This window comes from Rhinolophus hipposideros (genome assembly GCF_964194185.1).
Source record: "Rhinolophus hipposideros genome assembly, chromosome: 7".
Classification (NCBI taxonomy): domain Eukaryota; kingdom Metazoa; phylum Chordata; class Mammalia; order Chiroptera; family Rhinolophidae; genus Rhinolophus; species Rhinolophus hipposideros.
In genome coordinates, this window is record NC_138053.1 from 77776381 (window position 1) to 78353096 (window position 576716).

The following is a 576716-nucleotide window of genomic DNA, read 5'->3' on the forward strand; positions in this document are numbered from 1 at the left end:
TCTGCTGTATTCCAGCACCTAATACTGAGCCTGGTATTTGTTAATGGGTGAAAAAAAAAAAAGAACAAAATTAAAAGGAAACAAAAAAAGCAGATGGGTAAAGATAATAACTAAAAGATGACCCCAACAGTCAGAAAACCTAAAAAAAATTATATTTGTAACCCAAATATGGATAGGAAGATGAAGCAAGACGAAAGCAACTGATAAATCTTTCATGGTTTAAAAAATAGGAACAGTCATCTTTTCTGCAAACCAACTGAGGACCTACTTTAATAGTTCTTTGTCTCTGGTCTCACACCAAAAATAAAGTATTCATAATAGCTTGTATTTATTGAACCAAACACATAACATGTATTAGTTAGATCCGGTCTTTACAATGATACTTAAAGCAATTAATTATTATCCCCACTTTGCAGATGAGGAAAATAGGGGCCAAAAGTTAAACAGTTTCATCAATAGCTAAAAGTTGTAAATAACTCTAATGCCCATTGATGGATGGATGAGTGAATAAACAAAATGTGGCACATCCATACAATAGAATACTATTCAGCCATAAAATGAATAAAGTAATAATACACCCTACAACATGGACACACCTAAAAAAGTATGCTACTGAAGAAAGTCAGACACAAAATGTAATATATTATATGATTTCATTCATATGAAAAAACCAGAATGAGTAAATCCATAAAAAACCTGAAGCAGATTGGTGGTTTCCAAATCTGAGAAGAGAGGGATGGAGTGTGACTGTTTAATGGGTGTATATAGGGTCTCCTTTGGGGGTGATGAAATCTTTTGGAACTAGATAGAGGTGATGGTTGCACAACATTGTGAATGTACTAAATGCCACCACTTATATACTTTAAAATTGTTAATTTTATATTCACCTTAATAAATTAAATTGTCAGCAATTTGCACAATAGTAAAGTGAGTTCTTCAAGTCGAAATTAAAGGACACTAAACAGCAATAAGAAAGTAATGAAAGTATAAAACCACTGGTAAAAATAATATATAAAATACTGTAATGCTGTAATGGTAGCATGTAAATCACTTTTGATTTTAATATAAAAGTTTAAGACAAAAGTATTAAGAATAACTACAAATACAAATATTTGATAATAGAAACACAATATAAAGAGATGTAAATTGTCACATCAGTAGCATAAATTATTGGTGGGAAGAAGTCAAAGTGTAGAGTTTTCATATGCAATAGAAGTAAAGTTGTTAGCCTAAAATAGACTAATAACTGTAAGATGTTTTATGTAAGCCTCATAGTAGCCACAAAGAAAATCCTATAGAAGATAAACAAAGAGAAAAAAAACAAAGCACATTACGACAGAAAAATCAACAAAATACAAAAGGAAGACAATAAGAGAAGCAAAGAGGAACAAGAGAACCACAAACAGAAAGAAAATAGTTAACGAAATGTCAATAGTAAATCCTTTTCTATCAGTAATTAATTTAAATGTAACTGGATTAAAGTCCTCAATCAAGGGACATGGAATGACTGAATAGATTAAAAAAACAAGACCCAACTATATGATATCTGCAACAGATTCACTTTAGACTTAAGGATGAGCATAGGCTGAAAGTGAAGGGATGAAAAAGATATTCCATGCAAATGATGATAAAAAGAAAGAAAGCTGTACTTATATCATCAATATATACTTTAAGTTAAAAAACTGTCACTAGAAGTAAAAAAAAAAAGACATTTATAATGATAACAATATCAATTCACCAAAAAGATATAATAATTATACATATACATACACCCACAACAGAGCACCTAAATATATAAAACAAAATTGACAGATCTGAAAGGAGAAATGGACAATAACATAATAATAGTAAAAGACATCAATAACCCATTTGCAATAATGGCTAGTACATCCAAATGGAAGACCAATAAAGAAACAAAGGACTAGAAAAACCTATAGACAAACTAGACCTTACAAACATACATAAAACATTCCACCCAACAGCAATAGCGTAAACATTCTTCTCAAGCACACGAGGAACATTTTCCAGTAAAGAGCATATGTTAGGTTACAAAACTAGCCTCAACAATTTTAAGAAGATTAAAATCATACCAAGCATCTTTCTAGTACAATGGAATGAAACCAGAATCAAGAATAGAAGGAAAACTGGAAAATTCACATGTATGCAGAAATTTAAAAATATATTCCTGAACAACATTGGGTCAAAAAAGACATCAAAAGGGAAGTCAGAAAATTACTTAAGCCAAATGAAAATGAAAGCATAACATAAAAATTATGGAATACAGCAAAAGTAGTTCCAGGAGGAACGTTTATAGTGATAAACACCTACATTACAAAATGTTTTTAAAAGAATCTATAAAAAACTAAACCTTAAACCTCAAAGAACTAGAAAAGAAGAAAAAACTAAACCAAAAATTAGCAGAAGGAAGAAAATAATAGAGATTAGAGCAGAAATAAATGAAATAGAGAAGAAAAAAACAGATTTTTAAAAATCAACAAAATTAACATAGTATTAGAAGTCCTTGCCAGAGCAATCAGGCAAGAGAAAGAAATAAAAGGCATCCAAATTGGGAATGAAGAAGTTAAATTGTCACTCTTTACAGATGACATAATGCTATATATAGAAAACCCTAAAGACTCCACCAAAAAGCTGTTAAAAACAATCAACAAATACAATAAAGTTGCCGACTACAAAATCAACATACAAAAGTCCATTGCATTCCTATATACTAACAATGAAATTTCAGAAAAAGAAATACAAAAAACAATTCCTTTTGCAATTGCAGCAAAAAGAATAAAATACCTAGGAATAAACTTAACCAAGGATGTGAAAGACCTATATGCTGAAAACTATAAGACATTTTTAAAAGAAATTAAAGAAATGGAAACAAACAAAGAAATGGAAAGACATTCCATGTTCATGGGTTAGAAGAATCAACATAGTTAAAATGACCATATTACCCAAAGCAATATACAGATTTAATGCAATCCCCATCAAAATCCCAATGGCATTTTTTAAAGAAATAGAACAAAAAATCATCAGATTTGTTTGGAACCACAAAAGACTCCAAATAGCCAAAGCAATCTTAAGAAAAAAAGAACAATACTGGAGGTATCACACTCCCTGACTTTAGCTTGTACTACAGGGCAACAATAATCAAAACAGCATGGTATTGGTAGAAAAACAGACACATAGACCAATGGAATAGAATTGAGAACCCAGAAATAAAACCACACAAATATGGACAGATAATTTTTGACTAAGAAGCAAAAAACATACAATGGAGAAACGACAGCCTCTTCAATAAATGGTGCTGGCAGAATTGGATAGCCACGTGCAAAAGAATGAAACTTGACTGCTATCTGTCACTATGTACCAAACTTAATTCAAAATGGATCAAAGACTTAAGCATAAGACCTGAAACAATAAGCCGCATAGAAGAAAATATAGGTATTAACTTATGGACCTTGGGTTCAAAGAGCATTTTATGAATTTGACTCCAAAGGGAATGGAAGTAAAAGCTAAAATAAATAAATGGGACTATATGAAACTTAAAAGTTTCTGCACAGCAAAAGAAACCATCAACAAAATAAAGAGGCAACCAACTGAATGGGAGAAGATTTTTTGCAAACAGTGCTTCCGATAAGGGGCTAATATCCAAAATATACAAGGAACTCATGAAACTCAACAACAAAAAAACAAACAACCCAATTGAAAAATGGGCAGAGGACCTGAAGAGACATTTCTCCAAAGAGGACATACAAACGGCAAATAGACATATGAAAAAATGCTCAACATCACTAATCATCAGAGAAATGCAAATAAAAACCAATGAGATATCACCTCACCTCAGTCAGAATGGCTATCATCAACAAGACAAATAGTAACAAGTGTTGGAGAGGCTGTGGAAAAAAAGGAACCCTCATATACCGTTGGTGGGAATGCAGACTGGTGCAGCCGCTATGGAAGGCAGTGTGGAGGGTCCTCAAAAACTTATGAATAGAATTACCATATGACCCAGGAATCCCTCTCCTGGGTATCTACCCAAAAAATCTGAAAACATTTTACATAAAGACATGTGTGCTCCAATGTTCATTGCAGCTTTGTTTACGGTCGCCAAGACATGGAAACAACCAAAATGTCCTTCGATAGATGAATGGATAAAGAAGTTGTGGTATATATACACAATGGAATACTATTTGGCGGTAAGAAAAGATGATATAGGAACATTTGTGACAACATGGATGGATCTTGAGAATAATAATACTAAGCGAAATAAGTCAGACAGAAAAAGCAGAGAACCCTATGATTTCACTAATATGTGGTATATAAACCAAAAACAACAAAAGAACAAGACAAACAAATGAGAAACAAAAACTCGTAGACACAGACAATAGTTTAGTGGTTACCAGAGGGTAAGGGGGTTGGCGGGTAGGTGATGAGGGTAAGGGGGATCAAATATATGGTGATCGAAGGAGAACTGACTCTGGGTGGTGAACACACAATGGGATTTATAGATGATGTAATACAGAATTGTACACCTGAAATCTATGTAATTTTACTAACAGTTGTCACCCCAATAAATAAATTTTAAAAAATCAACAAAATTAAGCATGGTTTTTTCAAAGATAAATTAAGTTGACAAATTGTTAGCCAGACTAAGGAAATAATAAATAATATTAGAAATTCTGAAAAAGGAGCATTACATCTGATACCACAGAAATAAAAATGATCATACAAGACTACTGTGAATAATTATATGCCAAAACAATGAATAACCTAGAAGAAATGGATAGATTCCTAGAAACATACAACCTCCACAGACTGAATCATGAAAAAAGTAGAAAATCTGAACAAATCAATAATGAGAAAGGAAATTGCATCAGAAATAAAAGAAATCCTCTAACATAGAACAGTCCAAGCTAGACAGCTTCACTGGTGAATTCTACCAAATATTTTAAAAATGAACATTAATCCTTCTCAAACTTTTCCAAAAATTAAAAAGGAAGAAACCCTGCCAAAGTCATTTTATGATGCCAACATTATCCTGATACCAAAGCCAGACAAAGATACTACAAGAAAAGAAACTAAAGTCCAATATTCCTGATGAACAAAGGTGCAAAAATCCTCAACAAAATACTACAAAACCAAATTCAACAGCACGTTAAAATGATCATACACCATGACCAAGTGGGATTTATCTGTAGGATACAAGGATGGTTCAAAATATGCAAATCAATTTATGTAATACACTACAGTAACACAATGATGGATTAATCACATGATTATCTCAACAAATACAGAAAAGCCTTTGACAAAATCCAACACCTGTCATGATAAAAACTCTCAACAAATTAGGAATAGAAGAAAAGTACCCAACATAATAAAGTTCACATATAAATATCTCACAGGATCATCATATTCAAAAATGAAAAGCTGAAAGCTTTTTCTCTAAGATCAAGAACAATGCAAGAATGTCCACTCTCACTTCTATTCAACATAGTACTGAAAGTCCTAGTCATCTCAATTAGGCAATTAAAAGAAATAGAAGGCATCTAAATCAGAAAGAAAGAAGTAAAATTATCTGTCTGCAGATGACATTATTTTAAGTGTAGAAAATCTTAAAAATGCCACACAAAAAATTTGTTAGCACTGGTAAACAAATTCAGTAAAGTTATAGGATACAAAATTAACATATTAAAAATCAGTTTTATTTCTATATATTAACAATAAGCTATCCCAAAAGGAAATTAAGAAAACAATTCTATTTAAAATAGTATCAAAAAGAATAAAATACTTAGAAATAAACTTATAATAGTAGTGCCCTACATTTACACATGGTTTATAATTCACCAAATGCACTTGCACATATCAACTCATATCCCCACATTACCCTTGGAAGTAGCACAGAGGGATGTATTGGACAGAAGCAGAATACCTTCAGCATTGGAGTGATCATGGAAAGCTTTTAGAAGAAAGTGACATTGAATATGAAGATCAAGAATGAATCGAGTTTCAAGTAGGGGAGGGGTGGGGGAAATAACATTTCTAGAAAGGAAGGTGGGATACAAACTCACTGTATATCTTTATTGATCGACTACTCTAAAACCCAATATAATCAGCTGGAACAAATATGTTTTAACTTTATTCAGTGGGAAGTAGGCGCCATTAAAGAACTTAAATTCACGGGGTGATATAATGAGATTCACTATAGAAGCATTGAGTTTAAGGTAGACAAGGCTGGTTAAAATGAGGCAAGCCAGGGGACTATTGAGGGGAAGAGGCATGAACTGAAGCATTAACAGTGGAAAGGGGAAAAAAGGTTTTTGCAGGACTTTTTGAATGGTTGGATGCCCCACCTTAAACCTCCTGAGTTAGCTCTGCAAGTGACACCCAGACTGTCCATTTGAAACACTCCTCAGATGATCGTGGTGTGCAGCCAAGGTTAAGAACAACTGAGAGCACAGTGAGACAGGGAATTCGAGGCGTGGACATCAAGTGTGACAGGTGAAGAAAGAAGTGGATTTAATTGTAAAGCCACCAAAAGGTTTAGCAGGGTCAAGGAAGAGGTGAGGTTATTGTAGGCAGAGATGAAGGAGCCCATGGGATAGAAGAGATTAAATATTCATGGGGAAAAAGGGAACTTCGTGTTTCTAGACTTTCTGTTATTCATCAGGCATTTTACATATGCTATCTATCACCATTATTTTTTCCTTTACTGGTGATTTATTATTATTATTATTATTATTAATCATTGAGGCATTTAGTACTACATCCAATTTACAATGAGACAAGTGAAGCTTAGGGAAGGCAAATAGATAGTAAGGACCCAAACCCATGCCAAGGGCTGGGCTCTTTCCTTTGCATCAGGTCATGGAGCAAGGTCTTGAACGCAGAGGAAGGGATGGAGGCCAGGACTCAGTAGGAGGAGTAGCTTGGAAAAAAGGAGGAACTTAGCCATGGAGACAGTGACAAGACAAATGTGCAAGAAAGGAACATACATAAAAGGAACACATATAAAGGGAACACATATATATAAAGTGTGCAAAAAAAAAGAGGCAATGACGAAACAATTTTGGGGTAGAGGAAGGAGGCTGAGGTTTATAGCAGATTCCCTTCGTCATCTCAGAAAAGCTACAGTGAGGTAATCCACTGAGAGTGAATGCTGGTGGCTTAGGTCGTGCCTGTGTGCTGCACAACAGAGCAGAAACCTTACCTCTCTCTCCCAGTGATATGCACATTAGTCACTCAAAAACCAATCTCTCTGGATGGCCGGATGGCTCAGTTGGTTAGAGCACGGGCTCTCAACAACAAGGTTACTGGTTCAATTGCCACTTGGGATGGTGGGCTTCACCCCCTGCAACCAAAGATTGAAAATGGTGACTGGACTTGGAACTGAGCTGCGCCCTCCACAACTAGATTGAAGGACAATGACTTGGAGCTGATGGGCCCTGGAGAAACATACTGCTCCCCAGTATTCCCCAATAAAATTTTAAAAAACAAAAACAAACAAACAAAAACAATCTCTCATCTGTTGGAAGCCAGAAGCACAGATGAGTTGAGCTGCCTGCAGACTTCCACATAGTAACTGGGAACTACATGGAGAAAAGCAAAGTTCCTAACTTCCAAGAGCTCACGGCTAGAGTGATGTTTTTCACCAGTGATTAAAATTGTCTGATTAGAGCAACTCCAAAAAATGGAGAGATCCTTTGCTTTGTAAAGATCATATAGAAATATTTTGCCATTGAAGATCCCATGTCGCTCAGGTGTTTTGACCATAAAAAGGGGTTGCATATCTTCATGGCCACCCATGGGTAAATGTAAATATACATGAGAGAAGCATCTCCCATCAGCTAAGAGACCCAGATGGAGTCTACAGTTTAATTGTACAAGGCTATGTTATTGAACAGGAAGCATCAGGTGATTAAGCAAGCAGGTGTCTTTGGGCTTTTAGTCCAAAAGGACCAGCAAATCGTGCTGGGAATTTCAGTGGCTTTCAAAGTTTTGGCAAGTGGCTGCTGCTACTGAATGTGATTTGAGTTATTCCAGAGCAGCAATCAACCAAAGAGGGAAGGAAAGCCTACTGTTTCAATAACATATTTTTGTTGAAATTTGTCAACAGAAGTTTGTTGCCACCAATCCAATGCCAACAGGAGTCCCTAATCTGAGATGCAGTAAAAAAGAGAAACTTCATTAAAAACAGTTTGCAAACCAGAAAGATGCAGCCTCCAGAATAAAGGGCAAGTGCTCTCTCCCAAGACAAAGGGGACGCTCACTTTCATAGAGGAAGTTTCTGCCCCAGTCCCTGAACGGTCCATCTATGCAAATGAGGACTGCAAATTTACATAGTCTGATTGATCCAAGTAGCACTGTCCTGAGTGGTGGGAATCATGCATTCTGATTGGTCTTTATGAAGCTGCTCTAATTGGTTAGTGAAGATGCAAATGCGGTATAGCTGTGTAGCTCTGATTGGATGGGGAAGTTCTCAGTTTATTGGTTGAAAGACAAATCTAGGAACTCATTTATAAAAGCCTGCTCAGGTGGCAGCAACTCCATACATGAGGCTGGGGGCTCAGTCTGTAGCTTTTCCCTGAAGTGAAGAGTACATGAGAGGGCACTGTTAGCAATGGCTTCTAGACTGATTATGAATTTGAACACAATTAATCACAAGGAATATTTCTTGGCAGGTATATTCTTCTCGGGGTCAACAAATTCAATAGCCTTTGTTTAAAGTACCTTCTTGATGCCCCTCTGAGTTATGAAATACTCATGTGCAGTATTAATAACATCAGACAGACACTAGCAGCTTACTAATAACTATTTCATTCAATCAGCTACTACTGTTTGTGTATATATATGTATGTATGTATGTATGTACATATATATATATATATATATATATATATATATATATATGTATATATACACATATATGTACATATTCCCAAGAGAAAATGTGATGGTTGTGCATGGTTTTGTGATTACCAAAAAATAAAAATAAAAAAGTCAGAACCACATAAATCCCTATTAGAAGAGATAAATTCCATATCTGTGGAAAACAACAAATGTTTCTGTGTGGCAGAGAATAAACACAGTACCCTAGAAGTTTGGGTCTTGGGGTATCAAAAAAGAAAGCAAAATTTCCTTGGGTTACTGACTTTTATTTTCTTTTGCCCTTTTCACTCTGACCCCTCCTTAGGAAGTTGAGATTCAAATCCCTGGAGCCCCCTTCAAATGTTATCAAGCTCTGTTCAAAGTCATTCAGAAATAAGGAAAGAAACTTCACATGGAGACACTCTATATCTCGGCTGCCAGGAGAAATATAATCTTTGAGGTCAATGAATTTATTAAGACATTTTTATTACTGTTTTGTCTGTCTGTTTTTTGGTACGGTCTTAAAGAAAGATGTGTGGCCCTCATCGTGCAAAACCAATCTAGGCAGAATCAGTTATTTCTTCTCTACATCTTTTCTGCATTCGAGCTCCCCCAACTACCTCCCTCACCTTGTAAAATTTGCAGGCTCTGGACATTTTGCATTGCTGAAGAATATCACTGTTTTGCTTCCAGCAAGGAATATAAATGTTGCAACACTGACTCCTCCTCTAATGAAGAAAGAGTGAACAAGTGCACTAAGTTGAGCTTCTTCTCACACAAGCGCCGGGCTGGGGACGGTGGGGCCCAGGCTGCAATCTCCAGACAGTGTCTTTTGGGCTGGGCTTCCCCGCCCCTTTCCCTTTCTGTCTTACTCGCTCCTCTCCCTCTTTCTGGATTTTACCCGCTATTCATGAAACAGCTTTACCACAGTGGAACTCAGCGTCCTTTTGCAGGAAGTGCTCACGGACTGATATGGCAGACTTTGCTACCCAGCAAAAGTGAGTAGCCAGGGGACGCGTGCGACCGAGAGCGGCGCCGGCCTCGAGGCGCCGGAGCTTCGGGTTGGAGGCCCAGGGCGGGAGGGGAACGAGGGCGGCGCGGGCGCGGACTGCTCAGCACATCGCCAGAAAGCAGCCGAGCTGGCAGAAGGGCTGGGAAGGCAGCGGCTCCGACCGTCGTCCGCGCCGAGATCCCTTCTCCGAGGAGCTAGAAACGCACTCCGCGCCCAGATTTTACAACTGCACACATTTGCCTTCTTAAAAGGCATCTTCAGATGCACGCTTGAGAACGAGTTTTGGAATGACTGTGGGATTCCAATAATGTAAATTATTTACGTCAAATTGAAAAAAAAAAAAAAAAGAAGGGGGGGCGGGGAGGCGAAGAGGCTCAGACAGGTGATGAGATGACAGCGGACCTGAGGATTTTCCCGCAGCGGCCGTGGAAGCGTCCCGGTGTCCGGTGGGGAAAGTTAGCGTTACCTGTGCTGACCCGAGAGGCGCAGCTCCCCTCCAAGGCAGAGGCGCTGATATCAGGTAAGCAGCTCGGGGCTGTCACCCAGACCCCAGAGCAGGCGGAAGGCCGATTGACCGGGGCAGAGGAATTCCAACCGGAGAGGAAGCTGATAGGAGAACCCGCTGCAGGGGAGAGGACCTGAGAGGAGTGTGTGCAGCAGAAGGGAGAGGAGAGGAGAAGTCAAGCAAACTGCGGTAACGGGAGAGCCCGAGCGCCGTGCGAGGGGAAAGAAAGCAAGGGCTGCAGTTCTAACTCACTGAGGGGGAGAAGATCCTTTCAGTGACCTCTACCTCTATCGCGGGGACACGGCCCACGTTACCCTAATAACAGGCAATTTAGGATTCTCTATGATTTGGCTTGAAAGTGGTTGCGAAACATTGTTAGTAATCTGGAGGGATTAGTTTGTCTTCATTCATCAAGTTGGCTGGCAAAGATTTCCCACCTGAGTCTCCAGCTTCTTGGTCAGTGGAGTGCTGCTAATCCTAGCCCTGCCCCTGGTTGTGCAATCTTGGAAGACACTTATGTTCTCTGGGCCTCAGTTTTCTTTGCAATATTTAGGGGAATTTATATATATATATATATATATATATATATATATATATATATATATATATACATATATATACACATATACATATATATAATATATGTGTGTATATATTATATATAACACATATATTATATATAATATATATTATATGTTATTTATATTATATAATATATATTATATATATTATATGTGTTATATATAATACATATTATATATATATTATATATATATTCCATTAAACATGTGTGCATATAATATGTGTGTGTGTCTACATGGGGTAAAAACACTGAATAGTGCAAGGAAGAAGCAGATGAAAATTTGAATTTCAGTGGTTCTGAAAAACTGGGGGTGTTCTTATAGGATGTACATAAAAATTTGCAGACAATTCCTGATGGTTCCTAGACACCCCCCGTGAAGACTCCACCTGAACCCCAGGTGAACATTCTTTGTCTAAAGAAAGCCTTCCCTTTGAAGACCTGCATCAGGGACCATCCAGCCAACCTCCGCTGGCAGCTGGGCTGACTGTGGGAGTAATGTACAGCTTTCTCCAAGGTCTGGAGTCAGCCAGGCTGTTGAAGGGGAAAGCCCTCCTTTCCTGAGTGAGCTCCTAAGGCACTGTTTCCCAAGGGCTTCACCAATCTCTTCATCCTAGGGAACCTTCCTCATAAACTCTTTTAATGAATTTCCTAAAGTGATAGTCCTCATGCCTGGAGTTTTCATTCTTACAAACAGCACTAGAGAGCCACCTGCAGAGAAGATCTGTCTGTCTCAAAGAGAACTCATCAGGTCACCTAGCTGGATGTCAGACCGTGATGTGAAGGCTTTGTTTTGAAAGGAAGTGCCAATTGCTCCCCAGTGCACAGTAAGAATAATAATGGTTTTCTTTTGTACCTCTGCAATTTGCCTTGAAGTTACGAGGGACTCTGGTTTTGTGCAATGGGGTCTTCCACTAGCAACCCCAGCAAGATGTGGCAGAGGACACGTGGAGACTTGTGGCCCAATAGACTGGGCTGCAAATCTTGGCTCCCACACTTTGGCAGTCACTTCTCTGAGCTTCACTTTCTGTCTGTAAAATGCGGAACAGTACTGCCATTCTTGCACAGTTGTTAGGAGAACAAAAGTAATGTTTATACAGTGCCTGGTTCTACAGTCAATGAAAAACTGCTACTATTAATGTTAATGTGAGATTCTAAGTAAGTGTCAAATAATTTCACGCTTTTTAGAGCAGCTTACTGTCTCTCTTATGGGGCTTACACTAGCAGAAGAATGAGTAAAATCAATTCTGGCCTAAATATTCTTAAAGATGAGTAATGGGTTTAGAACACAGAGTTGGGTATATTGTTTCCCCTTTGTCAAGTAAAGCACTCTGTGTTGCCAGCAAGTGAAATGTGTCCACATTGGCATGGATTCTTAACTCTTTCTCTCAGTTCTCTTTTGGTCCATAATCTTGAATACAAAAGAGCTAGATTTCTGCCTATAGCTACAAACAGCTGGACATGGAAACTGGAGAGGTCTCAGGCCTGTATCCATCTCCAGATACACCAGAAACTCTCTCTGTAGAGAGAAATGTCTCCACTTGACATAGATTTAAACAGTTCAGTTCTCTCTCTCTCTCTTTCTCTCTCTCTCTCTCTCTCTCTCTCTCTTTCTCTCTCTCTCTCTCTCTCCCTCTCTCTCTCTCTCTCTCTCTCTCTCTCTCTCTCTTTCTCTCATCCTGGCCCCTCAGGTGCAAGAAGTTGGATGATGTAGAAATGTGGGAAAGAAATATCAAAACATTAAAAGGAAGCTGGCTACTCTCAAAGTAGCCATTCCAAAGATGGATCAGTATATTCTGGCAAGGCATTCTTGCATGCAGAGATAATACTGATACCTACTATTCACTGAGTCTTCAAGCTGTTTAAACGCTTTCCTACATAACCTCAGTGAATTTTTATAGCAACACAACAAGGTATACATTATCATTTATGGCTTTATAGATTAAAAAACTGAGACTTATAAAAATTTACCTAACTTTCCCAGTCTGCAGAGTTAGTAAAAGGCAAAAAGTGAGCTTCAAGCCCTGGTCTGTCTGACTTTGACATTCACTCTTTTTCTAATACCCAGTGCTGCCAAGATCCCTATATCAAAAGTTGCATCAAGCCAACTGGGCTCCAGTTCTTCTAAAGAGCAGGAATAACCAAATCTTCTGGATGATTTTAACTGGTGTGAACATATACTTTGCATGTGATACATATTAATAGGCAACACTAATAAAATCACCTGTGGAGAATAATTTTCCCAACCCTTTACAAGTCCTGCTGTTAGACTCAAGATATCAAATACCAAACCTCAGCAAGGGAGGCTGGCCCTGGGTCATTGACTTCCTGAGCGATTCTTTCAGGTTAAAAAGAGCTCTAGAATTGTACACCTGAAACCTATACAACTTTACTAACAATTGTCACCCTAATAAACTTTAATTAATTTTTTTTCAAAAGATCTCTAGAATTTCCTTTACCTACTACCTTTAGAATCAGGGGACCATCTACATTTACTTCCCTGGGTTAAGTAGTCATTCGTTCATTCATTCATTCATTCATTCATTCATTTATTCAATAAATACTTTTTGAGCTCTGAGTAAGTCAGGCAAGGTCCTAGCTATTGTGGAGCTTCTAAGCTAGAGAGTAGGGCAGATAAGAGGCAGGTGAACCAATACATAAATAATTTCAGATACCGATAAATGCTATGAAGAAAGTAGAGAGAGGCTGAGGAATAGTGTGTGCTACCAGGGCTTGGAGGCAACTTTAAATAAGGCAGCCAGAGAAGATTTACATAACAAGGTCACCCTTGAACTTAAACTTGCATAATAAGAGGGAGCCAGGCCTTGAAGGTCTGGGGAAAGGGCTGCATTAGCAGAAGAAACCTCAAGGGAAACATCTGGAAGTGGAATACATGAAGCAGTAGAGCCTCAAATACAATGACATGGCCTCATAGAAATCAAGATGGGTTTTTTATAGGGGAAATTATTGTTTGAATGCCTATTATATGATTCTAGGCTGTGCTGTGTGCTTTATACCGATCTTATTTAATCTTCTCAACAATCTGGTGAGTTAGCGATTTTTGTCTTGATTTAACAGTTGAAGAAACCAGGACTCATAGGGGATAAGCAGCTAGCCCTGGGTTACAAAGCTGGAATTTGAATCTCATAGCCTGTTTTGCTTCAAAGTCCAAAATTTTTTGCTAATAAAACGTGTGGCCTTTGAGATAATCTCTTCCAGGGCATAGTGAAAGAGCTACCAGAAGGAAAATATTAAAAGTATATCAGGTAGCTAAATGCTGACAATGATTTCTACCTGCTAGTCCAAATTCCAGTTAGCGTGTCTATACCTGTAGTATGCAATACAAGCTCTAGCCACATGTGGCTATTGGGTACTTGAAATGTGACTACCTGGTTTCCCCAAAAATAAGACCTCACCAGTAAATAAGCCCTAGCATGATTTTTCAGGATGACATCCCCTAAACATAAGCCCTAATGCGTCTTTTGGAATCAAAATTAATATAAGACCCAGTCTTATTTTGGGGGAAACACGGTAGTTCAAATAGAGATGTGCCGTAAGTATGAAATATACCATAGATTTCAAAGAACTAGTATCAAAAAAAATCATTAATTTTTAATATTGATTGTATGTTAAAATGATAATATTTTGGATATATTGGTTTAGATGAAATATATTACTAAAATTAATTTCACCTGTTTCCTTTTAATTTTTAATGTGGTTTACAGAAAAATTTAAATCACATTTGTGGCTCACATTATATTTCCATTTAACAGCACTGCTATAGACTAATGCATTGACAAAAAAATGATGAGAAATTTTTCTTCTTCTTAACAAACTTTTCCTCCAATCTTGACTCAGACTCCATCTCAAATCTGTCCCAAAATTCTGTTATTCAGCTAAGCAGTACACAAGAGAAAAAGAGGTCCTTCTGCACGCATCCTCACCCTCATTCTTCTGCTGAGCTGGTGATAATTTGCAGCCTATTTCATCGTGTCACTATTAGATTTGATGAAATAGACTCAGTGGTTACATTCGTCACCACCCATCCTCTCACTCAGGCAAATCTCAAGAAGCTGCAATAATCCTATGACCAAAGGGTCATTTTGAATCTGAATTTACAGTTTTACCTTAAAATCACTTCCCAGGACAATGTCTCTGTCATTCTCGGCACTTTGTAAAATCAGACAAGGACTCAGCTAGGGCTTCTTGTTTGTGTGCAGAGCTCTTTAAATAAGTCATCTCACCGTGGTGATAAATGTTTCTTCCTCTCTGTCCTTTTGCTTAAAACAGTTTGAACAAGATGCAGTCCCAGTTTCCAGAAGGGCTTCTCCAAGGACATCACAGAAGGCCATTTGGGTTTCTTTTGTCCACTAGCTCAAATGGCCCTTGAGTATGTCAAAAAAGGAAATATGTGATTTGTTCCTGCAGTTTCAGATCTTCCAAAGGGAAGAGCAGTCAGATTCTGGTATTGTTAGAGGAAGCCTCTGGCCTGGGATATTAGAAGCCTGGATTTTACTTTTGATTACTGGTTTGTGTATTACCTTCACCTTCCTCCCCCAACAATCCTGTGGTAAGTTCAGAGTTGATGAAATAATACCACCACAAATGCTAATGGAGAAATGTGCTATAAACATGTGGGCCGTGGTTACCACTTATAACCTGAGAACTGATGGCTTCTGCTGACCTTTGCCTGCAGAGAAGAGTTTCCTTCCTGTAGCTAGAGTGAAGCACTATACAAGATACTCTTTGAAATATACAAGTAGCATTTGTTCATTTCCACTTAAAATCTAAATCTGGAGGGAAATGACAGTAAGAAGCTGATAGGAATGAATCTTGGTGTACCTACAGCAACAGTAACACATATTTTTTAGCATCTTCTAAGCCAAGAAATCCGTGCCTGACTCCATGGGAAAGCCAGGTCCTGGCTCTGGAGGAATATATTATTTAGTTAGGAAGATGGGCATAAACATAAAACACCAGGAGCAATGTAACATAATGTATATTCTCTAAGTACATTACATGACTGATACAAGTGGAGTTTGGAGGTTCCGGAAGACAGTGTGCCTTAAGTCCTAAAGTACATTGAGAAAGACAAGGTAAGAGATGACCATTGATGGATGTAAGAGCTAAAGATAAATGGAGACAGGAAGAGAAGGCACTCTAAGTAAGGAGAAATGCACAAGTGGCATGGCATTGGAATTGTGCATGAAGTGTCCAGTGATGTGAAAAAAAGAATAGTTGGAATCACTAAGAAAGCTTTTAAAAACTAGTGATGCCTCCACCTCTTCTCCAGAATTTTCATGTAGTCAGTTTAGGAATGGGCACTGGGTATCAGCATATTTTTTTTTAATTCCCCAGAATATTCTAATGTGAAGCGAGAGTTGAAAAATCATTGAGCAAAAACACAAGGTCTTTGTATCGTAATCATGGAAAATTCAATTAAAAGGGTAATATTTTAAAGAGAATTCAATGGACAATCAAGATGTGTGGTCTTTGTGGAAATTTTATATACACCCATATTTCTATATAGTCTTTTTAATTCACAGATAACGTTATTTGTAGTGAATCCATCGACTTGCGTGTTGTAACTAAAAGGTGTAACTAGCTGCCCATGCCTGTGTTCTGTATGCTTTTGGGGTGTCTTCTAGTCAACTTGAGCTAAGTGTGAGGCAATTGGTATCTCACAGCTGCTTATGTCAACCAGGTTTTGTGTAATCATTGCAAAGGGCTTTATTAGCATGCCATTAGTCCCGACAGTAGCTATTTTATTATGATGTGTAATCTTCCCTCACCTCTACAACTTTACAAATTGGGAAATGGAGTTTAATTACTTGGCTTGGGCTTTGAGTTGCTGGCAACAGAGGTGGAATTAGAATTCTTAGCCACTGAATTCCCCGTATCTTATTTGGCTCCCAAAGAGAGTGCCCAGTCTCCTGTTACAGAATACTCTGTGCCTGGCAATGTTGTTTCTTCAATGAATGAATTAGTGTTATAGACCAGTAGATGAAAGACGACTAGTCTGGCCGAGCTGCCAACACTATGACTATGAATGTCAGCAGCCCGTTGGCCGCCACAGCAGCCCCAGGAGCCCCATCCCTACAGACTTGGAGCTTCCATTCAAGCTCCGTCATGCGTCATGCATACTTACACCTCATCCACTCCTACCTCTGGGAAGTGAAGGCTTCCTAGCCCCAGAGCTTTCAAGCTGTTCTGATTTCTCTTCTCTGTAGCTTGTATTCACTGAATATTGATTTTTTGTTACACACTAGAAAGAGAGAGAGAGAGAGAGAGAGAGAGAGAGAGAGAGAGAGAGAGAGAGAACAAAGCCCAACAATTTTTACAGTAGCATTTTAAAAGAATTCTTTTTGTCTTGGGAATTTCTGGGTTTATTACCAGTGGTGAGGTATGGAGATCATTATGAAGGGCAGTGGACAAAAGCTAGAGTCTTGGCACTACACCCTCTTTAGGACAAAAAGGTAGGTCAATTTTGTGCCATCCCAAAATGGTTATTTTCTTTTTCTCTGTTTCCCAATCCATGATTGAATTAAGAACGATTTCTAATATCTTTAGCTATAGCAAAAAGCAAGCCTGTAAAACAATGGTCCTCAATACTGATTGCACATGAGAATCATCTCAGAAGCTTTAAAAAATACAGCTGCCCAGGGCCCTAACCATAAACCCATTGAATCAAGATTTTGAGAATGGAGCCTCAGCGTCTTGATTTACAGTTCTCCAGGAGATTCTTATGTGCATCAGTAAGATCAGCTAAGATCCAAATCTTAATTACTTATTTCTATTTCTTCTTTAGCATTGTTTTACGTGGCATGGACCCCAGAGAATTATCCAAAATATATTTTTATTAACACTTTAACAAGTTTATCATTCTACTCTTTGGGGAGCATGATTTCTAGCATACTAAATTTCCTGCCTATGTAATAACTTCACACTCAGAGGGGCCCTTGTGATTAAAATTTCTGTATGCACAATGTGGAAATCAGGTTGCCAGAAGCTTAATAATTATGAGATTGAAAGATAAAGGTTAAGCTTTCCTACCACCCATACATTAAATTTTCCGATTGCTATGTTGATCTTTAGTTAACCAACACTTGCTTTCCTGTCTCAGACATTTTAAAGCCAATTAACTCCATTCTTGTACACACCCTTATTAAAAATATAATTACAGTAATATTCCCCAGTCACCGTGTAGACTTTACAAGGTGAATTAGCCAAGAACTAAGTAGGTTGTATAAAACCCTCTCAGTCCCAGGAAATCTTTTGGGTTGCAGAGTCTTCCAGCATCAGACTGGGCTAGAGGAGTCATAAATTTGGGGTTAGATAGGGCCATTATAAGTCACCTCAAATATAAAAGAATCTAGGATGTGGAAAATGATTCTAGAATCAATCTGAGAATAATTATCCAGAGTCCAGTTAATTATCCAGAGTCTAAAACTCCCACTTTTTCTCAGAAAGTTCTATTACTACCAAAAGGCAACCAAGTTTTTGTACTAAATCGGGAGGGAGGGATGATGTACCACTGTACTTTCGGGAGTCCTAAGATTGCAGGATTAAGAGAAGATAAGAAATTGTTAAGAATGCAGGGAGAAGATGGATAAAGGTCTGCTGTTAGCCAGGTGTCATGGGCATTGGCAAGTTTTATTTACTCAACTAATATTTATGGAGGGTCTACTACGTATCGGGGCTGTCACAGGAGCTGGAGATAGAGTGATGAAGTTCTTGCTCTCGTGGAGTCTGTATACCAGTGAGCGGAAGCATATCCTCATTGAGAAAGAAACAAATAAAATCAAATGTGTTAGTGCTATGAAGAAAAATACAGTGAGGTAAAAGGAATGAACTCTAACAAGAGCTGCTTCAAATAGGCTTACCAGAGTTGCTCTCTCTGAGGTGGGATTTGAGCTAGTACATCAGTGTTTAAGAGAAAGCCCTCAGAGATCAGGGAGAGAAGGCTAGGCAGAGAGAACACCAAGAGCTAAAGCCCTGACATTGGAAAAGTTTGACATGTTCAGGAAACAAAAAAGGAGACCAGTGTGGCTGGACCTTAGGGAGGAAGGAAGAGACAGTCAGGTAGGAAAACAGCCCTGAGGGCCTGAGGTCAGGCGATGGAGTTGGGATTTTACATCACTTTAAGGAAATCATTGGGAGGTTTTAAGCAAGGGAGTGACATGTTTTACATTGCATTTTAGAGATTGCTCAGGTTTCTGTGTGGAGAATGGATTGTAGCCTGGTATCAGAGGGAGAACTTGGGAGGCTGTTCAGGAGAACAGCAAGAGGTGAGGACGCATCAGGTGGGGTGATATTAATAGCAGTGAGGTAGAAGCATTAGGTAGCGGAGTGAATTTGGAGGTTAGGCCATCACAGCTTTCAGATGAATAGAGCCAGTAAAAGTGACAGCGGACCTAGTCCTGTCTGAGATCATTGCTCTTACCCAATCCCAACTTGGGCCACTGGTTTTGAACCAAAATTGGAATAACATCTAGTGTTATTAGAAACATGAGGAACTTTGACTTCAACTTATTTAAGCAGAAAAAACAAAAAAGTCCTGTCCAAGGTGAAATTTCTGTTTGCTGCTTTTAACCTCCACACCATAAAAATTTCATCCTGTCTCATAAGACCATTCTGACGGGTTTTATTGTTTTTGATTACTGTGTTTTTCGTTAAGTGCTGAAAATGTCATATTCACATTACTAGTTTATCTCTTTTCTGAGCATTTCACACTTTGGCTGTATTTACTGAGTCCTTCACTTCAGGCTGTCAGACGTTTACATGTGGCTTTTTGCAGTTGGCCAGTTTCTCCATATAAACGCTAACTTTTCATGAGCAAGCTTTTTATGAGCACTTACTATAATCGAGGCATTGTTTTAAGAATTTCACGTTTTAACTTATTTAATCCTCCCAGCCACTCTTTGAGTGAGAACAATTATTATTATTTTATAAATAAAAGAACTGAGGCAAAAAAAAAAAAAAAAAAAAAAAGGAGGGTTCAGTCATTTGCTCAAGATTACATAGCTGGTAAGGAACAAAGCCAGGTTTTGAACTGAGTCTGGCTGCAGAGCTCCAGGTTCTTAGTTATCAAAGCTGTGCCACTTCTCCTCTGTCTCCTTTTCACTCTTTCCAGTATAACTGAAGCTCTTATTTTCAGATGTAGACGTGTTTCTCCTGCAGAAAAACCTCGAGACACCATTAGGAGGCAATTCAACTTGGGCAGGGCTTCCAGAAGTGGGAGAGGAGGGGAAACATATAACAATATATAAAATACATATAATTTAGAGGCTGGATGATTCATTCCCTCACCAGGAAGGCCTCACATCTAAACCACCTGCCCCATCTGCCAAGGTAGGAGTTATAAACGCCCCACCTAGGGAGCTGGCTAGACAAAGTTGCCAACACTAGCAATGAAATTAATTGCCCCCTCTTCTCTTCACTCCCTTTTCTAACCACTACTCATAGTTCCTGTGTTATACCCTCCTACCAGTCCCTTCTCAAAGGACTGAAGAAATCAAAGCTATTCAATAAGCTGTGCAGCAAATTCTAGTTGCTCTCCAGGGTCATTTGAGGCTGGTTATTAGAAACCAACAAAAAGAGTCATTAATTCATTTGTTAATCACATTTTTTGCCTTAAAAATATTGAAGATTCTCTCCAGAGTTTTATTAGTAGTAGTGAAAAAAGCTTAAGGAACACAACAGTTCATGCTCTCTTCTCTATCTTTCACTGTATATCTGCTTCCAGAAAATTTTTCTGTCACGTTACTTGATTTTTCAATAATCGGCGTGAAAGTAACAGACCTTCTCCCCTCCCTAATGGTAGTAACGACCATGAATTTAACAGAACTAAGGTTTATATAAAGAAATTCATTAAGGTTTGTTTAACTCCATTAATGAATTCTTCAGCAACTACTGGAAAGGCAGCAATTGTGATGATTCATCTCCTATGCTGTAAGTTTTAACTTGTTATCTATTTTAATTAAATAGGAAGCAATGTTTTTTTTTCTCTGCAATTGTCATATGGTAATTTTTTTTGTGATTGGCAAGCCTTCATTGGAAATGTTGAATTTATCTAATCAAATCATCAATCTATTGAGTCAACTGTTTGATTTTCAATAAAAGTGTTATTTTTAAATGTTATATAGTATGTGTCAGATACTTCCTATGAGGATCTTAACTTTGAAATTCAAAACTACAAAGGAAACGTCTATAGTTATAGTTGCATTAGACTATCATCTTATTTAAGTTAGGAAGATTGCAGTGAAACATCCCTTAATTAAGGAAAGTTGGAGGGCCATTTCAAGTATTTGAATATCCCCAAATGGCTCAGAATCCTACAAATAGATTAATTAAAAAGAAAAAAGAAAAGAAATTCATCTTCAAACCAATAAGATGAAGTCCTCCTTTACTGGACAGTTCTGATTAAATATTCAGCAGAAAGTGAGGGTGACTATCTATCAAATGTGAATATGTCCTAAAACCAAGTCGTTCAAAGATCAAAGCAATGGAAGCTATGTGCCTCATTGGTGTTTTGACTAGAAGAGTTTAATTTTCTTCTTTTTTTTTTTGCAAACTTTTCTAATTTTACTTTTAAAAAGATATTGTTGAAAAGTATTCAGATCTGTGACTTTAAAATTTTTATTTATTTTCGTACGTGGTTTAAAATTCAAGGTACAAAAGAGTACTCAGTGAAAAATACCTTTCCTCTCCCATCCTCCAGCCACCCATTGCCCCCATAAGCAATCTCTCTTATTAGACTATTAAAAATATCCCGTGTCTTTACAAAAATACACTATATGTGAATATGGACTAGATGTCCTTTTTTCAGTTATTTCACATCTGTGATGCCAGGACTCTGTGAAGCCAGAACCTACATTCTATTGCTGATCTCCCAGTCCTACTAGCACTTGATTTTTATTGATCCTGGAGTTTCCTCTCTAAACTCAAGTGTATTGTTCAGTGTGGTTGTTAAAGGGTGGACAGCACAATTTTTAGAGAAGGGTCTATCTGCCAAGTGTAGAGGGGAAGATGAAATTACATGAGATGTGCATCTCTGGGTGACAGTGGGCATGTGCTTTTAATGGTGATTTTACAAATAATGCAAATAGAGTTGTTAAGTATTAGGGAGAGAGTCCTGGGACCTAAGCCTGCTTGGGCTCTGTGTTCTGTAGGGATTTCAAGGATTGCTGGGAAAATAAGACAAGGTAAGGTACGTAAAACAATTGGCACCAAGGAAGTACTCGATTCATCAAGTACTGGTACCACCAGTACTTCTGGAGTCACTAGTATCACCATCAAAAAATTCATGACTTAGTGGGGAGACCTACGAATGCAGTCATCAAGGCTGCAAAACTCCAAGGGCATGGAGTAAGTGTTGAGCCTGAGCTCACCATGAATAAATGAGTGTGTAAGACTCTCAGAATTCCTTTTATGAACCGCATAATTCAACCACTTCCTTCTCTTCTTGCATTTCACCAGGAGACCAACATGGTGCTTCTGGTTGGCAGCCCTTATTATAGCATTTACCTTCTCTGAATACAAAGGCAGCATTTTCCTTCTTCTTGCTGAATCGGCTTCAAGGCTGTGCCACTGACAAGGTGTGTGACCCATACAAAGTTTGCTAAACTTCTCTTGAGCCGCAGTCTCTGTATTTGTGAAAACAGAGATGATAGTAATGCCTGCATTCCAGAAGTATTTTGAGGACAGAGTATGACAATGGATGAGAGGCACCTCAGATATAGTTGGCCCTCAAAATGAGATTGATTGCATTTGGATGGTTTGAGCAGTGTGTCACACATGGAGAAAAGGCTCTGGAATAATAATAGTTTATTGATTTGGTGCTTTGTCCACCCGGCCACAAATGGTGGACTTTTACTCATTGCTCTTGCCAGATACTTAACTAGAGCACTAGGTTATGAGGCTTTGGAACCAAATCTGATAGGGATTCAGGAAAACTCCTCAAGAGAGCTGAAGCTAGTAGGTCAGCTGAGTATACCTTCTTCATTTGGCCTACATTTGATGCCGCAGGCAATCAGAGCCGGTTGGGCAGTGTGCAATTCTGAGAAATGAGGGGAGGCAGAAGCACCTGTTCTTCCTGTAGCAAAGCCAAAGCAAATGAAAAAAAAAAAAAAAACAAAAAAAACTCAGAAATATATCACCACCCTTGGCAGGCACAAGGGGTGGGGGTCGGGGGCTGGAAATGTGCAAAAAACAATCACATTGCTGGTGAGAGCCCTGCTCCCCACTTGTGCCTGACAGCTTGTCAGACTGGCCTCAGATTGGACAAAGGCCTGAATGGCCAGGGGCTGGGCTCTATAGGAACTGGGCCGCAGGCACCGAGAATTGAAAACCAGCCTCACAAAGCAGGCCTGTTTCCACTTGTGAGAGATGAAACGATATGGGATTTGTGATTCTCTAACCCACCTCCAAGGTCAAACAATTACAAAAGCAACATGCCTGGCTGCCATTGGCCACAGGAAGGGGGCCTGAGACTTGGATGGCTGCGTGACACTCACTAGCCCTAGGGACTGCACCAGAAGGCACTGTCAGGTTTAGATGTTTGTAATGTTTGGCTGTTTCGTGTTGGTTCTTTCCATTTATTTATAATTCCCTAAACATAATTGTGATTAGTGGTATAAAAAGAAAACTTTCATTTGTGAACAAACAGTGTAGTAAGAATCCAAAAGTAAAAATCTACAAGAGACTAAAATGATAGGAACAATAGTAACACGGGCTTCAATATCTTGTCTTGTTAAGGTGAGAATCAATACTGTATGGGGAATACTTTGAAATCTAAGGCAGTCAAAGTATAATCACTTTAAAAAGTTGTGGATTTCTTTTTTTTTTAAATTTATTGGGGTGACATTTGTTAGTAAAATTACATAGATTTCAGGTGTACAATTCTGTATTACATCATCTATAAATCCCATTGTGTGTTCACCACTCAGAATCAGTTCTCCTTCCATCCCCATATATTTGATCCCCCTTAACCTCATCTTCCACCACCACCCCCTTACCCTCTGGTAACCACTATTGTCTTTTAAAATAGAAATCACACATGACTTAGGGGAATCTTCAATTGGAGCACAAGGAATGCATATGAATTCTCACCAAAGTTATTAGGAGACTGAGTATGTAAGAGCTTAGAAAATACAGGTTCAAATGTGAAACAACTTCTCCCCACAGTGATATTTCATGGAAACCTACTTTACAAAGTGGCCATTGATTGGGACCTTGTCATTGATATTCCTTTGGAAGCAGACAATGAAATTCAGATAGGGCATGATTTTGTACAGTGTGACAGGTAGCTGTGATTATCCAAGCAGCTGGGGCATTATTCAGTGGCAAAGCATTAAGCTTCTCCAGGAATCTTGCTTCTGTATAGGGAAATGGATGCTATGAAGAATTTCTTTTTGTGGGTGAATTTGCCCAGCAAATGGTAAACATTCAGTAGGAGTGGGAGAATGGCACTGATTATTGTTGATGACAATTAAAAATGAAATATCTTAATAATTCTCATACTTAGATTTAGGTCCAGGCATTTGTCCCTGAGTGAAAATTTGTCCCAGAAAATGGGTTTCATTATGCAAAGCCAGAACACAAAAGCCCAAACAATGGAATAGTCTCCCTAAATTATTCTATTATAGAACTATTTAGGCAGTATAAGGGCTGTGGTTACCAGCATCATATCATAATGCATGTATACAAATGGATTTCATACCAGGGAACTTCACTGGGGGAAAAAAGAAGTCACTACTACTGAAGACTATGAATTTGATTTTTTTGTGAGTATAACACTGCTAATATATTTGGTGTACAGGAAAGTGCAGTATTTTTATCTAAAAATCAGAAACCCTAATCTCAGTTCCAGCTAACCTCATGACACCACTTGATATGTCTGAATTTCATTTCTCAACAATTCCACGATTCTTTGTAAATGGGGAACCAGAATTGAAAAGCATCAACAAAAGCTAAATACTTATAGTCAGAAGCCTATTTTCTCGTCATCTTCCTTATATTCAGGAAGCATGCTTAACTTGATTACCAAACCCCAAAAGATATGACAATAAGATGACTGGTAAATGTGCATTGTTTTCAGGTTCTCCATATGATTATCAGAAATCACTGCCCTTGACCAAATTCTGCACATACCAAGGGATGTTATCTAGAAGAATTCATTTCATCCTGCTTAATGTGGACCTCAAATATGATAACATATGCATGTTCCTAACATGTCCTAGACTGGAGTCAGCAAACTTTTTCTGTAAAGCACCAGGCAGTAAATATTTTAGGATTTGTGAGCCATATAGCCTTTGTCATAATTATGCAACTCCACCCTATCATACAAAAACAGCTGTAGCCAATACATAAATATATGAGTGTGGCATGTTCCAAAAATTCATTATTAAAAACAGTCAATGGGCCAAATTTGGCCCCTGGGTTATATTTTGCTGACCCCTGTTCTAAGATTTCCTATTAATAATTTAGTCAATATTACATAGTACATTATGAATCTGTTGTCATACCATACATGAATTTATCTAAATATTTGTTTGATCTATTAATATTTAGACGTTATTAATATTATACCATGAATCTGTTGTAATGCTATATATGAAATTTTTAAAGTCATTGTTTATTCTGTCAATATTTGTAGTCAATAACAAACACACCTTGAGGTAACAAGTATCTTGAGTTAACTATCTATTGAATAATGCAGCCAATCCTCTCCCCCTTCCTTAACTCTTTCTGGTCAGAGGGATTTTACGTAATTATAGTTTGGGGAATAAGCCTGTTTATTCCATCCCTATCTTTCTTGATTCTGTCCTGAGATAGCTTTTATCTTTACAGACTAAATAGTTCTGATCTTCATGATTTGTCCTTAAAATAACCCTCTCTCCCTCATCTCTTTGATCATTTAGTGCCTACACCACTAAGTATCTTTGGGCTTGGTGAGCCCTTGAAGTGTAGTGACTAGACTGGAACACATTGTCTCAGGTTGGCCCCATCATCTCTTCCTAATGATACTCAGTTGTACCTTTTTACTGCAGCAAGCAATAAACAAAGTAAAAGGTGTGAAAGTTGGGAAGAAACTGAGAAAGCCCAGAGGGTTATGGGAAGAGCAAAATGGACTACATGTAAAGAAAACATTGACTCTTGCAAAACATTTTGAACTGACTACTCATGCATTCCATAATTCCTTTAAGTCTTAGATGTGGCCACAGTTAAAATTTCTGGAGTGTTGGAAAGAGTAAGAACAAAAGCAGCATCCTGTTTTGCCTAAGAATTATCCTCTAGTAAGTAATTTAGAGTGAAGAGTTCATCTCTGATGGATACTAACCATGCAAAGATTTTACACAAATTACACTTCTGTGGGATGAGAAAATCTGGGACATAATTTAGCACAATGGGCTAAATAATTCTGGAATGAACTATGCTGCCCAGACAGGACTAACTGCTAATCTGGGAAGATTTACCTTTGCACTGAATTCTTTCCTCTGTCCTCTGGAGCCAGCGGGAAAAGTTTACCCGAATTTAAGGAGATCAGTTACAGAGACTATATTGTCATTGAAAATCCTGTGCAAACGTTCAATTAACATTTGTCATCATCATCATTGGGAGTGATCCTAAAAAATTCACTAAACAATCATTTACCAAACCCCTTAGGGAAATAATAGTGAGCAGAATGGTCTCTGCCCATAGAGAGCTTACAATATAATGAGGAAGCATATATCAATCAAATTCATGTACATTTGTAAGTATGGTTAAGACAACAAAGGAGAGGCATATTATTCTCTTAAGAGAGCAACCCTGAGAAAGTGGTGACTGACCTAAGATCAAAATGGGAAAGAAGTTTTCTCAGCAAAAGGAACAGCACACATAAAGGTGCCAAGGCAAGAGAGAGCATGTTAAATGCGGGGGAATAGAAGAACCAGGTTAAAGCAAAATAAGAGAAAAAAAACTGGAGAATGAGAGAGAGAGAGACTAGGCCATACAGGATCTCAAGGATCAATAGGAAGTCTTTGGGGTGTTTAAAGGAGAGGGATAGCATGACATGATTGGTATTTTTAAAAAGAACCACTCAGATTACTCTGTGGAGAATATTGTGGGAGGTGAAAGTAAATGCCTACACACTTATTCAGATGTGAAGGCAGTAGGTAAGAAAGATAAGCAAGGCCAGTAACTACCCTAGTATGACTTTTAAGTGATAGACTGAAAGGTGGCCCAAGACCATGTACCATAACACAGTTAAGAGGTTTTCCTTCGAAAACATGTGGAAATGAATGTTGTACCACACAGCTCGATTGACACCTAATAGTGAGTTTTAATACTTTGGAATCTCAGGCACATACTACTGAGAAGGAAGAAAGATTTAATTAACTTTTGTTTAGGAACTCAACAGACATGATTCTCCTTAGTGTCTACTTGGTATTTCCATCTCCATGAATTATTTCCAGTAATAAGCCAACTAATTGGTTTATCCTCCAAGTATGGTTAATTCTGAACAGTGAGTCTTAAGTACCCTATTGGTCTTTGAGGGTTTGGTTTTTTATTTGCCTACCTCTTGACACTCATTTTGCTCAAGGGAAGACTATTTTCTCGATCAATGGAGTCTAAACAGTTTGATTTTATTTGGCACATAAAAGAGATGGAAGAAAGTAATTTTGTTTAAGAATATAGAGTGGATTCCTGAAGTTGGTGAGAAGTTAGAAAAATGGATTTTTATATAGGCTTAAAATTTTTATAACTTTCCTGGCATTATAGAATGGAATAAAGAAAATGTTATCACCCATAATTCCACCATCCAGAAAAAAAAATCACTGTTTACATATGGTGAATTTTCCCCCTCATTCTTTAAAAATTTAGGAATATATTGTTTATACATTTTGTAAAATCCTTTTTTAAAATTTAGTGTTATATGATAGTCAATTATATATATGTATATGTCAATAAATAGTCCTGAAAACCTCTTTTTTAAGTCTATGTAACATTCCGTCATGAATGTACTGATTGTGCCAATTTGATAATTCTAACATAATATTTATTTTCATTTTTTTATTACCAGGTGTAATTAATGTTTTCACAGATTTACCAACCTCCATATTTCTTCTTTTTGAATTACCTTTTAATGTCAATTTATCAAGATTTATATTGACTCTCAATATTTCATTAAGTTTTCTTAATATTTCTTAATTTTTTAAATAATGGACTGAAAATGGATATTTTCAGGATATCAATCTATTTTCTATATTTGTTATTTTCTCAATTTGATGATTATCTTTTAATTCTGTTTAAAATATTTTTGACAAATTCATGTTTTTGTTGTTTAAGATCTACCAATTTTCCTTTTGTGATTACTTTTCAGCTATTTACTCAACAAATACTTTTTGAGTGTTATGTGTTAGGCCCTAAGCAAGATACAAGGGGTAAAACAGGAAATAAGACATAGATGGCTTTACTTTCTCAGAGTTATTGTCTAATGAAGAAAACAGTCAAACAAAACCCAGTCCATTGTAATATAACATATTATAAGCTATGCAAGAGAGAGTACAGGGTGGTGTGAGGCATCTAATACAAACATTGGGATAAAGGAAGGCATCTGGAAGAAAGCAACTTCCTAGCTGAAAATGAAGAGACAATGGTAATGTGAATTGGGACAGAGGAAACAGCATGTGCAAATGTTCATATTCAGTAATCAAAATGCTAAATGTCTTCTGTGCCTATTACATGAAGTGTATGTGTACTCGTATGTGGGATGAAGGGAGAAGTGGTCAAAAGTATGAACAGGGGACCATTGGGGAGTAGAGAGATAATGACAATGGGCAGGGACTGTGTTAACTAACTCATCCCTTTTCATTACATAAGCAATGCTTCAGTTACATATGAGGTCTGACAATTAAGTTTGAGAACTCATCCTAGAAAAAGTGCTATATATGTCACTGCTGAATGTCACTATGGTCACTTTCGGAAGTATTCCCCTTGGGAAGCTATGCACCGATGCCAGTGCCAGGTCCACCCTTCAAAGCAATTTTGGAACTCTTTTTCTGAGATGACCATGAGAGCTGTCGTTATATTACCCTTGATGTCCTGAATGTCATCAAAATGTCTTCCTTTCAATATTTCCTTTATCTTTAGGTAAAGAAAGAATTAATTGGGGGCCAGATCAGATGCATAGGGAGGGTGTCCCAATACAGTTGTTTGTTTACTGGCTAAAATCTCCCTCACAGACAGTGCTGTGAGAGCTGGTGCATTGTCATGATGCAAGAGCCATGAATTGTTGGCGAAAAGTCCAGGCCGTCTAACTTTTTCACACAGCTTTTCAGAACTTGCAAATAGTAAACTTCGTTAACTCGTTGTCTAATTGGTACAAATTCATAACGAATAATCCCTCTGATATCAAAAAAAAATTAGTGACATCGTTTTGACTCTTAATTTGGGCTGACGAAATTTTTTTGGTCGTGGAGAATTGACTGACTTCCATTGTGCACTCTGACGCTTTGTTTCAGGGTCATATTGGTACACGCATGTTTCATCACCAGTGATAACATGGCCCAAAACATTATTAGGACTCTCTAAAAGGTCTTGGCAAACTTCTACTCTCCTTTGCTTTTGTTCATCTGCGAGCTCCTTCCAGACCATTTTTGCACACACTATTCTCATGCCAAGATTTTCAGTTAAGATTTTCCTGTTTCTCTATTGACGTTTACTTGGTCTGCTATGCTTCTTACAGTCAGCTGACAATTTTGATGCAAATTCAATGAATTTTTGCAATGTTTTCATCAATTCTGCTTGTCTCTGGCCTTCCTGACCTCTCTTCATCAGTGATGTGTTCTCTTCCCTCAGAAAAATGTTTAACTCATTTGTACACTGCCATTTTCTTCATGGCATTATCCCCATAAACTTGGACTAATGTGTCCCTGATTTCACTTCCACTCTTGCCAATTTAATAAGAAACTTATTGTTTGTTTGTTGCTCTAATGCAAGCTCAGACAGTCTTATGACGGCACACAAAAACACGCAATAACAATAGTGAACGCCAGTCAGCAAGACACTGCCACATGTTGACACGAACACAGCTGTAGACACTAGTATACCAAGGTTATGAAACCTTACTGAGCTCTTTGTACAGTGCTGCCAAAGTGAGCACACGGTGGTAAGTTCACTAAATTACTTGTCAGACCTTAATGGTCATATTGACTTATTATGCCTGTCATACTATCTAGTGCAGAATAATTGATTTAATTTTATTTTATGTCAATTCTTGCACCAGCACAATGCCTATTTTGAGTTTTATAAAACATTTACACTAAACTAGTAGAGGATGTATCCTCTCATCACTTTTCATTTTAAAAATCAGTTTATCTACTCCTGCCAATGTGTTCTCCTAGATAAAATCTAAAATTATTTTGAAAAGAGAGAGAAGTATGTGCATATATTATACATATGTGTGTATATGTGCAAATATATGTGAATGTGTATATATTTATGTATATGTATAGTATATATATACTATATGTATAGTACATATACACATATATAGATATGACATATCTGTATATGTGTGGGGGCACACACACACACACACCAGGGGTGCCAAAAAATGTGTACACATTTTAAGAGATGTTAACACTTTGGTCAACGTTACTCAAGCAGTAGTTCGCTGTAATCAGAAGTGTCTGGATACTGATGGTAACCACTTTGAGCACCTCTTGTAATTGCAGAAGTCAAATGTGACTTGTATTCATCTTTTGCGTATTACAATTTTAATATTTTTTTCCTTTCTTAAAATGCATATACATTTTTCAGCCGTATGTGTGTGTGTGTGTGTGGGTATGTGTGTATACATACACACACAGTCATGTACAGCATAATGACACTTTGGTCTGCATATACAATGGACTGCATGTACAATGATGGTCCCATCAAATTGTAATGGAGCTGAAACATCCCTATCACCTAGTGACAATGTAGCCATCCTAAAATCATAGAGTAATGCATTGATCATATGTCAGTAGTGACACTGGTATAAATAAAGCTACTGCACCGCCAGTCATGTAAAATTATAGCACATATAATTATGTACAGTACACAATGCTTGATAATGATAATAAACAACTACGTTACTGGGTTATATAAAAATACTATATAAAATATAGTATATACCATACTATATTTTTATTATTTTAGTGTGTACTCTTTCTACTTATAAAAAAAAGTTTGTTGTAAAGCAGTGCGCTGTGTTACGCCGGCAGCAGCCTCATACATCTCCTGTTTACCATGTCACTTGATTGCATTATATTCTCTTGACTTAATCTTGTGTTGATTTGTTCATCGTGGCCCCTAAGTGTACAAAAGCCACTGCTAACATTGCCAGGTAGGGGCCACATTAAGTGATTGACTTGGAAATGAAATTAAAAGTGATGGACTATGAAGGTAGAAGATCAGTGATGTGTATTGCTTGCCTGTCAGGCATGCCCCATCCATCATAGCTACGATCTTGAAAAACAAGAACAAAGTTGTATAACAAACAAGCTGTTAAAAGATCTTCTTCATTGAAGCAACACGACTAACAAAAATTTGAGAAGGGCCTATATCAGACATGGAAAAAGTTCCAATTATCTGGACTGAAGACCACACACAGAGCACATCCCTCTCAGTGCCATGATGATCACGGCCAAAGCAAATAGCTTGTGTGCAATGTTGAAACAAAGGCTGGGCCCGAATATGATGTTGAATTTACTGCTAGCTCTGGGCGGTTTCAATGGTTCAAAAATCATTGTTCATTACATAATGTGAAAGTGAGTGGTGAGTCTGTGAGTGCTGATGTGAAGGCAGCTGAAGAATTTTTGGAAACTATATAATCTGACCATAGAGGAAAACTCTTGCCAGAGCAAATATTCAATATGGATGAAATCTTTCTATTCTGAAAACAGATGCCTGAAAGGACTCTCATCCATAAGGAGACCAAGTCAGCGCCAGGTTTTAAGGCTTTTAGCCTTAACAGTCTAATAGCATAACAGTCTTGCTTGGGGACAATATTATAGGCTACAAATTGAAACCCTTTGTGATCTGACACGGTGAGAAGGGCTTTCAAAAATATCAATAAGTACACACCACCAATGTACTAGGGGAGCAATAAGAAGTCATGAATGACCCAGCTCCTCTTCCAAGATGCCCACCTTAATTGCTATGCCAGCAAGGAGAAGTACTGTTTGGGAATAACATACCTTTCAAGAGTTCGTTTGTTGATAATAACGCTCCCAACACCACCTTTTTATTGATTATCTTCATCCCAATACCAAAGTGGTGTTTGTCCCCCCAAACACCACCTCTTGATTCAACCAATGGATGAAGGAGTTATAGCAGCTTTTAAGACCTACTACCTGAGAAGGACCTTTTCCAAGGTTATTGATACAACTGAGGAAGACACTGATGCTATTCTGGAAGGATTACAACATCTATAACTGCATCAAAAACCTTCCTTGGGCTTGGGGTGATGTCACTGAGTGTGTGAAAGATATCTGGAAGAAGACACTCAAAAGTTTCATTCATGACTTCAAAGGATTTTCCAAGGAGAGGGGGTTGTAAAAATCAACAAGGCTGCAGTTGAGATGGCAAACACTTTAACCTGGGTGTGGATGAGGGTGACATTGAGGAGCTTCTAGAAGTGGTTTCTGAGGAAATGACTAATGAGGTGTTAGAACTGGAACAGGAACACGTTGCTGAAGAAGAGACAAGAGAAGAGAAAACTGCGGAAAAATGAGAACCCCACGGAAACTCATCGTGAAGGGTTTAGAAGAAGCGTTAGCAAAGGACCTCAATAAGCTCCTTAAAAAGTTTGAAACCATGGGCCCCAACGATTTGGGCATAAAAAACCCAAAGATTTTTATAAATAGAGAGGAATATTCGTGGTACAATGTCTGCTTACAAACAAATCTGTGATGAAAAAACAAACTATATATTTCTGAAAAGAGTAATACCTCCTCAAGAAGAGTCTCAGGCAGGTCCTTCAGGAGAAATTCCAGAAGAAGGCAGTGTTGTCATAAGAGATGACAGTTCCATGCACGTTAAGGCCCCTGAAGACCTTCCGGTGGGACAAGACGTAGACGTGGAAGACAGCAATATTGGTAATCCTGGCCCTGTGCAGGCCTAATGTGTGTGTTTGTGTCTTAATTTTTAACAAAAATAAAGTTTACAAGTAGAAAATCATTTTTAAAATTTAATAGTAGAAAAAATATTAACCATAAAGATACGAAGAAAGAAAATATTTTGTACATCTGTACAATGTGTTTGTGTTTTAAGCTAAGTGTTATTACAAAAGAGTCAAAAAGTTTTTTAAAAAGTTTAGAAAGTAAAATGTTACAGCAAGCTAAGTTTAACTTATTATTGAACAAAAACTATTTTGTTTTGTCTTTTTATAAATTTAGTGTTGTCTAAGTGTGCAGTGTTCATAAAGTCTGCAGTGTTTATAAATCTGCAGTCGTGTGCAGTCATGTCCCAGGCCTTCACATTCACTCACCACTAACTCACCGACTCACCCAGAGCAACTTCCAGTCCTGCAACCTCCATTCATGGTTAAGTGCCCTGTACAGATGTACCATTTTTTTATCTTTTATACCGTATTACTATTGTACATTTTCTGTTTAAATACACAAATAATTATCATTGCATTACAATTGCCTACAGTATTCAATACAGCTATATGCCATGCAGGTTTATAGCCTACGAACAATAGGCTATACCATCTAGCCTAGGCTCTACCATCCAGGTTTGTGAAAGTGCTCTCTATGATGTTGGCACAATAATGAAATAATCAATGACTCATTTCTCAGAACATATCCCTGTCGTTAAGTGACTCATTTCATATAGACATGTGTGTACACACACACACACACACACACACACACATGCTCTCCCATTGATAATTTGATTAGGAATGGGTTAAAACTATAGATCAGTTATGGGGGGAAAATGGCATTTTTTTAAATATTGAATAAGTCCATCAAGAAGCACTGAACATCTTTCCACTTACTTTAATTTTCTTTTATATTTCTTGTCAAAATATTATACTTTTATTCATATAGGTCCCACACATTTTTTGTTAGGGCTCTTCTTATGTATTTTATAGTTTTAGTTTTTCATTATAAATGGACCTTTTTTCCATATCTTTTCTCTGATATTGCTACAAGACAGGAAAATTAATAATGTGTGTACATTTTCTTTCTATCTGACTATTTAACTCATTATAATTATGAGTTTTTAGTTGATTAGGAGTTTGTAAACATAATCATGATGTCTGTAAATTATAATTTTCCTTCTTTCAATAGTTGCATCTAATTTATATTTGATGTATTACAGCATTGATTATAACCTCTATTAAGTAATAATGAGCATCCTGTCTTAATATAAATTTTAAGAAGAAGGCCTCTTCATCTAACATTTTTCATAGTATATTCTGTAAGAGCAAATAAAATAAACTTGGGAAATGCTACAAATGAAATCCACTCTCCCAGAGATTTATAATTTATGTTAGTATATTAAGAGTCTGAGTTCCGTAGTAATGAAACTAGTGCAACTGAGTTTAACCCAGAATTTCTAAAATGCATTTGACCACAGAAGTATTTTTCTCTTATTTGGAAATTTACATCAGTGTGACAGTCAAAATTATATTAATTTGATCTTACTTTTTACAATATTTTGTGCACGCTTATCTCTATCTTTTGCCATATTGATTTTGCTATTATTATTTCTAATAATTTAGAAGATAGTGATCTTTTTTTATTTCTACAAGTATATTTTATACTTACCAAAGTCAAAGACATAACAATCTACTTTTCTAATCAAATTTAGAATGAAATGGCATGTTTGAATAATCCCCTTACAGATGAAAAGTTTAATCCAGTTTTCTTCCTTCCAACACTTTTCTCAGTATTTAGAAAAATAATTTAACTGTTTTATCCAGGTTACTATCAGTAAATATTTTATATTACATGACTTCTCTTCCATGAATTATTTTATCTACTTAGCAATGTAATCATATTTACAATACGTTCCTAGGCAGTCCTATGGTTATCTGGTTTCTGTGTCCATAGCTATTGTTGTTTCACACTATAAACATCTTATTTTTGATTTCTAATTTTAGTTAATCTCTGAGGCAGCTAAGGGATATCTTTAAGAATTATAAGTAGGTCAAATAGGTCATATGTATTTTTTTAAGTTTTTTATTAAAGTACAGCTAACTTATAATATTACATTAGTTTAAGGTGTACATCCTAGTTATTCAACAATACCCTCCCAGGTCTATACAGTGTTATTACCACATTATTGATTTTATTCTATGCCAAAAATGTGATCAACATGATAAGTCCAGCATTCACCTGACACTCTACCATGCCATCACAATATTATTGATATTTTCCCACATTTAAAAAATTTTTCAATTGGAGTTGACATCCAATATTATTTTATATTGGTTTCAAGTGTACAGAATAGTGTTAGACATTTGTATAATTTAGAAAGTGATCTCCCTGACTCGTACCACCTATATAGTACCATCTGGCACTATACATAATTTTTACCATATTATTGATTGTATTTCCTATACTTGACATCCCAATGACTATTTTGTAACTACCAATTTGTATTTCTTAATACCTTCAACTTTTTCATCCTGCCCCCTACCGTATTCCCACCCATCACCCTGATAGATCTAATACCTATTTGGTACCATACATAGTTATTACAATGTTATTGACTATATTCCTTATGCTGTACCCTACATCCCCATGACTACTATGTAACAATAAATTTGTGCTTCTTAATCCCTTCCCATTTTCACCCATACCTAATCCCCTCCCATCTTAAATAAGTCCCTCTAAGATTCCTTGTAACGCTAGTTTGGTGATGAACTCCTTTAGCTTTTTCTTGTCTTGGCAGCTCTTCATCTGTCCTTCAATTCTATATAAATGATAGCTTTGCTGGGTAGAGTAATCTTGATTGTAGGTCCTTGGTGTTCATCACTTGCAATATTTCCTGCCAATCCCTCTGGCCTGCAAAGTTTCTGTTGAGAAATCAGCTGCCAGTCTTATGGCGGCTCCCTTATAGGTAACTAACTGCTTTTTTCTTGCTACTTTTAAGATTCTCTCTTTGTCTTTAACCTTTGGCCTTTTAATTATGAAGTGTCTTGGTGTTGGCCTCTTTGGGTTCATCTTGTTTGAGACTCTCTGTGCTTCCTGGGCTTGTATATCTATTTCCTTCACCAGGTTAGGAAAGTTTTCTGTCATTATTTCTTCAAGTAGGTTTTCAATTCCTTGCTCTCTCTCTTCTCCTTTGGGTACCCCTATAATGTGAATGTTGGTACACTTGATGTTGTCCCAGAGGCTCCTTAAACTCTCCCCAGTTTTTTGCATTTTTTTTTCTTTTTGCTGTTCTGGTTGGTTGTTTTCTGCTACCTTATTTTCTACATCGCTGGTTCTATCCTCTGCTTCATCTAATATTGTTGATTACCTGTAATATATTCTTTATTTCCATTATTGTATTCTTTATTTCTGACTGGTTCTTTTTCATGTTTTCTATCTCCATTTTTATGTTTTCTATCTCTTTGTTAAAGTTCTCCCCAACTTTATAAGGAAGATCAGTGAGCTTCCTTATAACCAGTATTAGGAACTCTGCGTCTGAAAGATTGCTTATCTCCATTTTGTTTAGTTCTTTTCCTGGAGCTTTGTTCTGTTCTTTTATTTGAGACACATTTCTTTGTCTCCCCATTTTGGCTGCCTCCCTGTGTTTGTTTCTATGTATTAGGTAGGGTTGCTATATCTTCTGGTCTTAGTAGAGTGGACTTATATAGTAGGCATACTGTGGGGTTCAGTGGCACAGTCTTTCTGATCACCTGAGCCACGTGTAGTTGGTGTGTGCCCCCTCTTGTAGTTGAGTCTTGGTTGATAATTGCATATCAATTATTATTTGATAATTGGGCTGACCCCTGAGCTCACTGGTTGTAAGGACTGACTTTGACTACAGTGGAAGAGTTATTGTGCGGGGGCTGACCCTACAGAGCAGAATCTGCCTCCCCAGGACTGTAGTGTCCACTCAATCCACCCCTTGGTATTTGGAGGCAGCTGGGTGATGTTCCAGCTCGATTTGAAGTTGGCCACTGGGGGCGCTAGCCCCAGGACCACCCTGGAGGGGATCCGCTATAGGTCAAGTTCTGCCACAGCCTGTGCCCTACCCAGGCCACCCAACAGGAGCCACAAAGAAATCCACAGATGGTGACTGCCCATGCCATGTTTGGATGTGCCTTGAGAGGCCAAGCCGTGAACCAAGGCTGGCTACTGCTAGTGCTGGCTTAGGGCTACTCAACCAGAGGTACAGGACACACTCAAGGCAGATACTGCTTGTCTGGGTTCTGTGAACCTTGAGAAATCCTAGGAAAGTCTGCTGCTTGAGCTAACGCAGGCGGTTTGTACAAAAAATCTACTGGAAGCGGCTTGGGTATGCCCGAAAGTTGGGTGGGGTGGTGTCTTGAATTGTCAGGGCGTGGCGAACAAACAGCGGAGACCTATATGTGTGGCCACCTGCTTCCGCACACCGGGAACAGGCGCAGAGCTCAACTAAGGATAAGTGGCCTTCACCAACTCCTCTGTCTAGGAGAAAGCTGCCTCTGCAGCCCCCGTCCCAAGACAGACAATTCAGGTCCCCACCATGTGTCCCTGCCACCTTTCCAGTTGATGCCCGTACGCTGGAGCTCAGAGCGAGTGATTCCATTGGTGGGTAAGTCCGTGTGCAGTCGTCCCTTTAAGCGGAGCACCTGGGAATGCAGCCGCACTCCGTCTCACTCAGTAACAATCTCCGCAGGTTTTCACAACCGGAAATTATGGGGACTTCTCTCCCCAGCACTGGAAACCTGGCCCGGGGTGGGGCTGGCACCTCTCATTCTTCTGGGGGATAGGGGTCCCCCACACCCGAAATATCCCTTCTGACCTTTAATGGTCACACTCAAGTGACCTGTTCCGCGTTTCTGCCCCTCCTACCAGTCTTGAGGTGGCTTTTTCTGCACGTTTTCAGTTGTAGAGTTTCAGTTTGGCAAGATTTTAGGTGACTCTCAATGATGGTTGTTTTGTAGATTAGTTGTAATTTTGATGTAGTCGTGAGAGAAGGTAAGCATAGCATTTACCTACTACACCATTTTGGTATTTTCAGTCATATATATGTTTTAATGCCTTGGTTAGCTTGAACCAAGTTTCTTTTGGCTTTCAGTATAAAGAATGACTTGTCTGCATATAAAATTTTTGTCTCACCGTTTTTCTTGCCTTTCATATTTAGTCATGTGGTACAAAAATCTGAGATCATATTTTTGTTTCTTAGTAATCTTTTTTCTTCCTGGATTTTTATAGGTTTTACTCTGTAATTCAAATATTTTCTCCTAATGTATTTAGGGTTGAGCTCTTTTTACTGATTTTTCATAGTACTTGCTGAATCATTTCAGTTTCCTGAGTCAGATCTTATATTAGCACTGAGATGTTTTAAAAAACTTCTTTATAATTTTGAATTTTCTTTGGTTACATTTTCTTTATTCTCCTTTTAAAATATATTTTTAAAATGTGAATGCCTTTGTTGTAGAGATATGTTACATTCAATGAAATACAGAAACTAAATGTATAGTTTGATTAGTTATAGAACATTTCCATCATTCCAGAAAATTTCCTCATGCTCTTCCCAGGCATTCCCAATTCCAGAAGCAACCAGTGATCTGCTTTCTATAACCTTAGATTAGTTCTGCCTATCCTGAATGTCATATAAAGGGAGTCACACAATGTTATGTGTAAGACTTCTTTCTCATGTTTTTTGAGATTTGTCCATGTTGTTGCTTGTATCAGTAAATAATTTTACTTATTGCTGATTAGTATTCCATTATATGAATACACTACAATTTGTTAATTGATTTTCCTGTTTGTGGATACCTGGGCTGTTTCCAGTTGGTGGCTATTATAAGTAATGCTGCTATTAACATTCTTGTTAGTTTTGTTGTGAACATATTTTTCATTTCTTTTGGATAATTACCTAGGGTGGAATTTTGAGGTCAAAGGGTGGGATTACATTTAACTGTTAAGAAACTGCCAACAATTTTCCAAAGTGATTGTGCTATTTTCCACCCCTATCAGCAATTTATGAGTTTCGTTTGCTCTGTATACCCCCTAACGTTCAGTGTTGCCACTCTTTTATTTTAACTATACTAGTGAGCATGTAGTGCTGTCTCATTGTGATCGCTGGTCTCTTTTTCACGAATACACATTCACAGTAATTCTATTCCCCCTTTTATGTATCTACCACCTCTTGTTTAATCCTTTTAGGAAATACGTGTAGAGCTTCTATACTTGAGGGAGTGTTTCCTATAGAATCGGTTGTACCTCTTACTATCTTCAGTGGACACATTAATAGTATTATTAATACTTTCATTGCTGGCTTCTTTACGTTCCCTCCTGATCTCACCTAGCACCTTTTTCCTTCCATCCTTTTATCTCATAATGGTTACCAGTTTTTTTTCACAGTGTCTTGTTTCTAAATCAGTTGAAGGTGAGAAACAGTTTTCTAAAATTGTCTTTGAGATGATGTTTCAGTTCCCATTTTATGCACCTTTTCAACTGTCTATGCTATTTATTTTTCATGTTTACTCATCCAGGGATGAAAATCAATCTACTTAAACCCAATATTTGTGAACACATCGCATGGGCAGTGTGTTCCTGGTGCTGTTCAATATGTACTAGGTTATAAGTTTTCTGGTCCACATCTGGAGGGCAGAATGACGTGTCCTAGCTCAGTATCAGCTTCTGACAGGAATGTGACTGATGTACCTTTGTGCATTGAGATAGGATCTTTCCCTCACTGCCTGTTCTCCTACATTCAAAATAGAGAACATAAAAAAATCATCATTTTGGGGCTGCCTGTCTTCTAAGGCTCTTCCTTTCTCCCCCCGTAGGCTTTTCTTGTTGGATGTGTATTCCAGGATTCAGTGTGCCTCTACTCATTCTTGTAACATCCAACTTCATTGTTTTCTGGGGGTTGAGATTTTTATACAAATATAGAAGTATAAAGATGCCCTGCTGGTTTGAGGATGGTTTCGTTCAGCAGAGGGATAGCTGACAGTTTTCAGGAAAGGAATGAACTATCTCCCTACCTTCTTTAAAGCCAACAATTTGTTTTTGTTTCCAGCAGGAAATCATATGTTGGTTCATAATTATAATTCTGAATTTAGTGTTATGAGTCATAATAATCCTGACATTTCTTTCAAGTTTCTGGCCATGGATAACTGCAGGTTTTGGTTTGAGGTATTGTCTAGAGTTTTCCTTCTCTCCCTCCTTCACCCCATGACTTTATAAGTAGTCAAAAATAGGAACTTCTTTCCAAAAACCTAATAAATGTCTTCTTTAATTCTTCCAGTTTTAAGATTGTATTATTCTATACATTTCCCCCAGGAATCTTGGCTAAACTACTCATTTAATCAAATCCAAGTTTGTAGAGCAACTAACATGTTTCTCTATTTTACATACATAAATAAATTCAAATACATGATGATCTCTCTAGCAGCCTTTAGCATTTTTAAGTGCTGCCTCCCCAGGGAAATCCTTTTATACATGAACAAATGTCCTGGGGAGAAAGGGTGGCAGGAAGCTAGTTAATCGTATTTTTGTTACTTTCTTAAAAGGGTGATTAGGCGTATGTTTCAAAAGATATGGCATTATTATCTCTGCAAGTCAAGTAATCTTTGAGGTCCTATGATGTATCTGGCACTGTACTAGAAAGTAGACATACAGAGATCTGTAAGACATGGTTTCTCGCATTGGGTAATTCAAGACCTTCCTCCTACTTCTACCATTGTTATGTGTGGAACTGGTATGTCCAATCTTTGGAATTTGTGATGTCTCCCATATTGTTTAAAAATTTTTTGACTCTCATACAAATGCATTTTTTTTTCTCTCTTAAGATTGTCTTTTTTGTCTACCAGGAAAGCTTTGAGTCTGATATTATATTCCATTGTTCCTTGGGGGTAATAAGATTGGTGAAGTGAGAGTCTTTGAAGAATAACACTAAGCAATTAACCCAGAAAATAAGACTGAGCTTTCAGCACAGCGTTTGAGACATCCTGGAGGTATCCCCTGCTTTATACAATGAAAATCTCAATCCTGCTCCCTTAGGAAATGGGCCTACCTTAGTTGTAAGATTCAAAATATAGCTAAACATTCAATCATTGCATGTAAGTATACTTCATATACTCTTAGCCAAAGTTACTTTTCCAATTCAGAAGTAAGGTGACAAAGTTAAATTCAAATCTTTTAAGAGAAAAATTTCACATGGTTAGCCTTTAAAATACATATTCCTTAAAGTATCATGAAAACATTGCCGCTTAAAACAATGTTCGTAAGAAACACATATGTCCCTCCCCTTGATTTTTCTTGTCACCACCAATAAAAATAAAAGCTGTTGTTTTCCTCATAACCATCAAAAAAATTCCATTCTGACTTTCTCAATCTTGACCAACAACACCATGGATACCAAACAAAGAATAAAGTCCAAGGAGAGAAAGATCAACCACATGCCCAAGGTATTTACTATAGGAATTCTGATCTTTTGATAAAGACTCAAAATTTTCATGTTTGTCCACTGGATGAAAAGAGGAGCTTTGTTATTAGAAATTATATTCAAGAAATAAGTTGGTGCCACTAATACTTTGCTTGCTCCATATTATTGCTGTCTCTACACATATATTTGACAAGTTATTAGCAAAGCTGTGTTAGATTAAAACAGACCCTTTCAGACCTGTATTAACAGCTACTGGACCATCATTTGGCAGTTTTCTGTTCCTTCCTACTCCATGAGCAGTGGACAATACTTAGGACCACCCATAGGAAGAATGGGGTTGGATCCAAAGTTTTGGCAGAACAGGATGTTATCTGCCTCCTTGTGATAATTTCAGACACAACACATGATTCCTGGACATGGTAGGAGCTCACGAAATCTTGGTTCCTTATCTATTTTCTTCCATCCAGTGGGTCTTACTAGTTTCACACTCAGCAAAATATCCTGCTGAGCAAGCCAGCTCCTATGGACACTATCACCTCTGGCATAACCACACATTTGCTGGTACCTTAAGGACTGGATTTTTTAACCATATTTTGCCAGGAGTCCAACTTCTATAGCACACAGATGCACTCAGTTTCCCACACAGATGTCCTTTTCTTTAGGAAAAGGACAGCCCAGTGTTTCTGAAAGAATCATTCTCAAACAAAAGAGCATTTGAGATCACAAGGTGGCCAGGTAATTGGTGCAACTTCCAGAGCCAGATGAAAGATGTGCTTGGCTCAGATCCTCTTCTCTCTCTAGTGCCCTTTGGAAGCAGGATCTACCCAGACACAGGATCTGCCATGACAATGAGAAGCTATCATGGATTTATCACATGTTTAAGAACCAGGCCAAGAATGGGGTCATTATACAACACCCCCATTTGATTGTCAGGAGACAGATCCTCCATTAACAGATGAATTTCCACTGACATTTTCAGGGACACATAAAACATTTGAATGTTTTTTTAGGCTCTTAAAGTAGTGTAGGAAAGTCCTAAGGCTGTATTGCACTCATGCCTTTAGTGAGAGCGTCATTGTTCATATACGTTTTATCATTAATTTGCTTTCAAACAGAGCCCTCATTTATTTTTCTAAAGTACAAAAGAGCCACATTATGATCACTGTACTTAAGAGACTTACCTGAAATATATTAATGTCATCTTCTCAATCATTTACAAAGAGTTCTTTTGCACCCACCATGTGCTGGATACTTTGCTAAGCACCAATATGAAAAGGTGATCATTCTTTACCTTCAAGAAATACAGTCTAGTGGAGGAGAGAGCTGTAAAACAGTCATGGACATGCGCGGGGCACTTATTGAACAAGCAGGAATAGTAAGGAGGAGATTCTGTAGAAGAAATAGCACATGCAAACTTATAGTGATTCACATGTCCCTGATACTTTGGTCTATTGCAAGCAGTCTGATGGGCAGAGCACAGGAAGAAGAAGTAGGAAGTGACAGCAAGTGTGGGAAAAAAAGTAAGTTGGGATTAGATTATAAAGTGCTTTGGATATGATGATTTGACCAATGACTTGGGGAGTCACAGCTAGTAGAAGACTTGAAGTCAGGCCTGCTTCATAGGCGTGGTTTTCTTGCTAGATTACACTTGTCCCTCCAAATGCTAGGGACCACCAACAACACTGGCTTGGACTAAAAATTATGTGATAGAAATATATAAATTACCTGTTAGAAGCAATCAGTGAGTTCTCTTATTATCTCTGTATTACAGATGAGGAAACTGAAGCATGAAGAAATTAAGTAACTTGTCCAAAGTCACACAACCAGTCCGGTGATTCCGGGCAATCAGGCTTCAGCATCTCTAGTCTTAACACTTTACGTGCTCTTGATCTAGAGATCTTTAAGCATTTGTCTGTGTTCTACTGATGCTGGTGTCAGCAAGTAAGGGCTGCCTTCCAGAATAGATTTCATAACTGGCCAAATTGGGAACTGCAGGGATTAATGTCTATGATCACACAGGTCTTGGGGCCAAAGAGTGAAGGACATCCCCTACTCATGTCTTCAGATATCTTTTTCTCTACCCCTTCCTGATTACTTGAAACCAGATACCTGGAACTGGGCAGCCTCGCCCTGGTAAGGGCAGAGACGTGCCAGAAGGATCTTCAAAGGCTATTAACAGAGACTTCTGAGATATTACAAATGGTGCAATTGTTTTACTACCCAAGACATTGAAAGTTAAAAACTAAAAATCTAAGAGAAATATTATGTGCCTGATAAATATTGATTGTTTGGTTTTGTTCACATACTCATGGAGAGAATGAAAAAGACATTGGTGTGTAAGCTGAAGTCAAAGCAGGACAAAGAATTGTATAAGTTTTTCTCTTCATGCATTGATATTAATAGCATCCGAACAGTCCTTAGGGCTGTCTCCTTACTTTGCACTTACCAAAGGAGTAGGATGTTTCCCTTGGAAGCCCAAATGTTAAATATACTCCTACAATATGACCCAAATAGTGTTGTTTTACAAATCATCTACTGTGCTTTGAGTATCAATAGCTCTTCAATAACTTAATGAAGAATCAATATTTACTGACAGTTCGACATCAAAGATTTATTATGTGAGAGGAGTAGGAGTTACTCCTAAGGCTAGAACCAGCACAGTAGGAATTGTGACAGCAGGACATATCTACCAATATAAAGAAAAGCTTTCCATTAACTAATTCCATGATATACTGCAACTACTATACACAGAAGTAACTCCCCTTTCCCCACAAGTGTTTGAGCAGAGATTGAATAACTCTTGGAAGGGGGTGCTCAGATGGAATAAAGACATGATGTCTGAGGCTGGACTATAATGTCTTCTGAAGGTTCCTCCAGCTCTAAAGTATCATGAAATAAGGTACAAGCATTGGCTTGCACAAAGACCTTAGTATTTCTTTTTATTATTCATTCCATATGGAAAAGGGTATTCAGTCCACTTTTTAGAAGTACTTGTCATATTCATGTTCATTTTTATACCTCTAAAATTTTAATATATATTGGATATATAGATATATAGATTTATATCTGTGTGTGTGTGTATGTGTGTGTGTTTGAAACACCTTTAACAGCATTTCATAAATCTCCTGACCATCTTTACAAGGTAGAACATGGAGAGGTATTTATTTCTATGATTTTATTGCAGATGGAAAAACTGGGGCCTAGGCTCTTCCATCGTCCTATTTCTGATGCTATTGGTTGTAGCCTTTGCATAGAGTCCTTTATTTTATATGTGAACATTTTAGTTGGTTTTAATTATAAAGAAAATTCCTTCAAGAGAGGGGCTGTGGGGCATTTGGATAACTTTCTGTGCAGAGATTTTATCTCGTTTTGTTACCCTAGAATGCATTGTTTTTGATCCAAGATTCCCCCTCCTCACACATGGCTAATATTTAAGAAGCACATGTTACACAGAATTATCATACTAGAACTTTCCCTATCTCTTAGGTCAGAGCAAAAGTAGACAATGCACAAATTACATCTGATGAAGCAGCTATAAGTCCAAGTACCCCGAGAGAAGGGAAAATTTCAGGCAATGCAATTCTACAGTAGTAATATGATAGAAGTACAAATGCATGGGTAGCTTAACAGGACTTCCCTCCATAAATCAGCTCTCACCTGGGTCCAAAGATGAATTTCTCAAAGGGATTTGCAAAACTAGACCCAGATCTTGTTGTCTTCGGGAGGCTGTATAGCAGAGAACTGCTAGATTGAAAGAATTGGTTCATTTTCCGGCTGCAACGTGGAGTAGGAGTGATAATTGATTGGCTAGACAGTGCTGGAGAACCAAAAGAAAAGATCTGAAGTCCTCTACTTGGATATGAGCTCTATGGAGAAATCAACTTCTTTTTGTTTTGGCTTTTCTTGCACAAGAAATCTCACTCAAGGATTGACTGCATATTTTTCAGGGTCTTGGTTTTGTAAGAGACTGGGTCATGTTTTCTCAAGTCAGTGATTTCCCTAAGAACTGATGGTCTTCTTAGAACTGCTGAAGTTCCTGAGGCATCTTGTTAGAGACTAAATCAAGTGAATAAGCCCACTCCCTAGGGCCTGTCTGTGTTCCAAGCCAACCCAGGCTTTATCTCTTGCCATAAAAATTCATTTGCAGCACTCATCAGTCCTCCTGCAAACTATTAACTTAGGCAAACACACATTAGTGTCAGCTGCCCTTTTCTTTCACTGCTGAGACAACCTGCAAACCTTGGCGTATACCAATTCTGGTGAAAATTCTACCTTTTTTTCCTTGTCCAGCTAGTTATTCCTTCCTCCCTTTCACCTACTTCCTTGTTCCAAAGCAATGCTTGGTATGCTTGTGTCACTCTCGTTGTGGATTCTCAAGATGGCACCAGGAAAGTGAGTGACTGAACTTCTACCTCTATTTTATACAGCTTCCCTGAGTCACAAAAGAGGGATCCGAGTTTTAGCCACTCTTGTGAGACTGAAGGTTTGTTAGCAATATACTTCATTGTCAAAACAAAAGAAGTAGAAAAGCTTTCCAATAAGTGGATTTCTACACATTCCTACATACTGCCTTTCCTTAGTGGAGTACTTACAGGGATTTACTTTTCATTCCATTGTCACAGCAACTCTAGGAAGTATATATTATTAGCTTCATTTTTCAGAGATGGAGAGACTCAGTCAAAACAGTGAAATGACATACCATGGCCACGTGGTTGATAAGCAGCCAGGCCAGGGTGTGGACCCTGATCTAATGACAGATACCATGTCTAGTACTTTCTTCTACCCCATGGCTACCTTCCCAGTTCCATGGAGGGAATCAAAGCCTGGAAGAATAAATTACAACAACAACAGTACTAAAATTAATAATTGATTTTTAGCATTTGCTATGTGCTTGATAACATACCAATAACTATATGCATTATTCCTTCTACTCTTCATAATTTTTGAGGGCTGTCATTATCATCCCTATTTAAAGAAGAAACTGGGTTTCAGAGAGCATAAGTGATTTGCTCACAGGTTTGTAGAGAGACTGAATCCATCTCCAGACCTGGGTGTTGAGTCATGGAATTGTGCCATACCGCTAAGTAGGAGAAAAGCAGGGCCTTGTGAACAGAATCCTGAGCAAGAAAGATAAAATATCTGAGTTTCAATTCTCACCCTGCTTCTGTTCATCTGTGAGATCTTGGGAAAATCTTTTAACCGTCTGTTTGACTTATTATTATAAAACAGGGCTGGGACTATTCGGCATGATAATTCACAGAGGATGATGCAGGCAGGCCACACATGCCTAAGGGTCTCTCTAAGATGGGAGCAGCGTACAAAGGCAAGGTACCATTCTTAGTGTAGGAACTACAACTACCACCCTAATGTCATGACTCCTCAAAGCAGTGCCCAGAAACTCTGGCTTCTTCCCTTGGTGCCATACTCCCTCCAGAGCTGCCAGACCAACTTGGTTAGGAAGAGCTTTGTTCTTTGAGAATGTACCTCCTTTTCCTTACAATATAAAAGCTCATTAAGTGAAATTGAGAAGTCCTTTACAAGGATTATATGTCTGAGCACCCTCTAACTGGCTGCTGGGTAAAGCAATTGTCAGTCAATAAACCAGATTAGTCATTGCCCTGAGGTTGTTGATATTCTGAGAAACACTAACAGCCTTCTTTCATCCTAGAGTAAATAGGACTTTCGGAGGGAAGGTCCTGGGCAGCTTGTGGCCCTGACAGAATTGATTTGCTCTTGTGTCAAAGGTCGTTATTGTCATGAGAGCTGTCATTTACCAACTTCCTCCTATGGGACCGATGCATTAAATATATATATTGCATTAAATATATATATATATGTATATATGTATACATATATATATATATATATACACATATATATATATATTATTTCTAACCCTCACGGTAACCCTGTGAAGTAGTTTTAGTTCCACTGTACAAAGGAAGAAATTGAGGGTCTGGGAGAACTGTCCAGGATCTCAGAGCTAGTAAGTTTCACACTGGTCTTCCTGCCGTGTCATCCATTCTATGTCACCTAAACAACCAGCCAGTTTCAAAGTACCATTCCTTCTTTTCTTCCAGTCATCAGAACAACTCAAAGCATGTAGGACCTTGCTGGCAGGAAAGAAATCCTGCATTTTCTAAAGCTCACACCCACCCTTTGGGCAGGGTCAAGGCTATGACCAACTGATGACAATTTATCAAAGCCTTTGTTTCTCTTATATTCATTCAGTCCTGGGTTCTGTTTAATTGTGATAATAAATACAATAGTTTTGGAAATTTTGATGCCTTGGAATACACCTTTGGAATTTATGGGGGATAAGGAAGCTACAAAATGTAGTGAAAATTGAAATATACAAAATAATGTTCGGTCTCATCTACAGGTCTCCAATCACATTTTTGGAATAACAAGATAGATTATGTAGTCACTGCATTGCTCATGTAATCGCCAGATTTTATTTAGAGAACTATAAAGGACAACGTATAAAGGGGTAGAATATATTGTTATTTTTCAAATTTTGAAGGAAAATCTTTTAGAAAACTTTTGTTAGCTTCCCTAAACTTCACCCCCCTGAAAGTAAATTTTTAGCTATAAAAATGATACCTTGAGAACCTTTCTGTCGTAACCTTAATTACAGGAGATGAGTTGAAATTATTATTCCTAGCCTTATAGACCCCAAAGTAGATCACAACTCTTCCTTTCAGAAAATAGTTTTCCAACCAGATATGTTGTCTATCTCACAATCAAAACCTCTTTCACATTTGAAATATCTTAAACTGAAAATGTCCATAAATTACACAGCCAGGCTCAGGAGGAAAAAAAAGATAGGCATTTAATTCTGTCTCTGGGTTGATCTTACATTTCTCCTATAACATTTCTTTACACTTAAGAAAAGCCTGTTGATGTGCAAACTCTATGAGCCCCTGTAACTTTTTGGTCAGTTTGGGGGCTTAAAGCCATATGTCTATGTGTTTTCCCTATTTTTCCTGCTTCTGAGGAAAAGCAACTCTGCTTCAACTCTGGAGCTTCCTGCCAAGGGACCCTGCTTTCTTAGTGACCAGCTCTGAAGAACCAGAAATCTAGCCTGGCATAGGCAGAGAACACATAATCAGCTCGTTTCATCTTTGCTATTGTTATTGTGGTGGTGGTTGTTATTTAGGAGCAAAGACTTCAGCGGGGACAGATCAGCTGGCTGCAGGGAAGGTTTCAGGCTTCTTGTCATAGCAGATCAAGGGGATAACAGGTAACCTGTAGAGTGTCTGCAGTTCACCGAGGACACCACCCTCTGAGCTGCTAGAAACACAATCCAAGTGACCGATTTTAGAACCCAAACCAGGTAGATATTACATACTTTCTCGTGTTAAAGAAAGGTAAGGGATGAAAGAGAGAACAGAAACTGAAGGGTGGAATTTAGTTATAAAAGTAAAGCAGGAAACAACCAAACAAAAAAATACTCTTTCAGCCGCTCAAATATTTTCCTGTTTAGAAAACTGGTGTCTCTTACTTAACCACAAATAACAAAAAATAAAATAAGATTAAATGGCCCGTTTTTAGAGTGAGGAATTCAGGCTCTTCTCTTTGAGAAAACAGAGAGGCAAAGAAGAAGTTGAAAATGCTGATGACCATGTGATGAAAGAGAGATGTCTGTAAGCATCCCCACCAAAACACACGTTTTGTCCAATGCCAAGGAAACCCATTGAAAGTTATCAGCTTTGAAATTTCACTAGGGACTAGACAGATGTTCCAGAGTCCAGGACATGATACAATAAAGTGTTCTATTTGTTTACTTTGGCAGGTGTAGGATGAGGTTAGTAAGCAACACTCTGATAGGACTGGAGCCAGTACCATTTGGAAAAAAAAAGGGAATCTTTCTCTGGGACAAGGTTTTTCTCAACCTTCCTATTCTCAGAGGGGCCCTGAGATATCTACAGGAAGAGATAAAATTTGTCAGCATTGTTGGTAAATCCCTGAAGGTGAGCTGGGCTCCCTAAAATACTGCTCCGTCATTGGGGGATCCAAAGGGAGGCTGGAAGATGGTGTAAGAGGGATTAAAGGGCTGGCTAGAGAAATGGCTCTCTCATGCAACACCCCCAGACTTCTCCACCATCATCAGGGCAGGTATCAGAGGCTGGTTTTCCCTCTTATCCAGTTGGACATTGCTCCTTCAACTTGCCAATCTCAGTCCTCATGCCACTGAATGCCCAAGGAGGGCCCTGCATGGCCAAGGTGGCAAACCCACGTGATACGGGAACCCTGACCATGGCCTTCTGGGAGCTTTACTCCAGTCCACAAAACAACTCAGGATGCATACTCTGAGCAGCATTCAGTGGTGACAGAGGTTTCTCCAGCAGGGTAGGTCTCAGCCACAGGCAGTGCTCTCTTGGGGATGATGCCAGTTTAGTTGGCTGATTTATCATCAGTCTCCACTCCCACTTATGCCTTGTAGGTGCTCTTGAGCTCAAAGACTAACTGGGCATGATGAGGGACTGGCAGTTGTGGTCACAAGTGATAGACCATAGAAGTTGAGCTGATGAGTGGTGACATGTGAGCAAACTCAGCAAGAGTGACACTCAACATTCGGTTGAGCCTTAATCATTCACCTGAGCCCTAATGGAACAAACCGGTCACTCCCAGAACTAAGCAGTGGGGGAATCCTCCCAGGGAAGTCCTGCAGTTGGATAGACCTGGGGAAGCCGCCAGAAGGGGCGGGGTTGGCCCTCTGGCTGATTAATGTTCAAAGACAGAAAAAAGAAAAAGAAAAAAAACGACTGTAGATGGAAACACTTCCAATGAGCCTGCGAATCCTTCCAGGTCCTATAGCAAAGCACCCGCTTCCTTTCCTACTTGTCTTTATATTTCTACTCATGGCTGAAGTTCTTGGCAAATTGACATACCTTAGATTACAAAAAATGTTAGGGTCAGAAGAAAGTAGTTGCCAGGGACCTGCATGCCCCTCCACCGAGACCCATTCCCTTGGGGAGGTCTGGAATGGCCTTTTCTTAGTTTCTTTGCAGCCATATTGAGCATCCTGCCAGTGGCTTTGGCCCACTTCCCCAGGCTCCCAGGCAAGAGTTCTGAGCCTGTCTTCTCTATAGCAACCTTCATGTGGTAGCCTGGGAAACTGAGGAAGATTACTTCAGCAGAAACAATTCTCTGAGGAGGCATGTCTTATTAACATGCCGTTTTGTTCTGCTTTCGCTCACAGATGTTTCAGCCTACCCTCTGCCTATATAGTAGTCCCCTTTATCCTTAGCCACAGGGGATGTGTTCCAAGACCCCCACTGGCTGTCTGAAACAGCAGATAGCTCAGAACCCTACTGGTACTATGTTTTGTTTCGTTTTGTCTTGTTTTGTTTTTTATATACATACACACCTATGATGAAGTTTAACTTATAAATTAGGCACAAAAATAGATGAACAACAATAATGTTTATTATACAAATGCACTGTAATAAAAGTTACATGAATGTGGCCCCTCTCTCTCTGTCTCTGTCTCTCTCTCTCTCTCTCTCTTACTCTCAAAATATATTATTATACTATACTCACCCTTCTTCTTTGTGATGATGTGAGATGATAAAATGCCCACGTGATGAAATGAAGTGAGGTGAATGACGTGGGTATTGTGACACAGCGTTGTGCTTCTTTTGACCTCTCACCATACATCAAAAGGAGGGTCATTTGCTTCAGGTGATCCTGGATCATTGAGCCATGATGATGCCAATGGTTGGGGATTCTCAATAGCTGAACTGTTTATTTCTGAAATTTTCCATTTAGTAATTTGGAACCACAGTTGACCGCAGGTAACTGAAACCACAGAAAGCGAACCTGAGGATAAGGGGGGATTTACTGTATTCACTTTCCTTCTAACCCCCTTTCAGATAGTATTTCTCTCTCCTTTACCTTTAGGCAAAATGGGCCAAGGCCAAATGAGTTTCACATTTCAGAGTATGATTTTGAAAGAACCTCCAACTAGGGCCATCATCAACAACCTCCTCAAAGGAATGAGAAGACTTCTCCAAAATGCCATTGCAATAGCTGTTTTGATGGCCAGAATCATGGACAGTCAGAACACAATGGACACTGCACTCAGGAGCAGAACCCATTTGGCTTCTTTTCTTTCCTGTTTCTTTTCCTTAAGGATACAGGGAATTGCTACTTATGTCACACAATGCTCTCATGTCTCCTTTAGAAAACTTGAAGCCATTCTCCCCTACGTGTGACAGTTTACTGTTCTTTGGACATCCTCTTGTGCTGGGGGAGGAAGCAGAAGAGAAAGTTATGCCTTTCATGCTGCTGCCTCCACACCCAGACGTAATCCTCAACCCAACCAAAGGAGGAGGTGCTGTGACATCCAAGCACAGGCAGTTTGAAGGAAATTATTCTGCAGCTGCAACTCAAATGCCATATGGCCATTTATTTGCCACACATTACTGAGTACCTACTACATGCCAGGGTTTTAGAGCCACAAAGTGGATAATACTGCTACTGCAAAGCCTGGGGAGTTGAGAGTCTAGGGCAAGACGCTCATGGTCAGTGAGGGTTCTGTGCTCTGGACAGATGGCCCTGGTTCCCAGCTCGTCCCCACTGTGGAGGCATGCTCCCCTAACTGGCTTCTCCTGGTGGGAGGAGAGGTAAGTTATGAGGAGCAAGGGTTCAAGGAGGTGCTTCTCCTTGGGGGAGTTAGGCTTGAGAGAATTTCTTTGAGTCTTAATTGGCCTTAAACATCCACAAATGTGCTTGCTCTCCTAAGCTTCCTTTCCCTATGTGTGTCCAGTTTCTGAGCAGGCAGACAGCATATGAATGAGGACCTTTAGGAAAGTAGCACTATTTTTTCAGTCCCTTTGCTTTTCCTTGATTTAATTTCCTCTCTTCACTTTCTTACCTTTTATCCATCCACACTTTTGTCACTTCCCAGAAAACTTAGTGGCTCCTCCTTGCCTACAGAATTGAGCTCAAACATCTCAGCCTGGCCTTCCATTGCATGCAGGCTCAGCCCGGGACTGTTGAATATGGTGTCAGAATGAATTGGTCTCTTGGCCTTTTTCAGTGCCTATCATTCATAAGAGTTGATATACTGCTTTTTCTGGAAACTTGAGAATTCGTGATTTCCTTCAGAATCAACTTTTCCTTTTTGCTTAAAGCCTGTTAAAGACTAAAGGCTTCTCCCCTACACCCCACCTTCAACCAAACCTAATAGACATGCGTGAGCAAATATGTGAGCAAGCCTCCCCCAATCCCAAGCTCTGACCCTTGGAACCAGCTGAAACAGTGTGCCCTCATCTTTTGCAGCAAGAGATTGTCTTGCCTGCCCTAGCCCCATAACTGAACAATGATAGCAAGTCTTCATGCTTTAACATACAGATAAATTATTAACAGTGGGTTGTACTTTTCCCAGGTTGTAAAAAGATGACTGGTTAGAGTCCCAACATTCTCCTGGTCAGTGTAGAAATGTAGAGGAAGATGTAATCTCAGGCCATGTGCCTCTCAGATTCATAACAAAGATGTGGCAGGTGCCAACCAAGAGCATGAGTGGGGCGACAGATGGCAGGAAGACCACAGGTGAGGGACTTTGGTGACTTTCCCATTTCTTCATCAGCTTTGATTCTTTATTTTCACCTTTCTCTTCTGGGTCTGGGAATGGGTAAGGAGTGGGGAGAATGATTAAGCTATATCAATGGTTGCACAAAGGTCTTAGGGAGAGGTCTGTGTTTTAATAAGAGACAGGCAAGGAGATGGTGTGTTAACATAAAGACCAACAGGAAGGCCCATACTCGACCCTGGGTGTTCCAGGAAGAAAGCGTGGGCCTAGCATGGAGTGAAGATCAAAAGGCCAGCGTGATAAGACAGCAGCATGGTCCCATGAAAGACCAGTCACTGTGGGAACAGGGACGCTGGAGTCAAGGATGTATTGCGTTGGTGTGAAGCTGGGAACATCTCCACATCTCACTGGAAGGCAGAAAGGCAGAGGGAGGCCAGCCAGAGACCTGTGAAGAGCCACTGGAGCTCACGCTCCAGGGAAGGGTGGAGTCTGAGGGATGAAGACTGAGGTTTTTGTTTGTTTGTTTTAATTTTAACAGACTTCATTTTTCAGAGCATTCTTAGGTTTACAGAGAAATTGCACAGAGTTCCTATGTCTCCCCACTCCTCTCTACAGATTCCTCTATATAATATTAACGTCTCGCATGAGTGTGGTACATTTATTACAATGATGAACCAATATGGGTACATTAGTATTTACTTGAATCCATAGTTTACATAGAGTTCACTCTTTGTGTTGTAACATGTGAGTTTTGACAAATGCAAAATGTCATGTAGCCACCGTTACAATATCATGCAGAATAGTTTCACTGCCCTAAAACTGCCCTGTGTTTCATCTAGTCATCCCTCATGCATTTCCTCGAAACCCCTGCCAACTTCTGATCTTTTTACTGTCTCTATAGTTTTGCCTTTTCCACAATATCATATAATTGGAATTATACACTGTGTAGCCTTTTCAAATTGGCTTCTTTCACTTAGTAACATGCTGGTAAGTTTCCTCCATATTTTTTCATAGCTTGATAGTTCATTTCTTTTTAGCACTGAATCATACCCCCATTGTATGGACATACCACAGTTTGTTAATCCATTTGGGCAGATTTCTCAGTGAGATAAAATGCAGAAACAATAGAAAGGATAGATGAAGAGAAAGCAGCAAGGGCCACAGGAGGTGACAGAAGCAAGGAAGAGGAAGGTTTGGATAAGTGGAAAAACAAAGGTTGGTACAGAGGCCTGAATTGGCGTAAGGAGGGCTTTTGAGAGCAATGCCCAGTGGGAAAGGCCATCTCCTCACCTATTTCCCCCAGGTCTTCGCTGCTCTGATAGAAACTTCATTAGGGCAACAATATGTCAGTTTTACCCTGAGAGTCCAACACATTACAGATATCTAATAAATATTTGTTGAGCCAACTAAACGTCCAAACCTTTTCTAAAGAGCAAGTTCGCCCAGATGCCAGAAGATCTGAAGCACCTGAGGTGGCAGGCATCTCTGGCAGGTCCCAGCTGCTTGCTGGGCTGAGACCCTCCATGCCACAGGGAGGGTAAAAGCTTGCATGGTATGCTCACCTCCTCAACCAAGAAGGCATATGTCTTGCTGCTATCTGCGCCTGCCTTGTGACATATTATGTGGACAGAACCAGAGACAACTTTTAGGGAAGGAGGAAAACCAATGGGGAGTCCAATCAACAAATATACCCAGTAAAAAGGCATTTTCACCACAGGCTAGAAGCTGGTTATCCATGCACTCCTTCTTCAACCTAATGCCAAGGCATCAGAATTACCCTGCACAACTTCTGTAGAACAGGGAGAGCAAGCAGGGTGACCCGGGTGTTAAGAAGCAGCTATGAGAGGAAGATGAGCTGTGCCTACCACATGCTCAGTGGATTGTCGCTGTGCCACAACAGTGACAGTCTACATGTGGGAGCTGTTGGAGCCCAGCAAACAGTCTGGGTGGAAGGGGGATTGCTCTTCAGGCGAGCAGGTAAGTCAGCTCAAAAACTACAGCATCAAAGAAATTCACCAGTTAGCATTCACTGGCTGGATGGTAGTCCTCCAGGCAAAAGAGCTGATTGCTCAGATCTACCCCTTGAGCAATGTCACTGCTTAAAGTCAGGTTCTCTCCAAGGCATGACACTGACATTCCTTGGTACCCACATCACTTTCTCTCTGTGCAATGAGCCCAGTAAGTCGATGGGGGTATTTTGCTTGAGATCTGTTCCCATCCCACCCATGCTTGTGCTGACATAATTTACACAATCAGCATGAGGGTAGAGAGATCTTGAGAATTTCTTATCTCAGAGAAAGAATGTGGAGGCTGCTTGGCCCACGGCTGATTTGAAGAGTGAGGCCCCCCAGAAACATCCATTTTATTTATGTAACAGGGAGTCAAGGGCCACTGTGGACAGTTCATTAAACAGAGAGGGTGTGTGTGGGGGGCATTGGAGGGGGCAAGAAACAACTGCCTTTCCACCTTGAAACCCCCTGAAGGGCAATCCCTGAAGAAGGAGGACATATCTGTGGATAGAATGGCCCAGTGTTGATTCTGAGTATTCCAAGGTGCCAGCCTCAGAGTTACTTCAACCACAGGGGTGCAAGAGTAGCCCAAACACCTCCATGTCACCAGAAATACAAACAAGGGAGAGTTAGGCTGAAATCACAGCATAGAATCAGCCTTGGGGACAGCTGGCCTCTCCTAACACATCAGCCCATGGCCGCTTCTGCTGTGCCTGGCCAGTGTCTGAGGCATTTCTTACACCTATGGGCACCCAGAGAACTACCCCTAAGCTTTCTATACCCAAAAGTTTCCATGAAAGCATGTCTATGTCTCACCACAATCTGTTTTCTTCAGGCATCTGCTATCTGGGGCTCACTAGCACTGAATTTTCACCTGATCTTGTTTATTTGCATTTGCCTTCATGTGGGGACTTCATGCAGGGCAAAGGCCAACATGTGGTAATAGTAGAGAGAAAAAGAAGACAGTGCTAAGACAAATCCTTTCCTTCTTGCCTCTTCCTATTCACAGTTTTTCTCCCTAGCTTTCCAGAACACTCTCTAGACCTACCTCCTCTATTTGAGTCTACACCCTTTCTCCCCCAGACTGCACGGCTCAGTCACAGACATTGGAGCACCTTTAACCATCCACCTATAACAAAGGTAAAACCTCAGCAAGGGGTCAAGGTCCCCAGGAAACCAGGAGGTGGGAGAGCGAGGAGGCCACAGAGCTGAGAATGGTAGGCACAGGTTGGCACTAGCTCTTTCACAAGGAGTCTTGAGTTTCCAGGGACACTCATGACAGAGCCCAGAGCCACGTCCTCACTATTCATAATATTAAACTCCTTGGGTCATTTATTTATTCATGTGTTCTCTCAACAAATGTTGATTGAACACCAATTATAGGGTAGGCTGTAACAACACTTAAATAGGTGACATGTAGTCCTTGTCCCCAAGAAGCTTGTGGGTGACACGGACACATGGACCCATAACGGTGATAACAAACATGATGAAGTCTTTGGTTCTGAAAGACACTAGGGCAGTGGGTCTACATGAGAAGGCCTGGAATCCAAATGGGCTGGTCTGGGAAGAATTTGTAAGGACTTGATGCCAGAATGAGTCTTGAAGGTGAAGTTGGGAGGAAGATACTAGATCGCATGTTCCTAACAGAAGGAGCCACTATAGAGGTAAGGCACTGAGAAGAAGGGGCAGTGATTGGGAAACGAGGGTATAACATGGCCAGAACCCTGACTGCTCAGTCTGGGGAGAGGTGAGACCTGAGACAGGAAGGCAGAGCCAACTCAGGATGGACTTTGAGGCCAGTGAGAAGGCTGAGGCAATTTGTTCCAGAATTTGTCTTCTTAACTACAGAATTGAAAAAGAATTCTGTTTTGTCTAAATAGTTGAAGGCTTTTGCTTTGAAACAAAGCTTAATTTGGGCATCGTCCTGTAGTAAAAAGAAAGGAATAAATGAAATCTTTAGTGGTCCATGATCTTTCTCTAGTGAGGCTATAGTCTAGCCCATCTTATTCTGCCACCCTGTGCTAGAACAATTGTATCTCTGCTTATAATCAAAGAGGAGACATCCTTCCCACAAAGGCTATGAAGATGTGCCAGGCAGCTGGGTCCCCGAACCTGGTGATGGGCAAATACGTGTAGTATTACTGTAGTTAAGAAGACAGATTCTGGAACAAACTGCCTGCCATTTGTTAGCACTCGGCATCAGTCGCCGTCTTCTGTCTTCCTGAGGAATCCACAAAAGCAAGCTTTCCATGGCCAGTGGCTCTCCTACGTGGGCCTTGGAAATAAAGCTTACTAAAGCATGTCCTAGATGGGTTGTCCCTGGGTTCCCGGGGGAGCAGCTGACGTGAATAAAAATGTTTGCTCATCTCTGTTCACTTTGAATCAGCCCTTTAAAAAAATAAATAAGGTGTGTTGACCTTTGCTGTGGGTGGCTAAACAAAGAAGGTGGCCCCAAATGAATTCCAGGTCAAGAGGAATAAGAGAAACTATCAGAAGGCAAGCTGCTGAAATCAGCCAGAGCTGGATCAGGAAGGCCCTGTGGCCTCTTTGTTGAGCATTCTGTGCACTGCAAGGTTCTGCTTCTTTCCCCTGCATAGCTCTTAGGGGCTGCCTGGAGGTGACTACGGTGGCAGGGGATGAAGGAGACAGCATGTGCCTGGGAGAGGGGATAACTGACACAATAGGCCAAAGTCAAGCTGAGCTGCTAAGGAAAAAATGATTAGGGATATATAGTTTCCGTTGAGGAAGGTATCAGAAAGATGGTTGTCCACAGAGTGATTTAAAGGGGATGGACTTACTATAACAACCTTTAACCCTTATCTTGGGAAGATCAACTCTCTGATCTCCGAGGCCAAGGCAAGTTCACCTCATCTCTCTTGGCCTCTAATTCCCGTGTCTGCTTTCACCAGGTAAACAGGAGGGCTTCCTGTGTTCCTGTAGGAAAACCCTGCACTGGGAGGAAAGATAACTGCCCTGATTCTGCTGCCCCAAAATGATGGGAACTTTTGGGGCTCAAGTTCCTCAGCCATTATTTGAGGGGTTTAGAGTCTGGAAGTTATGCACTCTTGATGCTAAAAGGGATCTTAGGAATCCACTCCAAACCATTTGGTAGATAAGGAACCTGAGGCCGAGAAGTTAGGTGACCTGCTCCCAGCCATCGAGTTAATGAGGGGACTTATTGTATTAACAACAGTGATCCTTTTTCTGTTAATAGTGTCAGAGTACTTATGTTTACCACTCATAAGGTCCACTTTCTGAAGTAGATACTCTTAAACGCATTTTACAAAGCAGGGAACCGGCTTGCCCAAGATCCCCAGCTAAGACTTTTACTGCTAGTTGGTGTTCTTTCTGCTGCACACCGGCTGCCTCCGATGACCCTCAGAAAATTCCAGCCACATGCCACCATGGGTGCCCCATTTTAAGCTGGTATCAACCTCAACATGAGCAAGGGGTTGATTCTCAAGAGCAGACCGATCCATCCATCACAAGGGTGAACAAGCAAGCAAGAATACGTACTCTAAATAGCTGCAGACAAGTGGCATTCATCTTCATAGTGGTTTTTAATGGATAATGGAACTGGTTTTTAATGGATAAATGAGATTTTGAGTAAGCAAATTTTACATATCTGACATTAGAAATAAACTGTTTAATCAAAGGTAAAGCAAAACGAGTTAGTGAGCTACACTCTAGGGTAGATGAGACCCCAGCTGCCTCTCTGATCTACAGTGAGGTTTTCATACTGACCCTCCTGCCCTCTTCCTCATCCCATCACCCCTCTCTTAAAGGGCACTAGAACAACCAGAACACAGGTGTCCCAGGTAGCAACAACACCTCTCAGGTTCTTAGGAGAGGGAGAGCTGCTTCCTGGGTTAACTGAGGCCTCAATTGAGGCATCAAGGCCTCCTCTAGGTGAAAAAGAGACATCCTCTAAGATCTCTCCAGGGTGAGTCTAGAGTAAGTCCTAGTCAATATGTCAGGCTGCACTAGCCAGCATTATAGCAAATCTTGATGAACATCAATCAGGTCAATGTCATGCTGGGGAGAACCACAAGGTGAAGTTATTTGTACTCATTACACCAGCACCAACTTGTAGAAATATAATGCACTAATGTGGTTGGGAAAACGTTCACCCTGCTCTGAGTATTCTGAAAAGAAACAGATGCAGCAAAATAGAATCCCAAGTCCCCTCTTGCTCCAGCCAGTCAGTCTCTCATCATAAAGAATCAACAGGTTAGTCTTAGAGTGACTAGAAAACCTGGTCAAAGGGAGACACCTGTTCTTGTTCCTGGATTAGCCTCCACCTCTAGTTTTCAGCAGTGTGTTTGTAGACATAGAATTTCTGCCTTCCACCAGTGTGATTGCTTCTGCTACAAGTTCCAGAGTTAATTATTAGCAACCGAACAAATCACAGTGAGCCAGGACTAGACCTTTCTACCGAGCTTGTGTGTTTCCTAGAAGCACGTTTCCATGAGGACTTTGTCCCTGTTTCATTCCTCCTTGGGGGCCCCGGACAGAGAAACAGACAAACACTGGGCCTGTAATTTCAGTTAGAAGAGACCCAAGTCTCAACCCTCGGGCACTCACTGGGAAGGTTTTACTAGGAAAGTAAACTTTCCTATTTGACGTCTCAACCACACAGGTGTTTGGGGAGAATAAAAACACACTACCTTAGAAGGACATGGGTAGTCTGGCCTGACGTGGGGAGTATTTAAAGGGAACTTCATTCATGGTACAAAATACCTCTAAATGATGGTAAACTCTTAGGAGGTTGGATTTACCAGCTACATACACGCACCAAGAAATTAACACATCCTGGAATTTAGGTTGGAAGGGATGTGGAAATTCATTTTGTCCTTTCTTATTGTAGCAATGAGGCCTCTGAAATTGAAAGAAGATCCAAGCCTAAAGAGTGAGACTAATGACTCATAGGTCAGCTCATTTCCTGCCCAAAGGGATCTGAAAGCCTAAGGTGCTTGATAATGTCCTAAATAGTTATTTCTCTAAAGTCCTTCAAACAGTTCCCTGAAAATTTTTTATGCAGAACAAAACTTTTCTTGCTTGATATACTACAGAGGTGGACTTTGGCCTAAATCATGCCAGAATGTCATCCATTCTGAACTAGTAATAGTTCTTACATTTGCTCGCTGAGAATTTATAACATGTGTGGCTCTGTGCTAAACTGAACAGTAACAGTCAGATGACTTACCTCATAAATCCCTCAAGAATACTTGTGTTATTTGGAAGATTGAATAAATATGTGCAAAGTGCTTAGACTCCCGCCACCCAATCTCACCTACAGCCTCATTGAGTCCCTACTTTGGCTATGTAGTACTATGCCTTGTAGGAAAGGAGGTAAGGTGCAGGCAAGGTTGACCTGACAGGTAGACACAATACATGAGCAGTTCTTGAGTTTCTGCCTGCTCATTTGTCCAGATGAAATAGACACTGGGGAAACAGCAGAGGGCTCCTGCTGTTAAGCAAAGTGCTTTCCAGTCCTGGGAATTACAACATTTTTTTTTTCTATGTGAAATAAGGCAGCTCCGTCCTAACACTAAATGATCAATTGGGTATGACAGGATCAGCTTATTTTTCACAAGCCCAATAAATACAGCAGCGAGACCGCAGAGGACTCTGGATGGTCTCTTTGGAAACTGGATCGTGCCAAGAACAGGCATTTAAATTGGTTCCTTTCTCTTTGGATTATCTAGAAAACCAACATTATTAAAAACTGCTAAGAACTATTTTGCTTCATTAGTGTGCTCTAGGGCACAATTCAGAGCCTCAGTAATAGGCGCTAATCATCCAAGTTCTAGGACTCTTCCAACTGGTATATTTATTCATGCCTAGCCTCAAATTTTGAGTGGGGATGAAAGAAGAGCTAGAATCAAGTGTGAAATGGAAGTTTTCTGATTACCTTGTTCTTCGTTATTTCTTTCTCTTTCCTTTATTGTTCATGATACTGGCAGTAAAATCTAGCTGCATAGAAATCTATGCACTATATAGAACATTCCATAAATTTACGGAGGGAAATATATTTCTGACAACAATAACATTTAACTTGAAGAGGCACTGTTTGGCCAACTAACTGTGAGACTTAGACTCAGGCAGAATCGGTGCCCTAGTTTCTTTAGGTCAACCATTAGGAGTTGTGCTTTATTTGACCTAGCACATATACAGTTGGTTAAATTCAGCAAAATTTTCTTCACAAAGCCTTTGCTTATCTCAAAGATTCTACATACTGATGTGTAAAGAATGCTCACAAAACCCCTTGGAATGAGATCATGAACCAGTATGTTGGGTTCTTCCAGGTAGAAAGATATCATCAAAAAATTCAGTGGGTGATGGTAGACCATGGGTCAGAAGTAGTGTGACATCTTCAAAGTCCACTCTCAACCACGTGTGATATTATCAACTGTACCTCACAACAGTTGAACACCTTAAAACAGTTTTCAGACTCCATGAAACATCTCCACACAGCCAACTCCTACCTCCTATTTGCATGTGCAAAGACTACCATGTTTCCCCCCAAATAAGACCTAGCTGGACAATCAGCTCTAATGAGCCTTTTGGAGCAAAAATTAATATAAGACCCGGTCTTATTTTACTATAATAGTAAATACTATAATAGTCTTATAGTAAAATAAGACCCGGTCTTATCTAACATAAGACCGGGTCTTATATTAACTTTTGCTCCAAAAGACGCATTAGAGCTGATTGTCCAGCTAGGTCTTATTTTTGGGGAAACATGGTATGTAGTTGCCACAGACCTATTTCCCTATGAGCCATTCTGCTTAAGAAGGCTTTAGGATCTCTTCTCCTTAATCATAAAAAGAGGAATGTACTGGGTTGAATTATTTTATCCTCCACTTTATTCCTTACTTCACAGAGAATTGTCCTTAATCTGGAAATGAGTTCTGATGTTATGAGAATTGAATACTGCAAATTGGTATTATTAAATTCATTAAGAGAGGGAGAAGGACTCTTTTAGAAGAATAACACAGTCTGAGTGGCATCTCTCACTTAATAGGCAGCTGCCAAGAAATGCTTCTGAACTTAATGGTTACATGAAATAATTAAAAATTAATATAAGCGCACAGCACATCTCTCTCACAATCTTACCGAAATTAACGGTGCCAAATGATTTTTTTTCTCTCAATGTTACTTCACCAGCTGGACCGTATGGCTCACGCTTCTATTAGCCTAATTAATAGCTAGACTCCAACGCCTGGCTAATTAATATACAACAATGCCAGATTATTAAGCATGACTGATAAACTTTAGCCCCTAATGAGATCATTCTTGATTAAATACACAGAATGGCCGGTGGAATTCCAATGTAAATATTGTCAGCAGAGGTTAGCTGGTTGTTGGACATTCAATTATACATGCCAGTGAACTATTAGGCAAGTTTTCTCTCCTGTGGAGCCTTGAGAATTGGACATTTTAGGACTGAACTGAAGGTGCTGCTCATTACTTTTGCCCAAGGACATACGAATCAAGGTTATATTTTAAATGTCTACTATATGCCACTGCTCTCAAAAACACTTCCAATCTTCAATTGAGGATGTAGAAGATACATACTTTCATTAAAAAAATGAATAACTGTACAAAATGTTCTGCAGTAAATGTCAAAATAAGGAGCATAGAGGAGTCATAGAGAGCATAGAGAGCATAGAGAGCCATATGAAGTCACTGTGTGATCTACCCAGGCTTCCACAGGCTCTTACAGTGATTGATAGCTATTTGTCTGCTCTTTTGCGTGTCGTCCTACCACACTGGACTAGAAGCTTCATGAGAGCAAGATCCATATCTCTGCTATTACCACACTTGTCTTATTCACTTGACCTGTAACTAGCTATCAGTAAAATATTGTACACAGATGAAGCTGCATAAGTAAATATTAAAGGATGGGCAAAATTTTAACAGACATGGATGAACAGAGGAGCCTAGATAGGAAGCAAGGATTAGCATGGCTAATATATCTTTCCATTTTCTCAGCAAACATTTGCAGATCCCTCACCATGTGCTAGATACTGTGTAGGCACTAGCGGTACAAAGGTACAGAGACACCATTCCTGTGGTCAGAGGAGAGCTTTTGACACCAGCCTGAATAGTAGATGGTGTGAGGGAGCTGGTTGGGATTGATGAGCAGTGAGGAGGTGAGCTGTGAGGAATAGAATTTATTAGGTGTGAAGAGTCTTGAGACCTTTGTCCTGAGGACAAAGTGAAAACTAGCAAATGAATTAAAATTAGGGAAGGTAAAAAAGTCATTGCAATGGTCCCAGAAATTTCTATGACATCATTGTTAGAATATGGTTCATTAATGCTGAAAGCTTTAGCCAGGTTGTACACACTTTAAGAACTCCTAGCTCAAAACTTTAATAAAAGTGAGATATGAGTATATATTATATATATATATTATATATATACACACATGGTCAGAATTTCCAGGGCTGAATTATATTTGCACTTTTATTGTTTAATTTTATTTAATCAATATGTTATTATTAATAGTACTTTGTAATTTTTTTCATAAACATAACTTGTTTTTTTAAATATATTTCTACAAAGCTTTGGTGCACTGTTAAAAAATGTGGTTTTAATATAATCACAGACAAAAATTATTTTTATCAGACCACATTTCCATTTACAAAACAATTCAGTACGATAATGGGACTTGCACTAAATTCACCATAGAGCAAACTTTGCTACAGTTCATCTGCTCCATTACACTTATGTGAAGTCAGACAGCATAATAATTAACACTAATAACTAAATCACTCCTTCTCTATAACGTTTCCTATGGAACATACAGTGAACATTTTGCATTTTGCGCATGCAGCCAGATTATAACAATGTGTTTTCTGGTTGTAAGCGAGTTCCTTCACAGGCCACGTAACTACATTCAGGCCTTATGAATAATGTAAACCACAATTAATGGCATGGATGCCGAATCTTGATAGGTGTTTGTGATACGTAAGAGCCAAATATGTTTGGCTCCTAAGGGCAAGTGTGAAGACAAAGAAGATCAGAGTGTAGGAATGCTCCTTAATATCATCTTTCCTAAAGGCTTGGTTTACAACTGGGTGACAGAAATCTGAATTGAAAAAGGTTAAACTTGGAACAATATAAACTCAAATAACCCAATTAAAAAATAGGCAAAGAATCTGAATAGACATTTCTCAAAAAAAGATATCCAAATGGAGACTGAGTACATGAAAAGATGCTCAAAATCATTACTAACTAGAAAAATAAAAATCAAAACCACAATGATATACCACTTTACACCCAGTAGGATGGCTATAATTAAAATGACAGATAATAACAAGTGTGGGTGAGTATGTGAAGAATTTAGAACCCTCAGATTCTGCTGATGGACATATAAAATGGTGCGACCACTTCAGAAGACAGCTGGGCAGTGTCAAAAAGTTAAACATAAAAGTACCATACGACCCAGCAATTCCAATACTAAGTTTATATACTTCCCAAAATTGAAAACAGATACTCAAACAAATGCTAGTATATATGAATGTTCATAGCAGCACTATTCACACTGTCCAAAAGGAGGAAACAAATCAAGTGTCCATCAATGGGTGAATGGGTAAACAAAATATGATAACCATACAATGGAATGTCATTCAGCCATATGAAGAATGAAGTAGTGATACCTACTATGATGTAGATGAACCTCAAAAACATGCACAGGAAAAGTTTCCAATCACATAAGACCATGGATTGAATGATTCAATTTTTATAAAATATCCAGAATAGGGAAGTCCATAGAGACAAAAAGTAGTTTCGTGGTTGCCAGGGGTTAGGGGGAGGGAGGAATAAGAAGTGATTTGTTAATATTACAGGTTTACTTTTGGTGGTGATTAAAATGTTCTGAAATTGATTACGGTGATGAATGCTCAACTTTGAGAACATACAAAAAACCACTAAATTGTCCACATCCGCACCAACACTTGTTGTTTGTTGATTTATTGATGATAGCCATTTTGACTGGAGTGAGGTGGTATCTCATTGTGGTTTTTATTTGCATTTCTCTGATGGTTAGTGAGGTTGAGCATTTCTTCATGTCTGTTTGCCATCTATATGCCCTTTTTAGAAAAATGTCTCTTCATGTCCTCTGCCCATTTTTTATTTGGGTTGTTTGTTTTTTTGGAGTTGAGTGAGTTTTTTATAGATTTGTGATATTAACCCCTTATCAGATATATCATTGGCAAATATCTTTTCCCATTCAGTAGGATCCCTTTTTGTTTTATTGATGGTTTCCTTTGCTGTGAAAAAACTTTTTAGTTTGATGTAATTCCACATGTTTATTTTTTCTCTTCCCTCGCGCGAGGGGATATATCAGTGAAAATCTTACTCCGGGTAATGTCTGTGAAGTTTCTTCCTATATTTTCTTCTAGGTATTTTATTGTTTCAGATCTTACACTTAAGTCTTTAAGTCATTTTGAATCTATTTTTGTGTATGGTGTAAGGAGGTGGTCCAGCTTCATTTTTTTGCATGTGTCCGTCCAGGTTTCCCAGCACCATTTATTGAATAGACTCTCTTTACCCCACCATACATTCTTGCTTCCATTGTCGTAGATTAAATGGCCATATAGGCATGGATTTATTTCTGGACTCTCTATTCTGTTCCATTGATCTATGTGTCTGTTTTTATGCCAGTACCTTGCTGTTTTGATTGCTGTAGACTTGTAGTATAATTTGATGTCAGGTATTGTTATACCTCCCACTTTGTTCTTATTTCTCAAGATTGCTGAGGCTATTTGGGATCTTTTATGTGCACTGTTGGTGGGATTGCAGATTGGTGCAGCCACTATGGAAAACAGTATGAAGGTATCTCAAAAATCTGAAAATGGAACTACCTTATGATCCAGTAATTCCACTCCTAGGTATCTATCCAGAGAAATCCAAAACTCCAATTCAAAAATCTTTATGCACTCGTATGTTTATTGCAGCACTATACACAATAGCCAAGACATGGAAACAACCGAAATGCCCATGGGTAGATGACTGGATTAAGAAACTGTGGTACATTTATACAATGGAGTATTACGCAGCCATAAAGAAGAAAGAAATCTTACCATTTGCAACAACATGGATGGACCTAGAGAACATTATGTTAAGTGAAATAAGTCAGACAGAGAAAGACAAATACCATATGATCTCACTTATATGCAGAATCTAAAGAAACGAATAAGTGAATGAACTAATCAGAAACAGTTTTGGAGACAAAGAGGAAAAACTGAGGGTTGCTAGATGGGCGGGAGGGTGGGGATAAGGGGGAAGTTGAGGGGATTAGAAAACAGTCGATAACCACAAGATGGCCACGGGGTTTTGAAAATTAATTTGGGGAACGTAATCAATAATGTTGTAAAGATTTTGTAGGGTATCTGATGGATACGTGTCCCATTTGGGAGACCACCTCAGGGATGATGTAGATGCCTGATCACTGCACTGTACCCCTGAAGCTGAACAATAATGAATGCCAACTATAATTTAACATATATATATATATATATATATATATGTATATATATATATATATATATATATATGCATGTATATACTTACAAGAAGCAGAGCACAGCATTAGGAATAGAGACAGTGGAAATCTAATGCTCGGTGCGATGTCAGAGGGATAGTGGATGGGGGGAGGGGGGTCCACACAGTGTGAGGGATATAAATGATAAACGTCTAAGTAGTACTTTGTCTTGTGCACCTGAAACTAATAAAACCAAAACAAAATTAAAACAAACAAACAAAAAAACACTAAATTGTACACTTTAAGAGGGTGGATTTCATGGTATGTGAATTATTTCTTAATTTAAAAAATTAAAAAGGTAAAAGGTTAAATTGGGAATTATTGATGGGTTTTTGAAACAGACTGATATGTAGCAAAATTAGTCCTTGTTTTGGAGGAAAGCTATGAAAAAAATTTGTAATTGGGAGAAGTCAAGATTGGGAGAGAACTAGGTGATAATAAAAGACAGTACACATAGAGACTAGGTTTATGAAAACAGTCAAGCAGAGGTGCATGGGGGTCATGTATTTGTGTGTATTTGTAATATATACATACATATACAATATACTTTATATATTATAATACATAACAAATATATATCCCAATGGGAAAAATTCTTAAAGAATATGCTACCAAATGTTAACAATGATTGTCTCTGTTTAATGGGATTTCAAGGTGATATGAATCTTTTTTCTTCCTTTTGTTTCTCAGTATTTTCTTACTTCGTATGCAATGATCATGTAATATTTCAAAAAGAAAGTGAGTGTGGAAGGCTGCTCCTTGAGAAAATGTATTATCTTGTCAGACAAAGAAAGCAGTGACAATTTTTGAAGTCTTTCTAATAGCTAATGTCTTCTTTGAGGAGATTTGTCTTCATACTAGGAGAAAAGCACGTAGAATAGGATCGGCCTCACTTGTAGAAAAGATTGTCATGGCACAACATCTACAATGTTAATGCTTTGAAGACTTGCTCTCAGAAACTCTGAAGGCAAAGCATACAAAAGGCCTTTTGCCCTTGCTAAACAGACTCTCCTTCAGGTTGAAGCATCACATGTATACTCTACATAAGTCACTAGGTACTAGACCTATCACAGATCTATCTATCATCTATCTATCTATCTGTCTATCTATCTATCTATCACCTATCTGTCTTTAATCAGAATATGTCTACAAAATATTTGACATCAAAAAGTAATGAAAATTTATTTGCTAAGTCACAAAATAACTTTAAAATTCCTTCTAAAGTTATACCATGTGCCACGTCGTGCACCTGAGCTGAGCATACATCCTTGACTCGGTCAGAGGTTGTCCTGCCTCTCTGAGCTTGCAATCTAGTCAAACAGGATCCAGGAAGGATCTAATCCAGGGAGAACAAGTCCCACAGGCTCTGTGGTGCTCCAGGTGAGGCTCTTACCTATAATTTCCAGTCTGAAGTTGGAGGGCAAAGACAAGAATCCCATCCCAGAAGAGTTCCCAAGGTTCAAATTAAGGTGGCAGTTCCCAAAACAGGTCATGGAAACAAGGGCCTGATCAGAAAACAGGGGCCAAGACATGGCGCTCAAGCAGGGTGGCTTGGATGTGGAGCGGAGGAAAGGGGATTATTGGAAAATGAAGTGGAAGACAGGAGGTGATGGTGGTTGGGGCAAAATGGCAATGTCTCTGCATTTGTGCCTGGCATCCAGCTAGAGAATGTTTACAGCAGCATTATTAGGAGAAAAATGTGGAGAAACACTTAGTTACCCATCAATAGGAATGAACAACTTAATTGTGGGTTTTTTCAAATAATCACATTTTCACCACAGAAAACTAAAGGAACCAGAGTGGTATGTTGTCAACATAGAAAATGAAGAACAATTAAAAACTACCCTTAAAAGTAATGCATATTAATAATAATTTCTTTCTTTCACAATATGTTGAAGTAGTGTTTCAATTGGATGTGACATGTCTTTCTGAAGGGGTAAGAGGCAGGAAAGTTTCAGTAGCCAAAAGCAAAAGAGAAACTGGGAAGAATTTAACTTCTGAACTGGAAGGTCACTCTTGCCAGAGGCTTTTGAAGAAGCCAAGTTTCCGCATTTTGTTTCCCAATTTTTTTCCTTAAATAAAGGGCCACAGAATTCAGGCCAGTCTTGCCACTTAGCTTCTAAATGATCTGCCAAATCCCTTAGAACTGAGCTGAATAGCGTCCAGACATGCTTTGGTTTCCTCTTTTGCTGGAATGGCTCTCCCTGGGGAACAGGGTTGGGGCTGAGGAAGAGGAAAAGCAGGTGTAAATGGATCTCGTGCCTGCTCTCTCTGCCTGCCATCCCACTGTCACTGAAGGAGTTCTAGATTGTAAGAGGTTCTCATAAAAAGAACCCCACCTCTGAAAGGTAATGAATTTTATCAGCCAACCTCTATGAAGATGTCCCTAGGGATCAAGACCTTATAAATTAAACCACAGATGCGATGGAGGGAGTGGGAAAAGAGGGGTAGGAGGTTAGAATAAAGACAAAAGCGGAGAAAAGTGTGGGAGCAAAGGGTGGGAAGGCTCATTTTTCTAGAGACCCTCTTAAGAACAATCTCAACAATAAACAAAAACCATACAAACAAATGAGAAAAAGAAAGAAGAAAGGGAGGGAGGAAAGAAAGAAAAGAGGGAGGAAGAGAGAGAGAGAGAGAGAGAGAGAGAGAGAGAGAGAGAGAGAGAGAGAGAGAGAGAGAGAGAGAAGGAAGGAAGGAAGGAAGGAAGGAAGGAAGGAAGGAAGGAAGGAAGGAAGGAAGGAAGGAAGGAAGGAAGGAAGGAAGGAAAGAAAGAAGGAAGGAAGGAAAAGAAACTCTAAACCCCATACATAAGTTATCAGAAACTTTCTTCTTATCTACAAGGATAAAGCAAAAATGAATTTATTACATTTTCCACAGAACCATTTATTTAACCAGAACTCATTTCTGCTTAAATAAAAATATTAATGCTTTGCTCAGAACAAATCAAGTCCTATCAGCCACTCTAGAAAAGAAAGTACATCTGGCGGTAAAAGCAGACACCAAATCTGCACTGTTTCCCAGCAGTAGCAGGAGCCATCGGTGTGAGGAGCAGGCCCTTACATCGTCGCTGTAGGAACTGTGACAAGGTTGGTGTTGTCTCCACAGCGCAGGGTCCCTACAGGAAACAGGACAATCTGAGAAGGGCTTGACAATGACACTTCACAAAGGTGTGAGTATTCAAAACTTCAGGGGCTTCAGTCGGAGGGCCCAACTGCAGGACCAGCCTACTCCTGAAGGGGCAGGGTGGGCGTAATCATAGCTCACCTCCAGAAAGAGAGTTGGCTAGAAAGGGCCACTTGGAGGGAAGCAGTGACTTTCAGTCAGCCCAAGGAGACCTCATAGCAAGGCAGCAAGGGGCTAAATACCCCAACTGCATTCTTTCCCTCCCTCAACTTCAAGGCTCGTGGGCCAAACTCATCCTGGACATCAGAGGAAAGAGAAGCCATGGGGTGATCTATGTGGTTGAGAGCAGGAAGCAGGATGAGAGGAGGGCAGTGGGGAAAGGGAAGACCTTCACACCGCAGGTCTCCAAGCTCACAGACCTCTCACGATTGCAGTCACTGTAGCAGGGACTGAATATATATCCTGCTTCGATCATTTAAGACACCTCTGAGGTAAAGAGTCTTGAGTGTGGAGGGGCAGGCCCACACTTTCTGAAACTATGTGGCGAGTGCTGTTACCTCCTCATCGGGTTAGTTAATTTAGGAGTTCTTTCTTTAAAGCTACCTCCACCCCTCATGTTAACAATCTAATTGCTGTAGTTAAAAAAAAAATTTTGCTTTCAAAATGGACATAACTTATTGAATGTGTCATACAGCTGTGCTCTAGTTTAAGAAGATCTTGGTGCTTCAAAACACACACTTAGGTGAGATTATTTGCATCACACACACACAGACACACACACACACACACACAATTTTTTTTTACTTTCTTAAGAACTAAAGCTTCTTTAAAGAAGCTCCTAGAGTGAGAGGGTGGAACTCAGGGCTTATTTCGAAATCATGGTTGTACTCCCAGGCCCTCATCTTTCTGTATCCTACAACACAAGCTGAGATTCATGCAGCTTCACGGCTATACCTTAAATCTGTTGAAATACTTTCTGTTCCAGTTGACAAATATCGAATCTCGCCCGCCCCCAAGTTTTCTCCATTTCTGCTCTAAATGCCTTAGCCCCTTCTTCCAAGGTCCTCTTCCCCTATTATACTGGACCCCCTCCACCTATCTAGCACAGCCAAGTGCATCTCCTCTGAGTGGTCGATGGCCAGGATATACCGAAATAAAAGAATGGGAAGAACTGTGCTCTGTTGCTAACTGTCCATCTGCCTAAATCTATGCCTCACAGTAGCCCCCTTCACTTAACCCAGGTGATAAATTTCTAACGATGCTTGAAATATATTCTCACAGCACATCCACCCTAATCATGGCACCATCGTCCCTGAGCTGGACTTTGTCTTCCAATGGCTTCCTCCAGAAGTCTGGTCCCACTGCTTCTATCATTCTTTCTCCCCTCTCTCTCCACTCCATCTAACACACAAAATTATCTTTACTAAAAAAATAAAAATAAAAATAAATACTATATCATTGATTAAAACTTTTGTGGCTTCTCATTGTACTTTGGGTAAAATCCAAACTTCTAGACCCCGGTGATTCAGCCCCTCTCTGCCTCCCCAGTCTTATATAAGACTTTTCTTTAAAGATTTTTTTTTTTTTTAAATTGGGGAAGGGGTACAGGACTTTACTGGAGAACAGTGTGTACTTCCAGGACTTTTTTCCAAGTCAAGTTGTCCTTTCAGTCTTAGTTGTGGAGGGCGCAGCTCAGCTCCAGGTCCAGTTGCCATTGTTAGTTGCAGTGGGCATAGCCCACCATCCCTTGCGGGAGTTGAACCAGCAACCTTATGGTTGAGAGGACACGCTTCAACCAACTGAGCAATCTGGGAGCTCAGCGGCAGCTCAGCTCAAGGTGCTGTGTTCAATCTTAGTTGCAGGGGGCAGAGCCCACCATCCCATGCAGGACTCGAGGAGTTGAACCGGCAACCTTGTGATTGAGAGCCCACTGGTCCATATGGGAATCGAACCGGCAGCCTTCGGAGTTAGGAGCACGGTGCTCTAACCGCCTGAGCCACCGGGCCGGCCCATGACTTTTCTTCATGCTACTCTAGTTGTGCTGGTCTCTTGAGGACCTCCAGCAAACCAAGCCTTTCCCTGTTCAGAGCTTTTTGTGCTTTGCTGTGTCATCTGCCTAAAATGTTTTTTTCTCTGGATCTCAAGCAATTGGCTCCTCTGCATTCTTTTTGTGTCCACTTAAACGGTTCACACTCACAGAGCTCTTTCCTGACCATCCATCAGTAAAATGTCCTTGGCTTCACTGGGTGTCTCGATACCTTAGTTACTTTCTCTTTGGAATTTACCATTGTTTAGCAGCATTGTGTTTATCAGCAGGTTTGCTTGTTTCTTGTCTGTGTCCCCCACTAGAATATAAGCCTCACAGATCAGTAAACTGGTTGTTGTGTAAGTTTCCATTCCATGCTTTATGTATTAGAGTAATAATCATGTACTTAGAAAGTCCACTAAGAGAGGTGGCCAAGGAGACTTGGACAGTAGTTCATACCCAGTCTGAAGAATTATTTCAATGCAAAAATGTCCTAGCTCCTGCTTAAAATGCTCAAAATATATCTAGCCTTATCTCAATCCTTTGCGTCAATAAGCAGAGCTTCCAGCCAGATATTTGCAACACATGAATGGCCAGGATCTTCTGACAATATGTCTGCATTTACCTGGTTTGCATTTGAGCAGTGACCCAGTCCTTCTATTCAACACAATATCCCTTGCACAATGCTTCTTCATAGTAAGTGATCAGGAAATATTTGGTGCAGGCGTGAATGAATGAACGAACTTCTCAGGAATGCTACAGCCAGAGAAACCTGAGGTTTAGAAAGTTAGGAAACTCTAGCACTTGAAGAGCATTAGGAAATTAACATAAACCTTCTTTGATGTTATAATAAATATCTGTGGTTCAATTAACATGAAAGAGTTCAGTAATACATACGAGGTCAGACATTTAAGTTCGCAAACTCATTCTAGAAAAAGTGCTACATACCTCATTGCTAAATATCACTACAGTCACCTTCGAAGTACTCCCCTTGGGAAGCTATGCACCGACACCAGTGCCTAGTCCACCATTCAAAGCAATTTTGGAACTCTTTTCTGGAATGGCCATCAGAGCTGATATCGTATTACCCTTGATGTCCTGAATGTCATCAAGATGTCTTCCTTTCAATATTTCCTTTATCTTTGGGCAAAGAAAGATGTCATTGGGGGCCACATCAGGTAAACAGGGGAGCGTGTTCCAATACAGTTATTTGTTTACTGGCTAAAAACTCCCTCACAGACAGTGCTTTGTGAGCTGGTGCATTGTCGTGATGCAAGAGCCATGAATTGTTGGCAAAAAGTTCAGGTCGTCTAACTTTTTCATGCAGCCTTTTCAGCACTTCCAAATAGTCAACTTGGTTAACTGTCCAGTTGGTACAAATTCATAATGAATAATCCCTCTGATATCAAAAAAGCTTAGCAACATCGGTGCAACAAATTAGCGAACTTAATTGTCAGACCTCATATGTTTCATGTAGTCAAATACATCTTCGGGTAGCATTGACCATGTTTCTGACCCTTTGCCTCATGAATTTGACTCTGATAGTACCAGCCTTGAACAGAACTCAAAGGAGGCACAGCATTCACTTCTTCACGCCTGTTCATGTTTAGATAAGCCCTTCTTTTATGTGGCCTAAGTGTACCGTTCACTTCATCATTATCTCACATCCTGGCTCCTCCTCAGGAAGTGGTGTTCATCTGGATATGTTGAGTCCCAGGTTTCAGGCAAAACTAATCTCACATCATTCTGTCAGGCTTGGCAGAAGGCTCAGGGCTTTGCTGCCTGGGGGTGCAAATCAGACCAGAGGACGCCCAATTGCGGAGGAAAGGCTGATGCAACAAGACCCACTGGTAGAAAACCATTCTTAGATCACGATGGGCTGGATTTGGCCCAGGGGCACTAGTTTACCTCCCTTGTTGTAGATTCACACATCTCAGCCCAGGAGAGAATTGATTCTAAATCCTGGATAATGTCCATCCTCTCTGGCTCCACATCACCCCCCAAAACCTGAAATCTCATTCCCTTTTTCCGTGCACGGTGTGTCACATTAGACTGTGAAATTAGGTCACTTTTGCGTTTCATCTCTAAAGTGCTTTACTTAATAAAAGGTATTATTAAAGTCACAGGGCTCACTTAGAAAAGGGCTGACAGGGAGAATTCCTTCTATCATAGAACCAGCCACAAATGCCAATTATGTCATTGGTGAATGTTGGTGGCTTGGGTTGCATTTAATAACACGAGGCAAAAGAGAGTACAAATGTTGCATGTTAACATGGGTTTAGTGGGGAATACTGAAAATGCCCAAAACTTCTAGCTAAGATCACAGCGTACATGTTTACAAAGAAAGGAAATACTTGGGTTTGTATGTAAATAACTGCCTCAAGGAACTTGCCAGATTCCGTGGGTCAGTAGGAGTTCTGGTGGCCCGTTCCTTGGACGGGCCTGGTTTGTTTGCTCTCTTAACAGAAGAGCCAAACATTCCCTTGAAAATCAAGGGCTTTCTCTCCTATTGACGCTGTTTATTTGTATCAGTGGGGTGGATAGCCCTCTGGTAACACTCTATGGTTTTTTCTGAGTTGAGAATAAATAGGTGCAGTGGTTGTTCTGACTTGGATGAAGGCAATAGGTCTGAGCTAAGGGGGAAAAATGTATTTTCTTTTTTTCTTTTTCTTGCCTGGAATGCCCGCAGAAGAAAAGAGAACCCATGAAGGTTTTCTGGAAGCCAAGAGAAGGCTGAATGATGACAAAGCAGTTAGTTGCCACAGTAGTAACTTTTGGCTGGAACCACTACAGAAAGAAGGGCTATAGGTGGCTGGGTCACTACAACTATAGTCTTGACCCTTCCATAGGGAATGAGGCCCTAAGGACCAATAACTCACATTGCTCTTGCAATTCTGTCAATCATGATACCTCACTAGAATCACTTACAGTAGTACAGTGTTGCCTATTGTAATATTTCTGGTTACCAAGACCATTTGGTTGTCAGTGATTGAAGCCCATTTCAAACTGACCCAAGCAAAAATAAATACATAAAAAAATAAATACCATTAGCTCAAAAGTCTGATAAGACTATGGTTTGGTCTTCAGACATAATTGCATTCAGTATTCAAACAGCAAACATCGTCTGTCCTCCCATTTCTCTCTGTTTTCAACTCTGTTGGCTTTGTGCTCTGACAAGTTGTCTCCATGTGTAAAGAAATATGGGTTCCAGCCTTTCCAGGCTTATAAGATCTTTGCAAGTCACAGTCTCAAAAGGAAAGAGCTTCTCTTCCAGCGTCTATTTCTGTTTCTGAGAAAAGACCCCAACTGTTCCTGCTGAGTCAAATGCTTGTCTTTGGACGTAGCAGTGGTCCAAAGGGATGCCATGTTCTGACTGGCTAGCCTGGATCACAAGTTCACCTGTTTGGTCTTACTAGAATCGTGTGAAGTGAGCAGGAGGAAGTTCTCAAAATGAAAGAATGTGGGACAGACACAAAACTAAAAGCTTGTTCTGCACAAGTAAATTATTCATTTGTATTTAGCAAGAATGTGGTTTTCATAAACAATAAGCAAATAAGAAGCCCCTTGGTGAATCATCAGTTATGTCTGGACACGTCTTTATTCCTTCTTCATTCCCTGGTCCTCTTGCCTTCCTTTCACTAGGTTGTGAGCTGAAGTAATACACAGGAATTGAAAAAGACCCTCTCTTGTTCTCAGTATTCTCATGGTCTAGCTCAGAAGGCAACACATAAGTAGCGCACATCCAGTAATTGCAGCAGACTGTGATATTTGCTCAAGGTGTTGCTGACTACTTTTGCTATGGGTCCAAGACAACAGGGCTAAGAGAATTTCTCTTCCTCTGCTATTGTGGGGATTTAAACAGCACGAAGACTTTGATGCTGGTACTGATATCACTGCCTCAGAGCAGGCTGCCCTCACTCAGATGAAAAGACCATCATTTTCATCACAACCCACAGGTTCTCTGAATACCCAAAGTATGAAGCCAGCAAATATTTGGCTTACAGAGAGGCATCACACCACAACAAGAACATAGCAAAAAATATATTTAATTTTTAATGAATATATTAATGGAAAATTAATCGGTAGATTCTTCAGCTGAGAAGGAGGTATTAGAACATATGAAAAACTTATTTTTCAATGTACCCTTTAAAGACTGCCAAAACTCACCCAAAGCAATGTTCAAATATGAAAACAGATGACTTATCAAGAAGTGAAATTTATAGACTCTAGCAAAATAGAGAATAAAATCGTCAGAATTTCATTCCTTTGGTTCTTCTCTCACCTTCTTCAGGCTCCCTAGTGGTTTTAAAGAGATGAGACTGTGTACTCAGAGTAGAAGCATTAGGGTTTTGGAACCTAAACTCATGAGTAAAATGAAATGTATGCATGGTCCTGCCCAGTGTGGACATGCTGTGATCCTTTACCACTTTCCTGATCTATATATTCTGAGCTTACATTGGATCTGGTATAAGCAAACCCTAAGAGCTACAAAGCTCTGCTCTGTTAAGGCAACAGGGGCAAGTCCTCTCCCAGATGAGACATCTTGTCAACCAGGAAGTAATCAGACAGGATATGGTAGTGTCTGCACTTCAGCCCCCTGAAGTTTTCATGAGCGCCCCCTCCCAATCCCATGCCTTGCATAGGAAGTCAAGAAGATAATTGTGCTGATACAAATTTGGACTGACAGTAAATTGTGCCCCCAGATCTGATAAGAAGTTATTATTTCAGATCCAAGGTATTGCTCTCAGGGCAGCTACATAAAGTTCCATTTATAAAAGTTCCATTTTCTCCATTAATTACTGAAGAAATTAATGTTTTTGACATTTTAAAGGAAAGCTGGATTAAAGCCTTCTTACATATCCTTTCTTTTACACCAAAAAGCTTAATATATCAGTGTCCCTGGATAACAGTTGCATTTTTTCCTTTTTTTCATGTTGAATCTGTCTGTAAACACTGTGAATGTAGTGACTACATTTTATTTTAGGTTTTTGTTCCAGGTAGAGCACAAAGCAAGTTCACAACACGTATTTGTAGAATGAATGAGTGACTGTTATTTCTGGAACTTGGGCAGGGAGGAAAAGTCTTAAAAGAATCATAAGGAAGATTGGTATTTCTATGTGGTATAATAATAAATGAATCTGATATGGAAGGACTCAACAACTTCTACAATGAAATGAAGTTTCCTTTAAATTCAGAGATTTATGATTTCCAAAGTTTCACCCACAGGACTGTGGTTCAAAAGGAAAGCTTTAAAGGACAGTCTACAGGAAAGTGGCAGCTTGGTGTTGATGTCTCCGGGGACAGTCCCCTAAGGCAAGACATTTCTTGGAACACGAGATTGGCTCTGAATTAGGGGCTAGATTGGGTACAGATGTAATGAAACATTCTGGGAAAAAGAGAGCACTCACAAGACTCGAGGATGCTTTGGAGCGAAACAGCCTCATCTAAGCATATGTAGTTCTTCCAGGATGTCTCATCGTAGAGTCCACATGGCACTCTAAGAATGAAGTGTTCATATTCCTAACCAAATGGGAACAGTTATGAATAAACCGAAGGCTGGAAAACAGCCAGCCACCAAAGTTGTGTTTTTCCTTCAATTTCTGCTTCTATTCCAAAGTGCAGGCTACTTTATGGACCACTGATATTGCCTCACCCCCAACCTGAATCACTGTGTGAGTAGTCCATCTTGAACACATCAGAATAGTAGAAAATATTTATTCTCCTTCCAAATATTTTCAGTCCAATGCCATCTTTGTATGAACTTGCCCAACTGGAATATACTTTATTTCCATCCCTACCTATCCAAGTCAAACAAAGCAAATAAATGAATTCCAATTGCTGAAAGAAAAATTTTACCATTCTTCAAGTTTTCTAGTCAATTCAGTGCTCTCTGGAGTTTAAAGAGTGAGCCAGCCAGGCAAATGGAATAGAAATCCTCGCATCATAAATCTTCTAACCTAGTATTTGGATCTTTGTATCTCCAAAGGCAATACAGTAGTAAGAACATGAGCTTTGGAAGCAAATTTTAGTTCTACTTGGAATCTGTGTGACCTTAGGGAAGTTATTACAACCCCTTGAGACTACGCTGTAAAATGGAAGTGATGATAAGGTCTATTATAAACGGCTCATAAGATTATTTAGATTTAAATGACATAACACATGTAAAATGATAGGTGCTCACTAGAGAAAAGCCATTGACCATTTATTCATTCAACAAATGTTTATTGAGTGTCTCTTCTGCTAAGGACTATTCTTGGTGCTATGGAAATAGCAATGAACAAAACAGAAAATAACTCCTGCCCTCAATGGACTTTATATTCTCCATGTAGGAGACACACTAAACAAATAGTATATCAGATGGTAATAAGTGCTACGGAGATAAATAAAAAGAGGGAGGGGTGCTATTGAGTGTCCATGGGAAGAGAAGCAATTATAAACAGAATGGTCATGGAAAACCAGACATGCCACTAATATTTGTGGGGCATGGGGGAAAGTGCAAACAAAGGACTGCATGCTGTATGTCTAAATATTTGATAACTGTGTAATGAAATATGGACCAGTCTCCTATCTTGGCAATAAATTTTTATTACGTCTTAGAAGGCCATGCTCAAATTTGGCATTCTCAGACGTCTCAGAGTTCTGCACTAGAAAGTGAAGACCTCTGCCTCCTACTCGTTCTCTCTACCTCAAGCAAGATACTGTACCACGAAGGCTCTCAAATACACGCATGTAGACCCTTGAGCCCACAAGTCCAAGTTCCATTCACACACCCTACAAACAGCTGCTTCTTGGCCTCCCTCTCAGGTCTAAGAATGTGCCACTGACAGCACTGTCTTGGAAGTAGGCTCAGGGCCATTGGGGCAGGGAACTCTGGGTACTCAGAATGTTGTCTAGAAGTGGGGAGGGGAGTGGGCTCTAAAGGTACCTCATCGTAGCCCTGCATATTCCTTGCCCCATTGGAGAGGGATGAATGAAAGCAGGGCCCTTGCAAGTGGGAGATCCAGGACAGTTGCCCTTCTTTCCTGGGTCAAAGGGCAGAACTGGGGGAAAACTGACTGACATCGTAATTTTGAATGAAGACCCAAAGGAGTTGAGAGAAGATATTTGAGGGGTGTTGTAGACAGCAGGAATAGCAAGTGCAAAGCCTTGAAGTAGGAACATGCTTGATATGTTTCCGGGTTATCAGGAGACCAGAGTGGCTGGAGTGACAAAAGGGAGGGGGCTAGTGAATGGTAGGAGGTACTTTCAGTGATGCCTGAAAGCCAGATTCTAAAGAGTCCTGTAGATCATTATAATAACTTTGACTTTTACTTTAGGCAACATGGGAAACCATTGGCAGGTTTTGAATACAGAAGTGGAAACTTATGTTTTGAAAGAAAAGTAGAGTGAAAATTGAAGTTTCTAAATAAGAAGAGAGATGAACTTATATTGTTCTATCTAGGCAAGCAATGTGTAAAAATGTATACATGTGCATTTCTTTCAGTATACTATTCACAGCTGGAAAGAATGGTTTGCAAAATCATAAATTATCTTTTGTTTGAATTTCGTTTTACTATTAAGTTAGAAGCATCCTTGTAAGTCAATGTGCCTTTATTCAAATATTCAGCATCTAAAATCACTGTGTCACAGTGGAATGAGACCTTTGTCCTGGCTTCAAGTCCTGGGAGTGGCCCTCATTAGCAAATCTTTTAATCCTTTTAAGCCTCAGTTTCTACATCTTTAAAATGAGGATGGTTGTTGCCCATTTCATCAATTCTAAAACAGTATCCAAATTGCAAGTGTTATTAAACACTAATGGCCTCCATTTAAGCAGAAGTTTAGTTAAATAAATATTTGGTCTTGCCCATATTATAATTTATACTCTTGTTCATTGTTCTTACTACCTACGAATAGATAATGATTTTAGTTAAGTTGTGGTTTCTGTGAGCAGAGAGGTAAAACCACTTAACACAACTGGTTATATTCTGATATAAATGACATGTTCTTTCGTGTGTGTTCACACATTAGCTTCACTCTGTTTCTGGCCACACGCTTCACCTCAGCTTCATAAATGAGTGGAATTGATTACAACATAAATCAGACAAGAGAGTAGAAATCTATCATTGCTATTAAGAAAATAGTTCAAAAAACAAACACCTCTCCTGGTAGTAATATTTTCTTCGTGTTTGAAGGACATGACTTTGAATCCTTGATGATGGCAAAGAATAAATAGATAAATAAATAAGTAAAATATCAGGACAGAATAAGACTAATTAACTGTAAAATTTTAAATATGTTGTGAAGTATTTCGGCACTAAAATGGTGGAGACATTACTTTCATAGCCCCCAAGAGTTTCTAGCGCTTAAATTACTTGAGCTTGCAGGACTGGTTCTCAGAGTCTCTGCTTCCTCAAATGTAGACCAAGAAGCAGGACTTCTGTACTTCAAAGAGGCCTTTTAACTGAAGCAGTCTGTAATTCTATGAGTGTTCCACCTGGACACTGTTCCTTCCATTTGGCGTAGGAAATATATTCATATGTATTTTATTTAATCATAAACTTTAGAATCCAATTTTGGTGAATTGCAGTTATTTGAAGGTATCAATGAATCCTCTGGGATCTGTGAAAATGATTATCAAAACCAATTCAAGGAATCATATGTAACTCTGCGTGACTGATTTTAAAATCTGTCAGCATAGCACTCTCTCTGGAAGCAAGGAACTCATCATCGACAGGCTTTGCTGTAGTAGAGCAACTGTGTGACAGCTGGCTTTTGGATATTGCTTCAGACTTAACCAAGTGAACCTAACCATCATCCTTGGGACCAGAGGACAACATGGGAAAAAGGTAGCTGGCTTCCCATAGCTCTGCAGAAATAAGTGTGTGTGTGTGTGTGTGTGTGTGGGTGCATGTGTGTGTAATAAGGCAAAATGATTGGGAGGCAGCTGGCAGAGAAATAAGGAAGAAAAGGGAGGAGGAAAGACAAACCAGCAACTCACCCTAAGCAAAATCAAAGAATTTCTTAGAATGCAACACTTGCTGTCATGCAGGGCAGCCTGCGGGGTTTCTGCTCCTGCTCCCCACATAAGAACACAGGATGTGGCTAGGCCAAAAAGGAACACCCACGGAGCCATAGGTAGGGGAGTCACACCACAATAGTCTCGCTGGAGGATGGGTTGGAGACACAGGAGGCAGGAGCCACACTATCCTCAACCCGCCATCCACTTGTCTCTGCCAAACAATCTCACTTGCTAGCAGTCCGCTTCTCTGCAATCTGCAATCCACAGCCCGCTGCTTGCTAGCTCAGCCACCATCTTCTTGCTGGTCCCCATTTTCTGCTAGCGTAGCCACAGCAGTTATATTAGTAGCCAATGGCTCACTGGTTACAGCTGATAGCCATCCAATCACAGTTGATGGCCGTTTACTACCTGAGCTAGCAGCTTTCCACGTGAGGCTGAGAGCCTGGAAGTTTCCTGGCTCTGTCCCCATACTTGCTGTGTGTGTGTGTGTGTGTGTGTGTGTGTGTGTGTGTGTGTGTGTGAATAACTGGCTTGCAAATCACTTCCTCCATTTGCTTGTTATATAACAACAATCATTTCAATGTCACTGATGATAGTCCGGAAAGGAATTACTATTGATGGGCTGGCTAGTTTTGCACGTTCCTTTTGTGTAAAATAAGGCTTCAGGTATGGGGGGTCTGAATCGCTGACCCACAGACCTGGACAGGCAGATTTGAGACTGGTCATTTTTCATCTTCTGAGAGAGGAAGTTCCAGATGTGTTGGCCTCAGGAACAAAATGAAAGGGCAAGACAAGAGGACAAACTAAAGCTTTGGCCTGAATCCAAATTGCAGCTCTCTCAGTAAATGACCAAGAAGCAGACTGACTGCTAGATTTTATAATACATGAGTTAATGTGTGTAGCTTTTTGTTAGAGTGCTACTGATTATCTTTCTTATTAAAATATGATTATGATAAACACCCTTTATTAAATGCTTAGTCTATACCAGGTGTTTTATATGTATTTCCCTCCTCAAAATTACCCTGCACAATGGATATTATTATCCCCATATTGAAAGTAAGGAAACTGAGACGCAGATAGGCAAGGTCAATCAGCAAGTTAGGAGAGGAGCTGCAATTTAATTCCAGGTCTTGCTAATACCAAGTCCATAAGTGCTTTCCAATACCTTAGCTTGCCTCTGCTTAATTGTGTGATACTTAGTACAAATTGCCCTCGTCTATGGAACCTAACGTACTTCTCTCTCCACTCTGCTTGTCTCGTTGCTGTGAGATGGGAATGACATGAAATGATCATTTATATCATTGTCTTCAGTGTATAGTTGGTTCCTTGCTGTGGATTGGTTTGATGCCTTGTTGGAATATGTATCTTGCCTTCTGTGCAAACTAACAATATCCATTTTATATTTTCTCTAGGACACATATCTCCCAACACATTATGAATAATACAGATTAGCCCCCAAAGTTTCATTATGAAGCTGTGAAACAGACCTTACTCAGACAATACTTGCACTAGTATGCATGCGTGGTGTCCATTCGTCCCTAGAGCTGTGCAACCTTAACATTAAGCTAATCAATCTGTATGTTTGCTGTGTGCAATGTTGGCCATTTTCTTCTATGCTTTCCCACTCCTAGCACCCATGCTTCTAAACATAATGTGATGTGAGCTCCTACGCTGTTGCAGTAGTTTTGTTTTTAAAAAATTGTTTTGCTAATAATTTGAAGGAGAGGAGCAACATATACCGATAAGTCTCCCAACTGACATGGCAACATCTGAAACTTACATCTAACATATGAATGGCTTAGCTGCCAACTATTTCTGAAACTTCAACCCGTCATCCCAAAATATGAGCTTCCCCATTTAGTTCACAGCATTTTATCATGTGTTAATATGTTTAAGTGTCCTATTTGTTTCCTTGAGGAAATTGTACCATTTGTTTCCTTTATTTCAGAATAAATCTTGCCTGGAGGAAACAATAAAAATTGCCGTGAGCCAGTATATTCAGTTTATTAAACCTTGCATGTGAATGAGATACTGGGAATGTGGCTTATACTTAAGGAGAATGGACCACAGAGATGACGACACCTCTATGACCTCTCCAGAATGGTGGTACCACATAGGGCACTACTACCAAAAAAACTGAAAATACTATTTTCACCTTACTTTGTTATTTATGATTTTGGCATTCCAAAAAACATCTTTGCATTAGGATGGGCTAAATTATGGTGTGGTAACAATCAGATTCCATCGGTATGTTCTAGCTACCAGGTGCTTTATGACAAACCACCCCAACTTGGTGTAAAACAATAATCATTTTATTACACTCACAAATTCTGTGGGTCAGGAAATTAGACGCAACTCAATGGTGATGTCTTGTATCTGCTGTCCAATGGCGGGGGTCTCAGCTGGGAACACTCAAATGGCTTGCTGGCTGAAATCACCTGGAAGCTTCTTCACGCACATGTTTGATGCCCAGCTGGATGACTTAAACTAGCTGGGACTCTTGACAAGGGCACTGAATGTGCACTCTCTGTGTGGCTTGGGCTCTGTGGTGGCTGGATTCTGAGAAGGAGCAAGGAGAGAGTAATGTTGCAAGAAAATAGATGCTCCATGAGAAGCTTCCTGGCTTTCTCTGACCTTTATCAGAGGTCACACACCATTACTTCTGCCACCCAGATCCAAGGGGAGGGGAAATGGAGCCTACTTCTTGACAAAGATGCAGCCAATTCACACTGCAGAAGAGCACGTTGGATGGGAGATGCTACAGACCATCTTGATCTTCAGAAGAGACAGTCTTCTACACATTGGCTTCCAACAACAGGGCTACATTTCTTGCTCATACAAAGTCTTCTGTAGATCCAGGCAGTTCTCCAAAGCAGATGTCTTCCTGCTGGCTTGGCAATCCCAGATGCTGCTTCCATCTTGCAGCTTCTCCATATCAACTTGTGATCCACAACCACTGCTTCAGGGGAAGACCACACACCGACTCTTAGGTGCCACCACCCACAAGGGGCCTAGGTCACTTCTACTCACAGTGCATGGCTCATGTAGCCATGCCTAAATTCAGCGGAGCAAGCCAGTATGGTCTTCCTGTGTGCCCAGAAAGCCAAGAGCTGGAAATGTTGACAAACGGCCATAATGTTTACCGCAACCTCAGAGATACTGCCTGAGTGATGAACCCCTGTCATTGCTTTCAGTACTGATTTTTGTACATTGTCAAATCAGTTCATTCATTCCTTCATCCATCTAACACATACAGTTTAAATGCCTGCTATGTGCAATGCATCAGTAGCTAGTTCCTGGAGCTAACTGAACTGCCCCAAAAGACATATAATTTTACTCCAGGAAACCAATCAAAATTTCAGTTCTTTATCACTGACTCCTGGGAGTGAGGAGTGGGAAGGAGAATGTCTCTCTCAGATTCTACACTGTCTTATCCCTTCCAGAGCATATAAAATAAGACTTTTTTCTATCCTTATTTCCCACGGTCATTGATTTTTATCATTTTCATATACTAATGTCAGTCAAACCACTTTTCTTTCAATATTCATCTTCTATCTTCTCTGAAGTCCTTAATTTTAAGACAAACTATTGAGGATGTAGCTATATTTACAGAAAAAATATAGATGGTGACTATTAATCAGACACTGCCATGACAATGAGCTGTATGCTATATTAAATGGCTTTAATCCGGCTTAGAGTTATCATGCATCATTAGTCTGACCGCATGATTCCATTTGTTGCTGTTTTAAAGGAAATTTTGATGTCAAGACTGGCAACAGTTGGTAAGTCTGGCCAGAGGACTCCTATTTTCCAAAAGCAGAGCTCATAGATACATTTCAACAATGAAAGGAATGAAAACCAGCAGGAGCTCTGTTTGGAACCAGTTTGTTTTTTGGCCTTCAATTAGAAAATTGTGTCTCTAATGGAAAACCACAGAACAATCCTCACTCCCTGGTGAGAAAGAATGAAGAGCAAGAAATGAGCTGTATGATAGAGTGAAGCAAGGATATTGAATTTTTGGCTGGATAACAGTCTTCCTGGGTTACTTTGGGTAGTTAGAAAATCAGTCTTACCCTTACTTTTTCTATGTACCAAAATTATACTATGGAATTTTCCACTGAGGTTTCTAAATTATTGAACACTTAGGGAAAGTTCTTATTTAAAGGCAAATATAAGAAATATAAACAATTGGAATCACTGGAGGTACACACTACATTTTTAAAAATCTTTAAGATGTATAGATGGCAAAATTATAAGTCAGGATTGTTAAAGCTTTTCAGCAGACACCCCTAACTTTTGAAATGCACCCACGATGACAAGAACCCTTGTCAGAAATTGTATAAGAAACTTAGTTGTCTGCTACTCTATCCCAGTGTCATATGTGTGAGCTGGGTGAAAACTGGATAGTTATAGGATTATTATTAATATCATAGGTTTTAATTTACAGAAACTATATACTTCTAAAGGTCTTCCAAACTAGGTCAACCAGTTAGCCATCAGATATAGCATACCATATTTGGCTGAGTTAAAAGGAATAAACAGAGATATTATCAAAACCACAAGCAAAATAAATCTGACAGTAGGTATTCTGATAACTTTACCTTTCAATGAAATGTCAGGCCTTTTAAGGTTAGTCAGATATAAACTAAAGTGGATGATAATTATACTAAAAGGAAAGTTACTAAACAGCTCAACACTTTGAATTCCAAAAATTTCAGTTACATCATGGTAGGTAAAGAATACCAATTTCACTAATATGGTGCTTTGGAATCCAAGGTATGATATTATAGGCCAAAACTATCCTTTTCAAGGTTATCTTCTTACATTCTTTTAAAACTTTTGAAGGTTCACCAGTTCTCAAAAATTAAAGAAACTCCGTATGTCTGTAATATGCTTATGTATATGTCTTTAAAATTCTACATGTATGTATACTTTTAAAATCCCCCAAAATATATGCTACCTATAATTTCTTTCTTTTCCATGCTTAAATACAAATAACTGCAGTTTTAAATTTGAAACTGGAATTCTCTTGGCAATATCAAATTCCTATAAAATGTTAATTTTAAAATTTGTCTCTTTTAAACAAGGTTTGAACTAAGTGGCTTCTAAGATCTCTCCCTCCTCTGAGAGAAGGAAGGCTACTAGAATTCATTGGGCACGTACTAGGTGCCCTGTGCTCACCTACAGTATCTTATTTAATTCTCTCAATAATCCTATCTGGTAAATGCTGTTATTCTTCTCTTCCCAATGAAAAACTCCAACCCCCTAAAAACTAAAGCTTGTCCAAGTTCAAATGAGCAGTCATCAGTGAAGCTGGAATTCCATTCCAAATCTGTCCAACATCAAGGTCCACTCTCTCCCATCCTTGCCCCTCCTCAGCTCACATGGTAATTTTGCCGTAAGCAGTGGCTATCTGCCCCACATGGCATTAAGCCTTTTTTCTTCTCAAGAGAGGCTAGGAGCCAAACCTTCTACTCCCTTTATTGGCATCAAAAAAAGTGTCACTAATTCTCAAAAACCCATACCCTGGAAGTTCGACCCAAACTTCAATGGCTGGAATATTGTTAATATGTATGGGATAGTTGATTACATTTCAAGACGGATTACACAAAATGAAGTTGAGACTGAAACAATTTTCTAGATAATTAATATCAAAATAGCTTTCTATTAAGGAAAAGAATGTGAGTTGTAAAATTGTCCCACTTAAGTTATTATATAGTTAAAGAATTTAACCAAAATATCTTTCCAAGTTAATTCCTTTAAAAATGAGTGGAAAAATTAAACCTATGATTAATTCTCTCTTGCTTCCCTATCTTATTATACACATGTCTGTTACATATTGTTCTCATAAAGTTTTAAAAAGCAATTTTCTTCCAATTCTACCATAGTAAATTCATTGACGAGTCTCACTTGTGATAAATTCATTATACGGCTGGTTCCAGAAGAAGCACCATATATGTTTGACAAATCTTTGTTTTTCCTTTATGCCATGTTTCATTGTTCTTTTTGAGCATTAAAATATACTTGTCCAGGTATAAGGAAGTTCAATAGTGCTTTGAATTTCTCCTATATTCTGACTGTTCGAAATTGTGGCTGTTTTAAGTTTGCCTCTTCTGATTTGGAATTTATCCTTTATTTTTGGCCCTGATTTTTACAAAAGCATTTTTCTCAACTAACCCTGAGTACATCGTGCAATTACAGCTTTAAGCTATCACAAGTCCCATTACTATTCAGCCTCAGTTAAACTCTACCTCCAAGACATAAATTCTCTGTTGTCAACATCAACTTTGAGTGAAAAATGGTTAAACTGCCTCTGCATTTCCTTTCAACATAGGAGAGAAACCTGCTTTTTAAAATTGTGGCTTAGGAATTCCTGAAATGGGAATGATAGCAGACTCCTGTGAACTTGAGAAGGCGTTTTATGCTTCCAGAAATGAGAAGAGAAGCACTAATGTCACTCAGGAACAGTTGGAAGCAGTGCTGTAGAACAAACTGTATCTCAGAAAAAGTTGAGCAATACTTTAACTGACAGCAGAAAAGTGGGTCTCCTAGGAGCAGGACAAATCAAAGTCCCGAGCAATCATTTCCCTAGCTGCAGCTGCGCTCCCAGCAAGACTGCATTAACTCTTTTTGGTTTGTTTGTTTATTAATTTCAGGTGTACAAAACAACATAGTGGTTAGACATTTATATCCCTCATAAAGTAATAACCCCAGTAAGTCTATTATTACCCATCTGACACTGTGCGTAGTTATTAGAATATTATTGACTATATTACCTATGCTGTACTATATATATCCCCATGACCAGTTTTTAAAATTATATTTGATATTCAATATTACTGTTGTATTAGTTACAGGTGTACAGTGTAGTGGTTAGACATCTATATAATTTATGAAATAATCCCCCTGATAAATCTAGTACCCATCTGACACTATACATACTTTCTACAATATTACTGTATTTTACATCCCCATGACTTTTTTGTGACTACCAATTTATACATCTAATCCCTTCACCTTTCTCACTCATCCCTGAACCCCTCTCCCATCTAGTAACTATCAGTTTGTTCTCTGTATCTACGGGTCTGTTCCTGTTTTATTTGTTTGTTCTGCTATTTAGATTCCACATGTAAGTGAGATCATACAGTATTTGTCTTTCTCAGTCTGACTGATTTTACTTAGCATAATACCCTCTAGGTCCATACATGTTGTCACAAATGGTAAGATTTCTTTCTTTTTTATGGCAGAGTAATGTTCCATTGCATATATGAACTACAATTTTTTTACCCAAGCCATCCATTGGTGGGCATTTCAGTTGTTTCTATATCTTGGATATTATAAAGAGTGCTGCAGTGAATATAGGGGTGCATATATCTTTTTAAATTATGTAGTGTTTTGGATTTCTTTGGCTAAATACCCAGTAGTGGAATTGCCAGGTCATAAGGTAGTTCTAGTTTTAATTTTTTGAGGAACCTTTATACTGTTTTCCATAGTGACTGCACCAATTTGCAATTCCACCAACAGTGCACAAGGGTTCCCTTTTCTCCACATCCTCACCAACACTTGTTGTTTGTTGATTTATTGGTAATCGCCATTCTTTCAGGTGTGAGGTGATATTTCACTGCAGTTTTTATTTGCATTTCTCTGATGATTAGTGACGTTGATCATCTTTTCATGTCTATTTACCATCTGTATGTCCTCTTTAGAGAAATGCCTATGTCAGTCCTCTGCCATTTTTAATAGGATTATTTGGGGGGTTTTGGTATTGAGTTCTGTGCATTTTTTATAGATTTTTGGATATTAACCCCTTATCAGATATATCATTAACCCCTTATCAGATATATTATTGGTGAGTATCTCCTCCCATTCAGTAAGATTTCTTTTTGTTTTGTTGATGGTTTCCTTTGCTGTGCAAAAACTTTTTAGTTTGATATAGTCCCATTTGTTTAATTTTTCTTCTGTTTCCTTTGCCTGAGGAGATATGTCAATAAATATATTACTTAGGGTAATGTCTGAGACTTTACTGCCTAGTTTATTCCAGAAGTTTTATGGTTCGGGGTTTTATATTTCAGTCTTTTTGAGTTTATTTTTGTATGTGGAGTAAGAAGGTGGTTCAGCTTTTTTTTTTTTCGTTTTTCTTTTTTTGCATGTATCTTTTCCCAGCACCATTTATTGCATAGATTGCCTTTACCCCAGGTATATTCTTGATTCCTTTGTCATAGATTAAATGATTATATAGGCATGAATTTATTTCTTGGCTCTCTATTCTGTTCCATTGATTTATGTGTTTTTATGTCAATACCATGCTGTTTTGATTACTATAGTCTTGTATTATAGTTTGATATCAAGAAGCGTGATACCTCTAGCTCTATTCTTCTTCCTCATGTTTGCCATGGCTTTTCAGGGTCTTATATGATTTTATATAAATTTTAGGATTATTTGTTGTATGTAGTTCTGTGAAAAATGCCATTGGCATTTTGATAGGGATTGCATGGAATCTATAGATTGCTTTGGGTAGTATGGACATTTTAACTATATTAATTCTTCCTGTCCATGAGCATGGTATATGCTTCCATTTATTTATATTTTGCATTAGCTCTTTGCTGTACTTTGTAGCTAAGTTCACATAAGAAATTTGAAAGAGAAAACTATATGAGGAATGAGTGACCCATGGTGGAGCAAAAGGAACTGACTTTAATGGCTTGGCAGATGGAGCAGTGTTGCAAGGAGGAGCTGCAGCTCATTTTAGCACCCCACTATTCTCTCCAATAGCCATTCCCATCCTGAGTCCCTAGAATTTTAGGGATAGGAGTAGGGTGTGTGTGTGTGTGTGTGTGTGTGTGTGTGTGTGTGTGAGATGAGGTGGTTGGTTCCTAGACCAGTTGGATATCTCCTCTTCCCTCTTCCTTTCTTCTTTTCCAACTCTTTTCCAAAAGAGTGAAAATAAGTCTTGCTTCAAAAAGTTTTGGGGTGGAGGGAGGATGGAAAATAAGTGCATAACCTGGATTTGCTTTAAAAAAAATACTGCTCTGGTTAATTAAACAGTTGCGGTGGCAGAAGCACTACTCTCAGAGAAGAACTGGGGTTGCATTTCACCACTCTAAGTCTGTATATTCTGAGGCCTCATCCTTTCCTGCAGAAAGGAATTAAATTTCTACATTTGTAAACAATTGACAGCATGTGTGTTGCTCCACCCTGGCAGGTGTGCCTGACTTTGTAGTCTCAGGAAGAATTATAATGATGGCATACACATTGGGGAGACATTGAGGTGTGTCCCAGCCCTCAACTAGGAAATGAGGTTGCCACTCATATACTGAGTACAATAGTGTTTAATTATGGAAGGGTTCTATTCAAGTACATCTCTTCTTGGGAATGTAAAGGCTTTTAGGGAGAAACCTAATCTACATTGTAATAAGACAATGTGCACATTGCAAGGTGATACATGTTATGAAGAAAATAACTATATTCAAAAACATACTTATAAGCTGTATTGCAATTAAGTTGTTTCATATCTGTTTCCCATTACACTGTGGGCTCCTGGAGGGCTAGCATCACATTTATTTAATCTACATATACTCCCTATTACATCCCCCATCCTAGTGCCTAATGTTGTCCCTTCTAAATAGTTAGTACTAAATATGTTGTATCAAATGCCTACATCGACCGATAGTTTGGTGATAGAACCAGACTCTGCCAGTGACTGAACAGGTCTAGCTCTGGAAGGATTTCGTCATTCTAGATTTAAAAATCATGATGAAGGAAGTGTGGAGGTTGTCTGTCAATCAGATCACACCACCAATAGCATATGGAAATTTTATGCAATCTATTGTGAATAACCATGCTCAAAGCAATTAGCGGTAGCTAATTAATTTATGGGAAAAATCTCTCTTCACTCAACAGCATTGAAATACAGTCTGCATTGGCTATATTTTGAAAAATATTTCAGTCCTTATAAACCTCACTGAGCATACTGATTTGTGCAAGACTTTTCCCCTTCCTTTTGATTATTATTATCATGAGATGTTTAGTCAACATGAGTAGTACTTAGGACTAATTAGAGTTGGAAAAAGTACATGATAAAGTAAACAGCCAAGGGCAGCTACTATTTCCTTCTCTGTTTTAGTTGTTTTATTTCACTGATGAACGTTTTACTCACTTGTCCAAAGAGTCAACCAGATTTCAAAGTGATTTAGAACTCACCCGTAACCTTGGCTGTAAAACTGTCCTTTTTCGTATTTGGGTTCTCTTGCTTTCGTAATGAAGAGTTGACTGCATTAGGCATTGTATATGGCCAGATTTTCTTTCAAAATTGAAATGACTTTAGGAATGTAAAAGCTTTAAGGGGAGAAAGTTAACCTCCAATGTAATAAAACAATGTGCACACTGCAACAAGATATATATTAGGAAGAAAATAACTATACTCAAAAACGCTGTGAAGACTATGAAGCTGGATATTCACTAATGCTTTTCCTCTTCTGGTGATGAACCAGAAATGAATACATCTTAAATGAAATAAGATAAAATAAGTAAATCTTAAATTAATTAGAAACTAAATGAAGCTCATAATAAGAAACTAAATGAAACTCTGGCCCAGAAAAGACAAGAGCAGTTAGGAGCTAACCCAGTATTATAAGGCTTTCATTGCATGCAGGTTGTAGGGAAGTGAGCTGACTTTGAAACATAAAGGGCCATGTAAATAATGAGTATGTTCTAAGAGAGAAGTTTGTGCCAAAAAATGCCTACATTAAAAGAGAACAAATTTCAAACAAACAACCTAACTTTACATAACAAGGATTTATTAGGTTGGTGCAAAAGTAATTGAGGTTTAAAGGTTAAAAATAATTGCAAAAACTGCAATTACTTTTGCACCAATCTATTAGAAAAGGAGAACAAACTAAGCCCAAACTTAGCAAGTGTAAGAAAATAACAAAGATTACAGCAGAAATAAATAAAATAGAAAAAATCAGTGAAGTTAAGTGTTGGTTTTTGGAAAAGATAAACAAAATTGACAACCTTTACCTAGACTAATTAAGGAAAAAAGAGAGAACTCAAATAAAATCAGAAATGAAAGAGACATTACAACTGATACCACAGAAATACAAAGGATCATAAGAGACAACTATGAACAATTAAATACCAACAAACTGGATAACCTAGAAGAAATAAATAAATTCCTAAAGACATACAACCTACCAAAAATAAATCATGAAGAAACAGAAAGTATGAACATATCTATAATTAGTATGGCAATTGAATCAGTAATCAAAAGCCTCTCAATAAAGAAAAGCTCCATACCAGATAGCTTCATAGGTGAATTCTAACAAATATTTAAAGAAGAATTAATGCCGATTCTTTTTTAAACTTAAAGGGTCGGGAGCTCTTCCAAACTCATTTTATGAGGCCATTATCCTAATATCAAAGCCACCCAATGATACCATGAGAAAGAAAACTATAGACCAATATCCCTGATGAATATAGATGTAGAAATCCTCAATAAAATACTAACAAACCTTAAAAGTATCATACACCATAACCAAGTGGGATTTATCACTGTGATACAAGGATGGTTCAACATACAAAATCAATTAATGTGATATACCACATTAACAGAAAAGGATAAAAATCACATGGTTGTCTCAATAGAGGCAGAAAAAGCATTTGACAAAATTTAACATCCTTTTGTAATTGAAAAGTTTTAACAAACTAGAAATAGCAGGAAAGTAACTCAATGTAATACAGGCTATATATGAAAATCCCATGGCTAACAATATACTCAAAGGTGAAAAATTGAAAACTTTCTCTCTAAAATCATGAAAAAGACAAAGATGCCCACTCTCACCACTTCTATTCAACAGAGAACTAAACGTCCTAGCCAAAAAAATTAAGCAACAAAAAGTAACATAAGGCATACAAACTGAAAAAGAAGAAGTAAAATTATCCCTTTTTGCATGCAACATGATCTTACATATAGATAACCCTAAAGTCTTCGTATAAATGCTGTTAGAATAAGTGAATTCAGCACAGTTACAGGATATAAAATCAACCTACAAAAATCAGTTACATTTCTGTACACAAACAACAAATTATCTGAAAAGAAAAATTGGAAAACAATCCTATTTACAATAGTACCAAAAAGAATGCAATACTTAGGAATAAACTTAACCAAGGTGGTGAAAGACTTGTATACTAAAAACTAATTTATTGATGAAAGAAATTAAAAGATACACAAACAAATGAAAAGACATTTCATATTTATAGATTGAAAGATTTAGTATTGTTAAAATGTCCATACTACCCAAACCAATCTACAGATTCAATGCAATCTCTATCAAAATCTCAATGGCATTTTTTATAGAAATATAAAAAACAATTCTACAATTCATATGGAACCACAAAAGATCATAAACAGTCAAATCAATCTTGAGAAAGAAGAGCAAAGCCGGAGGCATCACACTTCCTAATTTCAAAACATGTCACAAAGCTACAGTAATCAAAGTAATATGGTACTGACATAAAGACAAACACATAGACCAATAGAGTTAAATAGAGAGTTCAGGTATAAATCAACACATATATGGTCAATTCATCTATGACAAAGGAGCCAAGAATACAAAAATGGGGAAAGGATAAACTCTTCAACAAATAATACTGGGAAGAAATGATTATCTATGTGCAAAAGAATTAATTTAGATCCTTATCTTGCAGCTTACATAAAAATGAATTAAAAAATGGATTGAAGACTTACATGTAAGATCCGAAACTGTAAAATAACTAAAAGGATATGTGGGGGAAATACTTCATGACATTGGTCTTGTCAATGATTTCATGTATATGACACCAAAAGCACAGGCAATAAAAGCAAAGTAAACAAATAGGACTACATCAAACTAAAAACTGCTGACCAGCAAAGGAAACAATTAATGGAATGAAAGAGCAGAGCAACGTATAGAATGGGAGAAAATATTTACAAACTGTATATCTGATAAGGGGCTAACATCCAAAATTTAGAAGGAACTCCTACAACACAATTGCAAAACAAATAAAAACAAACAAACAAAAAAACAATCTAATAACTCGATTGAAAAATGGGCTAAAGATTCAAATGGTCAATAGGTATATAAGAAAATACTTAATGTTGCTAGTCATCAGGGAAATGTAAATCAAAATCACATTGCAATATCACCTTATATTCATCAGCATGACTGTTATCAAAAAAGAAAGAAAGAAAGGAAGGAGGGAGGGAAGGAGGAAGAGGAAGAGAGAGAGAAAGAGAGAGAGAGACAGAGAGACAGAGAGAGACAGAGAGACAGAGAGAGAGAGAGACAGAGAAAGAGAGGAAGGAAGGAAGGAAGGAAGGAAGGAAGGAAGGAAGGAAGGAAGGAAGGAAGGAAGGAAGGAAGGAAGGAAAGAGAGAGAGAGAGAGAAAGAGAGAGAAAGAAAGACAAAAGGAAAGACAAATGTTGGGGATATAGAGAAGTTGGGACCATGCACGCTGTTGGTGGGATGCAAAATGGTACAGCTACTAGAGAACAATATGAAGATTTCTCAAATTTTTAAAAAATAGAACTTCATATGAGCCACTAATACACTTCTAGGTATATATCCAAACAAATGAAAATCAGGATCTCAAAGAGATATTAGCACTTCCATGTTCATTGCAGCATTATTCACAACTGCCAATGTGGAAACAACCTAAATGTCTATCAACATATCAATAGATAAAGAAAATGTGGCATATACATACAGTAAAATGCTATTCAGTATTTAAAACGGAAATCCTGCAATATACTACAACCTTGAGGACTTTATGCTAAGTGAAATAAGCCAGTGATAGAAAAATAAATACTTCGTGATTCTACTTATATTAGATATTTAAAATAGTCAAATGCATAGAATCGAAAAGTAGAATGGTACCAAAAGTAGTAGATACCAAGGCTTGGGAAGAGGAGGACTAGAGAGTTCCTAATCAATGGACATAAGTTAGTGACATTAATAAACTCTCGATATCTGTTGTACAACATTGTACCTATAGTCAATATTAATGTATTATACACTTAAACATTTTTAAGAGGGTAGATCTCATGTTAAGTGTTCTTACACAATAAAATAAAACTTAGAAAGAATAATGAGTACACTGTGGTGGGGACTGAACGGTTTACTCTCCCATCTCAACTTCAATTGCCTTAGTCATTGACCGATAGAAATGTAGGCTTATTTCTTATAGTTTTTACACAGTTTTGTAAAGAAACATCTGCTTAGAAAAGAGACAAGAATTTTGTTTTAAAATATAAAGCTTTTATTTATTGTTTTATTCATTCAGCAAACATTTGTTGAGGGACTGCCATTAGCCAGCACTCAGCAAAGTTTTGGAGATACTAATGTGAATTAAGATCCCTGTCTTCAATGGGCATTTCGGTTGTTTCCATATCTTGGTGAGGGGTGTAAATGTCTAACTATTATATTGTTTTGTACACTTGAAACTCAAAAAAAAAGACCCCTGTCTTCAAGATGCTCATAATCGACAAGGCAAATACATTTTTTTAAGTTGCAACTTTGGTGTGTACACAGTGGAGTAGATACATAGAGGAAGCAATAAAAATGCTCAAAGAGCATTCAAAACACCCTCTAATATATGTCATACCCCAAAAACTGACAGCGTCCAGATTCATCCAACCCTAAGGTTCTAATAGCTTTGTAGATCAGGGACTTCTTCCCTTACCCAGTAAGCAAGGCAGTCATTCTATGTACAGTTGATAGAAATTAAGCGTTGTCCACTTTTTCTTGCCAAGATTCAATCAAGCAAAGGGCAGGCCCTACAGAGCAAAATTTCTCTCCTTGTCTTTATGTTGTTTTTTTCATTAAATCATCCTCAGGCAACTGGATGCTCCAGCAATAATTGTCAGAAAAAAAAAAAAACAGGCAGGTGTTTCTGTGCCATCAGAGAGTCTGTGCTCTGTTACCAGCATAACATTCATGAAATCAATTTTCTGAATCTGCTAGGTCAGACTGATGTGAGAACTACCTTTCCACAACCTTGGTATTCACTCTGGGTAATTTGTCAGGGCTGATATTTTATCATGAATACAAAAAGCATAGATAAACACTGTTCTCCTAATATATTCACTACTTGCCTCATCGGTGCTACTAATATGCATATGGTAATTTGAGAGATATGGTATTCCATTACGCCCATATATATTTTTTTTTAATTCCTGGAATTCTGTCTTTTGTTAATGCTGCAAAAATCAAAGGCGAAATTACCTCAAAATTTGATTTTACATTCCTCCTATTCTCATTTTCCAGGGCCCACACAACACATTTAGTACATCCTTCTCTGCTCTGATCTGTGTTTTCAGACAACACGGCACCTTCTCATACTCCTACTATAGAATGTTCTAGAATAACTCAATGAAGACTCATTCATTTGTTGAGTTTCAAATATATATTAAATACTTACTATGTGCCTGGCACTATGCTAAATCTTAAACATAAGAAGAACAATGAGAAAGATGAAAGTATCTGATTCAGAGACTGTTTTTATTTTTATTTTTTTCAAGCTCTTCCAAAATCTGTGGTGTCATATAAAGACCAAAACTAACACGAAATGGATGCCTTAAATAGAAATGGATTAATAATGAGAGAATGCAAAAGCTCTCCAGAACACATGATTTCAATCAACAGCTGTGAATAAACGAGTAAACTGATAAGCTGAAAAAACAGCATGATTGGGCTCATTGAGTTTGGGAAGAAAGCCCTGTGTATAGACTTGGCATATTGAAAGCATATGTGTAGATCAGTTTTCTTAGAAATGTGACTACATAAGGGTGTTTTACTGAGAGTAGCACTTAATTTATGAGTATTTAAACTGTCAGAATGTTTTTGTCCTTTTAGTCCTTTAGTAATTCTTTCATTTTTTCACTTAACAAATATTTATGTATCGACCTGTTACTGTGGATCAGTCAATCGTTGTTAGGCACTGGGAATTAAGGGTCTTATGCTCTTCAAATTTTTCTTCGGATGAGAGGACAATGAAAACAAGTGAATAGACAAATACAGTAGTCCCTCCTTACCCACAGCAGATATATTCCAAACCCCCTCGTGGATGCCTGAAAACACAGATAGTACTGAACCCTATATACACTGTTTTTTCCTGTACATGCAATACCTATGATAAAGTTTAATCCATAAATTAGACATAGTAAGACATTAACAACAATAACGAATAATAAAATAGAACAATTATAGCACTATATTATATGTTATGTGAATGTGGTCTCTCTCTCTCAAAATATCTTATTGTACTGTACAATGTGTACAATGTGTCACTCTTCTTGTGAGGATATATTGACTGCAAGTGACTGAAACCATAGAAAGTGAAACCATGGGTAAGGGGGGAACTACTGTATACCAGATATTAGAACGTGTGATGTGTGCTGTAAAGGAAACAAATAGTGTGTACACAGGCACAGGTGTGTGTGTGTGTGTGTGTGTGTGTGTGTGTGTGTGTGTAAAAGAGTATTTACAAAAGGTGGTCAGGTAGAGGCAAATCATGGAAATAGGGGAGGAAAAGAATTTCAGGAAGAAAACAGAATATTTACTTACTGTCTCCAAAAGACAACTCTTCCTGGACAAAAGTAGTATATAATTATCTAAATCAGGGCTTGGCAAATTCCGCCTGCCATCTGTCTTTATAAATAAAATTTTAGTCCTCTTTTTGTAAATAAAGTGTTCTTGGAACAGAGCCATGCCTGTTCTTTTACATCTTGTTAATGGCTTTTCTCACACGACAGCGGCAAAGCTTTATAGTTGCAACAAAGACCCTGTGGCCCACAAAGCTGAAAATATTTACTATCCGTCTATTTACAGAGACAGTTTACCAACCCCTGATCTAAATCCCCAATTTGAATAATTATTACCTGTGAGGTCTTTTGCATTCTGTTGTCTTTATCCCTGTGAGGTCAAACCATCAGTGTACAGAAACTGCTAAAATGTATCGATTGTTTATGTTTATTGAGTGAAATTATGTCCCAGCACTCTTTTAAGCACTTTATGTGAATTGCATTATACTTAGTCTTCACAGTGGCCCTATTCGGTGGTTCTATTATCAGTTCAGCCTGTAGATGAGGGAACCGAGACACAGAGAAGTTAAAAAACTCACTTGATATCATATGGCAAAGTAAGAAGTGGCATCCAGAGTCAAAAACAGACAACCTGAGTCGTAAACATTATCCTAAATTGCCTTCGTAATTGAACATCCTGCAACTCCACCACCATAAGACGCCCCCCTGGTTAAAAGTGACTATCAATTCCTAATTTGCAAAAGTCAACAAACGTCTTGCACCAAAGAATTTAGAACTTGCTGTGGAGCGAAATTTTACAGGTGTTTCTTGCTTAGCATTCAGGATGTAAGGAAGGCTTCCAAGTCATTTTCTCTTAAATTTCATTGAGAAGCATTGGGTAAATAATACGTGCTTTCAGGAGTGCCCCTGCCTACACTGGAAATCCAGACTATTTCTTCAATTACCCAAATGTGCTCACTATTAGATGTACTAGATAATTCTGCAACCTTCTCCCTTGTTTTGGCTGTAAGACAAGCCACTAGAACCAATACCACCCTTCCTTTTCTGTCCGTTTCTTGAGAATCCAATGTAACTTCAGAATCCCCTTCCCAGATTGCCTGATGATTTCCACTAAAATTCTAGATATACTTGGAACACCCATGTGAAAAATCTACTTCAAAAAACCTAAATTCTGTGATGTTCAATTCAACCTAGGCTCCTAGCAGCCTTACTCCTGAAACTGTATGTGCCAATCTCTATGAAAGATATCTGGATTTCTAGATTTTTTTTTCCCGCCCATTTACTTCTGAAGAGATTTTCCACAGGTTGGTATAAGCTTCCAAAAATTGCTTGTGCTTAAACACTTACACACCCAATGAAAACAATGAACATTATAAGGTATTGCCATTTTTTCCAAGTCCAAGTATGAGTTATGAATAGTTACTGAGTAACCACAAAGTGTTGGACAGTACCTAATCACACAGGTGGACAGACCCCTCTCCTTATGGAATGACAGGCATATGAACCATTAAAGAGAAAATAAACACACAATGTAGTGAGTGTTATAATGAACAAAGTGTAAGATGATAGGACAGTCCAGAGCTATGGCACCTGACTAGGGGCTGGGGGTGGACGGCTCCCTAATGGATAGATTTAGAAGGTCAAGTTTATCAGTCTTGGAGTGTAAGGAAGGAGAGGATTGGAAACTAAGGAGTCAAGGATCATATCTGGTTTCATCACGAAAATTTTGTTGAATTATTAGCCTTTTCTCAGTATATGTTTCTACATACATCTGAAATGGATACTCATGCACTCCAATTAAGACACATTCTGTAATTTTTCATGGATGCTCTTGTGTTTCAAGATAGCAAGAGAATCAATGCAGCTTCACTTTGCTAGTAACCAGCTGTGAGATCCTGGACAAATAACTGAACTTTGCTCGGTCTTTTCATCTTCATAAGGATTTTGAACAAAATAATTTTTCTGGTTCCTTCCATTTCTGAAATTCTACCTTTTGAAATCCTGCCCTTTTCATAATGTTTTCCTAATCTCCATGGCTTCATGTGGCATTTCCCAATTTTCAGCCTGAGCATGGTGTATCTGTTAGAATCGTATTACGCTGTATGTCACCTCAAATCTGACTGACCAGGAAATGAAGCAAATTATGGGTTTTCTTTTTCTCAGGTATTAAGGAGTCCAAAGGTAGGGTATCTATGGTTGATGAAGTAGCCAGACAATGGCCTCAAAGACCCAGATTCCTTCAATCTTTCTTCTTAGCCACCCAAGTTCCCAAGACTCCCATGCTCCCTCTCCAGCTTCAAGTCTGTGCTCTAAGCAAGAAGAAAGGACAGCAAAAGGGGCAAAAGTCAAGGGCTCACTGAACCAGCTTTCTTTGACAAAGCTTTCCTAGAAGTTCTCAGCAGCATTTGCTTAAATCTCATTGGTCAAAACTGTGTCACATGACCACACTAGGCGTAGCGGTGGCTGGGAAATTCTCTTCTCTTTGGTTGGGTACATTGATGCACTGAACAGAATGAGGGCTGTGTTCATAAGAAAGGGAGAAAGGATATTGGATAAGCAAATTGCATCATTTGGGTATTCAGATGTAGTATTCAAAATATTTTAAAACAAGTCTGTCTTAGCCACTGACTAATCAGAGCAGATGCTGGCCATCAGGCTGTAGTAGTACATCCCAGCTAAATAGAAGCCCTCATGTTTTTCTGCTTGCCATTATAGTCATTGCATGTAGTTTTTATCCCTCCCCCACCCCACATAATAAAGCTTAAGTCCATCAAAGACAGGACTGTACTTTGCATATATTCTTTCCAGTCCCCAGAAAAGCGACATTTACTGGAATAAGTGTTCACTTTTGTTGAAAGGAGTTGAATTATTCATATTATAATCCAAGGATGAGACAACCAGGCAAAGAAGCGTTCAAGTTATTACCTATTGTGTTTCCTCAGAAATGAATGAGTCCTATGAATGATAACCGTCTAATCCTAAATGCCACAGTACAATTGATTATAAAATTGGCAGGTGGATATAGAATTTGAAGGTTGTTCAAATCTCGTACAACTATTCAAAAGGATTATTATAGACGTTGAAAAAAGTATTGCCTGAAGTGAAAAGCTTCAGGCATAATAGAGGTTCAGAAGAACTTTCTCTTCATTTATTACATTGAATAGAACTAATAAGAAGACACCCCCACCCTGTTAGTGTAAAGAATCAAAAATAGTTCCTTAAAGAGTTGCATCTGGTTCTTCCAGTCTATAATACACCTAATAGTGTATTATTTCTTTTCACTCAAATCCTGAGTAACTATAATGCTCACAGTTTGGGATGGAGCATTTTACTTAGTTTACTTTGCTTATAAGCTTGAGATTACCACAAAAGATTCATGTATCTATGCTTATAGTTTTTTGTTTTTTTAACTTTCATATTTAATATTCATGGTTTAATTTTCACCAATTTAAGTTTTTTGTAAGTGCTTTTATTTTTTCTGCTTTACTTAGTTTTAAATGTTTCAATTTCTACTGCATTTTATTCATTGGTTTTGATTCTCCAGTTTATTCTCCATTCCATATGTTTTTGGAAATGCAATACAAGTATATCCAAAATTATTTGGAAAATTAATGGGCTACCAAGATAAAATATATATGTAATATCCAGTTTCCAAATTGGTGTTGGCAAGACCTATCTTTGTATCATCATTTCCATTAAAAACCTCTAAAATCCAATTTTTTTCTATGGTATAACAAAGGATAAACTAGAATGGGTGTTTTGTTTCATTACTTTAACCTCTTTTAACATTTGAGGTATGTACATATATCTGTGGTCGTCTAGGGAAATCTCTTTTTATTTTTATGTTCCTACCTGACTAACTTTATTAATAAAGTATCATGGTTTATCTTTCTTAACCATACATCTTCAATTCTAAGATAAGCTTTCTTTAATAAGTTTTCTTATCTTTGAAATTGGGATACATCTTTGAATTGGGGACAGATTGTGATTTAATTGGAATTCTTTTTTCTTGTTTGTAAATAAAATAATGGTAGTAAACGAAACAATTGAAAGCTTCTCAGATGTGTTGAAATAAAGCAACCTTCAACAGTAACAGTGTACTTTTAAGAATTCCTGAATGACCCCAGTTCCTGCTCTAAATCATACAATTATTTTGGACTGGTGTCATGTTATATCCTAAACAGAATGAAGTTTAAGTCTTTGAAAACAGGAAATAAGAGTAAGTACCTAGATATTTTCCTTTTGATTCTCTACACAGGATGTTTTTCTCAACTACAACTTTTAATCTCACTGAATTATGCCTTGCAAATGACTAACAATACCAAAATATACATCAATTTTAAAGAGGTGTCCTATTTTCCATCAACTCCTAATCCTCTTCCACTCCTTCCCCACCAAAACAGCAAACAAATCATAAATAAGGAACTTCTTGGCTGCCCATCTACTCAATGAGATATCATGTGGATACCATGATAGCTTCTCTTTTTTTCAATTGTGATAAAATGAACATAATATAAAATTTACCATCTTAACCATTTTAAAATGTACAGTTCAGTAGTGTTATGTACATTCACACTGTTGTGCAATCAATCTCCACAACTCTTTTCATCTTGCAAAACACACTACCATGATATCTTTTAAAAGGCACTTCTCTGGTCTTCAGCTTTTAGATACACAGCCTTTATAATTTTTGTCAGAACAGTTTCAAATAGCTCTAAACCACAAGCCAAAGGTTTATGCCTAGCCCAGCCTACATTAGACCATTAAATTTTTAAACACTTTTTTTTAAACTTTACTCTCTCCGTAAATGTATGTGAACAAGTATAAATGGTGAGTTTGGTCTATAAAATGGGATTAAACATTTTAATATTTTAACACTTTAATATTTCAAAATGTTTCCTCCTGGTTGACTCCCACTAAAGAATGTGTTTTTCCATTAAAGGAGCTGACACATTACAGTAACTGTTTCCATTCTCTTTTCTTGTTGTGCCTTGTTGTTTAGTGGTTGTATGCTTCTTTGAAGTCAGAGGATAGTTTTTCATGGTATGCACTCAAATGCATAGATGAATCAGATAACTGTATCTTTGTTGAAGGAGAGTGTTTTGAAATACCAGGGGTACCAAAACAATGTTTGCAAGTGGACAGTTTGGTCAACGTTACTTAAGCAATAGTTCGCCGTAATCAGAAGTGTATGGACACTGATGGTAACCACTTTGAGCACCTCTTGTAATTGCAGAAGTCAAACATGACTTGCATTCAGCTTTTGCTATCAGTATATATGGAGTATTACAATTTTAATGCAGTTTTCATTTCTTAAAATGTATATACATTTTTTGGTACCTTCTGGATATGAACCAATAGAAAGACAGAATTGTGTCAGAAAATGGTTTTCTCACTGGATTTCTAGGAGTCCTAGACCTCTGTGCTGGTGCCTCCAGAGAGGACACAAGTTTCAAATGGGAGGCCAAGTGGATGGGGCTGATCACATGCTCTTGCTTGTCCCCTTTCTTAAGCAAATAAAAAGTGCAGTTCATTGGGAGTTTAGCGAGCCTGAGGTGATAATGTTGGAATTAAATAATAGTTTTGACTACGAAAAAAGCCTGTGGCACCTCCATTCCTAAAGAGACAGTCTACAATGGAATGGGGATAAGAGGAATGGGTCCCTAATTCTACCATGCACGTTACATGACTTTTCAAGTCCTCAGGGTCCCTATCTATTAAGTGAGTAGTTGAACTGGGTGATGGCCAAAATCCGTCATTACACACTAGCGTTCTATGATATAAAAAGAATAGGACATGTAGATTTCTGTCTTGAGTAGATAGTAATAGAAGTTGATTATCTAAGGTTCCCTCCAACTCAATAATTTAGAGTAATTCACCCATTTGTTTCCTATATTGAATTGCAAAAATATAACTAGATCCATATTAGATGATACCAAGGAATTCTTATTAATTCTTTTAGATATTAAATAACACTATGGTTATGTAAGAATAGGGTCACAATTGCTAGATATACACTCTGCAATAAGAAGAGGTAAAATAACATGATGTCTAGGATTTGTTTTTTTAAAAATAATGAAATAAAATAATATATCCAGATCTCACAAGATGCCTTTTGTGCCGGCAACCGTTTTGAAAATGGAATATATATGCAAGAAAAAGGAGTCAGGTGCCTGGAGTACACAGTTATTTTGATGGTCTTGAGTGTTCTGGACACAAAGCCAAGAGACTAGAAGCATTATAAGCCGCACAAAGCTTTTCCTGAAGATCTAGGATATGGAGGTTAAGTTTATTTACATTTTCCTTCTTCCATGTGAGATGGATAGATTGGTAAGCTGAAAACAACTTCCCCTGATGAATGTGGAAGCCCTGAGAGGTTTTAATGACTTTGTTGGGGATACATACTAATGACAACATCAAACTAGAATGAGAGTTGAAAGGTGAGTTTGTATAATTAGCTCTCTTCCATACCTCTTTCCACTCCTGCTAGGGAAGTACCAAAAGTACAAACATGCTTTTGGCTCCATGTATCCTGTGGAGTTTTCGCATCTGTCCAGTATCTGCGTCTCCTTAATTATTCTTAAGGCTCATTCTAGTGGTGAGAGCTCTCCCTTAAATGACACTTCACAAGACCTCATAGCAGTGAACTCAGAACACCATCCCTGGCTTCTTAGAGGACATTGACAACTGTCCCACTGGAAGGAGACATGCTACTGTGCTAGAATAGGACATGTGCTAATTTCACTGATTAAAAATGCTATCAAATTTTAAGTTTGCTCATAAAAAGAGTATGAATTGGTCACAGAACAGTGTTTATGAAAGCACACCCAGCCTGCTCAGACACAAACCACTGGTGTTAGTTTCTTGGGGCTGCCTTAACGAAGTGCCACAGCGGGTGGCTTAAAACAACAGAAATGTATTCTCACAGTTCTGGAGGCTACAAGTCTGGGATCAAGGTTTCAACAGTGCCATGTTCCCTCTCAGAGTCCGGATGGCATCGATCCTTGCCTCTTTCTAGCTTCGAATGTTGGCTGTCAGTCCTTGGCATTCCTTGGCTTGCAGCTGCAGCTGCCTATGTCATCACATGTCATTCTCTCTGTGTGTCTCTTCTCTACTTCTTATAAGGACACCTGTCACAGTGGGTTAGGTCCTACCTTACCAGTATGACGTCATCTTAACTAATTCCATCTTCAGTGATCCTATTTCCAAATAAGGTCACATGCTGAGTATATGGGGGACTTAAACATCTCTTTTTGGGGGGACATGATTCTACGCATAACACCAAAACAAATGACATTATGAGAAGGTTTCCATTTGTGTTCTCTGTTGTGGTTAGGTTACTGAATTTACACAATTTTAGAGCTGAAAAATCCACTTCTGTCTGGAAAGTGATTTTTGGCAAGAAGGATGGAGAGAACAGCCCAAGCTCCATGGCCTAAGCCAGCTCCTTCAGAAACACATATGCCATCTTGTGAGACATGCTCCACAGAATCCCAGTGATAAGATGCTGCCAACCTGAGATGGCAGTGTAGATTCAAGCTTGCCGTGCAAAGGGCTGCTCAGGATTCATGGCTCACACCCTGGAGCATGCCCTTGCTGTGTTGGCCCTTACCTCCTCCATTCTACCCCCTCTGCCTGGCTCATTTGTTCTGCTTTGCTGAAATCACAGCTGCTTTTGAATCTAGCCATTTTGATTCTGTTGCAGGTAAGCTGGAAACCAATTCAAGCCAAATCAAATAAATCCAACCACCATCATAAGAAAGTTATCCAACTGTTATTGTTATTAATTTTTCCAATGGGGGAAGGGACATAAGGGCCTGTATATCACAAGGTACATATTCATCTCCCTAAAGAGTCAGCTTCCCAAGGTGTAATCAGCTAACACCTTGGTGTTCGTCACAGCTGCACAGACTGGTCCCTGAGGATGTTCAGAGCCAGAAACAAACCCGACCAGGCACCTTGGTAAGTCTAGCAAGCTCTGGGCTCTCACCCACTGCATTCTGAAGCAAGCATCCAAACTGCCTGGCTTGTGGCTTGTCCGGAGTAAGTCACGGGGCTTGTTGGATTCTGGGCAGATTTCCTGGTGCCACAAACTCTCTTCTCTCTCTTTCTCTCTCTCTCTCTCTCTCTCTCTCTCTCTCTCTCTCTCTCTCTCTCTCTCTGTCGGTGAGGGTCAGGTCCTCTGGAAGGTGAGGGGACAGTGAAAGTGTGTTTGCAGAATCCAAGCCCTGTGCCCACTCTCACCCCACTGCTTTGGCACTTTACCTGCCTTCTGGGGTAGGTGGGGTTACAATACTGTCACTGGCAGAGGATGGGAGGTAAAGGGAAGAGAAAGAAAAGAAAGGGGAAATAAGTGTCAAAGGGTTAAAAAAACAACAGTGGGTAAAATGATCAAGACATACTTAGATGATGAAATAATGACTGAATGATAGAGGGAGTGGATTTATTCAAGATTTTGGACTCTTTCCAGATTTTAGGGCCCCCTCCTATCTTAAAACCAATTGAGCCCCAACTCCACATTTGCCATAGCTGATACCTGATCTTTGTGTATAAATCCTTCCTAACCTGATTGGACCAGAGACTCAGAATGTAGAGAAAGGTTTTGGCCAGAGGTACACAGCCTCACCATGGCTCATCTCCTGGCAGCTCATTTAGGCAGGCCGGTAGGATGAGTGGAAAACAAGACTCTCTCAATATTTAGAAACTGGATTGGTATTTCCATTCAAAGGATACAATTTTGCCGTCCAGTTATTTGCTTGTACAGTAAATGGAGCAAATCAAGAACACTAAGAAAAGAGCTTTTTTCTCTTAATGCCTAAATGCCAATCATAATTTTTCAGAGTTCTCTCCATTGGCACCCCAGTTCCAGTCTAACTGCTATTGTAGCGCAAATGTATTGAAAAAAAGAAAGAAAAGCTGCCTGTATTTCCACCACTACCATCCAGAAGGAAAAGACTGGGACACCATCTTTTTTTCCTTCACCAGTTTCTGTCTATAATGCTTTGTATTCATTAATGATTGGCTCTGATTCCCTTTGCAATCTGTAGCTACAGAGGAGCTGTTCTGGGTGAGCTCTGACTTGGAACATTGGGTCCTTGGCAATGAGGTTTTGGAAGGGATAAAAAGAGAATACAAGGAAGAAAACAAAGATGAAGGCAGATTTGAAGGTTTGACCTGAAAGTTGTACTTAAGAAATGGAGAATGTTCCAGTGTGTATATGTACCACATCTTCTTTATCCAATCATCTATTGAAAGACACTTTGGTTGTTTCCATGTATGGGCTACTGTGAATAAAGCTGCAATGGACATATAGCTACATATATCTTTACAGATAAGTATTTTCAGATTTTTAGGGTGGATACCCAGAAGAGGGATTTCGGGGTCAAATGGTGATTCTATTCTTAATTTTTTGAGGACCATCCATACTGTTTTCCATAGTGGCTGGCCAATTTACATTCCCACCAGCAGTGTTTGGGGGTTTCTTTTCTCCACAGCCTCTTCAACATTTGTTAGTACTTGTCTTGTTGATAATAGCCATTCTAATAGGTGTGCGGTATCATCTCATTATGGTACATATATACAATGGAATATACTCAGTCATAAGACAAGATGAAATACTGACATATGTGACATGGATGGATATTGAGATTATCATGCTAAGCAAAATAAGCCACACAGAAAAAGTTGAAAACCATATTGAAAGCGACAAACAAACAAAAACTCATAGACACAGACAACAGATTAGTGGTTACCAGAGAGTAAGGGGAAGGGGGGAGGAAGAAGAGGGTAAACGGATCAGATATATATGGTGATAGAAGGAAATTTCACTTTGGATGGTGAACACACAATGTAATATATAGATGATGTATTATAGAATTGTAGCCTTGAAACCTATATAATTTTATTAGCCAATGTTATCCCAATACATTTAATTAAAAAAGGAATAAATAGAAATTAGTTAGGTGGATGAAGGAGACGTTATAAATTAGGAATATATGGGAGTCTAAAATATTATGTGATCGGAATGGAAATAAAGTACTTCAAACCTACAACCTCCAGGGAATTGGTGGGCATTACAGACTGCTACTACAGGAAGTAAGACTCCAGGGGCAAAGGACACAAGATCTAGAAGGCAAAAATCTTAATAAAAGATTTCTCTGACAAGAAGGAAGAAAAAGAGAGAGAGAGAGAGAGAGAGAGAGAGAGAGAGAGAGAGACGGAAGGAAGGAAGGAAGGAAGGAAGGAAGGAAGGAAGGAAGGAAGGAAGGAAGGAAGGAAGGAAGGAAAGGAAGGAAGGAAGGAAGGAAGGAAGGAAGGAAGGAAGGAAGGAAGGAAGGAAGGAAGGAAGGAAGGAAGGAAGGAAAAGAAAGAAAGAAATTGATTCAGTTTTTTTCTGGACTCTGACTTCCCAGCAGTTGAATATTTGACAGGTTAAGAGTGAGCACAAGATTAATTATCAAGGCTCCTGTGGGATAGAGGTAGGGAAGGGGGGAATAAATGCTTTCATATTCATCGTTTATTCAAAAAGAGTGCTGCTCATAATGAGGGCTGCTGAACATGAAAGAGTATCTGGTATCATTTATTCAAGTAAGTCAGGGAAATAACATACTAACATTTTTTAAACAGCTTTATTGTGAGGTAATTTACATACCATAAAGTTCACTTGTTTTAAAGTATATTTATGGTGGTTTTAGTACATTTACAGAATTGTGCAACTATCATCATAGTCTAATTTTAAAACATTTCATCACCCCAAGAAGGAAATTAGTACACATTAACAGTTAGTCCCCATTTTCCTTTCTCCCCTACTCCCCACCCCTAGCAGCATTAATCTACTTTCTGTCTCTGTAGATTTGCCTTTTCTGAACAATTCATATAAATGGAATCATACTACAGTATATGTGGTCTTTTGTGACTGGCGTCTTTCAATGAGGATAATGTTTTTGAGGTTTGTCCATGTTGCAGCACGAATCAATACTTTATTCTTTTCTCTTGCTAAACAAGATTCCATACTAAGGATATACCACATTTTGTTTATTCAGTCATCAGTTGATGGACAACACACTAGCATTTTAACCAAAAGAGCAAATTGCCATAACCTCTGCAATCTGAGCTGAATACCTTTTTAGCTATAGGTATGAGTTGTTAATACAGTTTCTGAGGTAATATCTTAGATTTAAGGGAATTTAGGATTGGTACCAAAAGTGGTTTCTATTTAAGTATATGGAGAGTGGATGTTTGTGGAATGACCTAATGATAATAGCATAAGGTCATAATATTTGTGTTTGTGTTTTTCAATTATCTATATAGAGTAGATCTATATTTAAGAGTGTTCACTCCTCCTTTCTAATGAAATAACTTCACAACATATGAATTTGTTTTAATGTCATGCACGTGGAGTGTAACACCTCCTTTGTGTGCTCAGCCAACAAGTTTATCTGCTGGCTGCCCTGTCCTGTATGTTGTGTCACCTTTTGTCTTTCCTCGCTTCTGTCTAAGGTATGAATGAGGAAGCATGAGAAAGAGGAGGGCCAGGGAGAAGAGAGGGTTCCACTGGTCTTAGCTATCACCCTGGAACCCGTATCCAAGCCATGCTTACTCAAGGTGGCAAATCATTTGCTGACCACTCTTCTTACATGAGGAGTAGTGGCCAGACTGAGGGCTCTGAAATCCTGGCATGGCCGTTTCCTATCTTTGGGATGTTGAGCAAGTCCTTAAGCTGTCTCTCTTTTTCTCATCAGCAAAGTGAAGATGATAATAGTTCTTATTTCCTAGAGATGCTTTCAGGATTCCCATAATCACTAGCACATCACAAATGTGCAATCAATGTGAACTGTTAATATCATTAGCATGCATTAATTACTTTGCTATTTCCTGGAGACTTTGCATGGAATCCTTACAACAATCCATAGAAGAAGCTAAAGGCATTCCTACTTTTCAGCTGAAGAAAATGAGTCTCAAGGAACTTGTGTGTCTTCCCTAAGGTCACATGGCTAGAAAGTGGCACAAATCATATGTATATGACTTGGTCTGGTTCAAAATCCTTTAAACTTAAGTGATTAGACCATGCTACTTATATGCAATGAATCATGCTAGCCCGTATGTAGCCAAATTAACACACACAAATTTGTTTTAAGAAAAATGAATGATTGATGCAGTGGGGACACTTTGGAAAATAAAGTCACCAAAACCTATGAGCAGAAAACAGAAGTAAGGGACTGTGACGAAGCTGGTGGAACAATTATGGGCTTAAAGAATCTCAAAGTATAGCAAGTCATCTGGTTAGACACTATGATCTCCTGGTTCTGGGGAGCCAGACCCCTTGGTTAATGGAAACTAAAGAAATTCACCGTGCCACTCTCAGGCTAAAGAAGGTACACCGACTCATCTCTGTCAGCTAGGGAATTCGTCTGTTGCGCTCATGTTGATATTTCAGTTCTCAACTTAATGGTTTAAGATGTTGCTATTACCATCACCATCACCCACCAACAGCACTTTAAAAATAGCCTTGGGAACAAGAGTAAATACAAGCACACTGTATCATTTTCCAAGTTCAACTATCCTGAAAAAAGGCAACATCTGATAGTCAAACAAACAGTTGGATTGAAAAACAGAAGTGTCAGCATTGACACATGCTAGTTATTTGCTACTCCACAGGGTTATTAGCTGTGTTGCCTCAAGATGTGAAGAAGAAAACTGTTCAAGGGCCAGAGACAAATGGCATTTAGATGGTCCCCAACTGGCTGAAATAACAGGAAAATTAAAACAGATTTTCCGAGTATTTCCCTATACACAGTCTCCCGGATTATGCAATGTGAAACAGGAACAATTTTGGCTACTAATCCTAAATAATCCTAAACCTTGGATACTAAAACCAAGAAATATTTCTTCTCTTATATTTCTAGATAGAAAGGTGTTCTCGATTCAGATGCCTACAATCCAAACAATCTGCTATTTTAATTAAAAGAGTGTGTTCTTTCCCCACTTACAGTATTAGTGGTTTCACATGCTTAAAGAACTTTTTCATAAACTTCCTCATGGGGATTTAGACATCAGAATAAAGGTAATATTTTAAGAATGTTCTTAGCATTGCAATCACCTGGGGATTATGTTTTTAAACCATTTCTTGAGAATTTTGGACAATGTGTTTTCATCATTGGGAGGTTGTTTTTAATTGTCCTTTTAATTAGGATTGTAACCCAATTTGTAGATTGTAACGCAGCTTGTAGAAGCTACAAACTTCTCCAGGAAGGCAGGTTTACAACTTGTGGTCTCTGAGCCAAAATCAGCAGAAAGCTACTTTTCTCAGGTCCAGTCCTAGTGGCCACTTCATCCTCATGGGCGCCCTGGTCAAGATGCTCATTGGTCAATATATGCAGACACACATTCCACTGTGGTTATTCAGTGGACTAGAACAACCACTCTGCTTTTAAGTGGTCCCAGTTTGGTGCTGTCATGTTTGCAAATTTCAGCTCTAAACTCGACCCTTCCCTGCCAGTCAATCAAGGAGACCTGGACTTTGGTTCTCTTTAAATTATCAGAAGTACTCTTCATTTACTGTATCCTCATTCCCAAAAGGATCTGAAGTATTCTGATTTAGATATGGCGCTGCTCTACTGTGACTTTGGGCAGGTGAGGATAATGATAAAACTTCTAACCTTTCCCAGTGTTTCGCTGTTCCAAAGCACTTCCATATACCTTTCTTGTAAAAGTTATTACTCTCAGAGAATATCAACTGACCCATAAAGTTAGGAGGTGGAAAACACTTTGTAAAATAAGGGCACTGGACAAACGCAAGGGTAACCTCGTGAACCATGTACTGGCGGGACGAGAGTTTCAATGTGTTTGGTCCAGCTTTGTTTTCAATGCTGGCCTCCAGAGAAGTTCCGATCCTGGATATTCGTCAAGAATGGGAGGTCAGAAATGCCAAGACCAGGAGGTCAGGCTGGATATTCTGCCAAGGAGTCATACAAGGAACTTCTTAGAAAGAAATAAATTGAGAATTTGGCCTGAGTATCAGTAGCTGGAAAAGGGCCTTGCGTTTTCGCAGCCAATGATGGCAGGAATATCTAAACTCTGGAGTAGGTTATAGACTACAGCTTACACAGTCAGCCTCCAGTCTCCAAAAATCATAGCATTTCAGAGTTGCAAGTCCCCTTACTGGTCTTCCAGTCCTGATCCAAGTCTCTAACCCCTCCAGGGTTTCGGGACAAAATCACCATTAAAAAATTATTCTTCCTCTTGAGTCCAGGCCTTCTGACTTATAACATGATCCAGTCATTATAATTCTACTGAGTAACGGGCAAGTGTAATGTCCAGTGAGGCACTTGTCTGCTTTTTATTGAAGTCAAATTTGCCTCCATATAATTTCCTCCAGTTAGAGGATTTCTCTTCTTGTGCCTTTGGGTCACTTTCTCAGTGATCACAACAGCCTTGAATGATTTCCGAGACTAGACACAAAGCCCCTGAGAGATGGCACATCTTGCTTTCTACTCTCAACTTCTCCTTGTCTTCTGTATCTCCTAGATATCTTCTTTTTTGCACCCAATTCTCTTATAATGCTTCTGGAAATTATGCATAAACTCATACACAGAAGCCAGAGGGTTCTAGTGGAAATAGTAGAGAAATTTGGTTCAAGCCTGGACAAACTCCACTTTTAAAGCTTCAGAATAAATGTTATTTACCTAATGGGAGTGGGAGAGTATAATGATAGAATATAAGGGAATATTCATCATAGGTTGTAATGTACTATAAAGCCACTGCATGTTTTAATGTTAAGTTCTAAAAGCCCTCAAGCTCCTTGTTTTACACTAGAGGACATTAAAAAGAGAAGAAAAGTGTCATGTCCAAGGACCACAGGATCAGTTAGGGGCAAAGCTAGAAACAAAACCAGATTTTCCAACTCTCAATCCCTTGCCCACTCTACTGCCTTTCTGTTGAACAACAAAATAAATAAAATTATCCATGCACAGACCCTAAATAGTACCCAGCACATATTAGGTGTTCCATAATTAATGGTCGAAGAAATATATGAGTAAACAAAGGAATGGATGACTAGTACTTGTTTCCAATGATGACATTTTATAGTATCCCCCCAAATGTCATTATGTTTTTCATCATTTTGGTCTTTGTTAAGGAATTTAATTCTCAAAATGTACTTGTCAATATTAAATGAGACGATGCATTAAAGTGCTTAAAAACAGTGTCTGGTAGTCAGAAAGTGTTAACTAATTATTGCCTTTCTCTGTTTTCCAGCCGTTTTTCTAAATAAGAGTATCCTGATACTATAAGGACTCACTAACCTAAAAATCACTTTTCAATCTACTAATGAAAGGAATTCTGGAACTGCAAAATTGTTACGACTATTTGTCTGTTTCCTATCCTGTGCTTTTAACTAGGCCATCCACTCCAAACCCCTTGTTATTGGCACCCAAAAAGATGCAGAAGTCCTGGATTCTTTCACTTCCTCCTCTGAACTTTCCTTAGCTCTGGCCCTTGGAGCTCTGTCTCCCATTCCTAGTCAGGACTTGCCTGTTGGACTTGACAATTTATTTTGCTTTAGCCTATTTAACCCTTAGAGCTCTGGTTCGCACCCTGTCAATTTCAGTCTCAGTGAAGGTTTTATAATTTCCCATTGATTCCCTCCACTCCCTTGCCCCAATTTGGTGTGTTTGCCTGTGTTTTATAGGAGGTCAGACATCCGCCATATTGTAGCATTTGTTATAAATGCTGATTTTTGATACTTGCGGCTGAGAGATAGAATTAGGCTCTTTATATTTCTATGTTCCAAGAAAGAGAAAAAGAGTTGTTTTCTTCTTTATTTTTGTGTTAACTGAACTGACTCTTTCCACCCCATTCCATCTGTTGATTCTGGCCTTCCAGTTTGATGGCGCTCAGATTAGACTTGCCCATGAAGAGTGATTCCTGAGTGCTTTATCGGGCTATTTTCACTTTGAGGGCTTCATGCACATATCTTCAAATTGCTAGATATGATCTGTGTTAGTTGCCAGAATTCTTGAAGTTTCTCCTGAACCCCTGAGTATCTGACAATTTGTCAAGACTGAAGACTAAACTTGGGCCAATGTCCCAAGTAAACAAGGAAGAGATTTGGTAAATTCACTAATTAGAATTATACCTGAAGTTCCAGTGTGGACAATAAATAGTTATTATCTTTTTAATCTGTGTCTCCTGATGAATTACCATTTGATATCTTCTCATTGTCAATCGTATACCTACCCCCACTCTATTCCACCTACAGTGTAAGTTCCTCCAGAGCATAAACTTGAACTGTTAGTATTCCAAGCTCTATCTTCAGTACCTAAAATAGTACTTGTCAAATAGCAGGCAACCAGTCAGTGTTCGTTGAATAGTGAATAAACAATTCACTATTGAATGAATGAATGAATGAATGAATGAATGAATGAATGAATGAAAAGCATAATAGAGTTGAGGCTGGACCACAACCTTTGGCATAGATATCCCAGTTCGAGTTTTGGTTATGCCACTTGCCAGCTATGAGATTGTTCTGAATTTCAATTTCTTCATCAATAAAATGGGGATAATAATAGTGCTTACCTCATAGGTCTGGGGGGAGAATTAAATAAGATCATGTACGTAGAGTTCTTAGCACACACAGCTGGCATATTTTCAGAACTTGATAAATGTTCACTATTATGTCTATTCTTTTCAGTGAATATCCTCAAATGTTGAAGCTTATTAGAAATAATGGAACTAATTTAATATGACTAGTAGTGATGACTAAAGACAAATTAATTTAATTAATCTGTCAGCAAGATTTTACTTAAAGAGCCAAATTGACAACATATGTATTGGTCACACCATGTTTAAAACACTATACTAGGCTTTTAGGAGTGGGCAGGCTGCAAGGATTGATGTGACACATTCCCTTCCCTCTAGGAACATAAACTCTAGACTTACTATGCGAGTAGTACTTGCTCAGTATGCATAAATATGAGCATTGTTACCTCCCACATTATCTGATTTCCTCTCTGAGTTTTGCAGAAAGTTATTCTACAATACTCAGTCTTTCTTTGAACTCTTATGATGACAAGAAACCCACTGTCTCATGAAACAGCTCATTCTATTTAGGAACAGTAATCACCAGTAGAAAGAGCTTCCTTAAAATTAGACTAATATACCTCTCTATGATTTCTACACATTGATCCAACTTCTGCCTTCTGAACACACCCAGAATAAATCCATTTTTCCCCTATGAAACAACAGTCAACAGAGTGAAGCCAGCAGGCCAAATCCAGCCCACCATTTATTTTTGTAAATAAACCTGATTGAAACGCTTCCAGGCCTATTCATTTATATGTTATTTGTGGCTGCTTTTCTACAATAGCAGAGCAGTTGCAACAGAGAACGTTTGGCTCACAAAGTCAAAAATATTTGCTATTTGACCCTTAAAGAAAAGTGTTTTGGCCTCTGCTCTCTATGACAGACCTTGGAACATGTAAAGACAAATAACGTGTCTTCTCTTAAAGTGGGAAGTCCAACACTGAGCCTACAACTCTGAGCGGCAGCTAATGGGGGCAGAATGGAGTAGCACTACTACCTCTTGCTCTGGACACCACACTGCCCGGTGTGCATAGAAGCCAATACTGTGGCACTGTCTTTCGAGAAAAGAAAAGGCTTCATCTCCGTATCTCCAGCAAGGAGACAGGAAGCAAGGCTCAAATCTGCCTCTCTGATCAAGAGTTTGGGTCGAGTTTTACGGGGTCACAGGGAACAGGCTGATATGCGGAAGTGCTGGCAGGGCAAATTGCAATTGGAGTGTTTTTAGGATTTGACCATTTATGGTAAGATATGGTAAGAGGCTTCAGCACCAGATCTTCCTGGACAACAGACCCTTCACTTCTGAAAGGGTTCCAGCCTTCAGGGTCTGGTCATGTCCCGGTCCTTTGGCTCCGTGGCAGAGAGACAGTTTGATTCTGGGTGTAATTTACAACATTTTCTTCTCTGCACATGCTCTGGCTACATGACTTGTAATTTCGTTCTGTTGTTTCTGAAAAACAACATGGTATCTTGTAAAAAACCAGAGAGGGACCGTTTGAGTTGGTTCTGCAGTTACATGACCAGAGATCATCAGGTTGGTGTTTGACTGACTCAGAGTACTTGAGTGTATAAAGGACCAAATCTCTAAGTGTTTTCTGTCCCCAGGAAATTCTGTTAAGCTGTGCCTCCTCACTCTGCATTGGTGAGCCTGGTGTTGGAAACTATGTACAAAAGTTTATATCTTTCCAGCCTGTCCAGAGCAATCCAAAAACAACTCCGTAATATTAGGTTAGTGCAAAAATAATTGCGGTTGAAAAGGTTAAAAATAAAGGCAAGAACCGCACTTACTTTTGCACCAACCTAATATAATCAAGGGCTGTGCCAGTGAGGGTCAGACAGGAAGAAGATGACATACTCAGCTAGGATTTTTAAGAGATATAATAAAGACACCATTTACACACACCTGTGGGCAGGGTTGAGCGAACTAACAAGGGAATTTGCCACTACCCTCTCTGCATAAAGGACAATTAGGAAGAGAACAATTTTGCTGGGACACTGTGATATCTGGAGCCATGGGAGAGGGGCTGCCCAAATGGAGCTGCAGTAGTGGAGACACAACTGCTGCCAGAACCAAACCACGAGGAAGGCAGGGAGGGAGGATACCACTTACCCAGATGTGCTTCTCTCCCACCCTCTGCTTACCTTGGGTGGAACCCAACGCAAAGCTGGAGGGCAAGAGAGCCACAGAAGTCAGCCCCACAGGGCACAGAGCGGGACCAAGAGTAGGTGAAAGATCTGGGCCAGAGAATGACAAGGGCTAAATGGTGTGCCAAGCATTTTTTAAATGCCAAATGAATAAACAGATGGATGAATGAAGTGAGCCCAAGGCCTGTCGCTCAATAAATGTTTCTTGAACTACAGAAATGAGTGAAAGGACCATGATCTCCTTTATGAGTATATCCTCCTGCCCCAGAGTTCTCCCTGCTGCCACTCTGCATTCCAGACTTTCCACCCCCAATGCAGCCCTCATCCTGTGCTCCCTTCCCTCTGCACCCTTCCCCAGCCTCTGCTGACTCCTCAGGTATCCCCCCAAGAGTGTAAAACGAATCTGAATTTTATTAAGGAGATACAGAGCAGAGTAGGAGTTGTTCTGAACAGAGCTAGGACATTATCAAAGAGAGGGCTTTAAATCCTGAAACGATTCTCAGAATCTAAAATACATTCTATAATGTTCAGAGTTTTTAAAATGAAAAATTCAGCATCACTGCATTCTATGGAGAAAAACTGGTGGTTTCTGAGAAAGCTGCCCCAGACATTTATGTTACAAGCTCTGAATTACCCAGACACCTCGTTCCCTAGGGGCTAGCTCTTTTATCCTCAAGTGGCCCTCCTCAATCTCATAGGCTTTCATTGCAAAGACGTCTGGGCTCTCCATTCATTATGCCAGGAGAAGAACCTTTGAGAAAGTGGAGTGTGTGTGTAAGACATTCTCAATGGCATGGAGACGCTGGTAGCTCCCCTCAGCTTCCTGCCTGCCACTTCCTCCTCCATCAGTTGACTCAGCTGAATATAGAGAAAATTAGCCTCTATTCCTCAAGGGAAAAATCTGGATTCTGGATTTTTAAAGACATAGACATTATTTGAAAGCATCGTTTGTTCTGCTACTCTATTTAAATTACTTGTTTTTGCATGGAATGTGCAAAACAAACTTGGGCACTAAGTTAGCAATTGCTGTCCAGGTATCGAAACAAAGTTTTAAAAGTAACTGTGGACATACGAGCCCATTTTGTATTCAAGTCCTGAAGTCATCTTTGTTCTAATTCAGATCTATACTATTAGCAATTGTCACCTCATGCCTCACAGACCCAGGTCAGTCAATCCCCAGAGTTTAAAATGGCTTATACAAAACCTAGAGCCAGTTACATTGGAAAGGGCAAGGTGGGAACCAAGATTCCTGATGGGCTCAGCCAAATGGATATAAGCCCCAAACCAACAACCCAGCGAATAGCGCTGTCCTCACCCAAAGTTATTCACCTTTTGAAAAGCAGTCTTCTGCCAGGGCTCATATGAACCCATAGGATAGAATCAAACTTGTGCTTTGAGTTGGGGTGGCCAAATTCCCAATTCAGCCATGGCTATGTCAGGATTTGTCAAGAAATGTCATTCAAGTTCTCCAGGACAAAATTTCATAAAATTTAATCCCAATTTGAATGACTGGCAACATTGGAGTAAGATTGGCATATCAGATAAAGTACTATATCAATGTTAATTATCTGATTTTAATCATTACACTGTATTTATGCAAGAGAATTCTCTTGTTCTTAAGAAAACATGCTGAAATATTTAAGAGGCCTCATGATTTTTCCTGAATCATTCCCAAAGGAGTCAGGAAAAATTAATAATTTGTGTATACAGCAAAGAAATAGAATGATAAATCAAATGTGGTACAATACTAACAATTAGGGTATTTGGGTGAAGGGTATATGGGATTTCCTTTTTTATTCTTTTTACAACTTTTCAATAACTTCGAAATGTCTTCATAATGAAGTTGCCAGGAAACTAATTTCAATAAACTAGAGCTGTCTTGTGCCTGTCACTGAAATGCAGTGATTTCAGTCACGCTACTGCTACAAAGTGAGTCAGAAATGGCGTCTCCTGTTTTCTCATTGTTGAACTGAAATGAGTCATTTCCTCTTTCAGCTAAAGAACTCTTCTATTCATGGAGGAGAACGCTAAGGATGCTTTCCAAATGAACCCTGAAGGTACGGGGAACTTGACCATGGGCTTCTCTGTAAGACCACCCATCTGTCCTACTGCGCCTTTCATCCAGGCAAAGGTGGGGACTCAACTATCTTGACTCACAGAGAGAAGAATTCCAAACCAGTCAACATCCACATTATCGCATTCTGCTCTTCTCCAAGACCTTTCAATCTCCCAGCCTGTCCTGCTCAGAAAACCTTTCTCTGTTTTTCTCAAAGAAAATACCAAACTATTAATAGCTGATATCACCTTGTGGTGCAAGTATGGGATATTTTTATTTTCTGCTTATATTTTTCTGCACTTGAGAAATTTTTCAACAATGATTATGTTAATTTTAAAAGCAGAAAAAGAAATACTGTTTGCTTATAGTTTCCCAAGCAGCTCTACATAAATTCTTGCCGTCGCTTTCTGTGCCCCTGTCAACTCCCTAATATTGTTGCTGTTATGTGTCTCCTCCCTCCCAACCCATTGACAGACTTTATGGAAAGACTCATAGACGATGGGCTCAGGCTCTTCCCTACCTACTGTTGGCAAGGAAAATCACTTTATAGACCTAAGACCACTGAGCTTGATTCTTGCAAACTGTTGGTTTCCTCTCCCTACCTACAATATTCTATTACGACTTACCTCACACATTCCACCTTCATGCCAGCTCAAACACCAAGCCCCTCTTCTACCTTCCTGGAATGCCAGCCCCAGTGCACAGACAGGTCATGATGTATTATGACTCCGTTTTACAGATAGAGAAATCAAGTGTCAAAGCTTGCCTCTCTATCTACCACCATAAAATGGGATTTAGACCAGCTGAGACCAACCTGACATGTGTAACCCTGAGAATGCACGTCCTTTCCTTCAGAGGAAGTTGACGATTCAGGAAGATATGAAACTGACTAGGTCCTCAGTAGAAGGGAATTCTAGCCAAAATTAAGCTAGTAGTTCCTGAGGCCACCTCATAGTATTTACTATTCTTCCAATATTGAAAAAGTGATAGTCCTTTGAGGGCTATCTGACATTTCAGTGTCAAGGACCAAGCCTGAGCTTTCTCTTTGGGCCAGAGTTTCTCAACTTTAGCACTGTTGACATTCAGGGCCACTTAATTCTTTGTCATGGGAGCTGTTCTGTGCATTGTAGGATGCTTAGTAACATCCCTGGTCTCTACCCACTAAATGCCAGTAGGACACCACCCCATCCCACTTGTAACAACCAACAATGTCTTCAGACATTGCCTAAGGTTCCAGGGAGGACAAAATTTCCACCCTAGTACTGACAATAAAATAATGTTTCCAGACATTACCAAATTCCCTGGGGGGTAGAAATGGGGGGGGGGGCAAAATCACTTTCACGGAGAAACATAGTTCAACAAGAACTTTTATTTTTTATGCAAATGGACGGAAATTGAGAGTGTTCAGAGCAAACATTACAAGTACTTGCAGAAAGGATGCCATAGCTGTCAAAATAATTTGGCACGACAGGACCTTGTGGCATAATAGCCCTGCCCAGAAGTATTTGGTGACGTCGCAACTGATGAATCAACCCAGCCAGATGACTGGCTTCTCTGAGTTTCTTTCTCCTTTCTGGGTTTCGGCCCCTTGATGCCAACCAAATGCCTCATGAGATTTCCTTGAAGAAAAGGCAAACAAGAGAGAGCAGGGCAATGCTAAATCCTTGAGCAGACCTTCCCTTCACGAGTTCAAAGAGGTCCAGAAAAGAACTGTGTAATCTGAAGTGTGCTGCAAAGCACCAGAGGGATCTGGCTGTGATTTTTCATTTGTCTGTATTCTTATTTATAAACTACATTTTGGAACAAAAGATTTGGGACTTAGTCTCCAATTTGCTTCATAAAATTTGATGTTTTTAAAACCACAGGCAGCATGCATTCTAGGCAGTGGCTTCACTAGAAATCCATTTTTTCATTCCTCAAAGAATGAAAAGCAGGTAGGTGGTGATAGCAAATCTGCTTATTTAGCAGATTTAATAAGCAAGCGAAGGCTCTAAGAGTAAAATCTCTAGGGTTGGTATATGCTCTTCCTGCTCATCTCCATGTGTGCCTCTTATGCCTCCAGTTGATCCCTTTTCAAGAGCTCCACCCCCATTACCTCCTACCCTTTATGCAACCTAGTCTTTGGTTTGTAAGACTGCTTCTGATGCCAGTGGGTATCTGTGAAAACACAGGCAAGAACTTGAGAGCAGTTACATAGTCGTCCAAGGAAACAGGAACGCAGCTCAGTTTCAGGGTGAAAAGAATATCTAGAAAGCAATGTTCATTAAAGAATTCAGAAGAAAAAAAACTCCCTAAAATTAGGGGGAATTAGAATTAAGAGTAGAAATACAATTCCTGTCTGAGACTCTGCCAAAAAGTGCCACAGTCCATTCTGTGGCCTTCTGTCTGGTTTCTGGGTTCTTTGACTCAACTGTTAATCCTTTAATCCTGTCCCAATGGTAACAATTATTCCCTAACAACCTCTCCCTGGCACCTCTCCCCAGGGTGAAACAGAATAACACTCTGACTGGCACGCCATGTTCTTTTACAAGAGCTGGGCATTTTTTGGGTTCTTCCCATTCCAGCTCTCCCATTTCTAGCCCCCCCACCCCCACTTCCCAGGCTCCTATCTGCACATCTCTGACCTTAACTGTCCCCAGACTGCAAAAGCCTGGGAAGAACTTAGAAGCAGCCCCAGGCACTGGGGGAGATGTGCCATCCATAGAGTGTGCTTTGAAGTGAGTCTAAAACTCTATGCTCATAATCTTTTCATCCGCCATAATTGCCTGCCAGAGTCCTTCAAATTCCTATTATTTGAGCCTTTGCTTTGACTAAAGTATGGCATTGCTCACAACTTAGGAACTTACTTAAGAGAGAGAAGATGTTAATTTATGGATAGGAATTTGCTTATCAGATTATCTTGTTGATCCATCTCTAAGAAGAGGGCCTTAGAATTGGGACACAGGACAGGTTAATTCTGATTGCCGCGGAGAGACTGAAATGATTGTGGTATTGAGCTTCACAGATCTGGACAGCCCAATACATTAGCCACTAGCCACATGTGGCAATTTTAATATAAATTAATTGAAATTAAACAATGGTAAAAATTCAGTCTTTCAGTCACACTGGCCACATTTCAAGTGGTCAATAGCCCCTTGTGGCTGTGGCTACCATATTGGGCAGTGTACATACAGAACATTTCTATCATCATAGAAAGTTCTGTTGAGCAGCTGTCCTCTAGATTGAAGCTGGTACTGGCAATAGAGAGTTATGGAAAGTGTGGGGAGCCTAAAATCACCAGCTCTGTAGGGAAAGAGAGAAGAAAATTCCAAAAAGAAAGTGAAATAAGGCCAAAGGCAAACTTTGTATGCTTTGCCAAGGGCTCAGCGCTGAGCAAACATGCATTCACCCACCCCAAAGCTCTTTATGTTCACACTTGCAAATAAAGCAGTGACTGGGGTTGGTTGTGGGGTCCTATTTCCTCCACTGTGTGGCCCCTAGGACCTGTGAGCAGCTTAGGAAGCAAGAAACCCTCCTCTGAATCCTGCGCTGAGAGGGGCTCAGAGCCTCATTCACACACAGGAGTCACTGGGCTCCCAGCCAAAAGGAAATCATCATCCTGGTAGCACATGGCAGCCTATCAGTATCTAAGAGCCCACCTTTGGGAGTTTGGGAACTCCCAAGACATTCAAAAGACATTCGGTGGGGAAAAGAACACCTTCTCCATTTGGAATCAGAGAGCCTGAGGGACATAGAGACTCTGAGGAGCAATGGTCACCCCTTACTAACAACTCGTGTTCACACTTGCGTAGCACTTGCCGTAATGTGGAGCATTGTCACTGTGTTAATTCATCTCATCCTCACAATAACTGGCTGAGGAAAGCAGATGAGACCCTCTTGATGCTTTCTATCAGAAAAAAAAATTCAAGTTTAACAAGAGGAAGAGATGTGCCAAAGTCAATTTGACGGATAAATGGCAGAACCACCTCTCTCAGGGGTGGGTGTTACTTTGTCTCTGCTCAGATCCCTCAGCATATCAGCTCCAAAGGTGTGACCCCCCCTTCGGATCATGCTGCAACCTCTGTTTACATCCAACTCCAAGCCATGAGCCTCTAACAGTCTCATGGATTTTTAATTACCAAGTGACTCCTGAGAGCTGCTGAGCAAAAGGACAGAGTGGACCCAGGGCTAGAACGAGACGACTTTTCCCACAAAAGCTAGAATCTAAAAATGGCAAAGAGGAAATGGCGCTCATAGCAGCCTAGGCACCAGAGCTACTGAATCTGTTTTCCTGTGCACAAGACACCAGAAGACACTGCTTTTCTGGCTCCCAAAACTCTGAATCTACCGCAGGAGACCTCGAAACATGTCAATGGCTTTTGTTTGCTACAAAAGGATCACGTATCCAGAAAACTGGATCGAATTAGTCCATTTATAGGACTTCCAACAGTTTGTAGCCAAATATTTATGACTTATTCTCGAATTTGAAAGAATTTCTCACTGGGTGGGAGCCATTTACATACATGGCTAAGTAGCAGAGCAGATTCCATATTTCCTTGACATAGCATGCACATAAATACACAGATATGAAGAGTACTGGAATTTCACTAGTGAGCTCTATCTAGTACTAAATCAGCCATTGTCCAGAGAACAGAAAAGAAAAGTCAGAAGGATAATCAAATAGATAAAGTTATAGTGAGAAGAGTGACAAAAACAAAATGGTTACTTTAAATGTGCCCAATAAAGCAATAACCCTAGCAACACACTACTTCGTTCCTGGTACTTCTCGGCCAATGTCCACCATTCTCTACCTCTAAGCCACTAGAATCGGTAACATACCCATTTCATCAATTCGACCACTGAGCTGTCCATACTACACTTTGATGAAATCCCCCCAAGGTCTGATGCCTAGCTAAAAGTGGATTCACCAGTGGGCATATAACAGCACACCCAAGTCCTGAGAAAACTAGTTCCAGGTTTGATTTAGCCATTCACAATATCACAATACCACCACGACCCAGACTCTTGCCACTTGCAGGAGACTTCTCCTCCACACTCTTTTTTTTTTCACCAAGGAGAAAAATGTTTCCCAGCTGACCCCAGAAAACTTCTGCTATGTCTCAGTGGACAGAACTGGAGAGTGGGGACAGGGTTGGGCAGTTGTATGACCACTCCTAAACCAATCACAGACAAACAGGAAATGAGGTTACCATGGTTACCTTAGGCTGATACCTCCCCATCCCCTGGGACTAGACAGCTGATAGCTGACAAAACTGACCTCTATGAGCAAAAACAGAAGGGAAAGCGGTTGGTTGTTGGAGAAGCCACCAGCATCGCCTGCCATGCCCAGTTATACACAGGGCTGTGAATAGAGAGGGGGATGCTTTCCACTCCTCATTCCCAGGGTGGCCCCCTACCTCCTTGACCAGGTCAGATCTGCCTGCTATTGGCTCTCATGACACCTGCAGAGTTCCTTCTTAATGCTTGTATCATTTACATTTAAGATTTTTGCTGGCTTCTCTCTTCAACACCAGACTAAGTACTCAGAAAGATGTTTTAGCACAATACTATGTTCTCGGAGCTCTGTCCATGCATCATAGATACTCAGTGGACATTTGTTGAAAAATAGATGGATGGATGGATGGATGGATGGATGGATGGATGGATGGATGGATGTTCCAGCCACTAAACTAGGTCGACCCTGACTTTTTCTGAAAATGCATTAAAAAGGGGTGAATCTTGGTTTCCCGTTCTTCTCCCCATTGTCACGCAGGACCAGACCCTGCCTAACTAAGGATCCTAGACATTACATTTTTTATTGGACAAGTGGTTTTTCTGCTAAGAGAGGGCTTCTGAGGGAAGCTGAGTTAAAAAAAAAAAAAGAGTGACTGTAAGCCAGTAAGAGAGACAAGTAATTATCTTTCTGGATACGTAGCCCAGAAGTTTTGAATGAATAACCAAGTTTGAAAGAACATATTGTACATGAGTGAGAAAGGGTGATGATTAAATCTAGTAGAGACAAGACGTGTTGGTACAAGATGAAGCAAAATGAGGAGAGAGAGAGGGACTTTGGGACTGGTAGTTGTTTCAAGATGTGGCAGAGATGCTCAGACTCCTGGGCAACCAGCATTCAGGGGCTTAACCTTGAACCCAGGAGCTTCCCCTCTTTACCACCCTTTGAACTCTCAGGTCCTTTTGTTTGCATACCAAGGGTTAACAGAGTTGAGAGGTCAGAGTAAAACAGCTTCTCAGAGAGAACGCTATGAATTTCTTAAACTGTTTAATAAGATGACCCCATCCTTCTCTGAAGCTCTGAAAAAGGAGTTTTTCCATGAAATTGGCTGTCACTCACTTGCCAGAGACTTAACAGCAAATAATGGCTAGTCACCCCTGTGTATTTTAAATAATGCTAAGACTGACACAGAAAGGAATTCGGAGAAGTGGAGGGAATTCTTAAAAACAAGTGAGCAGGCTGTGGGATATCACGCACTGTTGAGAGGCAGAGTGTTTGCTCAGCCACAGACACTAATTAACACAGGGTGGTTGGCTGTCAGCAGCTGCTGAAAATTTTACTACAACACAAACAAGCAATTTTTGCATTCCACACTAGTGGGGAACTTTTCCATGTATTTACACCATGAAATGCTAGGCTTTCATTCACTGATTGTTTTCATGGTGATAAAATTTTTATGAGGATTCCCTTCCTCCCCCCCCCACCAATTACAAAAGTAATAAACTTATTAAGGTATTTCAGTAATATTTTATTTTATTTCATTACAAAGGTAATATATACTTTTTAATTTTAGAATCATCCTCCCAGAGGTAACCACTGCTAATATATTGGTGTATATATGTTTTTCAGTCTTTCTTCTGTGCACATATTGAGGTACATATATTAGAATCGAGGTCAAACACATCTATTTTCTGTATTTAGTTTTCTTTTTCCTTTTCACATGTTTCAAATTTTGTGTTATATTATTTTAAAGGTTAAGTAAGATTTCATTGTATATCCATACATGATCTAGTTTGATAATCCATTATGATTTGATTTTTTTAGATTTTTTTCAACATCCTCTTTTTATGAATAATACTGAGGGATTGTTTTTGCACAAAATTGTTTTTTGCACGTCTGTTCATTTGGAATAAATTTCTAGAAGTGTATTGTCCAATTCGAAGTGCATCTGCATTTTTCAGGCTTTTAATAAGTATTAGCTCTAGAAAGGTTGTAACAATTTATACTCAAAAGGCAAGGTACCAGTCTTACCTCAACCACTGAACAGCCAGAAGTGTTTGCTAACTCAATGAAATCATAGAGTTGGGAAAAGGGTTGGGAAAAGAATATAGTAAAATATGTTTTCTATGAAAATACTTTGAAAATTGAAAATCTTATTAAAATATACATTGCCATTATTATCAATATTTAAACCACCCAAGATAGACAAGGCATTACTTCTTTCAACCACATATTCCAATGGTTAACTGCTTTCTAGAGAATAAAATTTTTACAAACTTCCCTCTAAATGCAACTGACACCCAATAAATTTCATTTATTCAAAATCATTTATTGAGTACCTCCTATGCATTAAGCTTTGTGTTAAGTATGAGGAATATAGAAGAAAAAAATAATCAACATGTTTCTTGACATCAATAAGCTTCCAGCCTGGGAGGGTGGGGAAAGAAAGAAAAATGGATCACGATTCATTATCAGTTCTATAATAGGGTCAGGTCCTGGATCCTCTGTAGGTAGGGCACCCTCCACTTTGGGGGACCCAAGGAAGTCCCTGCCTGAAGGAAGAAAAGCTGAAACTGAGGATGAAGAAGCAACTGGGCTTTTGGTTGGGTGGCCATGTATCAATACTATTACTTCTGAAACAATATTGAGAAATCACATATTTCTAGCAGCAATAGGTATTATTCCTGCACGGAAAGGGAGCCATGATCCCCATGGGGATATACTTTGGGGAACACTAGGTGGTTATAATTTCTCTAAAAATTAGCCTGGCATTTTTAGTGAATGAGATATGGAAGCCAAATCTAAGAGTAGATCCTTGGAATTATAGAGGGGACTTTCGGGAGGTGTGGAAGGATGATAGAGGAGCAGATATGGCAACTGACAGGGAGAGGCACTTTGGAGGGGATGACAGAGATGCCTAGCAATTGTCTGCTGTGAAATATGTTACCTGTCTACCCATAAGATCCTTGCTCTTGCTAATACATGAAGTAACCTAGGGCTGCATGTAGCCTCCAGGTAGACAGAGAGTGAAAACTAGGGTGCCTATTAGAGGCTATCACACCTGGAATTCTGGAAGCAAATAAGTACTACTGTGTGCTCAGAAGACTTCTATTAAGCAGGAAATCTCCTGAACTGCACAGGATGTTCAATTAAAGTTCCTATCTGTTGCTCTTCCCATATTGGCCCCCTCAGCCCACGTGGGCTCTGTGTACTTGGCACATTCAGAGAGCTTTGTAGAAAAAGTGGGGGTTATAATGGGGTCTTTTACACCATCAAGGACATTCAGAAATACATTCCAGAAATCCAGGTATCAATAGCCCCTCTACTTAGGCACACCCATGAAAAGCATCCCAAGCAATTTGTATTTTGACTTGTTAATAAATTGGCAATTAGCAGAACTGTGGGTATTAGTAAAGTTCTCTTTCAAATAATACTGTTCTTGTGGTAATATCAAAATTAATTTCTGTCTCTAAAGCCGAATTGAGAAGGACATGTAATCCTATGAGTAGGAGGGAGCAAATAGTTGGGAACAATAATGCAGTCAGCTCCCACCCCCACCACCTCCACTGAAGTTCTTGGGTTGGAGAGAGTTAGCGGGGAGAAGCAGTCTACAATGGGGGAACGGAGGGATTTTAGCAAACATTTGTATAGTCCTCAATGTAAGATGGGCACTGTTTTAAGCTCATTACAAATACTAACTCATTTAACTCTCAGCATAGCCCTGTGAAGTTGGTCCTAGCATTATTCCCATTTTACAGATGAAAAAACTGAGGTACAAAGAAGTTATTTGCCTGTGGTTACACATCTAGTAAGTGGCAGAAACAAGATTCCAACCCAGATAATCTAGCACCAAAATCCCTATGCTTAAACACTATAAAGGGAAGAGAAATGGGAGGATTCTAGCACTACTGAGCTGTTGGTTGCTGATTTGCTGTTTTGGGGGCTAGCAAAAAAAGCAATAGCCTCTGGAAGGGGCAGATATTATTTCGGTAAGACATGACAAGTATGTTTTCCAGAACGTACACAAAACTGAACGTTGTAAGATCATTAGGTTATAGGCCACTGTTTCAGGCACAGTCCTACCTAATCTCTTTTCTCATGGAGCTTACAGTCCAGTGAAGGAGACATATCATCAACAGAGAGATTAGGAAAAAGTATCATAGGTCAGATGATAGGAAGTGCTGTGGAGAACAGTCAGGTGGGACACGGGGAATGTGGAATGTGGAGCACTGCTGGACATGGATTGAATTTGGTGACGGTGGTCAATGAAGGCATGCTGGGGAAGTGGCATTTGAGTGACGGACTGAGAGAGGTGAGAGACATAAATATATGATGAATGAACAAATGAATGCTCAAGCAGATTTAGCTATCCCAGTGATACCTACAGATAAATAAATAAAAGATTCCTTATTCTGTATAAGGAGTGGCCCAGAGCCCCATCTCCCCTGCTATAACTCAGGCTGATCTTCTGGTTGAACTCTGCTCTTATTTTTCCTCCCTCTCTTGGCTTGTAGCCACTGCCACTTCCATCAAAGGACCTCCTGTACAACAGGAGGCGCACAACCACAATCTTCTTTTTAAATGGCCGATGGATAGTTTTTCTGGTTGGGAACATGCAGGGGTCCTGTGACTGCAGTTGTTCCCATCGTTCTGGGGTGTGGGGTGAGAGGAAGGGGAGTGATCCATGCTGGTGTTACTGGCATGTCTGCGTGCCCACATAGGCTGAGCATATTTTGGTTGACAAGGAAGTGAGCCAGATAGGAAAGCAGACAGAGCTCGTAGAATTACTGAGCAGTGAGTGAGTACATGAGACAGTGTGAAACCCTTTGAGCTTCACTTTCCTCATCTTTGAAATGCAAGCAATGATGTAGTAGAAGTAGTAATAGCAACAAGAATAGCTTTCCTGCCTGCTGCACAGGATTATTGTAGGAATAAAATGTGGTAATGATGTGAAAGTGCTTTATAAACTGTGGATCACCATCTAAATAAAAGTTTTGGCATTTTATCTTTGATGTTGCTAATTTGAGGCAAGTCTTAGAGTCTAAAGACAGGATTCCCAAGTGTGCCTGCACTGTGTGATGGTAGGTAGATAGAAGTGAGCCTCAGTTCCCTCTTCTGTCAGATGGAGCCGCCCAGCAGAGGCATTATCTGATAGGTGACATCATGCCAGCCAGTGGTTCCCTGGCTTTCCACTGGAATCATCTCAAGGACTTTCTTTTTCAATGACAATTGTCAGTGGCCCCAACTCTGAACCAATTCATCAGAATCTCTAGGGACAGGCACAGGAGTCAGTATTTGTAAGATGTTCCCTATGTGATTCTACCGTGAAGCTAATTGGTTCTAAGTGGTCCTAATTGAAAACCTAAGTGGATGTCTGTGCAACAGCTTTGTAACTACAATTTATGGATTATTTAAATTGTTACTGATTGATGATTTCATAAGGGACTAGTTTCACTGAAAATTAAACCACTGTGTGTTTTCCACCGCTGTCTGAAGTGTGCCCTGGGAGGGAGAATTGAAACTCCCCCAGGTCCTACTCTTGCCTTCAAGCCAAACAAGCTGAGTGAAAACCAGCCTCCGTCAGGTCAGAGATGCTGCTGGGATGCTATGCAAGTAAGTGGAGATGGTGTGATCAGATTTGGAAGTGATACCTTTAGTCATGGGGAAGCACTCAGCATCCTATTTTATTAAAGTGACGCCAGTATAAAGGCACAAGAATCACAGGGTGACAATTTACCGACTAGACTGGCAGCCAGGAGATCATTCTATTGAAGTCCCCTTATGAGTCAGCTCCAATCTGGACAAATGCTACCTCTGCTAATCGTCTGCCTTTTACAGCATGCAGTCTTTTACAGCATGCAGCCATCATCTTGCATGGTACCATCCCTCCTTTTACAGCATGCAGCCATCATCATGCACGGTATCATCCCTCCTCTAGGATGCTTCCTCACAGAGCAGAGTCTTCCAAAAGTTCTTCCCTCAGGGGAATCTCTGGGGCTCATGGCAGAGGAGGTAGAAAAGGTATCTGGCATCTGAGGCAGGCGTTTGATATCAGCCTCTATACTATTTCTAATAGCTTTCATACAGCCACGATGTTCTGACTGTAATGTTGGCCTCTAAAGTGATGGTCATTTTATATAGAAGTGATTGCCCTGTGGAAAGTTCCAGATGTTTCCCACCAAAGGATCTACCAAAACAGGGAACAAGATGGAAACTTTATTATTGAGAAGCAATAAAATGTAAACTTGAAAATTGCAGTGATTAAAAAATAATAGTAATGATGATCACATGAGCAAGGGTCGTGCTATTAAAGTTCACAGACAAATGTGTAAGTATGTGCTCTGGCTATGAACAGAGAAACATCTCATTACTGGGGGCACATGTTTGCACACATCACATGAAGAGCTAGAACTTTTATCTCCGCACCCTCGGGTCAGGGTTTTCTTAGCACTACATCCCCAATTTTCAATGTCTGCATCAAAGATCGGCTGTCATACTCTCCTAAAACCTCTTCAATTCTCCTGCAAAAGAAATACTAAGCTGGCTCCAAGTCTAGGGTTGATAATGCCATCATAGGATGTATTCTCCTATATGCAGAGTTTCATCCCGTATCTTAGAGTCTTGTTCTGTTTTTCCATCTTTAGGGCTTCATGGATTCACTTATTCATTCTACAAGCAGTCATTGATGACTGACTTTGTGCAGAGCTTGTATAAAGGCCTTCCCCTTGAGCCTGGTATAAAATTGCTAATCCCTCCTGCTGTTCTTCCACCCTGAGCATATTATGTCCTCTGTTTTCCAAACTAAATGTTGGCATTCCATATTGGAAAGACAAGTTAGACTCCTGGAAACCACAGGGTCCATGTGGGGTTTTCTCCATTATTCTAGCCATAAGCCATCTAACCCAAGTGGAGCAGCAAGTAAGGAGACCTAGTGGGCAAAGGACCCCAACCCAGCAGACCCCCAAGGAAGCACCTCACACAGTTCCTAACATTTGAAACAATAAGTGGATGTATTTAAATTTTGTTACAAGAAAGGAGACTTTTTGCATTTTTAGGACAAGAGAAGCATTTGAAATTTAATTTGGATTAATAATCGGGAGATATGGCAGGCAGTGTCCTGACCATTTATGGTAGGGAACTGAAGTTGCAGAAGAACACAAAGTGTCTATGGGGATGCAGGACTTCCCTACCATCTGAGCCTTAGCAAAATCCAAAGTTTGCCAAAAACTGGCAAATGTCCATCAAGAGTAGAATGAATAAATAAATGATGGTCTTTCATTCAAAGTAATATGAATGAATGAAAGATGTAAGATGAATGAAAGGAAGTGAAAATGAATTTTGTAAAACTACATGTAACAAGGATGAATCATACCACAATGTGGCATGAAAGAAGCCAGAGACACACACTCGAAAAAAATACACATTGTATGATTCTATTTATATAAAGTCCCAATGTAGGCAAAACCAATCTGTTGTGTTAGAAGTCAGAAGAGTGGTTCCTACTGGGGAGGGGTGGGGTAGAGATTGTGAAGAGACACCAGTACTATTAGTGGTCTGTTTCTTGACCTCATTGTAACATGAGCATATCCACCTTGTGATAATTCGTTGAGCAGAATATTTATGATTTGTGCATGTCTTATGTGTGACAGTCTTTAAAGAAATCCAGATCTTGGATTGAATCAGGCTTATAAGAGACAGGTAGGTTCTCAGAATTCCTGCCTAGCATACCAGTGCCATTTCTAGAGTCAGTGATATGACTCAAAAGTTTGAGTAGAACATTGGGATAGTTAAGTAGAACAATGGCAAATGTGGCAGCACAAGGGACAGACTATACTTATTTTGGAGATCTCACCTGATACCAGAATGGCAGAGCTGAGATCACTGGCATTTAAGATTGGCTCAAGTGCTGGGTGCATCTTGAATATGCAGATGTGTAGAGAGTGGAATCTCAGATATCTTATTTTTACCTCTAAGGACGCCACACTGCCTTCTCCCCTATGGCACGCCCTTTCTCCCATGGACAGTGTGATCAGTACAGGCTATGGGACTCGGCCCTGATTTTCCATCCAGGGACAGTGCTTCTTGTTTCTCAGAACAGCAAGTTGCCAGAGCAAAAAAAATTGCCAGACTTCTTTCTCAACTGTTGACTTGTGTGAAGAGACTTGGCTTAATGGAAGAAGGCATTAAAAGAAAGCTTTTCGAAAGAGAGGGATGGAACAAACTCAGCATTGATGCAGAGCAAAATGAGGCAGAAGGGGTTTTGTGGGCTCATACCAGAGGAGGACGGCATGGCAGGAAAGACAATGGGAGGAGCATAAAGATGGGAGAGTCTTTGAAGATTCAGAAGCAAGGTCATGGACGAGGTAGGGGCTGCTCACTTGATACAGACCTCCTCTTTCATTCCATATCTTGCCTTTCCATCACCACAGTCACATCCAGAGAGCTAGTGCGGAGTGAAGCCAAGATAATTGTCCTTGGGTGGACAGAGTTATGGGCCTTTTTTCTAATTGGACTCAAAATATTTGGAGCCATTTGCTATAACCATCGCTAAAAACCATCATTAAAAATAGGCTATGGACCCTGTTTGTGTGTTCCAGCCCCAAGTGGGGTGAATAAACTTGATCGAGATCCTTCTTGAAATGGGGGAGTGGACTCAGAGAAACAAAAACCAATGTATCCTCTGCTTAGTCTTAGTGTTGTCAACCATTTACAGTGGTCAGTGACCGTGGGAGGTGTGCTTAATGCTGGGAAAAAGCACAGTGTGTAATCAGGGTTAACATTCAATACAGCTCCCTTAGGAGTGAACAACTGTGATTATCTTTCTCTCTGAAGGTTTACTTACCTGTGTTTGTCCTGCTGGGTAGTAAGATGTGGGATGAATTGGGAAATCATTATGGAAACACAGTAATGACAGCACTATGAGTATGTCTAATTCCCTGGCATCAGAAAGTTCACATGGTATCTTAGGAAATCCCAGGAGAAACGGTTTTGTTTTGATCAATAAAATACTTCCTGAAAACATTGTTATAGGAAAATTTTATGTAGGAGAGTGTCTTTGAGCCTGGACCAGCACACCATAAAGTATAAGTGATGATGACAATATCTGCTCTTGCCTGTCCCCACCCTGCTCCCCATCCAGGCATTCCCTTTGCAAAACACATGGAGCCCTGATTCAGCAGAGATGTCTGGAGAGCATCTGACCTCGCTCAAAAGGTGTGATTTATAGCTTGTTGATCGCAAGCATTTTGATGCCGTGCCCAAAAGAGCAGAGAAATCTCAATAAAAGGATATTATAGAAATTCTTCAGCCAGAGGGTGGAGTTTCCATCCCCAAACCAGGCTGAGATCACCAGATCTCCAGGGCAAAGAACTCTTCCAGGGCTATACGGACCTAATGAAGGTGGGTTAATGGGAGCAGAGTGTTCAAGGTGCTGAGGTAAAAGTAGGGTGTGTAGCTGAGGTGACCTCTCTGAGCTCTGACTCTCCTGACTCCATGCCTGCCCAAGACGGGGCATGCTGCTCACCTTGGGTCAGATCTCTGTTGTCTCCACTGTCTCCCCCCATAAAAGGAGGGATAATTGCACCATGGATCACAGACTGTCCACAAATTGGGATGATTCTTCGTATGTGCTCAGATTTGCCATATTTCTCTCTCCCGATGACCTGTGACTGACAATTTGCTAAACTGCTCTGCGCTTCAGTTTCCTTGTGTGTTAAAAGGGGATGATAAGAACCTGTGCTACTCGTGGGGCTGTTGTGGGGGCTAAATGAAATTTAAATAACAAACAAATGAAGAAACAAAGACTCATAGACAGACGATAGTTTAGTGGTTACCAGAGGGTAAGGGGGGTGGGAGATGAGGGTAAACGGGGTCAAATATATGGTGATGGAAGGAGAATTGCCTCTGGGTGGTGAACACATAATGTGATATATAGATGATGTATTACAGAATTGTACACCTGAAATCTATGTAACTTTACTTACATTGTCACCCCAATAAACTTTAATTTAAAAAAAAAGAAAAGAAATTTAAATGATTCGGATACTTAGCACTGTGGCCAGCCCGCAGTGCTCCATAGGTGGTAGGCATGATTTTAAACCCATTATGAGCCTTTAACAACTTGATTTAAATGAGATGATCCTGAGGGGTTACACGGAGCACGTGGTTTAGAATGTACAACCTGGGAGGACATTTGGAAGGAATCCTGGAAGTTACCTAAAGTTACCTAGAAGTTACCCAAAGAACAGCACCCTGGCTACCTCACAGGAGCCCAACTTGGTGGTACTTAGGTGCCTCATATCTCTACTGTCACTAAGACTTCTAGTTCTGAGTATGTCTCAGAGCGTTAGGAGCAGGTGACCAAAGCCTTCAAGAAGCCCACTAGATGTTGTCCAACTGGCAGATGGGGAACTCTGACCAAGAGGAATGGGCGAAAGCTGGCCTTTTCGGGGCTCATCAAATAACACTCAGTTATTTCAAATGTCCCAGGATGAGCAATCTTGACCCTGGATGTTCTTCCCTTGATTAAAAAGAAGAAAAACTAAAATTTAAAGGAAAATGTACTCCATGTGTTTCCAAGAATTTATACTTCGTTCATTAAATCTATTGTTTTCTGAGTCATTTGGAGTCTAGCAAGACAAATGAGTGAACGCTTTTCAAATATATTTAAAAATCCTTTTTTCTTAGAAGGACATTTAGAGGCTTTGAAAGTTGTTCCAAGGGTAAAAAAAAAATACAATATTAATAATAAGTTGCTCAAAACTCTCAGCGCCTGCAGGTTCAAAATTTACTTAACACTGAACCTAAGGGATTTGAATTATTACTGGGGCTTGTCATTTCTTGTTTGTGGGGCTTTTCCAAAGGGGAGAAATAAACCACATGGAGGTTCACTAGTTCACTATATAGTTCACGGCCATGCTTATAGCCCAAGAGATTTCTAGAAACTTCTCAGCCTGAACCTCCAGGGGAAGCCCCCCTATCTTAGGGGCTCCTGAGGCCAGGTTGGAGTCATCCTGAGTATACTGAGTTTTCAGCCTGGTTTACTTTTGGCTGGTGGATCAAAGCCCTCCCGGAATAGTTCTCTGGTAAGGCACACAATCTATGTCACATAAAATGGGTGATATATTGTTAGGTGACTGTGGCTGGAAAGAGAACAGTTTTTCTTTGGGTTGTGTGCAAAGGAGCCGCCTGCCACACAGCTCCCTTGAACGTTGTCATCTGATGACCTCTGGTGGTGGAATTTTTCCCAGCATGTGTGCATCTATGCTTCTGAGCCAAGCCATCCAAACATGTTACATTTTCCTACATTCCTTTCCTCCTGTTTTGTCATTCACATTAAGCAAGGAGCAAGAATCAGTTGCAAACACCCAGAATAAAGTGGTGCATGTGCCTGACTGGACTGTCATTTCAAAAAAGTTGTCTGGTGCCTTCTCTTCCAGTGAACCTCTGATCGCCTATAGAAAGAGAAAGAAGCCAACATGAAGGAAAATGTGGCATCCACATTTGTTGTCATTTTGCTACTTTTTCTCAACACCAGTCTTCTGAATGGTAAGTAAGAGACAGTCCTGCTCTCTTTAATTCAAATCCTGGGGTGTTTACTGAGAGGGTGGAGAGTATATCACGGTCCTCTTCCAACGCAGTTATGAGAAATGAAAATGCCCATGTCATTTGCTGCTATTCGGTTATTTGCAATATATTTGGCATTAAAACGAATGCAAAAATGAATGCAAATTAATTATGCAATTAATGCAAAAGCTTGTCACTGGGTCCTGACGTCCACCTCATTCTCGGAGTGCAATGAAACAGTTCTACAAACGACAAAAGCAGAGTTTCAGTCTAGGTTCTGAGTTACTGGCTAGTAACCTTGAGCCAATTACCTAATTTCTATGGATTTCCACATTTTCGTAGTAAGGACAGTGATGTTTCCTCCACCTCAAATGAAATAATGTATGTGAAAAATCTTTGAAAAACTGTTAAGAGATAAAAGGGATTGCTGTTACACGGTGGGGAACGGGTACAGCCAACTGTATTACCTGTGCTAATGGGAGAAGTGAAGCTCACAGCTACGTTAGACTGTGTGCTTATATGTACATTTCTGTGTGTCTACCCTTCCAATTTTTCTGGGTGTGTGTACTTTTGGATATACCTGTGTGTGTATCAACTTCTCCATATGTGCCGGATTGCAAACGTTTCTCTGTGTGTACCTGTGTGAGTTCCCATCTGTGTGTGTACCTCCCTGTATGTGCATATTTCTGAGCGGGTACCAGTGTGTACATCTCTAAGTATGCAGCTGTGTATATTTCTGTGTGGGTGTGTGTTTCTGATGTGGGCTGTATGTGGGTATATGTGTGTAGCTGTGTGTATGGCACCTGGGAAGCTCTCCCTATGTTTGTGTGCACTCTATAGGGATAGTGAGACAGCCCATTAATGTTAACTGTCTTCTCTAAAGTGGGGGAAAAGAACATATGACTAATTGTAATTTCACAAGTTTATTGTCCTCTATTGAGTTTCCTAAAAGTGCTACTAATAACCAGTGAAACGGGAAGGAGATAAGCTTTCAGAGAAAGAGAAAAAGGAAAGCAGAGCTCAGTAGAATCCTCTGGGGAACTTTAAGTACTCAAACAATCAACAACTGCCTTAACTAGTTTCCGAATATGCTCATTATTGAGCCATAGGGCTTGGGTTTTTTTTCAATAAACTTTTTTGCTACTTCACAGACTCCTCCCAACCATGACAAAAACAAAAACATAAACAAATCCCTTGCTTCCACCTGTGAAATTATCCTGAGGAAATTTTCCCTAGAGGACAAGCAGTGTTGTTACAAATATTGGCAGAGCGAGTTCCAGGCTGGCTGGCAGGGACTGCTTTTTGTGGGGCTGGGAACTGGATTGTAGCTCAACCCCAGCGCCAACTCTCAGCCTGGCGTCCTCGGCCCCCCGCCTGTGCGCGATCATACCAGTCCACTACATTCTTCTCTCCGACCAGTTTCGCCTAGTGCCCCCTCTTCCCATACATGCTCTCCTCCAGACTTGCTCTATCTGATCTGCTGCTTGGCTAGAAGTTCTGGCCCAGGACCCAGCACGACAGGCGGGAGGACAAGGGCGGGAGAAAAGAAAGAGAACCCCCAGAGTTGCTGAGACCAGCTCGTGACCGCGCGCTCTGCTCCTCACTCCCTGAATTAAGTGCTTGGGAACCCATCTCAGCCCAAAGGCCTGACTGGGGCTGTGTGCCTGGGCGTGGCTGCCGGGCCCGCAGCAACCCCGCTGACTCTCAGGGTCTCGTGTTCCTTCTTTGGACCTGACAGATAAGGAAGAGCAGAGGGGCCAGCTCACCAAGAGCTTTGGGGATTAGGCAACTAAAACATTCCATTCCCTTGACGTCATATCTCCCACATAACCTTTTCTAGGCCTCTACCTTCCAGCTGGAACTGGATGCGGCTCTTAGATAATAATAGCAACTGGTAACCAGGAGAGCAGCTACCCATTCCCCCACTTCTTACCATGCCTCCTACCGCCAAAAAGGGACATAGAATTACAAGGAAGTCCTTTGCCCCTCACCACATAAAGACCCAAGGAGAGAGGGAGACATGTGAGAGAAAAGGGGATTCAAAACCAAGATTCAGAAATGGAGGTGGGGACAAAGGGGAGTTATAGTGTGAAACTGGGTCATAGGTCAAAGTTGAATGGAATTAAGGAAACATGAAGAAGAAAAGAAAGGAAAGGAGAGGATGGGGGAGAGGGAACGGAAGCAGCTGGAGGAGGAGCATCAGTGGTACAATGAAAGACCAAAAGATCAGAGACTGAGTTAATGGTGTGGGAACGGCAGAAAGATATAGATTAGTGAGCGGAGTGCAGAAGTGCCAGAGTATTCTGTCAGCAAAGGGGAAGAATTCATTTCACCGTCACCCTTATGCTGTGGGTGGGTATCCGCTTTATAGACTTCGTGGGATTACAGAGGGGCCACACACTCTTGTCCATGTGTAGCCATCTTACTCTGATGTTCACTCTTTTTTGAAATTTTACAGTTAGTCACTTGATCCTAGGTTGCTGGTATCTCCGTCTCACAGTGCATATACACACAAGGCTCTCTCTCTCTCTCTCCCCCCCTTTCTTCTTCTCTCCATCCTGCCGACATCAGGGCAGCCCACAGAGGAGGGTTGCTAGATGCTAATACTTTAGCATTTCTGAGCACCCCACCTCTAGGCCGACTCCCCCCAAGACCTCATCACTGTCATGGTCCCATCAGTCTGCTTCTGTCACCAGCAGAATGATCTCATGGTTGAATGGACCTTAATATTGACTCCAGTGTCTTCTGGCTTTTTCTAGGACAGTCACCTCCTGGAAAACCTGAGATTTTTAAATGCCGCTCTCCCGAAAAGGAAACCTTCACCTGCTGGTGGAAGCCTGGGACAGATGGAGGACTTCCTACCAATTACACACTGACTTACCACAAGGAAGGGTAAAAACTTCACTTCTCTCCTGTCAAACCCCACATGAGTGTTCTCACTCTCCAGGCCAAAGCAACACTGGCTGTGAGTTAGAATGACCAGACTTCCCTGGATTGACACTAATAAGGCTCATACTTCTGGGGGAAGGGACTCAAACATCCATGTCCACATTCTCCGGTTAACATCCTCGAGGAACTCTCCCAGTGTGCATAAGCTCATTCATCACCACAGCAATACAATAAAGTGTTCCCCATTAGCCGCAGTTTCGCTTTCCATGATTTCACTTACCTGCAATCAGCCACAGTCCGAAAATATTAAAAGGAAAATTCCAGAAACAAATAATTCATAAGTTTTAAATGCCGTGCCATTCTGAGAAACATGATAACATTTCACACTAGCCTGCTTCATCCCACCCGGCACATGAGTCACCCCTTGGTTCTCTCTGTATGCGCCACCTGCCCATTAGTCACTTAGTAGCTGGCTATCAGACCCTCTGTCTCGGTACCAAAGTACTTGTGTTCAAGTTGCCCTTATTGTAGCCTGATACTCTGTCACAATACCTGCGTCATTCACCTCACTTCCTCTCATCACATAGGCATTGTATCATCTCACAGCATTACAAGAAGGGTGAGTGCGGTACAAAGAGATATTTGGAGAGAAAGAGCTCACATTCACATAACTTTTATGATTGTACACTGTTGTAACTATTCTATTTTATTATTATTATTGCTGTTAATCTCTTCCTGTGCCTAATTTATAAATTAAACTTTGTCATAGGTGTGTATGTATAGGAAAAGACAGAGTAGATGTAGGGTTCAGTGCTATCTGTGATTTCAGGCAACTGCTTTGGGTCTTAGAACATATCCCCCATGAATAAGGGGGGACCACTGCAGCAGTGTTTCCAATTGCTTGTTCCAAACTTGGGTTGCAGCCCAAGGACACATATGAGTGTTTACTAAGTGCTAGTTAATTTTACATGCTTATCTATAAACCTCGTGCTATTTATATTTTTTCAGTAATTGTTACTTTTGCACCATAAAAACATTGTTACGTAATCCTTGACAATTATGGTACAGTAACTTATCAAACTTGTTTCATGTGCAAGAAAATAAAGAGCCCTATAAGGAAAGGAAGGTGAGGATTTTTCCTTAGGAAATTGCTGATCCAAGATCTGTGATCTCCCAGAGGGCATATTTGGAGCTAAGGTTGCAATGCAAACTAAAAGAGGTCATCTCTGAGTGAGGATTTTGTTACACGTCAATGAGACCTTCCGGGAAATCCAGAGAAAGCTATATCCTTCCCCAATGAAGAGAATTTTTACTGGTAGCAATAGTTGGCCCACTTCCCAAAGCCTGTACTTTGTTGTACACAAAGCTGTCAGCCTTCTGGGACCCAGAGGGGTGTCAAGTAAACAGATTTCAGGAGCTCAAACTGACAACCCAAATGGAATACGCCTCCACACCGGTGCAGTGGGTCTTGTGTTGAAGCCCCCAAGTCTAATATGAGCAGACTAATGAGCCACTTGGGCCTGAAATATCACCTTTCACAGTCACATGGCTCTGTTGCTGACTTAGTGCAATCTGAAATATGCTGACATCAGTTTTTATTCTCTTTAACCTTTTTTTAAAATGAAATGTACTTCAACATATATGTGCAATAAAGGCTGCTTCATGCATGGGCCCTTGGTGCTTATGTGTGGGGAAAAGTCCCTGTTTCCTGACATGACCCAATGACAGTACCTTGGGTACAGTGCTGCCTTGGCTATTGAAAGTTCAAGTGTTTATTGACAGGGGGTATATATCACAAAGCCCACAAAAAAGCTATACAAAGGAAGGGTTGATGAGAAGCAGAGTCAGTAAAGCTCTGAAGTGACATTTCCATCCCTTTCCCCATCATTCTCTTCTGTTTCACTCCCAGCTAATACGGACAAGGACAGAAGCTTGGGAAGCTACTCTGTAGCTCTGATCCCCAGAATCCAATGGTATTGATCTACCTATTAAGAAAAAATTAGACTCTTTTTACTACTTTCTTACTCACTCCTAATATATTTATTACTCATTGCAGAGAAACGGACATCTATGAGTGTCCAGACTACAAAACCGGTGGCCCCAACTCCTGTTACTTTAATAAGAAGCACACCTCCATTTGGACAGTATACATCATTGTAATAAATGCCACGAACCAGATGGGAAGCAGTGCCTCAGATCCACGTTACGTGGACGTGACTTACATAGGTAAGGGGAAGAGCGATGGGTGAGGAATTTGTTACTGCATTATGGCTCTACCAATAGGCAAACTCAGTTTGAGTCTTCTTGGCTTATTGATGGATGACCAAAAAGAAGAAGGAGGAAAATTCACAATATCCTTGTCAACTGAGTATTTTAAACTAATATTTATTGAGTCATTTATGGCAGGAAGACTGGCATTTAGGGTCCTTGTGCTTCTATGCTTTCCCTTGACCATTCTTCCCATCCTCTTGCACCCAGCAGGCAGGTTCTGGTCATGCTTCCCTTACCAATCCATCCCTCCTCCTGCAACGAATGCCCCCTTCTCCCTTGACAGCTGAGATTTCTTTTCGCTCTCCCCCTGGAGGACAGAACTGCTCCATGGAGTAGCAGCTCTTAGAAGGAGTTCATCTGCTGCTACACCCACAGGACTAGCTCTAGCTGCATTGCCCCAAATTCTATTCTCAACGTTACATATTCTTAGCAACTGTAGCTATTCTTTTAAAAATAGAGAATTTGGAGAGTAAAGAGTGCTCCATGGACAGCAGGCTGCAGGCCAAGATCATAAGTACAATGTTGGGAGATCTCATTAGCAAAGTAAAACACAGTCAGCCTAAGAGTTGTGTCTGGCTTTGCATGATCAACATTGAGCTGCAGGACAAGTAAGCATCACTGCGGTGGCCTGTACGTTTCAGCAGGGATGACCAAGGGCATATTAGGACAAGAGATGCCTTGCCCAGGACTGGGCTCAGCCCTCATCTTTGATAATAATCTAGAAAGCAGCTAATTAGATTCAAGTTCACCCCAGTCTTCCCGATTTACCTAATACCACCCAACAAGGAAAATGAGGCTAAGACTCACAGAAACTCACTTGCATATCATCCCATTGTCATGTTATCAGTGGCTGACCCTTAAAAAGCTTCCAACACCACTAGTTCACATCTGAATATTTTCTCCCCCCAGCAAATCACTGCAATGAGTGTAGGGGTGAAAACTGAATTTGAACTTTAATTTAAGAAAATCAAAAAGGTAACCCCATGGACAAGTAGGAATAAAATAAATTCCAGTCATATAAATTTACTTGCGATCTGAAGTCTTTAAGATGCTAAATGTCAAATAATTTCTTCTTCGTGGGCTCTTTCTTGAAATGTCTTGCCCTCAAACATGAAAATATTTAGTATTAGAGAGCAAAACAGTGAAAGCAAGAAAAGTTCTAAAATGAGCAACTGCTAAAATGAATGTTATCCCCCCAAAAACGGGATCACTAAAGTAGAGTAGTAAAAGGTGAAATCAATGAGTGCATCAAACTCGCGTTGACTCTGGAAGACAAATTATTTGGTGAAAGAATGTGTTGTACTATATTTTTCAAACAAATAAAAGAAGTGCTCATATAACCCTGACACATACAGTGTTAGTGACAGACCATGGAAGTGCATTTAAATATCAGTGGTAACTGCAGTACATTTCCCATCGGCCTCACTCATCCAGTGATAACCTATAGTACGAAAACACAACATTGGCAATAATGTCTCAGAAACAGCCTTTGTTGTTGTCTTGACTAATATCTATGTTAAAGACACCTGAAAGCCATGATTCTCAACAGGGGCCATTTTGCCTCCCACAGGGTATTTGACAATGGCAAGAGACAGTTTTGATTATCGCAGCCCAGGGAGGGGTGATGGGGAGGTATTACTGGCATCTAACGGTAGAGGCCAGAGATGCTGCTAAGCGTCCCACAGTGCTCAGGACAGCCCCCCACAACAAAGAATTACCTGGTCCAAAACACAAACAATGCTGAGGTTGAGAAACTGCTTAAAGGATTCATCCTGAACATGTTCCATGCACTTTTGTACAATATTTTTGTGATCAGAGGCATTTCTCAGTATTGTGTTTAACTTCAAACTTACAGTAAAGAACCGATGTTTGTTTAATAAGTACATGTACAATAATCTTTCCTTGGTACTTCCTTAGTAACATATAAGCAGGAAGATTAGTGGCAAATTTTTCTCAAGTTCATTTTATAGGTAATTGTAAGTTGTGATGCCAAGTACACGATAGCGACGCTCTCCCTATGCCACCTGGTGTGGAGACTGATTTGAGGAGGTAATAGGTGAACAGAGAAAGTATTAGTGACAACCAAGACTGAGATGAGGCTTCGTCAAGCCAGCGCCCTGGGCATCTCACGCTGACGGAAGCTAAGAGTTAGTGCCTCCTTAAGTATTTTTATTGTGGTACAATACACACAACATAAAATCCACCATTGTAAAGTACGTAATTCAGTGGTACCAGTTCATTCACAACGTTATGCCATCACTACCCCCATCTAGTTACAGAACACTGTCATCACTCCAAATGGACACGCCATCCCCATTAGGTAGTCACTCCAGATTTTTTCCCTTACTGCAGCCCCAGAGCGTCCACTAAGCTGCTTTTTTCTTTATAAATTTGCCTATTCTGGACATTTCACATATATGGTATTATATAGTGTATGGCCTTTTGTGTCTGGCTTCTTTCCCTTAGCATAATGTTCTTAAGATTCATCCACGTCGTAGCATGTATCAGTATGTACTTACTTCCTCTTTGTGGCTGAATAATGTTCCCTTATATGGATATTGTTTATCCAGTCATCAATTGATGGATATTTGTGTTGTTTACACTTATTGCCTATTGTGAATGGTACTACTACAAACATTCATGTACGAGTTGTTTGAACACCTGCTGTCACTTCTTTTGGGTACGTTGGCTAAGGCATGAAATTGATGGGTGACATGGTACTTTTATGCTTAACTTTTTGAGTAACTTCCAGACTGTTTTCCATAGCATCTGTACCATTTTACATTCTCACCAGCAATGAATGAAGGTCTCCATTTCTCCAACATTCTCCCTTGTTATTTTTCAGTTTTTGAATTCCAACCGCCCTAATGGGTGTGAAATGGTATCTTATTATAAGTTTGATTTGCATTTCCTGAATGACTAATGACATTGAGGATCTTGCATGTGCTTTTTGGCCATTAGTGCCTCCTTAAATTTTGCACCCTACATATCTCCCTTGCTTCGACCTTATCCCAACCCTGCTGATCGATCAACACCTAATACCAAATACAAGGTGTCTCATAACCCTGGTGGAGTGAAATGGTAAGTCACATTGTTCTGTGCTCAACTACCTCTTTTACTAAATATGGATTCTCTTTCTATCTACAGTTGAACCAAACCCTCCCGTGAATCTGACTTTGGAATTAAAAAAGCCAGAAGACCAAAAACTGTATCTGTGGATAAAATGGTTTCCACCCACCCTGGTTGACTTAAGAACTGGTTGGCTCATACTCCAGTATGAAATTCGATTAAAGCCTGAGAAAGCAGCTGAGTGGGAGGTGAGTTAACCAGAAGCTTTTGGAAGAAACCATATCCTTTGGCAAAGAGGAAGCCCTGGAAACTGAGAACATGTCACTTTTCCTAATTATTAGGCCGTCATGTTACCCTTCTGACGCTGATGTGACCCCCCCAGATGTGGAAAGGCCTTCTCCCCTGCATTAGAATTGATGGGGAGATGCAGGCCTTCTCCCCTGCATCTTCGCATCTCTCCCTTCCTTCACTGAACAGCCTCTTCCATCAGGTTTCCGATGCTTTAGTATATCTTAGATCTAGACACCTATGAGACTACTTAAATAGCACTACGGGGGAGGAAAAATAATCTCAGTGTAACCCATCAACTGCCAGTAGCATTTTTACTCACTTTTAAATACTTCAATGTAAAGAAACAGTATGGTAAATTATAAGTATTATAATATTCCACTTTTAAATACTTTAGTATATGTCTCTTTTAAAAAGGAAACATTTCCCAACATAGCCTAAATAATAGGATCATACATAGAAAATTAATTAAAATATTTTAATATCATTTAAATAGACAGTCCATATTTTAATTCCCCAATTGCTTTAAAAAATATATGCCTTTAACAGCTACTTTTTCTAAAACAGAATCCACTCTAAGACCACACATTGTGACTAGTTGTTACAATATCCCTTTATTCTCATCGCGATCAGAAGACTGGGCCACTTTTTCCATAGAAGGTCCTACCTTTTGCATTTGTCTGGTTAGTTCTTTGTGAGGTCTTTTAGCTTATTTCTCTGCCTCCATATTTCCTGTAACCAGACTTTAGATCTAAAGACTTGATTAGATTGAGGTTGAACAATTTGGGGCAAGAATAGTTTAAAGGTGATATTATATGCTTCATATTGCGTCATATCAGGAGACATAAACCATCTGATTGACTTACCATAAATTATGCTAAAATTGACCCCTAGAGTAGGGAGCTCCCAATCTGGTCCCTTGATTGTAAAGTCACGTTTAATTTGTGCACTATTGTGTCAACATACATGAGTGCCAGTTCTCTTCCATCTATGCTTTATAGCAAACAATAATCCTTGAATCAATTATTTCATTAGGGTTTACAAAATAATAATTTCCCAATTTTATTAACTGGTTACCTTCCATAAAGTAGAATTTAGAAGGTAAGAATTAGAGAGCAGAATATTTGTCTTTCTGAAATAGAGTTCCAAATGGAGAGATAGGAAACTTGTTAATTTTTGTGTGAGCATTGTTTAAGAGAGAAAGGGATGGGCTGAGCGGGTGGAATGGTGAGAGCTGGTATCTACTAAGTCTGATTGTCTGGTCTCACTCCTCCAATAGTTTATTATCTAAGGGAAAAGTCTCTTTCTTCAGAACACAGATCAGAGTGACTTCTGTTTTCCTTGTTCCTCCTAGACTCATTTCGCTGGACAGCAAACTCAGTTTAAGATTCTCAGCTTATATCCAGGACATAAATACGTTGTCCAGGTTCGCTGCAAGCCAGACCATGGATTCTGGAGTAAGTGGGGCCCAGAGAGCTCCATCCAGATACCTAATGGTGAGTGTCTTGGCTACCTTTGGCTTATGTTCTTAAATACTTTTAAAACAGAATGAATTTAATAAATTTGCATGTTTGAACTACTAACAGAGAAACTATATTGAGCCTCAGTCAGAAGAATGAGTAGAGGTGGGTTTATCATCTCTCTATCCAGCACTAAGACATTTGGAAGTGCAGCAGTGCTCTCTGGGTCACTATTAGTGAGGACCAGTTTCTAAAATTAAGCTGCAGACCTGGGCTTGGTGTGTCTCAAAGGGTTTGATGGTCATTCTGCCCTCCCCATCTGCCCCATCCCTATCATTTAATCAAGGTCATCATCTAGTTCTCCCAGAATTGGTAAGGTGATATCCCATTTCAAAGGCATGAACTGAACTGATTTTAGGGCTCTGATATTGATTACATGTCAAAGCACAGTATGTAAGAGGCACTCAATCCTAACTGTCATTAAATGGTGGTTTCTAAGATATGGCAGCAACCGAAATGCTCATCAATAGATCATTGGATAAAGAAATGTGGTATATAGATAATGGAATATTACTCTGCCATGAAAAAGAATGAAATTTTACCATTTGCAACAACATGGATGAACCTAGAGGATATTAGGTAGGTGAAATAAGTCAGACTGAGAAAGACAAACACCATCCTATCTCACTTATATGTGAAATCTAAAGAACAGAATAAATGAATAAACAAAACAAAAATACACTCATAGATACAGAGAACAAACTGATGGTTGCTAGATAGGAGGGGGTTGGCATGGGTAAGAAAGGTGAAGCGATTCTGTAACTACTGATGTAAGTATAAATTTAAGTATAAATTGGTAGTTACAGAATCGTCACAGGGATGTGAAATGCAGTCTGGGGAATATAGTCAATATTGTAAAAATTATGTATAGTGCCAAATGGGTACTAGATTTATTGGGGGGATCATTTCATAAATTATATAAATGCCTAACCACTATGCTGTACACCTGAAACTAATAAAAAATAATATGGAATGTCACTATAACTTAAATGTATGTGTGTGTTTGTGTGTGTGTGTGTGTGTGTGTGTGTGTGTGTGTGTGTGTGTGTGTGTAGTCACAGGATATAAAGTACAGCATAGAGAATATAGTCAATGGTATTATAATAGCTATGCACAGTGTCAGGTGTGTAGTAGAGTTGTTGTGAAAAAATGATGGCTTGTATTCTACAAGAGAATGATTCATCTTGCATTTCTAAAGTACTTTTCCGGTTTACAAAGTCCTTACCTTGTGTGGTCCTCCCAACCCTCAGGTATTCAGAGACAATATAATTACCATTAGGAATTAAAAGTGAGGAAACAAGTTCAGTGAAGTTAGAAGTCTTGCCCAGAACCACATGGTGAAGCCTAGTGCTGTGACAACCTGCCTGGCCTGAATATCAAGGCTTGCACTGTCTTGGCATACTGGAAAGAGCATGGAATTGTGGGTTATAAGACTTACATGCATCTTATCAAGCCCTGGCCCTACCTAAGTAAAAGCACAGAATCTAGAGGCAAACATCTGGATTCAAATCCAAAACTGCAACTTTATAGTTACATGCCAACAGGTAAATCACCCTCTAAGTCTCATCTTCACATACAAGGCGATGTATGTAAAGACCTCAACACCACTGATGGCCTTTAGTAAGAACTTAATAAATGTTAGCTTATATTTTTATTACTGCAATGGACCATGTGACCTTGAATTTCCTCTAAGTATCAAATAAAATAACATGTAAAAGGATTTTGAAAAGTGTAAATATATACAACATATTAAAATTTAGGAATACTGGAAAAATTAAACCCATCGTTAATGCTAGTTTAGATTGCTGTTCAAATAAAAAGAAGTGTGGGTGGTGGGAATATTTATGTTCAAAGTTTTATTCATTAGTTTTTGTTAGTCCGTTTGTATTTAATGGTACTGTATGTGATCAAAGCTTTCTGGCTGTTTGCTTTTTAGATTTTACCATGAAAGATACTACTGTGTGGATCTTTGTAGCTGTTCTTTCTGCTGTCATCGGTTTGATTATGGTCTGGGTAGTGGCTTTGAAAGGCTACAGGTACTTCATCGTCTATCAACCTTCCTCCCAATCATGGTTGTCAGGGATGATGGTTAAAAAAAAAAAAGAAGAAAGAAACAATACAGAGATGATGGAAGATAAGCACCTCATTTAGCCATTAGAGCAGTGCATACACCCATTAAAAAATCTTCTATCAATGCTAGCAAAAGTTGCAAAATGCATTCATTTGAAGCTGGTGCTCTTTGCATCAATCTGCAGCTGACAGTTGGGAAATAGTAAAAATCTGTGAAGAGCAGCTAAAATCAAGAGAAGTAAATAGTTCAGAGAATTCACTAGTTTCAAAATTGCCTCCTCAGTTAGCCAGAGCTAATTTTGATGTTGACCTCTAAAATTATTAGTTGTCTTCACCACTGATTGTCAGTTTCTTGTAGCCCCAGAACTCCTATAGAGGCCAGGCAGCAGCTATTTAGAGATAACACTAATCTTTCGGAAATTACTAAATGAGAAGATGAGCCATTTATCCTATCTCACAAATTATTTTATAGCATGGTGACCTGCATCCTTCCACCAGTTCCTGGGCCCAAAATTAAAGGATTTGATACTCATCTGCTGGAGGTAAGGTGGAGAAGGTATTATGACTCACTGTGTTGTAATACTTACCTTCACATATGCACACACAGTCTCCATCAGTTCAGCCTGGCCGGCTCAGTCATCCTTACCTCCTTCTTAGCATGTGTGTTTACAGAAAGATGTGTGTTTATTATCAGACACTAAACGTCAGAGGGAAAAGAAAGAAAGCCAAGGACACATGAAAACACATAGCTGGATTTACCAAGTCTATCCATAAGCACATAAGTAGACATTTTGTACAAATAATCAATTTAGAAAGAGGGTAACTATTTTGTTTAATCCAAAAGAGGGACCTACTATGACTCCCTCTATCATACTTTGGTAAAAGCGTTTGCTTGAACGTTCTTCACATAAGGCCGTCGTAACAGAATATCCTGTTGTAAGTTTTGCTCTGTTTGAGCATTCTGTTGAGCCTGGATCAGGGTCATGGGGCTGGTGTTTGCCAGGGCCCATTTAGTCTGATTGAAGTGGAAATTAAATTTAAGTGTTTTGAATGAAAAGAGGGGTTAGGACATTTTAAATTTTTCTGCCGGTTGAAATATATAGTTTCAATTTGACCTTAATACTGATATATATAAAAGCAATTACCTTTGTATTATATCACTTTACCCAGCCACTGTAAGGCTAAGAGCACAGAACATGAGAAGTGGGTCCCAGAGAATTTGGCTTGACTGCATTCACTTTGCAAATATCAGAACAGGGACTAGCACCCCAGAATTTGAGCTCCTAGTACAGTGTTCTCACCCCACTATCCAGTCTGTAGCACTGACCTTTATAGAACCAGAGTGAACATCTCAGCTAACTAAATTAACTACTATCTATTTGACATTGTAGCCACAGAAACTTAATGATAAACTTTTTTGTGTGTCAAAAAAATGGTTTTTTCCTCAATTACATTAACTCTAACTCTCAAAAGAACCCTTATATGGTACTGTTCTTCTCATTTTACAAATGGAGAAACTGAGGATCATTGAGCAGCTTGTCCCAAGCCAATACCCTTTAAATAAGTGATAAAGCCAAGGTTTAGGCACCAGTACCTGACCTAAGTCAGAGGATCAGGAAAAAGAGTGGAAAGAAAGAGAAGGCAGGAGGAAGGATAGAGAAGAAGAATCGAGATGAGAAGGAGAAGGGAGAGGAATAGCAGGAGAAGGAGAGAATATGTGTTAGCAGGAAGAGAAGGCGAAAGGAAAAGGAGAAAGAAGAGGGTGAGGAAATGGAGTAGAAGAAAAGGTAAAAGCAGGATAAGAAGAGAAGGGAGGGAGAAGAAGGGAGAAGTAGGAAGAGGAGAAAGAAAAGACGAGAAGCAACTTACTATTTCCAGACTCTAGAAAGTAAGCGACCAGCGTCCAAATCTCAGAGCCAGTGAATCCCAAAGTGGTGAAAGTGCGTATAAGCACTGTGATTTTAGATATTTCACCAACTTTTCTTATTTAATGATTTTATGTTTATTATCTGTGCAGCTACTACTTGCCCATTAAAGTCGTCATATTATTGCTTGGAGAGAAACTAAGTTAACATCATGAATTGACTTAAGAAAACCATTAGATGAGTCATAGTCTAGGAAGTGATTAAAGATGGCTGGATATACAAGTGTCTAAAGTTGGGAAATTCTGCTAGGCTGTTACCACATCCCACCTGCTCAGGGTCATGAACACAGGCTAGGGTGTGATGCTGATTAGAAATGTTATGAAGCTAACAGCCGTCTCTCCATTTGATAGAAGGGCAAGTCTGAAGAACTACTGAGTGCCCTAGGATGCCAGGACTTCCCTCCTTCTTCTGACTGTGAGGATCTGCTAGTGGAGTTTTTAGAAGTCATTGACAGTGAGGACCGGCAACTGATGCCAGCCCATTCAAAAAAATACCCGAGTCAAGGGGGGAAGCGCACACACCTGGATCTCGACAGTGACTCTGGCCAGGGCAGCTGTGACAGCCCATCCCTTTTGTCTGAAAAGTGCGAGGAACCCTGGGCAAATCCCTTCCCGTTCCACACTTCTGAAGGCATTGAGAAGCCAGAGAGTCCTGAAACAAATGGTACCCATACCTGGGAGCCCCAGAGCACAGGCTTGGAAGGCAAAATGCCTTATTTCCATGCCAGTGGCTCCAAATCAACATGGCTTTTACCACAGCCCTCCAGTCAGCACAACCCCAAATCTTCTTACCACAACATTAGTGATGTGTGTAAGCTGGCCATGGGCACAGCAGATGCATTAGGCACTTTGGTGGACAACACAGACACACACGCTTTAAAATCCTCGAAAACCACTGAGACTGGAGGGGAGGAAAAGGCAGGCGAGCAGAGGGAGGTTGAAAGCTCTCATTCCCAGACTGACCCAGACACCGCATGGCTGCTGCCCCAGGAGGAAACCCCCTTTATTTCTGCCAAACTCTTGGATTATGTGGAGATTCACAAGATCAACAAAGATGGAGCTCTATCATTGCTCCCCAAACAGAAGGAGAACAGCAACCAGACAGAGAAGCCCAGCACTCTGGAAAGCAGTAAGGAGTACGCTAAAGTGTCCAGGGTGATGGATAACCACATCCTGGTGTTAGTGCAGGGTCCCTGCCCTCCAAACCTGGCTTTGTTTGAAGAACCAGCCACAGGGGCTCCATCATCCCTTCAACAGAATCAAGCTGAGAAAGACCTGGCCTCTTTCACTGCGACAACAAGCAACTGCAAACTCCAGATGGGTGGGTTGGACTACCTGGATCCCGCGTGTTTTAAGCACTCCTTTCAGGGATAGCTTGTTTCATGGAATGATAGGCTAAAAGGTGATTTTGGCTTTTTTGGGTAACACTAAGAGTACATGAAACGTACTCTACTAGAGAATGTGCAAAAACGCGGTTAGAATGACACTACTAAAACTCACACTTCACTCCTATTCATGCTCCATTTTCAACCCGTTGCCTCTTTCTCCAACAGCTGATGACAGAACAAATCATTTTGTTTCCTACCTGTGATTTGCAGATTCACTTTTGGTTGTTAGTTATATAGTTATGTGTTCCGTGAAATAAAAGCCCTGTGCTTAGTCTCCTGAGGGACAGAGCCAATAGGTATATCTTCTGAAAAAAGGCTTTCATGGTTTGGTATGTGACAGAAGGAAATGAAATAGTTAAAATAGTTCACCACAGGAAAGTGATGGATACGAGACAAATGCCATGAAAACCAATTGCTTAACCTTTGCACTTCCCTTCCATTTTATGAGGATTTACCAACTACATTTTTAAAAAGAATGCATTCCAGAACACTTGAGAAATTGTTTACATCAGTTCCTATCACCTCAGTGATATACTGCTGATATGCAAGTAAAAATGATGCCTCCATTTTTTTTCTTAAAATAGTTTGGATTTGTTAAACATGGATTTCCCCACCACCACCCACCCACCCACCCAAAAAAAAAAACAAAAAAAAAAACCCTATTTCATTCTAAAGCCTCTAGAGGATATGGTTTTGGAAAGTGGAATTTTCTTACACAAGAGGCAAATGAGTTTCGTGGGGTAAATCCTTCTAAAATGTTCTCCTGCTTCACTTCAAAATGATAGATAATTTATTTTCTACCCTGGACTTCCCTTAGTGAAAACAAAATCCCAGAAGACTAACCTTAATTTAAAAGATCATCACAGCAGCATGTTAATGGAGATACTGCCTTACTGTACATACAAATTCTACTTTAATACAAACCCATACATTTAACAATGTATTTTGAAGACTATTTTTCTATCACTTAGATAAAATAAAAGACTATTTTCTATGTTCCCAGTACAGCTGTTTACGTATTCAGTGGGTACAGTATTTTCTGCTATGAGGCTATAATGAGTATTTACAGTACATAGTAGCTGTATGCAATCCCTGTTTGTGGAGTCAAATGCCATACTAACCCAAACCCCACTGAGGAATATGAAGTGGAGGACAATATTCAATTTCCACCACAGTGTGGTATAGTTTATCTGATTCTTTTGCCTCTGGGATACGTTAAACAACCACCACCAACCTAGAGTTTTAGAGGTCTCTGCAGACCAGAAATTACTTCTCCTGCAATTTAGGGCTACTTTGGAGTCCCCATGAACATTCTACTCTGTGTGAATATTCATGAAGCCACTATGAAGAAGGAGAGGGGTGACGTCTAACATACTGTTTTAGCAAGAGGGTTTTTGTTTTGCCTTGTTTTTCTGAGCAATCTTGGGCAACAAAGAAATTTTAAGCAAAGCCAGGAGTTATGTCTCTCTGGAGTAGATCCACTTGCAAAATCTTGGCAGAGGCAGAGACAACACTCATGTCAAAGTGTCCAAATAAAATTTCTAAGAAACCTAGGATCTGTGGAGTGGTGGGAACAGCTACAAAGGGCAGGCGATAGTAGAACTGTGTTTCCCCGAAAATAAGACCTGGCCGGACAATCAGCTCTAATGCGTCTTTTGGAGCAAAAGTTAATATAAGACCCGGTCTTATAGTAAAATAAGTCTGGGTCTTATATTAATTTCTGCTCCAAAAGATGCATTAGAGCTGATTGTCCAGCTAGGTCTTATTTTTTGGGAAACACGGTAAGAATCTCCAAGTCAGTTCCAAGGGCAGGCTCCCAGGAGCCATCAAAAGCCTGCATCTCTACTTTAAAGACAGCATCCATGACTCCTGGAACTGCCATTATTTTTCATTTGACCTGATGGCAAATCCATCTTCCACATCCACGCACTAGCTGGACATAGAGAATTTGAGTTTACCTCTGTGAGTTAAATATTCCACCCCAATAAGCCCATGTTGACAGCAATTAGACTCAGAGGTAGCCTGAGGTTTGAAAGTGAACACATTGCCAGGACTTCCAGGATTGCAAAAGTAATAGATCTGAGGCTCTATTCTCCCAATATATAAACATCTTAAGAGTAAGGGAAATATTTGGGAAAGTTGTCCAAGTTCATTCAATTCCCTAGATTCCTGTTACTCAAAGTCTGGTCTGAGGACCAGTTATAATGGCGCCACCTGGGCCCTGCTTGGAAATGCAGAATCTCAGACCCCATGCACCAGACTTACAGAATCAGAATCTTTATTTTACTAAAAGCAGATGATACATGTGCACAATGAAGTTTGAGTGACCTCAATGGTCACTCTCACTGAAGGTTAGTTTTGTGCATGGAAACTCCTCTCTTGGAAAGAATGGGTCGAGTCTGTTTGACTTGCACTGAACAACATTGTATGTAAGAAGAAGGCATACTTTTTAAAATCTATTATTGGTGCAAGAGCCACATAATGGTAGATAATGACCTGCAAAAGTACACACAACTTCCAAGAGGGTTGGAGACATAGTGCAGCTTGAACAGCACTGAGCAAAGATTGTGCCCTTCAAAGCCAATACAGACTGATGTTTTTCCAAAAGAGTCCATTCTTCGCCAAGATGTCTATCACTCTGATAGTTTGAAAATTTAAGAATAATCTGTTTTTGACGTCTAATTTGGCATATATGAAAAAAAAGTTATGGCTAAAGACTCAACTTGAAGTAAATTCCTAAAAAACACCAATTAGCCACTCCTTAAGTAAAGCCAAGACTATAATTCTATGGTTAATAAAGACTCTATATTTGAATTAAGTTTTTTTCAGGGTCTAGAATATTTTGTATCAAGGAGACAGCCAGTCAAATGGAAGGATGCATTTTAGGGGTTCAAGAGCCCCAGGTTCTAGTCCTAACTATGTCGCCTTATATCAATCCCTCTTCTCTTGGCCTAAATTTCCTCTAAAGGAAAATTTGGGCCAAATAATCTCTAATGTCTTTTTAAAATCCAACTTTTTAATTCCATGACTCACTGAGTATTTTCCAGCCAAGATAATCTAACCAACGCCCTGTATCTTAATGAAGCTGATAAATAACTGCTCTTCATCATAAAAATACAAGTACTCTTCAGTAATGTGCTTACTGCATTTCACTTTGAAATCATCAGTTCCAGGTGGCCCTAACATATTGCACATGCATTTTATAAATTATGTAGATACAGAATCATAGTCCAAGATTATATGCAAATATGTATGTAGAGAGAAGAAGCATAAGGTTGTTGTTTTTTTAAGACATATTGAAAGTGGTTCTAATTTTTAGAAAGATGATCTTTTGCTGAATCAAGCCATGCTTACTCCTTCCTGAATCCGACAGCCCCAAATCTCTTTTCTTATATCTAGCTGCTGATTCTAGTTTTTTTTCTCTCCTGTATGATGAAACAACATTGCACAGTTGGTTTAAAGAACCTTATGCTCTGAATTACAAAAACTCATATTTTTGTAAACAAACACCTAAATATTCAAATTGCAAAGCAGATAGAAATGAGATAGCCAATAGTTGATTTATGGAAGCTTATGACCTAAACCGCAAAATGTTCTCTGCTCAGTTTTTACAAATGGGTAGCAGGCACCTCAATATGAACACAAGTCACTATAAGCGGTGTCACTGACCTTTGACACATTCTTCATTCTTCTAAGTGCCTAAGGCCCATCCTGATAGGATAGGCAGGTATGTACTAAAAACTTGCTTTCACCGGTTTGGTCCAAAGTGGGTCAATCCCTCAGCATGTGTACAAGATCAAGGAATTTGACTCCTTCTCCTGTAGTGACCCAACTGAATCAGAGAACCGTGTAAGTTCACGAGCAACCCGAGGCTGGGGGGCAATCTGGCTCTTTCTCAAAATCCACTGCTACCCATCGCATGCAGAAAGACTTGGCCCTGTGTTTGATAACTTTCCTGTGTCCTTAGAATAGACAAGAAAGAAACAGATTTGTACACATTTTACAAAGTGCCTTTCTTTACTTTCATATAAAAAAAAAATTTCCTTTTTACAAGACAAGTGTGTTGATTGGAAAGTAAATTTTACTTTTTTGCGTGTGAATGAATGGAGAAGCCAGGAGAGAATGATGAAATGGTCTAAGGTCCAACCAGCAACTGTGCAGCAGATTTTTAAATTCAGTGTTTCATTGAATTACCACAGAGCCGATGTGAATAGTGTAACTTACTTTGTCTGAAAAGAAATTGACTCTAGCTAGGATTTTGAGCTCAGCTTGCCACCCCATCTCTCAACGTAAAATCATACCGATGCACTTTTGAATGGCTTTGAATTGCATGGCTGGTCCTGAAAAAGACAATGCACACACAGAACTTTGTACTCATACGAAAAAATGTAAATGACTCTGGATTACATCCCCAGTGTCGCTAACATAGCTTTGCCATTGATAAAAGTCTTGTGTACTTCAGTGAACAAATGTCTTTTTCTGCCTTTTCAGCTCTAGCACAATAGTATCATTGCGAGGGCAGCGGGCTGAGCACTCAATTTCCAGGTCGAGGTTGTATTGCTGCTGCTAACCGGGCTATGTGACTACGCAAGTCCTTTAAACTTTAGTCACCAGTTTCCTCACCTGTGAAATAAGTGGGTTGGCCTGAACTCCTTCTAAGACCTCTTACATCTCTAACCACCTTTGATTTCTCATGAACTAAGCAAAATCCAGGGGTTCTGGTCAAAGGCCCGAGCGCACTCTGAAAAGCATTGCTGATGTGCCCTTAAGCTGAAGCAGTGCAGCGGGTGGTTGTAACAGTGCTGGAGAGAAAAACAGAGATCCGTTCCTGCAAGTCAGAGTGATTCAACATCCTTGCTCCTCCTTTTCTTCTTATTATAACAGCTGTCCATGCTTACAGGCTGTTAATTCTCTCACTCTAGGGCATGTATTTTTCCTAAGAGTTAATCGCGTGCTATGGCAATCATAGGACATGCAAGAAACTAAATTATTCTTAAACAATGATGATGGCCCTGCAAAAGATTCAATCAAATGTTAAAATGGCCACACAGATATCAAGGCCCAGTTTGAGGGTCACAAGTCACCTCATTCAGAGATTTCCATGTTTCGTGATTCCAGTTCAATTTATTCATTAATACATTCAAAGGCTATTAATAAATACAAGCAACGTTGATGACTCGGTCTTGCAGGTCTTAAACAGAAACTTAAAATTCCAAATAATTGCTTGAGAGCACATGATCTAACCAGAAGTTCTATTTATAATTATGGCCTGGATGTGTTCCATGATTAGCATATATACCATCTGCAAATCAAAGAAGAGCTCTCGCCCCAGACTTGTGCTTTTCAGGAAGGTGAGTTTTGATCTGAGACCCTCATGGTATCTATTTCAATGAAAGGAAAAAGATGGAAAATAGGACATTTCCAGAGGTTTGGGCATCTCAAGATTCCACAAAATGTGGGGAGTAGCCTGCTAAACCTATATTTTATTGGACAGTGGTGGGCATGTGGTACTGTGAGTTACGTACTTCTCTTACCTGTAAACTCAAAACACCACTGTTTTGTCCACATTGATTCCTTTGATTTATGCTTTGATTTCAAGTCAGGAAGAATTGGGACGTGTCAAGTAGAAAACCATATCCCATTTATGTTGTTGTGGTCAATGAATGGAGAGGATCTTAGGTAGTCTTAGTGTATTAGTCAATTTTTACCTCCTTCTGATTAAAAAGGAAAAAAAAACCAATTTACTCTCCAAACTTCGGTTACTGAAGTAGTAATGCCAAAAATCATCTTTAATAATTTGTGGTCAAATTATGCTTCACCTGGATAAAGTTCGAAATACAGTCTGAGTTTTTCCGTGCAAACGTCACAAGTCCTAGGGAAAAAAAACCTTTTTGTTATGGTATCTGAAATTGAAAAACTACATGGCAGAGATACCTCTGAGAAATAATTTGTTCTGTAAAATTTCTGATTAAATGATTTTGAGTTTTTCAAAGTAACTACCTCCCCTTTTTGCCCTAATGTCCTTTCTTCAAAGCTGCTTGTTGTTTAGAATGAAAGATGTCACATTTCATGCTTTCACAATTTTTTTCAGTGACATATTTGTTGTATTTGCCGTGTGATATTCCTGACTTTAAAGTAACTATTATATTTTATATTATATCACTTTATGTGGTTCAAAAACTATATATGACTCACCGAACTATATAATCCTCATATTGTGAAACTCATCACATTTCATTGTAAGACATGAAATAATTATTTAATGACTTACATCTATCCATATGTAGTTTCAATATGATTGTGTCTGTATCTGTAAAACAAAACTAAAGAAAATATGTAATCATATAAAGGAAACATGTGAATGTACTAATTCTTCTTAATCTTTGTCTAGAAGTATGTAATGTGCCGTTGTACAGCTGATCTGGTCTGTCATGTATGTAAAGTACAACCAACAAGTGTTTAAAAGTCAATCCTTCAGCTTTGCTTCATGTAACCTTTGATACTTTTTGAGTGTTATTTGCATTCTGAGGCTTGCTTTTGTGTTTGATCATTCATTTTTAAAAATGTAAGAGTTTCATGTGGAAACCAAAGCAATCTAGAACTAACCTGCTGGGTGATCTGTGTCTTTTGTAAAGCCATATTGAAGTCAAGACTATGTAATAGCATAAGGTTACGTATTTTCAAAGCTACCACTACCTCTGCTTTTTCTCTTCACTAGGAAAGGACAAGCAAATTCTTGAACAGTAAGCAGGAAATTCAAAGTGACTGTTACACTACGTTGTTGGATGTTTTTTGTTTTGTTTTGTTTTGTTTTTTACATGAGAGTACACCTTCTAATTCACCTCTTTGCAGGTTTATGCTAGGTTGTCTCAATGACCATTTTTACATTTAATAAAAATGATGAGGAATAAGGATCAGAAAGAGTACATAGTCAGCAATGAAAAACCATCAAAACCAGAGTGCAGATTTTTTCCTATCTGTAAAGCACCTCAAGGTGGATGCTGAAAGTCATGATGATATTATCTCTCATAATTTGTTTTCCCTAAACCTCCCTAGAAATAAATCTTTTCCTTGTTTGATTTTAGCCATTTAAAATATTATGGCATGTGAAAAATTAATCATGTGTCAGAAATGATCTTGTTTTGATTTTTAAAAGTCATTTCTACATGTACTTATTGTGATGCTGATTTTTTTTCTTTTTAGCCTTAAGACTATAGTCATCTGATTTTTCTTGCTTTTTTGATTCTGTAAATCTTTGATTATTGCACCTCATCCTTTCTGTTTTCCAGGGATTTATTCATTTGACTCCTTTCATTTTGAGGGGACAATATGGACAGTTAAGTCTTTGTCAGTAGTATGGAAGAGTATGCTAACTGCTATTCTCCTAATATTTTCATTTTTACTGCACACCCAAAACAATGCTTGCCAAACAAAATCTTAGACATCCTGGTATAACACGGTCATTATGTTTCGATTCATGTTGAAAATTCCCAGCTCAGTGCCTGGCTCAATAAATGTTTATTTTCCTTGCCTACCCTTCCTCTATTTTTTTTTTTTTTGACATGGAAATAAGTAGAATAACGTGTGTTGCTGAAGCAACTTTCTTGAAGAATTCTTGCTGCAAAAGGATCTATAATCTGGAAATTGTTTATGTAAGTTGGACCAAAATTAGTTTCCTCCTTTATCTTCACCCTTCCATATGATTGCAAACATAATTTCCCTTCTTTACTCATCCCTTTTACATGAAAAGCTGCTAAAACAAAAATGAGATGGAACCGTGAACAGGGGGATCAAATCAGAAAAGCTCATTTAAATATTGTGAAATAAAGGAAAGACCAAACCATTAAAAAATAATAAAGGGATTATTTTGAACAGTATAAATCATCCATGTTACGGACAACATCATTTTTGACAAAATCCATCAGATTATGTGTAAAATGATAACCTTTTACTTTTAATTGATCTAGAGCTAGAAATTTTCCCCTACTGTTCATGCTTGTATTACACAATTATGAAATGGTATGGGGTTTTGCTTTACAAAGTCTCTGCTTCCTAATTCTCTAATGCCATGTTTTACAGACAATGAGAAATTTCTTACAGGTCACTCTCTAAAACTTGGCTTCTGTCCAAGAAACACTGAGTGTCCCGGGCTGACATTAGTGCCATCTGCCTTTAACACTTGGGCACACTTTTACTTTTAAGCTCTAAAATTGGGAGTGTCAGTTACCAGACACTACATTCATATAATTTATGAGGAGCTAGAGAAGTACAAATATGCAGCTAGTTTTCCAAAATCATTGCATGTGCTTTTCTGAAAGAAAACAGAAATTATATACTGCCACATCGCGCCAGGATCGCATTTGAAACTTTAACCCCATCCACTTCTATGACTTACTAGCCAAGCTTTACACAATATAAATCTCCCCTATTTTTTTAGGGGTTGGGAGATAGAACTTCCATTTAGTAAAAACCTTGACATCGTGGGGCCGAGGAGGAGGAGGATGAGACTGGAGGAGAGTATAGGAAATGGGGCTATTGAAAAGTCTGGCACTAGGGACCTAACCCACCACAGAAGCAGATTCTTGCGCATTTACCTCTGGGAGTACTCTCCAAACGATGCAGATGAAACTGAGCCTCTGGTGGATATTGCAAAATATATGCTATGGGAATTCTCTCTACAACCTCCCCCACCAAACCCACCCCTCAACTCCAGCTGCCCATGTTAATGCCCTCTTAAGTATTTTTGTCTTGTTATGATCAGGGTCACATTAAAACGTGCGCTTGCAAACTGACTGGAAGCATAGATATTTTTATGAATGTGATAAAATATTTTTTTAAGACAGGGCTAGGGACATAAAGCAAGTAAAACACCACATAAGTGTCTGTTGGTGAACACTGGTATACGAAAAGGAAGCTCAGGAATTTCTATTACTGTATTGATAAATGTGTTTGAAAGAGTTTGTAAATGTCACAGGTACATTTTTAGGGGTGACACACGTTCGTTCCATACATTATTAAAAATGACAAGGTGAGCTTAAATGGCATTTGCTGATAGTTTTACTTCACATGATCAATACAGATGTTGTTACTGAACCATGTAACCTCACTATGCATTTTTCAATTCTTTTTCAAACAACTGCTTTTGCAATGGTAGCAATGCTTCGTTTAAATTGAATGAATAAATTACTTCCTGAGCAATGGTTCTTTGAATGTACATATGTGTGGGGACAGAGCCAGGAGTGCAGTTTCCAGGCTCTCGGCCTCACGTGGAAAGCTGCTGGCTCAGGTAGTAAATGGCCATCAACTGTGACTGGATGGCCATCAGCTGTGGCTAGTTGGCCGTCAGCTGTAACCAGTGAGCCATTGGCCACTAATATAACTGCTGTGGCTACGCTAGCGGGAAATGGGGGCTAACAAGAAGATGGTGGCTGGCAAGCGTGAATTGCAGTTAGCACGGCGGAGTGCGGGTTGCGGACTGCAGACAAGTGGACGGGCAGGTTGCAGACAGTGTGGCTCCTGCTTCCTGTGTCTCCAACCCAGCGGCCAGCAAGAATATAGTGGTGTGACTCCCCTACCTATGGCTCCGTGGGTGTTCCTTTTTGGCCTCACCATATCTTGCATTCTTCTGTGGGGAGAGGGACCAGAGACCCCGCATGACAATATGAAACATGTATTCCTTGAAAAAAATGTAACTTGGAGAAATTTTTTCTTTGCTTCAACAAACTTATTAGGGTGTATTGTTTAAAAGAAGGAAAGAGCAACATTCTAAGTTTCTCTGGAAATAAAATGCACTGACATATACTAAAATATTTGTTTTAGAGCACTCCTCTGAGGCATTTTTTTTCAGGCACACATTTTTTGTGCTTGTCTTTCAACACACTCTCCAATTTTATTTTCCTACTCATTCTAAATCAAAACTGACATCTTGCTTGCAGGCCAACTAAATTCTACATCTCTTCTTTCCCCTAGTCTTTATTTATTTGCCAGACCCAAGCCTTAAAAACGCAAACATGATTAGAAGCACACAGAACTTCCCTGGGCCTTCTGGGAACAACTAAGAACAATCAAAAAGAGACTTTCCAAATCTGATACACAATTAAGTTTCCCAAATGAAGCTTAAGCCATATAACTCACTACCAAGGATTCACACTTTATTTTGTTCACATCTTGCTACCTAGAATTACCTTCCGTCTTCACTTAAATCTAAAGCTGTGACTTAATCTTTCATTTACGATTTTTTATTTCTTGCATAAGATATTTCATACACACTTGAAAATTACAGAGAATACTATAACAAAGCTCCCTTTACCAACACCCAAATTTCACAAATATTAACATTATACTATACAGTTTACCATCTATTCCATACCTTTATTTTTAGATAAATGAAATATCATAGATGCAGTATTTTACATCCCTCAATAACCAAATTTTCTATCTTTCTCTCCAGTGGTAACCATAATCATGTAGCCATGATATATCTTTCCTGGCATTTAAAAAATACATTTACCTCATATATATGTATCCATAAACAACATATATAATTATTCTGGGTGTTTATGAATTTTACATAGATAACAGCATTTATTATTATGCACCTTGATTTCTTTTCATTCAGCATTGGAGTTTTGAGATTCAAAAACTCTAACGTATTGGTTTTATCTGCTATGTGCAGTTGTACCCATATATGCAAATTATTTGTTAACCCCTGCATAGATCAACTCTCCATTTCCACTATTATAAATGACTCTGCAATGAACATTCTTGTGCAAGTCTCACTTTTTGAGTATTGGCAAAGCTTTCTCGAGGATATACATTGAGAGACGGAATTGTCTGATCGTATAGAACACATATCTCAAAATTTCCTCACTACTGATAAATTGTTCCCCAAAGCAATTGTCCTCCTGTAGGAGTTTCCATTCCCTCCTTAATCGTTACCTGTCAGATATTTTAGTTTTTTGAGAATTTGCTGATCATAAAATGATATATTGTTGCTATTTGAATTTTCATTGTCCTAAGGAATCAATTCGGTATCTGAAGAACTCATCCTTTTCCTGCTTATCTTTTATGCCATCTTTGTCATCTTCCAAGTTTCTGCATATGCCTGAATCCAATGTCTGGGCTTCTATTCCAGTTCAGTGGTCTGTTTATCTATCACTGCCCTGATGGTACCCTAATTCTATGCAGTCCTGCTGTCTGGTAAATTAATTCTCGTACCTCAATACCTTCTTCAAAATTATTCTAGTCATTCTTGGCTAGGAAATTCATCATATGAATTTTGAGATAAGCCTACCAACTTTCCTAAAAATATGTACTGGGAATTAAATCACTGTTAATTGAATTTATGTGTACTTCTGGGAGAAGCTACATCTTTATAATATCATGTCTTTCTAATCGTGAACATGATATATCACTTTATTTACTTTAGTCTTTCATAAAGCTTTATGCCATTCATGTGTTTTATTAGATTCATTCCTAGGCACCATATAATTTGTGTTGCTATGGTACCTTTCTAAAAATTATCTTATTCTAAGTGATTGTTGCTTGTATGTAGATACTATTGATTTTTTAATATTGATCCTATATCCTGAAACCTCCATTATTCTTATAATTTGTAGATTTTCTTAGATTTTCCATTTTTACAATTATATGATTAAAATGTAGCAACTTTGGTTCTTGTTTTCTGGTCCCTATTCTTCTTACTTCTTTTTCTTGATCTATTTCTTGGGGTTGAATTTCCAGTACAATGATGAACAGAAGCAGAGTAGTAGTCATTACATTCTTTCTTGTTCCTGACTTTAAAGAGAATGCTTCTAAATGTTCACCATTAAATATAATGTTTCCTGGAGGTTTTTGCAGATACCCTTAGTAATGTTAAGGAAATTCCTTTCTATTCCTAGTTTGCTAGTAACTTTTTATCTTGAATTGGTATTAAATGTCCTCAAAATTTTTTTCTACATCTATTGATATGATGATGTGGCTTTTCTCTGTTATTCAGTTAATATGTAAATTATTACACAGAATTAATTTAGAGAAAATACTTTGTTACATTACCCTCAAATTCTAGGGATGAATTCTTTTTTATTACAATATATTTTTTGCAAACTTTACTGCATTCAATTTGCTAAAATTTTATTTAAGATTTTTGCATTTATGAGATTCATCTTTTTTGCTACTTGAGATATAATTTTCTGAGGTGATTTGTAAGGAAATTGAAATCTTTTTCTAGGGTTATGGAAATTCCTCTTTCTCTTCATAATTCTATCAATGTTTGTTTTATATATTTTGAGGCTCTGTTATTAGGTGTATATAAATTTAAGTGTTCAGTCTTCCTAATGAATTATCCCTTTCGTTTTAAATATGATCCCCTTTATCCTTAATGATACTTTTTGTCTCAAGATCTATTTTCTTATATTAACATTACTACACTAGCTTTCATTCTAATGGTAATTCTCTAATGAGTCTCTTTCCATTCCCTTACTTTCAACTGCTCTATGTCATTATGTTTTAAGTGTGTCTTCTACACACAGCATATACAATAGTCCTCCTTTACCCATGGTTCCACTTTCTACAGTTTTAGTTACATGCAGTAAACAGCAGTCTGAAAATATTAAACGTAAAATTCCAGAAATAAACAATTCACGTTTTAAATTGTACACCATTCTGAGTAGCATGATGAAATCTCACGCAATCCCTCTCCGTCCTGCCTAAGACATGAATTATCCCTTTGTCCACCGTACCCATGCAGTATACACTACCTATTTGTTAGTCATTTAGTAACAGTGTAGGTTATCAGATTGGTTATGAGAGAGGGAGAGAGACCACATTCACATAACTTCTATAATTGTTACAACTGTTCCATTTTATTATTAGTTATTGTCATTAATCTCTTACTGTGATAATTTATAAATTAAACTTTATCATAGGTGTGTATGTATTGGAAAAAATAAACATAGAATATACGTAAGTCTCAATACGATCTGTGGTTTCAGGTATCCACTGGGGATCTTGTAATAAACATATCACTCTTTCAATGAAGGGGGACTACTGTAGTTAGATTTTGTTTTCTCATTCTATTTACAAATTTTTCCTTTAGATGATAAATCAGTTACATTTCTCTCATCTGGTGTACCTTTCCTTCATTTTTTTTTTTTTTGGCAATCTAAATGTCTTTGCAATTTGCAATTTAAATCAGCCAATTTTATAGCAATAATTATTATAGGAACAAGATATAATTAAAGATCCTAGTCAGATAATTTGTTGTATATGAGGGCCCAAGTTTAGGGGCAATTCTTTCCCCATATGGGAACAATCCTGGAGTCAAATTTTAAGGAATCTCATCCTGCTGTAATTGGAAGAAACAATATGCTTTGGTTGTGAAATGCAAGTGCGTGAACAACTGGAGAAGTCCAACTGGTAACAGAGGAGTGTATGCACAAAAATATTTCTGCCATGTATTCTACCAAAAAGAGACTGACTTGGATATTCATGAGCCTCCTTTTAAATCTGCCCCAGTTAACTGTCAGTCATTCAACCATATCCATTATGAAACAACATTTGTTACGCATTGTGTGCCAGGCACCGTGCTAGGATACAGTCAGCATTAGGGTCATGCTTTCTCCCTCCTGAGGACGATAGTGCAGTGGGGAGGCTGGGTAACCCATGTGCCCCCAGGTCTCACCAGACTGATTTTTGAAAAATATTAAGTCTATTAACTCCAGATAAGCCTTATCCAAACAGTTTGTCCTAATAAATAAACGAAAGGACTTTGCACCATTTTTTAAGAAAATCAGGCCTGCATGTAACTGATTACAGGGTTACAGTACCTGAGCCACATCTCCATGCAGTTATTCTCTTCTAACACACCTGCCATCCCTGCAGCTCGGTCGGAACACCCTGCACATGCCACCCTTGATGGTGCTTTCCCTGTGGAAAACAATGCCTGTAACATGCAGTTTCATGTAAAGTAGGGTTCATCTGAAATCCTCGTAAACTTTCTCCATTTCCTCAATTCCATGACTTCTAAATGAGTTAGTAAAGGGAAAGGATCACTTTGGTAAAACTGTTATTTATTCTCAGTAACTCTTACAAGACCCTGCTCTGTTACTGGCAGCAGAGCTGGGAGCAAAAAAGCAAAGTTCAGTTATACCCAGGACTCAACTGATAAATCATTGACGAACCTGTGTTTTTAAAAAAAAGAAAAAGAAACCTCCTCTATAATCATGAACATGACAACAGAATTTCCACGGTTCCTCACTTGCCAATTATCTTTTTTAAAGATACATTGCAACCAAATTCACGGAAAGACGACAATTCTGTGGATTTCAGTATTTAGATAGTCCTGAAAAGCTATTCCTTGAGCTAGACTTTACCAGAAGAACTGATAAATAAGAGGGTTAGCTCAGTTGGTTGGAGCATAGTGCTAATAGCAGCAAGGTTGTGGGTTCAATCCCTGCATTGAAGGGATGTGAGTTGTGCCTTCCTTAAAAATAAATAAATAAATAAATAAATAAATAAATAAATAAATAAATAAATAAATAAATAAATAAAACATGTGGCATCAACAACAAAAAGTAAGTTTCAGAGAAAAGACAGGTCGATGAGTTCAGTCCAAGTCCCTGTGGTGAAATAACCTGGTGAAATATATTGTGTTCCTTCAAAATAATTCATTATCTGGGAAGTAGAAATAGCAAGAGATTGATGTACTGCGCCTCCTATTTATACCACACTATACACTGGGATAGCTCCTCATGTCAACTTTTCTGTAAAATGGAGAAAATTACACCTGATCTGCTTGATGAGGAGAGAAGAAGAAGATCCAGTGAGAAAGCCCCTTCTCACTGACAAATAACATCTGTTTAACAGGAATGTTATCTGTGAACTTAAGGTAGGATCTTAGGTTGATATTTCAGGTGGCTCCTAGACTGAGAATGACGATCTGGGGGGAATCTAAGTTTCCTCCCATCCCGGTGTAAAGATTCAGTAGAATATCATGGAATTCTAAAAGGGTCAAAAGACCCAATATCTTAGAAAACAGTTTTGTGCAATATTCATTGAATTATAACTTGATGCCATCATATTGGAGTGCATTTAAAATGTACATACATACATTTTAACTTAGAAATCCCTCTTCAAGGAATTTATCCAAAGAAAAACATAATTAGCACAGTGCACAAAAGTCTATGTCCTAGGCTGTTGGAGAAAATATAGCTGTCCATCAATAAGGACTTATTAAATGAAATATATGGGGACTTCCAGCTTTATCTTCAACATGCAAAGAGGTTAGAAGTTGTCACTCCCATTTTTACAAGAAGAAGCTGCACAAACTGAAATCAATGGGCTTTTCTTGAACCTATCAGAAAAATCTGGAGATGCAGGCAAATCCTGAGAGTCACAGCCGAGACCCGCTTAACCTGGAGCAGAAGCCACCAGAGCCCTAACTGGTAAGAACACTTAAACAGTAATTTTGATAAACTGCTGGACGACGAGCGTAGACTAGTGTGAGAATGAGAAACTCCCTGGTTGCCACAGCCTCTGGAGAACCCCAAACTTTGTGGGGCTTACCTAATAAAATATCACCAGGTTTTCATGGTGAGGAGCTCTGGCTGGGGAAGGGGACGACTAATTATTGGGAAATGTGCACAGAGCCTTCACTTTAACAAAGATCTAGGGCCAGCCCAGTGGTTCAGGCAGTTGGAGCTCCGTGCTCCTAACCCCGATGGCTGCTGGTTCGATTCCCACATGGGCCAGTGGGCTCTCAACACAAGGTTGCCAGTTCGACTCCTGCAAGGGATGGTGGGCTGCACCCCCTGCAACTAACAATGGCAACTGGACCTGGAGCTGAGCTGTGCCTTCCACAACTAAGACTCAAAGAACAACAATTTGACTTGGGAAAAGTCCTGGAAGTACACACTGTTCCCCAATAACGTCCTGTTAAAAAAAAAAAAAAAAAGGTCTATTAATTGGGGGAAATGACTTTGCCAGGGCCCTGTAAAGCTCTGTGAAAGACATTATCCCCAAAGTCCCCTCTAGTCTTCCTGTCTCATCTAAAGGAGGGAAAAACAAAAACAACATACTCAACAGGGATAAGGGATTCAAGGAAATAGACTGGAAAACCTGAAGCCAAAGAGGGAGTTGAGGGTAGGGTCTTTTTTTTTATTTTTTTAAGTTATATTACTGGAGAAACACTTGTGAAGGTCACAGCCCAGAGACACAGGCCAACTGAAAGACCTAGATCTCATCGCGGAGTTTACGGCTCCAGGATACTAAAATGGATTACGGCGGAAGAAGCTGCCAGACGCTGAGTCTATTTAAGAAGTTCTTAGGGAAGCCTTAAGACACCAGAGGACACAAAAGCGAGGGGGCTAAAGACATCTGAATCCTCTGGCACCTGCAGCTACAGCAAACATTAAACACATCCAACGTCCAGCTCGATTAATATAAAACCTCACACTAAAGGCGTATTTACCTCAACAGTACCAGTGTAGTGGATCCAGCTTTCATCAAAAAGTTGCAAAGATTCTAAAATGACAGCGAGAAAAACACAGTCTGAAGAAACAAAGCAAGCATCAGAACCAGACTCAGACATGACACAGATACTAGAACCCTCCTATTTCAAAGAACTATGATAATGTTAAGCACTCTAATGGAAAAAGTAGGCATTATGTGATACTAAATGGATAATGGATAATACTAAGAATGAGTCCAAAGGAAATGCTAGAAATCAAAAACACTGTGATAGAAATGAGGAATGCCTTTGATGAGCTCATCAGTAGACTGGACAGGCTGAGGAAAGAATAGGTGAGCTTGAAGATAGGTAATAGAAACTTCCAAAACTAAAATGCAATGAGAACAAAGAGAGGGTAAAACATAACAGAACCTTCAAGAACAGTGAAACAATTTCAAAAGGTGTGTAATATATGTGTGATTGAAATAAAAGAAGGAAAAACAGAAAAGAAAGATTTCAAGTTGTAATGGCCAAGAATTTTCCAAAATTAAATAAAGTATATAATGGAATATTATGAAAAAATTAGGAAAGATTACTCAAATCTATATTTTTTGCTTGAAAAGCTGGATTACTGACTAAGCAGTTTGTAAAGTGGCATGTATATACACACAGGTATACACATGTAAAAAGACTTCTGAAAGAGTCTTTACTAAAATATAATGGTCAGATTTATTGTGATTTTACTTTCTTGATTATGCTTTTTCAGGCTTCAGTTTGTTTTCATAAAAACTATGTATTGTTAGGGTAATCAGAACAAAAAGATTTTTCTTTTTCAAGAAAAAGACCCCACTTTTCATGTTGCAGTTATTCAGAATGCAGTGCTTTGCAGTCCCCACCCTAGGCAGCCACTGATGTCACTGAGTGCCTCACACTATCACAATCTTTGAACTTACAGCCCCAGAAAAATCTCAAGTCACAGAACCTGGTAGCCCGCAGTAACAAGGACAAATTTGATCATAGCCCCATAGCTGAAGAACACATGCCAAACTTCAGGAACTCAGTGTTTTCTCACCTCAGGCCACGACAGATTGGACGCCCCATAAGAGGCTGTGTCATCCCTGGTCTCACTGACATGGGTCATCCCCAGTCAGGTCACATAACTGTTCCCCACAGCAAAATGGGCTGGGAGCTGGGAGCCCACACAAAATGGGACAATTTGCATCGAACTTAGAACACTTTCTGGGCTTAGCTAGTACCCTTGTCTCCTGTGGGTATTTGGGGTAAAAGGTTGTTTCCCAGATGTTGGTGGAGGATGTGACAAAGTTAACTGTCCACCTTGTATGGTGCTGACCCATACGCCCTATACCCCCCAGCTCCAATTGCCTTTGTCACTGTCCCCCTTCAGCACAGCCATGCAAAGGCACATTGAGTCCTGCTGGCAGCAGTTGGAAACCTGGAAAAGATATATTCAGAGCAACCTGGACGGATCTTAGAAGCACAGCTCTGAGTAGGGAAAAATAGGATACGTATTTATAAATGAAAAATGCATTCACCCCTAACAATACACATTTTACATGAATATATACTAACAAAAAGATATATATTAAACAGACTACATAGCTGCTTATGGAGATTAGAGGAGGGGGAGGCGGGAATGACAACTGGGAATTTAAGAAATTAAAATGTAATAAAAATAAAGTGCCCTAACTCCTCAGCTCTCAACTTCTTGCCTCATTCAGACAACTAAGGGAATGCACAGCATCTAGAGCTTTCCCTAGCTATTTGGTGGCCCTCTCCTTCCCTTTGGAGTGCCCCCTTCTCCAATAATCCCTCTACCCTTTCTCTAAGACGCCCCAATACCAATACCAATTTCTTTATCCATTCACTTCATACATATTCCCCTTCTCTCTCTCTATTCACATGCCTCCTTCTCAATTCCTGACCCTTCCCCCACACCCGTCCCCACCCTCCTGCAGAGAAACCCACCCCAATTAGACCCTGATGGAACACAAAACTAACAAAACTCGTCCAGAAGACCTTCACTTTGCCGGCCGGCCTTTTTTTCTCTTTCCTTTCTCCCTCCTTCCCTTACCCTACTCCCTTTTTCTTTCTCTTTCCTTAAGGCACTGTTGCCAGCCCTGGAAGCTCTGCGTTTGTTAAAGTGGTGGCAGTAACCATTCCAGGATTCCCTCTAGAGCTCCTCCCCTTCCGTCCTAATTTCAAAGTCCAGCTGGTGGGTGAGCAGTTGGAGCCCTTCCTCTGAACTGCTTCCATAGAGATTTGCATCCTGACTAAGAGACATGACTCTAGCCTGGAGACATTTGCCTAGAACTTTGCGCCTGGAGACTTCCTCTCTCAGGATCCGAAAGAAGTGCCCTTCTCTGAGCGGTGAGTGGAAACTAGGGAGTCATGGGTCAGTGAGGGGAAAGGGCTATGTTCTGGAATTTTGGAATGTTAGACCTGGATGGGTCTAACAGAGACAGGTCATCTAACACAGCAGTTCTTATCCTGTCAGATCCAATGCCCCCCTGTCATGTCCAGTATTTTCCAATGCCCCTTTTTGTCCTGAAATAAAATTCATGGATAATAAAACCTGACTATATACATTTTCAAAATAAAAGCAGCGTGATATCTTAGCTGTAATACAAAGAAGAAATAAAAGAAAAGCAATTTAAAGTATTCAATGCAATGTAGAGATATTTATGGCTGACTACTTTAAAAGACATAAGGCATCCTCACACATTTCCACCATGCCCCCAGGAGATGGAATCATCCCCTCAGTTACCAATAAGGAGACTGACAGAGAAGTGCAGTCATTTACCCAAGAAACTAAAACTCAATCCTGAGCCCTCCTCTTCCACTCAGACTCCTTTCTCTCTCCGGCAGGAACAGAAAATGTAAGGAGCCTTGGGGTACCCAGCCAGTAATAGCTTCATGTATTATGTCATATGCGCTTGTCATTTTCACATGTATCTTGTTTCACTAGAACCCCACCTCCTTACCAATTTCCCTCGTGCAAACATGAGCATAGGCAGCTAGCTGCATGTTTATGTGCCATAGTGTCACCCTATGCCTCACAAGCTCTTACCGGGAACAGGGAACCTTTTCCCATTTCCCATTATGATAAATTTTATCTTCATTTTATCCTCATCTTTCCTTTTTTCTCTGTTCTTTCTTCTTCTTCTGTTTGCGTTTTACTCCCTTGACAATTGCAATTCTTTGAAACTTAACACATATCTGATGCTTTAAATGATTATCTCCTTTTATCTTCAACCAAACATTTTAGTGTGCACTATTATCCCAATTCACAGAAAAGGAGACAGAAGAATAAAGAATAAATAAGAAATTTTGTCAGAGACAGAAACATAGAAGTAACAACTTGGGATTCAAAGCCATGTCTGTCTGCCTCCCAAGTCAGATGATTCTACCAGACCATTTCTACCCACTCTTCTTCCAGTTCTGTTTGGAGTTTTCTCTTCCCTCAGTCATGGGTTTTTTTACCAGACATCATTTAACCCCAACATTTTCCGAGAAAGAGCTAGAATTAAACCCAGAGTTTTATGCTCAAGGAGGAGGATGCTATACTGAAAGTACCTGTTGTTGACAAATGAAAAAGCCCTCTCGGAAGCCCCCTCCCCCTTTTTCTTCCTAACCCATGATGGTTATGGAGCTGCGCTGATGGTAGTAGCGGATGTCTTAGGAATGGCAGGTGAGGCTTGGTGCCTAAAGATCTTGATCAATTCATTGGGGATTCCTTAACATAGTTCTGCCAAGTAAACTACAGAGAAGTAATCTCGCAAACCCATGCCACATAGACATGAATGTCATACTCTTTACCTAGTTTTTCAAAATCCTTTGGGGGTTTATTTCTACTTTTTTATGTACTGTATCTATATATATATATATATATATATGCCTGCTTATCTTTGATTATCCAAATACACACTCATTGAATACACCCTGCTGTGTGCAAAATATACATCTAATCAAAAGTGTTTGAGGAGCATGAATTCCAGTTAAAATGGCAGAATAGTTAAACACTGTGCTGGTCTCCTCCCATGACCACATCAAAACTGGAACTAAACTATAGAACAACCGTCACTGAAAATTGCCTGAAGTCCAGATGAACAGAAGTCCTATAACTAGGAATGATACTCCATGTTCATGGATGGGAAGAATCACTATAGTTACAATGGTTATATTACCCAAAGCAATATACAGATTTAACGCAATCCCCATCAAAATCCCAATGGCATTTTTTTAAGGAAGTAAAACAAAAAAATCATTAGACTTGTATGGAATTACAAGAGACCCCAAATAGCCAAAGCAATCCTAAGATAAAAAGAACAAGGCTAGAGGTATCACACTCCCTGACTTTAGTTTGTACTACAAGGCTACAATAATCAAAACAGCATGGTTTTGGCAGAAAAACAGACACAGAGAACAATAGAATAGAATTGAGAACCCAGAAATAAACCCACATAAATATGGACAGATAATTTTAGACAAAGGAGCCAAAACATACAATGGAGAAAAGACAGCCTCTTCAATAAATGTTGCTGGGAAAACTGGAAAGACACGTGCAAAAGAATGAAAGTAGACTGCTCTCTGTCACCATATACCAAAATTAACTTAATATGGAACAAAGACCTAAACATAAGACCTAAAACAATAAATTGCAAAGAAGAAAGAATAGGTGCTAAACTTATGGACCTTGGGTTCAGAGAGGATTTTACGAAATTCACCTCAGAGGCAAGGGAAGTAAAAGCAAAAATAAATAAGTGGGACTACATCAAACTAAAAAGCTTCTGCACAGCAAAAGAAGTCATAAAACAAAAAGGCAACCAACCAAATGGGAGAAGATATTTGCAAACAATGCCTCTGATAAGGGGCTAATATCCAAAATATATAAAGAACTTTCACAACTCAACAACAACAAAAAAACAATCCAAATAAAAAATGTACAGAGGACCTAAACAGACACTTCTCCCAAGAAGACATACAAATGGCCAACAGATATATGAAAAAATATTCAACATCACTAAGTATTAGGGAAATGCAATTCCAAACTACAATGAGATACCACCACATACCTGTTAGAATGGCTACCATCAAGACAAATAATAACAAGTGTTGCAGAGGTTGTGAAGAAAAAGGAACCCTCAAACACTGCTGCTGGAAATGTAAATTGGTTCCTCAAAAAAATTAAGAATAGAATTATCATACAACCCAGCAATCCCTCATCTGAATACCTGCCAAAAATTTGAAAACATTTATCCATAAAGATATTTGTACTCCTATATTCATTGCCACATTATTAATGGTGGCCAATACATGGAAATAAGGTGTCCTTCAATAGATTATTGGATAAAGAAGATGTGGTACATACATACAATGGAATATTATTCAGCTATAAGAAAAGTTATAATACTGCCATTTGCAACAACAAGGATGGATTTTGAGATTATCATGCTAAGTGAAATAAGTCAGACAGAAATAAGTCAGACAGAAAAATTTCACTTATACTCATAGGTACCATATAAAACTGAAAGTAACAAAAGAACAAAACAAACAAACAAAAAATCATAGGCACAGACAACAGTTTAGTGTTTGCCAGCAAGTTAGAGGAGGTGGGGGTGGTAGAAGAGGGTAAAGGGGGTCAAGTATATGGAATGGAAGAAGAACTGAGTCTGGGTGGTGAACACACAAGGTAATATATAGATGATGAATTATAGAATCGTACACTTGAAACCTATATAATTTTACTGACCAATGTCACCCCAATAAATTTAATAAAGATTTTAAAAATAATGATGGAAACTTTCCTAAATTAGCAGAGGAAATAGACATAAAGGCCAGGAAACTCAGAGAGTCCCAAACAAGATTAACCCAAACAGGCCCACACTAAGACACATCTAACTTAAAATGCCAAGAGTTAAAGACAAAGAAAGAATCTTAAAAGCAGCAAGAGAAAAGCAGTTAGTTACCTACAAGGGAGCTCACATAAGACTATCAGCTGATTTCTCAACAGAAGCCCAGAAGGGATTGGCAGGAAATATTAAAAGTGATGAAAAGTTAGGACCTACAACCAAGATTACTCTACCCGGCAAAGCTATCTCTTAGAATCAAAGGACAGATAAAGAACTTCCTAGACAAGAAGAAGCTAAAGGAGTTCATCATCACCAAACCAGTATTACAAGGAATGTTATAGGGACTTCTTTAAGACAAAAAAAAAAACAAAGATAAAGAAAGATTTAAAAAATAAATAATAAAATGGCAATGACTACATATTTATCAACAATTACTTTAAAGGTAAAGGGATTAAATGCTCCAATCAAAATACATAGAATGATCTTTAGTGACTTATAGACAGTGGTAAATATAGAAACATAAATTCAGGGCACATTGTATTTTTCTCAAACAGGAAGAATCAAAACAATGTTTTTTAGCGTGTTCTTTGTTCCCCTGGAAGCTCACAGTCCCAAATTCATGAACTGATTTTGTCGCCTTTCTCTGCCTTGGTCCCCTGTGAGTTTCGATGTCTTAGTGACTTTGTCCATAGACTCTTATTCCATATTTTGAAGCAGATGCTCCATGTAGGTCACTAAAACATTGTCTGCATATCCACAATAACTGAGAACTGTAGGTTTTAAGATACATAGGTACAAAGGAAAAGCAGAGAGGTGGAAAGTGAGAGAATGAGTTTTGCACATAACTTCAAACAAATCCTTGTGAACATGTCCTGTGAGTGTCCAAATAAAGGGCATTCTAGAAAAAGAAAAAATCGTAGTGTGGTTGAATGGATAAGAAAACAGGTCCCTTACACATACTGCCTACAAGACACTCACTTCAGATTAAAAAAAAATACACTAACTGAAATTAAAAATATGAAATTAAAAATACACAGACTGAAATTAAAAATGCACAGACTGAAAATAAAAGATATTTCATGAAAATGGAAATGGAAAAAAAATGCTTGGGTAGCCATATTTAACAAACAAAGGCTATAACAAGAAACAACGAAGGACCCAGTAATCCCACTTCTGGGTATTTCTTTGAAGAAATTTAAAGCACTAATTAAAAAAAATACAGGCATCCATATGTTCATTGTAGCATTATTTACAATAGCCAAGATATGGGAGCAATCTGTGTCCATCAATGGATGAATGAATAAAGAAGTGGTACATATATACAATCGAATATTACTCAACTATAAAAAAGAATGAAATCTTGCCATCAGCAATAACATGGATGGACCTAGAGGGTATTATGCTAAGTGAAATAAGTCAGACAGAGAGGGACAAATATCACATGATTTCACTTATATGAGGAATTTAAAAAACAAAATAAATGAACAAACAAAACACAATCTCATAAATACAGAGAACATTTTGATGGTTGTGAGATGGGAGAGGGGTTGCAGGGATGAATGAAAAAGATGAAGGGATTAAGAAGTATAAATTGGTTGTTACACAGTAGTCATGGGGATGTAAAGTACAGCACAGGAAATATAGTCAATAATATTGTAATAACGATGTATGGTGTCAAATGGATACTAGACTTATCAGGGTGATCACTTCATAAGTTGTATAAATGTCTAAACACTCTGTTGTACACCTGAAACTAGTATAATATTGTATATCAATTGTAATTAATAAAAAATTATTTTTTAAAAAATGTATTTGAGCACCTACTGTGCACCTGTACTGTAAGCAGAGCTACAGTAAGCAAAGTAAAACTACTGCCTTATGTATCCCACTGAGAGAGACTGAGCATAAACAGGTAAACAAATAAGTAAAAAAAAAAAATCCAGTAGAGATACATGTGAAGGGTGAAGGGGTAGAAAGATAAAATGGAGGGAGGAGGAGGCAGGGGTATGTTAGATAGGGAGATCACCAGATGTTAAGTATTGTCGGATACACAAGAATAAATGCATCACAACCCTCGTATAACACCAGCCTATACACTGGATGATATATGAGTACATAAAATATTCAACCTTGCCTATATTTGATATGCACAATCATTTAGGGCTAACTATGTATGCAAAGTTATAGAAGCAATTTATTTTCAGTATAAAAGAGCGAAGAAAATATCTCAGTGGTGCCTTCTTTCTTACTAATCAGCTAACGATTGATAAATGTATAACATTTCCAGAAAGGAGGGGTATGTGCTCGAATGTACCATTGCCCTATCATCTGCCTTCTCGCCCACAAGGAGGGGTGCACAGGGCTGTGGGTGATGGCAAATAATGCCCATGTCCCTGAGAAGCTTCCCATGAGTTCTGCAATCCTTTTTCTGAGAAAAACATTAAAATTAGCCCTGAAGGGAAGTCTCCCGCCCACACTGCTCCAGGAAGTCTTCGCAGGAGCCTCAGAACTGATTTAACCCTTGCCAAGGGCCAGGAGGGGTGACCTCGGAGAGGGCCTGTCCCCAAAAGTGCCAAAAGGAAGGACGACCTGCCAGCCTCAGAATCAGGCAGAGTTCTCGCTTGTGAACAACAGCAACTGGGCCTGGTTTACTTAAAGTAAAAGATTGTTTATTAGAAGTCTATGGAGGGAGGGTGGAAAGAATCAACAGAAGAGTGAGGAGGTGGGCAGGATTGGGCATGAAGAGACACAAGGGAAGGCCGGACAGCAAATGCTTCCCAAGCTTGTCATGGCTCTATTGATAAAGGCTGCCAGCTATTCTCTCCATCCGGGTTGTATTCTCGGGCCCTCAGGAGACTTCAGGCCCTAAGGAGAGGACATCTCATTCATCCATCATAGGTTTCCTGTCCGTACCCTGGCAGCCCTGGTGGGGTTATCCTGTCTCTTAGAGCACATGGTTTGGCAGAAGTGGTTCCCCACAGAGACTAGAGTTCTATTAATTGTGATGGGGGATTGGATGATACTGAACAGCAACTATAAAAGTCCTCTAACCATGCAGACTGCGGAACAGTTTATGAAGAAAAAAAGGTGCCCGCCATGTCTGGGAGCTGGCAGCTCCAGCCCAGCGGGGTGCAGATGAGAAAAAATTTCTCCCCAACCAACCACTGCCCCTCGCTTATCCAGACCTCACCTTCGTCTCAACAGGCCTCCATGAGGTGGCATGTCAAGCCCCTAACCCTATGGGAGGCCCTCAAAACTGCAAACACCTCACATTTAATCTATCTCAGCCTCAGCTCTAAGGTGAAAGATAAAATCTTCCTAAAGCCTTGACTATGCTAAGTATCAAATGAGACAACCAAAGTGACAAATTTTTTTAAAGTTGCCTAATATGCTAGGCAGAAGTAAAGCATTTCAGTAAATCGCCTTAATATTCCATTAACTGCATCCATTGTGTATTTTCCAATATTTTATAACTTTGTTTTTTTATGAGTAAGGAAGACCTTGATAAATGCCTTCTCCGTGTTGAAAGCTGTTTGTGGATATTAGAAAAATCTTTATCATTACAAAGAGAATTTCCCCTAGAATTTTCAAACCCCACAAAAATCGGTTTCTCTCACTAATCTTGCCTAACAGGTTTTCACTTTTTGATTGATTTTGGGGGAAAGAATAAAACGTTAAGGTTACTTGCTGTGGAACTCTGTGAGAATTATGCAGTTGGAAAACTAAATTTACTTACCCACTTGGCATTTATTATGTAAGAGTGGTGGGATTCTCCAAATTAAATGTCGCTTTTAAGTTGAGTTGTCCCGGTGACCTGAAGTAGACATTGGTGAATTGGATGAAAATCATTAGTTGTCATCTGTGTTTAGCGGCCCAAAAAGGCAACATCAGACGATTAAAATGATAAAAAAAGAAACAAAAAATGCCCATACAGAAATAGGCCTGGGATTCAGTTTTATCAACTCAGATCTGTTATCCCTTCCCTCACTCCTCTTGGGTCTGTCTCCCCCCATACACACACAGCCCCCCTGCATGCGTACACAAACAGGCATGTGTGTACATGCACATACACAATTTCCAAGAACCCAAGAGAAGTTTTATTAACACTGAACTCTTATGTCATTCTCAAAACACAAGCTATTTTGAATAAAGAATGCATGCAATTCATGGATAAGAAAAATTAATATAGTTAAAATGTCCATACTGCCTAAAGCAATATATAGATTCAACATAATCCGTATCAAATTACCAATGACATTTTTCACAGAACTAGAACATATAATCCTAAAATTTATGTGGAACCATAAAAATCCCAAATAGCCACAGCAATCTTGAGAAATAAGAACAAAGTGGGAGGTATCATGCTACCTGACATCAAATCATAATACAAGCCTGTAGTAATCAAAACAGCATGGTATTAGCATAAAAGCAGATACATACATAGATCAATGGAACAGAATAGAGAGCCCAGAACTAAATCCATACCTATATGGTCATTTCATCTATGACAATGGAAGCAAGAATTTACATTGGGGTAAAGACAGTCTATTTAATAAATGATGATGGGAAAACTGGACAGACACATGGGAAAAACTGAAGCTGGACCATCTCCTTACACCATAGACAAGAATAAACTCAAAATGGATTAAAGACTTAAATGTAAGATCCAAAACCATAAAACTCTTAGAAGAAAATATAGGTAGTAAATTTGCAGATATTACCCTTAATAGTTTTTTTGCTGATATGTCCCCTTGGGCAAGAGAAATTAAAGAAAAAATAAACATATGGGATTACATCAAACTAAAAAGTTTTTTCACAGCCAAGGAAACCATCAATAAAACAAAAAGGTATCCTACTGAATGGGAGAAGCTATTTGTCAATGATATATCAGATAAGGGGTTAATATCCAAAATTTATTTAAAAAACTCATACAACTCAACACCAAAAAAACAAACAACCCAATTAAAAAATGGGCAGAGGACGTGAACAGACATTTCTCTAAAGAGGATATACAGATGGCCAACAGACATATGAAAAAGTGTTCAACATCACTAACCATTAGAGAAATGCAAATAAAAAACACAATGAGATACCACCTCACTCTGGCCAGAATGCCTATCATCAATAAATCAATAAACAACAAGTGCTGGCTCGGATGTGGAGAAAAGGGAATCCTCGTGCACTGTTGGTGGGATTGCAGATTGGTGCAGCCACTATGGAAAACAGCATGGGGGTATCTCAAAAAATTGAAAATGGAACTACCTCATGACCCTGCAATTCTACTCCTGGGTATCTATGCAGAGAAATCCAAAACACTAATTCGAAAAAAATAGATGTACCCCTATGTTTATTGCAGCACTATGCACAATAGCCAAGACATGGAAACAACTGAAATGCCCATCGGTAGATGACTGGGTTAAGAAACTGCGATACATTTATACAATGGAGTATTACTCGGCTATAAAGAAAAATGAAATCTTACCATTTGCAACGATATGGATGGACCTAGAGAACATTTTGCTAAGTGAAATAAGTCACTTGGAGAAAGACAAATACCATATGATCTCATTTATACCATGTTTCCCCCAAAATAAGACATAAACAGACCATCAGCTCTAATGCATCTTTTGGAGCAAAGGTTAATGAATTAATGAGACCCAGTCTTATTTTAATATAAGATTGGGTATTATATAACACAATATTATATTACATATGTCACTTTTAAGTTGAGTTGTCCAGGTGACTTGAAGTACACATTGGTGAATTGGATGAAAATCATTAGTTGTCATCTGTGTTTAGCAGCCCAAAAAGGCAACATCAGACGATTAAAATGGTAAAAAAAAAAAAAAAAAGAAACAAAAAATGCCCATACAGAAATAGGCCTGGGATTCAGTTTTATCAACTCAGATCTCAGTTATCCCTTTAATATATTATATTATATTGTGTTATGTAATACCCAATCTTATATTAATTTTTGCTCCAAAAGATGCATTAGAGCTGATGGTCCGGCTAGGTCTTATTTTCAGGAAACACGGTGTGTGGAATCTAAACAACAGAATAAATGAACAAACTAAACAGAAGTAGTCTCAGAGACATAGAGAAAAAACTGATGTCTGCTAAATGAGTAGGGTTGAGAGAGAAGGTGAAGGGATTAAAAAGTACAAATCAGTAGCCACAATAATGCCACGGGGATATGAAAGACATTTTGGGGAATATAATCAATAATGTTGCAAAGATTTTGTAGGGTGTCAGGTGGGCACATGTTTTATTAGGGAGACCAATTCATGGACAGTGTAGATGCCTGACCACTGTGCTGTACACCTGAAGCTGAAGCTGAATATATTGAATGTCAACTATAATTAAATATATATGTATATTTATATTTATATATATTCACATATATATAATTTTAAAAAAAGAATGCAGACATTTATCTATATATTTAGATTTTAATTTTTTCCTAGCAGATAATGAAAGCCAAAGTACTTTCATTTCTTTTTTAGCCATCAATTATTATTATTACTATTATTTTTAAGTTTGGGTTGTGTAGTGAGATGGGAGGTATGAAAGGCAATAGACTTTTCAGATATTATCTAGACTTATTTTACTTATTGTCTAATTATTTTTCCTACTTGCCTGCTATCTGTCTTCCTTTTTTTCTTCCTGCTTTCCTTCCTCCTTCCCTTCCTTCTGTCCTTCCTTCCTTCCTGAGAACAGGATGTTATGTATTTTATTTGGAGCCCTCATTCCACCATCATATTCCTATCAGTTGAATCAATGAATGAGTCTGCCTTGACTATTACAAATCCAGGCTTTCCTCTATCAAATCTTTCTTTCCAATTCTCTTCCCCCTCCAGTCTACTCTCATAATTCTCATAATCTTGAAGTCAAGAGAGCTGACAGCCTTCTCAATGGGCAACTCCAATTTTGCAGATAGGAAAATGAGACTGAAAGAGTGAAGGGAATTTGAATTCTTAGAAACACATTCAGAATTTTTTTTTTCCATCTCAGAAGTGTAACTAATGTAGAGGGACACAGTGAAAAGCTTTTCAAAATGTGAAATTCTCAGAAAACTTAAGTTATCACGTTTTGGTCATTTTGCGCATGGAGAGCAAAAAGCCACTTGCTTTTAAAGGAAGAGCAAATTAATGACATTTGTGATTCTTTAGAGCAGACAAGTGAACGACACCTCTTTGAAAGAAAACATATTTAGAGCTGTTACTTTTCAGCTTCCTTTAAAAACACAATTGTTCATTATGTTTCTCAGGACTGTGACTTCATAACCACATAAAATACCAACATTTCATCAGGGAATTCAAACCTTTGTGCTGAATAAGAGACATCATTTCCTCAGCTCTCTCCACCTGCAAAATTATCTCGGACTTCAAAATTAGCAGCGTTCTTTTCCAAGAGTACTTAAAAAGTCTCTAGACATCTCTTCTAGCTCTGATCTCTGGCTCTATTATTCCATTGCAATACCATAGAGACATCAAAATCTGTGCTGGAAGGGGAAGGTGAAGGTGGCCAATAAATGAGTGAAAAAGTACCAGGCTGGGAATCAGAAACTTGGAGTTTTATTATTGTTCTGCATGCAGCTAACTAACTTGGTGACTTTGAATAAATTAACTTAACCACTTTAGGCTGGTTTCCTCATCTATAAAGTGAGCATTTTGACATACAGAAATCTAAGGTCCCTTCTAGCTCCAAATAATGATTCCTCTGGGTCAGCTGATCTTTGCTTTGTCGTGGTCTTGTGATGTCATGCTCTTTGTATTGTTGTGTTTTGGAGGAAGGTTTGTCTTTCAGATCTATTTGCATGCAGTATTTATTTGTTAATATAATACATTGCCTAGTACTTATCTCTCCTCATTCCTTACAAGGATAGTCAACGGCCATTCATTTCTTGTTAACAGTCAACCCAGTACCAGGAACTGGGATAAGTACTGGGATTCAGGCATTGGGCAACCCAAGGTTTAGACGCACCTCTATTTACAAAGAGGATCTATTCCATCAACACATGGCACTGGAAGAAGTTTGGTCAACTAAAAGAGACATGTAGTTGGGGGTAAGGGAGGAGCTCCCCAAACTTGTGATGGACTGTGGTAGGGAAACCATAACTTCCCCCAACACCCTCCATGCCTTTCCTGACTAGATTCGAGGAACAAAACCCTTTTGTTCCTCCAGAAAACTCAGTTTTTAAATCCAAACTAAAGGATAACTGAAATGATTTTTTTTTTAACTAAAAATGAAAATGCCTGAGGACCTTGATTTGGGTAACCAGGAGTGATTTTTACAAATGGGCCTGTGTGATGTTTAGTTGAGGATCCTAACTCACTTCGCTTTTAGCAGCTGCTTTCTGGACATCTGTAACCAAGCTTGGTCTTCATACAAAACCCAGAATGCCTCCATGTGACTTCACACCCGAAAGATACCAGGTAAGAGTCAGAGCTTTAGAAAAACCCCAAAGAGGTGGTTCTTCCTTAAAGGGCTAAATGAATTGTTTCCTCAAAAAGACCCACAAATGGCCCTGCCTGCCACTGAGCCATCCCATCCCAGAGAGTCTATCCTTTTATGTCACTGGGAGCATCTGAACCCTCTAACTCCATTCGGTGCTGTTGTACAAATTGGTGTGCATGTGTGTGAGAGAAAGACAGAGACAGAGGCAGAGACAGAGAGACAAAGAATGCAGGAAAGACACAATATATGTATCCCAGGAATAGAGATATAGATATACAGGTACATAAATACATATATCCCAAAATGTGACAGGGCACATTAACTTTAAAAAATGTTGTTCTGGGTTTGGGCAGTTAGCTCAGTTGGTTAGAGTGCAGTACTCTTAACAACAAGGTTGCTGGTCCGATCCCCACATGGGCCAGTGAGCTGCTCCCTCCACAACTAGATTGAAACGACTACTTGACTTAGAGCTGATGGGTCCTGAAAAAACACACTAAAAATAAAATTTTTTAAAGTTAAAAAAAGAAAATTAAAAAAAGATGTTCTGATTTTGACTGTCTCAATGGCAATGCGTGATCTGGTGTTCCTGAGTTCTCCACTAAAAAACATGAAGTCATCATTTTGCTCTCAAGCTAATAAATATTTTTTTCTCTCTCTTTCCAAGCTTTTTATTTTACATGTAATATTCAGAGGTTAGAAATTGTAGAATTAATAGGTGGTCAGGAGGGACCCACAAAGAGAAGTACAGGAGAGAAGTTTGATAATGAAAGACACGAACACCACCCACATTTTATTTTTTATTCTAAAAAAAAAAAAAAAAACAAAACTGCAACAAAAAATAAAAACTGACATTTACTTCAGATATTTACTTCCAAAGTTGTTTTGTTTTGTTTTTCACAGCAAAAATCAACTCAAAGCCAAGGCTTTCCATTGAGAGGTAGAAATTTTCAGTCCTCTCCTTCACGTTTGATCTAGAAAGGGATCAGAGGGCCGCATTAATAATTTCCTCAATGTGAGACGAAGGACCTTTATATCCTGCAAGGAAGAAACTGAGCAAACACATGCACGTGTGAGCATAGCACAGGGGCCTCACCTTCAGCCCGTAGAGACACGAGGCACTGCTCTGGTGACTGGCTGTCATCAGAAATGTGGAGATAAGGAAAGGGAAGATTTTCAATACTGAAATGTTGTCGTCCACAGTCCCTCTCCTATGACCGTGTCCTGGAGATCCACAAGCAACATCTGTCCCCCGTGCTGACGTCGTATTTTTCAGAGCCTTTATTGCTCCACCAGGGTCACATGGAGTGGCTATTTGATCATGAGGGAAACAGATACCTGGATTTCTTTTCTGGGATCGTTACTGTCAGTGTCGGTCACTGCCACCCGTGAGTATCCTTAAAATTCTGGGCTTTTCACTCCAGAATATATGAAAAACAGGCTAATGATCATGTTAGTGATTCAGAACCCTGGTTAAAAATTCTCTCTCCTTCGGCATATCCTAGTTTACGGTTGACATGCTCCTTGCTACTTCATGGGTAACGATGACAACAAAAAATTCTTAACACTGCATTTTTTTTCATTTTCTTAACAACACATGATTTAGTCATTCTCATTGCACCTGAAATATGACATGTACCATCTGAATGGAGTATTGCATTTCTGGGTGTTTCTCCTCACTAGTAACAGCTTTCCACAGAGAGGAAATGCACTGAGGAAAAGGCAGAAAGAAGAGGAAGATGGGAGATTCTCGGAGAATTCAGGGACGGGTGTGGGGGGTGGAGATGACAAGATATGAGAAATCACTTCTAGCCAAAGGATCTTCATCACCTACTCTGACTGATGGATGAGGAAGGAAAGAACGATAAGAGGAAGATGTAACCATGGCTGAAAATTTACGTTAGGATGGATCTATTCATCCTGAGATCCTCTGCTACTTTGGTCATCAACCCCTCCACGCCAGTGCCCTCAACAGGTCCTTCTGCGGTCCTGGTTTCAGTGCAGCCATCTCATTTTAATGTCTGTTTTCTCTTGCCTTTAATAATCTAGCCAATAAAATGGACATTAAGTGGAATGAAAATTAAGCAGCAAGTCTAAGTAAATTGAATAGGTTTGGGACCTTCTGTCAAAGTAGGGGCAAAGGGTCTTCTCTACAAGCAACTGTGAGGTAGTGAGGGGTGAATTTTAACTCCAGGGTCCAGCCCTCACCTTCTCCTCCCATAACTTTCCCCTTCCCATTTCTGTCTTCAGGAAGCACTAGCCCCATGCATGTTCCCCCTGAGGAACATGCAGAATAAATTTCAAGTGAAATTTAAAAAAATAGGAAATAGGAAAAAAAAATAGAAATAGAAATAGGAAAATAGGAAAATAGGAAAAATAGAAAATAGGAAAGACACATATGAAAGAAGTAAAAAAAAGAAAGAGAGAGAGAAATTTTTTAACATTCTCATTGAAGCCTCCCAATAAAGTTGGACATTGCCCTTGTTAATCGACCGCTCTTACTGGCTTCCTGACCTTTGTGCACCTGATCTCCCTCTGACCCTGCAGCTAGTCCCTCTGATCCCTTAGCTCTGGGTCTCCCAGGCTCTTTCCTTAGCCCCCCGCTCTTCTTTCTATATTCCCTTTGTGGCTTATTATTTCCCTTCATAGAATAGGTCCCATCCCATCTCCCCACATCTGGTTATTAGTTGCTATATTTTCAGCAGCCTTACCCAACTCTATTTCTTCAGGCTTGGCCCCAAACCAAGATATGATAATAACTCTAGTAAACCTAGAGTGGGCATTAAGATGTCCCATATTTCGCACAGTTTCCAGAACACTCCCCTCCTCATCCCATAACATCCCACCATCAGCTGACAGTCGACATTATCAAGACCAAATCCACCATGCGCTCCACAATACTGTTTCTAGCCAACTGTTCATTTACTCAAGAAGCACAGGTGAGCTACCTACTCTGCAGAAATTCTCTGCTACGTAGGAGCTGGGTAGCTAAACAACTAACTGTGTTTCTCAACTTATCCGGGACTTTTCCCAATATCACAGGCAAAAGAGTTGACATCATCTTTGACTCTTCCTTGCCTTTCACTTCCTATAGTCAACCAAAATCTGGTTTTCCCTCCCTTGAAATGCCTCTCCTACTAATCCCTCTCACTAATTCCCACTAACACAGCCTCCTAGGGGGTCTCCTCCTTCCATGCCTAGAAGGCCACCCTGCCCTCGTTGCTGGCCTCACCATTCATTACCAGTCTTCCTCTGCATTCCACCCTCATGTGGCTCTCTGATTTATTTTACTAAATAATGCTTTTGTCAAGTATCTCTTCTGTTTAAGAGTTTATTGATATTTCACAATTTTCTAAAGTGTGTTCTATGGAACACTGATCAAAGGAAAGATTCATTAGTAAAGAGTCCTGTGAAAACATAAGTGTGGGAAACACTTTAAACTGTATCTCCCTCCTCGGGAGAAACTGTGCACGTAAGACTATGAAAGGTACTACAAAGTACTGCCGTAAGAAAACCTATGTGATCTAGCATTTCTCAAAATTGTTTAACCACTGAACTGATCTTTTTGAAGTGACACGTATTAATAACAAACGGACTGCTGTGTACCAAATGTTAGTCATTGCTGTCCTTTAGATCAAGATCAAACATCTTGAGCTGTCTTTTCAAGGCATTCCTAGTCAGTTCCCACATATCTCTTTACCCTGAGTTCCCACTGTCCCCCAACCTGAACCTTCTTTCTCAGAATGTGGTTTCACAATGAAGTTATAAAATGTTCCAACACTGACCACTAAGACCCAAAAAAGGGGATCTCCTTCAAAGGAAAAAGTATTGATCTTGTCTTGTGCACATGTGCTTGATGGATCTACAACACCCAGGCTTACAATGAGTCATGTTATTTTCCAAACTGTTGAAAGTGTGGTTAATAAGAAAACCTGGTTAGAAGAGATCCTAAGTCCAAATTCCCTTCTAAACTAGGAATTTCTTTTCTAAAATCCCTAAGAGATAAACATTTAGTCTCCTTTTAAACACTTCTCTTGGTGAGGTAATTATTATCTTTGAAGCAACACATTCCATTGCCAGACACCTCTGGTGGTCAGAGTTCTTTCTCCTGTGTGGATGAAATCAGCCTCTTGAAACTCTTTGAGGAATAGTCATATATTTGGGTTCAATGAACAGCATGTGTGTTGGGAAAGACATGCCCACCAGCAGTGTGGGTAACTCTGCTCTTCTGTTTACCCAGGAAGGTAAACGCAGTGGCACAAAAGCAGCTTGGCCGCCTGTGGCACACAAGTGCCTTCTTCGTCCACCCTCCAATCCATGAATACGCAGAGAAGCTTTCAGCACTTCTTCCTGAGCCTCTAAAGGTATAAAAGCTCCAGGATGAAAGGGACAGGCGTCACATCGTGATCCCAGGGGAGCTGCCCTGGGAAGTAGGAATGTGGGCAGGGAATTTGGTCTGTGCATTGAACAACTGAAATAGTGAGCTAATACTCATATTTGAAAGCAATCAAGAAGAAAGGAATTTACGAATTGCTGGTAAAACCAGCCAATACGCACTTCACCAGCTCTGCCTGTCCTTGGTCGTTCTCCTCACCACCAAATCTTTGCAGAAATCACTTGGCAGGAGCCCCCACTCTCCTGACTCTCTCCTTTGTGTTCCTCAAGAGGTTTTTCCTCTTTGCTTCACAGCCCCTCTGCAAAGCCATTTGCATTTCTTCTGTGCCAAAGAGTGGAGCCACTTTAAAATAAAAATTAATATATCACCCAGTTCATTTAGTCTAAAGGCATTTAGATATTCTTGCTAAATGAGATTTTTTTCTGCCTCTGAAATGATGGAATTTTTTAACCGAATTGAGATGTTAAAATATTGGTCAAGATTTGCATTTAGGGATTCAATGAGTTAACATATATGTGATACCTAGAACAGTCCCTTGTGCTTGCTATTACCATTATTTTACTACATTATCTAGATATTCTATTTACTATGTTATCTAGAAGAGATGCAAACAGTTGGAACAGCTACAATCTCAGTTCAGCCCAGTCATATTCATGGAAGGGCAGAAGCAAGGAAGTTAGCAAGGGCATTGTACCTGCCTGCCAGTCCCGAGTCTGGAGAACCCAGTACCCTTCCTATCGCCCCTTCCTTTTGGCCAAGATGAGCAACATTCTTGGTTTGTTTTCTTGTTTTATCAGCATTTTCACACACTGAACAGACAGGCTGGGATATCCTCTGGGGCTGCAGGACCAGGGAGCTGGCCTGTTTCAAGCCTTCAGATGGGGAGGATTATGTTCAGGAACTAAGACACTTTGTTCTCAGATCTATGTGGCCACTAACCACTGTGTACACCTCAGCAAGTCTCCCCATCTTAGCATTTAGCAGAGCATCAAGGAAAGCCAATGAAAGTCCAGAATGTTTCACAACTGGGACAATCCCTTAGCCACTTTTGTATGTCTAGTACTCAGCAGCTACCCAATAAAGAGCGATAGGATTAAAATGGGGATTAAATGATGGGACTGCTGGACTGACGCAACTCTCCTTAATAGTCAGAGGCTGGCTTTATATATATACGCACGTATATATGTATATATACGTATATATATATATATATATATATATATATACGTATATGTATATATATACGTATATATATATATTTACAAGAAGCGGAGTACAGCATAGGTATAGAGACAGTGGAAATGTAATGGCTGGGTGTGATGTCAGAAGGATAATGGATGGGGGGAGGGGGTTTGTCACTGTGTGAGGGATATAAATGATAAATGTCTAACTATTATATTGTTTTGTGCACCTGAAACCAATAAAAAAAATGGGAAAAGAAAAAAAATAATAATAATCAGAGGTTGGGACATACAGAACTTAACAATTTTGAATTAATTGGCTAATAAGGAAATAAATTAAAACATGAGGCCATGTGTCTTCCTTTTCTCTCAGGTCATTTTCTTCGTGAACAGTGGCTCAGAAGCCAATGACTTGGCCATGCTGATGGCCAGAGCACACTCAAATAACACAGACATCATTTCTTTCAGGTAATCACACCTTGGAATATTCAATTTTAATAACAATTTTAATAACCCCAATACTAAATGCCTATCTTTAAAATATACCAGGGAGAGGCATTTCCCAGGGTCGTGTTTCTAATTTTTGGTTTTAAGACAGGATCAGTCAAATGAATTATATGATGAAATAACCCGATCCAAACTGACCTGCTCCAAGGTCGTGGTCCCTGACTAGGGTAACAAACTTCTTGGAGTCCTAGTTATGTCATAGATCTCCTATGCAATCAAAGGTCATGTGACAGCTTTTTAACTTTTCAGGATTGGTACTGACTACAACATATGGTAAATGACTGGTCTTCACTCATAGAAGTGCATGATTACCATACGACACTGGGCCCAGTATAGTATCTTCTTGTGATAAGAAGCCACATATTGATTTCATAGTGCCGGCTGCACCCATTTTTCATCTTTTATTCTTTTTAAGTTCAGAGGATGCCTATCTAACCCTGTATATTTCTGTTCCTTTTGGGTGACTTTTGAGAACTGATAATTGAATATATCAATTATAAACCAATGATGGCTAAATTATAAGCATTAAAATAATAGAAAACTATGAATTTTGCTTATAGTTGCCTCTCTTGGGTAATTTTATATAGCATATTGAAACACTCTTCTAATAAGGTTTATGCAAAAGACAGTAGTAAGTTATAGTAAAAGTTGATAGAATGAAGAAATCATCCCATGTGTTCACCTGTCTGGCCATGATTTCTGTCTGGATTCTAAAGAAGATAAGATTTCCACAAGATTTGATTACCGCAACACATCCAATACTACACGTTACGTATAAAAATCACATGAAGTGACTACAGGGATGAGCAAACGTTTGCTATCAATAAAATATGGCAATAAAGAATTGTGATTCTTCTACCTAACGTGTTTCCCCGAAAATAAGACCTTACTGGAAAATAAGCCCTAGCATGATTTTTCAGGATGACATCCCCTGAACATAAACCCTAGTGTATCTTTTGGAGCAAAAAGTAATATAAGACCCGGGCTTATTTTCGGGGAAACACGGTAAATAAACATTCCAGATGATGTGTGTCCAGATAAGTATCAATCTATTCAAAGCAGTCATTGTGCTACTGGGGTTCAACACGTGCTTGTGTCTTCTCTCTTACAAGATACATGACAATTCTGCTGCATAGTCTTAATACATAGTCCTAAATCTGCAGTTTGGGCTGTTTTCTTCTCTGAAATTGCCCAAACTCATTTTAAGCCAAGACTGGTGTTTAGAATGACTTATACTAAATATGACTGTTTCAGATTCAAAATGAAACAAAACCTGTCTCTTATCAGCCAAATACGGTAGCCATAAGGCATTTAAAGAGGGGTGTACCCAGAGGTATTAAGCTACAGCTGCATCACGGGAATATTTGACTTCTCAAGGTAACTACTTTGAAGACAAATACTCATCAAATATATCATTTCTGCCATGTGGCTGAAAAATGAGTCTCACTACTTCAGAGTAACAGAGTAGGGTAGGTGCTAAGGTCAGAGTTCTTGGCTAAATGGCCCCCAAAATTCCTTTCACGACTTCAAATCTATGACACCAGTAGGAAAGATAAATAAATATATTCACCTGACATAGGCTTAGAAGATTTCTTAGAAATCACTGGAGTTGCATGTTAATGGTGCTCATTTTATCTCCAGGGCCTTCATGAATGTTCTCTTTTGTCCGACCCCGTGTTCCACAGGCCATTGATCAAAGAACAATGAACTTAACTCTGTCTTCCCACTGTTTTTGTCTGCAGAGGTGCCTACCATGGCTGCAGTCCTTACACACTTGGCTTGTCAAACATAGTGTCCTTCAAGACGAAACTGCCCAGTGGGATAGGCTGCCAATCAGTGAGTTTTGAGATTTAAAGGCTGCTGCGTATATGGAATAATTGATCAAATGTTCCAGGCATTAGGATTAGAAAGTAATATAAAGCCTGTCATTAATCAGAGGGTCAATTTGACTTAATTGTATTAAAGACCATTTGGGAGGAATGTTTCTTACAAGAGCCTTCAGAATCTGAGTAAAAATTAATAATAGAGGTTTTTGTTTATTACTTTTAAATAAAATCAAGCAGACTGCAAATAAATGCATGGAAATTAGTTCTCAGAGCCTTGAATTCATAAAACTTCTAGAGTTATCCTTGTACTCAGCTTCTCTTCTCAGGTGCTGTACCCACCTTTTCGGCATCAGAATCAGACACCTAATTAGTCTTATTCTTTCAAACCCTTAAGCAAGTTGTTTCTAGGCAGACACTGAAATCAATTTCCTTTGTAGAATGCCCACATAACTGTTTCTAAGAAAAAAAAATTATCTCTTCAAAGCAGAATAACAGGTTTTTATCTTAAGTGGGGAAGGAGCAAGGGAAAAAAATCGATATCAAATTAACAAATCCTCTTGCCTTGATTGGTATCATATGATCCCCAGTTTGGCTGTCTTGTGTTCACGTTGTGCCCAACTTCTTCTTTTGCCATTTGCAGACAATGTGCCCAGATGTTTTCCGTGGCCCTTGGGGAGGAAGTCACTGCCGAGATTCTCCAGTGCAAACAATTAGGAAATGCAGCTGTGCACCAGGTCCCATGGGGCAGGGAGGGTGGTCCATGATGGAAGGTCAGGAGGGATAAGGAACTTGGAGAAAGGCTGAACCATTCCTGAGTGAACAGATTTTAAGAAGTGGGAAAGGAAAAAGCCAAAGGAAACAAAACTAGAAAGCAACCCCTCGTTGAATCCCTTCTCATGCCTACTACTGTGCTATTTGGCTCTTAGGAAAAGCACCTCATGCTGTCAGAGCTAAGCTAAAAACAGACTGTCACCTGGTGATTACAGAAGCTCTATAGCTCTATTAGCAATAACTCTGCAATCGATCTGAAAAGAAAACAAGGTTGGTGGAATTATTTACCAATTACCAATGGAAGGAGGGGAGAGGGACAAGAATACTTCCAGAAATCTCAAAACTCCAGTTAAGAAGCTTCCCTAGGGGAGCAGAATGCCAGCCAGAATGAGATGTTTTGAAAGATGCTGTCAAAACACAAGGCCATTTCTGAAGGCTGCTGACATCTTGCAAAAGTTTGGAAGGCATTCTCACAAGGAAAGCTTCCATTTACCCATGACATTTTTATTTGCATTCTTTATCTATTCTTAACATGAGGGAGAGAAGGCATGGAAACAGCATCTGTTTTTTGGCTCAGCCCCGCCTCATGTTTGTTACCACAGTTCAGAACCTTTTGAATAGCTGCTCCTAAGTAGTGCTGAAGGAAAAGAACTAGATGCTCTAGCCAATAGATCTTGAATGGAATAGTAGTGTCACTAGGTGAAGAGAAAGAATACAAATAGAAGTCTTAAAAATCACTTTGCAAGGAAGAAAATTCAGTCATCTTCCAATCCAGGTGTGTAATAGCACATGGAGTTAGGAGGATGAAAGAATGAGCCTTGGAGGAAGATGTCATGGTCACAGAACTTAAAACCATAAGGATTTCTTTCTTCTTTATGGCCGCTGGATGGATCTAGAGAACATTATGTTAAGTGAAATAAGTCAGAAAGAGAAAGACAAGTACCATATGATCTCACTTATATGCGGAATCTAAAGAAAAGAATATGTGAATGAACTAATCAGAGACAGTTTTGAGGACACAAAGAAAAAACCGAGAGTTGTTAGGTGGGCGGGGGGCGGGGGGGGGGGGGTTGGGGATAAGGGGATAGGTGAAGGGATTAGGAAGCAGCTGGTAACCACAAGATGGCCTCAGGGTTTTTTGAAAATTAATTTGGGGAACTTATTCAATAATGTAAAGATTTTGTTGGGTATCCGATGGACATGCGTCCTATTTGGGAGACCACCTCAGGGATACTGTGGATGCCTGATCATGGCATTGTACACCAGAAGCTAAACATTAATGAATGCCAACTATAATTATATATATATAATGTGATGGCTCGGTGTGAGGTCAGAGGGATAATGGATGGGGGGAGGGGGGTTCACAGTGTGAGGGATAAAAATGATGAACGTCTAAGTATGACCTTGTCTTGTACACTTGAAACTAATAAATTAAAAAAAAATAAGGAAGTTTAACACTGTCCTTCAAACTCTCCCTTTTAAAGAGGAGGAAACTGAAGTCCACACCTAAAAGGCAGGAGAGGGAGGACTTGATCCCAAGCCAGTGTTCCTAACCTAGGATCACACCTTGTTCACACTGATATGGCAGCAGGATGAACCCCGGCTTAAAAATAACTTCTGTTCTGTTGGCCAGGACTGAGTCAACACATGAAATCAGGACACCTGGATTCTACTCCCAGCCCTGCTATTGTTCAGCTATGAGCAAAACATCCATCTTTCACCTCCACTTTCTCATCTGTCCAATGGAGGTAGCAATACCTGCCTCCCTGACCCCTTATCCCAGGGCTCACGAGATCAAGGCAAGAGAACTTTTTGTAGAGGAGGATGGATAACAGCAACGCCAAATGCAGCCGTATCTGTGTATCTTACGTGTGTGCTTATCAAGAACTAAAATGAGTTGGGCGTACCTCACAGACCTTGATCGGACTGCAAACCAGCAGTACAGAGCCTAGTAGGCAGAAGCACTCAAGAGATGGTCATTTCCTTCCCTCCCTACTTTGTGTCCCTTTCTCTCTCCATCCTCTCTGCCTCCTCCCACTTTGAGGCCTTCTCCTCAGTCTTAGGCCAACTAGAAAATACCAGAACGCCACAGTTATCTCTCTAGTGGCATCTGGAGGCTAAATGATAGTGACAGACATTCATTTCTGCTTCTCTGAACTGCTGTCTTTGGTATATCTGAAGTCAGCTGTTTTCTTAACTCATATCTTTAAGAGATAAGACCGATATCTTACCTTTAAACAGAATTGGAATACAAAAAGTGACTTCATCCTCTTCTAACACTATTAGGGTCTGAGAAAAGGTGTATTCTTATATGTTTACAAAGTATACAAGTATAGAAGGTTCCATTTCTCAGTTCCTCTTAGGGTTCATTCGAGTGCCAACCTTGGTAGTTTTTTCACCTCAGAATTATGTCATCACTCCCCACAGAGGCATAAGCAGTGGTCCATTTTGTGAGCCTAATATAGATGTTTATATGGTAGATTTCATTACCTCCCTTCTTTCCAAGTGTTCATTCGAGGCCCTGGATTTCAGATGAAATTCACCTCTCAACCCCCATTGCCTCCACAATGTCCCAGATGTGGTACCGACCATGTCATTCTGACCATGTCATTCTTCCTTACCTTTTGCAAGACAAATTTCCTTTTCCTGAAATATTTTTTTCCTTTCTTGACTCCTCACTCTGCTTAACTCTTTCTATACCAGCTAAAATAGAACTCTCCATCTCCACTCTGTTGCTTGGGTAGCACCCGGCAGAGCATACACTCTCTACCGTCTTGGTGTTGTCATGGTGACACCAAGTCTCTCTCCAGAGGCAGCCTGACCTGGAGTTACAGCAATGAGCCAATGAAGTAAATGCGACATGAAGTAAAAAGCTGATAACTGTGGATGACCCCTCTCATCGCTGAACTTGTGGGCAGTGAAAGAGAAAAAAAACATGAAAGGTCAAGAGCTGGTTCAAGCAAAACCTTCTCTTGGTTTGGTTTTGTCCAAATTTAAGCCATTGGGGTTGATTTTGCTCCACTCTTTGATTTTTCTAGTTACAAATGGGCTTGCTAACTTTCCAAATTATACCTTTTGAACGTGCCAAATCCATTCTTTAGGGTCATCCTAGGCCGTTTTCTCTTCCTTTCTTAATAAAAATAGGAAATTTCAATCTCTAGAGGCATAGATTTATTTGTCTACTTTATCCTGCCCAGCAACTAATGTAACTGATACTAACAATGTGCTTTGTGGGCTTAATAGACTTTTCATTACTTCCTTCTTCACACCCCAACCCCCAGCTCTAGCTAACCAAAGATATCAGGTATCTCTGTCAAACAAGCTTTCCCAAATATCACTCATAGCCTAAAAATATGTTTGGGGCCAGGTAGTATTTTTCCCATTTTTTAATAAAAAGCTGAAGAATAAAATAAAGTCATGCTTCAGTCTTGATGGTGATTCCTTATCTCTAGTCTTCAGGAGATAGAGCTACAGCCATGCAGCCATGCAAGCATTAAGATGGTAGGTGGTGACTTGCCTCCCAGACTGCTTTCACTGTCCCCGGGACTGGGGGCTTCCACCACATCCACATCTCCCTCTTGACCCCTTCTGCTGTCTATGGATATAAGCTGAAGTTCAAAGACTCTGTGGTGCTGTTTAGAACCAAATTACAGGTGTGGATAAAAATTCTGAGGGTTCAGTCCTATATGGATGCAGTCAACCTGGGACCTTTGCTATTCCAGACGAGAAAGTTTCCTCTCCTTTGCTACAGTAGATGAAGTTCATCTGGCTCTAGTACATTCCTCTGTAGACTGAATTTTAATCATTCTACAAACAGGTTTGCTAACTCTAAAGACTGAGACACTTTGTAACTTTAAAATTTTATACCAGCTTAAGTAGCAATACAAGATAAATAGAGTTATTTTCAAATAGATTAAATCCATACCCCAATTACATTTGAATTAAATTTATCCAATTGAGAGGATGCATATCTTTAGGTGAAACAGACTCAATGATACTTTGGGGGTCTTTCTTCCCCAGATGAAACAACTGAAGTGGTTTGTTTCTGTCGTTGTGGCTGTCCTAGTCTGGCTGCTCGAATCACAATACAAGTCGTTCTGACAGAAAGTCCCTCTTTCAGAAATCTATATCCTCATATCTTGGTTTACAGTATTTTGAAAAACTCTAGTCAATTTACTCATCCTATTTCCTTTTGTCTATCTTTTTCCCCCATTCTTCTGGATACCATTCTCACATCCTCAAATGTGTTTGTTTATTTATTTGTTTGTTTGTTATTTGCAGACTGCTGCCAAGCTAAAGACCAGTATATTGAACAGTTCAAAGATACTCTGAACACTTCGGTGGCCAAATCAATCGCTGGGTTTTTTGCAGAGCCAATTCAAGTGGGTATATTAGCCTGAGACGTTAATTGAGCTGAGTTTTAAATGATCAGATTTTAATTCATACATACTAGAGAATTTTAAAATGATTTAAGTAACCATTGCTGCATCCCTCTCCAAATTCATTCTCTTGGTCCCCTTGGGGGGAAAAAAAAGAGCCCTTGATTTTCAATTGACCTTTAAAAAAAAAGATACCCATCTCCTACATTCCCAGACTGAACAGATAAATACGTGCCCATGAAACTTCTGAACTCCTAAAATTCTAAACAAAGGGAATCCCCAATGATTTTCAGTTGCATAACACCCCCACTGTCAGGGGGAACCTTTGTACAATCTTGCTAAGTTCCCTTAATCTACTTTTTTTTCTAATCTCAGGGAAAAAAATATAATAACACATGTGCACCCTTTTCTCAGAAGACATGGCATAAGAGTGATGACCTCTCTTGTCACCCCTAGTTGACACCGTTCTAGAGACTTTTAAAAACTGCTAGTATTATTAATGGTAATGATGATAACCTGTCTTCCTTGTTTGAATACTTGCAAAAGCGTGTGCTATTATTATCGGTGTTCTTGGTGTGTTCCTTTGCAGGGGGTGAATGGATTTGTGCAGTACCCGAAGGGGTTTTTGAAGGAAGCCTTCGAGCTGGTGAGAGAGCGGGGAGGCGTGTGCATCGCGGATGAAGTGAGTGGAATGGGTGTGACGTGCTGCAGCAGTAACAGGAAAGGCACAGGCAGAAGCCTCTTTAAACGATTCTCCGTATTCCAGGCAGAAAACAGCTAGTGTGGAAATTCCAAGATGTGGGTGGGTATAAGTTAATGAAGCTTTTGCTGGTTGGCTGGTTAGATTGTTAGTAGGTTAGTTGGTCTGTTTAACAAGTACATGCAGCAGAACTTCAACATGCAAACTGAAGTCTATCAAATAAGGTGCTCACGGGCATAGGTGATGCCCCCATGGCTCAGCATAATTCTCAAGCTCCTACGTGGGGGTACGTCAGGGACAGCTTAAAAACCACATCGGAAATTTAAGCTCATGACCAAGTGTTCATCAAGTAATTTTTGCCAAAATAGTATTATCCAGCCTGGCAGCATTCATCTTGCCTTAATAACAAAATTTGTTTGGAGATAATATTTAAAAAGAAAAAAAATTAGCCTCTAAGTTAGAAGAGCACTGCCATTGCAGATATTCCAAAAAAATAGTTCCGAAATATTCTAAAATAGCTTGAATTCAGTCAGCATTGTTGGAAGAAGCCTACAATACCACCACCACAGGGGTGACTTTAAAAGGAATACAATTCCCTGGTTCTGTGAGCTGTAGCTTGTGTGTTTTTAGAAAGCAATCCATGGATTGATCACACCTCAGAATAGCATGTACCAACGAAAGCTTTTTGTCTGCTGAGAATAGGAATGGGGATCAAAGGCCAGAGAATGATGGTCAGGCCCCCAGCATGCTCCCAACTCATTCATCACGGCCCATTCATCACGATTCTAACCATGGTTAGACCCACAAAGAACAGGGGGAGCATTTCTATGTGTCACACCAGTTTCAGTCCTGCCATCTTTGCCTGAACAGTTTTCCTCAACTAAACATTCCCATGGCAGACATGGGCCCTCCCCAGGCCCCGCCCCACCTGCAGTTTCTTCATGTACAGCCACGTCTCTGTTATCCCAGGGGGACTGGACAGCCCCCAGTGCACTGCATGGGGAAGCGCGGGCCAGCTCCCCCTCCAAGCCCATCCTCCCTTCCCCAACCTGCTGGTACAAAGTTAGGGAACATGAACTAATCAAAAAGTCCTAGCTGAAGAAAGTTAGTCTGTTATTTCAAAAGAAGAAAAGTATATTCACTCAGTTTACAATGAACTACATCAGTGAGAAAAATAAACTTTAACCTTCGGAATCAGCACAGAGTGAAGGTGCCGCAGTTGCACTAATTAAAGGAAAGGTAGACAGAATTCAAAGAAAATACAGATTTCAGAATTTTCTAAGGTATATTTCTAAGGTTTTGTCACTTTCAAGAATGTAATTGGAAACTAACACCAACTGACCTTCAGGAAGGTGGTCCTAACGACTAGATAAAGCTAAGAATAGTTGGAACTTTCTGAGCACTTACTATGTGGCAGGCACTGTTCGTATTGCTCTGCATGTAATTAACTGTTAATTCTCACTACCATTCTAGAAGGTAAGTACCATTGATATTATTCCCATTTTATAGATAAGTGAATTGAAATCCAAGATGGTTAAATCACCTGCAGTTAGTAGGGACAGAGCCAGAACTCAAACCCGGGCCCAAGGCCACACTAGCCACTGGTCAAGCTGCCTCTCAATGACAGAACAGTTGTGTAGAAAGGCAAAGGGTGGCATAAAAAGAGGGAGCAGGGGATGGAAAACCTGAGTGCGGGACCAGCACTGCCGCCACGTTATCTTACACAACTCATCAGAATCAGCTAGCCTTGCTTTGCTCTTCTTTAAAATGAGGACTTTGGAACCAAAGATAGAAAGTTGGCTGCCTCTGGGGCCAAGTGGGAAGCCAGTCTTTGCTGGTCTGGTCTGGCATGGACTAGGGTTAGACTTGAAATTGACCGCTTTTAGGCAGGGCATGCACACCCATGGTCCTCAGCCCTGGTCACCGTCGTAGACCCGGCCCACCTCTACTAGGATATGCTCCTTACCCTTGAAGACATCTGAGCTTATGAACCTTAGAATGAGTCCTCTCTGTTCTACTGAAAGAATCTATAAAACTGATACTTCCTAGGTGACTAAACATGGTTTATTGTCCTATATAATTTTATGCATTATCCAAGCATTCTGATTTTTTACCATTTATTTATGATACTTAGATAGATGGGGTAAAAAATGAAGGCAGAAAGACAAAATGAATGGATTTTTCCATGAGCTCTTCCTACATTATCTCATTTAAGCAAATTCATCAGCTTGCTCAGTGGCCCATAACTAGGTAACAGGAGACCCAGGATTCCAGGCCAGGTCTGTGTGACTCCCATGTCTCAGCTCTTCACCTACATCGTTTGCCATCATCTAATTCTAACCCCTGAAATCCGCCTTTGCAGCAGCACTCTGGAGAGAGCAGGGGGCGTGAAAGGGAAGCTTGAGAAAGAAGCTTATTCTTTCAAGTACAATTCAGAATCAGCTCCAAATGCCCACACCTCTGCGCCCCACCTGCCACGTGTCTGTGTAGAGAGATAGATAGACAGACCAAGGGGATGAGAGCCAGGCAAAAATCACGGAACCTTCACCAGACAGGCTCTGGCAGAAATTTGAATGGAAATGTTTCTGTGGCTTTATTCAGTTAGGCACTTCTGCCTCTTCTTTGTTCACTCTACAAACACTGAGCGTCTATTGTCATCAAGCACTCTGCTTGCCTTTGCGGATCAAGAGAGAAATAAAATACTGTCCCTGTCATCAGACATGTGCATGGGTGATAATAGTCCAAGGTGAGAGATTCTGAGGGCAGCATGCCCAGCTGCCCTGAGCAGAGGCCCTACGGGGGCTCAGGAAAATCTTCTTAGACGAAATGATGAAAACACTGTGTTTCGAAGGACAAGAGGAGTTAGTGAGATGAAGCAGCAGGAAGGAGAGGGAACAGCAAGCACGGTACAACTGATGTCAACTCAGTTCAGGCCTGGGTTAAGGGGCCTTTGCAGGGAGAAAGAGGAGGTCCCCGGGAAGAGTATGACCAGCCTATCTGCGCCGGGCAACAGCGGCCACAGCCCCGATCCACTGACTGGAACTCCTGCCTCAGCCAGCCGGCCAGGCACTGCCTCTCCACCCTTCTCCCCTGCTGCCTTGCACACAGGAGATGCTTATTAAGAATTGTAATAATAAGGATCCTTTCTATGGCCCTCACAGATATATTGCTGTTAGTATTTCTATTTGACAGAGTTAACATAGGTTCAGAGGACCTACGAAGCAGATCCAGAATCACACAAAGCTGGTACATGGCTTTGGGTACCTAAAAGCCCAGGCACAGAAAAAGTGCTTCGTCCATAATCGTACAAAAATGGCAAGAACCGTGGCTGTGACGATGACATTGAGAAGGAGAAGGGGAAGATGAAAGTAAAGAGATCAGAGAGTCAGAAAAACCAGCATTTCTTAAAGATTTCCAATCATTTTGGATTTGCTTCCATCAGGTGCAGACAGGATTTGGAAGGTTGGGCTCTCACTTCTGGGGCTTCCAAACCCACGGCGTTCTGCCAGACATTGTCACCATGGCTAAAGGGATTGCGAATGGCTTTCCCATGGCAGCAGTTGCGACAACTCCAGGTAGGAACTACTGGGCAATTCGTGTTTTCTTCTGGGTCTCCTGCATCAGCGATGGTAAAAAAAAAAAACAAAAAATGAAAATCCACGTGTATTGGAATTTGTGTGGGTTGGGGATAGTGATGGGGGCTCCCCATGCATTTCGCAAGCAGTGAAAAAGAGAAACAGTCTGTCTTCCAGACAGAAATGTGTATGTAGTTCCCATCACTGTCTCCGACCCATCATGAGCAGAAGAAAGCAAGCAAGCCCTTTTGTTCTTGCTGGAGGGAAGACTACTTCTCCTGCCCCCACAATGAAAAGCAAGGTTCAACCATACTGATGAGGTAAAAAAAATGTGCCACAAAAACAAGACCAACACACGTTGCCAACACATAACCAACCTGAAGCCAACTCTGAAATTTCCATGGGATTCATATTCTGGAAAGAATCTTACTTGGTCTTGCCACACCAAGAAGCTATAGACTCAAGGTCCAGAGGGATAAGTTTTCTCTGTTGGTGTCTTATCCACAAAACAGCCAAATACAGTACACTCTCACTTAGTCAGAATTCTATGAAGTGAACATTAGAATTAAGCGAATTTTTCATTTTAATGAGGTTTTACAGAAAATAATTTTTATGAACCATTTAGTGTTGAAAATCTTAAAACTGTTTCATTTGTGTTTCCCACACTTTGGAGGTGCTAACAGATATTTGAGTACCTTGTGATATCTCAGTGTTTTACTGAATAACTAAAGGTACAAAAATATGGATGTATTATGGAAAGTAAAGTATGATTAACTGAATATATACTCACCCTGAGACAATCCAGAAATTATGTTACTAAATCTTTGATGTGATTTTTTTAAATGTATTTCCTTCTTAGTCCCAAGAGTAGAAGACAGAAAGATAGAATTTTAGCTAATGAAGGTCTCTATGTAAATTCCCATAAATCAAGTTTTAAGGGACTTTTCAGTTCACATAACACATAAGATTTTCTTATTAAACTTCTCGTTGAGTAAATAAGCAATGTTCCCTTATCCACTGTATTAGTCAGTTAGGGCGACCATAACAAGATACCACAGGCTGGGTTGCATACACAACAGACATTTACTTTCTCACAGTTCTAAAGGCTGGAAGTCCAAGATCAAGGTGCCAGAAGAATTAGTTTCTGGTGAGATCTCTTTTACAGATGGCCACCTTCGTGCTGTGTCCTTGCATGTTCTCTTCTGCAGACAGAGAAAGAGCTCTGGCCTCTTCTGAGGACACCAGTCCTGCTGGATTAGGACCATCCTTATGACCTCGTTTAACCTTAACGCCTTCCTAAAGGCCCTGTTTCCAAATACATTCACACTGTGGGTTAGGACCACCACATAGGAATTGGGGGAAGGGCAAAATTCCATCCAGAAATTCCATTATCTGGTGAGTGAAGAATGAATTGGCTGTGATGTCACCTACAACACGAAGGTAAATGGAATCCAAATGTGATGGGAGATAATAGATGATGTGTCTGTCACTCATTATCCACCTTTATTTTCTCCCCCTAGACATTGCCAAGTCTTTGGCTAAATGCTTGTTACACTTCAGTACCTTCGGAGGGAACCCCATGGCTTGTGCCATTGGATCAGCCGTGCTCGAGGTACATCCCAGCAACCAAACGAACCTCGCTCGTTTCGCAAAGTGACTACTTCAAAGCCACACACACACACACACAGTATCAGAACTCTATCATTACATTATCAAAGAGGAGAGTAAATTCTAGTTCATGAATTTAAGTTAGATGTCCAGTTATTATTCTGACACCTGTCCTTTTTTAAGATCTGGTTTTGTTGCTTGAATTACTGAATAAGAAATATATAGTAAACCTCACATGCATGGGAAATGTAAGAATTCCTCTAACCAGCTAGTAGCACTGAAATTTCTTTGTTATTTAAGTGGCATTTTATGGATAGTTATCAACTGCTGTCCTTGATTTCAGTTTAATTTTGGCCCAGTCTTATATTTTCTTCCTTTTTTTTTTACACTGTCATAAATTAAAAGACTAAAGAGAAACTGAGTGCTACGTCATTACAGCTAGGTAATTCAGCTATTGTTCAGTTTCACTCCATTGATTTTGCCTGAGGTTTTATTTGTAGAAAATAATTTTTTAAATGTCCTTGCTAATATGCATAATAGCATTTGCTTAAATAAGTATAATGTTTTTCTGGAAGGCTATTCAAGAAACGAATCACAGCAGTTATTTGTGGGGAGGGAGACATGGAGGGTGGCAGGCAGGGGTCAGTAAGGGTCATTCTACTCCATACACTATTATACTTTCTGATTTTTGAACCAGGCACATGATTCATCTATTCAAAAACTTAAATTTAAAAGTATTTCTAAATAAAAAATAAGTAAGTAAAAGCTGCCCTTGCTAATTAAAAAGTACCTTCAAATATAATTAAATTATTAAATGAGAAAGTGTTGGTAGACATGTGTCATTTAGTTCATTTTGTAGCTATTGCCAACTTTTTTTTTAAGTGCTATGTCACCTCAACCAATTTAGAAGGAGGTAGAGAGGATTTAGGTGAACAGGAAAGATCTTAAAAACACAAAGGTTTTGCCTAGAGACGTGCAATTATTATCAGCCAAATAGAAATGTAGTACATTACATGTATCTTATCGAGAATCCCAGGTCTCTGCTGTGAGTGCCAGGGGAAAACCCTTTTTTGTCTTCAGGTGCCCTGATTCTGGGCCCACACAGGGCTCCACTCAGCTCAAGAGGCCAGGACCCTGGAGTGAGGCGTGTGGGCAATGACAGCCTGTCTGTCTGGGAGCCCACAAAGGCCAACATGCCCCCAGTCGGACAAGCATCTGTGACATTTCTTTCCTCAGAGCATTTGTCTTATTCTGTAAGAACTGTAGCCTAGTTCTTAGCAAAGCCAGGCAATACTAAACCTCAGGATTATGGAATCTGTGTTGCAGCCTGCATTCAGACATGTCTTCTATTCTTTCCTAAATTCTTACCCACCCCTGAAGATGAGGATGGTATGGGGAAAGTATCCCCTCCTACCAAAGCCTTTTTTTCTCCTTTGCAGCTAAACTTTTTGTAGGACATGATATAGCCACACTTGACTTCAGGTTCCATTTGTCTGGTCAAGTTTCTGTAAAGAAGTTCATATATATTTGCTTCTCTGTTTCTTAACGAATTTTAGAACTTTATTTTTTTGGGGGGGTCTTTCTCTCAACAGGTGATTAAAGAAGAAAATCTACAGGAAAACAGTCAAGAAGTTGGCACCTATATGTTGCTGGAGTTTGCTAAACTGCGGGATGAATTTGAAATTGTCGGGGACGTCCGCGGCAAAGGCCTCATGATAGGAATAGAAATGGTGAAGGATAAGGTAGGTTTTGAGCTACTGCTCGGTCTGTGGGTTCGTGAAACAGCAGGAGTTAAAGTCGGAAGAATCTGCACCAGCTCATTTCATTCATTCTCCGGGAGACATAGCACACAGGACAGCCACAGTGTTGAGTATAAACAAAATGCTAGCAGGTCATCAAAAGTTCTAGACGGGTGAGGTAGGTCATTTGGAAAAGGGAACTGGTATTATTATTCTTGCCATACTAGGCAAAGAACAGTGATGCCTGAATACTTAGAATTACAGATACGGAGAAGGGAGGAAATTATTTAGGGAGAGAGATGGTGGCCTAGAGAGCTATTAGAAATAAAAGAGAAGAGCCAGAAAAAAGGCTGGGGTGATGGTTTGGGGTGAGGATGTTAATGATCCACAGGGTTTTATGGGAGTTTTTTGTTTGTTTGTTCGTTTGTTTGTTTGTGAATGGATTTCAATCTCCCAAGTAAACAGGAAGGAATGTGACTTTCTGATGATGGCTTCCCTGTGACCTCAAACTCAACATGACAATTAAACTTAGCATTTCCCCCCACACCAGTGTTTCCTCCCCAGTTCATTGTTTCTGTTTCTTACCCTTCACTGTTCTGCCAATTACCCACCCTTAATACCACAAAATAAGCTGACTCCTTCTCTTCCCCTTATTTCTAATGTCTGCTGCTGTTGTTTCTTTGCCATTTCTCTAAAATCCTTCCCATTGTTTCTACTGTGACCCTTACATTTGTGTCAGTAGGAAATTGTCTCTCCCCTCCATAAAAGCAAAGCCTAGACCCTCTTAGGAGAGCAACAGTAGCTGTGCTACAGAACAGAGACCAGTGGCAATGAAAGCGCTGGGTGCTCAAGATAGGATCATAGCAGTGGTTCTCAGCCCAGTCACCTGAGCAGCATTTTACAAATACAGATGCCTAAGCCCTGCTGCAAATATTCTAAACCGATAAGCCTGGCATGGGCACAAACACCTGTAGTCTAAGAAAACTTCTGGCTAATGTAGACACACAGTCAGATTTGAAACCACTAAGTGAGAGGGAGAAGCTCGTACTCACAGACTCAGAATACAGGAGCCACACAGAAAGGCCACAAGCCCCCAGCCCCGTGTCACCACAGGGGTTCTGGTATGTCCGGATCCACAGGAAGAGGCGAACTTCAGATTCCTAGTGACCTGAGACAGTCTCTTGGCTCCCAAAGCACTTTCTTTTCCTAACCCTGGAGGACTGAGTCTTGGGGGAGAAAGCAAATTCTTCACACAGAGAAAATAAGGACAAGTGGACCCACCCCAGCTGCCCAGGCCACACTGGGGCTCAGGGAAAGCTTGGCTGTTGTACCCTTGTACAGCTTCTGAGCCATTTCCTGGACTTTGAAAGAGCTCCCCACATGAGCAAAACAAAGTAAAGAGTTGAGGAGAATGCATAAATGAAGCAGACTCCAAATTCAACCATTAAAGAACAAAGCCTCCAGGGTAGCCTAGCAAAGCCAAGATTCACTGGCTGCCTGCATTCAACTTCATTTTGTCTTTGGGAATTTGGGGTGAATTGGGATTAAAACAAATATTGAATATTATCAATAATAAATATTATTAATATTTAATAGCCCCCCAAAACTATCCAGTTCAGCGATTAATAGCTTTATTCAATTTTAGAGGGAGAGGGGTTAAGAGGGAGAGAAGAGCATTGTTTGAGTTGCTTTTATTTTTTCTCTTGGAAGTGTCTTTAGCTATTCAAACACCGAATAAGAGTATTTTTTAAATGTATTTACAGATGAGCCGCCAGCCTCTTCCCCGTGAAGAAGTAAATCAAATCCACCAGGACTGCAAACACATGGGGCTTATAATTGGCAGAGGTGGCATTTTTTCCCAGGTAAGAGAAAGGTTGGTCCTTACCTACCACTTTATGTAGGCATCTCCCTGATGTCCCAATGCTGGTCGCTTTTCTTAGAGACCCAAGCCCCACTTCCTCTAGGCATAGCTCTCAGGTGTTTTCAAAAGAAAGTATCGATGAAGCCTTTGGGCCACTAGGGGGCGCAGTGTTCAAATGGTTTGGTTATTGCAGTTCTGTGGGGACTAGGTAGAGAGGCTAACGAGGCATAAGGCATACACGAGATGTACAAACCAGAGGATTTACAGTATAGGTCATAATAGAGTCATAACAGTCATGCGGTAAATCATTTGTCTCATGTGTGAGTTAATTCTAACCCCTGTAAGAGCAATCCTAGTGTTCTTACCTGAGCCCTGGGCTCTGACTTTGTGACCCCTGAACCTGCTAAAACTGAGCGACCCCTGTAGCCAGGAGCAACCTAACGGGGTTGATAGGCTCAGATGACCCTGCAGGAGCGGTGAGGAGCTACCCTGGCCTGGTCCCTAATGCAGAACTCAAAATCAGCCACTCCCAGTGCCCTTCACCTGAGGTTGGGAGACGCAGGAGACAAAGCTCTCCGGGCTCCCTTGCTGGGACAGCCAAGAACAATTCCCCTGACAGCCAAGTCAGGGCTATGGTGTGGCCCTGCCCGGTGAGCATGGGCTGCTACTAATGCTGGTAAAGCCATCAACCCCTAGATCCCTCACCAGGACTGGCTCCGGGGCAGAGATTTAAGATTTAGGGTCAGTTCTGCCTCTCCCCTAATTTGATCTTGTGGTTTGTCATCTTTCATTCCCATTTTAAATGTCAGTCATTCTTCCCTGCTCCATTCCTGTATCTCATTCTAGTCTGGTGAACACTCTTGCCTCATACTTCTCAGAGAACATAGAAGCTATTAGGCAAGATCTCTATATAAATTCATCTGTCTGCACATCCATTTCTTGCCTCCTTTCCTGAAGTTTCAGAAAATGAGGTGTCACTCCTGCTCAGATCTAGATTTTCTACCCGCTCTAGACCCTCAACACTCCTCCCAGCTCTGCTCAAGGAAACATCTGTGTTCTCTGGTATCTGCAACTTTTCCTCAACTTTTCCTCAGCCTGGAAACAAATAGGCTTAAAGCTCTCCCAGCCCAGATCAAACTGAACCACACAAAACTGAAACAAGCACTTTTGCTGGGACATGCTTGGTGAGATTTTTCCTCATCCTGGTCGCAAATATCTTTCTGTACAAATCAAACAAAGTCATGATTAAAAATCCTAAGATGGGCAACTTCTAAAGATATAAAACAATTAATAGTTTACTTGCTTAGTTATTCCTTAGTAATGTGGCAAACACTTAAGTGCTAATTAGCATTTGCTATACTGGATACTCTGTTGCCATGATGAATAAGACCTGGTCTCTCCCTTCATGGAGCTGGTAGGAGAGAAAAACATACAAATAGCAAATTACCACATAGTAAGCTCATCCACAGCTATAAAATGGCGTATTATAGAGGGAATGAGAAGGGACTCCTAGGCCAGGCTTTCTGGCTAAGCTGAGATTTAAGCAATGAGATAATCACTCAAAAAGCATGCACAGAAATATGGCGGAATGCAAGGAGCTACATGCTCACTAGTGTGGCTAGAGCATATAGCTTGACGCTGTGAGAGGTAATAATAAGAAGCCACACTACTTGTCAGGCTCCGTTCTAAACTCTATGTATGTAACGACTCATTTAATGTTCTCAACAAGCCTATAAAGTAAGTAATATTGGTATCCTTATTTTACAGATGAAGAAAAAGACACAGAGAGGTTAAGTAAATTGCCCAAGTCACACAGCTAGTAAGTGGCAGAACCAGGATCCAAAGTCAGGCAGTCTGATTTCTGAATAGGTCCTCTGAGGAGGATAAGCCAGAGGAGTCAGGACTGGAGGCTGGGAGTCCAGGTGGGGCTGAGATGCTGTTTGAACTTGAGCAGTAGTGGTAGTGACAGAGGAGATGCTCTGAAAACGATTCTGGAAGAGAAATAAGTGCACAGGCCTTGGATATGAAGAATGCAGGGGAGTCAAGGACGAACCCCTCACGTCTACCTTGGTTGACGGAGGGTGAGAATGAGTTCGGCTTTGAACATGCTCCATTTCAGGGGTTAACGGACGTCCATTTCTACAGACAAGTCTGTGGCTCAGAGGAAAGGATTGAGGGGAAGATCACAATTCGGGAGTCATCAGCATATAAGTGGTGACTGAAGACATCTCTGGGGGGGTCTAGATGAAAAATGCAGTGAGATGAGTCTAGAAACCTGTGCACCAACATTTAAAGGGCAGGGGGAGGAAAATGTGCCTTAGTTGGTGACAAAACAAAGGGCAAAGAGGTGTGACAAGAGTTAGGAGAGTGTGGAGTCATGGATACAAGGCTGTAGGGAGGGTCAGGAAGAGGGACAGACCAAAGTGCTGAATGCAGCAGAGAAGTCCAGGAAGGACAAAGGGAGAAACATGCCATTGGATTCTGCACTAGGCAGGTCACTGGCAACTCTAGCTAGAGTGGTATCAGAAGGTGGGTCAGGGCAGAAACCAGGCCTCAGGGGGTCAAGACGTGAAGAGGGATGGCAGAGTGAAAAATGATGGCCAATAAGCATCAACCAGTCTTTTTTAAGAGTTTGGACAAAAGGATAGCCTTTGTATGGTAGCTAGAAGGGACCAGGGGGAGTCCACAGATTTTTCTTTGGTGTGGTTTGGATTTGGGTGGCTGTGAGAGCTGAAGCCTGCTTGCTTATAGACCGCGGGAGGGGCAGTCAAAGAGAATTTGAAGATGCCAGGGAACGCGGGGATATTTCCTGGAGTCAAGGTGATGGAAATGTCAAGGTCAAGAGCACAGATGACATTATTGGAGTTGAATAGTAGAGATACCTCATTCTCTGAACCTTCACGCCAGGATACAATAACCGATGTGGGAACAAACAAGCTTATAAAAAGATATTGTCTAACAGCTTCTGAGAAGCACGAAGCAAGACTGTTCATGAAATAGAGTCAGATGTGTAGGAGTCAAGCAAAGACATCGAGAATAACAAAGGTTTAGAATGGGAAAGGAAGCTGACAGAGAACAAGAAAAATGTAGGGGACCAGCAGAAGTTAGAGAACCTGCATATCGAGTGGTGTCAGTCTGCCCAACAGCTTGATTTTCTTTAACATTTCTCAACTACCTATGTTGGCGCAAAGCAGTTCACTTATAGCTTCGATCAGGGCCAGGACGTTGCGCTTGGGTACAGAAGCAGAACAGTGGAGATGCAAGCAAAGTAAGGGGGTAGACGAGAGAGTGGTTCAGTCACCCACGTACTCCAAGCTGGGTAGAAGAAATCTGATTGGGGTGATAGATCTGAAGATAATGGAGGGATGAGGAGACTGAAGTTTTCATGGAAAAGGCAGATGTAACACGAATCAGAAATTGAATTATTCCTAATGAAGAGGGGACTCATGGCGCTGGCCTTGGGTTTGACTGGATGAAGAGGAGCAAAGATGAAGGTTCTGGGAGTTGTGGCCATCAAGAAACTGAGAAGCTACTTTGTTGAATTGTACACACAGACACTGAGGTCACCCTCAGTAACGGCAGGAATGGAGTGTAGGTGGGTACCTAAGACCTCAGTGAAGACAGTAGAAGGACCATGCAGGTGACAAAAAGAAAAAGGAGCAGAGCCTGATGGTACCAGACTTTTTAAGAGACTGGGGGGTAAATGGCCTGGGTACAGCACTAGGGAGGAAGGAGCTCAACCCATGAGGGAAATGCAAGAAATGCCAAAAGGGAGAGTTTGGGGGTTCTTAGTTGAGTCCATCTCCTTGAAGTGACATTTGAGTCTCTGAGGATCATTGCTCTGTTTTTCTTTGTCTCCTCAGACATTCCGCATTGCGCCCCCGATGTGCATCACTAAATCAGAAGTTGATTTTGCAACAGAAGTACTTCGTTCTGCGTTAATCCAACACACGGAGAGAAGAGCCAAATAAAATTTAAAAACTAAAAAGCCACAAGCCTCAAGGACTTCCCACTTATGTTCAGGAGTTAGTTTGAGGCATTTCAGAAGCACTGGTATAGGTTGTAAAAGGTAACTGCCGACGAGCCATATCTGTTAACAGCCTCTATGCTGTTGAGAAATCCATCCTTCAGGAAGGGATCTCTATCATTAGTGCAGAGAATAAATCCTAATTAGTCTAGGTTAGTTATGGTCATGTGATTTCCCTGTGTGGCGATTGGCTTCTGCATGATATGGGACGTATTGTAGGACAATGAATCCTGAAGTAAAATCTTTTGCGGAGGTGCCTTCAAGGAAAGGTCTCTTCATCCTTCGCTCTTCATCTCCACAAGAGATGTTTTCTCCTTGTACTGAAGCATCATTTGTCATGATGGGACTGCTCCAACCACGTCATCCTATCTTGGGGCTGCTTGGTATACAAGATGATAAATTCACTGCACTGCACAAGCCTTTTCAAGTTTTCTGTCATTGCAGTCATAAGCATCCTGAGAAATGATGCAGAAAATACCCCCAAATCCTTTAACTCCCTTAAAAATGCTATCAGAGACTTCTCCATTTCCACTGTTATCATCCCATTGTGGACTAAACCCTCATTACTCCTATTGCAATTGTCTCCGATACGAGAATTTCCCAAACTTTGGTCATTAGAATGCACATTCATCATGTTTATTTTTTCCCCATACATGTATAACATCTGTCTTAGAATTGACTTAATATTTTTCCTTAATTTGATTTTGTTCACTTAGATGTATTTGATCAAAACCTGCCCATACTTATAATAAATGAGGAATCAGTACTACTTGTCAGGCCTAGAAAGTAATCATAGAAATAGAGTGAATACAAAGCAATGTAACTCAGTTCTAGAGAGATCCAGTTGCTTGCAGCTGTTCTCAGCCTGAGGCTAATTCTTTGTTCAAAAGGAAGATGAGAGAGAATTTGGGTGGGGCGGGGGGTATGGGTATTGCTACAAGATACAGGCAAAGTGCACTCTCTCCTTAACACAAACAAAAGAGGGTCCACAGCACTGAAAGGAAAATAATTTTCTCAGCATGCAATGCGATGTTTATTTAAGCTGTGACCCAATTTGAAGCCATATCGTGAAGGTCTACTCCCTGAGGTGTCTCACTAACACATGCTATGCGAACCTGCCAGCTCTGTCTCCCTCAGGCCTTGACTTGAACATGCCATGCCTTTGCACAAAACTTTCCAGTTGCGCCCCATTGTCCCATGGATAAGATCGAATCCCATTAACAAGGCACTCAACGCCCTCCAGTGTCCAATCTCCAAATACAGCAAACAACTAGACTTAATGGAGGGATCACTTCATAAAGTATATAAAGGCCTAACCACTGAGCTGGATACCTAATTCACCTGGATACCTGTGTACCCCTAATACAAAATAACACTGAATGTCAACTACAGTTTAAGTATACATATTCACAGGATGTAAAGTACAGCATAGAGAATACGGTCAATGGTATTGCAATAGTTATGTACCGTGTCAGAAGGGTAGTCGACCTGCTGGGCTTATCACTTTGTGAGGGATGGAAAGGTCTAATCATTAGGTTGTTTTGTACACCCGAAAGTAATAATAAACAAACAAATAAATAAATAATAAAATAAAGCAAAAACAAAGCAAGTATTGCAAACCTGTTAGAATGCGCTGGTTGGACTCGGTGGAAAAGTCATTGGATTAAGAGCTCAATGACCTGAATTCTAGTCAGTTCTTCCACATATTTGCTATAGATGACCTTGGGCAAGCCTTAACCTCGTTTGAATCTCATTTTGTTCCCAGGTATATCAATGCTTGCCCTTCCTACCTGCTGATTTGTCTTGGGACTTGAGTAAGGTAATGGATATAAAAGGATTTTGCTAACTAATGAACTATGCAAACTGAATGTCTCCCCTTCAAGCTACATTTCTCTTCTTTCCTGCGTTACAAAATCTCCCAAGAGCAGTTCTGGGGACACCATGTATATTTTCTTGCCCCCCTGTCCATGCTTCAACCACTAGAATCTCATTCCTGCCTCTCATTTCTTGGAAACTGCCTTCTCAAAAGGCCACCAGAGACTTCCTATGGCCAAAACTTAGTGTTTCCTTGGAATGTTCTTTCGAAACAACTGCTCCTTCTTGAATACGGTTTCCATGGCTTCTGCAATGTGATCCTTCTCTCAGGTGGCTCCTTCTCTCTCTTTCTGTCCTGGTAACTCCTCCGCTACAAGGTTCTGTCCCGGGCCCTCTCTTCTTCCCTGTGATGCTCTCTTCTCTATCATCCACCTCAGAAACTTCACCTATCATGCCCATGCTGACTGACTGCCAAATATTCATCTTCAGTCTCAACCATTTTTCTGAGCCCAACCCCAAGACTCTAGCTGTCTGAACACGTTCATTTGGCTGTCACAAGGACACTTCAAATTAAATATTTCTAACGCAAAACATACTAAATATCTCTCCTCCAATGAATGCCTTCTTGATTAATGGCACCCATTTTGTTTCAGGCTCAAACTTTAGGTCATTAATTTTCTCCAAGTTAGCTTCTTATCCTTCATATGACTCAGTCTCATGAATACTTTCTACAACCTAATTTTTCTGCCTTAACTGGGCCATCAGCATCTGCCTCTAAACTGGTATCCTGGACTCCTTCCCAATCCATCCTCTACACTGATACCAAAGTCACTTACTAAAAAGATAAATACGATCACATCTCTTATCTCTTGAAGCCTTTGAGGGCTCTCTGTTGCCTATGGAACAAAGCCCAAACTCCAACTATTATGGCATTCAAGACCCTTCACAATTTGTCCCCAAACCACTTTTTCCAGCTTTACTCCTGACGTTTTTTTCCACGTCATGCATGCTGGTTCTTTGCTCCTATAGTTCACTCTACCTGGACTGTTCTTCCCCTTTCTTTTTGTCAGTGGAAATTATGGGGTCAGAGAGATTGGACACAAAAGCCAACCCTTACTTCTTAGTTATTCTTCAAGGCCTTCCCACTTTCAATATTTCTTTTCTTTTACTTAAAAGGAAAGGACATTAAAAATAAATTTATGTCAACCATTTCAAAATTGGAAGAGAAAACAATAAAACCCAAATTTAAAACAAAGTAGTTTTCATGCCTAAGCCACGGCCCCTGCCAGTGCTAGGCCATGCTGTCCTAACAGAAGGGAGCTGAAGTATTTCATTGTTCGGATAAATTCATAGGACTTATTCCTTGTGGCTTCCGGAGTCCTACAGGATTTTGTGTATACCTAACAGTATTACCCTGTTAATGTCCCACCCACAGGGAACACTGAAGAGTAAAAGCCAGCAATGGAATTCCGAAAGGTAGCCAGGCCCTGGGTCTCATTCCTTGACTATGAAGGTTGCATGGATCTATCTGAGGGCCTGTTGGTCAGGTTAAACTGCAAATCCCCACTTGACAAGCAGTTGGGGCTTTAAGATGCATAACCCATCAGGAGGGAGCAGGAAGGGCAAAAATGGTGGCCCAAGAGCGTGTATTGATTTCTTTCACTAGTTTATCAACCTGTTGGTTTCCTACTTCTTTCCATTTGGAACTGTGGGCAGGAGTTTAGCACCATTGTTTCTCTCCCTTCCATTTTCTGCTCTCCCCACAGGAGGTGGGCTGTCAGCCAGCTTACATAAGGCAAGGAGCCCACATTCTTGCCAAGCTCTTTTTTACTTCCTTTCTTGTGAAAACTGTCTAAAGTAAAGATAAGGAACACTCAGCTCAAGGAAACTTTTTTCCACACATATTGACAGTTAATCACGTGATGAGAAGATAACATTAAAATGTTGGCAACTATTCAAAAACCCTTGGAATGTCAATCCACTCAGGAAGAAGTAACTTCTTTAAAAAGAGTCCCTTCAAGCTTTGGTTATACCATGAATAATAATTATTATAAACAGATAGAAAACAACACTTGTAAATTAGTACTACAGTAATAAACTATGTTCTTCCTTATGTTATAAAGCTCCACCTTTTACATCAGTGTAGATTTTAACTCACCAGTAATTCAAGCTAACCGCAGAAAGTATGGGGGCACCTCATTCTTCTTCCATTTTTAGATCCCATTTAAATCTCACCTTTCCTGCAAATAACAACAAAAGAGTACCAGAAAGCATCACAACCTTTGCCATTTCATTATCAGAGTGTTCATGCCAGAGCACCGTACTCATTATTCAGAAGTGGGTTTACAAGCTGCTGGCTGAAGCCTCACTTCCAACTGAGGCACAGTCAGAATGGCACAGCTTTGCCCCGTTAAAAACTGGAGGAGGAGCATCGTACAACACAAAGTATCTCAACAAGAGCAGGAGGTCCACTAACTTAGTAGGAGAGAAGACACAGAAACAAAAGCTTAATTCTACCAATCCTTTTAGATAGAGTAGGCGACCCTGGGTCTGACTGGTAGAACGGAAGGCGTCAAGCTAGTCACCCGTGCCGAGAACGGCTGTGAGAAGAGATGTCAGGAACAGTTTGATCAAGAAATGGTTAGGGAGGTCATCGCAGAGAGCAACTAATGAAGACATGAACTTTTAATTAGATGGGACAACACAATGCAATGGAGGAAGACTGCACAACTCTCCAGTCGATTTGTTTTAGGTAAATTAGCCTCTCTGACCTGAAGCTTTCTTGGGTCCAAAAAGAGGATAACATAACCCTATGGAAACCTTGTGAGGATTTAAATAAGAAAATACGTGGGCAGCTGCTCAATCAATATGAACTCTTTCCTTAGCATCGCTTTCTTTTTACACAGAACTTTCTCAGGTGGCGCTTGGCTCTCACCATCTTGGGCTAATGTTTATTCTTGTGTATACATCTTATCTCCCTAACCAGACTCTAAACTACTGGCAGGGTGACCTTGTCTTCTCCATTTTCATATACTTAAGGCCTAACGCAGGGCTCCTCACAGAAAGGCCAATACTAACTCCCAATGGTGCTGTGTGCATTTTATCATAGACGCTACAATGCCACCAACAGTTTAAAGCGGCAATTAGCCCACCTGAAATAAACAATCAGCCACCTCATATGGCTTTTATATGTGTGTGTGTGAGTATTCAGAAACATATATATATATATACATATATATATATATATACGCACAATGTATACATAATGTATATTTAGAAACATGTATAATATATAATTAAAAACATAAAATATATTAAAATACGTTTTAGAAGTCTCATGCATTGGCTTTTGTTTAGTTTGCTCCCTGAGGCTGGCACACCCCAGAGATTTTTACCTTGACCTCTTTTTTTCCTCTCTGTATACTACATCTGGGTCATTTTCATCCATTATCCATGTTGGCTTTACTATCCGGATGCTGAGAATTCCCAAACATATCTCCAAGGCAACCTGCCCCTGGCTTGCGGACTCACATTGCCAGCAACTCCTTGGCCATCCTCCCCTGGGCACCTACTACAGCCTCTTCCTCCTCCCTGGGGCGCCTCTGCTCTCCTGGCGAGGTGTTATTTGAGCCAACTGACTTCTTTGTTGTCTACGTCTGGTGTCGGTAATTCCCCCACCCACCCACACTAGTCTTCAAACTTCTGATTCTTGCTTGCCTCCCTGCCATTCCTGCTGATCACAGCTTTCTCGCCTCCTCTAACTGCCCCAGCTCTGGCTGTCATGGCTGAGTGGGACAGTATCATTGCCGGCTCCTGGCACTCCCTGGCCTCCATTATCCTGCTTATTGCTCTGTTTCCTCCCTAGTCACATTGCCCAGACTGACAGTCAATACCTCATCCTCATCCACGTGAAAGTTAAGCAGTGGCTGTCGCTGTTACCTAACTCTTTCTCTGGCCTAGCTACAAGCCCCAACTTGCAGGCATCACTGATTGCTACTGGAAGCAATTTTTTAAAAAGCAAGAGGTAGGAGGGAAGAGTGGAAATTAAGCTAGAAATAAAATATTTTTAGGATCTCTTTTCTTCCTCTGTCCATATTGGGAGTGAGGAAAATGAATATAGTAAGTGAACTCTAGCAGAGATGTCATTAAAAACCAGTATTCCAGCTGAGCTGGGCTTCAGCTACTTCCATTCAGCAGCACCACCCACCAGGGCCTGGTGCAGAGGCCTGATCCACGCTCCTCAGGTGGCCCTACCAACCTAAGCCGCAGGGTCCTCTTAATTCTTTGTAACATTCCTGGAATTAACTCCTAGATCCTTGGAGCAGTCTCCAGTAAACCCCTGCTTCTATTCACTCATTCATTCATTCATTCATTTTAGCAATATCCCACCCTCCATCCTCTTTTTGGCACAGAGCTCCTTCCCTTCCCAGGAGCATTGCCTCCCTTGACCATCCCCTCATCTGACACTTCAAGGAGAACCTTTACACCCAGAATGAGATCTTCCCTTATGCCTCTAACCCTTCCAGAGGGATGGTGGGCAGAGGCAAACAGTTTTGGTACAAGGAAGCAAGATGTACTTTCATTCAATGCTTCTAGTGCAGCAAAGACAGGTGTTGTGCAGGGTCTCAGCTCCCACTCCCCGCCCAAGAACGCAGGACATGGTGAGGCCAAAAGGAACACCCACGGAGCCATAGATAGGGGAGTCAAACCAACATATTCTCGCTGGCGGTTGGGCTGGAGACACAGGAAGCAGTCCGCCGTCCTAACAGCAGTCCGCGCTTGCCAGCCACCATCTTCTTGCTAGCCCCCATTTCTTTTTTGCTAGCGTAGCCATGGCAGTTATATTAGTGGCCAATGGCTTACGGGTTACAGCTGACGGCCAACTAGCCACAGCTGCTGGCCACCTGATCACAGTTGATGGCCATTTACTACCCGAGCCAGCACCTTTCTATGTGAGGCCGAGAGCCTGGAAACTGTTTTTTGGGGCTTTGTCCCCACAACAGGGAAGAAAACAGTTTAGTTTTTGTCGTAAAGTTTTGAAAATTATGATTTTGCTACTCTTAAAAATATCTATCAGATATGCATGCTGTAATGTGCACAATTTTAAAAGACTATATTTGAAAAAGAAGAACCAAGTTAGAGGACTCACACTTCCTGATTTCAAAACATACTCCAGGAGGAGACAACCAAGATGGCGCAGAAGGTAAACACTGTGCTTACCTTCTCTCACAACTACATCAAAATTACAACTGAACTACAAAACCACCTGTGGGGACAAAGCCCCAAAAAACAGTTTCCAGGCTCTCGGCCTCACATAGAAAGGTGCTGGCTCGGGTAGTAAATGGCCATCAACTGTGATCAGATGCCAGCAGCTGTGGCTAGTTGGCCGTCAGCTGTAACCCGTAAGCCATTGGCCACTAATATAACGGCTGTGGCTACGCTAGCAGAAAGAAATGGGGGCTAGCAAGAAGATGGTGGCTGGCAAGCGCGGACTGCTGTTAGGCAGATTATGTAGATCCTGCTTCCTGTGTCTCCAGCCCAGCCGCCAGCGAGAATATATTGGTTTGACTCCCCTACTTACGGCTCCATGGGTGTTCCTTTTTGGCCTTACCGTGTCCTGCGTTCTTGGGCGGGGAGTGGGAGCTGAGACCCTGCACGACAAATGGCGCAGTGAGCAGGGTCCCCTGCGTGACACCATCATTATTGAGAATCGCCTAAAATCAAGCTGAACTGGACCTTCAGCTGAGGATGCACAAAAGAAGCCTGATAGGAGGGGCAGAGATGTGGAACTGGCTGGTCCCACCCCCATGTGTGACCACGAAAAGAGCAAGAGGTCCCAGCCTCACCCCAGCCCAGGGTTCCATTGCCGGGGAGAGAAGACCCCAGAAATTTCTGGTTTTGGCTGAGACAGAGGGCAACTGCACTCCCAAGTGCTCCTCTTAAAGGGACTGTGCGCACGGGCAGTCCATGGGCAGCGGCGGGAAAGGGGGCAGAGACACATGTGGGGAAGTGAGTTGTCTAACTTCTGATGGGGTGCAGAGGCGGCTTTCTCCTGGACAGAAGAGCTGGCAGAGGCCATTGTTTCTTTGCAGAACCCACCCCCTTCCTGGTGGGCATGTAGATAGAGGCAGCTGCCATTTCTTGTCTCCGTCATTCGTTCTCCACAACCTGGCAACTCAAGAACTGGCCTGGCCCAACTATCAGGTGCACTCAAGCTGCTTCCAGTGGCTTTTCTGTGCAGACTGCCTGCCTTGGCTCAAGCTGTAGTCGTCTGCAGACCCACACAGGCAGCATCAGGCTTGAGCAGCCTGCGCCTCTGGCCGGGCAGCCCGAAGCCGGCACTAGCGGCGGCCAGGCTTGGTTCGCGGGTTGGCCTCTCAAGGGGCTTCCAAGCACAGCACGGGAGGCAGCCATCTGCGGATTTGTTTGTGGCTCCTGCCAGGTGGCCCCGGGTGGGGCACGGGCTGTGGCTGAACTTGACTTACAGAGGATCCCATCTAAAGTGGTCCTGGGGCTGGTGCCTCCAGTGGGCAGCTTCAAAATGAGCTGGAGCATCACCCAGCCACTTTCAAGTACAACACACACAAGGGGCAGATTGGGCAGGCGCCAGAGTCCTGCTGAGGCAGATCCTGCGCCATAGGATCAGCCCCCGCACAACAACTCTTCCACTGCAGTCAAGGCCGGTGCTCACAACCAGTGAGCCCAAGGGTCAGACCCTCCCATTAATGTGCAGTTATCAACCAAGGCTCAGCTACAAGAGGAGGGCACACACAACCCACACGAGGGACACACCTGGAGCACGTGGCTCAGGTGACCAGAAAGACTGTGCCACTCGACTTCACAGCACACCTAGTACATAAGGTCACTCTACTAAGACCAGAAGACATAGCAGCCCTACCTAATACATAGGAACAAACACAGGGAGACAGCCAAAATGAGGAGACAAAGAAACTTGTCCCAAATAAAAGAACAGAACTAAGCTCCAGAAAAAGACCTAAGAGAACTGGAGATAAGCCATCTATCAGATGCAGAGTTCCAAACACTGGTTATAGGATTGCTCAATGATCTCAGGGAGAACTTCAACAGAGAGACAGAAAGCATAAAAATGGAGATGGAAAAGGACCAGTCAGAAACAAAGGATACAATAATGGAAAGGAAGAATATATTACAGGCAATCAACAGTAGATTAGATAAAACAGAGGATCCAAAACAGCGATGTAAAGATAAGGTAGCAGAAAACATCGAACCAGAACAACAAAAAGAAAGTCAAAAAATGGAGGAGTTTAAGGGGCCTCCGGGACAATATCAAGCGTACCAAGATTCAAATTATAGGGGTGTCACAAGAAGAGAGAGTAAGGAATTGAAAACCTATTTGAAGAAAAATGACAGAAAACTTCCCTAACCTGGTGAAGAAAGTAGACATATAAGCCCAGGAAGTGCAGAGTCCCAAACAAGATGAACCCAAAGAGGCAACACCAAGACACAGCATAACTAAAATGCCAAAGGTTAAAGACAGAGAGAGAATCTTAAAAGTAGCAAAATAAAAGCAGTTAGTTACCTCCAAGGGAGCCCCCATAAGACTGGCAGCTGATTTCTCAACAGAAACTTTGTAGGCCAGAAGGGAGTGGCAGGAAATATTCCAAGTGATGAAAAGCAAAGGCATATAACCAAGATTACTCTACCCAGCAAAGCTAGCATTCAGATTAAGGAGCTTCCCAGACAAGAAAAAGTTGAAGGAGTTCATCATCAACAAACCAGTATTACAAGGACTCTTAGAGGGACTTCTTTAAGATGGGAGGGGGTTAAGGACTGGTGAAAGCGGAAGGAATTATTAAAAAGTACAAATTGGTTGTTATACAGTAGTCATGGGGATGTAGGGTATAGCATAAGAAATATAGTCAATAATATTGTAATAGCTTGGTATGGTGCCAGACAGGTACTAGATCTATCAGGGTGATAGACGGAAATGGGGTTGGGGCAGGGTGAAAAAGGTGACGGTATTAACAATTACAAATTGGTAGTTAATATAATATGGGTATATAAACAACAATGTTGTAAAGATCGAAATGGGGTTGGGGCAGGGTGAAAAAGGTGACGGTATTAACAATTACAAATTGGTAGTTAATATAGTATGGGTATATAAACAACAATGTTGTAAAGATCCCGTAAGGTGCCTGATGGGCACTGGGGGATTACTTAATAGACTGTGTAGAAGCTTTACCAACGCGTTATACACCTGAAGCTGAAGCAGAATAACACTGAATGTCAACTGTAAGTAAATATATAGGTATATTTTGTCACGAGATGTGGAGGACAACACAGGGAAGACAGTCAATGGTATTGTAACGGCTATGTAAGATGTCAGAGGAGTACTAGCTTGGGGCTTGGGGTATCACATTATGAGGGGTTTAAATATCTAACTATTATGTTGCTTCGTATACCTGAAACTAATAAAAATAAATGTAAAAAAAGAATAGCCTATATAATCCACCCTAAAAATTGACTCATCACTGAACATACACTTGATGACCACACTCACATATAAGAACTCTCCATATTTCTTTTGATTTAATATTCATCTTTGCTACAGAATAAGTGGCATAAATATCAGCCATATTCAAAAATCTTTCATCAAAAAAAATTTTTCTCCCTTGATACAAAAAACAAAATAAAAAATTTCTGAAAACCGTGAAGGAAAAAAACCCAAAGCAGAATACCCCCTGTTTAACAGTATAAATTCTAAACCATCTGCTACCTCGATCTGTCATGCATTACAGCTGTCACCACGCCTAAGGAAGAAGTGCCATATATATTAATTTGCTTCCACCTCCATAATTCAAATCAGTGAAAAACTAAAAGATGTATCTTGTTGAAAATTACCAGTAAAATCTCAAATTAAATCAACATAATTATACCTTGGAAATACTATTCTTATAATACAACCATATACAAGTATGTTCAATTGGTTTGTGCCTGTCATTGTCCTTGAGGGAATAAAATACAGTAATCAACAATAGGTTCGAAATAATTTTACAATTACAACTGGAATCATGGTATCATGTAGAAAAAAATCTATGATGATTTTAAAATGATCTGGAATCTTTGATAGATGATGAAGCATAACAAAATACAAGATACAAAAAGCAGTGAATCATATAAAAATACTTAAAGTGAAATTCACAAAATAAAACAGAAAGGGGCATTTCTATGTGTTAAAATAATTTAATTTCTCCCCATACACTTTTGTCCACGAGACAACAGAAATCAAGAATGCATACTTTACAATATTTACCTGTTTTGAGATATTCAAGTCAATTCAGATGGCAAAAGTAGAATTCAGTCACTAACGAAATGTTTAAAAATATATATTAAATGAAAAAAATGTTTTTACAAGATAAAAAATAATCTTCCACAATGCAATAAATTGCACATCACTGAAATTTTAACTCTTTAGATGATTTCAGTTCAGTTTTTGGTTTCAAAATCTAGAGACAATCAAAAAGAAGCAGCATTGGCAGAATGTCTATCTGTTTTTACGTTTCTCTTTCTTGCCCCGACTGCTTGTTACACTGTTTAAAGAAGACGATGAAGGTGCTCTTGCATGACCTGTGGTCTTCAGATGGTCAAAAAGTTTATTCCGGGATGGAAATTCACTATGGCAGGTTGTGCAGCTGATAATAACATCATTCTGAGAAGAGGGGAAAAAATCATAAATAAAAGCCAAGTGTTAATATCTGAGATCAGTTTTTTATGTTTTCATGTCAAGATCAAATGTCAAACAATTGCCAAAGAAAGATCTTCTAACAAAATGGACAGCTACTGAGAGGGACTCAAAAGAGGTAGGTGTTCTTGGAACCTAAGTCCCAATAACCAACACCATCGACTTTAAGAGACCTGAGACATTCAACAGCATGTACCACATGGGCTACACCAAGGCTTTAGATTTCAAAGTAACAGAAAACAGAAGAGTAACTGTTCTGGGAAGGGCTGCTATTTCCCATCTGCTACTTTGTAAAGAAAAGAAAAATGATGTGACAACATGGATAGACCTAGAAGGTATTATGCTAAGTGTAGTAAGTCAGACTGAGAAGGACAAATACCATAAGATCTCACTTATATGTGAAATCTAAAGACAAAATAAATGAACAAACAAAACAAAAACAGACTCATAGATACAGAGAACAAACTAATGATTGCCAGAGGAGAGGGGAGCTGGGTGAAAAAGGTGACGAAATTAAGAAGTACAAATGGGTAGTTACAAAATAGTCATGGGGATGTACAGCATAGAGAGTATAGTCAGTAATGTTGCAACAACTATGTAAAGTGCCAACTGGGGGATCACTGCATAAATTATATAAATGTTTAACTACTATGCTGTATATCTAAAACTAATATAGAATAATATTGAATGTCAACTGTAACTGAAAAAAATAATTAGGAAAAAAATGCCAGTAGCACATATATAAATTCCATGTTTGTCATGGGAAACTGCTGATGGAGCCACAACTATGCAGCTGGTGTAGAAGAGCTCACCAAACACACATTTACATCTTTAGAATGAGAATTAAGAATTTAGATTATATTGTTTAAACAATAAGATCCACTGAAGACATGTCAGCATGATTTTAACCTACCACTGTCTGTGGTTCAGCAGGTACTTTGACAGACTTTTTCGTATCTTTGGCTTTCTTTCCTTTGGGTTTAGGAACACTGGAAAATAAGTGCAAGAATTCAGCATAATCTAATAATAATGTACTCCTTTTAATTGTCATTTTGCTCCCAAGAAGACTCAAAAGAATGACATGCAATTTAACGGCTAATTAATTTTAATGGCCAAATTAATTAATTTTAACAGTTCAAGTGAACAGCTTTAAAGAGATCACATTAGGTATCAAATTTGACACAAAAATTAAGGGATTTACTTAAAACAGTTGAAACATAAGCTAAAACAAGGCCCCTAAAATTCTGAGCTTTTATACGGTGTGTTTTAGTTAAAAAAGCAAAAACTTAATACTCCATTTGTTGACACAAACCATCTTTGCACCCAAGCAGCAGTACTCAGAAATACTCTGACATTAAGTGTGGCTCCCCCAAAACACACCTTTTGAACCTGATCCAGTCTATGACAAACATTTCAACAGTTCCGCAACGAAAGAAAAATAAACACACTGTAATACACTTCCATAAAATTAAATTTGTTTAACATGATGAATTTTCTTTTATTGAAAGATTATGTCCTTTCTGCTGTCTGGTGTGTACCCACCCCACCCATGTACCCTTTAACCCAGAAAGTGCCAGCCAGTATAGTCCTGAACATTAACTCCGGAACATTTCTCTATTCATTTTTCTACATGCATTGTAATTTTCCTTATTCATTGCATACATTTATGCCAACCAAATTCTTAGGGTAAAATCTGAGTGCAATTATACTTACAGAACAGAATGGGTTATAATGAGTAAATTATGATAATGCTGCCATACTATTCTTCAAGAGTCTGCATTAAGTTAAATAGCCTATACAGGCGTACCTCATTATACTGTAGTTTACAGATGTTGTGTTTTTTACAAATTGAAGTCAAGACCCTCCACCAATAAAAAGGTTACGACCGGCTTTATTGCAGTGGTCTGGAACCGAACCCACAGTATCTGTGAGATGTGCCTGTACCTTTAAAAGATGCTGATTAGGAGGGTTAACATAACATTATGCAGTCTTCAGACAGCTTTAAAAGCATCAAGAAAAGGATACAATGGCATAAGGCTACAGATTAACATTTACTAATTTACGTAATATCATCACAGATATGTCACAAATATATGCAAGGAAATTTAGGGTAATATTCCTGAAGAACAATTTATCATATTATGAAAGACAGCAACTACATCTCTGAAGCTAATATCTAAGAGTTTTATTTTGTAAAAGTACTCTAGATACATACACACGTTTTCTTTTTTTTAAAGATTTTATTGGGGAAGGGGAACAGGACTTTATTGGGGAACAGTGTGTACTTCCAGGACTTTTTTCCAAGTCCAGTTGTTGTCCTTTCAGTCTTAGTTGTGGAGGGCACAGCTCAGCTCCAGGTCCAGTTGCCATTGCTAGTTGCAGGGGGCGGAGCCCATCATCCCTTGTGGGAGTCGAACTGGCAACCTTGTGGTTAAGAGGATGTGCTCCAACCAACCGAGCCATCCGGGAGCTCAGCAGCAGCTCAGCTCAAGGTGCCGTGTTCAATTTTAGTTGCAGGGGGTGGAGCCCACCATCCCTTGCGAGCCACCATCCCTTGCGGGCCACCATCCCTTGCGGGCCACCATCCCTTGCAGGACTCGAGGAGTTGAATTGGCAACCTTGTGGCTGAGAGCCCACTGGCCCATGTGGGAATCGAACCGGCAGCCTTAGGAGTTGGGAGCATGGAGCTCCAACCGCCTGAGCCACCGGGCCGGCCCACGTTTTCTAATGAAGAACTTCCCACTAGGTGGCCAGCATCAGTGCACGGTAGGGAAGCAGCAGAGGGACCCCACAGAAAGCTATTGGAGTCAGGCCACCTGGTGCATGTACGTGTGTGTGCATGTGTGTTTGCACCTCTATCCCAGCACTGCCACTCAACAGTGAAGAAATCATTTGAATTTGAAGTCTTACTTTTAGCAATGAGAACCCTTTTTCTCCCCAAATGAACTCCCATGTCGAAATAATATGGAAAACAAATGGAAAAATGTTAGCTCTAGATGAAGGAGACAGTCAGGGTTCTGGAGCCCCATCCTTTGGTCCACCCCTCACGCCCACAAAGCAGCTCCCAAGGGACCTGTACAGGTCACTTAGGCCCCACGGAGCTAGCTGACCTGGGTGCCTTCAAGGAGTCAGGCAGACAGAGATTAAGTGCCAGCTTTTCCACTTACCAGCTTTTGTTCTCAGGCAAGTCACTTAACCTGAGACTCAGTTTCCTCATTTGTAAAACTAGAACAAACATCTAGCATGAGAGTGGTGTGTAACTTCCCCCTCCAGCTTTCAGCTCTCCCAAGCTCCTGCATTACCAGTTGGTACACCCACAGCCCTATGCTAGGCCCCAGGATGTGTTTCCCTCATTTATGCCACCTAAAGCCCAGGCCCCTAAGTACACTCCCCGTCCCTTCACTACTGCCCCAGTGTTAAGCATTTCCCACTTGACTGTCATTTGAACTGTTTTACTTGGTCCTATGACAACAACATGACGCTACTTACTCTTCGGATCTTTCCTCTTATTCTGCTATAGAGGAAGGGAGGAGGGGGACAAAAATGTCATACAAGGAGAGGAAGAAGAATACTATCTCCCGTGATTGAGACCTTCCCCTCACCAACCATAATGGGCTGGGGCGGGACCAGGATTCCAGGGTTCCTTTGAGCCAGAAAGCCCCAAGCTCTGGGTATTATCCGCATGTGGTCAGTGAGGCTGAGCACAGAATGACTGTCACGAGCATGGAGATTCAGTTAGTCACGCTCCCAGCGAGTGGGACATAGCCTCATCAGTTCTCACGAGTGTCAAGGATTTACTGATCCAGGACAAAGCAAGAACCTTGGCAGGATAAGGGAAACAAAAACTGGATCAAAGTAGCTTCTTTCTGATTTTGGCCATGTTGTTGAAATGTCATACGCACATCGCTCTAGCATTCTCTTTCCAACACGCTTCATCTGTATACACATGTACCTATGTCTGGGTTTACAAATAAGTCACAGACACATCTAATTTACCCCATCAATCATGGAAAAGGAGAGTCTATTTGCCATATGAAAACTATCCTTACAACCAATATTAAGTAAGTAGAAACGTGCACCTCTGACTTACCTTTTAGCTTCACTTTTTGAGTCATCACACAGTTCGACAGTCCCTGTGACACTGACATCTTCTTGGGGACTAGCTTCCAATTCTTTGGCACTGACATGATTTAAGCTGGTATCTTCTGGTTGAACCTTTCCTTCTTCTCCAGTTCCATTTTCATTGAAATTATCATCATAATTCTAGGTTATAAACACGTATGTATTACAAAAGAAATACTATAATAATACTGGCTTCTTAAGTTGCCAAATAAACAATGATAACATCCTGTGCACTCTGGTTGGAGTATATCTTCAGGGAATTAATAAAAAGGGCAGATAATAATTTAAGAACATGAATGCTCATTACAGAAATACTAAATTTGTGAAACATTGGAAACAGTCCAGATAGTCAATAAGTTGAATTGGCTTTGTCTGACTCTTTCCTCATGATTAGATTCAGGCGAAACATTTCTAGCAAGAATAGTATAAGGATAATGCTGCGTTCTTCTCTGTATGTTACATCAGAAGGCAAAATGTCACTTTGTCCCATTTTTCAGCCATTAAAGTCTGGTCATTTGGCTAAGGTGGTATTGCCAAACATTTGTAAAGGAACTTTTTCCTTTCTTAGTAACTTGTGCAGTGCTATTTTGAGATTGTGTGACCACCCTGTTTCCTAACACCTATTCACCCAATGGATCTGGTACTCACTAGAGATTCTTGTGAACCATTTGTTATATTGGTGGATGCATAACAGTGACATTTCTGCTTCTGTTAGTCCTGCCATTTGCATTTGTACTAACTCGTATTCTTCTGTAACGAAGTCTTCCTGTTTGTCTCCTTTCTCCAACTCTCTTTTGAGGCTCAGTGTATCAGTGTGTCAATACAGTTACATGGTTTTTTTTCTTTAACAGAAGCAATGTGTAAAAATAACATCGTCAGTCTTTTTGATGACTCCCATTTTCCCAAATTTGTCAGGGCTTTAAGCTGAGTGCTGGGAAGTTCTGATACATCATCCCCACTGATATTTGAATACTTTCTTAGTTTGTAGTACAGATGACCCTTGTACTTTCCCTGGCCCAGCCCTGTAACCAGCCATTTCTCCAAGGACCAAACCCTGACTCCTTCAACCGGGGAAGGCCACTTAGAAACCAAGATGTGTGAACTAGGTATGCTCATTGCTACCGGGTGTCACTGCTTCTAGGAGGTCACAGTGTACACAGCTAATACACTTATTTTAAATCATGAGCTCACACTGGTTATCTCCAATTCCAATCCAGCATAACAGTGTCCTTTTCCTCTTTCCCTCAATCTGTATCTGTGTTTCCCTTCTTCCACAAGAGAAGCTGGTTCCCAACATTAATATATTTATAATCATCCCTCAGTATCCACGAAGGAATGGTGCCAGGACTCCCCCAAAGATACCAAAACTCCACAGATGCTCAAGTTCCTTATATAAAATAGCAGAGTATTTGCATGTAACCCACGTACATCTTCCCATAGACTTTACATCATCTTTAGATCACTTACAATAGCGAATACAATGTAAGTGCCATGTAAATAGTTGTTATACTATATTGTTTAAGGATCAACATTCTGCATTTCTTTTTTTTAGTATTTTTGATTCTGCAATTGGTTGAATCTGCAGACACAGAACCTGTAGACACAGAGGGCTGACTGTACTCATTTGCTGTATCCTACAATACGCATAAAATGGTTTCTGGAATACCACACCAGTACTCACAAAAAATCTTCTAAGTAAAGTCCAAGATTTGTTTTTTTGCAGTTAATTTTGTCTTTAAAACCTCCCATGGATGGTGTTCATTCAGAGTACTGTGTTTAAGCTTTTTGGATTAATTCTTGTCAGCCAGGGTCATTTGTTTACATTCAATGTCAGTTTTGGGGGTTTTCTTTTACAATCCTTGTTGACTTATGCAATCTGTTTTTGTCCATACTGAAAACTCTCCCAATCTGAAGTTCCACAAATTCTCAGTATTTGCTGCTTCCTGCTCTTTAATCTACCCGCACTTGTCTCCATACTACCTTCCCCTTCAAAAAACCTTAGGAAGTATCAGGAAAAGTGCTACATAAAACTAGGTCTAAATGGGGGCTTTCTCTCTGATATCACCAGAAATCGAAAACGAGAGGTATTATCAAGGAATATGGCTTTAGAGGGGAAAATGGGGTGGTAAACTGAAGCATCTTCATTGGGAAGAATACAAATACACGTTTATTATTTCAATCTTTAGATCTATCCTTCATGACTTGAGATGAAGTGAGCGTATGTTAGGTATCAATAAATTCCTCTTCATTTTATTTTGTCTTTATTCTAATGGTTCTGGCACACACAAAGAAGAAAGAGTTTTAAACTAAAAATTGCAGAGCCTTTAGATGAAAGTTTTGTTAAAAACTTTGTAAAAGTGATATGAGTCACTTTAATAAAAGGAACATAAACTTGCTACATGGTTTAATAACTGAAGCAAAACGTTCCATGTCACAATTTTAACAGTGATTAACTCGTATCATTGTGTCATGTATCATTTTTGGAATACGAAACAGATAAGGATTACAAATATACAACCATAAGCCAAAATTTAAAGTTTAATGAAAAATTATTTTCATAATTACCTAGGTTTTCTTGAAAACATTTTCAGTTATTAAAAAGAACTGTACTTAACATTTAATACTTAATACAAGCTAATATAATTAGATTATATTAAAATGACACAGAAATCAATTCCATTCCCTTCAGGACAATCAAATATCCTTAGTAAATAGGACAAGTTCATTTTGTTTATATAAGTTCCAATACACCCCCGAGACTGTGTTACACATATGTATCGACACAATATCCTTCTACGTAAAAATACCGTGGTCCCTCCGGACCTGCAGGTTTTGCATCCTTACATTAACCAACTGAAAACAGTATTTTCGATCCGCAGTTGGGAACCCACAGATGCAGAAAGACCACTGTATGCACTGTTCTACATCACGTAAGATAAGGGACTTGAGCATCTGTGAATTTTGGTTTCTGCAGAGGCCCTGGAACCGATTCTCTGCAGATACTAAGGGATGACTATAATTCTTGAGATAGAGATTAAATTTGGAGCCTGGGGTGTGAAATACTTAAACTTCTTAAATTTCTGAGTATTATAAAAGAACATTTTTTCAATATGCACAATCATTGCAAGTTTCTAACCGAATGTTTCTTTTGCAAAATTTCAATTATGTTATTGGCAGAATAAACTTGGATAGACAATGACCAGTCCCTAGATTTTCATGTTTCCGATTTTAATTGTTGTCTTGATTTAAAAACACTGCCACTATATGTATTCAGATACATATTTTTTTAATATGGTCATTTAGCTAATTAATATTAGTGGAACTCTCCACAGGCAAAATTCTTAAATACACTAACAACGGTAATTAAATAAATTAGCTACATACATGTAGGGGATGAGATGAAACAAGAAAATATTTTCAGTTCCTTTTAATCTGTTATACAATCAACATGAAATTATAAAGCAAAAGTCCCTCTCCTTAATACAAGTTATACTGAATAAACAAGAGCACTATAATTCCATATTTGATTTTTAATGTTAACAAAACTTTTTAACATACCTGTGTGGGTTTCTGTTTCTTTTTCTTCTGTTTTTTAGAAAGCCTAAGAACACAGATAAATCAAAATGTCAAATATTTGACTTTGTGAAGACTTACTAAGTGACAAAAGAAAATGTTGAAATACTAGTGATATAGAGAAAAGTAAAATTTAAAATTACTTAATATCATAAAACATTAAAAGAAAATATTCACGTTATCATTTTAGAAAATTATAACAGTGGCTCAATTGATAGTAATCAGCATTATCAACTACTTAGGTTCAAAATTGCTTTTAAAACAGTCATAATAGTCTGCAAAAATTATACTGAACATTATGTCTTTACCCATATCAATACTATAAAGTTCCTTTAACTAGAAGAAGTGCAGAAAATATTAGCCAATGGAATAACTTCTCTGCGACAAAAAGCACTTCAATGCAATCTCTAAATGGGGTTAGCACGTCTAGTGACATTTTCAGAAGTACTTTTGTTTCGGTGCATCGTCCACGTCTTCCTCAGAATTGGCATTTAATAGATTTTCACCAGTCTGAGGTCCTGAAAAATGTTCTTCCTCCTCCTCCAACTGTTGTTTTAACAGGGCAACCATTTCCCGATGCTTCTTGGATTTTTCATGATTCCTCATACTGAAAGAACAATCTGATGTAAGTAACTGCAACAGGATTACGTCGTATGTGCCCAAATGTGTTGCTGGATAAGTGCAACCAACTGAAACTTCACTTTTTTCTGATTAACTAAGCAAAGTGTTAGTGATACTATAAAAAGAAACAGAACTCTGTCAGGATTTCGTAGGCATTAAATACACCAGAAGCCCATGACTCCGTTCTTTTTTCCTATAACCCAGCACTCTCCCCTTCCTCTGTCCTTTTGTCTACATACTTTCTCCTTGTTTATTTATTTATTTTTTTGGGTCAAATTCTCTATTAATTTGTATTTTCCAATTTTTTAAGTTCAAGCCTTCTCCACTGTTTCTTCTTACTCATTAATTATTTGCTATGTGCTCAGATATTCCAGGTCATGCTATGGGCTTTGAGGGATCACTAGGAACTTAAAAAACAACAATTATAACTTGAAAAGGAAGACACCATGGATTTGAGAAGTGGTGATGTGAGGCTTTGAAGTATAAGAACAGTTTACCTTCTTTTGATTGTTTTCAGCAGCTGTCTTTCACTTTCTCAAGAGGGGTCTCCCTTCTCACCCCACCATCCTAAATGTGAATTCAGACACCTCTCCACCCCTCGGAGCAAAGCCTAGTTCAGGGCCCCACAGACAACTAAGCAATACCTCAAAAAAGAGTTGACGACACTTAAGCTACACGAGTTAGATTAACTAGAAAATAGGAAACTTGTGCATTATTAACTTTATCTCATCTGGTCCGATTTTGGTTTTCTAATCTGGGATGTTACTCTTTCCCACTAAAATTCTCCTTCAGATCAAGGTTCCTTGGAGAAACTAGAACATCTCGTGCCAGAAACTAAGTGCTCAAAAATATGATTGGGACACATGAAAAGGACATAGAAGCCAGGTGAAAGGAACTCTCACTAACTACATCTAGAAAAATTTGAGCATGAAAAGGGCAGTAATGAATTATAAGGCAATGAAAAGAATTCATAAATTCAGACAGAGAAATGGGGGAAAGGGAGGGCTCTTGTTTACAGCAGAAGGCCAAATGATGACTAATGTAGAAGCATTGGCACCAAAGAAACTTAATTTTGGGACCATCACAGTGCAGACTGGTACAAGCTGAAATCATCAACAGAGGCTAAATTTGGGAAGGAAATTTTGATGAGGAACAAGATATTTGCACAGTTTTAAAGTGTTTCCCCACAGGTTAAACACGCTCTAAGAAAATAAACACATGTTGCCAGAGAAAAAAACACTACCTTTATAGTGAGAAAACCGGACATCTTGAGTGGGTGATCAAAATGATCAGCACCAATGAGGGGCAGACAGACATTATGTGCCTCGATATGAAACCCTGAGAGCAACCCGTGTTTATGGAGCATTCCAGCTGGACATGCGTAAGTTGAATCTAACCATGAGGAAACAAATCCAAAAGGAGAGAAATATTTTTAAAATATTTAAGAAATACTTCAAAGGGCCAGTATTCTGGACTATCAGACACAAACAAGAGAAGTGATTCAGGTGAAAATAAACTAAATAAATGGAATACATGATCCTAGACCAGATCCTTTGTCAAAGCGGGAAAGATGCCATACAGGACATTAATAAAGAATCACCTGACAAACGCAGAATGTGTGCAGTGAGGGAGACAGAAGTACCATATCAGTGTCGTAAATTTCCTGCCCCTGACAGCTGTACTGTGATTATGTAAGACAATGTTCTTATTCGTAAGAAATATATACTCAAGTACTTAGAGGTAAAGGAGTATTATGTATGTTACTTAGTCTCAAATTACTCAGGAAAAAGCTGTATGTGTGTAGTGAGAGAGAACAAGCACAGGCAAATGAGGCAAAGTGTGAACAACATGTGACTCAGGTGCTCTGTACTCTATTCTTGCAATTTGTTAAGTTTGACATTATTTCCCAATAAAAAATAATTTTTAAAAATCTCCTTCATTGTTGCTTTGGTTTTCTTGTTTTTTCTACTTCTCTGCCTCTCCCCACTTTCTTTGGGGATTATCCAGTTGGGACTCACACACCCTCATTTTCATCATTTGGTCTCCTTTCCTCTTTACTGCACATCTTTTGCTTTTCTCCCTTACTGATAACCACATTTTCTCATTTCCTTTACCCCCTTTATAATAGCATCCTTTTTAACACTTCTCTCTTTGCCATTGTTCTCACAAGATAAAGTCCTTCCACTTCAACAAATACACTATCCTGTGTTGGCAGCCATGACCTGTACGGGAGCTTGAGGCTGGAAGTGAGTCTGCCACCAACAACAGAGAGACCATTACCTTGGGTCTAGGCTCCTTGCCTGTGTGACTATGCCTTCTTTGCCAAAACAAGTAACATCTCTTTCTGGAGACAGCGTACATGTTTGAAACGCAGCTATGCCACAGGAATACTGGCACAACTGAGAGTTAGCACAATAGTTTAACTGCTGGTCCACATCCTTCTTCTTCCCCAGGTCAGAAACCCCCCAGGGGTGACATGTGAGGCCTAGCGATCAACTGCTACAAGCGCTTTCTTTCTAGGACTTCCAAAGCGTTACATTTTGCCTCAAAAGAAAGGGTGAACACAAAGATATTAAACTTACGCCTTTTCTGTCTTGAACGACTTGTCACATGCCGGGCAATACAGGCCATCATAAAGCTCTGCATCCTCGGCTTCCTCACTATCTTTACCTACAAGAAGGAAACCTACAATAAGAAGCCTGTTTGATTAGAACACAAACCCAAAACATGTTAACAAACTACATCTCTTTAGTAAGGATCTAAAGTTGCACACAAATTAGAAATAAAATATTTCTTTACCAAAAAAAAAAACAAAAACAAATAATGTTATCAGGATTTGAGTTGACCTTTTAAAAGAAGCACTAAATTATAAGGGATAAATAAATCAAATATATCACTTTACTTTTCAAGTTCTTTTCATAAAGCTACTTAGAACAAAAAATTCTCAAAATCTTGGGTGTCAGCTAAGTTCAGAAAATCAAACGTCACTTTGATGATAGTTCTAGCACAAAGCAGTTTTTTCAACAAAGTTTTTTTAATTTACCTCTTGAGCAAGATTTAGTAAAAACATATTTATAACTGTAATCTATTCTTAAATGCTCAAATTTAACCTGACATTCCATAATTATTAGACAGCTCAGAACATATTACATGTAAAGTTTAGCATTATCTTTACAAACTTTTTAGGTTGAAGCTTTATTACAATGGAAGAATTACTATCAATACAGTCTAAAAATCTAAACTTTAAAAAGCTCAATTGAAAGTCTTTGCACAATACCATATTCTATCTTTACAAAAAATACAAAAGTAAACTGCCACCATTGATTTATTATGGGACCAATAAAGATCCCAAAGTATCTCTTCTATATTCTACAGTATGGTTCTTTACAACAAGTGATGTTAATATGATTCTGAAGGACATTCTCATTGAAATCATAAATGATCAAAATAATCCAATGCTTAGTATGTGGTATTATTTTCCAATTATGTGTATACTTTCAGTATATCGTATACATGAAATAAACTTTGAAAAGTCAAATAGTTAATATGAAATAAATTTTGATTAATCAAATAGTTAATAAAAAATGCTGGATTTGAAGTCAAAATCTGTATCTAAAAATGGTCCTATGTTCTCAAGCATATGCCACAGCTTCTCAGAGTCTTAGTTTCTTCATCAGAAAAGTGCAGCTAATTCTATGAATAAAACGTATATTTAAGGGCTATTGTCAGACAATATTGTCAGACAAATGAGATCTTATATGTGAAGGCCCTTTATAAATTGTAGAACACTAAATAATTACACCACATCACATTTATAGACTTCTTTGCAATTTTCAAAGCACTTTCACACATACTACTTCTAATTCATTAATAAAACATTTCATTTCCTAATTATTTTGAATAAATAGAAGCCTATCATTTTATCATTTAGGCTATTAGTCTGAAAAAGTCCATCTGTAAATAATTCCACACACCAAGAGCCCTCCCACAAAGTCAGAGATGAGACAAAGAATTTGTATACACCACAGAGGCCCCTGTGCAGTATCAGCTTTTCTGGAAAGAGCTGCTATTAAAACTTGACCTACTGCTTACTTGCATTTTTTTTCAATAACTCGTCAGTCACACCTGTCAATATGCCCACCTGTCAATATACAGAGGGTGCAAAAAAATGTATACACATTTTAAGAAAGGAAAAAACTGTATTAAAATTATGGCAATGGTAATCACTTTGAGTACCTCTTGTATTTGAAGTCAAACGTGACTTGTATTCATCTTTTGCTTTTAGTATATATTATTACAGTTGTAATACAGTTTTCCTTTCTTAAAATGTGTACACATTTTTTTGGCACCCTCTGTATTTATACAGCCAGAAGCACAAGCTGTTTAAAACACAGTCAGGAAAGAGTTTGTTAATCAAATTACCAGAATTAGATAACTTCAATAGACTACCTTTCCTTAGCCCATACAATATTGTCTTTCATTTTCATTATTTACCACATTTAAAAGTTGGGAGACGTCACATAAAAATCACTTAAAAAACAAACAAACATGAAAACTCTAGAACTCGGGTGTTCTCCAGATTTTGACGCACTCTCCCATTCCATGTGATCTTACCCCCAGTCCCCTTACTGGCACCTGGACGCATCCTGAGTATACAAGGCCTATGCACGAAAACATTTTCTAAAGATTCTTAACAGTTGAAAGAAGTTACCATCCTGTCCGTCTTTGAGCTCATGTTCCTCCATTTCATCTTCATCTGACCCGTCTCCAAATTCCTTTTCATACTGTGCCTCCATCTCCCTGAGCTCCTTCTCCAAATTGGCCAGCGTCATCCAGCTCTGCTCTTTGTACTGCTCCGCTAATCTATAAACAAACACAGTCTCTGCATTGGTTTTACTTACTCTTTAGGCTTAAAACCTACCCCCTAGGAAGAAAAGCTTCTGCCTCCCAAGTTATCAGTGTTTACAAATGGGCAAAGTCACTTCAATCTGTTATGTGGCTGATTTTAATTGTTCTACTAGATAACAGGTTTTCAAACATGTAACTCTTGGTGACTTACTAGAAGTCTTCAGGTGTTTCTGAGTCTTAAGTGTCAAGTAAAATACTAATTTTCAAAAGATGAGGGGCACAGCACGTAGAATTTTTAAGAAGTAATTTTTTAAAGAATGCTGTAACGCTCTGGACACAACGTTTTCACAGTAACTAAAAACAACAAAACTCTAAAGGCACTAAAATGAACTAAGTATCTGACAGTATACTGACAAAGAGGCAGTATTGCATCATGGTTAAAAGAAGGCCGCTGGACTGCCTTCTTAGCTCCAATTCCCACCTCTCTGACTTACTAGCCATGTGATTGTGGGCCTGCCTGCCTCGTTTTCTCAAAAGAACGAGGATAAAAACCAGAACTCACTTCACAGAAAATTGTGAGAAAAGCATTAGAGCAGAGCCTTGTACAGACTAAAAACTCAGTTAACGTTCGTTGGTATCAAGTTTTACAAGAGTCGGTAAACGATCTCAAATATAAAGGGCCTTGAAAGGAAAACATCCAACTCAAAAAACAGTTTTTCCACAGTAGATGAAAACCCACTGTCCAATGTCAGGATTGAAAAAAAGCATGAAGCCAGGCCGATGACTTAACCCAGCACGAAAGCACATGGTGGGGATCTGCTGGTGCTTCCCTGGACCCCACACCTGCATGCAGAAAAGGGTCCGGCCTGCAGTACATACTGTGCCTGCTTCAGCTTCTGCTGCCGCCTCCTCTCTTCGGCTTTCCTTGCCTTTTCTGCGTTCTGTTCTTCCACCAGTTTCCGATGAGCCTGCACTCTTTTATCTCTCTTACGAATGAAAGCCACCAGCTGACGAACAAGCTCATTCTTCTCTTTCCTTGCTTTGTCTCGAATCTTTTTGTTTTCTTTTTCCATAGCTCGTTTCTCCCAGCGGTTAGAAGCTTGTCGAATATCATATTCCTCTTTCCAAGCAAAGTTCTTTTGAGTACAAAAACTCTGCCAATAAGCGTAGAAAGGGTGGACTACCTAGAGACGAGACAAAGGAAATAGGTAAAATGCTAGTTTTTCATTTAGATTTTTTTTTTTAGTAAGGTGACAAACATTAATGATGCAAACATTTTTCTTCATATATATAACATTACAATGAACCAAAGGAGAAGAAGATAGTCCTTCTAAGCCTTTAACAGAATAAATCACTCTTCGGTATGAATTTAATGAAGACATTAATGGGATGGGACCATGGTCAATAAGGAGGGAAAAGTAAAAAAGGAGAGGCTACCAGGAAGTACAGGGCTGAGAACTAGAGTTCATTTTTTTTAAAATAACGAAATAGGGAAAAGACACACTGACAAATGCTAATCAGAAAACGGCAACACATTTCTCTCTTACCGTATCATAGTCACTTTGGGAGTCTCCGAAAGTTGGAAAACCCTCAGCATCCTCTTCTAGTACAGATTCTAGCTCTTCCTTCGCAATCATTTCAAAAACATTACGATACACCGTATAAAAGCCCTAAAAAACAGTTCACAGAACACAAATTCTTAATACTTTTGTAGTCTCACCATAGAATAAGATTTTAAAATATAACATAAAAAACTTTAATGTTAAAGAACTACAGTCCCAAGCTCTTGTTATCACAAGTACATTTAAGTTTCAAATGGGGGTATTTATATGCCAACAGTTTAACACCAAGGCAGTGTTTTCTCAGTTTTCAGTTTTCAAAATGAACACTGTTTCAATTTCTATTATAAATTATCTTTGTATTTGAGAGTCTTAAGTGACTGATAAGAAATTATGAGTTCATTTCTTACCTTTTCATCATCTCCATAACCAGAGTAACAGGTAACAGTGAAATAGTGAAGCAAATCTAAGCTGTCATCTTGATATTCACCATCAAGCCCGCCTTTGAGCAGAGCCTCTCTATGATTATCATACCTACACAAACAAAAGTTGGCATCAATGAAGGCTGAATACATAAGAATTCAAAAGGACTCCTTACTCTGAAACAGCCAAAATATTGTTATTGTACATTTTAATGTTCCAACCCACAACCAAAAAATTTTAAGGAAAAAAACATGAAAAAACTTAATTTTTCACAAAATTGCTGATTAAAACTATGTCTGCAACTTCTAGTACATTTCAGGAACTATACAGTACTAGCACATATGAACAGAGGAATTTAATAAGCCAAGGAATTTCCATGACTCTCCCAGGAAGGTGGCCGCATTTTCACAGGAAAGAAACACTACTAAATAGGACAGCAGTGGTCCACAGACTAATTATACATTAGGGGTTAGGTATCCACCAGCATGTACCAGAATAAGACTCTTGCTATGTTTATGTAAACAATCTAGGAGCTTCTTCCACACGCAATTACCCCTCATAATAACTCTGTAAAGTTAGTTATTATCTCCATTTGTTGTATCAGGAAATTGAAGCTCAGTGGTTTTAAAACCTATTCCTTTGGAGCAAAAAGTTCACGAAAAATCTAAAAACTCACAACTTCCAACATAGGAATTTTTGATTGGAAAAGGTTCATCACTCGTAAAAGTTATTTGTCATAGATGTAGAAGCTTAACTCAATTTCTTCAATATAAAGTAGTTCTTGGGAAAATACTAGAATTCTTGTATTAAAATACTATTATCTGTTTAAGGACAAACAACATTCTTCCTTGTCTGATATTAGTAAACTTGTCATACACCAAAGAGACCCCATTTAATAAATATCAAAATTAAAACTAATATTGCCAGTTTGTTTCACTATCTATAAAATCAAGTGTTGGAGAAATCATCTCTAAGGTTTCTTCCTACTCAAATACTGTTTTTTAAATAATGAGTAGGTGTCTAAAGCCTCAGAACATACCAAAAATCCCTTAATGTATTAGTTAAAAAAAAAACACGCAAAACCCTCTAATGACAATTCTTCCCAACAAAACACACTGGGACAGGAAGGCTAGCGTGACGCTCACCATGCTCTTTCCTGAGGGTCACTCAACACGTCATATGCTGCTTGGATTAATTTAAATTGTTCAGCTGCTTCTGCGGCATTATCCAGATTTTTATCTGTTAAAATATAAAGGCACAGAAATTTAGTCATCAAAATCTAAAAAGGATCTCTCCCATCACAAATGCCATAAACAGAGGAGTGTTCAAAACAAAGAAAAACAACTAGAGAAAAGCAAAGAGTTACTGGATGACAGCTGATGATCAGAATTTATTATATCTACTTGAATAGATTTCATGCTTTTCCCTAAGTCTTGATACATCATTGAGCACTCAACCTAGATATCCACAAATGGAAAACCCTGAGTAGCATATAATTTATCTTTAGAAGGAATAACATATAGAGAGAAACCAGTTATAGAAACAGTGTTACTATTTAGTGTCAGATTGTTTATTGTTCACATTGTCAAGTTTTTCTTTCTTATCAACATATACCAAAATAAATCACATAAAGTTTAAAAAAGATATACTAATTATTCTTCCCTTAGCTGCACTCCCTTAACCTTGGAATTCAGAAGCATCTTTGCCTCAGGGTGGAGGCCAGCTTCCAAGATGGCCCCCAGGGATCACCGCTGCCTGGCGTTCGCACTCTTGTGCAGTCCCCTCCCAAATCACCAGGGTTGGTCTGTATGGCCCACAGCAGGCAGCAGAAGTGATGATATGTGACAGCACGGTATGTCACTTCTGAGATCAGTTTACAAAAGACTGCAGTTTCTATCTTGGGCCCTGGCGCTCTCTCGGATCACTCTGGGAGTAGCCAGCGGCCACAGTGTGAAGACACTCAGGTGGCCTATGGAGAAGCCCACTTGGTGAAGACTGGAAGCCTCTTGCCCACAGCCTGCAAGGGTCTGAGGCCCGCCAATAGGGTGTGAGGGAGCTTGAAAGTAGGTTTTCCCAGACAGTGAAGATACAACCAAAAAAAAAAAAAAAAAAAAAAGCAGAGTTTGATTGAAAGCAAAATGGCAGAAAAAGCCAGCAAATAAATCTTCCCACATAAAACAAAAAAGGTGACTGTTCTGGGGTGGTAGGTGGGTGGTTCTTCTTCACCTTTTAATCAGTACTGTACTTTTTGTCCTGTTTCTTCCCACTCCTTTCTTTCCTCCCCCAAAGAAGTTGAAGAAAGCTAAAGCTTCTAAACACATAAAACCCATAAATGTACCACCTGAAAATAAGATCTAATCTCTTACTAAAGCTTCTTTCTTAAGGAATTTTTCAATCTGTCATACGGCTTTTTATTTCACTTAAATATGCCTGAACTGGTTGACTATAAGGTTGAACCGAGATCTAAAACCATGAGAGCAAGAAGTTAAAAAGCAGTAATTTAAAAAACAGAAAGCCCACATTTATTATTTGCCAAATACAAAAGCCAAAGGTATTGCACATCCAGTCATCAAAGTTTAAAAGGCATTCTCACATTATTCTTTGTACTTTTCTCGTCATCCATTCATGTCCTCTTCCACTTCCATTCCCTCTCAAACCTTTCTACAGTGCCTTCTGGAAAATTCCATGAATTGTGCCTTTTAAGCCCAGCCTTGACTGAAGCCAGGCTCCCCGAGAACATCTTCCCTGCAGGACTTCCCTCTCAAGGCTCCTTCACCCACAGCCTCAATGGTAAGGTCTGGTCCTGGAGCTGGCTCTGGTCACTGATCCTTTATTCACCCCCAAAGACAAACTAGCATTCCTCTGAGATGCAGACCGTTTGGCTATACCACCTTTCCCCTCCTCACTGTGTACTCACCTCCCAATCACTTCCACTTACTCACTGAGAATTTTGGCACTTGCCTCAGGGTTTCCATCCCTGGGTCCTATCTCATCCTGGGTGACTTCACTGTACCCTGACCTCCTGGTCTCCCTACCTCTAGTCTTGCCTGCTCCGATCCATTCTCCCCACCATAGCGAAAGAGAGACTTAAAAAAACTCAAAGCTATCGTCTCCCCTGCTTCCAAGTCTTCAATGGCTTCCCAATGCCCTTAGTTAAAATGCAATCTACCGAATCCAGTTTACCACAACCTTCAAGACCTGGTTCCTACTTACTTACCTGGCCATGTGCCCCTTTCCCCTTCCTGGACTCTGCCAGGCTTTCTCTTGCCTCACTCCACCTGTATTATGTGATTCTGCGTTAGGTCTTGACCTAAGATGTCACTTCTTCAGGCATGCACATCTACCCCCCTCACACGTAAACTCAGGTCAGGTGGGTCCATGTACTCATAAGCACCTTCTATTTGCCCTCACACTGTCCTTATCTCAACAGATTAAAATCGTGTTTTCCTCTCAAGTGTCACCCAGAAGACTGCGGGCCAGCAGGGCAGGGTCCACTCCTGTCTCCTTCATACGGTCAACTGCTCAGGGAATAGTCATCAGATGAATTACTGAAAGCCCGCCTTTCACAAGGCGTGATCTCACTAGGTATCTTCTAGGATATCACTAGGATCTTCACTTTTTTTACAATGAAAAATGGGCAGCCTCTCTACTTGAGGTACTATTATTCTTGAAAGCAAAGCCCATGTGTTAACCTCAGAAACATCTAACACGGTACCTTGCACTTATAAGACATTAAACACTTGTTGAATGGCACGCTAACAAGTTAATGAGCCAGCAAAGCACACCAAAATCATGCATCTCCTGGGAGGGTATTTATCCCTTAAATAGATAAGCATCTTCAAACCAAAAGATATTTAGGATGCTATGAATGATGATGACATTCAGAGAAGATAGTCACATTTAGTTAATAACAGGTTCAGTTTCAAAGTAGTCAACTGGTATTTTAGTAACATTTGCGTCTTTCTTCCTTGCATTTCCTTGATTATTGATTTGCAAATCATCACCAAAGCTGGGAATTTTTCCTTTACAACATCTCTGATTCTGCCTTATTCCTCCCACTGACCTGAAGCCTGGCCTAGGCTCTTACCTTCCCAGGACCGACTGTGCCTGACTTCTGTCTCCATCCCTCTTTAGTCTTCTGTTGCCTTCACAGTTCCAAGACCTCTTAATAAAGCCAGCCTCAACAATCCATTATTGGAAAAACAAATTTCACAGTCCTTAGCCTGAAATTCAAGGCCCTTTACAACGTAACTTCAAAACTACTACTCAAAAATGTTTTAATATTGTCATATGCATTCGGTCACAAGCATTGACCCTCTTCCTTACACTTTCCCACCAGAGTCAACAAATTCCTAAGTTCCTTCTAATTCCGAACACGATTTCTAATGGGAACCTCTATTACTCTAAGAATATGCTACTATACTATTTTGGATTTATTAGTTTTTTTGGATGTAGCTACTGACTTCCTGCTGTGATGAACATTTAGTTCATTTACCTCTTCCCTTCCAATACATGTCAGATCTTTTCAGTTCTGCTGGTAATCGTTGTAACTTTAAGTAACAAACCCATACCTTTATCTCTTGTTTCATCAACTTCAGACATTACCTTGACTTTGGGTCCTGCGCTTTTCCAACAGCTGTCTCACCCCATATTTTCAGACTTTCAATAAACACTGCCTTCAGTCATACTGTCCCCTGGACGGTCTTTTGCCCATCACATGCTCTTGCCCACACTGTGAAGTTCACTTTTCCCAATTCCATTCGTCTAGGACCCAGCTAACATCCAGGCTCCTCTACCAAGGAGAAGCCTCAACGCCTCAGTGCATAATGAAAACTCCCTCTTCTGAATTCTTGGGGCATTATTCGTTCCATTCATCCAATTACCAATTATACCCATTGTGCTATTTTATTTGCACTTGTATTTAATTTTGCGTGTGAGTAAGGCATGTTTTCCCAGCAAGGCTGCGGTTCTGTCTCAGCATTTCAGAATCCACGGTGCAGTGACTCGCAGCTACTGGAGACTATAAACGTGCTTATTGATTAGCGCTAATATGCAAGCCTCTTGTAAACCTCAGAAAGCCGAGATTCACTACTGTCTTAGTTTCCCAGTCTGGAAGATCGGAGTACTTCACCAAAGTCACACAAGCCTGGACTACAACCAAATAAAACATTCCAACGAAGCACACTAATAAGGAAACATACAAGGGAAGACACCCCATGAAAACTCTTATTGAAATCTGCTGAATAGCCTATGCACAGGGTCTGCTCAAACAGCTTACTAAAAGGAAAAAAAAAAAAAAAACACAGCTATCTAACACTGATACGAGCTCCTCTGTCTTAATTAATTTCCATAATGCAGAAGCCATAAACTACACGTAAGTAGCAGGAAGAGCCAGGGGGAGCTGAGCAGCAGCGACTCAAGCAAGGAACAGGCAGAGGCAGGACGGGGGTAAGAATTCCCGACTCCTCCCTCTGGAGCAAGTGAACTTGCTAGAATGCAGTCCTTCCCCATCCAGCGGCACCGCAGGCACCGCGAGGGGAGGGGGGCGGCGTCCGCAGAGGGACGGGGCTCCCGGAGTTGGAGGAAAGCCTGGTGGAGGAGCAGGGCCGCGTCGCCGGGGGCGGAGGACGCGCCCCGGGGCGGCCGCGCAGGGGCCACCGGGCCGCCGGCCGGGGTCTCGGGGCGTCTGCAGGACGGGGGTTACAGAGCGGGTGTGTCGAGGCACAGCAGGTCCCCGGAGTTCTCCGGGGAAAGGGGTAGAGGGGGCGCGAGGCCGGGGTCTGCGAAGGACCGCGGCGGTCGCGGAATAGTTACCCGGGTGCCATTTCAGGGCCAGCTTCCGATAGGCCCTCTTGAGTTCATCCTCGCTGGCGTCGCGCCGCACCCCCAGCGCCTCGTAGTGACACTTCATCGCCCGGCCGGGCGGGGGGCTGGGGCCGGGGCCCGGGGCGTGGCCGGGACCCGGGCCCGGGTCGAAGTGGTGCTGGTGGCGCTGATGGTCCTGTCCTGCGGCGGGAGCCGGGCGCCCGCACCGGGCCAGCCAGCGAGCGCGGCGGCGGCGACGGCAGCGGCGCCGGGCGGCGGAGGCGCGCGGTGGGGACGGGCGGCGCGGGCTGCGGCGCGCGGATGCGCGGAGGGGGCGGCGCCGGCGGACGCGGCTCCGCATGGGACGGGGGCGGGCTTTAGGCCGGAAAAGGCCGCGTGGGAAGGAGGCGGGGCCGCGGCGGCAGGGAGGCGGGGCCGGGACGGGAGGGAGGCGGGGCCGGGACGGCAGGGAGGCGGGGCCGGGACGGCAGGGGGCGGGGCCGGGAGGGGCGGGGCCACGTCGGGTGTCATTGTGAGGGGCTCCGTCGGCCGGCAGTGGTAGCGGCTCCTGAGGACTGAGCTAGGTGGAACAAGATTCTGGAAAACATCTTGTGGTCCTCATAATCTCTCAGTTGAGCCCCGTTGTCACAGGGGAGGCCACTCATGTTCGAAGTAGTCACGTTTGCTCAAGCCTCCACAACTAGTCAACGGCAGGATTCGGTTAGCACGATCACAAAACGTCAGTTTTTAAACTCTTCAATTCCCTTCAGCAGCCACTTAATGAGATCTCTGATATTACTCACTTTGATCAATATGCATGAGAAATAACAAACAGTTTAAGTAAGATGACTTAAAGAATTAAAGAGGGAAGCATCAACATTTTAAAACAACATTAAGTTTTTTACTATGGATATAATTGTGTGGACTCATGCACTCATCTCTCTCATCCTAACTCTGTGGACGCTAATCCTCCATTTCCAAGGCTGGTTTATGCGAAGAGTACAGGTATGGCAATCGTATTTAATTAGTGGGGTTTGGTCGATGCAACATACACTGTATGACAGGGTGGCAGACGTCTACAACTGTTCCGCACAATCCGATAGTGTCAGTAGTACCCCGTCATTAAAATGCACCCACACCAACGTATTTCCCTGTAATGAGGACTGTTCACACACACCAGTTATGAGCTGTACGTTATGTCAACCACGCAAGGTTAGAAAGGTTGGCTCTGGCTAACAAGTATCTAGTGCTCAGGGTTAGAGGACCCAGTGGAGGAGTCCCTTTCTCCCTAATATCCTGCCCCCTGCACAATCAAAACAAACCAACTCTAAATGGCAAGTTTCTCCACTCTCCTGGCCAACCAACTCACTACTCAGAATTCATACACTTACCTGTTTCCCAAAGGAAGTTACTATATGGACTTAGTTGGAAAATTGGTAATGGATAGGGATCGAGAAATATGAATGCAGGGTAAAAATGGGAATATTCCCCATCTGAGAATAGATTTGTGGGGATGGGACAAAAAGTGACCAAAAAAAAGGACTTTTGTCTTCCTTCCACCATAACTGGTTTTGCTTGCAACTTCTAAGAACCATTTGTCCCTTTTTCTTCCTGAGGGAAGATATTTTTGCTGTTAATATTGCACAGAAAATTTTACTATTACACTGGATGTAAATCTCAGTCTAAAGGAACATCTTTATTAAACAGATTGGCTTCTAAATGAACGTGGGCTTGGGAGATGAGGAATTCTCATTCAAATGAGGTATTCATGACTGAAGGGCAAGTAATTTGGGACAGGAAAATATATGAAGAAACTGATAATCCAACACATAAATCAAAAAGTATTATGTAAAAAGTACTGTTTTCACGCAAACTCACAACTTGCTGACCCAGGCTGTGTTTATAACCTATAATTAACTTCTTGAGATGTGGGTGTTTAAAAACAAATCCTGAATACAGCTGTCTTATTTTCATCCAAGGCTATAGCCAATTGCCTAAAATAAATAACAGCTTTTATTTTTGCACTAAATCAGATTTGGCCTTCATTAGCCACATATAAGTATTTCAAGTGAACCTCTGACCTGAATTACCTGCATAATTTAGAATATTTCAAGTAGCCTCATGTAGACTATTTAAAGTATCTAATTATACTCAGGAAGGCTTTTCTTAGCAGAAAATTAAAAAAAAAAAAGAAAGAAAGAAAGAAAGAAAGAAAATATAATGAAAAATTGATCCTGCGTGAAGATTTAAAATAAAGAAAATTAAAATGCAAGTGAACTAGAAAGATGTCTAGAATAACCTTACTCTATAAAAGAGTTCTTACAAATTAGTAAAAAAAAAAAAACTACCACCCCAAAACAAGATTAGTCACAAAAGAAAAACTAATACCTAACCAAAAAATGTATTAATTTTTTTACCTATCAAATTGACAAAGATTGTTTCATCACTGGCAATGGTAAAAGAGAATAAACACTCTGAACTCTGGTGAGGTACAATATTTAGAAGAGCAATCAAAATGTCTTCATGTTCACAACCTCTGACCTGAGTTCCACTTACATGAAACTACAAGTGTTGTACAAAATAATTTATGTACAGATACGTTTGCTGCAAGCACCTATAGGAAAAAAAACCTGAAATATTGAATTTCCAACAAGGGACTGATTATGTAGCTATAATATAGAATACTGTGCAATTACTAACCATATTGTAGGGACACGGGAAAATGATTCATGTGAAATAAGTGGATGATAGAACACCACAGGCATGACCTAATTTTATTATATATAGATATATCTATAGTATATGTATCTGTCCATCTCCTCAGCCACCACTTAACCTGTCCATGACCACTGGTAACCAGAACCCGGTCTTTCCTTGTTATTAATCCAACTCCAAAATGGTAAACCCAGTGCTCTCTTTGCTTCAAATTTTCTCATAAGGAGAGAAATTCAAAATGTTCTGGTACCTTCTAACAACTGTCCCATTTTTCTTCCTTTTATTATCAATTTAATAAGTAATTAATACCCACTGTTTATAAAATAAATGTATAATTTACAAAAGGCTTTCAACACATGTATTAACTCATTTGATTTTCAAAACCTAAGAATTTTTATTGTACTTTTATGAGGTGAGAAAACAAGAACAGAAGCTGACTTTTCCAAGGTCTCATTAATTGGTGACTCAGGAACTCGAACCTCAGTAAAACACTCCTTTCTACTGGTCTATCCCCACTTTACCCAAAACTATACCTTCAAAGTACCTAATGCTTTGTTTTACAAGTAATAGTGACCCAACAAATCTCTTTGAATTTCAGCCTTGCTAAACCAAAAGTTTTAATCCACGAGAGCAGGCTTAAACCTTAAGTGTTCTAAATTTTTAGTAATGCCAAATAAGCTTTGAAAAGAAAAACAGAAATTAACTAATGACTTCTGGTGTTATTTTATTTAGAAAAATACATATAGCACTGAAACCACAAGATTGTAATTTTTCTTTCGTTTAAATGCTACACTACTTAGATGTAAGGTAATCCTGGATAATAAGAGTATTTACACAATGAATACAAAATAAATATAACTGAAAAACAAATTAGTTATCCATTGATTCATTTTGCATTCCCCCTGTTCACCTTCTGTTTCATTTTTCTTTGCCTTTTGTAAACCCTTTTCTTTCTTGCTTTCAAATCGACTTTTGGCTCTGGTTTGACCCACTGTATTTCTATCGGTTTTTCCTCAGCTGGTATGACAAAAACATCTGCAGTGGGATCATGTGGAAGAATAGTCTTTGGTTCTTTCTTTCTCAGTTTCTGCACCTCTTTAACTTGCTGTTTCTCTTTGTACTTTGCAGCTGTGATGGATCTTATGATACGCCGATGCTAGAAACAAAAAAGTATTAGATGCATTTGAAATACAAATAAATGTTTTATATGCGGCAAGGACATTAACTTATCAACCCTATTTCCTTTCACCCCATGTCATTAAAAGAAAAATAGTAATTTGCAAGACTCTGTGCATCAAAAATCAAAATCAGTTTCACAGTTAACAGAATAGTGATTATTTGACAGAATTATTTTGGCCAAAGAGTTCTGGGACATCGAGGACCACTCAACAGCAAAAACAGCTTACCATGTTTGGTGACTGGTAGTGAGGATTTTCATACAAAGTTGGTCCTCCAAAACTTCCTTGGAAAATTTTTATGAGATTTAAGACAAAACGAGGTCCTATTTCTACAAGAGCAGCATCTTCTTCTATGATCTTTAATAAAAAGGAAACAGCTATTTTGGTTTGGATTTACTATTCCTATAAGGTACACTGGCTATAACCTCATTACAAATGTGCCCGAATAAACTGAAAGTGAGGGTGGAGATGAAACTTGGCAAGTGCCAAATCAGTCTTTTCAGAAATGTGTTACAATTCAAGTAGTTGACATGGGAAAATAAACGTCGTTTCAGTGTGTTCTTTTAAAATTGAATAATTTGAACTTGGTTCGTATCTTGCCTCTCATAATGCATGGATTCTTGAAAAACTGATTAAAATGAATTTTTAAAACTGCAACTACTCTAACAAAATGTGTTGAAACACGCTACAGGAACCCTTTAAAAAGTTAAATCAACCCCTAAGTTGTTTTTATAAATCCAATTCAAATTAAATTAAAAGGTATATAAAAGTATAGTACATGGTCAAATTTATTTCTGAATGGCTACTGATGGAGGCAACTTCTGAATTACAAATATTAACATTGTTTATTGGTTCAGGTATGTCTGCCCTCAGTTTGCAAGGTATCCAATATAACAACACATGAAGAAAAGAGCCCAGTTAACTTCATAGGCAGTCTAAATTTTTATTTTGCTGTTCTCTTCCCCCTCTCCACCTTTCTGCAGACTTATCCTGCCAAACTCCTGCTTCTAGACTGGCAGAATCACTTCTTCTCCTGAGTCACTGTATGACTCATCTAATAGTTCTTAATAAATGCCTTCTACAGAGGTTATGTTTTTGTAAGTCTTTATCACGCCCACCTACCCTCCCCAGGTAAGATTCTAACCTCTTGAAAGAAACTTACATCCTTCATAGCACCTAGAACAAATCTAGAACTCAATTACCTCATGTATATTCAAACTATTTCCTTTTTACAAAATTAAATATATAGTAAATATACAGTAGTGATGTTTGTCTTATTTATTTCGAAGTATAATTAAAAATTAATTAAAACTAACCTGAAAGTTCCGAAACCATATCCTATTATCCAAAATGGTGAAAGTAAACACGTGGTCCACAAATGGCTGGCTTTTGGGATGATACCGTGGTGTACTAAAGATCTAGTAAGAAGAAAAAAAAAAAAGAAAGAAAAGTCTATTAGCTCCTTAAACGATGTATCATGTATATATTAGTTTTAGGTAGCTGAGTTTAAAAAGTCCAAAGGAAGAGACACTCATTTGTAATGTATTACTAAAAATGCTTTCTAGAAAAGATATTTACCTGAATTAAGAGTTCTTTTAACAAAGCATAATGTGGTAATTCATCAAATGCCTACAAAGATAAGTGAACATATTATTTGACAACAGCACAGTGCTTTGTTTAAAACTGATTTTTATGTTAACTAAACTATACAACTATACCCACTAAAAACAACCATGCAGAGTAAAAAATAAGACTTCACACACTAAATGAAAAACTTACAGGGTCAAAAGACAAAAGGGGCCGAGAACCTTTCAAACAGTTTCCAGTCATCTTCAGTTCAGCTAAGGTATGAACTAGAAAAATTGAAACAAAAAAGTCATAACTTTGGCACAATTATCCCAAGAATTTTCAATTTTCTCATAAAAAAATGTTAAATTGAGTCAACTTACTATTTTGAACTAGGAATTTAGCAGATGGTCCATGAGGTGAATTTGAAAGCCTAAAAAATATGAAGGAAGCTTTTTCTACTAATTAGAATTCAGAATGTGTTAAATGCTTATTATCAATTCATAGTTAAAAGACACAATGCTCAAAATACTCATATATTAAATTTTCTTTAAGGTTTTAACTTTTGTGAAATCAAGTGAGTTTACTTCATCCCCTGGCCCTGTCTTTTCACCAAAAAAAAAAAAGAGACTGAAAGGAGTCTATAATACTTGAAGTACAAAGAATAAATCCATTTAAAAGAACAAGTTCCACCCAAATCTTACTTAATACATTCTCTTACCACATATAGAGATCTTGTTTCTTCTTAGCTTCAAAATAGATACATTTATTGCAGTTTTTCATTTCACAAACCTAAATAGAGCAAAGTATAGAAAAATGAAGTAGATAATAAAATGAGAACTAAAGTAATTTAATGCAATTAAGACCTACATTCTTCCAAAAATATTTAAGCAAACTAATGGTCTACAAAGGTATAAATCCAGGTAAATTTATTCACAGAAAGAAATCTTTTAAGTTCCTCATACGTATTCTACCCAAGGTAAACTTGATACTCTGCTCACTTTTTGGTGGAAACATCTACTCTTTCTCACCCAGTATCTAAACGTAACTGGCCTCATTTCTGGTTACTGGGAACCTCCTCTTCTGACCAGTCCTCTGTATAAACTACAAAGACTAAAAACAGATACCCTAGGGATAAAGCAAAACATAATTAGCCTCACTAATCTTAGGAAAATACAGTCCTTATAGAACCAAACACATCCTTTATAATGGTTATTCTGATTTTTAACTAGTTTTTTATTTTAAGATCAACAAATTTAACTTTTTTCTTCCTCAATTATACTATCATTTCTGTGATTTGTTTCCATAAAATCATTAAGGGATTGGTGAAAAGTAGAACTATGCAAAACCTATTTCAAGTTAAATTAAACTTCAACATCTTGAAAGTTTACAAAATCACACTTGAGAAATATACAAAAGCAATACAGGAGTGAAGTACCACACTACTGTAGTATTCACAAACTATCTGATATGGTATTCATAAACTAGAAACTCTTTAAACCTAACAAAAATTCTTAGGCCAAGTTCATGGACTGTGTAGATGCCTGACCACTGTGCTATACACCTGAAGCTGAATAAGACTGAATGTCAACTATAATTTAATATATATATATATATATATATATATATATATATATATATATATATATATATATAGAGTCACAGGATGTGGAGTACAGCATAGGGAATAGTTATATACGATGTCAGAAGGATAATAGCTTGGGGGAGGCGGGGTGAAATGTCTATTACATTGTTTTGTACATCTGAAGAATAAAAAAAATTCTTATGTCAAATGCTTTTGTTTCTTACTGGTCTTGGAATAAACACAGCAACATTCCATCGGCAGTTTTCTAGTCCAGCCTCAGTTGCTGGAAACCCATACCATTTTACTTCTCCTGTCTTCACTTGACTTGTTTATGGCCTCTCTCTGCCATTAGAATGTAAGCTCCACAATGACAGGAGTGTTATTTTGTAAAACATGTTTCCATGGCACACAGAGCAATACCACGATACAGCAGAGGTTCAAAATTTATGCTAAATGAATAAAAGTCTTTCTGGCCAAAGAAAACTATATTTAAAAAATTCTAAGTCTTTAAACATCTGCTGTAAAATGTGAGGTGAGTATCCTCAACAACACTTTGAAAATTTAACCTATTACTAGTTGGTAACACCATAAGAGCAAATACCACATGCATCACTTTTAATACTGACAAAACGCTTTTTACAATGTGGGGTTTTAAAAATATTTAATGCGTTTTTAATTATATTTCATACATGTTGATTGGTAGTTTTTGTATGAATACCTACTAAGCAATTTGCACTATCTTAGACATGAGAGAGAAAAAAAAAGAAAGAATCCTTGTTCTCAGAAAATATTCATTTATTATTTTTTTTGTTTGGACAAAAAAAATATAAGAATCATCAAGAAACAATATATACTGAATATAAGATAAAATATAAGACATAGACAGTGAGTACTATAAAATTTAGAAGATAGATTATTGAAGATTTAATGAAATCTAAGTATATTTTACAAAACAATTTAAAAGTCACTGAATAATTGACTTTTTAAAATTAGTATTAGTGTTCCAAAACATTTTGTTCCTAAATACAGTGTTCCTAGAACATTTTACTTTAATTAGTTTCTAAAATTACCTCGTTAATCACAAATAACTTATCCTTACGATCCATTTTAGTGTCTACAAAAAGAAAAAAAGAAAAAGCAAGTAAACAAAATATTTCAAAACTTCTTTAATCAAATCACACATTCTTTCTAGAAAGTACTTTTAAAAGTTTTTATAATCTTCAGTTTAAATGAAATTTTATTAATATTCAAAACGATCATATCTGAAAACACATGACCTCTTTAAAACTTTTAAATATAAAAATGAGATTAAAAATACTCCTCAAGAATTATAAAAGATGTAAGCAGTGGTTCTCAGACTTTCTGTATTCTATGAATCTCTCTCAAAAAGGAAAAATTCTCACAACTGAAGACTGTTCTAGGACTCCCATTTAAGGAACACTCACTTTAAGAAACTAAAATGTGAAGTGATGAAAACATCTTTCCATTTGAATCACAGTTGCCAAAAAAAACTAATTAAAAAAAAATGGTTTGGGATTACCATAGGAAAAAGGAAACCAATACAAATTAAAATTTCTCTTATTAGTTTCAAAGATCTGAAGATATAACAGCACATCCCAGTTTGAGAAACATTGATCTGACCAACTAAGTTATTACCCAGAATTAAAACCAAAGGCATCTCCCAACACAGAAACAAAGACAGCTTCATGATGACACTGCCCCAGTTCTAAACTTAAAACTAGATGTTCTTCATTTGCTTGTAAGATACCCTGTTGCTAAAAAGATTAGCTTGGCATTTAGAAGCAGATTGAGCTCCAACTTAAAGGTGTCTGAAATCCTACTCCAGATCCATTATTTTTTAAATAAGAAGCTTTTTTTTTGTTTGTTTTCTTTTTTGTTTTTTAATGCAGAAAGCAATACATGGCAGTCCTGAATCATTTCAAAGGACAAACCATGACCTCTGAGAGCATTACAGTGAAGGCATTTCTGGACCTGCAAGAAATGTTTCAATAATTAGGATGTATCTGTTTAAGAAAGTGAAGAGAATGTTTAATAAATTCTGCAAAAACTTTCTGACAAAATGTGAACTGGAAACATCTTGGAACTGAAAAGATATACTTATGAGGAGTAGTGGTTCTTTATCTCCCAAGATTGAAAAACTGAAGTGTGATGTGAAATGTGAATACATAAATAGGCAAGTTTATAAACATAAATTTTAAAGTATATGACATAAAGGCACCTGCTTTAGAATGAGGCATCAACATTCTTAAGTCTTGCATTAAATGTCTTGTTCTGAAATTTATTCCTCTGGAAGAAAAGATGAGAATCCGTTCCTTATTTTTCCACTTGCCCTAAAGAAAAAGAAATTGTTAAGATTTTGAGTCTCACACTGAACCTACCTTGATTGGCTGTTTGTTTAAAGATAAAGCTTCCAAGTAGCAAGCCAAACAATCCCGACCTAACCCTTTAATTCAGTCACTCAACAGCATTCACTAATCTCAGTTGCCATCCAGAAATGCTCTCCTTTGCTCCCTTACCTTTTTTTGTTTCTTTTTTCTTCAATCTCTCCAATTCCTCATCCTAACTCTAAAGATTCTTAGCCTCTTTTACTTCTGTTCTGTCCAGGACACAGTTCTCATAATCACTCTCACAGTTTCAATTGCCAACTCTATACAAAAAGTTAAAGAACTGTCTCCCAACCCTACTAATCTCAAATTCAATCCTAGAATACTTAAACCTTAAATCTGGTATATCTCCTTATTATTTATTTTTCTGATGATGTCACCACCATTTCAGTCCCCCAGGCTTTGAATCTTCCACCTGCCCATATTCTCTCATATCATAAGCACTACTACTAAATGCTGTCAATTTCTCTTTGCAACAACTTTTAATCCTTTCCCATTCCCTCTGGCCTCCTTCAGATCGTTAGGATCTTATATCAACTACAAATCTTTTAGATGGCTAGCTAGGCTTCCAGGGAGGAGTTCCTGCAATAGATATGGCAGACTAGCACCAGCTTCATCTTAAAGCACTGCTCCAATCACATTCTTACCTCCCAGCATTTTCTAAACAAAATCCAAAATGACATAGTTTTTAACATTCGATTCTAAAATACATTTGTATTTTCAACTCAGATTGTCCCAAATCAACCCTACACTTTAGCCAATCAGGCTTTATTTCTTTAAGTTTTCAGCATTTCCCACAGTTCAACACCTTTGATTGTTATTTTTCTCTCCTTGTGTTGTTCCTTCTCATTTCTGAGTATCAAAATTCTGTCCTTTGAGATCCAGCTCAAAGGCTAACTCCTTCATGATCCCATACCAGATTATCCTAGGGTACAAGCAATTACATTCCGCACATTAATAGGATTTTTCTTATTATGACTCAGATCAACGATGCCTAAGGGATGAGACCACTAATTTACTGAAAATCTACTGGAAGTCCCAATTATTCGTCACCAAAAGTAAATCACATATCCTTCCTCCTAATAATATGCAGATGAGCAAAGAGCTGTTAATGGCAAGGCTAGAAATTAAACTCATCTTTCATGCCTCAGAGTTAACTCCTTTCCTAGTGCTTGCCACCACACCAGTCATTTATTCATCATTTACTATGTGCTAGAGTACTATGCCAAGCTGGTGGGGGTTGGGGGCGCACAGAAATTAACAAATCAAAGACAATCCCTGACTCCACAGTATTCAACCTAGTTCAGGGGGCTCTCAGTTGAATGAGTTAGTCCAACATCTCGTGTTCACCTTCTTTTGAGTAAAAACCATCGACTTATGTGAATGCTTTGTTTCCTTCTAAACTCCAACATTTCAGGAAGAAGAGATCACATTCCAGTTTTGCAATCCCAAAGCAGGGGAAACCTAATTTCGTACAGTGCCTATCATGTTAAAAGTTTGTTGAGTTTTGGGGACACAAAGAAAAAACCGAGAGTTGTTAGATGGGCGGGGGCAAGGGGGGGGTGGGGATAAGGGGAAAGGTGAAGGGATTTGGAAGCAGCTGGTAACCACAAGATGGCCTCAGGGTTTTTTGAAAATTAACTTGGGGAACGTATTCAATAGTGTTGTAAAGATTTTGTTGGGTATCCGATGGACATGCGTCCTATTTGGGAGACCACCTCAGGGATACTGTGGATGCCTGATCATGGCATTGTACACCAGAAGCTAAACATTAATGAATGCCAACTATAATTTTATATATATAATGTGATGGTTCAGTGTGAGGTCGGAGGGATAGTGGATGGGGGGAGGGGGGTTCACAGTGTGAGGGATATAAATGATGAACGTCTAAGTATTACCTTGTCTTGTACACCTGAAACTAATAAATTTTTAACAATTTTTTTAAAAAAGTTTGTTGAATACAAGTAGAGCTTGTAGTATCTACTCTAGCTTTCGTTACCCCTCGACAGCTAAAGATCTAGTAAGTCAAAGGCAGAGTCCCAAGGACAGCAGCTTTCAAAGGACCACATTACAAGCTTCAGGACCCCTGACTGACAGCCGTTGACTATGGCAGAACAGGAGAATACGAATCGCTGTAAGGATACACTAAACACCTAGAAATTACTTTCAGGGAAAGTTCTGCCCCCCAAAGGACAAAAAGTGGAACAACTAGAAGACAGAACATTGGAACTGAGTACTCCGTTCGTCGATGACCAGTGAGCCAGGTAAAAGCTCTGAAGCCCGCCCGGGTGCTTAGTCGGACGCCCCCAAGAGGGCGACCACGTGCACGAGAATTAGATGTAAACGCGGTGGCTGGTCCCGCCAGGAGAGCTGAGACCCAGCTCCCGTAACACCTCGGCAACTCCCAAATCCTCAGACCTGTATTTAGGTAGGTAAACTCAGGCCAAGTGCGTGGAGCAGCGGCCGCAGGTGTAACCCGGGGGTGGTAGCTCCCCTTACCTGGCAAACGGGGCCTGGGATACGGTTTCTCTCTTCATTCTCCGCCTCCTCTGCCATATCACGCTGCTTAGGTGGCGGCCTGGCATCTCTTTCGCTTTTCTTTGGTCTCTTCGCTTGAACTGCCAAGCCTCCACGCCGCTTCCTCTTGGTCGCCGCCATCTTGCCTCGCCGCCTTCGCTCTGGGCCTCCCTTCCGGCTCGGCCGCTCGCTCCCCTTTCCGGCCTCTGTGGTGCCGCACGCTCGGCTCTCTAGGCCTCCTGTAGCTCTATGGTGACGGTGGCCGACGTGGCCGGCCGGTCTGCAAAGAGTGGCGGGACTTGCTCCGCTTTCTCCGCACTTGTTCCCGAGCTGCACTTCGCTTCCTCGGGGACCTGGCTGCGAAGGGTTCACAGGAGTCCAGACCTCACCGCAAAGGTAGGCTTTCTGCGCCTTGCGACCCTGGGACCCGTGAACAGATGCTGCCCCCGCGGCGGGCTGGTAAACCCGGCTGCCTGAGACTCAAGGTGCATCTTTTGAGGAATCGGGGCCCGCCTCCCCGTGGCGTGTTGTTAGAGAAGAAAGGTTGGGGGCGCCAAAACTGGGGAAACCGGCCACAAGCAGAACTACCGTGTCTGTCTGTTTTCATTCCTCGCAACTTTTCGTGCGTTACTGCCCCCGTACAAAACAGGAAACCATAGCTGAGAGAGAGAAACAACTTCCCCCAGAAGGACGGAGACAGTGAAGCAGCGGTCCCCGGTCGGCCAAGTTCAGCGCCCGGGCCTCGGCGCGGGCTGAGGTCGCGGGCTTCTTCGCCAGCCGTGACGGGGAGTTTTATTGTGGAGTCTCCCAGGTGTGTCGGATCCGCGGGAGCGGGTGTTGGCAGCAGGAGCATCCCTCGGGGCCAGATGTGCAGGCGACGATGCCCCTCCTACACCAGCAGGTCCGGGACGAGAATGATTACAGCCTGACGGCCAGCCTGGACAACGTTAGGAATCTCTCCACTCTCTTAAAGGCTATTCATTTCCGAGAGCAGGCCACGTGTTTTGCTACCAAAAATGGAATCAAGGTGACAGTGGAGAATGCAAAGTGTGTGCAAGCAAATGCTTTTATTCAGGTATGGGAGAAGGTATCTCTAAGTCTGTGACCTACGCTATTCCTTACCCAGCTTAGTGAATTCCCAAGGTCTTAATAGACATTTAAGTTAGAGAACAATATCGTTATTTGAATTTTTTTTTTCATTCCTGGTAGGTAACAAATTCTTTCCCCGTCTTTTTTTTTTTACAGAGATAATGGTTAAAAAATAATGGCTAAAATTTAAACTATCGGCCAGGGATTCTTCTGAGTGTTTTTTTTTTTTATATGTTTAACTCATTTAACCCTCACAATATGAGGTAGGCTCTGTTATTATTCCCATTTTACGTATGTGGAAACTGAAGCACAATTTAAGCGATTTGCCGAAAGTCCAACAGCTTGCAGGTGGATGAGATAGGAATGAGAACCCAGGACATTTTTCTAGAGTATATACTCCTTGTCACTACCTCCCTCTTACTATTTCTTTTTCCTTTTATCGGTTATAATATAATCTGTTTATTCTTACAAAGTATTTGTATGATTCAGATTTCAGATTTGATTCAACGTTTTTTTCTGAACACCTAAGAGCTCAGTATGACCTTGGATAAATAAGACGTTCCTGTCCTCAAAAGAAATTGAAAACTAGTATCACTCATGCATTATTCAATTGTTTGGCTATTTTCCAAAGACAGGCGAGAGTCACATGGGGGATAGTTCAGATCCAATAAGTTATGTGAAGGACCCTTCATAAAGTTTTGCATGGGACCTAAATCACTGTTACACCTTTAATTATTGAGTAGTGTTGATAGCTGAAAAAGCTTAAGATGTTTTTATTGGTAATCAGAAATGATTTTAATGAGATTAACACAATATTGTTTTTTAAAAACATGTAAAGTGAAATCTAGAACCTTATGTGTGAGTTTTCATTCTTTAATATGTTTTTTTTGTTCACTTTTTTTATAGGCTGGAATATTTCAAGAGTTTAAAGTTCAGGAAGAGCCTGTTACTTTTCGAATTAATTTAACTGTCCTTTTAGACTGCTTATCTATTTTTGGATCAAGTCCTATGCCAGGTGAACCGTTTTAATAACATTATAACAACATAAAAGCATAGAGAATGGTCAAAAATACAGGAAAAGTTATTAGAATATAATATAAACGTTTCTTTAGAAAATAAACTGCCAATTCACTTTTCATTGGTCACAATCATGGATTGTGACTTTAATATAAAATATTAATAGAAAGTGTTCTTATGGGTCCTTTCATATTTGCAAAAGTACTTACATTCATCTTTTTAAATTTACAAAGCTTTTAGATTTTAAATTTCAACTGACCCAAAGAAGACTTTGTTTTAAATATCTTTAACAAGATATTTAACAACAAATATGTTTAACAACATACTTGTTGTTAAATATCTTTAACAACATATTTCTTTTAACAAGAAATATGTAGTAATTGCTTCTTTTCTCTAACTTGTCCAGAATTACAGTTTAGTGGCAGAGAAAAATAGAAACCAATTCTCCTGATTCCCAGTTTCCCGCATTCAGAATTTGGTTACTGTTTTTTTCCGTTCAGCCCTGTTTATAAATTATGTCTATTTTCCTAGATGCTTTTCTTTACAATATTTGTATATTTTATTTGTTCAGGGAGTTTTTAGGAATAGTGAATTCAGTTGCTATGGATTAATGGCATATAATGTCATTTAATGGCATTATCCATATAATGGATATAAAACTACAAGAAATTCCCAGAAGAATGATTTTATTTCATAGCAGTGGACTCTGAGATTGGCTAAGGAAAATTCAGTTATTGTTCCCTAGGAAATGTATTTTAATTTTGTACTGACAATTCCATTATTAATTATACCTCTTCTAATGCACCTGGTTTTTCATAAAAGCACCTGCCTTCCCCCATCCCTCACTATGGCTGTCCATCCTACAGTAAGGGAGAAGAGCCAGAATGTCCTGTCATACGTATTCCTCTCCCTCTCAAGTGGTTTGCAGTATTAAAACCCTAACCACCATTAACCACCCTCAAATTGCTCCCAATTTGATCTTAAAACTTGGGGAAATGTAAAGGATGTCTCCCAATAGGAAAGGCAGAAAGGATCCTTATAGTGAATACACTGACATTATAGTACAGACAGTACCAAAGCAATCCACTGTTGCACAAATTGAACCTTCAAGAAATGGCATAGCCTATTCTGCAACAACCCTTGATTACAGTATTGGACCGAATAGATGCTCCAACCTGAAATGTGTGGGCGCGCATGCACACACACACAATCAGTAAGGCATTTCTGAGGTGTTTTGGCAAGCTGGGAAATTTCAGAACATTACATTTTGTTCTGCTTCCCAATTTTCTGGCAGTTATTTTTGGAATTGTCTACACACAACTGTCATCAGAGAGGATGTGATCCTTTCTTAGAGAGACATACATATATGCTAGAAATTGGGCAGAATAAAGTACCTTAGAGGAGTTTTATGTATCATTTGAGAAAAGCTGAACCTAGAGCTATAAAGCTAAGCCCAAAGTGTGATTTGTTTCCATTGCAGGGATTTTAACTGCACTTCGAATGTGTTATCAAGGTTATGGTTACCCTCTGGAGCTGTTTCTTGAAGAAGGAGGAGTGGTGACAGTCTGTAAAATCAATACGCAGGAGCCTGAGGAAACTCTGGATTTTGATTTCTGCAGCACCAATGTTATTAATAAAATCATTCTGCAGTCTGAGGGGCTCCGTGAAGCATTTTCTGAATTGGATATGACAAGTGAGGTCCTACAGATCACCATGTCTCCTGACAAGCCTTACTTCAGGTACTTGAAAGCAGTATAATGATAGCTAATGTGGTTGATACTATCTGCCTACTTACGCATTTGCTTAGGATGCAGAACTTTTATTATCCAGGTTCCTAGAATTTTCAGAACTTTGGAGAGTGTTTACTCTTACCTCCCACTTTTATTGATCAGGACACTCAGGACCCAGGAAGATTAACTCACTATTTAAAGCTTCCTAGTCAGGTAGTGTTGATTTTTCTTTCCTTTCAAACGGAAGTAGATGTTTTCTATACATGGTTTATTCACTGAGTATCTATCGATCACCTACTGTTGCATATTTACCTTAGTAAGCATTACAGGAAGGAACAGCTTAAAAATCAAGGTAAAGAGGAAATATGTGAAACAGCACAGAAGGAACAAAACTGCATGACATTAAGTACCAGGATAATATCCAGAGATACTTAGGGAACCAACACATAAATACTTAGGGAGGACTGGTCAAGGTAAGCTTCCTAATGGAGGGTAATTTTCAGCAAGAATACAATGTCAGAAACTATCAAGCTGCTCCTGAAATTTTGACCCCAAAAATTATGAAATGGCAAGTCTCTTTTTGGGATTAGAATCAATTTAGGGAGAGAATTTAAATATTCTCCTGAAATATTTCAGACTATTAATGAGTAAAGGACTTTTTAATATCTACTTTAGAAGAACTGAAGGCTCTTTTCATGGCAGTAGGCAGATAAAAATTGGACTCAAGTTCTGTTAAAATGTTAACCAAAATGGAAATCAGTGGAACCCTATTTAAGCAGTGATATGAATTAAAATTCCAGGCGCTTCAGCAGTATTTCGGAGGACCCCCACCTAATGAGATCTCTCAGCATGGGTAACGAGATGGTTCTTGGCTATTGTTCATCTCCTGTACGGGAAATGATCTGGTGGTGGGAACTGGGAGTTGAAATTTTTTTATGTTAAATTGGAGGTGCCTATGACACCAGAAAGTAGTTCGATATATAGATCTAGAGCTCAGGAGATCACTCTAGAATGGACTAGTCTCATCCATGGCTGGGCACGGACTAGATGGCTCAGAGAAAGAGGCTGTGTTACAAGAGAGGAAAAAGATAGGTCCTAGGGAAAACCAGCACCGAGGTCTCCTATCACTGCTCATATTGCACTTACCAGTGTGCTAATCCCACAGCAAATGGTGTGTTCTTGGAGATTATAAATTCTCCGCACAAACTGCTGATGTTACCAAGCAAGGGAAACTTCATAGAACAGCCTGAAGAGCTGCCTAAGATACAGGAAAGCCATAATTGCTTGGTATGGCAGAAAAGGTAGGGAGCAGGACCCCAGCCTTGCCGCTGATGTAGTTAAGACTCTTCCATCACTCCTCAACTCGCTCTCCTCTGTTATATATTTCTAATTTAAGGATGAGGAAAGGTCAGTATCAGAGTAAGATTAACGTAATGAAATTGATTTCTTTTAGGGCTGATATTTCTCAAAGCCGTTTATTGGTTGCTAGTTTCCCTGTATCCCCACAGCATCCTGTGGGAGTCTTTATTATGGTGACTGTTATAGTGTATTGTCCACATTTGTTTACATATCTGTTTCACTCTCTAGAATGAGTTTCTTAAGGAAGTGTTTATTTGGTTCCTAATGTGGCTTATTGTTGGACCAATGAATAAATGACTTGCTCATTTTCTACTATAGGTTATCTACTTTTGGGAATGCAGGAAGCTCCCACCTTGACTATCCCAAAGATTCTGATTTGATGGAATCATTTAATTGTACTCAGACCCAGGTCAACAGGTCAGTTCATAATAGAGAAGTTGCCATTGGTGATGGTGAGGTTAAGTATCAAATTTCTATTAAATAATTTTTTTAAAACTTTCACTCTGTTGATGTAGCATTTAAAAAAATATGAACAGTAGGGCTCTGGGTTTACTTGGGGATTTTGAATTTTAATAGTAGATGATTTCTTTTTAATGAAGAGAAAATACATATTAGCAAATTTGGACAAGTATTGGAATTTATTTTTATATTTGCTACTTAGTAGTTCTTGGCTAATTTTTGTCCTTTACTGAGTTATCAGCACTGCTTTAAGTGTGTCCAAATAACAGCTTTTGGTTTACTCTTCTGCAGATACAAGATTTCTTTACTGAAACCCTCTACAAAGGCATTAGTCCTGTCCTGTAAGGTATCTATTCGGACAGATAACCGAGGATTCCTCTCATTACAGTATATGATTAGAAACGAAGATGGACAGATATGTTTTGTGGAATATTACTGCTGCCCTGACGAAGTTCCTGAATCTGAATCTTAAGTATGACAGTACATTGTGACATTTATGTATACATTCATGATAGGTCATGTTCTCATTCTGGGTATAGTACTCTTCATGATTTCTTACTGGATTTTCTCAAGGGAAGAAACATGGAGGAGATAGGGGCAAGATCCCTTTATCCTAATAGTTGCTGTATATTTTGTCAGTAAGTGTTTTCATGGAGTCGTAGATTATCCAGTACTGGACTGTCCTGTGGTTCTGTCTGTTGAACTCATCAGAATCATTACAAACCAAGATAGATAAATTAATTCTGTTTAAGTAGGACATTTCAAGAGTCTAAAAATTCAAAGTTTGATGAAGCCATATCTGAAATGTTCTTTTATTTATTTACTATTAGAAAAAGCAAAGGCATACAGGCATTGCTTATTAGTTGGAATCTAGAGAATATATCTTGAAGCAATGATTCTCAAAGTGCTGTGCCCGGACAGATAGCATCAGCATCACCTGGAAACTTGTCAGAAACTCTGGCAGTGGGCCAGCCATCTGGAATTTAGAAAGCTCTCCTGCCTCCCACCCCCCAGGAAATTCTGATGTATGCTAAAGTTTGAGAATCACTGTTTTAAAGGATACTTTAAAAACAAAAAATAGCATTGAATTGATTAATTGCATTGAACTGATTGCATTTATCTGTGGTTTCTTCACAAATCTGCTGAAGTTTAGGCATCGCCAAACAAGTCTGAATAATTATATGACTTATTTTTTTAAGTATACATTTTGAAGAAATCTCTGAACAAGATAAACAGTCTTTAGAGTTACAGATGTTCTTCAAAACAGTTCCTCAAAACTGTTCAGTGCAGTGAGTACTTGTTAGATACCTTCTACTTCCCTACAAGAGTTTCTCAACCAAACCAAAGTTATTAAGTGATTTTTCATTTCTTGGCTAATTTTCAATGAAATAATTTTGTGACATGTCAGTATTTAATAAAACGTAATACTAAAACTATCTGACTTGTTTTCTTTTCTTTTTTTTTTTTTTTTTTTTTTTTTTTTTTGTTGAGAGCCCACTGGCCCATGTGGGAATCGAACCGGCAGCCTTCGGAGTTAGGAGCATGGAGCTCTAACCGCCTGCACCACCGGGCCGGCCCCCTGACTTGTTTTCTAGTAGAAAAGATACATAACTAAAATGAAGTTTCTGTACCAAGTAACAACAGCTCAGTGTCTCTAGGTGGGCGGCACCACTGGCCTTTTGGGTGGGAAAAAACTGCCATCCCAGTCCAGGATTCATTTAGCCTCCCTGTCCCTTACCCACTAATACCAGTCATTGTGACCACCCACTTCCCCAAATAAATAGTGCCCCCTACTATTGATGGTTGGGAACCATTGATTGATATTCACCAAAATCTGAGGGTGTATTTGGAATGTGCTACCATAAAACAGGCTACATAGTATTAGAGGAAATTGGTTTGGAGAGTAAAGCAGTTCAGAGAAAGGCTCCCCCAGAACAGCTGTGAACACACTTCTCCCAAACACATGAGCAATTCTGTTATCTAGCCCAGGGTGAGTACCCTATAACTAATAAGTATCCCAAGCAATCTCGGATGCCCAGCTGATACAAAAGAAGTTGGAGTTTTTTGTATAGTATATGTTCAAGGAGGAAATGAATGAATCTATTAAATGTTGTCCAAATATTTTTTTGTTTAAACACCAAGAACAGACCAAATCTAAAACGTAAGTATGAAAATATTTAATCAGTCAACATTTCAAGGACTACAATTTTCCTTTAAAATTAAAACAGTACAGTTAGTTTTGGTATTTGTTTACTGGTATGTCCAGTACCTAGAACAGTGCCTAGCATATAATAGCCATTCAATAAATATTTATTAGATGAAAACCTCCATTTTCAGATTATCTTTTAGCATTCTATAATCACTATTTAATTCCAGTTATATAGCTCTGAATTTATTTTGTTCTAATGATTTTTTTAAAAGTCAACCTTTGAAAAATTTAAAGTATACTAGGTGTGATCAAACAATATGGTGAATGTCTAAATAAAAGAAAATTATAGTAAAAGACACATTGCCATTAATCCCCCTCAAAATACACCCTCTTGCTTCAAACACACTTATCCCATCATTCTTGCCACTTTCTGAAGCAGTTCTGGAAGTCCTCTTTCGGGAGTGTCTTTAGTTGTGCTGTCGTAGCTGCCCCAGTGTCCTGAATCGTTTTGACTTTGGGGAAGAGCCAGAAGTCGCACGATGCCAGATCCCGTAAATAAAGTAGATGAGGACACACCATAATGTTTTTATGTGACAGAAATTGCCATATACCAGAAGTGATGTGTGACAAGGAGTGTTGTCAGGAGAAGGCTTTATAGCACACTTTAAAACATGCCTTGTCTCAAATGAGAATGAGAACACAACGACCCAAAATCTATGGGATGCTGCGAAAGCAGTCCTAAGAGGGAAGTTCATAGCACTGCAGGCCTACCTAAAGAAACAAGAAACATCACTAATTGACAGTTTATCTTCACGCTTAAGGGATCTGGAAAAAGAACAGCAAAATAAACCCAAAGGGAGCACAAGGAAGGAGATAATAAGGATCAGAGCAGAAATAAATGAAATAGAAAACAGAAAAACAATACAAAAGATCAATGAATCCAAGAGCTGATTCTTTGAGAAGATAAACAAAATTGACAAACCTTTAGCCAGACTCATTAAAAAAAGGAGAGAGAGGACCCAAATTAATAAAATCAGAAATGAAGAAGAAACAGAAAGCCTGAACAGTCTGATTACCACCAGGGAAATTGAATCAGTAATCAATAATCTCCCAACAAACAAAAGCCCTGGACCAGATGGCTTTACAGGTGAATTTTTCAAAACATTCAAAAAAGAATTATCACCTATTCTCCTCAAGCTCTTCCAAAAAATCCAGAAGGAAGGAAGACTCCCAAACACTTTTTACGAAGCCACTATCACCCTGATCCCAAAAGCAGACAAAGACACCACAAAAAAAGAAAACTACAGGCCGATATCTCTAATGAACATAGATGCAAAAATTCTCAACAAAATATTAGCGAACAGAATTCAGCAATACATCAAAAAGATCATACACCATGATCAAGTGGGATTCATCCCTGGTATGCAGGGGTGGTTCAACATCCGCAAATCAATTAATGTGATACACCACATTAACAAAATGAAAAATAAAAATCACATGATCATATCAATAGATGCAGAAAAAGCATTTGATAAAATACAGCAACCTTTTATGATAAAAACCCTTAAGAAAGTGGGAATAGAGGGATCATATCTTAACATAATAAAGGCCATATATGACAAACCCACAGCTAACATCATACTCAATGGGGAAAAGCTAAAACCATTCCCCCTAAGATCAGGAACAAGACAAGGTTGCCCACTTTCTCCACTTCTATTCAACATAGTGCTGGAAGTTCTAGCCACAGCAATCAGACAAGAGAAAGAAATAAAAGGCATCCAAATTGGTAAGGAGGAAGTAAAATTATCACTATATGCAGATGATATGATACTATATATAGAGAACCCTAAAGACTCCACCAAGAAACTATTAGAACTGATAGATGAATTCAGTACAGTAGCAGGATATAAAATTAATATTCGGAAATCAGTTGCATTTGTATATACCAATGATAAAATAGCAGAAGGAGAAATTAAAAAAACAATTCCATTTACAATTGCTCCAAAGACTATAAAATATCTGGGAATAAATCTAACCAAAGATGTAAAAGATCTGTACTCAGAAAATTATACAACACTGAAGAAAGAAATGAAAGAAGACATAAATAGATGGAAACCCATTCCATGTTCATGGATAGGAAGAATTAATATAGTTAAAATGTCCATACTGCCTAAGGCAATATACATATTCAACGCAATTCCTATCAAACTACCAACGACGTTTTTCACAGAAATAGAACATATAATCCTAAAATTTATATGGGACCATAAAAGACCCCGGATAGCCTCAGCAATCTTGAAAAATAAGAACAAAGTGGGAGGTATAACGATACCTGATTTCAAATTATACTACAAGGCTACAGTAATCAAAACAGCATGGTACTGGCATAAAAATAGACACATAGATGAATGGAACAGAATAGAGAGTCCAGACGTAAATCCATGCCTATATGCCCATCTAATCTATGACAATGGAAGCAAGAATGTACGATGGGGTAAAGACAGTCTGTTCAATAAGTGGTGTTGGGAAACCTGGACAGACACATGCAAGAAAATGAAGCTGGACCACCTCCTTACACCATATACAAAAACAAATTCAAAATGGCTTAAAGACTTAAATGTAAGATCTGAAACCATAAAATATATAGAAGAAAATATAGGAAGAAACTTCATGGACATTACCCGGAGTAAGATTTTCACTGACATATCCCCTCGCGCGAGGGAAGTAAGAGAAAAAATAAACATGTGGGATTACATCAAACTAAAAAGTTTTTTCACAGCAAAGGAAACCATCAATAAAACAAAAAGGGATCCTACTGTATGGGAAAAGATATTTGCCAATGATATATCTGATAAGGGATTAATATCACAAATCTATAAAAAACTTACTCAACTCCAAAAAAACAAACAACCCAATTAAAAAATGGGCAGAGGACTTGAGGAGACATTTTTCTAAAAAGGACATACAGAAGGCAAGAAGACATGAAGAAATGCTCAACCTCACTAACCATCAGAGAAATGCAAATAAAAACCACAATGAGATACCACCTCACTCCAGTCAAAATGGCTATCATCAATAAATCAACAAACAACAAATGCTGGCGTGGATGTGGAGAAAAGGGAACGCTGGTGCACTGTTGGTGGGATTGCAGATTAGTGCAGCCACTATGGAAAACAGTATGGAGGTATCTCAGGAATCTGAAAATGGAACTACCCTATGATCCAGTAATTCCACTCCTAGGCATCTACCCGGAGAAATCCAAAACTCCAATTCAAAAATGTGTATGCACTCCTATGTTTATTGCAGCACTTTACACAATAGCCAAGATATGGAAACAACCGAAATGCCCATCGGTAGATGACTGGATTAAGAAGCTGTGGTACATTTATACAATGGAGTATTACGCAGCCATAAAGAAGAAAGAAATCTTATCATTTGCAGCAACATGGATGGATCTAGAGAACATTATGTTAAGTGAAATAAGTCAGAAAGAGAAAGACAAGTACCATATGATCTCACTTATATATGGAATCTAAAGAAAAGACTATGTGAATAAACTAATCAGAAACAGTTTTGGGGACACAAAGGAAAAACCGAGAGTTGTTAGATGGGTGTGGGGGGGGGGGTTGGGGATAAGGGGAAAGGTGAAGGGATTTGGAAGCAGCTGGTAACCACAAGATGGCCTCAGGGTTTTTTTTGAAAATTAATTTGGGGAAGGTATTCAATAATGTTGTAAAGATTTTGTTGGGTATCCGATGGACATGCGTCCTATTTAGGAGACCACCTCAGGGATACTGTGGATACCTGATCATGGCATTGTACACCAGAAGCTAAACATTAATGAATGCCAACTATAATTTTATATATATAATGTGATGGTTCAGTGTGAGGTCGGAGGGATAGTGGATGGGGGGAGGGGGGTTCACAGTGTGAGGGATATAAATGATGAACGTCTAAGTATTACCTTGTCTTGTACACCTGAAACTAATAAATTAAAAAAAAAAAAAAAGCAAAACTCACACATTTTAGAAATGTAAAAAAAAAAAAAAAAAAAGAAAAACATGCCTTGTCTCAACCATAGCTCACACCCACCCGACTAACTGCACCAAATAAGTTGAAACTTGTCACACACTGCTACTAAGGTTCGATGTGCCGTTTCCCGTATTGATCCCCACTTTTCCAGGATGGCACTTGGCAGCAGCATTCATTGAATTTTGTAATCATAATGGAAAGGCTGCATGTCACACATCACTTCTGGTACGGTAATTTCTGTCAAATAAAAACATTACGGTGTGTCCTCATCCACCTTATTCACTGGATTGAGCACCATGCAATTTCTGGCTCTTCCCCAAAGTCAGAATGATTCAGGACATTGAGGCGGTCACGACAGCATAACTAAAGATGCTCACGAAAGAGGACTTCCAGAACTGCTTCAGAAAGTGGTAGGAACAATGTCATAAATGTGTTCGAAGCGAGGGAGCATTTTGAGGAGGATTAATGGCAATGTGGTTTTTACTGTAATATTTTTTAATTTAAAATTATTTTTTTATCACACCTCATATTGATTTAATAAAAACTGACATTTTTGCACATTTAAGACTATCATTTTAGTTACATATATCATAAGCTATTTAGAAATCAGAAGGTAATGAATTTAATTCTTCCTAAAGCATCCTAGCATCAATGTACTGATTTAATAAAGAATTTCCTATTTATGTGTATTTTAGTTGACTTAGGAATTTACTCATTTAACTTTGTCCTAGTTCCTATAAAAGACCACTAAGGAGTGGGCTTCCTCAGACAGCAGCAAGGCGTGGTGACTACAAATTCATGTGTCGCACATAGAATAATATACTATTAAGACCTTTAGTTTTGCCCTTTTGAAGTTTACATCCTTTTCTTGTCAGTAAAATTGCGCTTAACATGAATGGGTAGGTAATCTTGCCACTTTTAATTTGTTTATTGCCTATTTAATGATGTGCTTCCACCTAGAGCTGAGAAAATGATTCAAAATGATAAAAGTAAAATGATTTGTTAAATTCAACTTTGTTAATAAAAATGTCTTGTAATACAATAATTTTATAAGAAGCCACAGAAGTTCTGTGGTGTTATCAAGTAGGCCTAGTAAGAATCAGTTCTAGTTGCTGGCAGGGCCGCGTGGAACATTGCCAATAGTTGAGGGTGGTGAATTTTTCAGTACAATGTCAACTCCCTTCTTTCCTTCCCTGTTTTCACACTGCCTGTTCCTTGTCCCCACTGAGATCAATCTTCTGGGTCCTGAGAAACGGGGGAAATTGTGTAGTGTATTTTTCTTTTCCCAATTACATATTGGAAATAGTGGTTTCATACGTGTCAGGATACACGCACCCAGCGGCGGTTAGCAGCTCTGACCGGTTTCCCACTCCAAGAGCGAACAGCCTGTGCTCTAGTCAGAAAAGCCACAGGGGACTGCTACAAGTGCTTTTGACGTCAGTGTTCTAGTCACTGCCAGAGGTTTTCGTAATTAGCAGAGTAATGTTTGAAGTCGATTTTCTTGCTGAACTCAATAGTTTATTGATCAGTATGGTAGGTAGTAATTAGTAGTGTCTCTCATTGGTAAAACTAGAGATATTCAGGATATGTGAACTGATTGGATTATTTCAGAGTAGTTCCCCATTCTTGCATGAAAATGATAAAGACTCTAGCTGAGACCTGTAACCTACACCCGAGGCCTGGTACCTGAGGCTTGACCCCTGAATGATCTTGCTTCCTGCCATTTTATGCCAGGATTTCTGGTTGCTTCTTGTTAACTAGCTAGGACAGTCCTATTTCTGGAATATTATCAAGTTCGCCTGAAATGGACTTTTCATAGAAAGAGGTGAGTTAACTACTGAAACACAGAAATAGGGCTTCACTGAGCTTACACAATAAGTTGTATAAATTTTTTTGCATGCTTGCTGACATATGTTTATTAAAATCAGTGTGTGGAACAGTTTGATCTGAGCTTGATTTTTTTTTTCCCCCTAACTTGGCAGAGATTGAAAATGGCTAACCCTCATCCACCTCAAAAGTTTCAGTGCCTATTAGCTAATTTGAAAGAATGTAACAGTAACTGCAAAAGAATGAATGAATAATAAAAGAATGAGAGTTGTGTATGACCATATTGGCTCAAGTCTGTTAGAAACATAAGATGTTTGGTTAGATTGGATTATCCAGATTCCTGGTTGGTTCCCCATGAATTTAGAAAGTAACTTGGCTCTCATCTATAGTTTTCTAGGTGAAAAATGCAACTTTATATTTGGTTGTATTATGCTGAGCATTGTAATGTGGCATCTTAAAACTTGGAGATTTCACAAAATAGTGAAATTTTAAAACTTTTGGGACCAACATAGGTGCCAACTTATCTTGTAAGATATGAGAATATTAAAACTATACCATTCATTATCACCACCATTTCACAAAACATTTGAACATCAAAATCTCAGAAAATGGAGTTAGTAACTACACTGACAGTAAACTAGAAATACTCAAAACAAATTTCAAATTAAAATTTACACCATAAAATTGTATTTTACAATGTTATACTTTATGCTATTTTATTGATATCAGCTTGTCAGTTTGGAGATCTTAAAACTTTGGGGGTCTCAAAAATAGTAAAATTTAAAAAATTTTAATGCCACCCAAAATGGAGCCTGAATGGCCACTTCTTTCTAGCACCTTGTTTTTATTACAGTCATTGGTGAAAATCCATTTTCAACTGGATATGTGAAAATGGAAGCAGCTCTATTAAGTCTACTGTAGTCAATTCAGAATGTTCTGGGTCAGAACAGCAGTCCCATCTCCAGACAGGGCTAAAATTAGCAGTGATACACCAGGTGCAACAGTTAATAAGCACTGCAGAGAAGGTCAATGGAATATAACTGCCTTTAGCCAGGGCTGCAACCTGAGACCGTCTTGAGTGCCAAGCCTAAAGCATTCTGGGAATTAGCTAAAGGAGAGCATCAGCTGCCAGGAGAAAGCCATTGAATTAACTGGTATATTGTACCTCTCCCACAGCAGAACACTACTTGGGTACTGGTTGGTTAATTAGGTTTTACAGACTGAACAAATGACTGAAATGAAATAATTTCTTGAATGAAATACCAAAACGTGGCTCTGTGAGCACTGAGTGAGCGAGATATTCATAGACACTCTGATTCCCCCAAAGACACACGGTCTTTGAACTCCATTAAAGCAGCTCAGGTAACTGAGAAACAAAAAGGAAAAAACAAAAGCTTTTTATAGTGTAAACTCAGACTAATAAAATTTCTCCTTTTTTCCCTGAATACTTGAAGAAGAAAGTAAGAAAAAATTCAGGGTTGCCAATTTTTTTTAACAGCCTCGGTGAGTGAGCATTCCTTTCCTAAAAAAAAACATTTAATCCAGTTTGGTAGGAGCAGCATAGTGGGATGGAAAGAGGAATCATCCGCAATTCAGAAAGTGCTTTATAATGACCAGGCTGACCTTGAACAAATCCATCTTGTCCCTAGTGTCTTCATTTTTAAGAAAAACGCTGTCTGACTCTAACATTGTATGACTTTAATGAATCAGACCAGGGCAAATGTTTCAGAATATTAAACATTTCTTCACAAAGCTGAATTCAAACAGGTTTTGACTAAAAATAATTCCAAAATTATAGTATATTCAAATGTTCACCAGTAAACTACTTAGGTGTTGCAGAATTTCTTTAAAAATCAGAACTGAAAGGAATGAGAGTTAGAAGAAGGAAAATGGAAGGTAATGGAGTCCCAGTGACATAAAAAACTAACCCAAACAAAGCATGTGTCAAAAAAGATTCCTTCCCCCAAGTTACAGATTGGGATCCTGGTTTCTAATGGCTCTTGGGTATTTTACCTGCAATGTTGCTGCCAAGTGGACTTTTTTTCTAGAGTCCTTAGTTTAGATCTGTCATTTCTGTTGGTGTTGATAAATATATTTTGTGATCCAGAAGTTTTGTTATCAACAAGGTTGGCTTTATTGTTGGCTATTTTGTATAGAGATTTTCTCTTTATTGCTAACAGAAGACCTAGAGGAAAGGAGAAAACTTAGTGCACTTTGCTTGGTTCTTGCCTTCAATTTCTCCTTACAGCACGAAATCACTGCATTACTGAGCTAGAAGGCTGAACTCAGTCTGAGGAGACTATTTCCCCATGTGATCATAGCCCTAAAATACCCACTCTTCTAATAAGCCTCCAAAATGGTACTGGAGTCTTTGGCTATCTCCCTAAAGAGCAGGGAGCTCTTTCCTTGATTCAGATAGCAAGCCAAGGATATCTAAGATAACTTTGAATTGGATTGCTTTTATTCACAGCTGGAAACAAAAACTTACCTACTTTAGGGCCTTTTATATAGTTTCTGATTTTCAGGTGATTTCTTATGAGCACAGAGATGCAAGAGCCCAGAGGCCCTATTTAACCCAGAGGCTAAAAAGTGGGTCTGCCTTCCTCATTCCCAGCCATAAACACTTCCATACTCTGATTCCCTAAGTCTGGAGGAGTGGAGGGAGAAGTAATGCGGTCCAAAAGACTGCGATCCAGAAATACGGTTTCTATTAAGTGTTCTCCATTCATCTCCTATTTAAACCTCAAGTCTGCAAAAAGTGTGGTTTTCATAACCCCTATTTGGCTGGAAAAAAAATATCTATTCCACAAAAATATGAGATACAAAATTTTATGAGCAACATGAGGGTTTTTAATATGCAAAGCCCACTAAAGACTGATTCATTCTCTATTACTAAAATACAGAACGCTACCTGAAAATTTAACTGCCTTCTCAGTAAACCAGGAGATAATGTGATTCCCACTTTAGAGAATGGGCACAAATGAAGTCAATTGCTCAGAGGTCTCATAAAAGTCAGAGGTGGGCAAAGATCTGAGTGTGATCTCTGCTTGGAACAGCAACTAGAGATCAGCCTGCGGCTTCTTCCTCTCCCACCACAAGGTGGCAGGATGCCCCTTGCCTGAAATCAGGTTACGGAAAGGACGCTGAGTCCTGTAATGTATGTATTTTCTTTGGATTTAAGTGATTGTGTCAGACTGTCTCGTCTATGATATTGTCTATGCTTCTAGAGGCTGATAACCTCTAGCTCAGTTTTGAGATGTTAACCAGCAAAAAGTTTTCCACATCAGTCTAGTGGTGGCTTTTCACAAAGTGGTGTAACTAGAAGGTAGTAAGGTCAAAGTCCAGGTTTCAGTAAAAATAAAAACAGCTGTTTAGTTCTTATTTATTACCTGATTACTATGGGGCCAGGCCCCCTGGTAACTATATATATTATCTCATTCTCACAGCAGTACTGAGAGATAGGTACCCACTTTAAGGATGAGGAAACCATGATTACACGTAACTAGAAAGTGGAGGTACTGGGGTTTGAACCCAGGTTTGTCTATCTCCAGAACTAGAGCTCTTAACCACCATGAATCAAAGAAAAATTAGTTCATAGGGATGTGTTGAAGTCATGTTTCTATGATCAGATAAAATAGTTCACTGGTGAGATAGTCGTTGTTCATAAAGACTTTATTATATCCTAAAGTGGGACCCAAATTCTTTTCCAAACTACAAAAGCATTCTTGTACCCTCAGTTCAAGCATGTTCTACACCCTTTCATTTTGAAAAAAATCAAACTTTAGATATTCATAGTTTCTCTACTTTGGTTCTAAAGACAGTGTAAGGTTTTATTTACGAAAATTTAAATCACTTGACCATTTCAAAAAGAACTCAAGTGTATGTAAATACAATGGCTTTAAAAAATTAATTTGTTCCTAACATGCCAAAAGGGAAGTTTAGTATACGAAAACTGAGAAGTACTTCAGGAAATGAACCTGTGTCATTTGGTTTAACCGACTTTGATTTTTCCCTAAACTGATTTCTGCCACAGAACCTTTCTCCCTCCCCCATTCCTTGGAATCAGCATTCCTTGCAACACTCTTTAGGAAATGCTGTCCTGTCCGACAGCCTTAAAGAACTTACCATTCCTTCGATACACTGTCCGCCGTCATGCCTCTATGATGCTGCCTACGGAGTCCCATCTTCCTGGAGTGGCTTTTCTTCTCCATCTGGATGAACTGCTACTCACCCTTCAAGAGACAGCTCAAATGTAACCCTCTCTGTCAAGTCTTTTCCAGCTTTCGTAGATTTTCTCTCCTTTCTGCTCTCATTGCACTGAGACCTCTACCGGCAAACTTACATGTCACCTTTTCATGATTTCATGTTTGTCTCTCTCACTAGATTATTTCCTTAAGAGTAATGACCATATTTTGTGTCTCTATTACCACCTGTAGCCCTAACTGCACCTGGGACTTAGTAGGTGCTCACCAGATGTTTGTTGAAGGAATGAATGACGATGAGGAAACTGAGGCTCAGAACATTGAAGCAACTTGAGGTCACATAGCTATTTCATAGCAGAGTTGCACACACAAGGCGCCTTGACTCAGTCTTTTCACTATGCCTGAATAGCAAATTCATGGCACAACTTCAGCTTTTCCCCAGCCATACTCCATGGCAGACAATACTCATAAATCAAACTCCACCAAACCCAGCCTTTTGCTCTGGAACTTCAAGCATCACTCTAGGACAGCACCAACAGCATGGGCCCATGAGGACATACACGTGCTCTCCTTGCCCTATTCCACTATATTCTATCAATCCAATTTTGTGGGCATGGCAGAGTGGTTGTTGATTGTAGAGTTCCCTCACTGCTCTGCTAAAGATAAGGCACCCTAAACTGGCTCTTGGTGGCTTAGCGGCCTGCAGGGAGACCCTAAGGTGGGGGAGCGAAAAGCTGCCACCCCTTAGCACATGGATCCTAGAGCAGATTGTGCTTCCCACCCATTCATACACCAAGGTTTCCTCAAATATTTTCTCCTTTAATTTTGTAGAGGCAGTGTCAGAATATTCACTAATGATAGGAACAGAACATAAACACGAGCCTGGAAACAATCCAACTTACAGAGCATAAATATTTCCTCACGAAAGTCTTGCCCAAGACTGATTTGGCTGCCACAAAACTTACGAAGCATATCACCTATTCTGCTTGCTGCAGTTGTCTCTCGAGGTCGTCACCCCAAATCCTCCTCTCCCACCATACTTTTCTTTGGCTTTCCCTCCCCTGTCCCTTGGCCCAGAAGAGGTTGTTCTATTTTGTTCACATGACCAAGAGGACAGTAGATCACTAATAGATTAATGAGCATTGAGGCGCTTCCTGTAAAGAGGAAAAGATGGTTTTTCTTCTTCCTGTTCACTTCTACACCTCAAGACTCATCAAAAGTTATACCAAAGTAACTTTTTCGCATGCAGGTGTCCTAGAGATGTCTCACATGGACAAAGATGAGTTGATGCTCCATGCTTTTCTGCTTCCAATAAGTCTGGATGACTAGTTGTAAAAATACCTAATCTTTATTGAGCACTTACTATATACCAGGTACTGTGCTAACTGCGTTTTGTGAATAATCTCATTTACTCTTCATTGTGTTTCCATACTATAGATACTATTCTAATCCTCGTTAGAAAAAACAGGCTTAGGATAACTTACCTAATATAATGGCATGTAGAAAGTGGCAAAGTCTGGAGTCCAACACAGGTCTATCTGACTCTGAAGTCCAGGACTTTGACTATATTCTTTTAACAATGAGAACTGTCCAGTAATAGAAGGGGCCACTTTGATACATAATGAGTGAGTTTCTGATTTGGGGAGGTGTTTAATCAGGAACTGGACACACAGTAATCTCAAAAATCTGCTCTACCAATACTGCTCACTCTAATGGCAGTGATGATTTTCTGTTTGCCAGTATAATGGCTTCTTATTAGCCATCATTCTCTTCACATCATCATCTCTAATTAGCACATACTGTGTCAGGCATCTGTCTGAGCAGTTTTACTTACATTAACTCAATTACAACAACCTATGAAATAGGTATTATCCCCATTTTATACATGAGGAAACTGAGACATAAAGTGACTTGTCCAAGGTCACACTAATAAATAACAGAGCTGGGATTATAACCCAATCATCTGGCTCTCAACCATTTTCTTAACACTACATAGTACTACTGTCTCTTAATATTTGATACATATGCCATATTCTTTAAAAAATTATCTTTTTATCAGTCATAATATATTTATTGTGAAAAAGGACATGTAACACAGAAATATGTTAATGGAAATTGGAAGTCCCCCATACCCCAATGTCCCAGACATTTACTGTTATCTTCACTAACCACATATTTTTGTATATTTGTAGATTATAAAATATATAATGCTCACTAATATGAACTTTTTTCATGTTTGTAACAATAGATCTGCAATATTTGCTTTGACTCTTCAAAACTCTACTTCATGCTTTTGAATGACCATATTATACAGTCATGAACATGGATCTTATTATATGGAACATAAACACATTCCAGTGCTTCTACTAGTGAACATTTGAGTTTTTCCCTACTGCTTTGCTATGATACAAAAATCTACAGGGAAGGTATATATATACATTCACATACACACACGCACACACACACACACACACCAGGGGTGCCAACAAAATGTGTACAAGTGGACACTTTGGACGCTTTGGTCAACGTTGCTCAAGCGGTAGTTTGCCGTAATCAGAAGTGTCTGGTCACTGATGGTGGTCACTTTGATCACCTTGTAATTGCAGAAGTCAAATGTGACTTGTATTCATCTTTCATTATTGGTATACATTGAGTATTACAATTTTAATAGTTTTTTCCTTTCTTCAAAAGCGTATGTTTATTTTTTTGAAATATACATATATATATGTATATATATATATATACATATATATATAAATTTCAGAGTCAAAGAATAAATATTTAAACATTCTACTAACTTTTGCCAAAACGTCTACCAAAAAGGTAATATCAACAAGCAGCCCCATCAACAGGGTCCTGAGAGGGCTAATCTCCCATACCTTTGCTAGAACTGGGTTTCTATTACCTGTGTTTTTCATTACCACAAATATGATAGGTTAAAAGTGTATTTCATGCTTTCAATTTTTAAATTCTGATTGAGATTGGATATCCTGTTCTGCGTTTATTGATCATTTGCATTTCCTTTTCTTTGAACTGGCCCTTCATGTCTTTTGTGACAATAATATTGACCACTCCTCTGAAACTTTCTTCTCCAATGAGTTTTTTTTTTTTCTGTTCTTTGCTGACTTTCCCAATTCCCTAAAGATTCTTTCTGAGTCATTTTCCCAGTTCCTCCTTCTGCATGACCTCTAGATGATACAATAACAGTAATGACAATAATTACATTTCACACAAGCTTACTGTGTGCAGCACATTAAATAAATAAAGCTCTTAAAATAGTGGTCTCATGCACATTTTTTTTAGATGAAGAAAGGAAGACATAGTCTCACTGGAAGTGGGGAAAAGTTCAAATTTGAGTCCTGTCTGTTTTGATTCCAAATCACCACTTACATTCTCTCCAAAATCCACTGTTCTTTCCTAAGCCTTGTCATTTCACATACACATATTTTACGGGTTTCTTACCCATTTCCTTAACCTCAGAATCTATCTTCTTGAGCTCCTGGTCTATTAGACATTACCAAGTGGATGTAATGTGGTACCTCAAACTTAACACATCCCAAATGAAAATCATTACCTTCCTCGGAGCCCCCTCAGACACCCTCCAAGATGACCACCTCTTACCAATACTGTTTCACTTAACAACACTGCCATTCACCCAGTGGCCCAAGCTAGAAACTCCAAAACCACCTTTGACTTCTGTCTCCGTTACACCTCATCTAATTGGTTCCAAGGTCTTGTCACTAGACTCCAAATTGTTTCTCAATCCATCCTCTCCACATCCCTTCTACTGTGCCTTTAGATAATAGGGCTCTCCACATTTCTTCTTTGTTGTATCTGCCTCCTAACTCTTCTCCCTCCTAACATCTCCCTAAGCCCCATCTACCCTTCCCGGTGCTGTCAGAGTGGATGTTCTAAAGCCAATAATTGATCATATCACATCCTGTACAACTCTGACAGTTGCCCTCTGTCTCCTGAATAAATTCTGAAATCCTTAGCATGGCACATAAAACATTCCATAATCTGGCCCCAATGTCTTTCCGAATTTCTCTCCAGCATATTCCTACTCATGTACCTGAACTACAACCACTTAAGGCTGCTTGCTTTTCCTTAGAAACACCACGTATCTCCATGCCACTATGCTTTTGTTCATGCTACTTGCAATGCCCTCCTTTGGCTTCTTCTCTACCTGTTGATAGTCTACTTTTCTTTAAAAATCCTGCGCCCTGCCCCCCAGCCTTACAGACAGTTTCCACCCACATTTCCAGCTTCACAATTGACTACTTGTGCACTTCGCTTATGTTTCTATTAAAGCTTTACTACAGACTGACTGGTAAGCTGGTCATGTGTGTCTGTTTTCCTGAAAGGACTGTATCTTAAACATATTAGGAACTGTAGTGCTTGGAAGGAGCTTGATATGTAAATGATTAAAACTTTTGTGATTTAGGTAATAGTTAGATTAAACAACCTCAAAGTTTACTTCCAAATCTGAGATTTTGTCTTTTCTATACACTTAAATCTCATTTGAGGCCCTTGCAGCTATCATTTATCCTTGGAATTAACTCCTATTTCAAGAGGCCTGTTCTGCTTTCACTTCTTTGCAGAGGCTTCAAAAGCCAAGAATTGGGGCTCCTGGCAATGAAAGTCCAGTGAGTGTTGTCACTGGGCTCCTGGAGGAGGTGGGATAAAATGCACAAGAGCACATGGGAAAGCCAGCAGAGTTCCAGGGCATCTGGGATGGATTATTCCAATGAGATGCTGAAGCAAAGAGAACAATGCTTGTACTGATTTTTTTAATCACATCTGGGCTTTGGCAGCCTCTCCCATGGCTTTGCTCAGCAGTTCTTGAGGAATGAGATACGGGCTTGTTTCAGGGAAAGAAAAGCCTTTATTGACTCAACTTCTGCTACAGCAGACTTCTTCAAAAGACTCTTCTTCCCCTTCTATGGACTTTCATGGTAGGTCTTGGTCTCATTATCATTTAAAGAATTAGTCTCCAAGCACCAGAAGCAAAGTCATTACCACCTGCGGTCCCCATTGGGTTATACCAATGCTTCCTAATTTCTCCTCCTTCTATGATTCTTTTAAATCATGGACAAGGAACACGGAACAGTAAAAGGCTGGAAGAAAAAGCAACCCCCAGCTACTGAGGGAACAGACATTCTAGCTATTCTGAAACTTCTCTTTTTAAATATAAGGGCAGTAGAACTTTCGTTCCAGTTTTGAGGAAACATCATACATTTCTCCCTAGAATTACATGTTTTGTTCTTTCAGCTTCCTTATTATTACCTGCAAAGCACAAAATATACTTTGAATCTGTTCAAACTCTCAATCTAATTCTCAAACATACAATATAGGTAATACTGCCTAACACTTATTTCAGATATTCTGACCTGTGGGCCTGGAAGCAAAAGGCAGTGGACTGCAGATGAGGGAGAGGGGGGTGCTTTGCTAACATTTACTGAGCACATACTCTTCCAGGCACTGCCCTATGCAAGTTATAAGCATTACTTTATTTAAAACACACAACTCTATGAGGCATACTATTATTTGCATTTTAGTGATGGAGAAACCAAAGCTTAAGGAGGTTAAGTGATATACCTAAGGCCACATTCATCGTAAGTCACAGAGGCAGGTTAAGATGCCACAGCTAGAAAAAGGAACCCTCATACACTGTTGGTGGGAATGCAGACTGGTGCAGCCGTTATGGAAGGCAGTGTGGAGGTTCCTCAAAAAATTAAGAATAGAATTACCATATGACTCAGCAATCCCTCTCCTGGGTATCTACCCAAAAAATCTGAAAACATTTATACATAAAGACACGTGTGCTCCAATGTTGATTGCAGCTTTATTTACGGTGGCCAAGACATGGAAACAACCAAAACGTCCTTCAATAGATGAATGGATAAAGAAGTTGTGGTATATATACACAATGGAATACTATTCGGCGGTAAGAAAAGATGAAACAGGACGATTTGTGACAACGTGGATGGATCTTGAGAGTATAATGCTAAGTGAAATAAGTCAGACAGAAAAAGCAGAGACCCCTATGATTTCACTGATATGTGGTATATGAACCAAAAACAACAAAAGACTAAGACAAATGAGAAACAAAAACTCATAGACACAGACAATAGTTTAGTGGTTACCAGAGGGTAAGAGGGGTGGGGGGAGGGAGATGAGGGTAAGGGGGGTCAAATATATGGTGACGGAAGGAGAACTGACTCTGGGTGGTGAACACACAATGGGATTTATAGATGATGTAATACAGAGTTGTACACCTGAAATCTATGTAACTTTACTAACAATTGTCACCCCAATAAACTTAAAAAAAAAAAGATGCCACAGCTGCCTCCAGTAATGTATACTCTTTACCGTTATTTTTAATATAAATAATGGTTGAATTGATACACAGAGGCTTCTTACTTAAGCATTCTCTATTATCTCCAGCATCTCACAAAGATAATAACGTTTATTATTAGGCTGACATTTATTCAGTATTTAAGACTTGTCAGGCCCTGGTCTAAGTGCTGTATTATATGTGATGTCACTGATTCTCAGAAATCTTCCACTTTTTGAGGAAGGCACTGTTATTTTACTAATGAATACAACAGAGGCTGACAGAGGTTAAGTAACTTCACCTTGGTCGGACAAGCGTTTGAGCCTGATTATAAATCCAGACAGTGTAAGCCTGAGGAGTATAAGCTTCACTGCCCACAACATGTTCTGGAGTCAGAGAAACCTAGGTTCAAACCTCAGCTCTGCCTCTTCTTGGGTAAATCACCTTGAACATACCAGACCTTAGCTTCCCCATATGTAAAATGAAGCTCTGGAGACTTATATGCTGTATCCCCATGAGTATTCTCTCATTCATCAAAGTTAGAATCCTTATCACCTAGTGAAAGAAAGTGTGTTTTTTAAATAGGATAGATCTGGGCTCTAATCGTACTACACTTACCAGCTAGGTGATTTTAAACAAGATACTCAAACTTTCTGAGTCTCATTTTCATCATCTGAACATGGGAGATAAAAAAATACCCATGACATAGAGTTATTTATGGATCAGAAATAGTATCTGTAAACATATTCATACAATGCCAGAGAACTGGAAGGAGTTTTATATTACAGTTATTATTAATATTTTATGGTTATTAATTAAGAAAATATACTTTTGTATACACTAGTAGGCGGGGGGCAAAGTTCCCCACATGCTCTCCTACAATGAATATTACTGAGACAGGCCAGAGAACCTCCTATTCTGGAAGATGATAAAACAGGAGACAGACTCCTGTCGGGCCTACTTTAGGGGTGCCTGTGACTGAGGTGGGTGGAGATAGGATGGGCTGCATGTATCCCTATGCTCATCTTGTGCCTGACCTGTCCAGCCTTTTGAGAAAGGTCCCAATCGTGAGTCATCTCTAGTGAACAGCAGCCAAAGTCCTAATTCTCAGCCCGTAATGATGCCCCTCTTTGTTAGAGCCACTGGGGGGAAAGCACGGCCTTCAGAGTCACATTTGCTTGGGTTCAAACCTCCAAGCTCCTTCACAGAACATCAGGGTCCCTTCTGTCAAATGAGAGCTACCACATTGGGTATTTGTGAGGATCAGATACTTTATGAATAGGATCTAGCTCAGTTTTAGGGATTTAGTACACACTCAAATTTTAATTCTTTTCTTTTTTAATAGAGAATAGTTCAAAAAGCCAACGTCATTTTGAGATGAACAAACAGCAATGATATGCCAAGGATATAGAAGAGGGCAAGTGTGCAGAAAACGCTCTCTGGCTTAAATTCTAAACATTTCAAAGCAGAATCTGAAGAGGCTCTTTTATTACTAACTTAGGAGACAACTATCTATACCCTCCCCCCAAAAAAATCGCCTTATGTTTAATGACTTAGATTTTATATATTCAGCAAGAAAAATAAGTTTAATGCATTCATATTGTATCTATCACAGGCTGTCAGCTGAGACACTGACTTGTAGGATTTGTTTATAACGCTCAGCATTGAAAGAGATATTATAAATACTGAATATTGTTATATCAGACCCCTGTAACATGGGGTTCTGAGAGACTACTAGAAATTGACTAGTTACCTCCAGTACAGGATTTGGCCAAAGCCAGAGTACAGGTTGGCATTTTGCCTCACTTGCAAGAATAACGGAAGTGAATCACCCTAACTGAATGAATCTGGGAGAGGCCCCGCGACCCACATATCCACACAGGTGACCTAGCTGATGGCCAGGGTCAGAACTCACCTCTGCAACAGAGTAAGGACGTTTTTTGTGTCTCTGCTTTTACTGTGCTCACTTCCGTAGAAAAGGATCTGAATCATCAGACACTGTAGACGAGTTGAGAAATGTTAATAGGTTAAAGAGAGAGCCAGCACCTTCATTATAAACCAAACTCAGGAGCCCACCAGTGGATCCGAGATGTCCCAAGTTCAAGCGCACGCACAACATGTCCTCCTGGTTCCCTAACAAGGAAGAAAAACAGTCTGAATTGAAGGCTGTGTATTCCTCACACTGTACGTATATCATTCCACTCCACTGCACCTACCAGTGCCACTTTTGGGGGGACGGGGGTGACTGAAGTATTCAGTATCTTGTTTGTGGTCATGGTTTCATAGCAACAACTTTTGCTGAGGTCTCTTACCTTCTTTTCAGCTCCAGGAGCAGTTTTTAATCCCCAGAATGGCATCCATTAGCATGGTCTAGTTCAGAAACATCACCAGCTTCCCACTGCTAGTGAAGACCCAGCCTGAGGATAACGTTCAGACTTCAAAACAGCCCTGCTGTCAGGCCTTTCCATTTCTTCCCTTTCTGGACTGGGACACTGGGGTAGAGCCATGTCTAAAGGCCTAAGGATAACAGCTGGTAACAAAGACGCAATCCCTGCCTACCCTTACAGCATCCTAAGTTTCCAAATGGAATCCCTGTTCCCAATGGAGAATGTAGCCAGACCATCAAACACTCATTGCGAGGTAAGATCCAGATGGGGCTCTCCTTTCACGGATTTTGTATAGAACAAGGCAATCCCTTACAATGTATATGGTGGGGTCTTTTCTCATTTCAGAAAAGATACCTTCAATGATGTCTTTGATTACTGTTTCTATTCCAAGTATTATAGGTTATCTTCAGAAATAACATACAATTCATTGGCTAAATCTCTCCTTTGTTCTCCACATCAAATGCTTTCTCATTATACCCCCTCCTTTTCCTCTGCATTCTAGAACTTTCCAAGTTTGTCATATAAATCACAGATTTTTTTAAAGTGGCAGGATATTACACCTCTAGAAGTATTAAAAATATAGGTTCTTGGACCCAACTCTTAGAACTTCTGATTTGATGGTCTGGGGTGGGGCTCAGGATTTGGTGTTGTTTGTTTGTTTGTTTGTTTGTTTGTTTGTTTTACAACTGACTGGTGTAATTCTAGATTTGCTCAAGCTCACTACAACACGTTAAGATCCTGTTTTCAAGGTGGAATTTAATTTTATTAGATTTGTTGTTTCCCTTCTTATTTCACTCAGCATTTTAACGTCATCCCATCTTTTGGCCTCATAGTGTCACCCTTTCATTTTAAAGTTTTATTTCCCGATAAGTTTCTGATCCCATTACATTGATGCCATCCATATGTCCATGCTTCCCTTGAGGAAGCCATTGTGATCCTATAACTTATATTCATAAGGTTGCATTTAACTCTAAATATTCAAAATGAAGGCCCCCTTTTCCTGTTATTCCCTATTTTCATACTTATTTTCTGATTACATTTAGTTAACCTAAAAAAAAGATAAAATCTCTCCAGATCTGATGTTTGCCAATGCATACGTGTCAATCACTTTTGACTCTATGCTCTGTTCACCTGAATACTGGTTCTTTCCTAACTTCTCCTCTGATGTGGGTTTTATTTAGAGACATCGCTACTGAGCTTACCAAGTCTTTAGCCTTGGCCCCTCAGTATACTTACTGACTGGTTGAACTGTTTGGTCACACCTCTTGCCATATCCCACTACTAAGGAATGAACTTCCAGGGTTGTCTGAGCTCCTTGGAGGGGAAATCAGTGCTTAAGTAAGGATGGCTATACAAGGTGTTTCTGGTTCCACCCAACCTTGGATGCTTTCAACGAGATTCTGCCACTGCCATACCTACATTCCAAGGTGACGGTGTTGCTCTTTTGAGATTGGTCCAGGGGTAGACACAACAAAAAGTTTCTGTATCATGTTCTCTCCCTCAGCACAGCTAAAAAAGTGAAGACTTTTCAAGAGAGAACACTTTTAAAAAAAAGAAAAAGAGTGAGAGAGAAGGAAGGAGAGATGGAAGGGAAGGGAAAGGAAGGAAGGTGCGTGTACACACACACACACACACACACACACACACAACCCCACTCCTCATATTGTGCTTATAAGCCTGTGAGAAAATACAACAAAACCAGACAGTATTCACCTTCCTTAACAGCCGAACTGCCTTTCTGAGGTCTCCTTTGGCAAAATATATCCTGCCCATGTTATAATAAGTTTCAGCCACTTTTTCACTACAGTTACCAGAGCTGATGTCCCGAGGCTTCAATGAAGACTTTATGAGTCTGTAAGCCTCCTAGGAAATAAAATAAACAATTTTGTAATTAAGCTGGCAATTCTGAAGGAACATGCAGGTTCTATTCCGTGAACTCTAAGTAGGAGGCACCCTACCCCACACTAACATAACCCACCAAAGGAAGGCAGTTGTGCCTAAGTAATTTGTTTCTATGAAGAATTAAAGTTTCAAGCTCATAATTAATAGTAATAGCTAATTCATATATATAAATTATCATATATAATATATATAATATATTATATATAATTATATATATTATATTATTATAATGTATATATATATTATTTAATCTTTGTGGCTACCCTATAAGAACTATTATTCTAATATCGTTATCGATGAAGAAATGGAGACTAACAAAAGCTCAGGATCTATCCCAAGATCACACAGCCTATAGTTGGCACTGTCAGGATTTAAACAAAACAAGTCTAAATTCCGTAGCCCTGGCTCTTTTTTTCTTATACTACCTTTTATTTTGAAAATTTTTAAACCTTCAGAAAAACTGAAAGAATAGTAGAATGAATATCCATAATATTTTCACTAGATTCACCAATGGCTATCATTTGCCACATTTGCTTTATTGCATCCTCTCATTAAAAATTATATATATATATATAATATGAGCTATATTATACATAATATTTGATATATACATAATAAATACATACAAAAGGATGTAAAATACAGCACAGGGAATATAGGCAATGGTACTGTAACAGCTGTATACCATGTCAGAGGTGTAGTAGACTTGGGGGGGTTATCACATTGTGAAGTGTGTAAATGTCTAATCATTATGTTGTTTTGTACACCTGAAACTAATAACAAAACAAATAAACAAACAAAAAATAAAATAGATACATACATATTTTTGTTCAAAATAAGTTAATCAGTTATGATACTTTATCCCTACTTAAGCATGTACGTTCTTAGAACAAGATCTTCTCCTACATATCTACAAAAATATTATCACTCTCAACAAATTTTATATTGATATAATACTATTAACTAATATATGCTCCATATTCAAATTTCCCAATTGTGCCAATAATGTTCTTCATAATTTTTAAAAATCTATTTTGGCAAGGATGCCCACTCTCGCCACTTTTATTCAACCTAGCGCTGGAAGTCCTAGCCAGAGCAATTAGGCCAGGAAAAGAAAGAAAGCATCCAAATTGGATAGGAAGAAGTAAAATTATATCTGTTTCAAATATTAAGAATCACATATTGCATTTAGTTTTCATGATTCTTAGTCTTCTTTAATAATTCTCCTGCCCGTTAAATCTTTCGTGACACTGACAATTTTTCAAAGTCCAGGCCAGTTGTATTTCAGCCCAGCTGTCACTCTTAACTACTTACTATACAGCAAATTATTTAGAAAAAAATTAAGTATACATTGGAAATTATTCATAGAACACTTCTTGTACTCATTTAACTTCCCAATGTGTTTTATTTAGGAGAGAAGTGGCGTAGTTATTGCTCAAATCCTCAAGAATTGCTCACCACCTTCTGCCTGTATTATCTATGTTGATATTTATAAATGTCTGGAACTGACTGTAACATGTAATCACATCCTTCACATGTGGCATGTCAGAACTAACAATACATAAAAAGGATGTTAATTGCTGTTTTCCACGAAACATGGCCATTAACTCAGGAATCTCGAGGCTCTACATTATCTTTGCACCTTTTAGAGTAGGAAAATGTGTATGTAATCTGTTTATTTTCTTCAGTGTACAAGTCTTTTGCCTCCTTGACTAAGTTTATTCCTAAGTATTTTATTCTTTTTGATGTTATTGTAAATGGGAGTGTTTTCTTAATTTCCTTTTCAGATTGTCCATTGTTAGTGTATAGAAATTCAACTGATTTTTTATGTTGATTTTTATCCTGCAATTTGGCTGAATTCATTTATTAGTTCAAACAATTTTTATGGGTTTTCTACATATAAGATCTTTAGGGTTTTCTATATATAAGATTTTTAGGGTTTTCTCTATATATGAGATCATGTAACCTGCAGACATAATTTTACTTCTTCCTTTCCAATTTGGATGCTGTTTATTTCTATTTCTTGCCTGATTGCTCTGGCTAGTACTTCCAGCACTGTTGAATAAAAGTGGCAAGAGGGGGCATCCTTGTCTTATTCTTGATGTTAGAGGAAAGCTTTCAGTTTTTCACCAATCAGTATGACAGTGGCAGTGGGCTTTTAATATATGGCCTTTATTATTCCTAGTTTGTTGAATGTTTTTATCATGAAAAGGTGTTGGTTTTTGTCAAATGCTTTTGCTGCATGTCTGCAACGATCACGTGATTTCTATCCTTCATTCTGTTAATAGATCACATTGATTGTTTTCATATGTGGAAAACCAAAAATCCCACATGGTCGTCATAGTGTGTGATCTTTGTGATGTGCTGTTAAATTAAATTCAGTTTGCTAGTATTTTGTTGAGAATTTTGCATGTATATTCACCAGGGATATTCTGCAGTTTTCTTTTCTTATAGTCTTTTTCTAGCTTTGGTGTCAAGGTAACATTGGCTTCATAAAATGTTTGGAAGTGCTCCTACCACTTCAACTCTTTGGAAAAGTTTGAAGAGAACTGGAATTGAGTCTTCTTTAAATGTTTGGTAGAATTCACCAGCCATTTAAAGCCATTTGTTCCTGGGCTTTCCCTGGTTGGGAGGTTTTTGATTACTGATTCGATCTCCTTACTAGTTATAGGTCTGTTCAGACTTTCTATTTCTTCATGGTTCAGTCTTGGTAGGTTGTATGTTTCTAAGACTTCATCATTTCTTCTAAGTTATTCAAATTTGTTGGAGGGTCATCATTCATAGTAGTCTCTTTTAATCCTTTTAATTTCTGTGGCATCTATTGTAATGTTTCCTCTTTCACTTCTGATTTTATTTGAGTCTTTTTTTTTTGCTTATCTAATCTATCTACTCCTAGGGAACGGGTTCCAGTAGTTCAGGCTGCTCTCCATTGGTTCTCACAGAGTGTGCTTCTGTGAGTGGAGCAGGCTGGCACTTCAGTTGAATCCAGGTATCATTTTCTTTGGCTTCCCTCTTTTTCTGATCCCTTTCTTTCATGCATTTCAGGAACTGATCTTGGCTCATAAAGTGCTTAATATGCTCAACATATACACGAATTCTCCTGGCAAAAATCTTGCCCTTTTTGTTTGCAATGCCAACAGCATGCTGGGTAACACTGTAGATAGACGCTTTTAGTTTTGCCACAGTCACATTTGTGGGGCATTCCTTTTTGAACAAAGCCCATTCCTTTACTGTATACAACTACCATCTTTCCTGTAGATTCCCATACATGAGGTCTGACAACTAAGTTTGCAAACTTGTTGCAACGATGTTGCTAATGTTTTTTGATATCACAGGGCTTATTCATTATGAATTTGTACCAGCTGGACAAACAGTTAACCAAGTTTACTATTTGGAAGTGCTGAAAAGGCTCCATGAAAAAGTTAGACAACCTGAACTTTTCACCAACAATTCATGGCTCTCGCATCACAACAATGGACCAGCTCACACGGCACTGCCTATGAGAGAGCTTTTAGCCAGTAAACAAATAACTGTATTGGAACACCCTCCTTAGTCTTACTCCCCTGATCTGCCCCACAATGACTTCTTTCTTTACCTGAAGATAAAGGAAATATTGAAAGGAAGACATTTTGATGACATTCAGGACATCAAGGGTAATATGACGACAGCTCTGATTGCCATTCCAGAAAAAGAGTTCCAAAATTGTTTTGAAGGGTGGACTAGGTGCCGGCGTCAGTGCATAGCTTCCCAAGGGGAGTACTTCAAAGGTGACCGTAGTGATATTCAGCAATGAGCTTTGTAGCACTTTTTCTAGGATGAGTTCACGAACTTAATCATCAGAACTTCGTATGTGTCCATGTTTTCTAAAAGGCCTAGAGAACATATAGCAGGTACCTCTCCTCTTTCGTTTGTGTTCGTCCTTTTAAGGAATTACTGGAAGATGGCGGTTCTGGCCAATGGATCCTGTTCATTTTTTTTTTTAATGGGTGGCAGATTAAACCTCTATATTAAAAAAAAAATACATTCCCTGGGAACACAACTCCCTTCTGAGTTTCTGTTCAGGTCCTCTAGAATACGCCTAGAGGCTCATATCAGGCTTGAGGGTAGGAGAAAATGCTCCTTTTAGAAATGAATTTACCCACAGGAAATGTGTTACAAAATTCAGCAAATTAATTCAAAAGTTATTGAGTACTTTCTATGTATCAGTTACTGTTTCAGGCACTGTGGAAACAAAACAGAAAAACCCTTGCCCTCCTGGAGCTTGTTTTCTAGTAGTAAAAGTGACCTGCCCATAGCCCTGTTTATGGCTTAGATTCAGAGCCCCCTGGCACGCAGGTCCAATCACATCTCTGACCAGGAGCACGGTGTACTTGGTTAGAAGCACAAGGCCATCAGGCATTGCTACCAGTGTTTCACCAAAAAGTCATGACGTTCGTTGTACCAGAATACGACGAGAATAAGCTATGATGTTCTAACAAAGTACTTGCACATCTTTGAAAATAAAATTAAAATATTAGATCAATCTGTGGCACTGAGATCTCATGTTCATCTTCTGAACCAACAGAAAATATCACAGCCACAGTAAAAAAAAAAAAAGGTTGGAAACCACGGTAAGGTTTTTGCCTTTAAAAGTGGTAGTTAAAATAGAACTAAAGAAAATGCCACCATTTATAAAAATCTTCAACTATAAAATAAAAGAAGCTTGTTCTTCATTCTTGGAGAAATTCTTACTTATCATGTGCCTATAGCCATACTCTTAAACTGTTGGTTGCATGACCAAGACAATGCCAGATCCATACAAGTTTCTCACTTGCCTGGGACAGCATAAAGTTGGCTTGGTGAGCTCTCATGACAGACAAAGGTCTTCACTGCATTCATGCTGTGTACTTAATATACAAAATTCAGGTCAAAAGATTCTAAGGAATAGAGTAGATTCATGAGACTTCTAACTAAAAAGGTCAGCAGTCAAAAGCATTTTCTACACCTTTATTTTTTAATGTGGAAACAAAGTTTTGGCTAATAAAGAGCTTAACACCAGAAACCGAGAAGAAAAATAATATAGCAAGAGAAAAGAACTAGCAGTTAGATCCAATGCTGGAAGCCAACTTTGACTTAAAATATTAAATTTACAGGGCCATAGATTATGAGAGTCCTGGATTCAAATAATCTCATGTATCAATATACAAGAAAAATACTTTTTTTTTTCAAATACCAATTTACCCCAGCCCTATTTTTATTCCTGACTTTACCTGGGACTTCTCTGAGCTCCAGTTTCTGAATTGTGAGATAAAAAAGGCTGTCGCAATCAATAAACAAACTAGCAATTGCGTTTATAAGTTGATCATATTTACCTTTTTTTTCCCATTATGGATAAGCCACTTGTAAAAATCTTCAATGGCCATCAGTGTTTCACAATCCTCTGGGCCCAATGCAGTTTGATATGCGCTGATACTTTTTATAAAATATATCTCAGCAACATCTGCAAAACAAAGGGAAATGATTATTTAAGGCAAGCTGCTCGCCTTTACAAGTGTCTAATTTCAGCCCTGGCTCAATTAATTAAACATTTTCATGCTTCAAGTCCATGCCTAGGACTTCCGGGATTACGTTGAAGGAGAGTGGAGAGAGTGAACATCCTTGTCTTATTCCTGATCCTAAGAGGAAAGCTTTAGTCTTTCACCAATAAGCACTCTGTTAGCTGTAGGTTTTTCTGTACATGCCTTTTATCAGAAGTTCCCCTTTCATCCTAAATGGAGGTTGAATCTTGTCACATGCTTTCCTGCTTCCTCATCAGTTGATAAGAGTATGTGCTTTTCCCCTTTGGATTGTTAATATGGTAGAGTACATTGATTCAGGTTTGAACACTGAACTAGCGTGATATTCTCAAGATAAAAAGAAAAAAAACCTCACTTGATCATAGTGTGCAAGGTGTGATCAAACAATTCAGTGAATATTTAAATAAACAAAAATGATTACAGTAAAAGACACATTGCCATCAATCCCCCTCAAAGTACTTGCTCTTGCTTCGAACACATTTATCCCATCCTTCTTGCCACTTTCTTGAAGCAGTTCTGGAGGTGTGAGTGTCTTTAGTTGCGCTGTTATGGCTGTCTTGATGCCCTGAATCATTTTGAGTTTGGGGAAGAGCCAGAAGTTGCACAGTGCCAGATCTGGTGAATAAGGTGGATGAGGACATTGTAATGTTTGTGGTTTTTTTGACAGAAATTGCCGTACCAGAAGCGATGTGACATGGAGTGTTTTTATGATGGAGGCTGATTTACAACACACTTTAAAATACACCTCTCAACCATAGCTCACACCCGACTGACTGCACCAAACAAGTTGAAACCTGTCACACACTGTTACTAAGGTTCGATGCGCTGTTTCCCATATTGAAGATCCCTGCCTTTCTGTTGGATGGCACTAGGCAGCAGCATTCACCGTATTTTGTGATTACAACAGAAAGGCTCTGTGTTACCCATGGCTTCTAGAATGGCAATTTCTGTCAAATTAAAACATTACAGCGTGTCATCATCCACCTTATTTACCGGATCTGGCACCGTGCGACTTTTGGCTCTTCCCCAAGATCAAAATGACCGTGAAAGGTAAACATTTTGAATCCATTCAGAACATCGAGGCAGCCGTGACAGCGCAACTAAAGACACTAATAAAAGAGGACTTCCAGAACTGCTTTAGAAAGTGGCAAGAACGATGGGATAAGTGTGTTCGAAGCGAGGGGGAGTATTTTGAGGGGGATGAATGGCAATGTGTCTTTTACTGTAGTAACTTTTTTATTTAAACATTCACTGCATTTTTTTTATCACATCTCGTATTACTTTTTTATTACTATATATTTTGTTAAGGATTTTTTACGTCAATGTACATGAAAGGTATTGGTCTGTAGTAGTTTTTTATTTGTTTTGCTTTTTTCTTGTAATGTTTTTGCCTGGTTTGGGTATCAGGGTAATGCTGGCCTCATAAAATGAACTGGAATGTGTTCCCTCTTCTTTAATTTTCTGGAAAAGATTACGTAGGATGGGTGTTATTCTTTCTTAAATATTAGGTAGAATTACTCAGTGAAATCATGTAGGCTTGGAGATTTCTTTCTCAAAAGGTTAACGACAAATTCTTTTTTCTTTTTCTTTTTTAAATAATTAAGGGCCTATTCAGGTTATCTGTCATCTTGGTTGTTTACTTTTAATTTATTTATGGTATCTTGTGACAGGCACAAGTTTTAAATCTTTTTATGATTAGATCTATCATTCTTTTGTGGTATACCTTTGTGTGCTCAGAAAGTTCGTCTTTCCACCAGTTTTTAATTTTAAAAATTCAAGTACCGTAGTTTTCAGTTTTGATGTTCAAAATGTTAATCCATCTAGAATTTAGTGACTGACGTGAAATGAATATGCAGATATTCTTTAAAGTTAAAAATTAGTATGCAAGAAAAGAATAAGGTTGCCGTAGAATCTCCCAACTCCATAAGCATAAATTTTTTCTAACTTATAAAAAGTTTACATGTTCACTAATAGTTTAAAATTGTTACAACCATGAAGACTATTTTTAAAAGCTCAAATATATATAGATATAATACAAATACTGCAAAAATACACAAGGAAATTTTAAAAAGGGGCACGATGGTTAGATAGAAAACAGAATCAGGAAGTCTTCAGTGGACATTTATGCTAAGGAAAACAACAATCAAAACATTAGAATAACTTCTGAAAACTGGAAAAAGAATGTTTATTTAATGACATGGGGAAATACCAAAGCAGGAAAAATGTGGGATGCAAAACTTTCCTTATAATTCTTTCTCACTCTCTCTCTCTCTCTCTCATATTTGACTGGAAAATAATGTACACCAAAGTGGATTATTTTTTTTTACCTTTATTTATTTTTTTAAGGAGGGCGCTGCTCACAGTCTCCCATACAAGGACTGAACTGGCAACCTTGGTGTTCTTAGCACCATGCTCTAACCAACAGAGCTAATCGGCCACCCTGGATTACTTTTATAAGCAGGGAAAATCAACATTTTAAAAATGTTTAAATTACATTCTTCACAAATCCCAAATTCCTCCTGATGGGCCATGGAATTCATTGGTGTCCATTAATCTGATCAAGCCCGCTGAGCATGGGACACATCCTCTCTCCGCAGTTCCTTTGTGTCTCTCCCAAAGCTACACACTTTCAAAAGGATGCCTTGCCTGACAAAGGACGACTGTTGAATGAATTCGTCACTTGGCTTTCCTCTAGAACCACCAGTACCTCACTTCTGAATATACACCAAGACAATTCTAGCAGCTACACAAACGTTCTCTCTTGTAAGCTAGAGGAACAGAGTCAAGGGGAGGTTGAGAGTGGAGGAGGAAGAGTGGAGAAGCCAATGATTTTCTCTTTTGTCACTGGATTTCCTTATCAGAGGTCGCATTCATAGCGTATATCATCTCTACTCTTTATGCAGGTAAATGTTGCTGAGATTCTAACAGAATAAAGGAAATAGAAATCATGATCTTATTAGTTGTGATATTCCATCTAATTTGGGAAGGTATATATTGTGCCTAAACTATGTATAAATGATTCTATACAAAATGGTCTTATCTTTCCATCACAGGCATGAATAGTTAATTATAATCTGTCCATATTGACAGACATAATTGTGCTTCCCTCCCATGACTGGGAAATTATGATAACTACAAGGCCATAATACCTACCAATGTTTCGGGCCTCTCCAGATATGGTATAAGCCTTGGCTAATAACGCGCTCGCCTCTGCAGTTTGGGGGCTGACTTCAGTGAACAAAGAAATACAGATAGAATGGGCCTGGAACAGAGAAAATTGTGACAAAGTAAGTACCCAAATGATGGTGATTCGCTGTAGCTTTTCTAGTAGTTCTCACAGAATTGCTAGCTGATTGAGAGCTGATATATATCTAATTATGAAGTTACATGAGAAATAAGTTTGAGTCCGAGTCCTGTGAGTCTTGAAGAAGTAATTTCATACTTACACGTAGAAGGAATAGTTTCCATTGATTACGGTTTGGGAAAGATTCAATGAGATGGTGCATGCAAACCACGGGGCATAGTACCCATTACATGGTAAGTTCTCAATAAATGTTAGCTATTACTATTTTTATAAGGTTTCATAGCAAAAATAATCATAACTTTAGCTCAGCCTCTTAAAGGTTCAGTATCGAATGAAGTTTGATAGAATAACGCATGGATCCTAGAACCATACTGCCTGGGTTCCCATATCAGCTTGGCCACTGATGGTGACACAAGGCAAGTCACTAACTTCTTCAAATATAAGACAAGGATGACAAAAATAGTATTTGTTACAAGCAGTTGTTGTAAAGATTAAATGAATTAATATATGTAAAGTATTTAGAAAACCACCTGGAATGTAATAAGCACTAGGGAAGTGCAGATATTATTATTATTATTGTTATTGTTATTAGTTATGCTAAAATGGTGGAGTCACTTTGGAAGGGTAAAGAAGAGAGAAAACTTCTAGTCCACATCACCCAACAGCAAGACAAGAACAAGCTGTGCGTCATGTTTCACAGACCAAACACCAGGAGGTGTTTTAAGGAGCTCCAGAGATGATCAGACATTTTGGAGCTAAGACACAATGCAGAGTTGTTAAAGAGTACAGGCTCTGGAGTCAAATTTTCTGAATTTAAATCAATGCTCCACCACTTGTTCACTACCCAACTTCAATTGTATTAGCTATAACTCTCTGTGCTTCTGTTTCCACATCCTTAAAACGAGGTAAAATAATAATGGTACATATTTCACAGGGTTATTGACATGGATTAAATGAGTACACCCTCAAGTGCACATATTAAAAGCATTCCGTAAATGTGAACTATTATTTTTTGTTGTTATTGAGAAACTAATTATTTATTGTTTTATCCATTCTGACTTAACCAGTGCTTTAAAAAAGTCTAGAACACAAAATTGGACGGGCTTTCTCTGTAAGCAGTGGACTCCCTGCCTTCAGAGCAGCTTTCACTAACATTTCTCCACTGTGTGATATTAATAACTTTTGATTTGTCTGCAGAGCCTTTTCTTCAGTATCAGACTGTTTTCATATATACTGTTGGATTGCATTGCACCTTTTCTACGATACAGGAACTCCTATTATTTTGATCCGTTTTTGGCTATAGGAAATAGCTGAAACCACAAGCAGGGATCTCACTTGAGGGGAGAGAAGGTGAATTTAACTAGCAATTTCAAGGGACGATTTCAGTACATGATGAGTAAAAGTACCCTAAACTGTTTTTATTATGACAGACACAACATTCCTTCTTGTGTTTTGTTTTCCCTTGGGCAGGTGTCAAATTAGTTACCTCTGAGCAAAACACTTTTTTATTAGTTTAGCCTTAGTCTTGGAAATAAAACTAGCTAGACTAGCTTAGAGGACACATGACAGTAACAAAATACCATGATTTTCCATTTAAAAAGCCCTTCAGATTTGCTAAAGATTTAAGTTCAGTTGTCCGTACGGCTTTGATCCCTGGAGTAGACTCACTGGGCTACCTTTTCCTAGCACTAACAGAGATGAGGGCAAGCCTGGGTGGGGAACCGCTGGCTCAGATCAGGTCACGCAGCAGATACACTCACCCTGAGTCAGTCTTCTCCACCCAGGTCATTTAAGGTTGAGAATGGGCTGTGGTGTGGATCTGGAGGGAAGTTGGGGTTAAAATGGAAATCTGTCCCATCCCTTGTTCTTCTGAGAAGCTCAAGCTTCCCTGGCCCTGGGAACTGGGCCTGTGGCCAAACAGCCACCTGACTGGGGCTCCAGCCAACCTACCAACCTGCTGCAAGTACTGGATGGCCTGATCGTGGTTCCTCCTCAGCTGCTCGATCTGAGCCATTTCCTCGTACAGAGTGACCAGATCTGACGTCCTATCACCTTTGGTAGCAATAACGTTGCCAACTGCTTTTTCAAAGTATGCCAGAGCTAGGTTCAACCTGTGGATGGCCAAAGAGGCTCTACAAGAAAAGGGATGAAGATGGAAAGTCACAGAGACACCACTTGTTTTACAGACACAAAAGGAACTGATTCTAAGAACCAAACAATTTGGCCTTCATAGGCCAATCATCTCAGCGATTGGCTCAAAATCCAGCCTTGCTGTAAGCAAACTCCAATTAACCTGCATTTTACCCACTGCATTCCAACAACTACCATTCATCAAACCCATTAATATGTCGTGCTACAGTCTAATTTTATTTTTAAAAAAGCAAATAAAAAAAATGGCTTCCAGTAATTTACAAGATGGGATAATGTACCCATAAACATAAACTTTCTAAAATCAAAATAAGATTTTATTACCTCTGGCTCCCTCTCTTTCAGGCCTAGGAAAGTGTTTACTTTATTTGATTTAGTTTATTCCTCCTTAAAAATGAGAGAAGATGGAGAAAACAATGTCAATATCCCTCGCAAAAAGGGGAGGTTAAATAAATTATGACATGATACAGTAAAATACTTCAGACATTAACAATCATTTTCTTTTTAGACTAGAGAAATTCAAAATGTGCTACATTTAAAACTACTTAAAATATGATTGACATACATAAACATAACTGCTATGAACATTCTATATACATACACACAATGTTCATATATATGTTCATTCATATATATTCATATATGTATATAAACATAAATATAAATATATATAAAATGTTCATAGCTGTTATGTATGGGTGGTATTACAATTGACTTTTATTTTCTCCTTCATATCTGATTTTCAAGTTTTCCAAAACAAAATGTGGACTATAATTTTTTTTAAGGAGAATAAAATAGTATCTCATTATGGTTTGTTTTTCTAGAGACAGCAGGCACAATGAAAACATGGGTAGGTCAAACTGGTTCTCATAATTAGCTTTATGATCAAACTCCAGGAGCTTTTATTTCCTTCCAAATAAAACAGGGTTAAGAATACCTAAATTACAAGGTTGTGACTGAAAATTATATGTAAAATCACCTAACATATAGTACACAATCAGTATTACTTTTCCCGCTCCCCTTTCCCCCATCTTTGTATACCCAAATTGAATTAAAAATATGTGTGTATAAAATTATTTTATATAAGGCATAGTGACAATTTATTTTAAGTGGAAGGTTTATCCTTCCTCTGAAGATTAGGATTAACAATCAAAAGAGTATTGGCATGTTATCTAATAAATCTTCACAAAAATATTTTTTGATCAATCAGACCACTAGTTCCCTTGACCGTAAGAGCAGCTGTTACAGAATGATAATGCCTCTCATTAAGAGCTTAAAGGCAGCTATTAGCCAAGTTTTCCCCACCTTTAAAATGGGACAAGGAATTTGCCCTTACAAGATATTTGGGCAATATTGAACATAAGTCAATGTGGTATAGAAGGTGAGCTATGGATTCAGATAACCCAATGCTGGCTCTTCTATCTATTAATTCTGTCACCTTGAGTTAATCTTTCTGTGCTTTAATTTTCTTATCTGTAAAATGAAAATCATAAAAATACTTACCTCATAGGCTTGTGGTGAGGATTGAAATGAAATTATGCAAAGCACTTAGAACAATGTCTAGGGTGTAGTTTTACTTAGTAAGCTTTCCAACACTTAGAATAAAGCATGCACAAAATAGGTACTCAATAAATACTGTGGAATGAATGAAATATACACTAGAATTTATTCTGAAAAAGGAACAAGGCTACGTTTCACATAAGGCACAAAAACCTTAGCCACTGCCCCATGTGACAGCAGGAGAAGGAGACATTCACTAGACTCTGATTTACAGATACTTTGATTTAGCTCTGGACATTCAACCATCTCCCCGTTATTTCCCATTTGACTTCTAGATTCATGGCTGTTTAGAGGAGGCATGCATGACTCACGTATTTCATTTCCTTACCATTCAGTCATCTACCCTACATGCCAAGTACTTACAGTTTTGGAAACAGACTGCTTTCAAGGATGTGAAGATATTTGAAAAATCTAGGGAACAGTAAACCTTTCATTATATATTTTTTTCTGATAATCTGATGGGCCCACTCTCATATCTAAATATTCTGATCCTCAGAGGATCCCTAACTCAACTGCAAAACAGTTAAGTCTTGTTCTATCTTGAACAAATTCCATGAACTTTGGTTTCTACATGGAACAGAGCTTTTCTTAAAAATGCACATGCTATGCATAGCTTCCATGGGCCTCCAATAAATTGTCTTCATTAAGTGTTCCCTTTTCATTTTTTAAGGTATTATACTTAACGACAAAAGGAGGTTGCAATTCAGGAAAAAACGTGTAATTTTAGAATAAGTGTGAGAGGCAGTATAAAAAGGACTAAAGAGTCCATAATTCAAATCATGGATCCAAAACTTAAAGCTTGTCACCTTGAACAGTTGGTTTAACCTCAAGTTCCGTGTTCTTGCCCTCTAATGAGAAAATAATTGTACCGAGTATTTCAGTAGTGGCTGTGAAGATTTAATGAGACAGTGCACATACAGCATGGTGAATGCGTTTGGTAAATGCAAGTCTCTTTTATCATCATTTGACTCTTATTTATTTATTTATTTACTCATTTTACTTTTGCTCTGAACAGTTTTTCTCCCCTTAATAAAGAGAGTACAGAAGAATCATGAGATTCCAGGCATCAAACATAAAAGCTTAAGCTTCTCTAAGCCCAGATCTTACCTGCCCAAAGCAACTGCTAGGTCTTTCTCTGAGACTTGTAACCCATGCGGACAAATGCCTCCCTTATATAATTCTTTCAGCTCCTTCATGTTTCTCTCTGCCTTCTGCAGGTTGAAATAAGCTTCTCTGCCAGTGAAACAGTCAAGGAAAATACCAAGCACAGAACCTCCCCCACTGCCCAGGGATAGCAGTTGATACCGTGTTGCCCTGAAAATAAGATCTAGCCAGACCATCAGCTCTAATGCGTCTCTTGGAGCTAAAATTAATATAAGACCCAGTCTTATTTTAATATATTTTATTAAATATTACATTAAAGAATATTATATTTAATATAAGACTGGGTATAATATAATATAAATATAATATAATACCAGGTCTTACATAATATAAGACTGGGTATAATATAATATAATATGATAATGGGTCTTATATAAGACCAGGTCTTATATTAATTTTTGCTCCAAAGGCACATTAGAGCTGATGGTCTGGCTAAGCCATATTTTCAGGGAAAAACAGTCAGCAAATAAAAGGGCTCTTTGGGAAAATAAAGCAGTATTTGAAAATGAGCACTTCACTATGCTCTTGATTTCCCACATGTATATGTTGTCAAGAAGGGAGAATTCTTTAGAAAAGGAACAGGGCCTTGGATTTCTTGTGGTGGTTGCCTGAATCCAAGGCTGATGTGGGTGGTGAGCACTTGGAAGCGTGAACGGAAATTGTACATTACACTAGATTTTCTTTAGAGGTGTCTTCTGCCTGACAGCAGTTATGCATTTTTCCCAAGTTGGTTCCTATGAATGGTAAAACAGAGGAACTAATTCTGCTGAAAGGGACTTTCAGGGTAGTTTAGAAAGTCCAAGCAAAGCAGGGTTTTGGCCAAAGGCAAATAGGAAAGAAAATCCCCTTATTCCCAAACGGATATTTGGTTCCCACATTTTCAATAGCCCCCTGCAAAGGGCATAACAGAGGAAGTCCACAGATCCGATCTGCAAGTTGAGCATCAGACCAAAAAAGTAGACAGGGGGTGTGTAGAGAGGAGAAATTAGGGGCTCAAAGAGGGCTCATGGTTATTCAGGAACATGAAATGCCCTTAATAGTCTTCAAGTGGAGATGGTACCCAAAGGCTGTCCAAATCACAAGTTTTTTGAGGAGAGGTATGTAGGACAGTTCCCCTCTGGAGATATGGAGAACTGCTTCTTTTGTCTGTTTCGCTTGGTCTCCAGCTTCACAGGCAGTATTCTCAATAGCATGTCAGAAACACTAAAATGTCATAATCCCCTTGGGGGGTGATTTTAAAAATCTCAATGAACCGACACACGTCAGACCTATTAAATCACAACCTCTGGGGTGGGACCCAAACAGCACTAATTCTTCAGGGGATTACAATGTGCAGACTAGTTTGATAAACAGTGCTTTACAATTACTACCCTTTCTCCCACTTCCTACCCTACCATGACCACTCTCACCCATGTCTCATTACTAATACTCATTTTCCTGGGTACTCACTGAAGAGCAAGACAGACTCTGCAAACTTTCAACTGGCTGGGGGATGTGGCGCCCGGGAGCTCCCTCCCATGGCTCATAGGAATAGACACAGGAGGAAGAGTTATACCTTTCTAGATGGAGATAAGACGTGTATGGAGGTACTGGATGTTGGAACAGAGCTACATCTCCTGCCGTCCTATGTGAGACGACCCATCTGGCCCTGTTGTGTGGCCCCTGGCTCTCATCACCAGACCCCGCTGGAAAGGGAAGGATATTGGTTCTGCAGGAGCCAGGCCACTCCCAGAGTATAATAGAGCATGACCAGAGCACCCAGGATTTCCTTTTTCTCCTTGTCTGAGGTCATCTTTCCCTTCCAGGTCAGCAGCGTGTTCTTGGCCGATTCAGCATGTTTCTTGGCCTGAGCTGGGAGGCCTGGGGAGGTTTGAGGGTGGGCAGCAAGAAGAAAACCATTAAAAAAGTATGTTTCAGTCAAAGACATTCGTGAGAGGGGTTGGGTGGGCAGTGTGGTTGTCATATGGTCTATAGTATTAGTTCCCCAAACTGGCGGGGCATCAGAATGGTCTGGAATGCTTGTAAAGAATATAGATTCCTGGGCCCCACCCCTAACTTGCTGAGTTGAAATTTCTAGAGAAAGAGGGTCCAGGAATCCATATTTTTAATTAACTCCACAAGTGCTTCTTAAGCAATCATCGCAGTATAAGTCTGAGGACTTCCGTTTGGAAATCACTGATAGAGTCAGGAGTAGAAGCTAAGTATCCCATTTCCAATTCTGCCGCTAATGCCATTTGACATTTTCAACCCACAAAGCTTCTCCATCCTCCAACTGTAAAATGACAACAATAACTACAGAAGCTGCCCCTTTATAAAACACATGGAGACAGTCCAGGAACAAACTAGGTTATGCCACAGAATGCTGTTTTGAGCTGAGAAAGGCCTTCTATAAATACAAGGGCTTAGGGATACAATTACTTCCATCTGGGGATATTCAATCCAAATATGAAGATGGTAATACTAATTGGCCACACACACACACACACACACGCACAGAATCTAATTTCTAAATACAGTGAGGCCCCTAAAAGAAAAGGAATGCCAAACCCCAGCTATAGAACTTGTGGCCTGTTATCCCTTGTTTTCTAACTCTAAAGACTGGTGTTCTGGCCACGTACTTGAACTGCTATTTGTCCAGTTAACAAAGGTTGAGTTGGGAACATTCAGTTTACAGAACTATTCCCTCATCTTCCAACCTAGCTCACTCATGTTTAGTGATCTCTTGTGGGAAAGGGGAAGCCTGGGAAAAAAGAGAAAGGCCAGCAGAGAACACATTATCCTCAGAGTTCTCCACTCTGCTGAAGATAGCCATGGCAGGTATTCCCTTTCAGCTCTCCTCTGTGCAGCACCTTGGGGCTGGTAAACATAAACCCTTGTCAAGTAGGCCCACTGTGCCCCTCAGACCTCTGGCTTGCAGTCCCCTGTCCCTTTGGCCCCTGGAGCCTGCGTTCACAGTACAGGGCTAGTCAACGACAGGAGGGAAGATGTGAAAGGACTTGCATTTGGTGCCTGCAGCCCTCAGATGGTCTGGATATGCAGGACCTCCTTGCTGAGTTGCAACAATGAGAACAAAGCTTCTATGGAAGAGCCCTTAAAGTGATCCAGAAACCAACAAGTCTTTGTAGAACACTCAGAAGATGACTGTTCTATTGGTCTCAATTGAAGAGAAAAATGGACTTGGGCCAAAGAGAGGGCTGTGTCCTAAGTAACCAGATGACAGTGGTCCTCCAATTGCGCTGTGCATCACAAGCACCCTGTTCAAATGCAGATTCCTGGGCCTCACTTCCAGTATTATGGTTCACAAGTTCTGAGAATCAAGGGTTCACATTTGTAACCACCATCCTCAGTGATGCGGATGCAGGCCATCTGGGGACCACAGTGGGAGAAACACTGAGTTAGTAAAATCTTTATACACAAAGTGGGACTCACTTCATTTTTGAAGAGCAGGTAGGGTTTTGACTGATGGAGAAGAAGGAGATGGCTTTCCACTAGGAGTACACAGCCTGAGGCCATAAAGACAAAATAAGCAACTGTGTGTGTGTCCGTGTCTGGGATGGGGTTGGGGGTTTGGGGGTGTCAGGGAAGACAGTAAGGTGGCCAATCTGACTGAGGGGGAGGTTTAAACTTAAAGACATATAAGGTATGACTGGGAGAGGGAAAGTGGAGGCTTGTAGGCCAAGATGAGGAGGTTAGATTTGACCTCTTAGGTAACAGGGAGTCTTGATTAAGTCTTGAGGAAGGTAGCGACAACAGAAAACTGCCATGGACATCAGACCGAGACAATAAAGTAGGAAACTGAGTCTTTTTATCAAATAGGTTGTTTTCCACAATCAGGTGGGCCCTTTGCAGTGTGTCAATAAGGGAACACAGGAACCAAATTTAGATGCCTCCCTGGGTCTGGGGGAAGGAGAAACGTGAAACTGGACGAGTTACTGAAAACCACCCCAATAGGTACAACACAGCTTCTGGGCTCGTGAATGGAAAACAACTGAGAAGGCTGGTCTGAGGCTTTGCACGCCTGCCCCTCCCCGCCCCACAAGTGCCCGGTGCTGGTTGTGAGATCCTTAGGAGAAAGACTTTTTGCTCTGAGCTCAGCAGTTAATTAATTACATAGTTCCTTATCTCCACTTGACCATGCCCCACGTTGTGATGAAAAAGTGGAGCTGGTGACCAATGGGATTTAAGCAAACTGAACTAGGATCTTGATTTAAAACAGCTCATTCAACTTTAAAGTCTGTCCTAAAGGGGAAAAAAAAAATCACTCTTTTCACCTTCCCAGAATCCACCCTGGTCTCCAAAGCGAGGTGTAAGGTGCCATAAGGGTGTAGAAAGAAAAAAATAAAAAGTTATCTGCTACTTTATTTTACTTACTTTGTTTTCTATTTTTATGAATATTCATATTTCATATTAGTACTGTTATACATAATTTATAATAAATAGACATATACGAAGAGTGTTTACTCAAATTTTTTTAGTGATAAGGGAGCTAATTCTCAAGAGTTTGGAGACCAGTGCTATAGATCTTTTTTTCTAAACTTTTTTTCTAAACTTTTCCGGTATGAAAGAGCACTTTTTATGCTGACAAAAAAAGTCTCTTTGTGACAGTATTTTATAGCATTTCCTACATGAGAAAATTCACGACAAAAGTACTATGAATCAGTATCCGTAATACTTTGAAATGAATTTGTTTCTTAATTTCAAGAACACCCTCTTTCATGTAAAAATAACACTCTGCATCTATGTATATGTACGAGGCTTATTTTATCTCTCTATGGAGAATGCTCTAGTCTTCTAACTCCAAGCCCCACATCCCCAATTCCAGTATCTGCTCTGAGACCAAGTCATTTTCCTTTACTTGCTCTCCCAAGCTAAGGACACCACCCTTCTCCCTGTACCAACAGTGTAGCAATTTTCAAGGTAAAAATCAGGGTGGCAGCAAGACCCACCTCTGGAGCCTGAGATTCAGAAATTACAAGGACATGTTGATGAGTGAGAACAAGGTCCAGAGACTGTCCACCAAACATATCATTTTGCTTTAGTTTTGCATGTGGTTCCACCACTGATGTCTGTTACTCTGACTCAGGCCAGACAGAATCTGCTCAAAGCTACCCAGTCTTTGCAGGCTGCTGTTGTCGCCTCTGACCATCATCTACATTTAAGAAGTTAGTGTGGCACAGTGATTAAGAGAGCAGGGCCTAGAGCCAGAATTCCCAGGTACACATCCTGGCTTAGCCACTTACCCCTGTCCTGTATCCTTGAGCAAGTTACCTAATCGATCTGTGCCTCAGTTTCTTCACCTACAAAATGGTAATGAAAATACCTTCTACCTTGTAGGGTTGTTGCAAGGATTAACTCATGAAAAAGGATTAAATAATGCCTGGCACATGGGAATGAAATGACTTTGAATAAATATTAGCTGCTATTATTATTATTATTATTATTATTACCACCTCCAGGGTCCATTCCTCCTAAGCGATTTATTATATTTGTCATTTTGGACAGTTTTCATCAAGTTGTATACAGAATCCCTATGAGAGGCTACATTCTCAAATGCAAACTCACTTCAGATAGGTATCAAGCTTCCTTCAGGTTAGATCACCTGGTTTTTACCATTCCCTGTTGTTTCTGTGCCGGTTTTGTTTTGTTTTGTTTTACCATCTAGACAGAGAAGACAAGGTTCCTGACTTATGCTTCTTTCTGTATTTTGCAACACTTGTAATAGAGCCCTGAATACCTGGAAGGTTCCCAGCAATAACAGGCTGACTAAGTTATTCCTTTACTAATAATAAGCAAAATATCAGGAAACTGCTTGTCCATGTTACTGTATGCTCCTTCCTGAACACTTGAAAACAGTTCACCATTAGGTGACAAACCACCTTGTTGTTCTCTGCCTGCCCTTTTCTCAGCCAGCAAAGCACCAGATCATTAGGATTAGCACCAGGTCAGCTTTTTATATCACCAACAGCCTTTTATATTCTGCTGTGCAAAGGCCTCAAATTCTCTCCGATTACTGACTCCTGAACCCCATTCCAGCAAATGCTCCAGTTTTTAGAAAATTTCAAACTCTCTGGCTCCTTCCTCATTGCCAAAAATCTTCCTGGGTCTCCTTGTTTTATAAAATTATCTTCATGTGACCTTCCTGCCATCTCTAGCTCTCCTCCCATTTCCCTTTCAATACGTGGTACTTTCAATATGGTGGTATGTAGCTTATGACGTCCAGCCTACTTCCCCACATCCCTGGTATCCGGCTTCTGCTCCAACCATTCGGCAGAAACAATTCTTCTGAGGGCCCTGAAGACCTCCTACTATAGAAATCCAGTCAGTTTCTTGGTCCCCATCTCGCAGCAACATCTGACACACTCAGCTGCTTGGTTTCTCCTCTTGGCTCCCAAGGCACTGTGCCAACTTAGTCTTCCTTTTATAACTTTTCCCCCCTTTCTTCCACCCCCCCCACACACACACTCTCTCGCTTCTCAATCTAGTTGTGTAGGACACAGCTAGCTCCCTGGCCCATCGTGGTATCATGGGCCTTGCGCTTCCCCTGGCAGAGGGGGTCATCATCGGTTGGCCGCTCACAGCAGCTCACGGCAGCTCTTGCCAACCTCTGGCTGCTCACGGCAGCCGAGCTCCAGGGAGAGGTGTTGTTCACGATCTTAGCTATAGCGGACACAGATCACTGGCCCATGTGGGAATCGAACGAGCAACTTTGGTGTCAGGAGCACGGCTCTCCAACCCCTGTCCTCCTTTATAAACCTCTTCCAACTGATTCTTTGCCAACTCTTTACGGGGTCCTTTGTTCCCTTCCACTAATGTGTCCATTTTCCAGGGCCTGTCTTTCAATTTCTTTCTTTTCTTCTCTTTCCCTTTCAGAAATTTTACAACTCCTACAACTTCAATCTTGGCCTCCATGCTTAGAATTTTCCATTTCCCCTCCCTAGTTCTGGTTTCCAATATTCCTCCATGTTTATGATTTTCCTTGTCTTCTCCCAACTTCTCACCCCAAAGTTCTAGCACCAAGTAAAAATCTCCTAGTGGATTTCTCCATTGCAATTCAAAATCAATATATCAAGAACTGGACCCACCATTGCTCTTCTTAGTCTACTTCCCTTTCTGACCTACTTATCTCTGAAAATAGTCCTTTAGGGGCCTGGCACTTCCTGCTCATCTTTGGGCCTCATTTTTCCTCAACTCCAAATCAAACATCATGTCCCACCAATTCTTCCTTCACAGTCTTTTTTCCTAATGATCATTTTTGAATAGGGAACACATTTCCATGGTTCAAAAGTTAGAATAATATAAAAAGGTAAATGTTAAGAGGTCTCAGTTCCAGTCCTGTTCCTTTTCACCACACGCACCTTCTAGATAACATTTTTCTTTCTTTCTTGTGCGTCCTTCAGTGTTTCTTCATGTGAATATACGCGTAAGCGTATACTCTCATTTCTCTCCCCCTCTTTCTTACATGAAAAGAGGCCTATTGTAAATACCATCCAGCACTGTGCGTTCTCTTTCGCTTAAAGGTGTATCCAGCAGGTCTTTCCGTAGCAGTATATGGAGCTTCCCTGTACTCTTTGAAAGCTGCATATATTCCAATTGTGTGATTAGTCCTCTAGTGATGGGTACACTTGGTTGTTTCCAATCTTTTACTATCAAAAACAATGCTGCAAAGAATAATCTTATCCATATGTTATTTTATAAGTGTGTCTTTAGGAAAGAGCCCCAGAAGTTGGATATCCGTGATAAATGTATCCGCCCATAATAGACTCTTAAATTCTTACCTGCTCACTCATTCCCCTGTCACGAGCCTAGTTTTATACCTAGATGACTGAGATAGCTTCCCTTCTAGCTATCATTGCTAGATTGACCTTTCCAAAAGCACACTTTGATTTATTCATCCCCCTGCTGGAAAATCTCCAACAGTCCTCCGTGTCTACCAAATAAATTCCAAATTCCTTAGACTGTATTTAAAACCCACATGATCTGCCAGATGTAGCCTCCTTTCCAGGTTCATCTTACCAGTCCTAACCTCAGCTAGACAGGGTGCTGACTGCTTTCTATACATATGTTGCACTTTCCTACCTCCATGCCTTTGCCTAGGCCTTGTTCTTCATCAGAAATACCCACCCCTTCTTCTATCTACCCCTGAATCTATCACTTCACACCTCAGCCAGAAATGATTTCACTCCACTTCCCCAAAGCCCTGAATTTTAATCAATTACATGGCATTTATCTGCCTCTGGTGCCTTCTATTGTAGTTGTCTGTGTGTAGTTCACCTTCCACATGAGGTGGTCAGTTCTCTGAAGGCAAAGGCTGAGCCTTCTGTACCTTGTACTGAATTTCCCAAAGCGCTCTTCATGGAATGGCGCACATACAAGTCTCATTAAATACTCACTGGAAGACTGTTTATTGAGAGTCATCAGCCTTTTGGCTTGACTCCCCTCCCCCAGTGCTGGAAAAGTCTCAAGGGGAAATGAAGCCAGCAGGTCTGATGGCTGTAAAACACGCGCATGTGCAGTAAGGTATGAACACGAACACACACACACATACACACACTCACACACATACACATCCCACCCACACAGAAGGCTGGCTCATGAATTCTGCCCATTTTAAAGCAGTTGCAGGACCAACGACAACAAAACTAAGTGGAGCTCAGCAAGCACTTCATCTCTCTTGAAGGTTTGTGATTTTTCAAAGCTTTAGTTGTTTCAGTCTATGGACCACAGACTCTTAAAAAAGTTAAAGTGAAGAGACTGAGTAAGGCCTATAACTGAAAGAAGAGGTACTGGGCTATTCTCAAGCAAAGGTCATGATCATAACCTATTCTAGAAAAGCTCTAGGCTAGGCTTCAGAAAGTTGGGTTCAATGCTGGGCACTGTTATATTATGTGGCACTTCATCTAATCAGGAAGTTGTTTTGTCCAACTAGAAAAAAATATACAAAAAAACCTTCCTTTACAAGAAAGCTTTTTCTCCCTCCCACCTACTACCCAAATATGGTTCTCCATTTATGTGGCAGAACGGTAAATTAGGGAAAAAAGGATGAGGTTCCCACCATCATTTGTGATATGACCTGTTTACCTATCTTGACTCAGCTTAGAATCTAACCAGAAAAGTAAAACTCAAAGTCAGTTTGTGGCTATGCATGGAAGGTGTTGATTTTGAAGATGAGGGCCAACCTCCTTCCACAAACCGATGGGCAGGAATCGCTCCAGACAGAGGGAGGCAGCATCTGGCCTGCACTGTGTTCAGACAAATGTTCCCCTCAGAAGCTTCTGGTACCTTCCTCTCAGGTTCAAATTGCCATCACCTAAGTCTGAATTTCAGCAAAAGTCTCATCGATAGTCTCCCTGAATCTGGGCTCTCCAGGGGCCCAAGAAACATACTCGCTCGTGTCAAACCAAGTGCCAGTGAGTCACCAATTGCCAAATCCATGGTTCTCTCTTTGGCCTTCACCTCATTTGACCTCTCTCTGCCATCTGAGACTTTTGAAACCATGTTGCACTTCTTTCTGAAACCCTTTCTCCATGGAAACCCTTGCTTCTATGACATAGCCCCTCCTGATTTTTCTATTTCCTTTGCTGCCTCTCCTTCGGCTACCCATTTCTAGTGCTGTTATTCTCCAATCTTCTGTCTGCTGTCCTCTTTTCCTCTTTCTACTGACTTTTTCTAATCAGGTTCATCCATTCCTATGGCCTCAACTTCCTATGTGTTAATCCCCCCAACAATGACATCTTTCTTGAGCTCTAGAGCCACTTTTCAATTGTCTACTGAACAGCTCACTGTGGAGGTTCCATGGGTACCTCGCAATGGCTGTGATGCAGCCTGTCTGAAACCAAATTCAGTAGCTTCTTCCCCCTTCACCCATCAACCTGCTCTTCCTCTTAGGTTCTCCATTGCAACTAATTGTCCAGGTCTTTCCCTATTCAACTTCAGCTGTTCCATGAATGTCACCAATTCCATATATTATTTCTTCTGCATTCCAAATGCCATGGCCTATCTGTTCACTGATTATCACCTGGGTGGGATAATGGCCTAACTGATCTTCACCTCTACTTTTTCTACTTGTCCAACCCATTCTCTAAGTTTTGGTGGTTTTTTTTCATTCTAAAACATCAGCTTGATTATGTCACCACCTCACCTAAAATCTTTTAATACCTCCCCAAACTCCTTGATACCTGGGCCTATGTTAACTTTCCACTTCCATTACCAGCCATGACCTGTCTGTCCTAAGGAAGGTGTTCTCTGTTCTACCCTAACCTCTTGGGTCCAGAGAACGTAGACCATGTTCTATGTAAGGAGTTTCATATAGAATGCCCTCCTTTCATCTCCCACTCCTCTGCTAACACATATGGAAAGCCATCTTTCCACTCAAAATCACTCCCCTCAAAATCAAGGAAAACTTGTACTCATCCTTCAAAGATAAGACAAGCAGCACCTTGTCTCTGCAGCCTTTCCTCACTTCCTCCCCCCATGGCAGAACCACTAATCTGCCTCACTTGTGTCCTCCAGAACTTTGTCCCTGCTCTATTATGGTGCTATCACAAGACCCCTGTATGGTGCCAGGGGGCAGGGACCACTCGTTCGTGTATGTAACCCCAGTGCCTAGCAGTGCCACCAGACTTATAAGAGGGACTCAAGCTAAAGTTGACTCTTATCATGAAGACAGCAAGTTTATGAGATCAGCCTGGCTGAAGTAGAGAGATTCCAAATAAGGGACAATGTAGCTCCACTAGGGGAAGATTTTGTTTTGCCAAGGGCCTTCCTGGTGTCCCTTAAATCTCAGACAAGTAGGCACCTGCTCTGCCAACAGGTGAGAACTCCCTCCTCTCCTTAGCCATGTCAATTTTCCTCGGAACACAAAGATGTGTTCCTGAGGCCTGAAAGGGCCTCGCTGTGACACACAGCATCACTGTCCCCAATGTCAACCACTCATGGTCATGTCACATCAACAGCCAAGGACTGTAAAGTTACATTAACAACATGAGCTCAAAAAGGCCCAAGGAGCCCTAAGGAGGAACACATGTTCTGAGGTTAATACCTGAAAAGTGAATTCAATTTAACTTTTTCAAAAGTTCTGATTTCTACTATCTATGGCCCAGGTATATTGGTTCCCTTTCCTTGCAGCCCTTAAATCTCTGAAGCCCTTAAATCACTTAACTTGTACTCTAAGTTAGGCCCCACCTAAGGACTCAGGTGTAACGGGTACTTGAAAAAGCCCTAGGCCACTGGCTCAGTTTTATCAAGCAGTAACATTTGCTGATCCATAATGTGTACCAGGGATGTGCTAGGTCAAATGAGAGCTAGTCCCTGTCCTCAGGGAGCTTCTATTCCAGAGGCAGAGGCGTTTAGACAAAGCACAAGAGTACAGTACAATGAGTTCCCTGGTCGAAGTGTAAGCAGTCCATGCAGGGGGACAGGACTGGCCCAGGGCAGAGCCTTGAGCTGCCCATGCCCTGGGTTCCAGAAATGTGCTCTTGCCTCAGTCAGTCTATCAACCAGTATTTATTGAGCCTCTACTGCAAAGTTCCTGCCCTCGTGGAACTTATGCTTGGGTTTCAGTTTTAGCAAATGGATTTCTAACTTGCTCTTCTGTACCAGAAGCACCATTTCTCTAGGCTGAGGGCTCTGTCTTTCTCTCAGCCAGACCTTCCAGAAACTTGAGTTCTGTCCTTGAAATTCAAGTCCTATTATTGGGTCTGCCTCCCTGGTGGTGAGTGCACGTATCTGCCTGTCCTCCCCCAGTTGACCTGTGGCTGGAAACTGATATTATCCTGTGCCCACTGTGCCTCAGTGTTTTCACCGATAAACTACAGGCAATATCAGTATCTCTCTCCAAAAAATATTATAAGAACTAAATGAAACTAGCTTGTCATATGCTAAGTACTCAATAAATTAACTATCATCATCATCAGTATCACCTTTATTTCTAAGAAACCTGCCACACTGCCTGCCTCATCCTTGGACAGCCCTCCTCTTGACAAGGTGAGAGTTGGAGACAGGAAGTGCCCCATCCCAGTCATCCCCATCCCACTATGGGGTGTGTGAGCTCAGTTCGGCCCTCACAGGCTGGCCCCCCCAGACCCAGCTGGGGAGACCAAGTACCTCTGAGTGTCAGGTAGCCATAAGCCAGACTGGCCAAAGCCTGTGCACACTTCCAGTGTTCTTCCCCAAAAGTAATCCGAGAAAGGATGACACAGCGAATCAGCTCCTTGTTTGCTTGGGTATTCTGCAGAGAATAAACAAGTCATTATGCTTTCTGGAAAGGAGGAAAAGCTCCAGCCCATGCTCTGATCACTGGAATGGAGGACTGACTTCATCTGTCATCTTTTTCTCTTCTCTTTCCTTCCCATCCCAGGTCAATCCATCAAGTCCTATTGGTTCCACCTTATTCCTAAGTCCTAAACCTAAGCTCTTCTCTTCATTCCTGCCATGAGTACGTAATTCAAATCACCCTTATCTTTTACCCAGTTGACCACAACAGCCCGTCCTAACTGCTTCCACTCTCGCTTCCCATAGTCTACTTTCTACATCATAGCCAGAGTGACTTCTTAATTTAACCTTTTATTATGAAAAACTTTAGCAATATACAAGACTAGCACGGAGAATGACTCACTTGACTTCATTAGGTATCTGCTCATGGTCAAACTTGTTTCATATCTATGTTTGTCATCTATCCAACCTCTGCCTCAATTATTTTGAAGCAAATCAAAGATACACAATCATTTCATATTCCACAAGTATCTACAAAAACTAGTTAGAATTATAACCACAAATCATGATCTCACTGAAATATTAGTGATTCCTTAATATTAAATATCTAGCCTCATAAATCTAATAATTACCTTATAAATGTAACATTTTACCATTTGTCTATACATTGAGATCAATCTCCTGAGTCTTTGATCTATAGGTTCCACCTCCCTTTCTAATTCTTTTTCTTGCAAATTATTTGTTAAAGAAATTGGGTCATTTGGTTTATAGTGCTTCCCAAGTATGTAAATTTTGTTGACTGCATCCTTGTGGTGTCACTCAATATGTCCCACCAGTCTCTGCTCTACCTTTATATTGATAGTTAGATTTAGAAATTTGGTTAGCTTTCACTTATTTTTTTAAGCAAAACTACTACGCAGGTTCTCACATGTTCTTCTATCAGAAGACATCTAATATCTAGTTGTCTCTTTTTCTGATTATTGGCACAAGTACATAAATTAATTCATAAAGGATCGTAAAAATGCAGATATCCTAATTCCATCATTCTTTCTTCATATATTAGCTGGAATAATTCTATAAAGAGAAATCTCCCCTCATCTCCTCTTTGGTAACCCAATAGTACAATTCATATCAGGAGAGGATACATGATTTATTCTTTCTCTTTATCAGCTTTCAAAACAATGAGTTTGTTCACGACGACCTTCCAATGCTGACCAAATAGTTTATTATTGTTGTTATTATTATAACTTATGGATTTTTAAACAGATTTGATGCTCCTGAACATGGCAAACTAATTTCTAACTCAGGGCTTTCCACCTCCTCCCCCCCCCCCAGCTTGGGACACTTTTATGTGTCATCCACTCTCTCATTTCATTTCTATTTTGTTTTTCTATTTTGTTCACCTCACAGTGGCCACCTCATCTAAAACAGACTCTCACCCCATCAATTACTATCCCATTACCTATTTTATTTTTTTTCTTCATGGCACTTACCTCTCTCTGATACTGTATTAACTATTATTTTTTGCTTGTTGTGTATTATCTGTCTCCCCAAATAAAAGATAAGTCCTTGAGGACAGAATTTTATTCCTCCTGTTCACTACTGTATGCCCAGTGTACAGAGGAGATACTCATTCAACATTATTTGCTGAATAAATCACCTCTCTATTTTAGCAAAGATAGGGACAGGGTGGGGAAAGAGCCCCCCACCCTCCATAGAACTGATAGGCAGAGCTAAGAAATCGCAGAATTCCATTAAGTCACAGGTTTCAGTGACTTTACAAACATAGTCATTTACTAACTGCACTAATTGTCAAAAGTTGGACATTTATTTCCTAGTGAGATGAAAACATCACTTCAAAGAATCAAAGGCTGGAGTTACAGCCCTGGCTCCAATGTTTACTATTTGCGTTGCTTTGAGCAAGATCACCCTGAGTCCCAGCTTCTTCTATTTGGAGACCTATACCATCTCTTATGAGAAAAATGAGTCAGCATCAAAGTGATCCAAACTTGTTACGTGTTATCGACATATAATCCATTTACAGGTTAATATATAGGAACAGTACTCCAAGGACTGCTCCTTCCTGATCCCTGTTTCCTCCCTAACCTGATGCTTTGCCTGCTCCCAGCTCAAATACACAGATGCAAACAATATTAGAGGGCATTTCCTCTGATACTTGAAAAATATCCATTCAGTCAGGATTTTTGAGAGTTCTCCATGGGCTGACTACCGTACATGCTATTTTGAGGCAAAAGCATAACAGCACGAAAAATCACTGGAATGGGAGTCCAAAGCTTTGAGTTCTGTCCTGTTTCTGGATATTCTGTATGCATCCATCCCCCACTTCCTGCCCGGGGGAAACTGAGACACCCAATGTGGCCTCTCGAGGTCCACCCAGCACAGCTGCCACTGCGGGCCACCCTCCAGCCCCTCAGGGCTGTGAGTACTGGGCTGGGCTAGATTTAACTCCTACATTTAAATCTGTCACTATCCAAATTAGCCAAGGAGGGGTCAAACCTTAAAAGCCTCCATAGCTAGTGGTACTTGTCTTTCTACAAGTGACCATTCTAGTCCGGATTTATGAAAGTCTAAGGGGTCCAGACCAGGATGAATGCCCTTTGCAAGTTCTCTGAGCAATGTAGAGGTAAATGGACAGACGCAGGGAGGTATCAGCTTCTATCATGTGCCCCTGAAGTGCCTCTCAGCGTTTCCTAAGCCATCTGCACACCATTTTTGCACAGGTGTACTTTAAGATCATTTTTCTGCTCGGCTAGGAATGGTCAGAAAGTCCTCTGTTGATAAACCAGGCTGTGGGAGCAGGCCAGCACCGCATTCTAATAATGAGGGTCACTGTCATGCTGTCTCGGCTCCTGGATTTTGAACACTCCTGCTAAACACTTGCTCTGAGGTCCTACCTCCCAAGTCCTTGCCTCACTCAGTCCAGACTCACGGACCTCTGCTGTTCCCTCCCACTTCTGGAATTTTGGTTTGTGTATGATTCCACTGTACCCACAGGTATCTTATGGGATCTTGGCCAGGCCTGAGCCTAGACTGCCTGGCTATCCTTGTTCTCAGCCCCGAGCCTCACTACCCTGGCCTTCTTCTGACCCAAGAGATATCATCCTGAAGTCTTTCAGGATAAATCAAAACAAGCTTTTTAGTTAAAGAAAATCAAACAGCAATACAAAGAGCTAAACAGTACCTTTTCGAGTCAGGAGCACAAATCCTCTCAGGAAGCATGCACAGTGACCCATGGTGGAACCCAAAGGTAGGCTGGTACCCAACTTATAGAGAAATTGCAGCACCTTCCTCTATTTCATATGCTTCGCTCTGCAGTTTTGGCAGAACTTCTCTAAACATGGACATATTTTTTAAATGAAAACTAAAACCTAGTGAGTTTTTTGTTTTACCATTTTTTCCTTAATCAGCTGAGCTGTTTTCTTCTGCGACTGCACTAATTTCTCTCTGGGAAGAGACATGCAGTCTATGGTCTTCTCCTCGGCTTCAGTGTCTTCTTCACTCTCTTCAGACCCACTAGTGGGATACAACTCCTCTGTGTGCTGGCGTGCTGGGATCTTGGCTTGCTGTGACCTGTGGGACCAGAGAGGGACATGGAGTCCGATTTGACCTTTGAGTATCTCAAACAAGGTAAAATTGAAAGACATAGCCAGCCCTCCCAATTGGGGACTAGGGATAAGATTTCCAAAATAAACTTGAAGGAATAAAGCTAGGTGGTAAATTCATGTCACACACAAAGCCCAGCATTAGGATAGCAAGGTGGTAATTCAAATTAAACAGATTTGGTGAATCACCCACCTGTCAGAGTCACAGCTCTGCTGCCTACTAACCATATGACTCTAAACAAGTTATTACTTAATTTGCTTTCTATAAATGAGGTCAATATGAATACCTACCTGATGAGGTTATGGGATTAAATCAGATAATACTCATAAATCACTTAGCAGAGTACCTGCTATTTAGTAAGTGCTCTTGAAACATTAGTTATTATTATTTTATTAGCTCCATGACTTGAGGGTATTGAATTGGAAGATCTCACAGTCCTTCATGTTCTAAAGTTCTGATCCAAACCAGGAAAGAAAATTGACATAATGAACTAAAGTAAAGGGAACTAATGTTTTGAGGCTAGACTTCACATGTCCTCCTTCATATTTCTTAAAAGCTTCACTATGTAGTTGCCAACTAACTAAAGAGGATACTGTGCCACCAAGGAGAGAGGAGGAAACCCACATTGAGTCAAGTGCAGATTCAGAAGAGAAATGGCCTACTCAACTGTGCTAGAAATAAATGCATTGAGAAAGAGCTGAGTGGGTTGGAAATCTTCCCGTCTCCCTCTGCACTTCTCTCTCTCTCTCTCTCTCTCTCTCTCTCTCTCTCTCTCTCTCTCTGTCACACACACACACACACAGAGATCTCTGACTTCAATCCTGAACATAATTATGAATGGGTAATTGAAATGGTAAAGATAAAGATCAAAAGAGTTAATTTATAAAATAAGAGGTATCCATAGCCTAACATTACCAGAAAAATCAATAAAATGATCCAGAAGAAACAGAATTCTGAGATGTTAAAAGCAACAACAGAAATTTTAATGAATTATAATTAAGCTCCCCACTTATATCCACAATAGCTTTTAAAAATTCAACCACTGCAGTTTTAATAATAAAATGTATTTTCATTTTTCCACTGATTAGGTAAGTAATGATTGTTCACTGTAAAAAGAGAGAGAGAGAGAGAGAGAGAGAGAGAGAGAGAGAGAGAGAGAGAGAGAGAAAATTCAGAAAGAAAAATCAGTGTCAAGTGTAATCTTTTACACCAGGTTTGAAAAATGACACGGTACTATCCATCCAGTCCTGTTCTAAACAGCACATCTAGGGCAGTCTGGCAAAGCAGGTTTGCCTTAAGTGGCAGGTCCCAGTGTTTCAGGCCAGTGATGTCAAGGATCTGTGGTACTTACAAGTGGAAGCAGAAGTCCCACTCAGTATCATTGCTGAGAGTTGGGATTCGGATGGGGCTAGCTCGCATCTTCTTCCTACCAAGAATCACATGTGAGGTCAGCACTAGAAGAAAAGGCTTAGAAGTCTGTCCTATGTTCCCTCTGTTGGATGCTATTAACATTAAACTGAAACTGCCCAAATATATAACCCATACTAAATCCACAAACAGACTATGCACATTCATATATGGAGACTCCTGGAACTGGAAAGCAGAAATGACAGACATTTGTCAAATTCAATCTCTGATTTAAATTTCTTTCCCTTGATTCCTATTCCACATTACTTCCAAAATCCCCTTTTCCCCCCTTAAAAGCCAGCACATTTACAGCTCCTGAATCATCAAAACCATATATGGGCATCTACTCAAGTCAGATAGTTTTTGCAAATATGAGAGCAAGATGTGCCCAAGCAGAGCCACCAGCTCTTGGTGCTAAATGAAGTAGGCCAGTGTGTTAGTTACTTCTGCTGGTCGGTATGGCCATCCAAGTATTTAATAGGAGGTCCTAGTTAAGGAGCTAGAACACAAGTGTCTGTTTGGGTTGCCACCGTTAGCTGATGGGGGAAACAGTTGAAATTCATGACCCAAAACAATTGATTTACAATTACTTTTGAAATTCAACTCTCATGGCTCTCGCAATCCCTTAAATCAAATTCATATCGAATGCAGTTATTCACTGAACATTAACACCCGCCAAATAGCTCCTCATTTCACGGGGCATTAACGTCCCTCATTCCCAACCGGAGCCTTGAGTAGTAGCTCTGACTCAGGCTCCAGAACATCCACAATCCAAACACCAGAAGGGAAGAGTCACTGATTTCTCTTGCTCATCTCTACTTTCCAACCTATGGCCAGAGCGAGGGGTTTGGATTTCTCAAACTCCCCAATCTTGTTCCTACGAGGTTCCACACGGTCCTGAATTTTAACACTACACTAGGGCCCCTGTCTCCAGGGCACATCGCTTCCTAGGTTGCCGCAGTCGTTTCGCGGTCACTTCGAAAACCCGCACGCCACGGCCGCAGCATCCTCCGCGCTTCCCCCAGCTTCTCTTCCGTGGGCAGCGCCGCGCGGGCTCCCGCCGAGGAGCAGGCGGGGCGGCGGCTCGGCCGGCGCGTCCGCGTACCTGGCGGAGAGCAGAGGAGGCCACGCCCCGGAACTCGCCTGCGCGTCTCGCTCAGCCCCGCAGCGCGGCTTCCGCCGGCGGCCTCGGCGTCCAGGCCCGGAAGGCCCTCGTTCGGGGCGCCGCTCGGGTGTCTCGCGGAGGGAGCGAGACGCTCTGCGAGGTCGGCCCGGAGCGCTGGCCGCCCGGGGTTCCGGCTTGGGAGACAATGGGGTTGCTAGGAAACGGAACGCTGAGGCTCGAACGGGAGTGTGCGCGCCTGTAGCCATGGCGACGCGGAGCCTGGACGACCCCGTGGAAGCCCCGGGGCCGCTCTGGGCCACCGCGGCTCCCACCGCCCGCTGGGCTTTGCGGTCCCGCGGGCGTGACACGGGCGACCTCAGCCTCAGCCGCACACTTCCTTCTGCGGCGGTTGAATTGTCCACTTTTTCTGAAAGGAGCTTGGTCCCTCGGAGATGAAGGCGCAGGAAGAGGAGATAAATCCCATCCAAGGACCGAAAGGAGCGCGGGGCTCCACGACCTACCTATTGCGATGCACCAGACCGTGTTGGGCGACCCCCTGCGCCGCCCGCGCGCCCCTCCGCCACGCTGCACCCCTTAAGTTCCCCGGGGGTCTGGCTCTCCACCCGCGAGCAAAAGCTCCGACGTAACCTGACGGGGATGGCACCGTCTGTGTTGCCTTTTGCAGTAAGATTTGAGCTATGCGTCGTTAGGACAGCGGAGTGCAAGAAGTGGGCAGCATAAGAAATGGACCACTGGTTCTGCTAATGGTTAGGAGTTCCAAAAATGTGTTCGAGTCACATTTGGCAAAGACCACTGTTATGCCGGGGACCCTGTTCACTGCGCCATTTGTCATGCAGGGTCTCAGCTCCCACTCCCCGCCCAAGAACGCAGGACACGGTAAGGCCAAAAAGGAACACCCACGGAGCCATAGATAGGGGAGTCAAACCAATATATTCTCGCTGGCGTCTGGGCTGGAGACACAGGAAGCAGGATCTACATAATCTGCCTAACAGCAGTCCGCGCTCACCAGCCACCATCTTCTTGCTAGCCCCCATTCCATCTTTGCTAGCGTAGCCACAGCCGTTATATTAGTGGCCAATGGCTTACGGGTTACAGCTGACGGCCAACTAGCCACAGCTGCTGGCATCTGATCACAGTTGATGGCCATTTACTACCCGAGCCAGCACCTTTCTATGTGAGGCCGAGAGCCTGGAAACTGTTTTTTGGGGCTTTGTCCCCACAACCACATAGCCAGAAGTTATGCAGCCATGTTTCTTATACCACCCCTCTTCAGTGGCCCTAAATGTACATAGTGGCAACAATAACTCAGGTCTGACAGGTGCAAGGGCAATTGAGGACGATACCCAAACGAACAGCACCGGCTCCAGCAGCCTAGTGTTTAAGGGTGTTCTCGGGAACACTACAATGAATTAAGGGCCTATGACAAGTCAAGTTGGAGCTGGTATATCCCTTTCATTTTTAAAATAGAGCAGGCTCAGTTGAGAGAGAAGGAAAATATTTACTAGGAGCTTGAAAAGTGGTGTTTGCATTTGGTGTTTGTTCTTTCCAGCTCTAAGGTTGAAGTTCAATTGCTATTGATCCAAGACTGCCAAGATATCTAGCCTTTTTGGAGTTAGGCTGGAGGAGCTATTTCAGTGAGTTGCTTAAATGTATCTTAATAAAACCTAGGCCTATCAGCTTGTTTAAATCTGTACCTTCAAGCTCCTGAGCCAAAATTTTAGAACGATCCCATGCTCTTTATTCTCTGTGTCCAAAGAGAATTCTCAGCATGGAACAATAAGAGTAATGAACTTCAAGATGCCCGGGCTTTGGTTTTGACTGTGTGTGTGACCTGGGGCAAATCCCAGCCCATGGATTCCAGTTTTCTTGCCTGTAAAGTGAGAATATTTGCTCCACTTCCTTTCTAAAACTTTTCCCAAGTCCAAGATTTTGTAAGAGTAAACTGGTTTTTGTGACTCTGTGAACAGTAACCTGATTTAAAAAAAAAAAAAAAAGGCATCCTGTTTTCTAATACCTGTTTCCTTAAAGGGGAATTGGGTCCTGCGTAGACAGTAGTTTGTCTTGTTAGAGCATTCCCGCCTCTTCACGAGAAGGTCAATTTCACTGATTGGAAATAAGAGACAGTAAAACCCTCCTGTAGCCATTCATATAAGTCCCTATTTAGGGAACAAGTGATTATGCTACCTTTGCATGGTCAGGATACCACCAGCCGTTGAACAGATGTCACTGGGCAGGCAGTGCCTCTAATACTTAAAATGCTAGAAGTGATGTTTTTGGTAAACAGGCGGGGTTAACCCCTTGTTAGTTAATCTTCTTCTAATTGAAAAGTTTTAATGTTCTGTCATTCTGGGAAATAACCATGAGGCTGTTTCTAAGTGTATTAAATGTAACTTCTCTTTCCTAAACACTTGCATGTGCCTGTAATTGTGAAGGGAAGTGCGGTACCAGGGCAGACACTGAATTCCCATTCCTAAAGCTGATGTGCTGGTTCCACCTCCATTTAATTAGCTCTGATCAGAAGCACGTTGCCCTCATCTGTAAAATCAGAAATCAAGTCAAAAGAATTTTAAAGACTCTTAGAGTGTCAAACCTCTGTGATATTCTTTCCTTGCCATCTTAATTAACCCTGTCCCCAGTGTAAACCTTAGGTATAGTAAACGTACTTTAGGTTTGTTCACTAACTCTGGAATGAGATGCTAGTAATCTGGATGGACAGTGTTTTTACAGCGTGTTCATTCACAGCTCCTCCCTTGATCCTGAGGTAGAGAGGCAAGCATTGCTACTGCATAAATCACAGAGGAAACCTGTGGAGGGTACTTCTAGACTCTTCCAACCCCAAATCAAATGTGATTATTCCAGATTATTCCAATCCCAGGAACTGTGACATTTAAGAAGAAAATCTAAATAAACTTTCTCTGAGACTGTGTAATTTCTTAGAACACATTTTCTGACCTCTCAAGACTGGGTTAGTGTTGGGTTGCAACCTCTTTGAGTGCTTCCTGAGTGTAATCTGAAACTGACCCCCATACCGAGAGGGCAGGAAGAGAACCAAAGAAAAAGACAAATGACTCCAGATTAGTAGGTGGCCTGTTTAATAAGCAAGGGAATTTATGAGGCGTGTCTTGAGCAACCACACAACGAGTAGATTTCTGCACCCACCCACCAAATCTTAAAAGTTTATATAGAACCTTTACCTGGGTTCACATACACAGGAGGCCTTAACAGGGTTTAGTCACGGACCCAGTTCAGGTAGTTTTATTACATTTGTATCTCAAGGCTGGATCCTTGGAGCAGCTTCTGGGAGCAGGGAAGGCAAGCAGAGTGCACATTCCAAAGCACAGATGGGCTGAGGAGCCTCTGATTGCCCAGGTCCCGCTCCAGGGTCACACTGGTGGGCACATCTAGATGACCTCACCCAACAGATGCCTTAGTTTTGAGCTCCCACAGTGTGCTCTCTACAATCTCAGGACACTCAGAACTGTATTGACACTCTGCTTACTTGTGAGTTTCTCACACTCCATGCATCTGTCCATCCACCCAGAAATACCTATTGAATACCTACTATGGACTAGATACTGTCCTAAGCATTAGGGAAGCAATAGTGAACAGACAAAGATTTTGCTCCCCTACAGCTTTTATTCTCCTGGGTGAAAAACATAGGGCTGTTACAAAGCAACATGACATCTCTGCAAGTTAGAAAAAGACATATGGCTTAGAGAACAGGCAGCAACTTCTGTGAATTAGGAAAAACCTCTTCCTCCCACCAGACTCAGGCCCCTGCTTTAGGAACAGAATAGACTGGCTTTCAGGACTCTCTTCCTCCCTCAGCTGGCTGAACCACCTTACATATAAGTGACAAATTATATGGAGAAAAATAAAGCTAGGTAAGGGATATAGAAAGTTATGGGAGTGGGGGGGAAGGGGTGTGCTAGCATATATAGTGTAGTAAAAGAGGGCTTCTCTGACAAAGTGGTATTGAGCAGAGACCTCAAAGAAATAAGGGAGCAAATCATGCAGAAGGCTAGAAGAGCATTGTTAACGGCAAGTGCAAAGGCCCTGAGGCAGGCGCAAGCTTCACCGGTTCAAGGAACAAGGAAAGGGCAGTTGAGAATAAGGAGACAGAATGGGCCAGCAAAGAACAGGGCATATAAGGCCTTTATAGGCAATCCACCCATCTAAATTTCCACCCACCCAATGAATACTGACTACCTCTTAGGTGACGGGCCCTGTTTGAAAAGCTGTGAGCTTCTTATGAGCAGGAGCTGTTTGGTTCACCATTCAGCCTTTAGCATTCAGCACAGGGCCTGCCTTATTATCAGTGTTCAATAACACTAAATCAACTGTAGGTCATCTTCAGGAAATGTTCATTAGTAGAGATTCTGGCCTCTCAGTGTATATATTAGATTCCTATTGCAGCTTTAACAAGTCACAAAAACTTACTGGCTTAAAACAACACAAATTTATTATCTCCTTGTTCTGGAGGTCAGAAGTCTGTAACGGCTGTCTCTGGGCTTGAGACAAGGTGTCGGCAAGACTGGTTTTCTGGAGGATCTTAGGGAGAATTTTTTTCTTGCCTTTTCCAGCTTCTACAGACTCCCTGCATTCCTCGGTTTATGGCCTCTTCCTCTATCCTTAGAGTCAGAACTGTAGCATTTTTAAAACTGACTCTTTCCACTTTAAAAATCTCCTGATTACATCAGGCCCACGTGCATAACCCAGGATAATCTTATTTTAAGGTCAGCTGATTAAGAACCTTGATTGAATCTGCAAACTTAATTCTCCATTGCCATATAACATAAAACATTCACAGATTCTGGGAATTAGGACATGGACTTCTTGCTGGCGGGCGGGGTGGGGGGGGGTGTAGGTTATCCTGCCTACCAGAGGGTTTAAGCTGACTTAATTGCATAGGTTTAAAAATATCTGGAGGTGACACCTAGGGAACCTTACTACCTATCTCTTCTCCTGTTAAAATCTTACGTTATTTGGCTGTGTTTTCCTTTCTCTTCCCTACACATCCTCCATTTATATAATCAAGTACATTCAGCCACAGTTCTTGCATATACTGTTTCTTCCCATTTTAGGACCTGATTTATAATGAACATGCAGAAATGTCTTTTCTTCTGTTTCACTCACCTCCATCTCTTGGGGATTTACTCCTCAGAGGAGACTTTCCATCTGCCGGAACCCACATTGATTGCTCCTTCAACCAGCTCGTCAATGGTCCACTTATGGTGGCCATCAGAGTTAAGCTGTCATCTTTTGTCACAAATATGCCACATACTCCCATAATGCTCGACAGTTCTCTGCCCTGAGCTGGGGAACCGAAATTGCTCCTTTGCAAATGCCTGGCTCTGTTGCTTTTTCCCCTCACTCTTTGTCCTGCAGTTTGCCTGTTAACTTTGCTCAAAAAGCATCATCCCCATCTTTGTTGGACAGTTTCTGCTGCTGTCAGCTCCCAACATTCCACACTTGTGCCACATTGCAATATGTTGTGCTTCAACATGTTCTGGGAGCATTTTCCCCACACAGCATATCATGTGTTTATCTTAAGATGGGTGGGTTTAATTATTAAAAGCTTTGGAGTCTGTGTTAGGTTTATGTAAGGAAAACAAATCGATGACTCTTAACCAATGTGAAGAAAAAGTCCATTCTTTCTCACTCACTGTGATGACATATCTACTATTCTACTTTTTATTTCCCTGCATTTTCGAATCACATGATGGAAGCTAGTGTGAAAATGGGCAATTTGAAAATTATCCAAACAATCCTCATGTACGCATAAAGACATTTATAGACAGGATAGTCATTGCATCATTGTTAGGGTTGAAAAATACTGGAAAACAGATGAAATGCCCACTGATGAGGAACTAGTTAAATAAAATATAGCACAATCATACCACGAAATATGCAGCACTTAAACAGAGTGAGATGTGTGTGTGGACAGAGGACAACCTCTAAGATATTTTAAATGGAAAAGTATGGTCCAGAAGACAATATAAAGTGTGCTTCCATATTTAAAGTGGAAAGTAAAGTACATGTCTACATGTACATATAGGCAGAGGCTATCTCAGGTCACCCAAGACACTGAATAGCTGTTGACTACGGGGAGGAAACTAAGGGTTGGGAGTAATACCAAAATCAACAACAGAGATGCAAAATGAAACAAAAGTTTATTTTTTGTAATACTTGCCGTAAATTACAAAAGCAAAATGCTAAACTACAGCATATAACTTTTCAATATTTAACCAGAGTACTTGTAATAAATATGCATCCTGAAACAAGATAAAAGGCTACAATTTGTCAAGCATCCTACAAAATTTCTCAAGTTTTATACTCTGCAGCATTTCTGTGCGGGGACAGAAGGGGGGTGTTATGTGTTTTCTTAAGTGCTGTGACAAAAAGTCCTTTCACATTTCTTTGGAGCATTTTCGAAATCGCTTAACTATAAACAACTTAAGAAAAGTAACACCAAGCTTGAAAGCCGTTTTTGCTTTGCTGTCACTGGTCCTCATCCAATACAGATTAACACATCATCCAATACAGCAAAGCACCCTCTGAGCCCAGGCAGCCCTGTGGTACGTGGGCCCTGTCAGAGCAGGCCTACACTTTCAATTACATACTTTGGAGATTTCTGTATTCTGTTTACATCCCTCAAAAAGATCAATGTGGTAAGGGAAGCTGCAAGCACGTTAGAAACATTTTTAACTTTAAAGTGAACAGAAATATTTTCCCCCAAGACCTTTGCTATGCACCATAATGTTGACAAGATCAGGTTTTTCAGGTTCAACATGGAGAAACTGATTGGTACTAACAGTTCTTCCAGAGATAGTTTATGGGTACTGGTAGAGAGCTGGGGTACTCAAAATTATTCAATGGGTAATAAAGCATTTACTATATTTAGAAATGTGCCATAGTTCTGAGGGCACAGTGGCAGAAAGTCTAGGGGTATTGATGGCAGCTCATACTGAGTATGGAATACATAACTACCTTTTGCTATAGCTGAAAACTTTGAGGAAAAAGTTATATTTTTAAAAAGTCTTTTAAGCAGGGTTACCTAAAAAATATTTTGTTAATATAGTCTAATGTGAATTTCACCTATTTAGGGGTTTAGATATGAAAACATCTTTAAGAGCCAATAAAAATATTGTAGACAAAAAAACACCTTTAACAAAATTGAGGTTAAAAACTATGAGGCATTTCTTTTGGCTGTAAACATGCAGTTTACTGTCCCTTGTTGAAACACAAATGTTTGGATTTCCTGAGCTTCAGGGGTAAGAGCAGGAGGCAAGTTTGCATAGAAAATTTGCAGTATGTCAACGAGTTACTTAAAAAACTTTTAAGGACAATTCGCTTTTGTTTTTAAGCTTCATATTTTAGTTAATAGTGCTCATCAAACTAAGATTGACAAGCAGAGCAATTAGATATATAAGGCAGATGGGGAAAAAAGATGGAATTAGAGTTTTCAAATCCACAGGATATCATGATAAAGGGTCTTAAGAACGCACCGCATAACTAGTGACACACTAATTTGGTTAGAAGTCAAATCATGTCTTGGGATTGGAAACCAAAAGGCAAAAAGAGCCCTCCTGTACTAATGGCACAGCCAGAGGGTAGGAACTGAAGCAGCATTTACTACACGGACGTGTCAACAAATCACTCAGTGAAGACGAAGCCACACAGCTGGTCAGGTACCGAGAGGGTGCCCGTCCACCAGCACCAGCGCCAGACTCCTGGGCACGGCTGATCCCAGCTCTGAAATTGAAGGAATGACAGCGCCTTTCACTTCTGCTGGTTTAAAGTCTCTAAGCAGTTCCGAGGAGGACAGTTTCTCCTGGGACCAGTCTTCAGAAAGAAGCCTTTGGAAAGGGAAGAAGCTATATGCTAGGTCACGGTGCACACCACGAATGAGAACAATGGCAGTGGTCGCCAACAACTCCGGATCTAACACAAAGATGGAGAGCAAGGGGCAGTGTCCTGCCAAGGAATCCACTCTACTTCTTCTGGGACTGGTTTTTACACATGGTAAGAATTTGCTTCAGTACTTTCTGGACATCTTCATCCATCTGGCCCTAGGAAATCCAAAGAAAGACACTCATTAGAACCGAAGTTCAGTCCTGGCACTGTCTCCCAAGGGAATGAGATGGCTGGCTGGGACGCAGCCCTCAGCTTTCTGCCCTGATTTTCCAAAGGAATGTTAACCCTGTCAACTCACACATTTCAAAGACAGGACCCTGCTCTTTTCCCTCTGTAGGCTAATGAGCTTGGGTCTACCCAAGCCCCCACCAAAAGGGTTTGCAAATGTGAGCCCAGCCAGCCAAACTGCCAACTGTCACAGAGATGACATAGTGCTGACGGCTCTGAGAATATTCGCATGCCTGGAAAATAAAGCCTGGGCTCCTGCTCCTGATGTGGGGGTAACAGCCATGTCCTCCTTCATTTCTCAGCAAGTGACGAGGCTGATCTCAGCAAACAGCACAGGGTTTCCTGGCAAAAAGCATTTTAAAGCTTTCCAGTGGAAGGAATTCTCCTCAAATTCTCCTTTGTTCTACTACTTTAATGATGGGAGTTTGGGCAACCTCTGCCGCAGCGTTTCTTTAGGATACCCAGGTACTTCTCAAGGTGTTACCATACCTGCACAGCGTACAGAAGATGCATCCTGTAAACAGACACGACCTCCTGGTGGTGTTTCTTGCATTCCTAGAATGAGATCATTTGACTTTGTTACAGAACTTTAAAACAACAAAACACTATGAGAAAGCTGCGGTCAAATGACACCCAAGCGATTCCCTCTACCAAATGCTAGCACATAAAACTTTTAAAATTGTGGGCTCATTGGCTGTGTATTTCTGAAAACTTGCCAAAATTCTTAGGGGAAAAAATTACCTATGTCATATTTTAGTACGTCAGCTCTCGAAAATTCACATACGAAGTAGGTATTATAATCCCAAATTTGTTGCAAAAATTATATGTATACATACTTATGCAAATACACAGATACACTCACACAATGTAAATAGTACAAGGAAATATATCAAATGAAAAAGTGATTGTCTCTGACTGGTTGAATTATGTACGATTCTTATTTCTAGGGACTTTTTCAGAGTTTTCTGTACTTTCCAACTTTTCTACAATGACCAAATATGTATTAATTGAATTTTTTAAAAATCTATTCTTTGAAAGGGAGAGATGGATTACCCACTATATAGCCAGTGTTGCACACACCCAGGGACTTCCTTTATGTAGCTGTGAGTGCACCAAGAAGGTGAACAGAGTGTGGCACCAATCTCAGGGCAGTAGCCCCTCAGTACAACTGTTAATGCTTTTAGTGCCTTGTTGAGCTATTCTTCCAGTTCCTCTCAGTGACTGTTTCAAGCATCTTCACTCAGCTCTTAAATTTTCTAAGAGGCCTTTCCCCCTATTTCAAGATGAAAACTGAGACTGTCACTGTGGATGACTTCAAAAATCTACCAAAACATCCATTAATACCCATTCTCCCCTCCTTCCTATTCAAGGACAGCCTTTGACACCTCAAGCCTTGGAAGTTCACGCCATTAGAAGCTTTGCTTGGAACCTCTCTCAGTGTTCTTTCCTCCCACGATTTGGTGACCGCACTCAATCATTTATGACTTTAATCTTCTGGTCACTGCCTTCCTTTCCATCCCTGTTTCTGTTATCATTGGGTTGACTGCAATTTCCACAGGTGAGCCATCAAATACCTGGGCCTCTCAGTTCCTCAACTGCAGCTTCAAGGACTCGCTCCTCATTCTCCCAGCCACTCACTCCCGTGGCCATGGCCCTGCCTCTGTCATTACGTCTGAAATCTCAACTGAAAGCATCCCACCTTCCGCCCACCATATCATATCCCATCTTTCCAGCAAGCCTGCTTTAGGCTGCCCCTGCCACCGCTGTGATTCTTCAACCCCATCACATCCCTTGCTACTTACTCATTTCTCTAACAGGCAGCCTTCTGCAGTCCAGATTCTGCTCCACTATTCCAGTGGAACGGTTCTCACTAGGCTACCGAGGGCCATCTAACTGTCACATTGCAGTCCTCGCTGCCGCCTACTCGTCCCTTCAAGACTCAGCACAAGCATCACCTCCTTCAGGAAGCCTTTCAAGACTCACCCAAGACTGGGGAAGCACATTTCCTCTGTCTGCCCACAAGCAGAGTGGGCATCTCTCTATCAATGGATGGTTACCACATCGTGAGTACGGTAGGCCATTACATTACATATAAATTCCATGAGGGTAGGGACTATGTCTTATTCATTTTTATATCATCGTCACCTTGTACAATACTGATACATAAGAGATCATTAAACACATGTGGACTAATTATACGAATGACTGTATAAACCATTAGCACATTAGCTACAAGTCTGTGGTAACCACTTTACCGGAAAAATGACCTGTAGAACACATGAAAGAGTTCTTCTCCCCGATTAGTCCTCAACTGCTAGAGCTGGGAACACACAAAAAGCTGGTTTGGTACTTTGTGGCCTGCCAGAGTTGGGACTGCAGAAACCTGAATCCACCAGTATTAAGTCTGGATTGAAGAAATGAAAAAATCCAGGTCCCATTTGTAAGTGAAAGCTAGAGGTAGTCCAGGACATACTAACCCTTGCCTTCCCGTGGAAAATGTAACATACCCTTGTCAACTAAAAACTTAACAGAGGCTGTGGTAGGCCACATAATGGCCCTCCAAAGATGTCCACTACATCCTAATCACCAGAACCTGTGAAGGTTATATGGCAAAGGGACCTTGCAGGTGTGATCAAGTTAAGGATTTTGAGGAGAGAGGTTATCCTGATTATCTGGGTGTGCCTTAAATGTAATCCTAAGCATCGTTAAAAGAGAGAGAGGCAAAGTCAAAGTGGGAGGAGATGGGAGGACAGAACTGGAGGTTGAAGTGATATGCTTTGAAGGTGGAGATAGGGGCCATAAGCCAAGGAATCCAGGTGGCCTCTAAAAGCTAGAAAAGTCAAGGAAATGGATTCTCCCTAGAACCTCTAGAGGGAACCAGTCCTACTGACACTTTGACTTTAGCAAAACTGATTCTGGACTTATATATCTCCAGAACTTTAAGGTGATCAATTCACATCGTTTTAAACCAAGTTTGTGTTGATCTGTTACAATAGTCAAAGGAAACTAGTACAGATATGAGAGGACTTTCCTGGATGCAATAAAGAGAGGGAACAAGAAGCAGCTTGTAGATATGTAGATACGCAACTATCAGAGATCCTGGCCCCTAATAAGAAAAAATTCTTGTCACTATCAGAGACGGTGACAACCGTTGCAGAAAAATGGTGAAGGGATGAAAAGATAGTAGATAAGTGAACAGAAAGCCTACTCTGCTGTCTTGCCAATTCCTCCTCAGAGTTACATCTAACCCAACTCATGGTAGATAATGACTGGAAATTCAACCAGTGCCTTCTTTTGCCCTCACCAACAAAGTCTTCAGTCCATTGCTCACAGTCTTTTCGGCTGGGCATGTGTTTATTCACTCCTACCTGCCCTACCAGCAGAGTAGCCATGTCATCTGCCTCTCCCTTACCCCAAACCAGGCTGCAGAAACAAGCCCACTCACCGCCAGCTGGTTCTGCAGCTGTTTGACCTGCTGCTGTAATACTTCCAGCTGCTGACTCTGCCTCTTGGAGGAGCTCGCTGAGTAGGAGAGTTGCGAGAGGCTGTTCAAGGCCTCCTTCAACTTGGTGACTTCCTTTGACATCTCATTGATCTAGAGAGAAAGGAAAATTACATAAGTAGGCAAGAACGCGCTTGCAGAAGCAACATTCCAGGTATTTCTAAGCCTTGAATGTATTGGCCTGTGGGACTCGGAGACTTTGGAACAATTCCTTTTTTATAGTTTAAGAACACCCATAAAATGAAACATAAAAACAAATAAGCTAGCAAAGCCTCTGTGGGGACAGAGCCAGGAGTGCAGTTTCCAGGCTCTCGCCCTCACGTGGAAAGGTGCTCACACTCGGGTAGCAAATGGCCATCAACTGTAATTGGATGGCCATCAGCTATGGCTAATTGGTCGTCAGCTTTAACCAGTGAGCCATTGGCCATTAACGTAACTGCTGTGGTTACACTAGCAGCAAATGGGGGCTAGCAAGAAGATGGTGGCTGAGCTAGCAAGAGCGGACTGCAGTTAGGATGGCAGATTGCAGCTAGCAAATGAGATTGGTTGGCAGAGAGAAGCAGACGGCAGGTTGCAGATAGTGTGGCTCCTGCTTCCTGTGTCTCCAACCCAGCCGCCGGTGAGACTACAGTGGTGTGACTCCGCTATCTATGGCTCCATGGGTGTTGCTATTTGGCCTCACCATATGCTGCGTTCTTATGTGGGGGGCGGGAGCTGAGACACCGGACGACAGCCCACGTGACAGCCGCCTAAATCCATTATATTCAAATAAGGGCCCCGGATTAAGTATTGTGTTTTGATGCAGGAAGGTAACAAAAGCCATGACACTGATTTCCCTTGTGAACCTTAAAAAGGGGTACTGTTGAAAAAAAAATGAAACAGAAACGAGATTCTAGGTATTCTTTCTTTGGAGACAACTATGTCTTGTTCCGTATTGCTGACCTGGGCGATCCCGAACAAGTTCTTGGAACCCTGATTTTCTGGACATCTTGCTTTAAAGTAAACACTACTCCTCCCTCTATCTCCCAACCTCTGTCCCTTTGGCTTTAGAAGCTCTTTTGAAACATCCATTATAATAAAGCGATAAAGGATAAATAGTATTCTAGTCAATGCCATTCAGAATATGTGACCAGGGGACTGGGATGCAGATTCGGGCATGGAACCATCCTCCAGCCCTGCCTGAGCCCTCCTCCTTCCTCCCTGCCACACCCAGCCCGCCTCTCATCACAGCATCCCACACCTCTGAAAATGAGGGCCAAGGAGGGTACTTTTTATACTGACTCAAGGGAAAGCTCATGGGGTTTAGGGAAGCAAGATTAAGTGTGGGAGTATTTGGGTTTACATGTGACGGAGGAATCTGTCTGGATTCCAAGGGAGCTGAAGTTCAAGATCGGTCACAGACACTTTTCAGTTTGTGGGTTCATTTCTGATCCCTGACACTTGGCAGAGCTTCTGTAAAATAACTTTTTAAAGGGAAAAAATATGCACAACATATGCTTTAGGGAAGTGGTAGAAGATCAGTGTTATTTTTTTTTTCTGAAATAAATATCCAACCTCCTATTGTAATGTGGCTTTGGAGATAGATGGAGTCTTGTGCGGAGCTTCTGAGCATTCACAACAGGTTAGTGCAAACAAATGCTAAAAATATTAACTGTGCTAAAGGATGAAGGCCCTAGGGTTTACTAGCTAGAAACCCAACAGCCATAGAATCTCACCAACCTTCTTGTCTTTATCTTCCTCCAGTTTTGAAGAGCTCTCTGAATATCTCTTCATTTCTGCAAGCTCTTCCTGAGCATGCTGGAATTTTTGCAAAAGTTCATTTACTTCTTGCTCTTTGGATTTCAAGAGAGTCTGAACAGTTTCCTTTTCCCTTTTCATTTGTGAGACTTCACTTCTAATCTGGGCAACCTCTGAATGGGCCTTCTCTTTCTCTTTTACGGAATCCTTCAGTTTGGATGCCAACACACTCACTTCACTTTCTAAAGACGACTGGAGCTTTTCATAGGCCGACCTGGGCACCATCGCCTCGGACATCGCAGCCTTCTCCTCTACCAGTTGTTTCTCTAGTTTGGCCACCTCCACTTCCTTGCTGGCAAGGTTCTCTTTAAGACTGCCGACTTTTTCCTCCAACTCTTTTGCGGTCGTCCTCAGCGTGGTTATCACCTGCAAATGTTCTGTGATGGAGACAGAATTCTCTTTCTGGGCGTCCACCAGTTGTTTGAGCTGTGTCAACTCGTTCAACACTTTTGAATACTGAGACTTCATTTCGGACAGGGCCTCTTCTGCCTTAGCCCTGGATACGTTGGTCACCTGCATCAGTTTCTCATGCTCTGCTTTAGGGATATACTCAGCTGTTACGTCTTCGAGAGATTTCCTCTTCCTATAATCTTCCAGCTCGGCCTGGGCTTCTTTGTACAGCTGGGACAGCTCACTCACCTGTTTGTTGAGTTCATCTATCATCCTGTTCATGGCCTCTTTCATGTCCCCAGCCTCATCACCGGCCTCTTGTGTCATCTGACTTTTCAGTGTATCTTTTAATCTCATGACTTCTTCTTGGGCCTCTTGGTATTTCCCAAACAAAAACGCTTTCTCCTTATTCATGTTCTCAATAACAGAGCAGTAGGAACTTTTCATTTCCTCATACTCTTCCACAGGTGGCTTGATGACCACACCTTTCTCCCTCTCTACAAGTTTTTCCTCTAACTCTCTCACTTTGTCTTTATTTCTTTCACTTTCTTCTAACGCGTTCTGCAGCTCCTGCTTTAGCATACCTAGTTCCTCCTCAGTGATCCTTAGCTCGCGATGTGAGTAACTATCCACACTCTCAGTCGAGACGAGGCCCAGTTTCATCTGCTTCTGCACACTCAGGACTTCTTTTATCGCCTCCTCGCACTTGCTCTGAGTTTCCTTAAGTTTCTGGCTGAGGTCGGAGCCATTCTCGGAAATCTCGGCATTGTTTAGGCACACCGATTCTGTCCTTCTGGACTGGAGCTCAGCCTGTAGCTGTTTCCTCTCTGCTTCAGAGATCTCCAATCTGTTTTGCACGTCTTGCAAAATCTCCTGTAGTTGCTGAATTCTGACATCGCTGTCGATAGTAGATTTACTCAAGGGTTGTGTTAAGACAGATGGAGAGGACTTGGAGTCGGGGGAAGAGGTTTCACTAGTTTTGCCCAGGGACGGGGCCAAGTCAGTGTGGGTGGAGTGGTAAGAGTCAAAGCTCAGGTCAGCTTCAGCCTCCCTGGGTGTTTTGGCCTGGGAAACAAGGCAAGAATGAAATAGCACAAAAGGTGTGGTTAGGTGAGCAAGCAACTGGCATGAGAACAAACCTGAAACTTACGTTATGTATGGGAGAGCAGAGTGATCATTTTCTTGCTTCATGAAAAAATATGATCTGGGACATGAGAGTCAGATTAATGACACTAAGCCTATTCTGTCTCTATTTGGACAGATTTTTTTTTGTGTGCCACTGTAAAAACACTAGATATGTTTTGGCTATAAAGCCTCTGACACAAATTTTTCCTTTATTGCTCATCTTATTCTAGTTGCCAAGATGGACAACGGGCTTAGTACAGCTATTTCTTATCAATTTCTTAAATTTGCCAAATGATCAACTTTACTAAATGAATACCTAATCATATATACACACATATATATAATTTCTCATATTATAGACATCATACTATATATAGTTATATATAATTTATGAATTTAGCAACTTACAAAATTAGGGCTAGTAAATCACTCTCTCAAAAACAAATAATTTGAAACTATAAAATGCTTAAGTCTATACTTAAACAAGAAGAAGAAACTCAAGTCGATGCTTAAAAAAACATATCATCTGACTAACCCTGAAAAACCCAGTAGCTTGGCTCTACACAATAGTCTGTGGTAGCAATCCATTTACCGACCTGTAATTTATCTTGTAATTCCTTATTGTGCAAGGTAAGAGAAGCAACTTTTGCCTGTAATAGGACAAGAATATCTTGTTGGTCAGCTTCAGAACTTATATCCAGTGAGCTATCAGCACCTTGGAAAAGAGAGAGGCAATTTAAAATAATACGTAAAAGTTAAACCATTATTTCTCTGACCTCTAACAAACTCCCTTTCTGCCCAATCTAGTTCTTCACCCTAGTCCTGACTAGGAAAGACCCACCAGCTAAATAACTGAACAGCAATTCTCAGCTACTCAGGTTACCTTACTGGGGTATTCCGGGCACAAATCTAAAAGCCTGAATGCATGGAAGCTCATCTGAGAAATGATGGATTTGGTCAGACACTGTCCATTCACTTGATTAAGCATCATACTTTGGTTGTTGTTTTTGTTTGTTTGTTTTATTGTTCCCACGACTAATTAAGTTTCATTTCTGTGAATCCTTTTAGAAATATGTCCATTGGTTCATTCACTTCTTATCACCACCATCACTACACTAGTTCAAACTTAATCACCATACTTTGAAACTCTGCAAATGGCTTCCTAACAAATCTCTATCTCTCTCCTCTCCCTAGTAAAAATGTAGTCAGCATACCATTGTCAGACTAATCTTCCTAAACCATGCTTTGATACGGTCACTCATTTGGTTCAAGTGTTTTAATTGCTCTCCCTCCAAAAATAATCTCCAAATTCCTTTATCTGGATTAAGTAGATTGGGGCCTCTATGATCTGGCCCCAATCTACCGTTTTAGGCTCATGACTCATGATTTCTTCCTCTAGTAACCCATGTTCCTCAGGTTCAAGATTTCCATCAGACCCTCTATATTCTCCACACGAGGCTGCTGCTTTAATTCTTTACCATATGGCTGCCCTTGCAGCGTCTCTTTGGTTAGGTATCTCTTGGACATCTTTCAAGACCCACGTCAAACTAGGCTTCCTCCTTAATGCATTCGCTGATCAACCCAGCACGAAATGGTCTTCTCTGAATCCCATAGTAAACACTGTTGGTAAACCACAACTTTTTGACACCCTACTGATTATCATGCTCAAAGAGTATCTAAAGCAAAGCTGCTCAAAGTGTTCACTGATTGAGTCAAGAAACTTGCTCCAGAATAGTATTCAATGTACTGCTTCCTTCATCCAGAAAGTCTTCCTATGGAAAAAAAAATGTCAGCTGGACAAATTGGCACGCTCACTGATATAGCTGGATGACCTTCTGGTGCAAGCTCTTTATTTATCTGGACTGACGACATTTTACAGACTATATTCTGAATAGCACTGATCTAAATTTTTTACTGTTATTTTTTAATTTTCTCACAGCCATTTAATACAAAGATGAAAGCTTTAATATTAATTTGGAAGGATGCAAAATGACAGATCTTCATGGAAATGCTTACTTCTGGTGTCTCGTGAGTAAGCCACACCTTTATGACATGACATGAAGTCATGTGAGCGTGGAATGAACCAGAAGACTGGGAGCATGACTGTAATTATAAGCAACAGAAATTCTAAGATAAAATGGATGGATTTTAAAGTATCCAATGTAACAACTGTTCAGTTATACTAACATTAATCTCTGCCAGGAATTAGAAAGTTTAATATTTCTAAATTATGTAAGTTAAAGTCTCCAAACACATGAAATGCTAAGACTACGAAACTGAACACTGGAGCAAAAAAAGACCTTTGAAATAATCTACTGTACATTTTAAATTGCTTCTGAAGTACTATACTACATTCTTAGAGAGTCAACCTGCAGGATTGGACTCTTAATACAATAAATTAAACCCTATCTTGGTGGAGACAATCCGATTATGTGGGATTTCATTAGTACCCCAGTTTTGCATGCCTCTATTTAAGATCCAAAGTAGAAAAGTTAGATTGTGGCAGCCATAGAAGTGCTCGGTTGGCTCTGCTTTCAGGAAACAACCTGCTGCTCACCTTCAAGGAGCTGCCAACTGACGGCTTGCAGTCCATGGACCTCTACTCAAAATCTTTTTAAATGCGTAAAATAGAATATACAGGCTACAGTAATTCAAGAACTTATTTTGTAACAGAACAAATAACAAGATCTGGCAGCAGGTCTAATAACTGCCAGAATTTCTAGTAGAAATATTATAAATGATATTTCAAGAAACCTGCAATAACTGTAACGTGGTATGACATTATCTGTGAATTCTCTTGCTGTCCAAGTCCCTAGGCTGCTTCTACCATTGTGAGTTATTGCCTATATTCGTTCATAACTGAAGGAAGTGTTAACATGTAGATAGTGACAAATGAAAACAGAGATATATGTTTTTCACATCCAGGCTCTGAGACTCCTTTAAATCCGGGCACAGGCCCTTGAAGTACAGACAGTGTCCGCCTGTGTGGGACTGGCAGCTTTGGGGTGGCATGCCGGGGTTCTCCAGTCTCCCTACATAGTAGCCCCGGTTGGCCTTTGCTCTCTCTAAGCGGACATGGAATAGAGATGGCTCAAAGGAGGAAAAACGAATGCCCTTTCATCTCACCTGCAGTACTGTCACTCAGTCTGTCTTTGTTTTCCCGTATGGAACTGACCTCAGCCTGCTGGAACACAAAAATGACTTAAAAGAATATTCCCGAATGTTTAACATTCCATAAAAGAATCAAGCAAATGTTCCTCCTTGGTGTTACCAGAAAAACATAAAATCTCCAGGAAAGAATGTATTTTAAAATATAAGTGAATAAAAGTGGTAACTATCTACTAAGGTATACTTTCCAAAACATTACAAGTAATAGAGGGTATATTCTCAAGATATTTTTCAGAAATTTCATTTAGTAAGTGTAGTACAAATATCTTTTAAGATGATAATGTTATGTTATAGCTAATTTAGTGGGCTGTGACCTAAAACTTGAGATGGCAAATACTACTTTCAAAATGAAGTCAAATAGAAGTTTTACCTACCTGGGTAATACATTGATTAAAACATATGAGAAGTACTTTTTAGCATTATCATTTAACAAATTAACTGCTATTATTATTGTTGTTGTTGTTGTTAATTTCTAAGAGAAATGGTAGTAAAGAAGACCTTTCAGTGAAGGAAAAGGTAATTTTATATAGGAATAAAAATTCTTACGGTCTTGGATTAGCAATCTCCTAAATATTTCTTCTAATCTTTGTCCGTGAATATCAGTTAATATATTGCAAAAATTCTTGTAACTTAAAAGCCAGAGTCTCATTTCAAAACAAAATACAGTGGCTGGCCAGAAATTACTATATTTTATCTAGATGAGCTGCAGACAACAATAAGTGAGATAATTTTCAGCAAAGGAACTTTTGTAAAGGCCCAAATGCTGAAACTGAAATGGCTCATTTTTGGTAAATGCTTATCTTTACAAAAAGCTCTTTTCACTTTAAAAAATATATGCTTATTTTTATTTTTCACCTATATTAAAGTACAATAAACAGCACCCATACAAAGTTTACAATTTGAGGGTTTTTTTGAGATATATGCCCATAGAATGACCACTATAATCAAGATACATAATATTTCCATTACCACTAAAAGTTTGCTCATGCCTCACACAGTCAATCCCTGTCCACCCTATTCCCAGGCAACCACTACTCTCCTTTTTGAATTTTCTAGAATTCCTATAAAATGGAATGCCATAGTATATGAATTTCTCTGTGTCTGTCTTCTTTCACTCAGCATGATGATTTTCAGACTTATCTGTAATGCTGCTTGGATATCATTTCATTCTTTTTTATGGCTTATTAATATTCCACTATATGGAAAAATCTCATTATCTGTATCCCTTCACTTCTTGAAGGACATTAGGATTGTTTTCTAGTTTGGGGATATTTGAATAAAGCTGCTATAAACATTTGTGTATAAGATTTTTTGAGACATATATTTTAACTTCTCGAGTAAACATCTATGAGGAGATGGTTAGAACATGTGTTAGGTATATTTTGAATTTTTAAAGAAACTGTCAAATAGGTTTTTAAAGTAGTTGTGCCATTGTACACCACTAGAGCATGATAGTTCTAGTTCTTTCACAGTCATCAACAATTGCTATTTTTCATCTTTTTAAACCTAATCCATTCTAAATAGTGTCACTTGATCTTTTCATGGTTTTTAAGGAAATGAAAATCTTTACATACTCTATTTCTGAAAATCAGCTTGCAATATTATTCTTTTGAATGCATTGCCTCCTTTAAGCCATACTCATATTAGATTATGGTACTAATTGTAAGAGCATAACTTCTTTTCCTTGCCTTGCCTTGTATAGGTATTCGTCTTAAGAATTTATTAATAAAATCTAGCTAAAGTGAGGAAAATGGTAAGTTGATAGAATCTTTTCCAAGTTAAAAGAAAATTTATCTTTAGTAATTCCTTGGATGGGGGAATAAATATACAGGCATACCATTAAAACTTCATTTTAATGACTCTGGGTGGTGAACACACAAGGTGATATATAGATGATGTATTACAGAAGTGCATACCTGCCACCGATGTAACTTTACTAACAATTGTCACCCCAATAAACTTTAATGTAAAAAAAAAATTTCATTTTAACAATTATAAATTTTACTTTCCTCCCAAGTGCAAATTTTCTAGGGATTGTTAGGTAAACAGATACTGCATTGAAATAACCGTCCATTCCTTAAAATACTTTCCAACAAAAGATATACAGAATCAGATGGAACAGACCTAATGGATTTTTAAAAATTTCTAAAATCAATACATATTACTGTTATAGTCAGGAAAAAGCTTAATTAAAAAGATGCAATTACTTCTCAGAAAGATATCAGAGAACAACAAAAATTTCCAATTTTGACTGGCATTGTATCAACTCAAGTTGGTAAGAAGACTGGTTATTAGGTTAAGTTCTTATCTTTGTCCATTTTTATTAAATGAAGAAATTACTACTTAATGAATGTAATTTATTCATCCGACTCTTTTGGTATGGGGTCCATGCCAGGAAAAATAACCAAGGGATGCTTCTTAATGACAGGTTGTAAACCTCACCGAGAAGTATATTCTGTTCTGCACTGTGTTATATAACTTAAACCAGATCTATTATGTGTCATACAATTCAATAGCAAAATTAAACACAGAAAAGAAATACCTTGAAGGGAGGTTCAGCGAAAAACACTGATTCCTTTCCTGAAAGCGGTGTTGAGGTTATTGATCTTGGGGAAGACACATCACTCAACTAAATAAGAAAAACAAACAAACAAACAAAGTGAAAATCACGGATAAAGAATGCTTCTTCAAAGTCTTTTCTTCTCCAGTGTCAAAGAATTTAACCAATGCAAATAAATCTAACAGTAATTATCCTTCGTTTTAATTATTTCAGAGGTAATATATTTTCAACGTAACTCAGCTACCTCAAATACTTTTTGAACGTTTGCAGAATATAACTAAGTAACTTTGCTCTTGTATGTACTTGAATCAATTTTAAAAATCTATAAAATTTCTGTTGCAGGTTGAGATTATTAACAAATATGCTAGCACAGTTAAAATTACTTATTAAATGTGATATTTCTCTCAACTATTGGCATATGGACTATTCTTTTTATGGCCTATGATTCTTTTAATAACAAACCTCAGCCTATTTTTATTTGCCGTTTTATAGATATCTGCACTGCCTCCTCTATACAGTAGTCACTATAATCTGAAATGTAAGCTGCTTTTAATATTATCAACCTTAAATATAATTAGAAAGGCCAATATATTTTAACAGTGTTTTAAGAAACCCACTACAATTCATTTTCGACTAACTGCCTCACCAGCTACCCATTCTTCCGTCCTTTACTAGAGCTGTAAATATGAGGTTCTAACGGGACTAAACTTATTATCTTAAGGAAAAAGTTTCTGTCATAAAGATTGAGAATTTCCTTGAGGCTTTCAAAAAAATACTGTTAATTCTTCAGTTTTGAAATCAATAAGAATCAACCTATTTTTTTACAAATAATCAAAAGCCTTTGTACCACAATTGTAATTTAAAACCACTGAAGAAAATTTGAAATGTGCATTTAAGGGTCAATTCTAAAACATTTCTTTTTGGCTTAAACACAAAATGACAAGACTATGACTTTGTTGTTGTACGTTTGTTCATTGTTGGTTTACTTTTGTTTTTACCTGGGTAGGACTGATAGGAGGTGGTGGAGCTTTGCGTTTTTTTGGAGTTCCACTTCTTTCTGAGCTTATTTTAGAGACTTGATCATGCTGAAAGTTATCACAGTCCAAAGAATGGAGGTGGGTTAGTTAGGTTAGTAAAGTCTAAGCAAATAGCTTCATCAAACAATGAGAAAAACCTCAATAGCTCATGCATGTCTTATTTTATCAAGATCTGAAATTTGCTACCAACATTAAAATAAGTAATACGCATGCTCCAAGTCTTCTTCCAGCAGCCCATGCTTTAATAGCAAGAAAATAAAAAAACACAAGACAAAATCAGATTAAGTTGGTGTGCAAAACTGGGAAAGTAGAGAATGAGAGGTTCTCTGCCACAATTTAAAACCCAGGATACATTCCAAGTCTAGCTTTCATCTTAAAGCAAAGCCATGGTATTTTCTCCACTTTTGTATTACTTCCATTTATTTTCCTTTTTTTTTTTCATTCATTTTCTTAAAGAATATAAATACAGGGGAAAGGAAGACTCTTATCTCTGAAGGTTATGGATAAACAAGTGACAGTTAGTACATAATAAATTCAGTACTCAGTGTGTTTATATTTTTTTCCAAAAACTCTGATGTATAAATGAGTAAATATAATAGCCAAACATATATCTTGTTAATAAAGTAAGAAAGAGTGACTATGCTTTTTAAAAAAACTCCAAAATAACAGGGCAAACTTCTCAATTTCTGTGTAATGCTAAAGACATTTTAGAAAAGCCCCACTTAAAAGGAAATGCTAAATTTCTTATTTTCATTAAATATCTAACAATGCCATGGATATAGTCTACAATTCTTGTGATATTACAAGTATTTAAAATATTGTTATTTCAGAGTTTAAACCACATCAAACATTTTCACAACAATGGGAAATATTAGTAACTTTTCAGAAAAAGATGACTATATAAGTAGGAAGTATAAGTTCAAGCTCTGAAAATAGGGTAAACCATTTCAAAAACATTTACCACCTTATAACAATGAATCATTTATTTTAAAGATATTTCACTCCTCAAATGTTTTCACTAGTCTTTATCAGTTTTCTAGTGGACCACAGAGTGGCTTAATCAAAACATTTTCAAATTCCCCAAAGCGAAGATTAACAAACAAACAAACAAACAAACAAACAACCCTACCCCAAAGATAAATACCTGCTTTGGTTTTGTTGGTGTCTTTAAATCTATAGAGGAAAAAGTGGAAAACAACAACAAAAAAAGAACTATGAGAATCATAATAACTCATATCTGCTTTGGGTGGGGGGGATACACACACAACATACACAATATTTAATACTTCATTTTTCTTCAAGAATATGTTTAAAAGAATAATAAAATATATCATGTTGCACAAATTCCTTTACCCTTTGGGGAAAATGCAGTGGATAAACTTAAAACAACACAGGCTATTTTCTTTCACATACCAACATCCTGAGAGATTTTCGATAATAGAAGGCTTTGAATTCCTGCATTTTCTGAGAGTTTGGAATAATGTAAGGCATTGTGTCCAAGAGAATCTACAAGGGTTAGGTCTGCACCCTTTTTAATTAAGGCTTCCACAATGTTCGAGCTCCCAGTCTCACAAGCCACCATGAGAGCAGTTCTAAAGAAAAAGAGAGACACCAAATTAGTACCAACAAAATGTGACAACTCTTTCCTGGAAAATCATTTCAGTCGTCTTAAAAACAGGGAAAAGAAGAGTGAGTGCTGTAGTAATCTAGGGAATTCACAATGGAATGTTATCAAGATGAAATTAGGTAGTTGTTTTTTAAAACCTCAGAATAATTCAAAACATTAAGCCATGTTAGGTCAAATAACATAGACATAATCTTCTAAACATGATGGAATTTACTATGATTGGCACAAATCTTGTCCTCCTTCCACCTCAAGCATTTTAAACTATTTATATACATTATTAAGACTGTTTTCAAAAAGAAACCAATATGTTTACATTTATTGAGTTTTGCATGAAAAGTCATAGGAAATGGCCTATTCACTTTCGTATTTAATAATCTCATCACAGACTCAGTGATGTTCCCAGAGGTCTGGGGAAAAATATTTTAAGTCAAAACAGATTCTTGATTATCAAAAAAGGCAGGAAAAAAGAATTAAAACCACTTTATAACAAATGATCCAAAATACAGCTGTGATATTTTGAAAGACTCTCAGAATATGGGTATCTCTGAAATCACATGATTTGTAATTCTGTGGTACCTTCCATTTTTGTCCCTGGAATTTACATCTGCTCCATGGTCGAGAAGAAAGCGACAGACCTCACTGTGGCCACTTTGGACTGCAAGAAGCAGTGGTATGTTCCCATCCTAGGAGACAAATTCAGATGATTTTAAGTCAGACACCAAATGCCAGAATTACAAAGGTCTTGTTCTTTCTACATTGATTCCTGAATTATCCTTCTGGTTGTATATGTAACTCCCCCGCCGCCACCCCAACGATAGTCTGTGCCCCAGCTGAGTATCTTAGCCCCACTCTTCTTATGGCATTTTACTGACTGTTAGCTTTCCGTCAGGAGCCTGAGCCGCTTGGGCTGCGTGTTCCCTCGGCCATCACTCAGTCTGATGAAGATATGAGGGAGTGGAACACAAAGTATGTAAAGGCTCAAGGCATATATCCCATGTTTACTGAGGGATAGTTGTGGAGAAATGAAGGACCTGTTTCACATGGCATCAGTAGGTCCCACTGCCCTCTAAGCAGCTTCTTCTGAGTGAACTATATGTACCCTGTCACTATCATCTTCTTGGAAAGCACACCCTTTCATTATGTTCCTAGATATCAAATCACCACATTAATTAAAAGTCTGCCTATTACTGACTCATGACTAGATAAAGAGATGGACGGAAGGAAGGATTGGTTGAATATGTTACAACAATTGACAATTCCTTTGGAAAAAAAGGAAATTAGATCCTCAACTCATATCCATAGATGGATGAAGAATACAATAGAAAACAAATAAAAAAAAAATGCTAGAATACATAGGTAACTATTTCCATAATCCTGGGGTGAAAAAGGCCTGATTCAAATGACACAATCAGAAAGACAAGCTTTTATTCTGTTCTTTCCTTGAACACACCGTACAAACGGGGTTGACAGTAATATTTAAAATAGATGTTTTCAAATAGGCAAAGGAAAAAGATAAATTAGAATTTATCCAATAATTTTAACGTGGGGATTTTTAAAAATACAGTTGGTGCTAAAGATAAAGTCTCTTCTTAAAATAGAATTTCAGAGACATTTCTAAAATTATATCTATGAAGTTATAATATTTTCTGGTTATAAAGTACTGAAATTCGGGGAGTATGAATTTATTTACAGATTCTGTAAGCTTACTTCACAATTTCCCCATCAGGAATAAGTATGCTTATCAATTCCCATGCAACAGTGGGAAATTTAACCCTGTAACCAGGAGCAATAGGCATGTAAATCCATTCTCCAAATAGTCCAGGAGGTTAAAATAGGCTAGAGGTGGTCTTCAAAGTTGAGAAACCCTAACCAGGAATGTCCAAGATGACACATGGGGAGCTGAAAGAAAACAATAGAACTTCTATTTAAACTTTTTTACTTTCAAAAATCAAAAAAAATGTAAGTGTCACTAATATTTAGATTGAGGTTAGATTACATCAAGCTAATACTTTACATCTGTTTTGCAGAAAAGGATCTACACTGACAATCTATAGAATCTGCCAAACACTTAGGTCTCCACGGTCTTAGTGACTTGCAAAAGTAGCCCACAGTGCTCTAGAAAACAGTGTCCACCTCCACTTGGAGTGGCCACCTGATACTCACCAAATCCTTGAGGTTGATGGGGCTTTTGTGTTCACAAAGAGCCTGCACAGCTTGAAGACAGCCCTGTGCCGCTAAGAAAAGGGAAAAACAAACACCCCAGCTGATCACAAAAGCACTCTCACAAGGAGGACATCAAACCCTCTTAGCAAGGAGAAGTTTAGGTTCTACCCAGTTTGCATTGAAGAGAAATGGTGTCAGGAAGGTGAAGGAAGAGGTTCTCAATTATTGTTTAATTTCAGTGTCAGCCAGACCTAAAGCTGGCAACTGCCAGCTGCTGTTGGGCAATCATTTGACTTAGCTTTTTCCACAACTAGCAGTAAAAGAAATGTGTAACTCTAACCATCCCAGAGTTCAGTGTCAATGTTTTGTCACTTGAAGCAGTGTGACAGATAGTAAAACAAGAGGTTGATAAACTGATTGATGTTTTTAATGAGCACCAAGTCAGAAAAAGCTGTGTCACACATTACCTGATATCTACAAATGCTTATGAATAGCTTAGATTAAACAAGAATGTTACCTTGATTAAAACATAATAACCATGACCATTTTTACTGGTTGTTTGTTGGGCAATTGATGAATTCTAGGTTCATTCTTTGGTATTTGCAAAATGAAAAAATGGGAATGTCTAGGAATGATGACAGAAAACAGCACTAGGAAAATATGGTAGGTTTAGTGGTTTGAATCAGGAAAATGAGAAGTTAGTGTGTCTTATAGCAGAAGAAGACAAATAAAAGAATGACAGTTACCTGCATAATGTAAAGCTGTTTTCCCAGAGCTGTCAATACTTTCGGCTGGGCATTTAGACTGTAAGACAAAAATAAACACATCCATATAATAAAGTTCCATTCTATGCAGTTTATCTTTTTCCTGTACAGTATGATGGGACTTATGAGGAAAAGTATAAACATGAATGAGCCCCACTTGCCACGCTCCAGGGTCCTGTAGTTTCTTACGAGGAGGGAGACTCATCTCCAAGTAACCACGACACAGGCAAACTGTCACCCTGTTGACACGCCATCCTCTTAGCTCCTAGGGCCCTGCCTGGCCCATCTATCCTCGTCTTCCTCCCACAGCTCTGGTCACTTCTCCTCCTTTTGCCAAACATAGAACCTTAAACTTTGGGGTTCCTCAGTGCCTCTCTCTAAGCTCTCTTCCTTGGTATTCTCATCCACATCCATAGCTTAAAATACCATCTAGAACAGGGGTGTCCAAACTTTTTTCAACGTTTTTTACCAAGGGCCATAGGCGGTAAAATACACAAACAGCTGGGCCACTCACTCGAGGTGAAGTACGTATTGCCTCACCTGGTTTATTTAAGTAAACTAAATATATTTTTGGAATTTGCTGCGGGCCAATTAACAATGGATTGCGGACTGCAGTTGGCCCACAGGCCACAGTTTTGACACCCCTGATCTAGAAACTAATGACTCCCAAACGTATATCTTAGTAATAACAACAATATTGTCTATTAGCTATCACAGCCAGGCACTGTTCAAAGAGTTATTTTAAGGCTTCTAACAACCCTGGTTAGATACTATCATTAAGTCTCATTTTCAGATGAGGAAACTGAGGTATAAAGCTGTTAATAATCTGTTCAGGTCGCAGTAAGCGGCAGAACCAAGATTTGAACCCAGAGAGGCTGAGCTGGAGCCTGTGTTCTTGTCTGTACACAACAGAGGTCATTGCTAAGCACCAGGCTTGATAACCCACTTCCTATTTCCCATTTCCGTTCTGATGTCTCACAAACGCCTCAAGAAGTCTTCTGGTTCCCTTCCCCTCCCCCCAGCCTGATCCTCCCAGACACTTCCTCGTCTCCATTAACAGTGCCACGTCAATCCAGTCAATTAGCCAGAAACTACTGAGTCACCTCTGATTTCTCCTCCTCCTTCCACATCTAATTTTCCAGCACGTTCTGTCAAGTCTGTCTCCAAAACATACCCTGGGTCGACTGTTTTCTGTTTCTCCATCACGAGCTAGTCTAAGCCGGCACCTTCTCAGCTGGACAGCCTCTTGGTAGAACTCAACAGTCCAGCTTGCCCGGCCTTTAATCAATTCTGTATACAACTAGGGTGATCTTTTAAAAACTGTGAATGACACTCTTTGCTTAAAAGCTCTTCACAGTCCCACGCTGTCCATCATGACATATAAGGTCATGATATACCTTTCTCCTCACCGGCTTTGCCCCAGGCCCACTCACTGGCTTTCTTTCCTCTCTTACTCGTGCCTTTCCTGACTTAGGCCTTCGTACTTGCGGTTGTGTCTGCTTGGAATGCTTTCCCCTTGGCTCTTTGCACTGTTGAGTTCTCAGTTTCAATATCACCTCCTCCACGAGGCCTTTCCTGAACACCACCCCTCACTCCTCTCTCACAGTACCTTGATAGTTTCCTCTTAATGTTGTGCAATTTGTAACGTGTATTTGTGTACTGTTTACCAGACTGCAAGCTCCACCAAGATAGGGGCTGCTCTGCTCATGAGTATAATATACTCGATGCCTGATACAGTGCATCGTGCCCAGGGAACACTTGCTAGACGAGTGGGGGAAATAGTGGGCTGTACCAGGAGGGAGAGAGTTCATCTGAATTTGAAGGATTTCACAAGCCTCTATTTGTGTTTCTTAACTTTAGGAGGTAAGACTTCAAAACGGCAGCCACTGGAGAGGGCGAGTATCTCCAGCAGACAGACAGTAAGAGCAAACATCTAGAGAGCCCAGAAAGAGGACTAAATATAGAGGGTGCAGGGGTGAGGGGTGGCAAGAGATAACAGAGGACACATCACAAAGGGCTTGGATTGCCAAGACGAGAGGTAAAGAACTGGCGAGACAGGCACAGGACCCAAGGAAAGCAACCCATTGGGAGGATAGCAAATCCTCAGGTTTTCACACCTACCTGGAGAGAAGAACAGCATTCAGATAATTTGTCAGTTCAGGGAGGCAAGAACAGGCAATGTTTAAGCGAAATGTCTGTCTGCCCTTCAGTGGTGAGAAAAATGGAGCTCAAGTTACAACTTACCATGCTTTGGCCTAATTTTAGAACAGCACAAGGAACTGTTTAAAGACTTCAAAGATTCCAGAGAAAAACCAAACCATTTGCATAACCAGATATAAAATTACATTAGAGGCTAGAATATCTCGTCCTTGCTCATGAGGATTTCCAGCTTGTCAAGTTCATTCTTCCTTAAAATCAGAGCCAGATGCGAAGTCTCGATAACCAAGCCAGGATGAGAATGGAGATTTAAAAAACTTAGAAATTTAAGAAATTGAAGTAAGACCACGAGTGTGGAGGCAGGGCACCTACTTGGGCAAATCAATGATTTTCATTTAACCAGAGTGTCCAGCCCCAGGGAAGGCAGATAAGAAAAGTTCCATTTTAATTGTTTCCAGGGAGAAGTCTCATAAGAAAAATAATAATAATCACAGATGTTGATCTATTTTTCTTGAATTTCGCTTCAAAGACCTGTTAAAGTTAAGCATTCCTGGCACTGGTGGTAGCTTGCACGGTGTAATGCAAGACAAGAAGCTGTGTGATCAACAGAGCAGGACAAGCTAAAGAATGTGACCACATTTCTGCATTAGAATTGCAAAGCCAAATTAAAGCAAGATGCAGGGTCCCGAACAGTGCTCTGACGGCTGAGACGACAGCGACACAGAACAGACAGTACTCCAAACACAGATTTATTGCTGTGCCTGAAAACAGCCAGCCTGCATTTGGACTGACAACAGCTGGCTGTTTAAGTAAGGACTGGTCTTGGGATTTCATTAACTATTCATCTTTAAAGATTTACGGACATCGTCACCCCAAGCGATCATTATAAACTTCCTGGCAAGGTTATCAAACCAGGGAGTTCGCTTAAAATTATAGTGAAGAATAAAACCAAGAACTTAAAAACTGAGACCTAAAAACTCATCGAGTTACATACAAGGAAACAATGGTTGCAATTTTGCTTGGCAGGAAGAGCTGTCTTTATTCTACTAATGATTGGAAGAGATAATACTAGGATAGTGGAGATCCTATGTATATTGTAAGGATCTCTGACAGCACGGGAAAAAAAAATTTTTTTAACGAATTAATGGGAACAAGTCCTTCAGAAAAGAAAAGAGAGGAGTTGTACAAAGGGGAGAAAAGGACTGGATTCCAGGAAGACACTCCGAATGGTGATTAGGACCCTCTTCCCTACCAGTGCAATTGCTATGGAAATCATCTCTTCGGATGCCATTTGAAAAAGGAAGCTTCTTAGGAAACCCACCTTCTGGGTCAGTGTTTAAAGGAAAGCACGAGAGTGAGAGCGAGAGTGAGAGCGAGAGCGAGAACGAGACAGAGAGAGAGAATATTTGTTCTTTCACAGGTAAGGTTACTTTAAATTTTAAAAACAGTACTCGTATGCTTCTAACTTGAAGCTGTTGGCCTCTTTTACCTGGAGGAGTTTCCTGACGCATTCGTGGTGGTTGTTCTTGGCTGCGAGGTGCAGAGCACTGTGTCCTGATGGATTTAAAAAGAAAAGGGAAACAAAAGCCACACGTTTTAAATCTCTTTCTTATCTCTGTAATGAAGACAACTATGAGGAAATAAATTGTTCTCCAACAAAGATGGGATTGTTATTCTTGAGAGGAAGGCCTCAATTTCTTATCTCTAAAGTTAAGTGTGACAAAAGTGGGGAGAACACAGAGCAAGCTGCCCACTGGATAATATTCAGGGTCTGCTCCAACTGCCATTCTTTTGGGGTGCAATTAAGCTTGGATTAGAAGCTTATGGTGGACTTATAACATGCAGAGGGCAAGTTCTGCTTTCAGCTGTCAATCTATACACCAAATGTCCTACGTCCACAGTCACACCAGGCTGGGACTACCACAGGCCTAGGGACCCAATACAGGCAGCCTGCGAGCCAGCAGAGAACATACCAAACACCCACATACTTCCGGCCCATACTTCCTACCTTTGACCTCTCATTTCTCTCTCCTCCAAATGTACTCTAGTCCCTGAATGGAAATTACCAGCGTTCTCAGATATTCAAAGTTCTTATGTAAAAGAAGGGAAAGAGTGATAAAAAAAAACCCCACACACTGTTAGTTAAAGTAGCATTTCTTTACATTCCTTCATAGAACACGACCCCAACATGTGGCTGTCTGATGTTTCTCCGGACAGATAACTTTAGGAAATCCTAATACTATATCCAAGTGCCCCCATTGCTCCCACTTATAGGATGTCTATGGAAGAGGGGCTCAGCGGCCCTGGGGCTACCAGCACAGTGGGCTCCCAAGCCTAGGGCCTTGACAAATTGTTCTCTGCTAAGCCTGGATTCTCTTCCTCTAGGACAACCCAGCTTGCTCTCTCACCTCTCTCCAATGCCACTGAACCCCTGCCTTCTGAACAAGGCCTTTCCTGACCTCCCCACTGAAGATTCCAATTTCTCCCCCACCCTTTTTATCCCTACTCCCTCCTCATTTCTCTGTGTTTCACAGTACCGAAGGCTTTCAAACACTTCCTTCCCACCTGCCCCCTTGTTCTCGTTCCACAGATGTACATATTTATGTAGTTAATTGTCCTTTCTCTACTTGAATGTAAGCTCAGTGAGGACAGGAATTTTTGTGTCTAATTCCCTGCTATATCCCCAGTGCCTGTGATAATGCAGGCACACAGTAGGCTCTCAATACATACTTGTTACTTTAAACGAGAGGGTATGTTCATTACAAATATCTGGGGAGAGGAAATCAAAAGTTACCACCGCCAGCCAACCCAATACATCTAGTAAACTCTTAAATCCTACATTTTCCAAACTCATATTCGACTAAGATACCCTCAGTGTTAACAGCTGTAAACAATCCATGCTTTGGAACAGGTTCAATGCAGGGTTTCTTACCTCAAAGCTACTGACATTTTAAGCTAGAGGGGGTTGTCCTGTGCACTGTAGGATGTTAAGCAACATCTCTGTCTCTACCAGTTGGGACAATCAGAAATGTCTCCAGACACTGCCAAATATCCCCTGGGAGTAGGGGGCAGAATCACCCCCAGTCCAGAACCACTGACTTAGAGAAATTTCTTTTATACAGTGGTCCAGTCTCCAAATACCATTTCTCCTTGCTGAATTAGTCTTTACTCTGTAACACTGATTGGAAATCCACTAATCATTAGAGAATTGCTATGGCTAGGAAGTACCGTATTTAAAAATTAGAAGGTTTAGGACCACAGAGAGCTGCACAAAAGCATGCGGTCAATAGATCAGATCCTTCTTTACTGAGACCAGCTGTACTGAGAGCTTTTCAGGGTATGCCGAGGGGGTATATATGGGGTGAAGCACTGAGAGGCAGGGATCCCTCCATCCCCTCCCAAACAGATGAGGATAAGAAAGATGAGGAAACGAGGGAAATGAGACCCTTGGAAGCAGGAAGGCAACCATCTTCCCTACCCCTTCCTTCTTTCACTGCATGAGCCCCCCTCCTTCCAAGACGTATAATGAATGACGGTGTGTGTTCAGTACATTATGTAGTAAATAGGCTTTGCTGGGCGAGCAGGGCTCCCAACCATCATTTGTACCAATGTCTCTAAGGACAAGCCTATTCTGGGCTTTAAACAAATGCCTTACAGATGAACTTCTGGAACCCATCCTGATTGTAAGCAGAAGACTGTTTATGTCATGTATGCATGCATTAACTTTCCTCTATGCGGTAGACAAAAGCTTGTCTACATAAACATTACCCGTTGTAAAAACGCATGGCTCCCCAAAGACAGGATGGTAGGGAGATTTAAACAATTCATCGTAAAATAAACAACAGGCTTCCATTTCACTCTCAGTGTTCTAGTCACACCTGGAAGTAAGTGTGATGTTTCTAGAGAAAACAAAATTCTCTTATTCCTTGGCCTTGGGATATGTTTTTCTAAACAGGAGCACTAAAGTATTTTTCACTTAAAGTAGTCCCAAAATTCCCTGAACAACATTACACCAAAGTGAGAGGCCTCTCACTGCTAACATTAAAACAAAATTCTCTTTTCAAATGCAAAATTTTCTAAAGAGAATATATTATATTAGTGACAGAATCTCACTGTAACGAGACAGTGCATATGTCGGGGCCCCATTCAGCTGTGGATCTGTCTGGAATATCAGGAAGCAATTTCCCCACAGACAAATAACAGGGCAATCCTAATTCAAGTGCATTAAAGCAGAACTTGACCTGGAAGTAAAAAGACCAATGTTATTTATAAAAGGCAAGAGTTGTGGTTTATTACAAGTGGTTTAAGAATCTTATGATTGAAGGACAGTCTGAGAAGAATGGCTCAGCCATTCTAGCCATGAAACACCTTCCCCCAAACACCCTCAGACAATATCCATTTATTCAATTCTTTAAAATCACAAGAGAAAACAGAGAATAATTGACTAATACAATAGAGGAATTATTGATGGGACTAAGAACATATTCTTCAAGTGCCTGTGAAAAATTTTAAAACCAATAAAATCACAGGATACAAAGATATGGCTAACACATACCAAAAAGCCAAAGTTTGAGAAATGATCATTTCAGATCATTATATAAAAACATTTAGAAAAATAAAAATAATTAAGTGATACTCAACTAGATGAGGTATAAAATATTTTAACAATAGGAATTTCAGAATGCCTAATATATTTAAACAATAAAAGTGTACATTTATTTGGTTCTTATTTACAATTTTAAAATATTTAAACATTATTTCTAGAAATCCTCATTTTTACATCAAAGTTTTATTACTGAACCACAGATGTTATCTCTCTTGTAATTTCCCGAGATAAGATCTGAGTATAAAATATTGATTTATAATAACCATTCTCACTATTAAATAGTTATGAAATTATCCCCAGTATACATTTGCATAGTGTTTTATATAGAATCAAAAGATTTATTTTTTTTTGCCTGTGTGTGTATCATCTGAAATATTTTCATGACCAGGTTATGCTAATAATTGCATACGGTTGGCCCTTCTGACCTCCCATACATGAGTTAATAGCAAGTAAAGCACTGTAAATCTGCAATCATTTTTGGTTTTTCTTTATTCCAAATTAAAACAGGAAATACACTTTGGCTATAATTTGCAGTTACATTTTAAATGACCCATCCTCCAAGGTGCCTGAGTTTTAAAATGAATATTACCTTTCGTATCTTTACACGTTATCCAATTTAAGAGGGGTGAGAGCCACAATGGAATGGAGGGCCACCCAGAAATCAAAACAAAAGCTAAACCAGCCCTAGAGACGTTAAGGAAGAATAAGGGTTCTCAAGTTTTCTCCCTTCTAAGGACTCTCTGCCATATATTTCCATACCTCACCTCTCACTATCCTAATTCTTTCTTCTTCTTTGAGAAAAGAAATACATATACATACATACACACGGAGTTTGATAAAGCAAATGTGGTGATGTTAACATTTAGGGAACCTGGGTAAAGGATGTATGGAAATTAATTCTTTGTATTTCCTTTGTAACTTTTTGTAAGTCTGACATTCTTTCAAAATAAAAGTTAAAAAAATAAAATAAGCATTTTATTATGAAAGACAAGCATGCAAAGGGATCGGAGAAAATTTAAGACATAGGAGTGTGAAATTGCACATCATCCTTCAATCTGTTTCTACCACCTTCTATAGTTTAACTGGACAAATTGCTGCCCAGAATTTCTCAGCTTCCCATAAAGCAGGCTGTGCCCACAGAATGAGCTTCTGCCTGATGAGACCTGAGTGCAGGTGCTTGGGGGACTGTTTTGCCGGTCCCCTTACTGCTACTGTGCTTCAGACTCCTGGGGAGTCATCCTGGGCCATCATGACCACAGTGACATCCTGGATGGTGGAGTAACGGGGTTGCGGGGTGGGAGGGTGAGGGTGGAGTAGAGCTGCCCTATCAAGAGAGAGAAAATTCTAACTTGTTTACACCACCTTATCACATTGTGTTAAATGTATATGGCTCACTAATAAAGGGAGTCTGAAAGCTAATGCTTCTGAGAAGCACTGATAACAAATAGAAGATGCTTTGGTCTACTTTAATCTTCTGTTAATGCTTCTGTTTAATCTTATCTCACACACTAGGGTGCTAAATGCAGGCATTTCCCACCTCCCTTCCAGAAAAAAAAAGCCAGGAGTCAATTTTACTATTTGTCTGGCAGAAGTGTTTTCTAAAGAAACAGACAGAACCGCCAATTCTTACCTCAGTGAAGAACAGGAGCCAAGAAAGCAATGAAAGGTGCTGGACAAATAACAGAGGTCCAGTTCAGAGGTGGCGCAGTGAGCTCAGGAACCGATTTTCCCAGCTGACACTATGCGCCTCTGATGCTGTTTGGCAAACAGGCAATTAAGGAATAGGGGAAAACCCCCTGAACCAAAAACATAAGTCCTGAACTTCTGCAAGTATTTGGGCTTCCTTTTTCTGTTTTGTACAATGAGAGCAGTTAGCTTGGTGGTTATCAAATACTTTTTCTTGATGAAGATGTGAAACCTTTTCAAAAGCCTCATGTGTAAAAGAGAGTAAAGGTGACCTAGGGGAAGCAGTAATAACTGTCATGATATAGGAGCCTAATACTGTGAGTTCTCACTGTGCTGGACACTGCTGAGGTGCCCACATGGGCCATCTCACCGAAGCCACCAAGGCCATATCTAAAAGGATGTGACTATTGGTACTGTATTGTAACTATTTTCTGATGGTGCTTCTTTGCTCTTAAGATTGTTTGTAAAGCATCCACAAAAATTCTCTGGTCAGACTGCCAAGCATTTCATGTGGAAGGGTAGTTGTTAAAAAACAGATGCCAAAGGACCTTTGTTTCTCAGCTTAAATCCAGTCACCAGTTTAGAAAGGAGGGGAATGTACCAATTTGACCATCCTGTAGACTTTGTTCATAAAAAGAATAAAAAGGGTCAGTGTAATCTATTTTGAAAGTAGGCTTTTTCAGCAACTCTACAGGGCAGCATGGTTTATGGTAAAATTTTTGTACTGGTTCTCAGTGGGTGCTGGGATTGAAGATGACTGTATCTCAGTAATAATGTGGCAATACTTAAAGGAGGTTTACCGAAAAGACAAATCCTGTAAGAGGCGAGCCATTTAATCCATCCTTTCACCACCATAAAAAATGTTTTGGACTAATGATGACCACTGAGGCACAGTGACTAATGTCCTTGTCCTTCCCTTGAACTCCGATGTGCTTTCTTGACTGAGAGAGATGGAGGTAGTGATTAGCCAACAGGAAGGACATGGGTGGGCATCACATTTATCTTGTTTGTTGTGACAGAAAAAAGTTTGAGACGTGTTGTTCTAGATAACACAACAGACATTTCCATTGGCATTTTTTGCACACAGCTTTTTCCTTCTTTTGTTCCTGTGTTCTCTTTGCATGCTTTCAAGAAATCATGAGAAGGTAGTGCCTCATTCAGACCAAAGTAAAACAATAAGCCCAGGACCAAGTACTGACCTCACTGCTAGGCGAGAGGGAAGTGACTGGTAACTCTGAGACATTGTCTATTCATGGAATGTCTGGACAATGTCCTGGGGCCACAAAGTGCTGTGGATTCCACCAATTTCAATGAGAGTTGAAAAAAAATGGACTCTGGCAGCGTCCACTGACCAGCCCAGAGAAGTAGCCAGGATGGGTCTGCAATATCCCCTCCAGGGTTGCTTCTTGGAGGGCAATATCACCTCAGTTGGCAGGAAATGTGCACTGCACTGGGGTGCCTCACTTCCCAACACTTCACCAGGCTCTTAAAAACTGAGTTAGGACTCGGGTGGTAAATACCTACCTACATGGTGTGCTGTGGCCACAAAAAAACTATGCTTCTTAAGAGCTGCTAGTGCAGGAAATAATGCTGGTGAAATGAAATATTTTTTTTAAAAGGGCAGGGTGCAGAGTTTATTATATAATGTGATTTCAACTATGTAAAAATGTGCCAGGAAAAATCTGGAAGGAAATACAGCAAAATAGTAAAATTTGTTTCTTCTTGGTAAGAGTTCAAGCACTGGTTATCTTCTTTAGAGTTTTCTGTATTCCCCAAATGAGTCCATATTAGAGAAACATATTTTCCTTATAATAAAAAGATAGGGAAGAGGAGATGCTCGGTTATGATGGAAACAACTAGACTCCTGTCTAAAATCTATTTCTTAACATCAGACGCTGTCACTGCGTCTGATGTTAAGAAATAGATTTTAGACAGGATTCTAGTTGTATTACAGCTCCAATTTATTCACTTTAAGCTAATTCTTTTAGATTATGATTTGCTTAGCGGAAACCCTGTTTACTTAGAGGACATATATCCTATCAAGGGTCCTTTAGCCAAACACACTGTTCTATGGGGACTTTAAAAGTGGTAACAACAAACTTTAAAAACAAAATAACTGGGCTTGAGATAAAAGATGACTTTAATTAGCACCACATCAATTAGTATTTCCATCAAGGTAGTCAAGGAAGCCATTCATTCGCCTACTGATATTGCCAATTCTCGAAATATTTTTGGAGCTCTTCGCGGCACTGCTCAGAAAAACCATCTGTTACTTCAATCACTGCCTATTTTTTGACCAAAAATAGTTTTACCAGTGAAACCTCATTTACCTGACTTGACTTCAAGGGGCTCTTGGCCTGTCCTAAAAAAACAAATTTATTCAAAAAGAATCAAGATTTCCAACCACTGAAAATATTTAAATTAAAAAAAAAGTGCCACAGACATTTTGAAAACAATTCTGAAACACAAGTTTTCTAACCATATTTTGTGTAATAATTCTCACAATATCTGACTGACCTCTGCGATCCTCCCCACCAAATAACTATTCTGAGGGGGGTCAATGCTTGGGGGAAGGAGGAAAAGGGATCCATTATGGATTAATGAAAAGCCTAGATAAAGACTATAGAATTAGTCTGATTTCATATTCTAGTAAAAACTAACAAAAGCCCACTAGAAGGCAAAGATTTCCAAGAACAAGAACGAAATGAGAAGCCATCTGTAGCTGCTTTGATCCTCTGGAGGCCAGCAGGGGCAGAATTCCAGGCTGGACACCCGAAGGGCTCTTTCCAGTAGAACAATGTTCATAAAACATAAGGCTCTGCTACCTTTTCTCTCCACTTGCTTTGTTCTTTCCACTTTCTTTCCACTTGCTTTGTTCATCGTTTGTCAACATTAATTTCACATTAGAATCACTTAGGGAGGTTTAAAAATAATACTAGTTGGCTGGCAACCTCTGGGCAATGGAATCTGAATCGCAGAGGGTAGACCCTGGGTATATATGGGGTGTGTGTGTACTGTTCATTCCTGCTTTTCCCTCCTGTCCTTCTCCTTTCCTTCCTTCCAAGTTCCCAGATGATTCAGATGCACTGAACACAGCTCGGCTGAGAATCACGGGCAGCTGACCCAGATGAGGACCACAGCTTCTGTCCATGGGGCTTATCTCAGATAGCTGACAAAATGAGCTCCTAAACAATTCACTCCATTGATCACCTCATACCACGATTCATAAAGACAAAAGGTAGGGAATACTGCTTGATCCACACATACAATCTTCAAAAATAACACTTTTTCTAAAAATGGAGGATAAGAAACATACAGTCTCTAGTTGACTAAACACATATAAAATGAAAACACTTGTAAAGGCACAAATGATAAAACCATGTCACAGCCTAGTCTTTGGAGGTGATTCTACGTGCTTCTTTTCCAGAATAATCACCTCTGTGATACCTACTCTTATGCTGGTCTGTTAATTTAAGAGAGAAAGACCACATACCGGCAGTATCTTGGGCTGTCACATCCACGCCATGTGTAACCATCACCCTGAGGCATTCCACGTGTCCTTTTGTAGCAGCAAGATGAAAACTAGAAAAGAGGTAAACACAATTTCCTTAAGATTTTCACTCTTTAAAGTTCATCTCCGACGTTTTTTTGCCTCCTCAGGTACACTTACTTTCTCCCTCTTGAGCTCCATAAGTACCCAATGTGTAGGTATGATTATCAACCTCATTATGACGATGATGAAACTGAGGCTGAAAGTGGTCTGACAATTTGCTCATTGACCTTTTTTATTAAGTAATGGAGCAGGGCTAGGTCTTAGGTCTTCCAACTCAAAGACCAGGCTTGGAAAAAAGTAAGATTCAACTACATGTTTGTCTCTTCAGAAAAACAATAATCAGACTATGGACTAGATTCAATTCCTAAACAATAAGTACTTTATCAACATTTTTCTGTTGCCTAGTGCTTTCACTAAAACCATTATTTTCAAGTAATACACTCTATAAAGAAAAATTTGTCTAGGTCAAATAATGGTCAAGCTTCCTGGACAACATCAATGTCAAATCCATTATTGTTTTGTAACTAAATAACAATCATTGTACACAAGTTTTGTAATGTGTACCAAACCTCTTACTTCCCGCTATTATACATTATCTCTTTTCATTCACATAACAGTCTTTTGAAGCAAGTCCTATTACTGCCTCCATAGATGGCAGATATCTACACGCAGGCATAAACAACATTAAAGAAAGCCCACAATTAGGCTCAGTTGTGACAGAACTCAATGACACTTGGGAGTATGAATGATGTTCAGTATGTTTAGACTTGCCATTACATTAATAGAAGGGATAACGTCCAAATGCCATACCAATCATCCCTGCAGGTCCCCAAAGTGAAGGACACTCCTACAAGCAGAAGGAAAGCACAATTCCACTGTACATTCCAGCCCAGAGGCTGAGGTCAAAACCCTTGGGAAGGTCTCCACCATGGGGGCCTTCCCTCTTCTTGGTCTCCTTCCAACAGAGAAAGGTCAATGAACCTTCCAGTTCTCCTCCTGCCTTCGTTCCGTTTTATGGAGTTGCCTTCTCAGGACACTTGCCATCCAGCACCTTAGTGTCTGTACCTCTGAATTAAGGCCCAGGCAAATTTTTTCACAGGACAGAACTGTCACTGGGGCCTAGGGTCACACCCAACTAGCAAATCCAAGAGGTAAACCAATTCAAACCCAAGTCAGCTTGATCCCAAACCTCTGCTCTGGAGAACCAGGCTGAATGAAGGTGGACAGATCAGCATTTGGAGATACTTCAGTTCTGGTTGCAACTCAACCCGAAGTTAGATACTGTGTATCCCCGAAAACAAGACCTAGCCAGCTCTAATGTGTCTTTTGGAGCAAAAATTAATATAAGACCTGGTATTATATTACATCTATTAAATTATATTATATTAATATTAAAGACTCGGTCTTATAGGAAAATAAGACTAGGTCTTATATTATTTTTTGCTCCAAAAGACGCATTAGAGCTGATTGTCCAGGTAGGTCTTACTTTCGGGGAAACTGTATACTTTTGGGAAGTCAGTTTAATCTAAGCCTAAATTTCCTGCATTGTAAAGTATTGGGATTGAATCAGATGATATCTGATGCTTCCTGCAGCTCTAACAGTCTATTATTTAAGCCTACCAACTATTTCTGCATTTGTGCAGCCGTTTATGTGTAATGTTTCTTTACAGTTAAAATCTACTTTGTAGATGATTTCACATTGCAGTGAAACTTTGATCATATGGAATGACTTGGGAATATGGTGACTTGTTCAAATGGAATTCCTGATTAAATACAGCTTAACCAAAAGAACTTATTAAAGAGAAGTACAATTATACCTCTGTTTTTCATCATTGTTGGGGTAACGCAATTTTACAATAAGTGAAGTTCACCTTTAAGCAGCAAATTGTTTAACTCATTTTGGTGGAAGGTTTCTAAAATTTCCCCAGTCTTAGTAACAGGATATGTTACATAATTTAATTGCTTTGGAGGACATGAAGTCACCACTAGAAGACTCAATTACTGAACTCTGAGCTCAAGACTATTAATCTAAATGCCCAATTATTTAATCTTAATATTTATTAATATTTATCTTCTTTTCTTAATGTCTCGGTGTTTACTTCCAAGCTGTTCACTCTGCTATCTCCTAAGACCAGGGGAGAAACCAAAATTATCTCAACACAAGGGCAGCCATATCCTGTGCTATAAGTAAGAGTACCAGGATTAGTGATTAGCATGTGCACACACACACACACACACACAAATATATATGTGTAGATATACACTTCTGATTAAAGTATAACATATGCAAAGAAAACTACACATATCATAATTGAATAGCCCGCTAAATTTTCACAAATGGAACCTGCTTGTTTTCCCATCATACTAATACAGAAGATACAGAATGTGGCCAGAGACGCAAACGCCCTCCTCGTTATCTCCAGTGAGCACCCAGGACCTCTCGATGTGCCCCTGCTAGTTACTAACCCCCTTTGCCATTTAATATTTATATTTTTCCTACGCTGAGATGTCTTAGGTTACCTCTGGACTGTACACTATATTTACAGAAGGTTGAAACTGCAGACACATATGACAATGAAGCATTATTGGATGCCATTTCTGTATGTTGATAAATGTAGTCTGATGAATGCAACAGGGTATTCTACGTGTGATTTGGGAACTGTAGAATTTTAGGATCGTTATTTGGAAGGTCAATGATGGTTACAAGGCCAGAGAAGTGAAGTGTTAGGAAGTTGGAATCAATATCTAATCCTACGATAGAAACTTTTCTAGGAAAACTCATAGACACAGACAATAATTTAGTGGTTACCAGAGGGTAAGGGGCTGGGGGGTGGGTGATGAGGGTAAGGGAGGTCAAATATATGGTGATGGAGGGAGAACTGACTCTGGGTGGTGAACACACAATGGGATTTATAGATGATGTAATACAGAATTGTACACCTGAAATCTATGTAAATTTACTAACAATTGTCACCCCAATAAATTTAATTAAAAAAAAGGAAACTTTTCTAGGTATTGATTTTTAAAATGAAATTCCTGTTATCAACCTGTCTTTGATGGCTGTAACATATTTTGAGCGAAATTACTTAAGATTTCACTACTCTAATAAATTGTGTGTATGTCTGAAAGAGAGATTTTTGTTTTGCCTCTCTCCTTAGAATTTAGATCAGGAAGTGACTTTTTCCTTTATTCTGGGAGCTCTCCAACTATTCTCCTGAAGAATCTTGTATCCTGCTGAAAAAAAAAAAACAGAATTTTCCAAATTCATAATTTTCTCCTCATATATTCTACCTAAAACTTCAAGAGTCACTGCTCTTAGTCACTGTTCATAGATAAAATGAATAAAGAACCAACAAAAATAATGAGAAACACTGATTCATAAGGACAATTGCGCTTGCAATTTTACACTGCTTACTCTAATATACTTTTAGCTAGTATTAGTGCAACTAATCATTCTTAGTTGATGTGGTTCAATTAAATATATCATCATTTCAAAGTGTTTCTCAAAGACAATGCTAATTTCCAGAAGTTCGTTGTCCTCTTATGTCACATAAAAGCTGCTGCTCTATTTTCTAAAACACACAAGCATGGGGATAAGCAGGAAAGAGAAGAGTTAGTTATTTTAGCCAGAAGTTGCTGATTCATTTTTCCGGGTAGACAAGGAACTCCACTATGTAGCATTATTCCTTTTCCCAGAGTATACAGTTCTGGGAAATGGGAAGAAAGCCAAGAAATAAGATATTTAAGTTTGTTCTTGGAGAATGGTCACCAAAGCTGTCCATTCTCTGTTTACACTGCCAGATCTGCCCTCCATCTTTATCCCCTGGGTCTGTGGCCCAGGAAACGAACTCTAATGGACTGCACCCAATGGGCAGGCTTGTCTTTTGACCTCTGGTTGGGTTCAACCAATGGGAAACTTAGAAGAGACAGGAAAACAGTTCAGGCCATTATCCCCTCCACTCCCTCCCTGCCAGGCCACATGCTGGCAGTGGCTCCCCTCCTCTATGAAGCCCACATGCTCTGTGAGCCAGCTCTCCCAAAGCTACAGCTACAGCTCTCTCTGGGTTTTGGTAACTGCTCTCTCTTAGCACCTTCAGGTGGGAATAGATTCTCACTATTACTAACCCGGGGCTGCTTTCCCAACCTTGTTGGTTTAATCCAACCACAAGTTTGTAAATAGTTCCTTTCTTAAATGCTCATCAATTATCCTATTTCAGAGTGCTACCTATTTCCTGCTGGGATCCTGAATAACACCAGTGTTGGGTATTTTGTGTGTGACCATCTACAGGATAAACTACTAGGTTCCTGTGGATATCATTTGATTAAATATATACAAGGAAATTAAGGCTTTAAAAAATGTCTCAATTCCACATATAATCAAGTTGATTATTTAAGATAGTTGGGCATTTTGGCTAAAATGTTTTTATGGAAGAATGTGCCATATCACCTTATATGGAATACGATTAATGACTTCAAAAAGTTTTCTGATGAAGTCTTAGGCCAAAGTTGGAACTATTTTAAAAGGTTCAAGAATATACCTCCCCAAGGATAAGAAAAGCAACTGACTTAAATGAGATCCAGTGCTCAGTCTAGAATGTCCCACTGTACAATACTAATATTCAGATTTTAAAATGTGGATTTGGTCTTGAAAGAATAACCAACACTCCATCCACAACACATGCACACACACAGTTGTATATGTTACAACTGTGTTCTTAAGTTGGAAAAGTCTTTAAGTTCTACTTCTATGGGCATAGTTCATGGAATAACAAGTGTTCTTCAGTGATGAATTAGAAAGTTTAGTAAAATCTTCCATCTCATATAATATATTGTATATTCTCTGTGTGTGTATTACATACTATTGTATATACTATATACTACCCTATACCATATAGACTATAGATTCTACTCTTTACTATATTCTGTACAAAAATCTGCAGCCTAGGTTCAGAAAGAGAAAATATAAAACAACTACCAAAAGAATAGTTATTTTGGTATTTGCTGATCACTCTAACTCCTTAAAATATCCTATCTTTTATCTAATAATATATCATTATCATTGAATTTTAATCAGAAAATCATTTTACTACCTAACTTGGAACATAGTGTCTATAACCTGAAAGACTTTGCTAAATAAATTGCCACATAAAAGAAAACCAAAATGGTTAGTGTCCTGATTTAGCTTTGTGTTGTTTTCATGAAAGACGTGCAAATGGAGAAGAAAAAAGGCACAAATCAGACAATCAAATGACTGGCAGCGACTTCCGAACCACCCATATCCTTTATATTGAGGTAGCCCTTACATGTTCAATCCAGCTCCCACTTGAAGAGCAACCGACTGCCAACATAAAGAGCTGTGGCAGTTTGTTAACCCTCTTCAGAAAGAAAGGTGCTGCAAGACACAGCCCTGTCTTTTCTCGTAGACTGTCCTCCCTCTAAGAGCCTAGAAGAAACTCTTAATCAGGAGTGAAGTCAATGCCATTGGACAAAAGGGCAAGGTGGGAAAATTAAAGTCTTGTTTATTTTTGTCCATATTAAATTTGGATATCCACTCATTTTAAGGTTTTAACTTAAATCGTTCTCTATACTTCAATATATTCAGAAAATCTCATCTTTATTGCTGATATCCCAGATTTTGAAAACTTAAACAAAACTTCCAACATTACAGCTTTATTAAAGCTAAGAGGTGGGACAGACATGTTGTCAGATGAGAAAATATAACAAGAAGTTGCTATCAGGGGGGGACTACATGTAAACTTTAAGGGCTCAGACTAACTGGGTTTGAATCTGCAATTCGCGCTTTATTATGTGCAATCTTGGGCAAGAGCTCTCTGTATCTCAGTTTCCACATCTGTAAAACAGGCTGTGAGGAATAGATGAGTTATATGTCAAAGCTCTAAGCAAAATGTCAAGCATGTAGTAAACTCGCAAAATGCCACCAATTGTAGCCTCACCAACACAAGGCAAGGCACGGAGTCTGGGACATGATGGACTTGTCTCAATGATCAGAACACTAGCAGAGGTTGGATCAGAACTACCACTGCTTAAGAAAGGAAGAAGGAAGGAAGGAAAGAAAGAGGGAGGGAGCGAAGGAGGAAGGAAGAAAGGAAGGAAGAAGCAGGGAGGGAGGAAGGGAAAGAGAAAGGGAGGGGGGAGGAAGGAAGGAAGGGAGGGACGAAGGGAGTGAGGAAGGAGGGGAGTGAGGAAGTGGAAAGAGAAAGAGAGGATAAAATCTATGTGCATTTCCACTAACTGGAAACTTAGGAACAAAGTGGTACACAGTAGCAGAAGACAAAAAAACCATCTAAGACTTGTCTACAGTTCACACTTGAGCTGCTAACATTCTGGCTCCTTTCTCAGAAGTAATAATCTCAGAACAGGGTTTGGCAATGGCAAGTCATTAGCATTTAGCTTCTGAAGGTGAACAAGCAGAGCCAACTTTTAATAAGATACTCAAGTAGAATACTCAAGTAGATACTCAAGTAGAAAGTTAGGTTTTGCTGGGCGGAAAAACATGATTTAGTCAGTGACAGAACCCGGATTTGTATATGACCATGAGCAGGTTTCCTTTCTTATGCAGTGACGGATAAATGTAGCCATCCTCAGTGGTGGCAGTCCAAGTGACCGATGGGCTGGGGGCCATCCCATGTCTGGATGGCAGACGGACATCTATGGGGTTACCTCAGGCTTAGGGGACAGGTGGTGCCCCAGGTCAGCACACAACAAATGAAGAGCATGGCTGGTGTCCTCTAATGGCCTGTGTCCTGGATAAGTGGTGAAAGAACACACCTCTATATAAATAGAGTTTGCAGACCGGGGTGAGATGGGGGAGACAAAGCAGTAGGTTGATGAACATCCCTCCCACCCCCACTCTAAAACAGAGCATATTCTTGACGATGTTAATTCTAGAGAATTGGAACTAACCCAAGCATGGGATAGTTTTGATATTTCTACAGTTGCACAGTTTTATAAGTATTGCTATAGCTAAATATATTCATTCACTCATAGATTTACTGTGATACTGGAGTATTTATGTGTCAGACACTGTTCTAAGCACCGAGAAACATGTGATGAATACAACAAAGTCCCTGGCCTCCTGGATCTCAGCTTTTAGTAGGAAGACTAGAGATACAACAGTGATTCTCAACTGGGGGTGATTTTGCTGTCCACCCCCCAGATACTGGAAATGTCTGGAGATTTTTTTTTTATTATTCAAGGGACAGGGTAAGAGGATTCTACAGACGTCTAATGTATAGAGGCAAGAAATGCTGCCAAATATCCTATAGTGCACAAGACAGTCCCACACAACAAAAAATTATCTATCTAGTCCAGAATGTCAATAGTGCCCAGGTAGAGACAAGTAGATACTCAGTCTGATTAGCCAATAAAAACAAATGTATAATGCTGAGATAGAATTCTATTAAAACAAATCAAACAAAGACTGAAAAAAAATAACATGAGCACATTTTAATATTTTTATTGATATAATTCACAGACCATAAAATTCACCATTTTAACACGTATGATTTAGTTATTTTTAGTATATTTACAAAGTTGTGCAACCAACATCACTATCCAGTTCCAGAACATTTTCCTCACCATTAAAAAAAAAAAAAAAAGTACCCATTAGCAGTCACTTTCTATTTCCGTGTCACTCAGCCCATGACAATCACTAATCTACGTTCTGTTTCTATGTATTTGCTTATTCTGGACATTTCATAAAGATGGCATCATGTGGTCATTTGTACGTAGCATCTTCCACTTGGCATGTTTTCAAGGTTCATCCAAGTTGTAGAGTGTAGCAGGACTTCATTCTTTCCTTAAAAATATTCCATTGAATGAATATACCACATTTTGTTTACCCAGACATTTGGTTATTATGAATAATGCTGCTAAAACATTCGTGTACAAGTGTTTGTGTGTTTTCAATTGGGTATATACCTATTGGGTATATACCTAGGAGTGAAATTGCTGAGTTATACTCATATAGTAACCATGTTTACCTCTTTGAGAAACTGCTCAACTGTTTTCTAAATCTGCTGCACCATTTTATACCCCAGCAAGAATGTAGGAGGGCTCCAATTTCTCCATATCCTAGCCAAGACTTGTGATTGTCTGGCAAATTGTAATGTAAGAGATGAGAATTTTCATTACAACCTAAATTTTCCAGAAAAGAAATGTTTAAGTCTTTCTTAATGAGGTTGTTTCAGTTAATTCTCAGTTAAAATTTCCCCTTAGAAAAACATAAAGGAGTGAATGCAAAACCAATTTGGAACATCTCTGTCTCTATGTGGGCTTTTACTCCTAATTTAAAAGTGTGGCATTCCCTTTGAAACACAAGAAATGTCATTCATGAGTCTATATAGCAAGATATCTTACGAAAGATTTTGTTGACTTGTTGATCTCTACATTTACACAGGTCAAGAATTCAGTGGAGGAGGGAGGGGTATAAAAACCTTCTGTCTACTCCTCTAACTCGAGGCCCAGAAACAGAGACACTTGTCACTGCCCGGGGTGGCTTTCCAGATTCTAGAGTAGTTGAACTGACAGTTCAATAGCCTAAGTCTTGCCTATTCAGAGTGGTCCTTGGCCCCGGAGCTTGTTAGAAATGCAGGCTCTCAGTCCTTACCCCACATTTACTGAATCAAAAGGTGCATTTTACAAGTTTCCCAGCTGATTCACATGGACACGAAAGTTTGAGAAGCACAGCTCTAATTGAAGTGGAGGACAGGTTAAGAACCTTACACCATCATTCTTACCAAGGCACCCATTGTTTCAAAGTTCTTTTGCATTTCTCGGCCTTTTGGCTAAGATCAAGTGTAGTATCTGTTCTTATCAGTTTAATATCTGATACGTCCTCTATCCAAGGACAATATATTAAATGGATTTTTGGAATTAGGAGATGGAATAGGAGCTTGCTCCGTCCACTCCATGCATCGACCTGGTATTGCAGTACTTCCAGGAACGGTGCACCAAAAAAAACAAAACAAAACAAAAATAAAACGTTCTTTTGCAAACATAATCCCCTTAGCTTTAAAAACAATCTCATGGATGTATTCCACAAAAAAAGAAATCTATGCTGTTTTAAGTTTTATTACGCTTTGCTTATGAAGCTTGGCTAGGCCCTTCAATAGAGGTGTAACTAAAAGGCACAAATAGAGCAGCCTGAAGATATGCATAATACTGCTTTGATCGCTTTGCTGCTTATTGATATTTGGAATTTCTCTGCTCTTGTCACTTGGAAACTTCCCAAGGTTTCTATGCTTAAGAGTTTCGTAGCTCCCAATGTCCCAAGCCTCTCCCTCTTCCTCACTCCCTCTCACCCCAATAGTCAACTTACTAATGTCCAGGAGTCTGAAATAACAGCTGGGTGGCAGTCTGAAGGGCAGTGGAAGAACCAGCGGATGGAGAACAAGTGGCCTAGGAGGCTGGGTTTGCTGCCTTGTTGCTCTCTCAACGTGGCTAAGGTACTTTAGTTCCCTCACTTCCAAACCATGTTTAAGACAATTAAATAACACTATCATCATCAATAATAATAGCAGCTTATCTATTGAACACTATGCACTACCGTGTTTCCCTGAAAATAAAACCTAGCTGGACAATCAGCTCTAATGCATCTTTTGGAGCAAAACTTAATATAAGATACAGTCTTATTTTACTATAATATAAGACTGGGTCTTACATAATATAATATAATAAATAGAATAGAATAGAATATATAATATAACATAATATAATACCAGGTCTTATATACATTTTTGCTCCAAAAGACACATTAGAGCTGATTGTCCAGCTAGGTCTTATTTTTGGGGAAACACGGTAGTTATGTTTTAAGTCATTATAACCGCAACAAACCTATGAGAGGGATAACAGTCATCATTCCCATTTTACAGAGGAAGAAACTGAGGCACAGAGAAGTTTAGAAACTTGTCCAAAATCCCAGAACTAACAAGTAGTGGAGCCTGGATGCTACCCTAGGCATTCTGCCTGCAGAGTGGGCCCTTCACCACCGTGCTGAGAAATTGCACTGCTTGTTAAATTACTCTGTGAACTGTGAAACACTATATAACTTACTGGCTGTGTTGCTCTTTAAAAAACAAAGTTTAAACTGAAAAAAATGAAAGTATTTGGCAAAAAAGCAAATCCTGGCTTCTCACTGGGGCAGATGAGGGTTGCCAGTGCTTTCAAAAGGAGAGGAATGTAATCCAAGTGCTGAAGCAAACAGAGCCTGCAACAGAGGTTTCATTTCCTACAAAACCACTCGGCAAATTGTGCAAACCTTCCCGAAATAAATACTTCAGGACAAGGCTGGGATATTTCTCAAGGCTCTTCACCCGAAGGGGATTTGAACTGTTACTATTCAAAAGTCCATGCGTGACAGCCTGGAAAGTTCCTTCTATCTTTCAGAGTCATAACAAACAATTCTTGTGTCTGATTGCCAGCTGAAACATATAGTTGGAGGAAATACAAGCTCACAAGGCTACTTTTAGAAGACTTTGATTTTTAAGGCATATTCATTCACAGAAAATGTCCCTGAAGCCAAACTCTTTCTTGTCCCCTTCATTACTAGCCAGTTCCTGACACCACAAGAGCTGGCCGAGTTTAAGTCAAGAATGCAACAGGCTGGCTACCACAATTGCACTTCCAGTTCCTTCCATTGCCTCTGCAAGCAATTATCACTCCCCAAATCAAGCAAACCACCACACCCACGCCACGAAATAACCATATACCAAACTGCCAGGACTAGCCATGTCCAGATTCCCAGAGTAACAGAAGGTTCCAGAAAGATAAACTAGTCTAATATCTTCATTTCACGGATGAAGACAAAGCTCAGACAGGTCAGGAAATGTATAAAAGATCAGAACTTGAATTCACTGCTCTGACTCTCTAAGAGCAGTTTGTCCTGAATGTACCCACATCACCCTTCTTTGTTTTTAAAAGCCTTTTATTTTTTCCCTGAGAGGAGTCACTAGGGTCAGTAAGACTCAGAAATACTTCCTGACAATAACCAGCTTTCCATAATCCCTTGAGAGCTTCAGTATTTCCCAAACACCTAAAATCGCCTATACTTTAATTGCATTCCTTTTGTGAGACATCTTTCTCGAGGGAGAAAAAGATATTTAATCATACTAAAACAAAGCAGGGAAATTAAGTATTCACAATTAGGATTTAATTCAAAGTACTCCCCGAGGCCCACAGGCTCTCCACAAGGAGGGCCTGGCTCCCATCTGACCTCACCTTCTAGCTCTCTCCATTCACTGAGGGCATCTAGCACCCTCCCACCTCTGGGCTTTTGCCTTGCTGTTCCCTCCACCAGGACAGAAGTTCCAGAAAAGTGCATGGCTCAGCGCCTTATTCCACCCAGGATCTGCTCCAATGCAGGAGTCTGCTCAGAGAGGCCTTCCTTTCTCCCAGTGGCCCCTGGCCTCTGTTTTCTTCAACACACCTGACATTACATGAAAGGGGCACACTTTTATGTGTCTGTCTGCCCCTCTAGACTGGACATTCCAAGAGGTCAGAGACTTTGTCTTGTCTACTACAATTTTCTGACGACATAGAAGGGATAAGATCTGGGGACAGGAGGGAGGAGACACAGATGGAAGATAGCATACTCGGAGCTAAGAAACCCCACAGCATGTAAGCTGAGCTCGCTCTTTGCTCTTTGGGATTGTCTGGTTTCATGAATGGGCTCTGGAAACAGCAGTTGGGCATTAGGAGATCTCCATTAGGGCAAATCTTTAGTTTTGAATTTGCTTTCTTCGTCTGAAGTTTCAATGTTGAGTTTCCTTAAACCGAGTGTCCCATAAACTGGCATGACCATGTTTTCTTCCTCAGGTTGTAATGTAAGTTTTTAAGAGAGAAGCTGTGTCCTTTTTGTTATTAGAGGCTGGATTTTGCTTCCCAAAATTGTATCAGACACTGAGCGGCTTTCAAAGTTTGGTGCCCAGACCAGCAGCCACAGCGTTAGCGGGAAACTTGTTAGAAATGCACATTCTTAGGCTCCTGCCCAGACTCGGCAGAGCCCAGCAATCTGTTTTAACAAGCCCCCCGGGGTGATATTGATGCATGTTCAATTTTTAGGACACTGGCATAGTAGGAAGTATGAACTAAAAGTCAGAATTCTTTGGTTTCAGTTTCTGCTCTACCATCCCTAAGCATGTGACAAAAAAGTAGTCTCAGTTACTAGTCTAGTCTCAGACTAGTCTCAAATATACTAGTCTCAGTTTATTCATCTGTCCATAGGATCACTGCAGGCTTTGTCAGCTCTAAAAGCTGACCAATTATTTTATGGCAATTATTTGCTGCAACATCTAAAATCTAACGAGGTCACTGAGCACAAATGAGGCTTAGCTCACACCAAATATTTCAGTGGGACAATCCTTAATCCTGAAAGATTTGGATTCCCCTTTCAGATTAAAATCTGAGGGTAAGGAAGGCAGTACTTACTTACTGTCTAATACCTTCTAGTATAAAAGCCTCGAAAAACTAAATTCTACTCTGCTATCAGCCCAGAGAGAAAGCCTACCAGGCAGAGAAGTGCTGAAGCTATCTGGTTTTCTGCTATTTCAAAAGCAGCTGCAACAGGGACTCCCATCACTGCTTCTGCGAGGAACTGATGTGACAGAAAGTCTGAGAAATGGGAACTGTGGTTGCCTTTTCCTGCTAAATGTTTCAGATACATAAAATCAAAGGTGGATTGTCTGCGGGGCGTCCTGCGGGGTCTCTGGTCCTGCTCCCCACATAAGAACGCAGGATATGGTGAGGCCAAAAGCCACAGACAGGGGAGTCATACCACTATAGTCTCGCTGGCGGCATCCACCTTTCGCAATCCGCTCTGCACCGCTTGCCAGCTCAGCCACCATCTTCTTGCCAGCCCTCATTTTTCTGCTAACGTAGCCACGGCAGTTATATTAGTGACCAATGGCTCACTGGTCACAGCTGACGGCCAACTAGCCACAGCTGATGGCCATCCAATCACAGTTGATGGCCATTTACTACCTGAGCCAGCCCCTTTCTATGTGAGGCCGAGAGCCTGGAAACTGCTTTCTGGGGTTCTGTCCCCACACTATCCTGCCAACTACGCCATGTGTCATGCAGGATGGCCTGAGGGGTCTCTGCTCCTGCTCCCCACATAAGAACACAGGATATGGTTAGGCCAAAAAGGAACACCCACGGGGCCATAGGTAGGGGAGTCATACTACTATATTCTCACTGGCGGCTGGGTTGGAGACACAGGAAGCAGGAGCCACGCTATCCGCAACCCGCCATCCTAACTGCAATCCACGCTTGCAGCCCAGCCACCATCTTCTTGCTAGCCCCCATTTTCTGCTAGCGTAGCCACGGCAGTTATATTAGTGCCCAATGGCTCACTGGTTACAGCTGACGGCCAACTAGCCACAGCTGATGGCCATCCAATCACAGTTGATGGCCATTTACTACCTGAGCCAGCACCTTTCTATGTGAGGCCGAGAGCCTGCAAACTGCTTTCTGGGGTTCTGTCCCCACATGGATGGCATAAAAAAAAAGCTATAAAGACTAGGATTATAGTCCTTTATATGCTTATGATGTGCTCATAGAATAAGTGGGTCTACTTCTGGGGACACAGATCTCCTGGGGACACGAGGGAGGGAACACAGATGGAAGATTACATACTCAGAGCTCAGAAACCCCATGGTATTTAAGCAGAGCATTAGCTCTTCAGGATTGTCTGGTTCCATCAGTCAGGTTTGGAAACAGCGCTTGGGCCTATTAGGGCAAATGATTTGTCTGCATAGTCATGCTAGAGCCCCCGGCTGTAGCACTTAGAGGTGAGAACAGGTGATTTGTACCAATTTCCGAACCTTTCTGATGCACACTTTCCCCTCCATAAAGGACTCCAGGGTGGTTGTAATCATCAGATGAGAAATGCCTAAGGGAAATTGACAAGTCTTTTAAAATGGGTGAAAGAATGAACTATGGCATTTATTGAATGAAAGGCCCTAGCTTAGTGTTGGGGCACTTGGTATTAACACGATTCGTAACAATTCCTTTCTTATGAATGGGGTACGATTGAGCTCTAACCCTGATTGTCTATTAACAGGGATGAGATAAGGACGAAGGAAACTAAGAGCCATCAAATCCCAGATGGTTGAAGAAGCAAGGGTGAGCATGAGCTCAATCACTTTGGAAATTCGAAAAGTCTTCATTAAAGTGACAGCAAACTGGGCTTTGAATGATATGCAAGACTTGGTGGGCTGGGGAGTGGTGGTGGTATTTTGGAAATGGTGAATTTCAGGGACTCTGCTGAGGAAGCAGGAATGTTTCTAGAGGACAGCCATGTGCTAAATGATCTCATGTCCCTCAACCCTTGAACTGTCTGGCTGTCAGCGTGAGAACCTCCTGCTCCAGGTGCCCTCTCTTATGGAGTTGGACTGCGGGGAGGTCATTTGTCTGTGTGTGCTTAGATTCACGACCATCCGCCCCTGCTCTGCTCTCCATCACAGCAAACGGCTCCATTTCCCAGGCTCTCCTGACCTCTGCATGGGGGAGTAGGTCCAGCCAGTGGAGGGCACAGCCAGGGGACCAGAGGGAGGGGCAAAGCCAGATTGCTTCAACCCTCAACAACAATGATCCATTGGAGTGTCTAAAATCCTTCATTCTCAATATATTTAACCCAGCCTTGAAAACAGTTTTAAAGTGAAATATCTTGTGATTCCCACCAACATTTTATCACTGTAGTCCTTAATTTCCAAATCGATTCTCATCAACTTGCACCACTTCTATGGTGATAAGTTGCAGGGACAGAGTCCTAGAGAGCAGTTTCTAGGTTCTCGACCTCATATAGAAAGGTGCTGGCTCAGGGAGTAGGTGGCCGTCAGCTGTAACCAGTTAGCCATTAGCCACTAATATAACTGCCGTGGCTACGCTAGCAAGTGCAGATTGCGGCTCGTGTCGATCCTACTTCCTGTGTCTCGACCAGCAGCCCTCGAGAATGTGGTGGTATGACTCCCCTCTCTATAGCTCGGTTGGTGTTCCTTTTTAGCCTCACCATATCCTGCAATCTTGTGCGGGGAGAGGGAGCTGAGACCTTGCATTACGCAAGCAAGTCTTCCCTCTAAAGGACAGTTTTTCAACAACATTGTTCAGGTTTAACATAAAACACTATTTCCCTTTAAAAACTTTGTGAATTTTATTACTTTACATAATTTGGTGTAAGCCCAAAATTCAGTTTATCTTTCATTTTAATTGTACTTTGTGCACAAGCTTATATACACATACAAGTACATGTGTGCACAAGCTTATATACACATACAAGTACATGTGTGTGTGTGTGTGTGTGTGTGCGCGCTAGAAAAAAAATTCATCTGGGCTCCCTGAACTTGGCCTCAGCCCACCTATAAGCTATCATAGGGTAGAACATGTTGGGAAACTTTGCACTAGGAAACCTGGGGCCTCACTGTGGAGTATCTAGAGCAGGGGTGTCCAAACGTTTTTCAACGTTTTTTACCAAGGGCCATAGGCGGTAAAATACACAAACAGCCAGGCCACTCACTCGAGGTGAAGTATGTATTGCCTCACCTGGTTTATTTAAGTAAACTAAATATATTTTTGGAATTTGCTGCAGGCCAATTAACAATGGATTGCGGGCCGCAGTTGGCCCATGGGCCGCAGTTTGGACACCCCTGGTCTAGAGCATTGGTTCTCAGTTTGGGCTAATCATTCAAACCACCTGAGTGCTTTAAAAAAACCCTATGCCTAGACTGCGCCCCACACTAATTACGTAGGAATTGCTGAGTGACAGCCAGCATTTTTAAAAGTTGTCCAGGTGATTCTCATGGGAGTCAAGTTGAGAACCACTGATCTAGTGTCTAGTGTGGCCCTGAACTTCAACTGCTATGACATGCACTTAAAGGAGGGAAGGAAACACAGAATGGTGTCGCTGTTTTTCTTTTGAATTTGGGGTGGCCTCTATTCATACTTTTACCAACACCTACACGGCCTCCTCTTCCCCTGTACCCACCCAAATCTTCCCCATCCATTCTTCAAGGCCCACCTAACCTCACACCTCAAGCAGGAAGCATTTTATAGTTTAGCACTTAATTATTCTCCAGTACTTTCATGGTCTTGTCTTCTCAGCTGGACACTGTGCACAGTGTAGACAAGGCCCACCTTTTCTCCTTTTGCTGTATGTGCCTACAATAGAGTTTGGAACATTTTAGATGCAGGGAGGACTTCCCAACTGGTAGATAAATGAAACAAACATTTGGGCACATTGGCCAGATAGGAACAGACGTTATATCACCTTCAAAAATCTATGTGATCAAAAAGCAGAGTGGCTATGCTATAACAGCAATTACATCCTTCAGTTTATGCCTCTGTCAAATATCAACAGGTTTCAGGAAAGATGGGGTGATTTTGCCTGGAAGGGGATTTTGCAGGGAAGGAGTTTGCAATTACACACAAAGTATGTAGTAGTTTTAGGTAAATTAATTTGGCTGCCAAATTGACTTGATTTCCAAGACTGAGCTGCTGGTATAAAATATCTAACACATCCCTATTTTGAGAAAACAGGAAGAGACAAAATGCAACAAGCCATCAGCCACAGAAGCCTCTTATCATACTGCAGAATTCCAGGACTACCTCCCGTATTTTATATTTAAGCTCCATGGAGTCACCTAAAAATACTTGCACAAGTTCTTGCTTTCAACGCCAAAAAGATCAGGTTTCTGGAGTGTGGGCTATGTATGCGGAATATGTCTAGCTATCCATACATCCATGCCTGGGTGGTATTTATTCAAATACTACCGTCCCAGCAGTGATTTTATTTAGTCTGGTTGTTCCTAAGACAAACACACATAACTTTAATTAAATGCACACCAAATGTAGGGGAAACCATCTTGAAACAATTAAACTGTTCTATGGTAAGAGGTTTAGGGTACCCTCCCACTTCCTCACCTCCACCATGGAAAGAGAACAGATGGGCAGAGGGAAGCCAAGCCTGACTCTATAAACACAGCCTGCAGCTATAACTCTCTGTCTTGCTCTATTTTGTTCTCTTCTGACCCAAGACACCAGCCTTCTTTTACTCTTTCCTAAATGAATTCCAGTCATTTAATTGCTTTCACTTTTTTGTAACCCCTCTTTGATCAGTTTTAGAGGGAGAAAATTTTCAGACAAGGTTTCTTATCTTTCCATAAAGGAAATATTCCAGGAAGAAACTGAAAAGTCTGGAGAATGACCAAACCACCCATCTGGTTATTGACCTTGGGTTGTGAGGCTTCTGAAGAATGTGCGTCGAGGTGGCTGCTATTGCCGCCTCATTCTTGGAACTTTCTGTGTCATCCGGTGTCTAGGTAGTAAAGGCTCAGTATTATTACTCTTTTTAAATTGCACTGAAAGCTGGGAAAGGAAAGTGTCAGGTTGTGACATTCACCAGAATAGCTCTTTTCCCCTTGAACCTCTAGTTAATTTATCCCTAATTAATTTACTCATGAGATATTACCGGCAAAAGGAGAGTGCTTTCTCCATGAACCATCCTGAAAAGCCACTCCCACAAATATTGACTGAGTGCCTCTTCTGTGCTCAGAAGAGTGGTAAAAGCCAACAAAAAAACAAAATTATGTGCTCCTTGTCCTCAGGGAGCTTACTATGTTGTAAGGGACTCAAGTCTTTCAGAGAACAAAGATTTTGCTTAAGTACAGTTGAGCCTTTTCTGTTGTTGCTACTGTTCTTTCAGTATAAGAAAATACATCAAATTCTAAATTAAGATGGTAGTTGTTCCAAGGGAAAGAAAACCACAAAAGGGCTAAGAACATCAGAGAGGAAGGCATTCTGGATTGGACATAAAACCTGTGCAAACATCTGGATGTTCTTACATGCGGGGAAGGCAGGGAGCAGAGAGCCTCACCTCCAATAGAAGGTGAATGTGAGAGAACGTTCAACTAAGTAAGGGCAGGGTCAGTGGGAGGCCCTTGAAAGCCCAAATCAGGACTCTAGGCTCCAGGCAATAAGGAAACACCGTGTACTACTGAGCAAAATAACAGAATGGGTCATTACAAAAGCTCGTAGAAAATAGGACTCTAGCTTAATTTTAATATGGAGGGTAAATTAAAGGGTAAACTCGAACTAGCAGGCAGAGAATGAAGCCAAGTACTACTGTCAAGGGCCTATCCTTTTAGTGAGTGGTCTGGCCTTACCATTTGGAGACAAATGCAAAACACTGCATACGTGTGCACAATCAAATGCTGGTCCTGCAAGCCCCATGGGGCTGGTGAGGCAAGAGCTCCAGCAGAGGGGACACGCTGGGTCAGTCTATCATGGATTCAGAACCACTCCTAGAAAGCCACCAGTTTACGTGCTATCAAACCAAATGCATGTGGAAAGAACAGGAACTAGAACAGAAAGGTCTCCACAGCTTAAGAAAAATCTTCAAGTGTGAGGCAGACACATACAAGCTCAGGCAAGAATGCACAGATCAGACTAACTCAAATATAGAAGTGCAGACTTGCAAAGGTGAGAAGGCTGAAGCGAAAGGGAACAACACTGCTTGGGGCTCATTGTTATAACAGAACCCTTGGCCTTGCATTATTACATGACAGTAAAAGGACAAGAAAGATGCTTTCCAACCTCACAGCCCCCTTCCTCCTTCTGCATACCAAGACCACTAGATTTGAATGAAAATATGAAACCAGACAGATTTAAGTCCATGGTGCCTTTGAAAATTAAATTCTTGTAATTATCAGTTAATAACTTTAATCATCAAAAGGAATATTCCAATCAGAAAAATGAAATGTTAACAGGTAATTACTTATCGAAAATCTTGCACTAAAAAAATAATTATCTCCTTTCCTCCTTTTTTTACATAGTTCTTCTTTTACATGTCATCAAAGGAAAAAATGGTGGACTTGTACAGGCAAAGGTAGACATTTTAGAACTGGTTCTAGAGTTAATACAGGAAAAGGTGTACCACGTGGACCTCAGTTTTATCATCTGCAAAATGGAAGTGTATAACTACTTTTTGTATAACTACTGCGTGCATTTCTAGTGTTAGAAGAGAATAAGATGAAGAACTGATTCATGCTACAAAGATGAACCTTGAAACCGTTATGCTAAGTGAAAGAAGCCAGAGACAAAGGGCCTCCTATTGTATGATTCCATTTATATTAAATATCAAGAATAGGCAAATTCATAGAGACAGAATGCAGATTAGTGGTTGCCAGGGGAGGAGGAGGGAAGGTTGGGGAGTATCACTGTTTAACGGATGCAGGGTTTCATTTTGGGATGATGAAAAATTTCTGGAACTAGAAAATGATGACGGTTGTACAACACTGTGAATATACTTAATGCCACTGAAATGTATATTCTACGGTGAAAATGGTAACTTTTATGTTGTATATATTTTATCACTCTGAAAAAACGGGGAGAGACTAGAAAATAACATTCTGGCTGTGTACTCTACACATAATAAATATTAACAGAAGGTATATTTATAAAGCTGTGGCTAAGCTGCTAATCTAAATTTTCTATTTTCATTGTAGTGGGTTCTTGGACAAGACCATCATGAACCATGGTCTCACCTTTCTTTGGCATGGCTATAAAAGATTGTTTTGTGCAGACACCTACAAAGCTGAACTGGGAAGAGTAAGAGCCAAGAAAGCCGCGGAGTGGTACAAGAAGTCCCAAAGCACCATGTGCACCACCAAAAATCTCAAGACAGGAGTGTGGCCTCTGCCACTGTCACTCTGATAGCACTGACTCCACACATGGCATCATGGGGAAAGGTTAATTCACTCATTCAACAAATACTTTCTGAGTATCTGCTACAAGTGGAGTGGTGGGCTAGATGTTGTAACTACAGCCGTGTAAACTTAACAGTCCCTTCTATCCAGGACATTTCGATGTAGTGTACAAGAGGGATGAGAACTAAAACTTACAGAAGATTGAGAAGGCAACTGACTCACCGTAATATCAGCCAACAACCAAAGCCCACCTACCATTGGGGGTCCTGGCTACCAAGTCAGAGTTCACGGGGTGTTGGCCGCGTGTGACAGACCTGAGAGACAGATCTCTGCAAAGGTCAGGCCAAACGAGGCGGACGGGGAGAGCTCGACCTACGGGCTTTGGCGGAGTACAAGCCCAGCTCCTAGAAGACCAGACTCTGATCTGAGAGAATGCTTCCCTCTGCCCTTTGTGAACCAGCTAGCCCGGCCCCTCGACAGAGCTCAGCCCCTTAAGCTATTGTGTGGCTCTCCACGGGGTTGTGGCTCTCCACACCAACACCACGGGGTTGGTGTCTATGTTATAATCCAATGGGTGTCAGGAAGAGTGCTTAAGTGGCAAAATTTGCTAAAACATGATGCTCAATCTTCTGAAAATTCGCCTTTTAGTCTCCCTACCTCTCCTTCCATCTAGAGTCAGTCTAGTTTCTAGATGATGGTTCTCTGTTGAACCTACATGGGACACTAAAAGGTCTTGATTCCTGAGCCTCTCCACAGATCAAATGATACTGGACATCTGGGGTGGGCATGGCATCAGTATGTTTTTTAAAGCACCCCAGGTGATTCTAATGCAGGCAGGATGGAGAACTACTCATCTGGGGTAAGAAGGGAAGGGAACTGGCTTTATCAAGTACCAACTATGGGCAGGATACCGTGCTAGCTCCTTACATATAGTATCTCTAGCTAGGTACCCCTCGCACATCCTCTTGGACTTGTCCTGGCCATAAGCATATGGCCCCTCAAAGCAGCACTCAACCTCGACAGGACAAGACATCAGGAACAGATACTGCCGTTACCTTACCCCTTGAGTGGGATAACTCTGAAGCATACTTTAAACCTGGGGTGATTAAAATAGTTTTATGAGGGGCCAGATAGTTAACATGTGAGGCTTTATGGGCCATACAGTCTTTGTCTTGACTACGCCAATCTGCCTTGAGTGGAGAAGCACCGATGGGCAATGCTAAATGAATGGATTTGGCTGCATTCCAACAAAACTTTATTAACAAAGACCGACAGCAGGACACAGTTGGTCAACCCCTGCTCTAAGTCTAAATCCCAGAGATTCTTAGTGGAAATGAGTCCCAGCTGACCATAGCAGTAACATGTCAATAATACACTATGCAGGCTTCATTTGCTTACCATGCACTTCCTAAGAGCACTGGCTAGAGTGACTACTCACTCTCAAATCCTTGTCTCATAGGCTGTTTCTGGGGGAACTCAACCAACGTCAGTATATTGTTTTACACTCATAACTACCCCAGAAGTTGAATACTACCATCTCCATTTTACAGTAAGAAACTGAGATTCAAGGACTACGAAACTCAGAAGTGAGAGTCCAAATTAGAACCCTATTTGGCTCCAAAGTCCATGATCTCTTTACAACACGACCAGAGTAAGGATGGATACAACAAATAAACACACACGTGCATACACATAAACAATCAAATATATAGTTTTAATTATGCAAGCAAAAGTGCCACATATGGCAAGTCATAAGGCAAAATTTAATTATTTGCCTTGTAATTATTGATCGCCCATGTAATTATTGATCTATGTAAAGGAAGGAGTTTTAAAAGAAACAATAATATAAATAGTAAGGTTTAAGGGTGATGAAAAGAATTTCTTTCTTTTATGCTGCTGTTTCTAATCTAGGATAGAATTCATTTCCCACCTTCTCTGGTGAAATCTTTGGTTATACCTGGGAACAAATACAGCCATTCAAGGTAAAGCCCAATGTGTAATTTGGAACTTGAGGAGAAAGAAAGGAGATTAAGACATTCTCCTACATATTTTAACATGGGGGTAGAGGGCTAGAAATTTCTCAAAGTCCCCTTAAAGGCACGTATGAAGGTCCCCTATGGATCCTAAGGATTCCAGAGAACATTTTGAGAACCCAGAGCTGGCACAGTTAGAAAGCAATCTTTGTAGCTTACGCAGTCTTGCCCTCGCTGTCCTGTTTGGTGGCACTGGCCCCCTTCTTGCCCAGCAGTGAGGCCACCTTCTCCGCGTCTCCATTCTCCACAGCCTGCAGAAGACGGTCATCATTCTTGTTCCACTCATTGGTCTGTGGAGCAAAGGGGAGACGCAGAGTCAGTGGACAAAAACAGTGGCCACATGGCTGTACTGACCGGCATGACCTCAGTCCTCCCAGCTCCCCACCCTTCCCTCAAATCAAAATCTTCCCCAAAATGGGCACTTTAAAAATACCTTCCCCTTCACCATGGTGGCACTCAAGAAGGCCGGTTTCCCAAAAGGAAACATCAACAATTCAATGAAATAGTGGCCGGTCACCAAACTCGGAAATTGTTATTTCTTTTATCTGAAGTTGGGAAGATGAAGCAACTTACCTTAAAGACCTCGAGCCCAGTTTACACATTAGCTTATTTCTAGCTAAACTAGACAGCTGGCCTCTCAGAAAAGTGGCCTTTGACCTGGTCCACAGCTCACTGGGCCCACGGTGTTACAAAACTAAACAGGCCAACAGCTCAAGGTTACCTGAGAGTTTATATACACACCATTCTCTGTCTGCTTTTATTGCCACTCTTTCTGGCCTGCTTCCTGGGCCCTGATTTTTAAGTTGTATACTGATTTTAAGTAGTTGTCCAGGCTACGGACACAATAGAGGAGCACCAGAAACCAAACTCCTTCCTGAGCAAGCTAATATACACCAAACAGCTTTGAACCAAGCCTCCACCAATGCCAAACACCAGCCCCAACAGAGCAATTATGCAAACCACAGTAACAGTAAAGCTTTCATGTGCACAAAAATTAGTTTTTACTCTTACAAAGGCAAGAGTCGATCTCTCTATATAAGAGTGAATTGGCCTTGAGCACAAGACTAAGAAGTTTCAAGTGTGAAATGGCAACAGTGATCCATAGTAGGTTTTAGAGCAGAGGAGAGAATAAAATCAGTGATCGAAGAAGAGTTATTGGAGGTGCATATGGCGGATAGAATTAATGGAGGGGGCAAAGATCCTGGGGCACATCGAAGCCCCTAGTTCCCTTCCAGGCCCCTCCAGCTATGGATACCACCACCTGGGAGAGACTTCTCCTTCCTCCCCAAACTTTCTACAGAGAGTTCTCCAGGGCTCTCTCTGCTTCCTGTGGCCTCTAAATAATAAGAATCTCCATGTATTTCACCTTCAAGGCTTTTCCACTTCAGGGAAGCAGACAGAGGAGATACTAGAGATTTAAAAAGCTAATAAGAGGGAATTTTACAAGCCTACAGTCTTCCATGGCCCCAGAAGTGGGCTCCCAACCTCTCTGCACTGAAAGAACTGGGGAACCCAACAGGACTCTGCCCTCTCATAGAGTAAGAGTGGGTCTACCAGATATCCAACCCTCCAACCCCAGCCCACAGTCAGGGCCTTAGAGAAAACCACAGGCCATGGAGGAGGAAAATAGGTGTACCCAGGTTTCAAGTTAGGAATTTGCTTCTCTGAGAGACTCAGGACTGAACCATTCCCATTTCTCAGGTATTTTCTCTTCTACCATGGCCATCAATGAGTACAAGAACATAGGAAAAATGGGGTAGGTTTGAGTGAAAATGAGAAGTTTGTCCTGTAGGCTGCATGAACTTTAAGACCAAAACTCTAGATGGACACTTATGTTATGTACCTTAAGTCACCCAAAAACAAACCTCTCTGTGCCTCAGTTTCCCAAAGCATTGGACTGGATAACCACCGTGATTCCCCTAAAGCTGAGAAAACTTAATCTATAAAATTCTCCAAACCAAACTCTGCCTGGGATTATTCTAGAACAGTACTGCCTCCAATAATGCAACTGTTTTGTATTTGTATTGTCCAAAACTGGAACCACTAGGCAGTGATTCTCAACCAGGGGTGATTCTGCCTCTCAGGGCACATTTGGCGATCTCCACAGACATTTTTGATTGCCATGTCTAGGGAATGCTCCTGGCATCTCAAAGCTTGACACCAGGGTGCTGCTAAACATCTTACAGTGCACAGGACAGCCCTCCCCTCAACCAACAATTCTCTGGCCCAAAATATCAAGATTGCATTGGCCACATGCAGCTACTAAGCACTAGAAATGTGGCTGAGGAAATGAATTTTTAACTTTAATTTTAGATTTCAGTGCAGCTCTACATGACGGCTCCCTAAATGTTTGTGACAAAGGAAGAATGTGTCTGGACCCCAGTCATCCACACTCTTCTACAACAATCATTTTACTCAGAAAGAAGACATCAGGTCTTTCTTCAGTTGTAAATCAGGCTTCCTCTTGAAGGGGAACTCAATAAATAGGCCACCCCAGGCACAAGCATTTGTTAGAACAGGAAGCTTTACTTATTAACAACAAAATGTAGCCAACACCAAGAAACACACTGCAGCTTACTTCCCCAGATTGCACTTATACAAGCCAAAACCAAAGAAAGTTTATTGAAGTACATGTAGGACTCGTGATTCCTATGTCCATTATCCCAATCCTACATTATTAGTGCTGCCTTTTAAATCCTTCCCTAACTTAAAATGACCAAATTAAAACTGGATTGGGAAGATCAAAAGGATATTAAATCTCAGAGGACATGACTGAAAGTACTTAAGCAAAGAAAGACCACATGAAAGGATTTTCCTTTTCAGTGCCGCTAAGGCACTCAACTCTCTGGTAGAGAAAAGTCTGATTGCAGGGGTTCCCTAAGATTAGTTACATGTGGATATTTAGGGAATTCAATTTCTATAGGACATAACAAGAAAGATCCCCCTTCGCCTACTCTTTGGAGAACAAGGTCAATGTCATATCCCTTGAGGTCTATAATTCTCTTTTATTTAGACTCTCTCCTCAATGCAGGCCAAAAGTTCCTTTTCTCTTAGAGCAGATCAGGCGAACAGAACATGGCTACCCACACACAAAGGTCTAATAAATAATTGGCATCACCATTCAACCTGGATGTGCTAGAGATGGAGGACAAGCTAGCAGCAAGAAGGAAAAGGACGGGTGCTATACACATTGGCCGTAGAGCCTGAGTCAAGAGAAGAACAGTGCAGAACAAATTGGGCAGACAGGGCAAACCTGAAGAAGAACTTGGGGGAAAGAGCAGACCATCAGTTGGAAAAGGAAAAGAGAGATAAGTTCTACTCTTAAAATTCTCACAATAAAATTCTCACAAGAAAGCTAAAAGTAGAGGGAAGAAGGGTTCCAATTAGACCTCTAACTCAGCAATCCAGATTCTGAACAGTGAGTCATTCAAGGTGAAATGACATTGCCCAGACGACGGGCCAGCATAGCAGGGAGCTGTTGCTCATGTAATGGAATTCTCTAGTCCTGGGCCAGGCTGATAGTTATATTTGTAATCAGTTCTGCTAAACACAACTGATCAACAAATGTTTCTTCAACAACCATGGCTTTCAAGCTGCCATCACTTTCTTCTCCTAAACCTGTCCATGGAGATATTCCTTATATTTTCTCCTATAAAACCATTCCATCCAGTGCTACATCCTATACCAAAAATACCCAGGCCAATCACCCTGACACAAAACAGATGTATAATAAACACTTTTGGTGTCATTGCTCTTGAGAATTCAGAAGCAAATTCCTCTCCCCCAGCTCTATCGTCTGCTGAGTGGTACTAAATTTTGAAAGCAAGCATCAAAAGAAATCTTAAAAAGCTGTCTTGGCCAGTCTACTATCCAAAGGTAGCATTGGTCAGATAAATTGGTTGTGATATTATAATATAATAAGAAATACATGTTTGTTCTTTGTCCCCAGTTCCTAACACAGAGCTCCTAAAACCCATGGAATTTCCTGAGTGATAGGGGTAAGAGGAGCATCTTTGTTTTATTTGTAATAAATAAGCCTCTTTCAGCCTTACCTGAGTTTACGTTAATGAGGTGACTGGTGGATGAAAGCCTCTAGATAGCTTCAAGATGGGAGCTCCTTGTCAGAGGAACCAACTATGTTATTACGACTCTCAGGTCCCCACCCCCATCTTCAGGGAGGGGAGAGGGACTGGAGATTGAGTCAATCACCACTGGCCAAAGATTTAATCAATAGTGTATCCATAATGAAACCTCCATAAAAACCACTAAACCATGCCTAAACCTTGGGGTTCAGAGAGTTGCTAGGTCGGCGAACACATTGAGGTGCTGGGAAGGTGACGCAGGAGAGGGCATGGAAACACAAACACACACACACACACACACACACACACACACAAACCATACCTTGCCCTATACATTTCTTCCAGTTGGCTGTTTCCCAGTTGTACCCTTTATAATAAACTGGTAATAATAAGTAAAGTGACTTCCTGAGTTCTTTATGCTGTTCTAGCAAATTCTTCAACCTGAGGAGGGGGTTGTGAGAACCACCGACTTTATAGCTGATTGGTCAGAAGTAGGGTTGACTCGGGACTTGCAATTGGTGCCTGAAGTGGGAGCAGTCTTGTAGGACTGAGCCTTTAACCTGTGGGGTCTGATGGTAACTCCAGGTCATCAGTGTCAGAAGTGAATTGAATCACTGGATACCCTACCTGGTGTCAGGAGAGTAGGAGAATTGATTGTTGATATGAAGAAAAACCCCACCCATTTGGTGTCAGAAGTGTTTGTGTAAGAAGCAGATCAGATGATAGGTGAAGTTTGAAACTTTGTCCTGATATCGCAAAGTAATTCACTCGAACACTTCTGGAGACCACCGTCACATCAACAAGACACCTCCCTCCCACTTCCTACGGAAATCCTTTCCTCTAACTGGCATTCCCTCCACAGGGCAGGCTTAGCTCTCCCTCAACACCAGACTTTCTGGTCTCCTCAGAACAACTGTTTTCAACCTATTAGTGGGTTAATCCAACATTTTAAAAAAATGAAATAGAAAAACAAAAACCACACCAGATACATTATTTTTGATAAGGTTAAATGTTTTTGTATGTGTGTCCTGGGTGGTGATATTATATATATATATATATATATTTTTTTAAAGGGTATATCTATCTCTATATATATGGTGCCAAAAACATGTATACACATTTTAAGAAAGGAAAAAAACTATTAAATTGTAATATTCAATATATACTGATTACAAAAGATGAACACAAGTCACGTTTGACTTCTGCAATCACAAGAGGTGCTCAGAGTGGTTCCCATCAGCGTCCAGACACTTCTGATTACGGCGAACTACTGCTTGAGCAACGTTGACCAAAGTGTCCACTTGTGTACATTTTTTGGCACCTCTGGTATGTTTCTAATGGGGAATCACAATAAAAAAAAACACTTTGATTGCCTCTGCTTTAGAATGCTCTGCCATCCCATCCACCTACAAAAGGCTTCCTTCTAAAGCCTAGCTCAAACTCTGCAGGCTCAAGCCATTCTGGTGACCTCCCTCTACTTCTTTCCTCCACGGAGTCCCGAAGGAAATGCCTACCCATCTGACTGAAGCCCACGGTCGAGACTTGATGAAATACTGCGTCCAGGCTTTTGTTCCTGAGCTCCCTGCGTGCTTATTTGGTTTCCTTGTCTTCAGCTCCCTGAGGCACAAACAACAGCCTTCATGCTTTACTCCCATGGTGCCTAGCAAACGCTCATTTCTGTTGCTGATTTTAACAGGAGTTTTTTCCTCTTGATTAACCTAAATCTCTCCCGACTTAGCAAATAGTTGCTTTTTTCATTTATAAAACCCTCTCATTCTTTTGCAAACAACTATTGAATCATCTTTCCAAGTTTTTTATAGGCTAAATAAATCCCATTCCCTTAACTTGTCTACTCCCCAGCACTTTTCTAAGGCCAATTTTCCAAGATTATGATCAGGGTACACTTTCCCCAAATCTCTTCACCACTAAGGGGTCTTATCCGTTCATCCGGGTGAATCCAGTGTTTCCCAGTCACCAGGCTCACCTGGGTACTTGTTATATATGCAGGCTCCCAGGCCTCATCCAGGAGATTCTGATCCCAGGGATGTGGGCTGGGGCCCTGGACTGGTTTAGTTGAACAAGGGCTTGCGCTCTCTCTGATTCTTACTGCAAGTTTGAGGACAGCTGGAACCTATGCAAAGACTAACCACAGAATTTTCTTCAAAGGATTTTCTTCCTCCACGAGGCATTATTAAGGAAGTGGGTGGAAGATGAGAAAAATTTTTCACTTTTTCCTTGCAGAACTAGGTATTTTGTCTCCCACAAAAGCTTAATAAATACTAGACTTTCCCGAGCAGTTGCATGTGCAACCCTGTGTATAAGAATGTTAACAAAAGCATTGCTCAGAATAGGCAGAATTTTACAAATCATCAAATATCCAATAACAGAAGATAAATAAATCACCATATAATCAAGCAATGGATGCCACACAGCAAGGAAAATGAACACGTTACAACGACATTCAACATGGATGGATATTAACAACAGTATTACTGAAAGAAGTAAAACACAAAAGAACACAACAGTATGACTGCATGTATATAAAGATGAAAACAGGAAAAATGGATCCATATTGTTTAGGGATACATGGATAGATGGTAAAACTATGAAGTAGAGGTTATCAAAAGACAGGATACTGGTTAGGGTAAGGATGTGGCATTTGGTCAGGAAGGGACATCTGGGAGCATTCTAGAGTCCTGTGCTCTATTTCATGACCTGGTTAGTGCCTCCACAGATGTTCACTTGTTAGATGCTACATTCTTTTTGGGGCACTTTTCTCTATTTGTGATTTACGCATACACACACAACACAGTGACACACATACACACACACACACACACACACACACATACACACAGAGTTCAGAAAGAGTTTCGTGGTTCACTTTGGTCAAATCAGTACCACGCCAAGTATCTTGCCAAGGTTTGCATTTTCACTTGCTATTTCTTCATCTCTGAAATGGGAAGCAGGTCCTGGTTCTTAAGGGGGACTCCAAAACCCCTTTGAGAATCTACCAGAAAGTTAGCATCTTTCCTCAGAATAATGCACACACACACAAAAGCTTGCATACAATTTCAGAGGGTGGTCTGGCTTAGACCCCTACCCATAGCCCACTCATTCAAGCCCAATTTAAGAACTCTTGGTCTAGAAAAAGAGACAGGTTTCAGAGTTTAGTGCTCTTGAGCTGAAATTCTATCTCCGTCACCTCCCACGTAGGTGCTCTCAAGCAGGTCATCAGCATCTCTAGTCTCCACTTTCCTCATCTGTCAAATGGGGGGAATCCCGGTTACCTGTAAATTACCCTGAAAATTAAACGTCCTGTACACGAATGCTCAGCACTCAAAAAACGATGATTATCATTATTTAATTAGATGATCTGTACTCTTCCTTCCTGATTCATGGTCTATGACTCTTTTAATATTTACAGTTTAGGATTGACGGTCTATTACCCCTTCAGAGGTAGATAATGCCTTACGGCAAATTTAAATTTGCAAATATTCTACTCTGCTCCTTAAAAATCATATTTTAAAGGACTCCAGAGAAAACATTCACAGACACGAAATTAACTATTTTATTGAATATGGCTCACTTTTCCAGCAGACTGTTTAAACAGACACTATTTCAACAGAGCACATGAGGCCACATTTTCAAGTTCAGGAAGCCATATGTTATGCTCCGGAGACATGTGTAATGTGTCAGCTATGAAGGACAGCATGTGGGAAAGGCAGACTTTACCTCCCATGTGGGCTCCAAACATTCCTGGTAATATATCACAAATGAGATTTTCAATGGCTGGTCTGTAAGTTTCCTATTCATCAAATCATTTCCAAATGACACCCACTTGCTTAAGAGTTTTCCTTTGAATCTTGGCCTTTTGAAAGCATTGCCTTGGTCTTTTGAAAGCATTACCCTCCTTGGAGGGTAGCAGACGCCATGTCAAGCATGTGATGAACGCTGGGGCTTTGGCAACTGGCAACGTCTGCCCTTGGCCAGACATGGCATCACCTTCTTTTATTTTGGTTTAATCCCTGGGAACTGAAAAACCAGTGGAAACTCAGTGGTCACAGACATCTGGCTAGTGGACAGGTTTGAGTTTTGGAATATATCCACCCAACCAAAATAATCCAGTGGCACAGAGCAATCTGGGAAGAGAGTTTCTTTGACTTTCCTTACAAGATACACTAAGACTCTAAGCATCACAAATTAGCATGGCTCCGGTTGTATTCATCTGTTTGAGCAGCCTTCTGGAGGAGTCTATTTGAGAGATTATCTTTGGAAAGGCTGCATTTCTCCCTGTAGTTTACAGAGAGCAGACTGTTTTGCCAATATAATCAGTAAGGCTAAGACGAACGTTAGACAAAGTAGACAGTGTTTTCACTGAGAAACTTTCAGGTTCATACCATCCAGAAAAAAAAAAGAGCACGCATCTCATATTTTAAGACAGAGGACAAGAAACAGGCAAGCTTCAGGCCTAGAGGACAATTTCACCCGCTAACTGTACCAGCCAGTACTTATTAGATATGCATTCACTATGTGCAAAGCAATACAGAAAATTCCATAGATGTTAAATTCATTTCTTCATTCATTCATTCAACAAATATTTACCAGTACTTTTTATATAGCTTGCATAGTCTTTACTGGTTTTTCTAGATAGTTGTGGAAATAAAATACAGCAATATGAAAAATATGCCAACAACCCGAAACAGGATATTAAGAGGGGCAAAGTAAGCAAACTGGTGAATCAGCACAATAGAAGAGAGAGACAACTCTTGGCTAGGCAGGCAGGGAAGGTTTTTTGGTTTGGATAATGAACTAGACCTTGCAATGAGTAAAATTTAGGTTAATGGAGAAAAAACAAGACATAATGAGTGAAAATGCAAGATGCGTTCAGTAAATAGACAGTTGATAAAACTGTGGCCTTCCGTCACTGTTGTCCTTCACATCCATGGAACACCCAGAAAATTACCTATATATATATATATATTATGACATAAACATTTGACCATTCTCCTGGTTTTAACAAGCCCAGCAGTTTCAGATAGAGCTTTGTGTATAATGTTAATTATTTCAGACCAATACAAAAGTTCATCTAAAATGAGTTGGCCCTCTCCCTACACTTTTGTTTTAGATTATTCACACAGTAGGTTACAGTATTTCTGCTTTCCAGCCTGAAATCCATCACCAGCCCCTTAGTAGACTGCATCAGTAATTCCTGAGGTCTTTTCTACAGAAATGCTGAATGCTGGTTCATGGACATCATACGTAATTATAAACACCTTCATCCAGAAACAGGCTGATTCTTCACCCTACCCACTTCACCAAGCTACCTACTCATTGCTCCCCTTGGCCCTGGCCCTCTCTGGCCACCAGGATCAGGTTAGTTCCCCTCGTTAGGCTCTCCCATGCTTCTCTTCCACAGCACTTGGCACAATTATAAATAAATAGTATTTCTAAAGTATCTTTAAAGATCTGTCGACCTCCCATTGAATTTGGAGTTTCGGGGCATGGCCAATAGCCAGCACCACTAATCTCCTGGCCCCTTGCCCACTGCCTGCCAGATGGTAGGGGCTCAATTCAGAGCTGCTCATTGAACAGCTTTGTTTCTCTCCCTTCTACCTTGGGAGCCACTATTGATTAACCCCTTCTCTACCAATGCCTTTGTCTTCATCTACAAATGCACTTAAAGTCTCCACAATCCTATCCGACTCCTTTCTTTGATGATGTTGACCAATGTTTAAACATTACTCATTATCTTAAAACCATGTCACATGAGGTAAAAGTCAGTCTCATGGGTGCAGAGATAAGTTTGGGAATAGACTTATCCCTCCAGGGAGAAAAACGGTTCCAGGCAATTCAGTTGGGTTCAAGCACTCAATTGTTTAGTATCTATATATATCAGGTACTGTGCAAAATCCTAGGGATAAAAAGATGGATATGAAATAATCTTGGCCCTTAAGGAGTTCACAGACTTCTGAGAACAGAAAAGAACACCCAGTAACTACATATATTACTGTTTGTCAGTGCTAGTCCAGTGCTGTGAACAATGTCCTGTCAAAGCCAAGTGGATACTGTTACAACTAAAAATCATTAAAAATGTGCAGTGCTAGGAACCATACTACATTACAATTTAATCTTAACAATAACCCTCTCAGTTGGGTGCTACTATTAGCCTATTTTACAGATGAGGAAACTGAGGCACAGAAAGGTTAAGAAACATTTAAAGTTATTCAATATATAGTGTAGTTGGTTCTCTCGAGAGGAGAAAGCTAAAGCAGTTCAGTTTAAAAGAAAATGAAGGAACTTTTCAGGATAAGCAAGATTTAATTGGTTATAGATGGAGGCAAGCAAAGGAGTCAATGGAGAGAGACAGAATGAAAAACATAAGGGGTGAGGGGTTGAATTGAGGATTCAACCCAGGAAGAAGGCTGATCTTGGTAAATTAGTCATGTTCTGCCTCTGAGAGAGGAAAAAGGAAGAGGAGGGTGAGCAGAGATACAGTGGTAGTAAGAATGTCACTGTGTTTTATGGCTTCTGCTTTCTTTGGGCAGCAGGAGGCAAAGTATGCAGGGTCAGTAGTGGGCTAAGAAGCTTGAAAAATATTCTGAATAGCTACTGTTTCTAATAGTTCCTGGGGGAAATGAGAAAGGAAACCCACTAGAAATGAGTAAAGGGGTTTTCAAATAGCCCTGAAGGTCCAGCTGAGAGTAGGAATTATAACTCCATAAAAAAATCTATTCAGCAGTGTCATGTGATTTTTCACTAGAAGCACTGGGTAGGACTGGAGCAGGAGGTGGTCAGCTTGATGACTGGAGATTGGAAAGTCAGATAAAGCAGAGATTCCAGGGTTAAGAGGATGGGAAGTTCCATGGGCAGATACTTGAAATGATTACGGGATCAGGGAGGGATGAGGCTGAGGTCCACTGCTCAGTCCTATAGCTCAGAGGCAGGTTGTTGGAAGGTCATTCATATGGATGTCAGAGTTTCCAGGGTGATGCCAGAAGGCAAAAATGGGAGCTGAACGTCAAAATCCTGGAGAGATTTCAGGAAGCAAGTTAGAGGTCCCTAAAAGGTGGTAAAGCGAGACGAGGACGGCCCAGCACAATCAAAGAGCAGTGACTGTCAGTTGAGAAAGGAATGATGAGGTCGTAGAGCAAATGGGTCAAGACTGATGAAGAAGGGGTTTATTGACCTACTGTGTGCTAGTCCCTTACAGGCACCATGAAGAATTAATTTCATTTAAGTCACTGTAACCACCTATACTGGGTTGAGTAATGTCCCCACAAAATTCATGTCCTCCCTGAACTTAATCCTCCTGAACTCACTCATGTTCTCCTGAATGTGACCTTATTTTGACATAGGCTATTTATACATGGAATCAATCGAAGATGAGGTCATACTGGATTAGGGCAGGCCCTAAGTCCAAAGACTGGGGTCCATGTAAGAGGAGAGAGACGCAGACGTGGAGGAGAGACAGGAAGAAGGCCATGTGATGATGGAGGCAGAGACTAGCTGCCATTAACCAAGGAATGCCAAGGATTGCTGGCAACCGCTAGAAGCTAGAAGAGACAAGCAAGGATTCTTCCCTAGAGCCTTTGGAGGGAATATGGCCCCATCAACACCTTGATTTTCGACTGTTAGCCTCAAGATCTGTAAGAGAATACCTTTGTCACAGTTATTTAAGGTACTCAGTTTGTGGTAATTTGTTACAGCAGCGTTAGGAAATTAATACACCATCCTATTTGGTAGGTATTATTATCCTCATTTAACTGATGGGGAAACTGAGGCTCAGAAAATCTTTCCCAAGGTTACAAGGCCAGAAAGAGGAAGAGTCAGGATTCAAAGCCCACACCTGTGGTGCCCTGGTCACCCATGCATGCCCAGCACACTGAGGAAGGCCAGGCAGAACACAGAGCACGGTATGATGGGCCGTGGGGGACAGAGGGAGGAGAGACCTCAGTGTGGCGGAACTGAGACTGGAAACTCTGAGCTCCAAGGCTCTTTCCAATGCAGGAACTACACTTAAAGCAAACTCAACATTATATATGAAATTTGTAGTTATACAAAACATTTAAAGCATGGTTATTTACTTTATAAGCATGTTTACAATAAGGCCTGTTTGAATAGTAAGCTCTTAAAGAGTTAAGTTCTTATAAATATTGATATGCATACGAGGATAAATGGAATTTGATTTACTCACAGAAATATTCATTACTTAAAAGGAGATACATGGTAACAATGAGTATCTCAAGGTCTGAGCGAGGCTTTCCTTGCACATAGACAGGACACTTGAAGACATTTCTGGCTATAATCCAAGCACACACCAAAGGTATTTTTGGCATGTATTTTAGCATCATAATAAGCAGCCATGACCCTGACCTTTGCTCTTCACCCAAAGGGCACAACATAGATGTCACATGAAGTATCCAGACGAAATGATTTCATCCCCAAGTCCTAAGTCAAATGCTTAAGTGCATTTTAAGTGTCTAAATGATCAGAGTAAAGGATGAGGGTGGTCTCTTGTCCTGATCATACCTAAGATTGTGCCCTTTATAGATGTTAAACGATTTATGGGACAAAACGATAGCTAAAGAAATTTACAAGGAATGGAAACAGTCCTTGAAGTTACAAGTTCTATGTGAGATCTGATTGCTCTGCATTTTATGCTGTCCCACCCTTCCCTGCACTCCAACCCAAACCCAAACCCCCAGGCTCACATACACACACATCCTTTTGGAGCCAGTTAGTTCAATAGGGGAAAGCTGGGGTCTTCAGTGGGGGAGATGTCAGCCACAGCCCAGGATATCTCAATTGCTTATGACTCGTTTTCTTGTTTTGAGACTAAGAAAACATTTGAGGATCCAAAGTTTAGGGTCAGAGGCTAAGGCAGACCCCCCATACTTGGTGTCCCCTAACCCTAGTCAAGTACAAGTCATTAGTGACTATTGTGGGTTGACTAGTGTCCCCCAATCACTCATGTCCACCTGTCACCTCTGAATGTGACCCTAACTGAAAATAGGATCTTGAGATGAAATTATCCTGGATTTAGGATAAACCTTTAATCCAATGACTGGTACCCTTGTAAGAAGTGAGGACAGACACATGGGGAAGAAGGCATTGTGAAGACAGACACAGAGATTAGAGAGATGCGTCTAGAAGCCAAGGAATACCAAGGTCTGCTGATAACCCCCAGAGGTTAGGAGAGCTACATGGGACAGTTTCTCCTTCACAGCATCCAGAATGAACCAATCCTGCCTATGCTTTGATTTTGGACTTCTGCCTCCTGAACTATGAGAAAATCACCTTCTCTTGCTTTAAGCCACCCAGTGTGTGGTAACTTGTTACCAATACGGTGACACATAGAGAGAGGGTTGCTCAACCAGTACAACATGGCCCCTCAGTACTTCATCCTCACTGACTGCTGGTTGACAGCAGCCTCTGCAGGAACCACAGACAACACTGATTTGCTTCCTGTTTGCTCACAGATAGTCACCAAGTGGCATGTTGGGTACTGACGATGAAATAGTGAATCTGTGGTAAGCTGGCTGTGCACAATAGCGTTTATCTCAAAGCTGGTGGGACTGCCGTGTTTTTTAAAATTTACTTCGCTACATTCTTCAAATTTTTAAAGGAAAACAGTTATTAACAAAAAAATAAAGTGACTGTGTAACGCCATGTTTCTCAAAAAGCTTGGCTATGTGACGGCACATTCGAATCACCTTAAGTCTCTCAGAAAAAATACAAATGCTAACTTTTCAAACTTTTCTATGTGATTCTACTGTCAGCCAAAATGACCAATTAGCCTGGTATTAACCACATTTGTATCTGTTAAAACGCTGAACTAGACCAGTGGTTGAATCTCGGCACTCATCCCTTCCAGAACATAAAGACTTACTAAGTGCCAGCAGGCAATCAAGATGCCTCACAGAGAGAAAGGGGCCTGACCCAAGTTCACTGTACCCTCTTTCAGATAAGCCTCTGCCTTGCTTAGCGGTGCGGTCACCCAAGCCGGACACCCGGCTGTTCTCCTGTCCCCCCAGCTCCGCTGCCAATTACTCACCAAGGACTGCTGACACTGTTGATGTGGCCTCTCCAGTTTCCCTTGCCTTGACCCGGTTTCCATTCCTACAGCTAACGCCTTTATTTAATCCAGTTCGGTTCAACAAACACCTTTTTGGTTCCACTTTTGCCAGGCATCACGCTAGACACTTTAGATGAGGCACAACTCTCTGCCAAGCTCCTGGTGCACAATGCCAGGAATGGAAACTTAGAGAACCAGTGAAGAGGTTCTGACACCAGTCATTGTTTATCTAGGACATTTCAATAGCCTCTTAACTAGACTTTCTACTTCCAGTTTCCCCCCTCCCTTCTCCCATGCCAATTTCCCTGGTGCTAAATAGTCTTGCCTACTGTTCTGGCTCTCTTTTCTATACAAAATCATCCATGGCTGCCCAGGGCCAACAAGAGGCCACCTACTCTTTAGCACGCCTCCCATCCCCCCATCCCCCCATCCTCACCCCACAACACACAACTGAAGGCTTTTCTTACCCAGTTTCAAACCTTTAATTCCACTCTGCCCAGCTCTCCCTCTGGCCCACGCGACACCCCACGTTAGAGCGTGGAGCTCTAGCCAAGTTCTTGATTCAAGAATCCAAGTTATTCTTTCCTTTTCTACACTGCAACTACTCAAATAATTTTTCCTCTCCCATTTTTATCTTGCCATCTCTCTGCCAACAGTGTAAAGTTGCTCTCTGCCTTTCATTTTAACAGTTTTATACCGGCATTCGAAGCTTTATACTTTTCCTGTTTCATGTCATCTTACACAGTGGCAATATAGTGTAGAGCTAAGAGCTCAGATTCTGGGTGCCTGGGTCCAAATCCTGGCTCTACCAAATCCTAGCTGCATGGCCCTGGAGAAGTCACTTAAATTCATATGTTTCCTCATTTGTAAAATAGAAGATAATAACACATTTAAAAATATTTGACTTCCCAACCAGGTTGTACTTGATGGCAGAAACCTTCGTATATTTCCATAGTGCCCTTCCTGGTAAATATCTAGATTTTTTTTTTTTTTAATGAATCAATACATTAAAATAAACTTTCTCCAGATGAGGGAAACATTCCAGTACTCAAACTCATCATTACCATTTCAAATTTCTATCTGTGCTACAACTGGGTTTGAAAACCTCAAAAAACAGAAAGTCACTTACGTTAATTAAAATAGTATACACATAAAAGCACAATGCCTCATGTTATCAGAAGTTAATTTTAAATAGTCTGGATATTTTAACATATTTGAGATAAGAGACGCCACTGATTTATTTATATCAAAAACTCTTGTAGTTCTCAAGAAAAGGCTTATCTGTTATAGCCTTTCTACACACCAATAATAGCAAACCCCAAATAAACTCCAATATCTACTCATAGGGGGGAAAAGTCTGGTTCCAAGAAATTATTTCTGCCTGATGTCTAACGCGAGAGGGCAGTATTTTTTAAGAGCACAATACGAAGGCCATGACCTTTATCATCAGTCTCATCTTTCTGGGGTGTCAAGTGACTGAAATACTAGAATAGGAATTTTATAATATCTGATAGAACCCATCCTTTATTCAATCTTCCCCCAGGCCCCAGAAAATGTAGGTCCCCCAAGGAAAGCCCACGAAGGTTTACCCTAACTGTCCATTTCTTCAGAATAACAGAGACGCCAAAACCAAAGACTCTAGCAAATCTGTAGAAATTTGGGAAACTCATCGAGGTTCCCATATGTGAAGCCTCATTTATTATCCTTTTAAAGTCACAAGAGATTCCCCAAAAATGTCTTAGAATTGTATGATTCAGCTAGATGCCCAATGCCAAGTAAACACATTAAAAAAAAAAAAATCACCAAAAGGAGGAAATTCTAGTCAAGCAATTTTGCAACTCTAATGTGTGATTTGGGCTGCAGATTTTTACCTTAATTGATATAAATGTCAGGAATCTGCACACTGAACACACAAACTGAAAATGAATAAATTTATTTATGGTTGAACCAATGAAATAATAATAGAAAACACAGATGCTTTTGAAATTCTGAAACTCCATTTTCTAGGGCAAGTTCCACACAACTTCTTATCGCTTAGAGACAATTTCTACTGGTAAGTCACTTGGTGTATATCTAATGGTGCACCACAGATGATGAGTTCTGGGGCAAGGGCTATGGCTTTTACACCTGTATCCCAGGCACACAGCACAAGAGCTGACATGTGGCCAGTGAGGAGTAAATGTCTGTCAAGTGAATGAATATTTGCCTGAGTAAAAGGCCCCAGCAAAGCACTGGGCTTTTTTAAACATAATGTTGCACTAAAACTACTGAGGAAGTAGTCAGCCATCATGATTCCCCCAAGATGGTTTCCTGTTCTCCACTGCAACTATTCGAATGTTATGACCTTGATATTTGCATCTTAACCTACTGGGCATCAACTGGCTCCCTTTGGTCTATTCTAACAAATCCAAACTATTTACACTATCAGATCTGCAATTGCATGCCTGCTTCCTGAAATGCAGCATAATATCACACTTCAAAGCATGGACCTGAAAGTCAGGCCGCCTGGCTTCACAGCTCAGCTCCGTCACTGTGACATTGGGCAAGTTACTTGACTTCTGTGTGCCTCAACTGTAAGGTAAGAGATAATAAGAGTAACTTCTATCATAGAGTTGTGGTGAGAGCTAAATGGATCAAATATTTACAAAACATTTAGCTCAGTGTCTGTCTGGCACATAGTAAGCATTCAGTAAGTGTTAGCTAATAGGATTATCATTCACACTCCCATGGAAAAGCCCATTCTGTTATTTTGAATAGTGGTTCTTTCCTCTAGGATTGGCTGATATTCACAATCACAATATACTCCCAAGGCCAAACCCAGGTTTACTGACTGGCTATAGCAAAAATGAAAGACGCTGTGTACTGTACACAAATCCCGAAGCTCCAGCTGCAACTATTCTATAAGTCAGGGCTGTCCAAACTTTTTTCAATGGTTTTCACCAAGGGCCATGTGCGGTAAAATACACAAACAGCCGGGCCACTCACTCGAGGTGAAGTACCTATTGCCTCACCTGGTTTATTTAAGTAAACTAAATATATTTTTGGAATTTGCTGTGGGCCAATAAAAAATGGATCTCGGGCTGCAGTTGGCCCGCGGGCCGCAGTTTGGACACCCCTGCTCTAAGTGAAGCTACTAAGGTGATTTAAACCTGGGGAAAATTCATCAATGTTTTAAATATCTTGAACGATTTACCAGTGTCCCTTAAAATGAACTGCAGAATGTAAAATTAAGGGAAAACTTGTATCTGCACAGGAAACTATGGAAAGATGATATCCACAAGCCAGAAACTTCAGGGAATTTCTTGTAGTTTTAGGTCAGATCAGAGAAGTTTGAACAAAGGCCAATTGGACCAATGACGATGACAAGCTGCCTTCTTGCCTGCCAGGAAAATGCCTGGAAGAGATCCCAACAAAACTCCATTCATGGTGCCTAATTCAGAGGGATGAAAGGTGATGGTAAGGGTGGGTCACGATGAAGCACACCACATGGGACAGGACACCGTGAAACCACAAGAGAACAACAGTGTAGGCGTGTGTGGCTAGCGCCTAAGGAAGGCAACTGTGCCCATCCAAGAAGGGGACACTGCCCCAGTTGAGTTCCAGGCTGCCACTGACACTGAACTCTTTGGCACAGACAAGAGCTTCCTGCTGCAATAACCTCAGATTCATACTCTCCTCAGGCTGCTGGACTTCTGAAATGGCAGAGTGCAGAATGACAACTATAGATTTCCCTTCTGCTCTGTACTGATTTTGTTTTGTTTTGTTTTCTTTTTCACTGAAACATTAGAATCGGAATTTTACAATATCTGATAGAACCCATTCTTTCTTCAATTCTGGATGAGCATAGCCCTTCCTGTATAAATATTAGCTGACAGAAACAGGTCCTAAGAAAAGCTCTAGCAGTCTAAAAGAAGGGAATTTTTTTGAGGACATTTTTTCCTGTGAAACAGAATTACTCTTTAAGAAAACCGGAGAGGTTTTCAAATGTGTGCTTTCAACCAGATTCAAGAGAAAAGGCTTTACAGAACGATCTGGAATCAAAGAAGATAGTATGGAGACACCAAATTGGAATCAGTGAAGAACAGACTGAGGAATCTGGGAAATCTGGAGTTAAAGACAAGATTAACTCAAAGGAAAAGAAAATATACGATAAAAAGGAGAGGACAAAAATATATGAAAAAAGGATCCAGGCAATAAAATTTATGATGTAGAAATCTAAACAAAATTAAGAAAAAGAATTAATAAAAGAAAACTACCTTGAGCTAAAGGAAATGCTTGTCTATAAAATGAAATGACTGTCCAAGTAGTAGCTAGAATTAATGAGGGGGAATTATGGGGTAGAGACCAGTCTCTTAACACGTATTTTGCTGAGATGTTTTCAGTTTGAAGAATAAAGAAAAAATTCTGTTGGTATCCAGGTAGAAAACAGGGTATTTTCTAAGATTTTCCCAAACCAGGCTGGCTCGGATTTCTCCAAAAGACTGAACACCAGAAGACAGTGACCGTCCCCAGCAGTTTTGAGAAAAACAAAGTATCATGCAGCAATTCTATCTAACAAACAGTCCTTCAGGTGTGTGGGAAACAGAAGCACATTCTCAGATACACCGAGACCGAGTTTCTAAGTGTTCCTTTAGAAACTTTCAAAAGCGTTGGCCGACGGACCAAGAAATGAATCAAAATAAGAACCCCCAAATCTAGAAATTTTGGTTAATATCAATGTTGTGTAGCAAAAGAAAAATTGTTGTTAATACGGCTATAACACAATGAAGATGGAAAATGAATTTGGAACTCAAAAACAGCAATGCAATGTTAACTGGTGTCACTCTTCACTAAACATTCAGACTTGAAGTTTCAAATTTTAAGATGCCATATTTCCCTCCAATATATTTTCCTTATATAAAGACCATTGTGTGGGAGGGTGGACAGACATTAATTCAGATAATTCCATGGTTCCCTGTAGTATTTTTTAAAACCAAACCATTCTCAAATCCTGCCTCCAAAATGTTATGCTAGCACTACTTTCTTTGACTTGTCAACAATCCTTCATGCCCAGCTTAAATGCCACCACCTCTATTCCCAGCACATCCTGCAATATATGAGAATTATTTGTGAGCATATCTTACCTCTGACTTGTTCTATTAGTATCCTGACACACCAATCACAGCACTCATCACATAACATAAGATTTTAGACAATAATGTGAAATGTGGTAGACATCAAAAAGATCATTCTTATAAAGTTTTCCATGTAACACTAAGGAACTCCAGTGCCTTTTTAATTGTTGTCTCAATTTATTCAAATCCACATTGTACACACACTTTTATGAAATGCTCTAATTTAACATGAATTTCAATCTGCCTATTCAAAAGACTTTCCAAACTGTGGAATTTCAGGCCAGTGTGGCATCAAAAATACTATGTATCAAAAATACTATACTAATTTCTCACACATTACTATGCATACTCTAGCTCTGGCCTACCCCGCTTCAGAAAAGGTTAAAAACCATCTCCCTTAGAGAGCTGTTGTGAGCGTTAAAGAAGATAATTCATGAAAACCACGGAGTGATATGCCTTGCACATCACCACGTGCTGAATAAATGTTTGCTATCATTACAACCACCTGTCTCATGTACCTGTATCATCACAACCAGCTGTATGATGCATTGTGCCAGGCCTTGGGGGTGCCACAAGAAATTAGACCCCAAATCAAGTTCCTCACCCACAGAGGTTATATAGGCTGATACTGGTTCATGTAGAGGAAAAGATGCAAGACTCCATTCTGATTTGTTAAGCTCTAGGAACTTAAATAAACCTTGTAGAATTAATTTTCCTGAAACACTTCAGTGATTTCAATAAATTACAAACTAGTTAGGATATAAGAAAAATAGTATTTGGAGGCTCTTTCTGTAAGTTACCATGTTCATATTTCTAGTCTGCAAAATGAAGGCTACAACATAATTTTTTACTTACTTGGAAGATTTATATTGCAATAAAGGCATTTTTAAAATTACCACATGCATTTATAAATGCAAAATAATATTTAGGACATTCAATTGTTGAAATATAAGCCAGATTGTGGAATGAAGTAATAGTTATTAGGCCAAGTCAGAGAAACAAAAACTGACTAAAAGACTTAATGTTCAAAGATGATGAGAAATGTAAAAAATGTTCAGTAATTAAGAAAACAGGACACCTAAAAGATAAAAGAGCTGATACAAGTATATATTCTAGATTTTCATTAAATAGTATAATTTCTTCTAAGAATTTTTTTACATAAACAAGATTCATTACAGAAAAGTTCAAAAACGACAGAGAATTCCAAATAAAATGAATAGAATTACTTTCAATCCTATCATTCAAGAATAATAACTGTTAATTTTTTGTACTAATCCATTTTTTTCTATGGTATATAGCAAATATTTTGCTCTATATGCTGCATGTTTCACCAGGTAACACATGTTGAATATTTTCCCATATCAACAAAAGGCTACATCAAAAGTTTTCACAGCTAAAATGGTAATGAGCATCTAGGTTGCTTCCAAGTTTTCAGGATTACAAACACCTTTGCCTTGAATATCTCTGAATATTCAGTTCTACAGAATATAGTATCATTTCAAGAATAAATGAGATAAGGCAGAAATGCTGCTGGCATCTCCCCAAACTGCCAGTTAATGGCCTAATTCCTAAGTTTACAATTTTTTTAACCCTTCAAACCACAAATGACGTAATTCAACGTTAAGTGCTTTCCTTCATCCCAATGCCTTTGGTAAGATAAAATCTTGGTAGAACTAGAGAAAAAAAACCTAACTGCTGAGTCTAGAGAACCACTAAGTGACACAACTTCTAAACAAAATTGGAGTCGAATACTTCCTCTAGAAGTTATGAAAAGGGAGCAGAGCCAGCCCTGTTAATACGAGCTTCCTCGTCTCTGTTAGGACACTGGAGAGGGAGGAGAGTAAGTGCCCTTGAGGGGAAGATAGTGCTCATTCTTCCAGGCACCCCAGCCTCCCAGCTCACTCCTCTTCTATCAATTGGTGCGGGTACCAACAGAGTCACGCAGAAATCAGGGGTGCCTGCAAGAAGGAAAGACCAACATCCTTTTCACTGGTTCCCCATTTACTTAGGCAGTAGACTGGCTGATTTCCAGTGTCCTTCTGATCAGGCGAGAGGAGAACTGGAGAGAAAGGAGGGCAGGAGTACAAATAGGAGACAGGTAGCACCAGGCACTCAGCTGATACAGTCAGTTTGGAGGGGCAAGGCTGACTGAGTTACCTGGGACTCAAACGGACATCCCATTAGGAACCCTGACTTAAGCCATCTTGATGGTACCCGAAGAGATGATTGCCCTGGGGTCAGAGGACCCCAGGAGTAAGAGGGTAGTGAAAGGGGCTAGCAAAGGTCCAGGTGAAGACACTGCCTCTGAGTCAGGGAGCTGAGACCTGGGACACACGCAGGTCAGCTCTTAGCCAAAGAAACAGCCAGGACCAGCAAGAAAAGGACAACACTAGCACCCAACCAAATATAGAGATGTTCACCTTCCCTGCACCCTCAGTGCATCTTCTCTGCCAGCAACCTCTGGCGGGGGGGTGGGGGTGAGGGGCTAGACCCTAAATCAGAAAGGGGCAGAGGATAGAAAGGGCAGACTACCCAATCTCTCCCCTCACTTCAAGTGCTTTGAGATAGGGTCAAGCAGTACTGGGAAAAAGGGGAGATTTAAATCAAATTTGAGATGGACTTTTTGAACTGGATTCATCTCTGAAGGTTTGTAGAAGATGTACGTTGTGAAGGGATGGAAAAGGAAGATTTAGTTTCGCATGGTTGAAGGCAGTGACTGAAGAGAAATAGAGACCCTTTCAAATTTACACCTCATGCACTTGAGACAGTTCAACAGAACAATTATATCTCCAACACAGTTAAAAGTGCATGTTCGATAGGGGCATTATAGCACTGGCCTAGAACTGGGCTCAGACACTGGCTTGGCCCATTCTTTCATTCATTCATTCATTCAGCAGACATTTATTGAGCACCTTCTGTGCACAGGACAGAGCTATGAACAAGACAAACAACAGCCCTGTGATGTCAGAAGTTAAATTCCAGGTGCCTGTGTGATGCTAGGGAACTCCCTTAACTTTCTGGGGCCTTGAATTCCTCAGCAAATTTCATTCTGATATTCATCCCTAATTGATTTCTAAGAATCCTGGAAATTTAGTATAAAAAAAAAAAATCTTTTTTTTTTTTTTAATTTTAGCAACACACAATTCAGATAATTAAACTGAGATGAATGAACAGCTTGTGTTTTAGAAACGTCAGCATAAGCCACATGAAGGCTTCTAAACATAGAGAAGTTACTCCAGGCTCTCAGAATAGAGAGAGGGCAAGAGGCTGAGAGAGGCAGCCAGTAATAGCTTGTGCTGCGTGTCAGGTACAGCCTCATTATCATTGCTTCTAGACATAAGGGGAAAATATCCTCTGAGTACCAAAAAAAAATCTTTATTAATGACTTTAAATATGTAACAGGCTTAAGATTTTGTAAAAACTAGCACTTTCTAGAGGTAGAGGGACTCAGAACTGTCTTGGTAAGACTGGTGATGGTAATTCATCACACCCAGTACTACTGCTGTGTCAAGCAGGGGACCCTGCTCGCTGCGCCATTTGTCGTGCGAGGCGGCCTGGGGGTCTCTGCTCCCGCTCCCCACATAAGAATGCAGGATATGGCTAGGCCAAAAAGGAACACCCACGGAGCCATAGACAAGGGAGTCATACCACTATAGTCTCACTGGAGGCAGGAGCCACACGACCTGCAACCTGCTGTCTGCTTCTCTGCCTGCCAACCGACCAACTGACCAACCAACTCAGCCGCGGCAGTTATATCAGTAGCTAACTGGCTAACTGGTTACAGCTGACGGCCAACTAGTCACAGCTGGTAGCCATCTACTACCCAAGCCAGCACCTTTCCACATGAGGCCGAGAGCCTGGAAACTGCTCTCTGGGACTCTGTCCCCACAGCTGTATCTACCTATACTATCAAACCCATGCGTCAAATTTCCTGGTTATTTGTAGAGAGTAAGACCCCTTCTGGGCACTGGGCCATGGGCTGCAGCTCAAGATCCCTGCAGAGTAGAAAGAGAACCCACCACATGCCCCAAAGGTCACCTTGCCTGGCAGCAGGGCAGCCCCAGTGAGCTGACCCCTCAGGTCACAGGCCTTTTGGGAAATTCCTGAGCTGGACCTGGACCTCTGCTTTTCCTTTCTGAGTCATCTCCAGGGGCCACTTCCACTTCCAGGGCTGTGCTTCTCTCCTTGCCACAGCTTTAGAAGACAGAAAACAGACAGTGGGAGAGTGACGCACTCGCTTCACTATCCCCCCACCTTTGGTCCTTTAGTATAACATGCCACCCTGGCCATGTCTGGACTTCTGGAAGGTCAGGCCATTCGTCATTCAGGTTAATCCTCAACTTGCCTGCTCTGAATTTGTATAAACTCCACCCAGCTGGTGCAATCCCAATCCTTTCAACTGTCTTCTATCAACACAGGAGCTGAGATGACAACATTTACAAAGAAAGCTTACCAGAATAGCAAGAGCTTCACTAGTTATTTCCATGAGTAATTTTTCACCAACTATTATTAAAAAGGCACTTGCTATTTCTTTCTTTCTTTCTTTTCTTTCTTTCTTTTTTTTTTTTTTTTTTTTTGGTCCTGCAAACGGGAAGCACTTAGGTAGTTGAATGCCAAGAAACTAGAAAATGGAAAAGCACTAAGAAAGACAACTCTGTCAACCGTACCAAGTATCCAGGTCAGAAAAGGCAAAACCTCCCACAGGAACAGCACCAAGGCTATTTTCTCTTGCTAATTCTAAAATAAATAAGTAAATGTGTAAATATGCAAATAAATAACTTAGAAAAGAGTCTGAGGTACATAATTGCAAAATAATTTACCATTCACTTACAATATAAACTCCTAATATATTACTTTGTCAAATAAAGAAAATGTCTTTGTTTTAGCTGAAGATAAATAATGTAGTTTAAATACATGTATGGGAGTATATTTTCTCAGTTCACATTACACATTTTTTTTATGTTTACCTTAAGGTTTTAAAAACAAAATATAACCACACGACTTAAAATTATAAAATGAGAGGCAAGAAAAATATCACACTCATAATTTGATACTGTGCTAAATACATTTAGCTTTATTTCCTTTCAGTCAGTTTTCCCAAATATTTCTTTTCTAGCATAACTGACTTGTCCTTTCTTTTACATTAATATAGCAAAAGCAAACTTATGGGCAATAACTTATTTTATGAATACACATAATTCCATAAATTATTTTTCAAAATTTAATTAACATTCCTTTATTGTTTGGCACTCAGGCTGTTTTCTGGAAACTGATATAAAGAACACAGCCAGAAACATACCTGTGCATACAGTTTTCAAAAACATCTTAGATAAAATTGCTTTCTATAAAGGACACCAGCAAAGTATGATGGCACCTGATATCGTCACTGTAGAAAATGTTTACAATGATTTAACAGTGGGCAAAAACTGGCAATTTTTTAATTATGGGACTACTTAAACATTTCCAAGAGTAGAGAGAGTAACTTATCCTCTTCAATGACTGTCAACCAGTGCCTGCCTCATTTCAGTTCTACTCCTATTTTAAATATTTCCCTCACCAGGTCATCTAAAATAAATACCAGACCACATAGCATAGCTTCAATAAATTTTTCAGTGAATGTCTCCAATGATAAGAGCATTTTTAAAAAATGTCCACAATACCACATCACATCTAAAAAAATTATACTAGGGCCGTACTACAGCAAATATCTAGTCAGTATCCAAAGTTTCCCAGTGGTCTCAAATTTTTCTTAGTTTGTTGGAATCAGGATACAATTAAGTTCCTTACATCGTCAATTGCAGTTCCATCTCTTCAGTTTCTTAACCTATAGATTTCCCCTCCCTTCTCACCCCTCTTTTTAATTTACTCGTTGAAGAAATGAGGTCAATTTTCCTACAGAGCTTGTACTGACTGCATCTCATCATGACATTCAACATGTTCCTCTATCTCCTTATTTCCTATAAATTCATAGTAGTACTATAAAGGCTTGATCAGATTCAAGCTCAATTTTTTTGGCAACAACAAATACTTCATAGGAGGTGCCATATGCTTCCAATCAAAAGGCAAAAAATACCTGGTTGCCTCTCTCTTTTATTAAGTTAGTAGGGTCTTTGGGTTTAATATTTTTAACATTTTATTATTAAAAAATTCAATTGTTTTATTAAAAAGTCAAACAAAAGAATATAATGACTCCTCATGTATCCCCTTACTTTCCAACCTAGACTACATTGAATCAAATCCCAGACATCATATAATTTCATCTCTCAATATTTCAGTGTATGTCTAAAAGACAGGGATTTAAAAAACAAAACCATTATAACACCTGAAATTTTAGAATAATTCCTTAATATCTTCAACTATCCAATCAGTATTTGCATTTCTTTGATTGTATTATAAGATATTTTTGGCATTTGATTTTAATTTTCAGCACTTGATTATTGGTAAGAACATCCTGCCATTTTCACTCACTGGTTGTGAATTACGTTCTGGCACCCTTACTTCTTTTGTTTTTGAGTTGGTGGACTGACAATACTAAAGACTGATGGCCACTTTTGCTACAAATATCTTTTCAGTCTGTTATTTGCCCATTAATGGGAGGTGGGCAATCTGCCCTCACATCCATCTATCACCGAGTGAAATGAAGTTTTCCAATTTAAGTGTACTTCGTTATTCCTTCTATTGCTTCTAAGCTCAGAATGCCTTCCTTCAAAGACATAATGAATATTCAATTGTATGTTTTTCTAGTTTCTCTAAATAATCTACATTGTTAATTACATTCAAGTCTTAAATACTTAGAAAACTACCTGGGTTGTATAAACCCCAGAACTTATTTCCATCATACCTAAATTGCAGACAATGAAGTAAAAAAAAAGGGGGAATGTTCCATAATAGTGGTATATTTCTACACGATTTAAATCCCTTTTGCTGACTACCCATAAATATATTTCCTCTTGTTCCCAAAGAAAAATTCCAATCCCTCTAGAGAAAGGGGAGCCCTGTCACCTGGTTTGAAAGCACTCTACATAATTAGGGTGTTAATTAGTTCTATGCAAGAATGAAAAGTAGGGATTAATTTAAATCACAATGAAGTTGTGTGTGTGTGTGTGTGTGTGTGTGTGTGTGTGTGTGTGTATGGGGGTGTGTTAATGGTTTCTTCTTTAACAGTTACCAACACATTTTAAATAGACCCAAACCCTTTTTAAAGGAGGGCATTGATGCTGTACAAGTTTGGTTACCTAGGAGACCCCACCTCTCTCCATTCTACAGGAGCTTGTGGCCTCAGCTTCAATTTAATAGATGGCCAGTTTTCTCAGCTTCAGTTGAATGGACAGTAGGAGTAACAGAAGAAAAGTAAAGCTCAAAAATTACCTCAATTATAGTCTTAGGGGTTTTTTAAGCAGAAATTCCCACGGTAGCAAAGCAGGATTATAATGCAAAACTCCAAGGAAAACTAAGCTACAGGTCTCATCAGTGTTCTATATTCTGCCTAAGAAACCAAGGCAAAAAAGCACACACCAAGTGATGCATGAAACAAGCAGAAATTCTGAAGCACTGTGTAAATGGCAGTTCACAGTCCATATCACACTTAATGCTTGTTTCATTAACAAAAATTTATGGGTAATGACTTTATTACAGTTGAATGTGTGGTCAACTCACTCATGTATTAAAAGGTCGGTTGAAAGGATCAACTGAGGTTCTATATGTAAAAACCCATCACTATTAATAACACCATTTGAAAATTAGCTTTTATTAAACCACCTTCTGAAATCCCACTTTTCTTACAAAGTGAGCCCAGACTACTACTTTTGCCTTACCACCATGTGATGGTTAATTTTATGTGTCAGCTTGGCTAGGCTATGGTGCCCAGATATTTCATCAAACACCAGTCTAGATGTTGCTGTGAAGGTATTTTTGAGATATGATCAACATCTAAATCAGCAGATTATAAGTAAAGCAGACCACCCTCCATAATATGGGTGAACCTTATCCACCAATTGAAGACCATAAAAGAAAAGAAAAGAAAAGACCAAGATTCCCCACAAAAAAAGGAATTCTGCCTCCAGAAGGACTTCAGACGTGGAACTACAATATCAACTCTTTCCTGGTGTCCAGCCTGTAGACCTGCTCTGCAGACTTCAGACTTGCCCACCCCACAGTGTATGAGCCAATTCCTTAGCATACCTAGGTAGGTAGGTAGGTAGCTAGAAACACAGACAGATAAGACAATCTACATAGAGAGCTAGACATAGATAGATACATCCTATCAGTTCTGCTTCTTTGGCATACACTAATACATATATCACCATCACTCTATAGCTGATCTACAAAACTGAAATTAAGTTTGTATTTATCTGGTTGTTTTCACATTACATAAACATGGATTTACAAGTTTTCCCTGAAATTGGAAGGCATGGTAGCTTGCTAGGGCTGCCAGAACAAAATACCATAGACTGGGTGGCCTAAACAACAGAAACTTATTTTCTCACTCTTCTGGAGGCTGACCAGTCAGAGATCATGGTGCCAGCAGGGTTGGTTTCTGGCGAGGCCTTTCACCTTGGCTTGCAGATGGCTGCCATCTTGCCATGTCCTCACAGGGTCTCCTCCTGTGTGCATGAGCACCCCCAGTGTCTCTGTGTCCAAATTTCTGACACCAATGACGGGGGTAGGGACGACCTCCTAATAGCCTCATTTTAACTTATTCACCCCTTCAAACGCCTCATCTCCAAATACAGTCACATTCTGAGGGTCTAGGAGTTAGTGCTTCAACATGTGAATGGGGGGATTCACAATAACAGAAGGTCTATTTGGAAAAATCTGATTTAACATATATGCTACGTGGCATACATGAAACTTACCTTTGGGAGAAAGCACCTAAGGGATAGCTTTCCTCTAGAGCAGTGTCCAATCAAGAAAACACGCAAATATACTTAGATAATGGTAGGCAGAGAAAATGAGAGATGATTTTAAATAAGAGCCCCAAATCCAAGACATAAAGTCAGACTCTCTGAATTTTAGAGTGTCTTAGGGTGCACTGACTTGTCACATGGACAATTATTTTGTGTCTTGCTCAGATGTATAAAAGCAAGAGGGACTTACTGATTTCAGCGTGGCGAATCACTCCCCCACCACAGGCTAGACGGTAATCATAAAATCACTTACCTCTTAAGCCTGGGGCTGGGGATGGTGTGAAATCCTTGTAAATATATATTAAAGACATAGTTTTGACCACAAGCTGTTCAGATCAGTGCCTGATCTGACAGGAAATATCTACAGGCATCAGTGAGAGACTGGAGGCCTTAGAGAAGACAGAGGAAGAAGAAACAGTAGAAAGATAAAGAAAACAGGAAAGAGGTAAGAGAGGGGGTGGAAGGAGGAAAGAGGAAAAAGACAAGAAATAGGAAAGGAAAAGCGTGGGAAGGTGGGTCTTTGTCCCTTCTCTCTCAGGGCACTGCACCATGTCAGAGTTCCAGCTCTGGCTAATAAAAAATGCCAGAACTTTACATGTGAATAATGTGTACATTTCTAAAGATTTCTCACCTCTGTTACCCCTAGTGTACCCCAAACACCCCAGTGAGACCTCATGGAAGGACTATTATTTTATTTGACAGATTTTTTAAAATTCCGAGACAGAGCCATTAAAGTGACACAGAGTCTGGAAGCAATTGAACATTTTACAGACTAACTACTCTACGGAAATGATAAACTACAATTTGTTTTCCACCCCACTATCCCTCCCTTAAACTTTCTGGTTCATACATCATCAAGCTACATGAACTGTATGTATTTTTTTTTCAATTCTGTTTTCGTGCTTTCTCTGCAAAATTTCTTTTTGGCTTAATAGTTCTAAAAGTTTAGTTTGTTCAGTTTTAATGATATCGCACTTGCAAACAAGCTCTCAGAGAAAAGTGATACAAAAATTATTACTTCCTGGGAAAAATAAAAGTGATTATACTAGAAGGAAGAACTCTTATCCCACAGTAGAAGTCAATTCTTCGTTCCAGAAGTGACCTTCCAAACACTACAACTTTTCTAGAACAATCTAAGTGAGTTAAAAATAAATCTCTGGGAAAAATGTAACTGATGAATTTTTATTAATGGAGGCAAAGTGGGGTACAAGTAACACAGCTTTTGTCATGAAATAAAATAAGGTTATGGCATTAGGACAAAGCAAGAGTCAGTCTTGGCTTCCTGTGTGTGTCTTACACCTTTGAGTTTAGTTACCAACACGCCGTTGACAACCAGACATTTCAGTGGCTTTTAGATGAAAACACAGGCTCAAGTTCAAAGCTGGAAAGTGATACATGTCCTGGGACAGAGTTCAAAGTCCTGTACTCCAGGCCCTTATGTTAAGGTCTTGGCTTTTGGTAAGTGCTGGTAAGTTCTGGCATGCTACTTCAGTAACCCAAGGAACACAGTACTAGAACATTCTGGGAGCTCCTCTGTCTATAAACTTATAAACTGCTCATACTGTGGCAGACTATATTTTCCAAAAATGGCACAGCAAGATTTCTGGTCCCATATGCTCTTCCAGAACCTTGCCACCTGCACTGAGAGACAGCATCTATTTCTCCTCACCTTAAATCTGGGGACTCTGTGATACTTTCAATTGATGGAATGTGGCAGATGTGACACCACGTAACTTCCAGGGCCAGGTCATAAAGGGCTATGCATTTTCCATGTGGCTCTCTCTCTCTGGATGCTTCTCTGGAACCCAGCCACCACAGGTGAGAAAGCCCAGGCCACATGAAGGGGACATAAGCATTCTGGCCAAAAGCCTCAGCTAAGGTCTTAGGTGAGAGCAAGCATCAACCACCAGACAGTGTGAGTGAATGAGCCGCGAGGTGATTCCAAGCCTCCGTCTTCGAGTCTCCCCAGCTGAGGTCCCACATCATAGATCAGAGATAAACTGTCCCCCGGGCTCAGTCCAGAGAACTCATGAGCATAATCAATGTAGGTTTTATACCACCAAATTTAGTAGTTGTTTGTTAAACAGCCCTAGTAACTCAAACATACATTACAGCCCAAGTTAATACCCAGAGGCAGAATTAACTGAATACAGCCCGTTACGATGGTTTGACTTAACAATTTTTCAACTTTACAACCATGTGACAGCAACAGGCATTCAGTAGAAACTGTACATGGGATTTTAGATTTTGATCTTCTCCCACGCTAGCAATTTGTGGTATGATACTCCCTCGTGATGCCGGGCCGTGGCAGCGAGCCGCAGCTCTCAGTCAGAAGAGTAAACAACCGATACTATACAGTGTATTCATCGTGTTAGATGATTTTGCCCAACTGGAGACTAACGTAAGTGATCTGAGCGCATGTTAGGTAGGCTAGGCGATGTGACGGGGTTCGGTCAGTTAAGTGTACTAAATGCGTTCTCAACTTACAATGGGTTTAGCAGGATGTAACGCCATGGTAAGTCAAGGAGCATCTATAATTTTGCTTTTGTACATTTCTGGCCTTGGGTCTGTCTTGAAGGTGGAGAACAGTAGGCAGAAAGAGGAAACACAAACATTTAAGTACCACATTCCCTGTGCCAGGCACCATGTGAGGTATGAGAAAACTTCAAAATTTCAATTCCTCCAGAGTCCCTATAAGGTTGAAGTGTCATCTCTATTTTAAAGATGAGTTAGTTGAGGCACAAAAAGGTCTAGTGATTTATTCAAGTATATATAGGAAGTGGTAGAGTTCAAATTTGATCTCCTATCTGCCTGACTCTAAAACTCACAACTTTTTAATTCTCCCAACAGAGCCCAATCTGGAGGCTTTGGCCCTGGGTTGGGAAGGTGAGATAGAGAAGGGGGCCTAAATTTGGTGGAGAATGAGAAAATTCCATGAATCTATGTGCACTAGTCATGGTGTATAATTATCCCCCCTCACGACACACACACAGTTTTCATGTACAGAAATTCCATAATAATCACAATTCTAATTCATTTCACACATTATTAATCTTGGTTTTCATTAGGATCACGGCTTTGATTATATACCTTCTCAATCAATAGATGATGATAGAGTAGGTACCAGAAGTTAAAGGACCATGAATTTTCTATGTGTATATTAGAACAGGGTTTTCATGACTAAAATCGCTGGGAACCACCGGCTACACACCTCGTTGTAATGTGATTAACATTGATGCCTGGTAAGTTGCACAATTGTGTTACCACAGGAAAACACAAGAATTGCAAATGACCAACATTCCATCTGTGTTTATTTAATAAAGGTGGTTACCAAGGGATCATTCTTAAATAGTGGGCTTTGAAAGGCAGGTCCCTCAGCCACAATTCATTCATTTACTAATTGTTCTCCCCACTAAGCACAGGCCTGCATTCCTTCGTCTTTAATGGCAGTCTATGTGCCTTTCCACTTTCCACACACGGCAGTGAGCGACAGTGATGGTGGGTAGAGAAGAATTAGCCTTTCACTGTCCTTTCACTGCCTCGCCTCCATCCTTCAGGGTAGCAGGCATTACGTTTCCCTTAGGGTTGGAAGGAGGAGGTTGTGATAGATTTGGGAACAACTTCATTACTCATCTGGAATGTAGAGCAAGTTCACTGCCCTGCCTGAGAAATGGGAGCCGGCTCCATTTAGATCCGTCCTAAAGAGGTAACAATGCTGGCACTTTAAGTTCATTTGAAAAGCCTTCTTTCAACAAAAGATTGACAACTTCACCGGAATCCTTTGCTCTCACATTCACATAAGATGCTGAGTAAAATTCACAGAGCCACCTTAGCCTTGACAAATAGGCACACATGGGGTGGCTGGGATGCCATCTCTCTCCCAGGGCTATTCTCCAGCTGAAGTAATCAGAGTCCACAGCCTTCAGAAGGCCTGGCCTGCGAGGCAAGTCCTACCATGTGACCACCCCACACTACTCTCCTGCCTCCCGGAAGTTCTGAAATCCACAAGGAGTTTTTTTCTTCCCCAAATGAGGGAGGTCTGGAGGGGAATTACAATATCTAATGAAGCTGGTTTGTGTCAAAGATCCTAAGAAATTCCAGTTCATAAAACTACATTTTATTGAGATGGCACTTATGTGTGTTTTAAGTCTATATGCCTCTATTCCCATGATTTCTACTTGGGAGCTGTTCAGTTCTGGTTATATGGGGAAAGAAGAAAACAAGAAATGTACTTTTAAAAATCTTGAGTCACTATCATCAAATGTAGGCATATGAACAATTTAAAGATACTCTTTTTGGTAATTGTAAAATAAACAGTCTTAAAAGGAACCACTAACTAACCACTGTCTAATTCATAACTAAAAAAATGTATGTCTTCCATCTTATTAAATGCATAAGTAGAATCCATTACACACACACACACACACACACACACGCACACACGCACACACACACTAAATGTACAACTTTAAGATTCACATATTGGCCATCAAATGTTGAAAAACATTTCTAACAATCATGAAGAAGAAGCACAATTTCATCCATTACAAAAAGCATACGGTTCGTTACAGGAAGAGGGTGAAGCTTTAGCCTGAAAGGTCCCCCATGCTCCCCGTGAACCTCACCGTGAATCTCCCAACCATGGATGAAGGCAGAGCAGAACAATCTCACGGATAGATATCTAGTCTAACCTGGCTTTTTCCCTTTGCTTTTTGTAAAGAGAAAACCAGAGGTCCCAAACGAAGTCATTATGCTAAAGCCTATGATACCAAATCTAGATTTTATATCTGACCTAATTGCTGGTTTAACCTCTTCCAGAAAAATAACCTGAATCAACCAGTCTGAAATGTTCTGGTGAACACCAATGAGGTCATCTGAGAGGTGGGCTCTGGATCCTTACTGCCCCAATAAAAAGAAGAGACGATCTGCATGATAAATAAAAAACCCTTGGCATGACTTTCCTCCCAAAAGATGTCCTGGTCAAAAAATGATCCTTTCTTTTCTTAATAGCTCCCTTGCCTTGCTGTTCTTCCTATAAAAATCTTTTATTTTATACAACCCCTTGGAGTGAGGACCCTCCTAGTGTCTAGATGGGAGACTGTCCAATTCATAAATTGCTTAATAAAGCCAATTAGAACTTCAAATTTACTTGGTTGAGGGTGTCCAGTTAGCTCAGTTGGTTAGAACGAGGTGCTAATAACACCAAGGTTGCCGGTTCGATCCCCATATGGGCCACTGCGAGCTGTGCCCTCCTTAAAAACAAAATTTTTTTTTTACTTTGCTGAGTTTTATTCTTTAACACTTTTAAAGAAAAAGGACCTAGAAAGCAGGAGGAGGAAATGGAAGAGTAAGAGAGATGGGAGAGGAGATATTTCGGAAATAATCCAAAATTGATAATTAGCTAGCCACATGACAAAAGCTGCTGACCATCATGACTTACCCTAGTGTCTGAATGGAGGCAGAATTGCTCCATTTTCTGAATGGAGGCAGAATTGCGGACTCAGGAGGTGACAGGGGAGTGGCCCCAAGCCAGGGAGCCTCAGCCTCATCTGATATTATATTCAAATTCCCACTTATCTCAAAAGATGGGGGCATGTGAATCCATCCATACTTATCCTTAAAATCTAGGCCTTTCCTGTAATAGAGAATTTGTGCGTATTTGCTTCATCTTTTGCCACAAACAATTCCAGATGTGTGTTATCAGACATTTTCCAAGGTCAGAATTCTTTACAGCTTTCAAATTCCTAGAGGACAGGAAATATGGTTGTTTTTCTTGAACTGTACTGCAACTACCCAAATACTGCATGCAAATACATAAATTTCTGCCAGGAAATCCTTTTGTTTTTATTTCTCATTTCCTTTAAAGTATCTGGCCTTGTAAGAATTCTGGGAAGACTGATGATAACATCCTTAATTTATAACAGAGGTAACTGTGATTCATTCATCCATTTATTCATTCATTCAACAAAAATTTATCGAGCACCTCTTACGTGCCACACTGGGGAGTCAGCAGTGAACTAGCCAAAGCCTATCTTCTCACAGGGCTGCTCTTGGGGGAGGGGGAGGAAGGGGGGAAAACTGGTCATAAATAAATAAATATGTCCAACATAAAAACGTATTATGTCAAGGAAGATAAGCATTTAAAAAGTTGAAGCGAGGATAGAAATAGGAAGTGACAGGCATGTGCAATATTATATTGGGTATTGGGCATCAGGGAAATCCTTTCTAGGTGACATGTGAGCAGAGAACCTGAAGGAGGGGAGCCCTGCAGATGCCTGGGGGACAGCTTTCTGGGCTGGGAATAGCAAGTGAAAGGTGGGCTGGGTGGGCTTAAGGAACCACTACTGAGCCTGCAGCACAGGGCAAACAAGTCAACTATAAAGTCAGTGAGAGTCTTGGAGACCTGGTAAGGGCTTTGCTTTTGCTGAGTGGGATGGAAGCTGCTAGAGGCATCTGAGCACAAGAGTGATAAAAAGGAGCACTCTAGGTGCTGGGAAGAAGAGCAGAAGCAGGAAGAACAATTCTGGCAAGACATGGTTGGTGCCTAGACCAAGTGGTAGCAGTCAGGACAAGGAGAGAAAGTTCAGGGACCTATTTTGAAGATAAAATTATTATGCTTTGGTGATGTGACTGACAGATTACTTAGGGCACTTGAATTAAACAGGACTGGAGTCAAACCCCAGCTCTGCCACCTTCTAGCTGTGTGACCATGGGTAAAAAGTTTTAGCTTCTCTGTATCTCAGTTTCTTCTGTAAAATGGGGATATCACCTTCACGGCAGAAGTAGGAATACTTATATATATAAGTACCTATTATAATACCTGGGCGCTATTTTTTTTAATTTTATCTTTGGTTAACCTAAGTATCCCTGACCCCCAACAAAACAACATTCCTATAGAGAGGTGTCAGGAGAATTTTCATGGTGCTAAGCAACCCTTCTTGGGTCCATCCTTTCTCTGATGGCTGGAGTTGACTTTCCTTACACATGTATCCTTTCAGCACAGCTGTTGTTTTCAAGGTTGGGTTATAGCAGTTCTAACCTTAATAGAATCAGCAAATGCTATCCATGCCCCTTATCAGAGAGAAACAGTAAAAGATAGAAACAGTAAATGAAAAACAGAATCCTGGGGCTAAGAATTTCTAAGAATGCCAGGAAGGTATGTGAACATAGTATTTTTAGTCGCATGTTAAAAACTCCTGCTCTTGTACTCAACAAAAGGGGGTTAATTATTATTATACATTATGAGATTTTAGAGCTGAGTGTTTCTGCCTTCTTTCCTATCCAGTAATTACAGTTAGGCTAATATTTATTACCTATGGCAACATATAATCACAATCATCATATGACCTCGAGTACAGCAAGGAGTTAAACCACTCAGCCCTGAAAACCAAACAGAAAATCACTCTCCGTCTTCTTATCTGGAATGCCCAGTAGAAGACACATATACTTAATTGTGGTTCCCTCCACTTCCCCAACCCAATTAACCGAATGCCACATTTATGTGGTTATTTCTCTGAGAATTTGGAATTACTTTGCAAATCTCATTTGTGTTTAATGTGACTTTTAAAAACCATTCTAACAATAGGTTGAAGAACATAAGCCATCACGTAGAGGTCTAACATGACTTACTAATGGATGCCGTCCAATGATAGAAAATTCTGGTAATGGAGCCTTTACAGTTGAGACTTAGAAATCTACTTAAAGAATTTAAACAGTTTTAATAGAACTATAACTCACTGCTCAAAAAAGAAAATAAAATTCAAGTAAAGCAATCTAGATCAGAATGGTAGGATGATCTCAGGAAATTCCACCCAGGGAAGATAAAAACATCTAAAATTTCCCATTAAACAGATCCACAATGAAAAAAAGGAGTCAACCCCACAGGTCTTCCTTTTCTAAAGTTTTTTGTTTAACCCCACTATTAGAAAGTACTTCTTTGCTGTGCCTTTGCATGTTCCTGCTATTTTCAAAATGCAATGCATTCAAGTAAGCCTCAAACTCATTAATAGAAACAGTAGCAGCAGCAGTAATCAGAGTTCATCAGCACCAAATCCCACACTTCATCTCCTTTAACTCTCATGATGACCCAGGAGGCAGGCACAGAGGTGTGAAGTCACAAGGCCAAGTTTACTACAGAACTTGGAGTGAAACCCATGAGTCCCAACTGCTGCATTTCACTGCCCCTTCTCTGAGGCATGGGCCATGAACCATGGCCAAACCCTATTTTGCCATCTCTTACTCAACTTTTCTTCCCCCACACTTTATTAATCATCTGTCCCATCTCCTAGAATCTTTTATCTCTTTCTTTCTCATCTGGGCATCCAAAGAGTTTTCCAGCCTACTACCAACATGCCTCTTGAATCTACCCCCTCCTTTCCGTCCATGTTTGAGGTCCTTTTCGTTGGGCCCTTGATCCCTTATTCATCCCTAAGTAATCACCCGCTAACCCATTCTACCTACTGCCGGACCTAATAACATCCAGCTCACTGCACAGAGCCCTTCCATCTCCAATTTCCTAAAGTTAAGCACCCTAGCAAGTACTTACGCAAAAGCCCTTAATGATTCCGCAGCGCTTAAGAAATTAAATTAAGCACAATCATTTCACCCCGGAAGTCATCAACCTAGATGCCCTCAAATCAGTTTTCTTTTCTATTTTCCCAAAAGGCTACCTCACTACAGGCAGAGTAGATATGCATTCCACCTCCACACAGAGTTGACTTTATCAAGAATGACCTCAATCTCATCTCTCTCGGATTTCTGCCCATCTTGCAAGAAGATCCTTCCTTTAGTAAGGCTCTCCTTCCCTTCTCTATACCCCTCCTTTGGGTGTGAAAAGGTTTTCTTCTTTGAACCTCCTGATAGCTGTCATTGTTTACCAGTTTCACTCCATGTTCTCATTCCCCTCATCCTGACCTACCACCACCATCTCCCCTATCTCACAGGCTGTCGGAAAACAAGGCCTGGGTCCTGCTCACCCCAGTATCTTCTGGGGCGCTCACTGACGATGCTCAGAAAAATGCTATTCAATTTATCTTAAAGTCCACCTTGCAGAGATTTTAAAGTTCCTCTGAAACTTTAGAGCATGTATTTTTGTATCACACATGCAGCACTTAGATTCTGTCCTGCATATTAATTCTCCCATATATAAATGTCCTACACACCCAATGAAAGTACAGGTTCTGTAAAGGCAAGGACCATGTCTCCCACTTTAGGTATGGATCCAAGATTTTGTGTCTCGTAGGTACTAACAATGTATTCTTACATGCCAGGGGTGCCAAAAGAATATATACACATGACTTATATTCATATTTTGTTATTGGTATATGTTGAGTATTACGATTTAAATAGTTTTTTCCTTTCTTAAAATGTGTATGTATGCACCCTTTGTATTTTACGTGATTTCCCTTTTAAAGCTGCATTTCTCCAACACCGTTATGTTTCTTAAGAGGCACACCCAAGGGTTGTGTAGTACAAAATATTACTACGTGGCACGCCTCTCCCCCACATACAACCTTTACTTTCTTAGATATTTATAGTGTACATTAACACGTTAAATACACTGTGCAATGCTCTGATAAAGAAACCTATTTATTTTGGTAGGCAGGACATTTTCCAAACTTATTTGACACAAGAAAATTCATCTTGCTTATAATACCTTTTAACATCCATCAGTGTTATTTGGGGAAACTGTCCTAAAAGTACCTGAAACATCCTCTATATAAAACTAAGTGCTCTGTAAATAATATGTGTAAAACCTTTTATAATTTACAAAGGTCTTTCAACACATTACAACTGAACTCTTTCAATAGATAGACTTGTAAGTAGGAAATTATAAAGCAAGGGAAATCTTACTTTCTTGCTTTCCTCCAATCTCCTCTATGTCTCACTCAGCATTCCTTCCTTCATTCATGCACCAATTGACAACTTTCTTTTCAGTCACCTTGAGACACTAAGGAGGACACAGTCTGACTCAATGTACTCTTCCCATCAACGTACTTGTTCCAGCTTCTCAGAACTGAGAGCGTCCTTAGATATAAACTCCAAGTTGTTTCCTTTACTCTTGGGGGAAGGAAGGCAGGTTTTAGGTTCAGAAAATCTACCTTGAAGGCGTAGAGAAATCAGGGGACTTGATTAGTAAAATGATTTTAGCTTAAAGGTGACTCATCCCCAATTTAGAGCAATGTCCATAAGAATTAGTTTCAACCGTATATAAAAGGAAATGCAAAATAACAGTGGTTTACACAAGATGGAAATCTCTCTATATAAACAGAATCTGAGAGGAGTTGGTCCAGAGCTGACAAGACAGTTCCAAGGACATTTCATATAAGGGGTCCCTCTCTGTTCCACCAACCTAATAATACAAGGCTTCCATCTTTAAGATCACCTCAAGGCCCTAAAGGCAGCTGGAATAATAACCATCAAATCCTCATCCTAGGCACTAAATAAATAAATAAATAATGATGGAATAGGCAAAAAAAAGTGTAGCTTTCAGCAGAGTAATATGGTCCCTTTATGGAGCCTTTCCCTAGTCCCCCATCACTTCTCACTGGCCAAGACCTGGTCACACAAGCAAAGCCAGCTCACAGAAAGCTGGGAAATGTGTTCTTTGAGCTGAGTACATTGCCTCCCAAATTTTAAGTAAGAAACTCTGTTCCTAAGAAAGAACAAATCAGAATGCTGGTGAGAAGTCACTTGGTCCAGTGTGTCTCCAGCTCATTCATGGATAAGAATCACTGCATGGAATGGGTGGTAGAGGGGTGGCAGGGGAGAGCCTTCCTGAAATACAGATTCTCAAGCTCCACCCAGACCTACTGAACCAGAACCTCCAGGGAGAGGACCTGGGGATCCCTGTTTGTAACAAGCACCCTAGGTGATTCTTACCAACAAGCAAGTTTGGGAAACATTGAAATCTAATGTTCCACCCAACTTGGCAGTTTCAGCAAATCCACGAGCCTTTGTGCATTGGAGGCAGTCAGTCTACCCTTAAGCAGCAAGAGACAAGGAAGTTCTTTCTCGTACTGAGGCAACTTCTGTCAGAGAGTCTACCCTACAGGACGAGACCAACGGGGGCTTCGCGATAAAGGAATTACAAAAGGAATTATGAATCAAGCAAACAACCAAGTGCTTGCACCAGACAGCCCCCTCACATGAATAAATAGGATCATATAATATCAGCCCTTTTCCTCATAGAAAGCTTTAGAATGATTGTTCTCTAATTGTTTCCATCTTATTTTACCAAGTAAATTTACATTTAGATGTCAATTATTTTGTATTCCTATTTCCCTGTCCATTGTAACATTTCTTTCCTCCAAACAAATGTATCAAGGACCATGTCAAATTACTTGTATTCTACCATCCTAGCAGTTCTAGAACAAAGGGCGCCCTTAGGACAAACTTGTGGTGAATGAATGAACTCTCAGACTGAAGCCTGATGCTGAGTTCATTGGCTATCTTGCTCAGGCTAATAATGAGAAAATCTTGTGAGGTGGAGCAGTAGGGGTAGGAGGGGGCTTAATTATACCAGAAACTGCCTGTATCTGGCATGACCTTTCCACAGAGGAAAATGATTCTGACTTGTATTTAGTCTGATGTTTCTTTATAAGTAAAGAATTAAACTCCCAGAATGTAATGAATAAAAGAATGAAATAAACATATAAAAGAGAGATTCTTTTTCATGTAGTGGTGTTGTGGTTTGAATTAAGTTCTCTAAAAAAAAGACATACTGAAGTCCTAATTTCCAGTACCTCAGAATGTGATCTTACTTGGAAATAGGGTCTTTACAAGGTACTTAAGTTAAAATGCACTCAGTAAGGTGGGCCCTAATCCAGTATGACTGGTGTCCTTATTAAAAGAGGAAATTTGGGTAGGGACAGGCACACACAGGGAAGACAGCATGCGAAGTCTAAGGACTGGAGTGATCCATCTATACACCAAAGACGTTAAAGATTGCCAGCAGACTACCAGAAGCTAGGAAGAAGCAAGAAAGGCAGGTTTCAGGGGGAACATGACCCTGCCAACACCTTGATTTCAGACTTCTAGCCTCCGAAACTGTAAGACAGTACATCTCTGTTGTTCTAAGCCACCCAGTTTATGATACAGGAGGTTCTAGAATAACATTTAGTGCAACATCATTGCATTATGACATTGATGAGATGTTGTTAGAACTTATCTCTATTTGTATCAATTAACCTATGGTAAAAAATTGGTCTCATTATACATTGTTTCACTTAAAAGTAGCAGAAACTCTCAATGATAAGTGACGACTTGCTGTACAGTGTTACGGCAGCTGACTAGTAAGGATATGTCTCCTCACCAAGATCAAATTCAATGTCTATGGTCTCAGACTCAAGCTATTTGCCTGCACAACTCAGTCTGAATGCAGAATGGAAGAAATGCAAATGACCACTTGAAAATAATTTAAATTGCAGGTAAATGCAGACTTTAAATTTCATTTGCTTTCTCCAGGAGGGTTTGAAAACCTGGTTTTTCCACTTGTTATCAATGAGGGTTGGGGAGTGGGTAAGATGAGGGGAAATTCATTCTGATGCTGTTCAGATCACTATTCTCTACAACACTGCTTCCTGCTACATGACACTTGTTATCCTGGATCAATGGTTCTAAACACTTTCTGCTCAGGACAATCTCTCAAGGAGACTGAAAAATACCCAGCCCAGGCTCCCAAAACTTTGATTAAGTTGGTTTGGGGACAGGTGGAGCAATGAGCAGTAATAGGTTTGTTTTTGTCTTTGTTTAAATTCCCCGGGTACTTTTAATGTGCAAAGAGAGTTAAGAGCAACTGCCTAAGATGATAGGGATAAAAACTTAAAAAAAAATCAGTAGAGAAGGGGGAAAACCCTACAAAACACACAACTAGGAAAACCCAACCTGTGTGAAACTGACCCTAAGTAACCACTGACTTTGAAAGTTGACTTTAAAAATCAAATTTCTATATGAATTGCTCCATCATTGTTTAACTGGCAAAGTTTTAACTATATAGCTCCAGGCAGACTCTCAGGCATCTAATTTTATCTGTGGCATAATATAGTCTTTTATATTTATTCCCATCCTCCATAGTTTTAATAGAAAGTCAAATTTTCTCAAATTTTCTTTTTTTTAAAAGCTACTGATGTTTTCACCATTGTAACTTGACAAGATATTCAAGTATCTAAATCCAAAGATACCTATGAAGTATGTTCTAAATAAATTTAAGACAAAGATTTTTGTTTTTGTTTTGGTGAAAAGGGCAAGGTAATTACTTGACAACTGTTTTACAGTTGACATTTTTATACAGTCAAAGCTCTGCAAACTTCTTAAAAACAATTAAATTTATTTCTACTTGGCTGTTTTATACTTTAAATATGTTTCTAAAGAATATATTAAATTATATCTTCAAGTACATCAAGATAAAACTCAGAAGCAGCTTAGTACGCCATTTCAGAAACAAAACAAATCATAAATACAGTAGCCATATGAGATATAAAGAGCCCTTTTCTTCCTCTTTTTCTTTCTTTTCCTCTCTTCATTCCTGCTCCTATCTCAATTTCTCTTTCTTCTTTTACCATGTTTTCAAAGCTTTTCTTTTGCCCTTAGAGAGAAGGTCAGACTTAGAGATTTCCTGTCTACAGCTCTGCTTTGTGCTTAAGGAACCATGAAAACAGACCTGCATATTTCAAGGGAAGGTCATTGTAATCATTATATACAATAGGATCACATCCTTTCCTCACTGTTTGTTCTTACTCTAATTAGTAAAGATTACAAGAAATATCATGGACAAGAGGAAGAAGGGGATAGATACATTCTGACTAGGTACTGAGGGAGAGTTGAACCCACTCCTATTAAAATATGTATTCTTTTTTCCAGATGCCCATGGGACTTTGCACAACTCCAGTAAAAATAAATGTACTGCTTTCAGACTCTCTAACAGAAGCAATTACCAGTGGATGCAGAGATGGATGGGAGCACAGGGGGTTGGAAAGAGACCTGAATAGGAAATACAGGCCTTTAAACCTTAATGAGAGTTTCGAGAGCATCTTATTTTACCCACGTGGAAACCCAGGGAGGTGCACTGACTTGCAGGACTCTCAAACGCGGAACTGGCAGAGCTAAGATCAGTAAATGTAGCCTGCTGTTCCGTCCACAAAACTGTCTGCCAAGTCTTGACGCCACCCAGAAGAAAACAGTAAAATGTTGAGCCAGCCTCTGCCTCTCTGGCCTCATGTTTTACATACTTATCATCTCTTAATATGCTATAATGGATGGTGGGGTAGGTGCTGGAGGTCTTGATAGAGTTACTGCCTCCTGTTAAGAGGATGAAAAGCTTTTCTGGAGTGGAAAGAGGATATTTCTCAGGAAATGCAATCACACTACAAACTCCAAGAACCACGTGTGCAGAGGGGGCACCAGCATGACTTCTGTGCCCATACGATGGCACGGATAACCTGGCCTTTCAAGCTGAGAAAAACACTCCTGCTGTAATAGGAGCCCGGAACAAAAAGTGCACCACACAGATTAGGAATAAAAAGCTGGCAGGACCGTGTGACATAGCCTAACTGTACAATAGGCCCAACACCAATGCAATTCTCTTCTGAAATGAAAAATTTCTTCCCCAAGTCCAGAACTCTACAGCTCAAGTATCATCTTTAAGATGTCAACACAAGGGTCTAACTATCAGCCCCAGATCTATTACTCAGCCTGAGACATTTTGAGTAAGGGCCCACCAAATACAACAAAAACCATATAAAGGCAGAAAATAATCCTTTAAGTGAAATTATATTTACGTTTATCTTATAAGAAATCTTCATTGTACTGTTTAATGAGTAACTTTTAACATGGGAAGAGATACACATTCCATGGGTCATATAAAGCCAAGGCTGAAGTGGGTGATTTAACATTTCAAGGAAAAGTATGAATTATGTGAAGGTCAAGTCCCTTTTGAAAAAATATATTAGGAGGCATTACAAAAATAAGGAAGTGGTTATAAATCTGAGCCCCAGAAATGGTAACTCCCTTGTATGGACAGAAAAACACTGGGGCAGAACAATTCCATTCCTATGCTCCGAGGACACTTAACAGAAAAAACACACAACATTAAAAAATGCACTTTACTGAGAGGCTCCATATTGAAATTCGTGTTAAACCAGCAGCGACAGCTCAAATTCCTCCTAAGTTCAGAGGGCAAATCACTTATTCAAGGACAACAGGATATCCCTTATTCCACTCTAGAGCTTGTCTATGTACATCAAAAGCAAAGGGAAAGTGGCTATAAATGGATCCCACAAAGGTGAATGTAGGTGGGCTGGTAGCTCTCAAGCATGAACACTGAGATCTGTTGTGCCAACGGAAAGAAATGACTCAGGTGACTTTTCAGTCTTACAGGTGTTTCATTTTCTCAATTTTTTTGTTTTCATGTTAGGGTCTAATAACATTATCCAAGAGCAATATAATGCAAGCCACGTTTTATATTTTCTAATAGCTGCATTTAAAAAAAAGTACAAAGAAATAGATGAAATTAATTATGTTTTATAAAACCCAATACAACCAAAGTATTATCATTTCAGCATGTAATTAACATGACAACTGCGAACAGGATGTTTTACATTCTTGTGTCATACTAAGTCTTCAAAATCCTGTACACTTACATCACATGTCAATTCTGATGCTAGATTTTTAACAGAAATACTTGACGTGTATTTAGAGGTCATGAAATTTACACTTGAAAAAATAAACTCACATACTCAAGTTGTTGCAAACTTAAAGTTTTCCATTATTTGACTGGGGTATCCATTTTTAAATTTAAATTTATTAACATAAATAAAATGTTTAATTCAGCTCCTTAGTCACTCTAGCCATGTTTCAAGTGCTCATCAGACACGTCTGCAGGAGTAGATAGTACAAGTCTAACATACCCTTGTTCCATCTTCACAGGAGGCATTTGTTTCTAATTTCCCCTGGAATGTAAATCAGGCAATAAACACACCTTGCAGTCAGTCCATAGGGAGCTAAAAATAATTTCTTCATTATCCAAAACATTTATAAAATTCAGCTTATGGAATACAAAAATGAAAGAACATTGTTTTCTAAAAAAACCAGATTGGATAGATGAGGTCTGTAACTGGGGACAGATTTAGAAAGCATTTGGAAAAGGGAAGTGAGTATCTTAAGCATTTTTTATTTCATTTAATCCTCACAATATCCTAGGAGGGAGGAACTTTTCTAAAATTCCTATTTTACAAAATAGGAAATAGAGGCTCAGAGAGGTTAGAGATAGCAAGTGGAGCACACAGAATTGGAGCTTAACTAATGAACGAACTTAAATCTTAAGCGATACTTTCTGGATTCTGTGCACAAAACACCACTCAGCCAGTAAAGTATTTATGGATACAGATTCCCTTGTAGAATTTAGGGAAGGCAGATAAGACAAAGTACACTGATGAATGTGTTCATCGGTACAGCTCTCCAGTGTTACTGAAAGTGCAAGTAAATCTTTCATTCAAATGGTGACACAACATTCTCATAAGACAAAGACTCTCTGGGGATAGGATGCTTGCTTGTCATCAGCAGTTGGAAAAGCTTACCAGGTGACTGTCATGGGCCGGCCGGGTGGCGCAGGCGGTTAGAGCTCCGTGCTCCTAACTCCGAAGGCTGCCAGTTCGATTCCCACATGGGCCAGTGGGCTCTCAACCAAAAAAAAAAAAAAAAAAAAAAAAAAAAATACCTGCCTAAACCAGGTGACTGTCATGTATAGTGAGGGTTGACAAGTACCAAGAAGATTAGACCTCAAATTTTATTTTGCACCAGAATCACAGGGGGTGAGGAAGGGTGAGGGGCAAGGGGACGGGGAGGGGGAGGGGGAGGCCTTTGCTGGGCCTTAGTCCCAGAATTGCTGGTTAGGTGAATCTGAGGGCATCCAAAAATTCGTATTTCTAAATTCCCATGAACGCTGATGCTGATGGTCCAGGCATTACACTTGGAGAATGACTGAACTAGAAGAAAGAGAAATGTACTTGAATGAGGTAAAGAAAAGAATCACCACAAGTTTCCTAAGAACCTTGTACATTAGGTTCTTAGGGTGATTTACTAGGCTTGTGACTGTATTCAGCGGAGGGCCTAAAAAGTAACAGCTGGATTTTGAGACATGCGGAACACAGCGGGTTGTAGCCTTCTCCTGCTTTCAGGTCACCCCAAAGCTACTGAAGCTTAAACCTCAGTGTCCCTTCACTTGCATGTCCTTCCAACACTAGCAGTGTGCTCACATATTATGTGTTTTCTTTCCTTCTTCCTTCCTTTTCTTTTTTTTGGTAAAATTTGAAAAGTAAAATCTTCTGGTATTTTTAAAAGAAGGATTCCCGTATGTATAAACCTCAGGCTCCACAAAACTTGGATCTGCCTATGGAGACCTCTTACCCCTATTTACGTCTTCCAGATTTTTTTTTTTTTCCTAGGAAGGCAAAAACATTAAAAATTTCACACATCACAAATATGTTTAAAACTTGCTTTTAAATTTTAATAATAATATATGAAACACCTTCCTTAAGTAGATGTCTGAAACATTTTTAATGGCTTTGTAGTATGTGCCCAAAAATACACTCAGCCAATTTTTTTTACTATAATATTTAAGCAGTTTCTACTTTATGTATTTAAAAGTATCACCATGGTGAATATCCTTAAGGTTTAAACATTTTTGCTCATCCTTATTTTCTCAGTATTCCTCTAAGTAGAAGGGTTGATATGTACTTGTATGTTTATTTTTCATTTGTTGTAATTATAATATAATGCAGTATAATATTGTAACTTAAATCTCCACATAATTTATTATAGGCACTTTCCCAGTTACTGCATAATTTTTTAAGCTTAATATTTTTAATGACTCTGGAACATTCCTCTCTATAGATGTAACATCTATTATTTGCCCAGTCCTCCAAAATATGGGTTACTCTCTATGTTTCATTAATGTAAATAATACTATAAAAGAAGTCCATTTTTTAGATTATTTCTTTCACATAGCTTCCCTTAAACAAGCCAAAAATGATAACAGTGGCTAACTCAACAGTATTGTATATATAACACAGGTTTGTGGTAAAGGAATGAAATGTGTCAAGAGGGCTCACGATGGATTTGAAAGTATCAGAACATCGAAGATAAGGAACATTCACTACAGTACACCTAACTAAGGCCATCAACGAAGACCTGCCTATTTTGAAGGCTTCCTTGATCATTCTGGAGAAGTCTTCCCCAGCTGGAAGCAAGTTGTCCAGAATCTTTGACAACCGTTAGCTAAATGACTCACAAATGTATAAAAATTGAATTACAATGAAATTAGAGCATCCTTTAAATGAGGTTGAAACAGCTGCTCCATCATAACCAGGAACTAAGCACTGTTTTGTTTCTAGTAAGAGCGGCCCTGTTCTTAACCAATAACACTTAGGCTCCTTTGTGACCAAAGAGAGAACCAGATGTCAGTCAGTAAATTGGGTCTAAATTTAGATCATTTTTGCCCATGGAACACAGGCTAGTTAATTAGCGCACACCAGGTCTAAGTTCATGACTGGTCTCATTACTGTGGTTCTGCAACCACTTGAGCTGCTTGTACATAAAACTTCACAGTTTGGGTACCAAAACAAGTACATGGATGGGTTACACATCACAAGCCAGGCCTTCCAACAATGTTTGTTAATGGCACATAACACAATCCAAAGTAGCCAGCCAAGAGAACATTCAGACCATCCTAAAGCAAACCCACCCAGAAAACCCCTCTGTCCTTTTGCTTCTGTACATATGGGGACAGTAGTGAAAGATGAGCAAAGAGGGGCAGAGGAATGAGGAGGTGACAATGAACTGTCAGTATTTTCAACACAGTGCCTGGTGCCCAGTGCTGGATGCTGCAGACAGAGCAGGGGCACTGACCTCATCCCGCCCACCATGACCCAGACTGCCATCTGCTACGTAAATCCATGTGCTCGGTGTGGGGGAAGGGTGAAAGTGGCTTTCCAAATACGCTGGGAAAGACAGGCATCTGTAGTAGCAGACTCCCAGGACTGCAGGACTTACTTGCTGAGTGAACACTCACCAGAGCTTAATGAGACAACCCACTTTCCAGCTATTCAGAGGGCACAGCCGGTGTCCTAGGCCCAGAACCACCACTCAGAGGACAACTGCCCCAAACCTTCAAAAGCACCGCCAACCTAGTCTAAGTCATACCCTTTGTTATTTCAAAAACAGAAAACAATACAAACATTCCAGAAGTCTCATTTTAGGTCCTCCTCTCCACCTCCCCATCCCTTCCCCAAACAGGTCTAACTGCTTTGCTTTCCATGTTCTCCGCCCTGCTCTTATCTCAGGCACCAAAGGCTTTCCCATCGATCCTCCTGAGTGTGGCTAGCAGGCTCTGCTGAAGCATGTTTTGGTCAAAGTTTACCCATGATTATCATCTGTCAGTTGCCACTGGAAATTGGAAAGGAGAATTTGAAATCCAACTCCAGGCATTTACGTGCTTGGCTGGAATCCTATTTTGTAGCTACAACAGTCAACACCTGTGCGCATCAGCAATCACAGACATTGTGGTGAAGGTGTGGCTTCTGGAGCCAGAGCCCCCAGCACAAGTCCTGATTCCTACTTCACCTTTGTGATTTAGGCAAGTGTTATGGGTTGAATTGTGCCCTCTCATGATTCATATGTTAAAGTCCTAACATCCAGTACCAGGGAATGAAACCTTATTTAGAAATAGGGTGGCTATAGATGTAATTAGTTAGGATGAAGTTATTCTGGAGAAAGGTGGGTCCCTAATCCAATATGACTGGTGTCCTTATAAAAGGGAAATTTGAACAGAGACACCCACACAGGAAGAATGCCATGTGAAGATGAAAGCAGAGATCTGCTGTTTCCCCAAAAATAAGACCTAGCCGGACCATCAGCTCTAATGCGTCTTTTGGAGCAAAAATTAATATAAGACCTGGTATTATATTACATTATATTATGTTATATTATATCATATTATTTTATTGTATTATATGATCCAGTCTTATAGTAAAATAAAACTGGGTCTTATATTAATTTTTGCTCCAAAAGACGCATTAGAGCTGATTGTCCAGGAGGTCTTATTTTCGGGGAAACACGTATAAACTAAGGAATGCCAAAGACTGCCGGCTAACCACCAGAGCAAGGAGAGGGGGCATGGAACAGATTCTGCCTCACAGCCTTCAGACTCACTGACACCTTGATCTGGGACTTCCATCCTCCAGAACTATGAAACAATAAATTTCTGCTGCTTAAGCCACTCTGTCTAGACAGCTTTGTTACAGTAGTACTGTACTAGCAATCTAATACAGTAGGTTACACTGTGGCAGCCTTCTCATCTGTAAAATAGGGATGAGAATGGGACTCCTCTAATAGAGAGGAATAAATAAATTACAATTTGTTAACTTGTTTAGACTAATGCCTGGCACAGAAGTGCATTTGAATGTTAAATAAATATTCTCCGTACTTTCTTTTCTAATCAAATAGACTCTTTTTTTTTTCTCGTTTCCTAATGTCTCTTCCCACCAAGTTGCTTAGTGAAAGGCAAGTGCAATCATAAGCCCACATCCGATTTTCCAGGAGATGAAGGGCACTTACACTAGGCTGGCATGCCCACAACAGGGTGTGGCCTTTGTGTATCAACAGGAATCTAGATTTCCTCCCTGATCCTCATCCCACACCCACTCAAAGCATCACATCCTTTCTCTCCACCACCCTGGCCTCGGCCCTAGTCCTGGCCCTTTTCTCTGCTTAGTCTCTTAAAACCCCCAAATCATCCTACTCCCCAAAACACAATCATCTCTAAACGTCATTCTTCAGTTTCACCTGCCACGCCCACCCCCAGCTTTCAATGCTGAGAAGTCCATCCCTCCCACTTACCTTACTTTTCTGTTACTCTTCCATGCGTGTCTCCCACGGAGGAGACTCCGCCTCTCCTCACCCCCACTTCTCCTCTTGCCATTCCCTTGCCAGTACTGGTTTCCTCTGTTAATCCTAACTTACCCAATCAAGAAAGCCCAACTCCAAACTCAACTTTTCTCTCAATTCCTCTCTAAACCCCCATGGTATTTACGGCCTGGACTCCTGATTTGTTTTGAATGACATAAGCCTTGTACTACTTTAACTGTGTCATGCATGTCAATCATAGTGTCTCAACTAGACAGCAAACTTTTTGAGGCCATTCATTCATCACACACTACTGAAGACCTACTAATGTGAGGCATCGTGCAAGGCATCGAGGTAGCAGCTGTCATTAGCTACCATTTATTGAGAATGGACTGCATGCCAGATTTTATCCTCCTCCTCGTGACGATGCTGTGAGAGAGGTGGTTGGCACCACCCTGGTTTATAGATTGAGATAACCAAAGATGAGAGAAGGGATATAACGTGCCCAATATCACATAGATAATAAGGGGTAAAACTGGAACAAGATAGAAAACAGGGCTGAGAAATAGCATAATGTGTCAGCTACAACCAGACCCCACAGAATGAGGATTAAGGCATTGTCCATTAGGAAGGATGCCCATCGTTATACGACATGATATATACAATATGTGACAATGCCATATGTATAATAACTATACCTTAACTTCAGCTATATATAATATATATTTATTACATATATATATATATATGTATATATCTGAAGGCAAATCTGATCAATACGCCCATTCATGACTTAAATGAGCATGCCTACCAAGTTTGTGGATGACTGTATGTGATTTTAAGAGTCAGAGTTTAAAATGATGAAAAAAACAGAGCAATCAATGTGTTGCACTGAATTAAATTTAACAAACAAAATAAAATTTAACTAAGATAAATATAGTGTCCTGCATTTGGGTTCACATATCCAACAGCACAAGCACACAAAGAGACAGGGCTTTGCAAGCGACAGTGGTCGAAAACAATGAATAACAAACCCAATACGAATTAAGACGGAATGTGGCTACAGAAAAAACATAGTATGATCTTAGATTATAGTAACAAAGCGACATATCTGGGAAGTGGAAATGCCACTATTTTAAGGTTTTGTTTTTGCAAAAAAAGTCTATAATGTTTTGCTGAGAATTCTAAGCCTCACAATTTGAGTCAAACTGGCATATATCTGCAAATGAAATTAATTGATAGAATTAAGAATCTTCATGCTTCACAACTTCATAAATTGCGTGTTGACTGAATAAATGCACCCAGTGTAACCTAAAACTAAGTTTATAACATATAACTGTAGGTTGACATCATTTCTAAACCTTCCTATGAAAGTGTGGGATCAGGTCATGACAGTTCCTAGCTGTGTAAGCAATCCCAAAATAATGACTGTAACTGGTATACTTAACACAGGCCCTATTAATCCCACATCTTATCAAACCAGGTTACTCAACATATTATTGGACTAAAAGGAAAAGCCTGACTGATAAGCTAATGTCACCAGCTGGTAACAACACTCAGGAGCAGTTTCCATTTCTAACATGGAAAAGGCATTTTACTTCACCTGAAACAGCATGCCACCAATAGGACAATGGGGAATTGGGCAAATAGCAATCAATATTCACTTTTGGGATAAAAGTAATCAAACCTAAGAATATTTGGTACTCTTTATCATCCAACTGTCGAATGAAGCTCACTATGGAAAACGACTGGGGCCAAGTATATTTGTTTCCTAGGGCTGTCACAATAAAACACCACAAACGAGGTGGCTTAAACAACAAAAATTTATCTCACAGTTTTGGAGACTATAAGTCCAAGATCAAGGTGTCAGCAGGGTTGGTTCCTTCTAAAGGCTGTGAGGTAGAATCTGTTCCATGCCCTTCTCCTAGCTTCTGGTGGTTTGCCGTCAATCTTTGGCATTCATTGGCTTTTAAAGGAATCATCCAGATCTCTGCTTTCATTGTCACATGGCATTCTCCCTGTGTCTCTTAATGTAGTTTTCCCTCGTGCATGTCTGTCTCTGTGTCCAAATTTCCACTGGTCATATTGGATTAGAGCCTACCCTCATGACCTCATTTTAACTTGATTACCTCTGCAAAGACCCTACTTCCAAATAAGGTCACATTCTGAGGTATTAGGGGTTAGGACTTCAAAATATCTTTCAGAGATAGGGTGGCAATTCAACACATAACACTGAGTTCATCTTCTTCAGTATCCATTCCTCCTTCCCCTTGAGGTTTAGCTGGCTTTGTGGCTGCCAAATAGCAAAAATGTCTTCCTGCCTCCTTTGCAGCTAGGTAGGGGCATGTGACTAAATTCCAGTCAGTTCCATGTTGATTGTAAGGATTTGTGTCCCTTCAGAGTCACATTCTTTAAAAAGGAAGATTGTGTTTCATTCTCCGTCTTTCTGGTTCCTTAAGACCTGAATGCAAAATATGCAACAAGAACAACACCCTAGACCAGCACTGCCCAAAAGAATTATAATTCAAGACTTAAGTCATTTTGAAGTTTCTAGTAGACACATTAAAAAAATAACAAGGGACAGGGGAAATTAATTTTAACATATTTACTTAATCCAATATGTCCATAATATTCACATTTCAATGTGTAATTATAAAAAATTAAGATATTTTACATTCTTTTTTTTTTTGGTGTAAAGGCTTTGAAATCTAATATGTATTTTACACTTACAAAACATCTCCATTTGAACTAGCCATATTTCAAATGCTCAAGAGCCACACATTGCAATTGGCTACCACAATGCCCAGTGCAGGTCTGGAGGGCAGCAGAAGGATCAAAAGGGACCTGGGTCCCTGGATAAATCTATGGAGCAGTGCTGTCCTGCTGGCCTTAGAGTGCTTCAACTTTTACTTGAAAAGAAAACAACTTCTATCCCATTTGATTTCAGAGTACTTTGTTATAATAGCTTATCCTATATCTTAATAAATATGCCCATTGGGACCTCACAGAAGGAGCTTGCAGCTTCTCAGTTATGAAACAACCCTTCGAAGAATGGATTGCTTCATAAGTTCATACTGTCTCCCATGAAAAAAAAAAACGCTCCAAAAATGTAGCCCAAGTTTGAAAAATTACTACAGAAACATTCTTAGCATTGGGAAATACATCTCAGAATAAACCCATCCAAGGAGAAGATGTGGTTCCTCAGCCTTTTTCTTGTTTTATTTCCACATTATAAATCTCTACATTCCCCAGCCAGCTAGCCCACTCGACAACGCAGGAGGAAGGAGGGCGGTGAAGACCATCAGATCATTTGGCCTCCTGAGAAAATAAAAAATGAAATCCTTTCATGGAGTGCTTCCCAAAAAGTGAAAATCGTTTTCATTAATATGATAAAAAGAATAATTGGATAATTAAGTTGATCAGAACACACTGACTTTCCTTGTTTAAAAGGAAGGAAGAAAAAGTCAAAGCTAGTCGCTATTGTGATCTTTATGGACATACTGGGCCTTTGGCTAATGCTGACACCTATTGTCATATCAGTGAAAACGACTACCTCTATACAGTAAAGATCTTTGGGTGGAAACCCAACTGAAAATCTCCAGGGAGTAAATTCAGAAGCAATTTCGATTTCATTCCCAAAGAGAAGTTACTTACAAGAATTTTTCAAACAAAAAACACCAAGGTCAGCAATAGTTTGAAGTGATTAGGTAATTAATTTAGAATAAAGAGCTAAGAGGTAATAACCAAGGTGATTCACTGATGTGTAGACCATCAGATTTCCCCAAATGTAGAGGCCAGGTTCTGAGTTTCAAACTGGTCTCCAGCTGCAGGAAGGGCATCAGATTTAACCAAGAATTGTTGGAATTATGGTCTGGGATAACTAAAATGCACCTCTGATCCCGTTAGCCAGCAATTGAGCTCCATTCAGAAACAGACATTTTACTGGCTCCAGTGGAAAACCACAAGTAGTATCTATTCTCTCTTACTTTTAAAGTCAAGTCTGAAGTGCATTGGCCTCTCAGGAATCAAACAACCCAAGATTTTCACAGATCCTCCCTTGCCACAGGGAAGGACACCGATATTGGTGGGCTTTGCCATTATGGATAGCACTCATCATGATGTAAAATCATTGTACAGGTCTTTATACTTAGGACAATAGGGAAGAATTTCTTTCATGCAATTTGAAGCTGTGGGATTTAGGAACGTGAATGACCTGTGTCAGCAAGTGTGTGCAGTGGTAGACAGTGCAAGCTCTGTCAAGACCAATGGGGTTCAGATCTCTCCGTTTATCAAATATGTGACTTTGGCCAACTTACTTAACTTCCCTGGACCTTAATTTCTTCCTCTGGACAGTGCTATGACAACAATGGTCTTTACAGGATAGAGTTTTGTAAGTGATAAAGGACATGCAAAAGAACATGACACAGAACATGCAAAGGGCTTGGTGCAGTGCCTGGCACATAGTAAGCATTCAATAAATGAGAACTCTTCTCCTTATTTCTGGTGTAGCAGATCAGCGAGCAATACATGTTTACTCTTGTTATTAATATATATTAGGCAGTGACACTCACGAAACAATTGTGATACACTGGCCTCACAATCTTAGATACTGAAAATAGTCCAAAGGATGCAGGAGCTGTGGAGCTGAAGTCTATCTGAGTGTATGCTGGGGGTTCGGTGGGGGTAGGGGGAGCAGGGCTTTGGACAAAGTGCTCTAGGATAGAAAGGCATGGAAGTCTATTTTAGATTGAACTGGGTCCCTCCACTCCCCTCCTCCAAATTGGTACGTTGAAGTCTTAAGTATGTCAGAGTGTGACCTTACCTGGAGATGGGGTCTTTACAATGGTAATCGGGTTCAGATGAGGTCATTAGAGTGGGCCCTAATCCAATCTGATTGGTGTCCTTCTGAAAAGGGGAGATTTAAAGACAGATACGTGCAGAGAACCCCATGTGAACATGAACGTAGAGGCCGGGCTGATGCAGCTATAAGCCAATGACTGCCAGCAAACCACTGGAAGCTCGGAGAGGCATGGAACGGATTCGCCTCCACAGTGCTCACAAAGAACCAACCCTGCCAACACCTGATTTCAAACTTCAGCCTCCAGCACAGTAAGATAATACATCTGTGTTTAACTAACACAATTTGTGTTTACGGCTGCCCTAGGAAACTTGATATAAGGTGAAATCAAGCAGCAAACAGATTCCCCATTTAAGAAGGTCTGCCAAGACCTGGAAAATATGCAGCATGACACAAACCTGACCAAATTTCTCTCCAGAAGTTTATGAGTCTCATACCTCCACCCAAAAGGGTCACCCCTGATGTATTTTTAAATAATGTCTATGAAAAAGAAAAGAGGCTTATCTTTATAGTAGATGTGGCCAAGGCTCCTCCATCAATACAGAGACTTGGATTTTAAATACTCCCAACTTTTTGTGTGCGTGGTGGTGGAGGGAAGCTTGGGCATCTGTAAAAACTAATTATAATTGACTAAAAACTCCTTGAAAAAAATACCTTGGGAGAGATGTGATTTTTGACCTTCAGGAGAGCTATTCTCTCAACAGGCAAGAAATTCAAACTCCTTCTTGAGCAGGATGTGTCTGGTTCCTCAAGATTCACGGGGTGTGTGCATTTCTTTGGCTGAAAGCTGCAATCGTTAGTAGCTGCTATGTAAAGAATACCATCAATTTAATCTGTCATGGAGCCAGCCATTTTGAACTCGCTGCTTTGATTCTTTTTTTTTTTTTTTTTTTAATGGAATGTCCGGTGCTTCCCTATTACAATGGAAAACATAATTGGGAACAAATCTTTCATAAAATTAAGCACACACCCACAAAGTAAACTCTGAAGGTCTCGATCAAGTTTGAGAGGCATTTCTTCAGATTTGTTAACAAAGATCTTTCAACCTCATTTCCCATCCCTCAACCTCCACCCAGTTCACTCACAGCACTAGAAATTGGCATTTACAAAGAAATTCCAGAAGCCTGAGCATTTTATTAGCAAAGGGAAACCCCAACCTCCTTGGCCTCATTTCTCATGATGACAGCTCATTTTTCCATGTGGAACCACATGCTAGTTGCTGCAGATATTTAAAGAGGTAAAGAAGTCACTTTCAAACTACACTCATAAAAGATATAAATAATGGTGATTTAGAACTCTGCACTCATATTAAAAGCGTAAAAGTCAAGTATATCCATTTTGAAAATGAGAATGAAATATTTATAGTGTTCTTATCAAAAGACTCAAGAGCCATGCCATGGGTACTCGGGTGGGCTCTTGAAGTATTACAATTTTGCATTGAAGGGAAACTTTTTGAGAGAGTCTACCCATTGTTCTACATGGCTGGCTTCCCTGAATTACCCTCCCCTCCTCTCCCACCATCCTACCAAATCCTACCCATCTTCTACCTGGAAGGAGCCCCCCTCCAAGATGCTCTCCCAAATCTTCCCATTTTCAGGGAAGATTTATAAACCCTCTCTGAAAAAGTGACAGCATTTACCATCCAGGCCCCACAATTTAACAATTGGTTTATGTCACTTTGAAGTTCCCTCTAATATCTCTAGTCTATATGACTTTTATTTTGCCTTCGTTATTTCTTATGTGCAATTTTTCTCCTGCCACCTCAGTTTATGAGTTTCGTAATGACAAGAACCATACTTTATATTTCTCCTGTATTCTCTCTAGCATATAACCAGCTTTAAGGATGCCCAAAATAAAGTTATAAAGGGGAACTGAAACATGTCATCCACTGTGAAGGACCGGTGTGAGCTCCATAAATTTCTTTGGCCTCTGTGGGTAATCTGCAAGCTCCCAAATACGTTCAGGGATTAAAGCAACTCGACAAGGACGTAATCTCACCACAGCCCACAGAATCACTTTCGTTCCCCTACTACACTCACAGAAACCTGCCCTTGGTGTGGTAGCCATCTAACTGTTCCAGAAAAGACACTTGGATTAAATCTCTTCTACCCGCATGGTAGTCCTGGAGTAGCAGAGTGACCTCAAGCCCATCCACAGGGGTGTTCCTTTGGGCCATTTTTGTCCTTTTTTCACTCCTGGGTTTTGCTCTGAATGGGCCACAAGCTGATCAGGCAGCAGACCTCCCAGACACAGGCTGGCTGAAACGTGATCACACCAGTGGGTCACCTGCCTTCTCTTTATGAAAGCACGAACACGATCTGCTGTCCTCTTCTTCCTACCCCCCAGAAATACAAAGAACCCTTTCTTCTCGCTTCTCCTTTCAGCCTCACACAAAGACAAGCAAGAAAATTTGATGGCTGATGGTTTAGGTTCCTTCTTTGAGAAAGACCACTCACTTCGGGTAAAGAAGATTATAGTTTGGCTCATTTAACTGAATATGAACAGTTTAAAATATGTTTTTCTTCTAACAAGTGATTATATGTGTGTGTGCACGATATATATATATATATATAAAATTTCAAATCAAAAGGTACACATTGAAAAGCCTCCCCCCTACATACTTCCAGTTCTCAATCTCCCTCCTCAGAGACAGCAACTGTTACCAGATTATTCTGCCCTCCAGACCATATATACTTTCCAATCCCACTTTTTATCATGGCTTCTGATTAAGAGAAAAGAAGAAATATTTACCAAGCATCCCCTGTGTGCCAGGTCCTAAGATGTGTGTTCTATGTTAGCGCATTTAACCTTCACAACAACTTTGCAAGGCCAGTATTTTGTCCACTTTTTAGGGGAGAAAGCAGGAAAGGTAAGAGACTTGCCCAAGGTCACACACCAAGGTCCAAAGTCGCCTTTCCAAGCTACTTCCTGGATTGCCCTGTTTTATGAAATCAAATCTTCAGCCAAATTTCCTCTCAGGAAACCTGAGCTCCAGAATTGGGCTACTTTGGAACAAAAACTTGTTGTACAACTTAGAGCTCTAAGAAGCCAGACAAGTTACTGTGCTTCCCTAGGTCTCAGTTTCTTCATCTGTAAAATGAGCCTAATAAGAATACTTACCACATATCCGATGGACATGCGTCCTATTTGGGAGACCACCTCAGGGATACTGTGGATACCTGATCATGGCATTGTACATCAGAAGCTAAACATTAATGAATGCCAACTATAATTTTATATATATAATGTGATGGTTCAGTGTGAGGTCGGAGGGATAGTGGATGGGGGGAGGGGGGTTCACAGTATGAGGGATATAAATGATGAACGTCTAAGTATTACCTTGTTTTGTACACCTGAAACTAATAAATAAATTAATTAATAAAAAAAAAAAAAAAAAAGAATACTTACCACAAAAGGCTAAACAATTTCACATAAAGAACTTGGCATAGGACCTATCGTACTCGTATATAGTAAATACTCCGTAATGGTTAATTATTATAATATTATGAAATGGGTGATGAACATACTGGGATTTGAAATGATTTTCTTTTTTGTTTTTATTCCCTCCACTTAGCTATACAGTGGTGTGGCTCTGGGAAGCAATTTGAGATGAATTTGGGGATCCATTTGATATTTTCTGGCCCCGTTATACCAATTTCCTTTGTTCTTCTCTCTCAAGTTTGCTCCTCAAGCATTTCTTCTCTTAGCATGAACTGCCAAACTCAGAGCCTTTCTGCTGCCAAATCCCAGAGGCTTTTAATAGTGTTATTATTCTGACTCTTTTTATCATGGTAATATTTCAGTTTTTATTTAAAAATTAGATTCCAGCAACACCCTCCCTATTGCCACCAGTTTTGAATTTTCCAACCAAAAGTTTATGGACCTATCATTTACTCTGCCCCTGTTCATATATCATGGAACTCCAGACTGATTAAATTTTGCTAAAATAATCTCAACTTGTATAAATGGAAGCTACCCAAATTTCCTTGGAATGGAAAAGACATTTGTTAGCCTAGTCACAAAATTTACAAACCCATATCCTCTCAACTAGGGAACATTTTCCATTTAACTACCCCTTCTTTACAGAAAGCCAAATGAGATCTGTAGGCCACAGTATCATGTGGACAGCAGATGAGAAAGTTAAAGGGGGTTTCTCAGGGGAGTGGCAGGGGCAAGGAGCTAAGGAAGTCAGATGACCAAGGCTCTCATTGGCCAAAGGCTAGTTGGATAACTGGCTAAGTCACTTCATGTTCTCTGAGTTTCCATTAACTTACCTGAAGAATGAGGTGAGACCAGGTTTTTCCTAAAATCCCTCTCTAGCTCTAACTTCCTTTAAGTAAGACAAGATTCTGTTGTCATCTCATAAGCATCTTCTCTGGTCTGGGTCTTATCAGAGCAGTAACGTATGTCATGACGCAGCCTCAGGAGATAAGCTTCAGCCAAAAAGAGGGGTGTGTGTGTGTGTGTGATATTAGCCTCCATTTATTGCAAAAATGTGGTTGTGCCAAGCTGTCATATAATTCATGGCAAAGCAATAAAATCCAGGTTCACCTTTAATTACCTAATGTTAAATGATAGCCAAAACAAGCCCATTATGAGGGTGACATATCTGGAATCCCATTGAAAATCTTTCCATGAATTTCTACCATTCAACAATTCTGCTGGAAGCATCTGGAATGCACCTCATATAAGACTAGAATCTCAACAGGGTTTATGAGGTGACCTTTTATTAAAATATCACTGTGTATAATCCTGCTCCTATGTTATTATTCTCCGTGTTCTCCTCTGGGAGACTTTGTTTCATAATGCTGACAGCATAGCTGGTTCCTCCAATCCAAAGTCTTTTACGATAAATAACAAGTAAGTAAGAACCCCACGAATTCAGGAGAAATAAAGGTACAGGCAGCAAATAGATATTACTGTTTTACCACAAAAGCCTTAACAGAGAGTTTAAAAGAGCTCCCCAAAGCTAAAGATGAACTATGCTAATACGTAGTTTCTTAACCAGTATCGTGAGACTAGCTTCCTCTAAAAATGACACTCTGAATCAGATTTGGGGGACTTCAGAAATGCTGCGGTTTTTACTAATTCCTTCCTTTAAGATGTTTACTTTATTCCTTTCTCTACAAGGCACAGACCCCAGGAATTTAAAAATGTCATTTTAAAAACTGTACACACGAACAGCAAGGAACCCAGAGCACACCATTCACGAAAGCTACCCTGAGCTGCGGCCCTGAACGCTCTGGTTTCTGTAGTTGATTAACCCAGTGCCTTATCAAGGTAGGAGGGTAGGACCGGTTGCTGCTGCTCCCCGGGCACAGCTGGAGCAGCCAGAAGGTGAGTCACTGCATACTTACATCGCTCTTCCTGAACTTCGCTTTCAAGCTCTTCATGTTTAGTCCATTCAGCCTTCCAAAGCTCTAGAGGAGATTTTTCAGTGCCTAAGCAGAGAAAGAAAGAAATTAAGTATCCAGGTTTCCAAATAAACACTACAGACATTTTCTCCTGACTGGATTACAACTTTGGGCCCTGGACGGGAGATGGGGGTTGAATTAAGAAGGTGGTCAGAGCTGAGAGCTGTGACACGGTAAAGAATATATATTATTTCCACTCATATACTCCCTGGAACCTTCTGACATTCTCAAGTTAACCAGATCTTTAAATTTGACCTCAAATTCCCAGTAACGGCTTAACTGTCATTGTACAAAATACAGTATGTGTATGCTGAACGAATTCCTCTACACACTCTTCATGTGACAATGATACCATCCACCTACTTTTGAAGAGTCACCATAGTGAAAAATGATAAGGACAACAGTTCATATTCCAGATGCTATACATTACCTATTTACTTTTCTCAGTGTGGTTTTGGGTTTTTTTCTCCTCTAAATGCAAAGGGCAGTTAGTGAAAATGCCAGGAACAACAAAACCTCCCTCAGCAAATACCTCTTTCCTCAGGAGGCCACTTTAAACAATAAAAGACTCCCCAGGTCCTCCTGGGACCCAGCTATTCTGAGTTTGAGCTGGAAAAGTCTTAAGAAAGCACCTTATTTAGGAGGGGTCTATGGTCCCCTGGAAAGTGAATGCAATTTTCTTAAGTATAGATATACTTTTTTCCAGGAAGAAAGTTCCTAGTTTTCATTGAATTCTGCAAAGAGGTTGTCACCCTTCAAAAGTTAAGACTATCTATTGAGTCTAAGCTCCTGGTTTTCCAGAGGTAGAAAGAGAGGCTCAGAGAAGTTAAGGAACTTGCCTACAGCAGCAAAGCCTGTTTATATGCTAGGAATCAGGACCTGACCCCAAAGTCTGATCGTTGAATGCTTTTTCCAGTGCCCGCTAGCTTTGAAACTAAACCTAGCAGAATCCTGTGGTAAAATACAGTATGGACTTAACCTTTTTCATCCTTAAACCTGGGAAATGTACAGAGTGTGGAGCCTTTGCATGTAGGTCAAAAAGGCAAGGAATTCTATGTGGAAGTTCCCACCATATGTGATCATACGCCCTCTATAAATATAGCATCAACCAACAGAAAGTGGGAGCAGGAGAACTTCAACAGTCCTGTCCATTCGAGAACTAAGAAAAAGTGCTCAAACGTCTACCACAGCTGACCATTATTTTTCAAAAGCTTTTCAAGGTTGTCTCCTGTTCCTCCACCATCCTTATCATTCTGGACTAAACTGATCTGAGGAGACGGAGGGTAGGGTGGGGGTGGGGGAGGACTGCAACTAAATGGCTGTATTCATCCCTCATCAAGTCCTCCTTGCTGCCTCCAGAAATCCAGTGACTTCCTGACTTATAATGTGTTTACTCCCATCATTGCTGCTGCCAACAAGCAGGGGGCCCTTGGATGAATGGTATGAAAAACCAATCATCATAAAGAACTTGGATGACATTTCTCTGGAGGCCACACCTTTACTGCAAATTCCCCGTGGTCCCTCAATCTTCTCAGCTCTGTAGGTGAGAGTGATACAATGCATGTTGCCTTGGAAACCGTACACACTGTAATTAAATCTTATTAATTGCCAAGTAATTAACCACAGAAAAGGCATTACCTGAACAGCAATGTGCAAACTCCAGGATAGTGCTTCTCAAAGGTGGCCCCTAGTTAATCTTAATCAGGAGGACCTGGGGACAATTTGCTAATGCAAAATCCTGGACCACATTCTATGGAAACTGAATCTCAGGGAGCAGGGCGCCCAGGAATCTCCTTGGTTGAATTTTTGCACACTGACGTTTAAGAACCTAGAATTGACATAGATTGAACAGGGAATATACCTGTTGGAGCTGCATTCGTTTATGAAATGGCCCCTTTTCATGTGAAAACAAACCACCTTTTGATGAATACAAGCAGAAATAATGACAATCAGATATTCCCAAGCCAACATTGGATCAAGGTTTTCGACCAACTATAGCTACAAAATGGAAATCATCCTTGGAGTTCAATTCCTTCCTTCTACCCTCTGGCCGAAGTGCTAATAACCAAGGAAAGAGGCCAAATCCATACAGCAAAAAAGGGAGAAAAGAGAAGCCAAGGCTTGGATAATCGACAAACTATGTAGCCCACCAAGGTGCAACCACGCAAAGCATTCCTTCAGTTATGGAATGTCTTAGGCCAACGTGGGGAAGATTTCTGTTTCAGGTCATGCTGGGTTTTCACAGGTGGTGTGCTAGTTTTTTTGTGTGTTTGCCTTTGGCTTTTTTGTTTTTGTTTTTTTTTTTAGCATGCCAGTGAGAAGTATGCAAACTCTTATTTGAAGAAGATTAAGTAAATAAAGCAACTACTTTAAAAAATTCCCAGGGGAAAGGATTAGCTGTGAAATGAATGTCTTCCTGGAGTCATGGCTCTGGGTGTGTGATAGCTAGGTGGTCTGTGGGTAGAACTCCAGGATGAGAGAGATGGCATCAAGGGTAAAGAAGTCCTGAAAAATCTACAAAACAGTAACTTCAGAAACAAGAACTGTAGCTGGGAATAATTAAAGTTGGTAACAGATCACTGCTTTCCTGGTATTTGTACAAAGATATAACACCTGGAAGCCATCACTAGGGGGAAGTAACCTGTCCCCGAAATAATGCTGGCCTCTCTCTGTCTCAGCAACTCTTCCCTGAGGGGACCCACCAGTAAGTCAAGGACTTCCTTGCCATACTTGACTCAGCCGGAATTGCCCAGCTCCAATTCCCAAATCTAAACTTCCAAAGCCCAGACTGGGCTGCGGGCTATCTTGAGTAAAGTGACATCCATTTATTTAGCGAGGCTATAGTAACAGCAGGCCTTAGAAAAGTCACTTAATCAAGATGCTTCATTCAAAAGAGCTGCAGTAAAGTTGAATTAACTGCAGAGTAGTCTAATTTGGATAGTACAAAAAGAGGACAAAATGTTACACATATATGGGAAAAGCTGCTTTAGCTATGTTCTCCCATTTCAAGCAGAATAAAGCACATCTACCACTGAGCAGGAATATTAGGCAGTTTACTCCCTGCTCATGCCAAAATAAGTCACTGAAACATGGCTTCCATCATTGGTCGTCAGTCATGATGACATCGGTCAATTCATGAGGATTGAATAGTGCTGAGATGTACAGCCTTGTTGCCCTCTCATCCAACAAATAAGGTTTATGTATTAATCCATCTTCCCACTAAAAATAATGTAACTCTCAATCAAAGCTTAATATGAGCTACCCTTATCTGACACAATTCTAGTCTGAATCAAAAAACCTTGATATTAGCCTATAGAGCTTTATTATGAACTAATAAATTGGTTCTTTGAGTACTAAAAATAACGTAATAGATATGGGGTTTCTTTTTAGGGTGATGATTTTGTTCTAAATTTATTGTCACAATGGCTGCACAACCTGTGAGCCTACCAAAAGCATTCAATTGTACACTTCAAGTAGGTAAACTGAATAGGATGTCAATTATATCTCAACAAAGCTGTTTCATTTAAAAATAGCTTAATAATCTCCATTACCTTCTCTAATCCAGTTAGGAAAATTCCAGGTGAGAAACCTCTGGACTGAATGAAAAAGAACTTCAAAGGAACAAAGGTTAGATTTCTTTATTTAGCCATTTCTACACCACAACCCACAACTGACTGAAGTGGTTAGAAAAACAGTTCCTCTCTTGTATCTTCAAACTACTCCTATTCTCACCCACACTATTCCCCCACATATGACCCAAGGACTGTTTCGTAAGGCAGTGCTACCAATTATGTCAGCACATTAGAGTTCTCTTGGAGCCCCAGCCAAGTATTCTGATTCTGTAATCAGAGGTGAGGCTCAGAAATCTATAGTAATTTTTTTAACTCCTCGAGTGATTTGGATGATCAACTAGGTTAGGGAGCCCCTGTTCTAGCCTCAGTGATACCACACCTATAATTGACAGTTTCATTAGAAATAATCTAGAGATATTATACAAGTACATGTGATCGATCAATACCCGTGTTTGCATTTTTCACAATATTAGGGGGGTGGGCGGTGGGAATGGGAGGGGAGCCCTCTACACTCTAAATTCTGGGAGAGCAACTAGTTGGTTACCCATGGCCACTAAGGAACTATATTAATTGGCAAAGGTAATGGTAGCTGTAAACACATGCACATTTCCCTGAATCACAAGAATACAATAGTATCTAAGACACCGTACCACAGGTTCAAGGGCACTGGTTTAGAATAATTCCCTCTGAATCACAGCAGCATTAGAGGTTCAGAGTCAACAGCAATGTCCTCTCACTAACTAGCACTTCCATCATGGGGACACTTCTACGGAACCCTCAGCAACACCAGGGCACTGAGGCACCCCAGACAGGCTTCAGGAATTTTTCTTCCAAGTTAAAAAGAACATCAGACTTAAAAATCCAAAGAACTAAAGAAGGCATTGAACCAACGTCAGGAAGTGAGATTAAAGTACTTCTCTGCTTGCCAGCCTCTACCTCTTCTCCCTTAAGTACTTGATTGTTTCCTCAGATAATAATCTCTCTGCAACAGAGATGGAATTTTAACCCAAAGCTGTATAAACACTAAATTCTCTCAAATCTGGCAAAACAAATACATTCTGCAAAAGGTCTCTCCAGACGAAGCTTCCCAATAAAGGTGTTCCTGACAACATGGCATCTCATGCCATCCGAACTCCCGTGGGCAGAAGTGGCTTCCAGTCTCTGCCTTTCAGATAGAGCTGTGCCTACAACTAATGTCACAGCTGGAAAAAAGAATATAAAATGGGAAACAGAGGCTAGTGTTCTTCCTCACCCAATTTATCCACAGCAGTTATGTTCTTGTCTTAGTACCAAAATTTTAAACACAGACAGACATTTAGGTTATGAGAACTCTGGGCAGGTACGATGGAGGTTATGAGTCGAGACCAAGGGTCTGACTAGAGTATGATACAAAACCATCTAATTAGGTGTCAAATACTGCAGGAATTCAAACAATGGACATCTTCGAGAGTGGGGAAATATCAGAGAAGTCTTCATAATAGGGGAAGGTGTCCAACTAGCCTTAAAAGAAACACAGGATTTGAGGAGGCTGAACAGGCAAGGGCTTCTTGTCAGTCTACTCTCACAGGACGCTGCCTGCCATGCTTCGATTCTCCATGTGAGGGTCAGACGCCTGTCCAATCTATGTAGAGGTCGCAGAAGCCTTTCTCCTGAGGTTGAGTAGAGGTGGTGGGAATCATTGCACAGTTCTCTCTAAAAAAAGATCCTACCCCAATCTGCACACACTCTGACCCTTTTAGACCCTGGATGTGAGGCAGGGGCCTGCTACTAGTTTTCATGAAATTGAAAAATATGCATCTCAGACTGCTTGCTTGCTTTGGAATGGTGGATTTTCAGGGTAGGAGTTTCATTTTGCTTATACTAGGGCACTGGCCATTGGCATACAATAGATGCATATTTCATGAATGAATATGTAAGACAAAACTATGGGTTAGGACCCTGGATAGACTTTAGACTTCACCTTTCACCTTAGCAAGGCTCTCTTTGGTCCCAAGTGCACTGAGTGAGATGCACTGGGGTTCGAGTAAACACAACATAATGATTAGGTTGGTTTCACCATGTAAGTATGAAAACACTACGTAGTTAAACATAAATAAATAAAATTCCAACTCAGTTGGCCTATGAAGTCTTACCAGGGTGCTCCTCCTTTTCCCTCCTGCCTGCCCTCTCCCCTCTCTCTCATTGTTATGCTTCTCACACAGCACCTCCTCAACCACATGCTGAGTAGAGCCAAGGGAGCTGACCATTTTGAATAATGGAATGTGAGCATCAACAGAGAGCAAGGGTCACCAAATAGAAACCCTGGGGGTCAAAAAGTACAAACTTCCAGTTATAAAATAGTAAGTCATAGGGATGTAATGTACAGCATAGTGACTATAGTTAATAATACTGTATGGAATATTTGAAAGTTGCTAAGAGACTAGATCATAAAATTGCTCATCACAAAACAAAAAAAAATTCCATAATTCTGTAAGGTGACAAATGTTAACTAGACTTGTGATCATTTTGCAATACATACAAATATTGCATCACTATGCTGTACACCTAAAACTAATATAACATTATCCCTCAATTTTTAAAAAGTATTTAGTAATTGAAACTGACTGTAGAATTTTTTTACACTGAAGAAGAATCAGAGAAGTCATCGATTTTATCCAGAGGCCAGGGATTCACTAACTTTACTGAATAAATTTTAAACAGAGTTGGGACCCAAAACAAAGCTGCTTTATGATTACATCTTAAGAGACTTATTTATTCAGCAAACTGGATACATATGAATGAATGAATGAACACACAAACAAGCCAACTTTACTGAGCATTAATTATGGGTTGGGTGCTTTTGTATGAATTAACTACGGTACAGGTGTGTTAAAAGATTGCCCAGATGATAAAGAAGGGAAAAGTTAAGGGGGAGGGGGGGAGATATAAGCAGTAGTTTCATTTTGGCAGTGAATCGTTTCTAAATACTCTAAAATCTCATTTTTTCAAAGAAACAAAATGACCACATTCTCTTTAAGCCATAAATGTCATTCGGATATTGTATCATAATAATCACACAGTAAAACTCTCTTGAGAACATCAATTTCCCTCCCTATATTCGCAACTTGCCTGTATCCAGGGGATGACATTTCTCTTGAGAAACAAATACATCATTCTTCTTTAAAAAGAAGACCTGCCATCTTGGTCAGTGAAGCAGTCAGGGCCAGCAGCACCAATACAACATTGGCTGGGGCTCTGGCAACATTACTATCTGGTCTGTGAAATCTGCTACTCACATGCTCCAGTAAGCCTCACCCCAGCAGAGCCCCAAGGTTACCTCCTGCCCTAAATCCATCCAATTGAATAGGCATGGATTTAATCAAAACAACCTACCTCTGGAACGTACAAATCATTCTAGGCCTGAGCCACTCCATGATTATCCCGCATGTTGAGGTTATTTTGATGCTCTCTGAAACGTTCTTCTTTGGAAACGCTTCTGTTTCCAAATCTTTTGCTGTTGATGTCTATAGCACCATCTAACAACTGTGTTCATCTCTCCAGAAAAAAAGCTGCCCCGCACAGACCTACTTGCCAACCCCGAACAGCAAGGGGTGGTTAAGTGCTATACAACTTTGCTTCCTTCCAAGTCCACTCCTCACCTTGAAACCCCAGAGAACCAATTCCAGTGTAAAAGTCTACATCCAATCCTCGAACATGACTGGGGCAACTACAAAATGTGGAAAGCAAAAAATCTCTGTGGAAAGCAAATTGGCAGCTTCTGATGAAGTTAAATATAAATTCACCATATAACCCAGCAATTCCACACCCACGTATCTTGCCAAGAGAAATGAAAACACGTGTCTACACAAAGACTTGTATATGAATGTTTACAGCAGCAGTATTCACAACCGCAAAAAAGTGGAAACTACTGAAATATCCATCAACAAGGTAAACAAAATGTGGTATTTCCATACAATGGATTACTAGTTAGCACTAAAAAAGTACGAAATACCACTACATACTTCAGCATGGCATAAAGCTCAAAACCACTGTGCTAAGGTCACACACATATTGTAAGACCACATATTGTAAGATTCCATTTGTACAACATATCTAGAACGGGCAAATTTAGAGACACAGGAAGCAGGTTAGTGGTTGTCTGGGGCTGGGATTGGTAACAGAGTGACTGCAAATGAGATGGGCACAAGGGATCTTTTTGGGGTGAGGGAAATGTTTCAAAACTACATTGTAGGGATGATTGCAAAGCTCTATAAATTTTCTAAAAATTATTGAACTGTATACTATAATTGGTGAATTATATGGAAGGTAAATCATACCTCAAGGGAGCTAGTTTTAAAAAGATCAAAAAAAATAAAGAGAAAAGGAGGTCGAATATGCAAAGTTGTTAGGTAGTGAAAAATATCTTTAGAGTGAGTGAGAGGATAGGTTCCATTTGTGGTTATGTTTAATTCTTGTTTTTACTCTAGAAAGATTGAATTGCCAAATGTTGGCTTACTGCATATTTCATCAGCTCTCTGAGTTGGTTTCAAAATGCAGATGACTTGGACTCTCCACCTTTTGGAATGCCGGAAATGTCATTTGCAGTGATCACAATGGCTCTGTTTGGCCAGCTGAATCTCTACCCAGTCATCCAGTGTCTCAACTACTTTTCAGAATAAGGATAAACAAGTTAATAGATTCTGTGAACTCTGGTGTCCTAGGGACAGGAGGAAGGCAGGGGATGGAGGACACAAAAATTATTTCTGCTGCCCAGGTATCATGTTTGGACATCACTCAAACACCGTATGTTCAAAATAACATGTTTCTCACCTCCAGTCTAACTGAGAGTGGACTTGCTCACCTGAAGGCCTCATTTCCTTTAGCTTAAGGACATCACTCTGCATGCTGTAGTGGTGTTTCGTTTGATCCTCAGCGCCAAGCCTTTTTCTGATAACTACACTTCCCTCCTTTTCGAATAGTGTCTCTACTACCCTCACCAGCACACCAACCAGGTTAGAGTCTGACTGTAGCTGTTCCCTGAGAGATGGCAATGTGTCCTCAGCACAGCTATTCAGAAACTCTCCATGGGGTTTTTGGAGTTGGGGGAGGGAAGAGGAAAAAGAAATGGAAGGGAAAGGGAGGGAAGAAAAGGGAGAAGATAGGAGAATAGAAAGGCAAGGGACAAATGGGTAGGGGAGGAGGTTAGGGGGAAGAAAAAAGGAAGGAAAGAGCTTCCTCTCTGGTAGAGAAACTGGGAAACAGTGGGCCTGGCAGCTGCCCAAGCCATGTGGAGAGCAGGTTTAAGAGAGAGAAGCAGGGAGGCCCCTGACTCCAGGGATCCCAGGCCCTGCTCTAGCCACACCATCTTAGCACAGGATTTAGGGTCACATAGCCAAGAAAGACACTCCCCTTCTGGCCTAGGCTAGTTCAAATTGGGTTTCTGTCACTTGCAACCTGAGTACTGACAAATCCTTTGGACCCTTCTTAACCTACTCAGCCTTGCTCTGGCTGTCACCTCAAACGCCACACGACAAGAGGGGCCCAGAACTGCAATAGCACAGTTGCAGCCTGCATTTGTCTGCTCAGTGCATGTCTCAAGTCAGTAGCTAAACTCACTTCTTGAACCTACAAAAGTGAAGTACACACTCTGGAGTCTAACTGGGCTGAATACAGCAGGATGACCGACAGGTTAGGGAGTGCGTATTTACCATTCATCTGTTTGGCTCTTAGCTGCTCCCTGATCTGCTCTGCCACAGCCACAGGCCTTCACCCACTCCCATCTCCAAAGCACTCCCCCCATTCATTATTCACCTCTATCATTCCAGTCACCCCAGAAGACCTGGCTATTTCCATTCTGCAAGTACCGTGCTGCTCTTTGCCTCTCCTACAAGAACCAGCCAACAGTGAAAACAATCACAATTAACTGGAAATGAATAGTGTTGGATTATTTTAAAACCCTCACAAAACAAAAAGCCACTGTAACAGCTGGGTCCAGGCGGGATCCAGGCTGCCCTCGGGGTGGCCCTTACCTCCTCTGCTCCCCAGGGTACTGGGCTCCACAGAGCTGAGGGGGACAAGGGAGGGAGACAAGGATGCTGCTAGCAGAGCTGAGGCTAAGGATGAATAAGGGAAACGCTCAGGTAGGTGGGAACAAGAAGAAAAGGGCAGAGAGTGGGGAAGCTGCCTTGGGGTGGGGGTGCAGAGTGGTGGGGCTCAGCTGGATGAGGAGGCCACAAGGCCCAAGGATAATCCTCTGGGAAGTTAATCCTCCAATAGTGCTGAAGATACAATATGCAAACACGCTGTCACTCACCCTAATTTATTCTAAACAAGACACCTGGAAGAGAAGCCTAATAGTGGCTCAGACAACAAGGCATCACTCCCCAGGGGCTATGCCAGCCTAGATTTGCCACACTGTTGCCCTGGCAGTGGAAATGGAAAAGGCTTTCAGATCTTTTTCCATTAGAAGCCCCATGCTGCTCCATGAGGGGGGACCTAGAGACGCCTGCCTAGTGAAGACAAATCCCTGTTAACTGAAATGGATGCCCTGTACCTTCTATCTTTCCATTGCAACCACTTTCTTTGTTTAGGGATAAGAAGCAAACAGCATTAACATGAAGGATGGGGGATGCTTCCATTAACAATAACAAAGATTTAATGTGCTTCCCCCTTGCCCCACACACCCACACACCCACATACCTTGTCTGTGATGCTTGGTGGGTTTACACAGTAAAAATGGCATGGCGATTCAAGAACTTGCAATTTAAGAAGAAAAATAAGAAACCTATACTGTTTTATTTACTCATGTGCACTGAATACCAGCTATGGGTCAAGTACAAAAGGGATGCAGAAATGTGGACCATATACAACCGCTGTCTACAAAAACCAGTTTGACTGTTAAGAAGAAAATTCCATGTAGATTACTTGTACAAAAGCAGAGAGATACAGATTTATACACCAAAAACACAAATGTCCATTATACCACGCGGAATCAGTTTGTGATGAAGCTATTATATTTCTCCAAAGAAATGCTTAAAGCTAAGGGCAAAATCCCAGATAAATGGGTAGAGACACAGGAAAGCTTAACCAAACATGCGTTTATCTCAGGCATTCTAGGTATGAGGTGGTGCTGGAGTTCCAAGACCTGCACGACGACATATTCCTTAGATTGGTGCTGTCCAATACTATAGCCATTAGCCACATGTGAAATGTGGTTGGTGCCGACTGACAAGCAGTATAAGTGGAAAATGCACAGGGACTTCAAAGATTCACTTTGAAATAAGAATGTCAACCATAGCATTCGTAAGTTTCATATTGAATGTATCTTGATAATATTTTGGATCTACTAGGTAAAATAAAATACATCATTGCAAGAAAATACATATTTATCATTACAACCAATTCCATTTGTTTCTTTTTCTTTTTTGTGGCTACTAGAAAATTTAAAACGACCTATGCAGCCTGTATTTCTGGCTTGCTTATATTTCTGTTAGACAGTGATGACTTAGATTTTCCTTCAAAGGCGTTTAGCAATAGCTGTATCTTATTACTAACAAGAGAGGCATAAAACTAAGCACAAAATGTGTCTGTTACCATCCATGTTCATGTTCACTTACTACCATAAAATCATAAAACTCAGATCTAGTTTAAGATTTGAGTTAACTGCAAGTTAATGTAATGAAAGTTGTCATTTAAAAGATTTACTCTGCCACATGCAGAAGGAATGATTAACCAACAATGTTATCTCCCTCAATACTGACAGACTTCTAGGCAAACTTAATTACAACTCCGTAATATGCAGTTCAGAAACCACGTTTATACTTTTCTGTATTGACAAGTGGACACTTTCCCAAAGGATTCAGTAGGGAATTTCATTTCCCTCTCCCTTTATGCTAAGTACCACCATCTTCATTTGAACCATGATTTTATTGCTCTGTGCCTTGATTGTGATTGAAACAAGATGTCTGGTGAGACTGAGGTACTGAGCAATACAATTTGGAATAAGACTGGTTACTACTACCAGTCTTATAAAGGAAATATGCCCCTACATTGTTCACATTGCCTAATGGTATAATAGTGAAGGACTAAATGGAGAAACGACAATACAGGGAAAATAATTGTGAACTACACAGACGTGTTGCAATGACATATCAGGCAACCCCTCTTTATTGCTATTCATTATAATGGTATAATCAGACTGGCCAAAATAGCAGCAGTTCTTTAAAGGTAGGTTAATAAAGAACATGGTAACCTTAGCAATGATAATAACAGCCACCATAGCTATCATTGACCTAAATGATAACTTTCCAAATGTTATCGTACTTTGCAAAATTTTTATATTTTTTTTTACTATAAATGAGTAGCATATCATTTAAGGTTCACACCACTTTGGAATTAGATGCTAGTGTTATTATTCCCAATGTCCAGATTGGGAAATTGCAGACTAGAAAGTTTATTTTGCCAAAATGATACAGTTTATAAATAAATGGAGGAGGCTGGGTTTAAACTCGGGTCCAGCTCCCGAGCCCAAAACACAACCTTGGGTTGCATACTAAATTAATAATAATAATAATAATAATAATAACAGTAATAAAAGTCTGGCCAACAGACAGACCATTTTTACTACTAAAAAAAAGTTAAGTTGCCTTTAATGATAAAACAGTCGTCTGATCTGCTGCTGGCACATACAGAGCTCCCTCTAGGAAGTCTGAATGGAGCAATTTGAAAAAGGCATTCCTTCTGGCTGTCTGCCCTTACTCACACACCCCAGCCTCATTCCAAGGGAGGGTAGCATTTTTATTTCTTTGTCCTTTTCATATGTGGAGCATATGCTTAATGGATAAAGTTATTGAATTCACAAGTCAAAAACTCCTTTTCAATATAGCTTTGTTAAAGATACCGAGTTACAACAGAGAAAATGTAAAGATAATTACAAACGAGTGAAGTAGCTATTTTAATACTCAGCTGAGCTGGTAAACTACACGTTGAGGTGGAGGTTTCCATGATGTTTTGGCAAGGATCTGGAAAAACAGGACTTCGAGACACTCAGATGCTTTCCTCTCATTTGGACACTTCTGTTCCTTACTTTGCAAAAAATTATTAAATTAATTATCCTTAAAAAATTATTCTAATACCATGTATAGCAACTCTCTCCAAGCTATAAGCAAATGAAATACTGCCATTCTTCATGACAATTAAAAGTACCAATATTATAATAAAAATGGAATCCTAAACCACATCACCCAGCGAGACAGGAGTGGGGCAGAGAGTACAGGGGCTTTTGTTCTGGAAGCCACACACAGAAGCACCCCTGGCCGGCAGGCTGCCACCTAAGCCTGAAGCAGATATCACCAGGATAGGGTGAGCTGCTTTCTGTTTCTTTTGCCACCGTGGATATAAACACCCACTTGCAATGTAATGAGACTCAAATGCGCTTTGTTCCAAGGGGTATGCACTTAAAATAATCAGGGGTTGTTTTAAAGGAGAGGAAGAAAGCAAGCTTGTTGTCCAACAAGGCACAAACAGTAACACAGCCGTCAACAGATTGGCCGAGAGACAGGCTGGGATAGGAGTCATTTTGAGGAAATCTCTGTCTGGCTTTTAGAGACTACAGGAAAAGCAATAGCAAAAGTAAACAAAGGGCACACCCAACATGCTATAAAGTTGAATAGCACAGAAAGAATCTAATGAGGAGTTTATCAAGATTGCTGACTGGAGGTACGCGGACCGTTAGTAGGAGAAATGAGTTTTTCCTTTAAAAAAACAAAACAAAACAAAAAACTCCTAAGAAACTCTGGATGACAGACAGATATTGGTTATAGTTTCTGTGCCTACATTTTGAATAGTTGTTTTCCAATTTTAGAAAAACTCATAGGTGAGAAATGGGAAACACTTTTTTTTCCTCTCAAAAGAAAACAGTGATTTAGTTCTCCATCTCCCAAAATCTAAAGATTAAAAAAAAATAAAAGATTCAAAAAGCTTCTGAGAGCATTTGAACCAACTTTCAACCATGATAAATGTGAACTAGGTCTGAAATAAAATTCGCTCAGAGAGAATGGTAGGCTCCTTATCACCTGCCAGCCCTGTGTGAGCACCTCCTGACATGGCTCATTGCACCGGCATATGCTGTGGCTGGGCCCTCACTTGTATTTTCCTTCTGGCTGCCTTTCATAAGGAAGAAAGAAAACACAACTGTCCATGAGCCTTCGGCTCACAAGTTCCCGCATCTTCTGGGGGGTTGGAAAGAGGCCACTGTGCCGGGGCAGCGTCTTCTGGCAGTGAAATGACTGGGTCATAATCGTTCACCGCAATTTAGTGCTCCCTTTCATTTCTGAAAAATGATCAATCACCAGTACGTCAACTTTCATAGGAGGAGATGTTCAAATGACATGCGTCCTCTTGTCAAATTAAGAGACTTGGCCCAGAATTTGTTAACTCCCGGACAAAGCTTGACAAATAGATTTATGTGGTTCTCCCTCAGCAGATGCCAAGGGCCTGCGTTCCAGATCCTTGTCTGGCCTTCATGTTGCTGCTCAGAGCCATCTGCCTCACCTAACACTCCCCACGCGTCTCCAACTCAACTTGGCCAAGTCTGTGCAGATGTCCTCATTGATAACCATGTTTCCCCAAAAATATGACCTCGCCGGACCATCAGCTCTAATGCGTCTTTTGGAGCAAACATTAATATAAGACCTAGTATTATACTATGTTATTATATTCTGCTCTATTATATTATGCCTGGTGTTATATTGTAGTAAAATAAGACTGGGTCTCATACTAATTTTTGCTCCAAAAGACACAATAGAGCTGATTGTCCGGCTAGGTCTTATTTGTAACTAGCTACATATAGGGTTCCCAAGGTCACTGTCTACACCTGAGAGAAGCAGAAAAGTAGACTTAGCAGCCCTGCGCTCTGAGCAGCCAGAACCAAGGTGCATATCTGGCTCTGCCTCTTCTAGGTCACTTTCCAAGGGGTCATTCACTTTCCTGGGCCTCAATTTAAGCTGTAAAATGAGTTCCCACGACCACCCCATTCCAGCCACTAATAGTCTGCCTTGTGCTATAATGGAATGGGAACGTGTTAGCCTTGTCAAAACTAAGCTCCATGAAAGCAGGCACTGCCATTCATCTACGGATCTGCCATCTACATGAACTACTGTTCACAGAAAATCTGACAATAAGTAAGACTGGCCCAGACCTATAGAAGCTGACAGTCCAGCAGCAAAGTGCCTGGCACAAAGAAGGTATTCAATTCCATTAAACTGACTTGACAGAAAGAGCTGGCATCATTCAACCTCAGTTACAGGCATGTCTGCACCCTTTTTTGCCCAATTTTTGACTGAAGAGACTGAGGATGTCACCCAAGAATGACATTGACAGAACAAGCCTCCTGAGTGTGGCTAACAATGGCAGCACCTTCTCCCAGTGCTGACTATGTCCCACAGAAGGATGATTTCCTCTGAGGGTCAGCTCCCCAACTAGGAAATGTGACCCAGTCTTCCGCAGGTCCCCCTGGAGACAGCCCCATCAGGCTACAAGGTCAAACTGAGAAGAGCAGAACAGAGAGCGAGTTGGGAATATAGTTCCCACTGAGCCGAGCGGTCACAGATCTACGCTGTGAGCTTAGGAGTGCTGTCAGGTGGGGTCCAGGGACATCTCAGTTCTCTCCTGCAACAGCACAGCAAGGAAACTGCTGCCATCTAAAAGCAGAAGACCGTGCAAGCCCAACGCTACAGCAAGAAATACGTTGCCCTTGTGATGAGAAACTCAAGACTCATCCTCAGAATTTAGCACATCTCTGTGAAACAACTATACTACAGATCCACTTTTTATTACTTCTAAATAGCATTTTATTACATCCAATAGAAATAGTTCCTAAAAATTGTCGTTGGTGCGTAAACTGGTTGATATAGCCACCATTGACTGGTTTTCCATCTGAGGATACAGAACCCACAATTAGTACTTTTTCTCTTACGTATGACAAGTTATCAGGTCTGGGGGACAGTGACACATGGTAGGAAATAGACCCCTTCTAATTTTACTCTTGACCCTTCAGAGGTGGCTGTGAAAGGTACACAGGCTACATGCAACAAGTTTTCAGGTACATTCAATAGATCTTGGGTTTTGAACCTGTGGATTCCAGACAGGTTCATAACTGGACTCAGCCCAGGGAGTTCCATGAACCTCTTGAAACTAACAAAGATTATGAATATACAGCATCACTGTATGTAAGTGAATTTCGCCCTAGGAAAAAATGGTCCAAACCTTGCATCAGGTTTGCAAGTGTCCATCTGGGACTCAGATATATTTAAGAAGCACTGCTAGATGGTCTACGCTGGTGTGCAACATAGACTCCTCTTGGAGGAAGACCCTTGACTCTGGGCAACCCTAGAGCCAAAGGAAGCTGCTGGGCTTTTGCTTCCCACGAGTGAACTCGACCAGAGGTTTCTTTTCTGGCTGAGTTCCTATCCCTTCAGCCAGCAAAAGGAACTGAACAGAGGTGGTGAAAGTGAGAAGAGGTAAATGCTATGGTGGCGGTTACTTTTAGAGTTATGTAGCTCTTTAAAAAGAAAAAAGAACCATTCTAGATGAAGCAAACTGAATTCATCTAGAAACCACAAGGAAAAAAGGAGAAGACTGATTTTGTTCTTACCATTTGCAATACCTAATAGACGTAAGAAAAATTGAGGTGGGATTTTAAAAAAAGTAATATAGTAAATGATTGTGGGGGGAACTGATAACAGCAGAGGATGAATTGCTTGTATTAGGTTGCTTCATAGTAAACTTCGATGCTCACAAAATGTCAATTTAAGAAACAATAACAAGAGAAATTTTTTCTTCTACTGTTCAGTAAACTTCTTGGACTACAACCAACGTCTTTCACAATTGGATTCTGTTTTTTCAGAGGCAGGGATGAACAAATCATGGAAAACTTCCAAAGGTATCTGTCCCCTTGCCCAGTGGCGACCAAGTGTGGTAGAATTTATATGGCAAGACACTGTATTTCCAGTGAACATCATTAGTCCAGAAGGAACTGGACTAGATCGCAGGTAAAGGTTAGACGAAGTGAGACAAAATCCACTGATGAAGCAGGCAGGTCGCAATGCACGGGTTTCTCTGAAGGGTAGATGGAGAGGAAAGGTGTTTCTTAACCGTAGGTAAGAAACCTGAGGCTTAGAGAGGTGAAGGGACTTGCCTAAGGAGAGAGGAGAATGGGATCTTCTGAACTTCAGTCTGCATTTTGCTGCTAACTACCTCTACTCCTCTGCCTTTTGATTATTGTTTAAATTCTCCAGATGAGGAGAGCAAAGTACCTGATGACCACCATAAGGGGCTTTATGGACCTTTATGGGGAGGTGTGTGTAGTTCAACAAATTATTAATCACCTACTATGTGACACATACTGTACTGGACACGGAATATAAAATTGAAGAATGAGGCATACTTCCTGCAGTCAAACAGAAGAATGTTTTGTTTTGTTCTGTTTGAAAACACATGGCTAAATCAGTAATTTATTAAAATACTGAAAAAAATTTACCGATACCCATCAGTGAGGCTGATGTCAAAGACTGGACCAGATTTTTATTCACTGTAGATGGCTGGAGTTGGGAAATTGATGTTTCATTAACAAACTATGTCTAACTTTATTAAACAAACCACCTATACTTTTTAGCTCATGGGTAGTGATAAACCAAAGAGAAGAAATTTCTTTAAATCATGCAGTATTTTCATAATAATCATATAATTCTATGCTTATGGTTTTCAGCTTGAAGGTAAACTAATCCTTTCTGGATTCATAACAAACTGATTTCTTTCAATATCATGTTGCTACAAAGGATAAAATGTTTGTACCTGAATACACTAGGAATTCTTTTTTAAAGGATACCATCAGTTATCATATACCTAGATAAATAGTTAATGGGAAAATAAAATCTAGACTCCTTTTCCCTATCACCCATTTAAAACATGAGCAAGAGGCCTTCAATATACTTATTTAGCTTTGTTTCGTCAGCTCCTATATTCATCATGCAAGACAGCAAACATTGCACAGCACTGTAACAGGGAATGTTTTTAGTACCAGGAGCTAAGGATTTTTGATGAGACGGTTCTTAGAGTATTTCTAGGTATCCTACTACATACTGGTTGCTCCTGGATCTTGATTAAGGTCATCATTTCCACCCCACCCCCCTCATGGATGAATGCACAGTCAGGGCAATGATGAGTATTTCCCCTGCAGCAAATTCAGAGAAATGTACTTTCTAGTCCTAGAAATTCAATGTGGTTGGCATTGCTTGAGACCATTGCTGGTCTCTCTATACAGACGCTATGTGGAATGGAGAGTCAGGATCCCTTTCTGTACCTTCCACATTTAAAATGTTGGAAAGCTAAATTATCAAGAAAAGGAAAGGGGGAGGGGTGGTACACTTCCAAGCATCATGTAACTTATGTTTTCCTCTGAATTCAGGGTTAGGCAAATGTTGGCAGGAAAAAACATCCGAAGACTCGTGTTTTGCAGGATAAATGGCATGAATTTAAATAGAGTACTTTCTTTAAAGACATTATGCTTTTTCTCCTGATGGAACCTGTAAATGACACCTGGGGTACTCAAATTACAGCAGTGGGAAAACAAGCACCATTTAGGATATCCAATATGTGCTCAAAGAGAAATTCTAAGTTGAAAACCATAACAAAAAGTATTGCATTCATTCATTCATTCATTCATTCATTCATTCCACAAACATACGAGACCTTCTGTATGTCAGCATGTTCTAGACACTAGGGATATGGCAGTGAACAAAAGGACACAATCCCTGTCTTCATGGAGCTTATATTCTAGAATGGAAAGACAGCCTACTAATATAAATTAAAATACATGGCAAGTTCAAAGGTAATAAGTGCCATGGATGAAAATAAAGCAGAGAAGTAAAGCAAGGCGCGCTGGAAGGGGGCAGCCAGGGAAGGTCTGCTGAGAAAGTGATGCCTAAGTAAAGACGTGAGGATTTAAGGGGCACAGCCAGGTAGATAGATATCTAGGGGAAGAGCATTCCAGACAGTGTTAACAGCAAATGCAATGGTTCTGAGGCACGAATATGCCTGGACATTTAAAGGAATAAACAGGAAGTCAATGTATTTAAATGCCTCAAACTGCTTTCAGATTAAGGGGTTACAATTAGGGGCAAAATGTCATTAACACAGCCACATTTTTAAACTCTTAGAGCAGGGACATGCCTTTGTAAATACTCAAACCCCTTAATCTCACCAAGGAAGAAATGAGGAGGTTGACTGAGTCATCCAAGGTGAAACCGCCACTGGCTGAGAAAAGGCTTCAGCACAATTATCCCAAACCCAGCAGCAGTTTTGTCTCCTGCTCCAGCTTTCTAATTATGAGGCATTTTTCTTATTAAAAACAATTTTTCTTTATATTGAGAAAACAAGCAACAAAAGAATTCCATCAACTAACAAAATCTTAGAACTAAGACTTGATCAATTTTACTTTTTTATGCAACATATTTGTTGAGGACTGAAAGAAATAATAAATACAGCATTACCTAGACCTCACTACCCAGCTATTAATTACATAGTTGTGTAGCAGAGAAACTTGTGCCCAGGGAAACATGTCTCAGATGTTTATTGTAGCACAGTTTATTATAGTACAAAGTAGAAATAGATCAACTGTCCTCAGCAGAAAGGGTATAACAATGAAAAACTGGAAACACTCTAATTTTCTCTTGGCGAGGAAATAAGTATACTATAATTTATTCATACACTGGAATTCTCTGTAGTAGCTAAAATAAGACCTACATGTACCTCAAAACGTAATGATAAATTAAAAAATGCAAACTGTATGTACATAAATTGATGTCATTTATGTAAAATGTTAAACACACAAGTTCGCAGATGGTTTGTGAATATGTAATAGGTATACAGAAGTACCAAAACACATTTGGAAACTTTGTATATTAACTTCACTTTAGTAGGTGTCTGAGGATGAAGGCAGAGGAGGAGGGATGGATAAAATATTTCAGTTGTAGTTTATTTTTATGGGGGGGATATAAAGCAAATATGGGAAGATTAGCAATTCTTAAATATAGGTAGTGGAAAAAATGGAAGACTTACTATATTTTCTTTTTATGTATGTTTGAAATATTTCATACTTATTTTGCAAGGAAGGAAAAAAGAAACAAAGCTCCTTCATCACTTTCCATTAACTCCAAAGCCCAGTTGCCCTTAACCTCCAAACCTCAGTTTCTTCACCTTTAAAACATGGGTGATGCCAAGTGTATCGGCCTCAGAGATGCTTTGAGAAGTGGCAGTCTGAAGACAGACCATCACCCTCAGCGACACTGCTAGTGGGCAGGAACACTATATCATGCCCCCATTGAATCTCCAGGGCTCAACATTCATTCTTTTTATTCAATTTCACAGATAATAGTAGTAAGATTTTTCAACAGGGTTATAACTACCACCCAAAAAGCCATAAAACAAACCTAAGGAGTGTAAATGATACAACAAATTAATCAATGAAGCATTTCAACGAACGGAAATTGAAAACCCCCCACCAGCCCACCATGGGATTGCCTCTCCTAGGTAATTCACCTTATGCAAGCACCACTTAAAAATTTTAAGAACTGGAGAAATTTCCTCACATAAAATCTATCTTAGAAGCCCAAATGAAAAAAATATATATATATTTATTTTTTATATGTTATATATATATATATATATATATATATATATATATATATATATATATATATATGCACACATACACACACTCACACACACATACATATAAAACACTGGTTAGGCATCCTTAAGAAAAGACGATCAGATTACACCCATCAGAAATAAAACTCTCCCGGCCACACTGGTCACCAGGGCCCTGCAGGCTGGGGACAGAGCAATCAAAACTCCAGCCCCCCAGTGATGCACTATCTGTTCTCCAACTTAGTTCAAACTTCAAGCAGGTGGGATGCTCCTCGCTGAGAAGAGCTTCTGCCCAGTCCTGATGGACAAAACCAGCTCCTCCCTCTGCCAAGCCCTTGAGATAACACTTTCCAGAGAACTGGCAATGTTTCCCCATCCCAGGCAGCTTGGAATTCTCCTCTCCCGGAAGGAAAACTGAGATCCATCCCAATTGCCTGTGAGCCTGCGGCCAAGGGAAGCCTCTGGTCCAGGTGAGTGGCACTGAGTCGGTGGATCTGCCCCCATCGTCACTGGAAAGAAAGTAGCGCTGAGCTGGGCTCCTAGGAGAAGCTCAAGCCTGGATATGCAGCCCCGGCCCCGGGGAGGTCACCTGTAACTCCTCCACTTTACTCTGGGCTCCATCTGCCCGCCTGTTGCCCCTCCACGTTCACAGCCCGCCCCCTCCCCCCAACTCCACAAAAGCGGGGTGCGAGGTCCAAACGCAAAGAACAGTGTGAGCCAGGGGTTGACAGATGAACCCTGCAAATTGCAGAAACTAATTCGCAAGCACAAACCTGCCCGAGCCGGCAGCGCAGGGAAGGTGGGTTAGGGAAGGTACCCACCCTCCTAGACAGAGGTTGGGGTCGCTGGGGGCCGGCGCCCCTCTTCCGGCTCCCCATCCTCCCTCCGCCCGAAGCCCCAGCTGCCCCAAGTCCGCCCGGACTCCAGCATCCCTCCTTCCGGCCCTCCTCAGAGCTGCGGCGGGAAAAGCTAGAGAAGGACCGGGAGCGGCCTCGCCGGGACCCTCGGGCCAGCCCAAAGGCTCGCGAGTCAGAAGACGAACAATAGCGGACTCTCGGTCGCCCGAGCCACCCGGAGTCGCATTGTCCCGCCTTCCCCCTGCGCTCCCCCGAGTCCGGCGCGGAGGCGGGTCGAGCACCGGAGCGAAGACCCCGCGGAGCGAGCTCCGTGCGCGCCAGGCAGGTGGGACAGGGTGCTGCAGCGAGGGCGCGCCCCGACCGCCCCGCCGGGGCCGCTCATTCATTCCCGCCCGCGCGCCCTCCCCGGCCAGCCTGCGCGCCGCGGGGGCCGGTAAGAGAAAACCCCTCTCCCAACTTGGCGCCGTCCTCCCTCTCTTCTCTGATCCCCACCACCCTCCTTTTCCTCTGTCCCCAAATCTGCCCTCTGCAGACAGTCGGCGGCCGGCGAGGGACACGGCGGTGGTGGCAGGACCCCCGCTGCCACCCCACGAAGCCGCTCCGCCCAGCGCGCAGTCCGCGGCTCCAGCTGCCGCCGGGGCCCCAGACACAAAGGCGGGGACGGGAGCCGGGGACCCCGCGCCCGGGCGCTTTCCAACTATCGGCGCCGCGCACTCACCCCATCCAGGCAGCGGCGGCTCCCGGGCCCCGCGGGCTGCGCCACCCCGCCCGCCGCTCCCCTCGGAAAGCGCGGCCGCCGGGCTCGCTTCCTGCTCTGCTTCCTGCGCCTGGGTCCCTCCTCCTCCCCGGCTGCGGGGGTCAGTGGGCGCCGAGGCTCCCGGGCCGGGCTGGCGGGGCGGGGGTGGCGGCAGCACCACCACGTGGCCGCCCGGCGCCGGCCCCCGCCGACCCGGATCCCGCCCGAGCGGGAAGGGAGGTGCTAACCATTCCCCTCCCCTTCCACCCCGCGCGGCCCCGAATTCCGCGAGTCAGGTGACCCGGCCCCGCTCCAGGCGGGACCTGCGGGAGGTGCTCCCAGCCCGGCAGCCTCCCCATCCCCGGGGAGGCCGTGGATGGCTTTTAGGTTTGCACGGATCGTGGGACCCTTCCCGGCTGATCTGTTTTCATCTTCATCATCCTCACCTACCTGTACGCGGTGGAAACGACCGGTGCTCTGGCCCACGGGTTTAGGACGGAGGAGTTCCCGAATAGCATGCCTTTCTAGTCGACTTCTAAAGTCGGTTGCGGTCGTGGGAGTATTTTAAAAGTCACTGATCCAAGCGCCTTCTAACCAGATTCAAATCAGTTACATTTTCCATCATCATTGAACAGAAAGTAAACTAGAACGCGGTCATAGTCTCTGGACTGAACCAACTGGTTGGAGTGACAGTCATCAGGTGGCAGGAGAAAACTACCAGCGTCAAGTGTGGCTCCGCTGTGGAGTTCGCAGGAACCTACGCGCAGCCGGTCCTGAGAGGCACGGATGGGGAGCGCCCTCGAAGCGGTGCCTCACGTGCAAAGGGGAAGGCCTTGCTCCCCAGTCTGCTTCAGCTTCTCTCCCTTCCCCAGCCGCTTCGACCAGCGTTTGAATCATGATGAACTCCTCCTTTAATTCCAAGAATGTCAAGGCTCTGCACTTGCTTATTTAATTTGGGACGGCTTTTCCATTCATTCTAGTCGTGATAACCAGCTATGGCTGAGAAAGTCTTTATTCATCAAAGCCCCTCCTTTCTCTGGGTTAGCTCTGCATCTTTTGCGCAGGACAGGAAGCTTTCTAGAATAAGTCAGGGGTATGAGTCCTGTTTGGTGGGATCAACTCTAAAGCAATTGAATTTTTTTGTTTTAATTCCAACCAAGTGAAATTCACCCTAACAGTTCAGTTTATAACGCCTTGGTCAGATCCTGGCCAGGTCAAGCTTTATCTGTGCTCCTAATCCCCACCCTCCAACCCATCCCCCCATGCACCTCCCTCCAATCCCTCATCCCTCACTAGCCAAGAGAAAAGCCTGTCTTAGCTTTAACAGGTGACTTATCAAAACGGGAGCAAAAGCTGTGTAACTGGCTACATTGTCTTCACTTCCTAAATCATGCATCAGAGATTCCTTAAAGAAGTGATCAGTAGCCAGTTTAAAATGGGATGTATACTCCTGTTCTGCCCTTTATCCCTCTCAAGTAAAATCACGCTCTAAAAGAAATGTGAACTGGCAAACTTCCTTTTGGTTTAATGCTGACAATTTTCACAAAACAGTTTTTCATTGTTGTTCAAATGGGGCTCTTTGGGAGGGAATAATACTGCCACTTGTGAGTTTTCTGGTCTGCTTTTAGCCGGTGCATCTCCTTGTTTAAGCAGGGGCAGCTGGGAGGGTGGGATTTGGAGCCTGGTTCAGGGTATGTCATGCCACCTTGGAAAGTTAACGTGCATATTCTGTAGTTGAAGGAGTGAAAATATCAAACATTAAACAATTGTTGGGTAAGGCAAAGTCATAGAAACCCTGTCTCCTTTTTTTTCTCTTTTACATTGCGGAACCCTGTCCCAGCCACTCAGCTGTGAGCCTTCCCACATGGCTTCCCTGGTGGCTTGTGTGCTTTTTCTCCTTAGTTTATAATCCCACCCTCTACTATCAGCAAGTCCAACTCTGGGTGGGGGATTAAGGAGGGAAGGACTCTTATAGTTAGTCCAATGTTGGAAGATCTTCCCAATTCCCCCTCCCTTGAAACTCAGCCCACAGCACAAGTTCTGCCACCTGCAGGAGGATTGGTGGTCAAGTATAGGATTGAACAGTGCCTCCTCATAGTTATTTGGGTTTGTTTTGTTTTGCCTAGGCCTTTTAAAAATGCTTACTGGATTCAGGATGCATAGAACACTGCCCTTAGATGGAGACCTGGCCCAGATGGAGCGTTTGAGAGAAGGAAACAAAGATAAAATGACTGTCTAATCTGTGTAAAGTGGGTAAAACTTTTTGGGGAGAAATAGTATGTTGTATTTCAATAGAGGAATTACCCCAAAATCAAGGTAACTGTGGTGTGACAGGCACTACTAGGAGTACCAAGAGCAAGGACACCAGGTTTCCCAACCCTTCTCTTTTACTAACTGGCCATTTGAAATTCTCCAAGTATTTGAACCTTTCCTGGCCCCACTTTCCTATTCGGTAAAATAAGACACTGAATGGCGTGGCCTCTGAGAATGTTTCCAGCTCTAACATCCTAAACTTCTAGAGACTTTATAAGCAGTGTGGTCCTTACATTTTACAGCAAAGTTTTATTCTCTAATTGTTCTAGCAGGTCAATCTTGCCATACCAATAAGATTATAAACTCCTAAGATTGTTGCCGTGCAAAACTTAGTAGCATCTTTAAATGAAATTCATTGATTGGTAGGGCCAGGTTTTCGTTTTTGAAATTAAATAATACCACATCCCTTCTTTCTTGCTCCATCTCTCAACAATCTACCCAGATTAGGAACTGCTGAAGTCTGGGTAACCAAAACTAAGACTTTTGGGGGTCACAAGAAACTATCCCTAAAGGAGGAAATAGAGATAAGTATCATACCAGAGCCAAAAATTAACCCTCCATTTTATTTGGTGTTTGGTCAGGATCTGACTGCTCTTCTGGGTCTAGTTAGAGGCAGCATGATGTAGAGGAATGTGGCAGTATTGGACCCAGTCCAGAGAATGAAACAAAAATACAATCAGAAGATTAGAGGGAGAAAATCTACAGAAAAAAGCCCAAATATTCATAGAAAAAACACGTTTTATATTTTCTTGGGAATATTTTCAAATAGGAGGAAACTATGACGTGGGAGAAATTAGTAACATAACTCTAGCCTTGCTTTTCATAATTTAATAAGACCATAGTAACAAAGTAGCCTGCAAACACTGATTGGCCCACGGTTTTCCACTTGCCAGAAAGCCAGCAAAGACTTTTCCAAGGGTAGGTTACTACACATTCCTTCTCAGTGACCTTGGACTTCTCCTCAGGAGGTGAGGTTAAGATGCTTGGCAATGATACACTCCAAAGGTCTGCATCAGAGCCCTGCTTGGAGGAGTATGGCAGAGGTGCTAAGCATTTCAACCTTGACATTATAGACATGAGAAGATCTCAAGACTGGCCCATCATCTCATAGGAGAAAAGAAAAGTCTCTAGAACTATGCTGTCCAGTGTGGTAGCCACTGGCTACATGTCAAGACCTAAAATGTCACTAGTCTACTAGGCTACAGAGCACTTGAAATGTCACTAATCCAAACTGAGATGTGCAATAAATGCAAAACACATAGATTTCAAAGACTTAGGTGGAAATAAATGAAAAATGTCTCACTCATTTTTATATTGATTACATATTGAAATGTTAATATTTAGGGTATGTTGCTATAGTAGATTAAATATATCATTGACACTAATTTTAGTTATTTATTTTTGCTTTTCAAAATGTGGTTAACTAGAAAATTAAAAATTAGTATCTGGCCCAAATCATATTTCTATTGGCTATCACTGCGATAGGGCTTAATATTAACATCTAATACACATTTAGCATCTACTCCATACCAGGCGCTTTCCTAAGTGATGTATATACATTAACTACCATGGCCATATACTTAATTATCCAATCTGGGACACTGTTGACACTTTTGAGAGTGAAATGGGGCAGGGAAATTCTAAACCAGCCAAGATATTAGGACAAAAGGCATAAACTAGGCCTGTCCTGAGCAAACTGAGATGTCAGGCCACCCTAATTTAATCCTTACATCAACCTCATCAGTACCATAGTCATCCCCTTTGCACACATGAGGGAACTGAGAGATTGAGTAACTTGCCCAAAGTCACACAGCTAGGAAGTGGTAGTACTGGGATTCAAACTCGGGCAATCTGGCTCTTGAGCCTTCACTCTTAACCGCTGTGCGTCCTTGTCTCAAGAGCTAATATGGATTGAGGATTTAGTAGATGTAGTTTGTCTTAATCCTCCCAGCAACTTGAATGGAGTATTATCCTGTTTTTATGGATGCAGAAACAGAGTTTCAAGGAGATCCAGCAATTTGCCCAAATCACAGAAGCAGAAAGAGTGGGGCCAAAAAATCCAAGCTTGGGATGTCCAGCTCCAGAGAGGTCCTCTCCCGCACTACTCCATATTGCCCACAGGCCACCTCTGTTTATAAACTACTCTTGTGTGGATCTCATTATTTCTCCCACTTCTGGCAGAGGACTGGATAAGAGAGGACTAGAACCCAGGTGACGTCACCTTGGAACAGGTAACAAACACCCAAAGCTCCATATAGGTGGCCTCTCCTTTCGCAGAAGGAACATTTTGAGACAATCCAAATAATCATCGTGCTGCCAAGGTGGGTTTTCTGCTACACATGTCAGAACGTCCAATAAATATTCTCCCATTGAGGTGGTGGAGGAGGGCACCAGGAGGAGCTCCTGAATATCCAAAAGGCAGTTAGGATATCTGTTATCAAAAGGCCCAGAGAAGGGGCTGTCACAAAGTTCCACAGTCAGATGCAATACCTTGGCATGTAAACCTGTGAGTATGCCAAGCACAGGTTTTCTTCCATCCTCTGCAGTGTGCCATGATATGGTCCACCCGTTAAAGTCACCTGCCTTTAAAAATCACCAGTTGCCTTGGCCTCACACCCTAGAAAATGATTAGAGTGGTCTGGGGTGGGCCCAGGCATCGTCATTTTATACCCTCTCCCTAGGGAGCGGGGCCACATTGTACTGGGCTGTTCCTGATATGCCTGGAGCATCTGTTTCTCCATTTAGCATTGCAAGCAAAGTGATACTAGGTGAAGCGGGTGGGGTGGTTCTTGCAAAGGCCTTTGCAACAGTCACTGTTCCAGAATGATTTCTTGGTAGAGTGATTTAAAACCAAGCCACTGTTTTTGTTGGCCTGGTTCTCTTTTCTGTTATGGCATTAAACCTGAGCTCCGAATTTTTTGTCTTCTTCATTGAGATCAACTTCTGCCTGTGAGATATTTTAATGTCTGCTTTCCTCCTATCCAAACAGTGCATCCATAATAATCCTGTGTACTACTTTTGCTGATGCGTTGTTTCGCATCTGTTAAGACTTCTTGTTTATGTTGTTTGAAGGTTTTGTAGCCATTTAGCTTCTGTCATTCATTTTCACATTTCCATTTTTGTCACTCTCTTTAAAATCCTTACGAGACTATGTGAGGTCGATCACTTGTTGTTTTCAAAATTGGTCTTTGACTGCAAGTGAACACATTTTTAAGAGACATTTTCCACTGCAGAATGTTATTGCTTAAGATATATGACTGCAGTGTGAAGATATTTAACAAAATTCCACAAGTCCTTTGTTTGTTTTGCCTTAATACAAATTCTTCAGCTATCTAAATATGTGCCTTAAGCAGGTTTCTCACATTCAGGACAGAGGTTCTTCTAAGGTAAAGTTATCATTCTTCCTTTGCCTTCTCTTTCAAAGACAGTCCTGTAACTTATTGTTCTAGACTTCCTGTGTGTGAAAGTGTTCTGACTGTCCTGTGACATGCCAGAGGAGAGAAGGACAGCAGTAGGGGAACCAGATCCCTGTGGACATATTCCTTCAACAGAGCTGAAGCGGGACAGAGAAGGTCTCTAGAAGCCAGCAGAGCAGAAGCAGGAAAAGAGACCATGTTGACTTCCATGGATTCCTAGAACCCTTAGAACACAAATGCCAAGAAGACAAATTGGCTTCACAATAGTAGACCAATAAAAGGGAGAAGGGCAGTGGTCTGGTGTTAAGAATATCAAGGTCACTCTTAGCCAACCAGAGGGGACCTTGCTCTGTAGAATTATGTAACAGGGAAGGGAATTTTGGAGGCCCTTTGAGAGAACCAGAAGACTAAGTTGGCAGTGAGTTGGTCTGGGAAATTTGCCACCAAAAGACCCAGCGGCCAGGGACAAAGAGAGGGAGGTGGAGGTCTGAGTGGGTCTCATATTTGCTTTGTGGGTTTCTGGAAAGCACTTTAAAACATTTTAATTTAAACTGTGTGCCTTAAGAGTACTTTCCATTCACATCCAACATAACATACTCATATTAAAAAATATAAATTATGAGAACATTCAGTGTGTTTCTTCTCATCCTGATTCTCCCTGCCTGACCACACTGCCTTCTGTTCCAAGCCTGGGCATTCTTACTTGCCTGAGGCTTGATTCAGAGGGATGGAAAATGATTCAAGGCTAGAGGGGCATTTTCAAGAAACTTTAGAATAGTGTGTGTGAGGACAGTTCTGCAGAAGACTGGTGAGAACAGAGAAGTTATATCCAAGCAGGAGTCCTCCCAGTGTGGCCTAGAGAGTAGGCTTCTCCAATCCGAAACAGTTGTCAGCTACTGGGCAGCAATCATGACTGAACTCTATCTTTGTTTTTTAAACATGAAGTAAAGATGAAAAATGAAAGAAAAGAAAAGAAGAAAAGGAAATACTCCGTCAGGTAGTGTGTTTGATCTCTGGCTTCTCCACGTACTAGCTGTGCAATTTTGGGTAAACCACTTAATCTCTCTTTGCCTCAGTTTCTTCATCTGCAAAATGGGACTAATACTAGTACCTCCTCTTGGGTTATTTTGGAGATTACATAATTAACACATATGAAGCATGTAAAATAGTACCTGGCACAGAGTAAGAGGTAAATAAATAATATTGATAATCATAACTAATATGGAGAAGCATAAGAGATTCATAGAATATGGGGGAAAATAAAACAGTAGTATACACTGAAATCAATTCAACTGTTATTAAAAATGTCATAGGCTATAATTTAAACATTTCTAGGGTAGTATTTGCTAAGTCTTATATGGAAACTTTATCAACTCATATATATGATACAGTGTTGAACAAAATATAGAAATGGAAAATATGAGATGTTCTCAACCTTCAAGGAGCTTCCAACCTATTTGGAGAGGTGCCCTATAGACACACACAGACAAAGAGTCACCAAAAGAAGACAGATGACTTTAAGCTGCTTTCTAGTTCTTTAGCACTAGTCTTGACTTTGTGAAGCCATGTTTCCTGGCAAGCTTTGTGCTTAAAAATGTGAAGCATACTATTCTGCTGAAATCTTATGAAGCAGTGTTTTGTGGGAACCAAAATATAAGTAAACTCATCCCCACCCACAGAGATTCCTATTCTAATATTCAGCCTGGGTTGAGAATGACTACTCTATGCAGCTTCTGTGCTGGTAAATAATGTCGCGATTGAGACATTCTCCGTGTCGGGATCACTGCCTGTTACAATGATAACAGTGCCTGTTACAAGATAATAGCAACTTTAACAAAAAGGGGTTTGTTTTCCTCATATTTTAAATAGTTGCTTGCTTTGGATCAGTGGCTGAAGGATGTCAAGTGTGAGGTCTTTGTGATCCTCTAGATTTTTCCCTCATTTTTAGAAGATAGCTTACCCACCTACAGCATCAATTCTGTGTTCCAGGCAGGAAGAAGGGGAAGAGTGGACAGCCAGTATGGTCTGCCCCTCTTATGGAGATTCTGTATAAGTCTTACCCAACATCTTAATTTTATTGGCCCAAACTGTGTCACATGGCCACTCCCATCTGAAAGAAAGAAGGGAAAGTATAGCTTCTGAGCTGGGTACACTGCACACCAAATGAAACTGGAGTTCTGCTAATAGGAAACAGGAGAGAATGGATATTGGGTTTATCCATTGCTGTAAAAGAACCTCAAAATGTAATGGCTTAAAACAATATAATTTTTTATTTCTCATAATTCTGTGGGTTGACTAGATCACTTTTCTGCTTCATGTGGTGTATGTTGAGGCACTGGGATCTGAAATGGCCTCACTGCTAGAGCCAGTAGAAGTGATGCTGGTCCCTGGCAGGAGCTCAGCGAGGGATTGTAGGCCGAGACCTCATTTCTCCTTCACTTGACTTCTTGGGCTTTCTTGTGGGCTGGTGGCTGGGTTCCAAGGAGGAGAATTCCAAGAGAATCAGCCCCAACGCGCAAGTGCTTATCAAGTCTCTACTTACATCATGGGTGTCACGGTCCTACTGGCCAAAGCTAATCACATGGCCAAGCCCAGAGTCACAGTGGGAAGGGACGACACAAAGGCACGCGTGCAGGGAAGCACGGTTCATTGGAGTCCACCAAAATGCCAGTCCTCCACAGGTAGGCATTTAGCCATCTCTGCCAAAGCATCTTGTGATCATATGTTAAAATTTGTCAGTGCTTATTTTTCAGCAAATGTGGCGCTGAATACTTTGCAAGCCTTAACTCTGAAAATATTCACAACAACATTATGGGGTAGATATTGGGGGAGAGGAAAAATAAAATTTCCTTCTATCTTTCTAAAATTCTTCTGGGTGGACTAATAATCTAATTAATATGTGACAGAATAACAGGAGAAAAATGACCAACGTTATTTATTGCATTGCATATGGACATACAAGGGTTCCATAAGAATATAAGACCTGGGCACAGATCTGGCAGTTGAAGCTTATATGCCATCTTGACCTAAGGAGAAAGGGCTGGGGGCTGGGAGTAGAGTTGTGGCTTGGGACTTTAAAAGTCAGGAAAGCGATTCACATAGAGATAAAAAAGCAAATGTTTGGTAACAAATATTTGCTGGGCCATCTTTAACAATGTGACACAGAGAGGACTTTGATCAAACCTCTGTTGATCACATACTAATTTATATTAAACTATAGTTATCTGCGATGCTATCTCCCTTCCTAGAGCAGGTCTGCTGTCTAAATTCTTTTAGGCAGTTAGGGGCAAGATCAAAGGGTTTTCCTGAGTCTTTTGCTTCTTGAAAATAACCAGCTTCAAATAATCACTATCCCAAAAGTCATACTTTGAGATGGCAAACTCTGCTTCTCCTTAATACTTTTATTATTTTCACTTATAGATGAGGAAGTAGATTAGGAAAGGTTAAGAAAGTTGCCCAAGGTCACATAGTAAGAAAATACCTGGGCTGGAACTTGAACCCAACTTGAATACGCAGCTTGGACAGGAGTTTGTGAGCACATTCTGGTTGTGGGGAGATGGGAGGAAACCAAATGACAGACATAGAGTTAAATAGCCATTTAAGAAAGATTTCCCCCCCACCATGTTTTTAATACCAGAGAGAAGGGTGTGATGTCTCTGCTCTCAGAGTGAAGTCAGAAGCACTGTGTTGAGAGACTACTCACTAGTTTCCTCATCAGGTGACCTAATGTATCCTGGGCCCATCTTCACCAAGTGTACACAGCCAGAGGTGAAGATACCCATTAGGCAGTTAAGGTGGAACAGCCACACTTGCCCTTAGGAAAACCTGAAGAATAAGTTAGGACATTAGGAGCCTTGCTTAAGGCATCCTTTGAGGTGGGTTTTGACAGGGGAAAAAAATGAAGTTTACTGAACATGTACTTGGACAAGTGTGTCAAAAGTGAATAAATTTGCAAATTACTGGTTTAAGGATATTTTTTTTAGTAGGATGATTTTTAAAACAGTCCTTTTCAAACTTGAATGTTCCTGTGAATCCCCAGGGATCTCTTTAAGAAGCAGATTCTGATTCAGTAGGTCTGAAGAAAGGCTTCAGATTCTGTATTTCTAACAAGTCCCCAGTAATGCCGTGGGTCTGAGGAGACCCACTGAGTAGCAACGCTTTAAAATGTTGGAGGAAAAACCCTTTGGGGTTGTAAAAAGCCGTTTGGGACATAAACAATGGGAGTGGAAGGGGGAAGCCTGCCGCCATCCCCAGAGAAGACAGAATGTCACTGCCCTTTCCAAAGGGACAGGCCACTGATAGAAGACACAACGAGGGCCCTTAGAGACTCTCAGAGTGGGGTCCCCTGGTCAAGGTGAGATAAACGGCAGGTACAACCAGGAACAGTTATGAAGGTGTTTTTCTGATGAGTCTGGCCTAAGGAACTCAGATGATGCTGAACAGAAAACGACAGTCCAAAAATCGTGTCAGTTATGCTAAAAAGCCCATGATACCAAACTTAGATTTAATACCTGATCTAGTTGCAGTTTCAGCCTCTCCCAGAAACGTAATCTAAATCATCCAGTCTGGAATTTTCTGGTCAAGCACCAGTAAGGTAAACGGTCTCATGGGCCCTTATAGAAAGAAGAGGCAATCTGTGTGATAAAAACCCTTACTTTTCTCTCTTCCACCAAAGAGAAGATATCCAGGCCCAAGAAGAACCTTTTCTTTGTTAACAGCTCTCTTGCCCCACCTTTTCCCCTATATCTTGTACAACCACTCAGGGCACCATTCTACTTGCTAGACAGGATGCTTGCTGCCTGATGCATGAATCACTTAATCAAGCCAATTCGATCTTCAAATTACTCCACCGAATTTTGTTTTTCAACAATGTGAAGAAAAGCTCCAAGAAACCCAACAGAGTGAGTGAGATAGAGCAAAACAAATGGAACTGAATGAACACAAATATTTAGATAGGCTGAACTCCTAAGGTGTAAGAAAACACAATTTGCATCTAAGAGTTGTTTTCTTTCAACCTTCTCTTTTTGCTGTGTATTGTGTTGTTTATAAGTAGAAGGAAGCTACCGGTAGTACACACTATGTGCTAGCTTACCAAAAGAGTGTGTTTTGAATCCTTACAAATGAATCTGGATGCCTTAATCGGACAGATACCACTTCAGGAGCAAGGACATCAGAGCGTCTGCCATCCTCTTTCAGAAAGCGTGCTTGATACTTTACTGTAGTTACAGAGTGGCTTGGAGTTAACAAAGGACTTTATGAGTATGCCCACTTGTCACATATTTACCCTCCCAATTATAAAAAATAAATAATGCAATAATTACCATCCTATTTCATAGATTAAAAAAACAACAACAAAAAACTAAGTCACAGAGAGTTTTATGGATTTCTACAACGGGCAGAGTTGAAACTAGAACTCCAGTTTTCTGAGTCTCAGACCCAGCACCTGTTTGCTACAATATGGTATTTCCATGGAGTCTCACGCATAGATGCACAAAGGGAAGGAGGCACTCTGTACCCCTAAACTGAAGCAAGAGTGCAGTTCTTTCAGACATAACTGAAGAAAGCCTAAGTGGTTGCAGAAGCTCCAGCCTACAGGGCCTGCAAACAAACTTCTGCCTCCAGCAACATAGCTGACTGGAAATGCTGAAAAAATTTCCCTTACAAACACCAGATAATATACACCAAACATTTGGTTAAAAGCCCAGCTAAACTTATCAGAAAGTGAGATTCACAGGAGGGGGCGAAAAATAAAAGTTGAAACCTGAGTGATCACCAAACCCTAAAGCATAGGGCTGCTTTGGGGCATCTGCTGATCCTGGAAGCTGGGTTCTCTGTCGGGAAAAAGAGTAAAGGCCTATGAGAAAGAGTACTGAGATCCTGGAAAAAGCTAAGGGTCTTAAGTAAAAAGTTGGGTTAGAAAAAACAAATCCATCCTCTGGCAGAAGAAAGCCAACAAGGAAACATGTTTGACTCAGGCCTTGGCCAAAGGGATGAAAAACAAAAACAAAAGAGTCTTTCCTGGGACTTTATAATTCCGTGCCTGTCCTCATGGAGGGTTAGTGTTTACTTGAGTAGTCCAGGAACCTGCAGGTAGAATAATTATTTTAAAAATACTTCTAGTTCTTAACAACCCAAGCCACTGGGTATATGGAAGGATGTACCTTCCATCCAGACTCTTCAGGATTTCTACACGAACAGGAGCCTTAAATGAACCAACAATAAAAAACTAAACATCAATGAGAAAATAAACCACCATAAATTTGGCTCTGCAGCAACAGTGGAGGACAGAATTAGACCCCAAGAATTTGGGGCACAGTATTATTTAGTACCGAATGTAAAGTAAGTGTGCTTAAAATATTTATGAAGAGACAGAGGGCCTTGTAAACATAAGAAACGATCAAAACATCATTAAGAATAAATAGGCAGTTTCAAAAGAACCGAATAGAATTTCTAGAAATGTAAAATATAATTGAGATTTAAAATGTAATATTTAAAATTGCAGATAAATTACAGCTAAAGAGAGAATTAGTAAATTGGAAGAAAAACCTGAAGAATCACCTTACAAAGCTGTACAGGAAAAGAAAGGTATAGAAACTATGAAACCGAGGCTAAGAGACATGGAGGGAAAAAATAGATGTTCAACAAATATCTAACTGGAATTGCAGAAAGAGATTTTGAGAAAGACAGGAAGTTCATGGCACCCATACTTGATACCCTTTGTTAATTTGGGCAGGGTGAGGAGTTTCAGGTTTTTTGTTTTTTGTGGGTTTTTTTTTTATATACATTTTATTGGGGAAGGGGAACAGGACTTTGTTGGGAAACAGTGTGTTTTTTCCCCAGGACCCATCAGCTCCAAGTCAAGCTGTTGTCCTTTCAATCTTAGTTGTGGAGGGCACAGCTCAGCTCCAGGTCCAGTTGCTGTTTTCATCCCATGCGGGCGTTGAACCGGCAGCCTTGTTGTTGAGACTAACTGAGCCATAACCAACTCTCTAACCAACTGATCCATCCAGCTGCCCCTGGGCAGCTCAGTGGCAACTCAGCTCAAGGTGCTGTGTTCAATCTTAATTGCAGGGGTCGCAGCCCACCATTCCTTGCTGGAGTCAAACTGGCAATTTTGTGGTTGAGAGCAGGCTCTCAAACCAACTGAGCCATCAGGCTACCGCCCCCTCCTCCCGCCACCCCCAGCTCAGCAGCAGCTCAGCTGTAGCTCGTTATCTTCATTCTAGTTGCCAAGGGCGCAGCTTGCTGGACCCTGTGGGAATTGAACCAGCAGTCTTGTTGCCCAGAGCTCATGCTCTAATCAACTGAACCACCTGTCCACCTCTCAGGTATTTTTAATGTGTTTAAAGTCTATGTTATGGGCTGAATTGTGTCTCCCCTAAATTCCTATGTTAAAGCCCTAACTCTCAGTACCTCATTACTATATGACTGTTTTTGGAGATAGGGATTTTAAAGGAGTAATTAAGTTAAAATGAGGTCATTAGGGTGGGTCCTAATCCAGTCTGACTGGTGTCCTTATCAGAAGGGGAGATTAGGACACACAGAGAGCCACCAGGGTTATGCATGCAGAAAGGGACAACCATGTGAAGAGTTAGGAAGTCGGTGACTGCATGCTAAGGCCTCAGAGAAAACCAATCCTGCCAACACCTTGATCTTGGACTTCCAGCCTCCAGATTTACAAGAAAATAAATTTCTGTTATTTTAAGCCACTCAGTCTGTGGTATTTTGTTATGATGGGCCTAGCCAACTAAGACAGCTCACTTTCTCCTTTCAGAACACGCCTTCCCTCCATTGGCAGTATTTAGCCACGGGCTCTGCATTTTGTCACTGGATATGAAGCTTTCACTTTTCTGGGTTAAAATTCACCTTCTGATTAACTGGCATAGAGTTGTCCAAACATACCAATGTACGTCCGCCTGACGTCTCTAGGATGCCCATGTACTGTTTGGCACCAGCAACTGGCCAGTCACATTGGCTGGCTGACCATCACCTAGTTTGGTCCTGGGCCTGAGTGAGAGTATTAAAGATCTGCCCTATCTCTTTCCATAGAATTCCTCTTCATGCTGTTCTCACCCAGGACTCCCTGAGAGCAGAAGATTGATGTTCTCCAGCTGTACCATGACCTCTGCTCCCTGCAGCCTCCATACCCCAGATGCTCACGTTTTGGGCTCTAGGGTTTGCATTGATTCCTAGGAGTGAGATGAATGACACATTGAAAGCCCAGGCCAGACAGTTCCCCACGCAAGACATGGAGACTTCGGAAGACAAACATTTCTTCTGCTGTGCACCAGAGGCACGCTGCGTATGTGAAGGAATGCAGAGCACGCCCAGTGCGGCTAGACAAGGAGAGCGTTTTCAGCCTTGAGAGTTATGGACAAATGTAGAGCAACTCAGACAGTTCTAAATTACCGAGTATTGTTTTGATATTATTTGCTAGACTACTTTGGTCTCAGAGATTTAAATGTTACAGTTAATAACATATCTAATAGTATATTGCAGCATATCTTCATGGTTGTTTTTTGTTTGTTTTTTTTTAAACTATGGTGCTTGAAGCCTATGGTTTCTCAAAGTACCTCAGGGAATGGGACCCAGAAAAGGGACCCTCACTCTTTTTTTAATTTCCATAGATCTAGTTCTACCTAGGATTAGAGTCCATGGCCCTGGTCCTAACCCACGGCTTTTCCTCTTAATTCAAGTACTAGAGAATAATTGTAGATAATTATAAAGTTACAACAATATTCAGTGCCCATTCCTGTGGGAGGATTATACATCCTCACCTTGATGAGTTGAGATGTGGACGTAAGTCTTGCTTTGGGCAATGAAATTTGAATGGAAGTGGCATGTGTCACTTCCAGGTAGAAGTTTTAAAATCCTCCTTGTGATTCACTGTGGTCTTCTCTCCATTATCCCCACCCCTGCATTTGGAAATCGTGAGAGTAGAGTGGAGATGGGCCTCCAACAGCCTTGGGTTCTTGAGTGACTACAATGTGAAGAGCCCTGGTCTAGGGCATAGAGACCAATATGATACTTCAGATCTCCAAACCTCTGCTCTCTGCTCTTTTCCTCACCCCAGCTTTATTGAGATATAATTGACATATAACATTGTGTGGGTTTAAGATGTACAATGTGTTGATTTGATACACGTATATATTGAAAATTGATTACTACCATAGCATTAGCTAATATCTCCCTCACATTGCATGATTACTATTTCTTTTTTGTGGTGAGAACATTTAAGATCTACTCATAGCAAATTTTGAATGTATAATACAGTATTATTAACTGTAATCACCATGCTGTACATTAAATTCCCAGAAATTATTCATCTTATAACTTGTACCCTTTAACCAACATCTCCCCAGTTCCCCCACCCTCCAGCTCCTGGTAATCACCACCTTTTGTTTCGGTGAGTTTGGCTGTTTTAGATTCCACAAGCAAGTAATATTATATGGTATTTGTCTTTCTCTGTCTGACTCATTTCTCTTAGCATAATGCCCTCAAGTTTCATCCATGGTGTCACGAATGGCAGGATTTCATTCTTTCTTGTGTGAATAATATTTTAATGCATATATATGTCATATATATATATATAATATATCATATATGAGGTCTGACAATTAAGTTCACAAACTTGCTGTAATGATGTTGCTAACCTTTTTTGATATCAGAGGAATTATTCATTATGAATTTGTACCAACTGGACAAACAGTTAACCAAGTTGACTATTTGGAAGTGCTGAAAAGGCTCCAAGAAAAAGTTAGACAACCTGAAATTTTCGCCAACAATTCATGGCTCTTGCATCACGACAATGCACCAGCTCACACGGCACTGTCTGTGAGGGAGTTTTTAGCCAGTAAACAAATAACTGTATTGGAACACCCTCTCTAGTCACCTGATCTGGGCCCCAATGACGTTTTTCTTTACCCAAAGATAAAGGAAATATTGCAAGGAAGATATGTTGATGACATTCAGGACATCAAGGGTAATACGACCACAGCTCTGATGGCCATTCCAGAAAAAGAGTTCCAAAACTGCTTTGAAGGGTGGACTAGGCGCTGGTGTCGGTGATAGCTTCCCAGGGGGAGTACTTCGAAGGTGACCATAGTGATATTCAGCAATGAGGGATGTAGCACTTTTTCTAGGATGAGTTCACGAACTTAATTGTCAGAACTTCGTGTGTGTGTGTGTGTGTGTGTGTGTGTGTGTGTGTGTGTGTGTGTATGTGTGTCTCAGATCTTCTTTATCCATTTATCTCTTGGACACTGGGGTTATTTCCATGTCATGGTTATTATGAAAAATGCTGCAATGAACATGGGCAAGCAAATATCTTTTCAAGGCCCTGTTTTGATTTCTTTTGGATGTGTACCCTGAAGTGGAACTGCTGGATCGTATGGTAGTTCTATTTTTAATTTTTTGAGAAGCCTCCATACTGTTTCTCCATTGTGGCTATACAAATTTACATTCCCAGCAACAGAGCACAGTGTTCCCTATTCTCCACTTCTTTGCTAACACTTGTCATTTTTTTTTTAAGATTTGTATTAAAAATATAGTAAGCATACAATGTTATATTAGTTTCAGGTATACACAATAGTTATTCAGCATTTTATAGACCTAAAGAAGTGATCAGCATGATAAGTCCAGCAACCGTCTGACACCGTACCATGCTATCACAATATTATTGACTATATTCCTTACGCTGTACATTATATCTCCATGACTTACTTGTTTTATACCTGGAAATTTGGATCACTATTGCCTGTCACTTCCTCCCCTTTTTAATTTTTCAGTTACAGTTGACATTCAATATTATATTAAGTTCTGATGTACAGTATGGTTAGACATTTATATAATTTAAGAAGTGGTCCCCCTGACTAGTCTAGTACCCACCTGGCACTATACATAGTTATTACCATATTATTGACTATATTCCCCATACTTTACATTCCCATGATTGTTTTGTAACTACCAATTTTGTACTTAATCCCTTTGCCTTTTTCACCCTGCCACCCAACCCCCCCATCTATTACCGCAATAAACCAACCTGACAGTTATTACAATATTATTGACAATATTCCTTATGCCGTACCCTACATCCCCATTACTACTGTGTAACAACCAGCTTGTGCTTCTTAATCCCTTCCCCCTTCTCACCCACCACTCCAACTCCCCTCCCATCGGGCAACCATAAAAATGTTCCCTGTATCTATGAGTTTGTTTCTGTTTTGTTTGTTTACCTTGTTCTGTAGATTCCACATATAAGTGAAATCACATTACATCTGTCTTTCTCTGTCTGACATCTTCCACTCAGCACAATACTCTCCAGGTCCATCCATGCCCGCAGCAGATGGCAAGAACTCATTCCTTTTCACGGCTAAATAACATTCCACTATGTATCTGTACCACTTCTTCTTTACCCATTCTTCTATCGATGAACACCCAGGCTGCCTCCACATCTCAATCATGAAAACAATGCTGCAATGAACATATGGATACAAACATCCCCTTGAAGTAGTGTTTTGGGTTTCTTTGAATGAATACCCAGAAGTGGGATTATTGGGTCCTTCTTTGTCTCTTGTTATAGCCTTTGTTTTAAAGTCTATTTTGTCTGGTGTAAGTATTGCTACCCCAGATTTTTCTCATTTTCATTTTCATGAAATAACTTTTCCTTTTCTTTCAGTCTGTATGTGTCTTTTAATCTGAAGTGTGTCTTTCATAGGCAGCATTTGTGATCTTATCTATTCAGCCACCCTATGTTTCTGGTTGGAACATTTAATCCACTTACATTGAAAGCAATTGTTGATAGATATGTAGTTATTGCCATTTTATCATTCATATTTTTGACTTTTTGTTCCATCTTAGAGAAGTCCTTCTAACATTCCTTGTAATACTGGTTTTGTGGTGATGAACTCCTTTAGCTTTTTCTTGACTGGGAAGCTTTTTATCTGTCCTTTGATTTTAAATGAGAGGCTTGCTTGATTGTACACTTGATTGTAGGTCCTTGCTTTTCATCACTGAATATTTCTTGCCACTCCCTTCTGGCCTGCAAAGTTTCTGTTGAGAAATAAGCTGACAATCTTATGGTAACTCCTTTGTAGGTAACTAACTGCTTTTCTCTTGCTGCTTTTAGGATTCTCTTTTTGCCTTTAACTTTTGCCATTTTAATTATAATGTGTCTTGGTGTGGGTCTGTTTGGGTTCATCTTGTTTGGGACTCTGCACTTCCTGAGCTTGTATGTCTATTCCTCCACCAGGTTAGGAAAGTTTTTTCAGTCATTATTACTTCAGTTAGATTCTCAATCCCTTGTTTTCTCGCTTTTCCTTCTGGTACACCTATGATGTGAATGTTATTGTGCATGATGTTGTCCCAGAGGTCTCTTAAGCTATCCTCTTTTTTTTTTTTAATTCTTTTTTCTTGTTGCTGTTCCAATTGGGTATTTTCTGCTACCTTGTCTTCTAAATTGCTGATTTGATCCTCCGCTTCCATCTGGTTTGCTGGTGATTCCTTCTAGTACATTCCTTACTTCAGTTATTGTATTCTTCACTTCTAGCTGGTTCTTTTTTAATGGTTTCTATGTCCTTTTTTATGCTTGCAATCTTTGTTGAAGTTCTCACTAAGTTCCTTGAGCATCCTTATGATCATTGTTTTGAACTCTGTATCTGGTAGGTTGCTTGCCTCCATTTTGCTTAGATGTTTTTTTTGAGTTTTCTCCTGTTCTTTTATTGGGATGTATTTCTTTGTTTCCCCATTTTGGCTACCTCTGTGTGTTTGTTTCTATGTATTAGGTAGATCTACTATGTCTCCCAGTCTTGCCAGGTGGCCTTATGTAGTTGGTGCCCTGTGGGGTCCAGTGACACAGTCTCCCTGGTCCCCTGCTTTGTGTGCTCTAGGAGTGTCCCCTGTGTATGTTGCATATGCCCTCCGGTTATAATTGAGCCTTGATTGCTCTTGGCATGTCAGTGGGTGGTACTGAACCTCAGGCCGATTGGCTGTGAGGTTTGGCTATGTCCATAGCTTTTGGGCTGCTGTGCAGGGGGCTTAGTACATGGAGCAGGATTCACTCCACAGGGCTCTGGTGCCTGTTGAGATTGCCCTTTGTGTGTGCTGTTTGGGGGGCTAATTGGGCAGTGCTCTGCTGTGGTCTGAGGACAACCTCCAAGGGTGTTGATTCTGGGGCTTCTTGGGAGGGGCTCTGGTGCAAGCCCAGGTAAGCCACTGCTTGTGACTGGCCAGGGAGTACCTGGTAGGATCTACAAAGTGATCCAAATTTGGTTGCTGTCTTTGCTATACCTGGAGGCGTGTTGGAGAGACTATGCTGCAAACTGAGGATGGCTGCCACCAATTCCGGGTCTGGGGTAGCTCCGCAAAAAGTCAGGACACTCCGAAAAAAGTGCCTGGGGTAGCTCCGCAAAAAGTCAGGACACTCTGCAAAAAGTCAAGGCCTTCTGCCACTTGCTAGCTCCCACACCGGAGCCACTGACAAAGCCTCCTGTGGTATGCAAGTTGGGTGAGGCAGGGTTTCAGTGAGTCAGCAGGGTGGAGCAGTGGAACTCATCAGGCCAATCAAATTCAGATTTGGCCTGCAGGGGGTGGGGGGGGGTGTGAACTCAACACAGGAAAGATGGCGCCTGTCTGCCAGCTGCCTGGGCAGAGGATACCACACAGGGAAAATGGGGACTGTTTCTCCAGTCCTCGCCCCAAATTTGCACAACTTAGTCTCTCCCCATATGTCTCCAGCACCCCCAGAGTCACCATCCTTCCAACGGAGCCTAGGGTGAGTGCCTGTGCGGGCCCTTGAAGAGGCTGTCTGTGTTTCCCATGGCCTTCTGTCCCACTTGCATGGTCGGAATCCTCACTGTTTTTCACAGCCAGAAGTTGTGGGGGCTCCTTTTTCTGGCATTAGTACTCTGGGCTGGGGAGTGTGATTTGGTGGGCTGGGGTCCCTCACTCTTTCGTGGGGAATCTCTGTGGCAGAGCTCTCTCTCCTGATTTTCAACTGCCACACGTGGATGTAGTACCAGCTGATTTTGCTTCTCTGCCCCTCCTACCTGTCTCCATTTGGCTACTTCTTTACATCCTTATTTCTAAAACTTCCATTCAACTAGACTTCAGATGGTTCTCCAGGCTGATTGTTCTATAATTTAGTTGTAATTTTGGGGGATGAGGCAAGCACAGCATCTTGGATCTTCTCTATTTTATTTTCTTGTTATTTTGATAATGGATATTCTAACAGGTATGAGGTGATATCTCAGTATGGTTCTGATTTGCCTTTCCCTGATAATTAGTGATGTTGAGTACCTTTTTATATAATTCTTTGCCATTTGTATGTCTTCTTTTTTTATCAAGTTATAATTGGCATACAACATATTAGTTTCAGGTGTACAACAAATTTCAATATTTGTGTATTGTATGTCTTTGGAAAATATCTATTCAGTTCTTCTGTCAACTTTTAATTGTTTGTTATTGTTATTGTTTTGCTATTGAGTTATATGAGTTCTTTAAATATTTTGAATACTAACCCCTTATCGGATATGTGTTTTGTAAATATTTTCTTTTATTTTGGTAGATTGCCTTTTAAATTTTGTTGGTTGTTTCTTTTGCTGTGCAAAAGCTTTTAAGTTTGATATAGTCCCATCCATTGATTTTTGCTTTTGACTTTTGTTTCTGCTTTTGGTATCATATCCAAAAAATTATTGCCAACACCGATGTCAAGCAACTTTTTCCCCTGTGTTTTCTTCTAGGTGTTTCACAATTCTAGGTCTTACATTTAAGTCTTTAATCCATTTTGAGTTACTTTTTTGTGAGTGGTGTACGATAGGGGCCCAATTTCATTTTCTGCATTCTTCTGCAATCCAGTTTTCTATGGATTTATTTAATTGAAGAAACTATCCTTTCCCCATTGAGTATTCTTCGCTCCCTTGTCAAATATTGCACACGTCCTATCAAACACACTAAATCAGGTGGTCAAATATATTCATTCATTCACTAATTCATTCATGCATTCATTCATTCAATAGTTATATTCTGGTAACCTTCTATGTTCTAGACAGTGTATTAGGCCCTGCACACACAATAAAAAACAAAACCAACAAGATTTCTGCTCTTCTAGTGCTTAGAGAAAAATGCAGGGGAACACACAATAAAGAAACAAACAAGATGATTATTGTAATGTTAAGTGCTGTGAATAAAATAAAACACGTAATGTAATAGGGGACCAATTTTAGATTCAATATCATAGAAAGACTCTCTGAAGCGGGGACATTTGAACTGAGACTTTTAGGGCCAGTTAGATAAACAGGACTGAGGTGATTCTAGCTCCCTTTCTTCCTCCTAAAACCTGCTTAGTGGTATCTGAAACTTCTTATGCCCAGTTGAAAGAAACAGACTTAAAATTCAAAAGCATGGTGGAGGTCACATTTTAGTGTAAATGAGCTTTATTTGAACTGTAATTGGCCAATCCCTTTATCAGTGTGAATGACTAGTTATCATACTCTCTTTTGACTGGGGAGATGGAGAGAGGAGGCGATTGCAAGGACTTGTGCAAATCCTGGCTAGAATCATGGCTCATTAGTGGGATCTAGTTTCTTTTTGCAGTCCCAGCTCCTAGCCAAAGATGCAGGGAGCCACCACAGTCTGTTGAGTGAAAGAGAAAGTGAAGAGAATTTGAGAGAGAATGTTTCTCCCCTGGGGTGGAAAGGGCCCCCAAATACTTGGCAAGAGAGGAATGGTGGCTTCACCATTCTCTATCCCCTTAATGTTGTTTCATACCCTTAGGCAGATTTGTTAGTATGGCTTACATAGAAATTTTGTTTGTTTCTTTGTTTTTGCAATGTTTGGTTCCCAGGGATCTGTTAATTAAGATCTTATTGCCCTTATTTTCTACCCCACACAGCTAGGCACTTAGTAAAATGCCGAATAAATGCATACCACTGATTGCTCTCCTTGGTAATCATGTTCTAGAAATAGAAGTGTATTACTGGACTGCTTTATTATTTTCCTCCCCATCGTGGGCTATGGTGCCTTACAAACATTTATTGTTAACCAAAGAAAAGAAGAATCTAATGTATTTTTTTTTGGTTTTTCTCTAAGTGTATTTTAAAAGTCTGCTTAAATGCATGTGAAAAAAGATATTTGATTGAAGGGTTGTGCTTGGAACATGGGGAGAGACTCTTTCCCACAGGGACTCATTCACTTTCCACAAGTGTTTTACCACTCTGAACTACAGGAAGAAAGAGTTGCAACTGATGTTTTGGTCAACTGCTAAGGAGAGACCAGGTTTTGCATAGAATCCCTGCCTCTTCTCCAAATCATTGCTCACTGGGATGAAGAGGCCCAGCATTTATTTAAAGGACAAAAATACATCTTGAAAGTCTAAGCTATTCATGAGACATGATGCCTCTGATGTTTTAGGCCAGCCATTCTGGAAAACATGGATGGTTTGTATCTGCTGAGAAGAACAGTGAACATTGTATTCATTCATAACTTTGGTAAATGGAGTATCAGAGAGCCCCACTTTTTAAAGAGTTCCTTTCTAATCACCCCTCAATACCTGCCATGAGGTTATCTTGTTTGGGGAAAGCTGTTTTTAGGAAATCATAGTAAGTAGTCAGAGGCAAGCTGGCACAGGTGATAACAAGGATGGGGGTGGAGCCAGGCTCTATGGCTTTGAAACCGTGTGCCACCACTTGCTGGCTATAGGACCCTGAGCAAGCCAATGAGTCTCCCTGATCCTCAGTTTCTCATCTGTATAATGGGACCAATGAGAGTATTTGCCTCTAGGGATTTTGTGAGGATTAAGTGAGAAGATTCAAGTGCTCAGCCCAGTACCCAGAACACAGGAAGCCTTCTGTGATTGTGAGTGTGAGCAGTGGTTCTAAGCTATTATTGGTCATTGCAGCACTTTTGATAAATACATTTCTACGTAGGAAGATGATTGTTTCCTCTTTCCTTTCTAAAACTTAAGAAAGTTACTGAACATTAAACACTGTGGCCAAAGGGTGATTTAGGAATGAAAAAAATATCTCTAGATCTCCTCATTCTAAACCTCTAAGTTTTAGCCACAGTTTTTCTAAAACCACTTTTAAATCATTTAGCATTTCAGTTGTAGCATAATATGCAATGTTTTAAAAAGCAGAGAGGTTACCAAATGGGGGATTCAGTTCCATACTTACATGTAATGTACAGAAAGAAACTGTATTCTTTTTTAGGGGTTTGGTTCTATTCCTAGTTTATAAATCAATTTCCTCTTCCTATCCAAACCCAAACAGTTCACATTCCTGCATAACTTTAGGGTTATTGGTGTTTCTGTGGAAACAACCACCTAGGAAGTGGTATTTCGCAGGCTAAGAGCTTCACATTGCGCTTTCTTGGCAAAATGAGAGGAGGGTGTTTCAGGTCCATAAAACCCATAATTTTAGCCTGATCATCAGATAATAAGGATAATAATAGAGTTATAGAACTTTAGAACAAGAAGAATACTAGATCCCATCTGGGCAACCCCCTCATTTTACAGATGAGTAAATGCCTTCTGCTTGCACCATGTTTTACAATCCTGAAAGGATTTTCACATAGATCGGATCGTTCACCTTTCCAACAGCCCTTTGAGGTAGTCAGAGGGTAGGTGTTATTTATCCCCACTTTGATGATGAAGAAACTGAGATTTTGGGGGGATAAGTGACGTGCCCAAGCTATGCAAAGTGTCACTCAGTGGACGCGTCTACCACTCGAGCTTCTGGCTACCTTCTCAGTACTTTTCCCACTGCTGCTTGGTGCCTCCCAGGACTTGGTATGCCTACAGGCACCATCTAGACTTCAGTTCTCCCAGGCGTTCCCATCAGACTTTAAAACCCTGTCATGTGCAGAATAAAAACAAGTTCCTCAACATGATGTGTGAGGCCCTCCTGCCTACCCTTGGCCCATCTCTTTGGCCTCATCTCCTGCATGCCCAGTTTCTACTTTTTGTGCTAGCAACTGTGAACACAGTTACCTCTGCTTGGAATGCCCTTTCATCTTACTCTTTTACCCTAACCAACTTCTTTTAAGCCTGAGATACTCATCATTATTCTCCTGTCCCTACATCCCCTTCTCGAAGAACTACCCCAGCCATAGTTCTAGAAAAGGCAGGTCTACACACTACAGAACTTTACCTGAAGCTAAGTGTATTACAGGTGGCCATGAAATCCAAAGAGAGAGAAGAATGAAGGGATGTGTAGACTCAAGAAGAGATAGGACATGTGGCTCTGGAGAGACTGAGGAAAAGATTGAGAGACGTTGTCTTTGTTTTTGATAAGTTTAGATTGACTGGTTCCAAAACCTAGCAAGGCTTCCAGAGATATTCCTGTATAATCCACAAATTCCCCATTTGGCAGTGGTGTTTTGCTAAGCCAGCTCTTGCATAACAAACAAACAACAAAGTCCTGATTCATACCATTTACCAATTTCCAAGGTTCAAATACTCCTCTGATGGCCTATTTCACATGGGGGAGACTTGCACATACATTTACCTTTCTTGGGCTTGTATGAACTGGGTCTAGTTCACTACTGCTTTGGGCTTAAGCTAAAGTGTGTGGGTTCCTCTTCCTTGAACCCCAATACCATATTATATCAAATTAAGACATCATTGATCAGCTAGTTTATTTATCACCAATAAAGAAAAATGACACTCTGCTTTTTAAACCATGCGTTAAGGACAGTTCTATGCCATGCATGTATCAGCACCACCAGCCTCTGCCCCTCTGACATTTTCTAGTGTTTATTTCTCTAGGTTTCGTAACATATCCTGCCTTTAGCTGTGTTGCTTAGTGTGTGATAGGCAATTCTTTCTTTGGTATCTTAGGAACAAAATATAATAGCTGCACTGATTTGTGGGTAACTTGCTTTCTTGAATCTAGTAAAACACTTGTTATTTTGTGAGAAATATAGAACTGTGAAAAATGTCTTCTTTCTTACTATACAATCACTGTGTGGTCTTTTACTACATTTCCATACTTTTCTATGCAGACAATAACTTTTTGCTGTAACACCAAATCATAGGCAATTTGGTATTTAAGAAATATCAAATGATCTAACTGATGATAAAATGACTACGTTTGCTCCTGTGCAGGCAATGACAATTATGTCATGACAGCTTGCCAGACCCATAGTGACTATGTCACCATCTTATAACACAGATTCAAGTTTCAGAGTAGTTACAATGTAGAAAAGCAAGTGCATCTTAGAATCTGTGAAATATGGTCATCTATAGAAAATAACTTGGATCAGCTATGACCTCCCCAGGAAGGCTTTCCTAATCCTCTTTCCCACCTCCCTTAGAGCTGTGCTAAGTACCCTTCCTTGTGTTCCCATAGTGCCCTGTACATGTCTCTGTCTTCACACTTACCTGGCTATCATTATGTCACTTGGTGCAGAGTTGGGAAGACGTGAGGTGTCCTAATTATCTCTTTACCTGAGGAATCTTACCTTTGATAACTCTTTGGGTCCACAGTGCCTAGTATGGTTTCTGGCACATAGTAAGTCCTTAGTAAATGCTTCACAATTAATTTGTGACTTCCAGGGGAGAGGACTCAGACCAGCCGTGTGCAGACTTCTGGGTGGCATAGCCCCTGTCTGTCCCAGGTCCTCTCCTGCTGCAAACCTCCCTCCAACCATCCGTATTGGTCATATCAAAATGTCAAAGCCCATGGTCCCTCTTGCTTATACCCTCCCCCGTGCCCGTAATGTGAGAAATCAAGTCATACTACAGTTCTACTGGGTAGTAATGACATCAGGTTTACTCATTCCAGATAGCTCATGGCATTTTGTAAGGAAGTTAGAATGAGCTAATTCACAGAAGAGAGTCTTGATAAGAATTTTGGGCTGATGTAAGGAAATTTTTGAGCCAGGCTTCTTTTCAGAGTCCCTAAAATTACATCCCTTAAATGGTTGCCCGAGTTCACTTTATACCCTGATTTGGGGCTGTGAGGGACTAATCTAATTTGTGAGAAAAGCCTGTATCCTCTTTGGGTTTCAATCACCCCCATTTTGATGGGGTTGGGTTGGGCAAGAGCCCAGCACTCTTGAAAGCAGAGGTGATCCACCTCAGCTTATGGAGGAGACTCTCAGAGGAAGTCAATTTTACTCTTCAGAGCAGACCTTCCTGCTCTGAACTAACCCAACTTCGTTTTATGATCTCACAGCCAGAAGTCAGAAAACCCAACTCAAGTCATTATGATACCTTGTTCCTGCAAGTGAGGAAAATACTTAGTTTCTCTCCCAGACCTTAATTCTCTCTGTCCTTCATGAGTGTGCTTCATTTCTCTCCTCTACTTATTTTCAAAACTTCCAAAAATAAAAGTCACGTGTGATATGTTTTTCTTACAACACTCTTCCCTCCGCGCGCTGCTTTACCTTCCAAGGTCTAACCTAAACTAGAAACACAGAAGAAGGAAGTATGAGCTATATGTATCAAAGAAATACACAGACAGCAGCAATTCAAAAAATTACAATGCAGTTTTCCCGGCTTTGGGGTCTCATATACTGAGATATTGGAAGGAATAGTCAAGTTTTGGAAAGGGAGGCCAAGTGCAACTTCGAGTGCCTGTGATTTAATGTTCAGACAGCGGGGTGGGGGAGACTTCTCCCCTGCTCCCCAAAGGCAGAAATAAGCCTTTGGTAACTCTTCTCCTACAGGGAGGCTCTGAGGATAAGAAACCTCAAAAATGAAACAATTATAACCAAACATGGAGTGAACAAAGGAAGGAGGGCCGACTTGGGCTGTATTATGTGAATCCCGCCTACAAAAGCGGGCCACTTCTCCCAAATTTCATAAGAGATCAGTGACAAGCTGGAATTTTTCATTTCTGGGCACAGTGAGAAGTTCAGTTTAAAGCACCATCCTCATTTATGTTTTAAAAGCAAGTAGGTTCAGCCTGACCACCCTGCTGAGCTTTGAGGCTGCTGAATGTTCTAGGAGCTTTCGTAGGAACATATTTTCATGACTGGGGAAAAATATTTCAGTCATTTCCCTAACTCTAATAGTTTCCATTCATAACCTCAAAAAGGAAGGTGAAAAATAACAAATGGGTGTTGTTCCTGAGGCTTTGTCACGATTGAGTAGTGCCAGTGACAGGGATACAGGGAAAGGATTGTGCCCACTCACCCAGAACCCCTGTGTGTAACTGCTTGTGTACGTCAGGACTTGATACCACTTACGGATGTAGAAAAGAGGTTTCTTTTTTTTTCTTTTTAAAATAAGCTATTTAGTTTATATGAGATAGAAACCTGTGTCCTTAGCCCTATAATTATAATACTGATATTCATCAAGTGTCAAGCAGGGGCCACTTAAGGGATATTCATAACCCTTACAACCCCCCATTACTCAGATGTGGAAACTGAGACTAAGGGAGTTTGAATGACTTGACCAAGACAGTAGGGCTGGAATGCGGCCGAGCCAGAGTTTGAACAGATTCTTCTCTGACTCTAAAATTACTTACATTCATTCTTTCCATTGGACTAAAAGCTGTCAAGTAAACTGGTCAGCCTATGTTGGCATAATAAAGGGTTAGGAATGAAATGAATTCGAAATATAGAAAGGAATGAGCTTTTTAGAATTTTATCAGGTAAATCTTACCACTGTATCTCTGGGGAGTCCATAAACCACTAAAAATATTTGAATTAATTATAAAAGAAAACAGAATTAATTATAAAAGAAAACAGAAGGCATTGTTAGTGGTGTGGTCACTTATGGGCGGGTTAAATCACGTCTCTATATCTTGCTGTTGTCCCCTCTCCCACCAGACATTGTGCAGTGGCCCCTCACATTGACTCTGACCTATACGGTTACCTCAGAACCTCACACTGTGAATCTCCCACCTGGCCCCTTATCCTTTCTCCCTCCACCCCGTGCTCCACTCCCTGACCCCTTGCTCTTCTAGAATTTTCCAGCCTGCAGACGTGCTCAAAACATAGCTGCACCATGTTCATTATTCCTGTCAATGGCTTCTCTTAGCACTCACCAGCCAGCCTCTTCCAGACACACATTGCCAACATGCTACAGTTTCCGGGAAATTGTCAGATACAGGTTGGGTATTTCAGACAGGGCAGCCTGTAGAGAGAGTGCAGCGGATTTCGATAGGCTAAAGGCTTCCGTGCAGGGCAGATTTCAGAGGCCTGTGGCTGGCTCCTGAGGAATTTCCCCCTGCATTTCCATTCTTATTTGGGTGACGGCAGTCATTTCCCACCAGTCTCTCACCTTCCCCTCTGCCCTGTGCACACCTGTCCTGCCCAAACACCAAAGCCAAAGTAATCTTCCAATGCCATAAATCATCTCCCATTTCAAACATTTCCACGGCTTTCCATCATGCTCCGAATTGAACCCTAACTCCTTTCCTCAGCCTGCAAGGCCCTATGAGACCTGTGTACTCGCTGCTCCGCTGCTCCGCCACCTTTATCTCACCAGTCTCTTTCTTGTTCACCAGGCTCCAGCCAGTTCTCTGCCCTCTTCCCTGAACATGGCACACTCTCCCTTCCTCAGGGCCTTGACGTTTGCTGTTTCCCCTGCCTGGAGTAGCATGCCCTAGGTCTTCACAGTTTCCATCCTTTACATCTCAGCCCTTCTCAGATAGCCCTTTCCAGGCCACCCTGGGGGTGTGGCAAACCCCCTCTCCAATCACTCTCTACCATGTTTGCAAGTCTCTCATTTATTTGTTTATTTTTCCTTGTTTATTGTTCTATCTCCCCTAATAGAATGTAAGGTTATGAGGATGGGGACTTTATTTCAATCAGCACAGTGACCTTAATATGGTGCTGGAGTGTCGTAGATAGTCAATAAATATTTAAGTGACTGAGTCCCTTCAATTATTTGGCCCTATTTTGGACGTACAAAAGCTTACGCCTTCCCCTTTAGGATCTGACTCTAAATTGATGCCTCCTGAGAAGTTCTCCCACTTCCAGCACCATTCTTCATAAATCCCTTCTGTAAATTTATACGAGCTTTCTTGAGAAGAGTATGTTCTCACAGGACCTGATACATTATGAAAACTTTCAAGAGTCAAATGATAAATGGGAAACAATGGAAAATTTCTTCACTTTTTGTAAGTCCAGTTGTGGCGTCTATGTGTGTGTGTGTGTGTGTGTGTGTGTGTGTGTGTGTGTGTGTGTTTAGATAACTGACTCCAAATATGGCTCAAGCTCACTATTCTTTCTCTGGTTTCTCTTTTGGTTCTTAAGACAGGATATTACATAAACCTAGAATTCCAAAATATGTCCCTCTGATATTTATTAGTAGAAAAACTAAGTTCCAGAACTGCAGTTCACCTGAAGAGGAATTTAAGTTGTTTTTACTCATGTGATGCTATTTCAGTCGTCAAATATGAGCCTGTTCTTCTTTATCCACTCTATATACCTATATTTATAGTTTACAAAATATGTTTGGTTTACTGATCTCATTTAATCTTCATAATCTGTGGAGTTGTCAAAGAAGAAAAGACCTGCATTTGACAGAGGAGGAGACCAGCTCAGAGTGGTTAGAGATCGCAAACTGTGTCCCAATGACCGCTGTAATTGGGGAGGAAGCCCTCTTTGGGGAGGAAGCCCTCTTTGGGGAGGAAGCCCTTACCTCATCACCGTCATGATGTGATTCTCATAATGGCAATGAGTAACCCTTTCGAGTTACGTGCGTACGAGTAGAGTTCACAAGCTGCTGAAGAGTCAAATTCTTTTCATCTAGAACAGCTGTTTCTGAGGTTTTCCTCACAAAGATTCCTCTTACTATTTTTTCCAGTGCGGATTCCCCAGATGTGGTGATCTAAAGACCCACCTGTTTTTGATCCTCTAGATAACTAGCATTTTTATGCGGAGTCCATTAGATTCCAGTCAAAAGCAGTGGTTCTCCATGTTTCACTTCACCTGTGTAGCCTAACCCCAGGCCAATTTAGTTGTTTTCCCCACAGGTTTTAAAATACTGACAGTAGTAAGGTGTGGGGACAGAGCCCCAGAGAGCAGTTTCCAAGCTCTCGACCGCAAGTGGACACGTGCTGGCTCGGGTAGCAGATGGCCCTCCACTATGACTAGTTGGCCATCGGCTGTAACCAGTTAGGCATTAGCCACTGATATAACTGCCGTGGCCACGTTAGTTGGTTGGTTGATAGAGAAGCAGATGGTGGACTGTGGATCGTGTGGCTCCTGCTTCCTGTGTCTCCAACCCACAGTGAGACTATAGTGGTATGAACCCCCCAGCCATGGTTCCGTTATGAGTTCTTGTTGAGTTCCTTTTTGAACTCATGAGTTCCTTTTTGGCCTTACCATATCCTGTGTTCTTGTGCGGGGTGTGGGACCTGAGACCTTCCATGACACACGGCCCCCTCCCTACCTTAAAACCACCTCTGAGGACCCTCAGTTACCCAGGGACGCTTTGTGTCTAGGGCCTGAGTTTGTGATATCTAGATATATACCTGGAAAAGGTGTCTATGTAAATCAGGTAAAGTATAAGTCTCCAGGTGATCTGTACTAATTTTTAAGAATTCTGATTTTATTCTATATCTATCACCCTGATAGTACAATAATACTAAGGCCTGTCCAAAGCCTTCTGCTTCACTGCAGTCTAAAGTATAAAACATTACTTGAAAGTAATGAGCTACAATGCTGGGAAGGCAATCTTTCCTGTAATCCATGGTTTATTATAATGATACTTAAAGTGGAGGAGTTATTAGGCTTGTCCAATTTCCCGAACAAAAGACAGTCATATAAGTTTGGCTGAAGGATATAAGGGATAATATTTTCCTTTTTAAGAAACATTTGGTCCAGATATATACACTGTGAATCTAGATACAGAAAAGCAAACTACGTCCTTCTAAAAAAAAAAAGGATATATATTTACAATCTGATCATTTTCCTTTTGTTGCATATTTTAATGGCTATCATTCAGGGTAATAACTCACTCGTAATCATTACATAGTATAAGCGTTAAAAGAATAGTTTGTAAAGTTATTTATATTTTTTAAATTTTATTCCCCCAACAACTCTGAGTATCGTTATCTTTTCTTACAATTGAGGAGACCGAGACACAGACCACCCAAAGCATCCGTTTCAGAGGAAGAACTCATTTGTGTTTGCAGCTTCCTTGCCATACCTGCCTTCCACTGGCAGTGGCTGGAGCCGTTCTCACAGGCTCTGCCCCACATCGTGGGGTCCTTTAGGTAGAGTTTTCTGAAATGTTCAATTGGAGGAAGAGAATGTGCAAATCACATAAAACTGCTTATGAGCCCTAAGCTCCACTCAATTCCTGGTAAACATTTCTAATTTGACTTGTTAATGAATTGGCCCAGATAATCCTCCTATTCAGTAATAAACTACTAAATAATTAGACGTTAGTTGCTTTTATGTCAAGGATGTGTGTAGTCTATGCCTGGCCTTTCTAGGGGAGAAAGGAAACTGATTTGATAGTTGTGAGGTTTTCTGTGCCCCACTCGCCTTCCATTTGGACATGGACATGCTCTGTAACCATGTGGTCATTATTACAACATGATGATACAGAATTTGGTTCTTGGGTGTTAGAAAATAAGTTATGTTAGCTTGACAGCTGTTTTGGCCTTGTTTAAATTGCCTCCATTTCTGGGGTCACATTTTCAGGGTCGAGAACAAACTAACTTGCCCACACTTTACAGTTGAACAAACTTGCTAAGAAATAAATAAGTAGGAGGCTAGTGCCAGAGTGGCTTCATAGACATGTGACCTGTGAAGTAGCACAGAATCCCGGCGCTCAGCAAGACCGACTCTTGGTTAATTCTCTGCTGTTGCCATCTTGAAATCCTCAATAAGTTTTGAACAAGGGGCTCTACGTTTTGTTTTACATCGAGTCCCATAAATCATGCAGCCGGTTCTACTTGGTGTCTCGGGATATTAGTCTCAGAGACAGTCATCTGGCCACATCAGAGCGTTACCCTTTGGGAGATTTTAGGTCTCCCAAGAAAGCTTAGGGGTAGGCCATCACATTGCTGATGGATCCAAAAGTGTGGGTTCAGGACTTTATGGGGGCCACAGAGCTGCCAGTCCTCAGCAAGGACAGAGGATGCAGTTCACCACCTGGCCAGAAGGTTCCATCTTAGTGGAAGCCAATGAGGTGGAGGCCTGGTGACCCACCCCAAATGCTAAGAAGACCTGACTCCACAAGAGTAGACACCAGTCTTTTCGTTTAGGCCCCTTTTCCCACATATCCACTTAACACACTTAGAGTGTTGGGCACGGTCAGATGGAATACAGGTTCAATATTTAACAGGCTATGTACAAGCTTTTGGATATTTTAAAGCCTTTTTATTTTAGAAAGCATTTTTATTTAAAACATTTTTAAGCTTTTTACTTATATAAAGTAATATTCATTGACAAGCACAACATTTCATTAACGATGAGCAGGAAAAAAATCACCCGTGGCCCCACTCCCCAGTAATGATCGTTATCAACGTTTTAGTGAACATGTGCGTATATACTTACAGATACTTTAGGAAACCATAATGGGATTATACAATATATAGAATCACAGAGTTGCTTTTTTGATTTGAGAACATGCTCAAATGTCATAGTATATTCTGCTATTTCATCACATTAAATCTACCATGATTTTAATCAAATTTATAGTTTACTGAACTAACCTCTATAGTTTGATATTTAGATTGATTTTTATTTCTTGTTATTTTAAAGAGCGCTGTGATGAACAGCTAAATTTTTGCAACCATCCATGACTACTGCTTTAGCATAATCTTCCAGCGGTGAGTTTTCTGAGTAAAAGGTGTGAACGTAGTGAGAGATGCTGCCCAGCTGCCTTGCAGGACTCTTATACCCACAGCCGTGCCCATCACCAGTGCAGACGAGTTTGGGAAGTGTTCTTAGAGACCTATGGAGACTTGTTTTTGTGGATGGGTGGGAGGTTGTGATTCACACCTCAGAGAGACTCCTTCTAGACTCATGGAATTTCTAGAATTGCAAAGGGTCAAAAGGATGGGGGTGTAAATGGCAGTAGTTTTTATGATTTGTAGTCTAGGCAACTAGTGTGGGGTGAAAATTGTCCTAGAGATATATAGATAACTGCCAATAAGTCACCCAAGTATTCTATTTACCTATAATTGCACCTTCTATTTACATGTGACAGTATAATCACATGGTACTGAATCAGAGATTTATAAAAATTGCACTAAACCCATGTTCTGCAACTTGAGAAAACAAAACAAAACAAGAATCCATTTGTTTGCTCCTCAACCATTAGTAATTTTTAGTTTGTATGGGTTCCCTGCCTCTCTCCCCTTCCAGCTCAGGTTTTTTCATTTTTGTTTTTTGTTTGTTTTTGTCGTTTGAAGAAGCAGAGGTCATATACTATGACTGACCATTCAAAAGTGAGTTCCTTAATCTTCAGCTTCCTTTGTGAATAAACATTTCAGCTCACATCTTTCATGTTTATAAGCCCCGAGCTTCATAATCCCCAAGTCCCTTTTTGTATCAGATTTCTCTTTAGGGAATCCATATGTAATCCTTCTCCACTAAGCAGGCCTGCATCTGGGCTTCTGGAAAAAAATCAATAAGAGGGAAACAGAAGTAAATCTTGCAGAACTCCGTCAATCATAAGAGCCTTCACATTTATTATTTTTTCTAATCAACAAAGATTTTATTATTGTACGATCAGAATGATAGCTATAGAATAAAATCAGAATTCTTAAAAATTATTACAGATCACACAGAGACTTTCTAAGTGTGATCTAAGTGTGATGTACAACAACATCCTGTGGAGATAAATCTCCCCTGCGTGTTGTGGATGATACCCCAGGAACACATTCTAATGTCAGGAAGAATCATTACCCCCCAATACGCTGGTAGTCATTTTCAGTGACAAGTGGTTGGACTCTGCGGTTTGTTTACTTTCCTACACAAAAATGCAATGGAATATATAACTTCTTAGTGGGCGGTCTTAGAATTCCCATGGCACAATGGCTCATTCTTTCTAAAATGCATTAAATATGAATTAACCATTTACCATTAATAATAGCATACATTATTTTCTTGTGCCTATCTCTTCTTTTCCTTTCTCTTCCACATATTCCTGTTTTCTGTTTCCAGCTCCTTGCCTACATTAATTTTCGTTGCTTTTAGAACTTACTCACACATCTCTTTTTAGTTTCTTTTATAACAACTCCAACACATTTCCTTTTACGTTTGTGATTTTTGCTTAGCTTTGCTCCCTGGGTTTTTTCCACCAAATCTTATTTATTTTCATTTTCCTCCCAATGGTCTAATTTTTCTCCATGCCTGTCACTTTTAATCGAGGTTTGCTGCATGATTAAGATGAAGAAAGTCTTTTCTTCTCATGCTCAAAAAGGGAAAGTGCCCCCATGTAGTTTCGGCTTCTGCTAGATTATTGCCTCTCTTGCATACGATCCCCAGCTCTTTCTTTTACAAACTCAAATCAAAGAACAACAGCTTTGTGCTCTGTACAGAGTACACCAGGGACATGTAGGTTCCAGATCTGTTCTGCGTTCTCAGGGTTGCTTGCTTAAACATTATAGAGCAGCCTTGTTGTTAGCTTCACCCCTTTCTCTGTCTCACTGCTTCTGCTATTTATGCATGCTTTGAGCTGGAATTTACCCTTCTGGTCCAAAGGGAAATTGGTAGGCCTAAGCTCACTGATCAGGACCCAAAAAGATGTTTAGAGAGAGGTGTTAGCCTCACATTAGCACCCTGGCAGGGTCTGTCGTTTGTGGAATGAGAAGAACTTGAAGGGACATTGACAGTTCTGGAACAGTGAATAGTTAGGAGATGTGGCTTGCACGAGGAACAACTCCTGCTGCCTGGGAGTCTTTATCACTGGACATCATTTTCTCTTTGGAGACTCTCTGGAGCATAGGTATCCACATGAGGGAAACACCTTATGCTTTTTTGAAGTCTTGCTCAAGTCCATTCTTAAACGAGTATGGGGGGGGATAATATGAATTCTAAAATGTAGAGTGTCTCAGCCTCTCCACTGAGTCATTTCCTTATTTTTATTAATTGGCTTAGACCCAACTACAGAATGAAAAGCTATTTTTATGCGTTTGCTCACAGCTGAGAGATCGAACACAAGATTTAAACAGCACAAACTGCCAGTTCAAAAAAGAGGAAAAAATGCCTGACTATATTCCATTAAATCAGGCTGACAATATGTTTCACATTTTGAGATCATCTTTGCTTTCTAAAACATTCATAGATAGGTTAAGAATGACCTTGTAGGTTAAAAATAACATGTTGGGGGGAGGTGTAACATTGCTTGGAGATAAAGGTGATATTCTCTCTATCATTTTCCCTCTATTGGGGCTTCCTGGGATATTTTCTTCTTTGTGCTTGACTTCTTTATGGTTTGCTAGACTGAAGCTCTATCAGACACAAGTGCTCTGTAATGTGACTCACCTCTCCACTCCATTATAAAAGTCAGCAAGGCAGTTACTTAAGTGTGTGGCTGACTCAGTAATTGCCCAGAATCTTTATTGAAATTATCCTGCAATCTAGAAGTTAGAAGTAAAATAACCCATGAAGTCATCCTGACCCATTCTGGGCCTGGGTAAAAGTCTTTCCTATTACTCTCTCGATTTAGTTTTATAATCATCAGTCATGTAACAACTCTGATCGTTAATTTGGCAAATTTCTATTCTAACTAAATGCAAAACTATAGAACATATCACTAAGAAGCATAGCACATCTCCTGAGATGAAGAAACCTTTATTTTCAAAGAAATAACAGAGTGGAGGCCAGTCCATAAAACTGAGGAAAACCCATAGGAAGTTGAAGGAGGTTATTCATGAAGTCTAATCTTGTCAGTGTCTAGGCAGTGGAGTAGCAAGGTGTGTCATGGGATGGAATTGTCCAGGTGTGGTACCTAGGGCAGTGGAGAAAGTTCTATTATGTCTGAGGGAAAGGACTGCCCCATGAGCCATCTTCCTTTTTCTAGCTGCGGGCACTGTGCTTTGGAAGACCAGAAGCAGACAGGAAAGGGAACCTGATCAGGTAGACTGGGCAGAGTAGACAAGGCCGTGGCTTTAAGTGGGTGTCAGTTCTAGAAATGCAGCTCTGAATGTGGCTCTCCATCCTCCGTAACGCGAACTCCAAATCTCTTAGCATGGCAAAAGTATGGCCATCAAGGTTCCACTCAACTCCAGTGTTTGTTTCATTCCTGACTCCTTGACCATTCTGTTCCCTCTCTCTGCAATACCCTATTCCCTTGTCTACCTGGAATATTTGGATTTGTTTTATAAAACTCTGTTTAGCTTTCATTTTCTTCAGGAAGCTTTCACTGACTCCAGAGATAGAATCCACAACTCCGTCTACCAAGTGCATACTTCTGTTGTTTTACTTATCCAAAGCGGTGCAATTGATTTATTTATTTGATGGATTTTCTGGTTTTCTGTAATGGACTATGAGCTCCTTGAGGATAAACCTGTGTTTTTATTCCTGTTTGCATCTGCTGTGCCTAGCACGTAACCTAGCATGCAGTAGGAGCTCATTACATCTGTGTAATGGATGAATGAATGACTAAATGAATGAGAAAATAGACAGACACACTTTTGATATTATGAATCTTAGAGGCATAGCATCCACAGATGCTGCAGAAGGTGTTTCTATATTGTGAGGGAATGTGGATGAAATGTTTTCTAAGACAATGCCCTGAATTAATGAATCAAATAGCTTTCCTGGCTCTTAAGGTATCAAAGGTTCAGCACAAAAGAAAATTAGAAATCATCTGGCCCAACATCCCACTGAAGAGAGAAGTCATTTTGAGGGCATTATTGACAGATGGGCAGATGGCTTGCATTTGAATGCTCCAGGGGCAGTAGCTTTCCAGGGAACCCATTTTAGTCTCAGATGGCTAATGTTTGTTTTTCACAATTAGGCATAATTTACTTCTTTGGAGCTTCCATCTGAATGAGCTCTCAGTAAAATGTAGCTACTATTGTTATTGTCCTTTTTTCTTCATGAGAATCACCTAAAGGTAGTAATCAAGTTTTCCATCTGTTCTCAACATTAATTTCCCTGATTGCTCAAGCCCATGACTTGGTTTCCAGATCCCCGACCATCCTGGCCCCTCTCCTCTCTCTTGCCACGTGGATCAGGAGCTGCCAGAGCAGTGACCAGTGCTTCCTGTGGTTTGCTCTCTTTGACGCTTCCTGGCTCAATTCATTCCAGAGAAAGGCCCATTTCATCCCTCTGTTCTATCCTTACCAGAGACATATGCCCAAAGCAGAAGGTCAAAGTTGTGATTGATTGATGTAGGGGAAAAATACAATTTGGACATGTAAATAAGAATCAAATCCTCTGTAACATTCATTTGCCAAAGGAGAGCTGGGGTAGGGAAAGTGATTTTAAACAAGTGATCAGGGACACAGCAAGCTCATATTTAGAGAGAATTTGATAATATTAAATAGAAATTATAGAAGAAAGCAAGCTTTCTTTCTGCATTATTCATTTACACATTACTGTTTGCTCATCAAAAAGCAACATAACCTTCATTTCGTGCAAGCAAAGTCATTTCTAACTCAAATGAATTATAAGAGAATCATAGACTCATGGAAAATTAAAAGTAGATCGTGGGTTTTTCATTGTACATATTAGATTTTTAAGTTCTTTTTGGATAGTCTGGAGAAAAACAGAGCCGATGAATCAGCTTCTTCTTTCTTGATGCAGGCAGCACAAGAATGAAATAGACAAAAAAGTAAAAAGCCCTTCTAAACTTATTTAAATAATCTAAGTAAAGGAATAATTTCTGAATGGTAATGATATGTACCCTGTGTTAACCAACACATGTAAAGGATGTCCTAACTAGTAACCTGCCATTTGTATGACACAGTTTTCAAGTTATTTTCTTAATATCGGTGATGTATATATGCATGGAGTGATCTCTATTCTCTTATCCAGGTCTTCTTGTTCTCAATGACACATATTTGCTAAGTGGCTAGCTAGGGAGAGGGTTGTTACCTCTTCTGAGATTTGGATTGCTGGTTGAATAGAAGATGCTGGTTGTGTCAAAAAAGGTGCAGTTAGACTTGGGGTGGGAACATGGGCGTGGAGAAGAGAAGCCACAAGTTGGAGGAGACTGTCCACTCCAGGTAAATCAGACAGGGAAGTTGAAGTTTCTAAATACAGCTCTTTATTGCAGGTGCAAAGATTGGTTTTACCAGCGACTCCTAGGTTAGCAATCATCAGGGTCTACAGTCATGATGAAATTCAGGGACATGGTCCATGGGAAACAAGAGGGCAAACTGTTGCAGCAGACATTGTTGGTTTTCATGACTCCCCTTCCTTTATTCCCATAGGACCCTGATTTTGTGCAAGTATCTCCCTTTTCTTTTAAAGCAACACTGTGTTCCCAGGGAGGCTGGCCTCAGCCCTAGGGGATGAATTGTTATTCGCCCAAGCTAATCATGGCAGTCTGTTTCTCTCGCTGGTGAGTAGTGTAAGCATGTACACATGAAGGTCTGGCTGGTGAATAAAGAGGAGTCTAGACTGGCTCCTTTTGAAAAGGACTGTGAAGAGAGACACACAGGAAGAAACAGTTTATTATTCTACTGCGCATGTCACATCTGATTGTGATGCCCAGAATGGAGCAGTCATTTTACAACACGAGGGGAGCTAACATGAGGATCAGACCCAGATGTTGAAGATGACTCAGCAGAGAGAGATGGCAACCCTGGAGGCTGACACTGTAACTGAATCACTGAATTCATCAACCACAGAACTGCCTGTTATGGACTGAATTGTGTTTCTCTAAAATTCATGTCGAAGTCTTAACTCCCAGTACCGTAAAACATGACAGTATTTGGAGGTAGAGCCTTTAAAGAGAAAATGAAGGTCAAATGACGTTATAAGGGTGGGCCCTAAAAGACCTATTGTCCAATCTGACTAATGCCTTGATAAGATGTAGAGATTAAGACAGAAGAAACACCAGAGATGTTGCAAATAGAAGGTGGTCATCTGCAAGCCAAGGAAAGAAGCCTCAGGAGAAACCAAACCTCTGACACCTTGACTCTTAGCCTCTAGAACTGTGAGAAAATAAATTTCTGCTGTTTCAGCCACCCAGTCTGTGGTATTTTGTTATGTCAGCCCTATGTTTGGCCTTCTTGATATATACAACCGTACAATTTTTTTTATTTTAAGTCACTCGAGTGCTGTATTCTGTTCTATTCTAACAGAGTTGTTGCAAACACAAAAATATATTGTAGCAATATTATTTTTTTCACAAGTGGAAGCAAGTCTGAGGATAGGAGATGTAAAAGAACACGTACCACTGAAGGCCAGAAGACCAGCGAGGATTATTCTGAGTAATACCATCATAAACACAAGGAATAGCAGGTCGTCTTGTGACCAGGAGAAAGCTGAAAATTTTGGAAGAGTGGTAGCATTTTAATTTTTCTAAACTCCAGGATAGGGCTCTGGTCTCTGCTCTCCCAACCCTCCCATAGCTGGACCCGAAGATGGAGCCTCATGAGGATATGGTTTGTGGCCAAGGGACAGAGTGAAGCTGCCTGTCCCATGTGTGGGCTTACACCGACCACTAGGACCTCAGCCAACCAATCAAGTTAACTAGCAACAGATGAAAAGCAAATTTTGACCAGCTTCATAGAATAAGAATTTATAATGTCCTATGTAGTAGTTAGAGTAGGACTACATGGAACCTACTTCATTTTATGGTTTTCCCCTACTGATTTAGGTTATCCCAAGTTCTAATTTCAAAGCAGGAAGTTGGGCAACCACTGGATAAAGAAAGACCAACTGCCAACATATAAGTGACATACATGTATTATCAAATAGCTCAGGTTTGGCTCTGAGCTACGAAATAAGAAATGTTCCTCTCCTGACTAAATACAAAGTTACATTTGTTAAACCAAGTATATTTTCTAGGGAATAGTGGTCAGTTTGACCATAGCCACATTATTTCAAGCTTTCAATGCTTAGATTTAAACAGCTTCTCTTTGGTCCTCCTGCCTCCAGAATCTTCCCTTGTAACCCATTCTGCTTCCTTGTGAAGCTTCCTAAGGTCATTTTCAGTGTTTCTTCTTCCACCTCCAGACATTCATTAGGCTCTAAAACTATCGAAGACATCTTTAGAGCATGTGCCCAGGCTGTAGTCCCGGATTCCTTCTCCGACAGCTGCTTCGTCCAGGAGGTGGGCCCCAGAAGCCATGTTTATTCAGTATGACATCACTTCTATTATTGTACTTGGAATAGACACCCTGATTCTCTCTCATGGAAATGTAACGATAGTACTCTTTCCTGGTCATTCAAACTGCAATGTAAATGTGTGAGTTGTGGGTCACATTGTTTATACCATACTCTTGGGGAACAGAAAACTTATGCAGAGAAGAATGAGGCAGATATGCAGAGAGAAGCCGAGGTGAGAAAGTCTTTGACTGGGATGGAGTCGAGGGATCAAGATGAGGAAACTTGCAGCACTAGTTCCTGATAGATTTTCATTCCTGGTTCCCAGCCTTGGGGAGACCCAGCTGCCCATTCTGCCCTTGAGTTCCTCCAGACCCCTTTGTTTTTAAGTTATCTCACTCCCTTACACTTCTACTACTTTGAGTGGCTTTCTGTTATTTGTACTCAAAACCACCTGGGCCAAGGCAAAGATGAAGTTCAAACCTTTGGCTTGGTATTTAACACCACCATCAATTTAGCCATCACATATTGTTTTCATCTTCATATCCCTCTGCTATCCAACATGCAGCTTCATTCATAGCAGTCTACTTTCTTTCCTCCTCTCACACCTTATACATTTCTGGTTCGTTCCTTGTTTCACATCATTTCCTCTACCTAAAATACTCTCCTTCCTCTTCTTGGCCTACTTGAACCCTACATATTTTTGAAGTTCAACTCAAGTTTGCCCTTCTGTGTAAAGTCTGCTGTTAGCTTCCCAGCCAGCAACTATTTCTCCTTTAACAATTTTTTCTATAGTGCTTGTTATTTCTGTTAACAACTTTTAACATAACAATAGCTTATAGTAATGGAGAAACATAGATCGGTGCCAGAAAAACACCTTGATGACAAAAACTCTAATACCAGAGTTCGGAAATAATATAAGAGACCAAGGAAAGCATCTCAGGATGTCAGAATAGGAGGGTGGTGGCAAAAATACATTTAAGTATCACCATTAATTAAATAATATCCAATCTATTGGAAAACACTAAATGTGCATGTTCATTTGACTTTTACTTAATCAACAACATCTACATTGAGTATGATAAAATAATTAGATGAGGAGAGAGAGATGGAGAAACAAGAGGATATAAAAGAAAAAATGGGCACTGAGGTTTTGGAGACGACGGAGATCATAGGGATAGGCGTTGATAAAACAGAGAGAATGAATAAGAGATGAGAAAATGGTGCTGGGTCCTTCTTCTTTCTCCTCACCTTCCAGGTAAAATAAACTGTAATGCTGACTCTGACACTACCTCCTCTCTCAGGGAGGAAAAGTGATAAGAGGAGAAGTTATGAGGGGAGAGTAAATAAAAACAGTAGAATGACCTGGAGGGCAAGAACAATAGCTTCCCCAGGCAAGGTAGATTAGAATCCCAAGCCTCCAACTCAGCGTGGAATATTCCAGTCTTTGTGACAAGAATTAAACTGTGGCTCGGTGCAATGTCAGAGGGATGGAGAATGGGGGGCGGGGGGTCCACACAGTGTGAGGGAGATAAATGATAAACGTTTAAGTATTACTTTGTCTTGTACACCTGAAACTAATAAAAAAAAAAGAATTAAACTGTAGTGACAAATAAGTATTTTTAATAATGAACATGTGAATCCTTATAGCCCTGCCTACTCAACAACATTCACTCAACAGGTATTTATTGCACTACCGATTATCAGATGGTTCATTAACATATGAAGTAGTCACACCCATCTCCTATTTTATATTAAACCCACAATCAGCATTTGATGATTCTGGCAATAAACATCACTTGATGACGAGACTGCCTCTTTGAGTCACCTGTGACCTTTGGTCCATGAGAACTTTCCCACCCCTATCTGTCCCTGGGGTTTTCCAAAGCTGATGCTCCATGATATATAGCTGGGTTTGGGTCCCTTTCTCTCTCAAACCTGTTCAAAAAGTTGTTTAAGATAGCCAATAGCATGAGCTTGCTTAGGCACGTCCCCTGGTTGCCATCTAGAGACAGTACTCTAGAGAGTTTCACACTCAGAACATATTACACTTTGTGTCTATATCCTCTCCTCCAACATTATTGTTAAGCTGTATCAGAATTTCAAGGCCAGTTTGAAGGGGTAAAGATGTCACATCCTGGTTTCAGCCCTGTTCATGGGAAATTGAAAAGATCACAGCATTTCATTTGTTCTTTCTTTCAGTCTAAATCCATACGGAGACCAACTCTGTACCAAGCCTTGACCTGGAGTAACCCACAGCCTACTGGGAATACAACCTGGAGAACTTATAAGTTCTCCAGATGAATACTAAAGTCTTTGTCTTTGGAACTACTTGTACAACTAGAGAACTACCTTCTATATCAGCTCCCTATTTCCCACCTCCCATATCTACCCTAATTCTTTTATTTCATTGTATCTTAAAGATGACATTAACTGGTATTGTAAAAGTGGGCATGTTCACTGCGTGTGTGTCTGTTTGTTAATATTTAAGCAAGAGAGAAGTGCTCTGAGCTAATGGTTCATTCTAAAGAAAGTAAAGCCTATTCTTTACCACAGGGCTATGCTCCTAGATTCTGCTCCATTTAATACCTTTAGATTCCAGCCAAACTTATAAGACCCACTTCTTAGCCTTTCTTCTGTCGCCTGAGAAATTAACATGTGCTGACTGATGTCTGTTTGGGAGGCATCTTTCGTTCAGGACGTCCCTCGAGTAGGGTAACGAGCACAAAGCATTTCCAATGCTTGCACAGAGGCTACCATAGGATATGCCGGTAGCAATCTCGCCTTCCCTGAGGCCTGGCAGAGTCATTTTTTTCCTTAAAAGAACAAATCTATGCTCTGTGTTGACTCCTCCCTCTCTGAAGGTCACAGTACACCTACTGGGTGCAAACTCTTACCTTGAGGAGGTAATCATTCTGGGTGCTTCTTTGTCTTTTCAATTTTATAGACTTGGGATCCCCCCTCAAATCATACCAAATTTGGTGTGATGTTCCTGGACTTTAAAATCCTTGAGGATTTTAGCTGCCAGTTCATCTAATTGAGTTTATATGATTCACTGTCTGAGTCCAAGACACAGTTCTGTGATGAAACAAGAAACTAATTTTTCCCCAAGACTCAGATACCACATTTCTGACTGAAAGGTTCACAGGAAGGTCAAGGTCCAGTCCTGTCACATGTTGATCAACTCAGCCTGGAATTGCAAAGCAGGAAATTTTAGGTGCAAAGAGGTATTGGCCCAGTGCCTAACACATACTAGCTCTTTGGCAGATATTTGTTAATTGATTAGTGCAGTCTTAACACGAGTCTCATTTTCCTTTCGATAGATATTGATGAATCCACGTTTGGCACAAAAAGAAATTGTCAATTACAGAGTAACATCTAAGATTTGAAAGGTAAGATTTGAATGTTTCCTCCCAGACTGGCTACATAATTTGTGGAGCCCTGTACAAAATGAAAATGCAGGAATCCTTGTTCAAAAATTATTAAGAATTTCAAAATGGCAACTATAGAGCATTAAACCCATAATGGGGCTCCTCCAAAGTACAGAATGAACAGCTATGAAGCCAACTCTAATTGTCCCCCCATTTGATTAACATGTATGAGTGCCTGTCTTTGTTATATCTATCATTTATATCTTTCACACAGCAACTATGTAAGTCTCTCTGGAAGATTTCTTTACTTGCTCAAGATAATACATGAAAGACTGCATACAATGCCGTTTTTTCCCCCCACTGGATAGAATGTGTGTCAATTCTGAGCATTGTATTTTCACATAGGTCGTCTTGTACAATTTTTCCTCATCTAATTATATAAACAATAATCATTTTCGTGAATGGAGAACTTACAATGTGTCAGGCAATGCTCTAGTCGCTTTACATGTATTCACTCTTATAATGCCTAGCAGTGCGTTTATGCTTCTTTGGTCAGGATTTGGCATAAAACAAAAAGCACAACTCAAAGGATTAACTGCAGAGATTTTAATGAAGGAACTACTTTCAGAGATGTGGATGGGATTAAGAGAATCTTCAAGGACTATGGAAACATCTGGAACTAATAAGAGTAGGAAACTGTTAGCATCCCAAGCTAGAAGGAGCAAGGAGAGAGGACTGAGCCACCAGAATTGGATGGTACATTTAGCCATGGCAGACAAGCTACTTGTTAGCTACTGTGGCCATGGTCAAGGAAAAGCCATAGCCTAAAGCCTGGGAAGGAGGAAAGCTGTAGAGGATGGAAGCTCCAAGCCCCTTTCCTATTGCCCTTGGCTCTGCCCAAGGCTTCCCTGTGGCCCAACTCAAGAGGTCCCCGGAGCTGACATCTGCAGAGCTCAGCCTTCTGGACACAGCAGGGTATGTAGCAAAGGTGACTGGAAAAAAAGCAGAATAATTGTTATCCTCATTTTACAGAGGATGAAATGGAGAGACAGAGAGGCTAAGTAACTAGCTCCAAATCATACAGGAAATAAGTAGCAAAGCCAGGAGTCAGACTTGGGAGGTCTCATTGCGGCACCAGAGAGCTCAAATTATGTCCTAAAACGTGTCCTCAAATAGTACAGAAGCCCTGTGTGTGGCAATAAACTGTCTGCTACCTTGACTCGCTCGTTTGGAATATTGCAATCAGGGAAAGTGAGGCTGAAAAATTAAACTGAATTTTAATTTTATAAATGTCTGCCATCGGATGACCTTCACGGTGAAGAATAACGGGCGCTAGGATTGCAAAGCACTGCCTGGGAGATAGTTTTGGGGACTCAGTATTAAAAGGAGGACAGGAGGACTTTGCCGTTAGCTGAATTAGTTTTGAAGGAAATGAATAATTCTGAAACAGTGTCAAGAACCCTTGAAAAGTTTGATTTCTTAAATAGGGTACATATTCTTCCCAAATTTATATTCTTTGTAGCTTGTTTGGATCGTGCATTAGTTCAATGGCTATGCGTCAAGAGCCTCCTTTGTGTTTGGCGACGTAGGTGCTAGGACACAACAGATGAAACCTCCACGCTCGAGGCACTTAAACTCTAGTGACAGGAGACAGACAGTACACATAGAGTGAATAAACACACGGCAGTGCTTTGAGGAAAAATCACATAGAATAAGAGGAGAGAGGGTGATGGGGAGGGAGAAAGACGCTATTTAATATAGAATTATCAAGACAGCTCTCTCTGCTAAGGAGATATTTGAACAGAGAACTGAAGGAAATCTCTGTTTCATTGTTGGTGCAACAGTGAACATTAGCCGAGTGACATGGAAGAGAATTTTCGTTCTGGAAGAAAGGAGAGAGATGCTCTGATGCTGTACATGAAGAAACTGAGGCCCAGGGGTTAAGTTAACTGAGACATAGAGCCATAGTGTGCATAATTATCAGTGAAGCTTGAGCGAAAAATCACATATTGAAGCTCTCATACTGTCATTCAACAAATACTATTGGGCCCCCATTATGTGCCAGGCACCTAGTCTCGTGCTGTTTGCACTGGATCCTCTTGTCTACTGATTCAGAATTAATGTCAAGTTAATGAGATTTGACTGTCATTTAAGTTTCAGCTACCTTGAAGTGTGGGTTAACTTTGTGTGGGACGTCCCAATGCCCTAGAAAACAAATCAAGCCCTAGCAGTTGTGGTTGCCACGATGTGACTTACAAAACGTACCCTACCCCCTTTTCCAATTGAATTATTATTATTATTTTTTTGTAACTTGAAAGTTAGATTTTGGTGGTTCCAAGGGGCTGGTTCAGAATCCTACTCTCTCCTTCTATCTTTGATCTGTATTAATAAAAAGCCCATAACAACATAACAGGGGAGGTATTGTCCTCGTGTGGGCTGGGCAAAGGGAGAAAAATTCAGGCAGGAAGAGAGCCAGCATGTTCCAGCTCAAATCAGAAGGTACACGTGGAGCCTCCAGGAAGAAGCAGTGTCGGAATATCACACAAGATGTTCCCAGGGTGTTATACCACCCGCAGGGTCATGCGTAGGAACAGGGTCAGCAGCCAGAGCCCGGGGATGGAGATCTGGACAGAGTCCAGAGGAGGGAGCTGAAGGTGGGAAGGAAGAGGTTAGCCAGACCAGGGGTCAGAGACCAGAGTGATTCTTCCAGATGCGTTTCTCCAAAAGCTGCGTTCAAAAACCCAAGTTCCACCTCTTGCAGAGTTGACCATTATTTTCAATACAAGCTCATTTTAAATAGCATTTTTCACTTAAAAAACCCTTCATCCACACATAACTATCTTATTTAATCAGGAAGGTAATGGATGAAGGTATTTTATCATATTCTATGGATGGAAAATGGAGGTCCAGAGAGGTTGAGAAAATGACTCAATGTCTGATGATGAGCTGATGGCAGAGCAGGAATTAAAACTCACGTTTTCCAACCTCCATCTCTCATCAGTTTTGACCCAAACGACATGACCATGTGATGGGAAGATGGAAAGAGCTAACAGTGGCAAGACAAGGAAATTTACATGAAGATTGTGGAACTTGTCCCACAGTGGAAATTCCTACATCTCGACAAATGGTTATTTGCTCATGCAATTTCCCCCTCTTGTCTCTTAGGAGGGGGCTGTGCGACAGGAGTTGTGGCTTTCAGTGGAGGGCATTGCCACTGCCATCGCTCAGCCCTGATGTTGTTATTCCCATTACTGGATGTTGGGGCCTCCTGCAGGAGCCCCAGCGGCTGAACCTAACTGGAATCCAAAGGGCAAAGGACCCAGGCTGAGCCCCCAAAGCCAGCCTCCCGGGTACAGAGCAGAGTGCAGAAGGGCAGACAAGGGACCTGGAGGGGTAGACAGGGACTATCCATTTAATATTAGTAGCTACCTCAGAGGCTTGTTATGAGGACTGAATAAGTTACTACCATGTTTCGCCAAAAATAAGACCGGGTCTTATATTAAGTTTTGTTTCAAAAGACATATTAGGGCTTATGTTCAAGGGATGTCATCCTGAAAAATCATGCTAGGGCTTATCTTCCAGTTAGGCCTTATTTTCAGGGAAACACGATATACAGAGGGTGTCAAAAAATGTATACACATTTTAAGAACTGTATTAAAATTATAATACTCGATATACACTGATAGCAAAAGATGAATACAAGTCATGTGTGTATATTTTTTTTGGCACCTCTGGTATATAAATTCTTAGAGTAACGCAGACACAAAGTAAGCACTGTATAATCCAGTACTATCGTTGTATCCCTCATATTTCTCTGTGACGTTCAGTATCCAGGTCACTGCAGGATTGATGGAGTCATTCCTTATGTGTCCAGTGCCAGCCCAGCTCCTGCTGCCTGGAGAATCTCTCTGCCAAGGCCAAATGTTTGCTTCTCATCCCTGGGGCTCGCTCTTGCATGACAATTTTGACCTCCATAACTGACCCTGCATTATCTCTGAGGCAAGGAGCTTTTGAGTTGGGTTCAGAGAATGGGCCTCTGGTATGTGATCTCATCTGGACAGCCTTTCCTTCTCACCTTATAAAGTAAACATCCTCCAGACAGTTAACACAAGTCTGGCCTGAGCAGATGGTAAGGCTGCACTTACTTCCTCTCTCCCTATCAGTTAGGAATTGAGGGTCAAGGGTCTCCTACAGTGAGTCCCACTCACTTCCAGAATTGAATCTTGCCACCTACCTTTTCCAGGGTTCGGTAATAATAGAAATTGCTACCAACTATTGGGCATCTAATTATGGGCCAAACAGTATGTAAAAAGCTTTGCATATTTTGACATTTCATACTTATAGCAATCCTGCCAGGTATTAATGTTCCCATTTTGCAAGTGAGGAAATGAGACTCAGAGGTTTCACCTACACAGTGAGGAGACAGCAGCATTGAAATTAGTCTGCCTGACTCCTAGGGCTTTCCTACCACATAATGATGTCAAGGGATTCACACTGAATCATGCATTCTCATCTAAACTTTTTCTACAGTCACAAAAATACATGTAAGCAGAGGAAAGGGACTTTGGGTTCTGGAAAAGTTTATCATATTGGTGGAAGAAAGTATTCACAGAAATGGAGAGGTTTGAAAATAATTTCTACATGTATTGAATCAGGTGCTTAACTGCGCACCGTGAACTCTGCATGTTGGGGGAGTTCGAGGAAGGGAAGAGGATGTGGAGAAGTAATGAAGGAGCTGGGCTGTGATGAGGAGGTGTGCTCTGTGGTGACGGGTAAAGAATGCCCATGGAGGGGAAAATCCACAGAGAAAGAGAAGGAAGACGTCGGTGCCCAGCCGGTGCCCAGCCGGTGGCAGAGAAAACTGACGCAAGGAGAGGAGGAAGAACCAGGGAGCAGCAGATAATGAGGAGGCTGAGGAAGAGTGAGGAATTCGTTGAGAGTTATAAAGAAGAGTCTAGCCTCAACATGGAACCAAAGGGAACTCTCAGTATTGTGGAGGGGCAGTGGCAAATGAAAGAAGAGTTTTGGGAAGGTTCAGACTTCAGGAGAAAAGGAAGGGACTGAGGGGAGAGCAGTAAGAGAGGGAAAGTTGGAGCTACCCTTTGAAAGAACTGGGTGGCCTTGGTGAGTAAATAGTCATAGCAGATGAGACAAGGGTGAATCCATTTGTTTCCACCAATGCTCAATAAAGGGGACTGGAACAGACAGGGAAAAGAGTCATCTGTAAATCCAGTTCATTTAAACAACTTGAATGGAGGCTTTTCCAAAAGGAAATGAAAACTGCCCCTCTGGTTAGAGTAGCAAAATTTACAATTTTTTCTTTCTTTTTCTGCTGGAGGGGGATATATCTAGTTTTACAAATATATTCCCTTCTGATAGCTTAGAGAAATCTTTGAATACATGTCTCTCAACTTCGGGGTCCCCTCTGTCCTAAGCTATGTGTGACTTCAGGGCGGAGGGTGCTCAGAAGTCTGGGGATAGGCAAAAGGGGGTCCCTACCTCCCTTCCCAGTGGAAGAGGTCAAAGTGTATCAAAGTGTGCTTGCTGATCCAAAGGAGAAATCTAAACAAGTACAATTTGTTGTTATGTTGAATCTCGAGGAACTCAAAATACGTCTTTATTAATCAACCAAACAAACAGTACTTATTGAGCAAAAGTCCTGATCGCCTTTGAACCTGAAAGGGTTTAATACTCATAACTTTCCTTAGCCTCTGTTCATTAAAATACACATTTCCGTTTTAGTTATGATGTCCAATAAATTATTTCCAATAAACTGTTGCTACCGATAAATTGTGAACTCCATAAAATTTCCATGAAGATCTTGTATTTCCTGGACATCTAGCTCATTTTGTAAATTTAGGTGCTTCCCTGCAAAATAAGTACATTAATTAATAAAGTAAACTTTTCTTCTCAGATCAGTAGGTCAGTTTCCATTTCCTTTCAGTGAAGCTGTATTTCAAGTTCTTAAATGTACTTGATTTACAGATGATTCTTCTCCCTACCTGTCCACCTCTTCCACATTTGAGCACCAGATAAGAGCTGGACTTATTTGTTCTTATGGGCCTTTTAAATATTTCTCTCTATGTGTATACATTAAGGGAAACTGCCATTCTGCCTTGAAAACAATATACTTCAGTCTAACGTATGCCTCATGTTGTGTGACCTTTCTTCCAAAGAATTTGTGTGTGTGTGTGTGTGTGTGTGTGTTAGAAGTGGGAGTGGGAGAGCAAGAGTGGGGCAGAGGGAGAGGAGGGGGGATGTAAAGTTTTCTCAGAACTCCATGGCAGTGGGTATGTGGAGTCAGTCCTTGAAGAGATAACAAGTACTCACTTTAAAATGACTGCTCCCATTTAGCCTCTATCAAACTTGTAAAGAGGCTTACAAGACCAGACATAAAAAGGCATTTCCTGATTAGTTGTCGGGAATACTGTATGTCTACAAACATGAATCACATTCCCCATTTGTACATTCCATTTCACAACAGGAACATGACACATACCCGCCCAGTCTTTACCAGCTTTGGGGAGAAGGGGGATGTTGTCCCCTGTGGGGTGTTGGTCTGAACACCATGCTCATCTGGGCTAGGGTAGAGTCTGGCACCAAGACAAGAGATTAGGTGTCTGGTTGGTTTTACAGCATCTGATAGACAACCCAGTGAAGAAACTCAGGTCCATGGTGAAAGGGGAAATAAAAGAGAGGGCCATGGATTTTCCTTATGTACTAGGACTTTTGGAAACCACCAGAATCATCTGACTCCAGGAATGTGTCAGAGCTCTATGAAGACTCTGTCTGAATTAGCCATCCTACACTCCCCTTCACCTCTTTTCCCACTCGTAGCTGCCATTTGCCTTTCTGACTTTGCTTGATGGTGCTGGAGCAGCTACCTGTTTCCCTACGAAGTGAATAAAAAGCTCCCAATTGGACTGGAAACTTATCTCAGTTTCACGCTCACTTCATGATTCCTTCATTTGTACAGCTTTGCACTGTTTGCACCCAGATTTCTGATCCATTGCTTCCTAGAAACAAGTAGTTACTGTGTATGCCTTTAATAAGTACATTAATAAGTACATTACATGGCTAAATAAGTAGGTTAATTAATAAAGTAAACTTTTCTTACTGGTTTAGCAATACTGACTTACTGGTTTGGATTCCTGACCCACAGTTTGGCAGAATCTCTGAAACAGTGTGCTTCCTACTACTACTTACCTACCTGTCCCTCTCTGCTTTCCTCCTGCATTCCCATCATTCTTTTCCTGCCTACCCCTCCTTTCTTCTTCATCCACATGTTTATTGAACATTTAGTATGTGCCAGCTGTGAACAAGTGCTGGGGATAACAGCTTTAGCAGAGAAGATGCATAGAGAAAAATAATTACAATAAAAGAAAACAACTGTTACGCCAGCGTCAGTATAGGAAGCAATGAAAGACTTTAAGGAACTGAAAGTTCCTTAGGACTGTGGTGTCTGTGTGAGACAAGGAGAAGGAGAGATGAGTCTAGAAAGGAAGATGGGTCAGATTCTGTAAGTCACATTACAGAGGATGAACTTATAAGGAACACCAGAAACTCCAAGGAGACAAATAATGGTTACTATTCATTGAGCAGTTACCACATACACCACATATATATTTTTCATAACTAATATTCTCACAACATACTTCGGACATTGGTATTATTCCTTACCTTCATTTTATAGATGAGGAAACTGAGGCCTGGGGAGTGTATCAGTCAGGCTTCATACAGGACAGCAGAATCCCTCCAGGTATTTGAAACAAAGGAAGTGTAATGCAGGGAACTGATTACACAGGTGACAGAAGAGATGAGAAGCCAGACAGCATTGGTGAGGGGATTCAGGTATGAGCCCAACAGGAAAGGATCGTGTTATGGAAGTTCACAGGCCAGTCTCTGGGTAGAAGCTGGAACCACAAGGGCCACCATTGGAAGTAAAAAAGGGTACACCAGCAAGCCCCTGCCCTCTACCACCAGTGTCCTTACTGGCTGACTCCACTTGGGAGCCAGAGGCCCTGGGGAAGGACTGTGTATTAGCATGGATCCCAACAGGAATCAAATGGCACACGAAAAGTAGGATCATTTGAGGAGGGTTTCTGTACTAAGGGCTTAATTACAAAACTATGTGGGAGGAACAGGGGACTCACAAGGAATAATGCCAAGGATCCTGGGGCTGGTGGAAGCACAGCTGTTACCACTCCTAAGGCCAAAGGCACAAGGGGAAGGAGAGCTTACTGGACCTGGAAGGAGAGGCAGTACCACCAGAGCAGGCCACCTGGAGAAGAGCAGTGTGGTTTTGTCGAGGGAAACCACCACAACCTCTCAAGGAGGGAAGAGATGTGCTACGTTTCCTTTCTTCTAATCAGCTGGGGCTCCCATCGGCCAAACCCAAAAGGGAGCCAGAGGGCACCGCAGCCCTGTCACGGGAGTAACATTTACAATGTCCATTTTGATGACAAGAAACCAAGGCTCAGGCAGTTTAGGTGACTTTTCCAATTTGTAGAGCTGGAAATTGAATGAAGGAATACATGCGACTCCAACCCATATTTGTTAACCGCCATACTAGAATCTACAGAATAACTTCTTATTCTATCCTTCAAATCTGATATTTTAACTCTTTTTCTCACTTACCTCATCAAATACAGCATCCAATTTGCCTAGAATCTTGGAACCTTCTACATATTGTGACTATTTCCTATTGTCTGGATCCTGCCCCCCAACATTAGTTCTCCCTGCTTTAGTTACTGAATATCTGCTCACTAGGTGACACCGCTTCTATTACTAGCATTTCCTGTGGAAACCAGACAGTTCTTTTTGGAATCAAGGGTGTAGTACACGCAAGTCATAGGTTTCCAAGTCTCCACCCAAATGCCATTATATGAAAGTGTTGTCCTACCAGGTGCTAGGTGTATGCTGGCTGAAACCAACAGATAGGACGGATAACCTTAAGAAAGAATTCCAAAAATCAAAAGCTATGTATTTGACATTGTTTGTTTTCGCACTGTTTGTAATGGCGAACTATTAGAAGCAGCACAAGTGTCTAACAACGGGGAATTGCTAGGATAAGGGGTACTGACTCTTCAAATACTGGGTGGGGGGAACTTTAAGTTTTCTCTTGTCCGTTTCCACATTCTGAGGTTTAGGACATATTTTTGGACAAAGCTCTTAGGGAATGTATTTTTGATAAGAGGGAACAGAATGGAAAACTCCTGCTCATATTTTGGCCTAGGTAGGTGGAGATTAGGCAAGCCCAGAGCTGTTCCCCCTTGGGAGCCTGACCCAAGGAGAGCCCTGGGGAAGAAGTAAGTGGTTTAGGGGACTGCTACAGGACTGAAAGGCAAAGTCTTTTGGGGATTTCTTTAGGTGCTCTCTTCAGATTGGTAATAACTAGAGGGTTGAGAAAAAGAGTGTGACTTAGGAAAAAGTGGCCAAGGACCCTTAGTTCTCTTTTAGTACAGCCTTAGAGTAGAGGGTTCAAAAGAGACCTCATGACTCATATATGTCTAGCTCGGCTCACCCCAGATAGGGGTGTGAGGCCAAAGCCACAATACTAAGTGGTCCTTTGCCCAGAGTGGTTCATCTCAGTAATTTCCTAGAACAGCAATTTTTGAGGTGTGATCCACATACTCTTGAGGGTCTCTGGGACCCTTTCAGGAGGTTTGCAAGGTCAAACCATCTTCATAATAATACAGTGATGTTATTTGCATTTTTTACTGAATGGTGCAAAAGCAACAGTGGATTAAACTGCTGGCACCATGATGTGCATTAAAGCACTGGTTTTATGCCTTAATTCAGTTTGGTATTAAAACTATTTTTTATCACTACCCACACTCAAAACAATTTTAAAGAGTCAAATTCACATAAGAACATCTTTTTAATATTCTGTATGATGAAACTGCAAATAGACATAAAGCATTTTTGCTATAAACCTGAGAACACTGGTTGTTTTAAGAAAAATCACTTGTGCAATTGTTTCAGTTACAAGCTGAACTAACTACATTTTTCATCTTGACAGAATGACTGACAAACTCTGGCTATTCAGATTACAGTATTTGGCAGACATTTATTTTTCAAATATAAATGAAGTGAATCTGTCAGTTCAAAGAAAACAGCTAATACCGTGTGTTGTTAATGATAAAATTCAAGCTTTTAAGCAAAATAAAATAGATCTTCGGAAAACTTGTGTTCTCACTATGAGCTTGAAAGCTTCCCAACACTTAAAGACTTCTCTAATGAGCTCATGTGAGCAAATGAGCAAATGTGACTTTAAAAATACTTTATAATAAACTGTATCAACATTAGGAAGCTCTGTATAACTCAGCGAATCAATATCTTCCAAATGACCACTATTTCAAAAATCATGCATGAGTGAAAGATCCATTCCAAGTGCAAGATAGACAAATAGATTTTGAAGTAACAGACATGCAAAATTCATTGATATTGTTTCAGATTCCACACTACAACTAATCTTTAATGAACTCCCACTTTTCAAGTTCTGATTAGTAACAAAGGAGAACATCCACAATTATATAAAAAGGCTATTAAAATACTCCTCCCTTTCTTAATGACACATCTGTATGAGGCTGGGTTTTCTTCCCATACTTCAACCAAAATAACATCTTACAACAGCTTGAATGCAGCCGTTCTGAGAACCCAGATGTCTATCAGTAAGCCAGACTTGAAAGAAATTTGCAAAAATGAAAAACAATGCCAGTGTTGTTCCCAAATTTTCCTTTGTTTTGGAAAGTATAGTTACTTTTTCAAAAAATCTGTTATTTATGATAATATGTGATAGAATTATTATCATTTATAATGAATATATAAGTAGGTGTAATTTTGCACTGGATGAGCATGGGATGGGGTGGCAGAGACAGCAGCGTAGGGCTGGTGGATGTTTTAGGGATTCTCTCCTGTCCTCTCTCACCCCTCATCTTTTAAAGAATATAATACAGGCATTAATAACTAGCCGTGTGAAGATTTTAAAAATATTCCTTTATAATGAAAAATTTTTTTCATGCAAACCTATGTTGGCAATATGACTATAACAACAAGGTAATGTGTGTACAGTGGGTAAAGACTGGAAGAGGACTTTGAAAAATGAGAACTGGAGTGTAGGGATGGTGAGATTATGCTTGATGAATTTTCTTTGATGTTTTTATAATCATGTTTTAACAATTTTTAAAAGTCAAATTAAAAGCTCTCATATATACAACAGCAGCACCATTTTCCTGGGAGATTCAAAGTAAGAATTCTCTAGGATTTCTCCCGTTGGTTTTAATACCAAACTATATGTTAACTTGATGGGGTCAGGAAAGTCCCCGAAGTTGTGTAAGACGGAACATTTCAGTTCTTGGACTGTCCCGAATGCAATGGCTGCAGGGACTGTATTTCTCTCCCACCTCTCTTGAAGGAGGTATATGGATTGCACAGAAAACCTTGGGGCTCAGGATGGAGCTACATCTTTGAACATAGCTCCTGGGCAGGAAGCAGTTAGCGCCTAGCTTTGTTTACAGTGCCCTGAGCAGCTGTTCCACCTTGGCAGGGAAGAGAGCTGGACCACTTCCACTAATGGCAGTGAGCAATGTTGCATTAACCTGGCTGTGAGTGAAATTTCCAGGGGCTACAAGCTTCTGTACAGAGAGTAAAGAACAAGAGAGCAGGTGACACATCAGGCCACCAGGCAAACGACTGACCGCCCTCTGGCAGTAATGCCCCCTGGGGGTGTGACACTGAGACAGCAAACACCTTTTCCCCAGCTGGTAGGAATACCTGAGCCACAGTCACCTGAGGTCTGCCTCAGGAGAAGAGGTTACCTATAATGTATGCTTATAAGAACGACATGGTTTTTCTTTCCATTCAACTATTTTACTCCTTCTTTCAACAAATTGAGTGCTTACTGTGAGTTATCTGTTCTAGGTTCTCAGAATATAGGAATGAGCATAACAGACAATAATTTCACCCTTATGGAGTTTACATTCTAGAGGAGAGCCAGAAAAATCACTAAAATAGTCAACTAAAATGTATAGTATATTGGATGGTGGTGGGTGCCATGGAGAAAGATAAAGCGGAAGTGGGAGGGTGTGGGTGTAAAGGTCCTAGGGAAGCCTCGCTGAGAAGGTGAAATTTGGGGAAAGACCTAGTCCAAGTTATTGCAGAAACTTTAAAACAAACAAACAAAACAGGTATAAATTCAAAACAAAATTACAACAGAAAGCACCCATTCTCTCACTTAATACTAATGTTGGTATCCTTTTATACCATTTTCTACACGTGTATAAACATATCATTTTTTTTCAAAGGCAGTTGTGTACTTGCATGTACATGAATGGAGGTCTTGTTTTCTCACTTTGTCGTATGTCTTTGAGCAACTTTCCTGTTCGTTACTAGATTTGCATCATTACCTCGACCGGTCACAGAAGATGGGGAAGGGTAGAGCCTAGTGGAGCTTGGGGTCTCTTTCCCATCTGTCACTTACGTAAGCTCTCTGTGTCCCAGTTTCTTCATCAGTAACATAAGGATATAGAATTTAACTCATAGGGTCAGGAGGGAGGATTTAAATGATTTAATACATATAAAGCACTCAGAAGAATTCTTGGCATGTAGTAAACCCCTGACAGAAGTGAGTACACTCAGCACCACTGTGGGGTAGGATTACATCATCTGTGGAACAGTTTGGGACACCACAAAGTCAGGCAGGTCAGGGAAGGCCCCTGGCCCTGGTGAGGAGTTTGGATTGAATTTGGATACTGAGGGGGAGCTGCTGGGGGGCTAAGCAGGGAAGTTGGTTCCTCTGTTTCACACAGCCGTGTAGAGAATGGATTGTAATGAGGCAAGAATGCTTACAGGGAGACGAGTCATGAGGCTGTTTCAATAACTCAGACAAGAGATGGTGGCTTGAACTAGAAGAACAGCAATGAAGGAGATTAGAAGTGTTCTGATTCATGACACATTGTGGAAATAGAGCTGACAGGGTTTAGCTTTGGGGCTCTGAGTGAAGAGGAAAGAATCAAGAGTCAGTCCTGGGTTTGGGGATGGTGGTACCACTTTTTGTACAGGGAAGACCAGGAGAACACATTTAGGGGTGGGTAGGTAGACTAGATGGCTAGCTCTCTTTCGGCCATATTAACTCTATCATCAATGCCCTTTATTCTTAGTGCCATCACCTTAGTGTAGGCCTTGTCCTTTCTGGACCAGACTATGACAATAATGTGTCTTCCACAGAATTCCCTGATTCATTCCTGCCCCTCCCCCCCCTCCCGCCCTTTCAATTCGCTGATCTCCTCACTAATTCTCTTCTGTGGCTTTTCCCTCTCTTCCTTGACTCCTCCCACCCACCACCCCATCCCCTGTGTGCTTAAGTCTGTTTCACATTTCAAGGCCAAATCCTTGGGTCGCCTCTTTCAAAAAATTCTTTGCTTATGAATTTTAATATGAATTAAGTACATCACTCACTTGGTGTTTAGTGTGCTTGTCACTTTTTCTTTTAAAAATCTGTTAATTTTCCTCTACTCTTCCCTGAACCCTGCCTGACAGGATCTAAAGATGGGGACAGCATCGGCACTGTGGGTTGTATGTTTGGGAGGTTGAGTGGGATAGGATGGGGCTTCAGAAGGGCTCTTAGGGGATGAGGACACAGGGAAAACTCCACACACCTCACTGGAGCTCAGGGCTGGCTCCACATAGCATCTGATTTATGCCAAATTACACTAAGAGTATCAGGTCCATTTCCAAGGGACTATTATTTTCTGGATTTTTTTTTATTGCTGGTGAATAATTTGAGGCCATTCTTTCTTTCCAGAGTCGGAGACAGTCAAGCAGGCAGCCTTGGGGATAATTTACCACTTGTGTTCATTTTCCCACCTGCCTTTTTCTGTCCTTAGTTAAGTTCAGACCTTGACTGAGTTCAGACCTTGACCAGAGGCAGACATATCCCTACAGAGCTCTGTCTAGGCCATATCTCTGCTCTCTTTAATTTTTTCTGATGGCCAGGCCCTACTTATTGGTAAATCAATATTGTTTGTCCTCTGGGACTCAACCTAAGGTCTCCTCCTCATGGGCCACTCCAGGACCTGAAATTATTTTATTAATCCCCTTTTTTTAGATCAAACTAAATATTAAGATTATGCATACTATCGTTAGAAGTGATCTGACATCTTGGTTCAAATGGGGGCCCTTTTTCCTCCCTCTTCTGTCCTTTCTCTAAATGTTTGTTTACAGGTACATCTTGGAGGAGGGGGGCTGCAGAGGTGTAGACAGTTGCCAGGGCCCTAGGAATTCAAGCCTGGAGTGGGGAGCCACAGTGAGGGAAAGGGTAGGGTGGCCTAGGGTAACAGAAGACTCTGGGCTTCTCTGCAGAACATCAACTTTCACAATAACCCTGTAGTAGCCTGAATAACAGCCCCCAAAGACAGCCATGTTGAATCCCCAGAATTTGTGAATCCTACCTTATGTGGCAAAAGGGACTTTGCAGAGGTGATTAAAATAAGGATCTTTTTATCTTTAATTTATTGGGGTGACAATTGTTAGTAAAATTGCATAGATGTCAGGTGTACAATTCTGTATTACATCATCTGTAAATCCCATTGTGTGTCCACCACCCAGAGTCAGTTCTCCTTCTATCACCATATATTTGATTCCCCTTACCCTCATCTCCCACCCTCTTACCCTCTGAAATTAAGGATCTTGAGATGGAGAGATTATCTGGATTATCCAGGTGGGCGCTAAATGTAATCATAAATGTTCTTATAAGGAGGCTGATTTAGTACAGAAGGGACTACAGATAGTGTGACCACAGAGACAGAGGTGGGAGTGATGAGGGCACATGGTGAGCCAAGGATTGTCAGCCGTCACCAGAAGCTGGGAGAGGCAAAGATCTGATTCTCACCTTAGACACCTTGATTTTAGCCCTATAAGACCAAGTTCAGACTTCCAGCATTCAGAACTGTTAAGAGAATAAACCTGTGTTGTTTTAAGTCCCCAGTTTGTGGTATGTGGTTATATCCGCTATAGGAAATGACCACAGCAACTCAGCCCACCCTAATTCTGGGTCTTCTAAAGAGGCTCCTGTTACCTAAGGGTCCAAAGTCATTCAAGAGGTGGCCCAGAGAGTGCTTGGACTCAGCATGGACACCCCAGGCCAAACAAGGACTTTGTTTTAAGACAGATTTGCTCTCCCAGAGGAGGCCCAGTCAGTTCAAAATGGAACCTAGAGGGTGAGCCTAGAGCCTGATTTGTTCTAGATGGGTGTTAGCTTTAGCTTTACATCTGAGGTGGGTATTTTCTCCTCTGAAATCCCTCCTTGTCTTCTGAGAACTCAAGCAGGAAGTTCTCAGAAAACAGGCCATCTGGCCAGAACTGGCTGCATAATTTGTAAGGTCCAGTATGAAATGAAAATGCAAAGCCCCTTCTTCCAAACTTATTGAGAATTTCAAGATGGCCACAGCCATGCGTTAACCAAGCACAAGGCCTTCTGAGGGCAGTGCCCTGTGAGACCCCTCAAGGGGCCTCCTGCCTTTGGCTTCTGTTCTATCCTTAGGTGGACTTCCACCTACAACACCATTTTTCTTTCTGCAGTATGTAACACTTTTTGGAAAAACCATTTCTTTTTGGCTCATTTTCTCTTTCACAAAGAGGTTATATGCTCTCCAAGTGGCCAGGCCCCAAAAAGGGCCTGCTTGAAGAGTGAAATGAAACTTTTTCAGGGTCCTACTGATAACTCTGATCTTTTCAAAACAAACAAGGACAACTATAAAGATAATTTATGGGCCCATTAAAAATCCCCAACTACGGCATCAGCCATGGGACAGAGTGTCATGTTAGAGAAACTATAATGCACATGGGTGAACCTGCCCTCCTACGCTCCCCAGTGACCCAGGGGACGCAGGCTGTGCTGGCTGCTCTCCACAGTGAGCACAGGAATGGGTGACCCCAGAGACTCTTATGGAAAAAGGGGAGTCATGAGGGTGTCTTCCCACCACAGAACATAGACGTTTAAGTGGCTTTTTTTTAAAACTTGACTTTTTTTTTTTGGTTTTTATTGGGGGAAGGGGTACAGGACTTTATTGGGGAACAGTGTGTACTTCCAGGAATTTGTTTTCCAAGTCAAGTTGTGTCCTTTCAATCTTAGTTGTGGAGGGTGCTGTTTAGCTTCAAGTTGTTGTCCTTTCAGTCTTAGTTGTGGAGAGCGCAGCTCAGCTCCAGGTCCAGTTGCCATTGCTAGTTGCAGGGGGTGCAGCCCATCATCCCTTGCGGGAGTCGAACCGGCAACCTTGTGGTTGAGAGCCCACACTCCAACCAACTGAGCCATCGGGGAGGCAGATCAGCTCAAGGTGCCGTGTTCAATCTTAGTTGCAGGGGTCGCTGCCCATCATCCCTTGCGGGAGTCAAGGAATTGAACTGGCAACCTTGTGGTTGAGAGCCCACTGGCCCATGTGGGAATCAAACTGGCAACCTTCGGAATTAGGAGCACTGAGCTCTAACCGCCTGAGTCACCGGGCTGGCCCCTAAACTTGATTTTTTTAAAATAAATTTTATTGGGGAGTATTGGGGGACAGTGTGTTTCTCCAAGACCCATCAGCTCCAGGTAGTTGTCCTTCAATCTAGTTGTGGAGGGCACAGCTCAGCTCTAAGTCCAGTCACCATTTTCAATCTTTAGTTGCAGGGGGCGCAGCCCACCATCCCATGTGGGAATTGAACGGGCAACCCTGTTGTTGAAAGCTCACGCTCTAACCAACTGAGCCATCTGGCCGCCCTTCTGGAAGGTCAGCAGCAGCTTGTTGTCTTCAATCTAGTTGTGGAGGGCACAGCCCACTATTCCATGTGGGTATTGAACCTGCAACCCTGTTGTTCAGAGCCCGCGCCCTAACCAACTGAGCCATCCAGCCGCCCCTTAAGTGGCTTTGGAGGGAAAAATAATTCTGCAATGGCTGTCCCTTAGCCTGCCCCACCCCACCCACACCTTCCTCCCCAAATCTACTGCTGCCCATTGGTAGATGGAAAGAAAAGGGAAGCAGGCCCCAGCCTGAGACCCTGTCCTTCATGCGAACTCTTCAGATCAACCTGATTTTTGTCTATCTGATTCTCTGTGTCCTGATACCTGAGCCCTCTGGGACTCAGGACTCATTACATGGCACTTGCCTTTAGATAAGTACTTCTACTTCCCTGATTCTGGTGTCCCAAACAGACTGAATGTCTGATGGGCTAGATGCTGAGCTTTTCATTCTTTTTTGGTAAAATCCACCCATCAGTAGAGGAGATATTCAAAATCTGTTAACCGATTATCTGATCAATGGCCTCATGAGACAACTGCTTAGAGGTGACAGCTTAATTGGCCAATTTTACCTTTAGCTGTAATGGGAGGTGAGCTGCAGTGACCTAGAGATTGTGCCTACCTAGCTTCCTTTAAGAAATTCAGTGACTTCTAGACTATTGCAGCTGAAAGGGCCACATTTTACTGACAAGGAGAATGTTCTAGACAGTGGCAAGGATCTTCCTGGCCTGGAGAGGTTGACCCCCACACACCGGCCCATTCTCTTGCCCTTTTTCCTCTGTGAGACTACGATGTGAGCAGCCAGGGCTCATTCCTGGGGGAGGCACAGAACTGCCTCCCCCAGGGCAGCCCAGCTCCCATTATGGCAAATGGGTACCAGCTTTCTCTGAGGTAAAGGCTGTCCCTATCCTGAATGTGTGAGCTATCGGAGAAGCCAGAGATTCTGGGAACGGAAGGGAAGAAGCTATGACCTGCAGGATGAGCTCAGGGACAGCACCTTGTACAGAAGTTCCTGGCCAGGCTGTTTGCCAAAAATATACTCTCCTGTGAATATCTGAGGTCAAGAGCATGAGATTTCACTGATTACAGATCCATTTTCGTGAACTTGGATTCTCTTTTGAAAGTATTGTACTTTCAAAAGTATTGGGAGCGTGTATAAGGTCTCCATCAGTCCTAAATTAAAGGCAAGAAGATCGAGCTTCTTTTACCCATCTGGGATGAGCTGCTCCTGGAGAATGGGAGTTCCGAGGGGGACTAGGGAGCAAATTTGAAGGTAGGAATCTTTTATGGTGGAGGATGCAGGTGGATAGGTGTGATATTGAAGATCTTAGGATAGCATGAGAGTGCTCGATATCCTGAGGCTCAGAGGCTACAAATGAATGGGTAAGAAAAAAATATTCATCTACTTCAAGAGTTTATCTTGGCTGGCCCAGCTTTCAGGGAAGGAAGAGGAAGCTGCTTGTAGCTGGATTATTAGAGTCACTATTTAACCACTTTGACTGTAGTTTCTTGTCTTTTTTGTTTGTTTGTTTCAGGTGTAAAAAACAATGTAATAGTTAGACATTTATACCCCTCACAAAGTGATAACCTCCCTCCCCTAATCTACTACCCCTCAGTTTTTTGTCCTTTTGATTTAGCTTGCTTACTCCTGCCAATTTTAGTCTCCTAACTGGTACTTCATGTTACTTCCATGCTCAAGAACATACACTGGCTCCCAATTACCAGCTGGAGCAAGTTCATAATCCTGATTAGGTTTGAAAGTAATCTGTCTCTGACTTACCATAAATTTTGAGTTCTGTTGGCTAGAATCTAAAAGTCAACGTAAATTTCATTGAATGTTTTCTTTCCACATTATAAGAATGGAAACTCTGGGGAGGAGGTCATGTTCCTAAAAAAATCTATCATGATCTTTGTGTGCCTTAAAACTTTTATTGCGATAGATGAATCATTTAAAAATTTTGGAGACCACTGGTTTCTAGAGTGAGTTTGCCAAGCATAAAGAATGCAGTTTTCAAAATATAATCAAAATGCGAAAAAATTTGAGCAGAAAAAATTCTTTTCTGGATATTTTCTTTTTCACCTCCATTATTTTTTCACAGCCTCACAATAACTGTGGATGTTCTCCTTTTTTATAGATGAGGCTGAGGCTTGCGGAGATCTCCCTGATGTAGGGACGGAAAAGAGAGCAGAGCCTCATTCCTATACTCTGATAAATGTTCTTTCCACTCTTTCCACAAGCACACAACAATTTATAGTTTCTAATCAGCACTGTCTGTCTGTCCCTGCAAGGTCCTGTTCTGTAACTACAGTGTGAGATGAAAACGCTAGATCTGTTTGCTCTTTAGGCAACGGCTCACTTCTGTCAAAGGCAGCACTGCGCTGGGACATGTAAGGATCCTCACGCTCATAAACAGTTTAGAGGGCTGGTCTCCAGCCCTAAGTACTACCAGACACGGGCTCAAAGTGCCCAGAGCACTTAATTACTTTTGTCGCATTTTATGTCCCTGAGCTTTTAGTCAATTTGTTCCTTTTCACCAATCCACAAAGTCTAGGCCTAGATCTCCCTCCCACCCCCATAACTCATTTCTTTTATGAAACAGAGAACAAACCCCAGTGAACGCAACTCTTTCAAGAAACTCCCTAAATCACAATCTTAGAGCCAGTGAAGGGTATAGGGAAAAGGGAGAGACAAGAGGGGGGAAAAAAAGCAAGGAGGGAAGGAAGATCTAAGAACTTAATTTTAACACCAAGGAGCCTCTTAAAGAATATGGCCCTATGAGCCAGTGACCCCTTTTAAATGAGTTAGCCACTCTTTGACCATCACGGCAAAATATTTTTGTGCATTAACTTTATTCATCTGGTAAGGTGTCATTTATGAAACGAATGGTCCAGGGAAAGTTAATGGAACGGCCTCTCACAAGTGCTTAAATCCGGGAAGGTGCTTCTGTGTGGCAATTAAGGAATGCGGCTTACTGAGGGACTCTGGGGCTGGCTGAGACACAGGCTCCCAGCCTAGTGGGGGCCTGACCACAAGGGCATAGGAAGGAGTGCCTGGCTGCTGCCCTCAAATGAACCCACTATCTGCTGTTCCACCCGCATAGCTTCATTCCTTCGCACTCAGAAGGCATTTCTGGTACTTTAGAGCTCCAAATTAACTAACATTCCCGCAACCCCATGAGGGGCCTCCCTTTACATGATTCTTAAGCAACGCTTACACTTTGGTTTATATTTTAGGAAGAGCTGTTGGAAATGGAGCTCAGGGTAGTGATGAGGGTAGGGAAGATGGAGGGGCAACTAAGAGAAGGACAGAAAGAAGATGCACAATGAGGATGAGAGAAGGAATGTGAGGTCCTGATGGGCAGGAGGGCCAGGAATGAGACCTCACCAGTAGGTCCTGCTAGAGGGTCCTTGACTTTCTTTGTGCTGGGGAATCCCTGGCAGCCTGGGGGAAGCCTTTGGACCCTTCCTCAGGGATAAGGGCAACTCAGAATAATGTTTTCAAATGCATAACATAAAATCCATAGGGTTACAAAGCAGCCCACAGCGATGTTGAAACACAGTAATCAAAATGCCTAAAAGACAATTCTGTGACATAGTAATATGTGTGCTTTTTTTGCTAATGCATTCAATAATAGCTAGTGGTGGCTCTGTTGATTGTTTTAGACTTAGTGATGTGAATAAATGCTATTTCAAGATAACCATAACGACTGTCATTTGGTATTAAAATAGCTCTGGTTTTTACTGGTAGAAAAGTTGTGGGGACCTCTCTAAGTACCGGGGCTTGTTGCAAACCATTTGTAATGGAAGGAAATGCAAACTATCCACTTGAGGTTAGTGAAAATAAAATTTTGGTTTTTTTTCCATCCAACTTTATGAACATGCTGAGTTCTCTCTCTGGAGCACTCGTGGGTGTGTAGGCCCCCAGATGAAGAAACTCTGCAGAGGTTTGGAGTTACCTGGACAAACCCGGGGGGAGACAAACACTCCGGTCCTTAGACCCTCTAGAGCACATGGGCAGCTCGGCTGATGTTTCTAATTGCTGTAGGTGAAGGGTTGAGGCAGAGGTTTCTCGTTGGATTCCTTACGCTGGTTGTATAAAACCCATTATTGAAAGTTCATTAAAACATGCCTGTGGCTCATAAATTGCAGACAGCTGAATTTGCTAAAAGGATGGTTAAGTAAGAAGCTGCCAAAGAAGAGGAATGAGGGTTGTTGCCGCATCTGCATGGTATTCAGAAGAGTCCGCCGCCCTCTAAGTGGGTCTCACTGAACTCATCTCCATCCAGCCACCTTGGAGACGATGTTTGGATGTTGGCACCCTTCTGAGAGTGTTTCAGCAGGATGGTGCTTCCCAGCAGACATGGATGGGGTGGGAGCCAAACAACCTTAGAGCTCAAAGGGCTCACATTGGGGCAGTTTTCTTCTCATGTTATTTTTGCTGCCCTGTTTCGGGTTCTTCCAACTCTTTAAACTAGTAATTCCTTAGGTCAGCTCTGCAAAGCACCTGACTCTACATGTCTGTAAATGATACCTGGGAAGGGTGCGGAGCCTGGCCTAGTTCTGCTGAGTACAGAAGTCCTGGACTTGACAACCACTGCCCCAAAGTTGTCTTGGCAACTTGTTCCTGCTGACAATGCTGGTGGCAGAGAAGGGGATGGAGAGAGGAGACACATTGCCTCCCTTTAAGAAATCTCCAGAACCTCCTGAGTTGTATTAGTTTCTTATATATTTTGGATACTAACCCCTTATCAGAGAGATGGTTTGCAAATATTTTCTCCTATTCCATAGGTTGCCTTTTCCTTTTGTTGATTGCTTCTTTTGCTGCTCAGAGCTTTTTAGTTTGATGTAGTCCCACTCGTTGATTTTTGCTTTTGTTGCTTGTGCTTTAGATGTCATGTCCAAAAATTCATTGCCAAGGCTGATGTCAAGGAGTTTTTTCCCCTATGTTTTCTTCTAGGAGTTTTATGGTTTAAGTTCTTACATTGAAGTCTTTAATCCATTTCAAGTTATTTTTTTGTGAGTGGTATAAGATAAGGGTCTAGTTTCATTCTTTTGCAAGTGAATGTCCAATTTTCCTGGTACCATTTGTTAAAAAGATCGTCTTTTTCTCCTTTGAGTATTTTTGGCTCCCTTGTCAAATATTAGTTGACCATATAAACAATGTTTTTTTCTGGGCTATTGATTCAGTTCCACTGGTCTATTTCCGTTTTTATGCCAATACCAAACTATTTTGATTACTACAGCTTTATAAAACAGTTTGAAATCAGGAAGTGTGATACCTCAGTTTTGTTCTTTCTCAGGATGACTTTGGGTATTCGGGTCTTTTGTGGTTCCATACAAATTTTTGAAACAGTACACCACAACGATAGGCCATGTTCCCATAATCTGTAACAAAATTTAACATTTGATTGACCACTAATAAAACAGTGTTTTGTAAGTCTTTATATATTGTCTTATTTAATCCCTTATTTAATATCTAAGTGGTAGATATTATTAGTTCTGTTTTATAGATAAAGGAAAATGTATGTAATTGTCAAAGTGAAAGAGCTGGAACTCGCACCTCTGTAGTTCGGGTTAATAAATTATGGAATGATTCTTGTATTTACACAACAACCTCCTTTTTAAAGAGCAGTATCCCTTGTACTTTGAAAAACTTGTTTATAGATCATGAATGATTAGGAAGACTGAATATAAAGGAGTTTCAAGTTAAAATTTTAAGAAGTGTTTGTTCTCAGATCTGAAGAAAGAGTTCCTTGGGAAGACAATCTGATGAGCAAAATCATTTGTATTTGACTTTTGAAGCAAAGCTTCATGATATAAAGGCAGTTAAAGGGACTTCCCTTTTCCAATCCCTTTTCCCAATGCCAGGATGCAGTCAGCACAAAATCGCCTAAAACAGTCACTATTTAATAAATAACAAAATGAGAAGCCAAGTTCAGTTTGAAACCTACATTTCAAGTTTTCTCAACGATTCCCAAACCACTTGTACAGTCCCAGAGGGGAAACTGAGGCAACACATCGTCTTCCTTATCTTCATCGTCACTGTCAACATCAGCAGACACATCATTCCTGAAGCCCAGTGATGACTCCCCTTTTAATGCAGCTGTTTTGTTAATTGGCCCAGTGTGACCAGTTAACTAATCTGTTGCATCGTGCAAAGAGAGCTGGATTTGAGACCTGGATCTGCTGGGTGACCTTGGAGAAATCGCTCAGTTACCTGTTTGACTCTTATTTTTTCTTCCGTTGTAAAATGAGGCCAGCGCCGCCTGTCTCACAAGGTCATTGTGAGGGTTGCTTGAGACGATTTGTGGAGAAGCACTTTTCTCTGCACAAATGTCCTGTATTGTCTGAGTATCCTGGAGAGGCCTGAGAGCTCCTTAAAGAAAGAGCTTCCACAAATTCTGTCTCCAGAGTGGGCATGAGACACAGGCTGTCTTCCTTCTCAATTACCAGCAGAGCCACCCACCACTCATCATTAGTATATACAAATCTGTATTATTTATCTTGTTAATGTCTCTACTGTTAGATGGGGCAGAAACTTTGCCTAAGTCATTTTTTTTTGGTTCTACTGTCTCCAATGACTCCTGCAAGCAAAGAGCACTCAGAAAACATAGGCAGCTGGTAAAATTTATTAAGCACAAAACACGTGCCAAGAATTGTTCCAAGGACTCCATAATGATTAATGCACATGATCTTCACAATAAGCCTTTGAAAGGATTGTTATTATCCCATTTTATAGATGAGGAAACAGAGGCAAAGAAAGAGAAAAAACCCACACATGTGCATGCAGACACTGTGACCGAGAGCCTGGAGTCTAAGCCACTCTGCGTTGTTGCTTTTTAAATGTATATTCAAGATGAGTACCTGCTGGTGGGAAAGAAGAGAAGGCTTTTGCTGTCCTCCTACCTTGTCTACACCCCTTTACTCTTCTGTACTAGGTTGAAAAGTGTCTCCCCACCCCCAAACTCACATCCACCCAGAACCTCAGAATGGATAGGTCTGTTTGGAAATAGGGTCTTTGCAGATGTAACTAGTTAAGATGAGGTCATACTGGATTAGAGTGGGCCTTACATAAAATATGACTTGTGTCCTTATAAAAAGAGGGAAATTGGGACAGAGAGATGCATGCAGGGAGAAGGCTATGGGAAGATGAGAGCAGAGACTGGAGTGATGCCTCAGCAAGCCCAGTGACACTGAGGATTGCCCACAAACCACTGGGAGCTAGGAGACAGGCATAGAATGGATGTTCCCTCAGAGCCCCCAGGGAATCAGCCTTCCTGACATCTTGACTTCAAACTTCCTGCCTCTGGAACCAGAAGAATCAATTTCTGTTGTTTCAAGCCACCCAGTCTGTGCTGCTTTGTTGCAGCAGACCTAGGAAACCAATACATCTCTCTCTCTGTTCTCTGCTTCCCAGTGAAATGAAGGAAAGTATTGCACAAATGACTCAAAAACCTAAGAATCTGAGGCTGGGGGGTAGGGGGAAGGTTAGAATTGCATTAGCTCATTTCCTTTTTCTCTGATTAAACCTCATAGAAAACCAGCCCACTCAGTTTAAGAAAGAGTGAGATTGTCCCAGGGGTCATTATCTCTTGGTAAAGCAAAACCAGTCCCAAAAGGTAGACTGCTTGGACAGCCCATCTTCATTAATCAACCAATAATGCCGCAAAGTGAAAATGTACACTTCCTTCTGCACTCTCTATTTTTTGGAAGGGGAGAAAGAGGCTGGAGAGAGGTCATCTCAGCCTAAGAATATGAATTGGTCTGTGAAAAAAAGAGTGAACTACAATTTCAAATGTCTGCTCTGATGCTTAAGGGTGGAGGCCTAGATTAAATGGCCTGTTCAGCAAAGGATTTAATTATTAGCAAAGTTACATGTTGGAGTCCAGCTTCAGGAAGGGGCTAGAGGTTGCTCAATTTTTTGGCATGTGGAGAATAAGAACTTTTTTTAGAGGTTGTAGAGGGAATGGGAAAGAGGAGCACAGTGAGATGGAAGAGGGCCAGATTCTACCCAGACAGGTCACCCTGCAGGAGTCCTTGGTTCATGGGCTTGACCAAGGGTCTTTCAGGAAGAGGCATGGCTGATAGTTCGTCAATTTTAAGTTGTGAGATTATGATGTAGGTTGCAACAAACCTTTAGAAAAAGTTTCCTGAACACACAGCCCTGTATTAATTGTCCTTTGGGGGAAAGGAGAAGGTGTTCTCAGAGACACGATGGGAGATGCTCTACAGGAAAGAGATGAACAGGAAGGAATGCTGTGATAGGAGAACAAACAAGGGGTTTCATAGCTTCAGAAAGAAGAAAGAGAAGAAAAAGAACACTTCTGGCCAGAACGATCAAGCAGGCAAATGAGAAACATAAGCTAAAATTCCAACAGGAGGATCAGAGGTGTGTATGTGTGTGTGTAAGTGTGTGCGTGCATGTGTGTGTGTGCGCCTGTCCCCTAGAGTTGTGCCATGGGTAGTTCTCATCCAGGGGTAGCTCACGGTACTAATCAAAAGGTGCAGAGGGAGATACAGGAGGGGGCCCCCATCTTGCGGCTTACTGCTCTCTGTAAAGGAGCAGTGAAGAGGTGGGCTGGTGACTTGAGGAGCCTGAAAGTATTTGTGAGCAAAAGATGGGGACAATAAGAATAAAAGTGAATTTAAAGCAACCCAAATGTGTGTGTGTAGTGGGGGCGGGGGGGATGTAGGAGGAACTCAGACAGACCTGCAGTTGGGAGAAAAGGGTCAGGACTTGAGCATTTCCTAGAGGGCTCCTCAGGGTTTGTACTAGTTTCCTAAGGCTGCTCTAATAAATCACCACAAATGAGTGGCTTAAACAACACTAATTTATTCTTTCACTGTTCTGGAGACCAGAAGTTTGTAATCCATCTCACTGGGCTGCAATCATGATGTTGGCAGGGTTGTGCTTCGCCCAGAAGCTCTAACGGGGAATCTATTTCTTGCCTCTTTTGACTTCTGGCAGCTGCCAGCCTTCCTTGGCTTGTGGCCACATCACTCCCGTCTCTGCCTCCATGATCACATTACCTCCTCCTCTTCCATCTGTGTCCAGGAAATTCTCCCTCTTAGAAGCTCTACAGTGATTGCAATTAAGGCCCATTCATCCAGAACAATGTCCTCACCTCAACATCATTAATCACATCTACAAAGATGATTTTTATTGCCATGTACGTTAATATTCACAGGTTCCAGGAATTAGGGCCATTATTAAATCTATGACAGGGACTTTTGAGGCAGGGAAAGCAGGACAGTAAACACCACAGAAGCTGGAGAAGGGCACTTGGACTTAGTGTCTAGCCTGATGTGACAACACGAGAAACAGAACTTTCACCAAGGGCAGTGTGTGGGAGCAGGTGGGGAACACTGAGTAGGCCGGGCGCCCGGGCCCCGGGAATTGTGCTCATCCTACCTTTTCCGAATTCCTACACGAGCCACTAAATTCCTTGCCAGTTTCACAAGACACACTTACACAAAATGGAGAGGATGATGCAGAAAAAGCTGTCCTCTTTGGTCATGAATTTGAAAGGCTTCGCTACAAATGTAGTGTGAAATTGTCTGAAATTCCTGGCAGCAGTCGTGAGTCACATATTACTGTCTGACATTTACAGAACATTCTTCACAAAAGTTTCTAGACTTTGTTAAGAGAGAGATACTGAGTTTGTTGGATGACAGACTCAGTATCCAGAGACCTTTTCGTTAGAGCAATGGGTCAAATCCAAGAAGATGAAAGGCTACAGGCATAAATTAAAGGCCCTATACTTGGCCAGGGAGCCAATCAAACAAATTCTACAAGAAGGAGATTTGGCTGAGTAGCAACACACATAAATACTTGTTCTCAATAATAAGCTCACACTGAATCAAGGAAATGTGATGAGGGGGCCTTAAAAAATGTGGTGCCTAAAAAGCTGATGTGATCTTGGGCTGCATTAATAAAAAAGAATAGAACCAAAAACAAGGAAGGCAATTCCAAAACTGACACAGGGAGAACAAATTCATTGAGTATACAAATCCACTGCTTTAAGAGAATGTTCCCGAATCTGGGGTTAACACTGTTTCTGGAAACACATATGCAATCTTACATTAGCTGTAGGCAGCTAGCTTTGAGGAGGGATAGCATTAGTGGGAAGTTGAGAATGAAGTGGAAGACATGGGTGGATTCAGTGTAGACCAAGGAAGAAGATATTTGAAGGAGGGTAATATCTCATAGTGATCTTTAAAAACTCACCAGAATTATTAATTTTTCCCCCTGCAAATATATGTCACTTTTGTAAATAAAACTAGATTCATTTAGATTAAAATATGGGAAGCACTAGTTGGGTTCTATGCTGGTAAAACCACACTGGAAACATGAATTTAGTGGGCAGCAGGTAGAAAAAAGCGGGAGGACATTTGTAAAAGAATGGCCAATATGATGCAAGTTTTCAAAACCGTATGATGAAGATGGAGGAAGGATTGGGTATATTTAACTTGGACAAAAAGCTTTTCCAATTTTGGGAACGGCCGCTTTTTGAAGAGAAAGTCCACTTATTCTAGATGACAAGCTACACAGAGAAAATTTTATAATTCTATTAAAAAGAATAACTTAAAAAATAAACTTTCCAATAGTTTCTTAGAAAATGGTGTCCCCACTTATCTAAGTAGAGCATTGAAACTTTGATCGTTGGAAAGGTGGTTAGGGTACATAAACTTTAAAGTGACTTTGGATCCTAAGGTACTATCGCAGTTACTGTTCGGTGTCTGGCCATGGCCGTACTCCTTTCTTCTTTAGGGAGCATGTTCAGGGGATAAAGCCCGTTCCCCAACTCTGGGGCTAGAGGAGTGGGAGAAAGATGCACCCTGATTCATCTCAGTCAAGTATGTAACCCTAATTACCTTTACCAGTGATTGGTTTAGTGTCAAGCATATAACTAGTTGTGGTCAGTAAGATGTGAGGACATCAACCTGGGCTATTTCTGAGAAGGATTTTGTTCCCTGATAAAGGGAGGAAAGGAAGGAGCTCCTGTTGGGGAGTGAGGGGAGCCGGATAGGACAAAGGGAGAAGTTGAGGTGCGAGGCAATTGTGACAGAGGCCTCAGCTAGGCCTAGCCTACAGTGAACTCTAAAGCTGGAGAGCCCCACAGGGCCATCCCAACTGAGGCCAGGGGTTTGGGGCTCTGGATCCCAGATTTTGGATGCAGGCTGCCCCCGGGGAAAGACCACATCCTTTGGCAGAAGGCAATTCCTGCAGAGGGACTTGGCTGTGAGCTGTCAGAAACCAACAGTTCCTGCAGTTGGGAAATGAGTGGTTGGGTCCTGAAGGGCGGCACGTTGTGGTGTTGCCAACGGAACCACTCCCCTCCTCCTGCTGAATGCTATGGCAGGCGGCCACGCAAAACACTTCCATTTCCTCTGGGGGGAGCACTTCTGGCACATATGTGGCTAAATTCATACTCTAAAGCACACGCTGTCTGGGGGGGAGGTAGGCGAGATTTGAGGGGGCACCTGGCAGGACTAGATTCTTTCCCCCACACTCTGAACAACTCAGCTGGTGCTGAAGCAGATCCCTGCCAAGGAAGTGAACGCAAAATGCTTCGTCCAAGTTGTCCACTCAGGGCCCTCAAAGGAGCACCAGGCTGGTGGTGGTGGTGGCTGTGAGAGGGAGATGCTCTCAGAGGGAAACACCCATGTGTTATCAAAGCTGGTCGAGGTTTGAGTCACAGATGTTGAAAATCTGGTGGTCCCCAGCCAAAAGATGTGCGTCAGACAGGATGACCTGGCACGCCCAGGATCAACATCCTCTGGGAAACCAGAAACCCAACTCAGGACGTTCTCGGTTTCCTTGACTAGGTGGGATGAGTCCTGGCCAGGAAGTGGCCTCCAGACTGCTTTAGTCTTCATGGAGGCTCTCTCTTAGCCAACTCCGGTCTTCCGGACACAAGGTGGCCCTGAATTGCACGTGGCCCTATACAGTCTCTTAACTGTATTGTTGGAATGGTGTCCGCTTCTCTCCTGTAAACTCCGTGCTACCTGAGGTCTACCCCGTGCTTTTTTGCATCTGCCCAGCACCTGTCACCACTTCGAAGTTTGATTTCAAGGCTGTTAGCAGACTTTCTGTTTCCATATCCACTTCCTCCCACACCGTGCAGCTATTATTAATTGTAAGGAAACAGACTTTGTTTCCTTTAAGTGGACTGATGGGAAAATAAGCACAAAATTCCCTCAAGTCTTTGCTGAGGATGAGCTACTAGAACTGAGAGGAAACTGAGATTCTTTTTTTTTTTTTTTAATTAATTTTATTGGGGTGACAATTGTTAGTAAATTTACATAGATTTCAGGTGTACAATTCTGTATTACATCGTCTATAAATCCCATTGTGTGTTCACCACCCAGAGTCAGTTCTCCTTCCATCACCATATATTTGATCCCCTTTACCCTCATCACCCACCCCCCACCCCCTTACCCTCTGGTAACCACTAAATTATTGTCTGTGTCTATGAGTTTTTGTTTCTCATTTGTTTGTCTTGTTCTTTTTGGTTTATATACCACATATCAGTGAAATCATAGGGTTCTCTGCTTTTTCTGTCTGACTTGTTTCACTTAGCATTATTCTCTCGAGATCCATCCATGTTGTCACAAATGTTCCTATATCATCTTTCCTTAACGCCGAATAGTATTCCATTGTGTATATGTACCACAACTTCTTTATCCATTCATCTATCGAAGGACATTTTGGTTGGGAAACTGAGATTCTTGTCATCAAGGCCTGTAACATGTTTGCAGAGGGTGAGACTGTGCTTTCTCAGCGTTTCATATTCCCTGGGCCTTGGGGACTACGGCAGAGATAAGGACCAGAGTTACTCACCCGGCTACATAAATCCATTTCTGTGGTGTTCATCATGTGCCACCATGCAGCTCTGTGAGGTAGCAGCTATTAGTATTTTCATTTTATAGATGAGTAAAGTGAGGCACAGGAAACTAGAGGGCACACAGCTGGTGAGGCTGGAGCTGGGATTAGTATGTGGCCCCAAACCTGGGCTCAGAGCCATAGTCCTGCACTGAGGGTCGGGCCTGCTCAAAAATGACCCGATAGAGTGACGGTGTAGTTCCTGGGCTGTTAGCAGAACTATCAGCACAAAAGCAGCAAGGCCAGTGAGAGGGAAGGTACTCTATGTCTCTAGGACTTATTCCTTGGAGTGAATGAACCCAGTGTATGAGTGAGCCCAATCTGAAAGAGAACGAGAAAAAGCAACTTGATTCTTTCTTACTCTCCTCAGGAAACTTGAAGTGTGTTCCTCACATCTGGAGGAAATCTCAGGCAGTACTCACTGCATTTCCAGAAAATTTTAGATAACAAGTGAAATCCAGGCTAATGTCTGAACTCTAAATTTCACCTAGTTTAGAATACTCTCTTTTCCCAATGTATTAGTGTCTCATGGCTGCTGTAATAAATTAGCACAAATTGGATGGCTTGAAACGTATTTTCTCACAGTTTTGGAGGTGAGAAGCCTCAAATCAAGGTGTCAGCAGGACCACGCTCTCTTTGAAGGCTCTAGGGGAGGATTTTTCCTGGCCTCTTCCAACTTCCTGTGGCTACAGACGTTCCTTGGCTGTGGCTCGATTGCCCCTATCTCAGCGTCCATCTTTCATGGCCTTGTCTTCTCCTGTGTCTCTCCTTTGTGTGCCTCCTACAAGGACACTTATCCCTGGATTTAGGGTCCACTCAGATAATCCAGAATCCCTAATTATATCTGCAAAGAACTTTCTTTCCAAATAAGATCACATCCATTGGTTCTGAAGGTCAGGATGCAGACATGTCTTTTGGGGGGGCCACCATTCAACCCATTACACCCAGCTTGGACTTACTTTTAGTTTGGAAGCCTGCCATAGGAGGGGGGTGTGTGCATGCACATGTGCACATATGCACACGTGTGTGTGTGTGTGTGTGTGTGTGTGTTTGGGGCGAGTTTCATCTTTCTTTTGTCTCCCCACCTCTTTCCTAGTTACCAGACCCAGCTCTCGGCCCTTACATGGGCGGGCACAGGGGCAGGGTGGAGAGAAAGGGGGCAGGCAGGCTAAGGTGGACCTGACCAGTGCCTATGCATTCTGAAGCTGGTGACTTTGCACAGGGCAGGGGTTGGAGGTTGACCTTTCTTACATGGGGCACTTTATGGATATTAGCTTCCCTACACACTCCACACATTCACAGCTGGCCTATGGCAAATGTATCCTTGGCCCACATCATTCTGGAAGCATTGATATTCCCAGTGTATATTGGGTATTCCCATCCAATCACTATGCTCATTAACAGAAACACAACCTATAGATTTTCCAGGTAGGAATCAGATTTCAGTGCCCATGTTCTTCAAACATCAGGGGACAGCTGTGAAGGCTCTGTGAGGAGTTCTCCTGGAGCTCACCCACCCTGTCACGGCATTAGGTATGCAAGAAGACTCCTTCTCCTCTTCCACCTGTAGTATATTGACAACTTTAGCAAAACAGTCCTCTCTGCTGGCTCTTCTGAAAGAAGTCTTTCATGTCTCTCACATGGCCTGGAAATGCTGTTGGGTTGCCACGATGCTGGAAGATTTGGCTTCCCATTTGCTGCATGGATGGTCTGACAGCTCCCTTTAAGATGTGGGTGTTCTTGGCACCTGGTTTATTTTCTCAGCCTTTAGGGCTGCTGCCCTGAACTCCAGACATCAGAAAGGCATTATTATCACACTGTGTTCTATAAGTTAGTGGGAGCTATTTCCCATTCTCTCATATTGGATTTACCAAAAAGTTAAAGAATATGATAAATCATTTGGATACAACAAAGTGGCACATATATTGCTGCTTTGGTTACTGTATTAGTTTGCTCAGGGCTGCTCTAACAAAATACCATAGGTTGGGTGGCTTAAACAATAGACATTTATTTCTCACAGTTCCAGAAATTGGAAGTCCCAGATCAAGATGCCAGCAGATTTTGTGTCTGGTGAGGCCTCTCTTCCTGGCTTGCTGATGGCCAACTTCTTGCTGTGTCTCTTCTTTTGTTAAAGACACTAATACTATCATGGGGGCCCTAACCTTGTGACCTCATCTAAACCTAATTACATCCCGGAAGCCCCACCTCCAAATACCATCTCACTGGGGGGTCAAGCTTCAATATGTGAGTTTGGGGAAGGGGGGGACACAGACTTATAATAAGATAGCTATTGACAAATACAAGTACATCAGCAACACTAGAAATGGAGATTTATTTAGTAAACACTTATTGTCTGCCTACAAATATAGAGGGTGGCGGCCTGGACATCGGGAGACTGAGGAGAAAGGATACAAAGATGAATGCAAGGCTGTCACCACACCCAAAACTTTCCTGTTCCTGCTTTCATCATTTCTGAAAATCCACTCTTAGTGGTTTGCCCTGATATCCGAGCTTTCGTGTGGCCCATGTTCAAGTGCCCATACCCCAGGGAGAGAGTCCTTGTTAAGGCCTGATCAGCATAGTTTTGTGTCTCCAACAGGCTCCGTGGGAAAGGACATTGCTGTGTCAGCCCCAGCTCACTCCCTTTTCCCCTGCCTTAGCTGAATTTCATGCCTTCATCATCATGAAATGGGACGACTGAAAAAGTGACCTAACTGACCTTCCAAATCACCATCTCGCACCCTGGCAACCATAGTTTTGTAGCCAAAATGTATCTGTTTGTACCTGTGAGGGTCCCTCCAGGAAGCAGAATCCCATTCAGTTGGTTCAATGGAAGAACTGTGATGAAGGAAGTATTTACAAAAGTGGAGTCAGGGCCCAGGGCACGGACAAGGCCTGTGCGCACAGAGATTAGCATAGGAGGGAAGCCATGTCTAGGACCAAAAGGAAAAAAAAATGAGGGGAGGCCCTGACGCTGTAGAAGAGAGAGTCGCTCAGCAAGAACTGTGTTTGGCATGTATAGCAAACGCTTTTGTGTCCCTGTCACATGCCATCAGCCTCCCTGTGGTTTCAGCAGCAGCTGTGATCTCATCCTGATAGCTCTCCACCGAAAGAGAGGCAAGTGTCCTTCTGATTTATTTCTAAGGGCCTTCTCTGAATCTGCACCTGCTTGGCTTGCTTGAAAGTGCAGCTGGAAAGCAAAGGGGAGTCAATGCCCTGAAGGCATCCAGCAAACTGGGTAAGGCGCAGGAGCTGGTGAAAGAATGCAAAGCTTCCCACCCTCTGACAGAAATTTCAGAGGTATTCTGTTCCCTGAGGTCCCGCAGAGACACACTGCGGTCACTTAAAACAGTGATATCAGTCACACTCTGTTTTTTCATTTTCCCCTCCTCTGTCAGATCCTCCAGTCCTGGAATCACCTTCCCAAGAAGTCTCTGAAATCCAGGATTTTGAGTCAGGTTCTGCTTTCAGGGGAGTCCATCCAAGACATGGAGAGCCATAGCAAAGAAATCCCCTATTTCTCTAGCCTCTCACTCTGCAAACTCATGTGTGTGCCTCCTACTGGCTCAATAAGCAAGAAGCCAGCAGGCACGGGAGGAGCCTGGGGCTGCAATCTTCGGGGGTTAGCTTTCCAGGACAGAGCAGGGCAGGGAAATTAAAACTGGATCTGGTGGGGCAAACGGAGAATAACCAGTAGATTTTCGAAAACACAGAGCTTGCTACAGCACTCCTTTAATAATGGTGATGATGATGACAGTAATACTAATGGCATTTCTTAAGACCTCATGGGCTATAGATTTTGCAGCGATGATCTCATTCAATCTATACAACTACCCTATGAGGTAGCTGGATCCTAATTCTCATTTCACAATGATGACATTGGTGCATGTGTAGCGAATCATGGCTAAGGCCATGCCACTAGGGTGAACAGACCGGGGCAGTCTGTTTTGACTCCATGACCTTCACAGCTCAGTTTAAATTCCTTAGTACAGTACTTGGGGTTGTACCTTTAGCTTATGACTTGTCTTCTCCCCAATCCTTAGCCACCCAATGACCTGACATTTCCAATCTGTGACCTGGATTACGTGTCCCTCTTGTTAGCCTGCCTCGTGGGCCTTCAGATCTCAGCTCAAGTATCACCTCTTGCTGGATGCTGTGGTTCCCCTGCCCTGCCCCCAACCTCTGCTCCCTCTGCACCCATCAGCCTTCTCTGTACTTTCATAGCTCTCAGGACACACCCAGGTGACATTCATGGAACTGAATAGAGATTGGATTTGCTGGTTTATCTCTCCAGCACTGTGAGCTCCTTGAAACGACTACATCTGGATCTGTCGTTGTTTGTATCCACAGTGCCCAGCACAGGGCCTGGTATGTCATAAGGATTCAGCAAACATTTGTAAAAGGGGCAGAAGAGGGCCAGGTCTGCAACATGGAACATTGTCAGCAAGACAGCCTTATTAGGGAGTCCAAGCTTTGAGCAGCCTCAAGGAAAGCCACGGTGGTTGCAAGCGCTAAAGTACCGTTTCCTTTTCACAGACTATCAAAGTCTTGACCCACACACCATGTTCATACGCTGGGGTCATGTCCTGCAGTGCAGCGAGGGTGTAAGGGACACAGGGCTTGAGGTTTGTTTTCTGATCTGGACGATGGTATAAGTAGTAAAACTTGTCTTGGAGGGTTGATGTGAAGGTCAGTAGAGGCAGGAGGGTGAAAGTTCTCTGGGCATTCTAAAGCACTGACAGTTTTCAAGTTGTAAGCACTGTGGAGGGCAGATGAGACTTCCCTGGAGAAGGTGGGCCCCTCTGGGAGCTGCTCTCCCTTCCTCCCTCCCTTCCTCCACAGGTCTTACCCTTCCAAGGAGTGTTCAAGCCATATAGAGATTGAAACATATGTATTTGGATGGAATATACAGAGGGTGCCAAAAAATGTACACACATTTTAAGAAAGGAAAAAACTATTAAAATTGTAATAATATATACCGATAAGAAAAGATGAATACATGTTTGACTTCTGCAATTACAAGAGGTGCTCAGAGTGGTTTCCATCAGCGTCCAGATGCTTCTGATTATGGTGAACTACTGCTTGAGCAACGTTGACCAAAGTGTCCACTTGTATACATTTTTTGGCACCCCTGTTGTGTGTGTGTGTGTGTCTGTTTGTGTGTATCTTATCTTATATATATGGATCCCCTTGAAATCACTGTTTCCCATCACAGGTTAATTGCTTTCACTCTCCCTTACTTATTTTTAGTTTAAAGTTAAAGATGAATGAAAATTCATTTTCTTACAATCTTAAAAGCTTTTTATACCCTTTGTCATTCTTAAGCCAAAATCTGATTTTGCACACTTTGCTGCAGACTTTTTGACTGTGTTTGGGCATTCATGTAAAACCTAGCACTGACTTTCCTCTGGTGTTCATTTGGAAGAAGCAGAGAACCAGTTTCATGTGGTACCTTTCATTGAGGTGCAAACTTCTCCCTAAGGCTACCAAGAAATCAGAGCACTATGTTATTGCTTCTGCCTCCCCTTGGATTCCTATCCAACCATGGCAAATTGATGGATTTGCATAGTACCTCAGAAATTATCTAATGCATTTTCTCTCTCTGTCTTTGACTTGAAAAGATCAGATACCCAGAGAGGGTAAGAAAGTTGCCCAAGGTCCTATAACCAGTACATCACCATGCTGGAGCTTGAAGCCAGTTCTTATGAATCCTCATCTAGTTACTTCCGCCATTCTTCATTTAACTTCTTATAATATTATGCTGTCACACATAAGACCAATGATTCCTGTTAGGGGCTGAATTGTGTCTCTTCAAATTCACATGTTGAAGTCTTAACCCCCAAGAGCTCAGAATGTGATTGTATTTGGAGATAGGGTTTTTAAAGAGGTAATTTAGTTAAAAATGATATCATGAGTGTGGGCCCTAATCCAATATGGCTGCTGTCTTTGTACGACACAAACACATTTGCAGAGGGAGAACCCTGTGAAGATACAGGGAGAAGATGGCCATCTACAAGCCAAGGAGAGAGGCCTCAGAAAAAAAACCAACACTGTGGACACCTTGGTTTTGTACTTCAAGCCTCCAAAATTGTGAGAAATGAAGTTTCTGTTGTTTAAGCCAATTAGTCTGTGGCATTTTGTTATGGCAGCTCTAGCAAACTACTGTAACTCCTTATAAAAATTGAGGGGGTGAAAACAAACAGAAATCTTCAGCTCTTCTTTCATAATTATATCGCTAGCCCCACCCATTGAACTAACAAATAAATAAAATGAGAATGGTGCATCTTTTTCATTTCAAAGCACATTGTTTTCCATGTATGAAATATATATAATTAGGATGTGAAAAGGGAATGGAAATTTAGTACAGAGCATGCCTTTTTTTTAGTATGCAGTGAGGAGGGGGGAATTAATGAATAATTTTTCCCCATTCCTAACTTGGAATATTTTTTGATTAATGCAGGCATCTGACTTACTTCTTTAGTGAGAAACGCCTTTTTATTAACTATTGCCTCATTATCCCAGACAAAGAAATAGTCACTCCCTGCTTCCTAAAAATGTGAATGTCAGCCATGCTAACTTTCCAACATGTTTTCTAACTGTGCTAACCCTGACTTGTTGGGAAAGAAACCCAAAAGGTTCTTGTCAAATGAAACTGCAAAGAAAAGCATGCTGTTGTTAACACAAAAAGGAAGATGAGGTTTATTGGGAAATCTCTCTTCCCAGGAATGGAAGTGTCTGGGCGAGCACCCAAGCACAGCAGGGCCTGTAACCAGTACTGCTTTATTTCCAGAGATATCACAAGTGAGAATGCATGTTGGCAATGCATTCTTTGTCTTCATTATTTCCATTGCAGTTTATTCCAACAGGTGAGAGCCTTGCAGTGCTTGCCAAGGAGAGAAGGGCAACTGAAGATTTATGACAACTAATTAACATAAAGCATTTGGCGTAGATGACATCATTAAGTGTGAAGAGTTTACACACATCCTGAAAATGCCCTTAAACCCAAAAGGAAGAATGAGTCCAATCCACAAGTGATCGCTGCATCTCTTGTTCTAGCATGTCCTTTTTATCCTTCTCTCTCTTCTTCTTTTCTCTTGGCTTCAAGGAAGAGCAAGGGCAACTCAGAAGAGGATGCCTAACACTTGAATTAGAGATTCTGGGTCTGAAGTATTGGACTCCTGGCTGACTGGTGTCGAGGCTGATTGGAGGCACGGCAAGGCTGTAGAGGGAGGGAGGGAAGAAGGTTGGGGATGGTTTGGAGCTAACTGTGCAGTAGAGGTGCTTTCTCACTGCCAGGCTGGTAGCCAGGATGGTGTGGAAGGTGGAGCCCCCCCCTCGGGGGCAGCTGCCTCTGGGCCTCATAGGTGGCCGGGAGTTGGCAGTTCTTGGCAGTTCTTGAGTTCTGGCTTTTGCTCTCTGGGGCTACCAGTCTCCTGAGAAAAGAGCAGTGTTGGTGGGAAACAAAACAAACAGTTGCTGAAGCAGATAGACTTGTGGACAGGGTGGCATGAGCAGAGTGAATGACCCACAGAATTGCTTGCATTTGTCTTTTCTGCCTCCCTTCCTCCAACTTTCTCTCCTCCCCTGTTTTTTTCCCTTTTTCTGGTCGTTTGGGTGCAGCACTGGCCCAGGAGTCCAGCTGGAGTCTGCATTTAGTCTCGGCTGGCTTTGAGACTTCCTGGCGAAGGGACTAGGGGTGTCATTGCATCTCTCTGAGTCTTAACTTCCTAACCTATAAAAGGAGATAATCATATCTTGACTGCTTCATACAGCTTTTTTAAAGGAATAAACTGAGATAACATATTTGAATGAGGTAATATATTTTTAAATGCTTTGTCAGCAGTAGAGTGTGATCGAGGTTTAGGTATTCTCCTCTCCTCAAATGAATGTTATGTTCAGCCCATTACAGACTTTAGGGTTTTGTTCCTAGATCTAGTGCTTACAGACTTCTCAGGATTGGGGCCAATACGTCATCTTAGTCTACATGGAGACTGCCCCATGTCTCAGATGCCATCATTAGGGAATCATAGCTGTGAAAGCAAGGTAGTGCTTCTCAAAACAGTATGAGGGGAAAACTTTTTTTGAGGGTGAGAAGGATGATGACCAGGAAAAAGTCTTCAGCAATACACGGAGTTTGTGTAGCTGTTAGACGAAGTTACACAGGTTTCCTTTCCTCTGGAGCTCCTTAGAACCATTAACAGGCTAAATAAAATGCACCCTCCCAGGAGGGGAGGTTTAGTCTGCAGTGTTTCTTAAAATTGTTTGTCCAATGAACCTATTAACACCTTCTGCAATTACAAACACATTTTAGAATTCCTATTGGCATTTTTTATTTTTATAAGTTTGTTAGATAATTTGTAAAGTAATAGCAAGCTGAGAGCACTACCCCGTGTATGAGGATAGGTAGACAATGTTTGCTCGAAGGGGCAGTTTGGGTGATGGGGTGAGAGCTGGTGAGTCCTGGCCAAGCCTGCCTCCTTCTGCAAAGCCCTGCGACCCTAGGGGGCTGGAGCAGGGCTCGGTGGGACCAGATTGAGCTTGTGGGGGAAAGCAAAAGCACCAGGAGTAGTGATTTCCTTATACTATTTCATTTAATTGTCTCAACAACTTTCTGCCGAAGACACTAGTAGAATCATGTTTTCGAGAGGGAGGCTGAGTTGTTAGTGGTGGAACTGAGATTTGAATCCAGGTCAGCCTATTCCAAAGCCCACGTTCCATGCAGAATAAGATCCAACCCCGCCAAAAGGGTGGAGGTGAGCAAAACAAGCTTCACTTACTTTACAAATATGCAGTAATAATTGTGCAGAGGCCGCTATTCTGGTCACTGAAGGCCATACTCACGTTCAGGAAATACAGGCCTCTGAGTTATTTTGGGGAAAAAAAAATCCTCTTACTCTGGGGTGTACACTTTAAGCTCAAGAAATCTGAAAGGGATCTGAGTGGAGCTGGGCTCTATAAAAAATCACTACCTTTATGGTTAAAGATTTATTAAGTAAGCACAATGTGCTGGGCATGTAAATAGACTTGACCTTTGCCCTCATGGAACCCAGAGTAAATATACAAGATTTATAGCCAGAGTGTTTCATGGCAGACTAGATGTTTTACGACCATACGCATTCCAGGATCCTACCCAGCAGAGCTGAAAAATGTGGCTTGGAATGAAGTTTGAAACGGAGGAAGTCGTCCAAGCGTTGCACTTCACATCTACATGGGCTCCTGTACTTTGGCCAGCTGTGTGGGTTAGGGCAAGTTTGTCAACTTCTCTGAACCTCAGCTTCCTTTCCACCAATGAGGATGATTAATACTAACTTCACAGGATTATTATGCCATGTAAATAGAATACTGTATGCAAAATGCCAGGCCTACAGTAAATGCTAAATAAATAATAACTATGGTTATTAAAATTTCCCAGTTGTCCACAGGATAATATTCAAGCTCTGCTGCTTGGTACTTAAAACTTTCCGTAATTTAGCACCTAATTACCTGTCCAGCCTTTGCTCTTGCTCCCCTTCACTCACTAACTGGCCAACATCTGTAGGCATTTATTTCATGATGTCTTGTCAAAGTTTTCTTCCCTTAGATCAGTTCTCAAAGTATGTCTGTGAACTCCTGCAATGTCCCCAAGACTCTTTCAGAGGGTCCTGAGGTCAAAATTATTTTAATAGTAATGCTAAGATGTTGTTTGATTTTTTTCACTGAATTAATATTTGCACTGATGGATGAAAGTAAAAGACTACCAGTAATTGTATTTATGACCACAACCCACTTGTAGAAAAAAAAACCATTAGTTTCACAAAAGAAAGTTTATCATGAAACAAAAATTATTAATTTTATTAAAACTTTACCTGTGAGTACACATTTTTTAATATTCTGTGTGATGAAATGGGAAACATGCATAAAGCACTTCTGCTGCCCACTGATATTCATTGGTTGTCTAGAGCAAAGATATTTGTGCAGTTGAACAGGGAGCTGAACTGCCATATTTTTTCCCAAGGAACAGCATTTTTATTTGAAAAAATAAGTGGTGGACGAAATATAGTCATTCAGATTTAGATATTTGGCTAACATTTTCTCAAACATGAACTGAATCTATCACTTAAAGAAAAACTACTGACTAATTGTTGCCAAAGATAAAATGTGGGCTTTCCAACAAAAATTAGAATTTTGGAAAACTTACCTACTACTGTGAGCTTGACAGATTCCCAATAATTGAAAACTTTTTTGATGATGTCTCTGGTAATATTAAAATGTGATTTTTTTGATATTGTATAATAAAATATATTAATATTTCAAAGATCAAAATTTTCTAAATGACCAATGTATGATGTTATAAAACCATGTCTGGGTAAAACATCCATTCAAAGTACATGTAGACTGATGGGTTTTTATATAACAGTGGACAAATGTTCACTGACATGGTTTTAGATTCCACATTGCAACTAACCTTTAAGAAATTACCATTTGTTGAGATTTGGCATCTTATCAAAGGAAAAAAACATCATTAATTATCTGAAAAAGGCTATTCTCCTTTTCCCAATGAGGCCAGATTTTATTCATATACTTCGACCCAGACAACATGTCTCAACAGATTGAATGCAGAAAGAAATAAGATAATCCAGCTGTCTATTATTAAACCAGTCATTAAAGAGATTTGCAAAATGTAAAACAATACCATTTTTCTCACTAATTTTTCTTGTTTTATAAAATATAGTTATTTTTCATAAAAATGTTATGTTAGCACATAATTGGGTTTATTATTGTTATTTTTAAATTTCTGTTTCTAATGAGGTAAATAAGCATATATATAGGGTGTGTTAGTAAAGTAAAAGCTCTTTGGTATCTTCAGTAATTTTCAAGAGTATAAAGAAGTTCTGAGGCCAAAAAGTGAGAACAACTGGCTTAGAATAACAGTTCCACCACCTTCAGGAAAACGGTCCAACCATTCGATTAGGGTGAGCAAACTTTTCTTGAATTCTTGTAGACTTTAAGTATGTACCACTCCTCTATCACTTGGCATTACCTCTTCATTCTCTGTTTTAAAACCCGTATCTGGCTAATTTAAACAGAAAGAAATTTATTAAAAGATTGGATCACTCTGAATTTCCAGTAGCACCAGAGAACTCAGTCTAGGGAACACATGGCCAAGGTAAACCTCCCAAATCACAGTAGATTTGGTCCTAAAAAGACTCCGCTGCTTGCACCGTCTTGCCGTTGTGACTGTTCCTGGAGTTCACCACCATGGCTTCCTCCATGAAGACTAGGGTGGCTGCCAGAGCTGACACTGAGCTCCTGAGTCACAGCTCAGCATGGATGCTGTGATTGGCAGATACTTGTAATTGTTCTCATTCAAGCTGCAAGGGACGCTAGAAAAGTATGACTCTGGCTTTGGGGTCTAGTATCTGCTTCCTACCAAGACATATCACAAGGAGCAGCCTCCAGTATTAAAGAAGAGTTCAGAAACTAAGCTGCCAAAAAAAGAGTGATGAATACTTACCATAGACAACAACAATGATTGTCAAGTTCCTGGGAACCTAGGACCTATTTTAGGAGCTGAGGTTGATGGACCTTTCTGTTTACCAAACACGGGCAGTCAGGTCTGACCTGTTATCATTATCTAGTGCTTAGGCCACAGTAGATGTGCAGTAAACATTTGCTGAATGAATGAATGAATGAATGAATGAACGAATGAATATTTAGACACTATTGGTTGAAATGGATGCTGTCCACTATGAAGGATGCTGACACTGTACTCCATTCCATTTTATGGATCTTGTCACTGGAACTGTAACGTACAGCATCAATCTGGAGGCGTCCATTGTCCCATGGTCTTCACCTTTCCTCCCATATATTTTTTGACCATTAAAAGATGAACTGAGACATATTAAAAATTTTAAGAGTTTATTTGAGCAAACATTCATTCTAGTTGTGTAACCCAAACCAGAAGTGATTAGGAGTGTTCCACCTGCAGGAACCAGGGGCAAGACTTTTATAGAGAAGACAGGAAACCAAGCAAGAAAATGATTTTATTGGCTATAGCTTAAGCAGTTGCCTTATTTGGGAAAGCCTAGTTGGCAGTTTGTGACTGGTTGTCCTTAGGTTTCAATTTTGCCACCTGGAGGGATTTGTGGGCTTAGGTTTTGCTTTGCTTATGTGGGCTGCTAAAGCATTAGAGTCACCTCAATCTAACAGCCTCCTTGTTTAATTAGTTGAATAGGGGAGATTTTCCAGGCTATATTGTCTCTGTCTTTTTAATTCCCCCAAAGGATAGAAAGCATTGGTTTTTAAGTACATTCTCTCACAAAATGAGAAACAATAACTTCCAGATAATAAAAACACTCCATAGGTCTGAACATTTGGGCCACCTGGGTGGAAATGTGAGGCTTTTCTAAAGGATAATGCTCAGGTAGAGAGGGTTACATACGACAGCAAAAGAAGCATTCTGGATGTATGTTTCTGGGTATGCTATCCTCTTCCCCTTGTACACCATGCCAAAACTGCACACTCTTTAAAAAACAAATTAATTTTTAAAGAGGAAGAACTGGTTGTGTTAGTTTATAGATGGGAGAGAGGGTGTTGAATGAGTAGCCATGCTGAGAGATTTCGATATTCCAAGTCTGATTTCCATTATAAGAAAAGGAGAACTCAGTAACAGATGATGTCATCAGTTGGAAGCACTGAAGCATGAGCACAGCAGAGGCACTGCCTTGCTTCTTTCCTGCTGTTGCCAAGAGTTGAAGTGGAACAGTGGACGTAGATGGCTTGGGATGATTTTTGGCAAGGCAGTTGAACGTCAACGTTTGTTTTCCAGGACCCTGCAGGCTAGTCCCTTTAAAGACACCCAAGTCTCTCTCTTACTCTGCATCCGTTTGTTTTTCTTTCCCAACTAGATCACTTCTAGCTGCAGATATTGCAAATAGAAATTACAATCCATTCACACATCTGAGATGCCATATGTTAACTCACAGCAGTACTTAAAGTAAAATAATCAGTGCAATGAAAAAAACGTCCTTCTTTGGCTCACGAGGATGGCCACTAAATCTCACCCATCAGGACTGTTTAGGACTGAGAACAGCTTGCCTTCCCCGGCCCCATCTCCAGTCCCATATGGACTTGAGATTTTTCTCTCCATGTGCCATCCTTTCACTACTCTGCAGCTATTAACCGCTCTGCCTGCTCTCAGGGTTTTCAAGTAACTGCTTGCTCACTGCCAGCAAATCCAGCCACCTTTGAGGGATAACACGCATCCTCCTCCTAGTCAATCTTGTAGTTTTTGAGTTGCCGCCAGTTACACTCCTCCCGGGTGCTAGCAGATGGGTCATGTCTCTTTTGGCTGATGAAGACGTAAGTGCTCACAGCTCGGAGTTAAAAATCCAACAAGTAACTAAGTTGGACAAGATCTCGTAGGTCCCTTCCAGCCCTAATATTCCTGTATTCCCCGAGGTTCTAGCACGTAGTCCCAGCCATAGAGAGCCTGTAGTAAGTGTTAGGAACTGCGTGTGTTGGTAGAGCTGAATGCATTTAAACACAGGGTAACAATGGCAGACATTTGGCTCACCATGTGCCAGGCACAATCTTGATTAGCACGTTCCATGTAAGATCTGAATCAGTTCTCACAGCAATGCCATCAGGAAGGTGCTGTTATCCCTCTTATTTTAGAGATGGGGAAACTGAGGCACCGGCTAGATTAAGTAACATGCCCAAGGTTGCAGTTAGGAAGAGGCAGAGCTGCGATATGAACCAGTGCTGTCCCACATCCAAGCCCACGTTCCTCAGAATAATGACAATAGTAATAATAAAATGACAAACACTTTTATAGTGTGCTAGGTGCTAGTCTGGGGATTCTATGTAAATCAACTCCCATAATTTTCACAATAGGAGGAAGGTCCTAATATTAACCCACCTTTTACAGAGGAGGAATCTGAAACAGAGACATTAAGGAACTTGCTCAAGGTCACACAGCTCATAAGTGGCAAAGCTGGGAATTGAACCTAGGCGGCAGAGTATGTGCTTTATCACATGCTGTTTAGAGAGCACGTCCCTGGATTTAGCTACAGATTATGATAAAGCTACAGCCCCTCACCCATGGCCAGAAGGAGAATACAGCTCCCTGCCAGGAGTTCTTTCGGTCTGAATCTGTGCTCCAGTTTCCTGGGTATTGCTATCAGCACCTGCATGGCCATTGCTGCTCCTCCCACGCACAGATGGCTTTCATGGGTGGTCCAAATGGCCGAAACCATTTCCTGCATATTTCTGAGAAAGTAAGAAGAGTGTGGTTTGTCTTTAAATGGAAGTCCTTTTCTGGGGAGGATCCATGGTCCCCAGTCCGAAAGCTCTGCTGGGGAGACGTACAGGTCCCTTGAATCTAAAGTGCCAGAGCATCTAGGAGTTGAGACAGGAATTCCCTGTGACTGTAGATTCTCTACAAATAACACCTGTCCCCTGGGTGGACAATTCAGGCAGACTGATCCCTCCCATTCCTACCTGTGTACGTCCTGCTTCACCCAATGTGGTTCTGTTTTCATCTGTTTTATGTATAAGGATTCTAAGAAAATTTTGTTTGAATAGAGAGTTCTGCTCAATTTTCTTTTTTAGGTCCAGAAAAAAACCAAAGGATCTCTCAGTTTCCTTCCTGTGCTAAGATTCTATGTGTTCCTACAAAAGCAGTTTCAATCTCTTTTTATGTTTTTCATTCTCTACCTTTCAGAAAGTTAATTTTATTCACTATTTAGGAAAGATTGCACTAAAAATTGCTTAAGGTATGGTGAGCATTTTCAGTTTTCACTGAGACTGGGCTCCAAATAGAAGAATCGTGAGTTGCAGGGCGGATGCTTCATGTTAGTGGAGGGCAGAGATTCAGCACTGGACAGGAAGAAGCAATTGCTTTAAGGGAAGAAAAGGGCTTGTTCCAGCTTTGAAGTCTGCCTGCATTTAATTTCTGTTTTTATTTTGCAACTTCTATGACCAACCAAGTTATCTTGGTGTACAGTAAGCATTTTTAATTTTTTTAGTTAACAGAACAAATCTTTTATTATGCTTCATATAAATAGAATTAGTCTGTTATGAAACACTCTAGAAGGCATGTACCATTCCATTCTCCTTTCTATTCCTTTGGTCTCTGCCATAGTTCAAGGCCTATATTGCATTAACTTTACAATCTGTTTCCTTACTCCCAGCAACAACCCTCTCCAATTCATTCTTTGTGCTGTTGCCTGTATTATGTGTCTAAAAATATGAATCTGATTGTTTCCCCTCAGACACAAGACCCTGCATTATCTTTCCCTTGTCTAGGGAACAACCCTGGAACCCACTTATCTTTCCAGCTGGACAAGTCACATCCTGTACATGTTAGGTCCTTTTCTCACTTTCCTGCTCCTCAAAATTCTCCCCATTCAGAAGATCTTTGTCACATGCTACCAAGACAATAGAACCTCTGCTAGTCCCCCAATAGAATGAACTTCCTACTCTAGCTCCTTCCCGGTACGTCCATCTTTCCATTGCTCCACATCTGGCAAGAGCAGTATCCTCCAGGCAGGCCCCCTGGATGTTTGGAGATCACGTTGAATTCTTTGCGTTATAATTTCAAGTTCACTCTGTTTACAGCCTTTGAGTGCCTGGACCCAGCTATACGATTAATTTTTTTCATCTTTTTTTTTTTTTTACTTTCCTTCTGATGTTTAATAAGCATTTCCTCTCCATCATCTATAGATGCCATTTTAGAAACTAGAGTCTGCTGCACAATGACATTCTGTGTAGCTGGACATGTTACAATACAATGTGGTCAGATGGTTCTCAGATGATTTTAAATTCTTTTGAGGCATTTAATTATGACCACATGGATGCAGGTTCAATCTGAGGGTAGGCTGATTTTTTTCCCCCTGCAACTGAGAGCTAAAATCTAATATTTTCTTTCTAGAACTCAATCTCAAAAACTTTACAAATTTGTAAAGCAAGCAAACAAACAACAAAACAAAACGCTGGAATTACCAAACACCATTCTCTTTCCCTGTGAGAAGCCAAGGCTCTTCAACATAATTGAAGAGTTTTGTTCTGTTTTGTTTGGTTTGAGCAGGATCAATTACTGCAGCTAATTTACCAGCTGCTTCCCTGGAGTTCATAAAAATTGGCTGCATAATTCCCAGCCTACACTCCCAAAATTTACTTTGGTTTAAAAAATAACTTCTAGTTCACCTTTCTTATAATAGTTGCTAACTTTGTATGATAGTTTTCTTAGGTGGTATGAGGGTCAAGCTCATACACATTGCTGTTCTAGCTGGTCCAGAAGATGTTTGATTGTATCATCAGGATAAACATTAAATGGTATCATTTGAAAGATTTTACATGGGTCATTTATATAACTGGATTAATAAGTTATTTTCATTGTAGAAAAAATAAAAGGAAAAACAGCCTTTACCCTACCTAAACAAAAAACAATAAAGAGATAAAACGGAAGCTATAGGATTAAAAAGCACTGCTGCTTTCCTCTTGCCGATAAATGGGGCAGCAGGACTTAGAGTTTTAAATCCGACAGTGGGGTCACAGTTAAGCTGCCCATTGATATTGAAGCTGGATAAATTACATCAGGGGCGCATTCTGCACACACTTGGAAGGGTCCACTGGACTCATCAAATTACGTAGCCAGCTTTGATTTTGATAAGGGCTATTGACGAGATATTTACTGGGTGGGTTATTGAGGGAGACTAAAATGTGATGAGGACCTTTAAAAAATAAAATATCAGTCTCATTACAGGAGTAAGTAAGAATTTCATTTTTATGCCTCTCTCTTTCCCATTTGAGCTTTTGCCCCTAAGAAAGTGGGAATGAATGGTATGAATGACATTAGGGTTTTATACCTTGACTAAGCAAGCATTTGTGAGAACCTCCCTTGTAAACCTACCATGCCTGTTGGAGGCTACAGGACAGTGCTGGAACCTTCGAGCTAAAACCCACCACCTCCTGTGATATCAAGTCCCTCTCCCCTTGGCCCCCCCTCATTGAATCCCTCCATGACCACCTCCCGTCCCTCTTTGTTTGCTCCCCTCCAACAGAATCAATTGCTTTGTCCTCTGGGCTCCCATCGCACTTTTAAAAATCCCTCTTTCATAAGATCTATCACCGATGTTATGATTTCTTGTTGGTTTGTTCATTTACACCTTCAGGCTTTTCTACAAGGAATCTGGGCCAATCGGTTATGTCTCTGTCTCCGTTATTAGACCCTAATCCCCAGAGCAGAACTCATCCTATTCATCCCACTCTTAACCACCACCTTTGGCACACACTCATCTCTCTCTCACCACACCAGCCTACGAAGTCTTAATGAATGAGTAAATGATTGTCTGGGGAAAATGTCTTCTAACGTTAGTCACCCAACAGAAGCTGACTCTATCTAGATTAGTCCATGGCTGCTCACTCCTTTAGTAGCTGTTATTCGGCCTAAAAAGAATAGAGTGGACTCTGCCAGGTGTCTGCAGGCTAATTTCTAAGTCCTGGGGCAGTTTTTGGTCAGGTACTATGGATGGCCCTGTATTAGTTTACTCGGGCTACTATAACAAAGCACTACAAACCGAGTGGCTTAAACAACAGAATTGTATGCTCTCATAGCTCTGGAGGCTGCAAGCCCAAGATCAAGGTGTTGGCAGATTTAGTTTCTCCCAAGAGCACTCTCCTTGGCTTGCAGATGGCCGCTTTCTCACTGAGACCTCACTTGGCCTTTTCCCTGTGCACGCATACTGGTGTCAATCCCTCTAATAAAGACACCAATCATGTTGAATTAGGGTCCCACCCTAAAGGCTGCTTCTCCTTCTCTTCCTCCTCCTCCTCTTTCTTCTTCTTATTCTTTTTTAACTTAACTACCACTTTGTAAGACTTAGTTCCAAGTACAGTGATACCCTGAGGTACTGGGAAGTTGGGTCTTCAACATGGGAAACTTAGGGGAGACACAATTAAGCCTATCATAGGCTCTGGCACAGCTTTCCAGTTTACAACCATTGGGTGGACTTACAAAGATCCCACGGCTAAAATAAATAGAGAGAGCTGTAGGCCTTTGGAATCAGTCTGAGGCCCACCTGGGGGACTTTCCTGGGTGGCTCATGGTGCACACACTGAGATTCACTGGTGCATACCCCAAGAGCATTTCAGGAGGCCAGAGCTTAGGCTGACTGCAGTGGCAGGTGGAAGAGTTGGGAGGGAGGACCTGTGGGGATGAAGAATGCATAGTGAAAACTTTGTGCTTCATTGGAAAACTATGCATTGTTTTCTAGAGCAGAGATTGGCAAATTTTTGATATAAAGAACCAGATAATAATTATCTTAATCTTTGCTGGTCATACAGTCTCTGTCGCTACTACTCAAAAATGACATTGTACCTGAAGAGCAGCCATAGGCAATGTGTAAACAAATGTGTACAGCTGTGTCACAATAAAACTTTATTTACAAAAACAGGTGGCTGACTGGATTTGGCTCACAACCCTTAGGTTGGTCTGGTGGAAAGCACACCATTCCTGCGTGAGGTGATTTTGATTTATCTGGATTCTGAGACTATCATTTGAGCTATTTTATAATTCAGTAAGTTACAGACAAGTATAATAATGCAAAGTAATTCTTGGCTCTAGAGAGGTAAATTTTTGACCCTGGGAGATTCAATTGACTTTTTTCCCACACTTTGGAAGAAGCCAGTCTTGCCTGAATTAGTACATTTCTTTCCATATTCCTGATCTATAAATATTTTTATTCTTTGGATTCTCCAGTTCTATTCCCTCATTAATAATGAGTGAAATAAAATCTTTAACATGCCTCCATTTTATATCTATATGATAGTCATGATTTTTTTTTAAAATTATATTTTAATTATCTTTTTAAAAAAATTATCTTTTAATAAACGGGGCACTGTTTGCAAAGGGCTTGGAAGCTATGCTGAGAATATTGGAGTTTTGCCCTTAAACTTTTTGGTCTCACATTTTTATCAGCAAATATTTTTAGCCACCTTTCTTTGATATATGACTATAATACAGTGTAGACAGATTAACATATAATAGAATTGGAAAAATAAATACAGAATTTCTAATCGTTTCTTCATATATTGCAATGGATTCTCCTCCTAACACATTTGATTCCCTCTATGACTGGGAGACTACCTTTCTGCCTAGGAGACTACTTTTCTGGAGAAAATAGTAACCAACTGAAAAAAAATGAGGTCAGAGTTAACCCCAATAATAATACATCAACCAAGCATGTTGTAAAGGCTCACTAGTTTAAGTTGATTGGCTCAGAGGGTTGGCAGAATTCCTCATATAAAGAGAACTATTTCTTTGTTCTGGAAAATAAATTAATGGAACTGATTGGTTATAAAATATAGTCTAGATGGAAGCATCTTCACCATGAATAAGTAAAGTGTCTAATAAACATGAGAATTTGGGTATTGCCTGCTAAAGCTGGGGGCCAAGGGCCATTAGGTTTCTGGCAGAGAAGATGGGAAGAGGGTCTGCTCTAAAGAAGGAAGGTCCTGAGCAACATGGCGGACAGTGCAAGGTCATGACCTTGAGTAGATCATGGCTAGTGAGAGATAGAAAATGCCCAATAAGTATCGTAAACAGTGGTGTTGATGGTCCCTTTGCCTGTGTCATCATTATGCTCTATCACTTGCAGTGTGTATATGCTGGTGAGTCAGATCCCACTCCTGGAGACCCTAGGAATGAGTGATATCCACAACATCCTGTCATCAACAGCCCTACTCAGCTTCTGTAGGTTCACGCCTATGGCTTCTTTTATAGAGTTAGTCCATCTCATACTTCATCTTCCTCTTCTCCTGATGCCTTCTATTTTGTCCCAGCATTATTGTCTTTTCCAAAGAATCACTTCCAGAGGTTCAATGAAAGTCTGTTTTTGCCTAACGGAATAGAACATGAAGAAAGCAGATAGTAATTCTAAAATTCCTTAAGGTGACCAGAGAGGCAAAGAGCCAAGATCTAAGCTTGACATGGGAGTGAAATTGAGGAGCCAGAGTAGGGAATAAAGCAGAAAAAGATGAAAGTTCCTGGTGTAGACTAGAGGACTCTGACCCTTAAAAGTGTGATGGGGGAGCCTATAGCCAGCAGTAATGTAGGGTCGGGCCTGAATAATGTCATTTCATATTTAAATAAAGGTGACCCCTGGACACTGGAGTACTTGGAGAATGCAGGAACAGACTAGTTACCTGTTTTGAAAAATGTTATGGTGATGGAGTGCAGAGAAAAGGCATCAGAAATAGGAAACCAGTTAAGAGATCTCTGGAACATCAGGTAAGAATGATGAGAACAGAATGAGAAAAGAGGAAGTGTTCATTCTAGAGACACTTTAGAGGTAGAATCAGTAGGACTGCATGGTCATTCACTATAGGAGGTGAGAAAAGAGGAGAGTCAATAAGAAACAAGATTTTTATAGCTTGGACAGTTGCATGGCTGGTGACGTGCCACTCACTGAATTAGAAAATAAATGAGAAGCAGGTTTTCAGAAAAGACAATAGGTTCATTGTGGGATATGTTGACTCTGAGATACCTATGCAATCTCCTGGTAGAGATGACCCATAAAGAGTTGAGAATACAGGTGGGTATCTTAGAAGACAGATCAGGACTAAAGACATATCTCTGGTAATTGTCCTCAAATAGGTATCATGATTTTTGTTTATTATTCTTTGATAAATATTAAGGAAACAATACTCAATTATTTTACTTACATATTCATTCAAACGTATTAAATGAGTGGGTCATCTGCCACATGCTAGACTTTGGATAGAAGTGATGATCAAAATCCTTTAGAAACTCAGTCTCAGGCTATGGACTAAAAGCAGAGATACAGGTGTGGGGACCCACTTGGAACCCTGGAATTGGTATAATTATTTTAAGCTGAAAACATTTGAGATTCAACAGATGCAGAAAGAAGCCTTTTCAGGGCTTTCCTTATCTGACTAAAAGCAAAAACTACTGAGAAATGAGGATTGCCTTAAATTCCCTTTGGAGCAGGTGCCCCTAGGAGAGACCACAAGTAAACCTACTAGACATGTACCCTCCAGCACGAGTTTTTGGCTGTTAAGAAGCCGGAAAGACTACCTATACCTGAGTAGACAAAAATTATAACATTTTTTATCACCAATTAGTTCTAAAAATGTGTTTGTCTTTCCTAAAAAAATCTAATTATTCTTCCCACAGGAACCTTTTCTGCCCCTTCCCTTTCCCCTACTAAGTTAAGTATATAAGCCCCAAATTCTAACCACCCCTTCGAGTTTTTCATCACTGAGCACTCTCACTGCAGGTGCTTTGTATTCCTAAGTAACCTTTTTCAACTGTTAATCTGTCTTCTGTTAGTTTAATTCAAATGCCCCCAGTCCATGAACAAAAGAAAGTTGAAAAGTTTTTCCTCTCCTACACTAGAAGGAGAGAAATTTCCATTCTGAATGTCTGAGATAATGAAGTGGCACTAAATAAAATGGGCAATTTAGAAAGATGATTGAGTTTGGATAAAAGAGCAGAGACAGTTTATTCAATTTTGGACTTTTTAGTGTACTTAAGAGTGGTGAAGGTGTTACTTTATCTTATGATTTATATCCATCCAGTCTTCTCATACTTTGTTCACGTCTCACCACTACCTTTTCCTTCTTCCTCATTTTAGACTCTCATGCTTTTCTTGACAATATTGCCTCCAACTACAGGCAGAAAAGCAAAAATAAAGTTGCTAAGACATGGGATCAGGCATTCTGCCAAAGCTAATTACCCCTCCTGGCTTCCCTTCCAACTTTCCACTGGGTTTGCAGCCTGCTCTTTGTGGGGCTTTCTGGGCCTTAGAAAAGCTCAAATCCATAGGGGTGATTGGTATTGGGTCTCTTGCTTTTCACTTGACCATTTCTCAAACTCTCTTTGGGACAAGTTATATTTAGATTTATTTCCTTTCAGAGAATAACCACCCACGTTAGCATTTTATCGGAGACCTCCCAACACCTATTCAAATGTCTAGGACTTCATCTCTAATTAATGCTTTTCTACCTGTTTACTTCCCCTGTTCTTTCTGTTGTTTACTGCCTACCAAGTTTAACGGCAGTAACCAGCCTTAGAGTACTGTCCCTTGTTTTGCTCTAGAATTGTCTCACATGTTTAATATTAGCCTCTCTTACTGTTCAAGAAGAGGAATCATTTCAACATCTCAAAATTATTCCCTACAGCTTAATTTAGTACTGGAAGCACAATAGGGGCTCGATTAATAATACTTCCTCGAATCAAATTAAACGGACTTATGTGGATTTTTTACATGTCATCCAATAGTTTTTTTAATTGAAACTAAACCCAAAGTTGTCATCTTCATGACTTTCTTGTTTTGGTATATATATATATACCAATACATATACACATATACACACACATATATATGTATACATATATATATACATATATGTATATATATAATGTATACATATACATATATATGTATATGTGTGTACACACACACACACACACACACACTCACATGCCTTCATGGTCTTTGCTCAGAGAGAACCCATGGGTACACAAGAAAGAATGGAGGCTCTGATGCCACAATGTGATTTTTGTTGTTGGCTATGACTTTGGAAATCAGGAATGTTCAGTTGATACACATTCCAGCATTCCAGGCCTACACATTCTGGCTTGGTTTCAGCATGTTGACTCTATTAGTGGATACTTGAAATATACACCATTTTCCATTTTTTATGCAATTGTCTTAGGGTGGAATTTTCTTTTCTCCTCCCACTAGAATCTCAGTGTTGCTTCAGCTCCCAACATGTACTTACACAATTCTTTGTAAAACTGAGAGCTCTAGTATTCCCTGAGTTTTGACCATCTGACTAATCCAGGACTGAGTTCCTTCTGGGCCTTCTCCTTGTCTGAGAGGGAAGGTTGCAAAGGCTAGGGAGAGAAAAAGCAAGATGGAAGGTTTTAGCATTTAAAAGAGAGATAAATATTTGAACCATACAATAAATATAAATATGTGAGAGCACCTGGGAGAAACCCTGGGTTTCAGGTTTCAGAGCAAACCATGGGGCTTACCCACGTGTATTCAAAGAATCCTAGGTTTCAAGCCTATGCAGAAAGCTGGGGACTAGCTGATGACTTCATACCAAAATCACGCAAAATCCGTGAGCTCATGAGCTGGGAGATGAAACTGGATGAGACAAAAATGGCTTTGAGTAAAACTGCAGTACGTCTGTGTAAGATCACTCCAACCTGAAAAGGCAAAAGTGGGTAAAACCGGGCCACTGGAATTTAGAGACTTTCTTGCAGGGACTTGTAATAAAGTGAAACTGCTTGGTTTCAGCCAAGCTCTTGAAAGACTCTCAGAGAAACTGTAGGAGAAGAACTTGAAAGCCAAGGAACACTTTCTGTTTGCTTTTTGCTACCTCTGATTGCAGTGAGTGCCATTCTCAGTACTTAACTGTGTCACCAAGGTCAAGCCTATTTGCTTGTCCTTCCTACACTCTCTTCATGTACAATCCCAGTGACCATCACCAAATGGCTCTCACCGAACTGTGCTGCCTAGAGCCTTCACATACATATGTGTCATCTTTCATCTGAGACTCAGGCCCTGAGGTGCTGCTGGTCCTGGTCCAGGCTCCCAGAAGCCTGGGCTAGGGTGGGGTGCTGTTGGGATTGGCTCCTGGGCTTTGATGGCATCAAGGAGGACCTGGGAGACATTCTGAGGAAACACACCCATCTAAGTCAGGCAGACAGAGGGAGCAGAAGTATTCATCCAAAGGAAGAATCAGAGGATCAATCCAGGTGAAGACCAAAGCTGAGAAAATATTACCGAAGGGAGTGAGTTCAATGGAGCAAGGAGACCCCAGAGGGCTGAAGAAGCAGACTCAAAATTAAGGTTTCCAGAACAACTCCCAAGTGATACCAAAGAACCAGACCACCAAGGGAGCCATGGTTACTTCTGCATTTGGAGGCTACCTTCTCAATGACGGACCTGGCTCCAGAGTCTCTGGCCATTGCCAACATCGGGAGGTTGCTCTGATGGGGGGCCACAGCCACTTTTGACCCTGGTTGGGCGTGCTGCAATTGGCACCACTAACGAATGCACAGCACGTGCTCTGACACTCAGGAAGCCAGTGATGGAAGGCTGGTGCCTCTGCTCCCACCACCACAGGACAACAAATGCCCACGAGAGGCCAGGCTACAGAAGCAGCAAAAGCAGTAGAAGCAAGGATGCCTCATTTTCACTGCCCCTACCCCTACAAAATGCAGGGTACTGCACAGAAGTGAAAACACAGGTCCACTTACCAGATATCTTAAGTGCTAAAAGTTATAATCAAGCTACAAATATGCTCTACCCTCCTGCCTTGACAAATATACCTTCATAACAAGGACATTTCAAATTTAGATTCTTAAACTCCTCTGAAGAATGTGCCAGTTTATTGGGGTGACAATGGATGGTAAAGCTACATAGGTAACAAAAACAAAGAATGTGCCAGAATGTGTCAGTGTGGGAAAGCTAACCCCTAGCCCCATTGGCTGAACTGCACTGCCAAGGACTTTGTGCCAACACGTGTGGACCCTCCAGCTCACATGTCCAAGCTCTTTTCTGACTGCAAATGCCCCCACCCTGCCACCAACCACTGATCATTAGCCACTCCTCGTAGAGCTTGTTTTCTCAACAAATTTTGATCTTGGCATCTACTCCCCTCACTGTTGTCCCTATCCAAGCAGTGGATTTCAAGGGTTGGGGAAGCAAGAAATGCTTTTCTTTTCCTTTTTTTTTTTTTTTTTTTCTTAACGAAGAATTGAAAACCTGTTTGTCTGCAGTTTAGGAGACAGTACGCTGAAGTGGAGAGGTGCACAGTCTTTGGTGGTATCAGGTGGCACTGGGCAATTATTCTAAGTTCTCAAGGCCTCAGTCCTGCATCTCTGAAATGAGAATACTACAACTACTTTTTTAGGAAAGTGCTTAATATAGTGCCCCAGCACATAATTAGTGCAAAAAAAAAAAGTCACCTATTATTGCTGTGCTTAAAAATTGTTAAGACTGACTACCGTGTTTCCCCAAAAATAAGACCTAGCCGGACAGTCAGCTCTAATGTGTCTTTTGGAACAAAAATTACCATAAGACCCAGTATATTATTTTATGTTATGTTATGTTATGTTATGTTATGTTATGTTATATTATACTATGAAGACCCAGTCTTATAGTAAAATAAGACCGGGTCTTATATTAATTTTTGCTCCAAAAGATACATTAGAGCTGATTGTCCGGCTAGGTCTTATTTTCGGGGAAACACGGTATATGGGAACAGTCAAATTATTAGGGTCTTCTTGGGCCCTGAACCAGGTGGCTAATCAGATGAACTCTTGCCCTTTGCACTTGGTTTCTGTGTCTTGAGCCAGTTATCGGCACAGCTTAGTGCAAACTGGAAAACAGTCTTTGCCTTGCTCACCTCTGTTGGCTGATAATGGCTGCCTGGAGACTGTGTTGAGGGGGAGCCCAAAGCCCAATCTGGGCACAATGTTGTGATTGGTTAACAATGTCTGCCCTGGATGTGGGAAGAGATGGGCTGTATGTGGTCCAGGTATTTGCCAGGCCTGGACTAGACTCCATGTCTAGGCAGTAGGAAAGAAGATGACTCGCAGAGACTTTCGTCTGCCTTTGCTGGGATGTGTCATCTGTAAAATGAGGATGACCAGATTTACCTTGCCTACCTTATACGGTTAGTTGTGAGGATCAAATGAGATCATGCTTGTAAAAGCACTGTCAGTGTGAGGTGTTGCTTCAATGCAAGGTGTTTGTTGTTAGCATGTGGTATTTGGCCAGTTTGTACTTGACAAGGAGGAAGAGCAAGTCAGGGATAGTTTTGCTCTGCCTCTACCTGCACCCTCTGAGCTTGCTTCTGTATCCTCCTTCAGTTTCTGAGTCCTGACCTATTGGGGGAGAGCCTGCTCAGGCACCGAGAACTAGTATGTAAAGCCAGATGCTGTCTCACATATTGACTGCATGATTTAGGTCAAGTTTTGTAGCTTCTATGGGTCACAGTTTCTTTATCTGTGACATGGAAACTGGATAAAGAGAATAATGACGTCTGTCTCAACTGTCCTCCCAGACGATATACACAAAAGTGCGAGAGAAACTCCAAGTGTGAGTTTATGACCCTTTTCTATGATCTGAGCCAAATGAATCCTCATCCTACAAACCCTCTCCCCTGCTTCACCCCCTCCCCTCTAAGATCCCTAACATCCTCCAAGATTCCTATCATGTCATTGGTGTAAACTGGGTCACGGCCTCCATGAGCTCTTGGTATCATTGCCATAGTGCCAAAGGCGAAGTCAGGATTGAGTCATAAATTGGAGATTAGGCGAACATGAAGTGGAAGCTAAAACTTTCTATTCAAAATAGAGGTGGAGTGGAGCTTTGGCCTGGGTTGGGTACAGGAGGTTCTGGTGAGATTCAAAGTCAGACCCCAAATCCATGAGGAGAAAGGGGAGACTTGCAAAGATGAGGTCAGAATTGGCCAATGTTGACAAACAGCTTGGCCACAAGTCCCCTAAGAAGTTCTGTAGACCCTGCCTCCAGGTCTTCCAAAAGCTCTGGACCTTTAAACTAAGAACTAAGTGTGTTAAAGGCCCAGTGTTCTCAGGGAAACAGACACCCTCACTTACACCCTAATCTGTTTCCACTCTCCATATATTCCTTCTTTATACCCCTGCCAACCTTCAGCGAAGAGAATAGCACAATTTGATCAAGGCTTTCTGTGTTAGTTTCCTAGGGCTGCTATAACAAAGTACCACAATCTAGATGGCTTAAACAACAGAAACGCATGTCTCACAGCTCTAGAGGCTAAAAATCCAAGATCAAGGTGTCAGCAGGGTTGGTTCCTTCTGAGGGCTGTGAGGAATCTGTTCCATGCCCTCCTCCTCGCTTCTCGTGGTTTGCTGGTACTCTTTGGTGTTTCTTGGCTCGTGAGTGCATTATCTGGGGATGTATCACTTGTGAATGCCTTCATCTTCACATGGCATTCTCCCTGTGTGCATGTCTCTGGGTCCAAATTTCCCCTTTGGAAAGACACAATCATATAGGGTCAGGGCTCACCCCAATGACGTCTTCTTAACTTGATCATCTGCAAAGACTCTATTTCCAGATAAGCTCATATTCTGAGGTACTGGAGGCCACAATTCAACTGATGACAATTCTTGATTCTCTGGTGATGATTTGAACAAGGTGGTTGAATGAAGATTGGGAATGAGGTAGAATAGAATACCAGAGTAACATGTAATCTGCTTTTGCTCAATTAGCACCTGGCGGGACAGTCATACTATGTAGACTATTTCTTCATCGTTCTGGGAGAGAGGAAAGTCTTTTAATACTGTATCTTTAGAGTTTAGAACAGTCCTGGCATGGAGTAGATGCTCAATAAACAGGTATTTGTTGAATTGGTAATGAATAAAGGAAATAGCCCATACCAGCAACTATTTATAATTTATACTCTGGTTTCCAAGACTGCCTGCCTGGAGAAAGGACACATTAAATGGTTGTTGAATTTACCACAACTTTCTCTCATCTAGTACACATGGCTTATCACGAAGAGCTGAGCCTACCAGGAGTGTAATGAAGAGCTTCAGGTGTTAAGTCTCACAGAGCTGGGCTCTTTCTTAGTCCCATGTCATTTGCCAACCCTTTCACCATAGGGTTCCATTCTAAAGTGAATCTTGAGACCTTAACTGATCTGTAAATTTCTAAGCTATCATGAAATACTTTTTCTTACCAAAGCGTACTTACCCTGCATCTCACTCATTGATCAGTTTTACAGAGCTGGAAGTGCCTCAGTCGTAGGTCATTGAGTTCTACCCCTTAATTTACAGGGTAAAGTGATTTGACTCAGGTTACACAGCCAAGGCTTTGGATTTCTAGTCTATGGCTCTTCCTTTATCCTTAGCCCTATCCTCTGTTGGCTGATTATTAGTAAATACTTAGTCAAATATAGGAATCCTTTGAAAAGTGTTTGTTAGATAGGAAAATGCTGTAACCTTGTGCAAATGCTTAGGTGTCCCCGGAGTGTGAAGCCAACAGTGGGGCTTCGGGGCATGTGGCTGGTTATGAAGAGAGACTAGGTCAGGCCCTTCACATGCTTAGCCTACAAATTCTGGCTGGCTGTTTGCTTCTCCTACAGGAAAAGCTGACTTTCTCTTCTGGCTTCTCCTACATCAACTATCCCATCATTCGGAGACAAGAGAGTCCTTGTGCCAAGAAGGCTGTGGCTCAGTGGAGCCAATCTTGACCTCACACTGGGCTGTCCTTTCTTGTTTCTCAATCCCTCCTTGCCCCCAGCCAGTTTCACTGGGGCTGAACAATGGCTCCAGTTTATAGGTAGGTGAGCTCATTGCCTATTGCAGGTGCTGTTTGTATGCAATGACCAGGCCAAATGGACAAGATGTGGCCCTAACAGTCTCTCTGAGCACTCTTTTCAGTTTATAATGTCCTGAGAAAAGGCCAATGGGGGCCCCCCACAGCCACCTCGTGCTTCCCCAGCACCCAACCAGCCTCAGCAATGCTGTTGAGATAGGCTTTCATTGTTTATTGTCCACCAGGTTTATTTGCAGTAGTGCTTTATCTGAAGGCTCAGGGTGTATTTGTTAAAACCTAAACTGCCACTAAGCAGCTGAGTGTAATAAGTAAAAATGAACTAACCAACCAACCAACCAAATTGGAAGGGGAGGGTGAAAATTGCCATTATGGTTACCAGATTTAACAAATAAAAATATAGGGCTTCCAGTTAAATTTGAATTTCAAGTAAACAATGATATATATCAGATAAATATATATATATATATATATATCAGATAAATATATATACATAATATATATGTATATATATGTATTTTTAGTATATTTGTAAGTATATCTGGTGCTATATTTGGGAAATACTCATACTAAAAAATTATTTGACATTTATTTGTATCTGACATCCAAATTTAACTGGGTGTCCTGCATTTTATCTGAAAACCCTAGTTCCTGTGGAATTCCATGGTCAGGATATCCTGCGAAACACACCTTGGCTCTTGACTCTTGGAACGAAGTCTGGGACTCTTCCAGTCCTGACATTAGCAGTTCTGCAGTTCTGCTTGTTTCTGTTCACAAGCACCGGACCAGGAAGTTTGGGGAGTCCCACAGGAAGGCTCATGCCTGGTCCCCGCTGCTGGGAGTTCCTTGTAAGAGGAGGTTCACAGCCAGCTCAGGGAGAATGCAAATATCACTGAAATAAGTCAGTACATTTTTACGTAGGCACTCTAATTGTAAAGAGTTTTCATATAACCTTCTCATTTGACTCCTCAACATCCCTGAATAGGGTCAGGCCCATGTTATCACTTCTGCTTAAGATGAGAAAACACGTAAGTAGTACTGCCCGGTCAGTGCCTGGTAAGCAAAGACTTGAGAGACATCCTGGCTGTCAGGCTCTAAGACCAATTGCATCTTTCCTTTTTTATTGGAACATACTTCTTGTGGGGACAGATTCCCAGAGAGCAGTTTCCAGGCTCTCAGCCTCACGTGGAAAGGTGCTGGCTCGGGTAGTAGATGGTCATCAGCTGTGACTGGTTGGCCATCAGCTGTTACCGGTTAGCCATTAGCCACTAATATAACTGCCATGGCTAAGCTAGCAAGCACGGATTGCGGATTGCAGAGAGGCGGATTGCAGTTAGCAAGTGAGGTTGGTTGGCAGAGAAGTGGGCGGCGGGTTGCAGATTGTGTGGCTCCTGCTTCCTGTGTCTCCAACCCAGCCTTCAGCGAGACTATAGTGGTATGACTCCCCTATCTATGTCTCCATGGGTGTTTCTTTTTGGCCTCACCATATCCTGTGTTCTTATGTGGAGAGCGGAACCAGGAACCCCACATGACGCTCTACATGACACTGCTTTATTATTACAGTTGAATATATTTTTCCAAAAACTGTTACATTATAGTTTTCTGTCTGTTTATAAAAGTATATTAGAGTATTGCAGCAAACTTGGAAAACAGGTAAAAAGGAAAGGAGGAAAAGTCAACAAAGGGCAATTCCACAATTGTGTGGTGTCTACTGTTGACATGTAGGTGTATGGTCTTCCATTCTGTGTCTTTATATAGATATTAATATGTCTCAATCAGCTTGTGCTGCTGTAACGAAACACCATAAACTGGGTGGTTTAAACAACAGACATTTCTTTCTCACAGTTCTGGAGGCTAGAAGTCCAAGATGAAGGTGCCAGCAGAATCAGTTTTCCATGAGGCCCTCTTCTTGGCTTGCAGATGTCCGCCTTCTCCCTGTGTCCTCACATGGTGGAGAGAGGAAGCTCTGGTGTCTCTTCATTTTCTTTAAGGGCGCTAATCCCACGATGTGGGCTCCCCCCTCATGACCTCCTCCAAACCTAATTACCTCCCAAAGGCCTCACTTCCTAATACCATCACATTAGGAGTTAGGGAGTTAACATATGAATTTTGGGGTACATGTACATTCAATCCATAACATATTCTTAGTTTCCAATAAAAAAATGCCAAGTCCTTTTATACATATGCATGCACACGTGAGTGATGTAAATATGAATGTGTAAATAGTTATGTATGTACAATAATATATGTATACAAACATATGCATATAATAAGAACTTAAATTATTTTGAAATTAGATCATTTGGTTTTGGCATTGATCAGGACTTAAGACTAAGAATAGAAAGAAGGTGGAAAATACCAAACACACTCTTAATAAAGAAAACGGAGTGGGCAGTGAAGGACACAGGGCAATGTTCTACCGCCATGAAGGGTGAAGCTGTCCTCCATATTGAACTGTTCCCAGGCAAGAATGAGTGCTTGGTGGGTGAGGAAGGTCTAGCTAACAAAGTCTATCTCTAATGCTTTCCCACTAAATACCGACATATACTGCCTACCGTTCCCCAACAACTGGCTTCCCCTTTGGGCATAGTCACTGGCAAAGCGTAATCCAGTGTTGATGTTATTGTGACATCAGTGGCGCTTAGGACTCAGCTGTAATATGTCTGTAATCAACATATTCATAAATAACTCATGCTTATCTATAACCTCAGGACAACTTATTGTTTGAAGGTTTGGAGGCCATTTTTCGTTTGGGGAGGTCAAAGTATAAAACTGGGAACCACTTTATCTTCTATGGCAGCTAAAATGGTTGTTTTGGCAGACAGTCACCAGACATGGTGACATAGGACAACAGTCTGATGGTGACCTGTGGACAGAATCAGAGACATCTGTTGAGAGAAATGCTCCTGGGTGCTGTAGGCTAGGAGTGACCCATAACCAACATTCAGTTCACTGGCCTTGCTGCTGGCCCACTCACATAAAATAGCTGTTTATCATGTGTATCCATCATACGATGTGCTAGGTCTCAAAGAAACTTCTTTCTCCCACAAAATAAACCTCGAAACGCCCAGCTCTCCATGAAACTGCAGATATTCAGAGCTTTGCAACCCACTCTCTAGCATGGTAGAAGGTCCTGCAGAAAATTGCAGGAGAGACCCTGGGGACTGAAGATGGATTCATTTGAAGAGTCCATCTGCCCCTCTGGGTTTCCACTGGATGTCCTTCCTTAGTAGGAAACACTGGCATAAGCCACTCAAGTAATATATGGCTGCGAAAATCTAGATCAATGCTGGCACCATGATATTTAGTTAATTTTAGTTGTATGCGTATATGTAAACACTACGCATAGCGTTCTTTGTGTTAAGAACAAAGCTTTTATAAAGGGATCACATTTGTATTTGTATATCTCTTGCTGGGTCAACTCAGAGTCTTCAATACGTGTTACAAAAGAGGCGCCTATCAGAACATACTAGCATTTTATACCATTATGATCTAACATGCTTTGTTCAATATTAATTTTTCTTGGAAAGGAAAATGCTGGGAAGCTTTGTGTAAAGCTACCAAACAAGAAAAACAATGCAATACAAAACAAAACTCCAACTGGCCAATTGTTTCAGGCCCAAGACCTTTGCTTTACGCACTCTATTTGTAAGAAATATTTGCCTGGGACATCATTTCTAAAGCAGAAGTAGTGTCAAGTGCCTAAGGAGAAAAATATAGGAGCAAGCTCCAAGTGTAAATTCCTAAACAATGGAAGAAAAACCACACGCCAGTGACTTCAACAACAGTATTTGCTTGGGGCCATGATTTTGACCATCTGTAATGAAAACTGACAAATTACATGGAATATTAAAATGTGCCCAAAGCGGAATTTGAAATTAGAATTCACTAATGCTAGGAAGACTGCCGAAGCACAGCAGTACAGCTAATGACTCTGTCTGGTGATGTCCTCAATTATTCCAGACTGTGAATGCCACCTAGTGGCTGACATTAACTTTACTTAGAGGGTGGAGGAATGGAGGAATTCTCACCTTGCCAGTGTTTGGGAAAACAGCACCACTCTTTGCTAGTCCTGACCTCAAGGCAAAGTCTTTTCCTATTTCCCTTTTATTGTACCTCCCCTTAGTTCTGTCTTTTAATTAACGCAAACTCACCCATTTACTTTCTCTAATATCAAACATTTTTCATCATTTCTCCACGTCACTAGTTCAAGACATGGGACCTACATGCAAATCCCCATCCATGTCCCAGCTACTTCTACTCTATCCCTTTATATTTCATGGCATGAGATGCAGGGGTTCCTTAAGACAGAAGCCCCTGAAAGACAGCTACGTAATGGCAGCTGAAGAGCTGAGAACAGTGGCACACCCATTACTCAATTAAGGAATCAACTAAACATCTCGACTATTGTCATGACGTCCAAGGTTCAAAAATAATAATGCTGATAACAGCAGCTGTTTGTGGTAAAAATGTGTGAGCAAAATATTGTTTATTTTTTTCGTATTTTCAGTTGAGGATGAATATCTGTATATCCTTATGCTATGGGGGAAAACAAATACACCAACAGATCGTTGAGTTGATACAAAACAAATATAAGGACACAAAACGACAAGGCAGTAATACAAAGAGGTTGCATATATCAAAATAAGAAATGCTCACTGAAATGTTTGAAATTCGAGGCATAAAGAGGTATTACGTTTTAATAGAAAGTGACCCAACAAGTTCCCATCTGCTTCTCTCTGTGTGTATTACAAAAAAAAAAAAAGTTTCAAGATTTTATAAAATTTTACAAAAGCTAGTTTGGGTCTGCGAGTCCCTTCTTAAAGGTGAAACATCATCACCTACTCCATCTATGAAAAAATAAATGCATCAAGATGAAGAAGAAAGATGGCATCATTTTGCCTGGGACCATTATGAAGCCCCCACCCCCAATAGTTCCTGGTTAGATAGCATCTTTATAAACAGGACTGGGAGACATGGATTTGCTACAAATACTGAAGGTGACATTCAAGGCCATGCTTTGAGCATCACGACCCAGGTTGCAGTGCTGGATTTGGCTACTCTATCAGTTAACAACCTACTGGGAAATAGCTGGCGCATTCAAATTGGGAAATTTGGGGGAAATTTTATAAAAGGACAGCAGAGTAGTGTGACGGATCACTTTGCCGTCCCTAAACCTGAAGGAAGATGAGGAGGGAGCAGTTACCAAAACAGAGGGGAGTCAAAGAGATAAGTGAAGGAGAGAGAGGGACGAGGGAGAGAGAGAATCAGAGCTGTGTGGAGAGAGCAGCTCAACCGGCGCTGGGACCTTGGGTGAAGGGGTGCAGCCAGACGGAGGTGACATGGCAGGGAAGGAGCCAGGGGGTCGTTTACGTCCATCTCTCTTTCTTCCCTCTTCCTGATCTCCTGGCATTGTTTCCCATTGTTGGGACTCAACTAGGAAACCAGATGGCCAGGGGCCTGTTGGGGCCAAATAAGGGGACCTTCTCCTGAGACACAAAGTAGGGTGGTGAGTAGGGTTGGTGGACAACCAGAAGACAGGCAGGTCAACTGCTTTTCAGAAATAAAGAACAGAAGTTGTGTGGGCTCTGTCTTCTGGGAGGTAATGACTACTATAGCATGACTTTCAAAAACTGGGAACAGAAGAAATACTCTCCTTAAATGTGGAAATTAAGGCAAAGATTGTGTGTTTGTCTATAAAGTCTACATTTTTCTGCAGACACACAGACACTCATACAAGCATACACACACACGTTACACACTTATAACTAGTCTGTATAAGTATTCTGACGAGAGCATTGTAGGGAACAGTGACTGATACACTCAGAGAACAGGCTATCAGACAATGGGTGGCTATACCTAGATCCTATTCCTGCCCCTGAGACATTGTCATGATATCCAAGAACTTTCAGAAAATATGAAGGACAACTTTCTCTTTAATAATTTATTATCAGCTGCTTTTGGGGAACATGTGCCCAAAAAGTGTGATCCAAAGTAGCTCTGAACTTATTCTTTAATCTTGCATCACCCAGGTGATTTAGGGAATTCTTGTAAAAGCACTCAGTGCAGACACCCTTAGAGATCACTAGTGCCTGTCGGGCATGGGCTATTCCAGCCGTAAACTATCCATAATACCACCTTGCACGTATTTACAGTTTCCAAAGAGGTTTAACAGGACACAAGTACCCAGTCATAATCCTTTGCTGTTTTGGGAGGCAGGGACATGATTGTCTAATTTGTTTCTCTAACCCATTGCTCAACAAATTGCCCAGCTAATAGCTGAGTAAATGTTTGCCAAGTTGAATTGACTTAAAAACGGGCAGAAAGAGGAAAGCTGGTACGTTGAGCACGTGAAGCTTTGGTTTCTTCTTTTGATGAAACAGCTTTGAAAAGAGACGTGGGGACTACTAGTCTCGTGAACCAGATCCACAAAGGCAAAGTCTGCAAGAGCTGACCTCTGGAGCAGGGAATAGTGAGCTCTGGGATAATGCTTAGGCTTGGGGTGGGGGTAACGGCGGCAGGGGGAATAGAGGGGGACTTCTGCAGTTCTGCTTACGTTCTTTTATTGTGCTGGGTGCTGGTTATATGGGTGTGTTCAGTTCGTGAAAGTTTATAGTTGTACATTATGTGCACTTTTCTTTATGTGAATTAGACATCATCAAAGTTCACATAGTAGCAATTCGTTATAGGCAATCCGACTTCAAATAACAGACTCCCTGAAGTTGTGTTTTCCCTTGAACATGAATTAATTAATTGAAAGTGTGGGCTTCGGACCAGAGGGCTTGGATTGGCATCCTGGCCCTGCCCTGCACTAACTGGGAGCTCTTGGCTGTGTTATGTAACATCTCTAAGGCTGTGTTTTCTCATCCATAAAGTAGGTAAATAATGCCAACATAACTGAGGTGTGGAGGAGACCATGCGAGGTAGCTCCTGCACGGGTCTGCCACAGGGTCAGCAGCCAGCGAGGGACGGCTAGTCCTCCTAGAATTGCAGGTGTGCCTACAAATCTCAGTTGTCAAATTCAGGTGTGCAAAACAGTCAATGCTCTTTCTGCTGCTATACCTGGCTTTCTTCTTTTTCTTTTTTTTAAAATCTCTATTCCTTTGGGTAACACAAGCTTAATCTCTGCCATTTCAGATTTCCTACCCTCACCTTGAGATCTTATCTAAGGTTCAGGGGGCTCATATACATGTTTCCACACTGTATCTGTTTTTACTCCCATCAACTGTTCTTATTTCCATGTGATGTGGGGGGCGTCCCTGCACAGATTCCAACCTCCAGACTCCTTTAAGTTCTCTCAGCTCTTCCTCTGCTCCTCTGAGTAACATCACTACATGGCTCCTGCTCCTTGCCAAGGTGATGATGTCATGTGACCTGTCTAGACGTGTGCACTGTCTATTCTGGGATCCTGACTACCAGCGATGTATTAGCAGAATGGCTAAACTGGTATAACCCAGAAACTCTGAAAACCAGAGGGAAACTTCTTTCTCCCTCTTGTAATCGTCTCACCTGCCTGGGCCAGTGGGCCACCTGTTGAACAAATGTACATATAAGCTTTAGGTGATAAGGATATTGTGAATATATATATCTTGCCCTGGAAGTTTTTTGTTTTTAATTGTTATTCCCTCCCCCAAATTCCTGAATAATGTTTGAAAATATATAAGTCAATCCTTACATTTGTATAGGATCTTCTACTAGTTATTTTGTTTTGGTTGTCTCAGTTTATGGTTTCTCAAAGAACATATGTGAGATGATACTGGGAATTATATGGATGGAGATTTAAATTTTTTAATAGGTATTTGATTATTTTATTGTGCAAAAAAGTATGAAGTGTGTTAATTAAAGGAAAATATTAGGTAAATGGTAGACTAGGTAGCATGAATATGCTTTTTTCATATGAATATGAATATTTTTTCATATGAATATGAATATTTTTGCAGTAAAAATTGCAAAAATGACGCCAGGATGACTTAAGTTGGGTAAATACCATTAGGATAATCTCCTATGGTAAAGCATATCATCGGTTTCGCAGAAGGGAAAGCTGCAACTTAGAAATATTGACATGGGGTTCTTTCTACTAGACAGACTTTATGTAATTTAAGCAACCTGCCTTAAACTGCTTTTCAGTTCCTCATAAACATAGGTCTGGATCTGAGGGTTGTACACAATCCCATACACTAACATATTTTATCTTTATCCCACCTCAACAAATTTGGAGAGTTCACAGTTCCTAAGTGATGACATGAGAAGGCTTTACTTCAGTGACTGAGAGCAGATTGTGACTTATCCAGTGTTGCTTAGATTTCTCTTGTTGTTGTCATTTAGGGCCAGTGCTGTAAGCTCATCTTTCTTCATCTGAATCTGGCAGCTCTGTTGACTTTTAAAGCAGAAGAGGCAAGCCACTAGATCTAGAGGCTCTTTCTTAAGGGTCACTTATGGGAGAGGAAGTGTATTCGTTTTCTATTGCTGCCATAAAAAATGACCACAAATTTAGTCACTTAAAACAATATTTATTATCTTACAGTTCTGTGTCTCAGAAGTCTAGACACAGCATGACTCAGGTGGTCTTCTGTTTAGAGTGTCACCTGGCTGAAATCAAGGTGGTGGCAGGGATGCTTTTCTTTCTGGAGGCTCTGAGAATGAATCCATGTCCATGCTCATTCAGTTGACGGCAGAATTAAATTCTTCTCAGTTGTAGGACTGAGGTCCCTGTTTCTTTGCTGACTGTTGGTTGGGGAGCATTCTCAGATTCTAGAATTTGCCCATATTCATTGGCCCGCTTCACCTTCAAAGCCAGCAATGCTTTGAACCTCTCTCCCTCCCCTTCTGACTCATCTGCTCTCACTAGAGAATGTTCTCAAAATTTAAGGGCATGTGATTATATTGCGTGCACCCACATAATTCAAGACAATACCCCCATGTTAAGGCCAGCTGTGATCTTAATTACATCGGCCAAGACCCGTGATAGCAGTAACTAGATTAGTGTTTGAACAACCAGAGGACAGAAGCCCTTTAAAAGTCTGCCTACCACAAGGAGTGTTTCAAACAGTAGGAGACAGAGACCTATGAACGACAAAGGCTAGTTAATTGCCTCACATATACAAAAGATTAAAAGTGATAAACCCGGGAGAGGATAAGCAGAATAAATATTCCCATTCAAACAGGGGAAGGCTGTGAAGCGCATAGCAGTTACTGGTCCTTAGCAGTTCTGCAACCTCCTGGGTAAAGTGGCCAGGTGCCCCTCTGGACATGGGTGACTTTCTTTGCCTAGACCCCAGTTCTGCTCCCTAGGAGCAGTTCCCAAGTCTATTTCTTCCCATGGCTCTTAGCCCTGATCTTTCTTTCTTGAGATCCTTCCTTTCTCCTCATCCCCTTTGCCCATTTCTGAAGAGGACAAATATGTCAGTTAGGTGGCTGAGCAGCTTTCCCTACCTATCTGCTTCCTTCTGGCAGAAAGATGGGGGCCCGAGAGTCCTCTCCCATTGCAAGTCACCACAGTCTCTTGTTAGCTCTATCCATAAGGACTTTGGCGAATAGGCTAAAAATCTTGGTGGGTTTTTGTTGTGGGGTTTGGAACGCGTAGGGTTGTTTACATTTGACTTCATTCCATTCCTTCATGCCAAAAGTTATACATGTAATTCTTTCAATCTATGTTTCTCTCACCAGATGTAATTATTGCTAGTGTGGGCATACCAGGCTGCTGTGGGGACATGCCCTTAAGCTTCCCAGGAACGCTTTCTGTGTGAATTGTGTAAGTGAACATCCTGTTTGAAGGCTGAGGGTAAACTCTTCAACCTCAGATTCTCTATTAAGAATGAAGTCCTTATGAGGGCATTTCAAGGAGCCTGTCATGACGGCACTTTCTGTTGTGCTGTTCTACTCTCCTGCCCTAGGTAGAGACACAGATTCAACAGTAATCACTTGGAGCAGTTTGAGAAACATGGGGAGGGTGCTGGTACCTGCTAGCCATCAGCACCCTTAACCGTAATCCTTAGTCGCAGGATGAAACCTCCAACCCAGGCCCTGCCTTTTCCTTCACTCTCTCTTCCAGGTTGTCATTTGTATTCAGAAAATCTTGCCAGTTGTCAAGAGCCAACGCCTGTGGGAGACCCCAGGGAGATGCCTGTCACCAAGTTCTTGCCTTAATTACTGCTGTCATCTGAAAACATCCATAAGAACTGAAGCGAGTGTGTGAATCCAGGAGAGCATGAAAAGCTGTGTCAGACCGTCTCATGCCAGGAGTTACTGAGTTCTCTGGGACAAGGAGCACCAGCCATTGTCCCTATTATGGAAACCTGCCCAGTGCCTGCCACATACTTGGCAAAAGCTCCAGTTTTCAGGGGCAGTCAGTGGTTGGCAGGCAATCAGTCTATCTGAAAGCCCTTTCCTACTTAGAATGACAAAGATCTCCACAGCTCACTTCATGCTGATCTCCTTCGAACTGAGTCTATTAGTGAGATTTCTATACAAAGAACAGTAAAAAGTACAAAGTCAATTCTGGAGGTATGGGTTAACTCTTTCTAAGTGCAATACCTATAATTTGGTTAGTTGCTGCTTGGTGAATGCTGATATTTGTCCCTTTAGGGTGTTTTAGGCTTTGCTTCCCAAACCAGACAGAACAGCATTTTAAAATTATAGATTACTAGATGCAGTGCTAGAAATTTTTGAACTTGTAGGTTTGAGATAGAGTCTAGAAACATGTGTTTTTAGAAGTTCTTTAGGCATAATAGTTATGTACAGGTAGTTGCTGTAAGAAATAATCCCCATATTTTAGTGGTTTTATAGAATTGAAGTATCTTTCTTGCTCAAATAACAGATTGGTGAACCCATACTTGGTTTGTGGATAGCTTTCCTCCATATGGTGATTCAGGGACCCAGTCTTCTTTCATTTGTGCCAGAAGGAGAACACAAAATGGTCATGGCGATGACAACTGCAGAAAGAACCCATTTCTCCCAGGCTTCGGGAAACAAAGGAAAGAAGTTGAAATTTTTAAAACTATGAGGGTTCCCACAGAGCAGAAATTCAGACATTGAGAAGGAGCTTCCCCTCAGCCACTTCTGTCTCCGAGCTTAGAGGCGGGTTCTCACAAGGCTGGGACTGAAACCTCTCAGGACAGGGTACTGGCCCATTGGTGTTGGTGTCTCCAAGGCAGGCACAATGAAACTAGTTCTCCCAGTGTTAGAAAAATTTCCAGCTGGAGTCAACTGCTGCTGCTGGAGTGAACTGTCTCTGCTGGGGTGAAGATCAAAGTTGGGTGGTCCTGGCAGGACCTGGAGGCCAATAGGAAGCAAACAGGAAGGAGCAAGTTTTCTTCCTTCCTTCCCGGACTCCCGGTTTTCCTCTAGAGCTCCCATTGGCAGGGCCTAAAAAGGAGCCACTTGGTAAAGCAGAAGTCCTCACCCCAGCCCCAGCATCACAGAGCAGAGAACAGCAGAGTGGGTTTGAAGCTGAGAAGCAATAACTCAATACCTGGCACTGTGAAGTGTCCTAGGGTTAGGACAATGGGCAGTCATTACCATCTTGGGCTGGATTCCTTCCCTTTGCCTCTTCAGTTCCATTTTCCACCATTCTCCATCTGCCCCGTGGCCCAGGCTGCCGGCCATGATACACAACAGGCTGCCTGGCAGGCTTTCCAGCTTCTGGTTGTGAGTACCAGTAAGAGATGCGAGGAAAGGAGGAGAAAAAGGTTGAGGCATTTATTCATCTGACTCCCTGGCGATGGGTTTGCTGTGTCCTTCCCGGGAGCTCCCTCTCTTTGCCCCTTTCATCCATCAGATGTCAACATAGCCTTGCTGGTTTCAGTCCCAGGATACTGTGGTGTCCTTAGTGGATTCCCAATAGTCTGTTCCCATCTCTATGATGAGTTTCTTTGTTAGACTCTCCTCACATTGCCCTAATTGGAGGTGCCACTGTTTTTCTGGGACTTTGACTAATAGTCTAGGTATGAGAGGAAAAGCAGTGGGCACAGTTACAGGGAACCAAAGAGAGTAACCATGGTGAGACAATTACCTAAAGGAGCTGTGCCTTCTGCAAGGGATGCAGTCCTCTGGGTGAACCAGTAGGGAGGGAGACAGTGGAACAAATATCCCAACATCATTCTCCACTCGCCTTCTGATTTCCTGACTTCCTCTGACAGCTCCCCATTGGCCAAACCCAACTGGAAGTGAGGATGCTATTAATGTGGTCCTCACCTTCTTTGTCATAGAGCAGGTTGAAAAAGGCTAGAAAGTGGAACTGGGAGGGGGTGAAGCTGGAGGTGGGGTGAGCAGAGGAGATCCAGCTCACAGTGCACCTGGAATATTTGACACACAGATCAGATCATATAAAATCCTACCTTCTTCCACATGACAAATTTGTTTTCAATAATCATCACAAATATTTTATTCCTGATTTATTCTTTAGCTTTAAAACAAAAAATTCACACTTTAGAAAGAATGTATTTCAGTGTCAGGATATTCAAATTCAGTAGAATTTATATAAATGAATTTAATGTTGCACTTACCTAATAAAAATATTGTATCGCATAGTTTTAGAGTTTATATACAAATTAGTAACCGTAAGTGGTCCAATGAGAGAATTAAAGTAATTCAAGTTGTGTTTCTTTTTCTTCACAAACATTGTGCTGTTGTGGTCTATTCTGAATTTAATATTCAAATGGAGACATATGTCATACTCCAGAGTTTTGGAGAAATGAGCTATACCCTTGGAAAATTTCAGCTCTAAACTGAAAAATTTACTTTGGAATAAATATGGGTAGCTGAGTCCACATGTGTTGGGACCGACTACTAATGAGAAGTTCTCTGAATTAATTTCTATTTAGAATACAGTGTTTCTTAAAGGATACATTATGAAAAAAGCATGCTAACTTGAAGCTTACATGTGTATTATTGAAACTCAATAATATTGACAATGCCGTATCGTATATTTGAAATCTGCTAAGAGAATAGATCTTAAAAAGTTCTTATCACAAGAAAAAAATTGTAACTGTGTGGTGATGGATGTTAACTAAACTTATTGTGGAAATCATTTCACAATACATCCATACATCAAATCATGATGTTGCACACCTAAAACTAATACAACGTTAAATGTCAATCATATCTCAATTGAAAATTAATTTAAAAAACTTAGCAAGCACCACAGCAATAGTTTGGAATTAGACCAGCAAAGGGTTTCTTTACTGACATTGTTTAGATTTGCCAGGGCATGGTGATAATGAAAGCAGATCACTGAGGGGTGGGTTTCATGATCACCTTTAAAGTCTCTTCCAGTAATGCCTGCAGTGGGCTGGACTTCTCCCACTGCCCTGCCCTGTGGACGCAGTCTATAGCTGCGTCTCGCCCATCCTCTACACTTTATATGTACGCTCCCCCCCCATTGTAACATCTGCTTCCTCATAACTTTAGCACACATGACATCCTTCCAGCTCTTATCACCATCATGAGCTTCCCACTTCAACTCCCCTTTTCCCTTTCTCAAAATCTCCCGAATGAACTAATCTCTCTTACAAGAGAGATTCTTATTTGGCCAACTCATCTTTTTTGGAGCAGACCGCGTCATGGGCTTTTGGCTAGTCTATACGTTGACACTACTGGGTCAAGGACTTTCCTCTAGTACCTAAAAGAGGGTGAGATCGCCTGAAGTCTGGGCTGCCTGGGCGGGTCTCTGGGCGACGCAGATTTGGGGGTTGGCAAGAGTAATGTCAAGAAAAGTTACACACACATAGACATCCCTGAAGGCAAAATAAGAATTCTTTCATATATAGTGGAAGGTACACTGGGTGCAGAGCCGGGGGAATCTGGGTTTAAATCTCCTCTCTGGTGCTTAAGTAAGTGTGATACTTCCTCATCCTCAGTTTGCTTAGAGTGTAAGACGTGTATTTTCAGGAAGACAGTACAAGTAATAGAAATCCCAGTAATAAAAATGGCTGAAACAAATAAGAGCATATCCATCCCACCCCCCATAACAAGAAGTCTAGCTGTGAGCGGGCTGGTGGTTCAGCTCAGGGCCAGCTTCTCAGACTCTCTTGGCTTTTCCCCTTTGCCTGTGGCATCACAGTTGTATGATGGCTCTTGCAGGTATAAACATTCTGTCCCTTTCAAGGTAGAGAGGAAGGAATAGTGATGATGGCCTCAAGTTTATGCCTGTTATTGGGAAGCACAAAAGGCTTCCCAGAGACCCCAGCAGATTTCCATCGATGCCTTCTTGGCCAGGATGGTGTGCACGGCCGTCCCTGGCCATGGGGTCAGCGAGAACAGGGGTGTTTGTGTGAAGCTGGACACATGGCTTCCCAGAGAAGAACTGAGGTCTGCTCGCAGAAACAAAGGACAGGGGATGGGTACTAGGGAGGTCTGGGTGGGCTGTTGTCACAAAGGGGCCAATCTGGTCTGAGCTGTTTCCTTCCAGGGTGGTTGAGAGAATCAAATACACGTGAAGTGTGCAATGAGGCTCTTTTCAAAATGAAAGCATTTCCCTGCATGATCATTCTATTTTATATGCCTATTTTTTTAACAGCAAATTTTTTAAATTAAATTTATTGGGGTGACATTGGTGAGTAAAATTATGTAGGTTTCAAGTGTACGTTTCTATAAAACATCATCTATAAATCCCATTGTGTGTTCACCACTCAGAGTCAGTTCTCCTTCCATCACCATATATTTGACCCACTTTCTCCTCTTTTACCCCCCTCTCCCCTTACCCTCTGGTATCCACTAAACTGTTGTCTGTGGCTATGAGTTTTTGTTGCTTTGTTTGTCTTGTTCCTTTGTCGCTTTCAGTTTTATATTCCACATATGAGTGAAATCATATGGCTCTTGACTTTTTCTGACTTATTTTGCTTAGCATGATAATCTCAAGATCCTTCCATGTTGTTGCAAATGGCAGTATTTCATCTTATGACGAGTATTATTCCATTGTGTATATAGACCACAGCTTCTTCAATATGTGCCTATTTTCTTAGAGATAGACCTTTTTTCCCACTTTACCTTGGGAACCACCAAATGATACCGAATATGGCCTGAATCTGTCTGTCCTCCAACCTCGTCTCTCCCCATTGTCATCTCTCCTGCCCACCATCTCCCTTTAACAGCACCAACCTCCTTCCAAAGGCCGTGAATTCACCAAGGCTTTTCTCATCCAAGGGCTTTTGCTTTTGCAATTCTCCTTTCTCTCACCTCCTCAGACAAGTGCACTCTGACTCCCAAACTATGTGAAAAGTCTTCACCCATCCCCATTCTTTCGAAGCACCAAGCACACGCTTCATTCCAGTATAGTCTATTGATTTGGCTTTGTCTGCTAAAGAGGTAGCCTGGTGTAACATTCAAGGTGTAGGCGCTAGAGCCAGACTACCTGGATTTAAGCCTTTCTTAGCTGTGTGATCCTGGGTAGATTTCTTTGTGCCTCAGTTTCCTCATCTGTCTTAGTGCCTTAGTTTCCTCCTCTGTAAAATGTGCCTTAGTTTCCTCATCTGTAAAATGGGGATATTACTATTACCCACTTGATGGGATGATGACAAATAATGTGTTAATGTTTGTAGCAGTGCCCTGGGCACAGCAGGGACTATGAGTATTAAAGAAATAATGTATTCCCTCCACCATACTGTACACTGTGTGAAGACAGTGGCAGACAGTGGCCTGACTGTTCTTTCACAACAGTGGCTAGCTCAGTACCAGACCATCTCATCGTTGTTGTTGTTGCTGCTGTGGTTTTACACCTAGTAGGCACGAAGTGTTTTTTAAGTGAATGAATACATAAATTAATAACGGAGTTATGCTCCAAATAGGGGATGGGAGAAAAATAACTTGGTTACCAAAGCTAGCACATTGCAGGAGCGCAGGTTTCCAGAAATACTGACAAGTAGAAGTGTCTGGTTCAGTTGGGAGTTGAACTCTGAACCCACTTCTGGGGTCTATTAGAACCAATTCCTCCATGACAAAGTGTGGGTGGAGCCTGTATGGACCATCCCCAGGAATTGTCCTCTCCTGGCTTCCCAGCTAACACAGTAATGCTCCCTCTCAGGGATCCCTGCTAGGGCTCACGCCACCCAGGAAACGGAAATGAGCCTCTGAGAGGGACCAAGCGCCCACTCTCATCCATTTAGAAGGCACAGCATTGATTAGGTGTCTTGCCTGCTGACCCCACCCCCCTGGGGACAGCTGCTTCCCTGGGTAGCCTGACCTCTGGCCCCAGTCACCACTCAGAGCTGATGTGACGCTCTCTGAAGATTTTTCCAAACTACAGCAGGTCTGTCGGCCAGCTGCACTGTGTTCTCTTTCAGAGACAACCACGGCTCTTAAATCATATGAACAGCCCATCCAAGTGGCGCTGTGGGAACTCAATCAGGCAACCGTCTGTTCTACTAATTCTTGTTCAATGCTGGGTCTCAGAGGAGCCATTAGTAACCCAGTAAACTAGACCTCGGTCACCCTGGCTGGCTTCCAAAGCCTGACATGCGCCTGCTTCTGGAGACTCTGCAGAGCTGCTGACCATTTCCTGCGGCCTCTGGGCTCCCCAGCAAACAGGTTAAGGTTCACCCTCCTTGTCTTCTGAGTTCCACTTGTTTTTCTTTTTCTGTTTGGTGAATGGCCTCAGGGTTTCCCTTTTCCTGCGCCAGCCCAGCTGGAGGTCTCTTTATTAACAGTTTGTTTGCAAGCTCATGGTGGTCTATGAACTTGTCTGACATTTCCTGGAAGAGAAACAACTGCGGCATCCAGAACTTGAGTCCCACAGTGGAATATTCTGTCAGTTTCTCTTCAGACAATTCTCACTCATGCTATCTGACTGTTCCTCCTTCATCCCACACACTGCACACCTTGAAAACACTGCCATACACCAATAAAAACCTCCCAGAGGTCCTGACTAGAAAGAAAAGACTTGTGCCTCTAAAACGGGAAACATGTAACCACCTGTCAATAGGCTCTTTAAGGAGAGTTTGAGGAAAAATTATAGATTTTTCTAGAAGCTTCCTGCTGGTTGTCTGCTTGTTAAGGGGAATTCCTGGCCTCTCTGAGGTCTGGTTGTGAGACCCAAGACATTAGCTGTGAAGGAGGGAGAAGAGTGCCAATGACAAAGATTTGCTTTGGCACAAATGCCTCTGACAGATCCTATTCCTATCCATTGGGGTTGGCAGTCATTCTGAGCTCTTCCCCTGAGGCCACCCCAGCGCTGGGCAGCCAGCTTCCAGGATTTGCTCCCCATTCAGCTTCTTTGGTCATTGTGCTCAGCAGTAGAACCCATTTCCCATGCAGGTCCATCCTGAGAAAAGGAGCAGATTTGGTTTGCTGCCTCCCTCGTGGGTCTTGGCCAGGAACATGGGTGGTAACTTTTAGCCAAATCCCATAAAATTTATCAATATGTCCTTACATTTTTTTAGGGTTAATGGAATGAAAAAAAAACCTTAAAATGCTAATAGCTTTTGGACCTGGAAGGGAACTCGGAAATGATCCAGTTCACTGGTGATCAGGCATATTTAGTCACAGCAAACTTCCTTCTGGTGAAATCTTACTAAGGAGACCATGGAGGTGCCCCTGAAGTAGAAAAGGGTCCAGAACTCACAGACTCACTTCCTCATCTTCTTAGGAGTCCTTGAGGCTCTTACTCCGAAGCCTAGGACTCTCTAGAGTCCACTTTGAAAGTTATTCATTACCACAGAGCAGAGTGGGGTCCAAAAAACCCTACTGGCTTGCCCAACATAACAGTTACTTCGAGACCTGGGCACAACTGGAACCCACATTTCTTACAGCTGGATTTAAGCATTTACAAATGTTCTGCCAATGTGCAACATATAATCCATATTTGTGTTAGCTTTAGCTCTATGGTGAAATGCTTCAATGCTCATCCCATTTCTTTTTCCATTAATTTCAGTAATTTCTTTTGGTGGGTATATTAGTGTTCTAGGGCTTCTATACAAAATACCACAGACTGAGTGGCTTAAATAACGGAAATTTATTATCTAACAGTCTGGAGGCTAGAAGTCCAAGATCAAGATGTCCACCGGGTTGGTTCCTTTGGAGGCCTCTTTCCTTGGCTTGTAGATGACTGTCTTCTCCTTGTGTCTTCACGTGGTCTTTTCCCTTTGTGTGTCTTGTGTGTCCAAATTTCCTCTTCTTATTAGGATGTAATTCATATTGAATTAAGTCCCACCCTAATGACTTCATTTTAATTTAATTACCTCTTTAAAGACCCTATGTCAAAATACAGTCACATTCAGAGTCACTGAGGATTAGGACTTCAACGTACCATGTTTCCTCGAAAATAAGACCTAGCCAGACCATCGGCTCCAATGTGTATTTTGGAGCAAAAATTAATATAAGACCCAGTCTTATTTTACTGTAATATAAGACCGGGTCTTATATAATATCATAGAACGTAAGATTGGGTCTTATATTAATTTTTGCTCCAAAAAATGCATTGGAGTTGATGGTCTAGCTAGGTCTTATTTTCGGGGAAACATGGTATGAATATTTGGGGTGAAGGGCTGAACACATTTTAGCTCATAGCAGTTGGCTAAACTTCACTTTTTAGTGGTTCATTTAAAGAGAGCATATGGAAGCTGTATTCCCTTGAATTCTTGTACATTTCAAAACATTTCTCTGTATCTTTGTTTCTTGGTCACTTTTTGTGCCTTAAACTTTGGAAGGCATTGCTCTATTGACTTCTAGTCCTGCATGTTGTTATGGAGAAACTTTGAGGCAGGTCGAATTTCTTTCTCCAGTTCCAACTGCCAGACACACAAGGGAGGCCATCTTGGACCAGCCCCAGGCAAACAGCAGGAAGATGTCAGCCTTATGAGTGACCCCAGGCGAGACTATGCAACGAACTGTCCAGCTGAACCCAACATAAACTGCTGACCCCTAGAATCTTTAGCAAATAAAATAGTAGTTCTTTTAAGCAACTATGTTGGGGGTCATTTGTTAACCAGCAATTGATGTCTGACACACAGAACTGACGAATTTTGTCCCTGGATCACAGTGCAGTTTCTTAAGACTCAAGGTTATGTGAGTAGGTGACTAGTTTAGCCTTTGTTTCTCTCCAGCCAGCAGATATTAGCAGCTGCAGGGCTGCTCATCATGCAATGTGGAGACTCTTGCCTTTATCCTGGCTCGCCAACAGATGGCTTTCTGCAAATGTGGGGAGTCTGAGTGAATCCTCTCTCAGTATCACATTCTCCACTTTTTTTTCCTTCAAAAGAAATGGGGGGGGGCAGGGCAAGGCTGGCTCTGCTTATTTTTGTACCCATCTCTCTTATGTTTGACTAGCAGTGGATTTAGCAGCCTTTCCCCAGATGCTGCAATTGGGATAACTTCGGATCACAGATATTGCTTAGTTTAATCACAGATGGAGTTGTTGTTTCTCCATTCTTTTTTGGTGGGGGAAGGGGGTTGATGGTGATTTCCTGTAGAAGAAAGAGGCAGTTATGTATTTGCTCTGCCATTTAAAAATATTAGAATAACAAAAATTTAAAAACAAATATGGGAGACCTCTTATTTTATCATACAAAGATATTAACAAAGAACAGCTATTTTTTTTTAATAATAATACTTTCATTGGGGAATACTGGGGAACAGTATGTTTTTCCAGGACCTATCCACTCCAAGTCAAGTAGTTATCCTTATAGTTGTGGAGGGAGCAGCTCAGCTCCAAGCCCAGTCGCCATTTTCAAACTTGGTTGCAGGGGGCGCAGCCCACCATCCTATGTGGGAATTGAACTGGCAACCTTGTTGTTAGGCGCTCACGCTATAACCAACTGAGCCATCCGTCCGCACCCTCCAGCAGCTTAGCAGCAGCTCGTTGTCATCAATCTAGTTGTGGAGGGTGCAGCTCACTGTCCCATGTGGGAATCGAACCAGCAACCCTGTTGCTAAGAGCTTGCACTCTAACCAACTGAGCCATCTGGTCACCCAAGAGCAGCTATTCTTTATTATCATCATCTAGCAAAAGAAGAAAGAAAAGAAAGTCATTATAACATTGAGATAATTATAAAGGGCATAAACTCAGAAAAAAAGGATAATCCTCTTTCTGAGAGAATTAATATATGATGTATATCTTAATATTTATGTTTAGGGGAAATACTAATTTTGGAGACGAAGAAAATGGCAACTTAAAAACAGACTTTACAACAATTTTTTTCTAAGTGGCCTGTCAAGAAAGTGAGCCTGCAAACTGTAAAGAAATAATAATCTTTATGTTTAGGAAGAAACTCACCTTTCTCCCTTCCTGCGCAAAGTAATTACTATTGCCTTAAAGTCATGATAATTATTTCATTGCTACATCAGATTTCACATTTCCTTATCTTAACATAGTAAACCTTCACAGTCATCCACACCCCCCACACCCCTACACCCCCGGATCAACTAATTTCTGAACTTAGGCTCTTTTGGCACTTTGGATAAACTCTGTTGTTTATTTATATGGGGGTGTCCAAAAGAGTTGGGGTCACACTGAAAGTAGAAAAAGGACTTCATGGCTGAATGACGCTCACCAGCAGTCCACCGACTTCATTTCTCCCCTCTCTCCCCATCACCACGTGACCCATCTGCAGTGGTTGCTCAGACTCTTGGCACAGACATCCAGAGTCTCAAAGCTTTACCTCTGGACCCAGTCCCCAGAAAGCTAGGGGGATTATGTCACATCCCTCTCTAGCACTTACTAGGTCCCAACTAAGTGTTTGTGGAATGAGAAATGAACTCTCATTGCAGGGTGTTTAGGACACTCAGAGCTCCCAGGGGGTCGACACTGATATGAGGGCAACTAAGGATACTTTTTATCTTCTTTTCAGAGAAAAGGAATGAAGAGTCACTTAGAAATCCAAGGAGAAGGTCTGGGAGGGGCTGATAGAAGAATAGTGGGTGATGCCTGAGGACTGCCTCTATCAAAGAGTCTATAGTGTTTTGTGGGGGCCCTGGCGGCTCCATTGTATCCTGTGTGTGGTGAGATCCCCTCCCCCGCCAATACACAAAGACCAGAGAAATGCAGACCCTGCTCTCCTGGGTGGGCCTCTGACTGTGCCTCAGACCAATGGCCCACCAGGAAGATGCACATGGACTAAAAACTAAGTTTGTGTCTAAGAACACAAAAGTGAACTCTCCTATGGGAAAATAGGCCAGCTCTTTGGAGCGCTTCCAGAAAGCCCTGCAAAGGCTCAGCGAGAGCCAGCCCACCCCAGCTGCCGACTTCTTGCTGCTGCTTTTGTTTTTGGCTCCATTCACCTGCCACTACTTTTCCCCCACTCGAAATCAGACCCCAAGGAGATTATTGTCAAATCCCATGGACCTGGTGCTTACCACAGGGACCCAGAAAAGTGGGCTTTGAGGGCTCAGCTTCACTGCTGACCCTGCCTCTTGTCACTGTCTCATGATAGGCAAACCACTAAAGCTCATTGAATATTAAGTTTCCTCATCTCTAAAAGGCAGCTAATGCTGGTACCCGGAATCCCACCTGCAGGGAGGCCAAGGACCTAAGGAGTCAACACAGCAGGGAGTTGCCATTAGCAATAATGGGGGTAATAGGGCA

General features: G+C 40.5%; 7 protein-coding genes and 1 long non-coding RNA gene across 24 annotated transcripts; 4 read left to right on the forward strand and 4 right to left on the reverse strand.

Annotated features, from left to right (window-relative positions):
* The first annotated feature begins 9604 nt into the window (after positions 1 to 9604).
* Positions 9605 to 150985, forward strand: PRLR (prolactin receptor). Of its 5 annotated transcripts, XM_081053295.1 has the most exons (11): positions 10263 to 10406; positions 118095 to 118156; positions 132507 to 132580; positions 134806 to 134914; positions 137692 to 137824; positions 139878 to 140047; positions 143240 to 143409; positions 144804 to 144945; positions 146906 to 147005; positions 147512 to 147581; positions 149315 to 150985. In XM_081053295.1, exons 4-11 carry the CDS (start codon positions 134845 to 134847, stop codon positions 150335 to 150337), a joined length of 1878 nt encoding a protein of 625 aa, XP_080909421.1. In that variant the 5' UTR covers positions 10263 to 10406; positions 118095 to 118156; positions 132507 to 132580; positions 134806 to 134844; the 3' UTR covers positions 150338 to 150985. The 5 variants fall into 5 exon arrangements, with proteins under 5 accessions (XP_080909422.1, XP_080909418.1, XP_080909421.1 ...); XM_081053292.1 differs by lacking the exon at positions 132507 to 132580 and having other exon boundaries at positions 9992 to 10406; XM_081053293.1 differs by lacking the exons at positions 10263 to 10406; positions 132507 to 132580 and adding an exon at positions 52987 to 53106.
* Positions 150986 to 169025: 18040 nt separating this feature from the next.
* Positions 169026 to 209309, forward strand: AGXT2 (alanine--glyoxylate aminotransferase 2). Of its 6 annotated transcripts, none has more exons than XM_081053297.1 (14): positions 169026 to 169186; positions 181015 to 181103; positions 182326 to 182510; positions 185363 to 185486; positions 187073 to 187167; positions 188949 to 189042; positions 189673 to 189766; positions 194085 to 194185; positions 194772 to 194864; positions 198325 to 198457; positions 199978 to 200069; positions 201658 to 201807; positions 203568 to 203666; positions 207529 to 209309. In XM_081053297.1, the coding sequence occupies exons 1-14, from the start codon at positions 169099 to 169101 to the stop codon at positions 207634 to 207636; spliced, it is 1545 nt and encodes a 514-aa protein (XP_080909423.1). In that variant the 5' UTR covers positions 169026 to 169098; the 3' UTR covers positions 207637 to 209309. The 6 variants fall into 6 exon arrangements, with proteins under 6 accessions (XP_080909423.1, XP_080909427.1, XP_080909424.1 ...); XM_081053298.1 differs by having other exon boundaries at positions 169042 to 169186; positions 181018 to 181103; XM_081053300.1 differs by having other exon boundaries at positions 169049 to 169186; positions 181018 to 181103; positions 182419 to 182510.
* Positions 209310 to 217773: 8464 nt separating this feature from the next.
* DNAJC21 (DnaJ heat shock protein family (Hsp40) member C21) lies at positions 217774 to 240499 on the reverse strand. The gene is made up of 12 exons (XM_081053303.1): positions 240189 to 240499; positions 235520 to 235613; positions 234362 to 234485; positions 233940 to 234062; positions 233272 to 233576; positions 232256 to 232407; positions 230127 to 230214; positions 227372 to 227530; positions 226909 to 226951; positions 223319 to 223491; positions 220142 to 220217; positions 217774 to 219195 (listed from the first exon to the last, which is right to left on the reverse strand). The coding sequence occupies exons 1-12, from the start codon at positions 240283 to 240285 to the stop codon at positions 219031 to 219033; spliced, it is 1599 nt and encodes a 532-aa protein (XP_080909429.1). The 5' UTR covers positions 240286 to 240499; the 3' UTR covers positions 217774 to 219030.
* A 1354-nt stretch (positions 240500 to 241853) lies between these two features.
* On the reverse strand, positions 241854 to 252311 carry BRIX1 (biogenesis of ribosomes BRX1). Its single transcript, XM_081053304.1, has 10 exons — positions 252128 to 252311; positions 249463 to 249574; positions 248294 to 248337; positions 246360 to 246430; positions 246022 to 246071; positions 245852 to 245925; positions 245651 to 245701; positions 245389 to 245490; positions 244301 to 244429; positions 241854 to 244050 (listed from the first exon to the last, which is right to left on the reverse strand). The coding sequence occupies exons 1-10, from the start codon at positions 252284 to 252286 to the stop codon at positions 243781 to 243783; spliced, it is 1062 nt and encodes a 353-aa protein (XP_080909430.1). The 5' UTR covers positions 252287 to 252311; the 3' UTR covers positions 241854 to 243780.
* An 83-nt stretch (positions 252312 to 252394) lies between these two features.
* On the forward strand, positions 252395 to 259235 carry RAD1 (RAD1 checkpoint DNA exonuclease; the record flags this gene model as incomplete). Of its 2 annotated transcripts, none has more annotated exons than XM_081053305.1 (6): positions 252395 to 252541; positions 252957 to 253220; positions 254141 to 254249; positions 255732 to 255990; positions 257659 to 257757; positions 258091 to 259235. In XM_081053305.1, 6 exons carry the CDS (start codon positions 252395 to 252397, stop codon positions 258269 to 258271), a joined length of 1059 nt encoding a protein of 352 aa, XP_080909431.1. In that variant the 3' UTR covers positions 258272 to 259235. The 2 variants fall into 2 exon arrangements, with proteins under 2 accessions (XP_080909431.1, XP_080909432.1); XM_081053306.1 differs by having other exon boundaries at positions 255765 to 255990.
* An 8248-nt stretch (positions 259236 to 267483) lies between these two features.
* TTC23L (tetratricopeptide repeat domain 23 like) lies at positions 267484 to 314705 on the reverse strand. The gene is given in 13 exon segments (XM_081053307.1): positions 267484 to 267992; positions 269933 to 270039; positions 278262 to 278344; positions 280447 to 280596; positions 285987 to 286114; positions 289344 to 289452; positions 291449 to 291626; positions 294310 to 294434; positions 296045 to 296226; positions 306469 to 306592; positions 309987 to 310167; positions 311552 to 311626; positions 312713 to 314705. Coding segments are annotated over 12 exon segments (1683 nt in total). The 5' UTR covers positions 312979 to 314705; the 3' UTR covers positions 267484 to 267992; positions 269933 to 269957.
* Positions 314706 to 318888: 4183 nt separating this feature from the next.
* RAI14 (retinoic acid induced 14) lies at positions 318889 to 454830 on the reverse strand. 7 transcript variants are annotated; one of them, XM_081053667.1, is made up of 18 exons: positions 454416 to 454827; positions 432058 to 432141; positions 372924 to 373054; positions 350954 to 351042; positions 342658 to 342722; positions 338994 to 339051; positions 338248 to 338318; positions 336661 to 336767; positions 335871 to 336049; positions 335602 to 335630; positions 334419 to 334505; positions 333403 to 333489; positions 330819 to 330876; positions 328289 to 328407; positions 326100 to 327632; positions 324324 to 324473; positions 321368 to 321433; positions 318889 to 320805 (listed from the first exon to the last, which is right to left on the reverse strand). In XM_081053667.1, the coding sequence occupies exons 2-18, from the start codon at positions 432091 to 432093 to the stop codon at positions 320728 to 320730; spliced, it is 2943 nt and encodes a 980-aa protein (XP_080909793.1). In that variant the 5' UTR covers positions 432094 to 432141; positions 454416 to 454827; the 3' UTR covers positions 318889 to 320727. The 7 variants fall into 7 exon arrangements, with proteins under 7 accessions (XP_080909793.1, XP_080909794.1, XP_080909792.1 ...); XM_081053668.1 differs by lacking the exon at positions 454416 to 454827 and adding an exon at positions 453948 to 454080 and having other exon boundaries at positions 330819 to 330873; XM_081053666.1 differs by lacking the exon at positions 454416 to 454827 and adding an exon at positions 453948 to 454080.
* A 106692-nt stretch (positions 454831 to 561522) lies between these two features.
* Positions 561523 to 567993, forward strand: LOC308499999. Its single transcript, XR_013993667.1, has 4 exons — positions 561523 to 561677; positions 562081 to 562198; positions 564872 to 564956; positions 565257 to 567993. It is a non-coding gene; the product is annotated as an uncharacterized lncRNA (long non-coding RNA).
* Positions 567994 to 576716: the final 8723 nt, after the last annotated feature.

Coding starts and splice junctions, on each gene's coding strand:
- BRIX1 (XM_081053304.1), bottom strand. CDS start 252,286: ATGGCGGCGACCAAGAGGAAGCGGCGTGGAGGCTTGGCAGTTCAAGCG. Junction 246,431..248,293: donor AGTTATTTGTGATTAACGAG/GTAATTTTAGAA, acceptor TGCTCTATTTAG/GTTTGTGAAATGAAAAACTG. Junction 245,702..245,851: donor CCCTTTTGTCTTTTGACCCT/GTAAGTTTTTCA, acceptor TTATCTTTGTAG/GCATTTGATGAATTACCACA.
- AGXT2 (XM_081053297.1), top strand. CDS start 169,099: ATGACTCTAGCCTGGAGACATTTGCCTAGAACTTTGCGCCTGGAGACT. Junction 185,487..187,072: donor TTCTTCCTGAGCCTCTAAAG/GTATAAAAGCTC, acceptor CTTTTCTCTCAG/GTCATTTTCTTCGTGAACAG. Junction 198,458..199,977: donor AGCAGTTGCGACAACTCCAG/GTAGGAACTACT, acceptor TTCTCCCCCTAG/ACATTGCCAAGTCTTTGGCT.
- PRLR (XM_081053296.1), top strand. CDS start 134,845: ATGAAGGAAAATGTGGCATCCACATTTGTTGTCATTTTGCTACTTTTT. Junction 143,410..144,803: donor AGAAAGCAGCTGAGTGGGAG/GTGAGTTAACCA, acceptor TGTTCCTCCTAG/ACTCATTTCGCTGGACAGCA. Junction 147,006..147,511: donor GTGGCTTTGAAAGGCTACAG/GTACTTCATCGT, acceptor ATTATTTTATAG/CATGGTGACCTGCATCCTTC.
- DNAJC21 (XM_081053303.1), bottom strand. CDS start 240,285: ATGAAGTGTCACTACGAGGCGCTGGGGGTGCGGCGCGACGCCAGCGAG. Junction 234,486..235,519: donor GACCCTCAGGAAAGAGCATG/GTGAGCGTCACG, acceptor TTGTTTGTGTAG/GTATGATAATCATAGAGAGG. Junction 232,408..233,271: donor CAGAAGCTGAAGCAGGCACA/GTATGTACTGCA, acceptor GTTTGTTTATAG/ATTAGCGGAGCAGTACAAAG.
- RAI14 (XM_081053665.1), bottom strand. CDS start 373,251: ATGTTTCCTTTTGGGAAACCGGCCTTCTTGAGTGCCACCATGGTGAAG. Junction 336,768..338,247: donor CCATCAACCTCAAGGATTTG/GTGAGTATCAGG, acceptor TTTGTCTCCTAG/GATGGGAACATACCACTGCT. Junction 328,408..330,818: donor ACTGAGTGACAGTACTGCAG/GTGAGATGAAAG, acceptor CTCTTTTCCAAG/GTGCTGATAGCTCACTGGAT.